The sequence below is a fragment of the Tyto alba genome, unplaced genomic scaffold (genome assembly GCF_018691265.1).
Source record: "Tyto alba isolate M040663 unplaced genomic scaffold, T.alba_DEE_v4.0 Super-Scaffold_22, whole genome shotgun sequence".
In the NCBI taxonomy this organism is placed as follows: Eukaryota; Metazoa; Chordata; class Aves; order Strigiformes; family Tytonidae; genus Tyto; species Tyto alba.
The window spans coordinates 27,385,772-27,962,487 of NW_024881296.1; the positions used below are offsets into that span (position 1 = coordinate 27,385,772).

The 576,716-nt window shown below is 41.0% G+C and overlaps 8 protein-coding genes and 2 long non-coding RNA genes across 39 annotated transcripts; 6 read left to right on the top strand and 4 right to left on the bottom strand.

The window, feature by feature from the left end:
• Positions 1–5,816: 5,816 nt before the first annotated feature.
• Positions 5,817–73,279, top strand: REPS1 (RALBP1 associated Eps domain containing 1). Of its 11 annotated transcripts, XM_042796246.1 has the most exons (21): positions 6,105–6,219; positions 15,382–15,508; positions 22,583–22,706; positions 27,144–27,340; positions 36,615–36,768; positions 43,404–43,531; positions 44,008–44,170; positions 44,476–44,539; positions 45,384–45,538; positions 50,320–50,459; positions 55,051–55,131; positions 58,174–58,261; positions 59,144–59,245; positions 63,385–63,457; positions 65,744–65,862; positions 66,471–66,535; positions 67,663–67,848; positions 69,275–69,370; positions 69,966–70,114; positions 70,718–70,823; positions 71,908–73,279. In XM_042796246.1, the coding sequence occupies exons 3-21, from the start codon at positions 22,586–22,588 to the stop codon at positions 71,974–71,976; spliced, it is 2,256 nt and encodes a 751-aa protein (XP_042652180.1). In that variant the 5' UTR covers positions 6,105–6,219; positions 15,382–15,508; positions 22,583–22,585; the 3' UTR covers positions 71,977–73,279. The 11 variants fall into 11 exon arrangements, with proteins under 11 accessions (XP_042652179.1, XP_042652171.1, XP_042652172.1 ...); XM_042796245.1 differs by lacking the exon at positions 15,382–15,508 and having other exon boundaries at positions 5,817–6,219; positions 69,966–70,071; XM_042796237.1 differs by lacking the exon at positions 15,382–15,508 and having other exon boundaries at positions 5,819–6,219; positions 63,388–63,457.
• A 14,091-nt stretch (positions 73,280–87,370) lies between these two features.
• Positions 87,371–93,590, bottom strand: CCDC28A (coiled-coil domain containing 28A). Of its 5 annotated transcripts, none has more exons than XM_032983263.2 (6): positions 93,477–93,590; positions 92,477–92,671; positions 90,919–91,082; positions 89,819–89,973; positions 89,149–89,171; positions 87,371–88,177 (listed from the first exon to the last, which is right to left on the bottom strand). In XM_032983263.2, exons 2-6 carry the CDS (start codon positions 92,632–92,634, stop codon positions 88,123–88,125), a joined length of 555 nt encoding a protein of 184 aa, XP_032839154.1. In that variant the 5' UTR covers positions 92,635–92,671; positions 93,477–93,590; the 3' UTR covers positions 87,371–88,122. The 5 variants fall into 5 exon arrangements, with proteins under 5 accessions (XP_032839154.1, XP_032839148.1, XP_032839151.1 ...); XM_032983257.2 differs by lacking the exon at positions 93,477–93,590 and adding an exon at positions 93,238–93,412 and having other exon boundaries at positions 92,545–92,671; XM_032983260.2 differs by lacking the exons at positions 87,371–88,177; positions 89,149–89,171; positions 93,477–93,590 and adding an exon at positions 93,238–93,319 and having other exon boundaries at positions 89,224–89,973.
• A 125-nt stretch (positions 93,591–93,715) lies between these two features.
• On the top strand, positions 93,716–106,835 carry LOC116959185. The gene is made up of 3 exons (XR_004405723.2): positions 93,716–94,068; positions 100,153–100,250; positions 105,432–106,835. It is a non-coding gene; the product is annotated as an uncharacterized LOC116959185 (long non-coding RNA).
• A 3,494-nt stretch (positions 106,836–110,329) lies between these two features.
• On the top strand, positions 110,330–300,145 carry NHSL1 (NHS like 1). 11 transcript variants are annotated; one of them, XM_042795951.1, is made up of 10 exons: positions 110,330–110,394; positions 111,097–111,567; positions 247,010–247,162; positions 262,566–262,693; positions 265,560–265,631; positions 269,825–270,017; positions 274,921–275,052; positions 284,936–288,370; positions 288,920–289,049; positions 292,550–300,145. In XM_042795951.1, the coding sequence occupies exons 2-10, from the start codon at positions 111,210–111,212 to the stop codon at positions 293,271–293,273; spliced, it is 5,325 nt and encodes a 1,774-aa protein (XP_042651885.1). In that variant the 5' UTR covers positions 110,330–110,394; positions 111,097–111,209; the 3' UTR covers positions 293,274–300,145. The 11 variants fall into 11 exon arrangements, with proteins under 11 accessions (XP_042651885.1, XP_042651893.1, XP_042651884.1 ...); XM_042795959.1 differs by lacking the exon at positions 110,330–110,394 and adding an exon at positions 289,455–289,506 and having other exon boundaries at positions 110,846–111,567; positions 292,550–292,975; XM_042795950.1 differs by lacking the exon at positions 110,330–110,394 and having other exon boundaries at positions 110,846–111,567.
• A 1,341-nt stretch (positions 300,146–301,486) lies between these two features.
• On the top strand, positions 301,487–357,753 carry LOC122153723. Its single transcript, XR_006165603.1, has 3 exons — positions 301,487–301,751; positions 356,837–356,912; positions 357,667–357,753. It is a non-coding gene; the product is annotated as an uncharacterized LOC122153723 (long non-coding RNA).
• SMIM28 (small integral membrane protein 28) lies at positions 315,280–323,178 on the bottom strand. Its single transcript, XM_032983103.2, has 2 exons — positions 322,837–323,178; positions 315,280–316,234 (listed from the first exon to the last, which is right to left on the bottom strand). The coding sequence occupies exons 1-2, from the start codon at positions 322,945–322,947 to the stop codon at positions 315,836–315,838; spliced, it is 510 nt and encodes a 169-aa protein (XP_032838994.1). The 5' UTR covers positions 322,948–323,178; the 3' UTR covers positions 315,280–315,835.
• Positions 337,612–430,878, bottom strand: ARFGEF3 (ARFGEF family member 3). 5 transcript variants are annotated; one of them, XM_032983090.2, is made up of 36 exons: positions 430,544–430,878; positions 429,382–429,433; positions 413,983–414,064; positions 410,113–410,244; positions 395,209–395,277; positions 389,979–390,101; positions 388,366–388,408; positions 387,267–387,345; positions 385,486–385,590; positions 382,420–382,744; positions 380,910–381,022; positions 379,249–380,159; positions 375,550–375,633; positions 374,178–374,344; positions 372,742–372,907; positions 371,198–371,305; positions 370,733–370,948; positions 370,364–370,474; positions 368,895–369,045; positions 367,962–368,276; positions 367,556–367,689; positions 365,892–366,037; positions 364,139–364,318; positions 363,606–363,750; positions 362,377–362,499; positions 359,966–360,069; positions 357,743–357,887; positions 354,968–355,096; positions 354,251–354,427; positions 353,570–353,684; positions 352,836–352,938; positions 352,071–352,202; positions 350,326–350,456; positions 348,696–348,704; positions 345,496–346,726; positions 337,612–344,733 (listed from the first exon to the last, which is right to left on the bottom strand). In XM_032983090.2, the coding sequence occupies exons 1-36, from the start codon at positions 430,626–430,628 to the stop codon at positions 344,542–344,544; spliced, it is 6,633 nt and encodes a 2,210-aa protein (XP_032838981.1). In that variant the 5' UTR covers positions 430,629–430,878; the 3' UTR covers positions 337,612–344,541. The 5 variants fall into 5 exon arrangements, with proteins under 5 accessions (XP_032838981.1, XP_032838985.1, XP_032838983.1 ...); XM_032983094.2 differs by lacking the exon at positions 389,979–390,101; XM_032983092.2 differs by lacking the exon at positions 375,550–375,633.
• A 21,695-nt stretch (positions 430,879–452,573) lies between these two features.
• On the top strand, positions 452,574–461,380 carry LOC104362530 (p53 apoptosis effector related to PMP22). The gene is made up of 3 exons (XM_042796151.1): positions 452,574–452,857; positions 460,266–460,409; positions 461,042–461,380. The coding sequence occupies exons 1-3, from the start codon at positions 452,647–452,649 to the stop codon at positions 461,275–461,277; spliced, it is 591 nt and encodes a 196-aa protein (XP_042652085.1). The 5' UTR covers positions 452,574–452,646; the 3' UTR covers positions 461,278–461,380.
• Positions 461,381–479,844: 18,464 nt separating this feature from the next.
• LOC104362528 (p53 apoptosis effector related to PMP-22) lies at positions 479,845–497,005 on the top strand. Its single transcript, XM_009968843.3, has 3 exons — positions 479,845–480,287; positions 494,705–494,848; positions 495,056–497,005. The coding sequence occupies exons 1-3, from the start codon at positions 480,077–480,079 to the stop codon at positions 495,268–495,270; spliced, it is 570 nt and encodes a 189-aa protein (XP_009967145.2). The 5' UTR covers positions 479,845–480,076; the 3' UTR covers positions 495,271–497,005.
• Positions 497,006–547,953: 50,948 nt separating this feature from the next.
• TNFAIP3 (TNF alpha induced protein 3) lies at positions 547,954–564,514 on the bottom strand. 2 transcript variants are annotated; one of them, XM_042796160.1, is made up of 9 exons: positions 564,467–564,514; positions 560,530–560,842; positions 556,105–556,295; positions 555,731–555,878; positions 555,362–555,532; positions 554,433–554,613; positions 552,017–552,927; positions 550,363–550,595; positions 547,954–549,697 (listed from the first exon to the last, which is right to left on the bottom strand). In XM_042796160.1, exons 1-9 carry the CDS (start codon positions 564,503–564,505, stop codon positions 549,416–549,418), a joined length of 2,469 nt encoding a protein of 822 aa, XP_042652094.1. In that variant the 5' UTR covers positions 564,506–564,514; the 3' UTR covers positions 547,954–549,415. The 2 variants fall into 2 exon arrangements, with proteins under 2 accessions (XP_042652094.1, XP_032839143.2); XM_032983252.2 differs by lacking the exon at positions 564,467–564,514 and adding an exon at positions 564,126–564,391 and having other exon boundaries at positions 547,955–549,697.
• Between the last annotated feature and the right edge of the window lie 12,202 nt (positions 564,515–576,716).

Sequence of the window (576,716 nt, forward strand, 5' to 3'; positions counted from 1 at the left end):
AGTAAAAAGTATGAGAACAATGAGAACTGCCCAAGAACCCAGGGAAATGGGAGCTAAGTAAATAAAAGTAGTGAAGGAGGAATAAGACTGTTTTCATACTAGCTGGGGCTTCAGTAATGTAAATTGTGGGGCTTCAGAACAAAGAAAGGTATTGGGGGACTACAAAGGTAACCCAAATAATTAATAAAAAATAATTTGAATACAACTTTATCATACTTTAAGGCAGCTGTTATCAATATACAAATAATTTTATGCAGAATTATGTATGTTAGATAGTGACAAAAAGTACAAAGAAATGTTAAACTATCTTACCCCTCCTGACTCTGCAAAATTATAGACAATATATTTATCACAGAGGATGTAGACACTGTCATGAATAATCTGTAAATAAATACATCAGCAAGACCAGGTGGGTTTGTAGTTAAATGTTGAAAGGCTCTAAACGGGAGTTTTAATTTCTATAAGCAGAGACTTATTTGATAGTATCGTCCAAACAGGAGACATCCTTGCCTTTTGGAAGAAAGGATAGTTTTAAACTCTAAAGAGAGGTGTGATTTGACCAGCTGCTCAGGCTTTTGGGGTGCTGAGGTAAATATGAAAAGTCACTCTCCCTTCAATTCATTCTCTAAAGGAATTCCTCCATGGAACCTACCAAACACATATAGCTGTGCTGGGGTGATGGTAGGTGCCCCCCACCTTTTGAGATGTGGAGATGAAATCTCATGTAGAAATCTGCCAAAATCATAAAGGAGCAAAGGTTTCCCCTTTCCAGTGTCTTCTACTTTGATTTTTTTAATCAAAAAAGTTTTTATTTAGAGGCTTCCATTTGACTGCTCACTCCTTCCAACAAACTGACATCTTTGGATGAAAGAGAAAAGGGGGCAATTTTTAAATTATGTGCAACTTTTACAACGACCATGACAGATATCTACAAATTAAAAGCTTAAAGGAGAGATGGGAAAACTGAGCAGGCGCAATGGTGGATGATACTGAAAAAGTATTATTCCTCCATTGAGGACATTTACACAGAGAAATATTATTAAATACTCCACAGACAGGAGATGTCTCCAGCCAGGATCCCATACATATTTCAGAGGTGACACAACATGCGAGGGAGGCTGCTGAGAAAGAAGTTATTCTTTTCCTTTCCGGGATGTGCCTGCACAGAGGTGCAGGAGGGACTGGAATGACCACATTGCGGTGAGTAACAACATCGCTGTAGATCCACCGTTTGCTTGCTGAATGCTTCTTGCAAAGGTGCTCTCCTTGTACAGGAGGAAAAACCAACACCCTCCTCTTCATTGCTATCTGCTGCATGGCTCTGTATGGAAAGGATTTTTTCATCCACCACAGAAAATCTCATAGCCTTAGATGTGGGATGCCCTTTTGGTGGAGAAACAATCCCAGCAGGGCTGGCAGAATCGAGGGTAGGTTCTTCGAAATACAGATGCCATTTCGTAGAAGGTAAAATCAGCAGCAGGTGAAACCTGACCATATGACAAAACTGATGTTTTTTCAGAATTGCAAGAATGTAAACACCAAGGTTGTAACGAGGTTGCAAACTGTAACACACAGAACATACATGCAGAAACTCACAAAAGTATGGGTACACACATCTGTAAAGTGGCTATATTTGCATTCAAATGTTGCTTCTATACAAAGGAAATAGGGATGCTTTTAGCAGAGCACAACAGGGACTTTTTTCATTTGTCAGTGTTAACACCATTCTCAAAAGATTCTTCTGTCTGGGAGTAAAGTACACTACCTCCAAAGAGGCACCTTATTTTTTGAAAAGATCAGGCAGTAACAGTAAAACAGCTCTAAAGTGTGAGACAGCATTTTTTTAAAACATCTCCCATTTGTTTCTAGCCTTAATCTGCTTGTCTTTCCACTAAAGAATCAGGATAGAACAAGTTCCCGTAACTCCTGATGAGCTGCAAGTAAAGGAGTATATTGACAGAGATTGTAAAACCTGCTCCACAGCATTATGTATGCAGAAGAATTTAGAAAGGCAATGGCAAATAACCTTGGGGCCATTTTTCTAAACTTGGGGAACCAGGTGCAAGATGGAAAGTGGACCCAAATACATACTTAATAAGGTTGAAAGCTATCTGGAGGCGTTTTAATAAAAATAAAATAAAATAAAAAGAATCTGAGCATATAGCTTACTTTACTGCTAATAAGGTAGTACATGAGACTCCCTAACTGTCATAAGAACTCAGAGTTTCAGAGGACCATCAAAAGCAGGTAGATCCTAGGCATGGCACTCCCACTACACTTGATGAAGACTAGACCCTTTGTATGTATATGAGTTATGTTTATTTTTAGAATTGAGTCTCAGCATGCATAACTAGTTTTTAGAAACCAATATTAATTTCACAGCTGATAAAAGACACTGAAACCTGAGCAGTGTTTTATCTGTCATTTCCCTTAAATGAATAAAACAGTACTTTTTTTTTTTTTTTTTTTTTACTATCAATAGACATACATATTTCTGGTCATATATCAAGTTGTAAAAGTATTCCTTTCCTAAAAAAAAAAAAAAAAAAAGAATGTTTTATTGATGTATAATTTGGCTCTGATTCTAGGAGTTGTTATGGGCAGCAAAACAACCTTGCACTTACTTACATCTGGGTCATTAGATCTGGCCTTCCTTTGACAATAATTTTCTCTGACTTTGATCTCTTAAAAGGATAACTGCTTTGGTATCAATATATGTCATCTAAGACTTGCTTCACAGAAAAAAAAATACAGTAAAATTAGTCACCCTGTGGAGAATAGCTTAACTCTTAGCTATTCAGAGCTCTGAATTCTAAGAAGATACATTAAAAAGAGAGAATAAAAGGTACAATACCTAAAAAGCCAAGAAAGGTTCCTCTTCTTGCTCTCTTTAAATCACAATTCAAGGCAGTTAAATGAAGTTTTTCATGTACCAAAGGCAGAATCTACTATAGCAAAAATGTATCACTAATGATACATTTTGGTGGGTATTTTTGCCATAGACCTTCTTCTTTGCATATCTAATATGAACTCTGGGAAATGCTTTGATACATATCTTTCCAAACCAAAAGAACAGAAAATAGAGATATGGTTTCATTGTCCGGGTCAGTTGCACTGAAAAGTGCAAATACAGAGAAGTTAACGTATCTTACAAAAATACAGGAGTACTATTTTCCTCGGTTCATCCTGTAGCAAACAGCATATTCTCCAGCCAAACAAAACAAATCCTCATTGAGCAGCCACTGAAAAGATTTATTATTTTTTTTAAAACTCAATAGATGCTAAATCTGGCCTGATGGGAACAGGTAACGTTCTGAAAAGCAGATCCCACCTCAGCCCGGAGGTTTGCAAGGGGCCTGTTAAGGGTGGGGAGGGCGATTCCATAGCCAAATGCAGAAACATTGTACTGGGACTCTCTGAGGCAAAGATGCTTCCCCCACATGTAGATCTTGGTAATTAGAAATTAATTTGGTACACGTCATGCCAATTCTATTCCTTCTGCTCAGTCTTTGAACTAGCACAAAGCAAGAAGGTAAGTTTATAGTACGGGAGTTAGAAATTAAACTCAGCAACGTGTTTTCCAAAATAGCTACTGAAATGGCTTCAGAGCGGTACTATGCATAGTGAAAAGCCAGGCATATTCCCCCAAAGCATACAACTCTCCAGTAAGCACTGACATGACATTTTCATGTGACACATCATGGTTTTAGTGAAATATACAGTTGTTAAATATACTTAAGAATTGTTTGGCATTTGGGCATGTGAGATTCATCCATTCTAGGGAACCTCTTCCCTGTATTATTCTTTGTGTCTTGCACAAACTGTTGCAGCCAAGCGATCCCCATTAACGTCAAAAGAGTATACCCACTGCAAAGATGCAAATAATAAAATAGCAACTTAATTAAAATAAGAAGATGTTCAGATTATTTTGGACAAAAACATCAAGATTATTTCGACAATAGAAGTATTTTGGGGTCCTTACACTATCTTATGAAGAACTTTATAGCTTCAGATATACACATACATTAATCTTTCAAACTCCAGTGCCCACGCTAGGATACAACCATTGAACCTGTAAGAAGCAAAGGCATTTGAGCCCAATCATCTGCTAACAAGTCATTTAAAAACCTCTTCAACAAATGGCTCTGTATATCTAATAGTATTGCAGCATGTAATTCAGCTGTGGAGGAAAGATAACATTCTTTTTACTTGCAGAGATATTGATGTGACAATAGCTCCAAATAAGTGACCTACGATGCTAAGTTGGCCTTATCTAAGCCTATAAAATAATAATAACTAGATATAATATTTTAAAAGTTAATTATTTATTCAGTATTGCCTATTTTGAGGAATTTTAACTAAGAAATGTGATCAGTTGGTGTGGTTTCATCATTAATATCATTTGGGGTTGCAAAAGCTTGGTACTGGTACATTTCTGAGAAGATTCTTCTGTTATTTTAACTATAAGCTAACGTTTCAGTGGTTTTCAGAAACTTCAGTTAACAGCAAAAGGATGTATTCTGTATTTCAAATAGCAAGGAAGATGAATCTCTGCTTTAAGTTCAGAACGTAACTATCTTAAGAGGCAGGAATGATCAGGAACTTAAGGGAAGTAGAGCAGTTAGCAACAGCAACCTGGAAAGAGGCAAATTGAAGGAGTTGTGAAGGAAGGTGAAGTGGAAAAGGGGAAGAAGGATAAATTAAAAAAGACTCCTCTGAGTATAAAGTACCGGACTGGCACTGTAGCAGGATTTAAATCAGATCAGTTAGTCAAAAGGAGACCATGGGATTTAGACCCTCTATTCTGTCGGGGATGTGAAACCAAAGCAGCTTGGAGGGAACTAACTCTGATAGCGTCCTGCAGCAAGAGCAAACCAGAGAGACAGAGGAAATCCAGGAAAACACAAGAGATGCAGAGCAAAAGCTCTGGCTGAAGAGCTACTTGATCTCTTGTCAATTCTTTCTGGGCAATGTACTGGGCAGAGCCTCTTCTTGTGTGTTACGGGGTGTCGCTGCAGAAGGTGCTGACGGTGGAGACGGCACACCGAGGAAAGCAATAATTTACAGCAGCGCCCATGTAGCAGAACGGGTTAATTCTCCGCCAGTTCCCCGGAAAGCCTGCACCGGCGGCGGTCCCGCGTGTCCCCAGAGGCCGGCTCGGGGCTGGGCCTGCTTTCTGGGCTAGCCCGCTGCAGGTGGGCGCCGTAGAGCTTGCCAGCGAGCCGGGCGACCCGCAGTGCCCCGCGGGACCGGGACAGCTGCGTGGGCAGCGCTGTCGCGCAGCCCCCGCGTGATTTACTGCGGGAGCTTCCTCGGGGGCCTGAGCGGCTGGCGGCTCTCACGGCCGGTCCCGAGCCCGCGGCGCCCACGCCGCTGCCTCGAGGGCGTGGGTGGCGTGGGCTCCCCGCCCCCCGCCGGCCGCCCCCCCCTCCTGCCCCGCGCGGAGCCGCCCCGCCGCCCCGCTAGGGGGCGCTGCATGCGCACCGCGGCACATCCGGGCTCCGGGAAGGGGGCGGGGCGCCCGGGAGGCCGCCCCTCCGGGCGCGGGAGGGCGGGGCGCTCGGGCGGCGGGGGCACGCCATTGGCCCTTTTCCCTAATGACCCTGCCCTCCCCCGGGTCTGGCGCTTCCGCCGCCGCCGCTCGCGCGGTTAGGGGCTGCGGGGGTGCAGTGGCGGCGGCGGCGGCGGCGGCGCGCGGCTCTGGGCGCTCTCCCGCGCCTCCCTTTCCGGGGCGCGCGCGCGCGAGCGGGGCGGTGGGCGCAGGCGCGCGCGGGCAGGCGCGCAGGCGCGCCGCCGTGTGGGCGGGAGGGCGGAGCGGGTGGGCGGTTGGTGGGGGGAAGGTGCGAGCAGCCGCTCGCGCGCGGCGGTTGGCTGGGGCGCGCGGCGGCCGGCGGCGGCGTTTCCCCCCCACCCCACCCCACTCCCACCCGCGACGGGCCGGGTGGCGCGAAGCAGCCCCGCGCGCTCTCCGCTGCTCCCCCACCCCCCCCGCCGGCCCGGCCGCCGCCGTTGGATGCGGCGCGGCGGCAGCAGGAGCCGCCGTGCCGCGCGGAGCCGGGGTGTAAGATGGAGGGCCTGACGCTGAGTGAGGCGGAACAGCGCTACTACTGCGATCTCTTCTCCTACTGCGACACCGAGAGCACCAAGAAGGTGGCGTCCAACGGGCGGGTCCTGGAGCTCTTCCGCGCCGCGCAGCTGCCCAACGACGTGGTTATGCAGGTAGCCGTCGCGGGCCACCGGGGCGGGGGGGGGGTGTGGGGGGGTGGCGGGCGATGGGCCCGGGCACCGCCCCGCCGTTACTGCCCGCGGGGAGACAGCCCCGTCCGGGGCTGCCGCCCCTCCTTTCTGCCGCGCTCCGCTCGGCCCTCGCCCCCTTCCCCCCCCACCCCGGCAGCCCTTTGGTCGTCCCGCCGGCGGTGGCGAGCCGGGGCGGGGAGGCCGGAGCGGGACCCGCCGGGAGACTCGGGAGCTATTGTCCGGTCTAGGAGCCGGCCACCTGAGCCCAGGCAGGAGGGGAAGGCTGAGCCTGTCCGGCGGAGAGGGAAGGGCCAGAGGTGCGGGGAGTTGCAGTACTGAGCGTGCCTGTGGCAGGCCCCTGCTTATGTACTTGTGGGGCCTCTGACTCCACGGCTAGGAAGGGGCTGTTGATGATCTGCGTTGGCAGTGTCCGGCAACTGGTAGGAAAGCGCCTTGTTTGCTTCGTGTCGGCAGAGGCCATCCAAAGCATGAGAACCCCACAACATTTTGGGGATGCGGGGGAGAGTCATCCCACAGTCTGCTGATGAAGAGCAAGACAGAAGGAAATCTAGGTTTGTATCGTTGGGTGCTACTGACGCTGATCCACTTCACCTAAGGCATGCAGTCTTTTTTGGACATTGGTTCCCAGCAGTTATTAACTTACCTGTAGTCATCAAAACATTCCTAACGACTGAAAATGCAGCGTTAAGAAAGACATGGGCCAGGCCCATACTTGAAATAAGTATGTACACAATTTTAGCACTTAGTTCCTCGACCAGGTTACATCTAAAAGGTGTAGCAGTGTTGCAGAGCGACCGACATAGAAAAGGGAAAGTCTGCTTTGATGTGCCTTTGGTAATTGAGGAGAGTGTTCCCAGTAAACTGTTCTTATGAACAACTATTTGTAATAAGTTGCTGCTTCTGCAGTTCTCTCTGTCACTGTTCAGTGCTTTAAAGTTTATATAGTGTTTTGAGCTGCAGTGCTGCCTTTTATGCAGTTTCAACCTCAGCCTAGTGAGATAAGCAGCCCATTTAACAAAGTACTAAAGTTACTGTAGCTGGAAATACAGTAGACAAATTTTTTCAGCGTTCTGCAATTTAGTGCCAGATTTCAGGAGAATACGTGTGCTTGACTAGGGTTACTGTTGATGTGTTTTGGGCTCCTCAGAGCAACTTGGTTACTTAAAATACTTTTAAGATGCAAAAAAGTGCAAGAGAGATGAATAAGAAATGCTTCTTACTGGTAAAACTAGTAATCTCTTGTTTGATGACTTGCTAGACTGGACTTAATGGTAAGACAGTCTGCATGATCAGTATTTTGAGTGAGGTTTCCCAAGGGCCACCCACAGCTTTTTCTTCTTTGTGGCCAAGCAATTTCATAAAAATCATCCCAGGAAAGTGAATGTTTACGTGGTTGTTGTATTTAAAATCTCTTTTCCATAAAACTTGTCTGTATAGATAGGTATATAAGTAGGCTAGTGCTAGAGGTTTTGTTTTACGCAGGGATTTAGTGCAAGAACTTGGAAAGACTTGGAACTACTTGGAATTTTTAATACAAGTGGCCACAGATTATATCCTTATCTGTTGTAGAGGAGGTCAGCTATTTTCTTGCAAAGTAGATCACGTCAAGAAGAGAAGCTACTCGGGTGTCATTCCATGGGTTTTAAATAAATTAACTCAAGAAGCAAACCTGGCTTATCACTGCAGTGATCTCAAGGAAAACCTTGCAGTTAAAACGGCAAACAAGGTATTAGATTGCCTGAGGAATGAGACTGTAAATAGTACAAAGAAAGTCAAAATGCCCTTAGCAGTTTGACCCATTATGAATATCTTGTGCAATCACGGTTGGTCACCTGTAAAGTGCCTTGTATTTGTGAGGGAGAGAATCTGCTTGTCTAGTTATTTTATGTTCTCCTTGAAGTATGGCTGTACCTCAGGTTAACACAGGAATGAATACATTGGATGGGGGTTCTTCGAAGGAAAATTGCATTTGATGCTTCGGAAGCTGTGATTGTGTAAGTAAAACCTCAAGATGGTATAGCTTAAGAAACAAGGAAACCCTGTGAAGGAGTTGGAATTTTCTTTTGACCACACGGTGCTGTGTTCTTACCTGTTCATTTGAAGCACCCGATGCTTGTGGGGAAAGGAGCTTGATTCAGTTACCCAGTTCTTACATAATTCTGGCATGCAAGTGTAGTACTAGTCACGTGAATGCTAAGTACCTTTGTAGGTGTGCAAAATGTACAAAATGCTCTTCAAACTCACGGAGACCAAGCAGTCCTGAGGAACTACCTTGAACTTCTTCCCCTTCGGTAGTACAGGTCTGTAGATACCTTTGAATAATTCAGAATTGATTCTGTTGGAAATGAGAATGCATGACAGTTGTGGTTTTAGACCCGTAACATGTTTTGCTTGCAAATCTGTTGTTTAAAGGCTGAAAATACACGCAACCTTTCCTGCAAAGAGTTATGTTTATGTGAGAGATGTGTCTTGCAGTGGGAAAAGTTAATAAATGTGGATAATTGTTCCTAATAATTCTAATTTCTTCATCTAAGGGACACTGTCAGTTGCCTATGAAATGGGAATAAATGAACATATGGAAGAGTGAAACAGTTACGGTTGCTGTATACAAATCATATACTCACAAAGCAACAAAACCTTGGAAGAGAAAAGCTGTGTGTCCACTTACAGAAGGACAGCCTTATTACCAGAACAAAAATACCACACCAAAGGTGTTACAACCGTAACTGCACATGTGAGAACACCAGCCTTTATTAGCCCATATTTCTGCCTTTTTGTACACATCCATAAAATTATCATTAAGGTGGAAGTTTTGCATAAAACACTGAGTAAAAATGTGTGTGGTGGGATAACTAGTCCAGCTACTTCACAACAGTTGCGTGAGTCTTTAAATTGCTCTCAGGGTGTGGTTTCATGTTGCAGCTAAACCAATCTAATGATGTGTTGCCACTGAAGGAGGTGGTTCAGTCTTCCCTTTTCCTCCAGCCGTGTGCTCCTGCTGCTACTTCTCCTTGCAAAGACTCTAGTGCCTGCCTGATGCTGTTGTGTGCTGGCATTGGGGGCTATGCAGACACAAGATTAATCATAGGTTTTTTGTCGATTTTAACTCTGTGTCAGCTAACAGTGGGGTTGAATGAATGTGAGTGCTGGCACGAGGAAGGAGACAAGGAAACCATTTGCTGATGGAAGGGAAGAGCTTTCCTTTTTTCTAGAGCGATTGGATATTTCATTTGTGACCTGGCGTGGGTTTCATAGTAGCTTAAACCACTAGGAGCTGGAGCTGCCTTATGCCGCCACTGACATTCATTTGAACAGACAGTGAGCTGGTTCATGGAGCTTGTTCAGCCAAAAGTGAGGGGGTTTCATCAAGTTATTTTTCACTTGACTCAGCTTCCTGAGCTCATGGCTCAGTTGCACGTGGATCAGTGTTTGTATTGGCAAGTAGTATGACACAACACAGGCGATGCTGAGGACCTGCTATCCACCCTGTATATGTATTTCAGAAGCTTTCCTTTGATAAAGTTCTGGCCAGGTCCTGCAGGCTGCATGTTAGCTGGGATTCATTAGGTGAGCTCCTAGAGTGCGTCTTCTAGGTTAGCTGCATACAAAAGAAATCTAGTTGCCTATTCTGGAGTGGCTGCACAGTATGAACCAGAGCAGCGAGGATGATCTGAACATTGGCTTCGAAAGCACGTTTCACATCTGACCTAAAACTCTAATGTAGTTATGCTATTGAAGTCAGTTCTTGGTACCTTTGTACTGGCAGCGAAGTTGCTTGTAAAAGCTACAGTCAGCCCAGAAAAATGTGTTGCAAAGTTCATTTCTTCTGCATGGGATTAATATAATAGCTGTCCCATTTGTTCAATTTGTAGAATTCTTATTTAGGTGATTTAATCACAGAATGTTTTATGACCTTGCACTTGTTTCTTTGATTATGAATCATACAAACTTCACAAGACAAGAAGCAAATCAGCTGTATGTATGATACTCATCTGAAATTGATGAGTCAAGGCATCTTGCTTTAAAATATAACTATAAAACAGCAAAGGTGCAAGTGTTTGCATGTACTTTCTCTAAACTGAATGAATTGTCATCTTCAGTGTTGCCATTCTACAGCAATGTTACCCGACTTCTAATTTATTGTTAGAAAGTCTTTGAAATGACAGATGAATTGTACAATTATGCCCAATTTCTTCAATTACAATATCCTTACATCAGCCTGGTAAAAACCTAGTGTAAAGCCTATCTTTGGCTGCTCTTAGCCAATTTCAAGCTTTTTTTTTTTTTAATTTCTAAGAAGTCTTTAAAGGCAGATTAGTTTTGATTGGTTTTGTGTCATTGCTGGAAAAAATTACTGTTTGTGGTTGTCTATCTCTGTCAGAGTTTGCTGCCTTCATATCAAAAGTTGTAAGAAAGTGCATACCTGTGATGCAGTTGCTTCATTGTGAAGTCCAGACCTTTAGCGTAAAGCCTCATTCATTGGCTGCAATTTCTGCACTGTGCAGAAAAGCAGCTAAGGTGCAGGCATGCTGCCTTCTGTTGTTCTTGGGGTGGCAGCTTTTGGCAAACATGCGGAACAGAGAACATGGAATGGTGGTTTCCTCAGACGTTAAGAGTTCATCTGCTGGCATGTGGTGCATTTGTAATTGAAATTATAATCCATAGGCAGAACACAGAAAAACTGAATGCAGCTTCTTGATTTAAAGTGTTGGCCTCTCTGTTGGAAAATGGGTGTAGAGAGAAAGGTAGCTGAGAAAATATAAACTTGTTCAGGGTGATGTTATTGTTACAGTTACTGTTTCAGTGAAGTTACCTGCACAAAGACTGTTTATCAAATCAGTAACATTTACTAACTGCCAACTGCAAATGGAAGCTGAGCCAAGGCATGTTTAGGATTACCTGTGTGGTGGAGACATGCAGAAGACTCAACCTCTTTCTGCTTAATTTGCTGGATTTTTTTATCTTTTCAGAACTAGTGGGGTAAGAAATTAGAATTCCTTATACACAACAACTCCCATACCTTCATTTCAGCAATTTGTAGTGTATTTAAAAATACATGGCACTTTCAGATCTTAAAAAAAAAAAAAAAAGGGCATGTTGTGTAAAAAGCTTTCCTCTCCTAATACTGACCTTTACCTAATCTGCAAACCAGCCCAAATTTTAAAATCACGTAATTGAATCCAACCCATACATTTTGTGTTTATATTTTTTTATTTTAAAGCTTACAGCTTTTTTGTGTGGCATTTTAAAATAAATTACTTTAGATTTCTTCGGCAATATTCACAACAGGTCATTATTAAGACATTCTTCCAGTGTAGAAATGTATAACTATAGCATTTTTCTTATTCATAATATTTTGCTAGTCTGAGCACCATAAGGTTGGTAAGTTTGTAGACTTCTATGATTATAATCGTACGTAGTTTATATATAATATTTATATATTTAAAGGATGTTTGTGCATACACTGTGCTGTATCTCAGTTCTTGTTTAGGACATAAGAGTTGTTAGAAATCTGTTATAAATACAAACAGGGCCCGGATGTGCAGTTAATATGTAATTCACAGATAGGATATTCTTTTTTTTTTTTTTCTTTCCCCCCTCAAATATTACTGTAATAGACTTTTTTTTTTCCTCTCAGCTAAGCAGTAGGTTAGTTTTGTTTCTCTGTAATGATGAGATATAAGCATTCTACTTTCTGCTAGTGCCAGAAATGGCTCTTAGTCTGCTTTTTATCCTGTGAATTGTGCTTCTGAGTTTTCTGCAGAATTATGGTAAAAACGTTTACTTTGTAGATGTTACCTTCAAGAGACTGTAGTGGACTACAGATTGTTTTCTCTTTACCATTAATTATTTTGAGTAGTCTCGCATCTCAGCAGCATTTAGTTAGAGAATAATAATTGGTTTTTGAGTGGAAGGCAGGAAGTTAATGGCAAAACTTTAGGAGTGTAGATTAAGTCTATTAGACTTGTTTTCAGCAGATTTCTCAGTGTAATTGTTTTTGAGCCTTTGAAATTGACTGGCATTCATACTGGTTAGTCACTTATATAGTAAATAATTTCTTTATAATTTCATATGCCAGCACAGCAAGCACTCAGCTAATTTCAAGTATTGCAGCTCAGCTCTGTTTGAAAACAGTTTATTTTTTTCTTTTGAAATGTGCTGTCAGATGACAGCAAGGATGATTAATACCCATTCTGACATGACTGGATAGAATTCTAAAATTTTATCAGAAATACCAGGGCCTTTGGCAAATGCAGCTGTCTTAAAATCAAATTAGCCGTACAAAATTATGGATTTTAAACTTGATCTTTTTCCTGTAAAGATAATACTTTTGTATTGGAAGTCTTGAGCACTTCAAACACTGTCTGTGAAAAATGGCAAACATGCCTTTATCTTAGTCTAATCTTCAATAAATATTACTGCAGATACTGTGAAATTATAGGACTTTGCTGGCAATCTTTATTTTTATATTTGCAAGCTTTCAAAATGTTAGTCCTTACAGACAAGTTTTGTACCTATAAGGTTATAAATGTTTGCCATTTAGATTAGTCCTTGTGGAATTTCTAGACTTCAAATTGAAGTTTTGCTCTTTGCTTAACTGAGTTTGAAGTCAGAAATGAGTGTGGGAGCAGTATGTTGACTAACAGATTTTTCTTGCTGGAGTTCCAGTAATGATTAGTCTAAGAATGTATTTTCCACTTGTTCTTTTTCCTTTACCATTTCTTCAGACCATAGGAATATTAAGTCAGTGGTGTCATTCTTTTTAAACTAACATACTGAGTTGATGATCATGTTTATGACTTGCTTGGTTTTCCAACTGGGGTTGGTGTCTAAAGAGTTAAATTATCACCTGCACTTGTTACAAACAAAATACATTTTTACTTAGGCATGCCTGTTTGTGTATAGGAACTGTGTTTTGATAGGTTAAAGGACTTGGAAAACATGACAGTCTGACCTGAATTTCTGACATGATTGACTTCTGACATCTAAAATGCAATCTGAAATGTGGTAATGGAGATATGAGTAGACTCAGTTTCAAATACATCTTTCAGTGTCAATAATCTCAGAAAAGGGATGACCAGGACTGAGCTGTGTAAAATTTAGCAGTAGGTGCTAACTTACTTTTGCTTCAGACTGTTAGTTGCAAATTGTGTAGGAAAGTCTGGTTTTATTGCAATACTGTGTGCGACTTTTTTTCTGAATTAAAAAGTCTTAAATGATTTAAGACCTGGTGTTAGCAGCTCTTTACCGAGTCTCAAATGTAGCTCTGTAAACATGCAGTTTTTAGACCTTTTAACTGAGGTTTGTTTAACCTTTGATAGAGACGTTGTTAAGACTTCTAGGCCTTATTTGGACTAGGAGAGCAGTGCAAAGCTAAGTAACTAATTAATACTGGTCAGATTGATGCCCAGAGGAAAACAGATTGAGATGGGAAAGCAGCTTAAAGTAATGGACACAGTTGTTTCAGGTAGACTTGTATGAAAGTGCTCAGGAATAACAAAACCAGATCTGAGCGGTCCTGTTTGTCTAGGCTACAGCACAACCACTCATTCTGGGATCAGAGAATGCCGTAATCTTAATTTTCCATTATTGAAAAGGCAGAAGCTTATGTTTGTTCCTTGAGGCTTTTCTGTCTTATGATTGTTATGGTGTAGTTATGAGAGGTGAGGTGTGGAAAAAATACTAAAATCAGAAAAGAAAATAATTATTAGCAAAGAATATCAATCACTAGAATGCTTCAATTATAAAGGAGGCCTGAAAGGAATCAAAATGTCTATATAAATGCTGTTCTCATCAGCATTTAGCACTGAAGTAGAAATTTGGCAGGAAAAATGTTCAACTTAGTGTTGTGTGGCAGGAGCATCCACAGTTAGAACATGCATGTGACCTCCCTTGCACTATTTGTTACTGGAGTAATAATTTGGAATACTCTGTATTACTGTAGAATACCTCTCCAATGCCTGCTGAAGCTAGATACTTTCTTGGTGCTTATATGGATACTTTGGCTGCCACCCTTTATTCCAGATGGTACAATCACTTGAGTGTTACAGAATCATCCTGGAGTCTCAAATCATCACAGACTGGCACAGGCATTGAGAGTTCTTGCCAAAGTGTGCTTCATCTCCTGTTGCTTGAACTTTTCATGGTACCACCAACAAAAAGGAAACACCCTTGTTTTGAGGTCAGTTCTTAGCAGCCTGATATGTGAATATATCTTTCCTTTCTAAGGAGGGTTTCTTTGGGCAAGGCAAAGAAGTTGGAGTTGCAAGAGCTCTTGATGTGACATTCTGTTCAGTTGCCTCATACCTTTTCCGCTCCTCTTAAATGCAGAGCACGCAGGTTTCTTGAGGCTGCAGCTTTACAAGAAGTTTACAGTCAAATGAGCAAACTTGCTCCCATGTGCTTTGTAGCTGCTGATGTGTTTGTTGGTTGTACAGTAGTCAGATTCAGTTTAATAAATGAACAGGTAACTAACACAGTAACTTTTTGCTCTCTTACTGAGTAATCATACTGTGTGATCAGATAGACCAGCAACAGTTAGTACTTAGGAATGGAGAACTGTGCAGCTGAGAGCAGAGGAGGGAGGAGCTTTTTAGGTTAAGCAGTAATGTAAAATTGCATTAGGAAGAGGAGACAGGTATGTGGAACATCTTTTAAACGAACCTCTCTTTATGAATCAAGAATTAGAAATGGTTCTTGTAGGACCCCAAGCTGTCTTTTGCTGCTTCAGATTTTTTTTTTTTAATTTCCAGTTCTTCTTGCTACTTTATTTCCATTACTGCTTGTAAGGCACCTTTCTCATGGGCACCGACTCCGCCAGAAGAGCAGCAGTAGAGAGAATCTTAATGCAAGCAAAGAGCAACTCTGCCTTGAGGTCTTCCAGCTATGACTTTTTACTTGGGATGATAGTTTCTTTCTAAGCGAATGCTCATCTTACTGTCTGTTTTTTCCTTTGCTGATGCTATTGAACATGTCAGAAAGGAACATGCTGCTTTATTCTGTCTTCTTTTTGAGGGTAGCTGGCAATAACCAACTTTGAGTTATAGTCAAGTAGGACAGTCTGTGGCACTGCATCTTTGGAAAAATGGCCCCTCTAAATCAGTATCTTGAACTTTCTTGTAGCTGCATGTAGGGTGCATCTGCCTCATCTTTGTGGATTGGTTGATGGTGGTTACCATGTACTACTGAATCAAGAAGGGAACCACTGACCTCTAGAAAGCTGTGGAGCTCTGCATAAGAGGCTCTGCAGGTAAGATTCATGTGTATGACTTGTGACAGCTTTTGCAACTGTTAGCAAGACCACAAACTTTGACTGCAAACGGAAAACTCAAAGCTGCTGCATTAGGAAGTGTTTTTAATATGTGAGACTAATCCACCATGAACATACGTACTACCAGGAGCAACAGGAGATACGGCAGACTGCTTTTGGAACGGGTTGAGATCAGGAATGACCTAAAATGTTACTGGTTCAAAAAGTACTACAGTAGTTGAAAATTCTGTGTTTTCTTTTTGTGTGTGTGTGTGGTGTTCAACATATTCACTTGTTAAGATAGGTATGTATTATGTGCGTCTGTCATAAATCAGAGTTTCGATTTTTCAGTGCTTTTTGTCTGCTGCTTTTCTGTTGACAGAGTGAAAGCATGACTCCACATCTGCCAACCCTCAGAGTGTGGATACCCTTGTAAAACAGATCCCGAAGTACAGGGGGCAGAATCATTCCTCCGAGACTTAGAATGCTGGGTCATTTTTGGAACAGCTAATTTTATATTTCTGATGTGACTAATTCTGAAATTTCATTTGATTGCAGCAAATGTATGTTTGAACCTGAAATGACCTGTGAAATGGGAAAGTTTAGTTCTAAGTATCTATAGAGAATTAATTGTCAGAATTGATGAGTAGCTTTTTCTTCCTGTTGGTATTTTAGCAGTCTGCTTCAATTGTGGACACATACAGTGTGAAAACCAAGTGTGGAGAAGTATTAGGAGAGTCTTGGACAGTAGAAGACTCTAAATAGTTCATTGCCAGAGAGTGTCTGTTTTCTTGGAAGTCCTCCAATACTATTTCTTTTATTTCTCTAAAGACCTGTGTTCTGAAGCCAGGTTTGTAGCATTGATCGAGATCTACCTTCATGGAACAGTCAGTAAGATTTAAACCTTACTATTTGTTATACAAGAGAGTACAACAATGTCCAAATATACCCTGTACGTGAAAATTCTTAGTGTCAACTAATGAACTATGTCAAATACTATGCTTCCTAAGTACCTAATAAGATAAATTGTATGTATTAGAGGTAATGTTATACTTGCTGTTCAGCACATGAACATTTCCTACTTCACACTTACGGAATTAAATATATAACAGTTCTTGATATCCCGCATAAATGCATTTTGCAAATAATCTTTGGGTAAGTGAAAGACTGTTTAAATGTTTGCCATATACTGCTATTAGTGCTGCAATAGAATTCGGAGCAATACTTGGACTGTTTCTTTTAGTGGTGTTTTTTTGTCCTGTCTCCAATTTTTTTTTTTTTCTTGTGTGCCATCATGTGCCAAGGTTTGTGGAGCCTTGTGGAGAACTGGGTCAGAGACATGACTTGGTTAAAAATAACTCCTCAAAAGAAGGATCTTTTTCAGTTCTCTGTCTTGTTCCTGCTATGCAGTGCTGTCAACAACTGTTGCATCTAAGAAGCTACCTGTCGAGTGAGATTTTTCTGAAGAAGAGTTAAAAATTCTTGTTGAACAACTAATTAGTATTGCTTTGTCCAGTTGCTGATAAATGAGAAACTGTAGTTAATAAACTGTGTCAGGCTGTGGTCTGCAATTAGTGAGGCAGATTGAGATAAATGAAGTGACAGGAATTTTCACAACAGTGGTTGCAGAATAACGAGATTAGAAGGTAGCGAATTGTGAGGAAAGAAATGTATTCAATCTAGAAAAAAAAAGCACAAAGAGTTTTTCATAGGTCTTTAATATGTAGTGATAGTCAGGTGGGGTTTTTTTCTGCTACAGTAGCCATGATTAAGAAATATTTTTTTTCCATTTCACTTATACATCCCCAGATTACATTACACTGTAGAGATATGGTTAATTTTTGTTCTAGCTAAAATGAGTGGATTACCTGACTTCAGAACACCTTTGTATAACAGCATATTCTACTACCCATTTTGAAGCTGTATTCCAATAAACTTTTAATTTGGGAAACATCCTGTCATATCTGTTTAATGCTTAAGTTTGCAGAGAGCTTTAGCATTCTCATCAGTGAATTGCTGCATGTGGGATACAGAAATAAATTGTTGACATTATGATGTTTTTCATTTTAAACTGTGAAACAAAATCAATCTGTAATCAGTTACATTTTTATTAAATAACATAAAGCTGAATGCAGGTTATTCTTTTTATCTGAAGTAAACCTTTAGCTTTTTTTTAATGGATTGCTTGCTTTTCATTAAAAGGTTATTATCAATATGCACAGTCAAACACAAAATTCATGTGCTAAATACTGAAGTATGAGTATATTTTTATGGTGTGGTTTAACTCAAGTTTGCATCAAATACTGTAAAATGAATGCGAAAACTTGTTTTGCATCTGTGGTGCATGGTTTAAGTGACATTGTTCATGGTGATTATTGTTTCATATAAACATAAGAGAAAACTTTTTTACTGGAAGAGGTGCTCAGACAGGTTGTAGTCTCCATTGGATATACTCAAAATCCAGCTGGACATGGCGGTCTCCAGAGGACCTTCCCCAGCTCAACTGTTCCGTGATTCTACACTAACAATGCAAACACAAAAATTCCTGCCAAGACACAGTAGGACTACTAGAATACCTCAAATTAAGAATGTGTTAATAAATTCTGGACCCAAATGTGTATTCTCGATCCCAATTCTTCTTTCTTGCTTGATACCAATATGTGATTTTTTTGAGGGGCGGGGTGGGTTTTTTTAGTGAATAAACTTCGTGTTAATGTCCTAGTTTGCTTGATGTGACACAAAAGGTCCTCCTTTGAGGTTGTTCACTCCCCATTCCCATCAGCATACACTGTGTGTGTTGTAACTTCCAGCCTTCAAAAATTGCCTTAAAGTCTTGCCTCTTACCATCTTCTGGTATGCAACAGTAGGTACTTTAATAACCAAGCAGGTGAAATATTTTTACCTTTACTGTGTAGGTGGCATGCATGTTGTTTCATTTATTGTCTTACCATTAAAGTCATCCTTGCTTAAATACTGTTGTACTTTTACATGAATAATGTTTACAGATAATGGACTTGATTTGCCTTGTAGAAGTACCTGGGAGCAGGGGGACTGTGGTATTCTGGAAGACTCTTGCAGAGAGGTTTTCTGAGTTCTGGAAAGTGCATTTCACCACTTTGAGAGATGTGATTTGTTCCACTTCACCTGGAATTTTAAATGTTCTCAAGTCTTAGTTTCTTTGGTTCGTAAACCTTTCCAGGTTCAAGGATCTCTTATTTGAAACCTGTAGGAGTTCTAGAAGGTATGTACTTAAAACGGTGCCCTTTGTCAACATACTCCTTCCTGTGCATATCTGATCTGTGCCAACTCCTAATATTGCTGATGCTGCTGTTACTTCTTTGCAGTATGATGACTGACCGTGCAATTTCATAATTCACAGCTACTGCACTGAGGTTTTTTTTCTTTTGTACCACCAGCTTCCAGCAGTTCTGGAGCTTGAGTTGTTGGCCTTAATCCAGTTAATTGCAGTAGTGTGACGTCAGAATCTTCATATCTAAGGATATGAACAGTCATGAGGCATTTTGTCTTGAAGATGGCTCTGCATTCCGTGAAGAGTTAAAGGAAATTTCTTATCCTCTCTCTTTCTAAGAAGGTGAAAGCCCTAAACATAAATCTCAGAGAAGCAATCTCTTGATTATTTTGTTCTTATTTCCTCACCACCACCTGTCAGTATAACTTATTACCTGTTGAATGTTTAAATCCTCCTTCAAGGAGATTATAGGTAGGCTGTTTTGAGTATGTTCAAGCATGCTGTCAGTCAGCAGTCTTCACTAGATGTTTGCATGTAGTGATTTTATTCAACCTTTAGTCATGTTTCTGATTGGGTCATATTCTGTGTTTGAAACAGAGCACTCCTTTAGCTGTCTATGGCTGGATTTGACAGCTACTTGTTCAGCAGCATAAAGACATTCTTTTTTTGAATTATTTTTTTTATTTTTCTGTTTGTTTGGGGTTTTTTATCTTTAAGTATCAAAAAAAGGAAAAAGCTAATCTAGTGTATTTTCTACATTTATATCTATTTACTTTAAATCCATGCTTGTCTTTCCTTTCAAATACTTATCTGCCATGGTAGCTTAATTATTAATTCAGTTTTTAACTGAAGGTTTTTTTCAATCTTGCAGTACTGACTAGCTCTAAACAAGGTAATTCTAGTCCAGCACTGGTTTAGAAATTGCCCAGGGCCATTACTGCCTAATGATTCCATAGGCTCCTAATTCCTGCATCATTGCTTCCTTTTTTAAGAAGTTTTACCAGAGTCTGCTCATTTATTCATCTGTCAGTGTTAGGCCACTGGGTCCACAAGCTTATTCTGTGCTGGGTGTAGTCAAATATGTGGATGTTCATCAGTCTTCCAGGATACAGTGCTTTAAAAAAAGAAATAGCTCTTGCTTTCTCACTGGTTTTGATTGCTATCTGTCTCTTGAACCTCCACTACTTTAGTTTTGCCAGTTATTTAAACCTAGTGTGGTTATTTTTAGCATTAGGTTGGGTACAGGCAATTTATTTTAGATGTTGGTGCCTCAAAGTTGTTTGGTTTTTTTTTGTTTGAATTGTCATCTGTCAATTTACACTGTCGCTTCTTTCCTCATGGCACTTTTTGTAGTCCAACTAACCTACTGAAACTAATGTATTGTATTCAACTGTATTAAATTATTTTCTTTTAGATAATGAACTTTAGAAAGTGCCCTGTTATCCCCTGACTTATGGCCAGACATCGTGCTGCAGAAATACTATAATGGGAAAATACAAATAAGACAGGTGCTGTAGGACAATGTGGGGAGTGTAATGTAGACACAGCCAAGTGATATAATGCAGATAGCTTCTGTCCAGCAGGATTTGAGCTGCATGCACAGCCCTAGACCTGCTGATCCTCTTGGGACTTCTTTGGAACTAAGTATTTGTCAACTTCCCACACCTTCCTATGACAGGTTTTACAACAGCTTCTTTTCATGAGGTCCTAGAATTCTGTCGCATGGTAAGGAAATACCCAAGCAGCTTTTTGTTGAGCCATATCTAGCTCAGCTGTAATTAATAAACCTGTCTGATTGTATAGAGTTACGAAGGTCTCTTTCATGTTTCAGCAGTGCTGGAGCGTACAAACAGCTCTTCATGGATCGTGTGCTTCAGTTGTTGCTATGTGAAAAAGTAGTTGACTTTTTCAGTTGGAACTTGCCTGCAAACAGAGCTCTTCTGCCCTTCAGAACTGTCCCCTCTGAAAGCTGGGAAATCTTTCAGGACAGCTTGCTCTAAGTCCAATAACAGTCCATCCCAGTAGTTAGGATAATGAGCAGATGTGTCAAGAGACCAGATTTGCAAGAGGGAATTTATGACTGAGCTCTAATGGGAAATTTGAGGAGAAAATTTAATGCCCATGTATGTAGATGAGGCTCATATTCTCAGTGCTGCTCTGCACTGATCTTCACAGACAAGGTCTCATAGGCCTGGAGATGGGATTGAAGGAGGAGAGAAACTAGTAGTACTGTAAGATTGATAGATCTCTTGAGAAATCTCAAATTCATGGGATTAGATGGAATGCTTCTGAGGGTGCTGAGAGAGTCAGCTAATCTTCCAAGACAGCTTTGTCTTTGAATAATTCTGGAGATCAGGGGTGCTTCTCAGTGACCGGAGAAAGACATGTTGCAGCTGTCTTCAGGAAAGGCGGGAGATTTGATTTGGGGAACTGCAGGCTAATTAGCTGCACTTTGGTTGCTGAGAAATTGTGGAGCAAGTCTGCTTGGAAGCCATTTCGAGGCATATGAAGGTGAAAACAGTAATTAGGATTAGCAAGCATGGATTTACCAAGGGTACTTGTCAACCAGATTGCTGTCATGGAAAGACTAGAACTGTGGTTGAGGAGAGAAAAGCAGTGATGTCATCTACGTTGTCTTCGACAAGGCTTTCACCATGGTGTCCAAGAGCATCCTTGTGTCTCATTTGGAACATTACAGTTTAATTGAGACTGCTAGGTAGGTAAAAAGACAACGGGAATCATTGAGCTCAGAGAGGCTGATCTGGGACATGTCATGCTTAGTATCTTATTAGTGACCTGGCACAAGCAGGAATGCACCCTCAGCAAGTTTACAGGTCTTCGATGTAGAAGGATGTGCAGTCAGTATGTTTGTCAGGCTGCTATCTGGAGGGACCAAAATTTCTCAGAAATCGTAATGAAAGACAAACCCATCTTTCCCTTATATAGAACACTGGAGGAGGAAAAGGGAATAAAATAACACCACTTCTTTGTTGTATTTCTTAAATGAAACAGTATCTGTGGCACTGTTCGGAGAACCTGAAGTTCTGCATTTGCCTTCAATGTGGAAATCCATGCATATGTGTGGATACTTCTTTGTGTTCTGAATGAATGCGTGATAGATTTGTTTTATAATTTAAAAATTGAGATATAGCAAACACATAGAAGGTATGGAAAGGTATCATTTGCAATTGTCTAGCTTTTTTACTTATAAAGGTCTAACCTTGTTTTTGAAAATTTTCAAGACAAAATTTGGGATCAGACCATTTCTCTAACTTGATAGTAGCACACTGTTCAGTTTTGTCTGAGAATTATTTGAAAGTCTTAATTTTCTGTTTCTGGTTTACTTCTGACAGTATAGCACTAAAAATGTTGAATGCTATTCAATTTCTGTTGCAGTTACTGAAGACCGATAGACAACATATCTGCTAATGGAGTAGCTAATAGTGACATAGTATGTTTATTATGTGCTTTGTTGGTGTTTTGGGGTTTTTTTACAGTTTGTTTTGTTTAAAAGGAATGTGACCCCCATAACTCTCTCTATCTCACATCAACTCTGTAGAACCTAGGCAAAAGAAAAGGTGGATAATTGGAAAAACTTTAAGTTTTAGACTTGGGGTTTTTTGCTGGTTGTGAGGAATCACATGCTCTGATTCATGTCACAATATTTAGAGATTGCATGTGAAGTTGTTACTGAAAGATTGTATACAGGAAGTTGTTATGAGTGTTTATGCAAAACATGCTGCTCTTAAATGTATGAAATCGCCTCTGTACAGCAGTTTGTGTTTTAAGTTTCTGTGTACAAGTAACTATGTGTTTTGTTTCAGATTATGGAGCTCTGTGGTGCAACAAGACTTGGCTATTTTGGAAGAAGTCAATTTTACATTGCTTTGAAACTTGTTGCCGTGGCCCAATCTGGTCTCCCTCTAAGAGTGGAAAGCTTAAATACAGGTAAATCAAAGGACTGAGGTGGAACCGAGTTGCTAAGTGGTTGGCACTCATGTTCTTGTAGAGTAACCTTGTATAAATTAGTGTGGTATGCCTTTTTATACATGTTGCTAACTTAAAAATTGTGGAGAGACTTTGAGGGAGTGTATTTTCACTATGCAATACATATGAGGTGAAATACCTTACTCTTATTCAAAAGTGTTGTGTTCATCAGGGGGTAAATGAAAAACTACTGACTGTTGTGTATGTACCAGCTCATTCTATAGATGGCTAATGTGATAACTTGTGTGCTGTATCCTCTGAATAAAGGATTAATGGGACTAATGTGAATTGGAAAGAAGAATGTGGCATTTGAAAGCTTTTGTAGTTGCTGAGTTTATGAAGCCTTGATTGCAACAAATGAAAGGTCATTTTTTCTAAAGTCACATTCCTTTGCGCTTGGCTTCGACAGTTTTCTCCATTATTGCAAATATGAAGATCAGTGGTTTAAGATTTTTCTAGTGAAAAACATGAGCTGTAAATGATCTTTTGAAGTCTGTTACCAGCCAAAACACCTGTTATCCTACTTTTCAAAAGTCAACTGTGGTGTTGGTAATAAAATAGGAACAGAAGAAAGACTTGCTCGAGGAAGATGGTTCAGAACAGCACAAGGAGCTTTGATATGAGGCTCTACTGTAGCCTTCTGAGTGATGTAAGTGGATCCATGTCAGTGTTGTTCTGTAAGATGAAAAGAGGCTTAAGAAGGTGAAGTAGTGAGTTTTAAGCCATTGTAGCCCTTTACAGCATAGTACACAACTTACAACTTAAAAATATCTTTGGAACACAGCTTTGCATTGAAGTGACTTTCTAAGTAGATTTTATGTCTGTGGAATACATGTTATAATTTATATATGCTAGTAATTAAAGGAAAGCCTAGGAGGATTTTGTGTCTAAAGGATATAGATTTAAGCAGAGTAGTTAAGGACACTATGCTAAAAACAGTCTGATAGGACTGAAGTATTTGACAAAGCTATAAAAATGAACAGAACCAGCATGTATACTTTTACAGCTGTGTTTATTCTAGGCTCGTACAAACAATATATACGACTTTGATGTTTTTTTGTAGTTTTTTTGAAAATTGCATGGTTTCAGTCAACATTTTGCTACTATTCAAGTTCTTGTCTGCTCATAAGCCACCCTATGTTTATAAACAGCTTCCCTAGTTTTCCTGATGAGAGTTACCAAATCTAAAGCTTCATCAAGTTGTAGCAGAATGCGCTAGAATTAGAAAGTTGGGAAAGGGACCTTCTACTTTTAATATCTAATAGAACTGAGACTTGATATAACAGTTGTGGGATTTCTCATCAAACGTTTACTGAAGAAGGCAAAGACTGAAATCTGTGTATGAAGCTTTTTTCCAGGGTTTTATATACTTGGTTTTATTTTAATGCAAGATACCTTAACTGGAAGGAGCTTTTTTATTAAAAAAAAAAAAAAAAAAAAAAAAAGAAAAGAAGAAATTTGAAGGAAGGAATTGAAATGAACGTATGAACGTACAGAATTAATTCTGAAATATAAAATATGATGCTGTAAAATTAGCAGCCATTGGAACTTGTATAATGCAATGTATTTCCTTGATTCATGACAATACTAGAAATACTTGTAATGGTTTCTGGACTTCTAGGAATAATTTTCTGTAGCTGGTTCCAAGACTCCTAAATACGCTAAGTACAATTGACATAACACTTATTTTTACCATAACTGTTTTTAGCTTTGGTTGTCTGTTGCCTTGGTTGCGGTGGTTCCAGTCCTGTCTATGAAGTTGCTGTTCCTAGGATGATTCAAATGTTGTTGCAGCAGCTACTAAACAGCTAAAATACAGCAGGCTGAATACTTAGAAAATGATTCTGAGATCAGGTCACCTTCCTTTGAAAACTGGGGTTCAGCAGCCTTGCCAGTTGGGTTCTGCCCACAGTCCATCTCCAGGAGGTCTTGAGGAGCTGTTAGAACCATCCCAAACTAAACTGAATGCTCTTTCTCTCTTGAAAGTAAAATATTTAAAATTGGTTAAAGGCTTCTATTTTAGGACAACTACTTTTTAGTTCTGCTTTTTATGCATGTTTTAGTCAATGATTTTCTTAATGCTATTCATTCCTTCATCTTGGTATTTTCTCTTGTTTCTTAGGCTTATTGTGTGTCTCTTCAGTAAACAGCTTGCTTTATGTGAGTTGTTGAGTGGAGACTACAGTCAAATTTTGGGTACTAAGTCCATCCAACACAAGTGTCATCCAGTTGTTTCTTAGTTAACTTAGTGCCTTTTTGATTACTCAGATGTGCAGTGTAGTAAAAGTGCTGGCTTTAGCTGTTATACTACGAGCTTCTAAATCTGTTGTTCCTTTGCCATTCCAGAAAATTTTCCTTCTAGGAAGCTAAAAATTGAGAAATTAGTGAAGTGTCTATTTCAAAGTAATGTTTATTTTTAAAGTATGGAATACAGTTTTTGGTGGAATAAAGTGTTAACAAGGATGTGAGTATAAAAAGTACAAAGAACTTTCTGATTTATTCAATACCAAGATTTAATTCCAGTCATAACAGCTATTACGTTTACAACTGAGGGATTTCTTAAAGGTAACAAATGTTCTAATGGTGAAGCGATGTTCTTCTGCTGTCATGGGAAAAAGAGAGAGGAGGGAGGTATAAAAGGCAAATGTCAGTTGACCATGTAGAAACTTAGTACAGCAAAACTAAACCTACATTTATCTAGTCTTGCTTTTAAAGAAGGCAATAGAGTATTTTGTGTTCCTTCTATAGGAAAGTTCCTTCTGTAAAGCCCTCTATATTATTTTGTGAAATTGTGCTAGATATGTTATGCCAAAGCCTCTTGTTGGAACAACCAATTGCATAGACTTCCCCTCTGTCAGTTGGATGTTCTAGTGGCTGTATTCCCTGTTTTGCAAGCATACAAACTTTCATTTGTATGCAGTGACTTTTTAATTTTTTGACCGGCTGTGGTTCACCATTTAGCTATGTGAATAACTTTCCTAGTGCAGCATGGGGTACAATGCTAATGTTAAAATTAGCATCTAGGAATGAGGAAAGCATCAGGAATTGCTTTAACAGTGTTTCTACATGATGGGTAGCCACAAATTTAGTGAAGAGGCTGTGTTGCGTGCTCCTTCCCTGTGATGAAAGTTGTTTGGCGCATTGAATTGTGCTTAGTGACTGAGACTTAAATCAATTTTTGTTCTTAGTGGAGCATTGTTCTTTAATACTGGATGAATAAAGATGTCTATGGATACATAGTTGTTGAATACTATGGATTTAAATTACACTCTTCAAATACAAATCAGTTTAATGTTTAATTTTTTTGTAATAAACTGTATAAAATTTCATCTCATATTTTAATACAGTTAGTAGTACCACTGACTCATTTTCAATAACAAAAGTAATCTATGTAAGCAGTCAGCAAGAGAAATTGAATTTGAGCCATGCTTGTAAATTTGTTTTGTGTTGGAAAAATACTTTCCAAGCAAGCTGTACAGCAAATTCTCAATTTATTTTTATCTACAGTGGACCAGTAAGAAAGTTGTGGTTGGAATACAGAAAAATGGTAGAAATCTTGCAGTTTTATATCAGACTACTCTGAACCATGCGAAGAACCTAAACCTGAACCTAAAGCAAAGAACCTCCTGGTGTTTTGTAGAAGCTTTGCTTTATAGGTGTTCGTAACAAAGTGAAGTGATACTGGAATGCTCCCAGTTGTATCCCAGTAAAGCAACTAATTTAGCTTCTCTTTTAGAAATGTGTGCACAGATGTGTTTAATAGTTGCAATTTTTTCAGTAAGGCTAGGTTATATTATCTGTTGTAAATATGAACATGACATCAGCTCACTAAAAGATGATGTTGAATGTACTGCAGTGTTATAGCATTTCTTTTGCTGATGAACCATTTTGTACGAAGTCTAATTTTATATATGCACTAGAAATAGTAGATACATTTTAAAAATCACACTTCAGTAATTAAATGTTGGCAAAATTAAGAAAAAATTTGCTAAATCCAGATTATCTGATTGCTACTGCATTTAATGCAGAGTTGTAGTATGAAACTGTTATGGAACTCTATGAAGTTCTCTTTGTATACCAAAACTATAACTTGGGTAGCTTAATTGTGAAGCATAATGCAGAAAGGGCATTTGCTTTTTTCCAACTGGCAGATACTGCCTTGACGGTAGCAGCAGTCTCAGTGTTTAAGTAATTGAGGCACATGTGAAATTTTAACTACAAAATAGAACTGCATTTTTATTTTTAAGCATCATACCTGTGTATAGTAAATGGTCTGCTCGTTTTGTTGTTTGTTTTTTTTTGTTGTTGTTGGTTTTTTTTGTTTGTTTGTTTGTTTGTTTGTTTTTTTTGTTTTTTTGTTTTTTTGTTTTTTTGTTTTTTTTGTTTTTTTTTTAACAGTAAAGGACCTCCCTCTTCCCAGATTTGTTGTGTCAAAGAATGAACAAGAATCAAGGCACACAGCCTTGTATTCTTCAGATGCTGATAACCCAGCTTCATATTCAGGTGTGATTCCTCCTCCACCTGGCAGGATACAAGTCAAAAAAGGCTCTGTGAGCCATGATGCAGTTCAGCAACGTACATCAACTGATCAACAGGTAAGTTAATTTAAAAGATTAAATGGGGCTCTTAAGGACTACTTTGCTGCATAGGTATCAGTTTGATAGGGCTTCTAAGCTTTGTTGCTTTCAGTATAGTTTCTTAAAATAATAAATCATACTGATGTGTATTATACATGAAGACTGCAGATACTTCTGACGTACTTGCATGTAGGAGACATTTTTTTAATGAAGTCTTATAATCTGTGTTTTAAATATTGGTGGTAATGGACAAAGAATTGAGACAGAAAATAAAATCTATGTGTAAGATATGATAGCAAATATCAAGTTGTAATGATTATGATATTAATACCTCATTTATTAGATAGTTCACATTAGCTTCTTAGTTATTGGAACAGTGGTATTGAATGCCATGGAAGACTGGATTTCTAGTCCTTCAGCATGCTCCAATACCTTTAAATCTGAAATGCTTTATTTAGAAAAAAAAATTTCAATCTCACAGGTACTTTTCTCTGACTTACATTTTATTATTTAGTTATTTAATTGTTAAGTAGAGACAATGAGAACCAGAAATAACATATAGAAGTCTTCATATAACTTATAGAAGTCTTCATAAAGCTTTTTATTGTGCTCTAAAAATGAGAAAACTGATTTCTTTTTGCTCACCGGTTATCTCATCTTCAGCTACAGGATATCTGAATAAATGAAAACTGTAAACACTTAAAACTCTTTGCCTCCTCATAATTCCTTGGGTTTTACAGTTTTTACACTCTCTTTTCACGGGGAAATCTTTTCTTACTGTCTTTTCTACAAGCAAGAACACTTGAGTAAAAACGTTACATTTTGCTGGGTGTATGTGTGTCTGTGCATAACTGTTGAATGACCTGTTTTCTTCCCCATGGTATGCTCTTTTCTAGGCATGTTTTGTAAAGAATCGAGGAACTTGCAAATATCCCTTAAACTTTCTGAGAATCAAGGAGTCACTCATAAACATATAGCCCAGACTGATCCAATAGAAAGAAAAAGTAAATTAGCAGAGGCCATCATAACCAATGTTTGGCTGCTTTCTCACTTCCCTTCTCCCAAACTGGAGATGGGGACTGTAATGAAAGGAGGACTGGCAGTAGATCTGAAGATAGTTTGTCGTTGTCTAGTTTTGGGTAGGTGTGTCTGAGAGAATTCCCAAGTACATCATGAAGAAATCAACAGTCGCAGATGTCCTTGATCTGATGACGGGGTTTTAGTTTGGTTGAAATACTGATTTGTGTGCTTCCATCATGGTGTTGAGTCTTAGTGAACATCTGTCATTTGATACAGGAATCTGTACTGGTGTAACTTCAAAATGACAAAAAAAAAATAACCTCGTGTTTGAGGTCTTCAGGTTCTGAATAAAGAAGCCACGTATTCACAAAGGGGTATAAGCATCCCAATTTAATTTTTCCGTATTGGCTAATAGAAGCAGCTTGGTATCATTTTCACACAAGTCTGTATGGGATCATCAGAAAAAAACTTTATGTATAAGTCCTTTGAGAGATCTGGCCCAGAAAACAGACTTGGAGCAAATACAACAGACAACAGAGCATTGAGTCCAGCAGTTTTAAACTGTATTCATGGTTTAGAACATCGGGGAAGTATTGTCAGATTTTGCACCCTATTGTAAAATTGCATTTTCTGTGGCTGTTTATACATTTTTGACTGTACAGTGAATCCATTCAAGCAGCCTTCTTGTCCCATTCTAATATTTATTGATTCAGACACCATGTTAGAAACAAACTGAGAAAGGGGCTTGAGCCTAGGTTTCTTGCTTAATCACATAAATACTCTAATTGGGTTATTTCCCAAAAGATGGTTACTGCTTTTTTTCATGTTTTTGTAGAAATTGCTGATCTAGTTGTGTTTACCTGGAGATACCACTCAGATTTATAAAATCTAGGAAAGGGTTCAGATTGTGAATTTTTATTATATGCCACCACTTTCAGTGATGAGGATGAGAAGATCTGAAGCCTGAATAGTAAATTACAGCATGTAGTTTTCCTAGGGATCTTTCTGGAGGAATTTAAGTGTCAAAATTAAACCTGGATAATTCATTCCTTGAGCTTGTCACGTAGCTGTTAGATACACCATTAGTGAGTTTGGGTTTACTTTTTTTTTTCTTATACTGTTTACTGGCTTTGATAATATGCCTGGCATTTCACAATACATTGATTTCATAAAATACTCTGGCTGAAATATTATTTGTATGAAATCATAAGATATCTTAATTTTCATCTTTAAAAGCTGGACTCATTCTGTATTGGTGAGATTTGTCTTGCAGAGGTTAATATCGTATAATTACAAATAATTTATGTAAAAGAATTTCACTTAGAGTATTGTCTACTGAAATGTCCTAGCTGAAACTATTGCTTTAACAATGCATTATTTTGGCAGTTCCCCTCAGCGAGTTTCACTTGGAGGCAGGGCATCAGGAAATGGCAGTCAGGTTGCATTTCCAAAGAGTAGCTATGAATAAGGTCATCTTTTAAAGTAAGCATGAGCTAAGTTCCATAATGTATTTTTTCTATCACTAGCCATTTTTGTGGTGGCATTTTTAGTTTATATTATCTGTTATGTAAATATAGCACTGGGCAGAAGTTCATATCTTTAGTATAGTTAGTGTTAATAGAAGATGACTGAAGTCATGCCCAACCGTCATGGAAGCTGCAGAACTGATTCTAGGAGTCAAGTCAAATAATTAAAGATGCCTTCCCTTATTAGACATCATGTTGACTGTACATCCTAATGTAGATAAAACATTGAAGGATTTTTTTTTTTTTTTCCTGCTGGAACAATTTTTTCTTCCTAAATAGTAGAGGCTAAGTAGGTTTGAACATTTCTGTTGAGAATGTGACATCTATGCAAGCACTTTTGTTGACACAGGTACATTAACCGTGGTGTATATATATATCTCTATATATTGGTAGTGACAGCCATGCTACTAAGAATGTTAATGTAGGCCAATCTTGAGAATCTAGATTCTGTTGAGTTCTTGTGCTTTTTTGAAATAAATTTTCCTAGTAGAATTAGGAGCTGCCATTGTAGATAGAAGCTCTTTTGGGCTTTTTTAAAAAAAAAAAAGGAATAAGACAAGTGTACTGAAAACAGTTTCTTAGAAGCAGCAACATCAGTGTTGAGATTAGGAAATACTTTCTGTCTTCTGGAAGTAGCATACAAGTAAATAAATGTTCTCATTATCAGTTTGTTAGATAATGTCTTTGATGTTTTGTGTTTTGTTGTTCAAGCCAAAAAGCAAATACTTTTTCCAGTGTCTTTAAGTGTGATCCAGGTGTTAATCAGATACTGCTTTTGGATATTTACACCCAGCTTGCCACCTTTTTGAGGAAAGGGGGGATAGCTAGTTTCAGTAATGTCGAGGCTCTAACAGCCAAAGAACATGTATCTGGCAAATGCTCGTAGGCTGAACCTTGCTATATCCAGGTGCAAATAAAAGGTAAAGCTGAAAGTACTTGTCTACCTATGTGTGCATTTAAGCAGAGTACTGGCACTCGATTATATTGATTTATTGCTGTATCAGTGCAGCCTTAGGAGGGGACAGCTCAAGTTTGGCACATATAGGGGTCAAAATTTGATCATTTTAACTTATTTAACTATGTGAGAAGTTGCGTGACTTTCTTTTAGGGTTTTGCCAGTAGTCCATTTCTGTTCGCTTCCATTTTGTAGATTGATCAGGTAATTCCAGGTAAAATGTATTTGGTAATAAATTGTTTAGGAACATAGGACTGGAAAAACCTCTTGTGTCATTGAGTCTAACCCTCTATTATAATTACAAGTTGTGTTAGATAATGAGGTTTTTTAAAAGTATTGAGGGTCCTCTCTTGAAATTGCAGTCTTTTATCTGTACTGGCCATGTTGGGGAAAACTATTCCAGAGCCTTAGTAGGAATTTGGTGGAGTATTTGTGGGAATATGGTGAGAATTCCCACTTAATTTTCCTCAGATCATGTGATACCTGTTCTTTTAACAGCTTTGTCCTTAGTATTTGCTGCAGAACATCACCGGTATTTACTGGAAAACCACTGTGTTCCCTCTTAGCTTTGTTTTGCTCGACGAAACAATCCATAGTCTCAGTTTCATCTCATAAAATGTTTACCAGTAATCCTCATAATCCTTCTCTGCCTTTGATCCAATTTTAATTTGTTCTTATTGAAAATATTTTACTAGATTTGTATTTCTTATTCCAAATGAGGTCTCACCACTATTAATAGTATTTTGTAGGATACTTCCCTACTTCTGCTTCATATCTTACCTCATATACCTTAGCAGCTGTGAATAAAGCAAATCTGTTATATTTGACATGTTGTAGTGGTCTGAGAGTTGAGCTGTGCAACCAGTCTTCTGTTTCCAGCAGATTGTTTCTCATTATTAACTGTTGTATTAATTTTCACTATGCAAGAAACTGTATTTTATATTTTAAAACTCAATAGTTTACTGTTACCCATGTCCTGAAAGGAATCCATCTGTCTGCCTTCTTATATTTGTTGTCAGAATTCATCAGCATGCTATTTAGTGTGCATAATCAGTTACCTAAAGTATGAAAATAGGCCATTCCCCAAATCAGTCATTCATGAACATTATTAGAAACTTCCCATAGTTCCCATTCTAACACAATTGAGCTTTGTTCCTTCTGTAGCCATTTCTTTTGCACCTTAGATTCTTGTATTAATCTCCCCATTGTTGGAATTATTATTTTTTTTTTATGACACCCCACTGAAGTATGCTGAGTTTCAGGTTAAGTTTAGTGCTGTTCCTTTGTCCAGAAAATCACAAAAATAGTATCAGCTGACTTAAGTAAAATTTCCCTTTTTGCGATTTATCCCTTTTCCATTTGTCTCTGTGGTATTATTTTCTTCAAAACCTAGTCTAAAACCTTTCAAACTTTTGAGGTCAAACTAACAAGTATGTAATTGGCTGAACCACGAGCCTTCTCTTTAAAAATGTTTAGTGCTGCATGTGGAGAAGCTCACATTGAACCTTGGACTATTTTGTTCTTCAATATGAATGCTAGTTGATTACAAAAACATGGGTTCTGCAATGCAATTACCATCTCTAGCATAATCTTTCTTCATGATGGATCTGTTCCCTGACTCTTATGCAGGCTGTGTGGTATCAGGACCTGGATTACAACACCCTTAGAGCTACCCTTCGGATACCATGTCTGGCTTCATTGTCTCTGGAATTCTCCTTAGGAGGCTTTCTTCTGGCCTGAGGTGTGAGATCCAGGAAAAGGTTTATAATCTCATTTGACTCATCTATGCTTGCAATGCCCTTTTGAGGTTGAGATCCCTCCAGAGTTGCTTTAGCACAATATTGTGTTGCCTAATGCCAGTTTGTTTGACTTATCTTCACTAAGGTTCTTTTTTAAGAACCATATATTATATCACCTTTTTTAAATTAACATGTTATTTTTAGTAACTGCTTGTCAGTCCAAAAAGTCCAAGTTCTGAGTCCTTCATAGTGTCTTGGTTTTGTAGTTTCATTTTGACAAAAATCATGCTTTTTTACAACTTCTTTAATGTGATTTTTTTTTTTTTTAAGAGGGATTTTTGCCTGGTGGCTATAACCTTATTTTTTGATTAGCTATTGAGAAGAATGTTCTCAGCAGTTTTATTTAACATGAAAATGTTAAATAGTTATTAACTATTTATGTCAACATACTTTCATTTAGAGCTGTTTTCTGGACTAATATAAAGAGGAAAAATAAATGTCTTAAGATAGGAAAAAAACAATATAATTGCTATGAGTTTTATTGAGGTTTGTGTGGAGAGAGATTAAAAACTAGTGGTTTAAATGTTTAAATATAATTGCATTGAAAGTGCTAAAACAGTTTATCAGAATAAGATTTTAATAGTAGCTGATCTCATAAATGATATGTCAACTACAGTATACATATGGTGAGTAAAATTGTTGAAGTTCCCAAAGATGTTAGGTGGGCCAGTAACCCAGATTAGGCAAACTGTTGTAGTTGTTACATGTTAGAATTTTGAAGAGCAATTAAGTTCCATTCTGTACACTGATACTCTCCTAAAAATCTGATCCTGGATATTTCAGGCTTTCAAAATTAGTTTCTTATATTAAAAGATTGGACAGATGAAAGTGAATGACCTTGCTTCCCCAGCTGCAGCATACACTCAGAAACTGAGAGTGTTTTGAGAATTTGAGTGTATATGCTGCAGTTGAGGAACAGAAGTTGTTCTAACGAACATACCACCTCAGTTTACTACAGGGTGAGTCTCAGTGCAAAATTCAAGTGGAAACTTTGTACAACAAACCATGTTTTCTAGTCAAGTGCATGTGAAAATTACTTCTTACCCACTGCAAAGGCAGATACATAGTTGATATTAACCTATATATATAAGGGTTGAATGATCCTGTATATAATAGCAGTTTCAATAAATCCCTTCTCACTGTGTTTTTGCATGACTGCTTGTGAATGAGTCAACGTTTCTACAGTCCTGCCTCCTCCCCAGTCTTCTCTGGCTTGCATCTTCCATTACACTTGCATCGAGCCATTGGTATTTTGTCTAAGCCATTTTACATATCTGGGTATACACACATATAGACAGACACTTATATTTGTGTGTGTATATATAAATACATACAGATATTTTAAAGGAGTTTAGCTCTCCTAAGCTTCTAGTAAACTAGAATCAGTGAATGCTGTGAGTGGTATAGGTGAGTGACTGCGATTGCACAAGGGAAAGATGGTGCCACAGTAATGCTATTTAAATTTGGTTTAAACTGTTTTGGGAACATGTCTTATAATGCTGGTAGAGCTGGAAATATGGCTTCTCCCTATTCCAGAAGTTTTTTGACATCAGAGTTAGTGACATGCTTTTGCTCTTTAACAGTTTTGGAGTCTGTAAGTTGAAGTTCCAGATCAACTGTGAGAAATCTGTAAATGATCAGAATTCTGATACAACATTGACTGGAACACTGAGAACAAAGATAATTATTTATTATGTTTGTACTTCTGATGATCTGATTACCATTATTACATGCTTTACAGAATGGCTTGAACCACATGTGAATAAACATTTAGAAGAATTATATTTACAATTTTAGAAGGATTATATTTACTATTTCTTCCTATGCCTTGAGCATAAGGCCAAGTGTTAGACAGAGGCTTACTGAACAGTTGCAGTTGTCAGCTTCATTAGAGCAAGGCTGTTTCATGAGGACTATGTGTCAAGAGTTCTAATATTCACATGGAGTTACTAGAAGTAGTGAGTGGTTTCTTTTAGGTAGACTATCATATGTTTGTCAGTCTCCGGTTTTCCTCTGTGTCTTTCTGGACCATCTGATTTATCAGAGTAAGAGTATTGAAGTAAATTAATAGTGTCTGTGACCAAGCATAGCTTTCCCTAGGTTTACTCATGGTATTTTGTCTAAAAATTCAAGCATTGTTCAAATCTTGTTTGGTAAAAGATGACTTGTATAAAAGCCAATGGAAGAGGAAGCTTTTCATTGATTTCAGTGATGCATCGTCATGGTTCTCCTAGCACCTCTTGTGCTATGCTAAGCAGACTAACCATTCAACCTCAGTCCTAGCTTCAAGCCTGCAAGTGGCATTCTGGATACGCTGACTCTTTCCTCTTTTGCCCCCATGTACCACTAAGGGTAAGAATGTACTGTCATCTAAAATTTTTTGTAAAATACAATGCTAAGAGAAGGAAACCTAAGGCAAATTTCAGAAGCGCATATAACTGCAACAAAATCTTGAACTGGTGGAGGTACTGTGGAAAAACAGTGACTTTGTGCAGTCAGCTGTTCTCTGAATTAAAAGTTGAAGTGAATTAGTATTGCACCCCGCTACTTTGTAGTATTCTTTGCCAACACATATGGGCATCATTTAAATGCTTTGAATGGAAAGATCAAAATCGCGTGGTCTAGGAATTTATTTAAGAAAATCTGACTCAACTCAATGGTCAGAACTTTCAGGAAATACCTCTGTTGCAGGTTCAACCAGACTGGACCTGTATCCCAGGAAATATGAAAATCAGAGGGCAAAATAAGGGTGAAAGCTTACATCAACACATTAGAAAGTAACTAGTCATCACGGCTCTAAAACTTTTTTGTTAGGATGTATGTAGTTGTAGTATGTACCTTACTTGGAGAAAAGCTTGTTTATGGCTCATCAACTTTTAGACTTTTACAGATGTAATATTGATTAAAAAGCGTAATGACCTTTGAATATTCAGCAAATTAAACCAGTTCAGTTTTGGGAATCATGTGGAAGCCTACAGTTAGTCTGGCTGTTGGTACCTGATAGTATGTTCACAGTTGTTAACATAGAGTACCAAACATTTTTTTGTCTACTGCTGAAACAGATTTTGAGATTTTTAGCTTTGTTTTTACTTTTCAGGAAACTCGGAGTTCAAGCTTTGCTTTCTTGTTGTACTTGTTTTCACTAATACGGTTTAGTTTAAATTGGGAGATCTGGCAAACAGGAATTTCAAAAGACGTAGATATAGGGAGGAAATTACTTTCTACTATATAAACACATTACTTTGTACAACATAAATGATTTTTTCCTTGTATTTTATTTGAAATGGAATAAACTGGTAATCTGAATGTCTCATGAGAACTGTTTCCTGGTAGAAATTGCACATGTGATTCTCTGTTTCCTACCTGTTCAGGGAGAATATAGTACAATATGTGATTAAAGAGAAGCTTGAGCCATAACATCAGGGCAAAACTACCTTGTAATTTGTACAGCAGAGAAGTATATCCTAGATGGCATAATTCTTTGAAAATATTACATTTATGTTTTTGTATATTCAAAAAAAAAAAGAATATGGCCTGTCTAGTGACTTTTTTCAATGTTTAATTCTGGTTTGTTTTTTAAATGAAAGTAACTGATTGTGAATCACTTGATGAAATTTAGGTATAAGTTGTACAGTAAGTAATCTTTTCTTTTGAGACCTGGGTTCAAATGTAACTTTTATCACAAGTGAAAGTGAGTCTTATAATCTAGTTTCCTTTGTAGCTAAGTCATTAACTTGGCATTGCTCTTGTCTTAAGAATGCCAAGTTAAAAATATATTGGATTATGTTGTTTGAAGTGAACATGTCCAGTCCCAATCATACTGTACCTGACTTCTGCCATTCCCTCATTTTAATAAGTACTAAAATTTTCACTCTCTAAAATGAGACTTTTAACTGCAGTGATGGTTGTTCCTAGAAATAATGGTTTTTAGATAGGCTTCTATGTATTTAGTTATTTAGTAAAAAACTTAAAAGGTTCCTTTGTTTTATTAGGAGTCCACTTCTCCAGTTGTTTCACCACAGCAATCCCCACCAACCTCTCCACATACATGGAGGAAGCACAACCGCCATCCCAGCGGAGGGAATAATGAACGACCTCTTGCTGGACCTGGGCCTTTTTGGGCTCCATTTAGTGAAGCACAACCAGGTATAAATATCTTCTGCTATGCTTCAGATGTAACCCAAAGTTGTGGAATTCTTAAATACGTATCTTAAATGAGTTTAGGGCAGTGTAACTTTGTATTTTCCAGTCCTGAAAACTTCCTTGCAGATTCAAATGTTCATGATGATGGCAGCACTATGGTCTTGCATATGGTGGATCCATTTCTTAGTGTGGTATGGGAAATGCTTAGAGCTTGGAGGGAGGAAAAGAAAGTATGGAAGTTGCCCAGTGGAAAGTTTTCTAATACAAAACTGACTTCCTATTGAAATTGTCCAGGAGCTGTCAGTATACCCGAAAACCTGGGGAGCTTGAGGGAAAGCAGCAGCTAATGTACTGTTTGTTTAAATTATGTTTCTGGTAGATTAGATGAATTGTCAGAACAAATAATTTTTTTTTTTTGCTTTCTATAAAGGTTATGTAAACATAACTGAAGCTACTGTATCTACAGTCTGTCAAGGTAGAACCACTTGTTTCAGTAAAGCTTTTCATCCTTTATTGTTCTTCATTTAACATGAAAACTCCTTTTGATCTCTGTGCTCCGATTTAAAAAGCTTTCCCCTTTAATATCTCATACTTCAAAAAGTTCTGTATTCTGATACCTGATAGACTTAATAAATTTGGGAACAGTGCAGCAATTCAAATTCAGGTTCTGTTTTTGATGATACTGCTAAATAATGTATCGCATTTTGTAGGCTGTAGTTTCAGATGGAACTATGGTTGGTTGGTTGGTTTATTTCAGTTGTGATATTCCAAAATTGATCTGTTACTATTCAATTTATCATCATTCTGTAGTTATAAGCATCCATGGAGGATCGGGAATACTGTTGTTAGAATTGGTTAGATAAGGAAATAAAACTTACTTCAGAAGTGAAATGGGTTATATGCAGAGGTTTATGCCAGTGTCCTGAATGAATGTTGTTTGATAGTAAGTGCCAGTTGATTGTCTGCTCACTGCATATATAGTCACTTCTAAGGGGTTCAGTCCAGGCATTATGATTTTTCAGCAGTCAGTTTCTTGACCTTTTTCTTGCATAGCTTAGTTAATTTGCTTTTCTTGCAAGCTGAAATACAAGTTTGTTTGGTAGCTGATTGTTAACTTGTGAAGTTTTTCCAAGGACTCCAAGGAAGTATGAAAACTATTACAACTGTTAAGAGTTCAGTATTGTCCTCTTTAAAACAAAGTAGCAATACCATGTTAATATTTCAGTTTGGCAATGCTTTCCCTGTGATATCTAATGAATAAATTTTTCAGTAGTAGTCTGAAAATATTTCTGAAGTAGCTCAATATTCACCAGTTTTATATTCCATACTGAAATACATTCATAGCATGTTTAAAGTAATTTGGAGATACTGCTATAGAAAGAATATCTGCTCTGCCAGTGCTAAGAACAGATTGGATTTTAATGTATTAGTTTAACAAAAATTGTCACTGTGGGTGAATCTTTTACACTGCAGATGATTAATTATTCCTTTGAATTTCAACTGCTGTAGAGAGTTTGTACTACTTTTTCCCCTTTCTTGAGCCTACTTCTTAAGGACAGCATTTTGTAGAAAAATGATGTTTTGCTGGCATTTAGGTAGAACCAGATAGACTGATTACTTTTCTTAAAATCAGCACTGCAAGCTCATCTTGATTCCAATGCAAGATGTTCTTGAAAAATCAGGTAATTTGCAAGCATGTGATATTATTTCAGTAGGATTTATGGCAGGACTATGCCATTTCACTTGTGATCCAAGAAAAATAAGAACCCAGGTCTCTTTGCTTGTATTTCACATTATATGAAACACTGTTTGAAGGTAATGGGGTTGTCAACTGAAAGCGTGGAATCTCAAGTCTGAAAATGTTTCTGATGAGTCTAATAATAAACAGCATCTTACCTTAAACCAGAAGGACAAAAATCAAAATATAATTTTTTTGTTTGGAGGAAGATGTTTAAACAGAAAGGTTCTGACTTATGCATAGTAAAGACACTCCATTGCATCATCATACTCCCACCATGAACAAAATTAAACAGTGGTCTCTGTATCAAATTGGGCTGTAGAATAATTCTTAGATAATGGCTCAATTGTTTTTTTTTTTTAAAAAAACCACATTGTCTTGTATCAGAAGTCTTAAGTAAAACTTACAGCTGTAGTGTTTTCAGTTTCTTGAGGAAGAAAATGTGTTCTCATCCCAACAGAGCAAAAGAATTTTGATTTTATATTATTTTCTGCCACTGTGCTGTCCAGTAATTCAGTTAAGATAGTATTAGTGATGCTTCATAACTAGCTGGACTCTGAGGCACTGTCATGACTAGCTCACAAATGAAATCAGAAGCCAAGGCTTCTTACCTTCTTCTTTTAGGCCTTTTTGTAGAGAGAGCCCCAAAGGGTGCATGTACTTTACTTTAATCTCAGGAATTAAAATTTCAGTGGCAGACATTGATCAATTGTGTAGAATGAAATTTATAGTTAGTTCAGGTTTCATCCTTAAATTTTGGAGTCAATTCTGTTAGTCTCTCAAGTCTTGCAGATGTCTTTGATTTAACAGTTCAAGATAACACTGTTCAAAAATCATGTTATTATGTCCAAGTTCTGGCTTGCATCTCAGATCTGGGTCATTCTTCACAGATTAATACAGTGGATGACTGAACTCCTTGTTGGAAAAAGAATTGTATATGAGATGAGAAACTTTTGTTCCTGTATACAAGAGAGGGGAAAAAAAAATACTTCATATTTTTACCTTTTCATCTCATTTTGCACTGCAGCATCAGCTGCTAGAAGGATGCTGATGGTTACAAACTTGGGAGAAAGAACCCCTTCCTCACATCAAATGACAGTCAGGATAGAGGCTAGAAATTATTTTTCATTACCTTGTAGTCTGTTTGGACTGCAAGCAAAACAGCATTTATGTTGGTAGTATCCAAATAATGATTTCAAACTTGTAAAAAAAAAAAAAAAAAATCTGAAGTCTTCTGTTCAGTCATAGGACCTCTGTTAGCTTTCTTTGGCATTGCATCAAAGTTCTGTTTTGATGTCTGAATATGTATGAGAACTTGCAGCCCTAAGCCACACTTCTTTCTTTTCCTTGTTGGGAGAGATTTTGCTGCAGTTCATGAAATCAAGAACCAGAAAACTTTATTAACAGAAGCAGAACATGTCTGTGGTGTGAACAGTTCACTTGCATCTTTTAGAGTCCAAAGATACTTACTGTGCTTGCGGGGGACTAAATAACTACTTTGTCTCCTAGTTACTGCTTCAGTAACTGTTGATAATTGTCCCTGTTATGAGTTAAGGATTATTCTTACCTGGATGTGATTCAGGGAGGGATGAGCTCTACAGTGTTTTGTTTTATTGTCAAAACTGTACTTGCCTTCTGGTTTTGTTTCATCACAAATTGGTGGTAAGGAGAGTTCTTGCTATCTTACAAAGTTAGTTGCAAATTTAGTTCTCAGCCTAAACCTACATTTGTATAGTTACTGAAAACTACAAGCTACTCGGGTGTTATCTAGATAGACCATTTCTTACATGGACGTTTGTAGCTTAAAGTGAGAGGGGTGACTTTTCTCCTACTGTAGATGGGATCATTTTTGATAAGTTATCAATGTGGTGGTAAGATATTCAAGATAGAGAAGAAGGATATAGAGCAGCCACAGGAATGTTAGGTCTTCATACTAAACAGTGCATTAGACTTCACCAGCTAGTTCAAATCTAATAATTGGTCTTAGGCCTACTCTCCATTCCATAATGGTGTTTTCACTGATGAAAATGCAGAGAGACTGTTAAAGGTTGTTTCTTCATTGAGTTACAAATCAGAAAATAAAAATACACTGATAGTTCTGAGTCTTCTCTGTGACCCAGTTTTCTTCCACTTTTCCTTCTACCTCAGTGTTCCCAGTCTGGTTTTGCAGTTTGAGAAGAAAGTGCAGGGTGGCTATCTCCAAGTCAAATGTTAAATAGGTGTACATGTAATGATTGAGAATTGAGTTAATGGCTGATGGTAGTCCCTGAATGTGTGTAGATCCAGTTGTCCACAGCTACTAGTAGTCTTTCTCCAGTGTTTTCCAGCCTTCCCATCCTGTGTCCTAAAACATTGCATTGCGGAGTGAATAACAGGAATGGAAAAGCAAGAGTGGTCTTGTTGGGATTATTTGAGTAGGGGAGAAAGGAAATGGTTCTTGGAATACTTAAAAAGTATTTGGAAAGTATGACAGTTTGGTGCTACTGACATTTTCAAAGCAGTGCTTTGACAGTGATGGAAGAGTGCTAAGTTGGGTACAAATTGAACTGTACTAAGGCAAGTTGTTGGGGGAAGTAAGGGTGGAGTAAACAAATAAGGTCAGTGGTAAAAATGTCAGTGTCTGGAGGGCAGAGAGCCATTGTATCAAAAGTAAAATTTGAGTGTGGCATATCCATAGAAGAGATGAGAAGGACTTGTATGGATCTTGTTGTCTGTTATCCCTGTGCTGAGAAAGACTGAGCTTTTCTGCACATTTCTTTCTAGTATTTTACCGCTACTGAAGAACGCCAAGGCAAAAAGCATTTTCAGACTCATTTGCTTTATTCTCAGCAATTTTGGATAAAGTCAATAGAAGCCCCAGGCAACATCAGGAGGTTCCAGAAGTGGAGGACATATTTGGGAACAAAAGGAATATCTAATAGTGGCTTTTTATCCTAGTAAAAATCCCCTTTTTAAAAACACACACACACACAAAAAAAAAAACACACACACAAAAAAAAAAACAAAACAAAACAAAAAAAAACCCAAAACAAACAAAAAACCAAACAAACAAAAAAACAAAACAAACAAACAAAAAAAAAAAACAAAACACAAACAAACCACACACACAAAAAAACACAAACAAACAAACAAAACAAAACAAAAAAACCCAAACAAACAGACAAACAAAAAAAAACCCCTTGGTGGTATTCTTACATTTTGATTAAATTTAGAAATAATGTATCCTCTTGATTTTGTATATTTATCTCCTCTGAAAAATCTTTCTCCCCCTGGAAATCTTAATTTTTACTTTATGTAATAAAAGATGAAATGTGTTGTGCACAATTGTGGCTACTGTAGGGGAAGAGCAAAGATAAACCAGTTCTAAGCATTTCTCTCATTACTTTCTGCTAGGAAGAAGGTCATTTATGGAATGAAAGAGTAATGGCATACTGCCAGATATTAAATAGCAATTTTATATACTAAGTGTTACTGTCACTTTAAATGTTAGCCCTCTGTGCATCACTGATTTTTAGATTTCCTTTACTCTCTTAACTAGCACACAATCTGCAGTAGTCTCATCAGTCTCCAAGAACCTGAAATTGTTGATAGTTGTCAGCTTCATAAATAGATCACCTATACATAAATGGACCTCTCATAGCAATATTTTTCAGTCAGCATCTTGGCAATAAATTTTTGTGTTTTATTGCTTCAATTTAGATTAAATTGGCAGGATTAGAATTATTATATTAATATCATATTTCTTGTTTATGTGTTTTGTGGAGAATTTACAGAAACTCACAAGAAATTGACCTGCCTTGTAAAATGAAATCTGCTTTTACACAAGGCAGAAATTACTATCTAAGTATGACTTTAACATATTCCAAGAGAAAGCATTTTGTTGTGCAAGAAGAGTATTAACCAGTTTCACAACTGCTGTTTAGACTTAAAGAGTTACAGCATTTCTTTTCAGAGTCCAGGAGTAGAATGGAGTCCTGGGATTCTTCCAGACTTGTTCTGGATGGTTTGTTTTCCCCTCTGATCTGAGTTCCTTAAATTTTAATTTGCAACTGCAATTTAAGAGAATTTTGAGGGTTTTGTAGATAGAGCAGTGGGTGGTCAAATCTTTCTATAGTTGCTTCACTGTTATTTTAATATTAAGACACTGAACTTCGGCAGTACTTCAGAAGTAGATTATAACAAGGCACTTGGTGAATCTCAATTAGCGTATTCCAGATAGTTAATACATAGCAGATGTCAGCACTCTATATGGATGCCTTCTATTATTCTTGGCCTGTTTTTAAGCAACTGAGTTAAGTTAGTCTAGAAATAAATTGGAAAAAAAAAATGTATCTGTGCCAAAAGCCTGATTCCTAAGCGGAATTTCCAAGGCTTTGTTATTTGAATGGCAAACTAAAACCTAAAAAAGAAAAAAGTTTAATAATAATGATTATAAGGTTGCATGCTAATACTTTATGCTATTTTTAAATAGCTGTTTGTCCATACAAGTGTTGCTCATTTCAGTTAAGTGAAAATTTGGAGTATTAACTCATACAAAACCCATTTAGTGGGTTTTTATGTTTTACACACGTTACAGTAAGCTTGTTCCTCACTTCTGTATTTTTAGTGCAGATTTAAGCTGACCTGATGTAAAAATCTACAGCACTGAGTTGTCAGGAGGTGAACTTGTCACCCTGGTGCAATTTGGTTTTCATTTTCTTCACCATTCTACAACTGCGTATCTCCCTGACAGGAGCATATGTTTCAGGACTTTTTGGATTTGTTTTGGGTTTTGGTGGGTTTTTTTGTTTGTTTTTTTGGGGTTTTTTTTTTTTTTTTTTTTGACTGCTTTCCATATCCATAGTTCTTACTCAGTTTTCAAGGCTGTCTTTTGAAAAGGAAATGTTTCTTCTACTTTCAGGCTCATCTACTTCTAGTGATCCCATATGGTCTGGCCATTCACCACCACCCCACCAAGAAAATTGGGTCAGTTTTGCAGATACCCCACCAACCAGTGCTCTTTTAGCCATGCATCCTGCTTCTGTCCAGGTGTGACACTTTATTGGTGTTTGATTTGCTTCATTCAGATTGATGTTGCAATCTTTTTTTTCCTTTTTTTTTTTTTAATAATTTTCATTGTAGATGTTTACTGTGTATCTGATCTGTAGTCTCTTCAGTGCTATTTACCCAGCAGATACTTGTTTCATTGAGTAGACTTCATTTGGAACAAATAACTGAAATCTACTAATTTAAAACATGTCAACAATTGTGACTTCAAAACATTTGTGTTTAGCTTTTTTGCATATGTGCCATACTTTTTTTTTCCTGCTTACATACCTGCAGTCATTCCTATCCATATGTATCAGTGTGCAAAAATACCCTGTCATCCTGTAGATGCTGCTGATGGCTTCCTGCAGTTTAACTACTGTGAGATTTAACTATGCTTTCTTTTTTGAAGGCAAGAAGTTGAGAATTCATAGAAGCATTTTAGGTAGATAATACTGAGGAAAAATATTTCATTTCAGGACCAGACAACAGTACGAACTGTAGCATCAGCTACAACAACAAATGAAATTCGTAGGCAATCAAGTAGTTATGATGACCCCTGGAAAATAACTGATGAACAAAGGCAGTATTATGTTAATCAGTTTAAAACCATTCAACCTGATCTGAATGGATTTATACCAGGTAAGTAACCCTTTAAAGAATATAATTGTGGGTGCAGCAGTTCTGTTACAAACTTTGTTGTATACTTAGGTTTGCATATTATTTTGAAGAAAGTTCTGCAGTTTACTGATAATGTTCTAGTAAACTCCAGTGTAACACAAGAAAGGACTTGAAACTAATTTGCCCTTTCCCTTGATTTAACCCCAGTAATTAGTGCCACTTTTTTCCAAAACCTTTGCAAAATAGCTCATCTCCTTCACCATAACTAAGTCTTCTAATCCTTTAACTCACTTTAAATATTAAAAATGGTTGTTGTAATTTTTCAGGATCTGCAGCTAAAGAATTTTTCACTAAGTCAAAACTACCTATTCTTGAACTTTCTCATATTTGGTAAGTGTGATGTGTCTTTATTTGGGATAATTATTTAGAAAGGTGACAGCTATCTGTCAGTCATCTAATAATCTACTTACTAGAAGTTATTATTAAGTGAAATTTTACTAGTACTGTAGCATGTTCAGTCCTACTCGCGTTTATACCAGTAGTTAGTGGTCTTTAGTGGGTCTAGGCTGACACTATTTACAAGGCATTTTGAGCTTTTGAAGAAATTTCAAACACTTCAGATTAAGGAGTAATTTATTTGAAGTTTTTATTGTTAAAGATACAGTTATTTTAAATTATTTATTTAGTTATATTCAAGTCTAAATAAATTTAATTTAAATGTACAGATGTAAATATTTTTAGATGCAATTCATGGAACTTGATGACAAATTTATCTTTGACTTGGTGCAAACCTTGTATTTCACTGTATTTGTACCGCATCATTGCAGGCTATAATTAAATGACTTACCTTGGCAGATTTGATCTTTCTTTCAAGGTAATGATTTCTAATTCAGGTACTTTTTCCATTTAAAACAAATCATATTGCCTCAGCACTGTCATTTCTTAATATACTTTGCCAAAAATCTGAGGCCAATAATATTGTGTAGCACTGTCTTAAGTGAGTGAAGAACCTGGAGAGGTAGAAGTGGGTTAAATGACCTTTAAGCTCTAAGAAATGTTAGAAGGCTCATCATCTTTGAAGAGTGAAGTATGTAGTGTTAATATCAAGTGTTTAATATGGTAAAATGAATGATAAACTGTAGTCTTTGACCTTCCAAGTAGAACAACAGAGGTGTGTCTTTTGGAAATAAAATAACCTTAAGAAATTTTATTGATACTAAGTTTTCCTTTTTAGGGAACTGTCAGATTTTGATAAAGATGGTGCACTGACATTGGATGAATTTTGTGCTGCATTTCATTTGGTAGTTGCCAGGAAGAATGGGTATGATTTGCCAGAAAAGTTACCTGAAAGTTTAATGCCCAAACTGATTGATTTGGAAGACTCGACAGGTAAGACATGCTTCAACACAAATTTCACTGTTTTCAAACAATGGTGTAGCTGTTACAGTGTGTCAGCAGATACTTACAAGTTTGTTATGAGCATGATGCATTAGTATGAGTTCTGCTTGTTAATATGTGCCAGAAGTCCCATAAGTGAAAAGCAACTATTATTTCATATAAAAGTGGTGTTTAAAAACAGGATGTTTGTGGCCATCTTCCTTTTTTAATTTTAAAACAGATAAAGGAGACAGAATACTTTAAAACTGCTCTAGGTTACTTTTTCAACAGGCAGTCTTTGCTTGGAAAGTCAGGTTATACTGTGAGTGCACAGGTACTATGATTTCGTAGGATTTTATTTCTCACGCTGTGTCTGTAGGTTGTCAAAGACTTTCATCTGATGGTTATTGATGAGTTCTTAAGCTAGATACTGTGGCTCTTACTACCTCTGCTTTAATAATTAAACCAATTTTTGTGGGAGTAATTTAGCTCCTAAAAGAACCTTTCCAACAGCAGTCTGCTGCAACTGAAGTGTTTTCAGTATGAGTAAGCATTTTGCTATGAGGAAGACATTCATAAGTAATACCTGCAATTAATTGGGTGAATACCTAGCAAGTGTCTAAAACCTACTTTTGTGTTAACTTGATGGCCAAATCTTCATAGGAAATAGAGTAACATTTATTTCTAGAAACAATGGTTAGTATCTGTATCCGATCTTCTACTGCCTTTGTTGGTAGTAGATTGCAAAGCTTTTTTCATTTAATTGAAGTTGTCTGGAAAATTTACAAATTGGACATTAAACCAAAAAGTGTTATGTGTATGTTTTATTGTTCTTACTTTGCAGGTGACTGTCTTAATATAAAACTTGAACTTATTTTCATGAGGTACAAAGTGGTCTTTAAATTTGAGGAAAAACTACTTTTAAATGTAGGAAAATTAAAATTAAAAAATGCATTCCTCTCTGGTATTAAAGGAAAGTTATGTTCTAGTGAATGTTAAAAGATTACCATGTTGTGGAAGTTGTGTTTAAAAAAAAGTTACAATTGATACTTGGTTCTTCTGTTATTAATAGCTACAATGAAAATTGATAGTTCTTGCAAACTTGTTGAATTTTATTCAATTAACTAGATTTAATTTTTTATTTTTAGTTGTTTGGGGGTGTTTTAATAATTTGGGGCACCAGTATTGGAAATAGCTAATCTTGTCAAATCTAACATGATTTATCACCAAAACTTCCATGTTGAATGAAAGACTTTAGAAGTAGTTATTGATGTGTCTGTAGTTTTATTTCTAGTTACAACAGTCTGAATCTCCAGTATACATTTACTATTTTAATCTAAATTAAAAGTTACTCATAGGTCTATTTGCAGACCAGCGTGCATGTTAAATTACAAGGGTTCACCTTAAGGACTGTAAATCAGCCCAGAAAGATCAACCAGTTAAATTTCTGTAAATTTTTCTTTTTAGTTCCCATAAAAGCTGTATTTCAATAAAGCTTGCTTCCAACAGCTTTCTCAGAAATAGAAACTGTAACGTATGGCACTGGAGTGTCTTTCTGAGTGCTCTTTTTTCAGGGGATACAACTTTCTTAAAGAAATAAATTGTTAATGAACTTATGTTGACTGAAGCCTCCACTGTGAATAACATGCTTTTAAACTGTTGAAGAAGGTGAATTACTTGAGTGTCTTTTTAAACCAATGTGCAAGATGGTAAACTTTATTTCAGAAGTTAACAGTACCATTATTAATTCTGTCCTTTTGTTAGAAAGTTTGCCCTTGATCGTCCACCCTCTCTGTGCTTGAAACTTGCTGTCTCTTTCCATTCTGACTTTTGAACTAGTGGCCAGCGGAAAGAAAAGTAACAGAGGGCTCCTTGCACCCTATGTCTCTGTTCAGATGGAGGGAGGGCAGAATGTTTGTGGTCTACTCTGGCAGCCTCTCCCTCATCAGCCCATGTGAATCTATTATGTGACCAGCTGTGGGTGTCCCAAACCCTATTTACCTGTTGGCTTTGTTTTGCATCTAGTTTAATGACCAAGGATATGTATTTCTCTCACATGACATAGGCCTGTTGTATAATAAAGCATTTGTGTAGTTAGTAATTTTTCTGGTATAGCACTATGCATCTACAGAATTTTAGTAGGAAAAAATATAAAATGAGGTGCTAATATCTTTCTGCTGACTAGAGAGAGAAATAAGGTGTTTTAAGTTCTTAGAATAATGTGGTAATTCTACAATACATTTGAATGGTTTTAGTATTTTGAATTTCATCGTATATTTCAAAGAATTATTTGGATTGCAGCAGCTCCACTTAAGATTTAACACTGTGTTGTAGTTATTTGTAGATAGATAATGTCAACTTTTCAGAATGAGCAAGATATATCTGTAAGAACAGCCTTTAGAAGAAAACTGCACTGAATGAAAATTGGAGCATGAAGTCAGGCAGTTGTACAAATACTTCTCTAAGTGCTTCTACATTTATTTTTCAAATTGAATACTGCTAATAACATCTGCATCTATCTTGGCAGAATTTATGATCTACAACTGAAAAGAGCACTAGTCTCGCTTCCTGTTATGTAAATAAATGTGAATATTTTCCTTTAAACAAAGTTTTATTTCAGTTAGTAAAAGCTACCAACCCTTTACAAAACTCAAAGCAAGCTTTGCTTTTCTGTGAATTAGTTTTTTGCTTGGGCTGCTACAACAATGCCATTTCTCTGTAAGAAAAGGAATCTACCATGCTGTGTGTCTTGCACAACTTAATTACTTTAACCCCTGAAGTTTTCCATGGGAAACACATGTTTCATTTGGATATTTGCAAAATTCCTTGCATTACAGGTAACTGTGTAGCCTATCCACAGCAGTTTTCAGCCTTATCTTTTGACCTTGTGTTTAACACTAGTGGTTAGTTCAGTTATCTAGGCACCATGGTTGAAATGGAATGTTGAGTCATGTTTTAACTCATTAGAAAACTTTTATTCATATTTCACTTCAGAGCAATTGATAAACAATATGCATTCCCAAAACATTACCACTGGCATATTTTGAACTTCATATATTATTTTTTGTACAATAGCCACAGCATGTTGTCTTGACTACTTGGTGACATCACTGATGTAAATACCAGCTTGATGTACCCTATTTTTTATTGCCAGATGCTTTTTACCTGAAGCAGGTATTAAATGCAGTTTCTATCTGGAATAATTTGTAAAGCCATTTTTCCTAAAGGACGGTAGTACAAGATGCTAGGTGCTGGGCACAATTTTGGGAAATTGAGTCTCAACCTGATGTCTGGCTATTTATAGAGGTTTACAAGACCTTTGAAATTTTGATGAGTTACTAGTTTCTGTGTGTGGCCCTTCTCATGTCAGTAGCACCTCAGCCTCCCCTGGCCTCAAGATGGGACAACTAATTTCTTTCTGGCCTTCCATGTTTTGGCTGTTCTTTTTAGGCTGTGGCTCTTGCTGTCGCCAGCAGCACTTTGGAGATAATAACGGGTGGTGGTTGTTTTTCAAAGGTGAAGTTGGTCACTATTGACTATTCAAGTATTTCCAGTTCAATTTGACACTGGATTTGTTACAAGTTCCTTCTGAATGGAAAGCATCAGACAGAACATAGAGCTGTCGTGGCAAAACACCAGGCTGCAGAGTTCGTCTCTTCAGGAGACTGAAACGAGTCTCCTTTATAAATTCTAATAAATTTTTGGTACAGTGCATTGCACGTTCTTGTGGCAGTTATCTTCAATCACATATGTGTCAAGCAGTTCTTCTAAATGGTAATTTAATTGAGCAATCTTTCTCATGTGCAGTATTCTGTCTTGTTCAGAGTTTTAATTCTGTGGACCTCAAACATCTTGTTAATATATCTAGCTACTTACTGGTCACTCTTTTAACTGTTCCTGTTACATTATACAGCTGTTGTCTGAATTTAGTTTTTTTGAGTCTTTCAATGCATTGCTTTAGCTTGTAGTGTGGTATCTAGCAAAATAGAAGACACTGTAAGCAGGATTTTACTGTTATGCGGAATACTTAATCTACTGTTCAGATTTGCTTTACCCAATTCTTTTATGGTTTGAGCAGATCAAAAATAAGCGTGCTGCATCATGAGAATTTGTACAACTCAACTGAAGGAGTGCTTCTGCAAAGGACTGTACTTGCTGAAAGCTTAGAGAAAACTGAAATAATTATAACAATGTACAGTTGCAATGTGACAGCTGCTAGACTTGCTCAATTTAGAAAAGGTAGTGAATGGAAACGCCGTTGTTTTAGTAAGGAGGCTTAAAACTTAAAATATTCTTTGGAGAATAATTTAAGGGAATGGTTTTCTTCATCTCTGTTTTCATGTTTTGGTTTGTGTTTGCATTCATAAACTGGTTTTGCTTTAACCTTTTGTGTAAGGAAGTATTTTATTCTTAAGATAAACTTCTCAGTGCTGGATTTGTTGTAATAAACGTTAGTGTGAAGTTATTTTCTTATAATGTAATAAATAATTATATTTATTTCTACATGGAATCAAACTCTAAAAGTGCTATTTAAAAGCCAAAGGAAGCTTAAAAGCCACACAGGGAGATAGTATGGTACAGAGTAATCTTCAAAGTCCAATTTTCAGAAAGATCCTCAAAATAAGAGTAGCACCTGATAAATAGCATATTTGACTTGAATGAGTGGGGTTTTTTGTCTGCTGCTAAGTATTTACTTGGAAAAGATGAAACCAAAGGATACTTTGCTCTTTCCATAAGATGTGAGCAGGTCTTCTGAGAATAAACTGAATGCAATTCATGATTTTGGTTTATAGTGATTCCTGTCATTTCAGAAGTTGGGGAACAGACTGGTGAGGTAGGTTACTCCAGCTCTCCAGCAGAAGCACCTCCAAGCAAGTCTCCATCAATGCCATCCCTAAACCAGACCTGGCCAGAATTGAATCAGAGCAGTGAGGTTAGCACTTTTATTTAAGACTTATTTCATTGCCAGTCAATAATTAAATTGTGTATGCATCCATAATTCATCATAAGTGGATTGTTGATTACTAATTGTGAAAAAGTTAGCAGGACAGTAGACACACAAGGATTCTACAGATGTTAAATTGTAAAAAAGGTAACGTTTTCCTTCTGATTTTTCTGTCTTGTTGTAAGATGAGCTACTACTTAAAATGTTGTCATTTATGGTAATTAAGCTTTATATTAATCACAAATTTACGTCATGGCTTTATTGGAAAAGTTGAATACATTCCTTTTGGGTTTTTTTTATTTAGGGTGGGTCTTTTTTGTTACCTCTAAAGGGTTTTTATAGCCAACACTTACGCAGAACATCAGAATAAATTTCTGAATCATCTGGACATCAAAACTTATTTCTGGAGGTGATTATCTCACCAGTTATGTAGAGAAGTCCTAGCTCTGGGTTTGTTTCAGAAGCAAGACTCAAAGTTGAATCTGAAGCCAACTGTTGGCTAAATTTATTTAAATTTTAAATTTTTACTGTTATGTGCTGCTGTTTTATCATCCTTTACAATATATATTTGCTATATAATCAGTCTTATATAATAAAGCTGCATTTTGTCAGAATTTGAAACTGAAGTTACTAAGGAGGATTTAAAAATCTTTTTTTGTATTTTTTTTTCCACAAATGTCCATTGTTTAAAAAGCCTGTAAGGGATTTATTCATAGAGTTTTTCTTGTTGCTCCGTTTTAACATTTTTGTCTTTGACTTAGTATAAACCAATGTTTTATTGTAAGACCTACTTCAGAGACTCAAATGAGTTCCTGACTGCAGCCATATTACAAGGATGATATATGGTTATTTTTCATTATAAGGGGAAAAAATGGCAAAGTACTAAAATTATTTTTTGGAAACATTTTAATAATCCAAGACTCTCAGGAAGAATCTAAAACTTATTTTACCATCTAAGATAGTTCTGTCAGTAGCTGAGCATTATCTTACCTGTTTCCCTTATTGCAAGAGCTTTTTATGCCTGCCTTCTTTCTTAATTAGGCTGAATGGAAGATCAGTACTAAAAGACTTAGACAAATCAAAGGAGAGTCAGCATAGAACAGAAAATTAAGTGTGTTTTTTAGGATTTTAATTGGGAGCAGAGGACATTTTCTTCCTCTCTCAGGTGGAAGGACTTTGTGAAGTCTGCTGTTCCTCTTAAGGACAAATGCTAGCCTCACATTGATGTCCTTACCAAATAAAAAATGTAGGAAATTTAGTGATTCTAGTGGTTCTGTTTGACAGAGCGACTCCTAGACTGCTGGTAGGAAGCTGTGTTTTAGGAGGGAGGTGAGCAGATACTCACTTGTTGCTAAAGACCTGTAAATGTCTGCAACTGTATTAAAATTTGCATTGATACATTCCTTCATGTTTGCAATAAATATTTAATAATATAATAATTCAGTAAGCTGCATCATAATCGAACAGATTCCTTCAGTGTCCCATGCAACTGAAACCAATTGAATAGGGTAATTGCACTAGTGGAACAAAGTTAATGACAATTCTGACAGCCAAAATCTTGTCTTGCAAAACTGACTTTGTCCATTAAGATAGATAATGTGACATTTCCTGTCTGAAAGTCTAGTAAATCTTTAAGAGGTTTGGAAAAGTTCTTACACTAAATATACTACCAAATACTAACTATACTAAATTAAGAGTTGAAAACTTATTAAATGTTAAGAATTTTTTGTTCTAACACAAAGGAATTTCTGATTTTTTTCAGTTATATTGCTGTGCATGCTTCTTGCTCCTCAGCATTTTCTTTTCAACATGAGTCAGGTCAAAGTCCTCAAGGTCTTAATGCCATGAAAAAATTTCTGGTATTACTGCAGGCACCACTCTGTTTCCTCTTTGCATCTCTTACAACTGTCATCAACAAATGGATTGCATGAAAAAGCTATACATCTCTGGGTCATCTGCCTTTCCAGGCAGTTTTATCGCTGTTAGTTTCAAAACTGCTGGTTAGTCTGTTCTTTTTAGCTCATAGTTGATTTTTAGACTCCAGTTGCCAGGCTCAGTTACTGTAAGCTCACAAGTATGGACCAAGACATCAAACTAAAGCTTCAGAATAAAGAGCACTGTGAAAATCCACCTAACTCTGGATATTACATGCTTCACATTCTCATCTCTTCACTCACCCCTTCTTTCTCACTTCAGACATCTTTTCCATCCAGTCCCAAGGCAGAGCACTCAGTTCTGAGAGCTTAAAAAAAATGAAAAGCCCTACTAAATAGTTGTTGAAAACAGTCCATTGTCATATGGTCATATTAGCTTTGACACAGATTGGAGATTTGCTTTTGAGTTCACAACTGTTGCACCCTGTTGCAAATGTTTTAGTAACTGTTGGGATTGCTGTGAGTTTTAATTTCTAGTAATTAACTTTTTCACAGTATTTTTGAAACTTTTTTGCAAGTCTAGAAGCCAAGCATTCTAGTTTCAGCTAGTAGAAGTTTTATCCTAGCAAATTAGTTGTATTGTCAATGTTGTTAAACCTTGCACAGTCTGAGATGCTGTCCAGTAGATCCTTACTATATGTAGCTTTCTATTAACCAGGGAATTAGCAGTTCACTAGCTTCTGGTAGTATTTCAGAATGGAGTAGGATATCATATTCGCCAGAGCAGTCAGGAGTTGTTGGTGTTCATTTGTCTGTGCCCAGCTGGGGACCCTGAGGACAAGTAATAAATGTCCTGCAGTTTGGCTTCAGAAGGGTAGAAGAAGAGGTAAATTCAGCATCCATCTCTAAGAAATATCTTAGCATTAATCTTAACTGTAATTTAGATGCTATATGCCTTTATGGAAGTTTTGAAAAATTAAGAAACTTTTTCTGTAATCGGATGGTCTGTTTGTCAGTCTCGCTGGTAACTTTGAAGCCACTGGCCAAATTAAGTTTAAAAGAATAATGGTAATACTAAAATAAGTATTAATGCATGTTTCATGAAAATGAGCAGTTGTGTAAATGCAAGAGGCCAAACTAGGGGATAGGCTTGCAGAACTTGGTCATTAAGTTTCTGACTTAGTAAGTCTCACTCAACAGGTTTGTATAGCTCCAAACTACTTGAAATGCTGCTTCTTCACGAAGGGGTGGAATGACAGAGATGAACTGTTTAATACAGGGAGTGGGACAGATCAGTTAGAAAGGAAAACCTTACATCCTTACTAAAAAGGTTTTGTTAGATTCTGTCCATGAAGGGTGTAGTTTCTTGTGTTTTAAAAAACAAAACAAAACCAACCAAAGAGCAGCAACAAAACAAGGGGAAAAAACAACTCCCCCAAATCCATATGAACAGTATCCCATAATCTTTGCCTTAAAGTCTGAAATGAGGAGATAAAGCTCTGTCTACAAGGAGTGACACCGTGCATGAAAGCATTTACAAATTTAGTCAATCTTTTTCTGAATTTAATTTCTGCTGATTGAAAACAAGTTATTTAGGAATTACCATAAAGAGTTATTTCTGAAATAACTGTTTTAAGCTAGGTTCACATGCAGGCCATTCACCAAATACAGTTCAGAGTAGAGGAGCACATATGAGATTAGGTTGACTAACACCATATAGTTTGTCCTGTATCTTCTGGAATCATTTATATTGATTTGCCTACAGAGATTGGACAAGAATACTGATTTGTTTTCCCAACTATACTAACATCACTTTTTTCAAATTTTCTGAGCACTAAAAATTTTGTATTTGTAATTGTTGTTGTAGTGTTTGAAACTTGGTTAATATTTACATGTTATTTTACCAAAATATAACAAGTTTAGCATTCCTTTTATGATTTGTAATCTGGTTTCTGGATCACAGACTAATTTTATGTACTTTGGTACTTTGTTGGTCCAGCTGTGGCTGTAACTTGACTTACTAAGCATGAGGACTCTTGACAGCCATGTATTGATACAGCATGCCTATATTTTATAAAATTGTTCAGAGATTGACTTATTTACTTTTAGCAATCAACAATATGTTTGAATTTAATTCTTTGCCTTGTCAGTGATTTAGACTTGTAAAAATGCTCTTTTACAGCATAGAATCACTTCTCAGGGGTTGCACTGGCAAGCTGAACTGATGTAATTGCTCAGTGTTCTGTCTGGGATTTTGTAAGAAAATCAGCATTTATGAAATAAGTTTGCAACTTGGCAGCTACAAAGCTGAGGAACCTTTCTCTGGATTTTATAATTACAAATATGCACAACGTGTCACTGATTTTATCTTTACAGTATTTGAATGGCTTAACTGGCTTTTTTACTTGTATGATTTTCACTCGAAAACATGAACTCTGAAGGTACTTCTGTGTTGCCTGTGCACCTGTATCTTCATTGAGATATGAATGTAAAGATTAATACTGTTGTGCAACCAAGTTAATCTGTCAATCTCAGACTGAAATAGAAATACTTAATATGTATTAGTGTGCTTTCTGAGTCAAGTACTGTCCAGTGCAAATATTGTACTTTCCAGTGCAACCTCCGAACTACTGTGCTAAATCTCCTCAGTGATCTTTTACTCCCATCTTTCTCATCATGCTGACTTCTCTCCTCTGTCTGTTCAGCAGTGGGAGACATTTAGCGAACGTTCTTCAAGCTCACAAACTCTGACCCAATTTGATTCTAACATTGCACCAGCTGATCCTGTAAGTCAATCACTTAGCTTGCTTGTTTGAAATTAATTTTATTAACACTGAATTTCCATTCATTGTATTTAGCTGTTATGCATGATTCCATGGACTGCTTTTTGGGAAATGGTGGCAGGCTTCTTAATATTTTTGCTTATTTAAGGAATATAGATTTTCTAGTACTGCTCATGTTTAATATCTGAGTGCAAAGAATGCTTTTTTCCCTTTGTTTTGATGTAATACAACACTGCTATCAAAACCTGTATTACACAAAGTATTTAAACATAATGATTTTTTGAAAATATTTATAAGTCAAGGCAAGGGGCACTTCTAGTTATAAACTAGTCCTATTTTAGATTGTCTTCGGTGTTGTTTCGGTTGTTTTTTTTCAAGTTGCAGAGGTTGATTTGCACAAAGTCTTAGGAGCTGACAATGCCAACTTCACTGAAAAAACTAGTAGGCTTTAATGGGTGTGGTATTTCATATTGCTAATATTTTCACCAAGTTACTTATTAGTAAGGCTTTTAGTATGTCTCCAGCTAAACCTGTGCTGCTCTAGTACTTTACTCAGGGAGGAGCGCTCTGAAGGATTATGCAGTTAAATACCTTGCCAAGTTTGGGAGCCAGAAATTCACTACAGTGTGTCAAGTTCTGCCGGTTTTAAACTTCACAGCATGTGACATTGAAGCAGTTCTGAAATGTATTAAAATTACTTCAGTATTTGGCTGCTGCGTTTGTCCTAATTTTCTTACAGATTTAATTACCGCTGTTAGTGTCCATTTTAATTAATTATGGTGTTAATAGCCATTTGACAAAATATAATAGATGTATATAACACACATTTAACTGATTTTAATAGTAAACAGGTCACATCTGAAAAGATATAATACACAAATATATGTATATTTTTAAATACATCAGTGTTCCACTCTGAGTTGACACTGATATTTATGTGGGAATAGCATTTCTGGATGCTGGAAGCTAGAATTCAAACTGCAGTGTTCCCTGTGCTCAGAATTGCCCTTAGTAAACATTCAAAACAAACAAAAATGTCATACTTAAAGTGAAAACCAGCCTTTTTTTGTCCGAGACACTTTTTTGGTTTAAATGTACTATATTTTTATGTTTTGACAAAGTAAACGTGATGGAAATCAGTTTATAGTTGTTTCTTACTGTGTATAATTGCTTGATAGTAAAGAGCTGTCACTGTCTTTTTTTCCACAATAAGATAGTAATTCATTTTTACACATAAGTGACAAATCTGAAGTTTTAATTTTTTCCCATACATTGATAATCTAAAAAGTAGAACACAGATGACATACGGAAGACTCATATATATATATATAGCCATATGTATGTTTATATGTGTGCATAAACAGAAATTCAGTAGAAATACAAAAAATATACTGAGAGATCACATTCTTGAATCGTTTTTTTGTACAGTGCTTGTACATGAGAATTTTAAAGAATGGTGAGCATCTTTGATGCTTGCTAAGGTAACAGACTTTGGGAATATATACTTTAGAGTCCTTATTTTCATATGAAAATAAGAACAGATGACAACAAATTTTCATGCAGACTTATTTTAGCAGTCTCAACACTGATGCATAGGACTGATTTATGGAATGACTCCTGATTTCCTAAAGGAGAGAACTGGCTTTCTCAAGCAGTTGTTAATAACTAACTAAAGAGTAAATTCATAGACCAGTTATTTTCTCCCTTTGTTGGAAAAGCAGCTGCTTTGAAGGTAAAAGATAAGTGGAAAGAGTAAAGCAGTACATTCATCCCCCAATATAGAAACCTAACTTGCCTATTATAAGTGAAAGTTGGTAAGATATTAAGTTGTTCTGTGTAAAAATTAGATTTGTGATCTAAATGAATACATTATATAAAAATCTTTTTAACTGTTTGAGACATCAATTTGGAATTGCTGTAATCTAATGTTCAGCTGAGAACTGAAGTAGCTACAGCAAGAGCGATCTTTGCATGATAATCCCATTACAGGGAGAAAAAAAGCAATATATTTTAAAGTGATAACTATTCCTAAGAGCCTTGTGCAAAAGAGTGTTCAAGCTGTGACTAGAAAGTGGTTTTAGGAGTTTATATTTGCAACAGGAGTAGTGCAAGTCAGTTTAAACAGTTTTGGAAAATATTCATGTAAATGTATTATGTTTCTGGAATTGATCCACTTGAATAGTCAGAACATATTTTCTGATACAAGGGTAGTTCTGAAACGTCTTGTTATTTCTAGGGACAGACGGTAATTTGGGATTTTGTGTGCAGTTATTCTAAATATAGATGACAGTAAAAAAAACCTCAGTCAGCTATGTCCATATTTTTAGGTTACTTCTGAAACAAACATAAAAGTTTTGAGATTTTTTTTTTTTTAAGCTATCTACAGTCAGTCTCTAAAGCAAATGGAAAGGACTGTCTATAAAGTACGTTAAGAGTTCCTTGTCTGAGCTACAAAGAAAATGCCTAAGTTTAAGGTCAACGCCTGTCTAGAGTTACATTCCATAAGGTTTATTATCCTAAAGTTTAGAAGATTTTACTATTTTAAAGACTCCTGAGACTGTTTGTCTTAAAATACTACAGAGTACCTATTTTGTAGAGAAAATTACTAACACTATTTAAAGGGGCCATAAGTTTCTGAGGCATCATAAATAAAGCAGAGGAGTGGGATTTTGAAATTGTGGGGTTTTATTTTTTTTTGTTTGTTTGTTTGTTTGTTCTGAAAATGCACATGAAATAACAGATACCTGGTACGCCAAAAGTGGTGGACAGCTGGTAAAATGCAGGTCCTATGTAAAACACTGTTATCAGTAGAAACATTTCTAGTGCCCTTTTAAAGTAGTATGCTAGGTTACACTTCATAAATCATTATAAAAACTTCAGCTTATAGAGATTTGGTTTTATGGGTATATTCAATTCCCTGGAACTGTGTAAAAAAATAAATTTATGAAATTTTGTTTAGAAATGACATTTTGCATGGTGTCAGAGACTCTTAATAGAACAATTTAAAACTAGATTAACATCACTTAACTCTGATCTTCTCCACAGGACACTGCAATCGTGCACCCAGTTCCCATAAGAATGACTCCAAGCAAAATCCACATGCAGGAAATGGAGCTTAAAAGAACTGGAAGTGGTAGGATATTTTCTCTTGCTAATGAGGAAAGTTTTGTACAATTAGAGTTGGTTTTGCTTCCTTCAACATGATGACTTTTTTTCCTTCTCCTTAGATTAATATATCTGGAGTTGTAACCAGCATAAGTAATGAGAGTTTCTGAGTTAAGAATTAGAGTACTGTTCATGTAGGTGCAGGGTTTGAATTGGCCAATTGCTGCAGTGAGGATTTCACCATATATAGGAGATCACTGCTTGGAATAGATCAGGAACCTCATAATATAGATTTGATTTGGGCCTCCAGGAGAATGTCTAGGTTTCCTTGTTAAATACTGAAGGAGACTGAAGATTGAGAAGATACTCTGCATTGATAAAGCTTGTTCTTCTGTGATCAGAAATACTGAGTTTATTTTTAAACCTGACAACATTTTGGGAGTATTGGCAGGCCTTTTTTTTTTTAGTACTCTGGTCAATAATAAGCAAGGTGGGTTTTGATAATTTTCCTTGAGGAGCAGTGGAGCCTGAATCTATAGATGTGTCCAAATATGCCATTGTTTACTGAAGTCATGTAACTTGTGCACAGTATTCAGCATATGAACATAAACAAGTATCCACAACACATTTCTTTTAAAATTTCCTTAGCCTTGTAAATAGGTAAAGATTTCCAACTTGTAATCCCACCACTCACTCAAACCCAAGACACACTGAAAAATATAAATACCACTATTACAATATAAAACTTTAAAATAAAAATAATTCATACACCGAAAGTGTTAAAATACAAACATTTTAGTCTTGAGTGCAACACTTCAGATAAGGACAGAAAACTAATGTAAAGGTTTGTCATCAGAAATAAAGGCTAGTTTGAATACATTTGTTTATTTAGACTTGTTTTTCCGTCTAGATCATGCTAACCCTACTAGCCCACTACTTGTGAAACCACCTGATCTCCCAGAGGAAAACAAAATGAGTTCATCTGTAAAATTTACAGCTGGAAATACAGTTAGTAAGTATCAAAGTACTTTCTGATCTCATTTTTTACATTACAGAAAATGTAGACCTGATACATTCTTTCATGAATGATAACTTGCTAGGTAGCAGAAGATCTAAAATGAGATAAACTTATCCTAAGAATAGAGACATTTCTGATTAAAAGTATGTATTGGAAGTAGTAATTAAGAAAGTTTTGCTGATGTCAGTGGAGATGTTTTCTTGCCATATGTGTTCAAAAAAGTTCATTTTTGTCAGCTTTTTTCCATCTTCCTGTTTTCTCTCTTAATCTTAGGATGAGAAAATAAAATGTATGGAAAGTGGAATTGACTAAGTAGCGTTTAATTCTACTTCCCTTAGAACCATGTAACAGTCTGTTTTTGGAAGAATGAAAAACTTTTGACCACAAAATTTTCAGGAAATTCTTATCTCGTTTAGCTACTAAGGAAATGCGATAGACTAGATGTCTTTTTTAGGTACAGCACGTCAATTGCTTATTTGCTTCTGATAGTCTTTTGGATTTTAAATATCTCTTGTGTCCAAAACATTTTGCATTATTTTGATTTGATTAGTCCACTTCCCTAATACTGAGAGAGATCCCAAATTATATGAATGAATCTCTGGAGTCTGTTTCTGAGATTTTTTTTTTGTTTTCTTTAAGCTGTGAACTTTTGTTCAGTAAGAATAAGGTTTGAAGAACTCATTGAGTTCTTTGCATTATTAAGACACAAGTATTTTGGTTGGTTTGTAATACAGGAATAATTTAGAAAGTGTCTTTTTTGTGTTTTGCTCTCCTCACGAACTCTGTTTCAGTGGCACTGTTAGTTCTGAGCGATGTCTTGAGCCTGTCTGTCTTTTTCTTTTCAGGCAGAGTTCTGTTTTTACTAGGTGGTCTACTGATGCAAAAGAAAGAATGAGCAAACATGGTCTTTTAGTGGGGAAACTATTACTATATGCAGAGCCTAATTTCTGAGAGCCCTTCTGTACTCCCTTTTCCTTATCCAAATATAGCTTAACCTTTGGTAAAGGTATTGTAACTGTAATTACACCTAGAAGTATTCTTCCCTCAGAGGAAGAATGTAGTGAAATAAAACAAACCACGTTACAGAGTGACTTTATGTTACACTGCAGTAGCTAAAAGTGTAGTTATCATGGGATGCCCATCCTTTTTCTGAAGAAATGGCTCTGATGAATATTCAAAGTAAATTGAATGGTTAACCTTTCAAGTGAATCCTGAAGAAATCATTTAATATGAGCTAACTATAAAATGAATTTCTGATGCTAAAAAAACACTATAAATCTAACAAGATTTTTTTTTTGTGCAGACTTGCTGTCTTGGTAATGACATTTTTTAATGTTCTTTAGTGTTACTCTTCAACAGTGTATCTGAGCACCTTCTATGTTAAATCTGTGTCAGTGTCTATAGTGCACTTCCTTGAGCTGTTGGGCTAGACTCATTTTTTCAGTGTTTGCTTTAGTTGCTTGTTTTTGTTTCACTGGGCCAGAATTCATTTGAGAATGGGGAGCCTCAATTTAAGCAAGTCCTTTTCTAAGTGAGTTTTGTTGGTTTGGGGTTTTTTTTAAATATATTGCTATTTTGGAAGTGCTGTTTCATAAATGGATATTCTTCAGAACATTTCTTCTAGGATATTTTATTCATAGGTTCACATGCCTTTTTCTGCATTGTACAGAAGAGTACAGATTTCTCAATGTTTATTGATCGAAATTTAGATGCAGGTTAATTATTTTCCTTCTCATAGTCTACTGTTCATGAATCAATATATTAAAATATTATTTGAACTGAGAACCAGTGGAGATTTATAAGCATCATCTTGATGCTGAGAAATTAGCATTTTGTCTTTATTTTACATGCTTTACATCAACAGCAATTCCACTTGGAAGTTATGAATTTGTAAATAGCAGCTCAGACCTAAGCCAGGAAACAGGGACAAACTTTTCCATTGGATGAGATAAGAAAGAAGTCAGTAGGCAACTGCACAGTTGTCTTTCTGTGTAAGCTGTGTGACTTGGAGCAAAGTAGAGGGGATCTATAGCATCAGAAAGTGATAACTGGAGAAGTTTGTCAATAATTCTGACTCCTGGACACCCACAGTGTTGAAACTGTTATTATACAAGTAAAAATAAAAGCAGTAAAAATTACTGCTGTTTTCCCAAATTGTATTAACATTAAAGCAACATGCTACTTCAGTATGTCACTAAGGACAATTTTGTGAATATGTTATATTAAACTTATGCTAAATGATGTAAGCAAGATCATGAGCACTGCAATCAGAAGGGACGGTTAATCTACATCACTTTCCTTCATAATGAAATAAAAAGAAAGCTGGAGACTAACTTAGTGACATTGAAAAGTAGAAACCTCCCTTGAGGACAAAAATAACATTGCAAAAGTGTCTGTATCACCATAATAGGAACTTTACTTGACTATCATACTTATATTACTGGAAATACTGAAAAAGAATTCTGTTAGTTTTAAGACTGTGTTTAAACTCCTGAGTTTGGATTAGCCAATATTGCGGCAGCATGAAGATTACATTTGTTAAGTGACCATCCTTTGCCTTATATAACCATTAAAATTGTTTACTGTCCAAATGTCTTTGAAATTGGTTTAGAAATAGTTCTTCTATTATTAGTGTAAACCTAGTAGTTTTGTACTGAAATGATGTAAAACTTCTTGGTCCAGAAGGGCTTACTTTTTCCTCTTTATAAGTGTAATGACGTGAATTCTTGTTTGACTAGGTTATATTACATCCTGAATGGCTTGAGAAATATACCCAGTACTAGAGATGTTTGGTGTGGAGAGAGATAATTTCATCTACCATGCAACCAACTTCTGCTTAAAACTTAATTTTCTCACTTGATCCTTGAAAATTTAAATGTTATCTCATGGTAGACATTTCTGCTTCTTTGTTTGTTTGTATTTTCCTCAAATGTGTATATAGATAGAATTTTTTAATTCTCTGTCGCCCTCATTTAATAGACACACACTTGTAAACCTGCAAAATAACTTCTGATCTGAAATGAACTTGAAGTAAAGTATGCCTGAGATAACTGTGTATGGTAAAGGTCTCAAGTCAACTTCATTAGATTAATGTACCTGCTGTTTTGAGGAAAAAAACAAACAAACAAACAAAAACCCAGGTAAGAATGTACCTTGGCAGACAGGGAAGTCATCTCTGCAGGATTCTCATCTCTGGGTCCTGTTTTACGTGTCTTAATGTTTTCGAAAACTTTAGTGTCATAGGAGGTTAGAGTAATCCTTGGAGACTGGGTAATTCAGAAAAATCTTGATGTTCTTGAGTAGAATTTTCCTCTTTACTGGTAACTAGTCAGGTGAGTCTCATAAACTTTCCACCTGGAATTGTGCTTCACCAGGTGCTCTGGAATCATCAATTGTGACAAATTATTCTGAGATCCGTTTTTCTGTCTACATTAATTTCACACAAATCTTGTCATTTTTGGCAAGACTCCTCATTTCTGGGGAAAAAACTTCAATCTTTGCACAGGTTTTAAGGGTAAGAGTGTGTCCTTAAGGAAACAGTCTATTTGATGCTGTAATAGCATCTTTCATTTTCATAGGTTGCCTTAACCAAAAGCTGAAAGCTTTTAAAAATATTTAGTTCAGAATAGAGCTGACTACCAGCTTTGAAGATATAGAAGTTACAGTAGTAGCAAAGCTGTTGAGTTCATCTGTGTACATATCTTTTCCTTTTTTCTGACTCCTAAGGTTGGTGACAATCCTTCAGCACTTCTAAAATCAAGCATGTCCTATTCCTTTTTTTTTTTTTTTTTGATGTCCCTTACTCTTGCTGGCTATATTGTTGAAGTGATAGAATGTCAAGTTGCTTATGAAACTCTACATTTTGGTTTTTAAATACAAGATTTTTGTCATTGTTTATTTTTCAGTACATCTTAGTACAACAACTCAGTATTGGGCAATAGGGGTTGTTTTGTATTGGATCCTTCAGTTATTCAGACTTGAGGATTTTGAATCCTGCCCAGATAATACCTTATACCAAGGACATAAACCTTTTAAAAAAAATGGATATGTGATATTATGTATTACCTTTATCTGTTAGGGTGTATATTAATGATGCAAAACAAATACGAAAATTTGTTCTTCTTTTTTACCAGCAGATGGTTACAGCAGTTCGGACTCCTATACTTCAGATCCAGAGCAAATTGGAAGCACTGTAACGCGGCAACGGTCAGTAGAGGAGCAACTGAAAAAGATACATAAAAGATGTTTAAAGAAGCCTGTTCTGAGCTTGTGATTGTTTGACAACTAACTTGTAAAATGATGGCTAGACAGATTCATAACTTTAACACTCAGGAATCTGGAGGCAGTCAGTTTTCTAATGCATTAACAATGTATGCTGTTCCTGTTAACATGCAAAGTGAAAATTAAAAAAATTTAGCCTGGAAAGTTGTTTGGAATTGGCCAATCAAATAAAACTCCACGTTCAGTCAGAAATCTTGGTAAAGATTTTCTCCTTAAACAGAAGGGAATGTAAGCACAGGAGATCCTGATGGTACTTGAAACCAACTTTTTCACTTTTTAAAAATATCCATTAGGTATTAATGGAGAAGGACCTTGTGACTTTGTAGCATAAAAGAATAAAAACCCATAAATTAGAAATATCACGGAAGTAACTCAATCTCTTTTAATAATGGGCTTTTAGAAAATGAAGGGCAGTCATAGCCCCAACATAAATTAAGGGATTGGAAAAAGTTATGCAAACATATAACCAACAACTGCATCATTTGACATAAGAGAATGTGCTATACTAGCTGGTGCTAATTGTTCCCATTAAATCTGCCTGAATAGGATTAAAAACCAGCTACGCCATTAACCATCTTACAATCAGTTTCAGAGGTAAGTTTCAAAACAAAAATAATTAGGGTGACTTCAGTAGCAAAGAAAGATTTGCAGTTGCCTCTCAGTACAGCAGCTTGAAAACTTTCCTGAACTGCTACTTAATGGCAAATTTGATTCTGTCCTGCTTCTATGTATGTTTTTGCATTATCAACATGATGGTTTCAACATGTTCTTTCCACCTCTGATTTTGGGTTGGGTTCTCTTGCTGAACTTGTGTAGATGAGTGACGCTTTCTGATGAATTGTTGCTTTACGCACAGGTAGCTTCTGTCCAGTTCTGGCAGTGTTCACCCAGGAAATTTTTCTCACACTTCCTCTTTTACTTCCTTTCACGTATATCTCTTCTACCAATGACACCTTTATCTATAGAGATGACACTGTACTTAACCCTACCATTAGTCCAGAGTACTTTTTATATTTTCAAAAAGCAAAAACTGACAAGGCTATGTCAGATAATGATACTTCAGGAGTGTCTTTAAACTATTTGCTCCCTTCTTTTCAATCTTGCTTGTGCCTTTTACATTGGTCTAGCTAGAGGGATGACCCTAAAAGTCAGTGTAATTAGATTTGCATTTCATCAGCTGGAGGGTTACGCAGTGTTACAGCGGCGTTGTCCTGGAGAGTCTCTTGTTAAGAAAGCAAATTTTTTTATTTCAGTAACTCAGTTTTCATTCTGGACTTACACATTCAGGAATTTCAGGTTTTGTGTGAAACTTGGGTACCTTTTACCTCTCCTACTTCTATATCTTATGGTAATTATAGATGAATATTACAGAAGTCAGTCATAGAAAAGATTTTATCATTTAGCTATGAGTTAAATAGAAGAGTAGCTGTATTCATGCTTGATCCAGTAAACTTGTCTTCCTCAAATTGGACTAGTTAGGAAGTTTCTGCAAGCTGTTGTTACATGGAAGCTGTACAAAAATACTGTATACAATAAATCCCACTTAAATGTCACTTAGTGCAGTATTTCATCCTTCTATCCTTTCTGCATGTGTGCTTGATGAACTTACAACAGGTATCCACTAGATGGTGATCCTATCTAAGATTGAGTTAAAATTTCTGAAGATGCTACCAAGTACATGGATTTGGAAAATTTCAGGCAGAGAATTAGTTATCTTATACGCTGCAATACTCCTTAAGCTTTTTATATATGGAGACAGGTCCAACAGAAACTTAATAGTCTTCTTCGATGACATTGAATTTAACCCATTTAAAACCTGATCAGACTGTTGAGTATATCTTACATACTTTGTAAATTATAGTGACTACCATCTGGATGGAGTTACCATATTTAGGATTCTCTGTTCCTGAACTATCGTTTTTTGGGATGTGTGTCAAGCTGTTGGTTTCCCAAAGATAAGATAAATTACTTGTGGTAATATGAAGATAATTTGGATAACAGAGATTTGAGTAAATAGAAATACAAAAACAATTGTGAAATCAAAAAATACCAGAAGTTTAAAACTGATTTTGCAATCTTCAAAATCAATGGCAATCAGGCTCTTTTCCATCTGTCAAATTTTATTTTTTAATTGCGTACTTTGTAGAACTTTTGAATTTTAATTCTGTTGTAGCAGCCTAAAATCACTACAGAAGCTTATATGTTTTGCAGATCACATTCAGGAACATCTCCAGATAACACTGCGCCACCGCCACCCCCTCCAAGGCCACATCCTTCTCATTCTCGATCATCATCTTTAGATATGAACAGATCCTTTTCAGTTACCCCAGGTAGATATACTGCGTTCCTATTGTATATTATTTTTCAGCACATATATTCCTGAAGCATACACACTTTTTTTTTTCCTCTGAAGAAAGCTTGAGTGTGTTTTAAAAAACACTGCTTCTGAATGAAAAAGCTGAAAATGTTGTCATTCTTCCTGTTTGTATTAAAATATGTACTCCACTTTGCTTAAACAGATAATTTAGAGGTAAATTCTGAATGCTGACAATCCTTTGGATGAATGTGGGAAGCAAAGTCAGGAAATAACATTTTGATAGTGCACCCACATGCAGTGAGTTGTATCTGCCAGTAAATTTTCAAAAGTTCTTGTGGTATTAGATGTATTGGAAACAAGTGTTAAGTATTTCACTTCAGACTAAATGATTAAAGGTCACTTCCGATGCTCTGCTTAAGGGTTTTTATTGTACTTCTGGCTTGTCAGTACTTTCTAATTCAGGATCACAAAGTACGGGGAAATGTTATAAGTGTATAATGAAGGTAAAAGAAAAAAAAAAAGACTAAAATCGGAAAAGTATGACCATGACAAATCAAAAATTAGGTAGCACTCTAATGTGAAGAGTAACAATCTTGGCTAAACATGATGCCTCTTTTACAGGTCAGCAACAGGCTGGAGTTGTTGCCTATCCCCCTGCAGTGCCTCCAAGACCACAGCCTTCACAGGTGATGGTGTCACTTTTGAAAAATCACACTCTAACTTGATGCATCATTTTTATCTAACTCTGAATTTTAACTTATCTTTAAAATGAGTAGCATTGCTTGTTATTTTTTGAAACCACCGGGATGTGAATAATGGCAAAACCTAGAGTATAACCAAATGTTAGCCTTTCCTGAATAAAGAATTGCTTACGGTGGAACCATCGGAAGGGATTAAAGTACAGGTTGAGGAGGAATGAGTGGCTCTAGAGCTCCAAGTTGTAGGAAAGAGAAAAGTTAAACTTTTCACATTTCTTTACCTGTTCTTGTATAAGCTAATAGGCCATAACACAGACTGTGAGAGTGCTCTTTTCAAGTTTTGCAAAATAAGCTTTTGTCCTCCGTCTGCCTAGCACAGGATATACTTTTACATAACACGCCTGCTCCCAAAAGGAGTGATCCTACTTCTTCCTTTGTCATAGACTTGGTGGTCTTTTCAGTCCTGATCTGAATCAGTTGAGCTAGCTGATTTGGTAGTTTTCTACCTATCCTGCAAAAGTTGTTTTTTCTTTCTCTCAACCAGCTGAATCATTCAACTGCTGTGCAGTTCTGACATGGGACAGATAAAATTTATTTTCAGTTGTTTTTCAGCAGCAGCTACTTGTTAGAATCTGAATTACCAGCAATTGAAGTCAATAGATTCAAAAATCATCTGCAGGTAAAGAGGGTACAGTGACAGACATAATCCATACAGTGTGATCACATAAGCAAGTTTCCCAATGGAACTAGGCTAAAAATCTGTATCAAGCTTGACAGAGCCAAGCTGGACTGTGTTTTAGCAAAAACATCTCATGTCCAATGAGTCTAGCCAGTCCTATAGTGCATCCATCCTTGGTCCCATTCTCAGGATAATAGCACATCTGATTGAACTTCCTTCTCTTTTAAATATTTATTTTTATAAACCCAGAGAGTGGTTTGTCAGTGTGTCTTGGATGAGATGCACTTTGTTTTACTGACAGAACATAAATCTTTGTCCACTACAGGGGCAAGTAATATTTAACATTCTGTCACAGACTGTTGTTTGGTGAGATTCTTTGCATCAGATAACAATATTAAGAACAATGTCACTAAATATTTTTGTTATTTTATTGCAGAGTGCAGGTCCTCATGTGCATCGCCCAGTAGATGCTGAAGGCCTAATAGCTCATACCAGTACCTCACCTCAACAAATACCAGAACAGCCAAATTTTGCAGACTTCAGCCAGTTTGAGGCGTTTGCGGTTTCAGGTGTAAACAAGGATGAAGATGAAGAAACTGAAACACACTCAGAAGTCTTGCAGGTGAGCAGAAATGAAGATGTTGTCAGTGGCTTAATACCACCAATAGTTATGAGACTGTGTTAAAATCTACTTCTGCTGTTTGAACTCAGTGGGGTTTTTTTTATGGTGTCCCAGTCCACTGCTAGAAAGCAATTACATTACACACTGCTACGCTTATTTGGTAATTGCCGAACACCTAGGCAGAAGAAATTATTTTCTTCTCAGTTACTGATTGTAATTCAAAAGGGTTTGTATTTATTAGCATATATGTGCACAGACATAATTGTGCTGGTACATTTAGGACAGCAGAGGCAAAACTATTCTTCTGCTCATTCTTGCCAGCCTTCCAGATGACTTACTGGTAAGTTTTCAAGCAGTTTGTCTTAATAAATGAGATGACTGTCAAGTATCATAAACATTGCTAGAATTACATTAAATTGGTTTTGTTCAAAGCCATTGGGCAAACAGCTGAAGTGAATAGAGCTCTGGCATCCTTCTATAATAGATTGAGATGTTTACGAAACCTTATTTCCTACTACAGGCCCAGGACTTAAAAGTTTGGAGGCCTCAGGATTTATTCCTATTAGTTTCATAGTAGTTAACTGTTATTCATTAATTACATCATAATTTCCTTTCCTAATTTGTAGCCTTCATCCAGATAGTGGGTTCTCTGGGGCACTCCCACATCCTCAGTTGAAAAAGTACCTGTGGTGCTTTAAAGCTCTCCCAACTATCAGCAGCATGTTCTTGTTTCCTTTAATCGGTAAGGTCAATGACATAGAACCATTTGAGCACCCTCCATGTACCTTTTTGCAAAATCAGCTGTGTTAGCTTAAGCTGCCACTGAAAACTGCTTAAATTAAGCTTTGTTTTGCATTGAGGTGCATGAGGAACAGTTGCATTGTGTTCCATTGGAGGGATTGACCTTTGGCAGTAACAAATAGATAAAAGCAGCTGTAGCAGTTTATCATCAGGCCACAGCCTCTTTTGTACTACACAGTGCCTCATAACATCAGGGATTTGACTTCACTCGGAGGTCTTCCAACATCCAGAATAAAGCGCTTGAACAGAGTACCTTCAAGTAACTATTTCTTCTTTTTTTCACAGTGATTTTAGATTCTGTATCGAATCTTAATTTCTGTATCAAAAGACAGGTCTGACTGTTGATTCTGGAAGTACAGCTTTTTACTTGCGTGCCTCTTTTGTAAGCTACCCCCAGGCCGAAGCAGCGTTTGTGACCAAGATAGTTTTAAATGGTTTTGCTCCAAAGCAAGTATTGTTGTTGTATTCCAGCTTGTGCTTCTAAAGAAGACTTGAACTGGAATTTTAGATGTTAACTGTATTCATGCATCAGAAACACAGCATACTTGTGTTTATTCCAACCGTTGTTGGATGATGAAATATTTGTTAAGAAGTAGTTTTCTAAATACAGTTTTTATCCCTTTAGGTTGAAAAGCCCTCCGATTCTGCAAGTTCTCTAAGAGTTGCCAAAACAGATGGAAGAGTTGAAGACAAAGCACCTGCTAATGTCCCCACTAGTGTGGTATGCAAAGTACACTTGGAAGGAGAGCACAATTGTCTGATGTATATGAAATTATACGTCTGTTTTGATTTGCAACAGCAACTTTGTTTCCACTTGAACCCAGTTTTCTTAGGTCCAATATATACTTGAAATAGGCATGTGTATGGTGAATTTTTTCATCAGAAGATATTCATGATTAGCTTTCTTCTCAAGATAGCAAGAAGTTAAGATACTTGTAAGTGTTCAGATTTTTGAAACAGCAAAACTTGCAGTGCAGAACTTGGCTAACAGTAGCTTTTTTGTTAGACATGTAATTACTGGGAGGAAAGCAGGCTCGGTGATGTTGCATATTTGCAGTTGTCAGTTGTACCATGGTGTTTCTGCTTGCATGGTTCTTTGTCAGTGTGTAGCAATTTACTGCCCTTTCACCATGGAGTAGGATTTAGTACTTCGGGTTTTTTCCATACCATTTGAGAATGCAGCTGGATGTCCATCAGAAAATACCTGATGGGTTGTAAATTAGCTCAGTAACTGGTTTTAAGACTATGTACACAAACAAGTTACCAGGTTAGAATCCAAGTTTGTGAGAATTAATAGGCTATGTTTCCCTCTTCAGAGTAAAGGCACCACCCCACTTGCTCCACCACCAAAGCCTATTCGCAGAAGATTAAAATCAGAAGATGAGCTAAGACCTGAAGCTGAGGAACATACACAGAAAACAGGTGTCATAGCTGCTGTTCTTGCTTCACAGCCATCTATTCCTAGGTAACCCAAGAAGTGTATAAATACATCTGTTACTGGAAAGTTTACATTTAAACGGCGTACACCCTTTCTTGTTCCAGGAGTTGCAAACAATTTCAGTGTCTTTGAATTAAATTAATTTAACAGTTGAAAGGTTATTGTTTTTTAAGCAAGATCATCCCGAAGCCTCTACTACTGGGAGACCTTTTACAGATCTTGAATTTTTTTTCTTTTTAACTTATGCAAGTATTTTGGAAATAAACAGTGGAAGTATTAAGATGGTAGTGTTTTATTTTAAATAGTGGTTGCTATGAACAGTCCAAAATGTGCAGTCTTTGTGTCCTAGCATGAAAGTAGACTATTACATTAGTCACTTTGAGGTAAATGAATGTGGTACAGTGTGTTGGGACTTCAGAAGATTGATTATGACAAGTTTTTAAAATGTGCTGCTTGATGTTTCATTGAAACCAAGTATGTGTGGCTTCCATGCAAACAAACAAGATTGAGCCAAGCAGAAGAGGGACAATTAACAGTGTAACAAGTTAAAAAAATTTGAAAATAGGATTCTGCTCATTGAGAAAAGAGGGACTTATTACAATACTTCTAATACTTCTAATATATTCTCAGATCAGTGGGGAAAGACAAGAAGGCAATTCAGGCATCAATCAGACGTAACAAGGAAACCAACACTGTTTTGGCCAGATTGAATAGTGAACTACAGCAGCAACTAAAGGTAATTCCATAATCTTCCATTGAGAAGAGCCTTAGAGCACAAGATGGTAGTGATGCACAGTAACAGGCATCTCTGCAAACCAATGATACACATAGTAGAGAATACTGATATAAAATATTTAGTTCTTTTTGTAGATCATTGAATATACCTAATTGTGACAAATTTTGTGAAATTACAAAGGACGCTTTACTACTACAAAACAGATTTTGCAATATATTGATTTGCTTTCAGCTACACTAAAAATAAAAAAGCAGAAATTTTAGTTTTATTAATAATTCAAGGTAGCTGTTGTCATCAGATACTTTAAAAGCAGTATTGAGAAAAGCAGCTGAAGTGGCTTGCTTTCTTATGAAAGAAAAAGCAAACCTTAAAGTCTTAATAAAATTATAAATATTTTTAAACAAATACAGTAATCTGGAATATAAAACCTGCAGTTTAAGAACAAGAATAATCTTCTGTTTATCTAGGTCAGCTATTATCATTTTGGATTTATCTGTAGGCACCACCTTAACATCTTTCTCTTGCCATCTGTCTTACCTTAAGATATCTAATTTTAATTATCAAGTTAAAAACAAACAAATCTCAAAGGTAAACATGAATTGATATGATACTGTCTAGACTGGAAGGTAGGCCATTTAGAAACTATCAAGCCTGATTTTCACTTACTACGTACTTCGACTCATAAACAGTAAAATTCACATAAGAGTAAAAACTGAGGGGAAAAAAATTGTGAGTTTCCAATACTTCAACTGAGATGAGAGTTTACCCCCTTAATATTTTAGACTTCATTTGAAAATATTATGGTTGAATTTGAAGCTGGTTACAACTTGATGGTTTGGGGTGATGTGAAAGAAATTAAAAAATACTAGATGATTTCACCTTTGAACAAAGTACTGATTTTTTTCATTTCTGAGTAATTCCCAGCTAGCCGATCTTCCGTTCAGATTATGGGAAGACTTCTCCAGATTGTAGAAAAGATACTGGTTCTCAAAACTGAAGCTGACATTTACCAGTTTTGATCACATAAGGAGATTTTTCATATTAATTCTTCGCGGACAGTCAGTAAAAAATCTTTCTTTTGTAGGATGTTCTTGAAGAGAGAATCTCACTGGAAGTCCAACTGGAACAACTTCGACCCTTCTCTCACCTCTAAGCCTACTGCCGTTAACTGTGAATTTACTAATTTTGAAAGGGGTATTGGTTTCAAAGCCTATTTAAAGATCCATGCATCTAGCTCAGTGCACTCTATTCTACATTAAATGTTGTGGTTCTACTTTGTCAATTTGTCCACTTTTGTATTTAAGTATTTTCATTTCAGTACAGAGAAAAAAAAATTTTTTCCTTGAATGTGACACTGCCTCTCACATCTTTTTCTGTGGGCATCCGTGATCTTTGTTGGACTTGAGTTTGCAGAGTTTGTCGCCAAAATTTCCAACTGGAATTTTTTAGTGGTTTCTTTTTTCCTGTTGAAACATCTTTGCAGAAGAGGATTGCTAATGAGTTGATGTTAAACTTTAAGCACATAAACTCTTCTTTCACTATGGCATTTATTTTATTGTGCCAGAAAAGAGAAAAACTAATAATCTGTCATCAGCCAATGTTACTGCCCAAGCTGCCTTTCACAATTGGAAAGTTGTTCACAATTCTAGAAAGCCTGCCTTTGCAATAAACCAACTTATTCAGGTTGACAGAGTTCTTGCAGGCTGTTTGCCGTATCAACTGGATTTGATTTTGTGGTTTTGTTGCATACATTATAGAGTATGTAACCACAGATTGCCAGGTGTTCACATTTTATCCATTCATGGTCCTGATTCAGCCGCATGCATATAAAGATTTATGGTATAATTGGTAGTCTATCAAACAGACTTTTTTCACTCCTCCCTTTTGTGAAAAGAGTTGGGTGTAAATCCCCAGCATATTAATTACACATTACTAAGCACCACCTGTAATTGCATGATTCACACATTACCTTTTAATAACAGATCACATCCACCAGTTTTCATTATAACAAATTGTATTGTCAAGTAATGTGTCAATACCTCTACAAACTTCTAATTCCCAGAAAAAAAAAAAAAAAAAAAAAACCAAAACAAAACAAAAAAAACCCAAAATATGAACAGTTTGCTTCTTAGGAATTCTGGGGTACCTTCTGTCATCTTGTTTCCAGGCCTTATTTCTCTGGCATATAGACAGGCTTCACTATTAACAGAGTTCCCTGAGTGTATCCTGCTATTCAGGTTGATGTACTGTATTAGGATTTGTTGTATATTGTACGATACACACCTTTTGATCTCATATGTAAATTTGCATTAATTGCTGACTAACAGCAGATATTCTATTTAATGGCTTCTTCTGGCTGTGGGATCATAGATGTTTAACTGCATGGATGTATCTCTGCAGAATCAGAACTAGCAATTGTGTGATTTTTACACCAATAAAACAGCACAATATTTTAATTTTGTTGATTCATCTTTACCAGGGAATTGAAACTCATTCAAATAGGGGGGAGGGTTTTATTACAGGTCTGCAGGGAATTTTTTGTAATTGTCATGTATGAGAAACGGTTGATCATAATCCCTTGACCATTTTCTTCCTTCATTTTTTAGCTGTTGGTCAGAAGTGATCAAGTTCTCTTGGTAATCTGTGGCTATACTCCTTTTGTATTCTTCTGTAAGCAAATTTAATACAGCTGTAACTTTGAAAAAGTAAATTCTAGTACTGACTTGGGTCAAAGAAATGTGTAGTTCTTTAGTCCTGACTTCTGGTTTGATTTCCTTGAGAGTACCTTTCAAAATTAAAACTAAATGGTTTGCCTGTTAGCAGTCCTTATCCTCACTGTCTCACTTCAGTGCTTAAATTAAACTCTCTTAATATCTGCTTCCCTTCCAAAAAGATAGCTCAAGTCAGATTTTTCCTCTGGATATGCTTTTTGTTACAGTGAAAAAGAAATACTTGTCCTTTTGGTTGTTATATACAGACTGGATAATTATGGTTAATTTTTTTTACTATAATTATTCCAACATTTTTTCAGATGTTATAGTAGTGTTGCAGATGGCTTACGTGTATCACCCAAAGCAAGATTCCCCAGTATGGAAGACGTGAGTGTCATAGTTGCATGAAAGATGATACTTTCTATTTGCATGTAAAGGGATTAAGAAATGATAGCTAAATGGGCACAAAGTTTACATATAAATTACATTTCAACTATGTCTTGCCAATTAGATAGTGTAAGACTTTGACTCCAAAAAATATAGCGGGGGGGGGGAGGGGGAAGCCCAAAACCAAACTAAAAAAATCGTAAATTGATGGACTCATCATTTCTATAACTGTCAAGTAGCAAGAAGAGTGAAAAAGTGGGTCATCTACTGTAGTTAAAGTTGATTTCAAACCAACCGCATCTTGTCCATAGTTTATTTTAAAGTTAAAAATACATTTTTAAAATAGTACTATTTTCTTATTAATATTTCAGTATTAAGCCTGTGTTTATAGCAGCAGGTATCTTAAGTCAGAATTTAACATTTTAAACTTAAATGTAAAAATCCTTTTACATTCAAATGTGACATGTACATATAAACTTCTATAACATCCATATCTTTGTAGTAGAATGACAAGTTAGTGTCTCAAGTGAAGAACTTAGGTGACCTGAACATTTTTGTCTTGCCAACAAGTCTATTTTTAAGAATTTTTGTGGATTATTTTTAATGCATCATTCAGTACATTTTAAACCAGTTTTTCATGATCAGAAGAGCTTCTAACTGAAAAATGAATTATGTCTTAAGAACATCACTGCCAATGATGTTCAGAAGTTACCTCATTTAGTAATGTAACCCAACTTTAATCCCTTACAAAATTATTTCCCAGACTTCTCCATTTGTTTGATCTTGATCCAGTTACTTGATGCGTTCTTTTCTGTGAACTTAGATTGTGAGCTCTTTGGGGTGAGGAATTATGTACAGTACAAGAGAATTGCTCTCTATATTGCAAGTATAAATGTAGACTACTAAATAGTATGGAGTGTGATTCATGTACCCAACTAGGATAGATGGACAGCAGCATGTATTTCTGAAACAAAATGTTTTTCTTTGGACTTGGTGAGTCGAGGAGTGTCTCTTTTCTTGTTTGATTTTCATTTCCTTTGTTTCTCCAACTAATGTGCTCCTTTCTTCATTCCACCTGCTTTGGAGTTGCTTTCTTCTCCATTCATTGCCTATCTTTGGACTGCAGAGAAGATTTCCAAAATGCAAAGGTAAAAAAGCTGAAAAGCCACTTTTTTTGAGCAGTATTTTACATCGTGTAAGCTAGTATTTTCAATTTTTTTGTACTTCACATGCCCCTCATTTTACTTGCAGTTGTATAGTACATGAACTAGAGGATCTCTTATTACTGAAAATGTCTTATGTGGGATAAACAAAGTTGAGGTTATAAAAACTTAAAACTAAAGAAAATAAATCTGCAGCATTGTTTCTTGTGTGAGATGTCTCTGTCCATTATGGATGGGGTGTGCTGTGTTTCCACTCTACATTGAGGGCAAAGTTGAGTTTCTCTCCTGGGTTCGGCTATGCACTGTATATATTCAGCTGTGCATTTTATAAATGCAACTGTACAGGTGACCTAATCTGAATCACTTCTAAGAGAAATTTAAAAAAAAAAAAAAAAAATCACCGTCTCCTGACTCATTCTAGTCTTAGTTTCTAGTAGAATGTAGTTTCATGAAATGGTAATACATTACAAAAACATGTCACTCCCAAGTGAATAATAACAATGCAATTCTTACTCAGTGTGGAAGATTAAATAATAACTTGTGTGTTTTAAGCTTATTTGCATGCTTAAGTTGCTTAAATTTTTTACAAAGCAGTCCATGTGCAGTTAAGTATTTATGGAACTCCCCAAAGTTCCATTTTTTTGAGACATACAACTTAATTTCAAAAGCAGAATTCCAGCTTGTTTTGCCATGTGTATTGGTGTACTAACCATTTATAATACTACTCTCTACAAGAAAACACATGAAAACCAAGGACTTCATTCTCTAAGAATAAAATAAATTTAAATGTTAAGTTCTCTTAATAGTCTCTGAAAACAGCTAACTAGCAATTGTATAGGAACAATATTAAAAATGTCTATATACTAATAACCAAATGAGACTATACAATGTTATCCTGATAATTAGTACCCAAGTCTTTGAATTAATTGCCTTTCAAAATTCTATTATGTGTTTGAAAGGAGGGTTTAATACTGCCTAATTTTTTTAAGTAATACTACTTTAAATTGGCAAAATGGGTTTTAAAGGTGCAATTCCTGCTTTAGAATGTAGACCAATTGTACCTAAACTGTACACTGCTGTTTGTATACTAATTGTACCTGGTTGTACACTACCAGCGTATTACAAAGTGATTTTACAGTACTTTTTTCCAGCTTACTGATACATAAGTATTCAATGTCTTGCATTTAAGTTATTGTCAGAAACATCCCTCATTTCATTATAATACTCAAAAATTCAGAATTGTAGCTCTACAAAATACTAAGTTTGTGATCTCACAACTTATATCCAAAGTTTTAAGAATACTATTAGTACTGTTTATCACACTCTGGCAGCATACAGTAGCACAGAAAGCTACCTGAATTCTCTTCTATCTCTGGCATATGTTCTTGACACTTTCACTTTTACAGATGCTAAGAATGCATCTAATCTGAAGACAGTTGAAATTACTCTTGTTTTGACTGGGCTTGATTATGAGCAACCTAGGAAGTGAACAAAACATCATAAATAGTGAAAGCGATTTAAAGTGACATCCAGTGGTATAGTGATGAAAACTCAAATTCTAGCAGTAACTGCTGTTGAACCATACATGACTGGAGCATTTGTTTCCCAATCTACTGAGGAGCTCGCAGAGATAGAGATACATCCTACTCTACAGTGTATGTAAACTCTTTGATATATCCCACGTAGCAGCAATAGTGGGTTTTGCTTTCTGCCACCTAACTTCTGAGGTCTAACTGGATTTCTCTCTGGCTCAAATAAGACTGCATTTAAACTGACGGAAGAGGGTATGATCCCTGGAGTGGAACAAGTTAAATGTAAGAAGCAACACTTCGAATTGGGAATGTCTACAGCAAGGAGCCTGTTGTCTTTGGTATCCATTCAAAAGAAAGACTAGCATTTGAAAGAAAAAAGGCACATTGAGAAAGGAGGCACTATAATCAGGGATTTGCCCTGACATGCGGTTGGGGGAGCAGGGAATGGAGTAAGCATTACAGCATTAACTGTAACCACGTGTGTATGGGAATGCTTGTTAAGGGCTTCTGAAGGTGCAGTGTACGTGATTGGCTGTGTCAGGCATAGCAGAGGGGTATGTATATTGGGCAGCTTCAGCTATAGATGATTCCTCAGCAGAAGTCAAAGGAAGTACTTTGGGAACACCCATGGTATCTTAGGAGTGTGTTTCGTTAAACCGCTGTAGAATTCAGCACCCTGTACTAAGTGCTGTTGTGCCTTAATTTGCAGATTTTTATTGAACGGATACAAGGCTTGAGTTCAGTCTAAGTATGAGAATACAGCATGTTTTTCAAGAAAGAGAATATGAAAGGAATTTATAGGAAGTTGTAATTCAATGTATTCTATCAGAAAATGCAGAAACGATGTGCCTCCAACTTTAGCTTCTATTTTCTGTTATGAATCCCTGCCTTTGGAAGAAGTGTGCTGCAATTTACAAGAAACCCTTCAAGAGCTTCAATCTCATTGTCTTCCACTGCCCTCATGAAGGAACTTAGTCACCTGCTTTCTCATCTGAAGGAACCAAGAAGTTGTAGAAGAATCAAGAGGTCCTTTTGCTGTTGAAGGGTACTTAAAAACAATATATTCCTTGGTTTGCTTTGCAGTTTGTCTTTGGGGATAAAGTAGTATTGAAGCAAGAAAATCCCTGTGGAAAGGTGGTATTAACTGACGTGTCATTTTATCAAGATTAAGAGGCGTATCATTTTGATGGATTTTTATGGTTTCTGCCAAGTTGCTTCCATTGGTGGACTCATTAACCAAGAAACACGTTAAAATTTATAATGTCTTAGAATTTGTCATCCCAAACGTATCAGATGTTGTTTAGTGAATTTTATTTTTTATCCTTTTTCCCTGTAGCCTTTTCAAACAATGGAATCCTTTGAAGTTTTAAAACTTCCTTTTTGCAAATAGCTGTGCATGTAGAATAGTAAGAAAATTTTTGTTCCATTTGTGCAAAGCAATTTTATCTATTGATTTAAGTGGGGTTGCATTTCAACTGTCACATCTGAAAACTGCCCTCATCTGAGTTAATACAAAGTGAGTATGGCCAAAAATTTAACTGAAAATAGACATGGTGTTGATTCCAAGCTAGAATTTGGGGTTTCAAATTTTTATAAAGATGGTATTGTATTATTTTATATTCATGTAATCACACTTTAAAACCAACAGTAAGGATAAGATAAAAATGAGGGGCAAATAGATTAAATGCTGGATCCAAAGGAAGCTTGCACTACTCTGTGTAGCAGTATCTACAGATACAGTGCTATTGTTCAACTTGGGTACTTGATATTATGTGCTTAATTATAAGTCTGAATACATAGTTACCTAGTCTGTTTAAATTAATTAGGAATAGGGGTTGAGATCTGCAAATTTTATGCTGCATCCACATGTCTGGATGATCAAGCTGGTAACTTCAAAATGAATTTACTGAGTGAGACTTTCTGTGAATTATGTGAATTTCTGTGTATTTTTCACATGGGCATATTAATTTACCAGTAGCCATGTGAAATTGTCCATGCGTGCAGCTTTCTTTCCAAGTAAGTCTGTATTTTGTGCATTCCTGAAACTAAGGTGAAAGTACAGCCTGATGCAAGCTCATCGTAGTACAGTAAATCTATTTGCTGTGAAGTTGGATAGTTAATAGTCCTAATACAAAACTCATTCTTGTTTCATATGGATTTCCAACCTGTTTGTAGTTGTCTTCAGAAAATCTCAGGCCTGACATGGGATCCTGTGGAATCAAACCTTCTTTCAAACAAGAAGTTTGTACATGTTTGAAGGGGTAGACTGAACTTAATGTTTTGATTAAGGTCTGGGATGACTTTACTCTGGAAATGTTTCTGTCAGAATATCTAAGATCTGCCTAGGTTTCAAATAAGAACAAAAGAAATTGTTATCCTGTGAAATTTAAGCCAAGTTAGTTGGGCTTTTTAAAACTAATTTTACTAATCTAAAAACATTTCCAACCTATTTTTTCTTTCTAGACTGGTGCTTAGCATATGTTTGTAGTGTTAAGACTAACTATTCTTTTTCATTCTTGAGTTGGGAGGTAACTCAGTAAGAGATCAATGCAGAGATCCTGAAAAAAACTTGTGCTCTTTACCAAGTAAATACAGGGCAACCTGTCAAATCAATAACCTAAACTTGAGTTTAAAACTGTATCAGCAGCCCTGGCCATCAGTGAAGTATTTTTATTAAAACATTTTACATTTTGTTCTAGGATAGATCAGAAGTTGTAGTCAAAATATCATGTTAATGGTGTTTGAAGAAAGTTGTATTTTCTGTATTCCTGCATGGAGCAGGACTTTTCACTCTAAGGCTAAATAAAATTTTGGTGCTGTGAACTCAGTAGTGTTAAATTTCTGTATTGTTAGGGCCTAACAGATGAAATGCAGCACCACCTCAAGTTTCACTTTGTTCTGATGATGGTTTAAACAATTAAATTATTTTTAAAACTTTTTTTTCCAGCTCTGTAATATCTAGGGATTTCTTTTCTTCTGATCAGAGGACAGGAACAGCAGAGAACCGAGTTCTTGGCAAGGATTATTTGTTGTTAAAAGTACACAAATCAAAATTATGTATTTCTTGAAGCATTCAGTTCTGAATTATGTGTACAAATTCAAAAATAAAAATGGTCTCTAGGCACCTGCTTAGCAAAAAGTAGCACTTGCTACAGAAACACTGGTATGTGCATTTCTATGTCTATTTTCCTGGTCATTTCCATCTTCCAGCATTTATATAGTAAGCTGTAGCTTAAAAATACACGTAGAAATGTAAAATAACTTCCCTGCTTATGGGTTATACCTGGTGATTTGCATGTTGTTCTTACTCATCCTGTGGTTAGTCCTGTGATTCAGAGATATTTTCTGTGATATTTTGGAGAATTAAATAGAAACCTTTTTGCATCTGAGTAAGAAATACATTGTTTAAAGCATTTACTTGCATTAAGCTTTTAAATTATTCATTGGTCTAGCTACTGTAGTTTCTGTCAACTTTTTTGACCGGCAGAAGTCTCCAATACGTATGTGTTGCAATGGTTATAACAGTTCTGGTAAAAGCTTTCAAAGTAAGTACTAGCAATGCAACCAAACTTACTGCAGTAACAAACTCCTGAGGAAATGCTTTTAAAGGCTCTGCATCCGCAGCTGGAAGTGTGAATCCCTCCTGTGTGACAGACTTCAGCTACGAGAGGCAAACTTGGCTCATCTATCTTCTTGCCTCCTTTTCTTGTAAGAGCCCGATGGCAGCCTGTGTTTCTCGTTGGCACTGCTCCAGCCTGCGCAGTGCTCTTCTGACAGAGATTTGAATGTCCCGTGAGAGCGTTACATGAGCTGTGAAACATTGATCTGACCTAAAAACAGACACTGAAGCTAAACCTCAAGAACTGGCAGGTAAGTGGATTAACTGAGCTGCCAGCCTGTGGGTACACGTTATACTGAAGAGAGAGGAGTACACCTGAAGGCATGGACCAAGTCACACTCCATGCAGGGTTCATTTCTGAGCACTGTGTATATAATTGTGTAGTGGGGGAAAAAAAGCAAATACTAACTGGTTTGCTTTATTAGCCAATAGTAAGGTGACAGCTTTATCCACAGACAGGTCACTGTGATAATTGGTGGGATTAATCGTGCTGTCCTTACCCCAGTACTGTACATAGTGACTCCCACGTGTTGTTTATGTTGAAGAGTTCATAAAACTGAGCTGTGCTCATCCACTTTCTTTATCTATTTGCATGTGTGAAAAGTAGTTGATGAGGCTTTAATAAGTTGCAGATTCCTAACTAAAACTGAAAGGAAATGAGCCAAGTCATAAGAGCTAAACAGTAACACTGTTCTTTACAAAAAATGTTCCATATTAATAGTTGGACTGTTTCGTTTTGGGACTTTGAAAAGTAAACCATTTCAAGCGATTGTTTGACTAGTCCAAAACAGGCAATGCAATAACTGCTTTATAAACCTTGTTTTGGATCAGAATTAAAAATCAAGCTAGAAATTATCAAAACTAAACTGACTCTTTAGAGAACCAAATTGCATTATAGGGATCAGCAGCTATTCCAGAATCTGAGACCTGCTTAAACAACTTGGAAAGTACACTGTTAGTACAGGAAACTAGTATTTATTGCATTGAACGTGGTTGGCCTTAATTTCTTAGTAAGTGTTATGCAAAGTGTGGCATGGCTTTTCAAAACATGGCTGAGAAGGGTCATTAGGAGGAGTGTCAATTTAAAACTGATTTTTTTGGTTGTAGGTCGTGAACTGCAGCTTTCGTTTTTATTGTTCTTCAGGATCCAGACATCACACACTTAGTCAGAACAAGACCATCAGTCACAGGATACACTTGCAGTATGCCATTCATTGGGGAGCAGGCAGATGCCTTTTTGAATGTTTAATCATGTATCTGAGCTGGCACAGGAATTCAGTTTTACTTAAGGCTTTCTGCACAGAAAAATGGTGAGAATTGCCGGTTGAGAATCCTTTGCTCCCTTGGCAATAGAAGCTCTAGTGTTACTCTGGCGGGAGTGTTGATCTTCATACTTTGTCAGCCTTTTACATACTGTCTGACCAGAAGTGAAAACTGTAAGCAATAGTAGGCAGTCTCTGCAAGCAGTTTCTGTATTCAGCAGCTACTTATCAGAAGACACTGCTAATGAGGGTTCCAGTCTAGGGAGAAGAAGAGAGGAATGCCTTGGTATCAGAGCCAGGGACAACCATCTGACTAAACATTGTGTAAATACATACAGAACAACAAAGTTGCAAATGTGAGAACAGATACTGACATAGCTATGCTATTGTTTCCTCCGAGTATTAAGAAATACTGTTTTATTTGCATCTATTTTACCTGACCATGTTCAATTAACCCCCAGCTCTTGCTCAGCGTCATTCAAAACTTCCTGGCAGCAGGCAGGTGTTGAGCCATTTCCAGGACAGCAGGGATTCGGCACACATAGCAGTCACTTGGGAAGATGAATGCCATAACCACAGACATCCCACCCTTCCTCCTTCCTTCCCTAAGCTTTTATTGCTCAGCTCGGGAATATCCCTTTGGTCAGTTGGGATCAGCTCTCCTGGCTGTGCCCTCACCCAACCCCAGCCTACTCGACCCTTTGTCGCCTCCTCTAGATTTTGCAGTGCATCGCTGTAGTGGCACCACCGCAGACGCAGAAACCACGTGCACATTTACAAGGACATGGTGTCTCTACACCAGTGATGTGAAGTCCTGGCTCTGCAGGGGACTCTAGCAATGGCATTGCTGGGTTCCCTCCTTCTAGCATATTCATGCTGTTGCAAAAAGCATTTGTTTTGCAGAGTTAAATCTGAAGTGAGCTGGAGAGTAGAGACAAAAAATTACTTCCTTGATATTGTCCTGCTAGAGAGGAAGCTGTTTTAAAGTTCCACCTTTTTAGTATTTTTCAAACTCTGTGTAAAAACAATGCTTACCAGCTTAAGCATATATTCATACAAAACAGGTGTGATGCTCATGCTCAAGTATTGTATAGTTCCAAGGCCCAACGTATTTCATGCTTTAAAATCTCCTACTGTCACACCCTGCCACTGTTTGTTAGGCTTTTCCATTAGGGAGAAAATGAAGAGTTAGTAGGGCCCTAATGTGCAGGGTTACAGCCCTACTAGGCTGGATTTTTTTCCAGCATGCACAATTTCAGAGGCTTGAAAGTATTTCTGGAACCCTACACAAAGAGAGCTTTAGGAGTGGTGATTCGACTCCTGATCAGCTCACCAACAGTTCTTTGGCTAAATATGTTTACAGAAGTAATAATGTGTTCTGTTGTAACATGTTTTTCATTTGCTGTTGAAGACACAACTTTTCTGGCAGAAAACCCAACTTCATTACCTAATAACGTGGGATTGCAGATTTATAAACGTAGGCAGCTCAGCCACTCTGTTTATTTTTATACCATGTCTTAGTGGGCTTGATGGCAGAGAAAGCCTTTTCCAAGTGTTGTTGTCATATGGGAAGCAGGGAGTTCAAAAAGACACTTTTGATGTTTGTAACGTACAAATTACTGGTAATTTTTCTTGCAAATCCACGCTTGGCACGCTTTCATCTTCTTTCAAGGTAGACTTAGCCCAAAGGGCTACAGTTTTCAAATGTCTGTGACAACAATTAAGAAATGGCTATCAAATTTTCCATTTTAGACTAGCAACCTCTTGAGTGCTAGGCTGCTTCAAGGGGACCACTGTTTTTTGTTCGTGTGTCTTTCTGAATCTGTGGCTGTAAGTTTATATTAGATCTGCTGAGGTGGTTTCATGAGCTGCTGAGAACAATTGTTTCAGGCCAGTCTGGAACTTAAAAGACATTGCCTTGCCTTAGAAACCAAGTCTGCAAACTTCAAGTTTCAGTCACATTCTTAGGCTAAAACCCTCATGGTTTCCACTAAATTAAAGACATTGAATTTACAGCGCATCTGCTGCAAGTACTTCTGGTGCAGAAGACGTGTCAGCTAGTTAATTAGGATGGAGAGGAGTTGAGCTCCTCCATCAAGGTGTTTGTGCACCAAAAGCCAAATCACGTGTGCACAGATACTTGCATTTTTGATGCTGTTTCTTCTGTGCTGTATACTGTTATATATGTGTTTGATTTTCAGTAGTTTGAACAACTAGAGAATTGGTTTTTTTAAAGTGATATAATCAGTTTCTCTGCTGCTAGATTAAAAAAGATAGGTTATATCCTTTGTTTTCTTCAAAAGCAAAGCTGAAGGTGTAATTTGTAGCATTTTTTTCCTGCAAGCTTTTAAGAAGAAATTATAAAACCTTGATATAGCAATGGTAGCGCAATCTGAAGAGCAAAGAAGCAAACATGCTAGTGTGAAGTCTTTCTAGGTTGGCACCTCAATATTAAAACATGCCAGCTGATCTGCAGGTCGTTTGCATTCACTGTAACAATCGGTAGCCTGTCACAGCTCCTCGCTGTGAACCACATGGAGCCTACAACTGTGTTTAAATTGTTATGCTTTATTGATGCAAATGTAACAAAAATATCTTCTCTCCATTTACAATGCAGTTGTTACGTGGAGTCTGCTCTGGTGTCTTGTCCCAGCTATCGTATGTTTTATGCCGCATGTATCTTTGGGCAGTCAACTGAGGGTTTGGTACGTGCTCATTCGTATTAAATATTCCATCTGGTTTTAATAGTGAGTGAAGAGGGCTCTGATAAAGCCCATGTTCTGTGATGACGATAGCAAGATGCACAAGGCATAGATCACTGACAGTTAGTTCAATTATTTATAATTAAAAAGGAATGATTTTCCAGTACTGCTGGCTAAAACACATTCTGTGTTAGTAATCCGTAACAGTCTGAACTCAGAACCCAGTGTTTGCATACGGACAGACCTGATCCATGTATGTGACATCTAACATGAAGTGCCAGATTTGATTGCATGAGGAGTGATGAAATTTAGGTGCATTTAGAAGAAACAGCTCCTAACACACAGTAAGCCTGCTGTCATCCTCATGTGCTTTGGGATACTCTAGGCCAAATTTGGCTGCCTTCTTCATTTTTAAGAAGTGAGCTCTGTGCTCAGCTTCCCTATGATAAATTCATTTCTAGAAAAAAAGTGCCTTCAAAGCACCTGTTACACCTACAGAAGTTAGTATTTATAGAAGGGAAGAGTTGGGGAAGTTATCCACATGAAAACAGTTTTGATTTCCCATAAGAAGCTTGAGACTTTATGTGGACGAAGTATTCCCACATCTACACCAATCCTAGGGCAAGAGATGGGTTTTATTGCCTTTTATTGGAAGCGGGTAATCTCCTTCATTTTGATGTGAAAGATTAGACTATAACTGATGTAAAAATCATTAATCTGTGTTTGAAGAAATAAAAAAAAACATACATGCTCAGTTCTCTATCTGCTTTGGGAAGGTGAGGAGAGTGAGTTAGCACTTTTAAATTTTTGTAATGAATAGAACTAAAATTAAAAATGTGTATGTTTCAGGAGTTGAAGCATATGAAAAATGCCAAGCATCACACACTGATGCTTCAGAATCCCTGTATACACTGTTAAAGGTGAAATACTTTGAATCGCAATGTAACCATAGTGAATTTGGATTAATGGGGATACTGAATAGCCATTAACAGTCAATATCCAATATAAAATACGAAGAATCTGACATAGTTGTCAAGTCTCAGTATGTTGTATGTGGCTTACAAGGCTCCAGTGTGCCACTGAACTCCTAAATTTAACCAGGTTTTGGGTTTTTAACTTTCCTCTTATGCCTTTGTTCCTTGTACCTCAAAACACAACCTGCTGAACAATAACAGAATCAGGCCTGTAGGCCTTGATAAAGTTGTTTCTGTTCCTTTACACAAATGAGAATTTCAAGACACAACTCAGCAAGGGAAATAAAAAAGTAAATCTGTATAAATCTGACACTTTAATCAACTTACTGGAAAAAAAAAAATCAGTCCTTACCTATTTATGCTGAAACTTATTTTTAGAGGTCGGTATATTTTCTAAACAAAAGATGTCTGCCTTAATTATGTCTCGCTGTTTTTGAAGAAAGAGGCAGTTCATTTAATACCACTGACTCCCATCTCTTTCAAATCCTCTTTTCTTAGATACTTTCCTTTCCTATTAGCTTTTCTTCCTGAATTGTATTTTCTTTTTTAGTTCATTGAGGTTCCACAGCTGTCTCTTGGAGTGAGGTAATCTAGATCAGGGACACAGGAAAGAGCATCTTTCAAACACTGTATCCATTTATCAGTGTAAGCTTAGGCCAGGAAACATTCAATGTTAATACACTTTTATCTCCATAATCAACTCTTCAGAAAACAAGGTAATAGAAAATTAGCTCATTTTCTTCAGCTACTTATATACCTTCATAATTACAAAAGACTGTCCACAAATGTTTTTTTCTTTTCCAGCAAGAGCATAGAAATGTGATTGGTTTATTACCACACAGAGAAGCTCAGTCTCTCAAAGATCTTGCTACAAAATTTTCTTGTGTGAATCCAAAAGATACTGAGCACAGGCCGTTAAGGGATTGTGTAAAAGACGGGAATTTGTATCCAGGAGGAAATAAGAGAATTGTAATTTCTTAATTATTTGCAATTAATGCGTTCTTTGTGACTTGTCATTGCCTGTGGGCTTAAGGTGGTTGAAGAAAAAGGCGCCAATTCTTGTATTCTTCTAAATAGCTGCTTGAGAAAACTATCTTGAATTATACCTATGCCTTACACACTTTAGCAAAAATTGCTGAAGAAACTTAGAGATCAAAACATCCAACAGACCACGCATTTGTAAGTTATTTGAAATGTCTGAAGTCATAAGCCTAAGCAGAGTCAGATGACAGAGCCCAAAAAGGAAAAATAATTCTACTGTAGATTAGCTTAAACTATGAAAACTACTGGTTAAAAGTGTGTTTTGGGACCAGTATGCACCACTGCACTAGCAATAAGATGGAGGCATGAAGCTAAAACATGCTGCTTTTTTGCTTGATATTCAGATATCTGCACAGAAACACCGCCACAGTGCTGACAGAATTTACTGAGCAGAAAACTGTTAATAGCCCAATTATTGGTCAAAGCGTGGGAAAACCCCAGCCACCTTGGCTTCATTTTGTGAGGTGTATGTTGTATTCTAGTTTTCCTAAGCTGTCTTTGGATTTCACATGACAGGCACATACCCAGCAGCAGGCTGGGACCTTGAGGTACTTTTACCAGCACAGAAAACTCCTAGGGAATGTCAATGATGGAGGAGATAAGTCACATAGAGAAAAAGAACATCCTAAAGGAAAAGCCCAGCTGGGATCCCTACTAGTTCATTAGTTGTTGAGCTTTGCCTGATAGGTGAGGCAGGGACTAATGGTGTTTGAGGCTGAATTTGTAGCCAGAGCCCACGGTGGTGTTTAACTGATCCTTCTGTCCCCAGCAGCAGAGCGTGGGCTTGAGGGTGCCCGTGGTTCCACACAGAGCTGGAGTGGAGGGAACCCTCAACCCCACCCTGGGGCTGGGGCAGCATCCATCTCCTCCCACGCTGCTGAGCACCAGGCAGAGGGAAGCGTAACTCTCAAGTAGAAGGATGAAGATTCCATTCCTTGTGCAGTAGGTATATACAATATAGAATCTGAATGTTTTACCTAAAAACTGAATATAAATTAAATCTAGAAACAAAGTCACAGTTTGGTGGACAAAGATATAAATTTTGGATCTAAAACCAGCCTGATTTTACACAAATACAGAATTATTTTTCTCTGTGAACACGAAGATGATACCAATTAATACCAGACTATTTATAACATAGGAATGACTACACAACTGCATATACTGGATTTATTGAACAACTGTTTACCCAAATTTAGAATTTCACACTACTTACGTGGAACTGATAGCATGCTTGCTAGTTCTAATTTAGTGACATAATTATTCATGGTAACAAAAGAGTAAACTCTGCAAACATTCAGACCATGCAAGAACTCATATCTTCTTAACACAGCTGAACAGATAGCAGCTTGTCTAAATCAAATGTCATATATTTCAAATGTTTTACGTTATTAACAATAAATTAGTCTGTGGCATCACACACACATGATCCACAAAACACTACGGATATATTGTGCAGATTGTCTACATACTGATCAGAAAGGCAACATCATTGCTACCTTCATAAAAACTGGAGGAATGCTAATGAACTTATATACATATATAATTTTCAAACATATGAACAACACTGAGCAGAAGTGCAGAAACTTGCAAGTTTCTGCAATTTTTCTATTAAGGCAATAATAAAAAGCATAGCATCACAGTAACCTTAAAACTCTAGATACTGAGTCCTGACATAATGCAGTGCTCAGAGGAATGTGCAAAAATAAACACTTGGATTTGCACTTTGAGTCTTCATTGTGTGAAGTGAAAAAAACAAACAAACAAAAAAAAAAAAAAAAAAAAAAAACAAAGAACACAAACCAACCACTAAACACAACCCACCAAACCACCATTGTTCCAGATTCCAGTGTCAGGAAAAATGAAAGAAAAGCTTCTGGGAGAATCCTAATTGACAAAGCTGTTATTTCAGCCTGTGGCACTGTTTGGAATATCTTGAGCATCTGCTAAATGTAGTTTTTGGCTGAAGCAAGCCATTAAGGAATAACATTTTCACATATAGATAAGGTATAAACAAGATCATGCTACATGAAACTACACTTAGCCCTGTGACTGGTAGGCACCAGTCCAGATGGCAGATTATTTTTATCACTATTATGTGATAATATTATAAAGAACACAAGCGGAATGTGATATGAGACCAAGCCTTAAACACCTTTCCACAGACACAGAGAACATATATATCAGTGCAATACCTGAGGTCCCAAACCAGAGTCCCACCTGCCTCAGTGCATACAACGTGTGTATCATCAGAAATAACCAGACTACAGGCTAAACTGAATGCAACACTCCTCAACTGTGGTCTTAGCTTATCAAAATCATGATGTACAAGATAAGCTAAGACATTCAGCTTTGTCTTCTTCTGGGCTGGCTAAGAGCACACATTTGTTCAATTACCAAAGCTCTGCTGACGTATTTGACACAGCCCTAGCCTAATCCTTGAAATAAAAAATTAGGTCAGTCCACTATTCACAGTAAAATCAGTGAGGCACATATTTCTAAAAAAAAAAAAAAAAAAACCAACTAAAAGGTAAAGGTAATAGGACTCACTTATCAGTGAGACAGGACACTTGTGAATACTACAGGAGGAATATTACTTTGTACGTTTGTTCCAGAATGTCTCAGCAGGATGCACACAGGAAGACCCTGCTTCTGATGGGCTTTGCCACTGACTGTCACCACCTTGTTGGAAGTGGTACACACCAGATAAAAACACCACTGTACAGAAAACAGCCTGCAATTAAAAGTGGTAAGATTTCGTCACTTGTGTGTTGGAAGAACCTAAAATCCATGCTGTATTACACTACTAATTTAAAATAAAGGATATTATTGAAGCAATTTGACTCCTGTAAAGACACCAGTTACTGGGGAAATATACTGTAATTTGATTACAGTTAATAATAACACAAAACAGACATTTAAGGAAAAGGATACATAGATGAATTCAGTTCTTCTAGCTGCAATATAAATGTAAAAAGTATCAGAAATGGCATTTCATTTAGTCAAAAAAATGCAACAGTTGTGCTGATATGATGAAATAAATACATTAAAACAATGAAGGATATCACTTAACAGTTTGTGCTGAAATGTATGATTTTATTACAGAAAGCAAAGCAAACCTGCCCTGAATTTGACACCAACAGAGCTAAGTCCCAAATTAAGTTTAAATCTGCCTGTCTCAGGAAATGTAGAGAAATGTTAACAGTTTGGGTTTTTATAGAAATACACTAGAGAAAGGAGAAACAAAGTGTAGAATACACAGATCTAAATTCCTTGTTATGTGTGATCTTCCCCAGCTGTAGGAGGATGGACCGCAGGGAAAGTGGTTGTAGTTCCCTGGTACAGGGCCAGTCTCTAAGCAGGCCTACAGCCTCTGACAGTTTACAGCTAGACTGCTCCACTCACCCAAAGACGCAGCAGCCTATAAAAATTAAAACGATGTACTATGTTTTCTCAAAACCAAGATGACAGCAAGGTTTATATCCTGGCTCATTACACAACTCTGTTCTCCTCAGCTGTAAATCACTGCCCACCCAGCAGTGGCATTTTCCTGAGCCGAGCGCTGTGGGCAAAGTTCCGTGTGTTCTGCCTTCCCCATACTTACGTCTGACAGCAGCCTGTCCAGGTTGGAGTCACTGGCTAGTTTCCTTTTATCTTCAGGGAGTTCTTCCAGCTCCCCATAGAGCTCCAGATTGAGGCGAGCAAGTTTCTCCTGCATACTCCGCACATGCTCCATCTGCTCTATGGAACATTCATTTCCTAAAAGGATGAGCAACAGCTTTAGATAAAGAAACCTGAGAGAGGAAACGAAGGTGTGAGGATGCAGCTTTTTACATCAGAGAAGAGGAATTTAAACATCAAATTTACAAGTTAATTTGCTTTCTTAACGATTTCCTCCCTGTTTCACTACTGAAGATTATGTCATCTTGTCTGGTATTATGTTGTGCTGAACTTATGATAAATACCAAATACACTAACCGTTTCTTAGAATGTACTTTTTCTTTTTCTGTATTCCTGAATGTCTCTCTGATTTAGCAAGGCCCTGTTTTTTAACTTTAAATATGATCACAATAAACTTTCTAATTTTGACTAATCTTGGGGGTTTATTTCTTGTAACTGATGCTTTATATAAGACAGACTTTTCAGGTTCTCTTGTAAAATAAGTGTGCTTGCAAAAACACATATGCATCTTTCTACTTAGTACAGGGAAAATAAGGAAGCAGATTTTTTTCTGAAACCTCCATCAACTGTCTAGTAGTAAGAATAGTAAGATGCCAAGACAGGAGAGTAAACTGGGTAAAATGCAACTTGCATTGGATTCCATAAAAGTTGTTATCAATAGTCTGAAGTGTTAATAAAGCAAAATCAGGTGCTAAATACAGTTACTTCTTATTATTCCTATTCTATCATCAATAAGTGGCTTTAAATTTGGTATCTTAAATCTATATGCCAAGGTACTGCCTTTGGTAAGCTATGCTGGAAAGAACAATGAAATGGGCTTGAATCATCTCTCAAAGCCAACCTTACGATAGGTCTATAATGTAAAAATGCACTAAGATCTATTAGTTATGTTAAACTTCATTTCATATGGCAGAGTCCAATATGACAAACTGGCAGTCTGTCCATACAGCACATTTGTTTGCAAAAGTTACCATCATATAGCTATAAAAACAACTATTATATACAGACAATTTATGCACTTACCAAATGCTTGAAGTTTGCCAGAGTGGAAGTCATTCAGGAGACTCAGAAGACCCCTTTCCATCTCCTGCACGTCAGATACATCTGTGAGAAAAGAATGCTGGATCGGTGCTGCCTGTGCCCCTTTTGCTTCACCTCCTGGAGGTTTGGCTTTCTCTTTTATTACACTGAAAAAAAAAATATATATATAAACAAAAAGATTACTTATGCTTTCACTTTCACTGAGAATCTGAAATGTAACAGAAGCATACAGGTTTATATGCCAGAAAGAACATCAATTTTTTCCACCTGTATCTGAAGTTTAATATATTACTGCTCCTGGAAAATTTATTAAATTAGATTCTTGCAGATGAAGTGAAAAATTAAATACTCCTACTCCACTATTGTTAACAGCAGTTCATCCTCCCATTGTTATGTCAATTACCACTCCTGATTGGAAAGTTCGAGAAATTGTCTATTATCACTGCTTGATAAGTTTGACTTAACAGTTGAGCATGAATGTCCTTTTTTCAAAACTTAAAGCTAAAAGGACATTTTCTTCCCTAGCCAATATTGTGGGCCACAAGAAATTAATTTCTAGTACATTCCAGAATATTGTTGAGACTTAACTAAACTGTACAGTCAGCTGCAGAAACCACCAATTTATAGCACATTAGTATTTATTACTATTTTCCTCAAAATCTTAACCCATTTTACTTGAAAAATAATGTACAGACTTTACATTGCAGGAACTCATTATTCATCAGGCCAGTACTGGATCCTGCAAACAGATTATCTGTGCTAATGACGACAGTTCGGTACTGAATCTTCGGCCAATAGTGACAGGTCAATAAACTCAGCTGCTTCTCTCTAGCTAACATTTCACTTTCAAATCCCTCTTCACTCATTTAGCCGCTGTTATCTACCACAACAAAGAAATGTTAATTTTCCTGCAAATTATAAAACACATTCTCAAACTGATGTATCATCAATAACACACAAACTACTCCAAAACAGTACTTTCTGAAGAGCTGAATGCCTCCCTCTGCATAAGGCCAGCCTGGGAGCTACCGCTGCCCCCACTGATGGGTCCCCAAACAAAAAAACACTGAAATTCCACTTCTAGCTCATCCTGTTCAATTCATGTCCTTCATTTCCTCCCCTACTGTCAGTTCCAACCTTGCAGTCATGTAATATTTTATTTGTTCCTCACAGCTGTACATCTAGGGCTCTGCTATCTCCCATGATGACCACATTTGCCATATTTGATCACCCAACTCTTGTCTTTCACCAGTCACATCAGGCTATCATCGCTTCAGGTAAATTGTTATCAGTATGAGTCTACAGCATTGTGTAACATTTTATAAAGCTTACAAGAAGAGTATCCAGCACCTTCATTTGCTGTAAAATAGCTGCTATAATTCATTAAACACAAATCGCTTTGCTACAAAAGACATCATCAAAAATGAAGCCCTTTTTTTCATTCCATCCCAGGCTGTCTAAAAAGCCTTTAGACAGTCCAAGCACTGGCAGTTTCCTGGCTCTCACCTCCACCGAGCTTGCAAGCTGCTCCCAAGCTTACCGTTTTAACTTTGTTTTTTGTACTGCAGGCTGTGGTGCAGGATTTGAAAAGGCTGTACTTTTACTGACCGGCACAGAGTTCTTCTTGGAATTAGCAACCTGAGCAGGGTGACTGGTAGATGATTTGGGGCTCCTCCTCTTGATTTTCCTTTCCTCCATTTCTTCCCATTTACTGCATCTAAACTAATTTCTTGTCCTCCAAAGAGAAGGGGAAAAAAAAAAAAAAAAAAAAAAAAGAAATATCCATTAAAACTGGCATTTACACTAAAAGCAAGAGAAAAAAACAGGTCACAGTGCATGGAAATACAGCTTTGTAGTTTCTTCAGAGATGAGTAGTCACTCATTTATTCAAACAAGAGAATCCGGTTTTTGGGAGAAGCTGCCCAGGCCTGCCTGACAGGCAGAAATTAAGATCTGAATCAGCTTCAGCCAACAGGTACCTGAGAGCGATCGCAAGCTTTGCGTCCCATGGATTATTGCTAGAAAACACCGTGACTACTCAAGTCCACGCCAGTCAAAATACTAAGAAACGATGGTGGCATGAGGATGGTGTGATTCATCCTTGCCAAATAACCCCCTCTAAAGGGAGCGACAACGGCCTTAGCCGAAACTCAGCCAATGCCGAGTTATTATTGTTCACATGTACGCTACCGCTGGGTGCTACCCACTGAGACACACGCCAGGCTGCTGCCAGGCGATACGCTGCTTCTGGGTGCTACCGACCAACCTCCCCTCCCGGGGAAACGCCTCTCCGTGACTCACCGCCCCACGGCGGCGCAGGGCGTCCTGCGGGCACAGGGACGTCAAGCGCCATGGCTGTCCCGCTGGGGGCCGCTTCCCCGCCGTCACAGCCCGGGCAGCCCCTACTGTGCACCGCCGTTTGATGAGCATGGAGACCCGGGACGCCGCCCGCCATCCCGAGAGGAGGGACGGGGACACGGACACGACCCCCCCAGCGCCCGTTAAACGGCCGCCGGCGCGCAAGCCCCGCCCCCCGCTACCTGTGGGGAGGTCCCGCCCCCGGAGCGGCGCGCGGACCCCCCGGCTCCGTCCCCCCCAACCCAGGGAAGCGGCGGGCTCGTCTCGGCGCGAGGGTCACGTGACGGCGGCTGGGGGCGGTGCGGCCCGGCTGCCCCGCGAGATGCATTGTGGGAGCCCCCGCCCCCTGCGGGCGGCGGTACTCCCGCGGCGGGGAGGGGGCGACTACTATCCCCAGAATCCCTCGCGGCAGGAACCGCCGTTAACGGCTGACGGGGCCGGGGCTGCCAGCCGCCCCCCTGCAGCGGTCCGAGGGACAGCCTGGGGGGCCTCGCTCGGCGCGGCCTCCTCCGGGGCAGACAGCTGTCGCCGGCCGCAGGGGCGGGAGCCATCCGTCGCGGCGCCGCCGGCTGCCCTCAGGCCCTGCGCTTTGCGCATGCGTGGTAGGCTTGCTGCGCTGGAAATGCTGTTGGTGAAACAACGGATTCCGTAGTTCTAAAATGTGAAAAGCGGAAGAAGAGCGGAATGGTTGGAAAAGGGATTGCCGTCTCCTCGGCAGGAGCGCTCTGCGTGCTCCATGGGACTTTCGGAGCTCTGCCAGCAACAGAAGCTCGGGTGAGAATGGGCCCTGCAGGCTTGAAGGCTTAGTTTGGTGCGAGGCAGCTTCTCGCCAGTGACAGGCCCTGTGCTCCAGGTGGCAGCATCCCTTCGCGCTCTAGAGATCTTTAAGCCTCGGCTGCTCTTTACCTCTCTCCCTTCCCGGCCGTTGAGCTCGCTATTCGGAAGTAGCAGGGGCAGGTAACAGGTCTGAGAGGCAAGGAGGACCCACTCTTCTGTCATACAGCTTCATCCCCGCGACAGATATTCCTGGGGGCGTTAGTGACCCAAGTTAAAGGAGGAGAATCCTGCTGCCACGTTCAGTTTGATGCAGCTCTCTGTCTTTACCGACCTTGATTCCAGTCTTGAGTAGCTGGCTTGCAAGAACTTAATTTTCAAGGCAGGCAATATTAATAGCACGTGCCAACCTAGCCCTAGTAATTAAAAAGTTCAGTCCCCTCCCCCCACCCCCGTCTATTTTGTGGTGCTCTCACTATTGTAGAGAAACTCAAACAACTGCATTCTTGTCAGCACTTGTCTCTTCAGTGCTGCCTGTCACTGATGGTTTTGTACACTTGAATTCTTGGCACATCTTTCCTAGTTATAGCTGGTGGCTCAAGGCGTTTTTCCCCCATGTGACAGTTTGTTGTCTAGAGAGATGAACTTGTCAACTGTCAGTACAGTTTGTCACTTTCAATTTCTTCTACTTGCATTGCAATCTTAGCTTTTACCTGAGAAACATGTTGTTCATAACTGTTTGTTTTCTGATGAAAACTCTCAGATGTTATTTACACACCAGCTGTGAAAGGTGGTATAAGCTGCATCACACAGAGTGAAAACATCAGCCAAAAGCTTTACTGGTGTTTGCAAGGGTATGTCTCAATATAAAGCTATCGCATGGCTTAACAGGTGTGCAGCTCGGATGCATCTCTGCCTCTGTCCAGACCTATGATACCAAAAAACCTGATTCTCCAGTTGTACCCTGATCCCAAACCTTCTTAGGGATCTTGAATTAGACCCAAGGCACTATTAGCAGTCACAGTGCCTCATCAAGATTTCTGTAGGACATTGCAGTTGTGAGACCCAATGGCCACTCTGAGTCCAAAAGGGGTGCTGTCAGAGGGAGATGGCATTTGCAAGGACTCTGGGGTGAAGGACAGGGACTGAATGTCCACTGAAGGTCACTCTGCAGTGAAAGTAATGCCTCACAGAGGGTCAGAGCTTTCTCTGGATCAGTTCTGATACATTGTGAACAGTTCTGTTGCAACAGATCTGTACCAGTGATACACTGACAGTTCACATATGGGAATAAGCAATCTAGGGGCGTTGACGTGTAAACTGGAGGGACTACATGACATTAGAATGATTATTAAAATGTCTCTATTACTTCTATATCTGATGTAGCAGAGCCTACAAGGGCAGATAATTGTGAAATCATCAGACTTTATGTTTTCGTAGTGAAAGTAATTTTATGGTGAATAATTAATTTCTTATGAAAGATAGTAGTGAGTTAAGAGCAAAGAACCAAAGGTAGTATGATCTTGATTTGATACTACAAATCCTATTGCAGGTAACACTGTTGCCTGGAATCAGATAAAGATATCATACATTCACTGGGGGGGGGGGAGGGGGGAGAAAAAAGTGTGTTTTGGTTCATCTCCATTTAGCTGAGCTTTTGCATAATTTTGTATTGTGGGACTTTGGAAAAATGGCTTTTTCTTCCTTTGTAAAGCATTTTTCTGACAAAGCCATCAAGCATTACAGTGGTAGCATTTGTATATACTTGTTGCTCCAAGGGTAACAGTGTTTTAATAGTAACAATGTTACTGTTAAAGAAGCAAATGTAAAAGTTAATTGAATCTGATTTTATTTACATGTATATCTTCTTACAAACTAGAGGCCCAGTTTTGAAGATGCTTTGAAGAACTTCAGAGAAGTTAGTCTGTACTTTGTATTGAGATATGCATGCAAATAAAATCAGATTCTTCTTTCTGAAAACCCTGTTCAGTTAACATGAGATGACAAGTTGGCTCTAAAGGCTTTCAAGACAATGGTGAAAGCATCTTGTTCTTTAGCTTCTATAAGTAACCTCGCATGTATTTCACAGGGTGGCACCTTGTACTCATGGAAGAATGACATTGCTGTAGCATCACCTGAAAATGAGTATAGTCTGGGACATACCTGTTCACACAAAGTAAAGTACTTGTATCTGGTTTACAACTAGCAGTATAACAAGGTGCGTGTGTATCTATCAGCCAGCTAAATGTACAGAGCAACGGAGCAAAGTTGGAACAACATAAAGAAAATTAATTGACTCTGGATTAAAACGGATGTAGAGTCATGTGGGTTAGGCACATGTGTACTCTGCTTTACACAGTGATGACAGATATGCCCTCAAGAAATGTCACTGAAAATGTGTCAACATGTATACTTTCATTGTATCTCTCTATATATACACCCAACATGATTTGGCTAAGGAATATAAGCATATATAAATATTTGGCCTTCTATATTATTACTGATCAGTTTCCACATCTGTAACATGAATAGTCCATTCAAATCAGCATTATCACACATATGAGCAAGTAGTTTAAAACCTCCACCAGTATTCTGTGTGTGTCCAGTGCCAGCTTACTGCAAAAAAGCAATTCTTGGTTAGCTACCAAAACATTAAATACATGACCTGCTTAAAAACTAAACAAATCTTTTGCCAGAACGTGGATGTTGAATAAACCACCTCCTCATCCAGCAGTATGGTGATTCAGGGCACTCACAGCGCTGTAATGAGGGGAGGAAGGAGGGAGAACAGAAGGGACTTGCTGAAGCACTCGGAAAGCAGAATCTTTTCAGTTACACATAATCCTGGCTCTGAAGGAGGATGGCTGCTCAAAGATTTTCCCTTCAGATTGCCCCAGTGTCCTGATGTACACCAAACTCTTTATCTCCTTGCTAATGTCCTTCTGGGACCTTCTTGGCCAGTTTTGTTCCAGCCTTCCTCTTCTGGTAGTGTCTACTGGTGGTGTCTTCTGGTAGTGTCTGCTCTCATTGTGCCCCAGTTCCTTCTCTGTAAGTATATCTTAAGTTCTTCTCTCCAATGCTGCTTTGGCCCCTTGCTCTTATGGTTCCTCAAAGACCGTGATGATCTCCTAGGTCCTAGGAGATCCCTGGCAATGAAAGCTGATTTGTCCTATTATGGGAGCTTTGATGAATTCCACCAATTATAAAGACAGCTCTGCTGGTCAGAGCAAAGGTCCATATAGCCCAGTGTACTAACTCCAGCACAGTCAATTGCAAATGCCTGAGAAAAACTGTTAAGAAGCTGGCAAACATGCAATGCTGCCTCTGAGTACATTCCAATCTCCCAACAGGTTTGTGAGTCAGATGCAGTTTCTATGCACGTAGCAATGTTATGTGGCAATCACCCCAAGAACTAGGCCTATAGGGCCTGAATGGCCCTGACCATCCCACCTGGGACCCCCCTCACCCCACTGACCATGGGCCCAGGAGCCCCATTTCAGCTCAGCACGAGATTTTCAATCCCTGCCTAAGGTAAGGGTCTCCAGCTCTCTCTTCAGCTCCTGGATGGATCCCTGAGACTTATGCTGTGGTCTTCAGAAAAAAAAAAAAAAATCAACCAACACATGATTTCTTTTATATGTCTGGAAAATTATGTTGAAATAATATTATTAACATGTCCACTAGTTAGTCTGGATTCCGTATTCACAGTATCACAAAAATAATAGTGGTTGGAAAGCACCTTCTGAGGTCATAACATCATGGGATACTTCAGGTTGGAAGGGACATCATGAGGTCTCCAAGTCCAAGTAGGGTCAACTGTGTGCTCAGACCAAGTTTCTCAGGGCTTTATCCAGCCTGTCATGAAAGCTTTCAAGGATGAAGACTGCACAAATGTCCTGTTGCACAACCTCTGGCTCAGAGCAGGGCCACTGCCCTGTCAGGTCAGCTGTGGCTTTGTCTGGCCAGGCCTTCAAACCTTCAGGAATTAAGATCCCACCGCCCCTGCAGATAACTTGTTTTAGTACTGCATTACAGTCGTAGTGAAGAAGATTTTCCTTATACAATTTTTAGTTATATAAAAACATGTTAATATTCTATATGTGTTCAATAGATATAGAAGCTATTGTACAGTTACATCTGTCTTCCTCTAAATATTTGGTTTAAGTATATGTAACATGCATTAAGATCCCTCAAGGAAAAAGCACTTTGGAGCTGTACATCAGTTGTTTTAATAACACTCATATGCCAGCTGGAAAAGGAAAAAGTCTATCATGGGCTCTGCCAGCACACCCAGTATAGTCCCAAACCTAATCCAATTTTTCACACTCTGTCAGAAATGAAGAAGTAAGATTATCGAGAAATGCATTGGTGGTTCACTAGTGTGTAATGTATTCTCTAGAATTATTTCAAAACATTTTCCATGTTTTTAGGTGCTGGCATGTTGTAAAAAGAGTAGGGTTATCTGAAGGATAAGGCTGTGAGTCACTTAAAGGAAATGTTGTGGAGGGAAAACAGGGAGGGAAAAGACTTTTTGTGCAGGATGATTGTTAATCTCCATCTCTCACCATTGTCTTGCTTGGACAGTGCTTGTTCACATGTTAAAATACATTATAATCAAATGATTCCATCTGCCAAACTGTTTCACTAATTTTATCATAAATAATATTTCTCACAAGATTCATAGGACTTGTTGATAGACTCGAGAAAAGGCTTGGATAATATGGCACCACTCTCAAAAGCTTGCATGCCTGTTCAGTAGTAGATAATGATGAATTTCATGTGTGCTTTTAAAATAAATCAAAATAAACTAAAATAAATATTGGGCAAATCCTTCATCCTCGGGCAGCCTGCTACATTATTTTTGCAGGTACTCATTGACTTACTCGCTGTAAATGTAATGTTTACAATCACTATAAGATGGGCAGCATGATATTTACAGAATTCCATCAAGGTCAGCAAAACTGAACCCTCGTGAGCCAAAGTGAAAAGTAAATTCTAGAAACAAGACCAGATCAGAAAACATATGACAAGAGGCTTCTCTTCTGCACAGCTCAGGACATATTAGCAGAGAGTATGGTTTCTGATATATATTATGGAAATAATATGTGGAAAAGATTGTTGCATTTTATTTAACCTTAAATTTGTAACACCTGTTCTTGGCAGACACCTGCTCTTTTCCCCTTTTGAATACTTAAATATTGAATAAAGTTTATGATTAATTTAGTACAACAAGATAGAACATGCAGCTCATGTCACAAAAACCCAAGGTACATCTTTTGTTTTCTGTGGCCTGTGTTTTAAACCATTCAGTAATTTATCACAAGAGGACCATAATGGAGTAAGTCCTTGAAGAAAAAACAAACAAACAAATGAACAAAACCCAAAACAGTCTTAAGGTAGCAACTGAAATAAAATACTTGTTCAGTTGTTTTAATAGTTTGGCTAAATGCCTACAAAAATCGTTTTATTTTCTTTGCCAGTGTTTACACTTAATGTCAGTAGGAGAAACTAATATTCACAGTCTCTGTGAAATGCCATTGACAGTATTGCTAGTACAGAGTAACCCGGGCATGCCAGGGAAGGTCCTGTAAGTAAAGTTTAACTTTTCAAAGCAATTTCAGATTCACCTCTAGCGTGCACAAACATGGGCTTGTGGACATAATCACCTGCACACACCTCTGAATCTTCAGTCATGTCCAAGAATCCCAGTGGTGTGAAACTGTTCAAACTCAGAGAGCAAATAAAGGCAATTCCTACCACAAAGATCATACAAGAGATGGATACAAGGCAAAAGAGGAAAAAGAAAAAAGGAAACAATTATACAACCTGGATCTGCATGACCAGCCATGGTTTAAGCACAGCAGCATCCTGATTTTTGTCAAGCGTTCTGTTGGCATTAGGGGCAAGGATGAATTTGTCACTTACAGGAAAGAATCTGTAGGTGAATTTTGTTGATGGATCCTTTGGCTTACAAGAAAACCAAGCAAAAGTCATTTTTTTTTTCTTGAGCCACAAAATATAAAACTAACTCGATTATACTTTTTTTTTTTTTTTTAATGGTAAACTCTGTATGCAAAATTATAGGCCTCATTTGGAAACTTCAACTCAAGAAAATCCAGTAATTTTTCGAAGTGAGAAGATTTGTGAAGCTTATGCCTGCAAAGAAGTCTGAAGGCAAGCAGGTATACTTCCTTTATTGAATGTGCTAAGAGCATGAGATAGAGCTCTCATAGAAATAAAGTTGTATTATAGAAATATATTACAGAAATCTATAATTATATCCTAGAAATAGAACTCAGATTGTTACCCTAATATCAAAGTAGGACAGTGAGTTATTTGCCATCTGCAATTTTTCCTGGTCACATTTGTAGTTGGCCTTAAGTCACTTTGTATTGCTTGGGAAATTTAATTCCCTTTCCCCTCTGTAGCTTCATGGCTCAGTATAAATACAACTGCCATGATGTTTTAAAAGCATCAAGTGACAATTTTTTTCCAGGCTAGAAGATATATTGCTGAGAAGTTCCACTGACTACGTGTCAGTTCTCCCAAACAAACCCCAGAAAGCGTGTTTGTAATTTCAGACTGTTTTGTTAGTTACATACAAATGGAGAACTAAAACCAAACAAAAATCCATTCCCTAAAGAGAATAAATGTACATAGAAATATTTGTACAGAAAACTGTTTCTAAGAAATGCATATGCTAAATGGTATACTAGAGTTTTCAATATGATTTTAGTCTAGTAATTCTAATTAGCAAAGGAAAAGATAAATAGTTGAAGTATTTTCCTTTGCATTGGAAATACTAAAAAGAAATAGCAGCAAGAGGTCTCGGGTCCAAATAGGACACCTGTGACTCTGTGCATCATGTTCCTGTTCAATAAAGAGGACCTCTGTGGCAAAATATTTAAGGCTTAAATACATGATGAAATACAGTGGGCATGCGAGTACCACTGTTTCTCTGAAGGCAACTATATAACTTAATAATTGTAGTATGGTACAGTAGATATTAGTGAAAAGACTTCTATTTTAAGATTTTCTTTAATCTTAATAGAATAACAGGTTTAAATGAGACCTTATCAAAGTATATTTAAAAAACAACTATAGGGAAAGCATAGTAAAAAGTGATAGACTTCAGTGGAAAATAACTGACTATATGCATTTACAAGTTTTGGTTGTAGATCACAATAATTATATTAGTATCAAAACTGCAGTTATAACTGTCATTAAATACAAAGCACAGAAAAATTGGTTTATGCTCAGAAGGCAACTGAGCACCACGCAGCTGCTCACTCCCCTCCTCCCCCCCAACTCTAGAAAGGAGAGAATAAAACAAAAGTCTCAGGAATTGAGATAGGAACAGGGAGGGATGACTCACCCATTATGGTCACGGGCAAAAGAGAGACTCTTTAGGGGAAGAAAAAAGAACATAGATTTAATTCGGACACTAATAATGACAACACTTAACAGATACAGTAGGACAGCGAGAAGCATTAACACATCTTAAAAACTCCTTCCCCCACCCCTCCCTTCTTCCTGGGCTCAGCTCTGCTCTCAGTTTCTCTGCCTCCTCCTCCTCCCCAGTGCACAGGGGGCAGGGGACGGCGGGTGCCATCAGTCCTGCTGCTTCTTTCCCCTCAGAAGGAGGGGGGGAACTCCTCGCGTTCTTCCCCTGCTCCATGTGGCTCCCCTCTCGCGGAGACAGTCTTCCACAAAATTTCTCTGACATGAGTCCCTCCCACAGGCCACAGCCCTTCCCGAGCTGCTCCAGCGTGGGACACCCCCCCGTGTTGCAGTCCTCCCAGCACCGAACTACACGGCAGGATCTTCCTCCCACAGGGTCCTGGCTGCCTTTGGGCAGCCACCTGCTCTGGTGTGGGCTCCTCCACAGGCTGCAGGTTGGCCTCTGCTCCACCGTGGGGCCTCCATGGGTGGCAGCGGGGGTGGCCCTGCTGCCTCACCACAGGATACAGGGGGGGTCTCTGATCCAGCACACCTCCCCCGCCCTTTTCCTCCTTTGTTCTTCCACTGACCTTGGTGTTCACATAGATGTCGCAAGTCCTCCCCACAGTTCCCCCTCCTCCTCCCAGGTCCCTTCTTAAATACGTTCTCAGAGAGATGCAGCCACCGTTGCTAATTGGCTCGACCTTGGTGCAGAGGTGGGTCTGACTTGGAGCTGGGGGAGCTTCGAGAAGCTTCTCACAGGGGCCACCCCTATAGCCCCCTCCCCTGCCACCAAAAAAACCCCGTCACTCACACAAACCCAGCACAGCATTAAAGAACCAAAGTGGTATCATTGTGAGACTGGTTTTTTATTTTGTTTGGAATTTTTTTTTGTTTTGTTTTGTTTTTTCCATATATGTACAACGAGGGATTAAATTTGGAAACTTTTGGAAACAGACCATAAAGGGAGACTCCTGGAAGGAGGCTCAAATACTGTTAACATTTTTTTTCTTCTAAAGAAGCTGTTTCTGAAATAGGACATAGGCTTAAATCCTTTATACTTTCTTTCACCCCACTTTTAAGAAAAGCTAAACAGAACTTTTTTAGCTGTATTTCACTGTAGTTAAAAGTTAATTCCTAAGCTATTAAGTAAAGTGTTTATATGTTTTTTTCCTGAACTAACTAAAACCTGATTTTGCTAGAAATGATTAAAACTCAGCATATTCATAGTCCCCTAAGGAATGCGTACTCTGCCAAGTCTGAAAACACTTGGAACAGAGAGAAGGTCTGAGTAAATCTTGCACACTGTGCTACAGTTTTTTTACTGATTTATGAACAAGACGCTGATGCTTAGCTTGTAGTTTGTCTGATCTATGCAATGAAATAAACACAGCTGTATTTATTACAGTGATTGCATAATCACATATTTGGTACTCACAAACTTTTGGGAATATTCAGAGAGCAGTATGTGATAAAAATCCTAATTTCCTTTACTTTCTCTAATATCACTGTCAATTTATTTTAAATTTAATATAAGATTGTGTTTGTATAAATTAAATATTCTAATATGAATGTTTCTGCAACATCAGTAATTCAGATAATTTACACTGGTTGTAAAGCAGTGGTACTACCACTGCACAGGTCTTAGAAAATGCAAACATGCCAGCCATCACAGGTATTGCTTTGAGTTTCCTAATTTGGGGGTGTGTATAGATCCTCAACTGTTATTCCATGTAGTGCAGACTTTACTACTCAGTGTAATTTCTAGATAGCCATAGCTTTTCCCTTACTGTCAGCCTTCCAAAATATTATTTTGGAATTAGAAAATACTTTATTAGAATTTATTAGCAATATGCCAGTCTCTGAGACTGACTGGGTATATAAACAGAAACACTGAGCTTTGCAGAATAAACACATTGGATCTCATCCCTACACATCATCAGGTAGATTAAATTAAGCAGAGGAACATAAACAAGGCAGACAGAGACCTTTAATGACCTACCACAGTGGTAGATTCTTCCCAAATGAATATTTTTAAAAGTCATCTTAAAGCCAAAAAATTTTTTTCTGGCATTCTGTAAGTGTCCAAAACATGGATAGTATACTAAATATATTTAGAAAATATTTTGTCTTCTTTTTTTAAATCTGAAAATTTCAAGAAGTATCCAAAACCTCTTAAAAAACAGAGAGGTGAGTTTAGACAGTGGTGGAGTCAGTAGCAGATTGCTGCACACTGTAGCGCTACAATTTCACCAGTGACTCGTTCAACTGTGATGGAGATCACAGTGACAAACCATGCTCACTCTCAAAGAAGAGAATGGGGAAATCTGTGTTGGTTGATATATGGTTTATCATGCCCTGTGTTTTTTCAGTGGCCAAAGCCTGTATTTTGTTTATGAGGCAGAAGCTGCTGCAACATGTCAAAAATAATTTGTGACTGACTGGTATGCCATCCATCAGCGCATCAACTGAAACAAAATAGGGTGGCATATTTTTTTTAAATTTCATATATATATAGATTAAACAAGTACCTTGCTGCAGCTGTAGTGACTGATGGTGAGGAGCTAATATCTAAGGAGAAGTTGAGCTCTGCTCTAGTGACCAGCACAGGCTGCAAGTTTGGGAAGCGATATAAGAGGCTCCTGTCCGTTGGACATATTGTTTGCCCTAAGTCTTGAGGCATTCATTTGTGAAGATAATCAGCATTGTTAAAAGAACACAATTTCAAGTCTTGTTTAACTGAATTGTTTTTCAAACCGTTTCAGGTTTTTTTGTGATGATAATTAGTTAAAGATTCGAAATGTAAACTGTGTAATTACTTCAAAAGAGACCACATATAACACAATTAGAGATGACATAAATGTGGTCAGTGTCTTAGATAAATAAAAATGGAATTTACAAAAGCTTTCACCACAAACTGTTCTCATTAAAGCTAGGGACAGCAACAAAAGACTTTGTTCAACATTTATGAAATCTCCATATGTTGAGTCTGAGTTTCAGCTGATAATTCCTCTGGCCTTTGTTTTTCCAGATGTATGTTTTCTTTCAGATATAATGACACCCATATTCCTGCCCTACAGTCACTTGCTGTATGCATACCTGTAGCTGCGTAACTCAGTAACAATGAATAATTATACATGACTTAGATTAGATTTATATTAGATATAAAGAAGACATTTTTCATTATAAGGGTGGTGAGGCACTGGCACAGGTTGCCCAGAGAAGCTGTGGCTGCCCCCTCCCTGGAAGGGTTCAAGGCCAGGCTGGACGGGGCTTTGAGCAACCTGGTCCAGTGGAAGGTGTCCCTGCCCGTGGCAGGGGGGCTGGAACCAGATGATCTTTAAAGGTTCCTCCCAATTCAAACCGTTTTTTGGTTCTGTGATTCCATGATATTTAGACGTCTGAAGTGCTTGTGAAGCAGAAACTTAAACACTTTATCAATTAGAAAAACAACGTAGCCAAAGTTTTTTCTGTCACAGAGTAAGTGGAAATGAGGAATGCACTTTGTTAAAAGATGCAGAAATGCCTCAACCAGATGAAGAAAATTGGTATGGCAGCTCCAGGAGTAGTATTAATGAGCCACTGAGATAATTTCTCAGCAACTTGGTTTCTCTATGGGGAGAACTGGAGTCCTAAAGGCAGATTGTCTCTCAGACCCACACTGCCCTAGTGATTGACAGTCCTCTCTTTGCACTGTAGTCCACTGAACACAAGGACTAAAAGCCTCTTACAATCACGATGTGCTTTGAGCTCTGAGGGGGCTGTAATGCTATGGTGATGTTTTCATAGGCTTTATGATCTCTTGCATGTGTTTCTAGTCACAGCCTAGTTTTTCCCCCACTGTTCTGCTCCCCGGAGAATAATCAAGCATGCTGCTGTGTCTTGAAGTGCAGAGAGTATATTTTCTTGCAATTTCTTCACAGCACATCAGCTGCCTCACTTCATGCAGCAGTTCTACACTGAGGACTTCAGATGATTGCAGAGCAAGCTACAGACCATGCACCTGTGAGCAGGAATGGAAGGAAGGAAGCAGGGGTGGAAGAGCTCCTCTTTTAATGGAAAAGAGCTGTTATGCCTGGTTGGTGTGTTGCTGAATCATATCCTTAGGCCATCACAACTATACTTCTTCCTCCATGGTGTCATGCCTACTGCTGTTAGTTTTGATTGTTCATTGCACCATTGCTAGCATGGCTTTTGTGCAAAGAAAGATAACTGTATAAAGATAGAAAAATGAGGAAGGGTTTGAGAGATTTTAGGCTGGCAGAATGTAGTGTGCTGACTCTTGCACTTGTGTAGATATGCAGAGCTCTGTAGCTCTGAAAAGCTCAGGGACCAGCTAGCAGAACAACCCGAGGTCTAAACCACAAGCTGGATAGACTCAAAGAATTAGTTTTAGCTTAATGTTAGGACTAAGAAAAGACAGCAGGGACAGAAAAATCACTGGGACTGGTGCCACAAACCACTAATCTTTAAGATACTCAAGAGAATATTAAACTCATCTACTATGAAAGTGTGGATACCTCTGCCAAGTACTTTGAATAACAGGGATGAAGGTGTTGGAATTACACTGCAGCCTTTGTTTAATGGTGAAGATAACATAGTGAAGAAAAACAGCAAAAATATTACAGGACTAAATAGAAAAGAGAGCTCAGCTACAGGCTTCAGGCAGGTGCATGACTCAGGGATAAACCAGACAAGGAGAACCTGGGGCTGACAGAAGTTTGAGATTATGAATGTCCAGGGGAATAGGACTTTGTAAGCAACCCATGTCCAAGACATGCATGTCATCATCAGAGAAGTTCTGCTACTAGTTTTAAAAGAATATGCACAATATTCATTTTCGGGATGAAGATGGAGTCTTTGGGGCCATGCTGGATATGAATTCCAGTACACAAAAATACCAGTTCCTGGCATTGGTGAGCTGGAGGAAAAGTAATGAATGGAAGTTTTGCTGCATCGTCAGGCAAAGGTGATCTTCAGTCTAACATAGTAGAGTGTTAATTTAAAGAAACCCAGCAAAACAACTGTATTTTTTTCTGTGGTAGTTAATTTGATCATTTCATGATATTTATATACAGCACAAAACGTAGGCAGTCATGAGGGGCAGACCCTAAAAGAAATGGGTGAAATTCTGGTGCCATTTAACTTTGTTAGAAGTCAGATCTGTGCTCATTTTCTGCCTATCTTATGAAGGTTTAATTGAAAAAGGTTTTCTATTGAAGACAGAAATGAAATGTACGATGATTGAAAGAGCCCAGTGACCCAGCAAGACTGGGAGCATCCACATACTTTTGGTTAACCAGGAAAGAATAAAATGTCAGAAAACATCCTTCTCTTGCAGAATTGCCTCTATTTTAAGACTACACCAAACTTCTACAACTCAACAGCCAAAGTAATCCAAAAATACAGAAGCTGACTATGTGACCAGAACATTGAGCTTGCTTTCTAAATTACAAACCAGAGCTCGTTAGCGCTGCTCTGGAAGCAACCAAGAAATGTCCTCCTCCATCCCTCCAAATTGTACTGTTGTTTATTTCTGCGTATCAACTTGGTCAGGTTTTCCTAGCCTACACAGGCATATGGCTTGAATCTGTGGGCTAGGCTACAATGGATGAGCCTGGCCATCCCAGCTGACCACATCTAAACTACCCTCTTGGCACGTAAGTACAGTTTCAGGAAGAGCTGCCTGATGTTACATGGTTGGCCACATGGCTTTTGTACTACTGCTCGCTATTTGCTTCTGAGAACCCAAACAGTTTGCAGAAGCAAGCCAAGGGAAGAGCAGCATTCATTCTGCGATAGGTGATGAGTAACTCCCACAAGACTTATCTTCTGTTTCTTAAAACAGAACATGAAAGCTATTAGGTCCTTAATTTGGTGATTTAACTTGAGGTTTAACATGCCGAAGGAAGAAAGGTACAATTCAGATGTAATGAACTTCCCAGTGAACTTTGAACTTTCATTAAAAATGAAATCAATACTGACTTTAAATATTTAGTAAAGCCTCTGCTGCCCTTTTGTCTGACTTCCTCCTTTGCATCTCAGTTTTCTAAGCTCTGTTCCTCTTCTCAGAGGATCTCCCACTCCTGACTGAGGGTATTTGCAGGTGTGAGACCCAGAACGTCGGGTCGCAGCTCTGCCAGGCTTAGCTGCACAAGCTGCCCACTGAGCTCACAGGCCTTCTTCTCCAGCAGACGCGGCTAAATGGAAAGCAGCCTCTCGCTCCCACCGCTCCCACACCACGACGGCCACAAACTGTGTTGAGGTGAATGTACGGGGCCGTGAGCCTCAGGGACGGCTCAGCCAAGGGCAGTGGCCTGCCGGGTGGCGGGGACAGGCACCGGGGCAATCACCGCCACTGCCCCCCAGCAGTGCCCGCCTCGCCCCAGCGCTCCCCTGAGCCAAAAAGAGGCAGAAGCATCCTCACAGCGCTGCCAGAAATGGAAATGTTTTCCAGCCTTAACTGCCTGAAGTTAATATGCATAGGTATCTGAGGGGAATGAGGTGTCCCTAAGAAAGTCGGTATTTCTACTGAACTTAGAAATTTTAAATGCTTCCTTTCCAGCATGATGAATACTTTCAATCTCCAACTGTGTAAGTATTTAAGTTCCGTTTCCCTTCATATGTCCCTTCCTTTTGCCTGGGAAGAAACAAGCTCTGAGACCATCCTTTACCAGCTTCAGTTAACCAATGTTCACACTCAATATTTGCATTTTTTTCACACCTGTTTTTTTCTAAGTATTCCATATAGTAACAGCCCATCTCAGAAAAATAACCCAAGTAAATTAATGAGAAAAAAGTATCATTCTGGAGTAAATAGATAGACCTGGAATGTTACAAAAATGTCAGTGCATTTAAAATTTAGATTTACTTCTTAACTTGGCTTAACTGCCAGTCCTACAAAGGCCTTATTTTTTATGAGACATTATTCCCACCAGAAATATTCAAGCTGTCACAGTAATTCATTTTACAGTTTGCAAACACAGGAACCAGTGAAATAAGTAAAGTAGGACTCATTTGCAGTGAAATTCCACTCACTCCCAGTAGCTGAGGCTCTTTACTGCATTTAGATGTTGCCTAAAGTTTTGATTTCTTCTTATTATTCTCCCTGCACTCACATCTGTTTTAAATACTTTTTCCTGCTTACAGATAAGAACATGCAAAAATATTTGCAATATCAGTATTTGATCTGAATTTTCAGAAAGGATATTAGACTGGTAAGTGTATCTTTCTAAAACTACCTATTACTAAAACTTCAAAATAAAAATGAGTGATTCTCAAACACACTCATGAGCTTATGATCTATCCCAGCAGATATGGTGCTGTGGGTTCGTTTCAGCTGACACCTGAAATGAGCTCTTCGCTTGTTCTCTTCCTACTGTGTTTTATATTTAATTTCATTTCATACTTAGTTTTCCCATGATACTCCTGTGTTTAAACAAAACATACAAACATACACTCCTCTCCATTCAAACAGGCCATAGTTTTTATCAAATGACTATCACAAACAAACATGTTTAAGAACTAATGAAGACATTATGTCCCAGAATAAAACCAGAAGAATTAAATAAGAGAGAATGACTGCCTTCCACTCTCTGTTAATCAACCCTGACAGCTTCCCTGTCACAAGATGATTGCTTAGGATTCCTTATGTGCTTCAACCCCTGATTAAACACCATTTAGCCTGTTTGCACCATGTTCTTCTCATCAGTTTCTACAGCCCTTGCACATATGCACTCAGTGGTACTGTCTGTAACAGACAATCAAAGTTGTATTCCAAGTTGCAAATTTATCCATTAACTTGCTTGGAAGGTGTTTTTTTTCTTTATTTTTTTAACACTAGATTGCACTGCCTTTCTTTGTCCCCTCCGCTCCCCCCCCCCCCCCCCCCCCCCGGAAAACTTGAAGATGACTTTTCTTGATTAATGTGTGAGAATAATTAGTGACTTGCAATTTTTGCATATGAGTATCACCCCTAAATGTGTTTCCCGTAGATCTCAACCCTTGGGTGTACCATGGAGCCTTTGGTTTGTATTCCACTCTCTGCGGCCTTGCCCCCAGGCTCCTCCATGCACCGAGGAGCTTCTGAAACACTACTGGTGTGGAATAGTTTTCTTCAGGCTTCCTGTAAGTAACTACATATGAGAATTACTATGATGCAGAATATTTTGTTATAAATGACGTGTCCCCAAGATGCTACTGGAAGGGCGCAGTGGATCTGTGCCGGGATCCTTCCTTCTCCAGCTGATTCTCCTTTTTTCATCACACAGATGCATCAGCTGCAGAGGCAGCAGGAGCAGGTTATGGGGCGGGAAGGGACCATACAATCGCTTTTCCCCAGGGCCCTTTTCCACAAGAAGAGAGGGGTTGGGTTCCTCTCTTTATCATATACCCGGAGCCAGAGCCAGTGGGGCATTGTCCAATTAAAATTAAATAGCAGCTGTTGACAGTTGCTAGTAGGCTAAATTGTTTCTGTGGGGAATAGCCCATTAGAGCAATCATCTCGCTGAAGAGCTGACTGAGCCTTTCACGGGCAAAGCGCAGGGCCTTCGGGGGCTCGGACCTGCCTTCAACCCACGCCAGGACTGACAGCGTGCTGGGGCAGCGGCCACACTCGATGTCACGCTGCGCGGTTCAGACTTTGCTTTTCCTACCTTAGCGACAACCTTACGAAAAATTAACCCCAAGCAGCGCTCCGCTCGCACTCGCCTTTCCCAGGCCGGCTGTTCTCCTTCCCCCCCGCGACCTGCCCCGGCCCTTGCTCGGCCCCTTCCTCCGGGCCGGGGGGGGCTGGCGGCCGCGGGGAGCCCCGCCGGCCCGGGCGCGGCTGTTAGCCGGCCGGGCAGGGTGAGGCGCTGGCAGAGGCTCCAGTTCGGGGAGCCACAGGTAGGCGGCGGCCTCTTTTTCTTTTCCCAGGTTTGTGGAGGTTTGGTGTGCTTTTTATTTTTTTTTTTTTTTTTTTTTTTTTTTTTTTTTTTTTTTTTTTTGTCCTCCCCTCTCTCCTCCTCTCTTTCCAGCTCTCGCTTTCCGGGTTGGGAGTTTGGTGCGTTCAGAAAAGCGCCTGCAACGGCGCGGGGTTCCCCAGGTGGGGCTGCTCCGGGCTTTTCTCTCCCCTCCTCCTCCCGCCGCCCCCCCAACCCCCCCTCCTGGCTTGCTTCCCTCCTTTGTGGCCGCATCCAGGGAGCTTCAGCCCCCCCTCCCACGCTTACCTTCCCTCCCCCCCCAACCCCACTTCGGGGAGCGAAAGCCGCGCTCTTTCCTCTCTCCCGGCCGCAGCGCCGCGCCGCCGCGGGCTCTCCCCGCTCCCGCCGTGCGGCGGCGGCCCCGGCCCCCCCCGCCCCGCTCCGCCCCGCTCCCTCCCGGGGCCGCTCCCTCCTCCGTGGGCCGCTCACGCACATGGGCGCCGCGCGGGGCTCCCCCTCCGCCGAGGCGGCGGCGGCGGCAGCTCCCCCCCGGCCCCGCAGCGCGTAGCCCGGCCGCCCTCCCGCCCCGATTCATTTGTTGTTGTTGTTCTCCCTCCCTCTCTCTCTCTCTCTCTCTCTCTCCTCTTTCTGAACTTTTGTCACCGCGGCCGCTGCGCGGATGAAGACTTTTTGCGCCGGGGACGCCTAGTTTCTCTCCTCTCTCCCCCCCCCCCCCCCCCCCTTCCCCCTTTTCGCCCTGCCACCGTGCCCGGCGCTGCCCTCCTTCCCCCCGCCGCGATGCCGTTCCCCCTGCGGACCCTGGAGCCGCTGAAGCTGTGCAGGTTGGAGGAGGCCGGCGGGGACGGCGCGGAGCGGGGCGGCCCGGCGCCGGGGGACCACGCCGGGGCGGCGGAGGGGGGCGGCGGGCGCCGCCGCGGCGCGGTGCCGCTTTTCGGGGCGCTGGAGCAGGTCAGCTCGTACGCGCTGGTGTCGCTGCTGATGCAGCTCTCCGACCTCTCCCGCTGCGCCGGCGACATCTTCGGCGGGATCCTCAGCGAGGCGGACTCCCTCTGCCACCGCAACGCCCGGCTCCAGCGCCGCCTCGGCGCCCTGGAAGCGCTCCTCGCCCGCCTCGACCACCGCAAAGTCAAGATCCGTGAGTGTCACCCTTCCCCGTCGCTGCGGGACGGGGGCGGGTGGCGGGACGGGGGGGACGGGGACCGGGACCGGCCGGGGGGCGCCCAACCGGTGGCGGGACGGTTTGCGCGCCAGGCTTTGCTATCTTTATTTAAAGAAAAGAAAGAAGGAAACTTAAGCATCCCTCTCCCGTCCTTCCCGTGTTCAGGTGGCGGCGGCCCCCCCGGAGTCCCACCGCGGCTCCTCCCGGGGCCCCGCCTGTGCCGGCCGGCTGCAGCTCGACCCCCCCCCCCCGCTGACCCCGGCCCCGGGCTTCGGCCGGTGGCTGCCGGCCGGGCAGGGAGGTGTCAGCGTGCGGGGCCGGTGGCTGCTGGCGTTTTCCCGGTGCCCCTGTCTAGCAGAAATCTAATTCACTGGGGAGAGAGGGTCTGCCGTGGGGGCGGCGGGGGGTGGCTGGCTGGCCGCACCCGGCGCCGGGGGGTGTTCGCTGGGAGGCAGCGCGGGAAGCCCGAGGGAGGGCTGGGGGGGGGTTATGTTTATGCCGGGTTTGCAGTAGACTTCTGATCCATCGGGCTTCTGACAGTTCAGCCCACATGCCCGATTAATTCTTTTGTATGTGTGTGGGGAGACCTCAGTAAATAGGAACCTGGATATACTTTGCAGCTGGTTTTGTACCTCTCGGCTCTTCTGAGCTTCTGTTCTGCGTTCAGAACTCATCCCAAGTTTGTATTTTCAACTTTATACAGAGCACAAGCCACAACATCCAGATTTGGCCTCTGATTCCTTCCTAGTGGCACTGTGGGGAGGTTGTTCTTAAGTTTCTTTGCAAGTCTGTGAAGTGGCCCTCAGAAGCGACTAATTGTATAGCTACACAGAGCTATAGGAAAAGGTTTTGCTGAGCTTGGTCCAACTTTGGAGAAGGGATCCTGTAAAAATTGTGTCTGCTACACCGAGTTTCATTTGTGCGTGTCCTGGCTCCGCACAGACGCAGTGAAAGATAGCTTGCAACATCAGCTTAGCTTTCTCAATGTGTTGGAAACATTCTGGAATCCAAAGAACTGTGTTGCAACTTCTGTGGCAGCTGTGTAAGGTGTAAGCCTAGCCTAAATAGAGTTGCTGCTCGGAGACCACCAATAGCTTTCTTCTAAATAGCAGCAGAAAGCCTGCTTTGCATATGGCATGCTTATGAACAAAATTGATAAGGAGGGCCTTTCACAAATAAGATTCAAAGAGTATGAACCCTGGATGGGAAATTTACCTATTTCATTGCAGAATTATTCCTTATGGTATGCTTCAGTATACGGCTCTTCCAAAGGAGGAAACCATCATTACCCTTACCAAAAGGCTATTTAAGTGTTAGGCTAAAGTTCTGTGATAACCAGTTGTTTTTTTTGGTGGTTTGCAGCTGCTTGACAAACTTAAAGGAGCTTTTCTTCACCACCAGGACAGGTATATTCCTTTCTGCTCATATAGTTATGTTAGTTTGACATGGCATGGTGCAGTCAGACTTGAAATGAGAATGTTTTATTACTGGGGATACCTGCAGTATGGTGATACATTACATTGATGCCCTGAAAGGAAGCAGTATTTATTTATCTCCCCTTTAAATAGGGAGCTAATTATTACCGTACACTGATGCAACACATCTAAAGGGAAGGGTAAAGTAAGGCTAGCGCTGCACTATGGAAGCCCTGAAATTTTGTGTCAGACATTTAGTTACTGTATTCTCTTTTGGTCATGGTTTTGTACAAGTTACATATTTACTACTCTTTTTTTAATTACAGCTAAGTTCTTTGAGCTAAGCCAACTATTGCCCTTAATTTGATGATCTTTGCTCTTGTCATTGCAGTTTCCAAAACTGGACACAGTTCTTATGTTTGGCTTTTTTCATTTGGTTTTAAATTCTTTGGTAAGTGGCATCTCTGCTGTCAAGTTTAATTTTGCTACTTAAAAACTGCATTGCTGCTGCTAATACTTACTTTTCAAAGATCTCATTTATTAAAGTAAATGAGAATTAGTGATGATTTTTTTCTTCTTTTTTTAAGAAAAAAATGAAATACAGATTTTTTTGTAAAGAAAGATTATTTTATTTACCTACCGGTCACAGGGAATTGATGTGTAGGCTAAGCATATTGACATGAAGTTGCACATAAAGACATATCAATTCTCTTATATGCTTTCTACATATTGTAATCTGGCCAAGGACATTGGGTGGGATGATCAGTTGTAGTTACCATCATGAACATCTCTGTAATGCAAGCCATCAAGGCTTGTCTGCAAGTTTAACCCAGTTCCTGGCATTAAAGGGAAATAGCTGCAAAGCAGAGAGAGTGGTTTTAAAATGCTGGGGTGTTTTTTTTTGAACAATGACAAGGGGGATTTTTCCTTCCCATTTTTGAAGATACAGAAACTTCATGGAGAAAGCTGTTTGGTGTGGGACTGTTAGAACAGCAAAGGTCATAAACAAATTTAATTGCTTTCCCATTTACTAGATTCCTGTTGCTCATAAACCTTTTTTGGGGGGAAAATATTGTAAACTCCTATATCTCTTGTGTTGCACAGGCAGATGCATCATGGCATTGTATCAGATGACTTAAGTATTTTGCTCTGGCTTTCAGGATGAGACATTGTACACCTGATTTTCAAATCATGGATAATTTCTACTTGAATAGGTGTCTTTTGTGCTCTTTGTGAGGCCCAGGCAATAATTTCCTCTTGGAATTGAAGGTCCCAGAGTGACTTCTGTGATCCCAGCATGATCTTACATGGGAAGGACCTTAAGAGGACAAGCAAACTTCAAATCTGGGTCACAATTACATTTGGGGAAGTAGCTGCAGACTGGAATCTGGCATAAGCTACGCTACATCTGTTCCTGGTGCTTGGGAAAGTACGTACTTTGAAACTGTGAGGGGTTTTTTTTGTGTGTCCTATCATCATTTTGTTTCAAAGTAAAGTTTCCGTGTAGTATCCTTCAGATAACAGGAGTCTGTTAGTGTTTGTTCCTCGCTGAGCATGGGTGAGGGTGTGCGGGAGGGAAAGCAGGCAGAACAAAGCTCTTTGTCTTCAGTTAGTCATTTTTTACAAGTCAAGGACTGTGCTTGCTTGTCTGGCTGTACGGTGTGTCCTTGTGTCTGTAGGATCCGTATGCTCCTAGCTATAAATATGGGAGTATCAATAAGTAAATGTGTCTTTAATGATCTCCACTGTTTCTCTTCTGTTATATACTCTTTGGTATCCTGTAGTTAATGCATTCGTTCAAGTACACCCATTCATTGCACCACATGTGAAAGAACTTTCTGATGTGGCAAACTGGTCAATGATGTGCTCTATTACAGTAGGTGCTACATCTTTGCAAGCCTTACTAGGGGCAAAGTTCCTCATCTATCACGAATGGCTGGACTACTGCCATGTCCTTCAACTGGGAGGCTGACTTTCCTAGGGTTTTGTGTTGGTGTGCCACACGTGCTCAGAGTTTAATTTCATGTCCGCTTCAGGATACTGAAGGTAGCTTTCAGTTGTACATGATCTCAGTGATGGTTGTTTTTTCAAGGGTTCTCCCTGATGTTGGGGTTTACTGGAATGGTTCATCTCTCTCTGGTTTGGCTTTCTTAAACATTCTATTTAGGGTGGTAGAGAAGCTTCTTTTATGTCTCCCAAGTGAGAAACTTGTGCCTGACTATTTCGGTACAAGAGTATTTTTAAGGCCATTTGGTGAAATGCTTTCCTGACCCGTATTTGAGCTTTGCATGATGAGAAGGGTGTTGTGCCATAAGGAGGGACATCAAAATATGACGAGACGTGTCCCCATGGGGCTGACGACTGGTTTTGAACTCATGGTGGTGGGAGGTACTAATGGCTCAAGGTAGTTTATAAAATACAAGCATAGTATGCAGTACTCGTGACCTTAGTTTAAGTGCACTAGCCACATCTAGAGAATTAATTAGATTCAGTACTTTTTTTTTTAAGTCTTTCATCGGGTTCTCATTAAGCTTATGTTCGTTGCTGTTTTGCGTGGTGTTTTGTTATATGTTTCCATCACCCAGCTGCCTCAATATGTTTTACTTTGGAACTTGCCTAACGGCTTTTCATCTTCTAGCAGTGTGCATCATTAGGTGATGTAGTTTTCATCACTTTCAGTTCTTAAACGTCGGTGTGGGTGAGGACAAGTGCCTCTCTGAAGTGACCAGAGCTCATCAAAAGGCATATGATGGCAGCAAAGAAATCTTGCGTGAATTACAAGGCCAGCTCTTGGGAAATGCTGTGAGGCCTTAAACAGTCATTGTTTTTATAGGGCATGAAGAGGGACCTTTTTTCCATTAATATTTGTCTTCTACCATCTGCAGATACTTATGCAAAAGCTAATATTGCTGTTCTTTTCTGTGAATCCTGATGGTTCGACAGACTGGAAAGCTGTCCCTTCCATCTTCTATGCTATTTATTTTTAGTCTTTCTGAAGAGATGTTTTGAGAGAAATGCTGGGAGGTTAATGTAATGACAACTTGTTTCAGTTCCTCCAGTAGTAGGATGGGGTTTGGCCAGTTGTACCTCCTATTCCAACAAGAAGAAACTGATCCTGTGGGAGGGAGGAAATGCTACCTTCTAATTAGTGGTGGTGGTGTTTAAAATCCTTCAGTGTTTGGTTTTAAAGGCACAGCATAATCATTTGATGTTCATGCAGAACATATATACATATGTATATGTATTATTTTTCAAGTTTAAGCACATTAATGCAAGAGATCTGGGGGGATGGGGAGGCTATTTGTCTGCATGATAGAAGGACAATCCAGTTTACACTTCATCTCCTGCTATTTTGTTTAGTAAGTATTTTCCACTCTTTGTGTGTAAGGCAGTACTGGAGCACATTTCCTGCTTTAGCCGAACAGGAAGCTTTATTCAGCTTATTCCTCGGGAAACCCCTCCTCCATCCCTAGCCACCAAAAGTGAGCATTATTTGAGACAGTATCAGCAGTAGGCAGGAGATGAATGGGCTGGCTGACTTTCTGGTCTTTCTGTAGCTTCTGGTGTAAGGATAGAGTGTACAAGGTATTCATCATCTTGTAATAACAAGAAGAAACCTTTAGAAAAAGGTTTAGGGAAAAAAAAACCCAAACCAAATGAAACACACACACACACAACCCAAAAGAAAAAAAAAAACCAACCACACCACAACCAAAAACCCCAAACCAACCACCAAAACCGTGGTGTGCTGTTGAGGAAACTTAGGTGAGAAAGGACTGACTTCTGGGTGAAAAATTCTGTCTAACACTTTGGGAGCTACAGTTCAGCTATGATACTCTGCAGATGCTTGAGGTAGCTGTGTACTGTGGTACTTTTCTTCTCTCTGTTGCTGTGTAATATGAAGATTCAGCAGCGAAGTTCAAACCATGTTAAACAGTTAATTGCTAAGTTCCCCTTGGGTGGGGGGGCGTGGGGAGAAGAAAAGAAATTTTCTCTTTTACCCTGCTGTAATTATTCAGACTGCTGCTCAGAAGCAATATAACTCTTGTTTTATTTAGCTAGTGCAAGACTAATTATCTGTGGAAATTCAACCTGATCCAAAGGAGATTTCATTTGAAATAAGCAGGAAGAAAGTCTGAGTTAGAAAAAGATTTCCCATGGGGATGGTGGGCCAAGTTGCTGTCCTGCTGAGTGGCAAAGCTCCAGCTGAATTCAGTTTGATGAGGGTTTGGCTTGCTGTTTTGAAAACAGTTGACACACTTTGGCTGAAATGTAGAACTGCTTTGTGCATTGCTCAGAACCTATTATACACCACCTATGAACATTTATTTCTGTAGATCTTACGATTGGCTTGATCATTCAGGAAAATGGTGTTTAGGAAAGGGAGTTAACTAAATCCAAGTATGTTTAATTCATTGTTTTTAATTAGGATCTATTTTGAAGGTTCCTAGATATTTTAGGAGACAATAAAATGTCCTCAAAAGTTTCTCTTCCTATTAGTATTGGCACAGTCTCAGCTTGGTTGAGTGTGAGCTGGTAATCTTGGTCTTGTGGGCTTCTCTCCTAAGCTGCTAATACGAAGTTCCTGCAGAAGAGGCATTTTTTGGGTGAACCTATTAACAAACATAAAACAACACAGTGGAAAACCACTGAAATTTCTCAAAACCTCTGTCTTGGAATTGAAACCAGACTCTGATCAGTGGAGTCAGATGAGGCTTTCAAGGGGGATGGGGAGCAGATGTGCTTAGTGATTCCTGTGCCTTCCTCTGAAGCATTTGGTGCTGGCTGCCATCAGCCACGGGACACTGCGCTTAACATTGCCAGGGTCAGATTCACTACGGTAATTCCTGGCCTTTTTCTCTATTTCTGAGTGAAGGAGGAGCAATTTCCCTTCCTTCATCCTCCCTTTTTCCCCCTGCATATTTAAATAAATGATATGATAAATGAAGGTATGTACTTTGGGTTTTGTTATCAGGAGTGTTAGTGCAGCACAAACAGAAAGGGAGACTGGGAAATAGAAGGAATTAAAAAATGCACATTGAAGGCTTAGCAATTATGCAAAGTCCCAGTTTCTTTTGTAGTTGTAAACTAGCTATCAGCAGGCGAGATCAAAGCTGTCCACCCTAACAGTGAACAAGATCAATTAAACATGGTAATTAAATGTTGTTCTTGGCTTGGATAGGAGACCTGCTGGTTGGATGGCAGTCTCCAGAGAGCCTGGATGACATGCCACTTAAGAGACTAGAAAAAATATCTTTCTACCTGTTGGTTAAGCACAGATTAATGTGGGTGGACTTTGCAAGTTGTTTGTATTTATATTCTACCGTGTTTTAGTTGGGCAGGGCTTCTTCTGGCTTCAGGCTGTCGTGTTTCTTTTCTTTGTCATTTGTGAATGATGGTGTTTTAAGTTAGGTTGTTTTTATTTATGTATTTATTGGCCTCTTGTCCTTTAATCAGCATTGTGCATATGAGATTTCATTGCCCTTTGAGAATTATGAGTTGTTAGAATATGAATGCTTAAGGTCCTACTGAATGTGGTTGAGTTTACATCACGGTGCAGTCTGGAGGCAGGGTAGCAATGCCTGCTGAGAGAGAAGCAGTGCCGAGTAATTGCTTGGCTGTAACTCCTCTTTGTAATTTCCCTGTCGGAGCCACTGGTCTACACACTTTTCAGGTTAAGGCCTGATTATTTCTTTTTTTTTTTTTGCTTCCTTTTCTCTTCCTCCTTTTCTTTAGTAGTTTAGGCTCCCCACCCCAGGTGTGCTCTGATCTGCCACTCCATCTCCAGTCCTGCCTGCTCTGAGGTGTGATGGTTTCAATGTTTGGTCTGCACCTCACCACCCATGTCGTACCTGTTAGAACTGGCCTTGGGCATCTCCCCTTCCTCAGATACAATGCTCTCTGCATGCCTGATAGTTGGTAGGATTTGGGAGGAAGGAGGTGAGGGGATGGGAGGCAGAGACAGGAAAGGTGAAATTTGATGGAGCTTCTGGTTTTCTCATGACAAACCCCTTCTCACTCCTCTATTTTGTACCACTCAGTGTTAGCCCCCAGTGTAAGGGGTTGTGGCACAGTGGATAGAACCACAGTAATAGTAATAATCCTGTTTGAGTATGTCCCTTTTTTTTTTTTTTTTTTTTTTTATGCTTCCCTTCCAAACACAGAGATTTCTATTACTCTACTATAGCAGTATAAATCAAGAGCAATACCACTTATACCATTACAGTGGTGGAAGTGAGAGTATCCAGGTATTACTTGGAATAAAAAAAACTCAAAGGAATTCCCTCTAATATATGTATGTGTCTGAGTTCTTATAACTTTTGAACGTAAAGGACATTTTAATGTTTCAGTAGGTTTAATTTCCTTCATCTACATGTGAGCAGCAGCTCTGTTTTAATCTGAAATCTAACATGTTGACAACCAGTAAATCTGCTAAATTAGTTGATTGGATAGTGCTTTTACTGTAATCAGGCTGTAGTCTAACAAAGCAAATTTTGATTAAGATTATAATTTTTTAATAATTTACATCCTGCTTTTCAGAGATTAGGACTGTAACAGATGCCTCCTGAAGTAAATTGTAACTATGGATGTTCTCTGAAGAATGGAACCACTTAATTTTTCTACTAGCAATAAATACTAATGTAAATCATACCGGAAAAACAATAAAGTAGAGATTTCAAGCATATTGAGTAATAGTAATAGTGACAGTGATGGGTTTTTATTTTTTATTTTATTTTTTCTGATTGAGTGGCCAAGTGGAAAATGACAACAAGAGACTTCTCCAGAATACTCTAAACGGTAACATATTGTCCTTGAATGCTTTTCTTTCTCCTTGCTCCTCCCAGTTTTTTCCTTTTCAATATCAAAATGCTGGCTACAGAAGAGCTCTCATCAACGTTTTAAGTGGTGGCATAAATACTGCCGCTCACTGGCTTGCATACATTCTTCTGTGTCTGGTTATTACATTGGTCAGCTTTCTCAACAGTTTGGGTTTAAGTAAGAAAGCAAGCTTAGTCTTTCTCCTGTCAAGCAGACATCTGTCTTCTGTTTTCTACTTTGGCGAGTTTTGGCTTTTGGCAACAGATGGAGTTTGCTTATGGGAAGCTCAGCAGGACATGAGAGGAGTGCTTTGTGGGTTATCTCTAGTGGCACCTTTTGTTCCTGTTGTATGGGGGGAAAAGAGTTCCCAAATTAGCAGTTTTGGCTTTCCCTTCCTATTCAATATTTTGTTGATGCTGAGTAACTGAATCTGCTTGAGTGGCTTGAAAAACCAGGTGATACCTGGCTAATGCAGGATCTTTAAATGTTAAGAAGAAAACCTCAAAATATTGCTAGCCGCACTGTCCTTAGAGGCGCCTAAAACATTTTGAATTGGAAAAATGAAGCCAACTATCAGGAAATGGGAACAAGCTGTTACAAAACTTATCTAAAACATTACCTTTTTTGTTAGCTGTGATACTTGATTTTCAATTCAGAAAAAAGACAGCACAAGCAAAGCTTGATTGATTACAAAGCAAGATCCATCCTTCCACCCCACTTATTCTGGACACGATGCAAATAAAATAGTGTTTTCTCAAATTTTTAGTTATTTTTTTTTCCTACACCAACATAAGTACTGGACACTGAAAACGTTTCTTTGCAGAAGTTCAAGAACTTCTGGAAATAATAACTCTGTAAGACTGGGGTATATGTTAATGTGTATATGAACAATAATGCAATAAAGTATATGGTTATAGTCTCCTTTATACTATTTTGATTTGTAGAGTTGGAAAGATGGAGGCCCTATTTTGTGAACTTTAACATTTTAAATATGAGAAAGAACTTAATAAATTTGTTTTGCATGTGTTATGAGAGAGAAAGAGAATGAAAATACTGTAACGTTCATAATATGCCTTGGTGTGTTAGTCTAAATACAGTTTTCTAAAGCTTGTTCATTAAACTATTTCCTTGCTCTATTAAAATAAAGGTAGGTAGGTAGTTACTGCGTGGTTCTTCCTGATAGCTTATTTTTTAATAGCACGTGTGTGTGATAGATCAGGAGCATTATAAGCATATTTGTCACAAAAAGTCAGTTTGCATGGCTGAATCCATGCCGTAGGGAATGGGTAGGGTAGGAAATAGAAGGGCAATAATGGGGGAATAGAAAGGTTTTGTACCAGTTGTGTCTGGGAGCTTGATGGAAGCCAAGATACGGGAAACTGGTATAGCAACTGATCTCCATGGGGCCAACACCCTTCCCCGTATCTCTGGCTGCTGCCCTCGCAGTGGGGAGTGTGTGCAGTCCTGTTGGGCGGGCTGGGACAGCCCGAGCCCTGCGGGGAGCAGTCCCGCCGAGAAGGGGGGCCCTGACCCTGTGGGGCTGCAGCTGGGCTCGGCCCCGGTTGTGCAACGTGTGCCAAAGTGACTCTGCCTCCGCGCTTGCCGAAATCCCGGGTAGTGCTGTGTAGGGTTTACCTCGTCCTGGGGAGGCAAAACCAATCTTAACAAGGGTGGTTTAAATACGAATAGATTATTATGGTTGATTTTGAAAATATAGTCACAGTTATAACTATATAATAATAATTATAAAATATACAGAATTGTAATCTATAATCATGATCTTTACCTTCAGGAAAGGTAGGAAAGCTGGAGAAAATTAGGTGAGCATGAGCCAGTTCTCTTGCCCTGCCTTCTCTTGGTGGTCAGCAGTAGGACAGGGCTGCTCTTCATCAAGAAGTCCCCTTCACAAGGATGAGGGAGGCTGTGCTTGCTTATCCTGAAGGAAGGTGAAACTGCAGTGTTTGGCCTACTCGCAGTTATAAATTTCCTTAAAACATCAGCAAGCCCTTATTTAGCATAGCCACAATACTTGAACTGTGAGCATAAGGCTCTTTGCACTGAGAGAGTCTAGTCTTAACACATACAAGTCAAGCTAGAAGATGGTAATTTAGTTAAGTGTGGTTTAAAAAGGTCTATGTTGAAGAACCCAAAGTTTCACAATAGTTATGGGCCTTCTTGAGGTCTAGAGGAAGAGCAGGTAGTTAGAAATACACTGAGTGTTTGCCTGAGGTGGAGAATACCACAAAAACATGGAGCTCTTGGTGTTTTTTAGTTTGTTATGTTACAAAAGCCTCTGTTCCGTATCTGTTACAGAGACATTGTGTCTGCTTAATGGTAATGAAGACCAAAACCATCTGCAGTACTTACTATCTTTCCTGCTCCCACTCATTGCTGAGTTTGGATTGAATTCTTGAATTTGTGATGTCCCCTCTGAAGAGCGTGGTATATAACATGGGAGGGAGTGCTCTCTGAGGCGTGTTGTTTTGACCCTGTTGCTCTAACAGAGCACGTTTTCCTCTCCCACCCTTTTTCCCAGCACATGAAATACAGTAGCTTTTTCCTTACAAACCATTTTGTTACTCTTAGTAACGGTGATGACAAACTGAAACTTGCTGCAGTCTGAAAGCAGCTACAGCTTTTAAATGGTAGGATGAACAGTAGGTACAATTTAGCATTGTACGTAGAGATGATGTGCTGTAGGTAAACATGTCAAATATTTAAATGATTTAAATGCACTGTGTAGTGCAACTGGTAGAAAAATGAACTAGGTCATGACAGGCAAAAGCTTGTCTTCATTCGAGCTCCTGTCGGCTTGGCATGTTTGTGCTCCATTGTTTTTTTCACTAGTTATGCTTATGCCCATATGGTGTTTCTAATTTAGATTACTATTAGTGGCTTATAAAAATAAAACATGAATAAACTTAAGCCTGGAGACAAATGAAGGCGTGGGTATTTTCTAGTAGAAGTTTGAGCTTACCAGGGAGAACCCCGGAATATTTCAGCATTTAACATAAATAGCAAATTGGAAAAATGGGCTGACCTGACAAATGGCAAATGCCACCAAATAGCAAGCTTTGATATGGACTCTGTAGGAGAACACCAAAGTGACCAGAGTCTTTCTCATTTCTCAGCCTGAAAGTCCTGCCTGATCTCAGTTAACACTAGAGCACAGTCTCCACATACAGGGTTTTATAAAAGATACTTGGACTGCGTGCCATTTTCTGCAGTACCTTTTTTGATTCCTCCCCCCACCTTGGTGGCTGTTGAAGCTGTGATAGTGTGAGTTGGAATGGAATGAAGCTTTTCAAGGAACAGTACTTGAGGCTGCTTGAGTAGTCACGAAAGATCATGTATTGATAGCTTTGCAACTGAAAGGGTAAATGCTCTTTTCGTGATCATTGAAATCACAGAATCCCAGTTGTGGGATGGAACCTCTGGAGATCATAGAATGGTTTGGGTTGGAAGGGGCCTTTAAAGGTCATCTAGTCCAACACCCCTGCAGTGAACAGGGACATCTTCAACTAGATCAGGTTGCTCAGAGCCTTGTCCAGCCTGACCTTGAATGTTTCCAGGGATGAGGCATCTAACACCTCTTTGGGCAACCTGTTCCAGTGCCTCACCACCCCACCTATAAAACATTCTTCCTTATATCTAGTCTAAAATCATTAGCCCTTGTCCTGTTGAAGCAGGTCCTGCTACAAAGTTTGTCTCCATCTTCCTTATAAACTCCCTGTAAGTACTGGAAGGTTGCTATAAGGTTTCCCTTATAGCCTGAAAAAACCCAACTCTCAGCCTGTCTTCATAGGAGAGGTGTTCCATCTCTCTGATCATTTCTGTGGCCTCCTCTGGACCTGCTCCAACAGGTTTATGTCTTTCCTGTGCTGAGGACTACAGACCTGGACACAGTACTCCAGGTGGTGTCTCATGAGAGTAGCATGGGGGGGAGAATCGCCACCCTTGACCTACTGGCCACGCTTCTTTTGATGCAACCCAGGATATGGTTGGCTTTCTGGGCTGCAGATGCAAATTGCTCTCAATCCCTTCATCCCCCAGCCTGTACTGATATTGGGGGTTGCCCTGCCCCATGTGCAGGACCTTGCACTTAGCCGTGTTCAACTTCATGAGGTTCACATGGGCCCACTTCTCGAGCTTGTCCATGTCCCTCTGGATGGCATCCCATCCCTCAGTATGTCAACGGCACCACTGGGCTTGGTGTCATCGGCAAATTTGCTGAAGGTGCACTCAATCCCACTGTCTATGTCACTGATGAAGATGATAAACAGTACTGGTCCCAATATGGACCCCTGAGCCATACCACTTGTCACAGATCTCCATCTGGACATCAAGACATCGACCACTACCCTCTGGATGTGACCACCTAATCCAGCCCCCTACCCAGAGTAGCCTCAGCCTGAGCTGAGGGCTGTGTCCAGTTGGGTTTTGAGTATCTCCAAGGATGGAGCATGCACAACCTGCCTGGGCAACCTGTGCCAGTGTTTGACTACACTCATAGTAAAAAAGTTTTTCCTTATGTTTAAATGGAGTTTCTTGTATTTCAGTTTATGCCTATTGCCTCTTGTTAAAGCGTTATAAGCGGGAACACTAGTACAATCTTACTGGAAGGTTATCCAAGAGGGATGCTAATTTGCACCCAAGATGGAAAATCTGATCAAGAGAGTTGGGGTGGTACTCTGTGGCCTTAGGTAAATGTCTTAGCACATTTATCTGAAAAAGAATGTGTAAGGGAAGGTGTTAGTTCATCAAGTAACAAAGCTGGCAGCCAAAACTCTAATTTTAAAAATTATAATTATTTTTTTTAAATATTATTTTTATTTATAATTATTTACTTAAGGATTTCAGACCTTCCAGTGCTTCTTTGGAAGAGTCTTAATACTCTCAATAAAATACCTACTGCTTCTGTTGAAAGGCAAGACAATAAACTTGACCTGAGAAAGACGGAAACTATCTCCAGTGGAGACAGTAGAAACTGTTTCCAGTGTCTCACCTTACAGATGCTATCGGCAATGTCTCTTAGACAGTAAAAAGCATTCAGTGTTTGCAGGAGGCATCCTGAACAACCCTTCCACATGCTAAAGAATTTCAGCAGCGGCTTCTTTTTGAAATTCTGACAAAGGTTCTTGGCTAGGTTTTTGGAAACTGTCTAGGATCTAGGTTACATTAAAAGAGTACCCTTTTTTTTTTCTTGTTGATGGGAGCTTTATTAAGCAAGTTAGAAAAGATACCATGTAGTTCTGTTCTTCATCTTGTTTAGGGCAAGTGAACTCTGATGAGAGTTACGGGAAACACCTAACTTTTTCATCATCCACAGAAGCAGTTGATCAAATAAAATAGTCCCTCAGTATCCCAAGTTGCTGCTAATTAAACAAGTTTTCCTATCCTTCCCATAAATAAGCACCCCTTTAGGCTGAGTTAATTGCTAGGACTTTGTATGTGTGATGATGCTTTAAACGAAAATTGTGATTTAAGGGCTAAATAAAAGCTATTGGAGAGAAATATTTAAAAATGTTTTTGTTAGGGTGTTATCTGATATTTTATTATTTTACTTATGCAGATGGCAAACTATTATTATACTTTTTTTTTTTTTTCCGGTGAAAGTTCATAAACTCTTGTTAAAGCATCCAGAATCACATGGAGGAAGCCAAACTGGCATTCAATAAAGCTATATTTAAAGCTCTTGGCTGGATTTTTCCCATATGAAAGACGTTATATGTAAAATCTTGGAACAAAACTTTAAAAAGTTTTGAGATGACAAATTGAAAGACTACCAGGTTGTCCTAAAATTAAGAGATTTAAATACTAGATCACAGTTTTGTGTCAGAGTTCTCTTGTCTTACACTGTCATTGTATTGTACATGTGAATTGATTTCTGTTACAGCACCTCTGGGAAATATCCACTGGATAAGCTTGTAATCTCAGGTATTTGGCACCTCTGTTGCTTTCTGCTGTGGAACTTTGCAAAAATGGGGTTCACTGAAAAGTCTGTCCTTAAGTATTTGAGCATAATGAATGATTTTTTTTTTTTCTTTCCTATTGTGTTTCTAAGGAGAATAGTTACAGTCTGTGGAATACATCCTGTTTTCTCTGCTGCAATGAAACCCTTGCTTTTTATTCTTAATACCTACCATTTTTCTTCTTTGTTAAGGCTGCCCACATCTGACCCAGAACTTCTTAAAGCCAAAGGCTAATAGAGATGTGTTCCTTTGTTTTTCACCGGAGAGGAAAAGGTAGGGTTTTTTAAAACCAGTCAGTTTTCCCTCTGGTGTTTTCAATCACTGTGGTGTTTTCAGTCAAACTTTGTGTGTGTCTCAAAAAAAGCTCAACAAAAACCAAGGCCCAAAACCCCTGAAAACCTGAACAAAAAAGCCCCCACCCAGTGCAAGCAACTGATTGACTTTGTCCAAACTGTAAGAAAATCAAAGTAGAGGCATTGTATCCTAAATGCATATATTCTGATTTGTTTTTTTTTCCCTGGTCTTTATCATTAGTAGTGTAGATTAAGAACCTAACCCACAGACATTTTTAAGTCGATTATATTCCATGATATACATTTTTATATAGTAGATCACATAGCTAAAATTTCCTTTTGCATGCTTCTTGTTTGCATTTGAGGTCAAGAAGACACAAAGGGGTGAAAGTCTGGGTTGACTTATGATTTGTATTTTCCAGCATCAGTTTTGACCTTGAATTGCTAAGTATGAACTTGGAACAAAAGAGCTTTATAGAAGTGGTTGATGGATGGGTTGTAATATTGAAGTTTCCCTCCCCCATGCTGACATCCTTGGAGCTTGGTCCGTCATTAGACTGAGGTTCTGTCTTTGTAGAGAAGAGCCTGCTTGCTTCAGGAGTTAAAAATGCTGAGACTGGCACTTTGGGAGTGTTTTATAATAGTGAAGATGTAAGAGAGAGAGAAAAAGTGAAAAGTGTGTAGGTGAGTTTTGGTTTTTTCTTTTCTTTTTTCTTTTGCGGGGAGGATATCCCCCAATGTTTCCTAATTAGGTAGTTGTTTTAGATCAGAATTTTTCCTATCTATTGCATAGGAAAAGCTATTATATTCCTTTCATATTCTCTCTGCAAACATCTTGCTATGTGTGTGGATTGTGGTACATTTTTTAAATTACTTTTTTTATAAAAATATCTTTTAGAACCCTATCCCCTTGCAGCTTTTCCTCCATTTATCTCAGTAGCTCTAGCTATTACAGGTTCGTGTTTTGGCATTATTGCTGAGGTTACCCCTCATCCTTGACTGAAATGCTACAGAAACAGAGGGGGTTGTTTTGGGAGGCGAGGGAATTACCAGCAGTAGTAGCAGCAGCCTGGACAGTGGTATATCCAGGAATGCTCTGAAAGCTGCATTTTGCAATACTGAAATTTAAAAATGAAGTTCCTCCTAACTAAGGATTGCCCTTGGGTTTTTAATCAAGCTTTATTAATATTTAGTAATGAGTATGGTGTAAGAGCAGGATGGCTGTAAAGCGGTAGTGGAGCGAGTGGTACAATGTCGGGCTGGCACTGTGGCTCCCAGCTGGGCTTCTGCCAGCAGTCTGGGGTGTCCTGAGGTCAGAAAGTGGGGGAATGTGGCTACCTGTGCAGTCCTACGCAGACGATGTCTCCTTTGCGTTTAATTAATTAATCTGTTTTGCTGTGGATGGAAAAGGTAAAGTGGTTACAAGAACAGATGGCACAAATGGAAAGGGATGGATTGAAGAGAAGCAAAATTAGCATGAGGCAAGCATCAGTCCCATGGAACTAATGAAGTTCTGTCCTCAGCAGCCATTTTGTAGTCAAATTAGATTCTCATGTGTGTTTTACTGTTGCAGTGGGGGTTTTGTTTGTATGTGAAACAAAAATAAACAGATGACGGGGAGGGGTAAAAGTATCACTTGATTTTCTGGAGGGAATTTTAGGGGAAAAAACCCAAATGAATGTGAAAAATCAACAAAAGTTAAAATGCTGTGGATGAAATCCTATGAGTACTACCAATGCTTACAGTGCTCATGATTGCCAGCATCCCTATGAGACCGCCAATAATGACCAACACTCTTGTACGGTAAGCCTTCAAGATCTTCTCTAATATGATTTAAGGCTTGTCTGAAGGTTAGAGAACTTCCTCTGCAAGTCTTGAAGAGGCAGATCATGATTTTGGTAGCTGGAAATACTCTTACTGAATTTGTGGATGCAGAAGAATGGACTGATGCAAAAACAACTAGGAAACCTCAGTATGAAAATACCACCACCACCATAAAAAAAAAACAAAACAAAACAAAAAAAAAACAACAAACCAAAATCCTTAAATGGAAGAGCAACATCCCTTCTTTGAGGACTGATGCTTCAAAGTGAGTCACAGTATAGACGTGGCCATCATGATGTGGCCATAGCTATAGCTAAAAGACGTTCTCAGTCAGAGTTGTCAAAAGGTCTTTGAGGATGACAGAATTCCCATTTTACAGTTAAGACAAAGAAAGGTCAAATGCCATGTCCAGGTAAGCTAGTATCAGAGTCTGCATCTCAATCCTGATGAAATAGGATATCTCAATGGATTAAGATGCTGTCTGATTTGTAGGCTACACAAGCTTGATCTGGCTGGAATTAGCTTGTCTTCTGTGGAACTTCACTTTGATCAGCTTGGCTTTGATGAATAGGGCATCAGTGGCCAAACCTATCCACCAGATCTGAGGAGGAAGGGAGTAGGAGTGCTTGGTATTTTGCAGACTTGGGCTGATCATGACGATTAAGATGACTTTAATGATAAAGGAAAATAATTACAATATTCCCTGTAACATTCCATAGACATTTAAATACAAGGCATTGCTTTTCACCCCAGCATCGTATGAAATTAGTATTTTTATTATCATTCTAATGTTTCATTTTGGTGCACTAGAAAATTCACCACAAAAGTACCTTCTCTAACAATATTGCTGGTTCAAAGGTGTCTTGCGATTTCCTGTTCATGTGCTCAGCTTCGTGTGTGCACAGAGACACTCTCTGCAACACCGTGGTTCATGCTTGCTCCTTCAAATCTGGCTTGTGCTGGCAGCAGTCTTGCTGGTTAATGCCCGGGCTGAAATCTTTCCTTCTGCTTCAGAAATCCTGAAAAGCCTTCTGTTGGAGAATGGCTAAGGGAAAAGGGACATGGATCTAGAGATCCTCTTTGCGACGAGAGTCTCTTTTAAGTTAGCATGAGTAGGCCTCAGTCAGCAAGAGTGAACAACAGCAAGAGTGAATCCCATGGGAAAGTACTGACTAAGGTTTTGAGATGAAACATTCTCTATCTCGTCAAGGTCGGGAAGCATTCCTTGTTCTTCTTTAATCAGGGGAGGATGGAGAAATGAGCATTCTTTGTTTCTCCTAAACTAACTTATCTGGGTCTTTCCCGGGGCTTGGGCCAACAAGCCCTGGCATGGCTTGCTTGTATTTTATCCAATCAATGATTGACTAGTAGGCATAATTAAGCAGAAGGATTATAAAAGGCTGTAATGAAAATCAATAAACTGAAGTATGCTTTATCACTCATACTGAGTTGGCTGCGTTCTTCCTCCTTGGCTGGGTCCTCAGCTCGCCCAGCCCGGCAGCCTTCCTCAAGTATCCTCACGTTGATTAATTCTAACAACCCCTTGCAAACAAATTGAAGAATGGTTTTACCACATGGATTGGTAAAGGTTTATAATGTACATGTACATACTGAAATTACTTCATGAGGTACATCTGAGGATTTCTGTGGAAAGGGTCAACTGCTTCTTGACTTCGGTTAAGTAAATTTCACAAAAAATGTGTATGTGTGTTTATTCAAACAAATTAGACTAAGGTTGAGAAGTGAAAAATATCAAATGGAAAAGTGTGTGCCTAATTTCGACTGCTGCATGTGAAAATCTGTTATAATACACTTCAGATTGTATGATGGGGTACTATTTCCGAGTACCTCATAAGGATATTTTTTTTTTTTTTGGCAGCAGGATGATCAACATATTTTCTTGGTTACGTGGAGACCTAAATTTTTCAGAGTGCTTTTGCTGGCAGTCCAGAAATTGGAAATGGACAAACACTGAGCTGAACATGTAGAAGTTTTCAGTATGTATAGAAAATTAAATTTCAAGGTTCATGATATCTGTACTAATACTTGAATATCACAGAAACAGACGTTTTCTTTGGGTTTGCTTGAAAACAGAATTTGCAAGAGTGTAGCCTGAGGTGTTTGGAGGCAGGAGGGGGTTACCTCTTGTGCTGGAGTGCTGGGATCTGCATTGAGTGGAGAGCCCTGTGCCTGCTGCACGTAGGGGATGGGTAAAATGAACAGTTTCTCTACTTAGTCTAAAGGAAATACAGTAGAACATCTGCTGTGGTAAAGGAAAGCATACCTGAACACATGAAAGTGTGAGATCTCCAATCCAGATAGGCAGACAGCCTGTGCTTATCTTGCCTGTGCTGCTTGCACTCCCTACTACCTCTAAACAGCTTTTAATGATTCGGCTGCCGACACGCTCACACTTCTCCATATAATGTGCACTACTGCGGTCATGTTCCCTTGTGTTGGGCCTTGTCTTTCTGTCCCTCATCGGTCAACTTCTTGAGTGGTATCACTCCAGCCATGTTTTTGGCCCAGTTTACGTGGCAGTGGTGGCTTGCAGGTCATAATTGCCTGTGCCCAGCTGTGGCAGGAGAAGTTTGGCCCACCCACGCGGTGTCCGTGACAGCTCTGTGCTATCTCACAGAGCCCCCCTCGCTCTCCCTGAAAGAAGTGGCAGTCCAGACAGACTTGTCTAACAGGCTACTGGTGGGAGCACTGCCACTTCAGTTACAGACTGGTTTCTTCTTGGATGCTGGGAAGATCTTGCTGCAATTAAAAATAAAATTAGACCTAATCTGTTTGTGCTCAGCTGACTAACGTGACCAGTATTAAGTGCGGTTGATTGATTTGCTGGTATTCCGTTTCCCAAGAGGGCCATAGCACAGACCATGAGATACTGGGATGCTGTAGTAATGGGGCTTGAATAATTATTAAAAATAAAAAAGAAGATAATTTTTGCTAATATAAGAATGTAGTAATGCAGCTTTTTTGTGTGTTCTGTGTTGTGTTTTTAAGGATGCCCACATCTGTAGTCCATCATGCGAGGCAGTGCTGCCTTTTCTGTTGTAGGGGAAGATGGATCTTTTGAAATGCTTCAGCTGGTAACCAGTAGCTTCTTGCTGTAGTGTTTTACTTGGTCCATATCAGAACCTGATGATTAGATGTTCAGGACAGTACCAAGAAGCGAGGAGGAAAATGCACCACTGCTGAAGCGATGAAGTAGTAGTGGTTCCGCCACCCTCGAGCTCTAAGTCAGGATGTTAAAACAGGTTTGGATTTCAGGGAAGCAAATGTTATACAGAACTGGAGTTTTTAATGCTTTGAAAATCACATGTGGGTTTTCTTATGCTGAGGATAGAGACATTAGTCCACACTTGCATTCATTTAAAAAGTCATGACTCTACACTCTTCCGTCTTGGTGTGCATATACCAAAGGGAAAAAAAAAAAAGTCAATGACCCAAAGAAAGTGCTCCTGTGACACCACATTAGAATAGGCAAAATCACTGGCTGGCACGGAGGTGGCACAGGACACACATGTGGGGCATCTTGCAGCTCCTGATGAACACTGGGTGGGGGGGACGATTTGAGCAAGTGTGGCCAAATGCTGCCATTTGGGTCTGCTGCCAGTTAAGAGGAGTTAGAGCAGAATCTGGTTTTGGTGACACTTAAGAAAAAACATAAAACAGGAGCCATCTCTGGTACTTCGTTGGCCAGCCTGCCAATGCTTTATAGCCACTCAGTGTTGGCAGCACCTCTTTCCACCTCTTCAGTATCAGTGGTGGCATTTTGAAAAAGTATCTGATTCCAAAATAAATGTGCACATGCAGATTTGATGAGAATTAACACAGAGTGTGGAATTAAAACATATTTAGTTATTTTGATGTAAGTTGGTATGTAGTTCAACTCTCTGTAACCACTCCCAAAAGATATAATAAGTACTGAAGTGTTTAAATATAAGGCTTCATATTTTCCTTAATAAATGGTTCAGAGTAAAGTGTCCTGAACTATTGCTGACTCTGTAGAGCAGTTAATGGTATGAGTGTGTTTTCAGGATTTTTGTTCATCTTATGGGTTGATAGGCCACTGTCCACTGTTTGGAGGAAAAAAAAAATAAAATCCCTGTTTATAAATGCGCTAATCTAAAATAGATGTATTTTTTAATTAAATGCCATTAGATAGTCACTTATTGTCTTGAGGTCAGATTTATAATGGTGATGTTTTTAGGTTTTCCTTTTTTTAAAAGCTCTCCTCACAGTCCTTAAAATAAAGCATGCTGTACTTTCTCCGAACCTGTCATCCACAAAAGAAAATATTGTAAAACATTATTTTTAGCTCAAAAGTAATTCAGAAATTACAGGCTGAGTTTTATTAACCTCCTTCCCAGCCCACTGCTTACCTGTAAGCACGTGTGGCCTGATCTCCTATATGCAGTCATTCACGTTATTGCCAGCTGAAATCTGTTCTGGGTAATATAATTCCCCAAAGTAATGCTTTTTTATTTCTGAACCAGTGAATGTCTCAACACTATGTGTTTATGACAATAGTGGTATTTTCAGCTGTGGCAGTGTTACTCTAATTTACATAAATGGAATGACACTCTTCATTTGTAATCTTTTGAGGCACTCGGTCTTATTCGTGCAATAATTAAAGTTCATCTGAAAAATTATGAAGACTAGCCGATCTTGTCCTTACTTTATTTATTGTTTGCTTGTTTTTTATGGTGGCAGCTTATGTTTTTAACAACCAAATCCTGAAGCATAAATGGCAAATGGGCCCCAGTTGGCATATTTCTAAGGTTAGCTAAGCAGCAATGAAAACTGTGACAGCTATGGAGTAGTGGGAGTAGCAACTAAACTGGGTTGTTCGAAGCCATACATTGTGTTCATTCATGTGTCGGTTCCTCCATATTCTGCCCGTAGTTCTGCTCATTTGTTTACCCTGTAGAAAATAAAATACATTTTGAAGATCAGCAGAGCTTCAGAAGTTATTTACTCACAAGCTTTATTTACAGTAGAAAAAATACAAGGTTTATGAACAAACTGTAATGAATCTGTATAATATAGACCTCTCACTGGTCAATATCAGATGTCTAGTACTGATTTTTTTCATCCACTTTACTAAATGTAGTGAATATTCTTAAACTTTTGTCAAAAGTATTGTAAGTATTTGCAATTCTTAAATCCTGGAGACAACACCTAAGAACTTAGTGGCCCGGATTTGTTTTATCTCAACATCTCCAAGTCCCACTTGATACGTACGACTTTGTACCATTTTACAGTGGGGAACGGGGGTGGAGGTTGGCTTGCTCATCCCCTTCCCTCACTTAGGGGTTGAGGAGTGTACAGCTCATCTGACTGTAACTAGAAACAACTGCTGAACTTTCATCTGTTAATTACCCCTTCACTGAAGACTACACTGCTGTAGCATCTGTTAGTCATTATATCTTGTTTAAAAAGAAGCCAGTAGGAAAAATACAGGAGGGAGGAAAACAGTGAAGTATCAGTTTAGAGCACTGAATTGATAACAAATGTTCTATTTCTAGTTTCTTTGCTGCCATGGAAGCCTTGTACCTTCATACAAATAATATAAGTGTCTTTCATCACCTGTTAAATGAAGTCTGTGCCTGCTGCTTGCAGGTGCTTTGATTATTTTTAGTTTATGCATGTATCACTAGAAAGCTTTGAAAATTCTTGGGTTTGTTTTTTCTTTCCTTTGCCTGTGATGTTGTATTTCTTCGCTGTGGTTTGGTTTTTTTTTTTTTTTTTTTTTTTTTTTTTCCCAGCCATGGTGGTTATCAAGCTTTTCTCTAGATGTCTTTTCACTTTCTATAGCTGGAAAGGCTCCAGCGATGCAGAAGTTGCAGCCTGCATCGCAGGTCTTCAGGAGGTAGCACCAGCTGCTCTCGGACACGAGCTTGAGAATTGTCACTACACCAGTGTCAGCAGCATCTCTTGAGCTGCCTCCAAGGATCTAACACATTCGTAAGATTGAGTTGAGATTTTTAGAACAGTAACAAAGAGAATTTGTGCAGTGATCATGAGAGGGTTTTATATTTTAACTCATTGTTTTGGCCTAAAATGTAAGGGGTATGGTTGCTGTTTGTTCCCAAACAGAAGAATAATTTCACACCCTAATTTATGAACAGGTCTTCCCTGTCTGATGTGATGTGACAGAGCCATGTACAGTGTGTGTACTTAGTTGTTGGAATGGTGCTCTGCATAAAACTACAGTGCGCTTCAGTATGTGCTGATTTTTGCCTCAAACTGGCTTCTGTGTCTTTTCAGTAAGTTTTATCTGTTGGAGCATCTATGCTATGCCCTGGCATAACCTGTTCAGCCATACCTAATACACCAGAAAACCTTGGTGTGGTGTGTGTGTGTGAAGTAGCAGGGCTAAAGCACCACTGAAATGTTCCAGACCTCCTTCAGATGCATTTTGACCCCCCAAGAGAAGGTAGAAGAATATGAATGCCCCTTTTAGTGGCAGCAAGCTGGTGGATGGGCTCAGCCCACCACACTGGGTGACACCTGATCTGTGTAGCTGCAGGCTGCTGCCACTCCTCTGCTCCTGCTGTTGCTGCAGGCTCCTTGGGACAGATCCAGTGAAGATGCTGTGCTAGTTCAGCCTGCTGACCCAAGGGGAAACTTTCTGGCAGAAGGGACAACACGGAGTTTTACTAGATCAGGAGTAACATCTATGCTGGAGGGTATGATGGTGCATTCACTTTGTCAGTGCCCATTTTAGCAGCTTCTGCCCTCTCTCCAGCGTGCTAGCTCAGCACCAAAGCGATCACAGAAATAAGCTAAGTTGAGATAACTGTAAAGAAGTAAAAGAACCTGGTAGGAGCTCTTTATCTGGCATTTGCTTACTATAAAACCATACCGAAGTAACCATGTCCTTGGGAGGTTGGTGGGCCTGGGAGTCTGGACTTGCTGTCCAGTAGGTTACCTTGCAAGCTAATCCAGAATGCCTAAACTCAGTTGGTACCTCCCTCCTTGTTTTCTTGTTGATTTTTTTTTTTTTTCTTCAATTCTTTAAGGACAATGATAGGTACTTTTCCTTAAGTGACCTCTTCAGACTGAAGGCAGTCAGAGTGTATAGAGCTTCAGTCACTGGGCTGGCGTGAAATAGGAGCACTTTCTATCCCTCCTGCTGAAGTGAAGGTCATGGGACCAGAAAGGAGAAAATGGGGAAAGAAGCCTCCTAGGCTTTGTAGCCTGGGAGTTAGGGCACTTGGCTAGCTTGGATTAAAGTGGGGTTTGATCTGCACTCTGGGATTCTTTTTAAGGTTTAGTCCAGTGATTTTTTTTTTCATGTCTTTTATTCATCATAATACAACTATTATTAATAAAAAAATTCTGTGTATCCAATTCTGGGTTCTCAATTCCATGTCATTTATAAATCAAATTCCGTTACGTAGATCACCAAGTATTTTTGGTATGTCAAAATGGAAAACTTTGCTTCCTATATTTCTCTGGTGTATACCTCCCCACTCTGCCATCTCTTGTCTTTGTCTGTAGGGACTGGAATTTTCACTTAGCTGAAATTCCTGTTTCTCTCACACACCTTGAGTATTCATTAGTTTCCCCTATTGAAATTGATGCCAGACCTGTGTGGCTTGATCTACTGCTGTAATTAAATGCAAATTAAACCAGTTTTGCTCAACATTAGTCTGCATTACAACTCACTAATTAAAAATGCCTAATGTCTTGAAAAACCTGAGTCACTGAACTTCTCAGCCTGGTACAACAGTCTGTGACTTAGGTTGCAGTGGCAGAAAGCAGCTGGTTTGGAGTTCAGAGCACAGCAGATGCCTCTCAGATACTAAATAAGTAGAAGACAGGATATTACCCCTTCCTGTTTGCAGCTGCTTTATTAGGAATTGGAAAAGATTTTTTAGATGGTTATTCACAAATGTTGTGTTTAATTCAACCAGGAACTAGTGCTAATGTCCAAACAGGCAGGCCTGTGCTTGTCACTTTTTTGATCTGTTTTGTTTTGCAGGAAACTCAGGGCTTTTAGGCTGCCCCGTAATCCCACTTCCCCAGGAGCTGGGGTGGGAAGACTGCTGCTCCTCTCAGTTCAGCCCTGCCTGGCTCTTCCGACATTCAGTGGTGTCTCATCTCCTTTTGCATTAAGATCAGGCTTCCTCTTCCTGCTTGATTTCTCACCCTTCTCGCACATCTCGAGCATTTTCATTTGGTTTGTACATCTTTGCCTTTAGTATTGATGCTTCCCAAAAAGCTCTCTTGTTCAGGACACACTATGGTTATAATATGTATGCCCTTTATTATTAGCTCTCTTCTATGTAAGGTGTACCTGGGGCCTGATTTTGAAATTCCCTTTGGGGTTGGGAGATTCTTATTGCTCAGCACACTTTCCCTTTACTGTGTTTGTAAGCATGGCTATATATACAGTTTACCTGGGAACACAATATATGGTAATTAGTAGACATGCTGGTAGGAGTAGGCATATTGGTGGGTAGCTATTTACTGCCCAGTGTACAATTATTGTTTGATTGCTTTTCATTAGAGTTGTGTTTTTTTTAAACTGGTTCTACCTCTGTGCATGTGTTCATTTCTCAGGCTAGTCTTAAACAGCTTGGGAAACTATTTTAAGATTGTGAAGCGGGTGCTACTCCACGGCCTGTGTATCTGGGATGTTTTGGGTTGTGATAACTTTTTGGAACTTTGTCTCCCCACAAGAAGATGGCTTTTCTCAAAATTGGCCCCAAACCACAATCCAAACACTGTACGAAGTTTTACTTTGTTTTCAGTGTCACTAATAGAAACTGTTTATTCAAAGGAAATGTTTAAAATTAATGGCAGTTTTTTCCCTTGTCCCTAATGCTTGGTCATTCCTAACATTGATCTTGAGTGCCCAGATTGTAGTTTCTCAGAAATGTAGTTTGAGTCAGGATTTTTTTGGATTTTAGCATGGCATGGACTTATTTTTTGGTACTAGCTTCACCAAAGGACGGTAAATATTTTTGCATCTATTGAGCAAGTGTGAATATACTATGCCTATCCAGTCTGTAATTACAGTCATAATACCAGTGAGTGAACTGATCAAATATTGCTTCCACAAAACTTGAGGTGACAGGCTAGCTAGCATTATAGTGGTTTTGACCGTTGGTGATCTGTATTGAATGCAGACCGGTGCTCTAATACTTACACATTGGTCAGATTGCTTGTGCCCCTTGGCTTTTGTGAAATGCATTTGTTGGTTGCCTGCGAGCACTGCCATAGAAGGAAGGCTGTTAGAGGTTTCACAGTGATAGTAATGTTTTGTCTTCATATGTAAGTAGAGTCTTATTCATGCAAGTGCAGAACCAAAAATGCAAAGTGCTCTAGTTTGGAGACTCAGGCTTTTCTTTTAACCCTGCCTTCTGCGATTACAATTTTAACCCTCTCTGTAGATTTTTCTGAATACAACAGAAGTAAAAATGATGAGAATTTTATAAGCAGCAGAGAAGCTTGCCTTCGAAAGACACTCAACCACTGTCCAGTTGGTTGAGCACTGGAGTACACTGGCAAGGTTTGGTCTCCTAATTCCAGCCCTACCATTAAATCCCCACAAAACCAGGGATAAACTCTTCCCGTATCCGTGTATTTACTAGGAGGTCTAATTCAAGTGAGCTAATAGGAAGCACTGAACAATCCAGTGAAGAGCACGTTTCATCAGTTCTTCCTGTTGAAATCGAGGCCTCTCTCCAGTTCCTGTTTTAGTCTTGTTACCATTAATAATCCCTCCTAAACCAATGCTGTGGCTTGCATTTGTCTGCTCCAGCTGAAGACGAAGCTGGGAGGAGGAGGAGGTTGGTGCATCCTCCTTTGGGGCAGTTTCCTGCCCTGAACTTCCTTTTGCCTGTGTGAGAGCAAGAGTTAAATTGCAGCAAGTGGGGTGGTGGTGGGAGGATGAGGGCCACCCTTTTAATCAGGAGTGCTGAATTCAGCAGAACTTTGGGCTTCAGCTGCTTCTCTTGCAGCAACATACCTCATCATGCCCCAAAGCAGAGTTTTAAGTATGGTACTGCAGAAGAAATAGTGAAGCAGAAACCCTTGTCTTACTTAAGCTCGTGCAGGCAGCACTCCCCTGTGCAGGCAGGGAATCTTGGCAGGGGTATGGGGAGAGGTGTGGGTGGAGGGGTCCGATGGAGCAGCGGGAAGTCTGAAGGGAAGGAGGTGTTGAGTGGCAAGAAGAGATAATGGTCAATGAAGGAGAGGCCAGGCCAGCACGGGAGGGGGGGTGTGTGGGAGTGCTGGAAGGTTGCTGGAGGGGACATGATAAAAGAAAGGATCAGATTTAAGTAGGAAGAGGAGAGTATTCTTGTTTGCTTGCTTGTTTGTTTGTTTGTTTTTAAACAAACAAGCGGAAAACCTGTCATGAGATGGCCTTTGTGGAGAGAGAGAGACCAAAGACTGGAGTCTGATTAAGACTGTGTGGATGCGTCAGCTACTGTGTTTTTAAGCATGGGAACTAGTGCCTGCATTCCTCTGTACAAAACCTGATATTTACAGAGAACACTGCAGAGATTTCTGGTTTAGGCTTGGAATGTGGCATTTCAGAAAAAGCAAATGTTGTTCTTTACATGGGTATGTCTCCTGCTACCAGAGGGTTTCTCTGCTGTCCTCTCAGTTCCTTGCCATGACTGAGTTTGGATACGATCTCGCAGAGGACAGTAAAACAAAAGTATAATCCATTCATGATGAAACATTTGCTTCTTGGCCCTTCTGAAGGACTGTTTCAACTTCCAAATATTGAAATATAATTATGATTATTTTAGCATGCCCAACCTTGCTCATTGTCCTTTCCCAGTAATGGTTGCTGTATGTTTTAAGAGAGAAAGCCATGCATTTTTTCTAAGATTTGCATATTCACACTGAAAAATAGGTTTGATCTCTTCCACAAAATAATGAATGCGATTAGGGGAAAAAAAGAAAAGGAAATAAAAAAAGACAATCCCTACCCTCTCCAATACAGTGTCTGTGGAAGTATCGTCCAGCTTGTCTTTGCTTGAGGGTGTCTTCTCCATTTTCAGCTGCTATATGAAATGCACAAACTCCATAAAATCATAATAGGCGATCTCAGGGGAGATCAAATACAGAAATTATACTTAACTGTATAACATGAGTCCACTTAAAAGCTAACAGAAATAGAACTCAGCCACAAATAATATAATGCTGCAGGAGTAATAATACACTGTATTCTGGGTTTTTTTCTTTTATGTTCTTCCCTGTGTACAGTCCTGGGTAGTTTGGTTTTGGGCATCAACCCTGTATAGCTCCAGATGAAGCATGTTTGGAGGGAGAACAGTGGTTTTTAGCATGAGATTTCAATGGGACATGTTTAAAAGAACACTTCTTCTCTCAGGTTTAAAAGCTCTGGTTGGGCAAAACTGATTTGAGATCAGTTCTCATCAAGGAAATCAGATAAGAGTCAGGTTTAGTTTCTAGAGTTCAGTTTCATTTACTTCAGTCGATGGAAACTTTTACAATAAAAAGGAAGCTAGTTCTGGATATTTTTGCAGTCATTGGACTAATATCAGTTGCATTAAAAAAATAAAACAAACTTATGGATAAAGATCTAACAATTAAATCAGGTACTGTCATAATGTCTTCAAGTATCTCAAGTATGTGATCATGTGAACAATGCTTGTATGGTATGGATGAGCATGTCTGACTGCAGTGTTATTGAGGGCAGGAGATTCATGCCTGGATAACTAGAAAGTGAATGGCTGAGGAAGACACAGAATCCAGTGCTGTAAGTCCTGTTTTTATATTTTATTTGTAGGTCTGTTGACTTTCTACCATGGATCTGTAGTCTTGTGTCTATTGTGAAAAGGAGCTTTGCATAATGTATGATTCCTTTTGAAATGGACTTTAAAAACTTCTTAAGGGCTCTGTGCTCTGTCTTGAGGAATGGACTTGTAAAGATTTACAAGCATGGTTTGAAGAGCTGCAGAATATCTGGTTTCAGAGTCTTTCCTCCTATAATGAAAATAATGTTTCTGTATAGTAACTGTGTAAGCAGAGAGTGGTGGAGATCTGTTGACAGTGGTGAGGCAAACTGAAAGCTGAGAAGCTGCTATGTGACAGTGAGGGCTTCCCTGGTTACTGTCAAATTGTCTGTATTTATTTACTTACCTGTTTTGCTTGCAACCTGACAGTCATGAATTTTGGTAATTCACAGTGGGGAAATTTGACTGCCAAAGGAATTGGGGTTTGTGCATGATGGTATCTGAGTCCTGTGTATGACATTGCACTTAAGAGTTTGCTCCTTGCAAATGTGCTTGTTTGTTCGTTCTGTTGGGAGCAGAAAGTGAACTTGTGGCTCTGCCAGGGAGGGGAGGAGAAGGAAGGGGCAGAAGTCCAGAAAATGGTAAGTTCTTGACTGAATGTAGACGCTGTTTTCTGCTGTGAACTTTTGTACCTGCAGCACTCTTGGATTCAGCTTTACCAGTGGGAGCAATCAGCTGCTGGTCAAGAAGCACATTCATGACAGTGAGGAGATTTCTGAGGGAAGAGCTCCAAAAGCAATGGAAACAAATGCACACTAGAAACAGATTAGATTCTTGAATCTTAGTAAATTGAAAAATCACAGGACAACTTCAGCTTCAAAAAGCCTTCTGGAGATGAGCTAGTATTTTTTGCAAACTGGAATGACCTCAGCCTTTCTTAAATTGCTGCTCAGTGTGAAAATAGTGTTAAGACAGGAGATTAAAACTGATCAGAGTTCATATTCCTACCTGCAAATCAGCTAACAACTGACATTTTCCACATTTGGTGGGAAAACAGTACAAGAGTAGTGTTGAGAAGACCCCAGAATGAATCAAACATGTATGAGACAAAGATTCAGCAAAATAATCTTAGATTTAGAATTGTGACAGTAAGCAGCGTGGGCATGGCATGTGAAGTACTTGGTTTTTTGTTTGTTTGTTTTTTTTTTTTTCCAAGTTCAATTGAAGCTTTAATTTGTGGTGAGATAGTTTTTTGAAATGCCAACATTATTAAGGATTGGCACTACAAGCCAGTCAGATGTATAATGTGGATTGGAAAATGTTGAACAAAGTGGTCAGTAACTGTATTTTTTGAAAAGTGTCTCTAAATTCATCCCCTTGGTGAAATTCTGTATTGCTTTCAATTGGCATTTCAGGTTTACCGACTGAAAATCTCTGTGGCTTGACTGGTTACAAATGTTTTCATGCAAGCACATTAGCTTTTAAGTTGGTACATAAGCTGCTTTTTTTTAAAGAAAGTGAATAAGCTTGTAAAATAGTGTGTTGGAAACAAAAAAAGTCTTTTTTTTTCATATAGACAGATCTGATTCATCAGAGAGCATCAAGATAATTGTCACGATTTTCATTTTAAAAGGAAACCAAGAAATCTTGGCACAAGTGTAAAACTTTCTGTTGCTATACTGGCCTGTTGCCTGGAGCTAAATATTTGCCTCATGAATTTTCCTTTCCCTATCAGGAACAGGAAGCAATGTTACAAATGAAATGCATTAAGGTTTGTAAGTGATGCCTGTTACTCAAAAAAAGAAAGATGCTGTACGTGTTATGTGATTATAAACAAGATAAAATGATTTCTGTTCTGGGTGAAATTTGGATGGTCACTTGTTTTTGTGATTTGAGTACTTCCAAATGTGGAGATTTGTATCTATTTGCCGCAAGTCTCTTTCATTAAGATAACTAAAACACATATTAGAGTCAGGTTTAGTTATACTGTTTCAATCACTTTGAAGATGGTTAAACACATTTTCCTTTTCCTCTACTTTTCTCTTCATTTTTCTTTTCTTTTAATGAGCTCAGCTGTCAGCGAACCGGGCTCTTGCTGTTGCTTTTCAGCTTTTAGTGCTTCAGGTGCCTCTCATATCTCTCCGTGTCCCCTTCTGTCCCCGTCCCTGGAGGGGTGCAGCAGCAGCTGGCAGCGAGCAGCCCATCTTTGCTTCTGTGCTCCGTTACCTGGAGTAAAAGGAAAGAGAAACAGATCCTGTCGAGTGACCAGAAAACCACAGAGGCAGTGGAAATGTAGAAAACGCATTTTAAGATTTTATTCCTTTCAGGGGCTTCGGAAACACTCCTGCTTGTTGGGAAGAACTCACTCTGCTGCGTCAGACAGCAGGAAACCCAGCGTCCCAGGCAGCGTACCTGCCTGCATCCCAGGCGGGGTACCATAGGCACTGTCTTAGGTACATGGTATATTTTGTCAAACACAATAAACGTGACAAGTGGTTCACCTTTTCCTACTGCTTGGGATGAGGCAGAGGATGAGCAATTCATTCCTGCCCTTCTCTTAGTCATAAGGGATTCAAAGCCACTACACTACATGCATACAGTTGATAATATGGTGAAGGGTTCTCTAAGGCTACAGTATAATGTTTTTTCTCCAACTTGGTTTTTTTTTGAGACAACGAAGGTGATAGTGATTATGGAGGCTGATGAAAGGCTTTTTGCTTTAACTATGTATCCTACAAAATCTACTCCATGTGTGGAAGATATTAGTGATATTTAACAATAATAAAGCATTCGACTTGTATCTTTGTTGAATCTGCAAGGGCCTCGCTTTCTGCTGTATTCTGCTTTGCAAGTAAGAGTTCCCATGTTCATGTTATTAAAGGATAAAATTTAACAGTGAAATAAATTAGCTAAAATGCAGGGCTTTAGGGTTTTTTTCCATTTTTTGATTCTGTGTTTCTGAAGTTAGGCAAGTTGGTTTTTTTTTTCCCCAGTCGTCTTCCAGGGTTATCATATTGTTATGTTCTCAAAAGTTTTCCTTTCATTTTGCCTGTTTTATGCAGCTGTGAAAGGGCTTCCTTCTTAGCTAAGCATACGTGGCATTAACTGTTCGCTGTGTATATCATTACTACATATTTGTAGTTCTTGAGTTAAGCTAGTTTGAGAGTTGGGCACACAATGGAGTTTTTCCATCTATTCTGGAAAAGCTTTGCATGGTAATAAGCAGTGCAGTTAGCTGAAGTATTCTTATTTCCTAATGAAAGCTACTTTCTTTGGACTCTTGAGGAATTGCAGGAGGGCATCATGGTAGCTGTGGTTTGTGTCTACCAGTGCATTATCGTATACCCTTGTAGGAATCAGCCAGAAAAGTTTTAGAAAACTGCGGTACTGTCTTCTATTTTTACATTTTTAATCTGTATAGACTTCCAAGAACCTTAGGCAGTAATAAAAACTGCAGTCCTGCAAAGGACCTATCTATTGGCTTTGCAATCTATTGACTTCACTGGGCAGACATTCGTTTTTGTAAAATGTATTGAGATATATGCTTCCAGTTCATGATTCATATCAGAAACAATTTATTACGTTGAGGGTTTTCTATGTAACGTCTTTTTGAGTTTTGTATTGCACAAAAGGGTCAAAGTATAAAATAATTTTTTTGTCACTCAACTATAGTGTTTGTATGTCAAAAATAATATATATATATGGCATCATTGATCTGCATAAACCTTTAGTGTCCTTCATTTAGATGACTTCTAATAAAACAATACAGAGAGAGAAATTAGAACCAAACTGATACAGATCAACCCCAAGAAATACCTGTGTCCATTGCAAGAATGTGAATGACCTGAATTAGAGGCTTCAGATGGGGAGCTGGAGGAGAGAGGGAAGAGAAGGCGGTGTGTTTAGGCAAGAGAAAGAAGGTGAAGAAGTAAAACACCCAGGGAAATACCAGGAAGTTTGGGGCTCAGCCTGGGTGAAGTTCAAGGTGTGTGTCATTGGGGTTGTGCCCTGTGCGACACTGGTTTTGGGCAGCGAGCAGAAGTGGCGTCTCCTTTTTAATCCTTCTTGCACACAGGGGCACTGTGGGTTGCTATGAAAACTTGCAAACTCTCGTTGCAAATTCTGTCTAGCTACAGCAAATTATCACACACAGAGATTTTGTCTAGCTGTTCTAATGCAAATGGACAACATTGACTCTTCTGTTACAGAAAAAGTGATATTGAGCAAACCCTCTGCATGGGTGTTTTGCCTGGTACAAGTGCTGGGAATATAGCTGTTTCATTCTACTAAGCTTTTATTTATAGTTGATTTAAAACTATTTTTTTTATTTGTGAAAACTTTGACTCCGGTTTTATTTCTAAAGGTATTTGCTAATGAGGAGTTGATGTCCTTTGTTTTGGAGGCCAGGCTCTTTTATATAGCTAGTGGTGTCTTATGAATTGAGAAAATCCCTGATAAACGTGGACTAAGTTAATGATTCTTAATGAGTTGCCAGAATGATACTTATTGTTTACAAGTTGTTTTAACGATCCCTTGATAAACCAGTGGAATGGCCTGTTGTGATTTTCAGCAGCGTGTGTCACAAAATGCGCTTACTAGTACTTTCCCCTCGCTATTCAGCTTGCTGTTGCCTGCTTGTTTTCTGTTTTTAAAAGTATTTTCATTGTCAAACCGCATCCTAACTATTCAGTTGGAGCAGCCCATTTGCTGGTGCTCCGAGATGCTTCGTTTTGTCCTGGCTGACACCTGATTATGGATGCAGAATATTCTGAACTGAATGGTAAATATGAGTCTTCTACTTATGTCGCTATTTTTTGCCGGGCTGGGCGAGCCGAGGACCCAGCCAAGGAGGAAGAACGTAGCCAACTCAGTATGAGTGATAAAGTGTGCTTCAGTTTATTGATTTTCATTACACCCTTTTATAATCCTTCTGCTTAATTATGCCTACTAGTCAATCACTGATTGGATAAAATACAAGCAAGCCATGCCAGGGCTTGTTGGCCCAAGCTCTGGGAAAGACCCAGATAAGTTAGTTTAGGAGAAGCAAAGAATGCTCATTTCTCCATCCTCCCCTGATTAAAGAAGAACAAGGAATGCTTCCCAACCTTGACGAGATAGAGAATGTTTCATCTCAAAACCTTAGTCAGTACTTTCCCATGGGATTCACTCTTGCTGTTGTTCACTCTTGCTGACTGAGGCCTACTCATGCTAACTTAAAAGAGACTCTCGTCGCAAAGAGGATCTCTAGATCCATGTCCCTTTTCCCTGAGCCATTCTCCAACAATTTTTAGATAAATTGATTTTATTTAGGACCAGTGCATGTTTTATGACTGTAATTGAATTTGGATGAGGTCACGGTACTGTTAAACTATCAATAACAGCAAAAATCCCATGGATGTAAATATGTAGAAAACAGACAAACCATGCAGGAAAAAAAAAAATCCTGTTTGTAGAACATTGCTGTGATAACAAAAGAAGATTTTTGTCCTCTGTTATTTCTGAAATTATAAAAATCCTACATAAATATATAGGGTCATAACAATATTTGGTAGTGAATAAGGGTCTTCTATGAAATACGACTTTGCATCCCTTTCAAAGCTAAATATCAAGAACTGAGAAGGAACTACCCAGGAAAAGGCATTTGGAATGTCTGCCTTGGTGAAATAGGAAAAAAGATGTAGAAGAGCCTGACACTGTGGGTTACACCGAGTGCTAAGTTTTGGGAGAAGATTGCACAAAAATCTACAGACGTAGATGAAATAGATATAAACCAATCTATGCAATGCATCTTGCATTCTTTGCAGTTTTAATTTATTAAGGGTTTTTCTGCTCAGTTAGCAACATATCAAGTACTGAAAGTTGAGATGGGTAAGAGTTCTACAAAGAAATCTTTCTGATATGCTTCTAGAATTGTTTGTATTTTAGGAATTAATGTAATTATTAGGGCATGATTCTACAAATATGTACAATTTCTCTTTTCTTGTATCACTTAAAGTAGTTACATAGTCAATCAAATGTTTAAGCCTTTGCAGGATTGAACCTTAAATGGTCTAAAAAAATAAGATCTCTAAAAATATTTTTATGCTTTTAAATGTTCTTAATGTATATATGTAGCAGGTATTTTATCTCGGGTGTCTGCATGTGGAAACCCCCCCCCCCACTTGTTTCTTTTTGTTTCTCTCTTTTGCATGCTCTTTCTCTGTGTATTTTTTTAACTCAACAAACCAAAAGATACTTTGAAAAATTACTTGCTTCTAAAAATCTAGAGGAGCCCCAATGATGTCATACTTAAAAAAATTGTTTTTTCATTTTGATGTTGGAGAGCTTTTGTTCCTCTTCCTACTGTGCAAGTGTTTATATTTTATGTTTTTAAGGAAATTAATTTTGAATGTTTTCTGATTAGTGGCTTGGCCCTGCTTCATTGTCATGCTGATTTTCATATGCTTCTCTTAAAATATCAGGAAGGCAGATACGGTAACGGGGGAAGAGCCAGCAGCCGTAGATGTTTCTAGCCACCTTAATGTGGGGAAAGCCTCTGAGGGAGGAGCAGGAACTGGGGAGCCAGATCCTGAGCTGGGTGTCCCAGGCAGGGAGAGGGGCAGTGGTCAGAGCAGCATGGGGAGGGATAGCTGGAGAGGGTGCAATAAGAATACGGTGTCTTGTTCTCCCAGATCGGGGAAATTAAACCTCTGATTTACAGCATTGCATAGTGGGCTAGAACAAAGGGAATGTACCTGGGAATAAAGGTGCAAAACACCAGAAAAATGAACAGCTGAGGGGAAAGCGCTGTGTTTCAGCTGTTGGCTCTGAAGGCTGCGCCAGCTCTGCACCCCAGCAACCCTGTGCTGCTGATAAATGGAGAACTGGGGTGGTGTGGTGGTGCCCAGCTGGGATGGTCTGTGCCAGCTGTTGTTGCTGAACAAGGTGGGACACATCAGCACTGGGACCCATCCTTTAAATCGTTTCCTCCTTATGGTGAGGGGTGCATGGTTTCCCTGCAGAGTGTCTCTAATCCAGGTTATTCCCTATTACTACTGGAATCTCCCCATTTGCAGGACTGAGATGTCTTGCTGCTGCAGTTCCAGCATTCGTTGCTTTCATTCATTCAACATGAAACATGTGAATGCCAGGTACACAGAAGTGCTTCTGTAGTGTGACTGGAGATGTGTAAAGGTTTGGAGGGTAAAGCACAAATTAAACATAATTTTCGCAATACATTTAATTTTGTGTTTGCTTACATGTGGAACACTTGACTGAATTTAAAAAACTTCATTTACTAAAAAGGGAGTTTATTCATGACTACGCAGTCAGTAGTTCTAAATTTATTCTCCTGCTGCTGATGGTGAATTTCAAACTTGTTCAAGCAGGCCTCTGTCACAACGAAACAAGAAAAACGCCACCATGTTTCCTTAACCCTCCTAGGAAACTGCAGACCAACCGGAGGATTATGGAGGGTGACAGTTTGCAAGTATTCCCCTCCGATTTTTGCTCCTTAACCCCTGCTACTGCAGGTAGTCAGCAGCCTTGCACTGCTGCACGCATCTGCCATAGCAGCACGCTGCTTAAATCAGTTGCCCCATGTCAGTTTTTCTCCTCCTCCCCTTAGGTTTTATAGAAGCTGGTACTTTGTTGTTATCTAGTAGAGAATCGTATATGCTATGTACCATCTTGTACGTTTGCTAAAACTGTTTTATTTCACTGCCAGTTGTTTAATCTTGTTGGAATAAATGGGGCTTTGGAAAACTACTGTGAAGAGTTTAGTCTAAGGGAAGGCTTAAATCTTAAGTTGCTTTCATTTATGTGCTGTGATGTATTATGTAAAATCCACTCTGGTTTTCTTTTTCATATTTTAAGTAATAGGTGCTGCTGAGGCTGCATCGTAGTCTCTAATGTTAAGCTGGCAACCTGACGAGCAGGGCTGCAGCCCTCCCTACCCTCGGCTGTAGCAGGAGGCTGGGGGGCGAGGACAGTCCCTGTGCTGGGGCTCCAGCGGGTCCGTGGGGATGTGCTTGGGCATGCGTGGAGGTCACTGGGATGGGGACAGGCCCATGGGCCTGGCATCTAGGAGACAACCAGGGCTGAAATTAAATTTACTCTTAATTGTCACATTAGTCCTCCACCTAATTTTATGTTTTTTCCCTGACAAAGTGACTGTACCTGCTTCTTAGCTGGCAGAAGTCTGTCAGCCTGGCACTTTGATCCCAAACTCAGAAATAAATTGTGATGAAATAAATTGTGATGCCGGTCTTTCCATTTGCTGAAGCTTGCAGTAGCTGCTCAAGAGGAATACAATGCCCTACTAACTCGGCTGTGTCAGTGTTGGCTTCATCACAACACCAGAAACATCTTTTGTTCACTGCTAGTTTATAAAGCTTTTCCTGATTGTTTTTAAATTGGAGTTACCCACTGGGAGAAGTTCTAGGTGGTTGTTGTTTTTGGAAGAGCACAAATGTGCCTCTACTTACTGTGTGTAGGCTTAAGTGAAGTCTGAAAAATTTTGAGGAAGAGAACACCATTATTTGATGTTAATAGATTTGAGAGTAAGCCTTTTATATATATATATATATATATATATATATATATATATTTTTTTTTTTTTTTTTTTGACTGAAGACCAGGAATGTCTATATTGCCCAGAAGTGCTAAATTCCCAGGCAATAGATGATAAGAGGAATTGAAGTAATTGAAAAATTGAATGTAGAGATGGCAATTGTATGGTTGTAGAGCTCTAAGTAGACTGCATTCAAGTTGTTTATGTATTTGTCTATAGACTTTTCAGTTAAATAGTTAATATTCTTATATTTGGGAATAAAATAATACAGACTTTTATGTAGAGTCTGAATTATTTTTCCATGTTTTTGTCCCTTACCTCCAAAAAGTAAAGGGAAAGCATCATTAAGCTAAGACAGTACAAAATTAAACTGAAGTATAGACCTGTAATGGGAGTTTTTATAAATTCTGTTCTTTCCATCTGTTTGTTTGGGATAGGACAGGCTGGAGCTGAAATTGAAGACTTCTCTGACAATTTCAGGTCCTGCTAATTTGCCTATGGGTAATTCAGAAGCAGTACCCCTTGAGAGCCTCGTGCCTTCTGTGTGCCATGCAGAGATACTCCTGACCCTTTCTACAATTTATATGAAACCTTGCTTACCTGTTGACCAAATTAAGTTCTGTTTTCTGTTAACTGGCAAACTACTACTTCAGCTTTATTTCTTCAGAATGTTTTAAAAACTTGTGGGAGGCCCAAATGAAATTGACTTTAAGATTTAGTTCTCTTCAAGTGTAAATTGTTTGGGACAGAAGGTTATTGCAGTTTGATGTTTCTGGTAGCACATGAAATCTTTGATCTCAGTTGTTTTCCAAATGGCCACATTCATATTTCCAAAGCATCACTGTGGTTAGCATAAATTTACAGACTTTCCACGGTCTTCCAAGAGAGACGTTAAAACTTTTAAAAATAGGTATAGAGCTTGGGTTTTAAACAAGTTTAGCTGTTGACATAAGTAGCTTGATGCTTCCTTCCATCCCTCCCTGTCTAGAAGTGAGGTGAGCAGCTTTTATATATATTAACTGGTACAACCACTCTAGACTCTTTGCTATATTATAGTGTAGTACCGTATGGACAATGGCATCGCCTGTACCTAGTGCAGTGCTATATAGATATAGCTGATATATTTACTCTGTTAACTGTGAAAGAATTATAATTTCTAACTTACTTAAAGCTTATTCTTTAGTAATCTTATGCTATGGAATGAAAAAGTAGGGTTTGAAAGACACTGTTGTTTTTATTCTCCTCCTTAGTCCACCACTCAGTACCAAAAATGTCAGTTCTGATATTTTTCTTTTTTGTGAAGGCTATGTGGTAAGCCTAGGGTTTTAATGGTGAAAGCAGCACAGTGTTTCCTTACCCACTGTATTAATTTAGTTTTTGTGAAACTCAGAAGTTTTTACAAGAACTTTCTGGCATCTGTTGTGTTGGTGTCTGCACTCTTGATTTTGTTATTCTTGCGGTGTCACCATTTTGCACTCTTGATCTTTCAGGCTAGATGGAATATGCATTTCTAATACAAAAATTCAGACCTTTTTACAGATCAAAATGAAACAAAAGTAGACAAGTTTCTTCAGAGCTATTAGCCTAGTGTCTTCTCATGAACGCTAATTAATTTACTCAAAATTACCAGTGATGCTTCAATTGTAGCGATTTTCCTTGAAATGTGAAACACTGCAGTATCTTTCAGAAGATTCAGAAGTATCTTTCTTGCAGAAATTTTCAGGTTAATTTAAAAAAAAAAAAAAGGTGCCTCCAATAATGCATGAGGATTAAATTTTGGTAGCTTTAATATAAAATTTGCGTTTTATAAAGTAGATATTAACCAAATAGAGAATGTATGTACAAAACACGAAGGTTGTTCAGGAGTTTGCATGGGATCATAAGGTTAGAGGGTGAAGCATGAAGAGTAAAGAAATAGGATATTTTATTAGAATAAGGTATGTTAAAAATATTTTAAGAGTTACATTTTCTGGAATGTTTTTTCTGATACTTCACTGTATGAAAAAAATCTAAGCGTGCCAGTAGGTTGTGAGTATTTTCTTTACCACCATCTGCAACTAAATTGAAGCCCAGCTCCATCAAGATTTTCTTTTCCCAACCTATCCTCTTTATTCCTAGTCTGTGAGTATAATTTGAAAAACACACCTATCCCCTGGGCAAGAACCAACAAAGTTTGACTTGTTCTACTAGGTGAGCTCTTTGACCAAAATAAAAGGCTCCCAAATTAGAGCTGGGGTTGGGTTGATGAAAACAATAAATTGAAGATTAAGAGCTTGCTGATATTCACATTTCCCATACCAAACTTAGTATTTGTCAGGTATGTCATAGTCTGTCTTGTCATCAAACTAAATGCCTTTGGAATGAATACAAGTTTGACATAAATCTTGATAACAAATCTTGTTTATAAGTAATAATGAACACAGGAAAATTGTGGCGATGTTTTTGGTAAATGCTAAATTTTGGTTTGGTGTGGAAATTGTGGTAAAAGTTCTGCAGGACCGCAACTGAGATGGGCATCCTTTTGTGCTTGTAGTCTTTACAAACCAGTTGGCTTTGGAAGAACACTGGAAGTTGCTTTGGGGGTAACAAATATTTTTGAAGTTGGTTTTGGCCATGGAGTAGTGTTTGTAACTGGCTATTACATTTAATTGTGGTGCTCAGAGTTCTTGTCTAGTTAGAGGTTTCCTTCTTATTTCTTCTACTCTTAGGTAAATTTCACTGTGTGTGGTTAAAGCTGAAATCAAACATGAATGTTAACGCATAACATTATTTGAATGTTACACCTATTCAGTATCTTCTTGTATTTAAGCAGTTCAAAGACAGTATTACTGAAATAGAAGCAATTTTAGCAGAAGGTGTCATGTTGAAAGCAGTGCAACAGAAAGTTGGTGCTACAACAGAATACCCCTTTGAATTTAAGGTTAAAATTTTAGTACATCTCTCTTCAAGTCTAAAGATGGTCCTTTAGCTGGAGACATCCTTATGCTGAGTTGTGGGATATAGCAACAAGGAGCAGTCGGCCACAGCCTGTATTGCTGGAATCTGGTTTGATGGGAATGTTCATACACAGTTCAGTCTCAGGTTTGTTGGAGCAACTTCCTAGTGCTGTTGGCTGGCTCTTGTACCGTATACCAAGGTGAACAGACGCTACTTTCTAAGAGGAAAACTGCACTTGTTCCTGAACTGCTTCATGTACAAATTGGGTACCTTTGTCTTGGGACAATGTGTGGGTAGAGATAGGGGCAACTTCACTCGTCTGACTTTTGCCAATTGCCACAAATCTGTCAGAAACCTGATAGGATTTTTGGTGCCTGAGGAATGAACTATTGCAGAGTTGGAGTTTCTGCCTTGAGCCTTCTGCTGCAATTTAGTGCCCTGGCAGCAAGATTTTCCAAAGCTTATCTATCAAGACCTTTATCATGGAGCTTCTTTTAAAAAGTTTACACTCAATCTACTTTGAGGTTTCAATGTAATAGAAATGTAAACAAGGCAGAATACTTTAATGTTCATTTTATAAATTCAGAAATAGTTCACTGTAACCTGCTCCAATTTTTACACAAATTCTTCTTAACCACAATTTATTATACTAAACTGCAAGACAGTAAAAATTCAAACCAGGTACCATTGTGACTCTTGGAAATTTGCCCTCTCCAGAAGGTATCTGACTTCCTTAAAAGCATTAAATCTTTCCATATTTGCTATTCTCCTATTTTGCAATTAGCATGTGCCTAAACTTTTGCATTTTTGACTGCTTTACTATATTGTGCAGGTGCTTAATGTATTTGCACGCTTAAATTTACAGATGAATGTCCAGGAAGTGTTTGGTAATATTAGAGCACCAAGTGTTTTAAAAAGAGTAAGCTTTGGCTGGATAACCACTTTTTCTGGTTCTCTGTCTTCTGTACTTTTGTCTTTTTTTCCCTTTTGTCCGGGCTGTTCCTATGCAGCCCCTGCCATGGAGCTGGCAGCCCAGGGGAGAGGCTAGCAGCTAGCCATAGCTCCTTGCAAAGCTGTGCTCTCGCTGCTGTCACTCTTCAGCAGAAAGCAGTAGGCACGTCCGTCTTTCCAGATATTTGCTATTGTCCTGTTCTTCCAAGCTTTGCTGCCTTCTCCTGATGATAAAGTAGTTTGGCCCACGTTGTCAGTACTGTGTATTAACTTTACCTGTCAGTGAAGTGATTGCTTCATCGTTGTTTTCCTTGCTAATTCTAATGTTCAGTCATTAAATGTCTTTCCCTGGCTTGCTTGTTGCTTTATTTTTCTTTCATGTCATATAGCATGCTGCGCTTTTGCTGAGTGATCTATTCAGAATTATTCATCATTTTAATATATAAAGGCTTAATGCATACCTGAGTTTAATGAGTAAGGAAACAGTTGTTTAAGCTGCAGTATTTTATTTATATCTTGTAACTCAAAATAAACAGTCCAAATCCACAGGCTGCATTCCAATTAACCATGATTATAATAGGACTGTGAAGCGGCATGTGTTCCTCTCTCTACTTCCAGTCCCTCTGTCTATCAATCCCACCATTTGTTTGTTATCACAATTTGTTTTATTTTCTCTTAAGGCTGTAAATGACTCGTATAGCCAATGTTTGATCTTGCATATTTGTATGGCTTATGTTGGAGTCTCTTACTGTAGGTAATGGGAGTTTTCCATGGGAGTGACACAGGTGAAAGACAGCAGTTCTGGCACCAACATTAAAGTAAAGAGGTGGGGCCAGTTTTAGGATAAGCATAAGCTCCAAATTATGATCTGGATGCAAAATTGGGGTAGCCTGTTTTTCTGTTCTGCTCGAGTCTGTATTTTCATGCTAAGCTTTTACAGAGCAAAGCCTCTACAAACATTTGATTAGACCTGCACAGATCGTGGAATTTCATCCAGTAACCTTTACAACAGGCTCAGTAACACACATTTGAGCTGATCATCTCGCTTAGAAATATGTTTGACAACCACAAGTTATAAAAATAGTTTTCATCCTAAAAGAGCAACATTCTAGAAGTATACTTCAAAGTCTGTTCATCTTCCCTAAGAGTTTGTACTCTGCAACATACGTGAGAAATACAGATTTTTGGTTCTTTTCAGAAGAGAATAAATAAATTCAAAATATTTGAGTTTAAGTAATAATTTTTCTAGTAAGTATGAGTTCCCTTGGCATTACATGTGTAATACCATGTCTATGGAAATGTCAAGTTTGTTGTTTATTTGCAGCATTTTAAGATACAGCACCAAAATGACTTACAGAGGCCACATACTCAGCAAAAGCAGTGCAGAAAGAAGCCTGAACGCTACCAGCTTTGAAGCTGGAAATAGTGGCTTTATTGACATATATCTGTTGTACAGCTTTTGATCAAGCCTATGAAGCTTGCGTCTTCACAACAGGGAATTTTCTAATGCTAACACTTGTTACCAAGTAGGCAGAGCTTCCAGTAAGCATGGCATGGTGTCAGCCCATCACATCTTTCTAAGAAGCAGGCAAAAAAAATGCTACATTCCTTTTGTTTTCCAACCGCTACAATCAGTTAGTTTTGTTAGACTTACGTCAAAAGCATCCTTCTACAGAACTACAGTAACTGTGCCGAACACAGTATGTGCCGTACGCTCTGAGAAGGTTTCATGAGCAGCCTGTTTCTTGCAGCACCTGCAGTGTCTTTACGTGCTGGTGTGATGCCAGGGAGCCAGATCTTCCCTTGCTGTTGTCAGAGCTGAAGGAAACGCAGTATTAGAAACTTATAATCTTCTTGTTTTGGGGCTTCTTACAAAATACTTAAATGAGAAGAAAATAGCTGTTAAATAGAAATAAATGTAAACCTGGGGAAGGTACCTGGGGGAGTTAATAAAATACCTTTTGTGCAAGTTTGACTACTTGCACCAGTTTTCACGTAAATAAACATCATTAGGATGTGCTTCCAAATCTTGATGAATTTTTTTGATCTGCGTACCACGGTGTAGTGCCAGGAGCTGGCTTTGAGAGACCTGAAGAACCAAAGATCAAGCTTTGCAACTTAACTTTTAAGTGAGCTGAAAGTTTCTTCATATTAGTACTAGGTTTGGCTAAGACACCTCTTGAGGTTGCTGGTTGGTTAAACATTCAGGTGTGTATATACTAATTTTCCAAATTACTGACTTGTAAGTGGAATATGGATTACAAAGATGCATAGATGCATCTAGGAATTACACCTTTTGTTTCTTCAATAATAAAAGGCATAAGTTACCTTTCCTTGTGTACGTAATTGTGAGGCTTGTTGGGGCAGGGGGTACAAAACAAGCCCTGCTACCTATTTCAAAATTGTTTTTCCAGTGCACATGAGTTTTATATATGGTTACTTTATTCTCCAAAATTTCTCCTTGCAAGAATATACTCAAACCAATGACTCTTGCTACTTTTCTTCACCGAGTTACTGCACATGTGATATTTACTGCATGTGAGGCTTCTTTTACATTCCACAGGAGCCTGCCAGTTTTTTTCCTTCTGTTTCAAAGCAAGAGTTCACATCTGAATGTTTTCTCACTCTAGTGGTAGAAAAGGTCTATTCAAGTGTGCTGCAATAACTACAGAAGGGTTAAAACCCAGGGGAACAGGAATCAAGCATTCTAAAACATGGAAAGGTATTTGTATTCTAATAAAAATGATGAGGGTTTGTTTGGTTTGGTTTGTGTTTTTTTTTTTGTTTTTTTTTTTTTACTTCTGGCATGAACACTGCCTTGCAAAGGAGAATTCAGTTTCTCAAATCCATTATCATTTAAACAGTTGTGAATGTATGAATGAAGCAAAATGTAGAGCTTGTGAAACCAATGCAACTAAATGCGAAATTATATCTTTTTTAAAGTAAATTGGGTTCAGGGTATTTGAAACTGATACAGAATAAAAGAAACGGTAACTTAGCTGTGCTCAGGACCCTGCTTATAACACAAGTGTTTTAGCAACTTAATTTTTTTCGTGAATTCAAAGCTTTGTTTGTATGTGTTACACACATTAGAACACCAGAGCATTGGCTTTTGCAAGTGAAGCTTTTCTACCTGTGTTTTTTTGTGCGTGGTTGTTCAGCAAGTGCAGGTGACAGGCCTTGGACAGTTGCCTCTCCTGGGATGCAATGTCATGATTTGTCTTTCCGTGACCTAAAATTGGGTTTGCAGCCTGGGCGTGCCAGCCACAGGCAGTTCCTTCAGTGGGTAGCTCATGTTTTATGCTCTGTACAGTACTCTTCTGCAGTCTAGTGTCAGCAGATGTTGTTGATGACAGGGAATCAGCACCTTTGGAACATGGTGTTATTTACCCATCCCTCGAAAATGCCTGTTGGATACACAATACGGTACTCCATGAGATGTAGCTTTGTCTCTAGAAAGGCTTATGTGGATAGGTTTTACTTGCTCATTTATAAATTCCTCTAAGCCTAGATAAATCTGACTCTGGCAGGGAGAACTGGCTTAAACTGTATTTTTACATGATGAATTCATATCCCGTGTTTCCACTCCATGCTTGCATTCCCCCCTTTGCCCCCCCCTCAGTTGTTCCCGTGCAGCCGTACAGCTCTCCAGTGACCTGGAGCGAGGACTGGATCTGACTTAAAAATTCAAAGGTGGGGGGGAGGAAACAAACATGTTTTGCGGTTTTTGTTTTGGTCGTCGAAGCCAGATCTGATTCTCATGTGGCTGGGTAAAGAGGCGTGCTGGCAGGGCTGTAGGGCGGGCTGCAGTGTTTCATACAGGCGTGACTGTGGGAGGGCTCCGGTGGATGAAATCCTGTCGTGAGCGTACAGTGCGTCTATGCGGGGGTCAGCCCGTCTGCCTGTCACTGGCACAGTCAGACTGATTTTTTTTTTTCCTTCTTCATTCAGACCTCTTCCCCTTCCTTGAGCTATGAAGTAGCCTTTGATTCATTTGTAAGCTTTGGGAAAATTAACACATTCAAATATGGATGGATTTATGCAGGCAGTCTCTTCAGTTAATGGTGTCGGCACTGTCAGCTCCTTTTGAGATTGTGTCTTTGAGACATTTACCTGCTTGTTTATTTTCCCTTTTTCTGCTTGAAAGCTTAGCAAACTCTTTATAGCTTCCTTTCCTCTTCACCAGGAAAGCAGAGGTACAAGTTGAAGAGCGCATCTGTCAACACTGATCAAAAATAAACATTTTTCTAGTTTTTGCAACCTCTACGCTTTATCCCTTCCCCCCCGTTAGTCTTGAAAATTTCCAGTACAGTAGCTGACCAAAATAGTTATATTTAAATACTTTGGAAAAAATCTTCCATCCTCCTTCTTCTTGACTTCCATGTTTCTGTGGGCTGATTATACTGTTTTGTTCCTTATCTCAGTTTGCTGCTGGGGGTAGGTTGCAGATACATCTCTAATGTGAGAAGGTGGCAGAATCTGCCACTGTTATTACTGGGTTTTGAATATGTTGTAGTCTGGTATTTTCCTGCTTCTAGAGCTCTTTGAAGAGCCTGAGAACCAGTTGTGTGTGCTTTTTGAAGTCCTTCCTCATGAGCAAGGCAGGAATACCAACTGGCTGTCCCTGCTGATGCAGGAACCTGAGAGCTTTTCCTTAGGACTGCATCTTGAAAAACGGATGCAGTGACATAATGACCACCCTGTTTTGTTTACCCTTTTCCTTCATTCCTCTTGCTCCTCCCAACTCACTGGGAACAGCACATCAACACCTGCTTGAAACCATGTAGAGGTATCTGCAGCATTGCTAGGACTGGCACACAAAAGAAATTACAGGTATCTGTGTGTGTTGGGGTGGCCTTTGCCGTAAGGAACAGTGGTCATCTGATTCTTACTGCATTCAGGTTTCAATGCTTGAAATAGCTAAATTGTATAAAGTCATATGCAGGAGTTTGAATGAAGTGAGATAAAATCAAGAGAAAAGGAAACAAGACCCAAGGGCCTTTAACATGCCCTTATTAAGACTGTAACCAAAATACATGTATAAATTATAATTAAAGATCAACCTGAGTCTGCTTTTATACCTCTGATCTGAATATTACAGTTTCAAAGGGGAGGGATTAGTTTGTACTTCTCAGTTAACAGAGGAAAGAGACAAGAGACGGAAAAATGTCTGATTCACCAGTTAGCACATATCCAAAGTTGTCTTGTCATGTTAGTAGGCTTCAGCTCATTTTGTATATGCATGACTGCAATTTCCCATTTGCTTATGCATGGAACAAAACAGCATTTCAAGAGAATTGGCAAAAAGGATAGGACTCTTGCTCCATCCCTCCCCCTCCATTTTTTTTTTTTATTAGTTATTTTTCAGAAACACAAATATTTGACTCCCTGGGTGTTTTAAGACTATGCTAGTGCTGCAATACATCAGGAACACAACTGCTGTGGATATTCTCTTTATCTAGGCCATTGTTCAACTGTTGTGACAAATTGTACCTAGTTTGTGATGAACACAGCACAGACTTTCCCCTGTAAATCGCCAGCCCTCAAGTGCGGTCGGTTCAACTCCATGCCTGAGCCTGAGCAGCTTAAGAAAGTCTGGCTTTGTCTGATGGGCACCGAAGGCATTGCACATAGACTAACCAGACGCCTAACCCTTATGCCTGTTTAACTGAGATTGTATTAATTGTGCTTACATTAGCTCGCTGCTGAATGGAGTCTGCCTGCCACAAAGCCGGGCGATGCTGGCAGCGGGGCTCTGGCCAGATCCCATCCTTCCAGTTGGAGGGGAAAGCATTCCTGGCCAGGAGGAACACAGTTTGAAAGTGGAGGGAGAGGGGTTGTGTTTCATAGCTGTGCACAGAGCTGATGGGAGCTCGGGTGCTTGTAGTTCAGGTGGGGGGAAAACGAAAGGAGGAAGAATGTAAACGGTGTGTGAAATGTGAGTATGCCAGCTCAGTCATACTATTACAAATCCAAAGATAAATATTTAAAACATTTTATTTAACATCATTGTGTAACCAAATCCATGTGCAGTCAGAACATGAATGCAACTTCATATAAATAAAGAACACAAAAGTTATTTAGAAAACAATCCACATGTCAGTTTGGCAGTTTCCCCTTGATGTGTCACTCTCTTCCAGTCCCTGCATTATGAGCAGCATTGCTTTTCAGTATGCTCTCCACAGGACACTTCTGTAAGGTTCCACGGTCCCAGCTGTGACACCCTGTAAACAGAGGCACCTCACAGCCACTTAGTTGTCTGGCCTGACTGAATTAAGATGCCTTGAGCAGGGACTATGATCAGGAGTACTCTGCAGGCAATGCAGAGTGTAATTTGAAGAGTGGAGTAGAGCACCCTACTCAAAACCAAGAGGTAGCTCTTGGAGTGAAATTACTATCTAGGTTGATATTGCTGGCATTGAATATTCAGTGTTTAAAAGGAGAGATATTGGTTGGATGGGTATGTTTTGTGTATGTTGTAGTCTGCCAAGCAGATATGCAGAACTGATTTATGACTTGATGGTTTGCTCATGATGGGAGGTGGAGCTTGAAAACAACAGCCATTTAGTCCTTAGTTTCTTCCCCAGTTACTTTTCCTCTATTGCCTTTCTGCATTTTATTACGTCTGCAAAAGTGTATGTTCCTCCAGTAGAAGGCAGTGACCTATATATAACTGAAGTCCCTATGCTATTACCAGTGTAATAAAACCAAGTGATTCAGAAACTTGTTATCAAAGCTATAAATAAACAACGAAATTAAAGATCTACTGAATGTCATAATTTTCCATGAGGAGATCTGATGGTCTTGTGCAGATACACGGAAGCTGTGAAGTTCCCAAGTCCCACTTCTGGCATTGACGGTGACTGCTGCGGTGGTGAGCGAGTTGCATCATTTCTCCCCTGGCTTCCGTGTTGAATAGTTTCCTCTATTAACTGGCCGAATAGTTTGTTTCCTCTAGAGTACTTCATCAGGAAGCTGCCAAACCTGACAAATGGTGGAGCCTGTCTTATTCTTTGACTAGTCTCATTGAAGTTAGTGGGTGTGCTTGTTAGGCTGTAATTAAACTGTGTTATGAGTAAGCAGCATCAGGCTATAAACCTAATATCCTTCTGAGATGACTGCTGCTTAAATAATAAGTAGCCTTCTGTTTTGTCTATCCAGTCTAGTTTAAGTCCAGTAAGCTTTCAAAATGAAACACTACATGGTATGGCTCTAATAATTTCCTGAAAATAGCAGCTATTTCATACTGCATTTAGACCTGCTCATATACTTGATGAAAATACATGTGCATTTTGTGCTGATGTTTCCTTTACTTACCAAGATACACTTTTTAATGAATTTTTTTTTATTCAAATATCTTTCTTTTGCAGATTAGCTCTTCCTGTTTGCTCCTGGCTACCAGTACTTATTCTCGTCTTGCGTATTAGTGTTCCTTCCAAACAAATTATTGCTTGCATTCAATGCTGTACAAACATTTTCATGTGATATAAAAGAGCTCAATATTTCAAACTTTGCATCAGCTAGACCCGCTTAGAGAATCCTGTTCTGTTTCTTCTTCAATTTTGTTTTCCTTTTGCTTCCCATATTTTATCTATGCTGTGTCTGAATACCCTTTGCTAACCTTGTGCATTTTCCTAGTACTTGAAAAAATAAGACAGAGTTAGGAGGTGGGTGGTGGCCATCAGTAAGGCCATCACCTGTTTGTAGAAATGCAGTCTGAATGATTTTAAAATATAAAGTCAGCTGCAGACATTTTAGTTGTTAAAATAGGTCCATTGAGCTCTCTGTGCTGTGTACAACCATGGCGGTGTGCTGGGAGAGCATGTGTGAAGCTGCCTTTATTGCCAGAAAGTTGTATATTTACAGTGGTTTCGAATGGGTTGGCTGTCCTTCCCTTTCTGCCTCCTGTCCCCTCACCCACCGTGTCCATTGCTCCTGCTGTTGCGTGGCCTTGCACCGTGGGCTGGTTGTGCCGGTGCTGGGAACTAAGCTGGTGTGGAAAAGGAAAAAAGGAAAAGGGGCAAGCTTTTTTCATCAGTGTCACATCCTTAGTGGGTATGGCTGGCGGGGAAAGGGAGGGATGAAGTGGTGAGGAATGGAAATTGTTCAGGCCAATGTACTGCTGTCATTTTGAGCAGCAAGACGATGGTCTGAGAGTACATCAGCCACTTATAAATGATTGACTTACTGCCAGCTTAGATGTTTCTGTTCATAGTTTCAGACCCTTCTGCTGTTCATCCGTGCTTTTAACAAAGTGAATATGGCTAATTTAATCAATGTTTATGATGTCGTTGGGACTGCTCAGGACAACGTGAGATCATTTACCAGCTCTCTGCTAACAGGTTGTAACTTTTGAAGAGGCACAAGACAGAAACCGCTTTCGTTTCTGTGCATGCTCCCCGAGGAGCTACTGTACCACCTCCTCCTGGGATGAGCTCTTCCTGGCCCAGGTGGGTTTCTTTAGGGATGCAGGTGGGAAGAAGTGTGTGAGGGCACGTCTCGGTGCAGTGGTTACCAAGAAGGGGGAATAAAGTGTGTGGAGGGTAGCGGCTCTCCCTGTGGCATTTGGGCTGTGCTCGTGGATCGGATCCATTGCTGTTCTCCTGTGTGCTGGGGGAGGCTTGCCGCTCGCCCCAGGAGGCCCTGTGAGAAGGGAAGGGACAGGAGAGGTGTATTTTGGGTGGATTTCAACTTCTCCCTCGAGCCCTTTCTGAACAGAACAATCCTCCCTCCAAAATGTTTTTTCATAAAAGGTGTAGAAACATTGACAAGCCCTTTAGTGTTATGCAGATAATTTAGAGGGCACCATAAACACAAAATGTGGTTATTTGAAGTTAGTTTTTGTTGAACTTGTATGTGTGCCTCTAAAATTTCTAGGTCCTTAGATATTTGCTTAACAAAAAAATCTTGTTTTCTTTGAGCTAAACTAAATACATGAGACTTTTAAAGAGTTCTTAGGCAAAAGAGCCACCTTCTCATCCTGAAGATATATTACTGAGGCTTTGTTTTCTCAGCAGTCTCATCTTAGAATAAATATTGCATTTTCAGAGCACATTTCCTTGCTTAGAATTTTACTTGTTGGGATTAGCTATTGTAGTGCTGTCACCTACCCCATGGGGTTGCTCCTGCTTGGCTGCATGGGGGAGACAAGGGAGAAATTGCTGCAGCTTTCAAAGATGCTTTGCCCTAATTATTATTCTTCATTGAAGAGCAATGATCCATCTCAGTGATGACCACTGGAAAGCCACATTTGCAAAGTGTCTACTCCTGAAGATCGAGGATGAGAAATGGCCGGTATTCAGGTATAAGCAAAATTTCTAAGACAGCTACTCCAAGTGTAAGCTTTATCAATTTGTTTCTGTTTTTTGTTCTTGCCAAGTCTTCATGGTTTCTAAAGGGAGGGAGGAAGAGATTTAAGTTTCTTCTTATTGGGTTAGGTAGGATGTTGGTGCACATACAGTCTACTTTTGGGGCAATCAATTTGGCACCCACTACATGGCCTTGGTTATGCAGTTAAGGGAACAGAAGCACGCTGGTTTTTATGTTTCACAATTTAAGCAAAGTAAAATGCTGTCAAATAAGGTCTATCAGGATCCTGTAAGTTTCACAAGGCCCTTTTCTTGCATTTTTCTTCCCTGCTAAGCTGCTTGGTATTCCAGCGTCCTCCAAACTTCTGCATGCTGTGAAGTAACGAAGCAGAACATTCAATCTTTTAAATCCTAAAAATGCTGGCAATCTATTGAGCATTGCACAGCACTGTTGTCAGCAAAGAATGCCTTGTGTGTATTCTCTACATTGTAATCCCCCAAGTGTAAAATTAGATCTGTTACCAGTTTCTTTTTATTTTTTTTATTTAATTCTTTTTTTTTTTTTTTTTATATCCAATATATATGTACTTTAATCACTCTATCTGTTTCTGGGCATATAAAGCAAGAGCTTACCCTTTTGGTAAGTAGATTTTAACTTTTTTTTTTTAGTACAGCTTAATAGTAAAATTTAAATAGGGTGAATGGTTGTGTGAAGAATTACAGGCTCTTTTTTTTCCTTTGTTTTTACATCTGGGCTCCTTTTGAATATTTACCAATGTCAGTTCTGTACATTCCTATTTATATTTTAAAAACCTGCATTAGTAGCATATGGGCTTTCTGTGATGAAAATTTGGCTTTATGAGTGCTTTTAAAATATTACTTGGCTAAATATAGAGATAATTTTGTATTAACAGCAAGTTTCAGTAGTGCAGTAATAACACTGTCTTAAATAGTTCTTTACTGTGTTTTTGTTGATCAACAAGTGTTAACTCACAAGTTCGGGTTTTTCTGCCCCCCCCCCCCCAGTTTAAACAAGTCAGTAAACATTTTTATATCTGTGTCTTCAGCTGTGAAATGAGACTGATGCTTACCTGGCAGGCACATCATGGAATAATGTGAAACTGGTTAGCACTTGAGATTGAGAAAGGGGCTGGGGGAGCACGGCAAGTTAAAGTTAGTGAGTGACTGACTGGCACAGATGTATAGTTATCTGCAGGGATAAAAATATACAGATGACTGGAAAGACATGAATGAGGTTAAATTGTATTAGTTTGAATAAAGGGATTCAGTGGTTCAGATGGCTTAACCAGCTGAAATTGTCTGCTCTGTGCTTGCCAGCATGATGAAATCCTTACAGGGATATGGAAAAGCCCCTGTGTTACGAAGGACGAAGAAGGTTCAGGTTTCTTTATGGAAAATTATGCTACTAGGAGATGATCATCTGAGGAAGCAACATGTAGTGCTTGTTGTAAATGTGTTTTGAGTTAGCAAATCTGTTGTGAGTTTATCTGAGGAGAGAGTTAGTGGGTGTGTGGGGGGAGGCAAGTACATGTGGTGTGTAGTGCTGAGGGGGAAAGATCACTTATGGGCAGTTTTGGGATTCCCGTTTTCTAGAGTTGAGATGGACACGGGGACAAGGTGCCAATTGCTCTGTTTCTTAACACAGGTGTGAGTGGGGCCATTTCTGGATGCATTCATTTGCTAGGGAAATAACTAATTTTGTTTCTGTGTAAATTAGACTTCATGTTTGGAAATAACCTGGACATATTTCTAGTTCCTGCTTATTGCAGGTGGATTTAAATAGGGGGTTATATTTTTGGCATTTAGCAGACTAAACAGAAGAAAGAGCGTGCTTTCGTGCTTGTAACAGAACAAGTTGTCCTTGCTGTTCAGAATAATCTAGCTTTTTCATCTGAAAATGAAGTTAGTTAAAAAATTGTCAAAGCATAGACAATGCACAGGGTCTGCTGCTGTAGAGAAACATGAGTATTCTTTGCTTTAAATAAATATGTTTATTCACTGATTTATCTTCAGTAAAAATGTAGGTATTATAATGCAGTGAAACCATGAGGGACTTTGATGTAATGAATCTTGGAAGCTCAGGTGAGACTATGGAAAACTTAAACTTCCTTATACTGATAAGCCCACAGGGGCTGCACATAGAGACTGGCAAAGAACAATGATTGTTTTTTCCTTAAAGCTTATTTGCAAAAATATTTTCATGTCTTATTTTAAAATAATAATTAACAGCTTTGAGTTTTCACAGATATCCTTGTTTAAGAGCAATCTAAGCTTCCGTTACACTAGAAGTCTTCTGTGATCCTGTTCTGTGATTATGGGTAGGATAGAAGCAGCGTTTGTTGAAGTTGTATAATTTGCCTTGCTGTGGCCTTTCATGTTTTCAGTGAAAAGTGTGAACACTTGAAATGTTAGAATTTCTTTTAAGCAGCAGCTCTCTGGGCTTTTGCTTCCATTCTCTTTAATCTGGCTGAATATGTCTAAACAACTGTGCTGATATGGCAGTCATCATCCAAGTATTTACATTGTGCTGCAAAATAGAGGAATGCTAATGAAAAAATTTTCATTATTTGAGATTTATTTGACATACAGGTATGTGTGGTTTCAGGATGCTGTCGCATCCCTTGTTTCCTGGAGTGCCCTCTGGTATAATAATTTTTCTCCTGGGTGAAGCCAGTTCCTGTTAGCTATGCTTTTTTGGCTTCCAGGGGCATTCCATGAAGCCTCATCTGTAAAATCCCATGAGAGATATAGCAAGATCAGAGTGGAGCAGAGCCACATGTTTATCACTTCCCTTGCAGGGAGAGTCATAGATGCCACGCTGACTTCTTCCTTGCTGCCTGATGTGGCCAAAGTGTTGTGATTTGGCTGTGACCTTTTTTGTGAAAGCTGCTGTACTTGTGTTAGTGTAGTTCTTGCTCACACTTAATAAAGGTAGGTCCTTTGATGCTCTTGGCACAGTTCTGTACTTGAGAGCCCTCGGCTGCACTGATTTGGTCATAGTTAAAAGCATAATCAAGTCATGCTTTTTTGCTCACTTGCTTCCCAAAAGTCTTGGTGAGAACTTGTGTATGCTTTTGTGTTAGGCATATTTCATACTGAGGATATAATTTTTGTTTTGAAATTGATCAAGGTGATATGGTGGAACCCATCATTCATGATCTTTAGGATATATTTGTTTCAGTGTGGGACACTATCTATGTAGAGAAAAATTAATAATTCAAAAAAGAAACAGGTCAGCCAGGTGCAAGAAACTGTCTATGTTTGCTGTGCTTTATAATCCAGACAATTTCATGTTAAGGACTTGACCTAAAAGACTTTGAAAAGCTTTCCTTCCTCCATTTTGAGATATTTCATGATTTTTCCAGTGAATACAGCAATAAACTTGTTGATTGAATGAATCTTCCAAATCTCATTACACTACTATTTTAATTGGAAAATGAATGAAAAGCTGTTATAACCAGGGGCAATAGCAGATATGACAGAAGTGAGAATCCTCAGAGGAACTCCGTCCCTTGCTGGAGTGGCCTTTGGTATGCACTTTAGCAACACATTTAAATTATTCATATAAAAAAAATTCAATGAGTAATGACCATTCAGTGCTCCTTCGGTGATAATGTTTTGAAAAACAAGAACTTTTAAAAACCTGGTAGGTTTTAAAGCATCGAAAACTTGGTCTCAAAACAGAAGGTGCTCTTACTACATCTCTCTATGTAGTCTTGTAGCTAATAATACTGAGAACTTGGGAGTGCCTTCCAGTGATCACAACTGCTTTATAAACACTCAGGCTAGTCTTGCTTCTGTTTAAGAGTTTTGCCACTGGCTTTGGTGGAAGCAGGCTACATCTCTTTAATTATTTGAACTTCGCTTCACTGAAGTTTGGTAGTAATTGTAAAGTTAAAGCACAGGCTCAGAATCAGAAAAACAGATGTGAAATCCTGGCCCCATGAAAATTAGCTCACTTCTATTGTGGGTTTCCTCACAGAGCTTTTTAATAACCTGCTCAACTGAGATAACTGCTGTTCTGTAGTTGTCTCTGTAAAGTGGAAAAAATACCGTAAATCACAAGGTGGTCATGGGGCTTTAAGTATTAATAATCTCTAATGGAGTGTTAAATTGTTTTGGTTGAAGCATGATGTGGCTATGTAGATAGATTATTGAGCCTCTTGTAAATAATAAAGTTGTCCTTTCCCTGCATACTAATTCACTAGTGGTCACACAGCAGAAAGAAATCTCCTTTATTAGGAGAAGGCATATTTAAGCAGGTACCAATTAATTATTTTAAGGTATCTGTAGCTTGATGGCTGTTTCAGACAAGGGTGCCTCCTTCTTGATGATCTTCCTGGTGATTTTCTTTGTGTTTTTTTTTCCCCCACCTAACAGAAAATTAAAGAATTGTGGCCCAGCCTTCATAGCATGTGCATATAGTATATGTTCTGTTTCTTTGTAGAAAATACCATGCTGTTACACGCTAATGATGACAGGTTGTGCTGGCTGTGCTGCATTGGATCTCTCCTGTCAGATGAACAGAGATGTGGCAGGTGTGGTGGTGGCTATCCCACCAGTGGTGCCCTGCTGGGAATTCGAGGCTCAGAGGTGGGTGTTTAACCTGCCCTTTGCTTAGTGCCTGGCCTGGGAGCTCCACTGAGCTTAAAGATCAGTTGTGGGAGCTTGAGTGAGCCTTCAGAGGCTGGGCTTCAGTCAGGACTTCCCTCAACCTGTGGTGAGATGCCATTCCCCCCCATGCCTCACCACAGCCTTTCTCTGGGGCTTTGAAGAGGGAAGGTTGAAGGAAGTCCTGACTGATTTTGCTGTACAGGTCTGGGAATTAGTGTGCAAGTTATGAGACCCATAGGAATCATCAGCCAACCCTTGCATCTCTTTGATGACTTGCTGTGGCAGTGTTGTGGAGCAGTGCTGTGATGAGGCCTGTATATTCTGCTGTCCTGAAAGACACGAGAAGTGTCTTCAACATCTGTTAACTTAGCTTTAATGTACAGCCTATGAGCAAAGGCAAAACCAAAATAGAAATATGGGTGTTGCAAAGTCTTGTGGCAATGCTGAGTTATATCTACAATAAGACAGTAAGAATTGATGCAAAGTGATTATTTAAAGTAGGCTGTAGATCGGCGGCAGCTTAAGAAAGCCTATCTGTGAACTCAGTGGTGTCTCTTCCACTGCTGTGGTCCCACTATGCCTCTCTGCTGAGCCATTTTCAGTAAGCAGTAAACATTTTAAAGTACTTTGAACAGATCTTTTTGGAACACAGCTTTATTATTTCGTTAAAGCTCAGAGCTACTGTATCTCACAAAATGTAAGTTCCTTTAGAAAACTGAACACCTCCCATTTTTTTAAAAGCTAATGCCTTCGTTTAGGTGTTGATCAATGGTAGATTTTATTTTTTTTAAATATATACATGAAGCAGGAAAGTGGGAAGAAATACATAAATATGTAGTTTTTCTGGTTTTGTAAAAGCTTACTACAAATGCATTTATGCCTTAGACATCAGGTTATCTGGTCACTTTGACACAGACGAGCCAAATTAGAGTTCACTGGTAACTATATTAATTGGAAAAATGGAACAATATTGGTCTTAATGTTTCCCCTTATAGTTATGGGAAATACATGATCTTATTTGTGGTAGTGGTTGGCTACCTATATATCTAGTAATTATAATTGTTACAAAGAAGTAAACCAGAAACACATTTTTTTCTGATGCTACATGAATTTCACTGGGAATCGGTAATGATTGCAATGAACATGCATTTTTGAAGAAGATTAAGTAAACAAACAGAAAGATAAAAATGTTGGTTGGCAGGATGACAACTTGCTAGAGTTTCTGCTGACTCCTCTGAGTTTCCACTGTGATCTCCTTCCTTTGAAAACAGGACGAACAGGTTCAAAATTATCTGGCTGTGCTGTCTAAATGGGCTGCTTTTCACTGTCACAGTAAATGAATTTTGATAAAAGAGATGCTTTGAGCAAAGGTGGTGACAGTTTTATGCTCTGCAAAGCTTTACCTGGTGACCTGAGTCTCTAGGCTTCAAATTATTCTATATTTAGAAGGGAACAATTATATATAGCAGGAGCAACTGAAGGTTTTTTTTTTTTATTACAACTGCATAGCATTTATGATTATCATAGAATCCATAGAATGGTTTGGTTTGGAAGGGACCTTAAGCATCACCTAGTTCCCACCCCCCTGCAATGAGCAGGGACACCTTCCGCTAAATCAGGTTGTTCAAAGCCCCATCCAGCCTGGCCTTGCACACTCCCAGGGATGAAGCAGCCACAACTTCTCTGGGCAACCTGTTCCAGTGCCTCACCACCCTCATAGCGAAGAATTTCTTCCTTATATCTAATCTAAATCTACCCTCTTTCAGTTCAAAGCCATTACCCCTTGTCCTATCTCTACAGTCCCTGATAAAGAGTCCCTCCCCGTCTTTCCTGTAGGCCCCCTTTAGGTACTGGAAGACCGCTGTAGGGTCTCCCCAGACCCTTCTCTTCTTCAGGCTGAACAACCCCAACTCTCTCCTCAGCCTGCCTTCATAGGAGAGGTGCTCCAGCCCTCTGATCATCGTCGTGGCCTCCTCTGGACTTGCTTGAGCAGGTCCATGTCCTTCTTATGCTGGAGGCCCCAGAGCTGAACACAGTACTTCAGGTGTGGTCTCATGAGAGTGGAGTGAAGGGGGAGAATCACCTCCCTTGACCTGTTGGTCACACTTCTCTTCATTCAGCCCAGAATACAGTTGGATTTCTGGGCTGCAGATGTACATTGCCAGGTCATGTTGATTATGTCATCAACCAAGAACCCCAAGTCCTTCTCTGTGGGGCTGCTCTCAATACATTTTTCACTCAGCCTGTATTTGTGCTTGGGATTGCCCCAACCCATGTGCAGGACCTTGCACTTGACCTTGTTGAACTTCATGAGGTTTCCATAGGCCCACCTCCCAAGCCCGTCAAGGTCCCTCTGAATGGCATCCCTTCCCTCCAGCACGCTGACCGCATGCACCACACAGCTTGGTGTTGTCAGCAGACTTGCTGAGGATGCATTCAATCCCGCTGTCCATATCGCCAACAAAGATGTTAAACAGTGCCAGTCCCAACACCAGCCCCTGGGGAATGCCACTTGTCACTCCACTTAGGCATCAAGCCATTGACCGCAACTCTCTGAGTGTGACCATCCAGCAAATTCCTTATCCACTGAGTGGTCCATCCATCAAATCCATGTCTCTCTAATGTAGAGACAGGGATGTCATGTGGGACAGTGTCAATTGCTTTGCACAAATCCAGATCATGTAATTAAAGGCTATGCTTTGATTTATAGAGTAAAGCTTTTTTTTTTTTTTTCCTGTGTATAATAGGTCAGAGTCCAAGTGCACAGATTCTAACTGAAATATGTACCCTTTTGATTACATAATATGTTTTAAATCAAGTGTAAGTAACAACAGAGAATGCTGCTGAGTAAACTTAATTCACTGAATGCTTGGAAGAACAGCTCTAAGTAAGTGAATAGTAAATTAAGGCAAAGACTCAACTGCTTGCCTTTGAAGCAATACTAGTAAAGTGAACCTTTACGTGGAAGTCTTCAAAATTCAGATTTACAATACAATCAAATTACTCTCAGTGTTCTTACACTTGCTCACTCCAGATGGAGGAGATTTATCAATTGAAGTATATGTAAGAACATTTTTAAAAATGGAATTGAATATTTCATGTGTTCCAGGGGCAGAATCTCCTTTTGGATGACCTATTTCTTTTTAGCCGCTTTGTATATAGAACTTTACCTAACGGGTAGATTTAAATAGTGTGCAATATATAAAAAAGAATGGAAGTTGCATCTATCTGTGTATATGTATAAATAGATACAAGCAGATCTCTGATGGGAGTTATTTCCTGCAGAGGAGATGCTGTCTGAATACACTCTGTTCTTGAACATTGAATTTTTTTTTTTCCCTCCTGTGTGTATGTGTGTTTTACAGAACAGCAAAAGCCTTTAATGAAGCCATCTGGCTATTGATTGCTTTCATATCAATTTAAAGTATATTGAAGAACTTATTATCAAAGATAAGAATGGTGAGCTGCCAAGAGTATTTTCTTTATTAGTGACAGTTAAAACAGTTTCATTTATATTATTAAAAATGTGCAATTGTAGCTTACTTATCTGTTGCTAGTAATGATTCCACTTGATGTTTTGATTTGGAGTAAACATGAATTTTGAGCTTTAATTTAGGGTCTCAAAATGAAACAGTTCTCCTCCTGCCCTCAGTTTTCAGCAAGGAGATTTTCAGGTATTTGATTGTGGATTTTAGCTGGCTTAGGTCACTTTACATGCAAAGGCTGTTTTAAAGCACGAAATTACTACATTTGGGAATTTAAAAAATTTGTATTCATTTCGGGACTAGTACAATGCTCGTGAAAATTTTGATGAATGTGTGGGTTAACATGCTGCATACATAGGTAAAGAGGATGTTATATTTCTCTGCAGTTTGTCCAGATACCATATGCATTCGGTCCCTTGATAATACCCATATCAGACCAAGTAAGGGCGAGAAGAGGTAACAGAGATGGAAAGAAAGCAACGTGGCCACAGTGACTCTGGCAGGGAACGGGACTTTCCCTGTGCCTGCCCAGAGCTCTGCTCTGGCTGGAGGGGTGGCCAAGTTGGCCATCACGTGGGAGGTTGGCCTCTGCAGTCCTAGGAGAGGCACTGGCTTCCCACGCAGAGTCCCTGAGCAGATCCTGTGTTTCTACTACAGTCTATCCAAATTTAAAAGCCCTGGAGTTCCTCAAGCTCATTGCTTGGTAAGAGGACAGACTATTTTTACATGCAGTGTGGAAGGCCAATATTACACAGTCCAAGAGTATTACAAGAAAGTGTTGGTATGCATAAAAAAATACATATGACTAAGTTTATATTAATGCCTTTATGTGAAAGTTGTTTTTAAAAAAAGAGTTCATACTGCATCAAATCCAGGTTTAAATAATGAAGTCCAAGATTCTCTAGTTACTGATGAGTTTCGTACATGGTGCTGCTGTAATTTTTGGAAGAGAAGCAGGAGTGACTTCATTTGAATCAAGGGGTATGGCTTTTTTCTACTGTCTCTTGGAACTGGTCTGAGAGAGAGAAACACATGTGCTCCATATCCCTCCACAAAACTACCAGGGTCCACATTTACAACGTCCTCATTGAAATGTACTAGTCCTTCTCAACTAATTAGAAATGAGAAATGAGTCACCAAGTATGCTCTGCTAGACAACACTTTTTTTCTCTTTAGCATAGTAAATTTAAAAAAAAAAAAAAAAAAAAAAAAGAGAGAGAAGCGCCCAGTCTGGTTGAATATTCTAGGCCTTAGTACCAGAAATCTGTTCATTCTACTTATATTAACTTCCCCCGAAAGGGGAGAAATAAGCAGTGCAGTGCTGTGTTAGCATAGCCACGCTTTCTAGCACTTCTGCAGGTCTCAACAGTAATTCTCCTGTTTACTCTCCCTGTAGAAAATATGTTGATAACATGAGTGATCATCTCTGGGAGAAGTAATGGCTGAGGGGGAACAGTGACAGGAGGATGGAGGAAGTGGTAAGGGGGCTGCTAGTTTCAAGAAACCATTAGCAGGAGTTGTTTGGGGGAATTTTTGAACCAGTGGTGAGGAGGTTGGTGAAAGTGAAGCTTCTGAAAGGTGGGAAGATGAAGCATGAAGGTTGATGGACACAGTGCAGTTGGCCTAGAGAAGCGATGACATGTATGGCCTCAGACGTTTTCTCTCAAGCATGCAGTTCCCTCCTTGAGCATCAATCAGGCTCGGGGTACATATGCCTCAGGGGTAGTAGGTGTCCCAAGAATTTCAGCTTTGGTTGCTACAGCTGTCTGTTGGAGAGCAGATTTTATCTCCACAAGAAACTCAATGTTAGGGTCGTGTTCCTTTGCATGGACTTGCACGCTTTTGCTGGAGGCCAGCTAAGTTCACGGAGCAGGCTGCAGGTTGCGCTGGTGGCATGAGAGGGAAGCTGACAAAATCTGTATCGCTTCAGGTTCACTTATAGGCACGGGCTTGTTTGCAGCTGTGGTGGGTAAATGAAACCATGCAGCATTTTCCTTAGCCTGTGACAGGGAACATTCGGGCCATGGGGCACTGCAAGTGGCTTCCCCTGTAAATTTGCCCCAAACGATGGCAAAGTAATGTTTGGCTGTTTCTTAGAGGGCCATACTGCTGAGAATTTAGAAAGCAGAATATAATAAAAAACAGCCTGCAATGACATCATTCTTTTCTGTTTCATAAGCACGCGCTGCATGTGTGGACAGTGCGCAGATGTTTTGCTTTGATAACTTGCTGTGTAGGTTTATGGCCTCAGAACGTCGACAATTAACGAGGGTGGTTTTATTTTCAACTCCATGAAATTCTGTGGAAGCATGTATCAAACTTTAAGTTACATCTCTGCAATGTTTAGCGTGTTCTAGTCATAAAGTTTCTCTAGTACTTAGTATTTTAAGTGTTTTTTTAATTACTCCTCCTTTTTTTTTAGTTTCTAATTCTTTCCAGACGTTTTTTTTTTCACTATGATGAAGACCTCTGACATTTCCCTTTTCTTTCTTTCTTTTTTTTTTTTTGTGCAACATGTAGGGATGTAGGGAGGTGTTTTGATTTCTCTTGCTAGAAAGTTCAAGCAGTAAACTTTGAACACATGATATTTCTTGCCATCAGGTTTTTCTGCCAACAGTGTGTGATACCACAAAAAAAAAAAAAAAAAAAAATTAAATCTCTGGAGAACTTTCTAATGGTTTGTCTTAGTTTACTCTTGTATTCCAGACTAGACTCTATTATGTCTAAGAACAGGATTGATACAGTTGCCTGAATCTGCTGATTGCTAGAGAACAGCTTTGCTAGATGAACATAACACATTCCATAGGTTTCTCCCTTTTATGGTCTCAGTTACAACTTACTTTTTTAGCTCCAGTATGGTTTAGTGAACGTATTCTCCTTTTAAATAGACATTCAACATATGTGTGTCTGCTTTAACAAAGGGCCAACAAGCCACAGATCAGATCAGAAAATCATTTTTCACTTTGACTGTATAATCCTACTAAATGGAGTTTATTTTTCCTTGTATGTCTTTTCTCTTGTTCACCGAAGTTCCTGTTCTTTAATTTTATCCCCAAGTTTCCTGAGAAACTCCCAATCAAATGACCAGGACCCTATTTTGGTCTTTTGTGTTGATGATTCAGAAACGCCGTAAGTTAAGAAGGAATTAAGCAGTAGCATAAATATACAGTGACAATGATATCTGTAGCAGACTGCTTCAGCTATGGACCAATGGTGATTTACAGTAGTGCATACCTTGTGTTTCTTTACGGAAGATTTGTGTTTCAGAGCAGTGAAAGGGATCAATAAAATGGAATAAATTTTTCATTTTATGTCATATGAAGAAGACTGAGTTCTCAAAAAAACCAAACCCCCAAACACCAACAAAACCAAGCCAAACCTGTGTCCAAATTCCCTATATTTTTTGTAAAATCTTGTCCCTTCAAAGTAGCTTTAGGTCAGAGGCCTTATGTGGGCAACAGAAATACTCCCCTCTTCCATTCCCAAATTGTGTCATCTCTCCTGTGAACAGAGAGTCATCTTCATCCATGTGATAGAAATGTCAGCTCTCATTCTGCTGATTATCTTTTTTTGTCTTTCAAATCCCTATTAGTAAGCTCCTGTGTTGTCCAGCACTCTCTTTGTTGTCTTACTTTACATGGCAGAAGCATGTGATGTTTGTTGTAAATGTTCTAGGCTATTAGTTCTAATTCTAAATCACTATTTAGTTCCAGGGTGGTATGATTTGTTTTGAGTAACTGATTCTTCTGCATTACATTTCTCTTGCCAGCTGTCTGTTTGATCATAACACCAGAAAAAGCAATTTGGTTTGACCACTCTTGCTTTCAAGGCAAATCTATTAGTTGATGGCCTAGTTTATTCAATTTCAATACAGACATTTTCAGTATACTCTGATTTATCTAGTCAGTCATTAATGCTTCTTCTTTCTCACCCCTCTGAATATATTGGCTTAGTTTTCTCTAAGAAAGGACAAAAGAAGAAAATGTCAGTCTATAGCAGATACAGGTCACTTGGCAAAATTGGTAGGAATGTTTCATCTTCAGTTACAAAGTGTTAAATGTTGTTTTGGTCCCTTGCTTTTTCTGAGGATAAAAGCAGATTTTTTGGGAAGCTGATCTGCAAACTCAGTAGTAAGCTGTCTCTTAGATGAAAATAAAGAAATATAAATTTTTCAATAGAAACTTGAGGTTTGATCTTTCACACAATGCAATATAAAAATTGGTAAGCTCGTTTATTTGTGAACTGGCTTCAGTAGGTGGCAGTGATTGAATTTTTAGTCTCGTGTTTTTGTCCTAAATTCATTACCGATTCAGGAAAAACAAAACAGGAGAGGAGGAAAATAGATGAAGTATAAATCTTGTGACAGTAATTGATAGTTAGGTGGAGGCATTCATCGGAGCTGCCTGCTTGCCTTTATACAGACCCATCTTTGGGTGATTCAGAAAAAGACTTCTTTTACACAGAGCTAGTGAAGAAAGGGAGGGAAGTGAACGTGCTAGTGGTGATCCCATTCTGATCATGTCAGATGTTGCTTACTTTGTGCTTAAAAAAAAAAAAATTACCCTTTTCAGAATGAGAGCTTTTAAAGATAAAGTTGGTTGTTTTCTGCGATTTTTTTAAAGTTTGATTACAATCTGAGTGTAATCAATGATGAGAGTTTTTAAGAATCAAAATCAGATTTTCAGTATACTCTTTGAATAAAGTAAGTATTGTAGGACAAGAATTTTAAGTTTCATTAATTAGCTTTTGAGTGAAATAATTTTAGTCACTTGTGCTTACGTTTGGCTATGCGTTTTCTGGGAGGAAAGCATGTGTTACTGGTTTGTACTGGCTAAAGTCGTTACCACAGAGAAAGTTTTCTTATTTTCATACAGTTGCTGCTTCAGTTCTTGCTTCTCTTCTACTACTTGTGATCTTGCAGTATATTTGTTAGTATTCTTGTTCTACCTACTTGGTGGTGAACAATTACTTAGTAAACTGCTTTCACTACTAAGGGTGTGCACCCAATTACCCAATAATGAAAAGCCTGTATTTTTCTTGCTTCCACCCTGTTGGGACATCAGCTTAACAGGAGTGACAAAATTGTTGTATGCAAGCATTCAGCACCCTCCCCAGGAAAGCATCCCTTATCTTGCTTTAATTGCATTCCTGCAGTGTAACTGCTTCCATTACAGAGAATTTGGCTACGATCTCCCCACCTGCAGAAGCATGTTTAACTAAAATATTCAGGATCTTGAGCTTACTCAAAAAAATAATGAAATATGAAAATAAAAAGGATTTTTTTTTTAATAGCTCTTGAGGTTTGAACTTTTATGATGTTTGGGTTGTGTGAATTTCCCCCATCCCTCAAATTAAGTTTGGAAATTTTCTCTTTTTTTTGAAGATAAAAGATGAGACTCTAACCCAGATATGTGACTCCCAAGAACTGGGATGTGGGAAGAAACAGCACAAATATGATTCACCTTGAATTTTGCAGAAATTAGAAGTGCTGTGAAAGGCTGGAGCAGGGAAGGGGTGTACATGCATGCTGTTTCCCCCCACGTCCCATATGCAGAGTGACAGTGTGGTTGCTCTGTGCTACCTTGGCTTAGCTTCTCACTTGCACTATCCTGGGAAGCAGTGTATGGAGAGGGAATGATACTGGAGAAAACGTTTGATGAAATTAAAGATAACTTCTCATGTGTCAGTGTGTGGTTCTGACTAAGAGTGTCCGTCACTGGAGAAGAAAGTAGTCATTATGGAGAGGCTGTGGGATGGGAAGAGATGGTAGGAATGAGGCCAGCCTCCCTGCAGGGACACGGCAGACCCAGTTTTACAGGCACAACCTGTAGGACAACTGCAGATGAACCTCTACTGAAGCCATGCAAAGGCAACAGCCCTCTCTGAGCTTAGAACTAGCTGGTAGTCCCTAAAGGATGAGTGTCTGCCCAGTGGATCTGCTGCTGAAGGCAAGGAGGGTATTTCAGGCTGCATCTTGAGCTGTTTTTCTGAGAAGGGGTGTGTGCATGTTATGTGTTTAGGTTGAGGAGTGAGCTTGTGTCCTCACCTCAGCTGCAAGGCAGTGATGTCTCTTTTCCATCAGGGCTGGAGGGCCAGGGATGCCTGTCGTAACCTCCATTCACATGAATGACTTGTCCTTTTTTTTTTTTTTCCTCTCCATGCTTGCTGCTGTAGCACAGAAATGTATTTTCTGCCCTGTCTTGTAGTGCCTTTCTGTAGTAAGATCTGAAGGTGAAGGGTTCCATTTAAAAAAAAAAAAAAAAAAAAGTGTTGAAAGCCAAGCAGCAGGCAACAACTTTGCCAAGGGGGCCTAAAAATCTGTAAAGGAAATGAGGTTCCCTGGAATTAAGGTGGAAATACATTTCTACTTAATTTCAACAGGCTGCCCTAACAAATTGTAATGTCTACAGTTGGCTGACAATGTAGAAATAACCCATGAACTAAAAGAAGAGTTTACTTCGGAAGACGGCTCTTAAATTATTTACCTTGGCTTCATCGTCTCCTGAATTGTGGAGAACATAACAGTGTTTCCCTCTCTTGATCCCTGCCTTGGCTGGTTGCTGAGATGCTTTTGGATGAAACCTTCTTAATACAGGAGAGAACTTCCAACATAGCAAAACCAATTGCCAAACTTTTTGGGAAAAAAAAAAGTCTGCATCAAGTTAATGACCTTCCTGTGATCTTGGATGCCATATTCCTTTTGTGCTGTGGCAATGATTTTTCCACACATTTTTATGAAGTGTTTTGAATTTTTTTTGGTGATGTAATTCACATAAATGTTCTGAGTGTGCTTTTTGCCCAACCCTGACCTCACCCCACTATGGATTTTCTTTAGTATTTCTTCCTGTGTTGAAAACTACTAAAGGCTTCAGGCATCATTTTCCCACACATGGTGAAAATAAAGCATTATTTTAAAAATCACCCCAAAATAAAAAACAAACAGATTTTTTTCCCCGAAGATGAGTTCTGTTTGAAAATCAAAGCTTTTTTTGTTTTTTTTTTTTTTTTTTTTAAGTACAAGTTGAATAGTGATCCAGGAAAGCACTCTGCTCTGACCACCTTCTTCTTAATTGTCCAGACAATTCTTCCCCTGAATTGTCCAGAAGAGAATTAGAAAGTTTGTAGAAACCACTGGACAGATGAAGCCTTGGGGCTATGGCTGGTTAACATGACACACTCTGCTTCTGAAGAAGTTCCTGTTCTTTCAGTGCTCGTGTCCACCCTTCTCCTTCAGCTTGCTGTCCTTTCGGTTGTGCTGACACAGCTGTTCTGGAGCTGTCAGTTGGCTTTCTGCAGCGATTTAGATTAAAACCCAGCATTTCTGGAAGGCATCGGTGGCAGTGGCACAGTGTCCCTGTCGGTCTCTGAAGCAGCTGTGCTCACACGGGAGGAGCCCCGCTGTGCTGCAGCGCAGGAACGAGCACGCAGTGGGCACGGAAAGATGGGAACTTCATTTTCTGGCTTTACTTGAGAGCAAAATAAAAGGTACTTTGTAATGACTCCACATGAGGATAGATCCCATTAACTACCTAGGAGGGTGGGCTGCAAGCACTCTCCTGAGGGCTGTCATGTAAGTTTTTTTCCCAAGGTACTTGCAGTGACCTCTTGAGCAGCCTAGAATTTGTGAGCCATAAAGGAGCTGCTTTTTCTGTTTGCTCAGTTGTTTTATAAGCATCTATAAAGTGGCATGCTTTTTGTATTTTTTTTTTTTTAAGAGAAGCCATGCAGGATACTGACTTGACAACTAAACTGTCTTTTAAGATGGCCTATTCATTGCTGAAGGATGCTGGCTGGCTGGCAGGTACCATGTATTTCAGATGAGATGTGATTTTTTTTTTTTTCGGTTGCATGATCTTTACAGCTGTCAGTCTGTTGCCTTTTGCTGGCCCTAAACTAAACAGAATAACTTGGGATCCTGTAACCAGAGCAGCCCTTCATAAATTAAGGTCAGCTGGGTGCAGTGCTGTAACAACAGCCTGTAGAAATAGCCTTAGACCAAGGCATCTTTTGTTAGGCTGAGGAATATTAACTACACTGAGAGTTCCTGAAAGTGGGTGGTTTTTACCACCAGGCTCAGTAACGCTTTGTCATAATGAAAAAACAATACTGTCTTCAAGTAAAGATTGAAAGCGTCTCCTCACATCTGTTTGTCTAAGCTTGGGAAGAGGTGCCATTGGATGAGGGGAACAAATCCTGCTGTGGCCATGCTCGTACTTGAAGGAAAAGCTTTAAATGCCAGCAAATGCCAAGCCATCTTTCATGAAGTTAGTTTTAATTTATTTTTAGACTTGATTAGTAGTTACTGCCATATTTGCCTTGCACATTTTTTTAATGGAATGCTTTAAAAAACTTGTTTAATATGTGATCCCTTCTGTGTAATTGTGGTCTCGTACAATGTCTTTGGTGAGAATGAACTAGCTCAGTTTTACCCAGAATTGTTAGGAAGACACCAGTGTGGAAAGCAGAGATGACTCACAATGCCTTGGAGGAAGAAGAGCTAGCAATTAACTACAGAGCATGGCATTATCTCTATGCCAAAGCTGGCTGAGAAAGCCAGCATGTTTTCCACTTTGCTATTTCAGGACAAAAAGTTCCATAAAGAACTATTGGCTCTTTAAGCAGCCTTGATAATCTTGTCAACTTGATGAGTTTAGAACAGGTAGCATGGGAGGCATGTGAATCAAAAGAAGGTGGTAGTTCCCATCTAGAAACCATTGTTATTTTTATTTGATGAATAAATACATATGAAACATTCTCCTTATTTGTCAGCAGACTCCTCCGGGTGAATAAACTTGGTTGTATAACAAGAATGTGGTATGTGGTAGAGCACATAGTTAGAGAATAAGTATTTCTGCATAAATTTATTTTCTATGTAATCCCATGTGCCTGTACTGGTATTTCTTCAGGAATATCTAATGGCATCTTTTTCTACTGCTGGCAGTTTGCCAGATGCCTGTAAATAAGGAATGTTTATTGTAAATGAAATAAGAAGTAACTCTTACTTCTCAATGTCATTTGTTTTCCATTTGCATTTAGTGCAATCGGGTTCATGTTGATGAAGGTGGCTTGACTTTACAGGCAGAATTAGGTGAAAAACACAGCAATTAAATCTTAATCTTGATTTATTTACAATAAAAATTATCTTTTAAGGTATATGTTGAATATTTTCTTTTGGAGATGTGTTTTATTTTAAAAGTTTGACATTTCCTTTTATGTCCAGTGGCCTTTACTTTTGCTTAAATAGTGAATACAGTGAGAAAAGGGTTAGCTGTCATTTTGGGTCCTACTTCTTCTCCTTACCCCTCACCTCCTGAAAGAGGTAAAGACATATTGCTGTTGTGGTAAGCTGCTGTGGGACCTGGGCCTGTTCTCCCGGAGATCTCCTGCTGCTCCACTTCCTCCTACGTAAGTGTGCAAGCTGTTACTGAGCTTGAGCCATGTTCCTTGTTTCTGCCAAGGAGAAGGTGAAAGACCTCATGAAATACTGGATTTGGCACATGGGTTGCCAGTTGCGCCAATTGCTTTACTTCATTTGGTAAAAAGGGGGGTGGAGGGGAGAAAGGTATACATAGAAGCAGTATTTTGGCATTGGCTGTAGGAGAAGTTGTGCTGAAGGAGGTATCTGGGAGTTAGTGATGCATCGGGATTGATAGTCCGTTTCCAAGGATCTAAAGTGGAAGGCTTTGAAGAACCTGTGTGATGAAGAGCTTAAAGTTGCTTTCAGGCTAGCAGGGTATTGCAATCAGATTGTCTTGTGGGCAGGAAAAAGCCCTAGGTGAAGATTAAGCCTGTAATTTAGTCCAGTGGTTAACAGTGAAATGTCAAGGTGACTTCATTTAAGAATGACTATCAAGATGTGAATCTTCTTTGCCTTGATGAAACCAGCTGGAACAGTGATTGGTGGTTGGCATTGGCTGTGAGAAGTCTGTAAGTCTGCTTTCTAAACTCTTCCCTCCTTGGGAGAAGTTGATTTGGAGTGTTAGTGTTGTGGGAGACATTCACTGGGCTCTCAACAGATTAGTATCTGATGAACAAACATTTTTTACACCTGTAATTTCAATAATACATGATTTCTCTTTCACTTTCTACCCCTCACACCCTGTATTTCACTAAGTGGTATGCCAGAAGCTGAGCTTTCTTTAGATATGTAAACAAGAAGCTGTGGTGCAAATTACAGAAGATTGCAAAGCCTTCATTTGGTTTTCTCTGTGCTGTGAGCAAAGAGCAACGATTTAAGAGTTGACACTCATTTTTTTAACTGTGACTAAACAGCTGTTCTGTTGAGGCTGATTATTTCATATGCCATTGGTTGAAGAGCAGCATCAGATTATTCCTGCTGCTAGCATGAATGTCCTTATTTATCCTGTCTTCTCTTCTATTGAGGATAATTTGGGCTTTCATTTTCTCTCCTGTCCTCACCTTGTTTTGTCAGCTGATGAATAGGAACCCTTCATGTGTGTTAAATGTTTTATATAAGGTCTGTTGGGGGACCATAGGGTCTACAAGAATGTCCCTGGGTAGTATTCTTACATATTCTCAGGTCTTTTTCCACCTAGAAACTGCTACTAGTAGGGGAAAATGTTAAAATGTTTCAGGGTTGCAAAAAAGAATCAAGGCTGATTTCAGACTTGTATATGGCAGAAGGGGAAATTGGGGGGGAGGGGGGAGAGAATTTTTCTTGTTGGTCACAGTTGGCGCTCCTGCTGAATACGTGGATGTGTACATATGGAATGAGCACATACATATACAGAGAGAGCACGTACACATACATAGGCCATATGTTAAATATTTTAGAAGATTTTTTTACCTCTTGCATTTTTATCAAGCATTTAACAGGGCAATTTCAAATTGGATTAAATATAACTATGTAGGACAAGTAACTAAGACACAGACTGTTTTTTCCTCCTTGCTCTCTGTGTGTCAGCAACATTCCTTGTGCTCATCCTCCGCCTAGAAATAAGTTTCTTTTAACCTAGAGCCTGTTGTGAAGAAGAGAGGAGATTGCAGCATTCCTCCAGGCGTGGCGGGGCTGGGTTTCATTTATAAATTCTGTCTAGAGTTGCAAGACACTCCTCTGTACTTACATGTATCAGGCTAAGCAGGCATGCAAACTTACAAACGAACTGAAAAAGCATGACAGCAATCCTGTACCTGTGCACACACATCCAAAAGTGAGACATCTGTCTTTCTTCTGAAGTTCAGTATTTATGCATGGTTTACAGAAACTACATTCTTAGCTTGGTTCCTAGAAGAGACATATGTACAGCCTTGGTAAGGTCAAATAGTTTTGCTGGTTTGGCTGTGAAGTAACTTTGAAATATCTTTTACAGATACAGGACACAAGACAAAAAGATATACAAAAACAGTATTCCTATCTATAGGAAGAAATTCCTGTCTTTTGCATGTCAAACAGTGAGACCCGGTTATAACACACACAGGAACTACATTTTCGGTGTTGGAATGGTCAGGTCTGCCCAAATGTCTCGCTGGGTTCTAAAGTTCCTTTTTGGCATTCAGTTATTACAGATACTTAGTAAGATTTATTAAATTGCATATTTTGTAAGTCAAAGAGTGTGTAAATACAAACAGGAAAAAAGAAAACAAACACCTTTAGCATTTATAGGCCCAGTAAGTAAGATGAAGAATGAGGATTTCTGAGATTACTGGTGATCCTTCTTTGCTTCTTCTTTAACCACTCTCTCCTTTCTTGTTCTTTGTGGTTCTGTTATCTACAAAAACATTCAGATTAGTGTGTTAATTAGTGTATGTTAACCAGCAGAGGGCTTCCACCTCAAAGCAAAGTGCTATATCCCTTCTGCAGTTTCCCTGGTATCCTCTTAATCAGAGAAATGGGAAGTAGAAAGACATTTATTTAGTTGTCTAGCATACTTTCCTGCTGGCAAAATGGCCCTCAATTACATGTTGTTAAACATTTTTTATACAGTTTGTTTTTAACTGGCTTCCAGTTGTTTGTAATACAGCTGTCAGTATTTTCACATGAAACTCAGATGATCCAGTAGAGGATTGTTGTACTTCACCAAAACCTCATATTTCTGATGTAACTGGCATGTTGCAAATTTTCATGTGCATATTCAGGTATTAAAAGTGATTTGAACCCCTTCTTAGTATGAACATAGCATATGTTGAGTAAAGTAGTAGGAGAGAGTAATTGCAAGTTGCATTTAAAAGTCAGAATTTGTTTAAACCCATGTGTTCATTACAGAGTGTTCAAGAGCAAAGAGGAATGTATGTGAAGTAGAGACACGGGGTATTATTACAAAAGCACACAGGTTTCCTGGGAGATAGGAGCTGCCTGGTGAGACACAGTGGGTGGTTTTATTCAGACCATACTTCGTGTCAGCTGGGACAGCAGTTTGGAGCGGGTGGGTACTTGGTGGAGTAAAGATCCATATGGTGCACGAGTAACGGGGTGCTGAATCCTGGACAACTTCTGTAGCACCTCTCATGTTTCTCTCGCAGACCTTGTAAGTGACTTTTAACGTTGATCAGAACTGTTATTGCTAACCTTTGGTGATTCAATGAACAGATGAGTGCCTGGGGGGCAGGGGGGGAAATCATCTCTTCTTCAGACAGAAAACTTACTCCCTCCTCAAAAATTCAATATTTACTTAATCTTCACAGACTATAAACACTTGGGGTGTGTTGGCTAGCAGTTGTGAGTGGAGTACTTCCCTGGCTAAGTGTCAGCTTTGGAGGGGAGGGGGTTACGAGATTTTAAAAAATACTATGATATGACAGCAGAGCCCCATGGCTCAGGAGGACGTGTGTAGGAACTGAGGCAGCACCTACAGTTAGCGGGAGCTTTTACCAGAGTTGTCTTAATTAGTGAGCTGTCATGCCCGACTCAAAAAAGCACTGAAACTGTAAATTACATTTTAAGCAGAGATAGTAACAGCTTCCTACAAGCAAATCGCTAAAAGCTAAATCACATCTAGATCGCGGTACTGTGTGTCACCGTAACTGTGTTGCTCCTGCTCTGAACCCCGGCACCCCTCTGGTGCTGGGAGCGGCCGGGCGCCTGGAGCCCTGCTGCCACCTGCCGGCCCGCCATGCCCTGCCCTGCCCTCACGCCTGCCCTGGCTGCCCTGCCCTCACGCCTGGCCTGCCCTCTGGACTGCCCTCTGGACTGCCCTCTCGCCTGCCCTCACGCCTGCCCTCTCGCCTGCCCTCTCGCCTGCCCTCACGCCTGCCCTCTCGCCTGCCCTCTCGCCTGCCCTCTCGCCTGCCCTCTCGCCTGCCCTCACGCCTGCCTTCTCGCCTGCCCTCACGCCTGCCCTCACGCCTGCCCTCACGCCTGCCCTGCCCTCTCGCCTGCCCTCTCGCCTGCCCTCACGCCTGCCTTCTCGCCTGCCCTCACGCCTGCCCTCTCGCCTGCCCTCTCGCCTGCCCTCTCGCCTGCCCTCACGCCTGCCTTCTCGCCTGCCCTCACGCCTGCCCTGCCCTCACGCCTGCCCTCTCGCCTGCCCTCTCGCCTGCCCTCACGCCTGCCTTCTCGCCTGCCCTCACGCCTGCCCTCTCGCCTGCCCTCACGCCTGCCCTCACGCCTGCCCTCTCGCCTGCCCTCTCGCCTGCCCTCTCGCCTGCCCTCACGCCTGCCCTCACGCCTGCCCTGCCCTCACGCCTGCCCTCTCGCCTGCCCTCACGCCTGCCCTCACGCCTGCCTTCTCGCCTGCCCTCACGCCTGCCCTGCCCTCACGCCTGCCCTCTCGCCTGCCCTCTCGCCTGCCCTCTCGCCTGCCCTCACGCCTGCCCTCTCGCCTGCCCTCACGCCTGCCCTCACGCCTGCCTTCTCGCCTGCCCTCACGCCTGCCCTCACGCCTGCCCTCACGCCTGCCCTCTCGCCTGCCCTCACGCCTGCCCTCTCACCTGCCCTCTCGCCTGCCCTCTCGCCTGCCCTCACGCCTGCCTTCTCGCCTGCCCTCATGCCTGCCCTCACGCCTGCCCTCACGCCTGGCCTGCCCTCTCGCCTGCCCTCACGCCTGCCCTCACGCCTGCCTTCTCGCCTGCCCTCACGCCTGCCCTCACGCCTGCCTTCTCGCCTGCCCTCTCGCCTGCCCTCTCGCCTGCCCTCACGCCTGCCCTCACGCCTGCCCTCACGCCTGCCTTCTCGCCTGCCCTCACGCCTGCCCTCACGCCAGCCTTCTCGCCAGCCTTCTCGCCTGCCCTCTCGCCTGCCCTCACGCCTGCCTTCTCGCCTGCCCTCACGCCTGCCTTCTCGCCTGCCCTCACGCCTGCCCTCACGCCTGCCCTGCCCTCTCGCCTGCCCTCTCGCCTGCCCTCACGCCTGCCTTCTCGCCTGCCCTCACGCCTGCCCTGCCCTCACGCCTGCCCTCACGCCTGCCCTCTCGCCTGCCCTCTCGCCTGCCCTCACGCCTGCCCTCACGCCTGCCTTCTCACCTGCCCTCTCGCCTGCCCTCACGCCTGCCCTCACGCCTGCCTTCTCGCCTGCCCTCACGCCTGCCCTGCCCTCACGCCTGCCCTCACGCCTGCCCTGCCCTCTCGCCTGCCCTCTCGCCTGCCCTCACGCCTGCCTTCTCGCCTGCCCTCACGCCTGCCCTCACGCCTGCCCTGCCCTCACGCCTGCCCTCTCGCCTGCCCTCACGCCTGCCCTGCCCTCTCGCCTGCCCTCTCGCCTGCCCTCACGCCTGCCTTCTCGCCTGCCCTCACGCCTGCCCTCACGCCTGCCCTGCCCTCACGCCTGCCCTCTCGCCTGCCCTCACGCCTGCCTTCTCACCTGCCCTCTCGCCTGCCCTCACGCCTGCCTTCTCACCTGCCCTCTCGCCTGCCCTCTCGCCTGCCCTCTCGCCTGCCCTCACGCCTGCCCTCTCGCCTGCCCTCACGCCTGCCCTCTCGCCTGCCCTCACGCCTGCCCTCTCGCCTGCCCTCTCGCCTGCCCTCACGCCTGCCCTCTCGCCTGCCCTCACGCCTGCCCTCACGCTTGCCCTCTCGCCTGCCCTCACGCTTGCCCTGCCCTCATGCCTGCCTTCTCGCCTGCCCTCTCGCCTGCCTTCTCGCCTGCCTTCTCGCCTGCCCTCATGCCTGCCCTCTCGCCTGCCCTCACGACTGCCCTCTCGCCTGCCCTCATGACTGCTCTCTCGCCTGCCCTCACGACTGCTCTCTCGCCTGCCCTCTCGCCTGCCCTCACGCCTGCCCTCCCCTCACACTTGCCCTCACGCTTGCCGTGGCTGCCCTGGCCGCCCTGCCCTCGTGCCTGGCCTGTCCTCTCTGCCCTGCACTCACACCTGCCCTCACCACCCTGCCCTGCTTACCCTCACGCCCTCCCTGCCCTCTTGACCACCCCGTCCTACCCTTGCGCCTGCCCTCACTGCCCTGCCCCGACCACCCTCCCCTGCCCTCACGCCTGCCATCCTGCCCCACTCTGAGGGCAGCGATTCCCGCAGGTCCTGGCGAGGCAGCTGGCAGCTCCTCTTGCTGGTACTTGCTGTGCCTTTACGCTGCAGCGCTGTGGCGGAGGGCGACCTCCCAACTGCTCGCATGCTGCCTGAATTCATCAAAGCCCTGTTACTTGTCCCCTTAGATTGTACAGCGACATAAAACCTCACGTCAACACCTGTATGCTGGGAGAGCTAAACTTACTTTACCAATAAATATAAGCCACTTTATTTGGAAAACAGTTATTGGCTGCCATGAGGTAAAACTTGGCTGTGTATGGAGAAGGCTGAAACTTGATGCAGTTAGAGTCCTTTCTTTCTGCATCCCTCAGAGTATCCATCATACTCTTACCCAGCAAAGCTCAGTACTTGAAACTACTTCTGCAGTCAGTGCTTGCCAAACTCCTTGCATACCTGGAAGTGAACTTCCTGTGAAATTTGGGGTTTGCATCAGTTCTGGAATTATGCTGATTAAGAAAACCAACATCTTGTGAATGTAATTGTACCAGCTTGAAGCAGATAGGTGTTTTACGCACAGTTAGCTTGTCTGTTCTTTTGGCATCAAACTATTTTAGAGAAAAACAGCATTTGTTTCTGGGCCATTCTGGTGTTTGTTTTGCCCTTCTTACAAATACCTTACTTTTTTGCTAAGGACCAAATTGTGCGAGCACCTTGTTCGTGGTCCTTGCTTGGTTCCTCCCCCACAGTCAGAGCAGTTTGGGTGGGAGTTACCCCTACGTGCCACTGGTGTTGGGGGGAGAACCAGGCCCAGGTTAGCCTAGCGCTTTATAGAAACTATCCCTGTGGTTTTATGAAGTCTCCTTACCAAGGTAAATACAGCTATTAAATCAGAGAAAATGTTTCCTGCCCTGATGCACTGAATCCTTCTGGGGTACAGAAGTTGAAGGGAGAGAGGCTGACCGCAGGTAGATCATACAGACCTGTCCAAATGTTTTATTCTCTATGGTTGTCTGCAATCCGATTTTTTTTTTTTTTTTCATTTTTAATTTTTTTTCTTTCATGGACCTAATAAATTTGGAAATGTGCCTGGGCTGTTTGAAGCAGTCCTGCAGTGCAGAACTCATCTTTTAGGTGCTCATTTATGGTATGGTATATTTTTCAGTTGAAAAAGACCCCCAAAGGATAGAATGGGTAACAAAACAGAAAGGAAATTTTCATTTATAATTAGGGCATTCAAAAGCTCTGTAATGGTTGTGATAGAAGCAATTAATAGGCCTTGCTTTTTGTGCGAGACAGGGCCTAGTTAAGTAGGTCGCAAGGCTGGTAGCCAGGAGACCTACTTTCTTTTCTTAGCTTTGCTGTATATCCTTTCTGTGATCTTGGGCAAGTAACTTCATTTTTGATCCTTTTCCTTCTTTACTATTTTTTTCCCCTCTCAGCTCCATTCACATTGGAAGGGAAAGAGTTTCTCACTATGTGCTCTGCACAAAAAGGGACAAACTCTTAACTGGAAGTTTGAGACCCTGATACAATACCAAAATGCACGCTCTCTGTGGCTGCTTTGCTGTAAATAATCAAGCAGGAATATGGATTTCTTTGCAGGCTTGTTATGTGAACATTTGATAGGGTACCTGTATGAGAACAAGCACACTGTAAAGACCTCTGATGGAGGTCAGGTTCACAAGGTTTTGATACCTACTGAAATTCTCACACATCTCTGCCTGGAGATGACGAACGGTGCTGGGGAGGTGACCACACGTAGTGGATCTAGTCGTGTTGGGACAGTTTCTGGGGTGGAGGGTCTCTCAGGGCTGCCGGGGGCACCCCACACCCTTGGCTGGCTGCAGCAAGAGCTTACACATAGTGAAGGGTTGAGCCTGCAGGCAGGGTGTTTTCAATGGGCTTTTGACAGTGCTTAATCCAAATGGCTTTATGACTGGCTGGTGATGAGTTGTTACCACCTGAAGGAAAACACCCAGGAAGCCTGGAAGAGAGAAGTGTACTCTCGGCTGTGGGAGCAGAGGCTGCCCCAGGAAACTGTACTTATGAACCACCCTTGTTACTGTCTGGTTGAGTCATCAGAAATGATAGACTAGGAAATGTAGGAATTAAATTAACATGTGAATTGTGCCAAAAACCACAGCCCGACCAAAACCAGAGCAGGTCTGCAGAGTTTTGGGGTTGTTTTTTTTTTTTTTTTTTCTTTCTTTCTGTTTTGTTGTTTTTTTTTTACACTGAACCAAAACCTCTTCTGTGCAACATTTTTTTTGTTTGCTGACCTTAGGGGAACACAGTGGCTGCGAGCCATGTACATGTGTTTGCTTAACAAATTTTAGAGAATTTTTTGATGATCAGGTTGTGATAAATGGTAAAAGTCCTGATGGGATGTGAGGCTATGCATATTTGCTGTTCTTCACCTCTAAAAACAAAAAAAAAGGGCAGTGGGGGAGGTACCAATTTAGCTTTCTACTTCAAACTATGGGTTTCTTGTTCTGTTATTCCTTCATGTTTTTTTACTGAGATGAGCTTGTATTAAGTGAACCAAAAACAATGTCTTAATCTTTACACACGTAACCTGGAAAATACGAAGCTTGTTTACTTGTATGACGCATTCATAAAGAGGAAATAGGTTGGAAAATTAGCTAAGCTTATTAGAAGTGTACCTTGTTTCTCTTAAATGGCTTTGTAGAGTGTTTTACAAAATTAAATTTAACCTTCTAAAGTGTGTCAGATGCTAAAATTTCCAACTCCTTGGCCTTGGGTTTGGCTACTGATTAAAGCATGGATTAACCTGCAATTCTATTGGTATTAATGCCTCAATATGTGTTGTTTTTCAAATGGTAATTACTATTTTCTCTTGGTCTTGGGAAATTTACTTTTGATCCACATGTGCAACACTGTGGGCTAATATCAAGCTTCTTGTCACCTACAAATAAAAAGCATTCTATGGTAATGACAGTGTCACAATGGATCTTTTCCTGCAATTAAATATAATAATACCAAACTGAGCAAAGCACCGCTTTGTATTTACAGTAACAGTGGAAATGTTATGGGCAATCACCTGCAGCAATGTTTTTGCTTTTGCATCATCAAGTTGTGACTCAGAACCATGATATAAAGGCAGAGCTCCAGACAGGTCAGGAAAATTCCTAAAATCAAACTGCTGCCAAGACTCCGGGCAGGTCTCTGGGATTTACTCTGGCATTTTGGGTTAACCTGAAAGGGTTTCCTTCTTGTTGGTTTTTCTAATCTTATGTTTCTAAGTAGTACAGTGGAGAGATGATGACTGTGATTCTGCAGTTCCTACTGGGGTTTCTGTACCTCTGGCTCTGTGTAATTTAGCCAGTAATAGCTGCGGTAGTTTACAGTTCTCTGTACTTCGCAGTACTGGCAATTCCAAACATTTGCTTTTTTTCAAAAGAAACAGTAAGTTGACTTAAAGCAAGGTCTTTGATTCTTTGATTTTTACATTAAATCCTGCCTGTTTGAACATGGACTGCTCCAAAATGGATGTTCCAGTATTTTAGTCTCTAGAGGTATGTTACCGTACATTCTCCAAATCTTCTGTTAAGCAGAAGGTGTAAAGAATAAAAACAAAGCAAATGCCCCACACCCTACCCAAGTCTCTTGTCTCATCAGGGATGGGGAGTGGTGTCTTTTTAAGACAAAACCTCCAAAATAGAAGGACTTGATGACATGGTGAGAAAAGCAAATGTTAGCAGTGCATGCTCCCATATATGCATCCCCTCCCCAACCCCACTGCACCAACACTGGCTTTGGAAAGTGGTGGAAGGCCTGCGTATGTACATACGCACTACCTCGCTGGGCGAGCTCAATTTAAATGCAGCCTATTAAATTATTTACAGAAGACAGTTGGCCAACCCATTGTGCTGTGTTAGTAGGAGCCAAAGGTCACTTTGGTGTGCCTTGTTGATTCATAGGGTAATCTGATACAGTACTTAGCTTTTTGCCTCCTAGTCAGTGGGTTAAACCTTATCCTCTTATTATGAGTCAGAGAACCATAAGTTTCAGAAAAAGCCAGAGCCTTTGTTTTTAATGGTTTTGAAGAGGATGTGCAGCAGAATCCAGAGAGCAAGATGCAAGAGCATCTGCCAGGGAGTCGGGGTGTGTTCTGCAATAGTGTAAATCTGACTGACAGCTTGGGAGATGAAACACTGTACCCTTGTTTTCTTGAGCTGCTTTTCTTTTTGCTAACATCATCTGCAGCCATTAGGATGTCAAGGCATTAATGTTTATTCTTCAGATAGGTGGCACACTTTTTTTGGTGTTGTTTTGTTGTTTGTTTGTTTTCTCCTCATGGGTTCCTCACTATCAGCATCTCCTTGAGGATCCACTGAGCTGATTTGATTGGGTGTCTCATACATTCAAATGTTTATTTTGCTTCAAGGTACAAACTTGTGTGGTTTTTGTCAACTTGCATCTTGTTGACAAATCCTGTTAAAAGCCATGTGTATTGGGATATTGCCAACTTCTATCTGCTTTAAAATGCTGCTTTTATCTTTCCCTCTTCCAGGCTTACTCCCTCCTGGAAGCAGCACTGGTGTTGGTGTGCAGGGTAAGAGACTGGCATCGCAGCAGCTTTCAGTAGTGTCTGACTTTTTAAAACCTTCACACCTTTTTCCAGCTGCTAGTTTAAAGAGAAGGTGGCAGAACATAGCACAGCTGGGAGTGAAACATGTTTAGTGAGCTGCAGTCACACCAGTGGAAGTCAGGTCACTAAAAATGTCTGCTCATGCACAGATTTTGTTTGTGCCTATGCACTTTTTTTATTTTTTTAATGTACCACCAGGTACAGGGGCAATAATGTTTTCAGCACACTCTATTCAGGATGCTTATGGTGTTTACAAGCTTCAGAATTTTATTTTTCCTCTCTCCAAGTCAACAGAGGTGCACAAGTGCTTTTCTATTTCTGCACGCAGTGTTCAGGAGTTTGTGCTGACACTGAGCTGACTGAGGAAAGGAGGAGTTTTGCTTCTGTGGTCGTGCTTTTAGGAGAGCGAGCCTATCGTATTTCACTCTAATCCTAAGCAATAGCCACGCAGTCTGTTTTATTGTTTAGAGAGCCTTCCTGGAGCTCCTTCACCAGGCTTTTCACTAGGGGAGAGCAGGGCAGCCAGAATGGGGAGGCAGAAGTGTGGTCAGTCCATCGTCCCTCCTGAGCTGTGCCATGCTGGGGCGTGATCTGTGCCTGTTCTTCTCCCGTCGTGGGGTGTTTCTGATGAGCCAGAAGAGAGGACTGAATCGCATACACGCTCCTGGGGAGCGATGCCAAGGAGAAGAGTGGAGCTACAGTTTTTTCTGATGAGTGGAGAATGGGGAAAACATGTGCCTTAGTGTTACATTCTGCTCAGCTGTTCCATGCTCCTCTGAGCTGCTGCAAGGTGCCACTTTCTGCTGCTTTTCTCCCCTTTGTTTTCTTTGGCAGCTCCCTAAGTGCTGTATCAAAACAGCTTCAGGGGAGCTGCGCTGGCACAGTGACCTACCTCCATGCTGGTGCTGGTTTAAATGCAGCGAGAAGAAACCTGGACGGAAGTTGGATCAAAATTGTTTAGCCTCCCACAAAAACCACTGAGAGAGGGAACAGGAACAATTTCAGAAAGGTCCGTTTGGAAACGAGGCCAGTAGCTGGCTTGAAAGAAAATGAAGAAGGAGTGTGTTTCGAGATCTTTCAAACTCAAACAAAACCCAGGCTCCCTCTCGCGTGCTGTAAGCTGGATAAATTTCTCCTCCTTGTCAAGGCAGACAAAGAGATTGTTTCGCAGCGATGGTGAACTCTCCTCCATGTGCGTGCAGCAGGTAGACGAGGATGATGAGAACTGGACCTACAGGAGCCAGCAGAGGAAAGGTGATTTGCTTTCTCTTTAACCCTTGTGATGGCGGCTGCTGTGTCAGCCCATGGTTCCTGCTGTTGTCCAGCTGCTCGGGTCCCACTGGGAGCCGGGAGCCGCAGGTGGGGAAGGAGGAGGAGGGCAGCACAAAAGCCTGGGCGCAGCACTGCCCTGCCAAGTTTTTCTCTGGTTAAAACTGTGAAAGCTCATAGTAATCAACGGGGAAAACCTTTAATTTCCCGTCTGGGTAACATAAAAGTACTGACTGTGTGGTGTGTAGGTAAGGTTTGTTTATGTTTCTTGTAGCCAGTTGTCACTGGTGGCAGATCGTTTGCGCAGGTGCTGCATGAATCTCCCCTTGCTATGTGGTACCAACGCCATTTAAGACCCCACTTGTAACAGACTGGGTGGCTTTTTGGATGACTGCCTCATGGTCTTGCTGGAAAATTTTAAGTGTATTTTGTTTTATGAGAGCATATTGAGAAGAGGTCCCAGGTGCAAAACAAAAGAAAGAGATGATGGGATGGTGATGGGAATTGCTCTGCAGAGAGGAGGAAGGAGATCTAGGATGAAAGATAGGCAGTTCTGAATGAACCCTTGAAATATTCAAACCCAGAGTATATTTTATATGAGACTTTGAAAAAGTACTTCTATTTTTTGTGTGGTTTTTTTTTTTTATTTTTCAATGGAGTTTGACAGGTACTTACTCAAGTATACCTCATATTTACCATAAATCAAAATAAATTTCAGAAGTTTGCTCCTCTGAGATGGTGAGCTACTGTTATCAGTGCATTTACTGGCTGGCAGGTGGGGGGGGCGAGTGTGTGTGGTTAAAAATACTTGATAACATGATTTGGATGCAATTTCTGTAGTGCTGCCAGAGCACTAGTTTGTTAATGGGAAGTGTGAGATTGACTCAATTCTGCTGTTAGCTCACTTTTGTAAGAGCAGGCAGAGTCTCTAAGGGCATTTGAACTTCAAAGGGATTTTTATTTCTTTTCATTTCTGGGAACAGTTAGTAGCTATTTGACCAGAATTTCAGTTCCCAGTCAGAATAAATTGTGGCTTTAGTAAATTGTTTGGATGCAAGAACACTAACACAGGATGTATATGCTTGTGCTTTACTCCCAGCACGCTAGGAGACGATTTTAATCTGTGCTTTGAAGATTGTTTTTTAACCCCTTTTGCTGCTGAAAAACTTCTGAAAAGGGAATTTGCATTTGCAACCAGTGGCTAATTTTTACTTTTGATTGTTGGCATGTTGATAATTTTACAGCAATGTCAGATACACTTCTAATGCCTGTGAGATCTTACATGCTATGTATCAGAAGAACCACAGTCCTGCCGCTGGTTGCTATGTAACTTCCATAAAGTTTCTCATGCTGCCTTCTTTAGCCCATGCTCATGCTACAAGGCAGAGATGGGAAGGGAAGCTTTACTGATGGATTAATGGCGTATTAATTTTTCTGAGTGATTTACATAAAGAGCCCATTGTACAGGCTGGAGGGGGAGGGCAGAATTCCTCCTGTAATTGGGCAGCAAACTATGAAAGCCTCCCTGCCTGCCTATAGCAGAGATGACAATATGTCATTTTTGAAAAGAAGGTGGAGGGGAGGTATAGATTGTGCAGGGTTTACTTCTCCTTTGCAGGGTACAATTTGATTCAACTTGTAAAATCTGTCTGGATCATAAATCTAACTGTGTACTTCTGTCTGACTGGGATCCTCTGCTTAGAGGGAGCTGACAAACTGGCAGGGGATGCCAGGGCTGAAGGGAGTTTGGGTTATATACTTGGGCAGGAGAAACTTGTCATGGCTGCAAGCATTACAGGGCTGTAAGTCAGGCTTGCGTGGTGTCGGAGCGGTACCCGAGTCATCATCCTGGATTTGTGTTCAAAGGCAAAACATGTGTGATAAATGAGTACTTGTGTTCTCAAATTAGCTTGCTCCATTGGACCGTTGCATTACTGCTTGCTTGCCAGCCTTTGTAAAACAGAGGGCTCAAAACAATATTGTCTTTGGTGCTCAAGTTAACTGCATTGCTTAAAATTAACACAAACTAGAAAGAAGTAGGATGCACAGCAGGCTGGAAGGATGGCGAGTTTTATATAGAAAACCAGACTGTTTATTTTAGATTAGCTGAAAAATTATTAAAATTTCATCTAGGAAAAAAACTTTGCCTCCAGTTAGTCCTCGGGTGAATTGGTAAAATGGTAAGCCTGACAAATCACAGGCTGTCCTACCTTTTTCTTCACCTAACTGTATGTGTAAAGGCAGGAGCACTAACAGAAATGGGAAATGGAGGAACTCTTGTTTTTCTTTCTGAGCTTTTTCTCTTCCTGTCTTTTTAAACCTCTTATTCTTTTGCCGCTTCATTGCTCTTCCCGTCTCATATTGCATTCCCACGAGGCTGCTAGGTGACAGGCACAAGGCAGCATGTGTTGCGTGGTATTTCACCAGCAAAGTGGCTAATCTGCATTGGCTGCAAACGGGCACGAGCAAACAGTAGCGAGCAGTGAGATTGGTTGGATTTGCCAGTTTAAAACGAGCAAGAAAAACAAGAAGTAAATACTAACTGCGAACCTGGGGCACACCCTGATGTCCTGCGCAGCTGAGCTCTATGTGGAAGTCAAGGCAGGGGCTGCTGCTTTGCTTTTCAAAGGTACATAGTAGCGCAGAGCATTTTGGAACTGGTAGCACCATTATATCATAAAGCAGTTACTAAAAGAGACAGTAAAAGTTGATGGTAAAATAAAGGCTTGTTGTGTAAAACATTTCTTGCTCAGTCCTCTTCCTTCCTAGTCTGCTGGAGGACCTTTGAAATGAGAGCACACTAACTCCAATGTTCCTCTTCTTTAACCTGAATTTTTAGTTCCGATTCCTTACTTTTTTGGGGTAGAAGTCTCCTTTATTTTGGAGTGTGTGGGGGGGTGAAAAGGCATTTTTTTTCTTTCCCACACATCCTCCAGTGTCCTTTTTCTCTTGTGTAGGCACTCCTTAACCCTTTCTGTTACTGGCGTTCTTGGAGGCTGTTCCAAAAGGAGAGGACAGGCCAGCGTGGCCACAGTAATTCTGAATTCATCCAACCCGTTAGGGACTGACCCCATGGAGCTGGCTGTGCTTCATGTGGCCACACGTGGGGTGTCAGGGCTGTGGCAACCAGGCACCTTTGCTGAGGAGTGCTGCTGACTGGGGTCATCCACCTCATGCAAGCCACCAGAGTGACTGCTGCTGGCCTGCTGGGTCGTGTAGCTGCTCTGCTGCTGCCTTGCTCAACCGAGCTGGCTTGTTCTGCTGAGCAGGGTCCTCCGGGCTCATGAGGCCACTTTGTGAGCATTCCATAACTACTGTGCATGAGGGAGAACAGCCTGGTTTCCCTCACAGAAGATACCTGTGCAATGACACCTGCTGCCAGTACAGCTGCTTTGAAGATGCTGGTGTAGGACCTGTCAGACTTCAATTATTGTCCAAGCTTTTTGTTGGTAGACAGTCCAGTTTTCATCTACTTCGCTCTTCTGATGGTGTGGCTTGCTTCTGGTATGCTCAGTGGGAGCCCAGGGAACAGCTTGATTTTGTGCAGTGCTTGAGCCTAAAATTCTCACCAGAAGCAGGTCATGGTTCCCGGAAAACCAAGCAGGTCCTGGTTTGACGGCTGTTCCCTGTGTCTTGGTGTGTTTCTGTGTGTGCTGGAGGTGCAGTGACAGGCGTGTGAAATGGGCGGTGTGCTGCTCCTGCCCCCAGGTGTTTTCAGACTGAAGCTCCAGAGCGGTTTTTCCTTTCGAAAGCACATTATGGAAGAAACACTGACAGAGTTGTTGTTTGAAGCGAAAGTGCTTGTGTGTGTTGCAAAGGGTTTCTGACACGTGGAAGTATGTAACAGTCATCCATGTGGGCCTGTGCTGTTTACCATAAGTATGACATAGCAAGTTAACTTTGAGTAGAGATAACACATGAGTCAGTTTATAGTACAGATCTCACCATATTTACTTTGACTTCGCAGAAAAGGAGATGAGTCACATTTCAGTATCAGAACATCTGACTTTTGCTGACTTCTACCCTCTGCCCCCTCCCCCTTTCCTTCCCATCAGTTTTGGGGGTTGGAAGAGGAAAGCTTGTGACAGCAGCTCTCAGCAGGGCTGCCTTCACCACTGGTCCTGCCGATCTCCCCACTGTACTGGCAGGGATGCAGAGAAAGGGAAGATGTTTCTCCAGAGTGGTTAAATATGCCTCATCTAGTGACCTTATTTCTCCTGATATTTACTTCCAACTTCAGGGCAGGTATTGGAGAAGCACAATTAGCAGTCAGGTCTGGCCACAGGTGGCAATGCATCAAAAGAAGCTGTTACCCAATGGGGAGGCTTTCCCTCTCTCCCCTCAGCTCCCATCCCTGCTTATTGCTCTGATTTTTTTACTCTCTGCCTCCATTTCACTTGGTTGCTTTCCAATCTTTCTGCATCATGAGAAAGTCAAAAGCCTTGGCTGGTTTTTACTGTAGGCTGTACTACCTAGAAAATTTACTGGGAGTCTTTAGTTAGAGACTGTTCAAAAGGTGGCAGCCACTGGCTTGCTGCTGTCTGCTGGCCAGGTCTCAGTCCTTCATATAAAAGTGTGTGGAATACACGTTTTTTTCCTTGCAGAAACAGTCTAAATATGAAACTTTCTTTTAATGCTAATAGTCCTTTAAATGCATAAGAAACTACTTGTGGGTTCAGCGTTTCATGTCCTTGTGGCATGTCCGATGGAGGTAATCCTGACATCCTGATGACAACTCTTAGCAAAGCTGTCAGTTAGTTCCCAATCACCCACTGCGTGTCACGGTTTGAGAATGTCACACTTACCAAGGGATTAAATTTCCCCAAACAGAACAATTTTCTTCTGTCACAGTAGCAATATTGAAGCTGCCTTATTATGCCAGTAAAAATGATGTCCTGTAGCTATGCCTATACTACCTGTGGTCTGTTTAAACATGTATCACCTAACTGATACTGTCAGATGAGTTTTTCTTCACATTTCAGAGGCAGAGTCGGGACTCAAGACCTTTGGTTTTTGTAATACTGAGGAGTTTGTAATTTCAGTGCTTCCTGTAGAAACTCGGTGTTGGGATTTGCAACTCTTGACACTATCTGCAGTGTCATAACATCATCTTGGTCTTTTTCTAGAGTCCAAATAAATTTTTAAATTTTGGGGTTTTTTAAGTCATGAACACAGTTCACAGGAAGGTTTCAGGGACAGAGCAGTAACCATATTTTTTTTTTTTAGTAATGAGATGTAAGAGTATCAAGAACTAGTAAATTTCCATAATAAGCAAGATTACTGAATCCAGATTTGATGTTGCTATTCTAATGTAAAGTAATTTAATGGGGCTTTTTTTTCTGTATGTTTTTGCACAAGATCTTGTGTTCAAGAGGGGAAAAAGTCACATCAGTTATTACATAGATAAGGAAGGGCCCATAAACCCGAAGGGAGCTGTTAGCATTTGTAGAGTCAGTAATAAGTGATGGATTGTAGTGTTGGGGGGTGTGTGACTGTAAAAAGGATTCTTGAAGCTTTGGACAAGTCCATAAATAACAATTTATGGAAACCTCAAAAAGCATTTGTGTAAGAGACTGGAATAACTCCAAAACAAATATTATATGTTTTGTATACCTTTTTGTGGAAGAGGTTTTTTTTTTAAGAAATGAAAGTTTTATACACATGCCATTTTGATAATGTGAGCATACATATAAAAATCTAAATATTTAAGTGGAAAAAATAATGAGAGATTTGATACATAGCCCAATTTTCTGTCTTGTCATACATTTTCCTTTTATATGTTGTAGGTTTGGTATGTAAAGATAAAATTGGATATAGTTATATGCATTTGTAACATTTTGTCTATATGGTCAAGTTTGCATCTTAATATTTGTAGTTGAAACTGTTGGATGTTGTGCTTTTATGGAAGCAGTCACCTGGGAGCAGAGGTACTACTTAAATTACTAAGGCACGTACTATTCATCTTAGCATGTTTGTGTCGTAGCACAGCAGAGGGTTCTGTAAAACTTTCACAATGTACAGTGGCAATCAAAACTTTTCATGCTGGTAAAACAGCTGGAGACAGTCAAAAGTCCTTCATTTAACTACAACCTGAAGTAGCAACTTTTGTATGCTTGTACATAAATGCAAATTTAATCAGAACTTTGCCTTCTTTCCCATATATTCTGATAAATATTGCCACAGATGGGAATCTGAAAGTGGGTTTGCTGAGCAAAAATTTGCAAGCTACAGAAACAAATGAAGTTTAAGTAAGAAATGTTGATTTGTATCACAGAATCATTTGTTCAAACCCACATCTCTACTTTTGCTTTATCAAAAAAACATGGATCCAGCCATCATTGTTATTCATTCTATAAAATCCTTACCAAATTCTAATCCTGTGCTATTTTTATACTACAAATAACTTACTTAAAAAAAAAAAAAAAAAAAAAAAAAGAAGTGTTGCCATCTGATCAATACCTTCCAGGTGAAAACAGAAAGAAGAAAAAATAACTTGTTATGACCTTAAACATTTGCTGCAGTCCTTCCCTCTCTCGCAGCTGCTATCCCAGCGTGTCCATTCCTCTCCAGGAAGCTGTGGCTGGCGAGCTGCAGCCTGTGCTAAAGGACATTTCTGAGTAGACTTTTTTTTTTTTACTAACTGTCATGGCTGTTTTCACTGTCTATATGCTGTCTACTCCAAGAGCCATAACCTCTTACTAATGTAAGTTTCCTGTGTTGAAGGGTCTTAATCTCTCAGGGGATTTTGGATTTTTTTTGTTACAGTGAAGGAGTTGAAGGGAAGAACACACTTGTACGGTGAGGAACCAACATGTTAGAGCCACTGTCTCAGAAGTGTGCTTTTGTTAGGTGAAGGGGACATTAACTGCTGGTATCTGAGAGCCATGAATTTCATCTGATAGCTCCCCAGTTCCTTCTGGGTAGCTCTGTGCTGCTGTGAAGTGAGACCTGGCTGTTTTTTACCTTCTGTAGCGCACCTCGAATTTCATTTGCAGGGTAGCTCCAGTAAGAGTTTTCTTAGATGGTTGCTATAGAAGACCAGAGTCTTGGGAAATGCAAACAAATTGAGTAGTACCTGACTTAACCATGTGTTTCCAAAGTTATAAGGACATCACAACCCAATTTGTCTTGTAATTTAGCTTTACTTGATGTTTGGGTTAGCTAGGGCAGCACTCTTCACAGAGTAAGTAGTGTGTCCTTTGCTTGCTTTGAAGCGATGAACAGAAGCACAGAGTGCTCTGATTTTCCTTCTGAGAGTGTATCGTTTTGACCTCTGTGAATGGCTTCAGGTTATATTTCATGATATATACACTTCTGTATACTTTTAGACACTTTATATGCTGCTTCTTGCTTCTGGGATACTTCTCCTTCTCTCTGAAGTCCAGCTAATCCTTAGGTTGAAAATTTGGGGCAAATGTTTTCCCCTTCAGTAGAGGGTCAAAACTGACGTCTCCTGACCTTCACATTTTACTCTTAGCTGGCTGTATTTTATAAAGCAGACTGAATGTTTTCCAGTGAGACTGGAATGTTGTATGCACTGTTTGAGCTGAAACAACATGCTGTATGTACTTTCCTACATGCTGCTCATCAACTAAGAGAATACATTAAAACTTCTGTTTCCATGCAGTTGTTAGCCAACTGTTTCGTGAATTGTCCCCTAAAACTGAGGGGAGCTTTGTCTCCAGCATGGTCATAGTTCACCATTCTGGCAGGACATTGCAAATATTATAGCTACTTGGTTTTCTCCAATCTACATTACAAATGAAAAGAAAATGAAGTTAAAGGTTAAGAATGTGGTTTAATGACTAAAATGAATGAATTTTACAAGAGTGTATTTAGCTTCTATTACAATATTTGGAACAATTAAAAAGGGTGGATTTGACAGTTTGTAATCTAAACTGTGAAATACATTTTCTTATTGTGTTTTAGCTGCAGAATCTCAAAAAAATTAAATTAAACTCTAAGTTTTCCATTCACCTGTTTTTTTTTCTGACATTTTCCTGTTAATTTATCTACTAGCCTCTTTCCCACTTGTAAGTATAAACCCCTTTGTCTTTTTCTGACAAATTGAAATGGAAACTCTGCAATAACCGTATGTGTAGCTTTTTGTTCCGAAGCCTGAGCTGAAGTGGTTTGTTAAAATATAGGGCTTAGGTGCTTATGATATCTGTGCAAGGTGTATTTTCAGCGTATGTTGGACACATAAGAGTATGGCATATTTTCCATCCCAAGGAAAGGTAATTAATAATGCACACCTGCTGCTCTTTCTAGAGCTTCCCTTACATATATGGCATGGCAGCTTGTGCTTGGTACTTACCTTCCTGAAGCAGATTCCCTGGTCATTGAGTCCTGATGAACTTGCAGTGTACGGAAGGCAGTTACGAGCTGTGAATTAAATGCATTGCAACTGCTGTGTCACTTGCCCATTCACTCAAAACAAAAAGAGGTGAGAAGCACATAGAAGGCTTTCGGTGAAGTTGTCAAATCAAACACCGAAGGAGAGGGATTGAGAGGACTGTGTATTGCTTGAGAGCAGCTCACGGATATGTTAAATAGAAGTTATCCCAGGTCGCAGTTTCACCAAGGTAACACAGGTCCATAAGAAAAGTGTGCCTGCATTTGTGGGCATGTATATCGGAAGGGAGCAGGGAGGCAGAGACGTGACCCCTCTTCCCACTTCTCATGTGCACTGTGGGCCCTGTCTGTGAACTGTGGTGCAAGAAGCCGTGCTTGCCCCTGGCAGCTCCGGTCGGATGGGGGTGGCCCAGCCTCGGCCTCCTCACCGCTCCGTCCCGGGAACCGCACCTGCCTGGGTGTGCGCAGCGCGGGTCCCGTCAGACCCGCTCCCCTCCCCTGCTGCCTCTCTTTCCTTCTGCTTGCTTGCCTGTGTGAATTTTCTTACTTCCCTGTGGCTTTGTTTTATTTTGCACGTGTAGGTGTTTGCTCCCTAATGCAGCGGGGATGCTCATGGTTCACGTATTTGGATCAATGCTCTGAATCACGCTCTTGTAGGCACCTTACTAGTGACTCTATTAATTAGAGGGACCTGTGGAAAAAACAGTCTCTTAATTTCAGCTCCGTCATTCGTGCCTAATTTCAATGCCTGAAACAGGTACAGAAACTAATGAATAGTGGAGGCTGTTGCCTTTTAGAAACTAAAATCTGTTTGTACTTGCTTGTAATTTCCATGAAGTCTTTTGTATCTGTTTTTCTCTCAGTAGTCAAGACTGCTGAAGAGCTGATGAGTAAGGGTGACTGATTACAGCATACTGTACACTTACATGGAAACTTTCATCCAGTAGTTATTAACTCAGTTTTATTAACCTTGAGCAATGCACGTAATGCCATATACAGTAAATATGGCATTTTCATTTCAGAATGAAAATGAGGTCATTGTGACATGCAGTGGCAGAATTGGGTATGAAATTATGTTTGTCTTGTAGCCAACTGGACCTGTTTTTGCAAAGGCAGAAGACCCCCTGTGCTCAGCAGCACAACTCCTTCCACCAGGCTGCCGGCTGGCTATGATGGTGGAGCTGGACCAATGCTGAGGGGGCTGCAGCTCCTCCACAGTCCCTGGCAGATTGTGATTCATCTGGGACTGTGGGGAAGGCAGCAAATCTATTAAATTAATCAGGTCAAATGAGAACTCCTTTTGTTTTCCCTGTTCTGTGCCAACACTTCACACACACGTGCCAGAACCTCAGTGAAGAAGCGATTGCGTTTCTACCCCAGGGATGATGGCAGAAAATGTCTTGGGGATGCCTTGGGTTTGTAGTGAGGAAAGAGCTGGAACAGGTGGGGATATTTCCCATTCCAGTGCACAGGTGAAGCTGTAATAACCTGCAAACTGCTCTGTCACCCTGCCCTGTGCACCGTTACTGATGAGAGTGTAGGTTCTGTTTGCTACCCAAGGACATTGAATGCCCACGTGCCAATTCTTGTCATTCGTTTTCAAGGACTTGGGTGTATTTTGGCTCATAGCTTTAAATCAAAAGAGAACTGCTTAAAGTACTGCTGGTTGTAGCTCAGTATTTCAGTGAACTGTTTCTGGTCTGTTAGGTAAGCATTTTGATGATGTGAATGAAGACTGCTTCCCAGTTAGTACTGATGGTGTGCCTGCACAGTTGTACCCTTAGGTCAGAAGAGAAACTGATTTTTCTGTTTGCTTCTTTGTGTTTGTCTGGTGTGTGTTTCAGCCTTGGGGAGTTTTCTGAAAAAAGACCATTGCTCTGTATTTGGTGATAGTGTGCCGTAATTGTGCGTATTTCGGGAAACAACCTATTCTTTTATCCTCCTCCTTGTAGGACAGTGCATAAGAGTACAGTCATCTTTGCAGGCCAGGATGATAACAGGGTAATTCAGGTGTCCTTCCTGCCACCCATGATTTTGATATTCCTGCTTACCCAAAGGCAGCCACAGATCATTCTACAGTGGCTTCTTGTTACCAGTGCTAGTGAAGTACTGATGGCATCAGTCTGAAGGAGCAAGCCTGTGTCAACCTGTGGTACACCTGCAGCGATTTTCTGGAGTGGTGCACAGGTGGCTGGGCAAATAAAAGTGCATGTGAGGGGCTTTTTGGTTTTAAGAGTAAACATTATGGATAAAGCCCTGTTGCATCCATTAACCAAAGATAATTTGACACTCAACCCTTGCAAAACAATAATTTTTTATTTAGGAGCAGGTCTTTTAGCAGCAGATTGAAATTATTGGATTGCCTGTTGTTTTTCAAGGCTTTTTATTTGGAATTTCTACTCCAGCCTCTCTTTATATTTAGCACCATCAGCGACTGTTTTGGTATAATTAGTTTTCTCCTTGTCATGTAGTAAGCCTCTATACACTTTGGTCCTCCCCGCACAAACAGGAATGCCCTTTTGTTCAACTTCTGCGGCAAAGAAATTCCTGAATGAATTTTGAGAAGTTGGTTACAGATTCCTTTCTTGACCTGCAGCAGCTCTTAAAAAGATTTTGCCCTCTCTGTGTGCTTTGTCTGAAGAGTAAGTCAAACAAAAGATAAGTCAAACTAATTCATGACTTCATTGTATTTGTTTTCTTCCTCACTTAAGGCAGAAGACAGCCCATTCCTAAAACCCTTTATGTTATTAATTTTAGTGCCAAGCACTTTGCACCTGCAGACATTGTTGTGTTTATTACAGAAGAACTTTTTGATTGTAACAATCAGAGTGCATAATGCAATTTCACAACTGCTGTGTGTAGTACTAATTGAAAACTGTGCCAGTATGGCTATAGCTAGGGTGTGAATAGAAATAAATTTGTTTCATTGAAAATTGTCTTTCAAGGAAAGAAACAGATAAATAGATAAAGGATTTTACTTTGGCTACTGAGTTTACATATGACTAAAGTGGAACTATGTCCTTCCTGCAAGAAAGAGGTCAGTGCTTTAGGTTTAATTCTCTAGGAAAACAATTTCAAATGGTTTGTTTTGGAGGTTTTATTGGAAGAAGGTTGTTTTAGAAATCAGCTTTAATTATGGCCAAATGTTTTCTTTCAAATGTTTATATTGGTTCTGTTAATCCTTGTTACTTAAAAGTGCTTAAAATTCGTATTTCTTCTACATTTGAATATTTGGAAAATTCCTTTTCTCATGCCAGTTTTGAAAGGTGTGACAAGGCCCCATAGCTGCGAACCTGGGAGTACATAAGTAGCTCTGTACTTGCTGTTTCACTGACAGTTTGAGAAGGTCCATTCGCCACAAGTCTGCGTTGCTTTTTTTGCAGGACAGGACACATCCCTTTACTTCCTGCTGTGGTGAATATTTATCAATTTGAGTTACTTGAATCAATCATGGGGTTATTTTAATTACTCACAGCAGATTCTGCTTTAAAGGACATGCTTCCAGCCTGATCACTTGAGTAAGTTGCTTGATTCATTATCTTTGCTGTGACTTTCCCCAAACAAATTTAATCTTCTATAATAATTTTTTAAATACGTCTTTCCTTCCTCACTGTATGAGGAAACTCCACCCTAATCAGTCCTCAGGTGGAACGAGTAATATAATACATGCTGTCAACTGCAAGAGATAATAGCAAAAATATTTTCTCTCGCTTTGGAGTTACAAGAATATTTGGTTTTACTTCTCAAAATAACAGTTAATATCTTTTCAGCCGCTGCTCAGTTTCCGAGTTGATGCTGCCCCTTTAAAGATACGCTGGGGGTGACCTGACCTCTCTTTATCTCCCTGCTCTTATCACCAGTGGGACCACAGGGCCTGTAGGCTCTGGGTCTGGCTTTCCTTAGAGCTTGAGCCAACTGCAGACTAAATGGTGTTGGGCTATGACAACCTTCAAGTTGAAAATTTTATTTTTATTCCAGCTGTTTTCTTTGGATAGTTTTTCAGGGTGGTGGGGTGTTTTTTTTTTTTTTTTTTTTTTTTTTGTGTGTGTGTTTTATGCACAGTTTGAAAGGGAAATGTGTCAGAATGATTTGGGCTTCAGGAAAAAGAAATCTCTTTCAATAGTTGTCACCCACCCAGGGTATCAGAAACGTATGTCACCGCAGACCACTTCGGTTCCAACAGGAAAAAGGATTTAATTAGACGTCCCAACAGCCCAGCTAGCTGGCAGTCAAACTGGGATGCACTTTGCTGTGCAGCAACATGTAAAGCAAGACAGAAACAGCCTAAACCCTCATCCTTTTTCAATGAGTTGGGTAGGTCTGAGCTGCATTTTCTTCCATGTTCTTTTTAATGGTACAGTCTTTAGTATCAAAAAAATGGTGCAAGTATATACCTATTTTTCCTAAATTTATTTTCCTCCATCCTGGTGCATTTTCAGGTTCGGGCAGCTAAGAGAAATGGTGCTAATGGTGTTATGTTTTCAACAAGGGAGAAATTACAGTGATCTATTTCTTCTGGTTGTTCTCAGTAAGCTGAGAGAAATTTCAGTGACTTGAGTAAGGGAGAGAATGAAAGAGATGGTTTGGTGTGTCAAAATTCCTGACTTCACATGGTTAAAACATTTCTATTTAGAAGGCCATGACCAGTCCTTATTAAACATGGATATACATGCACAATTCTCCATGTCAGTCGTGGTCTCCTCAGAGGAGCCAGGCTATTTAGCATCCTGTCAGTAGGAGCAGTGCCTCTGTGAGAGGTGGCGATGGCAGCTGGCATCTCCTCTGCTTCTCCCTTCGTGGGGTAGATGTGGTGGGATATATTCCTGGTGGCAGCGCTTCACACTTGTAGCTGTCTCTTTGCACGCAGCTCAGTGTGTAATGATTTACACAGTCAGTATACTCTGTAATTTGACTGTCAGAAGGTATTTCCATGTTATTTCCGTAGAGTTCACCTTGGTACTATGGGGAGATCTGGTTCCCTAGTGTCCCAGACAGGAAAATGAGACGTAGGGAGTCAGAGAACAGGTTCCCTGATGGAACTTGGGACCAGGTGTGACGTCCTGCAAGTGTCAGAGCTGCCAGAGAGGGACCAGGCACCTGTCCGGTTGCTGCAAATGCCCAGGCAAGAGGAGAGAGCGTCACTTGGACCTCCTGCCTTCCGAGATGGTGAGGTCTGCCACCTTTGAGGCACTCGGCAGGATACCAGGCCTCTGAAGTTTTGTAAAGCCGTGCACTTGTCTTTGGGGCACTCATAGAGTCCTGACACACTGTAACAGAGGGAAAGTAGATGCTGGACTGCTTTATGCCTGTCTGCGGTTTGGTAATTCTGCTCCCTTCACAAATCTGTGATTTTTTTTTTTTTTTTTTTTTAATATATTGTATTCTTTTTAGGCATTCCCTCTTTCCCAGTGGGCATCAGGAAGTTGGGGAATCCCATTCAGGTTTCTTTGCTCTCCTCCTGGTGAGGGCGGGAGAGGGAGCTGGTGAATAGGATAGAGGGTAACCCCCCAAGGAAGGGGCACTGGCCCAAACCCTCCCAGAGGGGTATGTGCTGCTGGTGTTGTGGCCCAGAGCAATTTCTGACTTTTCAGCACTTTAATACCACATTTCCTGTAAGCTGTGTCTAATTTCTCAGACATTATTGTTCCATAGTTGGCTTCCTCTTCCTTGTTTTATTGACAGTTTTTCCCACTGCCTGTGTGCAGAATTGGCTGCTGGTTTTGTCTCTTTTTTTGTATTTTTCTACTTGTGTTTGTGATTCCCCTAGAATCCATTGTGTCGTTTCTCAGTCCCCAGTGGTGTGCTTGCAGCTGCTCTCAGTTCCCAGTGATTATCACCGATGTGCTGCTTACTTCCCCTTCCAGGTAATTAATGAGTAGATTTAACAAGATTGGACCTTAAAATCCCTCTGGTATCCAAGTAACCTTCCTCCAGCCACGATATGTTTTTGTTTATTTTGCCGCCATGAAGTGTTTATTCCTGGAGCCCTCTGAAGAGTTATGGTAGGAAATAGTGCATGCATGCCTAGAGCATCAGCAAATGGAATTAAGGGGAAAGGGCCATTTTGCTTCTCGGAGCATAAGGAAATCTTGACATCATTCTGTACTGTTTCTATCAGGATTTAAAAGAGAAAAGGCAGGCTAAGCTATATAAATGCTGTTTCTGGATTTTGAGCTACTCCACTATAATGTCTCCACTTTTCTGCCACTGCAGCCTGCTCTTAGCCCACTCTAAAATAAAGTAACTTTTCTTATATGATGACAGATACTTGAAATGTGATACTTTAAGATCTAAACACAGCTAATGGTACTCAGCATCTCATTAGTGCTGCTTTATCTGGGGTCTGAACTGTCTTTTTCAAGGTATCTGGACCAGGCAGGTTTTTTTTGGAGCTCCACTCAAAGATAACATGTGTTTGCATGTGTTCTTTATTTTCATTTGGCTTTACATGGAGGATTTTAGGACTTGTGCTTTTGGAGATACTTGCAATTCTCAGTTGTTCAGCAAGGTTGATTACCCTGACCCTTACCTTGCTCCCTGGTTCTTGTATTTCTTTGCTGCACAAGGGCAGGCCATAAAAAGGTTAGGCAACCCAGCACAGCTGGATTTAGACCCAAATATCACCAGCAAGCACAGTGCTGGCAGCAGCTCTTCATGACCCTTATAAAAATAGAATTCTTACAAGGTTCTGTGCATCTATTTCTGAAGGTCTGCTTCGCAGAAATAGGGTGTAATAAAGAAATCTTTTTAGCCACAACATCTCCAGTATTGAGATGGGGAAGCAGTCTTAAGGCACACAGGAAGGATTATACAGTATTCAAAAAATAAGCATTTTCCCATTTGGACTGTGGAGTGTAACTGGTATGTTGTGGAAATTTGGTACCCCCAGAACTGAGGTGTTAAGTGAGAGGGAACACACCTTCATTTGAGGTTCAGGCTAGCCCTGGCTCTAGAAACGGTGGTGTTTATCTTAATGTAAGAAGTCATTCAAGATGCAGCACGGTTTGACATCTTGTTTATATTTTCCCAATTACTAATCTTCTTTGTACAGAGATCAGGTGGAGGGGTCCACTGTCTCTTGCTAGTAGCCAGGTAAAGATGAGCTGTCTCTAGCGCGGTTTTTGTTTGTTAATTAAGCCTGTATGTGAAGACAAAATAGAAAACTGCACAAACAAAGCACTTTCTGAGGAGAGACCAGACGTATATTCCAGAACCAAACCAAACAAACAACTCAAAAAAGAAAATCAACGACAACAACGAATTCCCAATTAGTAATACATAAGAGCAACTGAGTGGGATTCGAAGTGATTTATTTCTCCAAGGCCAGCCAACCGATGCCTGCCCGCAAGCCGAACCGCAGCGCCGAAACGCGCCGCCCGATGAGCCCACGCACTCGCGGGGCGGGGCGGCCCGGCCGGGGCGTCCGTTGGGCCAGGACCGTTCCACCCCCACGCGTTTTACCGGGGGCCGAGGGTGTGTGTGTGTGTGTGGGGGGAGGTGTGAGGTGGGCGGTGGGGAGGTGTGAGCGGCGCGGCGGAGGCCCCAGCGGATTGGGCGGCCGCGTCGCGGGGCCGTGGGCGCCGGCCGGGGCCGCGCTCCGCCGCGGGATGGGCCGGGCCGGGCCGGGGGGGGGCAGCGGCTGGAGGCGGCGGCCGCCCCGTGGGTTGCCGCGCCGTGGGGTGCCGCGCCCCGCAGCCCCGGGACGGCCGCAGGATGTTCTGCCTGAAAGGTGAGGGGGGAGGAGGCTGGTGCCGCCGTTTCCCGCTGGACCTTTTCGCCTGGCGGAGGGGAGGGGGATTTTAGAGCTGAACTGTAATCCTAGGAAAGAAGAAAGAACGGAAAAAAAAAAAAAAAAAAAAAAAAGTGTGGTCAGTGCGGCGATGAAGGAGCGTACGGGTTTGTTGTGCCTTTTGTTCCTGCGAGCCGGCGGCGGGACGCCGCTGCCTGGCGTGAATCCCGTGGGAAGGCGCAGGGCAGCTCGCCAGACAAAAAGGCCGGGCCGGCCCGGTGCGTGGGGCTGTGCGTGGCCGTGCCGTGTGCGGGGGGCTCGGAGTGGGTGCTTCGCGTGGCAGGGCCGCCCGTGGGCGCCCGCTGTGTGGAGCATCTGCCCTGGTGATCCTGCCCCGCAGGTTTATTTACCTCGACTTGGTTTTGCACACGTATGGGTGGCATATCACGGAGCGAGTGGGTCGTGCAGCGGCGTTGTGGGTGCTTGGTGGGAAGCCCTGTTGCTCTGCCGGGTGATGCTCACTCGCACCGAGCGGTGGTGCAGAGCCGGACAATGAGGTTTTTATGTCCGAAGAGGTATTTTTATTAACCGAACTTCCTAAGAACGTGGTTCTGAAAACCATGGTTAGGAAAACCTTATTATTTTTGCTTAACGCCCATATTTCCGTTTTTATTAAAAATCGGTTTTACTGACACTGTACTGCAGTACGGTTATTGAAAACTGACACCAGAGAGCTGTTGTAAGGAGAGGTTTAGGAGTTGTAAGAAACATACTTTGCCTAGGAAAGAGTAGCCATTAAGTTGAACACTTGAATGCTCATCAGTGCTTGCTCAGAATATTTTCCTCTTCTCCATACCTTACTTCAAAACGTTGACTGCTTTTACTCTACTAATGACTTTTGTTTGTGCAAAGTCCCCACTAAGGGTCTTGGAACAGTTGCCAACCATAAATTTAAAAAGGCAGGAGGCAAGTTCCTTTCCTGCAAATTTCGGAGTAGTGAATCAATGTTTCTAGAGAAAACTTTAATGAATGGCACAACATAATTTGCTATGTAGTGATTTATCCTAAATGAAATTGTTGCAGTGTACAACCTGCACTATTTAAATTTTTTTAACTGCACAAGAGATTTTCAATTCACGACAGCTGAACAGATCACTGGAATTTAGAAACAATGAAAGAGGAAACTTTTTTCTAAAGCATTAACTTAGAGATACAGGATAGAAGTTGTTTAAATGAAGAGTGTAATAGGTAAAAGGCTTTCAAGCAAGTTGGGTAACCACACAGCTAAGATGACTGAGGCTTCTGTAGTTTGGAGCACCTGATGGAAAGTGAAGCAAGGAGTAAAGTTTTCAGAGATGTCATATGTGCAGCAAATATGTTTGTGCAAAAGCAGTGTATTTTTGTCTTGCGTAATAGCATTGAGTTAGACTTGCTTTTTAGTGAATCTTAAGTTGAACCTATGGAAAAAAGTATTTTCAAAATTTTCAGGTTTTATTTCTGAATAAGAGGAGTTGCTCGTTACAATACATTTAAACCCATTTTAGGGCTATGCTTCGAAGCAGTGGATGGATTTGTTGCATAGCATTATATTTTGATTGTTGTATTTTAATTCTTTCCTGTTTGTGTGCACGCACTTTTTTCTCAAAGTCACTGTGCTTTGCACCATTTTATTAGTTTATAGTAGACTTCTCCCTACCTTGAGGAGCAAAAGTTATTATGTATTACATAATCGTGCATTGAAAATCATGATCCTGAAACAATCACCCTGGGGTGTTTTCATTCACTTATTTTTATTGATCTTAACATGGGAAGGAGAGGAACTGTTACGCACCAGTCCTTTTACTGACTCGATGGTAGCCTGGATAGGGAGGAGGACTTGTCTTTGAAACTGCGCAGCACATCGGCCTTTCAGGTGTGGGTTTGTTTGGGCTCTGAGGGCTCGGGAGGGAGCGGTACGGTTGTTTTGGTGCTGCCCTGCCCACCAGCCCCCACGGTGTGTTTTCGGGTCGGTGATGAAACCCCTGCTCTAAAACCCGGTCTCCATGAGCTCTGGGGGCCTACTGCCTCTTAATTTTTCCTTTTTTCAGGTTGCTCTTTCTGTTTGCTGTGTGATCATCCCACATATCGTCAGCACGGAGCCTCTTGTCACCGTGCCCTTCCCCAGCTGCCCCGTGGGACGCTTGGGGAACAGAGTATGGTCAGAGCCCGTGCACGGCGGGCAGCCTGGTGTCCCCTGCCCGCGGGCCGACCGGAGCTGTGCCCCTCCGGGGTGCCAGGTGGCCCTCGCCGCTTCGGCACGGCCCGTCAGGTGTGACCCCCATCGTGTGGAACATGAATTGTGGTGCTGTTGGGTCGAAATCGGGCATCTGCAGCAGGGGCAGCGGTGCATGCGCGATGCTGCGTGCTTTGTTACTGATCTTTTGGACTGAAGAGGTACAAATGGAAGATTCAAATAAATTTTCTTATGGAAGAATAAATTCCTAGAAGGGTCATGAGCCAGTTCACTGGCATGTGCTGGAAAATGAGCTCATGTTTCTGTCATATCTGCCTGGAGTTTCTCTTTCCTTCATAGCTTTTCTAGAAGGAGAATAGTGCCAAGAAACACTGTAAAGCAAGCATGTGTGCTTACTGCTTGTCTGCACTTGGGAAGTATTTTCCGTCCTTGCTTGTCTTACAGCTGTGGATTTGAGAGGGAAGTCTTTTAAACTAATAATAGCAAGAAGTTATGATAGAAGCTATCCATGAAAAATCCCAGGCATGTGCTGCTTGCTCCCTGGAGATGGGTTCCATGCTGGAAATGCAGATTTTTTTTATTTATTTTTTGTAAAAGATCACAGGGCTGCTCACCAGTTGTCTCGTGTGTTCTGTGCGTGTAAGGACATTCCTTGGATTCCTTTCTTGGCAATGTTCTCATAAAATATCCAATGTTTGAAATCAGAAACAGATTTTCTCTGATGTCTTTAAACAAATGCATTTTCCAAGTTGAACTAGGCAAGCAAAAATTTATGCAAGTTGCTTTCTTCTTTTTTTTTTTTTTTTTCTGTTTAAAGTTTTACTTTTTTGTGTGTATAACAGCAGGCCAAAATGACAGGGGGGACACACGTGTAGTAAACTAAATGCAGGAATCTGTCAAAATGAAGATTCCTGGTGGAGTTTAATGAATTTAGTTTAAGCCTAAGATTGATCGTGTGGCCTTTGTTCCTCTGAGTTAATTTCATTTTTTTTTTATTTCTGAGTTGTGTGTAATCACAATGGGGCTCGTGAGTCAGACCCATTCTTTTTGTAGTTGTTTTTTTATGTCAAACACATTATTTTAATCGGATGAGTAACTTTTGAGGACATTTCTTACTTACAGTTCTTCAAATTATAAAAGCAGTTTGAATGAATGCAGAATTAATGCAAACAAATGAGAATTAAGAATCAAGCATATGACTTTGAGTTAAAAAACCTACTTCTGAAAGAAGAGCCCTGTCGTTTTTCTTCATTTCTCCCATGTCTGATGGAGTTACTCTTTCTTCTGTACTTTTTCCAGTCTGTTGTCTTTGCCACTGATTTTCCTATCCTCGTTCAGTGAATGGCTGCCTGGGTCATCTCGGTTGCAGGTGGGGTCTGGTGCTCGCTCACTGCCTGCCGAATGGAAGTGTTCACAGTTACAGGGGTGTTGATCCCTGACACGCCCGGGGAGCCTCAGAGAGCTCTGTCAAACGCAGTGTGTTCCCATGCTATGGGAAAAGAAAATAAAACAGTTTTTACTTAATTAGCAAAGGGAGTTTAGTGTTTAAGACTGCTTGAAGTCTGAAGGTTTTGTTAGTTAAACAACAACTTTATTATCTCATGCTGAGGGAAAGAGGGGTGCAGAGATGAGGAAAGGTATGTCCGTGGCCAAGCATGGCTAACAGCATCTGGCATGGGACCAGCCTCTCTCTGTCAGGCAGCAGTGAAGGGGAATCACTTCTAACCATGCCTGGAAGTACCAAACGAAATCTAGCATAACGAAAGGAAGATTATAGATCTGGGTAATAACATTCTTGCTGAAGTTAGCCAGGAGCTCAGAAACATTGAAGATCCCCATGTACTTCTAGTATTTTTCTCTTAAGTATCATCCAACTGCTCCACCTACAGCTGTGGTTGTGTTGTGTAATGTAGTACTTGAACACCAAGCTTCTGCTTGGATGAATATACAATCTAAATACATTGGAAGGGGGCAGCGTATATAAAAAGCCAAGTGAGTTTCCAAAGGCAGCAGCAGAATGCCTGGGTGGCTGTGCTGCGGCCGTGCCTGCACTGCCTACCCCACTCGTTTCTTGGCTTGCTTCTTTCAGCAAAGGGGGCAAATGGAAACCTCAGAGAGCATGTCTGCCATGCCAGCCCATTTTGGGAGAGTGGCATACCCCAGCCCTTGTTTCTGTGATTCAGAGATTGCCCATAAATACATTTGTTCACCACATTGTGCAAACATTTTGTTCCGCTCCTTGGAGCTGTTTCATTTGACCTCCTCTGAAGAGACCACCAAATGGCCCGGGCACAGAACCTGCAGATTGAATGCCTATTGTTTGCAGTGTTTTTGCTTTGCTTTTTTTGGTCATAGAACAGGGTGTGGGTGCCTATTTTTTCCGTTAAATTTTTAAGAAGGCCAATGGCAGTGGGTGAAGCAGGGTGAACATAATCAGGCATTAGATAAAAATCTCTTCCGTCAGGTATGGCAGCCTTTCCCAGGGCACAGGGGGCTTTTGCCCTGAAGTGGTATGGTGACAAGGCAGGTCGTATAGATTCAGCTGTGAAATCAGTTAGTACTGAACCTCTCCTACAGTAAATCTTTAGCTGATGACTGAAAAGGTGGAGGTCAGGATAGACTTCTGTATGTGCCTAGCTTTCAGTACTTGAATGCAGCTTGTGCTTTTCAAACACAGTGCAGTATAAACACACAGACACAAAGGCTTGGTGCTTGTATTCCCGTTAGTTTACTCAGGTGGTGTTCGGTCTTTAAGACTCTATGAAAATTGACTCGTCTACTGTCACAACTGTATAATTAGCACACAGCTCTTAAACACCATTTTTACTTTCACGTGAACATCTAGTGGGCACTCCGTGTCTCTGTTCCACATCTGTTTCTTTACCGCGGACTGCAACAGGAGCTGTTTGCACAATTCACGCAGTACTGCAATCCCAAAGAGATCCTCTTGGTAAATGAATCATAGGTAGAAAGATCATCTGCTGTTTTCCTTGACCTGCTAATGTTTGCTTTTAAACAATACCTATTAACCCCCTCCATCATCTGGCATGCTGGGAGTGCAATGCAGATTGCTGTGATTGCTATGCAAAGCAGTAGCACGGAGCAGTGAATTTCAGTCAAATTACAGCAAGAAGCCAACGCTTAATTTTAAACAGTAAAAGCATGCAGGCTAGAGAATATTAAAACAGATGTAAAAAGTAACATGCGCAGCTGATTGGATTCATAAGCATTGAAGGAATTTCGTATTGAAGTGGTCTTTGAAAGAGCATGCACATACTTGGGACCTATAAATATCTTAATACATTTTTCAGTGGTTTAAGCGCAGTAATGATTTCACATTGTTTAAGTATTGTGTTACCAGATTTGTACGGTCTATGCTTGCCACTCTTCTGCATTGGCTTTTTCTGCTGCCCCCAGCATTTGTGCAGGAGGCTGCTGTTACTTCTGGGAAATGCCATGAACATTTGTCAAATGGGAGACCTGTTCCCTGTGAAAAGCACATTGCCTGGTATTGAGAGATAGAAATTTTATTAATTCTTTTATTCAGAGTCCAGTCACAGCTGTGATATTGCCTGTGGTTAATGGCTGGCAAAACAGTCTATAATTACCCCAGGCATATTTTTTTAATACTATCCCAGTGCTGTCTGACTTCCAGGCCTCTAGAGCATCTCAGTTTTTTTCTAGCTATATTTAAAAAAAAAAATTCAGAAAATGTTTTTGGCATTTGAAGCTCTTGTGCAATTTATCTGGACCTTCAGACTTTAAAATATTTTAAACTTAATTGCTGGTTGTATGCAGAGGGATTACAAAAGCATGGCTTATTTAGTCTAGCTGGTAGCTTGGGAGGTAAATACTACAAGGAGGGAGGAAACCTATTGAAGTCTAAGGAGAGTATTGGCACAAGATGAATAGTTATGAGTGCATTCTGAATTAACTGAAGTCAGACATTAAAAGGTCCCAAACCATCCAAGGAGGGAAGTTGTGGAACGGACTTCCAAACAGGATAATGTGGACAAAGAAGTGTTTCTAAGATGGTTCTTGATAAGTTTGGGGAGAGTTTAAGTCAGAATTTCTGGAGCTGGTGAGGGAAGTTTGTCACAGAGGGCCATCGGGCTGCGTGGAGGCTTGGAGACAGGACTGCATTTACCCTGTGTGTATGTTGTAGTCATCCTATGTTTAAGTGCTTCTGTTGGTCCTCCAGTGAAGACCAGGAAGAATTATTCCTTTAAATATGTAATTGCAGCTTCTGAAGTTCCTCTTTATTCTGTCCTGCTTCACTGGAGGCTTGCCGCAGGGAAAGTCAGGACGAGGAACAGGGTGTGTGCTGCAGGTCCTCGCAGCATCAGACTGTCTCGCAGGTGTGCCCGCTCGCCCCGTCCTTGCCTTTCGACTGCGCAGCAGGTCCTGCCGAGGTGGAAATCTCCCCGCAGGCTCAGCCTGGTCCGGACCACTGGGCTTTTCCTGTCCTCTTCTAGCACGGGGTGTGCTGCGCTCTTCTTAGAAGTTCTATTTTACAGATTTCCTGCTCTCACAGGGGTTTCAGACCTCGCTGACACCCTTCAGTTTTCTCTTGCTTTTTTCCTATGGCGCACTGTAGTTACATATGTAGTGAGATACTTCTGTGTCTCACTGTAGGCTACTTGCAAGGTCTTTCTTGGCCCGTAAATCTTCCTAATCCAGAGACCTATTGGAAATCTGCTCTTTGCAGCACAGTATCCTGGCCCCTGTCCATTTCTGAATTTTAATTCATTCCCATTTTAATTTAAACCCATCAATAGTTGCTGAAACAGATGAAGTGGGGAATTTTAGCCACATCCCGTAGTGCAGACAAGGGCTAATACTTGTGGTGCTGAAGCAAAGGCATGTTCAGGAATGGCAGATCCTGCTTTTTAGGAGAGGAATGTGCTTTCTGTCTGCACCTCATTCACAAAGTCTTGGATTATTTTGTGCATCTTTTAGACTTAAGAGAATTGCTGCATCTTTAACATGCTTATGTGGGCTAAAGAAGCATGACGCTTAAGTAATGAGGAAAACCTAGGTTTTTCCTCCCTTCATTATTAAGGTCAACCAGTTGGATGCTCTTGCCTGAAGGCTTAATTTGCAGGGAGGTTTGTGTTAAATAAGTGGGAGAAAAGCTTTCCACCATCTGAATGCATAAATGCACCCTTCTTTAGTCAGTCAGGTTTGCTTTTTGTTGTCCTGGTTTCATACCTCAGATGAATTCAAGATCACAATGAGGTTACTGTAGTTGCTGGCAACCGGGAGCCATCATTTGTGCAGCACCCTGTGGATAGGTGCCCTTCCCCATGCAAACCATGTTGGAAAAGAGCAGACAGTGGGAACGCTGAGTCCTCGAGGAATAAAGATGCAAAGTTTGGTGTTAAAGTTCTGTCCTTACAGGCAGAGTGCTGGAGTAAAGGTAGCTATCAAATCAGGAGAAGGAATATGTGCTTAGTACCTTAGATAGAATTTAAAAAATTAGATATGTTATTTCTCCTGCCTGTTACACAATTATGTTTTCAGAAATTTATGAGGAGCAAGGTCATTTTTGTTCACCTTTCCTTTTTTAAAAAGTGAATTTTAAAAGGTAGCTGAAAGCTTTCAAGTTGTGTCTGTTCCTTTGTTACCTTCTGAAGGTTTCAGAAGAACACTTTCCTGTGACAGGGAGTTACGCCTTACTCAGCTCTCTGCCTCTCTGCAGCTGTGGCGAGACTCGAGATGACAACAGCGCTCCTTGGCAGGATTGAGGCCAAGAATATATTTAAGAATAGAAAAAATGAAAATATATTTTTCCTGCCTAATGGATATTTGGAAGACAGTTTTTGATTCTTTTTAAAGCTTTATTTTTCTCCGTGTTCAGTGTGTCCATGCGTATTGTTACGAGTCGGTGCACTCCCCGGAGTGGTGTGGCTGGCGAGGGCAGTGCCCCTGCCCGGTGGCTGTGCAGGGGATTGCTGTGGTGAGAGGTGTCCCACCCCAGTGGGTCAAACAGCTTGTAGCTCCATCTTGGAGATCTTTAAGGGTTTCTCGTGTTGTTCTTCTGTGCAGAGGTTGCTTGATTACTTACTGCTTCTCTTTTTAAAGGATTGTTTTCAAATCAGTTAAAGATAATTTAATTTTCTTCTAAAAATTTGAAACCTGTTCTTGAATTATCATCCTAATTTGTGTGACTTTACTATCATTTGTCTTTTAAGAAGTGTAGTGCAAAATTCCTGTAAAAGCTGAGTGACTCTTTTCAAGAACAAAAAAGTTTATAATCATCTGTTCAGCTTCAAATTTACCTTGATTCAGTAGCCCACTGGAGAAGGATGTGTTCTGTCAAAATATGGAATTTCAGAATATGTAATTCTGAAATTAACAGAAACATAGATTTGAAGAATTATATACATTTTCCATGTCCTGGTTTATGACTTTGATACGGACCTTGTCATATCCATGGCATTTTGCATTGCTCAGTCAGGGTTGTTGCAGCGGAGATCCTTCTCTGACACAATGTTGGCATATAGGGAGGGTAATCGTAAAGGGGACTTATTTTTGAGAATATTACTTGGAAATTCAGAATTAATGTATTTTTGGTAGTGAACAGACTGAAAAGGAAACCTATAGAAACTGGATCTATTAATTTGTGTGCTTAATGTGGCATGTATACAGATGGCTGCCTTTTCCATTTTTTTAAAAGATTGTGTGAAGCTCACCCATTTAACTTGTATTTTTTACAGAGCAGTAACTCCAGATATGAAGAAAGAAGGGCAGGCTGTGTAGCAGTTATAGTATCTGTATTTAATCATTTGGTTGAAAAATCAGATATTGTAAGAGCAGTCGACTTCAGAAACTTCATGTTCTGCATGAAAAAGCAGTCTGGTTTGTTGTTAGAGATACAAAAGTGACAAATCAATATGAATTTTCTGTAAAAATTGAGACTATATAATTGATACTAAAAAGTTTACACATCATACAGTTATATTATTGATCTGGGGCTCAAGAACAACTTTCTTCCTAGTGTGTGACTTTGCTGTGGATTGAAATATTGCTGCTTTGTACTGCTCCTTATTAGCTTAATCTTTTTGATGGCATTGGGTGCATATTTTTGTCATTACTTTTTCTAATGGAATTTGATGCATTCCTCTGCTGTGATATGTAAATCCAAGAGTTTACTTACTTTTTAAAAAGCCTTTATGTGACTTGTTGAAAAGTAGGGGGGCTGTCTTTAGCCATAGTTCAGAAGAAGTCCTAACTGGCTTATCTTGCCTGAATATGATTTTCAAGTAAATGTGACACTTCAGATTAAAAATTTTATGCTGAACCATTCCAGGTTAATGTGATGATATCTGATATAAAGTCTTGTTTTAGTTCTTTTATGTACTTCTCTTTGCTGAGGTATAACCTTTCCTTAGGCTGATAACAGAAACGTGTGACAAGGTTACTTTTTTCATGGGTTCTGCATTTAAAAATAGTGAAACTAACTACCTTATCTTAAGCACACAGCAGTGATTATGAGAAACTATGTCTACAGTGGCAGGTAGCATGACAGAAGAGAGAGGGATCTGTCGTGTGTAGTAGTTGCAAGGTCCTCGCACCAGCGATGCAAACTAGAGGCCTGGGATGTGGAAGTGGCCAGGGTCGTGCCAAAAGGGGCATCCCTGAGTTTAATGGATGTGTGGCTGAAATGTCTGCCGATGTGCAGGAAAACCCTTTCACGCTGCAAAGTGAAAACCACAACCGTTGAATTTCTTGTTTTTATGACAATTAGGTTTGCCATTCTTGCTCCTTCATCAGTGTTTCAATATTGTTGCATTATATTGTAATGTATTTGTATCTGATGTATTAGCTGCTGCTCTGTGGTCTGAAAAAGAGTGAACAAATGCCTCTGCCTGACAGGAGCTGACTGATGCTCTTCTGTGTTGAATGTTGTGCCCTACAGAGTGGAAAGTCTTGACCTTGTGCAGGTGGGTATTACCTAGCGGTTTCTGTCTAAAATGGATGAGCAATAGATCAGCTCATCTTTTGACATCTCAGGATTTTTTTTACTATACACTGAAGCAGCACCCTGTTAGTAAAACTGAGTTCCACTTTTGTTCTTTCCTACATGGAGCTTTTAAGCAGTTCTTTATAGGGCACTTATTGAGGCACTTTGACTGTATAAAAACAGTTTTTAGAAGTACCCACTAAAAATAATGAACTCTTTCGATACAGATATGAATTATTTTAATAATTTTTGTCATTTTAATCTTGAAAGCCCTCCTGGTTCTCCATGACGCACCTGGCCAAAGCAGGCCTTCCTGGGAATGTGCATGTCCAGGAGGTGGCACTGCGTTTTTGGCAGCAGTGATGGTGTACCTGAACAGGAGGCAGCCTCAGCAGAGCATCTCTAGGATGGATCTAGGCTAGGATGCTGTAGCCTTCTGACTGAAGGCTTCTTTTTGATAGTGGCTTTTGTCAGGTAGCGTAAGTTGCTTTCATTTTTGTATTGAAAATCCCACTGCGTGTAGATTCTTCCAGTCAGCTGCTTGGGTGGCAGAGAGGTTGCTGCTGCTCTGTATGGGAAAAGTGCTTCCCTCTTCAGGCTTTTAAATCCATTAAAGGAATCGTGAGAGAAAATAGTAGTGAGGAGACGATTTCTTTCTCTTCCTGTTACCATGGTAATGAGTTTAATGAGCAGACTTGAAATGGGTAATCCTCCCCAACTCTGTCTGAATTGCCATTTAATATGAATTGTAAAATAAACTGGTAGAGATGTGACTTCTTTGCTCGCAGAGTACGTGGGTGTACCAGCGTTACTGGTGCTGCCATCCGTTCTGGCTCCAGACTGGAAGCCGCCTTCTCCCCCGGCTTTTGGCAGCATCATTTTTTGCTCCGTGTTTTCAGAAGGATCAGCAGATGCGTGGGACCCAACCCCTGGAGTAAGGCAACAAGAATAGCTTCTGTTTCAACCACCAGCAGTAATATTTCATTGCTTCTGTCTCACCAACAGCTCTGCCTTCTGTCCCAAATGGGCATCACCCCCTTCCCAAAGGTGGTCTGTTCACAGAATGTACCAACCAAAATACTTGATCTTTCTTTTTGTGTGGCAACAGAGCTAAAATGGAAAGGCATAGAAAGGCTTTTCCCAGTTATCTGCTGCTTATACAGCTGGCTTTATTTGCTTTCTCATTTAAATATTGCAAAGCAGTGATCAAGAGTTAATATCAAACATATGACATTGCTTGTTGCTCTTAAGAAGGCTTTCTAATTGAAAGTAAAGATGAATAACTAGAACACAGAAGTGTGTTTTTATGTGCCCAGGGACTGCCAATAATGTAATGCAAAGTGTGTTTTTTCTCCTCTAGTGTCTTACATATGTGCCATATACCAAAATACTTATTGGATTAAAAATAATTACAGAGGGCTATTACATAACAGCAAAGAAAAAATTAAATTAAGATATAAAAGATAAGGTAATGGGTATGTTCAGAGTTGATACGGTGGGGAGATACAGGAGAGCTGTTGCAGATAGCAAAAAAAGACGCTTTTCCACTGTCAGCATGAGAGATTTGTATATGAAGAGACAGAAAAAGGCTGTTGATGGAAACAAAGATACCAAAAGTATGTTTAGCAATCTCTGCGTGGTTTTAATGGGAAGGATGTTAATTCTGGGCTTACAGTGAATATGAAACCACAGGAGCTGTTTTGCTGATAGGGCTGTAGCTGCTGGAGAGTGCCAGAAAGCAAGGAATTTATGGCAGGAGGGTTTGTAAAGATTTTTTTTTTTTGCTTTCCACCAAGGAATTGGTACCTCACAATACTTCTAGTTTGTTTTAATTTTTATTTTTGTTGTTTTCTGTTGTGTTTTATGGGAGTCTGCTGCATCAGATGATTTGCAGGCTCAGTGTTTGCTGAGGTTTGCCTAAGGGTGACACTTTGAATCTAGGACTGACTGCTCAGGCACCAGGAATTAAATTAGCTGAATGCCCCAGCACTCCGGGGTTTGCATCCAGTTTGTTAGATACACAATTGCCAGAAACACTTGCTGTAGCTTTTTACAAAGCATATTTAATTGCTAGGTCGAGCTCTTTAAGCCCCACTTGCTTTATTACAAATGCTCTTTAAAAAAAAGAGTTAAAAGCTTGATAGGTGTTATGTGATCACAAGCATATGATAAAAATGCATCCATAAAAGTGGTAGGGGATAGAGCTAGTGCTGGAGAACGTGTAGATGGCCACGTGGAGAGAGCGTTTTGGAGCATCATGAAGCTTTGTGTGCATCCTGTCAGGTGCCTGCCACCCCGCCCAGGGCCCTTTCATCTCCCCTGCGCCCTGATGACTGTCGGTGTTGTACCAGCTCCTCAAAAGTTGGGCTTGCTTTGAACACTGTAAAGCTGATACCTCCTGCTCGCTTCCTGTTTGAGAGATTCATATTCGGTTAAAAAGCAAGTTATAATACCTTGAGGGGCTTTTTTTCCCCCCTTTATTTTGAAATTCTTTAGCTTTTGTCTGCTGTATGTGTTTAAGGAACATGAGGTAAGACTTCAAACACACTCAGTGCACGGGAAAGGGGGAAGGTACACGGGCAGGCCAGGACAGCAGGACATCCCATGTCCGATCTGGCCACTGCCGGCTCCTAAGGGTGCTGGGGTGCTCCGCCTCCACGGGCATGTCCGCATTCTTGCTGCATCGCAAGCTGCCCATCTGTAAAGGGAGGATACTTTCTCTTCAAGAGTGTTCTTTTAAGCCTTAGTTAATGCTGTATGGCTTCAATGATATAATACTTTTAATGTATAAATATTTTTTTTTCTTATTTTTTCTTTTTAAAAATAACTGTTTAAGTGCAAACTGATTAGCCAAAAAGCCCAGAATACATCATCAACTCATCACTGCTAAAAATAGAATTGCTATCTAATTAGGGCAGAGTTTATCCCACTGGATTTCTACAAGCTCTCTTTAATTTCCAATGTGGCTGTTGGGTTTACATCAGAAATTACTTGATTTGATGATTTTGTTGTGCATGGTATTCATGAAAGTGCTGTTATTTCACCACATTGTGCATATTACCATTTTTCTTCTATCCAGATGATCTACAAATTGTACGTAAAGACTAGTGATACAGTTTCTTAGGTTGCATATTTATAAAGATTATTTTAATACCAGAGTAGAACTGACGTGACCATACTTTGTGATTCGAAATCCCCTGGGTTCCCATTAGGTATATTCTGTATGCTTTTTAAACTCCTATGTGTAATAAGTCATCAGTATCACTGCTATTCTGAGAGCTCAGGAGCATATATGCTTGTCTAGTGAATGGGCTAATTTTTTCTTTGTTTTTTTTTTTTTTTTTTTTCTTGTAATCCCAGAGTTATTCACAGTTTTGGGAGTTGGTCAAACTCTTAATCTTTTTTTCTTTAGACCAAATGTTGTTTCCAGTATAATGTAATCAATTTTCTCCCTGATTATTCAAGTTCTCCCTAATAGGGCCTGACTATAAAGAGGTGGTTTAGCAAAAATGAAATATGCTGATAAAGATGAATATGCATGTTTAACAGTCTGCTCAAAACATTCATACTTGAATTGCTAGTAGTTCAATTTTTAAAAGGTGTGAAAAGGAATAATAAAGGAAAAAAATGTTACTTTGGGGAAATCTTTATATACATGTTAGCTCAAGGCTAAGAAAAATGAACAACCTCACTTTTGTGTATTTTAAAAAATAAAACAGCACTATGGCTGCAGTAGAATAAGTGAAGTTTAATCAGAAGTTCTGTGGTAAAATTTTGGGTGAAATTTTGACTTTACCAAACTTAGATTATTGTTCTGTATAGACACAGTATAAAATAACAGGGTTTTTTAATAGGATTTGGGGGGGCAGACTAGAAGAGGAAGAGGGCAATGTACAGAATGTCTTTCTCACATGAGATGGTACATCCTCTTCCAAACTTTTAATGTTTTAATATTGTCTAATAGCTGAGACCATAACCATCACCAAACCTTTTATCATATATGTTACCAAGGTCTTCCAGGCTGCAGGGAAGAACGGATTAATTCTTCAAACAAAAAATTTGTGGGGATATTAATGCCTACCATATGGTAGTACGTATACTTGTTAAACTGGATTTCAGCCTTGATCCCATTATTGTGCATCAGCCTTACTTCGTGAGGGTGCATTGGAAACATGGTTAATTGAGTATGTTTGTAGTCTAGAGAAGTGCGTGGTAAATGTCATGGTGACTCCAGGCCAATATGTTATCCTGTGTCATCTTGTTAAGTGTTGGGGAGTATCCGAGTATGCTAAACACTGAATTTTGTCTGTCCACCCTGTCTTCTTGCTCCTGTGTTTGCTCTGCATGTTACCTAATAATACTGGTTTTGATGTTTAGATCTACGCTTAGCTTTTGTGTCAGGTAACGTGACTGCATAAAAATACAAAGACTGCATGCAAACATCAGCTGATATCCTTTTGAAAAAAAATTTGATAAGATGATTTTGAGTCATTGGAAGAGAAAGCATAACAGAAATCCAACTGTATTCTTGTCTAATATAAGATACCATTCCTCTCTGGAGGAGCCCCAGTGCACTCTTCTATCAATAGCCTGTTAATGCTCAGAAGTTTTGTGCATGACATCTGTGAGCATGACTCTTCCTGAGACCCTGATAATCGCAGGGAGTCAAAAGGGCGAGACAGTGGCTAGACAAGTGGGTTACAGAGATACTGTCCCATCTGGGAGGCGTTAATGGGCCCTCCTTATGAACTGGTTCCCTAACAGCACTTGGAGCTTCATCCCACCCAGGAGGACTGTCTAGACATTCATTTATTCTGGCGGATGTGAGAATATCAGCGTGCTTGATGAGTGAGTTGGACTCGGCTAGTGTTAATCACAGTTTGTCTTTCTCAGAGTCTGGTGAGTAAATGTACTTGGCTTTGTAAATCTGTATTTGCCTCAAAGGCCCGTTTGCCAGCATTCAGTTTATGCTGGTGAGTTGCTGCTATATGTACAGACATGCCAGCGGTGCCGACAGCTATCGCCCGTGCTGTTGGCACATTTTTCCCATTCCATCCGTATTTTTGCAGATACTTGAAATTGTTGTCGAAAAATGTAAAATTGCGGGCAGGGCTTGTTTCATCCCTATTTATTAAAGTTATCTGACACATTTCATTGTAAGACCTGTTTTCATCTCTTTGCAAGTTTGCTGAGATTTGGCCACGCAAGGTGTGTATAAAACACTATATAATGAAAATCACTTGCTCAGATTGTTAAACAAAAAAACCCTAAACACCCAACAAACTAGTTCCTTGCTAACTTCTCCCGCTTTGCCAGCACTGCTGAGTCAGCTTTTCAGACAGTTGATGCTGGGTGGTGCTCTGTGATTTGCATGTTTGCATGCTGATGCCACTGGTGCCGTGCCTGCGGGCAGCGGGTGCGTACACCCTGCTCCCGGGCAGCGGCAGCAGCGCCAAGGCAGCAGGAAATGTGTGTGTGCGTCAGGGGGACAGAGGGGATGTGCATCTGATTTTTTTTTTTTTTTGTTCAACAGTGATTTTTTTTTTTCTGTCTAAAAGTTTATGGTAGATATCAACCAAACAACAGATACAGCCTTTTCGAAAATGTATCAGTACTGACACTGTTGTGGTCCTATATAGAGATCAGCCACTTTCGTGAATGGTATGGGCTGTGACCAAAGCATTTAGAAAGAAGAGTTAAGCAGACTAAGAATTGGTCTTTGTTCTATTTTACTTAGGGTTTTGATATCTTCCCATCTTTCAAAACAAATATTATCCCATGTAATCTTTTGAACAAAATAAAATAAAAAGCAAACTTTAAAAAGTTGCTGGAGACAGCCATTGCATGTCTCTTTATGTGCTGTTTTTCTTTCTGTCCCAATCTGACCATGCTGTTGCAGCCAATTCAAAGGCCCAGGAAGAGCACGCTTCCAGGATCCTGGAGAAAAACAGTATAGGGGATATGAGATTAGGGTTGACATGGTTACCAGCATGGAAACCTGCTTAGTAGTGCGGTATTTTCGGAGAGGTGCCATAGACAAATGGCTTCTGGATGAGGCTAAAGAACTGAGAATTCCTCAACTCTATTCCTCTTTTTTCCACTCTGGGGGCAGGTTACTAAATCCATTTGAGACTGTCATCATCTTTAAATAGGAATAATACCTACCCTCTAGAGGCATTGTGAGGATTTATACATGTATGCAGTACTGAGTGCAAACTACTTGTGCTTTGTATTCAACATCAGTCCAGTTGATTCCAGACTAACCTGGAATCTAATCCAGTCTAACCTGGAAGCTACCTCCTTCTTTTGGTGACAATCATTATTAATGATTCTGACTTTGAAAGGGAGTTTCCTTACTAGAATCCAGGTATTGAAATTGTGACACTTTGCTGTTTTTTCTTTAGTCTGTATCTTTTTCCTACTTTTGCATTCTAGAAGCAGGTAAATTTTCTTGTTCTTGGCAGATTCCTGCCAAGTTACAGTTCCCTAGCTGTCAGTGTCACAGCAATTACAGTATGTTAGCTTTAAATAAGCTTCCGGATATGGCCATAGTACCTGTTGTTCTGAGGGTGGTGAATAATCGGGGATAAGGCTTAAGAGAAGCAGCAGGCTGGAGTGGAAGCAGGAAGGGGGAAGTGTGGAAGCTGTGGCAGGTGACTGGATTTCCCAGCTCTCTGCAGCCTGTATTTTCCTGCTCGTGGCTGTGAGCTGGGGGCTGGCAGTAAAGCAGGGGCAGGGCATCCAGCAGCTGGAGTGAGCTGCTTAACCAGGTGGTTGTTTTTTTGTTTTTTTTTTTTTTTTTTTTTTTTGTTTGTTTGGTTTTTTTGTTTGTTTGTTTTTTTGGTGTTTTTTTTGTTTGGTTGGTTTTTTTGTTTTGTTTTTGTTTTCCTTCTTGTTTTAAGGGCTGGCAGAATCCTATTCAAAACAGTTCCCAGCATAACCGAATAGCTTAGCTTGCTTAAGTGCTGAGGAGGAGAAAATCTTTTCCTTCGCAGCCTTTTGAATGCGTCTGTTCAAGGGTTATGAGCAGGCCACTCCCTTCTGCTCCACACTAGCCATTGGGGACAGCAGGGACATCCTTGAGAGCAGCATCTCACAATGATCGCCTGTGTGCACTGGCTGCCCGCAGACCCGATGGTTGGGTGCCTCGGCAGGAGCAAGTGGCAGCTCAGCTGCAATGATGATGAGGAGGAGGAACTTATCCCGCTGTATTCCAGCAAAATGGGAAACGCTCACACCAAGCTGCCCGGGCGCCTCAAAAAAAAGTTACTGAGAAAAGAAGACAACTCCTTCTGGCCAAGTAAGAAAGATCAGTTCCTTTTCGTTAGATGTTTTGGTCATTTAGTGTTGTGTTGTCATTATTGAGGAAATAAATATGTAAAACAGACTTATAAACAGGAAAAATACTCGTATTTCTCTTACTCTTTTGGAGGATGAAGGCATTGGGAAAAATTTTCTTATGAAAAGAATGTATTTCCACTTAGGAGAGCATACATAAATATTGTATCCGGTGGGACTGCTAAGTTGATACAGGATGACACTGTCTGTGTGCATGTGATATGTCTGTGTTCGAGAGGTCTTGAGAACTCGCTTTTAGTTCAGTAATGCTCCTTTTAAGCAAACTGATGGTTTTAAATGAGTGGAGCTGTTGACGTGGCACTCTGATTGAAAGCCATAGAACAATCAGTGGATGGAAAGACCAGGAAAAGTAAGAAAAAGGTCTAACAGCTTTAAAAGATGCTTAATGCAGTTGATGAATACTTACTAAAAAAAAAAAAAAACTCCTTTTGAATAACCTTAGGTCTAAGGTTATTTTCCCTCTGAATATGAGCAGAAAGAATTCCTGAATTGTGATGACTCTCTCCTTTTTTCATTTGTATAGCTTCAAGTTTCACTGGCAAATACAGTTGGGAAATAGGGAGAGAATGGGACAGACAATGGTAATGTTCAGCTGTTTTGGTTTTAGCCTTATTACTTGCCTTCCTTTTTTTTCTGACCACCTAAGCAAAGGCACCCAGCTGTTTGTGGAATGGTTGCTCAGAAAAGTGTATTTAAGGGTGATGGGGGAGAAATTTCACAAGACAAAGAAAGCTTTTCCTGCAAAAGCCAGCTGGCTGGCTATCTTGCATCAGGCCTTTAAAAAAAACAAAACAAAAAAAACAAACAAAAAAACAAAACAAAACAAACAAACAGAAAAAAAAACAAAACAAAAAAACACCAAAACCTTGAATATATTTGTAAGTGTATTGATTCCACTTTTTCTCATTAATCTCATGCTGATCATCTCACAATGGCTAGTTATTACTAGCAGCTGAAAAATTACTGTCTAGCCCACAGGATGCTAATGCTGATTAGTGAAACCACCTGTATTTCTGTTTTCTGTATTACAGTATTCTCCATCTAGTGCTAAGCAAACTTCGTTTGATGTCCCCCCTTGTAGAAGAAGTGTGATTTACCACATGGGTGTTTCAGGCCTTCTTCAAGAGGAAACAATTTCTTAAAACATGGGGAAAGGAAAAGACAGCTTGTCTGCTGAATTTTGTATTTTAGAGCACAGGGTCAATTCTGGTTCATTCAGAGGGGAAAATTAAAATGCTTCATTTATGTAAAATTACATAGCCTGTGTACTGTAGGACCTGGGGAAACTCCGAAGGGGCTAGGTGCTGGGGAGCAGCTCCAGGGGTTCTCTTAGGGCGCAGGACACAGACCAGCCAGCCTGGGCAGGGGGATGATTTTGTTTCTCTTGCTGGGTGACAGGTTAGATCATTCCTACGAAGTCGTGACATTGACTTTCAGAGCTGGTTCTTGTAGTGCCCTCGGAGGTGTTGCTCTGGCAGCCAAGCTCAGGACATTAGAGCAGCCGCTCTGCTTGAGCCTGCTCCTCTGGAGTGTGGAAACGGGATTGAGGAGCATAGGTAGGGCACTCAGAAATCCCTGCTCCCTGCCTGCAGCCAGCTTTCTTTTTCTTCTGGCGCCGTCTGTAGGGAAAGATGTCCATCCCCCTCCTTTATAAAATGCATTTGAATTGAAATGATAAAACTTCAGAAGATGAGTAGAGACAGAGGAATGGGGAACGGAGCAGTACTTCAAAGAACATTTACGTTACTACAGTATTAGAGATAGTAAACATGTGCTGCTGATCTTAAATCCGCTTTGCATTTAAGAAGTTTGGAAACTGAAACACATGGATTTTTTATTGATTATTTTTGCACTTAAGTAGCTGAGTCACTTCAAGACACTGCCCAGTTTCTTCTTGGATGAGAACTTAATGACCTCTGAATTGAAATTATGTAGCTGAGTGTGGAAAGAACAACCTGGGAAACTTCTTCCTATCTAAATGGTGTGATGTGGTTCCTATATACACAGTGGGAGCATCTGCTCTTCCTGTCCAGGTGCATTCATTTTTTATTGTTGCTTCAACATATTCCTAGTAAAGAGGGAAGAATTCTATTTAATATTTTAAAAATTGTGTGTGTGTGTGTAAGTTTATCGATTTATAATATAGCACTTACATAAGCAATTGATTGTTTGACTTGTGATATACTAAAGCTTTTTAATGCAATTTCTGGTTCCTTTACGTTGAGTTTCACTGATGTCTGGTATGACCCCATGCATTTTATTTGTTCTTTTTTGAATTACAAACCATTGAAGTTTCAATATTTAATGTTGAATCCTTGTAACGGTGAATGGCAAAGATCAGTTAACCTGCTTTCTGCCCTGGCTTTTCCCAGGAGAACTGCTTGTGTTTCAGTGGTGATGTCCCACCGTGGTACAAGCGTGTGCATGTCAAACACCAGCTCTGCCTCACTGGCCCTCTTTCCTTCTTACTCATTCCCAGGCCGTAGAAACAAAAGAATGTCAATGTAATTAAGCCATCAGTTAAAAGCATTATTTGCGGGACAGGTACTATTTCTCTTTGAGACAAGGAGGCTGCATTGCTGTTAAACTCTGTTAATATTTATTTTAAGGAACAAAAGTGTTTACAAGTAGAAGTGCTTTCTGGGACCAGGTCAAGTGATAACTGCAGGGCACAGCAGGGATTATTGGCTGAGCTTTATCTCTGTTGATAAAGGCGTCCCTTTGGGGTCCTTATCGAGCGTCATGAGAACTGTGCTTTGAGAGGTTTCACAGTGCTGATGTGCTCCGTAGAAAACGCCCCTGGTAGTGTTAGTGTTGTTTGAAAACATAATGCAGTTAAATTATTGAACTTTCTTTCAGGCTGGGGGAGCAGCCTCGCTGAGGGGATCTCGGTGATCTGCAGCTGTAGTCCCCAGCTCTCCTGCTCACCTTACAGCATCTCTGCTGCAAAATACTCAAGTCAAAGTACTCGTGGTGTCATGTAGCAGCTGTGACAATCGAGTGACCATGTTAGGGTTTGGGTTTTTTTAAGGTGTAGCAATTGTTCTGAGAAAACTGTTAAATTAGTGGTATGGTGAAGTGGAGGTTCTGCATTACCAGCTCAGCCTCATTTCAGCATCTGTGATGCCACTCCTCTCCCATTCTTTGCTGCCAGATTGACTGTAAATAGACAACGTAAGATTGAGATCAGCTGGAGTGCAGCAATACATCCTTTAACAGCCTGACTGCCTGCAAGAAAAACGGTATTACAGTGGCGGAGGGACTATCACCACTATGTATTCATTCATGATTACACACAAACTCCAGTGGTGCTGAGTGTTTGGTAGCTGGTTTTCCTGCAGCAAAGTTAAGCTGAGATCCTCCACTGACCAGGTTTGGCAGAAATGTGAGGGTTTGGTACGTTTTAAATGCCTGCTGAACTGGAGTCTGAGTCTGTTGGCAGTGACCGCTGCCGTGGGAGGCTGTCACCTCCTCCGGGTTAGAGCATCGCCTGCCTCTTGTGGTTCCCATTGCTGATTCATACTTTATTGAATTCGAAAAGTTCATGGATGTGGTATGCTGTTGCTAGCCCAGCTAACCCGTGGCATCTGACAGCTTTTTGTGATGATAAAGTTCCGGTAAGGATTTTGAAGGTTTTTTCTTTCTTTTACAGATGTGAGAGCAAGCCAATGGCAGTATCAGATTACTTTTAAAGTTTGTTAAACAGTAGCTTCAGTTATTGGGATTTTTTTCTCAGTGTTTTGTTGCCTGATAGCTCATGAAAGAATGCTTTCTTCGTTTTCATTCATTAGTCTTTCTAAGGACAACAGATCTGTCTTATCTGTAAAGCCGAGACTCTTCTGTGTGATGTGTGTTTTGTGAAAAACATTTACAATTTGAAAGAATAATAACTAAATCTATGTAAATGAGTAATGTTCTGAACCGAGTTGGGTGTTTTATTATTCACTACTTGCTATGGCTTTTTTTCACTTCCAATAGTGATGAGATTTAAATTTCCAAATTAAGGTTGTTATATTAAAAACAAAACAAAACAAAACCGGAATCCTTGTGACTTTGGAAGATTCATCGTTTGCCTTCTCATTTAGCAGTGTGAAACAAAGACTGAATCACTTTCTATCTCTGTAAACCCTGGGCCATGCAGAGCACTGATCAAGCCTTTGTGGCTTTTCGTGCCCTAAGTGACAGAAGGACTCAGACTATTGTGGTGAATGGCCGGGACAGCTACTTACAGAGTCTCATGCAAGTGACTGGCCATCCTTGTTCCCAGCTTTATCTGCTGCATTCAGCTCGTACTGTAACAGCTGACATATTGGATTGCATCAGATAAAGCCAGGAACTGGTTTGTTTTGAAAAAAAAAAAGTAACTTGATATATGATTTTTATTGTGTGCCTGAAAAAGGGGGGATTTTTTTCTCCCTTTTCTCTCGGTGTTCTTAATGAAGGCTTGTCTTACGGCTGAGTTTTCTTGGAAGTTTTGTTCATTTTGCCAAAACAAGCCACCAAAATCATGCAAAGCAGAGGAACTTCTCCATTTGTATGAAATTACTTCAGGTCTTGGATAAATAACAATTCTTCTTGTGTGCATTTCCATACCTGTCTTGCATTTTTGGCTCATTTCACTGCATGTTCCCTGCGTGTGCCATAGAGAACAAGCCTGCCTGCCTGTCCTTTTCTGGCTGGGCCACTGAGGTCCAGCTCTTGATCTCCTGTGCTGCTGCCATATGGCTCATAAGCCCTTTTGAGAGTCAGAAGCGAGAGCATTACGGATAAAGGGAGGGATGAAGAAGAATGTGGAATATGCTGGGTAAAAAGAGATTAACGTTGGGGTGTTGTAAAACACTTAGTAACACGAGTATGAAGGCCTTGCTGTCTTGCCTGGCCAAACATTTTGCTAGCCTGGCTGCTCAGTGCTAGGTGTGAACTTGGGCTGGTTGTTGCAAGGAGGTGCTGGTGGTGGATGTTTGCAGCATTCCTCTCTGCATCAGAGCTGATGAGAAGCTGTGTGTGGCACTTGGGAGCACAAAGAAGAGGTGGGGGAGGTTTTGGTATGGAGCTCGTTAACATCACTCAAGTGCATCCAGAGGAGTCTGGAAGAGTTCAGAGACATCTTCTGTGTAGTGTTTTTGACAATCGAAGCAGGGAGCTTCTGCTGTAATTAAGGAGGTGGAGCAATAGATGTGTAAATCCAAATGTGGAACAGGTGAGAGTGGAAAGCTTGTGGTTGAGGATGGTGGTTAATGGTAGACTGTGAAATGGGATATTAACCACATTTGGTATTGTGCTTGCACGAGATAAGATACATTGTTTGTATTGCTCTACCACTATCTCCTGTTCAGAACAAAGCCCCCCCCCTTCTCCCTTAAGTAAGTGTGTGTTAGCAAAAGATTACCCCACCACCAGCACAAACCAGCTCTGGGGTTTTGCCCAGGTCCAGGAGGCGACAGAGACTGCGCAGGACTTCAGGGTGAAAAGGTCAGCAGTGAGGAAGAGGAGATACTTCCTCCCACAACCACCGCCCAGCCCTTCACGACCCCTGCCCAGGACCAAAAGAACTCACTGCGCAGTCGCAAGGAGGAGGAGACCTAATTATAATAAGAAGCAGGGATAGGTTATGAATATGTATAGGTGTCTCATGGATATGCAGCACTTTGTAACATATAAGCAAGGCTAGAGAGGCAGGGGGGCACAGGCTTGTTGTGGCGGAGCGATCCCCCATGTGCCCGGTGCCAAATAAACATACCTGCTTTGCAACCTTTAGTTGTGAAGTCTTTCATCCATAAATCAACTGAATAAGCTCTTCTGTGCTTAATTTGATTAAAACACCTGGGGTTTATAGGTGGTGCGTACAGTATGTTTGCAGATCTTAATTGGAGTTGCTTTATCTAGTTCAGTGAAGTCACAAAATGGTTTTGAGTGCTGTAAGAAAATCAGACTCAGATCGAATTAGAGCTGGAACAGGGTGAGGAGAATGTGAAACTCCACAGAAAAGGCACAAGTGTTTTAAGGGATGACTTTATCAGACTGGTTAATGGAATCACACTAGCAATCGGAAATGGATTATGGCAGCATTATCAGAATCCATTTTACTATGTTGTGTTTCTTACTGCATCCCACCCTCCTCCAGGCCAACAACAATTTGAGATGAAGTGATAAAAGGTAACCAGGTTTTACAGCTGCAGTGCATTTTCTAGTGCTGGAGGAGTAGAGAAGCAAATTCTCCCATTAATAAGAGAGATATTTGTAACATCCCATCTGGAGCCCGTTATCCATGACTGCAGATCGGTGACTTTTACCCATCTCCTGAGTCGGGCTGTGTGCCTGTGTGTGCCAGGTTATGGTGGTCAAGGGCTTCTGTGGTGTTTGCACGTTTGCAGTGCTCCTGCAGCAGAAATCCTCCAGGTGACTTGTCTTTTCTTGTTAACTGTTACTAAATGTGAAAATCTTCAAAGGCTTCCTTGCCACTCCCTTATTTTTCCTGTGCCAACTGCTCCTCACAGTGTCCTCTCCCTTGTTTTTTCTTATACTGTTCGGAATCCAGAAGCTTTAATAATGACCCCTTGGAAAGGAGTGATAGTGTGTTGCCTTGCAAATACTTTGATTTATCAAGTGTCATGTTTGATGCTTTGCATATGGCATGTGCTGCCCCAGTTTGAATGTAAGTAACCTGCAGTGCTGCATTTGCAAAGCCCATGGTAGGTGATAATGCTGTGATTAAAACAGTATATTGCCATTTCCATGATGGGTATGATGACCTCTGTGTTGTGCTCAGAGGGAGCAATATTGGCTGTGCAGTGTACCGCCGGTGAGGGACAACCAGGAAAAGGTGTACAGCCTCCACAGGGCCCCCCCAGAGGCAGAGGGGGCTGGCTCCTGGATGGCAGCTCCTGTGGTGAGACCAGGCCGGCAGAGCATCGCTGCCACCCGCTCTGCCCCGCGCCTCTGCCCGCTGGGGATCTGCGTTGTGTACGTTTGCTGGTGCTGTGGTCCCTGGCCCCTCTGCCCTGCCAGGGCACGGGGGCTTTGCTCCTCCTCCCGAAGAGCTCAGGACTGTCTCTGAAACCACTTTTCCTCTGTGTGCCTCCTGCACAGGCCAAGCTAACGCCTTTGAAAGGTAATGGTTAAAAGTCTGATAGATCACAACAAATTTTTAGCCCGCTCTTGTTTCCCTGCCATAATCAACAACAATTCATTGAAAAATACACACACTGCTTGATTCTCAAGATTTCCAAACCGCTGCTTGGACACAGTTAAAGATCAACTCTGCTTTTGTCCCCTGTCCAGAGTCACTTGCTCCATGCTATGGGCTGTGATACTTGAAGTAAAAGAGTGATCATTCTCTGAAATATATCACTTCTCTCCTTAACTTTCTGTTGGCTTGTGCAGATGTATTGGCGGTAAAACAGACTTGCACTTTGCTGGCATTGCAGCTGGCATCATCTAAATCTGACTTACTGATACCTTGTAGTGTTAATAAAAAAAGACATGTTTAAAATAATCCCAAATGCCAATAGGCTTAGTGACATTTAAGCATGAGCGATGCTGTCAGTTCATCCACGGACAAAAGTGATACATCTTAATTTGTCTAATTATGCTCTAACATGCAGACCAGCTGCTGCTGTGAACAAAAGCAGTTGATAGCACCATTTTATTAATTGCATATTAATTGCTGCATTCATGCTAACCATATGGGAGATTGTGGAGTGGAGTGAAGGCTACTTAGTGGTGGAAAAGAGAAAATGAACTGACAGAGTGGTATCTTCAGAGGACAGATTTCAGAATGATAGGGTGCCTGGAGCTTGCTGATGAGATTTGATTTTTAGAAGGAACCTGTATTTTTTTCCCCATGCTAAATTATTGTATTTAAAACTGAGAGGAGTGTGAGGAGAAGGGATGGTGCCTTGCATGATGACTGTGTATTTGTGAAATTACTGCTGTACAGGTTGTTACTGAATTTGTTTGGTGGTTTGCAAAAGGCAGGCTTGCTGGCACGTGGCCGCCTGCCTTTGTCTGCCTGCCGTGCTGATGGATGCACCCATGCTGCCTGGAGTCACTTCTCATGGCTGGAAGAGCCAGGAGTACAAAACTTGCTGATCTTTATATTTTATGTAATTTTTCTGCAAATATGTAGTCTTTTTAGATAACAGTAGTAAGTCTTGAGCAAAACTGGGCAGCTTAGAGTGAAAAATAAAGATCTTGACACAGGTGGGTTAGTTGGTGTGAAATACCTACAGCAAAAAGCAAACAGCAGTGGAGGCATCAGATTCCCCTGTAGGTTCTTGGGTGATGCTCTTCCTGGAAGCGAGGCTTTGGAAAGCTGCCCTCAACTTTTTTTCCTTTTTGTTTTCGTCCTGTGTGAAGGCAGCAGCCACTCTCAGCAGATGTGCGGCAGTTCTGTCGGTTGGTGTAGGTTGGGAGTACACACTCAGCAGGTGTAGGTTGGGAGTACACACTCAGTGAATTCTCTCCTGTCACCCCCAGACTGACGTTATCATGGTCTACAAAGCAGCTCCTTCAGCAGGGTTCCTGCTCCCGGGCAGCCGCTGGCCCGCAGGCAGGTACCTGCAGCAGGGACAAATGGTATGATATATGCAAAGGAAGCTTACTGAAAGAAAACAAAAAACCATCTAAAGTCTACCTTGAATTTATTTGCTCTTTCCTCCCCTTCACACCTCTTTAGGAAGGTGAGCAAAGCCCCATGCTGGAATTTTTAAGACGGTGAAGGGGCAGCAGGCTTGGTAGGAGTAAGACCCAAGGGCAGCTCGTTGCTCCTTAGAAAGGAAGCAGTGAGTTAATGGGAGATCAGATATCTAATTATGTGAAAGGAAGTGCAGGACTGGACCTGGAATAGGCAATGATTTAGAGAACTCAATCTTGTCAGTCAATTAAATCTGCCTGTTTGGGTTTTCTAAAGTGAGTGTTTCAACATTAAAGGCTTAGTCCCACCTCATTGCCAACAGATGGCATTTTACTTGCATTTCATAAATGTCTCAGAAGAGCTGGGATTGGGAGAGATTGGTTATTTTAAAAAAAGAGGGAGGCAGCACAGCCTTTGTTTTAATTAACATATTGTTTCAAAAACCCTAAAAGCATATTTCAGACTTACTGGAAAGCACAAAAGGAGACACAGGGATTGCACAATTAAGAAATTACTAATAAGCAGTTGAAAAGTAGATTGGATCTGTTTTATTCTAAGATTATGCAGTGCAAAACAAACAATAATGGTGACATTCCTATGCCTAAGCAGAAATTGGGGCAGAGGGGTTGTTTTCCTTGGGTTTTTAACCAGAAGAATGCTTTAAGTGGCTCATTGTATTACATCTCAGTTGATGCTGTAATACTCTGCAGAGGGATCTGGATTATGGGGATGATGCATGACTGGAAAGACACAGCTTGAATTTTGGATTGAAAGTTACAGAAACAGCACCTGACTTGTGAACTGAGCGGTTTTGAGCTGGAGTCACTGGAAAAGAATAAATTTGAAACCCCATGATTCCACTTCTCCAGTCACAGCAGAAGGGTATGTAGTCAGCTTCCCTGTGTCTTCTGTGCGCAGGCAGGCAGGCTGTGGCCTGACTATTACTAATTTAAAGGCTGAAATCCCCAAAGCACTGCTTGTGGCTGTTAAGCTGCAGCTCCTGGCTTTTGTTTGGAAACTGTTTTTCAATATGCTGGTGACCACTTATCCCCCTCAGCTGAGCATGAACTGCTGTCACTGGAAACTAGGGTTCTGGAAAAGAGAAAAAACTTGTAAATATTGCGGTTGAAAGGCACATTATCCAACTGTGACGCTTTTTCTGTGGGAGTGCTCAGCTCCCTGCTCTGCAAGGGGTCAGTGGCCATGCACCGCTCATCCCGAAGGTTTTACCCTCCACTGTCTGATTTCTGATCTGAGCCACAATGACTATGGGACAACTTCTCTGGTTCAGTGCTGTCATTTGTTTGTCCGCTGTCCTTTGGGTGCTTTGACAAGGAGTTGAAGAACAGTGAAGTTTTACACACAAGGGCTGCAGAGCACATTTGTTGTTGCCCAAAAGCATTGACAGAGGTTTATGAAACCATTTCTCTGCAGTTTCATTATCTGTTCCAGGGAGGGCAAATGAAATATATCTGGGCAGCATCTCCAAAGGAGGTTTGGATCCTCTCCTGACTGAATGGTCCCTTATGGTTGTTCTCAGCACCAACCTGTAATCGGCCTGGCCCTGCTTTTGTTTGTCAGAGGTTTGCCACAAACACAATGGCACGGCTGGACCAGCGACAGTGGGCTGCTGTTTATCAGGTGTGAGCAGGTCCCCAAGCAGATGGTTGTAGCAGTGTTAGGTTAAATAATGAATAGCATCAGAGAGAAAGACACTCTTTTATGTCTAGTAGCTGAAGGTGAGCACAAGTTTTTTCCTGTGTTTGATGTTAATCTTGTCCTGTTAGGTTTAATTAATCTGAAGAGGAGCAGGATGCTAATTGCCCTGACATAAAAAGAAATATTTTCAAAGCCTGTATGAACACAGAGTTTTAATTTTTTAATTCCTGGAGCAGGGTGTATGCTCAGTACAGAATATTAGACACTGTGGAATGTGTCAGATACTTTGGATGGCTGTGGTTTCATCTATGTTCTTCAAACCAGCCATGCTTTAAAAACAAAATGTAAATTGAGTTTTGGTGCGTATCAGCTTAGACGATTCCTGACATGGTGACAAAGCAGGGATCCTGTTTGGCGCCACTTCTAACTCAAGTGGACTGAAGTTTGTTTAGTGCTGCATTGCAGTGTCCTTAAAGGGTGCCAAAGTCTACCACTGCTTGTATCATTACCTATAAAGATGGAAAAAAGGAAGAGGCTTTTTATGCCTACTACATACCGCAGAATAATTTTGGGAAAATATAGCTGTGGTTTTATTGATTGGTTTTCCTGGGGGTGTAAATGTTGTTCACATTGATGGTGTTATTGATCTCTCCCATCTCCTTCTTTATGTTGGAATCAGATCTTCTGCTCCAGGGGTCAGTCCTGCCCTGGAGCCAGTGGGAAGTTTCCCACCTGACTCTTCCAGACTATCTTTAAATCAGGCTTATCCTTTCTTCTCAATAACTTGCGATGTAAAATGCTGTCCTGTTCCAATTCTGTAATAGCACAAGCTGTCAGTCATTAACAGTCCTCCGGACAAATCTATAACCCAAAGTTGAATTTGGATCATTGTATATAGTTTAAAAATACAGCTGCTGGGATACACAGTAGTTTATCAACTATCTTGAGATGGCAGGGTTGTTTGCTTAGTAGTAGTTAACTACTGATATTTCTTTGCCTTGTTCTTACCATTGTCTTAGTAACAGCTGCTGGGAAGTTTGAGGAATGACTGAGCTGGGCATGACAGTTGATTTTTGCAAGATTACTGTCTGGGCTGAAAAGCCCATGGCATTTCTGCACAAAAATTTATTTTTAGGCTCTGTATGTTTGTCTCTGTGTTTGTTTGTGGTGTCTCCAGTCTCCTATCAAGTGTTGGAAATCCCTGAGTCGCAGTGTATCTCCTGTTGTCAGGATATGATATGTTTAGAAGTTCCTTCAAAAATATATTGGTAGTTTTAGCATAAGTGGTGTTGATCTGAATTGTGGATGCATGCTCGCCTTTCATTTGACTTCAAGTGAGAGTTCACCACTGGAAGCAAGTTACTCCGAAGGTGTGATGTCAGGTTACAGAGCGTGTGATCTGTTTGGAGCTAAAGTGAGAGAGATGGTGCAATAGCTGCACACTTTCAAAGCTTTTCAGGTACAAATAGTGAAAGTACTTAAATATTTTTTTAAACTAGCATCAGCTGTCTCAAGTTTTACACTTCTCCAACTCTTCCAACTTCAACTCCTACAATGAAATACAAACTTTTCTGCAGTTTATTTTTTGTGCTAAGTGGGGAAACCAAGCCCAAAAGAGACATTTTTGCGATTAAAAATGGTATCTTTCATTTTAAATGGTGTATGTTAAACCCCTCGTGTTGCAACTTTACAGTTTGTTCTGTTTTCGGAAGTTCTTCGGCCATAGCAAGGAATAACTATTTTTTCTAAAATACGAAAAAATGTAGGTATCTGCAGTAGGGATCCTGTAGAAAAAAATAGGGATCTATTCCTTTCCCTTTCTGGCAGGAAGTGGAGGCAGAAATGAGGGAGAGAAAATCTCCCATTTTTCAATCTTTTTGTGGGTTAACTTTTGATGAAGTAGATGGTGATGTCTCTTGTTTGCTTGGTGCCCCCACATCCTTGGTGAAACCATTGCCATGTTATTAAACATCATGATTAGTTGGTGTGCTCACTAGTGATTTCTGAAGATGTTTGGTGGCAAGGCACCTTTTTCACAGTATCATTGTCATGGTTTAGGCCTGATTGACAGCCAACCACAATGCAGCACCTCTCTCTCCCTTCCCCTCCGGCAATGAGAAGGGACAGAGAGCCAGGCTTGGGGTTCAAGATAGGACTGGGATGGGGGAAAATCCCCCTTTTATGATCATGAGCAAAAGGCAGACTCGTTAGGGGAAGAAAAAAAAAGAACATACATTTATTACAGACACTAACAACACATACCAGAGTAGGACAGTGAGAAGCATTGCCACATCCTGAGAACACCTCCCCCCCACCCCTCCCTTCTTCCCGGGCTCAGTTCTGCTCCCGGTATCTCTACCTCCTCCCCCAGTGGCGCAGGGGCAGGGAATGGGGGGTGCAGTCAGTGCTGCCACTTTCTTCATCTTCGGTGAGGGGAGTGTCCAAAACTTGTTACCCCCTGCTCCATCGTGGTCCCCCTCTCACAGGAGACAGTCCTCCACAAACTTTCTCTGACATGAATTCCTCCCATGGGCCGCAGTGTTCCCCACACTGCTCCGTCATGGGTCACTAACTTCCTCCAACTGGATTCCCTCCCACGGCTGCAGCCCTTCCCGAGCTGCTCCGGCGTGGGACTCCCCCGCATGCTGCAATCCTCCCAGCACTGAATTACAGCAGCGGGGCTACCTTTTCCCACAAGACCCCGGCCTTCTTCGGGCACAGAACCTTGATCAGCTGAGCAGGAACAACAGGCTGTAAATCAATGTCTGCTCCACCGTAGATCTCCATGGGTGGCGGGGGCGGGGGGGCCGCCCTGCCGTCTCACCACAGGAAACAGGAGGGTCTCTGCTCCGGCACACCTCCCCCCTCCTTTCTTCCTCCGTTCCTCCACTGACCTTGGTGTTCATGCAGCTGCAGCGACTCCTCCTCACAAGTCCCACTGCCCGTCACCACGTCCCTTCTTAAATACGTTATCGCAGAGGCGCAGCCAATGGGCTCAATTTCCCAAACAGAAGTGGAGCTGACGTGGAGCTGGGGGAGCTTCGAGAAGCTTCTCACAGGGGGCCGCCCCGATAGCCCCCTCCCCTGCCACCAAAAAACTCCACCACTCACTCAGCCCAGGACAATCATTTAAACTGTTAGGTGCATTTCTCTAGCGATCCAAAGAAATGCAACTGTTCAGCTGTTAATGTTGACTGACCATGGCATGTTGTGAGATCTGGGCTGCTAGATTGCATATGATTAATAACAAGGATGTTTGCATCTCTGACTCTTAATCAAACAGGTGGTAATAAAATTTTAAGTTGGTATCCACATTATAAATTTTGAAAGTTCAGGTGATTAGCAGGATAAATTTAGGAGGATATCCTTTCATTTGGCTTTACTGAGAACTTCTAAGAAGAAGATGCTGACCATTTTTATTTTCAAAATGTATTTGTATTTGACCATGCCTGAGATCCACGTGCCTCTGGCCAGCCAAAGATGTCCTCTGGAGATGGTGTGGTACAGATGATGGTTCCATTGATTCCTTAGGAGATTAAAACAGGTTGCTGAATTCTGCAGCAATATAATTATTAGGTGACTGTTCTATGGACTTGATGCCTTACTTTAGTTTGCAAAATACTGTTTTTCAGGGCAGATTGTGCCATTATTTAATGGGAACGTGCCCAGGTTTTCAGATTTTGTCAAAAATCTTAGGGCTTTAAGGACAATGCCAAATGTCACAACTGCTGAAATCCATTTATTATTTGCGAACCTTAGCTTTTAGTTACCATTTTACTATTGTGTTGTGCAGATAACATTTTCAGGTCAAGTTTTTGAAAGTTTCTAACTAAGAAAGAAAACTTTTCTTTTTTTCAAGTTGCAGTGAGTGCGTACTTGGTGCTTGATTTTGGCATGAACAGTTGTATGATTGTATGAAGGTTGGTATTTTCCAAGGAGCTTAATTTTTTTCATTCATAGATTGCAAAGTTCTTAGGAAACTAGAGGACATACTGGCCTAATTTTAAGAGAGGATGTTTCCAAGCTTAAATGCGACTCACCCTGAGTTTACTAAGAGTCAGCAGAAAGAAGAAAAAAAAGAAGAATCTGCCAACTCCTTATACTAGGATAATCCATATATAAATAAAAGTATGCCAAAGAGCAACGTTGGGCAGGGAGATGAGGATAGGCTACAAGAATTCTTTCTGTGACCTTTAAATAAGTGAAATGAGTGGGGAGCACGTCCCCTTCAGGACGCTGGTAAGGAGAATGCAGACTGAGATTAGTTGGAGATGACTGTTGGATATTAGTGTGGATCCACAAGGGCACAGCTGCCAAAGATGGAATTACAGGCTGAATGGGGAGGTGGTTTGGGGCAGAAGTTCAGAAATGACATTTTTGCAGTCTGGTTTTGTTGGTTTTGCTCCAAGTCCTACAGGATGAATCGATGAGACTTACGCAAACTTGTCTGCCTTGTGTTTTTTCTGTCACTAATTCAGAAGAGAAGCATCTTCTCTGTGGTGCATTATTAGGGCAAATAAGAGTCAAGATTCTGAAGACTAACTTACTTGCTGAAACCCTTTTTTGATCGGTTCTTCAGGGTAAGCTGTAGAATAGGAGCATTTAGGTAGAGTTGGAATTTAAATTGAGAGTATCTCCTGGCGGCATTTTAAAAGGGTCTTCCTAGGGAGAGACAAAATTACTCTTCTGGGAGCTGACATTGCCTTAGCTGTGGTTCAGGAATGGCAAAAGGAAAAAGGATTGTGCCCTGCAATTTAAAACAGAACCATGAAACAAAATTGCACATTCAGTAAATGTTTTCTGTTCTCCTGCCTGCCTGTTACAGTGTGTGGGGAGATGCTCTGACCAAAAGAAACTGCTGCTTTGTCTGCAGGCAGCCCTGCCCAAATACTCCCCTTTCTCTCTAGTGATGTGTTTGCATGACAGAGGATCCTGGGGAAAGATGTTTTGAATTGTCAAAGGAATGAATTAGCTTTATTGTGCTGTGACCTAAATAGGATCATCAGATCAATCAGTCTGCTGCTTTTCTGTCCTCTGTAGCTTAGGGTGTGCTGCTTCTCCTTCTCATCTTCCTCCCTCTTCCCCCTGTCCCCGCCTGGCAGCCCCTTTCCCAGAGCCTGCAGCCGTAAAGCCCTCATAAGCATGAATAAAAGGAGGGTGCTGCCCGGGTGCCCTCTTTAAAGCAATACCTGCTCCGTGATTGCCTGCGCTGGCCAGGTCACAGGTCCTTCTTGGCCTTTTGTGGCGGTGGCTTGGGGATAAAATGCTTTCCCTCCTTTGTTCCCTCTCCCCCATGCATTCTCCTCCTCCTCTCCCTCCTGATCCCAGGTTTAATGAATTGTAATTTCTCAGTAGCCGGGGAAGTATCGCGCTTCACCAGGGCTGAGGTTGCCCTGAAAGAGGCCATTGTGACGAGCTGAGATGGAGACAGGAGGGCAGCTGAATGCGGTGCCGCCTGGGACAGCCTTTGTGGAGGGAGCACTTTTGTTCTCCTAAAAGGTGCCGGGAGAGGGGCAGCCAGGACTGGCTATAAGGGAGGGAGAAACCCCTTCTAACCATAAATTATTGAGTCCTGTGGTCTGCGGGGGGTGGCTTCGACTCCATTTAAGCACCAGCAAGTGGTTGAAGTGGGTGAAGATGGTCACAACAGGCATAAAGCTTGGGCACAAGTTTTGAAACCGCTCAAGGCATTTGATGTTTCTTATATCAGGGGCTTGATGTTTCTTAATGATGAAAGTCTAGCCTAGAAGTAAAGGCACAGCTTTTAAGGCCAGGGGGTGTTGGTCTGAGCCAGGCGGGAGCCCTGTGACCCGAAGGAAGGGGTTTACAACCCTCCTCGGGTTCAGGCTCGCCCTGCAGACCCCCGGGTGCCCCTGTGCAGCCTGGGGAGGGGGGTGCTCAGGGGTCAGTCCCACAGTCGCTCCCCTCCCAACACCACAGCTGCTTGGAGGGGGTGGATGGGGGTGGCAGGGAGCAATCCCCAGTATGTCCTACACGGACCCAGTCCTGCAGACACGCTGTAAACAACCGCCCTCCAACAGCTTCTTCCCCGCACATCCTCACATGAGCTGCTGGAGGGTGGCACAGTGGAAACTTATTTTGAGCAAGTGACTGACATGTCCGTAAAAAGCAAAGGCATCGATTTAATTGTTTTGAGTACATCTGCTTGCCAGCGTTTCTACTTTCCCTTTTGCTTGTTGAACAGAGACTCACTGGAAGAGCTCTGGCGGTGCAGTTCTCAGCTCAGTTGTATGGTTTTATTTTTTTTTTTTTCCATTTAAAATGCCATCAATACTATCCAGTTGTTCAATGGAGGATTTTTCCATTGTCTGAATAAAGTTGTTCAGACTTACAACTTTTGAGATGATGATACATATTAGTTAGTTTGATGCATCATTCCTTTCATGAACTTGATTCCTGTGTTGGGTTTACTTCTCCTGCATGAAAATAAGTGGTAAAATTTGTCTTGATTTGTGGGAGGGAGCAGGAATGGGTGGCTTTAACTCTTCTTGTGGAGTACTTGTTTTTTTTTTTTTAACTTCTTAAGTTTCATACTGCAGGTGTACATAGGCTGATGAGCAGCAGTAGGAAGGAGAGTGGTTGATTCCCACCAGTTTGTTAGTGTCTCTGACAGACAGCTGCTGCTGGGGCTGCTGCTGGGCAGCTGCTCTGGCTGTGGTTATGAACAACCCACGTACATCCCTTTTCAACATTTGCCTTTATAAAAAGCCTCGGCTTCTTCAACGGATCCTATGCACTGGTGCAAGGTTCAGGGCGTTGGGTTGTGAATAGCAGCTGGCCAGGAGAGCCCTCCTCCCCCAGGGGCTGGCTTGAAATATTTCCGTGGAAGCCGAGTATTTCCAGATTGTTTCACAGGTGCTGATGTTTTATGTTGCAGTGAATGTGGAGGGATGGCTGTCCCAGATGGCTGTCTCAGAGCAGGTCAGCTGGAAAGCCCCTCTGAAGAGGGGAGAGAGCAGGGAGACGAGTGAAGGAATGGCTGCAGCATTTCAGGCACGCCATGCTCAAGCAGCCACTCCTGTTCACTTCTCTTTTGATGTAGATGGCTTCTACTGGAAATTAAAATCAGTTTAACCACTCGGGGATTAAAAACTATTATATTGGGAACTAAAAAAGACACAGTTTTGCTAATGAGTGTGTTACACATTCATGATTTTGAGCGTGCTGTTTGGCACTGCATCTTGTGCCTCTCATCTTCTTTGCTTTAGTCTTGTTAATTATGAAGGAGTTGCTTCTGGACCAAAATTTTTAACCTAAGTTAACAATCTCATCCGGTATAGAGCGAGAATTAGCATTTGCTGAAAATCTTCCCTGTATTTTCTGTATTCCTTGTGATAGTATCCTTGTACGGTGGCAAGTGAGTGTGATCCCAGCTTTTAGGGATGTGGGAGCTGAAGCAGCGGGTTAATATTAACTTGTCCAGGAGGAGGTAGGAAGTGTGCCACAGAGCAAGGTCTCCCCAGTCTACCACCTGTCTCTTGAGTCATTTGCTTTTAAAGAACTGATAGTACAGTATGTGCACACCTACTGTTCATGCTGTGTTTATCCAGCTTTAAGAAACTTGGTAATTTTAGGTGGTTTTTTTGTTGTTGTTTGGTGGGGGGCTTTCTGTGTTTTTCTCTGCTGGGTTGGCAATGTCAGGAGCTAAAGTCCTTTGTCAGTTTGCATAGTGACTACAATATAAATTTTATCAAACTGCCCCATCTTTTCCTTCTGTTCTTAATGTAGAGAGGTGGACTGTGGGGAAGCACGCTTATTTCATGTTTTCAGCTCTAAGAACTGCCATTAGAAGCAAATTGCAGTGGCAGTTTCTTGTGACAGGAAGAGCATTTTTAAAAAGTGGCTTGAGACAACATGCTGAATTTAATGGAAGCCAATGGGTTTGTCTCAAGTGGGGGAAGAGTTTTTGGTTGTCTTTGACCTAGTGCAGACTCAGAGATGCAGATACAAGTAGCCAACTGGTGTTTCCTTTGGGGTATTCCCTCATGATAGCTATTTTTGATGTTTGACTTCTTTATCAGCATGACCTGAGGGAAGGTGGGAGCAATGAAGGGTGAGGATGAAAGGCAGACATCATCTTATGCATTGTTTGTTACTGGGTTTGAATAGCTGCCTCCATACTGGAGATCAGGGCTTGAGGACAGTGATCAAGCCCTTGTTCTCAGGCAGGAGAAATGCTTCAGGGTGGGATGACTGGACTTGGCACACATTGCATGCCAAGGTGAAACTGGGAAAGGTTCCCTGAGCCGTCCAAAGTACCCAGGATCACTTTGATACACAGGGGCTTGACTATGAAAAGGGAACAAAGTCTTCCTTCCCAGGGCTTGCAAGCTTCTGTGAGGTGCCATAAAGACTTCAGAGATAATCTGTCTCACTTGCAGTGGCCCAGTCTCCCTCACATGCTTGCTTGAAACTGTCACCTTCCCTGTACAAATGCATGGTAGCTCCCCTTCCCACTAACAGAAGCATTTCCTACATCCTAAAAAAGATCACCACCATGCTAAAAAAGGTTACCACCTCCTGGGTTTGCTCGTGGATGGCAATGCTGCTGGAGTTAGAAATTGAGTCATTCTACACTCGCTTCCCAAGTGTGCAGCAAATGTGTGTTTAAAGTGGTTCTAATGATGTATGGGTGAGATGAGCCAGTCAAAATGTCTCTTGGACCAGCAGCTACTGGAGAGACCTGCTGCTAATGGTAGTTGTGGTGTTGAATCCGTGTTGTAATTGTAAAACCTCTGGGTTTGGAAAATACTGATAAAATGCTAATAATAGTGTGTTCAGACAATGATGGAGGGCACTGTGTTTATGGTCTGTTCTGTGCAGTGCTGAGTCTCAGCTGTTTGGTGAAACTTGAGTGATGTTCCCATGGAGCATCTGCTTTTTGCATGCTGGGCTCCAGAGGCCGGATCCTGCTGCAGCTTTGGGGTCAGTCTGAGCCTCCTGCTGCTGGCATTTTTCTTTTTCCCGAGGAAAAAATCCCTTTCATTGTTAACCCAAGGGGGTTTCCTAATCTTGCTTTGTGAGAGAGGGCTTGCTTCTTGAGCCCGAACATTGTGCAAAGGGCATGCCCTGCTGAGCACATTGATTTGGTGCTTAGCATTTTCTCATCTGCAAAATTGCAGTTCATTCCTAGGAAGACTGGCTGTGGACCTCTGTACAGATATATTTTTTTTAAGGCATGGGGATATAATGTGCATCTCAAAAAGCTGGGCTATTTCATCTCTGCGCACAAGTTTCATTTGATGAATAACATGTTCTCTGTTAGCCAGAAGTAACTCGATTTTGTTTTCCATGTATCTGGTCTGAGATGACGCTAATAAGAATAAATTAGGAGTGTTACTGAATGGAATTCAATATGTAAAATTAGTGGGCTGATGTCCCAGGCAATGGCAATGGCTGCGGGGGGAGCAGTGGCTCCGGAAGGGCAGGCGGTGCAGAGCGGAGAGCGCATCTTGCAGCCAACTGAAACGCAGCTCCTGGGTCCTTCATAAAGTGGGAGCAAGAGGGTAAAAAAAATAACAAAAAAAAAAAGGAGGGGGGGGAGGGGAAGGATGGGAGCGGTGGGAAAGCCCGGCATCCTGATTTGCACGAAAATGCAACTCTCATTTGCAACTGGAAGGCTGCAGGGCGGCGGCGGGTGGGGGGGGCGAAGGGCGGGGGGTGGGAAGGTGCCGGCGTCTCCCGCTGCTCCGCTGGCAGAGCCGGCTGGCGCGATGGGGAGGAGAGAGATCACCTGCAAACCCGGACTTTCTGGAGTAACTAAACTGGGAGAGCGGAGGAAGGGCTGAGAAGAAGAGCTGAGAAAATGCATGGGTAGCAAGAAAGCCTGACTTTCGGTCCTGTGCAAATGTGAATTATTCCCACCCCCCCCCTCCTGTTTTGCATGTTGAAACTGGCTGTTTTCAGCCCACAAGGTTACATGTGAGGAGGAGGCATTCAGGCTAAAGAATTGTAAATGGTTTTGTGCATCAGGAAGATCTAGACAGATTTAAAGTTGTGATTTTAGGGAAGAAAGGCGAAGGGGAGAAGCCGGGAGAAGAGAAACTTGGTGTGCAGAGTTTAAAGAGGCTCAGTCTGGAAAACAGTCACCTTTCTGCAGCTCCTCCTTTCTATGGGATTTAAACTCCAGGATCGCAGTTCAACACCTTGAAAATGGTGGTTTTCATCAACGCAAAGCTTAAATCTCTCATGAAACTTTTCAAGAGACAGAGTAAGTAGTTGTGCGTGCTCGCTGTCCTTTCGGGAGGCAGTCAACTCCTACGGGAAGGTGCAATTCCCTCCGGCTTGGCTCCTGCGTTCCTGAAGTCTGTTTTTAAGTTTGTCTCACTCTCGTCCTCGATGAGCATTTTGTAACGTGCGGAGGCAGCCTTGTGAGGTGCTGTAGGACCTCTCCTTTGGCAGACTGTTCCTTTTAAAGTCCTTTGTCTTGGTGGTTTTGAAGGAGCCAAACTTCTGGGTGTGAAACGAGCAGCTGAGTGACAAGGCTGAGTGTGCCGGTGTCACCCGCTGCCGTGCACAGGTATTGTCAATCAGTCACCCACTGTCGTGCACAAGTGTCACCCGCAGTGTACCGGGGCATCCCCCCGTTGTCTGTCAGTCTGACAGTGGTCTTGGCGGCTGGGGTTCTCCTCCTCTTCTTACTCCCCTCCCTGCCCGCCTGCTCATTCAGGGGGATGGTGAGGGCTGCTTTTTGGGCAGGACATTGACTATACCTGTCACTTTTTCTGTAACATCAGGATGATTGATGCTATAACCAGGTAGGTGGTGACTCATCAGTTTGTTGTGATTTAGGTTTGACCTCGAGTTAGCAAGGACAGGAACAGCAGGCACAAACCAAACGTGTATCTGCCTCATTGCAGCCAGCATGTCAGTGGGAGGGGAGGGGATGCGGGACCAAGCCACCTCAGAGATGAAGAGACCTATCAAAAGTCTTCAAAAACCTTTTTTGAGGTCTGATACTAATCTAAAGAAAGTGAGGAAAGGCAGTTAAGAACCTGCCCCCACCCCAAGTCCTTTCAGGACAAAACAGGCATTGGGCATTAGGCTGTAGATAGATTTTGAAGGAAAAGGCATAACTTATTTCCTTTAATGAGTACTGATTACTCCCATCTGAAATGATCCTGGCAGATGCACAGCGGTGTTAGGGAAAGAGTAATTTTTCATATGATGGGAGGCTGTTGCCTTCATTTTGCTTCTCAGTTTACACACCCCCTCTGCTACCACATCAGACAGGCGTCCCAGAGCGCTGTGGCAGCGAGCGGTGCCCAGGGCAAGCGAAGGGAAGATGCGGAGCTGGCAGCGAGGCCGGCGCTTGGGAGCCGGCACGGCTGCAGTGTGGCTCTGCCCGCTTCGGGGAGCTGAAAGCAAGATGTGCAGCACGCTGGCTGAAGGCCAAAGGGTGCCTGGGGGATCATAAAATATGACCCCAACTGCCCTTTTCCTGTTTTTACAGGGTGGAGGGATAAGGCCATTCAACTGTAGAAGTTTTTATTGATGATAAACTTTAAACAAAAGGTAATGGCTGTCTCTCGGGAAGCATAAATGATAAACAAATCTTAGCAATATGTGCTTCAGCTGATTCATTACTAGACTGTCTGTAGGGAACTTTGGACTTGAGCAAGGTCTGTGTTTTATTTTCACGTGTGTATTGGCTGAGAAGAGGTGGCCAGAGGAATCCCTCTTCAGTGCTGCTGTTCTCTGAGCAGTGTTTGCCCAGGGAGTTACTGTTGTCCAAATCTGTCGCGGCAATGGAAAGTAGCTAATTATTTGGCTTCACTGGAATCTTTGTTCCTGGTTTGAGCAAGCGTGAGGTCAGAAAAGGTTATTTCCCAATACAAATGAACCTGTCGTAATCTTTCTTGGCAACTGTCATATTTGCAGGGTCACCTTTGAGCAAGAGGACGCTATCCTGCAGCACGCAGCGCCTGGTGGGATCAGGGGATGGGGACACTGATCTCGTTTGTGAAGACCAGGAGCTAGAGGGGGAAGAACAGAGTTGCAAGTTCAGAGTAAACACAGCGAGGGAGTTGTATTTACTCTGCAATACAGAGTAAACATGGAAAGAAGGAAAGCTGTTTCCTACATAACATAAATTAGACGAGAAATGAGAGGAGGGTTTTTATCTGTCATGGAAATGAGGTTTCAGAGTGTTTTGATGGGATTACAGTGGCAAACAATCTTCTTTTGTTTTAAGATGGTGCACGACAAACTTACACGTGGGCTTTCATGATAAAACTATCTACAATAGCATTTAATTTTCTTATTGTTGTCTCTCTCTGCAGCTGTTTCCAACCTAGATGAAGAGAGTAGATGGACTGTGCACTACACTGCTCCATGGCACCAGCAGGAAAATGTCTTCCTGCCCTCCTCGAGACCACCTTGTGTAGAGGACCTGCACCGACAAGCCAAGCTGAACCTCAAGTCAGTACTGAGAGGTAAGAGGCTGCTACTGGCACAGATGTGACCTAAAGGGATAGTAGTTTTTTGCCACAGTCTTTGCAAATGTATCCAAATTGCAGGCTTTGGAAGAAGCTTATTTGTTTTTCTGCCTGCAGCACATCAGGACCTTTAGTGGGATCTACCCACTCAAATGTAGGGGTAGGGCAAAAATGCTTTTACTATCAAAAGACAGGGAAATGTGTTACCCAGCAGAGCATTCCAGAATGGAAAAGGGGAAAAACTTCTGTCTTTTGGCTGTTTCCATTTAGTCTTTTGAGTGTTTCCAAAATGGTACCTTCAATTTCAGTAAGTCCTGAGTTAACTCCATTTATACTTTAGTGTAAGAACCACATCAGAGGTGTTTCATTTGTTGATTTCTTTTGTTGTGGTACAGTGTCACTTCCAGGGATGTGGCTACTTGTGAGAGGTTGGAAAAGGCGCTGAGGGCAGAGGAGGGAAATGGGGAACAGGGCAGTCGCACGGACTCTTTTCAGTAGTGAAAATGCTTTCTTGCAGAAGGGTGAAGTGTATTTTTAAGGACCAGTTTTTACCCTTAGTACCGTCCTTGGGGCTGTACCCATACGGTCTGGCATTAAAGGCTTTGTGTTGTGTTAGTGCAGCCATGAGGACAGAGGCATGCAGCCAGCGGGAAGGACTGCACAACATCTGTCCCTGCGCCAGAAGTAAGGTTTAAAATTACAGCTTAACGTCTGTGTTCTGGAAACAGTTAACCTAGATTTTTCTTTACATTGGCTATTTAACAAAGGGGGTTACCCTGCAAAGGGCCAACTCTTTTCAAGTCCCTTTTTGTTTCAGTAGGAACTGCAGGTACTTGATACCTTGCAGCATTAACCTGATTTAAAAGGACATTGTGATTTTTGCTCATTTAACATGACATTTCTGCTTTTTAAAGGTGCAGAAAACTTGATTTTGTATATCTGAATAGAGAAGTGTTTGGCTGCTGTATTTTCCTTCTCTTGTTATTTCTCCAGTTAATTGATTTTCATCTTCTCTTACTAGGTGCCTTTTGTTACCATTTAACAGGGGAGTCTTGACAGCCAGTGTTATTAGCTCACGCATGGCTCAGCAGATAGCCTCTGTGTGTCCTCTATACTTACTATTGGATCAATGCATTTGTGCAGCCCTTTAGCCTTGAAATGTTTACTGTTCCCTTGCAGGCACACTTACCAGTTCTTTACAAAAGAAAAATATTTGCCTGCTTTAAATTAAAAAGTACTTGTGGTTTGCTTTTCGTAAACTTCACTTATTCTTCTATTTTTTCTGTTCTCTGGGACTATTATCAATGAAAACTGCATTGACTGAAATGCTGCTCTGATTTTCTTCTGAAATGTATCTACTGCAGTTTCATCTTCTAGTTCAAAAAATTTCTAATATATTTGTGTGAAACTAAGTAAATATATGCTGCTTCCCCCAGCTTACACATCTGAAATTTTTCTGTCTGCTGGGATTTTTCTCTGGAGCAGCTGCCCTTTATAAAACAAAATCTATACAGTACTACTACAGTTTACCAATTAGCTTTATCTGTTAAATAAACTGGCTTGCGTGCATGATGTAGGACTTCTTGATAATGAACTGAATTTCAGTTTCATGCCTCCAGGGTAATAACTGGGGGAGAGAGAGAGACAGAAGAAACTGTGGTGCCTTCACCAGACCTCAAGCTGCTGACATAGTCAATTAAAACTCTGCTGTTTATTTGTTTATTTTACTGTAAGCACTTTCCCTGGGCCATGTTATTCTCTAAGGGCAGTCTTAAAATAACTCCTTGCTGTGGCCTGTAGCTGTTCTGAGTAGCTACAGCATGAATTTAACACCATTTTCAGTAATTTCATTCTTGCATGTAGGGATTCTGAGTAGTAAGAGAGGCACTGACCGAGATCTTATCAGTTTTACTCTGCTGCTCCTTCAACCAGCACTGTGAAATCGAGAAGATGCCAGTGCTTCTGATCACATTTGGAGGACTGGGTTAAAAGTTTTGTAGCCAGAGCTGAGTTTCATTCAGCATAAAAGTGCTGTTGAAATTGTGATGTAATTGTGACAACTGCCAAACTGCTTTTCCACCTGTTGCTGTAGAAAAGACATGAGTTTTCCAAAGCTTCTTAGTGAGTAGGAAGTAAATTCAGTGCTGTGTGATTATACCATAGAAAACTTTGAAGAAAAGTGGTCTCAGGAGAAATACTGTTGGGCTATCATGGGAAATTTAATTCTGCGTTTCTTGGCCTCATGATGAAACTTGCTTTTTGACATCTTTTTGGTGTTTCAAATTCATTGGTTGAGGTGAAGTGTGGGGCAGTAGAACGGCTGTATGTGACCTGATGTACTGTGTGGGTGGTGGGGAATGAACAAAGTTGGATGACAAAGTGCACTATACTCTGTGCAGGAAATGGTAGGATGAATCCTCCTGTTCTCCAGAAAGGGTTTGCACAAACTGGAAAGGAATAGAACAAAAGCAAAATTATTTTTTTCTATGTGGTAAGTTGGAGATGAAGTTGTGGATGTGCATGGCAGTGGAGAAGTACTTAGGTGCAATAACAGGGGAAACTTCCTTGCAGTAAAAGTACTGAAATGCTGAAATAAATTTTGTGGGCTATGAAATCATTGGAGGTTTTTAAGAATAGATGAGAGAAACACTACCCAGAAATATTTTCTGCATATTTAATCCTACCTTTAGAGGAGGTTGGGAAAGAAGAGATAACCTCTCACGGTCCCCTTGAACCTGATAATGTGGTCCTGAGGGCTAAACTAGTAGCTGTAGTTCAGACCATTAAAACACACCTGTTTGAAAGATTTCCAGTCCTATTCTTGTTCTGATTATGAGATCTGATGTTGCTGGTACATAGCAACTTGATTTCAGACTATTAATTTGTAACTGCATTCATTGCTCCCCCAGTGAATGGAAAAGTAAGTGTAAAACTCAGGTAAACAGATAGTAATTCACCCATAGAGCCCAACAGTCATTTAGACCCCCTTGTAAAGTTGTTGAATGTATAAAATCTTTCAAAATAATTCAAGCAAGGTATTCCTTTCTATCAAGGTGTTTTCACCCACCTAATACGAACCAGATGAAATCCAGTCTAGCTTTTAAGACAATGCAAGGTCAAGTGTATTTATTCTGGTACAATTTTAACAGCAAATTTTTGACAGCATGAGCCTAGCTAAAAAAATCTAATGAAATAGATAGGAAGCTCTCTGTTGTCTAAAATAAACTTTTAAGGACCACTTAAGGAGCAGAAAAGCTATTATCATCGGTCCTTATTCTTAAATTGGTTTAAGAATATAAAATTATGGATAGAGAGATTAAAATGTATATCTAACCTATCTTGTTTAACCCAGGCTACGTTACTACTTTTTAAATGAAAGCTCTCAGTGGCTTAAACTGATGGCTAGAGCAGAAGAGCAGATTCAGCTGCACTTAGCAGTCATGGTACCATTGCAATATGATTTAAATGTTTAGCAAATAATGCAGTTCTTGGGTTGTGGTGATAGATCCCTTTTTTTTTTTTTTTTTTTTTTTAATGTTTTCTTTGCACTGGATAAAACAGGCTCTCATTTTCTCTGGGGAAGGAGCCAGGACCTTCGAGTGCCTGGTAGAGCCGATGAGGTGACACGTGCCATCAAAGGTGCCTGTTTCCTTACCCTCAGGGACAAGCTGCTCTAACTGGCCTTTCCTGGGAGCCTGTCTTAAGTGGCCTCTTCTTCATATTTTCATGGTCACCTTATGATAGGTGCTTCCCAGCAGACAGGCATTCAGATAGTGACTCTGTGCTCCATGTGACTGTTTCCTCTTAGGAAGTCATGAAAACAGGAGATGAAGACAGATGGAAAGGAGGAGCTGAGGCTCTGCATGGGGTCAGGATCCTCAAATCAATCCCGTCCCCTTGCACTGTGTGCTGTGCTCCAAGGCTGAAGGACTGCTTGACTTGTTTAGTCCCGTGTTGCCAATGTCTACTGAGTGGCTGGACCAGCTCCAAGAGTCTGGTCTGGACAGTAGCAGAGCTATGAGCTTGTTGTTCAGAGTCACATTGGTTCATTTTTTTTAAAGCAGTATGTAATCTGTGCCAAAGGGGCAAGTGCCACATACTGCAGTGTTTCCTACAGCTTTTTTTGGTCCATGAGGCCAAGAGGTTGAGTGGGTGTTCAGAGTCAGGAGGTTAGTACTGTAAAACAGCCCCTGTCCCTGACATGGTGCACTGACAGAAGTGGCTTGCTGCTCTGTAACATGGTCGTGTTTAAAAGACCATTGTCTGAAGAAGTCCCTGAAGTACAGTGGTCTTCAGCTGGGAGCACAGATACAACAGCAGTAGTATATAGCAATGACACAAATGTTTGGTAAGAAAAGTAAATTGAGACTAATCCTCATTTTGCTAACTGTACTATAATCTAAAAATGACAAGCAGTAGGGCATGAAGATGGGTAGGAGACACAGCACTGTTGTAGTGTTGCTTAACTGCTTGGAGCGTGTCATAAGTGTCCCTGACTGCCTTCTGTACAGGTTAGCAGTGTGTTTGCAGGTGTAGGTCCAGTGTCCTAAAAGGAAAGCTTAAAGTAATCTAGAATGTACTGGCCTCGGATAATCTTGTAAACCATGATGAAGTGAAGGAACAGACAAAAATATTCCTATCGTGCACCTGAACTCTTTTCACTTCTGCATTTTTCAAACTATCCTGTATTCTCCCTCAAACGTAGATATAAATCAGTTCCAGTGATGGGAGCCAGAGCAGGGCATGTATAGCCAGATTTCCAAGGGGCAGTTATCTTCCAGTTCCCGCAGTTAGCAGTGTAGAGCAGTTCTGATTTAAAAAAAGAAAAAAGTGGGGGAGGACAAGCTCCACTGTTGTGTGTTGTCACTTGTCCATGAGTTGGCAGACAACAGGCATAAAGGGAAGGGATGAAATAACTGTGTTTATGTTAAAGGGCAAACACAGCCAGACTGAAATGATAGCAGGCTCTCGGGAGATAGCCAGCTCCTGAAGGGTCTTGCGGACGCTGTCTCTGCCCAGTTCCAGTTGCAGATGAGGGGCAGTGTCTCGTCGCACGCTGCTGGTTGCTGCGCAGGCTGGCTGTCCTTTCCAGCAGATAACAAGGTGTCAGATACGTACTGAGGAAGGTGTAGCTGTAAATAGTGGGCGCAGTCCATGTGCTGACTTTAATACCCCTTCTTAGACTATAGCTGCAGACACTTCCTGCACAACTGCCTGTACTTTGTGCCTTTTCCCCCCCAGGGTAATTGTGTTGATTCAAGCTATGTACATAATATAGGGCTCGTTGTTCCAATGTCTGCGATGATTCATTTATTATCTCATCTTCAGAAGAGCTGGATTTGGCTGACTGTAGCTTCTGTTTAGCTTTGTTGGCCAAATTCAAGGAATGTATTTAAGCAGCAGTGATTGAAACACTTGATTTGTTTTCCAGAAGACATCTGGTTAGCATTGTCAAATAAAACCGGATTTAAGTAGTTACTCATAAAGCCTCTATTATGTCTTGCTGCAAGACCCTCCAGACAGGTATGTGTTTAGCCTTTGTTTTCTCAGTGCATCTGCCAGATCACTGTTCAGATGAGCAATATTAGGGTCAGCCCTACTAGTCGATAATCCTGCTGAGAAGATTATGGACTTAAAATAATCTTACGTTTCATTAAAGAACTGCAAAATAGGGGGAACCACTTTATTAACAATAGGTCTGGTTCAGGTTCAGAGAGATGTCAAGATGTGAGCTCCCTACCAACTGAAAACCTTAATGAAGTAAAAGACCATTAAAGGCTAGGGGTAGACCATATGTTCTGGAAAGGCCTTGGAGCTGTAAAATCAAAAAATAGAAATGAACTTCGTTCTCATTATTTTAGTTTCAATAGTCAGGTTAGAACCAGAGATTCTGCCCATGTATCCTGCCCTTTTTACTGTTCCTGAATTAATTCACAGTACATCTGTTGATGGTTTTGGCCAAATTCCACACTCCAACTGTCCTTTCTAATAAGGAATTTAAAAAAGCAAATATTCAAATGAAACTAAGCAGAATTTGACCGGGAGTCTACACTGCACGTGTTTGAAAGCTGTTCTTGTGCTGAAAAATTGAGCTTCTTGGAAGCATTTAGGTTCCCTATTTTTAGGTTTAGTTATATAGTGCAGTGCTGAGTGTAAAAACATGCAGAGTGGTTGTATGTAGATTGATTGCGTGATATACATAAGTGAAAGCAACAAGATGAAAATTTGTTTCAAAATAATACTAATGATACTGGTTCTTTTCTTAAACCAGATAAATGTGTTTTCTTAAAGTTTTATGATATAAGTCAGAATCAGTAGGAAGATTTAGCTAAAAGATTATCAAGCCTCAACCCATTTTAGATCTGTGCCTTTAGTGGAGAGAAGAAATTTGAACTGTTACTGTCTGTGTTGTAATTGTTTCAGTGCTAGGTAAAGCCATTTCCATCACAAGGAGTAGCAGACTACCAGTTGTTACTCTTTTTGCTTTTCTTGCTCCTTTCTCTCTTAGATTGGGGTGTTATACATGCTTGTTTGAAGCATTTATATTGCTTTAAGTTTAACATTACATGTCCTAGGAGAAAAAACAATAAAAACTCCCCTCATATTTTTATATTATATGTGTTCAGCTGTCTGAGAAACAACAAATATCCATAAAAATGCTAGAGAAAAAGCAGGGAGAATGGTTTTAATGCCAGAATCAAACATGCAAAAGGAAGCAAATAAACTGTTAAACTTAAGACATCTTGTCACCACTAAATGTAGTCATATAACACACTTGCAGAAATTTAAATTAACTCAAGACAAACAGTGGTAATTATTTTGAGCACTCCCTAGTGACAGCTTGTTAACAAATATAATTTGTAATGGCTGTTGCATTTTGGTGCCATTATAAAGGTTTTCTGCATGACTAAATCTTTCAGATTACCTGGGGAATTAAGGGTGGGATTAAATGTATTTGTTTTTTAAAAGCTTCAAGAAAAGAAAGGAATGATCAATGGGTTTGCATTGATTTAACCCATTTAAAGGTATTTTCACATTGCAAAGTTCCTTTTAGTTTAGATCCTTCTTAAAGACTTGCATCTCATTTGGACCCTTGAAAATAAGTCGAACTGCATACTTGCTTTACTGTAACGTTGCACTTTCATGCCCCATCCTTGCACTACTACAGGCATCTATACAGCTGAGCCCAGAAGTAGCTTGGAGGAGTCAGTCTGGAAGGGTGGGTTTCCCAGCCAGACTGGGCATCCAGTTGCCATGTTGGCGTGCCCTTCCCAGCGAGAGAGCGAGCACTTGTGCATTGGAGAAAATAGACCTAACATAAATATATCTGGATGCTTTCAGTAAGACTTCTTTGAAGTATCCATTCAACAGACATCTCCATGACAGAGTCCAAGAGACTTCTGTCAGGGTTACTTTCATCCCATGGAACCCAAGACATCTTTGTTTCTGGGAAACTCCACACAGCATTTGTCATTAAAAGCTGGCTGTGTGGCTGAGCTTTGCTGCTTATTCAAGAGGGGAAACACACGTGACAGTCTGAAAAAAGTCTGATAGACCTTTCTTGTTACTCATTGAATAAGAAGGCCTTGCAGGAAACAATTTAAGTTTTGCCATTGAGTTAAAAACTTGCCGCTCCAATATGGCACTTGCTTGTGGAAGAAGTGTGTTGGGTACTGGTGTTCACTGTCTGCAGGTTTGTCTTACACTTTTCTATATGTACTGATAAAAATAAAGATCTAGAAATAGCAATATAAAATTGCATTTTGGGGGAAGAGGGGGGAATAATAGGGAAGGTAGCTGGATTAGCAAAGTCTGATATTAGCCAAAGCATCTAGATCAAGCTGTTGAGCAAAAGGTTTTTCAGCCGGGCTGCCGTGATACTACATCTGTTGAAATTCTTGACCCATTAAACTGGGAGTCTGAACAAAACAGCACACTGGATATATGATGACTGAAGTTCATGAACTTGCTTTGCAGTCATCATTGGTTACAGTTCAGTTGCTACACAAGTGCAACATTGCTGTGGCTTTACTACATATTTTAAAGCTTTGATATAGAAGCACTCCCTGTGATAGTCAAGTTCTGCAGATGATATGGGGATTTATACATTTAAGGGAAATGGGATTTGATCCAAGCTGAATGAATTTTTGGGAGGAATATAAAGTGGTAGAGGCAAGCTGTCTGCCTCATATTTAGACCAAGGACAAAAATAGATCTTGCACTGGAATTAAGTTGAGCTTCTTTTTTTAAAGTCATATTTAGCACGAGATATTTGTCAAAACCAAAATTGCCTTTGTACAGGTCTGCTTTTATACAGCCTGTTTCATCCACACACAGCACTATGCATTCTTATCCCCAGTTTACAAATGAGGGGCTCATAGAGGCACAGAGCAAAAAGCAGTAATTATAGTTAGCTTCACTAACTGAAGAGACCTTTGAACTAGGGCGTCTGTTTTAATTATGGTCCCAGGCATAATCATTCTCAACAAGCTCTTTATCTTGAAAAGATAACCTCCCTGAAATTCCCTGGTTAACTGTGTAGTCCACGGTTACCCTGGTCTTACCTGCATCTTACTACAGCGCTGCAAGCAGGAGGAGAGGCAGAGCTGTGCCCTTTGAGGAGGCCCCAGTTTGGCAGGTGTGCTCAGAGCATGTATCAGTACACACCAGTACAGCCGGTCCCAAGCAAAGTATAGCTCTGACTGCTACAGTCCAGGTGACAACCTTTTTGCCTGGTGTTCGGAGCATACTGTTAGAAAGCTGGAGATCTAGCCTGTGCTGACCTCATCCTTAAAGAATTTAAATTTGTATCTACATGAGAAATACGTTAACTTGCAGCACTTTATTTTAAGCAACTCTTGGATGACAAGCACATCATCCTCAAAGGTAAAGGTTTTGAAATCCCTGTTACATTCTCCTGCCCCTCATGAGGAAGGATGCCTGCAGCATTGCACCCAGCGTTGACCATTACTGGTGTGGCGAGGACAAGAGTTACAGCACCTCAGGTTCTTCCTTAGTTGTCTTTATCCTGCGGTGCCTCGCTGTACACTTGCGTGCTGCAGGCAGAGTGTAGATACCCACTTGGACTCTGAATTTAGGCGGTGTGTACATGAAATTTAGATAGTGTCGTGTTTGTCTATAGATACAAGTTCTTGACTGGATCTAACCCAAAATGATTTGCTCAGATGCATCAATGTCGGGTGGGGAATCCAGGTCTTCTGACACCTACACCTGTCTGTCACCCACTCATGAGGTCTTAATTGTCTCAGCTCCACTGGAAAGACAGATTCAAAATATGCATGAAGTAAATTAAAATGATATGCAGTTATTTTTCAGCTTTGAAACAGAAGGTTCTTCTAAAACAGAAAGCAGTGATATAGTACATACTGTGATTGTTAAAGTGCAGTATGACCTGTAAAGTAATGCGTCATTTTTAAGAGTTTCTTTTATAAGAGGAATGTATATTGTACTACAGTCTGTCTGGTTTTAGGTGAAATTTTGGTAAGCTACTTATAAGATGGGGTTTGTAGTTGTGACTTAGGGAGGTACATGGTTTGTGGGTATTTACAGAAGAAGGGGTTGGCTACAATGTCTGAACACTACAAAAAAAAAAAAAAAGGATTCCTGAGCTCAGGGAGTAGAGTGGTTTTTCAGTGATATGTGCAGTGAATGGATAAATGTGTTTTAATATAGTAGTCAGCAGATTTATTTCTGTAGCTGACAGTTTAGCTGACTATTGCAGTTAATAGCCTCTAATACAAAGGAAAAAAAAAAAAAAAAGAAAGAAAAAATCCCCTTGTAAAATACAAGTTACAACATGAAAGTCTCCACCAAGAAGTCACCCTGACTTTAGCTGAGATAATTTTTGAAGCATGAAGATGCAGCTGCCGGCTCATTGCTTGTCCCTTCTTGCTGACCAGGAGATGACAGGGGATGGTGCAAAGGCAAGTGGATTGTGTGCAGATCTTTCCCCTTTCCCCCTCCACACCAGGGAGTTTCTGTTTCGGCAGCTTTGGGCAGCTCTCCCGGGTGAGCAGCACATCTGGTTTAACTGGCATTTTCTCTTTGAGTTTTAGCAATTGGTATCGAGTTCCAGGTGCTGGTTTTGGATATGAGGCAAGATGTTTCTGGGACATTATCTTTCTGTCTTTCATTGCTTGACCCATCCAGTGGGATGGCTAGTTATGCCAAGCAAGCTATTTAGATGTCTGACTAACCTTAATGCCAAGTTTCTAAGTTTATACTTGTGAATTCTGTGGTAGTTTAGTTCTTTAACCAGTGTCTTTACTGGTTACTAATAAATACTTAGAAACTCAGAAAAGTGGAATTTTTTTCTATTAAACTTTTAAATATATACTTGTGAGAGTCTGAGTTGTGGATGTGTGGACATAGACCGCTACAGAGTTTAAGGCCTCATACTGCAACAGTCATGTGAGTGGTGTTTGCTTACAGCAGTAATCTCATTAGCGCTAATTTAGTGAGTGATGGCTGCACGTTCAGGCCTGAGGCGTGGAGGACTGGTCGAGGGTGGTGGCAGAAAGCTGTGGCTGTGTGCTCCTGCTGGGGCTGCACCTTGGGGAGATGTCCCAGGCTCACATGGGGTCCAGCCCTGAAAACCAGCACCTGGAGCCTTCCTCCGGGCAGCCATGTCAGTATGGGGTGCTCTGACCCTGACAGACAAAAGAACGGTTTTATGAAGAAGCTCGTCAAAAATGACACCTAGTCTTGCATAGTTCATTTACAATTAAAAAAAAAAAAAAAAAACAAAACCCAAAAACATGGAAAGCTTCTGAAAACAACCATGAATCCATCTCTTTCTGACCAGTTCTACTGGCAGGATGATACATTTTCCTTGATGTAAACTTCAAGATACAGTAACTAGTTTTAGTTACTGTAGAAGCTAGTTACAAGTAGAAAGCTTGACAGGTATGAAATGTTACCAGGTCAGTTAAAGGAGAGGAAAAGAGCTAAGGCATCCAGTCCCCTCCCAGCAAACCCAGCCTTCCTTCTGTCGGGGAGCAGTATGGTGTGTAGGTCTGACTAAGCAGACAAGGTAAATGTTAATCCTGGTTTTCCACAGTAATACCATGTCAGATGAATTACTGAGGTGTCAGAGCTGTGCCTTCTGTTCACTCTGATGATTTGTGGTTCAAATTATCGTGTAAGAATATGGTTTCAAGTTGTTGGAAAAGCAGTAAATTGCCTCTGTGTGCAAGACTTGGTACTGTGTGTTACGAGCTCAGGGTCAGATGCAATTACATGTGAGTTCCTTGTATAAAATGGAGAAGAGACCTGGGCTGAGAGGCCTTGGAGGTATTTTCATACACTTGGCCTGACTGCCTGTCACAGAAGGCATAAGGTTTTACGTGGAGAGGTTGAGTTATTCACAACCATGCTGAATTCGATGGCTGTGGCTCAAAATTCTGGTGCAGAATTGCACTTGGCTTGGTTGAGCCTTTGCTCTCAGCGTGGTGTTGCTGGTACCTGCCCATTCCCTCGCTTATTTAGCATGAGAGAAGAGAGCAGAGGAGGGTGATGCACTTGCTCACCTGCTGTCAGTGAGAAGCACATCCCCAACACGCTGCTATCTCATGCCAGGATTTAGCAAACCCTGCGGTAGTGCAATCCTGAGTAGACATATGTGTGGTTGGGTATATGGCAGCGACTCGGACATAATGTTATCAGACACTGACAGCTTTAACACATTTGCTTCTATCACGCATCTCCTGAACTTCATACCTACCCTGTTCCAGTAACTGTGGAAACAATCGGGGGCCTTCAAAAGGTTTTTGACCACATTTCCTATGCGTTTTCTTCATGCTTGAGTAAAACCACCCTGTGAACAGCAAAGCTCAACTTCAGGCAAAATATCCTTCTCTAGGAAGGGTTTAAATTGTACCACTTAAGTGGGGATAAATTATATTATAGTATAATTTGACTACAGTATTTTTTTTAAAGCAACATTTATAATACAGAGGTGATTTTGAAATTTAGTGTATCACTAGTATAGGAGAAGGACAAGAACTAAGCTATGGTTTTACCTAGACAGAAAAGCGCTTGCAGAGCAGCTGATGATGACAGGCAGCACCCCTGCACACTCAGCTCCAGAAGCAGTCAGGGGATGAGGGGGAGGTAGTTCCAGCCTTCGTGCCATGGTGTTACCCAGTGCAGCCACTGATTGCAATTGCCAAGGCAGTGGCTTTTTTTCCTGTTCCTCCTGGGCAAATGGTTGATGTTTGTGTAAACAAAACTGGTTCACCTGGGGCACAATAGTATTATTGCACATTTCAGATCAGATACATACAAGATTATGACTTTGAACTTGACTGCAGCATGTGCTACAGATTTGAACTGTCAGTCGCATCCTCAGGAACGGATGTTTGTGTCCTGCTTGATGCAGTCTCCTGGGGTTTGCTGTCGCAGTTCTTTGGCAGAAATATGGAAAGGCTGTGCACAGTTTTGTATATTGGACAATGTGGGTAATGGCAGCCCTGCCGCTGGGTCCAACCAAGAGCGTGTTATGTCCCTGGCTCAGCTAGCACTAACGTGTTGTCACATTCTTAAAATTGAACATTTTAAATAACTGGAACTTGCTGTATCCTTCTGTTACTTAGTCAGCTTCAGTACAGACATCTCTGAACGTACATAACTGTAAGAACTTTTTTACTTAACTCAGTGTATAGTGCTTCTCTCTGGAGTTGTGGGAAGAGAACAAGATACTGCTCTTCTGGGAAAAAGAGAACAGATCTGGAGTCTGAGTATTTCTATCTTCTTCACTGATATTTTTTACATAAAAACCTTTAGGTGAAAAATGTGAACCTGGTTGCTTACAGAAGACCATGTGCACCTTTAATAATAGTGATGAGATGGGGGGTGGTGCCTCCAGCTAGAACTGTTTTTAAACAGAAGTTGTCACCATTGACAGTAGCTTCAGTTAGATGCAGTGATTGACTTTGTGTTGTGCTTGTGGGTCGTTGCAATGTGAAGTAAAAGATAACTGCCCAAAACCTCTCTGCTGAAGTTTGTTGGCCTCGGGTGCAGTCCATGGTGTATATTTCCTGCTGTGCTGCAAAATGTGCAGTGATGGTACATAAATGGAAAAGCTGTGCTTGGGCACAAACCACCTTTTTGTTGGTGTGGTTCACGTGGCAGTTTGTAGCAATTCTCTTGTCTTCTTCAGCAACATTGCTGCAATAGATTCTGATGATATGTGGATCTTGTGTTTTGGTCAAATGGAGGTTGTGAGCTTGATAAGCTGCCTGTTTTTTATTATCAATCCACTTGAACATGCAGTGGATTTGAGACCTTTGGTGTTCATTTGCTTAGGTTTTTGGAGCTCTTCTGGGCTTCATGAAGTGCGTTATTCATCATCTTCACCTCCGTCGTTAGGAGAATAAATAAAGTCAAGCAATTAATATCAGAAGGTGTATCTGTCACTCTCCAGGAGAACCCATTGTCCTTGGGGCTTGCCACGATGCCTAATGTCAGACCATCACAGGAGTGGCCAGCCAGGACCCTGAATGGGATGATTCTTATCCCAAGAATGGGAGGAAGAATAAATGCATTCTTATGTACTAGTGACTGATCTGAAGGTCAAATTTGCAGTGTCGAAGTTGACAATTTAGCATGTTAACCCATGCTACAAGTTGATGCAAGATTTGGGACTGTCTTGTTCTGCTGCATCCCGCTTATCCCTGTTGATTTGTAGCTCAAACCTGCAAACAGCCCATCAGGGTGCTCACATCTGTGAGTGTTATGTGCTGGATCTGGCTGGATCCAGTGCCAGATTTGGAAGGGCACTGGAGGAATTTGTTTTACTGTGGTTGCTGGCAGTCTTTTTTCACCCCCTTCCTGAAGTGCAGCAGCTGTTTGCCAGATGCATGCAGTGTCGGCATGCTCACACGTGCAAAACAGGTAAACAGGGTTGCCAACCCTCTGTTCCTGAGCTGTAGCAATTGTTGTGGATCTCAAAACCCACCATCATCACCCTTGGTCCTTGAATTGAGAGAGAAGTCACAGGTTCGTGCCAGGCTGCCTTTTTTGACCTGTGATAGGCTGGGACATACGTCTGGCTCGAATGGGAATAGCTAGCTGTCAAACTGTAAGCTTGGCTTCTCAGTGTGCATGTGCAGGTACGGGGGAGTCCTCACTGATTAAATCCTCCTAGAGTCAGTTAACCTATCGGCACAGAGTCCTCCAGACCTCAGCCTTGGAAGCAGCTGAATATAACAGAGGAAGTGCATGCTGGAGTTGCAGATTTTAACTCCACTTAATCATTTGCCAGGCAAAATTTTCTCCAAAATGTTGCCCTCAATATAAAGATTGCACATTTTCCATTTTAGGGAGTATTCAAAAGATCAAGATAGGGAGACACGTGATACGGTTACAGAAGGTCTTTCTCCAGCAAGAGATGATAAAAGCACTTTGTGTCATGGTAATTCCCCTATGTTGTGCAGAAATTTCAATTCCTTATTCAGAAATGTACCAGATAATTAATTTTCTTTTTGCTTTCCTCATCTTTCAACAAATTCAGATATCTGGCTCCGGAAATGTAAAGCTAACAGTTTGACTGGGCTGATGAGTTTGGTTGCCGCATCTTGAACATTTAATTTTTCCTTATGCGCTGGCGTCTGTTATTCTTTAGCACAGTCACACTGAATATCAATTAGGAGGCAGGAAGATGATTATGGAAAGCTTGGTTGAGGGGGATGAGATGCTGACTGGGATTTTGGCCGTTTTGAGTGGGGATGCATGTTTGCTCTGAATTCTTTCTCAACATTGAAAACTCTTCAGTATTAAACTACATGTGCTCTGCAGCAACACGTAATTTTGAGATCCCTGTGATTTGCATCCCTCTCTCCAAAATCACAATAAATGGTCTCTTCCATGGGCAGGAAGACAAGACAAGTGGTCAGTGCCAAAGTTATTTAGCAGATGGTGCTTGAGTAGTGAGCAACATCATCATTTCAAGTGTAAGGCACATAATGGATGTCTACCGGCCTGGCAAATGGGACCCCCGGTGTTACTCGCATGCTTCCGTCTCCCATCCTGCAAGATGCTGCCATCTGTCAAGACACCGAGCCAGGCCTCACTTAAATAAATAAATAAATGAATTTCCCATTCTTTCCAAAGCTCTTACCATTTCCTGGGTTAAATAAAAGCCATGTGAATATACGCTATGCATGGGTTTATGTATATAATATATGTAAGGGGCAGGGAAATAGAGATTCAAATACGAGAAATGCACCTTTGGGTTCTGTTATTTGAGACAGACAATGCTAATGTATGGTAAAAATTTTCAGAAAAATATTTTGTACTTTTGTAAATGCCATTGTACGCCAAATGTAAGCAGTAACGACTCTTGTCTTGAATTAATTTCCTCTTTTCTGTCTTTCGGCAGAGTGTGACAAGCTGCGGCGGGATGGCTACCGGAGCTCGCAGTATTACTCTCAGGCCCCCACCTTCTCCTCGTCCTCCAGCGCAATTTGTGGAAGTTACCAGGATGATTATGAAGAAATTGAACAAAAGGTAATGGTGGGGGGGCAAAGTGCTGAAAGAATACATGATTGGTGCAATTTAATTGAGTGCCATAACATTGTTCAAATAAAGTAGGATTTTTTTGAAGATTATGAAGATTATGTAATTCCTTTGAATTACAGTGATTGTAGGTCATCTGACTTCCATAGTCTCTTAAAAATACAAGTTCTATTCATGCATTTATATAAAATTCCCACTGGCATGTTCTGGGTGTGAAAGCCAGAAGAGCTTGGTAATGTTCTGTGGGGAAGACCACACCAAGGGTAGCTGTAGTGGGAAGAGCTATTAACCAGCCATCAGCTTACTCACATGGTAACAGAGACATGGGCACACTCTGAATTGCTAATACAGTCAGTTGCACATTAAGTGTAGAGGCTCTGTCCTAGTGCATCACAATTGTTTGTGTAAAGGCATTCAGAAGAATGAAAGATTGCCCACTAACTTGGGTTTATGAGCTTGCTTTCAGTTCGCTTCATGCTTTTCATCTTTATATGCCCACGTCTCAACTCCAAGTATGTTTAGCTTAGAATCTATAAATTAATTGAACAAATAAAGAAAGAGAAGGGACAGTTGAGCAGAAGTCCTAAGAATGTCATAACGTCATATTGTTATATACATCAATTTATATATGTTTCAATTACGGATCTAGTAAGTTGCATTAATGTTCTAAAGAAGAAAAGAAATTTTGCTGCCCTCTACCTTACCTTTTTGTGCCTGTGGGCTCTCAAAGAGAAGCTAACTATGCTATGGGTTAGAGTAGACAGCAAGATGTGCTGAAGCCTGGCTGTCCAAAACCGAAATGCTGGAGCTCCTGGGATTTTCAAGATAGATATTCTAGAATACTTTGCCACAAATTGCTGTTGCTTGGAGAGCAGGAGGATATCCTTGATTGTAACACAGTTTAATTTCTTTGAATTGTCACTAAACCAAATATGCTTATGTAGCACGGGGCATATAACCCCATCTCTATACAGAGTGTGCAGATCCTGAGAACTCTCTTTAAAGGGTACAATGTTTTCAGTTCTATCCTCCATGGTTTTTAACCACATGATAAAAGGTATTGTGGAAATTGTACAGTCTCTCACTCAGGTGGTGATTGCATTATAACTGTGTATTGGCAGGGAATGTTAGAGCATCTTGTTTAGTTGTGTGTGGTATGTAATGGCAGTGAGCAGATAATGTAAAGCACATTCATACTGTGGAATGCATTATAATGATAATTTGCAAAACCTTGTTGAAATCAATGGAATTATGATTTCCACTGGGGAAAATATTAACATGTTGTTTGTTGCTATTAATGTACTGCATATATATATGCATACATACATGTTTTTAACTGGTCTTAGCCAGTGCTGTGCAGCATATGACCATCTGCACATGTAAAACTAATGTAACATTTAAAAAATATAAATATACTTTTCGTGTAACAATTTGAATTAGAGTATATCAGCATGGGTGAGGCCTCTTACAGGCTAAGAGCTGTCATGCTTATCTTGGTTAAGGGTTTTGGAGTGTTAACGTGTTACTAACAATTTCTGTGTGTTCTGAAAAAAAAAATAATGCAACTAAGTATGCTTCAAGGTTACGATAGAGCTTCCATTTCAAATTGGAATAGTTTCCTTTAAATATTTTTAGCTAAAAGGATGATTCAGAGCTGTGGGGACAGGCAGTTGCCAAACCGAGTCTTGGATGTTACTGATTATCTCAGAACCTTAACCCTGCTGCTCTTATTTGCAGCTCAGAAAGACCTTAATTCCTTGTTAACTGTAGTGTGATTCTCCCTTCATACTGTACAACTCAGTGTTTTGTGGGGTCCTTTGACCAGTATCTTTGTTTAATTGGCTTTTTTTGTAATGGCCTAAAATTTTACTCTTTTTTAAAATGTGCTTTTATCACAACAGATCTCTGAACTTGAATTATAATCCCACTGGTAAAGTGCCAAGTAATTCTAGTAAGTTTTATGCCTTGAGCAAGTCATATTTCAGCTGTCAGAAGTATTCTTCGGTAACAGTGTGGAACTGGGGTCATCAAAATCCCGTGATTTCAAAATGTGAACTCCTCACCACTAGATGAAAGCTTTATAGCTTTTTTGTCTATTCAAAGCAAAAGAGCCAACATTTAAATTCTGTACATGCAGTACTTAATAGTTGAAATTCGAGAATAGCAGAATAATGTTGGGTAGATGAATAGCTATTTACTGTTCAGAAATTTACTTCTAAGTTGACATAATTGCCAACTTGCAGAAAAAACAATGTTTTGCTGTATGATGATTTCACAAAGGAAACCATCTTTCCCTACTCATGTTAATTTGCTTTTTAAAGAAAGAAAGGAAGCCAGAAATTCCTCTTGTCTGTCTACACTGGAGACAATATGAAGCCACGACTAGGTGATGTGAGAGGACACTTCATTCCACAAACATTCTCATGTTTCATGATATAAAATGAAGTTTTTGGAACTGCCCTTTTAGGTTAACTCTAACAAGTTATATTAATGGAGCACACACCAACCTCCTCTGCAGTCTATTTCTGCTGATCCTAGTTGAGTTTGTTAGAGATTAAACCAGTTTATCTGGATTTTACATCTCACTACTGTGACTGGTATCCTTCTTTTTCATCTCTTATGTACGACTGTTGGTGATGTGAATTGGGAGCTATTCCTGTCCTTCAGTGTTGCTCTGTTTTCCAAGTGTCAAAGATGTATCGAGATGTCGCTTTCAAACTCTGGTTCCTCTTACGTTCTGAAAATGCATAAATTGTGCTTATTAAATGAATTTGTCTTTTGTGTGTTTTTTTCTTACTCTTTTTTCTTTCCCTTTTCATCACTCATTCTCTTTGTTTCTTTTTGTCTCGTTCAACAGTCTAGTCTGTTAGACTGCATCTCTCAGTCTTTCATTAGCACCTGCTGTAACTTGGTTCCCTGGAGCAAAAAGGTATCTTGCCCATGAGTGGGACCATCCAGCTGCCATATCTGCAGCTTGATGTTACTTGTAGCATTTAGCATATATACAGTCTTATTCTGCTCTTAGCCTTCAGTTGTTACCTGCTTCTGTTTTCTGTTTAAAAAAAAAAATAAATTAAAACATGAGCTGCTCAACAGAATGATGCCATGCCATATTTGTTTTCTTTATTTTTCCTCATTACTCCTTCTTGCCTGCAGTCCAATATCCTCTGTTTACTTGGTTCACTGAAATTTTTAAATTCGTTTTTGTCTATTATTTGCCTCCTTTGAAACCCCTCCCCCAGTGAACACTGTGTTTTTCTTAAATGGCTGCCTCATTGGTTTTTAATTAGCCAAGGAAAACCTTTACTAATTTGGAGTAATATATTTTTCTTAAATGATGAATCTGAGCTACAGAGAGTACTTGCTCCCAGGCGTAGAGTATATCATGTCTTTATTCCATCTATGAAGATGTCTGTGTGCCAAAAACTTACGGTATTTTTCCCCAGGTCCTGTTATTTGGCTTATGAACTTTGCCTTGATACAGTCTGTTAAGCTTTGGGTGCAAAACATTTATTTTGCTTATTCATGGAGGAAAAAAATGTATTTTTGCTACTGTACTCAGCCACACTGTTAGTTGTCTCTTGAGTATCTCCAAGAGACTATTTAGTATCTTAAGTGAAAACAAATGCATTAAATATATTGACTTGAGGGACTTGAGGAGGTCTAATCCAAAACTTTGGTGTTAAGAGGGGCTGAAGCAGTTGGGCACTCCAATTTGTCAGTGAAAACACCTGAGAGCCCCAACACATGGGCTGTAGCAGAACTAGAGATACTTCTAGGTGGTGGTGTCCTCAGCTGGCTTCCCTGCCCCTCTGCTGCAATTGCATGGGGATGCTCTTGTAAGCAGCACGTGTTCTATACCACTTCAGGGTTTTTTTAAAATACTGCTCAATTTGCCGAGTTGAAACAGTTCAAAGCATGAAATGCTAAAGCATAAGGAAGTGAGTATAGAAACTCTTTGAACAAACAAAAGAGGGTAAGTGTTCACTCACCGCATAGTCACACCGTGCAACTGCTGCAGGAACTGTAGATGCTGAAAGCTTCCATGGGTTCAGAAAATAACTGGGTAAATTCTTGGGGCAGAGAGGACTCCATCCAATGCTGAGAGAATATTAAGGGGAAGCTATCCACTGTATGCATCCTCTGATTTAATTTCACTTGTATATCATTGATTGGCCATTATCGTAAGTCAGATGATAGGTAGGCTTTTAGAGCTCTCAACTGATGCAGTGCAGCTCTTCCTGTGCTTTTAATCCCATTGCAACAGAGTAGAGGAGTGAGAAAGAAACATTTCTGCAGTGCTAGTTAAGGTCATAACTTGCTTGATGGTCAGTAATTTCTGCTGACAAAAAAAAATCCCTTCCTTACTGAGATGGTGAAGGTTATGAAGTAAAGGATTTAGTAGGACAGGAAAGTTGGCTGTGCAACTGAAGATCTGTGTGTAGAAGTAATAAAAGGGAATATTCTACAGTAATTGGGGGAACTAGACTGGGAACCTTGGTCTGGAGGACACCAAATAGAGCAAGACATGACTAATTCAACTTAAGTGTAAATTAATGATAATTTATGTGGCAGTGGTCCATAATAAAGTGTGAAATCCCATGGGCTGAAGCAGGCACATAAAGTGACATTCTTGATTGACCAAGAAAGAAGAATTTAAAGGTTTGGGCCTTGGGTTTTTTTCAGTGTTGTTGTTTGTCTTGATCCCTTTGCACTGGTTGAAAGGACACTTGAAGCCATCAAACTTAGTAAAGGCTGGAGGAGAAGTGGGATATTGGCAAATAGTAATAGACAGCTGAATTGGTATGGCTGCTGTCCACAACACTGATTTTTCATTTTTTTTTTCCCCCCTCTTAATTTTGTTTTCCTGATAAATTATAATTTTAGAGACGATTGCAGTAGACAGTAGGTAAATGACATGACTAGAAGCTTGAAGTTCCTTTGCTGAAAGGTAACATTTGTGTGGATTGTATTTTCTTCCTGGATGTTCTATCTTTTTTCAAGCAGTGTAGTATAAACCCCTGAAATATAAAAGTATGAAGAATAAACAGGATATTTATGCAGAGCGTGCTGCAAGATACACAGCATATACTCTGTCATCTGGGACCTCTCAAATAGTGTGAACATGCTAAAATGGCTAGTTGTCAAATAAATAAATGCTCAAATAGCATGAACTCTGCAAAATTTGTAATTGTTGCTTCACATTTTTTTGGATAATTAGGATTCCCTTGTAGTAGATGCTTCAGTTCTTCAGTTTTTCTATTTATATACTGTAACACAAAAAGTGTTCTGCTTGGTCTGGGTAATTTCCTTGAAAAGGAAAGGTGACTTAGTAACCAATCTCTCTGCCACCTGACATACTGGAGTAGCCCCTGGTGACTGCTGTATGACAGCTGAGACCTGGCACTGCAGTATAGTCTGAATGTGACAGATATTGATGCTGACAGTATCAACCAAGCAGAGTATCCGAAAGTCACTGGAGCTCATCCTCACCCCACGCAAACTGCAAAACCAGGCTTGAGGTCTCTGCCTTGGTGCCCCGATTCAGGCAGAGAAAAGCTCTTTTTAGAACAGGGTAAGTGATATTTCTTTGCCTCAACCCCTGATTACTCCTTTAAGTGCCCACACACCCCTGCTGTGACACTAGGCTAGCACCCCGAGCCATGTTCTTTACAAACCCTTTTACTCTGAGCTGTTTTTAAACCTAACTAGGGGAAAGCATGGCCTGGTGGAAGCTTCCCCTTCTGCAGTGGCATTTCTCCCCCAGATTGCTCAAGTTGATGAAGGTTTTTATGAATTTCAGTGATTCGGGGTGGGAAGGTCCTTGTGTTTGTGTGTATGTGTACCCACGCTTTATATGTGTATATAAACAGTGTATGTACACACACCGATAAAAAAGATAAGCATTCATATTACATTTTTATAGAAATGACTTTAGAGCCTTTCAAAACCAGTTCAGGCCTGAAAAAATATTGCTGTCTTCCAAGAAGCTCGTATTGAAAGATTTTCTGGGGCTTTCACAGGGCTGAGCCCTTTCCTACAGAGCAGCATCTATCGCAGCTGCAGCCTCTATAGTAAAGAAATGCAAGATTGACAGAAATGGATTATTTTCTTGAAGAAAAGCTCCCACATTTCAAAGTGTGTTTCAAAATGACAGGATGACATTAGTAATAATTTAATTGTCTGAAATAGTTTTGTATTATTACCCGAAGTGATTTTACTTTTCTGTTGTTCTACTTTTTGCCTGAAAGTTTTGTTTTTTATTAAATAAAATGTTGGGTGCTGTCCTAAAGGATGCAGAGTTGCAGCATAATAGAATAAATAAATGGTTATTTATAAACAGCGGTAATACCTCATGGTAACAAGGAGAAAGATAAAATCAGAAATTATAAACGGTGACTGCGGCACAGTGTCTGGGCATGTCTTTTAAATGACTTTTAAAATGACTGTTTGTAGCTACTAATATTGTTAACTGCTTCACCTCTGAAAAATGTGCAAAATGAACCCCTTGACTGTGGCATGAATTTCTCTAAGGCCAAAGCAAAGTTATTTTTGCTACCTCAGTGATACGTGGCTGATGATTTTGTAGAGTATGTTGGCTGGTTCTTTTACTGAGCTCACCCCAGATCTGTCTCTTCATAACAGGCTTGTTGGTCTGAGACCTTACGCATCCTTACAACCTAGTACAGCTGGAGCAAAGCAGTGCTCAAATCTCATCGTCTTAATGGGGCACGCGGGAGGGAGGAGGGGAAGTCAAACCGCCATGCAGTGAGAAAGGGCTTAATCACTTCAGGGACGATGTCAGTGCGAAAGATAATTAGTTACTGTGCTTTGATGCTCAAGACCACTATTTTCTCTTACATTGGCATATATTCCTTAGACTGATCAGACCTCTTGGATAAATACAGTTCAGGTGTTTTGTTGTAGGTGGTTTGTTTGTGTGTTTTTTAAATCACTCTTTATGTAGGTCAGAGTGTGATATTTGTGAAGAGTGTGTTTTGCTCCACAAGTAATCATGCTGACTGCAGTGGTAAATACCATAGTTCTACCTTTTGGTTTTTTGTTTTTTGTTTTTTTTTTTTTTTTGTAAACTTACACTGTTGCGTGTATTTCTGTTTGTAGTGTCCTGTCTCTTCCCCAGAAGAAGAAAAGCTTATTACCATCAAAAGGCCTAAAACTCCAGTTTCAAATGAGTTATCAGATATCAACACCCAAACCAACTGGACTAAGACACTCCCACTGCCAACACCAGAAGAGAAAATGCGACAACAAGCACAGGCAGTCCAAACAGATGTGGTTCCTATTAATGTAACTGGTAGGCTTTTAATTTCAGTAATTACATTATACTGATGAGGGAGGGAAGGGACAAAAGGGGATACAGTTGGATAGTATTTTGATACTCATATATTTGATGCATGAATTTTAAATTACCTGTTACACCTTTCTGTGAAAACAGTGGTTTGTGTTTAATAGTTTCACTCTGAACTTCATGAGAAAACCTCAAAAATCTCTTAAAATTATCAATAATGAAGATAGTCTACACAATGTGGGCTTGAAATAGCATTAGATATTAATGAAATAAAAGAAGATTGATAAATAGCAGTATTTTGCTGTGGATTGCACTGAAGATACGTAGTGGAAAATCATGTTTTATGCAATGCTAATGATATTTCAGGATTTTCTTCTAGGATGTTTGTGTAAGGAAGTTATCAGGGACTTCTGTATTCCAAAGACTAAGTGTTATAAAATTTAATTAAAAAACCTCTAGGGTCTTATTTCATCAGCAACAAGAGGTTTAGGGTCAAGGAGAGTAGGGTAAGAACAGAAATAGTTGATGGGTCTACATCTTCAAGCAGCCCTCTTGGTAAGACACTCCACTTATGTGACTGTAGTCCACATTTTCTTGTTATGAACTGTGTATTAACTCTTCATTTTGAAAATGCTCTTTGGTTTTACAGTTGCAGAACTCCCACTCTGTGGAAATTAAATTATGTTAAAGCCTAATGCTGAATAGATACTTTGTTGTGTGTAAATAGAATTTATGTGAAAGATTGAATTATCACTTCAATTTAATAATTGCTCTTTTTCTGCACAGTATCAAGATTGTCTGTTATTAGTTAAATCAAGTAACTGACCGATTGCCTGCCAAAACCGGGATGATACTCAATATCCAATTTATTTCAAATGCCATATGGCGCGCTCTGACTCCATGCTCACTTGTACCATCAATAGCTCACAATGTTTGGTTTTGTTTTGAAAGTAAATTAGGTGTTCTCTTTTATTGGATGACTAACAATAATTTTTTCACCTATATTTTTATAAAATAGTATTTAAAATAGTATTATTTGATAGTATTTAAATAGAATAGGAGCAGTGTTTCTGTGACAAGCATCAAAGAGCTCTAAGAAATCAACAAGAAATGTTTCCTTAAATAAACAGCAGAAAGTAATTGAAGTAAATAGCACAAAGATAACAGAAAATTACTAACACCCCACCTCTGTAAAATTAATAGAAGGAAAATGAATACAATGCTGAAATGTTACTAGGGCAGTTGGCACTATCTAGGGAATGTAGGATACAGGTGCAGAAGGAGGAATTATGGGAACAACAGATAATCTGACATAATCAATAAACTTGAGCAGGGTTTAGATATTGTGACAGCAGGAACAGGGTATACTTACAGAAAGAGTAATCTGCTGTTCGATTTAATGACCCTGCATACTGAAAATATATGAGGGAAGTCAACAGATGGAAAGAAAAATGGGGTAAAAGAGATCAAATAACCCTCATAGATTTAATTCAGTGTCACTGGGAACGTTACTGTATTTGAGTGAATTACATTTGTGACTTAAAGCAGCTTAATTCGACTGGTGTAGCAAGCCTTGTGTCCCTGAATTGTTTGGTTTGCAACTAGCAAACTCAGCAGTTCTCAACTTTTCTGATAGAAGTAGTGCATGTGCATACTACACCTCACCTTTCTGGAGTGTGCTGTTGAGCATTTATTCCCTTACAAACATGGTAATCAGAAGGGATAGATAGGGAGGACGGTGAAGGAAGTCTGCTATTGCAGTATGTGGACTGGTCTCTGGGATCCACTATTTCCTTTTCCTTTGAATAATTATATTGCTACTGTGAAACAAGGCAAGCGACAGCAGCAGACTACGAGCCACACACAATACCAAAAAAAAATGCTGTCCTTGTTCCTCTTTAAAAAGTCACAATCTGCTCCCCTCCTCTGCCCTCCCACATGCAGAGTAAATTTACTTCATGAAGTTCCTTATGTTACTGCACGAGGGAGGAAAAATAGACCAGAAATTCTGTGCCGTTTGTTCAATGTGCTGTGGAACAAACCATCACTGGTTTTTGTTTTGATTTGGCTTTTTCCTTCGCTTTCTCTTTTTTTCACTCTCCCAGAAGAGAGGTCAAAAAACCTTCCATTTTATTACTTCTGGCATGAAATAAAAGGTTAACTTCTGAAGGGTCTGCTGGCAATTGACAGCTTTTTCAGCAGTGCATTAGTAATGATTCTGCTACAATGGCCTCTTACGTGGCTGTGCAATAAATGCTCCGTGAGATCAGCTCTCGGGACTCTTCGGTGAACAGATTGCAACTAATACAGTAGTAGTAAAAATCTGTTGGATAGCCTGAAGGTGCAGGGATACTGCATTAGGCTGACAAACTGGTGGCTACACATCCAGATTTGGAAGCAGTTTCAGTCTTCAGGAGTGCCTGGGCTGAGCTTATTCTGGCCTGGAAGGGGTTGGGCTGAATTTTTCAGTGATGGCCAGTCTTTGCTTTTACATATCCTTGGGGTTAAAAGATGTATAATGGTGTCTGCTCTCGTGGGTTTTCCAGAACTAACTTTCTTTCCAGATGGAAGAGTCTGGTGATGGTGGAGGTGATCAGCGCCAGGCTGGATCCTGCAAAACATTTAAGCATTTGCTTGAGTCCAACTTGAGTGACTTCACTGAGATTTAAGCACATACTTAAATATTTTCGGTGAATCCAAGGAAACTGAGTAAACTGCATGAGCAAAAACCGAGTAAACTGTATAAGGAATACCTAGATGATTTGTTACAAACTTGTAACAGAAGGAGAAAAGTATCCTTAAATCTGTAAAATATACTTAATGTTAACACCAGTATTAAAAAAAAAAAAAAAAAAAAGACAATGAAAAAGGGAAAAGACAGACGTTCTGATTTTGCGTGTTGGAATTTAGTGAAGCTGCTACTTCAAAATTCTACAAATTTGTACAGTGGCTTTGAAAAAGCCTTTGTCTATCAAAAGCCTTTGAAGATGGATTGGTTGAGTTAGCTCTTGGGTAGCTTAGGGGAAGAAGTTACTGTTGATCAGCTGACACAGTAACATTTCCTCATGGTCATCCTGTTTGTGCTGTCTGTGGCTTCATGTAAAAGGCTCTCTCCTTGTTTGCACCCTCTACTTACCATTTTAATTTTATTCCAGGGCATTCAAAGGTGTATTTTAATTTCCTTGCAATTCACTGTCTCAGGCATAATTGTTGGCCTTTGAATGGATAAAGATATGTTCAGAGATGCAAAACTTTCTCCTTCAAATTCTTTGGATTTGTTATAATGTGGCTAGAATTATCATTATCCTGCATGGCAGGATTACCTAATGGTCCTGACCCTGACCCCGTAAGGGTCCTAATGTTCTAATAGTGGTCATGCCCCAGACAGTGGATAGACTGTCTCAATATTTCAGGACTTCTGCTAAGCCAGTGGGATCCATAGCTCTCAGTTTTATAGAACCCATGGGCTTCCCCCCGGCTTAATCTGCCCTGACTTCAATCAATCCAAAACTTTGATGAAATTGGCACTTCTTTGTAGCTGCAAGGATTCTGCTTAGCACAAGCGTGGCTGATGGGAGCACAAGGCTCCAGTCAAACAGAGTCAGAGTCTTTATATTTACAGTATGGTGAATGAAACTGCTATGTTTTTTCCTTGCATTTTCTCAAGTCCACATGCTATACTTTAATATATGACTGTATCTTTAACTGTTACAGAGGTAATGAGGTTTTCTATGCTATTTGCGTGACACACATCATACTGATGTGGAGTCAGCCAGGGATAATATTTATGACGTATTAGTTACTGTGCATTAATCACTTTTTAGAGGTAAATAATTTGGTCATCAAAATTTAAAAAAAAATGTGTACAAGGCAAAAAACATATACGTGTATGTCAAGCCTTTTCTTTATTTAAGTTTTAAATGGGTCATCTAAAGGACATTTAGCAGCACTTTAAAATGCTTTGACTTCTAAAGAATGGAATTTACATGTGAAATATGGGGGGTAATCAGATTTTTAGAAGTGACAGAGAATTAACTCAGTTTACAATTTATCGAGCATGTTTTATCTTGCTGCTAGTAAAATGGCCAAATTATAAACCTCTAAACAAAAGTGAATTCCTAAAGAAAAGCTGCTTAATGATAGTGGTGCTTCTGGGTCCCATTATGATACAGCACATGGTCATCATAAGGCTTTGTCTGGCAACATACTTACAAACACAGTTTTTCAGCTCTTGCCATTGTATATTTTTCTAATCATTTATAAAGTTTCAATTTTAAGCAGCTTCCACTCTGACTGAAATATTTATGAGACCACAAGATCAGTTTGATCTCTGCATGCTCCTTAGTACTTATTTGTATTCATGTTAAAAGATCACCAGCAGAAATGTGGTACACTTGACAGGTTCAGAGCAACTTGGAATGAAAAAGAAACGTCTTGTGTGATTTAATGATGGAGCTGTGCAAAGATGTAATAACTGTTGCCAATAGCAGGGTCTGTTCCTGCATAAACCATTGTCATCTTTCATTTTCATGAGCAGATTTGCTTTTTCTGCAGCTCATTGTTTTAAAATAAAACAACAAAACCACACAAAAAACCACAAAGGGCCAAACTAAAGCAAGGATTCTCTTCACTTTTCTGCAATTAGAGCTGCTCTCACCAGATCTGAACTGGGTTCAGGAAGTCAAAATTCCTTTTAAAACCTGCAGTACTGTGTAATGGATATGTGTCTAAAGCCTTACTGTGACGATTTGCCGTATCTTCCTTCAGTGTAAAACTTCATTGTAGGACCAAGCTAACATCATTTATTAATGCCTTTTTTTCCATTTCTACAACAAAACTAGTGGAAGAAAGCGCATGATGTCAGCGTGCTTGGAAGTAATGTTGCTTTGCTTGTTCTACCATGTATTAGGGGAGAATTTCGACCGCCAAGCCAGCATTCGGCGGTCTCTAATTTACACAGACACGGTGGTAAGACGGCCGAAGAAAGTCAAAAGGAGAAAGACTATTACAGGAATCCCTGACAACATACAAAAGGAGCTAGGTATGGCCATCAGAACTGTATTACATCCACTGTTCATTGTCACTGCTTATCATTACTCGACTAATAACATTACCAGTGCTCATGAAACCAATACAGTCTGATAGCCTATTACAGTTTCAAATACATGTGTGCCTCCTTGCCACCTTGTGCATCAGGAAATTAGGACCTTTTATCCATTAACTTCCATCTGTTGAAGGGAACAGGGTATTTGGAAAATGGTGTACTGGTGCAATGGGAATCTGCAGGGATGTAAGGTTTCTGGTCTTCAATGCTTTTCTGGAGATTTGTTCTACTCCTCCAGGATGTTCACTGAAGCAAAATGGACTTGGCCAGGCATTTTGACTTGCAAATAATTACTTAGTGGAGTAAACCAATTGATGGATGCCTTCCCAAATCTGCTGAGAGTTACATCAACAGTGAAAAACCCGTATATTTTCCAGTTCAGTTTAGACCTAATTGTCCCCTTAAGTATCAGTGTTGTTTGATTGGATATAATTTACATGGACTCATTAGGTATTTCATATATTCCAAAGGAAAAATGCCTACTCAATCCCATTTACACTACCTCAGGCTGTCTTCTTTCACAGTTAGTAGCATACATGATATTCAAAGTCTGAATTTTGGCAGACCTTTCAGACACTTTATGCAGAACTCTTTGATTTAAATCTAGTCATTTGTACTTATTTTTAAAAAAGATGTTTCAGTTTTTCCCAAATGATAACTTCACAGGTAAAGTTATGCTCTCCCTCCTTTTTTTTTTTTTTTCAGTAGAGGAAGAATTTATTTTAAAATAATCTGGCAAAACTTAATTGTAGGTGCTTTACATGTGGAATCGTCTCATATATTGACTATTTCAGTAAGTTTTACTACCTTACAGTTTGCTTCTCTTTTTTAATTACGCTTTCAATTTTTGGTACTTTGTCTAGATTTTTCAGAAGCAGAAACAAAAATATGTAACTTGTCTGGATGGGTTTGAAATGTCCTAGAGGGCCAGTGTTAGAGAAAGCTAAGAAACAAGCAAGTACATGAAAAGCAGTTTGTGAGTGGAACTGTGCTCCTTCAGCATCTATAATGAAACAGTGCCCTGCCAGGGGAATCCTCTGCCTCCAGAAAGAAAATTCAATTGTCCTAACCCTGTTAGGACAGCTAAAGTTAGGCAGCTTTAAGTTTTGTTGCCTTTGGATCTCACATAATGATTTTATTTCTAACTGCTGCTCTGAGATTTGTCCAAAACTGTCAGGTGTCTCTATCCATCTCTTCTTTTGGGATGGATGCGATTTTGTACCTGCCGTAGGGAACTGCTCATAGTGTGAGTTCCCTTCCTCCCTCTTCACTGCACATAGGGGGCCTTGCCATCTGGCAGGAGACACTTTCCAGACCTGGCGTCCTCCTGGGGGGCAAAATTTGAACTTGCTATTTCCTGAGAGAGAACGACACATTAATCAGCCTTACAGTCAACCATAAGCAAACTTGAGAGTTAAATAAAGTAGATTTGTTTTAACCAAACAAAGATCAAAGCTGAAAACAATTCTACATAAAACTTGAATATTGAATTATTCTTAACAAAAGATTCCCTTCTCCTGTTTGAGATCTCTGAGGCTAATCCCTCAGGATACCATGTTGACAGCTGGTTTGAGGAATAGCAGAGACAACTCTCGTCCTCTGTCATCTGTTCAGGATGGATACTTTTACATTCCTTTCTTCCATTTTAAACTGAATTGCTTTGCTCTTTGCCTAGAGCTGAGATTAAACGACTTGTGCTCCTTAAAAATGCTTGTGCCACTTAAATGCAAAACTGATACAGGACATTGCTTAAACTGTTCATTTTCAGAGTTGTTACAGTGGTTCTGAGTCTAGTGTGGTATTCTGAAAATGACACACATAGCAAGGTCATAGTTTTTGATGCAGATTATCTTTGACACATGTAGGACCTACCTCGAGGGCAGATAGCAGAGAGAAGCAGAACACAGCAGAACGATTTTTTTTCCGTGCTACTGTTTATCACTTGTTCGGGTTCCTGACGCTCTTTCAGGCACGTGGATTTTGAAATGGGTGACAACAGTACTTGAGTAGATGTGTGGAGAATGCCTCCTGCCAGCAGCCTTTCCAAAACTTCAAGGTTACATTTGTGACCACTTCAGATAGATGTTTAATGCTTGAAAACATGAACTGTAGTTTACCTGGTGGAATAAACTGAGAATGCAGTTGGCATCTATCTTAAAAAGAATTCTTCAATTAATATCTTAAAAGAAGTTTGTGGCTTTTGCTAATCTGTTTGCTAAGGGTGACATGTTTTATGGGCTTGATTTCGGTCTTTCATCTCTGTGCTGAGCACATTTCATGTTGCACTGCTTGAAGGTTTTCCTTGGCTCCTATTTTAACTTGTGGAAATTTCAGGGCTGGCAGTATCTCACTGTGGGAGCTCCTTCCGGACGGTTCCCAGGCCCACAACCGGCAGGCACGTAGGGCTTCAGCCATCTGCCCTACAGTGGAAGTTGTCTGAGGAGCTACATGTTACTTCCGTGGTGGTTGTATGTCATCCAGACAGCAAAATGTATGCCAGGAAAGCTCTCTTGATGGCGGTATCCATCCTGTTAGTGTATTGCTTTCTATCACTAGGAACAGCGTATACTTTGAAAGAGAACAGTTATCAGTGTCTTCATCTTATAGATGAGGAAACCAGTCATGCTGCAGTGAAGTGACTTAGCTGGAGTCACCCACCAGGCTACTGGCAAGGCTGAGAATAAATTAAGTATCCCCCATCTTTTTTCAGTGCTCCTTCTGCCTTTTCTCCTCTGTCACTCCCCAAATATTTCTGTAGCTGTCCATTCCCTATTTCTCTTACGCTGTCCCAAAACAAACAACAAGTTGTTTTAAAACATTCCTCAGCTCATTTGATCAGAACAAGGATCCGGACTAAACTCCAAATCAAGCAATTGCATTGTGCCTATTGACATTCTCCCTGTGGTTCCAGCTGAATAAATCTCTTTGTTTCTCCCCTAAAGCATTGCTGTGAATGGCTATAATATTTACACAAAGATTAAAATCCCTTGGTGCACCAAAGTTGCTGTGCACAGGCTAAATAACCAACACATACAGCAGATTCTTGTTACCTCTTGTTTATTCTTCAGAAGGAAGCAGAAACTTGAGAGAACCTCAAAGCTTCAACCAAGCTTGAATATTTTCATTTCTTGCGAGAGAGCCTGGAAGAACTTCTGCCAGCCAAGCTGCCGGGGTTCTCCCCTGGCTGCTTTTGGCTCTTTTGGCACAAAAAAGACCAAACAGAAGAGAAAGCCTGCACTGATTGCTGGCCTGAGCTCAGCAGTTGTGGTACCCTCATAGAGTTTAGCCAAATGTGCTGAAAGGAGTCATTAACTGCACCCACGAGGCATGTGCAGAAAGTATCTTTAAACATTCCTGCTTTTGGGTGTTGTAATACTGTCATGTTTTCACAGGTGTCTTCCAGTGATGAACCAGTCTCTGCATAGACTGGAAACTTCTGCGTCAAAAATTCTGCGTAAATAAAATGTGATAGATGGGATTCTGAGACAAAATAAGAATATGAGATGCCTGCCAGTTTAGAGATGCCAGTTATTTTCTGAACAGTTATTTTTTAACAGCAGGACCCCCTCAGCACTATTTAGCAGAGTGACACCAAAGTGAGAAGGCAAAGCATTCCTCTCTTTGCCAAACACAGCAATGAAAAAATGAGTTTTGCATACCTCTGAATTACCATAATTGTCTTACAGAACATAAATATTATATATGTATTTAATGGAGTCAATGTTGGATCAAAACCGCAACAGGGGCAAGAAACTTTGAGACGATGTTTTACTTCCAGTTTCTGTGCTCTCAGTTTCTCTGCTCTGTGTCACCATTATCTATCTCCTCTAGCTTTCTTTTTCAGGTGGCACCTTATATGCAAACTGCTGTGCTCCCCTCAGGTGGCAGGATGATTCCCAAACAGAAGTGTGGTAGAGATGAGCAGCTTTCTGAGAGAACCTGTTGCAGGCCTTGTTCATTTCTTGGCTCTTGGTTATCTTCAGCTTCCTTCACACATTCCAATTCTCCAGATGAAATAAAGGCAGAGAAACACCTTCACATTTCCATGGTCCCTTTTCTGTGTCAGTGCTCTAGGGTACAGCTCAGACTAACTTTCTTTTTATGAAGGTACCAAGTTACCTGGTTGCGAGTGTTTCTCCAGAGCTTTGCATTGGTGTAGTCCCAGGCACCGATGGACAGCTTCTGGTGTCCTGGACTCCCTCCCTGTCTTGCAAGAAGATCAGATCCCAGACCTGAGTATCAGTTCCACCACAGGTCATCTTTCAAATAAACACACCTCACCAAAGGTATGAGAGAGGAGAGGAAACCATCTTCAAGTTTTCCACCTTTTGATTTCTTCTTCTGCTAGGCATTTTGCTTTTCTTTAATCAAACAGAAAGTCTCTGTCCTCTTTTGTTTTTCAAAAAATGTCTTCTAATTTTATTCTTTGTGTGCCCTTTCTTTGAATTATTTCAATACTTTTTCTTCCACCTTAAGGTACAATTCGGGGTCTTGATGGCTCTGTGATTTTTTTCCCCTGTCTGCTTTTTTTTTTGGCTTCCTAACCAGAGGGTTCAGAGGGTCATAATGCCCTCACTTGCTTTTCTTCAGCTTATTTTCCTGCCTCCCATTTTCAGTAGCTCACAATGAGTTGTCAGGCTATAGGATCTCCTGTCAGTCATCAGGATGGATATGACTGACACCTGAACTGTCAGTCCCTCATTTGCTTTCTTGTAGCCCAGTTCAGGCCCCTTGTTGGTACCAGCTGGTGTCTCAGGTATCATTTTGGACTGTTGAAGCATCTTCTTTGACATGCCTTAGAGGAAACAATTCCATCTTGGCAACACAGGGGCACATAAGTCCTTCTGATCTTTGGGAACTCAACTGTTCTATTGAAGACTCCTCTTAATTGATATTCTTTTCCAGTTATTCCCTTCGGCACTAGCAATTGTTCAGGTTATAGGTCCCACAGGTAAGAAGAGTCCCAGATATCCAGTGGTCCTGCAGAAATGCCATGCAACAAGTACCCAGCTGTTCAAGCCAAGTAATTCTGCATCTGCTTCAAGTTACAACTTCACCAGTCTTTGGAGAGAATATCTCTTTCAGAGACATTGTGCCTTTTCACTGTTACTGGTTTTATAGCTGTAGTTCCTCAACATTGTACATTTCAAGTACTATTCATCCAGAGTGCAGGGTGTTACAAAGTACGTATCATCTGCTTTTTGATAATGAGGGATGAAAGACAGAGGTGCCACGAATATAATCTTTACCAGAGGCCATTCAGTTAGTGATATGAACAGAATCAAGAAAACTTAAATTCCCTGTATTTTCATCAAAACTCTCCATTTCAGGGTGGCAGTCATATATGCAAGGATTCAAGAAATTTTTTAGCTGACAGTACTGAAAAGTATTGCAAGATTCTTTGTAATATTTTTCTCCTCTTTGAGAGATTACAGATGCTTCATGGAGCACAGTGAAAATTCTTTAAAATTACCATAAGCCTGATATACTTGTCTGTTTCTGGTTGAGTTTCTATTAAAAATCGTTTGGTATTTAAGTACTAGGGTAAAATAGATGAAGAATCTCTGGAGTTTTTTGTAGCACTGGAAGTTGTGGTATCTGCATAGTGACTTGGCTGGGTCACCAGGTTTGGAGGAGGATTGCTAGGTGGGGCATGAGAAGATGAAAGCAACAGATCTTAGGAATGTGCCTGCGGCACAAGAGAAGTGCTCATAGAATTGATTAGTCAGAAGTAGTTTGGGAAGAGAGATTACTTCTATATACTAGTTGAAACAAGCATGTTCTTTTTGATATCAACACACATACTTCTAGTCCTCTCAAATCCTTAGTTTTCTATGTTAATTTCAATGCAGAGGCCCTTTCTGGTGACTGCAGTAAGCTGCTGGTACCACCAGATGGGCCAGAGTCACAGGGAGATAGGCAGTCATCTAATAGCTGGTACCTGGCCCTGGGGATTACATGCAGGTGCTTCCTTTTCTCCATCAAATTCAGTCAGTCTCAATCCCTGTCATCTCTAATGAACAACACCAGTAACTACCAGAGTCAGGGAAAACTGGTGTAACCTGTATATGCCTTTCTTGGATCAAGCACTTGAAGCTAAGTTATGCATTTGAACCTCTTCTCTGTGCTTCCATGGAAGAGTTGTTAAATATGTTGCGTGTTTTACTTGTTCCAGATAGTGGGTGTTCTTTGCTTGCTGCTGGAGTCTACACTGAACATGTGTACTAGGGAAGAGCGTTTGCCCCGTGAGGTACTTCCAGCATTTTCAGCGTAGCAAGAAGTAGGGTAATAAAGAAAGGAGTGTAGATACAGGTCTCCTGTGCTGGACCCAACACGGGCTGCAGAGCTACTGGACACGGGGTAATACAAAATGCAGATGAGATGATTATTAATTAATTTCAGCCACATTTATCATACCACCAAATTGCAGCCACTTCTGACTTCATAACATTAGAGCATCTGTAACCTGATGTCCGGTTCTTCAATAATTTTTGTTGCTGTCTTTTCAGACATTGCCCCAGCAACTAGATGGACTTATGGATGGTATTCTTCAAAAGCTCTGATTCAGTTCCAGAATTTTGGTGTTGCAGAAATCTTGTAACTTCTGACTGCTATTTGTTTAAGTAGAGGTTTTCTGGGAGACAAAGCACTTTCAATGTAATAGCCAATAAAAAGTTTGAACTGTTCCTTAAAATTGGATTGTTCACCTTCTAGCTGCACTACCAGCAAAGGCAGTTTGATTTTAAGGATTTTTGAAAACCCTTGCTTTTCAGTGTTACTCTGGAAATGGGTGAGGGTTTTACAGTGCATTTGTAAACTGCAAACAAAATACTCCTCACTACCCTTCTCTGAATTCCACCAAAATCTTAAAACCTTCAACATTTTAAGAGAATACCTGAGTCTTAAATGTTCCTTTGGTTGTTTTTTTGAACCATTTTCCCTGTAGATTTCTGTTGAGCCTCTTCAGGAAATGGAACTGTAAAAAGAGCAATTGTTATATTATAAAGGGCAAGTAAATCCTCACAGCTTTTCATGAGATTGCGCATACATGTAAAGCCAAAACCAAAGCTGAAGTAATTTCAAAATATGCTGCGTTTCTACAAAAAGTATTTAAAACTTCAAAGTCATGTTCTTATAATAGCAACAGCCGAGAAAAGTCCCTTCCCTGAAAGTATCCCATACAATGACTGAAGGATGTAGCCTTGTAGTTTATACTTCTGAGACTGGGCTGTCTTGCCCCCTCTGAACCCTGTATTTAATTAGGCTCTGAAGCATTCTAACTACAAGAGACCTTGCACTGGTGCAAAGACCTGCCCTGACGGGCTTCCATGCAGGATCGAGGTTGTAAAGTTTTACTGCTGTTGGGTCAATATATAGAGTTTCCATGAGCATATTAGGCTGGGCCCTAAGTCGCATCTATCGTAATAACAAACACGGGGTTAGCACTGATGCTCAGCATCATCCTGCGGCTGTTCATGCTGCCCTCTCAGCCGCGTGCCCCTCCAGCACTGCGCTGGCTGGGGCCTCTGACTGGGCATGGGAGCTGTTCCCCCGGCCATTTCAGTACAGCCATCCTTGGCCTCTTTTATTTAGTGGTGCAGACATAGCACAGAGGTTTAAATTTGTATTTTGGACATTGCTGTGTGTTTGCCATAAACAGCGTGTCCCAGAAAAGCATTCTAGCACCCCTGGTTTTGGAAGGAGGGGAGGTGAGGTTAGCAAGTCCAGCATCGTTCCACTTCGCCATTTATCTTCCCTAGCAGCAATGTTTTAAACAAGCATAAACCATCCATCTGCGTTAGATTGCTTGTGAAATACAGTGTGTTTAGCTTCCTTTGTGAATGCAAACATACTGCATACTGAAATGAGGTACTCTCAGCCTCAGGTCAGTATGTGACAGTATTAGATACTTGCCGTAGTGCTCACAGCTTCATTCTCCACCAGCCCCATCCTTCTGGCTCGTGTGTGTGTATTTATGTGTGGGGGTGTATTTCACAGTGGTAAGAAAGAAGAAAAATACCCCATCTATTTGGTTATTTATATAACATAGTACACAGACTTTTATTACTGGATGTTTTTAATTGTCTAACAGTTGCCATCAGTGATGTCATGGTTCCAGAAACATTTGTAATGTCTACTTTGATGTGTTTTTCTCTCTTAAGCAAAGGGGGGGACACTGATTCTGTAGAAAAGCTACACATGGAAAGCAAAATTAAATTATTTTTCTTACTGTACAGTTCTTAATAACTGTGTACAGAATATGCAAATACCTCTCTTGGTTGGCTGCAGTAGCCCATCTGTTCTGACAGTATCTCATATTAGATTATCCAAGATGTTTGCCAGCATCTGAGTATCTAGGTTTGCTGCAACCCTCTACCAGAAGCAGAAAGAGGCTACATTTTCATAAGAGCAAGAGATCTACACAAAGCAAACTAAATAGGCTTCAAGCTTCTAAAAGACTACTTATGTGCCTGGGGAAAAGAAGTAAACAATCTTCTTGTGTGTGCTGTTTTCACAGTAGCTTTTTTAGAGCCCTCTTTTTCTTATCCTAAATGCCTCTTTTGCCTGCCAAAAATAAGGTTAATTAAATGTCCTTTCAAGTGGTGTTTAAAGCTGCATGATAAGAACACCTATCCTCCTAATCCAGTTCCATATAGTAAATATGAAAGGAGAACAGTCCTATCAGGCGTGCTACTTCATCGCTCCTGGGACTAGCTAAGGCGGAGACTTGAAATAACCAGTTTTCCCCGCAGTGACATATGCAGCATCCTTACAAGCATCCCTAGCAGCATGCTTGCCTCTCGTGTCTGCTATTTATACAGTAATGCAACTGAATTGAAAAGCAACAGCCTTACACTGACTAATTTTAAAGCAGTGCTCTGGTTTGTAATTTTAAAAGGCAGCTACCAATAATAATGTAAATTTAAAAGAATCATAGAGTCCTTTCTACTGACCCAATGATGACTGTATTTTGAACTAAAACTGTTTTTCCATTGTCCTCAAAGGTCTTTTTTATGCCAATATATGATTATTACTTCTCTAAAAAAAGTAGATATTTTTTATTTCCTGACGGTGCTGAGGATGAGACGACCATCACTTCTAGCCATTTATTTTCCCCATTTCTTAGATTTTTTTCCTCTATGATAAATAGAAAGTAGATGTATGGAGAAATGTCATTTAACCTTTTTCTTTGCAGTGTTGGATAATGTCTTTGTATAAATGGTGTTATGGCACATGGATTATTTGTGGTAAAACAATGCATGTTTCAATGTGTTAGCCTCCTTTCAGGCGAACTGCAAGACTTGGAGAGCTATTCGTGTGTCCTGAAATTTTTTTTCTGAAGTGTAATGCTTTTAAAAAGCAGATCTGATTATTCACATTAGTCTCCACATTTCCTTCCCCTTTTCTTTATTGCATGAGGCATTAGCATGGAAACACACTTCACGTTTCTCAGGCTTTTGTCTGTTCCTGCTGCTTTGCCTACTGGAAGTAAAACAGTGCTACTTGGTTTCTGACATAACTGATTACTATGGAAATTATTACCGTGTCATAAACAGAGGATTTCATGTGTCGAATGTGCAGCAGGAACATAGATGATTCTATAAGCAGAAGGTTCCCAGTAGTAAGGAAAAAGGGAAGAGAAATGCAGAAAACACACGATGCCTGTGCAAAATCCATTGTTGCAGATTCTTTCTTCAGAAGGCATAACCTGCAAGAGCATGGGGATCGAGCAGTTCGCTGGGGTTTTTTGTTTTTAAATGCATAAGAAGATAAATGTAAATTTGTGCTTCAAGAAATAATTATTTTATTTTGACTCTAGCAGTTGGCACTGGCCAGAATGATTTCCGAGGGCATTCGATGTATGTCCCAGATCACTGTTCCACACTAGGGAGACTAGACAGCTATCGCTCTGCTATGCAGCGCTCTGAAACCAAGGACACCAGCTGCCAGACGGAGGAAGTTAAAGTTGTACCCCCTTCAATGAGAAGAATACGGGCACAGAAAGGACAAGGCATTGCAGCCCAGATGTCTCAGTTCTCCAGCTCATCTGGAAACATGTCAGTGATGAGTGATTCTGCTGCAGTTATATTTGCTTCTCGCCAAAATAGCGACATAGGTTTTCACAGCTTGCCTCGGGCTGGTGCAAGAGTGTCTCTGCAGTCCCTAGAGCAGACACAGAGCATCTCTAGGCAGACAGAAGACATCGCTGGCACTTTACCCCACCAGATAAGTAATTTGCAAGTGGATGATAGTGTTGTGCATCTGAGGAATAATGCCACAGCAGGGACTCTGTCAAGGCCAAAGTCTCAAGAGGTGAGAAGCTATGACAGCGAAAAGTCCGCAAGCCCAGCATGTGTGGTGTCTCCTCATGCCACCTACTCAACGAGCATCATACCCAATGCAACACTGTCATCCTCCTCAGAAGTCATCGTTATTCATACTGCCCAGAGTGTTGGATCGTTGGATAGTAAAATTACCGGCTCCACTGCCTACCCAAAGCCAAGAGACAATCCCGTTGCCAGCAGTGCAGTAAGTGGGAAAGAAGATCACCATTCTTCAAGCGGTAACTGGAGTGAGAGTAGCTCCACACGTCACTCGCAGACTTCAGATACCATCCCATCTAATACTGTCATGATGCTTTCTCTTGATGACTCTGCTGTCTCTCTTAGCACTCCTGGAAATACAGAGGCTGGCTCTCAGAGCATGAGCTACAGCTGTAGGAACAACCTTGCTTTACCAAACCCTTCACAGGACAGTGATGGTAGGAGTGAATCTAGCTATTCAGGGGAGCGAGCACAAGCAGCAGTGAACAGCACAGAAAATTGGCTGTACAAGTCTGCAGAAAACAGTGAGACTCCTTCACACAAGGTGGCTTGTACTACACCAGGCTGTGCCACTCCCGGTAGCAACCTGAGCAGCAGCAGTCTGGAGAGGACTTCGGTCAGGGAAGATTCTACTTCTCTGTATTCTGTGGACCACGATGGTTGTTACGGTTCCATGTATATGGACTCCGGACTGCAGTCAGAGTCATTGCCATGCAATAGTACCAATGGCTTTGGGAACCCCAGAGACAGCGTGATAAATGTCTTTGAAGGAAAGGAGAAGAAACAGGATGACCAGTCAGGCCAGAGTGACAAATCCCTTGCAAGAAACATCTCTCTGAAAAAGGCAAAGAAACCTCCTTTGCCACCATGCAGAACAGACTCACTCAGAAGGATGCCCAAGAAAAAAGCCCAGTCCAATGGGCAGGTACTTGATGAAACCCTCATTGCCACCCTCCAGCATTCTCTGCAGTTGAATCTCAAGTGCAAAAATGGCAGCTCCCCATCCCAGAGTCCCTGCAGTGATTATGAGGATCCCTGGGTGTTGCGCTCCCGCAGCCAAAGCTCGGTCAGCGCAAGCAGCAGCATGATGTCCACCACTGCTCCAAACCTGTACTCCATCTGCACAGTCACTCCCTCTCAGAGTGAAACAAGTAGCATCAAGTCTGAGTATGCTGACCAGTGGGGTTATTACAGCGACTATGCCGCAGTGACAGATGACCAGGTAAAATCCCCAGTGACCCATTCTGCCAGTACATCATCTGCTCTCAGCGATTGCAGCATCAGCCACTTCAGTGATGGCTCAAGGGCTTCTGTGCCACAAGTGCCCAGTGGATTGGCCAAACCAAAGAGCACTTCTCCGGAAAAATCCCACCGAGTCACATCGCCATCGAGTGGGTACTCCAGCCAGTCCAACACACCCACTGCGCTTACTCCAGTGCCTGTATTTTTAAAATCTTCATCATCAGGAAATGGGAAATCTAAGATGAAGCCTAAAGTGCCTGAAAGGAAATCCTCTCTTCTGTCTTCGGTCTCCATGTCTTCATCCTCCACTTCTCTTTCTTCAAATACATCTACTGAAGGGAGTGTGAGTGTGAAGAAATTGGACCCTGCCCTGAGTGCTCCTCCGGATTCTGGTGCACCTCCTCCACCACCTCCTCTTCCAACACCTCCTCCACATTGTCCCGAACTTTCTCCTCCTCCTCCTCCTCCTCCTCCTCCTCCTCCTCCTCCAGCAGAAGTCATGGACCTGTCGCCATTTCCAGCCTCTCCCACGTTCCCCCCTCCTCCACCAGAAGCTGATGTAAATTCTTCCTTTGCCCAGACTGTCCCGTGGTTTCCACAAGAAGCCTCCATCAGTTCGTTCTCTTCCCCTGTTCCTCCTCCTACTTTCCCCTTAGCTGTCCCACCACCAGCACCACCTCTTGATCCCAAACTAACAAAAGGTGCGACAATATACCCACAGTATTCTTTTAAGAAACGTAACCAGGAAGAATCTTGCTACAGTCCAGTGAAACAGCCGCTCAACAAACAAGACGCGAGACCTGTGATGCCCGCAGTAACTACCAAAGCATTGCAAATGGTGCAGCTGAGGTCTGTGAAAAAAGCGACAGAAGGTGAACCATCACCTGAATCTGCTTCTGAAACCACCTCTCAGGAAAAGGGTACTGGAAATACGTCGTTGCAGTCTTCCCTACAGCCATCTTTCTCACTAAGACTCAGTAGCAGCCTAGGCGAAGAGGAAATGAAAACTCAAGGCACTTCATTTAAAACCTCAGTTCAAACATTGGCTCGGGGTTCTCCTCTTGTTCTCTCCGATCACATACCTGCACTTGACAGTGATCAAAGGCCTCCAAGTGCAGTAGGTCTGAACAAGCCTTTTGAAGGTGAGGCACTGGGGACAGCTACTGAAGACACACCCGGGTCTTCAGTACAGAGTGAAGACCTCCATTCTGGCATGTCACTTCAGGGGTCACCAGCATCTCCCAACAAGACTCAGGTCATATTGCCAAGCAAGAAACCACCTCCTATTTCAAAGAAACCCAAACTGTTCCTTGTTGTGCCACCTCCACAGTTAGATCTTACAGTGGAGAAAACAGCTGAAGTGAGTGATACTGTCAGAAGCACATCAAGCCCAACTCGGAGAGACGCTGTGCTTGCACACTGCGAGGAGGCGAGAAATTGTCTTACAGATGGACTCAGTTCTAGCGAGATGGACTCTGGCAGCCTGGTTCCTGAGGGAGGAGCTGCCGGATTCACCTTCTCTGAGACAGTGGGAGCTAATGCCTTTGTGGTACAGTCTGCTGCATCACCAGTTCAAGAAGAACCCAGGCAGGAGGAGCAGTCTGCTTTTGATGAGGGAAGCAGTTCAGGCAGCAGCCAAGACAGCGGCAGTAACACTGACGGGCACCTCTCTCAGGAGAACGAAAGCGGTGAGTCTCTTTTCTCTAACTCTTCCTCAGTTACCCTGGTAGCTATTTTAAAGAAGGTGGGGAGCGAGAATAGCAATCCTGGCATTCAGGTGGGCTTTTATAGAGAAAAGAATCTTTTGTGATAGTTGTAGCTAAAAGCCTAAAGAAAGTTGCAGGGATCTTATTAATACTTTATGAGATTTCTTATAATTCCTTTCTGACTTCTCATTATTGCAAACATGGAAAGAAATGGATGGCTTATTTGGCTCTGCTAGGATTAAAACATGCTCTGAAAACATGGTTAGCTTTGTTAATTTTGATTTTGCATTTTAGTGGAAACCATACAAATTTTCTTTCAGTATTGTTCTCCGCCTGTGTGTGTGAGCCAGCAGAGGCATTTCGTGCTCTGCAGTTTCATAAGCAAGCGTCGTTCTGAAATCACAATAATGACAATGGTGCACTCAGTCTCTTGGGTGCTTTGCCTTAGAGGCAGCAAGGGCTCGTTTCAGGATTATATTCCTGTTGGGTTCCCATGATAGACTGACAGTCTTGTTCATTCTCTCTGCGTAGTGGAGGTATTTGAATCGGATACAGCAAATAGTTCATTCCTGTCGAGCAATAGTTATGGGGAAGAGACGGATGGAGTGGGAACACCAGCAAGACCAAGGACTACTGAGGATCTTTTCGCAGCCATTCACAGGTACTGCAGAAATTGCCTTTCCCATGCTGTCAGGTCCGGTAGTTTTCTCAAAAATTAATTAACGTTTTCCTAAAACACCCAATTACAACAGTTGTTGCTTTAACAGCAAGCACACATTTATCAACTTTCTACTAAGGCTATATATGAAAAAGATAAGGAAAAGAACTTGTGTCGTACTGTTTTACAAATATATTTAGTCCATTTTGAACTAAAAGCTACCAGATTAAATCAATGTAGATTATATTATAAATATCCTGCCCCTTAAAATACCAAGTTAAATCTAGTATTTATTGTACTGTTCTCAATCTGCCATATTAACTCTACTGTTGCTTTTTCTGTGTATCTTTTTGTTTTCATTCTCCTTCTCCGTTTCTTTTTACTCTCTTCGCTGCTTATATGGTGCAGTTTGGGACAGAGGCTCAACGCTAATGCTTCATGGCAAGCGTGGCTGAAACTGGCAAGTAACGCAACATGTCAGTCATATGGCAAAACATATGGCAAACGCTGGATTATTGTTTGCCATAATCCAGCCTGAGGTCGGGTGTTTTGTGTCAAACTGGTTCATGAATGAAATGTGCGATACTGGCTCTATTATTAATGACATTATTCATTTCCCTTAAAAAAAATATCATCCTGAATAGGCAACTAGATTTTGTGCTGTTCCTGTTAGGTTGCAAAAAATAAATACAACAAAATAAAAATAACTTAAAACCACAAAATGAAATTTTTGTGTGCACCATTTAAACAGTACACACAGAAGACCATTACCACTCTCTGAACTACTGAGCTTGCTTTTAGACTAGAAACAATGTAGTGGTAGTGCCATCTTGTGGCTTTGTCTTTTACTTCAAAATGTAGAGAGGCTTAACTGGTGACAGGAGGTGCTTGGCAGCATCAGTATAGGTTTATCTAGGTGTTCAGCCAGTTTGCGCATCTGTGCATGAGTTCTGCATCAGGAGTACTGAGGGACAGGAAAAGCCTCTTGTGAGAATGTGGCTGGGAGTGGGGAAACTGCAGCACTCGGGATGCAAATGCTATTTTTTCATTTTTGAAATGATTCTGTTTTAGATGTTACAAAAATTACATATACATGATACTGACTTTTTATAAATTACGGTTACCCCTTAGGACTTGGTCTGTAGGAGCTGTTCTAAAAAAGGTCTGTTGCATTCATGTTGCATGGTGCTCGCTAGGACTGCGACAAATCTGTTTTTAGAATGAAATATTCTGGCCAGTAGCATTTTTCCATTATGTATGCAGATAGAGAGTGGATCTCTGTGTGTATGCACGTACGTGTAATTCATGAGTTTATGGGGAAATGGACAATGGAACTGGATGTGACATAGTTAAAACTGCTTGACACATTTGTTATTAAGACCTTGCTTTTGCTGGCTTTAGACTTGAACCACTATCTTCCTTGGTTGTTAATTAATAAAAAACATTTTGGTTTTCCCCCACTATTTCTAAAAGGTATTATTTCAGCAATTGGCACTCTTGAATATGTGCTTTGGAGTAAGACAAGAAATTTAGTGATTATATGTGTTAAGGGCAGGAAGAACAATCTCAGTTTAAGTTGCAGTTTTGTTTCAATGTACACTCTATATCTGTCTGAAAAGCCACCAAAACCAAATTTGGTTCTTAAGTTTCTGCCATAATTCATACATGCCGAGAAAAGCTGGTTAGGTGCTGACAGCAAACTGACTGCTCTGCACTGCATTCATGGTCGCACTGAATTACTTCAAGCCAGGGTAACTAAGTTTTTCCCTGCAGATCTTTGCAATTGACTTCTGCTTTCTGTTTATTTGGAATTTCATTTGGGTTCTGGCAGGAGTACAAGCCCAGCCCTGCAGTGCTTAAAGATACATGTAGGCAGCCAAAACCCTAATGAAGGGAAATTTTTCCTGTAACTAATACACGCACATATTTGCATAGAGACTCACAGGGCATCCAAGCACCAAATTCACTTGCTGCCTATGGTACTGACACACGGTTAAATCTAGGCAAGGTTCTTATGTTTGCCACTACAGAAGTCATCATTTTATCCCTATTCTGTCTTCTGGTGTCCATTCATCCTCAGGCCAAATGGATGTTGGTATTACATTCTTCTTCCAGAAAGGTGGATGGAAGCAGCAGCTGCTGAAAATTACAGTGATCTATGCCTAAACTTCACCACTTAAGAGAGACAGGATTACTCCAAAGGCTTGGCAGAACTTAAGGCAGTGCCTGTTGCTGCCACCTACTCAGCTGATGGATCCTGCTACTTTGTTTTCTTGGCTTTTTATTAAGAATAAGCTGCAATGCACGAAGACATTTGAGCTTGCCATGGCAAAATGTCAAGGCCTTTAAGAAACTACAGCTAAAGAGCATGTTAAGTAGAAACCTGTAGTAGAATGGTCTGTATTGAAAACATTCTTGATAAAAATTAATATGGAATTATAGCCTGATAATCTTGTATTTGTAACAAGTCTACTGACTTGTTTTAAACTTTTGCCCAAATAGCATATGTATATTTAGCCTTTATAGAATCTTTTTGAATTAATTCTTGTTTACTCTGCAAAGAAGCAAAGCTGCTTTGCTGTAGATGCCAGGCGTGTAATACATTTCTCTCTTTAAGATTTCTAATAATGTGAAAATGGGGCAATAGAAGTCCAGTTTCTGCTTATTCCTGGTTCCATGATTGTTTCTTAATTTTGTTTTTGGTATCCCTGCACTTTACATTTCAGTTAAAAAAAACCCCACTCTGCCCTTTCATTTGGAAAGATAACTTTCATGTCAGGAAGTTTGTCTCTCCTTCACTTATTTAGTCAAAGAGTTGTAATGACGGAGCACCAACAGAACTGTGAATTTTGTCTGTGTGTCTTAATAGAAGCTGGAAAACTCAGTTTTCACTATTCATTCAATGTTTGGGTTGGGGAGGGGATTTTTTTGTTTTGTTTTTTTTAAATCATTCAATCCTGAATGGTTGCGTGTGACTCCCTTTACTCCACCTTAAAACCAGCAGCAGTACATTGCAATATCCTTTTCTAAAGGCAAGTGCACTAAACTACACATCTCATTCTTCAGAGAACATCAAATGAAATAATAAACCAAAACAGAACAACCCGACATGCTCTGGATGGCATATTTTTAATCAAGTCCCCACGCTAACAGACAAATGGCATTGAGTATAAACTTTATAATGCATTAGTCTTAGCAGTTGAATACTGACTCCAGAAAACCTGATTTGCTGAAGTGTTTTGGACATCAGTATTGCTGGTTTTGGTAGTCTCATTGTTCCGGACTTACAGAAAAAGAACAATAAACTTAGGTTATACCTCCAATATTTACATTAATGCCTATACAGTTTTGGTGGTGTTCTTACTCATGCTTTAGATTTAGATTACTTCTCCTTTATCACTCCCACTGCTTTAGCTTAATTCATTGTCATCCCTCTGAGCTGAGTTTAATTAGGGAATTCATTTTTTGTTTGGTCCTCTTTTTCTGTTGTTTTTCAAACTCAGATCCAAAAGGAAAGTCCTTGGCCGTAAAGATTCTGAAGACGACCGTACCCGCAACCACTCTCCATCGCCCCCCGTAACTCCCACTGGTGCTTCCCCAACCTTAGCTACCCTCAAACAAGCCGGGTCTATTCAGCGAAGCGTTCGCAAGAGCAGCACCAGCAACGACAACTTCAAAGCTCTACTACTGAAGAAAGGGAGCCGCTGTGACACCAGTTCCCGCATGTCCGCGGCAGAGATGTTGAAGAACACGGATCCGCGGTTCCACCGGCCAAAGACAGATGCCTCCCCTGACCTTTCTGACAGCCCTACCAGCTGCTCACCCAGCAAGAGCAAACGGGCCCAGGAAGAGTGGGCCAAGAGCGAGGGCCTGATGCCAAGGAGCATGTCCTTCTCTGGCACTAGGTACGGCCGGTCACGAACACCCCCCTCTGCTGCCAGCAGCAAGTACAACGTCCGCAACCGCATCCAGAGCAGCCCCATGACCGTCATTAGTGAAGGAGATGGGGAAGTGGTGGAACAGTCAGAGGGCAGGGCCCGAAGGACTTTGGAAGAGCAGCAAGAGAGGCAGCTTGATATGTTTAACAGTGATGAAATGGACATGAATGACTTTCCATATGCTGAGGAGGCAGGCTGCAAGGAGACCTTGGATCCAACCCATCTAGACTTAATGACTCAACCAGGTACTTCAAGGAAGTATCTAAGGCCTTCAGCTGAAGAAAGTTAAAAGGCAGTGACAAAAGGCATCAGATATTAGTCTAGAAAATGACAGAGGACTAGATTCCATAAGAAAGCCCAGACCAGGACAAGTTTACTTTGCTGAGCATTTATTCCATGAACTGCATGTGTGTGTGTAAATGCTAAAGCAATGATCGTTCTGCATGGTTGGGTTGGGGTGGGGAGGACTTGCTTTGAGTCAGTGGTCTGTGGCTTAAAGAAAGTTAACAGTTGAATTTTTTGTGTAAAGCCTTAGAGGTCCTCTTGTGGGGGGTGGGAGGGGAGTTTCCTCAGAGCCTGTAGAGGTGTGAAGTTTTTCTTTTTCTTGAGACTGCAATTGTGCAAGCAAAGTTTAGGAATAAGCCTGAAAAAAAGAGGAATGGGAAGGCTCCTGCAGTACAAGCTGGACATTTGCTTCAAAAGCATTGTAGTGGTTCAGTGTAGTGCATTCGTTAAGCAGGGAGAGGCACGATGAGGCACATTCACCTGTGAGAAGTTGTAGGGTTGGTGCTGGGGTTACATGGCTTATTACTGGGGTATGCCCCAGTGTTCAATGAAGTGTGTCCTGCTAAAGCAATTAGGTCACCAGGTTATGGATTGGTCCAGGGTACTTTTTATTTTTTTTTCCTGAAGGAAAATGAAATACGTAGTTAACATGGAAAAGGGAGCTGAGTTTTATAACATACTACTAGCTGCTGTGCAGCCACACACGTATGCTTGGTGAAACACTCATTTCCAAGTGAATTGCTTCCTTGACTAGAATATTCCCTTAGAAAACTGGAACAACTGGATGTGTGCAGAGGATGTGAGCAGACAACAGGAAAGTGGGAGAGGAATTAAGCAGTGTACTGCCAGAGTTTGGAAGGGTTAAGTTTCTGAATTAGAAAGCCAAATTTGACTTTGAGAACTTGCACTACAGAGCTGTAGGTGGAGCCTGTCTTTCAAAATTGAAACTTGGGAGTTGTGTTTTGCCAGAAGTCCTTCTTCCATTTGTCAAAATGGGAAGGTTATTACTTTTCATCACTTGAAACACAGATACTTGCTAACTTTTGGTTACCAAAGAATAAGTTACAGTTACTTTCCTTTTTGATTTGCCTGCAGTATTTCTCTTCCTTTTTAACCTTAATAATTTGGTGAGGTTCATTTTTATTGTATATTTTACAGATAATAAAAACATTTAACGGTTTTCCAATTGTAAAGAAGACCATTAATTAAAACTGAAATATTGGCTGGAGTTTTTGGTTCTTAGTAGGAATGAAGCTTTTAATTTTTAAGAAGAATTTTGCATCATTTGATGGCGTGCGCAGTTTTTGTATTGTTTGTAAATATTGAAAGTTGTTAAAATATCTTTTGATCTCCCTACCGTAGAATTTATACATTTTTAGATTGCTTTTAAGAAGAAAAAGCACTCTTTGTAGATTATTTATTTTAGAGAAATATGCTTGTAATCTCTTTCTTCCATCCTTTACTTGTTAGTAATGTAAATTTCAGGGGCCTTCGTTTAACTCTTCCCTTCACAAGAGGGGAATAGTGATGAAAATGCTGTGACTTTGCTTCAATAAAGAAAAAGGCTGCCAGTTGCCATATTGTCTTTTGAGTTGGTTAAAATCTCCTTCAAAAGATGTGTCCCACAGCATATGGCAACCCACTGAATGCCATAAACCATGCATCTAGATACTAACCTCCAGTTTTCATTGCAAAATTTACTAATTAACTTTAAAGACAACTAAAGTGTACTTACATATCCATCCCATTTTGACTTCTCAATGCTGAGACTAAAAAAAATTGAAATAATCATCAGCTTTTTCCAGTATCATTTGTGAGTGTTTCTGCTGCTTCTCTCTTACTTGCAACCTGTCCCAGAAAACTAAAATTCTTGGAGAACCAGATTATAAGCGGAGTGAGTGAGAAGTGAAATGGAGAAGGTGAATCCAGGTGCACTCACTGGAACAAGGGAGGGATTAACTGGTGCACAGCAAACTTTCTACCATTTTTGTGTGGTAAATATAGTTAAAGAACCATTGGATTTTTTTAATTAAATGAGAACCTAATTGGATCAAGTAGATCGTTTCAGATATTATTAATAATGATCTGAACTACGTGCTGTTGAAAAGAGATAGTGCAAAACATTCGGCAGCTGCTAAATGTCTCATGAGTGTTGCTTTGGTGTTTCTCCCAGAGCTGATCATAGGAAACAGAGTGCTGTGTCTTTTCACAGCAGGTACTGTCACTTTCAAAGTTGTGTGTAAACGCTAACCAGTCCTCATGCCACCATCCTGACAGGAGAATACTCAGGTCTTGTTTTATTGTTTACGAATGAGGAAATCATCTGAGTGAAAAATTGAAGCCTTGGAGAAAATTAATAGTTCTGGTGCCTGCAACTTAGGCGGTACTTGGCAGCATTTTGCATAAAGTCCCTGTAGGCACCAGCTCTGCCAGCTTGTTTCCCTGATGCTGGCCAGCTGATGCTGCTGGCCGTTTTTAAAGGCTATATGAGGAACTCTTTGGAAAGTCCTGGCACACCATCTTGTCAGTGCAGGTTGGTGAAGTTAAACTTAAAGGTAGCTTGGGCTGAATTTCTTCTCTGGCCACAGGTAGCTTTGATGCTCATCTAAAACCCACTTCTGGTGTAAGGTGAGTTTGGGTTGGGGCTCAGGTTTTGGCTAGTGTGTGAAGGCAGCGTTCACGTAGCCCTACTGATGTTGCTACATGACTACAGTTTACACAGTATAAGATACAGTGAAATGCACTAAATATGTTGAAATCTGTTTAATAGTGCTTATAATTATTTAGGCAACTGATGTAACTTTCTTATGGAGATACCACCGTGTCATCTCCCTGCTGCCATCATCCTCTGTAGCAGCACGCGAAATTGGTTAGTAGCTCAGTTTTCTCAGCAATACACTCCTTGGCCCAAGTTTCCACTACAAAACCTTAGGAGCATGATCACTTTAGGCTGTTTTCTGTACTGACAACAACTTTGGTGTGTATATAATTATGCTAAGGAAAACATGCTTAATTTTCTGTCACGCATCCAACTTCAGAGTTACTTTCTTCCACTGTAAGCTTCCTCCACAGGGAGGTTTTTCAATTGTGGCTTTATTGGTCAACAAGTATAGATTTAAGTTTAGCAAGCCTCTGCTATAGACATCCAGAGCAGTAGGAGAGGAGGAAAAATACACAAACTTAGGCTTTGAGAGAAAAAGGAGACTTACATCATCCTAATGCTTAATAAATGATACAGGGCTTGTTTGGAGTACAGCTGGTTTACAGTTTACCTCTTAAACAAGAATTATTATTGAAGCTAGATGTGAGATTAATTTCTGGTTTTCCTTTTATTTGGAATGGTTTTCAATTTCAACCTTTTCTTAAATTTTTTGCTGTATTAGCTCATTCTATGCTTCCTCCATTCATGTTCAAAGTTTGTTCTTGCTGCTGCAAGATGTAAGGAGCCCCAGTCCCTGATAGAACTAGAGCCCTTCAGTTATGTTAATACATTCATAAGGCTCTGTGACATTTACAAGCCTTCACTGTTTATATACTGAAGAGAGGAGAATTTATTATCTTAATTTAAATGAACAGTAGTTACGGAAGAAGCAATAGCTTGGTGAGAAGAGATTTGGAAGGTTACTGGAAATCAGTTAAAAGAATTGGGAAAGAAGTGGATTTGATGGAGACAGGGTTTTGAGGAACCAGGACTGGACATTGGTTCATGCATAAGGCTCTGCCTGAAAGAAGGCACAGAATAATGGCAGGAAAGGTGAAGCAGGGAGATTACTGAGAAGAAGTACAGTGAATGCACAGAATGACAGTAAGGTATGAGGCGGGCAGGCTAATGCAGGTTCTTGAAGATAAAGAAGCTTTAGCAAGTACAGAAGAGAGAAAAAGGCAAAGGAACAATGGGATAGTCACAGCAAGGGGAAGGAAAAAATTTAGCCTGCATGTTTCTTCAAAATTCAAAGGGTATAGAAGGCCAAAGTCAGTCAAACGTGGAAAAAAATATTTTAAAAGAGGAGGAAGAACAAAATTTTGTGAGCTTAGAAAAGTAGTAATAGGCTGAAGTGAGGAATGTTCTAGGAGACCTCAGGCAACAGTGGGCAGGTGGCTACAGGCTCGAGCACAACTCTTGGAAGGGTTCTGTACAGAAAAGCCGTGCCTGAAATCTGGAAAGAATATGGGATCAGGAAAATTAAAGCTCAGATTCATCCTGCCTGATTTCTACCAACAACCCTGTGTCCAGTGATTCCTATGGACTGGCTACAGTTCTCCAGACACCTGTGTTCTGGTAACGTGCTAAACTTTCAGTCATTACCTTGATCAAAGAGAGGCCACTTGTGCATGCAACACAGGGGTAAAAGTCTGCATAGTACTGCAAGTGAATATATCTTGTCAGGTATTGTTTGGATCCCACAAAGTTCTGGAAAAGCCATTTATAGCAGTATTCACTGCTCCAACAAAGCTGTTGCTATAGTACATTTAAGTGGTTCAAAATTATGTGTTGTTTGCTTCTATAAGAGGAGATTAAAATGATGGACTTCAACAATAAAGTTTTAAAAAAATTTACAGTGGCAATGAGGAATCATTTTATCTTTTATTTAAAATAACTTCAGTACTCACAAAAAAGAATACCAAGCTACAAATTACATTAGTTATATAGTGTAAAAAGTATGTTATATTAGTTTTTTTAGTTTCCACCTTACACTTTATTTTCTGAATAACTTTCAGAAGCTATTTCTTCCATGGTTAAGACGAGAAAAGTCTTCTGATCATAAAACTGATAATTTTCTTGGTTCTAAAGAGGTGTTATCTGCTTTAAATCAGAGTACAGCATTAAAATCTTGCAGGTATTCAGTACTGGGTCATGACTGTGTCTATACTTGTGTGAATTAGTAAACACTCAACAGAGCAAAGTACAGAGGTGATTGATAAAGGAGCGCCATGTCATGTATTCTGAAAGACTGGGTAAAAGCCTTGCTAGTGCTTCCCCAGCAGAATGAGTACATTTTATGTTGCAAATCCAGCACTTCGCAGTTAGGTTCTTTCACATAATGCGCAACCAACCTTTTAAGGGCCAATCAATTCTTTTCCCAACAATACTAATGCAAAATGTCATCAACTTTTAGTAGGAAATCATCTGTTAATAGTGAATCCAAATGCATGTGTATATGCATGTGTTGGGGCAGATACAGAAGAGAAAAAGACCAATTCCAATGTACATGAGTTGTTTCTGTCTGTAGTATACTGCTGTATTTGTGCACCAGACTTTGGTATAAAAATGGAGATGCTAGCTACTGAAGGAACGAAAAAAGTAAAAATATGTCAGGACATGTAGATTGCAGAAGTTTCTGCATGTTCACTAACTCTTGAAAAAAACAGTAAACCCATAAGTTCTGTGTTTAGACGGTAAACATTAATTTTTGAAAAATAAATATATAAATTACAGAAACAATTAGATAAAACCTGGCAACAAACAAGAAATACAAGAAACAAAATGTCCTATCTGCCATCTGAAGAAGAATGCTTCCACAGTGAGAGTATTTAAGAATTGCTTAACTCCCATGTTGTTCTTGTACATCTTGGTAGTAAATGAATGTCTTCTTTAAAAGTCAGTCAAATATACATTGTAAGCTCCTGAAGGCAGGAATTTCTATGTCCATTTTTCTGCAACCGAGTATGAAAAGAGTGTTAGGGATGTAGAAAATAATTTCACTTGGAAAAAGTAAACGGATTGTAGGCCAGTCTAAAACGGATGAAAGAGCATTACAGTGACAGCAGCATTTGGTGCCCAGTGCAACATCCCCAGCTGAGAAGCTGCCCTAGTGGAGTCTGAAAGATGGTCGCATCCTGCTCTCTTCATTGGGATGTTGTAATGCTCTGCCTGAAAAATGGTAATTGTTGTAAATTAGTGCCGAGAGCTGCAGTGTAGCCAGAGGATTAAAAAAAAAAGCAAAGCCCAGAATTATAGAGCTAGTACAGCAGTCACAAGGTAGCAAATGATAATGATTTTAGTATATTTACCTTTTTATAGAGTTCTAATACAAAGCAAAAGTACATTTCAGAAAGGAGATCGTAAGACAACAAAAATGTGTGCACCAGGGAGCATGTGGCTGGGAGCAGAGTTTGAGGAGTCAAAGTGTGGCTCTGGGGTAGCTTATATCCACTTGCCAGCCATGGGTGTGACATGTAGTGCCAAACCACTGGCGATCTCAGATGAGACTGGCATACTCCCATACACAGGACACTTGCTCTTTTAGGGTAGAAGTCTGTTATCCAGTATCACTTAAATTCTGCAGAAAGGTCTCTGTGATATGATATACAGGAAAAAAAGCGTGCCTCAATGTAACAAACACTCAGGAGGGTAGCCCTTTATTTATTCCAACATGGAACATTCATAAGACTGTTTTTCTCCATTTACAGATGCAGCATTTTGCAAAATTTGTCAGAAGTTAAGGTTGTGGCATGTGGGGACATGAAAAGCAGTTGATAGGTTATTTCTCTGAGTTTAAAAAATCACCAGGATTACTTTGTCTAGACTTTTAAGCACAACCCTAGGCAAGCAAGCTTGTGTAAAATAAAAGCTTTTTCTGAAGTGCAGCTCTGAAGCCCGGGACTAACTGTGCAACATATTGGTCATCTAATTCATGGGATGAGTTTCTTGTGTGATGTGACAACCTTTGTAGACCCAGTTTGGATTTTGGGAACAAAGAACCTCAAAAATTAATTTCTGTGCCACAAACATGCTCTGTCTCAAATGATCACCAGTGTCTGCGAAATTGTAGTGACGAGAAACTCTTAGTCCATGTTAGAAGTTATCTAAAATACTTTCTGAGAAAAAGGGGGAGAAAGTATCTTGACAATAAACTAAAATTGTCTTTCTCAAAAGTCATTTTGGTTGTTACTCTTGTTTGTTGGACTTTTCCTTCTTTGGATAAGCCACACCTCATGTCAACTGTTAATTTACATAGACTGCCATAGCAGTATTCTTTCAACAGGTATTTCCTCATCCCGCTTCAAGCAGGATTGATCATCAAGACATCTTTGCAATACTGGTGTATCTTCTGAAAGGCCTGCCAAAGTTCACCTGTCTGGGAAAATGGCATCAGTGGAAGCAACTCCTGCTTCTGTGCCAGTCCACATGCATACATGACAGCGTAGGGCCCTCCAGCCTTGTTGCGTCTTCAGTTAATATAGACAGCTGAAACCTTTTCATTTGGTAGACTGTGGCTTCAGAGGAGAGTTTCCTGCAGCTACATTTCTCTCACTGCTTCTAATACAACCTGCCAACCCTTTGACTCCACCACCTTTCCCCTCTCTTAACATGTCTGCTTTCCTTAATCACAATCCCAGATGCCTTCTCTTCATTGTCCTCCAGCAAATCTCCAGAGGTTGACCCTGACCTCCAAGCTCTCGCTCACCATCCTGCTTCACTCCCAGCTCCCACACACTAGAAGCTCAGCTCTGTGTCCTTAGCCACCCCACCTTGTCCTCGCACCCATGGAAGGACTGTAAACAGCTACGGGTAGCGGTGACACCACTTGAGCAATAACAGTATGGACAGGCGCTCACGGTGTGCACTTAAGTGCATGGTGGGAGATGTCTCTCCTGTCAGGTCCCAACATCAAGCTGTGGTTTGTGCCCACTGTGTGGGAGCCTCTCCTACAGCCTGTTAGCCTACACCTTGCAGGGCTGTTGCCTACAGTCTATTTTACTGTGCTCTCTCCACCTACAAATGTTTGGGTTTCCTAAATATCTGTGAAGAGAGGTGGACCTGGGACAAAACATGGTGTGTGTTGAACATCGTTTGCAGTGAACAAACTGGTAAGATAAATCTTGATTTGCATTTCTCAAGAACTTGATATCGTGATAGATGCTACCTGGAGAAGTAGAATTCCATCAAATAGGGCCTAACTGGGAACATTGAAAGCAACAGAAAAGATCTATGCTTTTCCTGGTAGACTTCAATTGTGCTTTTCAGCAGTCTGTAACTCTGAGAAGATACTGGAATCTGAAATTCAGTTTGTTTCTTTCATGTTTGAAAAGTACTCAGGTTTTTTCCTCTTCTCCCTAGCTCCTGCTGGCACAATGCTTTTATTGTGATATATGAACAGCCAGTGTGGGATAATAACACAAGGTTGTTGAGGATGATTGTAAACATGCTCAAGTGACTTGCAGCTGGGGTGTAGAAAAACACATATATCATACTAATTGTTGTTTAGCCTTGTGTATTTGACAAGTAGAACATCTGTGTTTAGACAACATAGGCCTGTGATAGACTTGGAGGCACCCTATCACACATACTTGAGATTCCTGCCCTGCTGCAGGAAAGATCAAAGCACATGGTGGTAAACTACGCCTGCGCGAGTCCCTGATAAACAGGCACCAACAGCAAGTTCGGGGATCCTCTATCGCAGACCGAGCTCCGTGGTGCCGGCATCCCTGCCCGTGTCCCTCTGCCCCGGTGCTGCTTCGGGATCCTCTGGTTGGTGAGGTAATGAAAATAAATATACTCTTTGCATTTTATCCACGGTTTTGCAGTTGTTCCGGTCCTGCTTGTGTCCTGCCTGTTGTCGACTCACACATCTTGGCGTAGTCAGCAGGATCCAGGAACAGCCATGCCATGGCTGGCAAAGAAGTCAGGGACTGAGGAGGCCACAATGGTGACTCCTTGTATTCTGGGATGGCCCAGTACTCAGCACTGGACCCCTGTGGCCCCTTTCCTGGCTACATGGGCTCCACCAGGAACATGACCTGAAATAGATGCCAGGACAGTGGTTACCCCCAGACAATTGAAATGGCTGTGCATGGGTTGCCATGGAAAGTGGCATCAGAGTCTGTTCGCAAGTTAGTGGTGAGATTGGGATGTTAGTTATTGGATTGGGTTATTAGTTACCAGTCTTAGAGCTCTTGATCGTGAAGTTGTAGCCTTACAGAGTAAAATGAGAGAATTGGAAAAGACTACACAAGATGCAAAGGCAATCATGCAAGAAGTGATTACTACTCAAGCAGAGGTGCCAAAGGCTGCAAGGTACTGTAGAGCAGTTGCTAGCACGTATTGCTAATAAATGAAGGGACATATATGGAAAAAGTAAGGGTTTGATTTTCCAAGTTTATGCTTTCACCATAAAACCTTCATGGGATCCGGAGGAATGGGGTGGAAATATCTGGAGTGAACCTGTGGATTCCAAGGTTGAGTTTCAGTTGTATTTAGAAGGCAGGGAGGTGGTAGGAAGCATGACCCCACATACAGAAGGGGCAGCAGGAACAAGCAGATGGGGAGTACAGGTGACGTGTATTTACACCCCGAAAGAGTTAAGGGCATTTTCAGAGATCTATCATCAAACGAGTGCAGAAGGCATACTGGCATGGATTTTGTGAGATTGGGATGGTGGAGCTGCATCTATCTGTTTATTAATGGGTGAAAAAGATTTATTAAGCCCTATAGCCAGTGATGATCAGATACAACAAGGGTATGCTCAGCTGCAAAATATCAGAGATCCTCATGAGCAAGGTATTATTGCACCTACGTTATATCAATGATCATGTGCAGCAGTTTTAAGAGCATATGCTGAACCTGTCTAATTAGTGTCGTCCCTCAGAAACTGGTGTATGATGGAGGAGGGTATTAATTTAGGCCGGCAGATGGGGCTGGCTCATGTATTGACTATGGGATACAATCCGGACAGGGGTAGCAGTAATGAGAAGTATCAAAACGCAGCTTTTGAGAAGAGCAGCTGCCTCACTAAACCCCTTGATTATACCAGCAATCACAAATGCTACTGGTAATGTAGGTGCCCTAGCAAATGCCTTGAGGGAAATTGGGGCTGTAACTTCAGGACCGTCTGTGCAGGTGATGGATAAAGGAAAGCTGACAAAACTGAAAGGATTTACATCACAGGTGACAAGGAAACACATGTGGAATGATCTTTCACAAGTCCCACAACCAGAAATAAATGAGATCACAACATCAGAACTGTTTCACCAATGACAAAAGTTAACACCTACGCATAAAAGCCGACTGTCCCCAGCCCCAATGCCAAATCTGCACCCACCCTCCACCCTGCCTGTGACCTCAAGGCAAGGCACTACCTGGTAAATGCCAAAACAGTAGAAATTAAGGTTTGGCGGTCCCCCAAAATTGCCACCACTGTAGCGTCTTACCATAAGGGGGGTTGATGCCCCTATGTTCCTTTAACTACAGAGTGGCAGTCTGATGGGGTGGATTTTACATGCACTAGCATTGGTGGATACTGGAGCTAAAGTTACTGTATTACATAGTAATATTAATAATGAAGAAGCCACATCACAGATCTGTGGATTGGGGGGAAATCCAACCCCTGCCCACCAAGCTAAGGTTACCTTAACAATAGGAAATTCCACTCCATTTACCATGACAGTGTTGACTGCCACAATTAAAGGATATATTTTGGGTATTGTTGTGTTGGCAGGACGAACAGTTGAAACTTTAAATGGTTGTTTCTGCTTTAGGACTTTGCAAGTGGGATTTGCTATTCAATCTATAACCACCTTGTGTGGGTTCCTGAAGTGGTATCCCCTTGTGCTGCCTGTGCCTGCCAAGGTGGTAACTGTAAAACAGTGTCGTATTCCAGGGAGGGAGGAGGAAGTTACTCAAAACATTCAGGCACTTCAGTGAGTGGGAATCATTAAGAAAACCATGACTGCTTTTTATAATCCTATTTGGCCTGTTTGAAAACCAGACGGCACTTGGAGAATGACTGTAGATTATAGAGAATTTAGTAAAATCTGCCCCCTCCCCCCTTCAGTTACTGTACCAGGCATGGTTACTCTTATAGAAAAAATTAGCAAAAATTTACAACCCTGGAAGGTGGTGATAGATCTTGCTAATGCTTTCTTTTCGATAGCCATTGCTTCAGAAAGCCAAAACCAGCTTGCCTTTACCAAGCAAAAAAGGCAATTTACTTTCCAAGTATTGCCTCAGAGGTATGAACAAACACAGTCCCTCCACTTGCTGCCACATGACAGCAGCTGATGTAGCACTATGGCCAGGTACTGTTACTGTTTACCATTATATTGACGATCTATTCATTATGGCAGAGTCACAACAGAAAATTAAAGTAGCTGCCAAATCGCTGAGAGCACATTTACAGGACCAAGGCTGGGCAATTAATCCAAAGAACATACAGGTCCCTAGTACTACTGTACAATTTTTGGGAATAGTTTGGCATGGACAGATTAGAGAAATACTAACTAAGCTACAGCAAACAGTCCAGTGATTTCCTATACCAACCACAATAAAACAGCTACAGACCTTCCTGGCACTTTCAGGGTGCTGGAGAACTTTTATGCCACATCTGGTGATATTAATGCGCCCTCTGCAGACGTTAACTGGAAGAAGGTTGTTTGGCAGTGGACCAAACAACACCAAGAAGCCTTTGATGCCTGCAAAAATGCTTTGACTGAGCATGCTCAATTATATGCTCCTAGGTGAAGATACCCTCTTGAATTAGAAGAAACAATTCTAGATGATAAAGTCTCATTGGGATTGTGGCAGATGTCTGGGCCAAAAAATACCAGAAAGAATCTGTAGGATTTTGATCCAAGGCATTACAAGGCTCTGCTGTACATTATACCCTGATGCAAAAACAAATTTTAGCTGTAGTTTGGGCACTACAAGAAACTGAAAGAATGACAGGCCAAGACAACATGAATGTGCACACACCCATACCTATTCATGGGTGGGTTACTGATGATATTGTTAGGGCCCATGTAGGGGTAGCTCTGGCAGCCACACATTGGAAATGGAAACATTATTTACAGCAACGATTTCTACTGGGAAAACCACATGTAACCACTCCACACACCACTCTTCTAGAAACTGTGTCATTTAATCATATGCCCACGCTAGGGAAACTCTTTCCCATGGAAATATCCCTACATCTCCTGTGGAGGATGCTCCCCCTTATGACGAGCTCACAGAAGAGCACAAAAAAGATGCCTGGTTTACTGATGGAAGTGCAACATACACAGCAACAGGGCAAAGACAGTGGAGGGCAGCTGCCTACTCTCCAATTCCAGGAATTATATTATGGCAAAGAGATGTGCCTGCATCTAGTCACTGGGCTGAATTGTTTGCCGCATCTCTTGCCATCATGGAAATTAGAGTACTTTATGTATACACTGACAGTTGAGTTGTATATAAAAGCCTCACAGTGTGGTTGCCCTGCTGAGCCCAAGAGAATTGGCATGTTCAAAAATACCCTATATGGGAGGAGATATATGCCACAAATTTGGCAATATGTACAAAGGTATCCTTTAAAAACAAGGCATGTTTTAACTCATCAAAAAAATTATTTACTTGAGTCATAAAATAATAAGAAGGTAGATGATATGACCTCTGCTCAAGCTATAAATGCACATATAGCTTATGGACAGCAATCAGCTCATACTGCACGCACACAGGACACAGTTTACAATCAAACCCCTCTGCCATGTGTGCACATAATTGTGCTATTTGTACATGGCTACATTTAAGGACATTATATAGGCCATGGAGAAAGATAAAATGGGGTCAGTGGGCCTTGAATACCTGTTTAGTCGATTACATGGGCCCCCTGCCCCCATTGAGGTGGGGTGGAGATATGTATTCACTGTTGTGCATACAGTGTCCGGACCATTTTTTGCTAAACCCATCAAATATGCAAATCAACATAGTACAACTGAAGCATTAGAACAACTCGTTCATTAATGTGGATCTCCTTATCAAATGCAAAGTGACCAAGGAACACACTTTAGTGGACATAACGTCCAAGATTCAGCTCAAGGGCTAGGGATAGATTGGATATTCCACATTGCCTACCATCCCCAAGCTAATGGCTTGATTGAAATAATGAATGGGATGTTGAAGGACCAATTCAAAAAACTAACCAGTACTAAAACTTTACATCATTCAAGTTCACATCTTACTAAAGCAGGGCTTTTTGTTAAACAGCCAGATTATTCATAATCAAACACCCTATGATCATATTACAACACCTCCAATACGAAACATGGTTAGGATTGAAATCCTTCTAGATGAATCTCATCCAAAATATTAACTACGGGGAAATGGAATTGTTTACACCAACAGCTTGTGTGGTGGGACCACAACCTATTATTCTAGACATGAAGATTCATATAATAACTCCTGAGAATGCTATATGGTTCCGTACCCCAACTTCTCTTATTTTACATCCTCTACTGATATCAGGTTCTTGAGTTCTTGTATTTCGTGTATCTTCAGTGAATACCTGTGCCTTAGCTAGAGGAGTTAGAATTGAAACAGTGTTATTGATGTCATGAACCCAACATCAAATTGAAGTTCAATCTGAAAAAGCTCAAGCCATAGCTCTCCAATCCGTGTGGGCAATTACCCCACATCAAGCTATCAAACCCAGAGTAATATTAGCTGAAGGAGCTGGAGCAACGGTGTATGTATTGCTGGGAGGAGATGACACTCCTGTTTCCCTTCCTTATCACAGGTTGGCTTGTCATGCTTTTTAGTCTTGTAGTACAAGCACATGCCCTGGATATACTTCTGCAAGATCAATATGTAAATATTTGGATTTGGTTGGCCTCTACTGTAACTAACTAATCTGTCTTTTGTATTGAAGGAGGATTAACAGCTGCAGATCTTTTGACAACATGTTTCATTGGTGTGTCAACCCCAGTAGCTGTATGACAGGATTATACTATGCTACGTGCTTTTGATACTAATGTTCCTCATTGTTATTTTTTCGGAGTAGGTAATGGGTGTATCACAAGGAACATTAAAAAATTGATTAGTGGTGGACTATCTCCTTCTTCAACACCAGAAACATTGCTCCGAGTTTGAAGGCATGTGTTGCTTCAACATGACTGATGAATCAGCCAGTGTAGCAGATGGCATTCAACATCCCCAGGATTTAACGCATCAAATGAAACAATCTACTGGTGGTGCCTGACTGGCTGAGTGGTTTAATTCCCTGACAGAATGGGTGGGACACCTGATTCAAAGCATTATAATAGGGATATGTTTATTCCTTTTTCTGTATGTGTTTCTTATGTGCCTCTGTAAATGACCCTGCGCTACACCCTGCAAGCCCCACTGGAAACCTCCAGCTTTGCCAGCCCCAGCAGAAGTGGTCCCTTGAGCAGGGGAGTGGAATGTGGGAAAATAACGGAAGACTGGCGAGGAGGATTATAAACATGCTCTAGTGACCTGCAGCTGGGGTATAGAAAAATACATAAATCATACTAATTGTATGGCAAAACCAGCAGGTTTTCTGATCTTCTAGCATGGACCGAGCTCCGCAATGTCTGCATCTCTGCTGGTGTATCTCTGCTCAGGTGCTGCTTCGGGGATCCCCCAGTTGGCGAGGTAACAAAAGTAAATGTACTCTTTGCATTTATTCTGTGGTTTTGTGGTTGTTTCTGCGTCCTACCTGTGCCGACTCACACAACCAAATAGAGAAAATGTGTGATTATAGAAAGTGATATGTAATCTGATGTGATATAATCTACATAAATTGTGGCCTTTGTATGAAAAAAAATTAAAATGTGGGGGTTTTGCATAAACGTCACCCCAGTGAATGGCTATGGTAAGAGGGTAATGACTTTTGCTATATTACAGGCTAATTCAGACCAGGTTTTGCCTCTAGGCAGTACATCGTTTAGTTGGTGAAAATGAAAACTCAGTTCCCTAATGCACAAAAGTAGGAACTAGTTTACTAGCATTAATACTCTGGAGATTCCCTTTAGATTACAGGGACACAAATCATTTGGCAGCACCACACAAATTAATCCACGCCAGGCAGACACACTCATTTCTGCTCTTTCTTCAGTGAAGATATCCAGTTCCAGCAGATTAATTCCATCACCCTGGTGTTTGAGTGACATTAATGGGACACTGAAAAGGTGGACACAGAGTGGATGTGCACCAGGATTGCTGGGGCACTATCTGTATTTTCATACTTTCAGAAAACCAGGTAAGTAAAACCAGCTCAATGGCACACAGAAACTCAAGGAGATCAGCTAAAGAGCATGGAGTTCAGAAAAGCATCTCTCTTGGAGGCTTGTTCAAAGGCTGCATTTGCTTCTTTAATTCTGTACAGAGGGCAGTAGTACCACCAATAAATCTAATATAATTTCATTGTTCTGCCATAGTTCTGTAGGCGACAAAGTATGAAAGCCTGTTTTTCTGTACTTTCACAACTGGCTGGATTCTTTGGTGCATGCTCATTGTATTTATGGTGTCTTTAGTCTACATGGATTTTATTAGTGTCTTGAAAGAGATGAATACTACAGTCTTTCCCTTAATGAGGTCACTATTATGGTCACTTTCCTTGTAACTTGAGTTTCCAAGAAACTGAAAGAAACTTTGTATTTTTGAAATTTTCTGATTTCATACAGATTTCACAGATTGGCCATAACAGGATGGAAAAGCCAGTAGGAGTCGAAGAAAAGACTCTGAGATACCATGCAACGTTCATATTACATTAGAGTAGATTTCTGAGGAAACCTCGCATTCCAGCATGCCTGTTCTCCTCAGCTACGTAGTGGACTCCTAGCACCGTGACCAAAGGGAGTATGTCTGAAGGATCACTATAGGTCCTGAACATTATTTGTTTTGTAGCAAGCCTGCTAGGAATGGGGGCAGCACCCTGGGGGCCAAGCATTTTACAGACCTGTCAAAAAGAGTGTTCCTGTCCCTAGAAGGTGTTTACTCATCTCAGTTGTTTTGTCCTCTCTGGAAAGAGTTAAATTTACACACAGATGGGCACAAGGAAAGACCACAGCTGCCTGTGAGATTGGAAAGGCCAGGCCAGGCCAGGTAGTAGCGGCTAAGTAATTTTCAAGGAAGTCAAGAGCAGCAGTAGCATCTAGTAGAAACTAGCCAGGCTACCTGTCCTGGTATAAACCCAGCTGGCAGCCAAACAGCATGCAGCTGCTCATCCACCCTGCCCTACCCCAGGAAACGGGGGAGAGAGTTGGAGGGGTAAGGAGACTCAAAGGTTGAAATCAAAACAATTTAATAATTGAAATAAAATAAAATTAAAATAATTATAATTAAAATGATAATAGTAATAATAGAAAATGAGTAATGCACAATGTGATTGCTTACCACATGCTGACCAATGCCCAGCTTATTCCTGGCTAGTGATCATGGGAAGATAGAGGGAAGATCCCGATACAGAAGGGAGAATCCTGAAACCACAATCCCAGAAGCAAGAATTAGCTTCCTGATCAACCCTCCTCTGTATACTGAGCATGACATTATATGATATGGAATATTCCATTGGCCAATTTGGGTCCATTGCTTTGGCTCTGCTCCCTCCCAGCTTCTTGTGTACCTGTGCATGGGCAGGTCATGGCAAATTGAAAAGTCCTTGATTTCTTAGCAATAACTGAAAGCATCCATACCTTATTAACATTCTTTTCATATCAAATCCCATACTGAATCCAAAACACAACACTATTCTAGCTACTAAGAAAGAAAGGAAACAAAAATTAGCTCTATCCCAGCCAAAACCAGGACACTACCCAAGAAAATTAAATTTTGGCTGCATAATGATTGCTTAAGGGTTCCTTTAAATCCTGGGAACTCCTTGATTGCTCTGCAAAAAAAAAACCAGGCCACAGGTGAAATCTTGTTACAAGTTAAAGTTAGTTTTGGAGTGAGCTTTGAAAAACTCAATGAAGGTGGCAGTTGCAGCTGAAGATCTCTGTAAGGCTGAACCTTACTTTCCCATGGCTTATCAGGCACTGTTTGTTACAGGTATTTTTAAGTGCAGTGTGTTGAGTTACATTACAATATTTGTTGCTGGTTTATTGACTGTGACTCAGAACAGAAGGCATTCCTTCTGTTGGAAGGGTCCTTGCCTTCATGAGTTAGGGAAAATTTGTTGTTCAAGAAGCTACATCAAAGATGAAGAAAGACCTTGTACAGTATGGAATACGTCCGTGGAAATCTTCTCAAAACAGTTGTAATCAAGTAGTTTCACTGAGGCCAAATGTTCAAATTGCTTTAAATAGTATAAGAATTGTCCTATCAATGTCTGTTCTTAAGTACAAATTGCATTTAATCTGACGTTACAACTTTGCAAGTGGTGTGAGCAGTGGAACTAGAGGATGCGATACTTCAAGACCTTCAAGAGGAAGAAACGGGAAAACAAATTTAGAAGGAGCTGTGTTAAATGCTTCTTCTGGTGAACAGGGCATGGTGTTAAAGCCACCTCTTTTCATTCTTGTCCTTAAGCAAAAGGACTATGACTAACCATCAGCTTCTGTGTCCTTGATTCAACCAACAAACAGCTAGGTTAAGGGTGCCCTGGCTGTCAGGGGTATGGAGGCTGTGGATTAAAACCAGACAGCGGTAGGTGTTATCTTTGCTTGTTACCAGACTTTCTGTGCGACAGACTCCCTGCCCTCTCTAAAGCCAGATCTATGAATCTGCTTCTGGATTGCTTCAGTTTTGTGTTTAGTGAATTAAGGCAATGAAAATCAGTCCTGGTCAATCCTTGTGGCTGTGCAGCAAATTTTATGATTCAGCAGGTACTTGGTGACCCTTTCTAGGAAACTGTTGGGGTGTCCAAGCTCTCACCTTGGTGTTGTGGAAAACACTCCTGGTCCTCCTACACATTCATTACTCTCCTTTTGCTGCCTGTAAGGCGTTCTACCTCCTCAGGCTGTTTCTTTGTTAGGGTATCTATAGGTCACGGACACCCCTGAGGAAAGTGCGTGCCAGGCCGTCTGTCCTCTCTGTGTGCAGCACTTACTGAGGGAAACCAAGATGAAAATTAGTAAGTGCTAGTCTACTCAGAGCGGAATATCTGGTATTAAATATTGACAACTATGCTGATTTACCAGACACTTAATAGTTCAATATAGTGCTATGGAACTGTCACTTGGGTCTTTAGATGAAGCTGCTGCTTGATTCAGTATTCCTGTGGAGCATCCCTGGAGCTCCTGGGTGGCTTTGGCAGTTTGCTCTCATGCTGTCTTTGAGAAAGTGGGAATTTAATCTCAGTGTTTGCACCTTTAAACATGATGGCAAGGTACCTAATGGAGCCAGGGTGCTCTCCTCTTCTGGGGACCAGGAGATACGCACAGCACAATTTGTGCCAGGCAAGCAGGCTGTCATTCTTGTGAAAAACTGTTTTCAGCTTTTCAAAATGAGTATTATCACTCTAAATACAAGCCATTCAGCAGTAGTCTTTATCTTCTAACAAAGCTAGAAAATTGTATTTATTGGAAATCAGTACACTTGGTGTAAATACTTTGTAACAGTCCCAGGTAAAACTGAAGATCTGGTAGTAAATAAAACTGGACAAATCAAAATCCTAAATGTCCCTGACAACTGTGTGGTTAGTTGGCTGATGGGGGCACTTGGAAGGAGTCCAGATAGCTGCCAATATATTTTTATTACTTCATAGGTCTAAAAGGATGTGTTAATTGTTTGAGGTAAAGTTAGCTAATGAGGGCAAGCTGTTCATGTGGGGCTCTTGGATATAGTATCCAGGCATACTTCATGCTTATAGTATACATTGCCTGTTACCTTTAAAATTTCTATTAGATGTTATATTTAAAATATGGTATGCATAAGCTAGGTAAAGAATAATAGATCAGAAAATAAGCCCTCTGACTTAAGGATGACCTGCAAAGCATAAATTTACTCAGTGCCTGGTTTATAGAGCCTACCATCACCACTGGCACACAGGTCTAGATGTTACCAGTGTGTTAACTTGCGACTGCTGTATGTGACAGGACTGGGGCTGCTGAAGGGGAGCACAGAAGCGTGGGAGATGTGCAGAACCTCACAGTGGAGCATGGCCTATTGATGTCAACACCTAAGGACCATCCCACCAGTCTTCGGTCAGGGAAACCATGCTAGTCACTTGTGTAACGCAGTGCTCCAGCTCCAGCTGGCGATTTCTGGTAATGTTTTGTAAAAGAGCCTCTGTGAAGGTCTCAGAATTGTGCTAGACAGGAGTGTACTTACTTTGCTTCATCTGCCTCCATACTAATGTCCTATGCTTTGATCTTCTTGTTAGAGCCAAATACTATAAGGATTTCAGTAATGGATCTGCGTTTTAGTTCTTTGTCCTTTCATTGCATACGACAGCAGCATTTTCCTGTTTCAGATGACCACAATGTTTTCTTGCTATGCGGACTACACTAGAAACTAGCAATTTATAGAAACATTTGGATTCTGCATCACTGACAGAGGAAAGCTGTACTTGCCAGTAAAGAGGGTGAGTATTAATTGAAGATAGGGTTTATAAGCAAGCTAATTACCTTCAGGTTTATTTTTGCCTAAAACATAGATGTGCAGTCTTTCTGAAGAAACTTGAGGCCACACTAACACCTGAGCGTGGTGTCAACTGCATGTTTTCCAAACTGGAAGAAAAAGAAAAAGGACAAATGCTACAGAACTAAAAGACATACTGAGGGTTTTAATGGCCCTGCTTAAATAATTTGTCATGTTGTTGTCTACACAGGCAGTGAAATGTGTTTGTAGAAATATGCTTGAATTTGTCTGTTTAACCTGTAGTGGAAACTGGTTTCATGCAAAGCACTTTATAATGAAAACCAGGTACTCAGTATTAGGAGTGGGACATAACACATGGTACTTAGTTTTCCTGTCTATGGCCGTGGGTCAGTCTGTGTGGTGGTTTGGGCCGGGTGGGCAGACCACCACCACGCAGCAGCTCTCCCTCCCTTCTCTTCCGGCAATAAGAAGGGACAGCTTCCCGCGCTCTGTGCATGGAAGTCAAGTAAAGGCATTCAGTTCATTTGCACTCAAAGAACTAAAAAACATGCATTCGGTTCTCTTGGTTTGAATCTGGGGGAAAAAAAAAAAAAAAACAAAAACAAAAAACAAAAAAAAAAAAACCAAAACAAAACAAACCAAAAAAAACAACAAACCAAAACACCCTACAAAATAAAACTTAGACCTTGAATCCTATGAATGGGCTTGACATGACCGGAAAGGATTGCCTGTACATGCTCTTCTGCTTTGAAGTATTTATTTTGTCATAGATGGAAATGTTTCAAAAGTTATAAGATAAGCATTCAAGAAAAAAACCAACACATCCTGACTTTGTAGGAACAAATTAATATGGAACGGGCTGGAGAAGATAACATGCTATAAATGGCATGAATTGTTTGAAATTCTGGGTATTAAAGTCTTGATGGCTGCTTCTTCCTTATACTTATTTTCTGACAATAAACTCTCTTAGACATTACATTTTTGTGAATAGTCAGAAGTAAAACTATTGGTGGAGCCAAAGTCATAGACAAGTTTGATTCTTTCACACCCTCAACAAATGTGAAAGTCATTGGGATTCTTTTTACTTAACTTTTTAACAGAAAGCTTGTGAGAGTGCAAATGGGCATTTACACTGTCAGCTTAGTCAAGTATACAAGAGTTTTTACCAAGAGTTTTCAATGAGTTTTTGTTGTCTTGATTGACATCTATGCTTCTGCGGCATTGATTTATTAGCTGTACCATTGCTAGCTATATCCTTGAGAACAGTATGCTGTGTTTTTTACAAAGGACATCTCCCTTATGCTCCATACTCACATGCCTTTCCTGTTCTGCAGGAAACCTGGTTATCCAAATAATGAAAAGAACTACTGTATAACAAAAGTCATGACATAACATGATTATTTACTAACAATTAGACTGAAATTAATAAATTCTGTGATTAAAAATTCCTAACAGTTTCACTTATGGACAGTTATTAAAAGAGGTATCAGTGAATAATTTATTTACCATAAGCATTCAGCTCATTCTTATTTGGTGTTTTTGTGCCTTTTCCTCCTTAGAAGTTTGTAAAAAAATATAAAAATAAAATAAAATTATACTCTGAGCCAGAATAAGACTGCTGGCTCAACTTCCCATATAGATAAAACTTGCATTTTTAAGAGTTGTTTTACTATCAGGGCATATATAGTTCATGCTAGTGGAGATTGTACTGGCAAAAGTAGTTGTGTGTCTGTAGTTGGAGGCTTTGCTGGCATAGGGACCCAAGTAAAATCCTTGTAAGCATAAATTAAACCAAATGTTTTATTTTGGTGGCAGTTCTGTTTTGGCCACTGTGGTATTACTGAACTATCATAAAGACATTCTGACTTGATGTCAAGGTTTGTTTCTTTTTTTTTTTTTTTTTTTTTTTTTTTAATTATTCCACTTCAGTGAAGCTAGGATCTAAATTTCTAGTCAGGATTTTTGTTACAGATAAACATCTCTCTTCAGTGAAATATGTGCGCTTGTTCTTCCTTTTCTAGACAAAGGGTGGAAGCTGGTTACTTCATAAGACCAAGCAAGGACGATCCTGTTTTGAAAACATATTTTATCATTGGCAAGTACAAAACAGTGAGTCATGAGTCAATTTTCAGCTCAGCAAAGATTAAGTGCCAGATGCTCAATCTGTGTATAAGCATGAATCAATATTTTCCCAAGATGTTTGTTTCTGAGCTCCTACTGTGGTTGCAAAGAGCTGGGTCATCTTTTCTTCCTTCAGGTAAGAGAAGAGAGACAGGATATTCTATTAATATTAAACCACTGTATCTCATACTGGAGATATGTACTACATACTTTCCATGGATATTTAGTAGAGACATTTTGTGTAAACCACATGTGTTGTTTCCCTTTAGATGTCTTTTGGGCAAGAAACTTGCATGTGTGTGAGAAGTAGATGCATCTTAGTCTCCAGAAAAATGGACCTGCATCAGTAAGGGACTCTGGCAGCTCTGACACAGAGGACAAGCACAGAGATTGCCCTCTAAGCTTTTGAAAGCCTCCTTAATAAGAGGGGGCTTGTGTTGTTCCATAGTTTCTTACTAAGTATAAACAAAAGGTTGTATACATGTACTTAATCTCATCATGGTTGTTAATAGTTTCTTAATGGAAAACTGAAATACAATTATCCTTCACATCATAGTGAGTTCACAACTTGTAAGACTTTACATATGTATTAGCAGACATTAATATTTAATAACTCATAATCTTAATCAGGTTTAAACAAAAATAATGTTATATATTTATTTGCTTTCCTGAGAGCTGTTGTGATATTTGCAGAGCACTGTAGACCAATGTGATGTTAATACACACAGAAGGAGTGAATCAGCTTGTCAGAAACTCAATTAAAAATAAACATGTAACAAAGAAAAAGCCAAACTGTAATAGGTATGTGCTAAAAGCCCTGTTTGTGACTAGCGAATGTGTAGCGTAATTCATGTTTCCTTGTAGATGAGGGATTGCAGAAGGACAGATTCCTACCCCTCCTTAAATTTAATCCTTGCATGACATGCTTTGTTAACTGGAATACCTGTGTTATCAGTCTGGGACAGATGTGGTGCTACACTGTGTGTACGCTTGCCACAAATGGAAGGTAGAGAATCCTAGGATGAGTTGAAAAGACTCATTCCCTGTCACTCCAAGTTTCTTCCTTCGTTAATTCATTGGTTTGGCGCCTCATTTGGAATCTTGTCACTAATTTTAAAGGCCATAGCAGTTCCACGTTTGTGCCTTGAGGGGCTGCATGTTTCAGCTAAGGTGTTTCTGTAGGAAGTTTATTTGGCACTGCTGGACTGCAACGTGCTCTCTTCGTAAGGAGGCACTGGATCTGGAGAGAGCTCAGTGTGAGCCTCATCCATGGAAGTCTTTGTGGTGGCCTCCTCGTAGGATGGAGGCAAACACACAGTGAGGAATGTGGCATCGGGGAGCAGAGTGGAGTAGTGAAAACTCTGTTCGCTGTTCCAGGGCAGCACAGAAAGGAAATTGGACACATCGTGCTCAGGCAGGGCCTCGGGGAGGTCGATGCTGAAGATCTGTCCCTGCGGAGCAGGGCGCTGGCAACGACGGTACAGGAAGAGCAGCAGGAATGCCAGGAAGAGCATCATGGTGGCAGGCAATATGATGCACAGAAATGGTTCTATGTCATCTTTGGTTGAACTTGTCTGCTGTCTGCTCTGTAACCAAAGCAAATAGGTAGTGTGTTGGATTCCTGAAGACCTCTTAATTGGAGAAAAAAAAAAAAAAATACATTTTCCATCCCTGTTCCCCCCCTCTCATGATGTAGCAGTTGCTTTTCCAGATTACTTTCTGTCTGCATTAGTGGCATTCAAGCAATATGTTTCACAGACTCATGAACTGTCAAAGTTGTTGGTCCATTAAAACAAATGACAACTAGAGATGAAAAAAATGGAGACGTTGAAAAGTGATGGGTTTCTAGGAAACCCTGTCTCCAATGGGAGGAAAAACCCCAGTAACCTGGAGCTGTATGTATTTTGCTATGAGATTTTATTACTCCTGGATTACATGCAGACCCATCCCCTTTGCGGGAGATTGGTCAAGATTTTAAAACCTGGGAGAACACCAAATTGCAGAGTAATAGGGCTGGTGATCCACCACCTAGTGTTGGTTCTTTCTATTTGGAAAACTGTACTGCTTACTTTAAAGAACACATATTAAGACAGCCTATCCCTTTCATCAGGACCCACCGCCTACAATACCTGTTCTTTGGGCTGTTCTAACCTTACAGACCAGCCCCTAATAAAACACGGTGTGTCAGGGCAGTCTGGACTGGGTCTCTTTCTTGAGCTTGTTCTGCCAGCTACCCAAGAATAATTTTTCTGTTTAAAACTGTGGAAAAATAATTTCTGGTGTAAGAGTAATAGTGGCTGTGACTGCTGTGTCAGCATCATCTCCTGCAAAATGTAGCACATATGACCTCGGTCCCATAGATTTTGCATTGTGAGGTAGAGTTATAAGCTTTTTTTTTTAATAACATTTTGCTCCTCTGTTGCATTAGCTTCACTTTTACAATTTAATATACCTTATTTCCAGTCTAACTCTATCTAACGCTAGCTTCAAATAACTGGATCTCATTCAGAGTGTAGTCTAGAGGGGAGGAGGGGGAACCCAAACGCTAAAATGTTGTTTCTTATCAACTCATTCCCTTTGTAAGTACTTGAAGACTGTAATCAGATGGCTTTTTCACATGTTTATGGCGTGAGTAAATAGGTCAGTGGATCAGATTTCCTTTATTTTGAACGAAGGCAGATTTTCAAGCTAGGAGAACTCTAGTGGTTCTTTCCTCAAAGCATTTGGAAACAGGGATGCAAATGGGCTGTGTGCAGTACTGGCTCTGTGAAAAGGGCCAGTAACTCCAGAGCCCCCTTCTTAGTCTATGAAAACTTTCTCTACTTATTCTTCAAAGAATCACAGTCATTATTCCAGCTAGAAAATCACACAGTAACCTACATTCAACTGGTTATCTACCAGGAGTTTGTTACCTCTCCGCTTGGTTGCTGTATTATGAAATTCTTAGTATGTGGTCATGCCTAATAAAAGGAAGTAAATAGGCTTTGACTTCTAACAAATAGTGTGGGGGAGATTTCTGCTTTTTTCTTTTTCCCTGAGATATTATGGGTCTGAAGCCAAACACATCAAATTAATTTTAAAATACATTGAAACTTTTGTGGATTTTCCGCAGTTATCTTTTACCAAAAAAATGCATACTAAGGAACTATTTTGTATTTACTGATCATTTCTTATTAAAGAGGTTTTGGCAGAACGAGATGTAATCTTACCTGACCATTAAATGAGCTACAGGAAACAGCCGAGCTGGAAGAAACTGTTCAGCTATTATTCTAATGCAGATATTAAACTATTTTTAAAAAAGAGGGGATTTTAAAAAAAAAATGTTTGTTAACACTTTTTTATCATGTCTTGTGAGGTATATAAAACACTTCACAGGAAAATAAGAAAAATCATTCAGTTATTATGTTTATGCATTATGTATATTGAGACTCACTGATACTGTTGTTATCAATACACTTAGAATAAATATTCAGAAGACCTGAGCATATAATGTACAGCATTATTTATGATCAGCAAAGAGCATGCTTTTGAGATCCAAGTGTAAGTTTAGGGTTTAATTTTTAGGGAGCAGGCTTTCAGTCAGGTTAAGTGTTGTTCTGAGGATCTGTGAGTTGCACATTATTGTGGTTGTTTGTGAGAACAGAGGGTGAGATTGCCAGGGTTTCCTACATGAAACTAGTAAAAGGTATATAAACCCCTGATTCTCCCACCTTTAAACTCAGCGCAACTTCCCTAAAAATTTCACTGAAAGCATATCCATGTTTTAAATAACGGCCAAGAGTGGCGTATCCTTTGTATGCTGGTGGAAGCACAGGGTAGTGTTAGGGTTGCCTGACACGTCCTGTTATAAGACATGATCTCATACGAGGACTGGATTTCAGAGAGTCCACAGGATGGCAAGGAGACAGGAGCGGGACTGGGGGGTTGGATGTGTGGGTGAATCACAGGGTGAGAACTGATGTTCCCGATGTGAGGAGCTGTGGACTCGTCAGGGGAGGGCAGAGTAGAAAAGGGTGCGGGCCAGAATTGTGCAGCAGTGTGGATGGAGAACCTTGGCTTGTGAGGAGGGTGCGCAAGCTGCAAAGCTGCAGGGAGGAAAGCCAAAAGGGAACTGAGAGTGGGGCAGTAGGATTGGATAGGACTGAGAAGGGGTGTCTGAGGAACATATGGTGGGGCTCCTATCTCACTGCACCAGTCCTATTCTCCTTGCAGAAGAAGAAAAAGGAAAGGGCTAGTGAGAAACTGTGAGGCAGGGGAAGGAAAAGTTAAGTTTGATGGAAGGAATGAACAAATGGCCTTGGGTCTCGGGGGAATACTTTGCTCCAAAGCCTTAACTGTAACGCATCAGTCTCGGGCCTTTCAAATAAATACCCAGCAACAGAAATATGTAAAATGTATTATTGTTGGAGGGGCCAATTTGCATCTAATGGTAAGAAAATGGAAGAAGAGAAACGAGCTCGCTCAGATGGCCACAGTCTGTGGAACAGGTATAAAAGGACAACCTAGATTTGTTTGGGTGTTAGTGTGGTTACTGGGCTGAAAACTCTTTTTGTTTAAAAGACCTCCAAAAGTAACCTGTAGGATTGCTTCTAAAGTTCAAATTCAAGCCCTCAAGGCTGAATAAATGCCAGTATTTTAGAAATAAGTGAATCCTTAATTTGATCCACAAAGCACATAATTTTAAATTATGTTATTATGTACAAAGTGCCTATTCTAGAGGTGTGATAGATTGCCTAGGGAGGAAGACCACAGTATCTCAGGGTAATGTGTTGCAGGATATGTAAGAGTATGTAGTGACTGAGTCAGGAGGCTGGGGGAAGAGAGAGGACTGCCTGCTGGTTTGGGATGACAAATGCTCTCCGGGGGAGCTGAATTCCTGTCTCTGTTACTGAATGCTCTAGGGGGAGCAAGACAGTTCAGCCCAGGTGTTTGTTGTGGGTAATTCGTTAGTTATATCTCACTTTGAGTGCCTGGGTTGAGATCCCTGGGTCTGGGCTGCAGAAATTCTGCATCTGTGTTGCTGTCTCTGAAGGTGAAAGAGCAGTGCCCTGAGCCTGTGATTAATTTATTACACTACAAGTTCTGGGTAAAACTGACAGGTAATTATGAAACACTTCATATCCTCTTGTACTCCTTGAAGTGGTGAGGCAGCTGGACTACATGATCATTGTAGGTCCCTTCCAACTGAACTACTCCTATTCTGTCCTGTTCTATCCAGAATAACTACACCGGTGCCCAGTGACTATCTACTGAGTAACGTGTACAAAACAAAAGAAATTTGTTGTTTGAAGAAGAGGCGGTAAATAAGACACTGGGCTGTATGCTGAGAAAGGTGGGGAGAGCAGCACATTTAATAGCTAGTAATGAAGTGAATACCACGTCCCGTGCTGTTGTGAAAGAACAATATGTCTTACTACAGGCTGCAAGATAGTAGCATGTGAAGCAGGTAGCATTAAGGATTGGGTAGCAGGTTTTTATGTATGCTAACAGGTGACATTAAACACCAATTTTCCTCAGTCTGTGTTTCAAAGTGTCCATAGCTTTTTAAACACAGCTAACATTAAGCCTTAGCTTTCCTATTTGGGTGAAATAATCTGTAGGATACTTAGTGTATTATTTGAGTTGAAATTGTTTTTAACAAGTTAATACTGCCCCACAGATGCCCAAAACCTGAAGCATAAATCACTGGGAGTTACATGTCCATTTTGATACTGCCTCCTGCCAAACATTTTACATGGACTGATTTTACATTGAGATGTAGTACAAAAGGCTGATTTAACTTCCTGTAGGTGTACCCAGATACATATAAAATGTATCGGGAGACAATTGAGCATTATTAGTCCCTGTTTTTCTGTTGTGGTTTTGTGACCATTTCTGGGACAAATGGCTAAGGGGCTGCTGAAGAATGTTGCAAAGATCTTGATATAAAGACTTGGAAAAACTTATAGCCAATAAAAAAAATATATACTAAAAATAGAAATAATTTTAATAAAATGAAATAAAGGTCACATAGAAAAAAAGATTAACATTTCTCTGGCGTTCTAAACTAAAACTAAAGTTCAAAACTGAACTAAAACTAACTCCTAAAACTGAAGATCTAAAACTGTGAAAGTGTGTATAGGTATCAGAAATAGCTGCTAGAACTGGAAAATAAAATGACCTAGAAATGAAACAGAATCTTCCGTAGTTGGAAGTGTAAGCAAATAAATCAACTGCAAAACATGCAGAAAGGAAAATCCTCTACTGTTTAATACCTGAAAGTTTCCAAAACAAATATATGAAGTGACTGAGGGAATTATTTGATAGTATTTTCTTGGCTGGTTTGGTTTTGCTGCTGCTGCTGCTTCACTGGAGGTCAGCGCGCTCTGCCCGTGTCATCACAGACAGCTATTGTCAGGTTTGTAATGGACAAAAATAAGGCTCTGACTTCCAGTGTGAAATAAGTTACAGACACGTGAATATAGGGAAAATATCCTTTATAAAGAAAAAAGCAGAAAAGGGCATGGGAGTAAAATGGATTATGTTTCTAAAAAGTCCTCTCTTTTCCCAGAAGTGATTTTTAGTAGGTTGGTCTGGCCATTGCAGGCTCATGTTTATTCTCTTCCTTTAATTTATATCTTTGTAGGGACTGAAGGAGAGGGTCAGTTTTCCGAAACACTGAGTACAGACTAGAAGTAGCAAAGCCTTTCATTAGTAATCTGTCTGCCTATGTTTTTTTAACATGCTGAACATGTACAGTTGCCAGTTTACAGATTATGTGACCCATATGACTTTAGATGAGCTTTTACTGGTGTCTGTTGGTAAGGGAATGAAATTCAGCGTGCAGCCCAGTTGTGTGGAATTTCCATGATGAGTAATGGAATGGGTTTAGAATTGAACTCTGTCTAGACAAAAGAAGCCTAGTACCTGGCTTTGAAGGGAATGAACTTGTAAGGCCAAACATGACGTTAGAGGAAGCTTTTGTGTAAGGATAGAAAAATGAAAGTTTATTTGGCTGGCTTAAATTCCCATTGAAGTGAATGTTTCACTGGTGCTAGGATTTATTATGCTGTTAATGATTCGCCAGGGTACACAGAACTTTATTTAAATTATTTTTATTAATATAACCCCTATTTATATTAATATCCTTTGAACGTGAATCAGGAAACTGATTCTGAAATGTTTTAAGTGGATTTGGAACAAAGTCTGCTTTGAAGTCATTAGGCTGTGGTCCATGCATAGGTGCTTTTCCAAGCTCCATCCTACTTCTTAAAGCGAAAACATATAACTCTGGCAAACAGAAATACATTTTGATGTGGTTTTGTATACATTAATTATGACACATAATTTTAAAGTGAGCCTAGATTTACAATGGATTTTCAAATACTTCTCAGAATGTGACTCTGGTGATGCTGTTTGTTTCTCACTGTTAGACAAAACCGGTCTCAAGGTGTGAAGACGTTAGCATTGTCATTCTAACTCTGGCAATGTTACTAATGAGTTAGACTTTGTTAAAATTGCAGAGACATTTGAAAACTACTTTTTCTCCTGTTTTGACCCTTCACTCCTACCCCCTTTTTATTTTACAATAATACACTTGATAGCTAAGTAGAGTGGCCAGTTCATTCGCTAATGCTACTTGACTCAGACATTTACGGGGGATATAGGAGCACTTTAAATTATTGTTTCTGATCAGAGAGACCCTTTTGCTGTCTCCCAGACAAAGGCAGAAAGGCGGGCTGTGTTTTCATCTCCGAGGGCTACATCCCTCCCCCCACTTGCCAGCATGTGATCCTCTCTTGCAGAAGTAATCAGTGTACAGCTTAGGGAACAAGAGTTCATTGCTGACTGCTACTGACTCTTAACATCTGCAGAAAGGCTCCGTGGGACCAGATCCAAAGCATAAACATGCACTTAAAGGAAAGGAAATCACGGAATAGCAGAGCACATTATGTTTAAAAGAAATAATTAAACTTCTTTACCTGCCACCCCAATAAGGTTTTTCCTTCTAATGTTTTTCTTTCCCCACAAATGTCTTTAAAACAACAGCAATAAATAAATGCTGTGTCTCTGTAATTGAGCAGTACTACTTTGATACATCTCAATACCCAGGTATTTACTCTGTGCTACACACTGAGGCGTTACACAGACATACACACGCATGCAAAGTCAAAGGACATGCCACAGAGACGAGCAGTGGGGTACAGACCTGAAGCTCTGTTTCCAGAAGTGGCCCACCTGGTTCACTGTTTAGCCAGTCATAGTTTCCCCTGTCAGCATGTCCAAATTTTCTCCAGCTGCTGCCCAAGAGCCCCCTCATGCTTTCATTAACCTGGTCTTCTCTCTTCGTGCCTCCACCTTTCTTCACTGCTTGCAACCGCGTCCCCGCCTCCCAGCCTTGACCCAGCTGGGCTGCTCTCAGCTAACGATCCCTCTTAAATGATATCCCGTTTACAGTGCAAAAGAAAAAAAAAAAGAAGAAGTTAGACACCCCCCCTCCTGTCGTCGTCAGGAAGCCAAGCAAATAGATCTCAGAGCCTCTCTCCACTTCCACCTCAATCTCTCTGGATTTGCTTCGGTGGCCTACATTGCCAGCAAAGCTGGCATCAGGTATCCGGGAGCCAGGGCTGATAGTGCTCTGATTGGAGCGCTCCCTGCATTAGGATTATTAAAAGGAGAATTTGCATGTGAATCTGAGCCCACATGGTCATGACTCCGTGTGGATAAATAACGCTCTATATTTAGGTGTCTAATAAACACTTTTTCCAACAAAATAAAATATGTAAAACCCGTGCTTCTATGTCAAGAGCAAAGGTTCTCATTTGGTTACGTAGCACAAGAAGGAACTATGATCCAGGCACGTTTTTCCTCCCTGTTGCTGGAACATACAGTAAATGGTGAGAGTGGTTTCTGGGTAGAGAGGCAAGGACACAAGGCTAAATGCTGTGCTGAATTATTTAGCAGCGTTAGGATGTAGATGTTAATGATAAATCCAGAGAGAGAGCTCTGCCAGGAAAGCTTTGGTCACTGAGAGTATATGATTGCTTTCAGTAATAATGAGTTGTCAGTTCAGTTAAATGTGGACTTGTTTACAGCTTTCTAGGATATACCTTGTTAAGTGGCAATTGTTTCCAGTAAGAAGCCTTTGTGCTGTTTATCCAGCAAAAAAAAAAAAAAAATCACTGATGTATGTTAACCTCTGAAGGGAGGAAAATGTAATCTAAGTTGAAAACTGAATCAAAGTTTAACTCTTACTGAAAAGTTGGAGGTGTCTTTCTGCCTTGCTGTGAGCAGGGGGGAGAGGCTATTGATAATATTCCATTCAGCTGTGGTGTATTTTGCATGGTTTCTCAAGGCTAACCTGTTCAAGCAACAGCTGTGTTCAGGACTGATGATACAAAATTGGGGTCAGAATTGTAGTCCCTTATTTCTTACTTGGACTTCCTTTCATCAACTCTTCTTTTGGGCTTATGGCTCCTAGAAAACTGCAAGCCTGATTGGCAGCAGGCTGAACTCTCGCAGCCCCAACAAGGGCGCTCGGAAGCACCGGCACTTGACGTTTCTAACGAGAGGGCTCGGGAAGGGCCTGTTCAAGGCTGGCTGTGATCCCTGCGACTGCAGCGTGCAGGAGAGATTTACTCTGAAGGTGACCCTGAACTATGGGAAAGAAGAGAGGTGACTGCTCGATAAATTAATTCTGTTTTGTTACTGAAGTTGCCAGGTGAGCAGTGGACAGGGAGCAATAATATCAAATGAAGGGTTGGTTTTGGTGCTGAAGCAGCCACATCGTTCATCGGAAAGCAGACCTCACTCTTACTTCTGCTGACATGGTCCTGCGTGAAGCTAGGAAGGTCACCTCAACAAAGCCTTTGCACTCTTATGAAAAGACTCCTCTTTTCCTCAGTGCCTCACTTGTCACCTTGGAGAGCACTTTCAGAGGTGGTGACTGTTTGCAGCTGCAGCCAGGGGAGTTACACTGTGAATCACAACATCCCCTGGGAAGCCAGGTCCTAAATGTGGCTTAACAGGTCACACCAAGACAGCAAAATACTTCTGACTTGATGTCTCGACACCTTGTATGGAAGAAAGAATGATGACCATCTTTCCCAAATTGGTGTTAAGAAAATAAATTCCTTAAGGAGTCTTGTGACTGTGTAGCTTAAATTTGTCATCCCACATGCAAGCAGGAAACATTCATGTACTATCTTAATTAGGGCCTTAATACAGCCCCTAGGATTGTTAATGCTATTTTTAAAAGCTTGCTGTAAATTTGCTTTGGGACTGTGTCATGAATAATGAGGAGAAGTAAAAAATTATGTCTACTTATGATATAAACACCCTGTTTGACATCCTTGGATTCTAGTCAGGTGAATTTTAGCCAAAAAAATGAGGTGTGCACTTTTAAGACTCACTGACCTGATTTACCAAGTGCTGCTTTGAATTCTTGACCTCTGAAAAATATTTAAGAGTGATTTAGCTTTGTAGAGCTGAGACCAAATGGGAATTTGGGGAAACTTGGTGGCCTTTGTCATGCAGGTAATTAGAATATAAAATAATGATTGTCTCTATGGCGTTTTATATAATCAGTGGATCCAGCAGGAGGATTAGTGAGAGTAATGGGGATATGGTCTTTCTACTGCCAGTGGTCAGACATACTGCTGTTGTAGAGAAGATCTATTCTTGTGCAGAAATGAAACAGTACCACTCAGGACTGGATTAGTGATGTCAAATCTGTTGCAGATTTCTACCAACCCTGAAGGACACACATGGCACTTCTCACAGAGTTCATAAATGCCACCATAGCTTGGGCAGGCTGTAGTGTAGAAGCTGGGGGGAGGAGGAACATCCTTGGTCCCAAGCCCCATGATCAGATGTCAGGCTTGCCACTCTGAAGTGCAGGGGAGGTTGACCTCTGGAGGTCTTCAGACCTTGACATGGAAAAAACTTACCCCCCCTCTCCCTCCACTGGCTTTGATCTCTGAAATAGTTTAATATAACATTTGCCCTGTCAAATGATGTGGAGAAAATTGCTGGGATGGAACGGTACCACCAAATTGATCAAAGTTTAGTAAAGGTTTGTAAAACAGTGGCACCATGATGTATTGAACTGAGACACTGTTGCTAATATCACTTCCAATGTTCTAGCAGGGGATCGGGGAGAGACTTGCTGAGAAAACCACTGCAGAAAATAGACACTTCAGCTCTCCTCAGTACATAGCTCAAACTGCCTGTCATAAATAATTAATGCTTCTGTTTTGCTGAGATGTTCAAGGCTAGCAGTGTAAGTCTAGGCTCTATTACCACTAATATTGGTAGGGAAAAGAATAGCCACAGAACCCTAGATGCCTTTCAAATTTCTTGCTACTTTCTTCCTCCAGTTTCTTTTGCTGCTTTCTGCAGGCAGTGGTGAACCTTTCCTGCCTGAATGACTGCCCTGCTGTGAGAGAGGGTGTGAGGACTAACCTGAATAATGCCAAACTAGGAATTATAGGGTGATGTGTTACCGCTGTAAACAGTACTGTGTTGTCAGGTGTAGATTCATTGGTTGAAATGGAGCATGATGCTGATTTTTGTTTATAACCAGCTGGTAGGTTCTTCTGTGTCATTCAGATCGGAGTGGTGTTGGCTCCTGTCCATTCCCTTTCACTTGTGTAATTAAGCGATTCATAGTGACTTGCTCTTTTTCGGTAAATTTTGCACAATATTGAGATTTTGGATTTGCTTTTTTGTTAAACATCAATACTTTTTTTTTTTTTTTTTCAAAAACAAAACACCTTCTGAAGAGCAATCTCCTGCCCCCATCAAACTAAACCCACAGTCACTTCAAAGGGAAGGTACAAGTTGGCATAGCCCCACTGAAAACCAGTATTCTGGAGAGCAGCGCTTGTGGACAAGCTGTGCATACTCACGGACTGTAGAAATGGAGACAGGGAGACCCAGTTACAAAACATGTGCACCACGATGCTACGTGCCTTGGAGTAGGAGCAGCAGCGACCGCGGGAACAGGAGGAGGTACTGCTGAGGTATTGTTCCGATGCTGCAGATGGGTGGCTGAAAGCAAAACCTTTCGAGAGAGTGCCAGCGCCAGGCCTCAGGTCACTGCCAGAGCAGGATTGCCTCCTGCAGAACATCCCTTAAAGTTTTGTGAGCGTAACAATGCTTGAAAAGCTCTGGCCGTGGCAGAGTGCTGGTGACTGACCAGCATCCATCTGTCAATACTTTGTATATTTAATTTTTTGTAATTTCTGCCAATCTAGATTTAATCCCCTTCATTTGGAGGTCATCCTTACACTGAATTCTTGAATTCTTGCTCTTGCTTTCTCTTATTTAAATCTGTCAGTATGCTCTGTATGGTATTTTGTTCATATTTAGCCAAACTACAGAATTTGTTTGTTTATTTATTTGTGGGGGGTTTAGTGTTTGGGATTTTCTGGGTTTTGGTGTTTTTGTTTGTTTGTTTGTTTGTTTGTTTGTTTGTGTCTTTGTGTGTTTGTTTGTTTGTTGTTTGTTTTTTGTTTTTTTTTTTTCTTCATCCCATGTTGCCTTGTGTCAACACTTAGCCATCTTGCCAAGACTCTGCAAACCTTTCAGGGCGCTGGGACACCGAGCAGCCTGCTGTAGAAGAGCACTGTCCAAAAGTAAGCTGTCACCTTTCGACCCGGACGGCAGGCAGCGCGGGGTGAGGAGCCCGGGGGGGGTCGGCAGCTTTCCCCGAGCCGTGCCGGGGGGGCTGGGGCTCCCGACACCATGCTGGGAGGTCCCCTCGAGCAGCTGGGGTCCCGCGGCACTGGGGAGCCCCGTCTGTCCTGCAGCCACTGCCCGGCTGACAGAGCCCGTCCCAGGTGAAATCCCCAACGTCCCTCTGGGCCTGGGTGTGCAGTGACCTCTGTCAGCGTGCCCCCTGAAGAGCACTTCTCTCTCCAGGAGACCACAGTGAGGGCAAACACTGGAAAAACACGAACTTTTTTAAGGGGGGAAGGGGCTAACCTTGAAAAGCATAACACTTTTTTGCTCACTGTCCTAAAATCTGTGTGTCCGTGTGTGTGATTAAAGTGGTAGGGAATTGATTTTAGCTCTAGTTCATGTTTAGGGGAAAGGGAGTTTGAGTTGTGATTTTTTTTTTTTGAAGGGAAGCAGGAATTAGATATTTGGGTGTGTTTTGTATTTTCAGGCACTCTCCTCTGTGCTAATGTTGGTGAAAATTGTGCTGCCATCCTGGGCTCTGACTCTGCTATCACAGTCAGCCAAAACTCTGCCGTTGACTCAGCGTGAAGGGGCAGATATTAAGCCCTGTATATTGTTTTACCTGTCGTAGTTAAGCGGGCTGTGGGCCAGTTTCCCACTGCATTTATTACTCCTATTCAATGTAACTGAAATCAAGCAAGGGGACTTTTTTTTTTGCTTTAGTAAAGCTTAATTCAAAATGCATTTATCTGCCATAAGGAATACACTCTAAAGATGGCCACAGCAGTTCTGTTACTCTGGTATCTGAACCCCAGTTGCTTGAAAATTTATGTAGGATAATTCATCCCGGTGCTGTAGCCTTCTGATGACTGTGTGGCCTCCTGACCTGGAGCCCCTGGTATGGCTTATCGGATGCTTTGCCTTCAGTCTTGAAAAAAAATATAATTCTTGACTGATTCTGCTTCTCTGTAAGGGATTCTTGCTTTCAGGCTATCACCTGCAAGTAAGCATCCTCTGCTTTTCCAAGGTATATAAAAGATTGTTTTTTCAACTTATGCTGACTGAAGGATATTATTTTCATCAATAATTAAAACTGAACTTCATAGCACATCACCTAGCCAAAAAAAAAGCATCTGAATTTAAAAAAATAATTATAGATGCACAAAGTATAGGAATAGAAATATTTGTAGCATCTGCAATTATGGATGTATCTCTCCTTTTACAAGGCTTCAGGAAGTAGAGCAGATGTGAGTGTTACCACTGACATTAAAGAACAGCACATAAATATTTTCATATCCTTTATCCACACTTTATTTCTTTTGCTGGTTTCTTCCAGTAATGTGTGCCAAAATATGGAAATAAACTTTTAAGGAGAAATTGTGAATGTCTGGTTAACCTTCAGCTGAGCTTTTAAAAGTAAACTTTTAAGATTTATCTGCATCTGACAAAACTCTTTATTTTTATAGTATGGTATTGTTCATTGTATTCAATGTTGTTTACTCAGATTGTTGACCTTGTGTAATGCTGGGCAGGCCTCAGATATGGACCTTGCAAGCAATCTGCAATCTTGTGCTGTGTTTTATTAAGTTGGTAATTGGTGTAATAATGTATAATAGCCAAAAAATCTTGAAAACTTAGATTGCCCAAATTTCAACCTTTTTTGCAGAATGTTTGAAAGGTTAAAAAAATCCCCAAACAGTAGCAACAAAAAAATCCCTGCACAGCAATGCATAATCTCTATTAGTATCATCACTGCAGAAAAAAAGATTAGAAAAGAGAGACTTCAGTGATGGGTTCTCTTCTCTCCCAGACATTCTTGTTTGGGGTGGGGATTAAAAGTTAATCATCCTGTTTTGCAATGGTTTGTTTGGGATTTGTTTAGTTTGATTTTCCACAGTCCAGGAACTCCAATTGTATTTTATGAATACAAAGTTCTTGGTTTTGCTCAGCAGCTTTCCTTTATGTTTTTTATTTGTGGGCTTTTTTTTTTGGTTTGTTTGTTTGTCTGTTTTTGGTGGTGTGGTTTGCTTTGTTTTTTGTTTTTTTTTTTTGTTTTGTTTTTTTGCTGTTGTTTTGTTTTTTATTTGTTGTTGGTTTTTTTTTTTTTTTTTTTTTTTTTTTTTTAAGATGTATATTTCACAGTGGTTGAATCTCACTTTTTAAAAATTCACTACTGTTGAAATAATCTTTTAGTACATTTGGAATTTTTTTCCCCTGTGCATTTTGTGTTTTCAGGTGGTTGCATCTTCCTTCAGTATTGTGCAGAGCTTTAGTTAGTGTTTTGTACTTTGGCAAGATTGCTAATGACAGTGTTTGACAAAACAGTACCAATTCTGGCCACTGTGTGATCCTACTGAAGCAACTCTGACCAACTAAGTGTAGTCAATGATGAATTTTTTGCTTTGCTTATAATGGCTGAGTTTTGATCCATTTAGCAATTCTTTGTTCAAAATGGTACAGTTTTCTGCTGGAATATTGTGAATCCCTGTATCAAATCCCTTGAGACTGTATCTAAATACAGCAACCTCTGCGTCAGTACCTGTTGCTAACACAGTAAATTTTATACAAAAGCATGATGATATCTTCATAGCCTGATTTGGTTGATGTCATTTACTGCCAAAAATCTATCAACCCTACATGCTAAAGGAGTTAGTCTTTCTGATATTGTTGCTTAGAACCAGTGTGGCCAAGAGGGTGCAGTTGAAGAAGGAATAGTAATTTTAGCTTCTAAAGCTAGATCAGTTCTTCATCAGATTGGAAAAAAATGCAAATAAGTTATTAGCCCTTTGTCATCACTTTCAGGCCAGGTGCAGCTCCAGAGCAGAAAAACTGTAGGTATTAACATAATCTCTTACAGGTTAATGACTCTAATTAGAGATTTAGAGAAGCCCTGATATCTTTTCTGTCATTAACAATGACTCTGTAAATCTTCATCTGTCATCGTTAAAATGCTTGAAACATTTGAAAGCCTGAGAAAGTATACCTTTTGAAATCCATTCCTGCCCTGAAACACATTTCTCAGTAACAGTAAGAACGAATGAGTTGAAAATTATCTGTATAAACTAACCCAGCTGATGCAGTACATAAGCTTGTAAGGAGTTGCATTTGACTGTATAGATGTGAGGATGAGCTGTATGACAAACTGGACTAAAGACACAGTAGCGGGGGGAATTTCAGGCTCTGTAAAAGGAGGGTAAAAAGGCACTGCCAATTCCTCAAATGCCCTTTCAGAGAGTCAGGAGAGAAACTCTAAGGAGAAAGCTGCAGTAAACTGTGGAATAAGCCCAAGTAGCAGAGGTTACCCAGCTCTCACTGACTGGTCTCTGGCACAGGTTGGGCAGGTTACTCGCTTCTCCGTAACCCCAGCTCAGCACTGGTTAGGGGGCTTCCCTGAAGCTGCAGAGTGCATCTGTGTGAGAACCAGGTCTGTAAATCTGGAGACACTTGTTCAGTGTTGTGCTGGGCTCAGTTGTCCTTTCAGGAGAAGGGAGAAAAATTATTCCTGTCCGTGGACTTCTGGATCTATGTGAATCCCAACTCCCTGAATTGAAGCGTGCATTATTTAACAGAGCATCAGCTGAGAGGCTTTGGGCAATTTTGTGCTGTTTTAATTTAGGTGAACTGGAACATCCCTTTGCTTGAAATAACACACCTTTTGTGTACTGTTGCAATTCATGTGCTGAAGCTGAATCTCCTATTGTGAATTCAAAGATTTCTGCTTCCAATTTATGAATAAGATGCACAGCCTCCTGCAACCTGTAAAATAAAGTTTCCTATAGAAATGAAATACACAAAGAAAATCTTGTTTGTAAAAAAGGCCCCAAATCTGAAGACATGGCAAGTTTTATTTTCTCAAATGCACTTGTTAATGGTTCAATTTTTCAGCAAAATTGCAGTCAAATCTAGATTCAATGGTATGACCCTTGTTGCATAGACAGGTCAGCTAGCCTTTAATGCACAAAGCTTTATTAGCAGAGCTGATGGCATACGCTGACCACAAAGTTACCTGAAGGAACAGCAAAAAGGGAAAACTTTTCCCCACTGGTCATGTGGGAAGAGAAGTGAGGGAGTCTCAGGCAGGTGTCCTTCTCCTTGGGGTGTCCTCTCAAGGAACCAGGTGCCCCAGAACACTTCACTGAGTAGGACTGCATTGTTTTATCTGAGAGCTGCTCAAACTCCCCATCGGTTGCTTTTGCTCCTGATGTCGTTAGCGGCAATTGCATCACACCTGATGCAGTGTGAGTGCTGCATGCTGATTGGTTGCTCAGCTTTGTGCACATGTGTTATTGGTTAACATCTATCAGATAAATCAAGAGCCGTTACCCTAGCAGGTGCTGAAGTTAATTACCAAAAGCTGTATGGGGAAGGTTGAAGAGCTCTTACTATGGAGCTACGGACTGGAAATTAAAATGTCAGGAGGCAGAGGGGTAATAAAGAGATGAGTTAAATGGGAAAGGCAGATATTTTCTGATGCAAGAGATAAAAATCTTTCAGAATTGACCAGTGCAAGGCCATAAGGATAAGAGTGCTTGAGACAGCCACGGTGTCCTCGAGCTGGGGAGATGAGCATTTACAGAGATGCAAGTGGAAAGCACGTTATAGGATTGGAAATGAAAGGCCCTTGGTATTAAAAAAGGTAAGGCACATGAAACACCCTCAGTAGAAAACCACAGATACAAAGGCAAAGACTTTAAGTGTGGCTTCTTAAAATGAGAGCCTTATCCAGGCAGCGGGGTGTGGTATTGCAAACGGGAGATAATGAAAGAAACGTGTTGTCTGAGGGATGTGTGAATGATTGGAGTGGAATAGATAGAAATACATGATAGAAATACTTGGATAGTGGAGCTTCTGAGAACCATTATTCAGTGTGGCCAGCTTTATAACTAACAGGCTAGGTTTTCAGCTAGCAAATTTAAGCTGCAGCCCAAGAATGAGGTGCTGATATTGAGGTGTATGGAGTTATGCTGACATTGAGATGGGGTCTTGTACAAGTAGAAGGGCCAAAAATGTAGCAAAACATAAAGATAATTCTGCCCTGGGGCTCAGGGGAGCTGAATGGATGATCTGAACAGTTCTTTCATGTTTGCAGCCTGTCATGTCCTAAATCCAGGAGACACTCGTCATTTGAGAGAGTACTGAGAAACTGCCCACTGCAGTGACCTCCTTCTGGATAATGGGTGGGGAGTGGGTGACCCGTGGTGCGTTCCCGTTCAGTCTGCACGGGCTGTGTTGACGCTGTGGTGAAAAATGTTGCTCCTGCGTGAAGCTCCAGCACTGCTCCATGTGAACAGAGTTGAGCAGTGGGGAAAGCTTGCATCAAGGCTGGTTATACATGGATTTTCTTTTTAAAGAACAACTAGATTTTACTTGGGGCGGTGGCATACAAACAAAATCAGCTGTGAACAGGACAGCTGAGGCAGTTATTTGATTTGACTTCTGCTCTACAAGGTGGGAAGCCTCTCATCCCATTTCCAGGCATAGCCTCGCACTTCCAAGGTCAAGCGACTTGGTGTGTTGTGGTAGGAGCCAGGTAGCTGCAGTGGGGCAATGGTGCCTGCCCAGGAGAGCAGTTATAACTGGCCCAGGCTGTAGGGGCAACACTAGGCCTGACTGGTTAGAGTCCTTTGTGTTTTGATGTTGTTCTTCAGTGTTGTTTTGTAAACTTTATTTGGTTCCAAACATTGCTTTTTTGCCACGTGCAGGATGATGCCTCATTGAAAGGGATGCTTGTCTGGCCAGCCTGTCTTGGTTTGATGGCTCAGGCTCTAAAAGAGACACTAAAAGTGATGTAGTTTGGCACTTGTGCCTTGCCCCAGGCTCTTCTTCATCCTGTTTTCCTTCAGCAATCACTGTGGATCTGTGCTGTTGGCTAGGATGGCACAGCTTACCCTATACCCCCCATCCACCCCTGATGGCCACTTAACAGTGGTCATAGTTCTTGTGCTGCTCTCAGTAAAGCTCTGCCTAAAAAATCCCGTGGCAGGCTGTTACACTGTCTGTCTCTTCCATTGCACTGATTACTCTTGTTCCCCTGCTAGTGCTAAAGGATATTAGATTGAAAACTTGTAAGAAGAAATTATTAGCAAACTAGATTTAAACCATCACTTTTTTCTTTCTTTTTTGTTTCTTTTTTTTTTTTTTTTTTTTTTCATGGTTGGCTTTGCAAACTAATAATCTTTATTCTCTTGGGCTTGGGGCTGGTCACAAGAGCCTGCATTGTGATATTCAATTATTTACCATCCTTTTAAAAGAAAAGGTAATGTATGCAAGAGAGATGTAAGATCTGCTCTGATGACCACCCCTGCAGCTGGGACTTTAAAAGAACATTTTTATTAGGGCATTTGCTCTTGTGACGCCATTGCACCCAGAATCTGATTCCCATGTTTTCTCAAGGGAATATGAATTGGTTTTGCAGGTGTTTCAAACCAACTAAGGGCCTTGTCACCTTCCTCTCCAGATATGAGTTACTGCAATACATTTTCAAAGCCATTTTTCACTTTCTCATTATGTTTGACATTCTTGTTTCCCAAGCTTGAAGATTTGTCTGTTTCTGACCTCCTGGGCATAGTTACTTACCGGGATAGATTTCAATTTAGCATCTTATCCAGTTTTATTTTGACCTGTTCCTGTAATCTCTGGCACAAAGGAGAACCTGATTTGAAGTACAAAGGAGTCTGCCAGCAATGTAATGTAACATTCAAAACCATAGTAAATAATTGATAAATGTCATGCAGGAAAGTAATCTAAATTATTTTAGTCTTAAGTATTTTTGTTTGACTGCAATAGGGAATGGGGATGATGAGAGACCTCCTTGGAAGTGGTCATGCTAACCACAGCAAACAAAAAAAAAGCAGCTTGGGCATATTTTCTCAGAGCTGGCAAACCAGAATTATTGTCTCTGCTTTATGGATATACATATCCCAGTAAATACAGTGTAGATAAAGGTAAAATTCTCTTGTAAAAATGAAATAAAACAAAAAACTAAACCAGATTTACTACCATGGATTTCTATCACAAGTCAGAAAATTGCACATGCAGGCCGACTAATGTGTTGGGTTTGGGTTTTTTCTTTTTTTTTTTTTTTTCTTTAGTACAAGACTAGGACCTAACTGACCTGTGCTTACATCTAAATTGTTTTGATTTGTTTGGGATTCTGTTGGGTTTTGAAATCTGGATGCTGAGTGCACTGTTCTAGGACATTGTGTCAGGCATTTGGATAAAGAGTTCAACTTGTGTTTGTTCATGGTGATATTAGATGTTAAGAGGTTTATCCTGATGCCAGCTTCTTTGCCAAAAGCTCAGAAATCGGAGATCACCCTGTGTTTCACATGGTTCAGAAGACAGAACTCAAGCTTGGTTCTACTTTTTATTTCTACTTCTGTCATGGGCTCATTTAGTGGACCAAAAGGAAGGTTCCTCCATCAGTAAAACCTGGATCAAGAAACATCTGTCCTGGAGAGATCCAGCAGGATTACTGAAAACATTGCCCCATTATTACTATAGTGGTACTTTCTGAGTGTTTGGATGTACAGATGTGCCAGTGGTTTCCTATGCAACACCTCAGTGCATTAGCTGAGGCACCCAAAGTGTTTCTTTTCTCTTTAGTCTTCTACTTGAAGTATCTGCTAGTATCTCTAGTTTGCCTATTACCTCTCACATAAACTGTCTTTGCTGTTGGTTTTGTTTTTTTATCTTTTTTTTAACCCTCTCCCTTTTGCCAGATTATCCTATAGGTCTTATAGCCCTGGGATAAGCGAGAGGCCAGAGCATGTGATATAGATACTTTGAGACCTTCTGAGGTCAAGGACAAATGTTTGACTTGCTGAATTGTTCATCCCATCTGTAAAATGGTAGTGGTGACACTGGGTGCTCTCTTGGCACTCTGTCAAAAAATAACAATTAAGAAATGTCCAGCTTGGTATCAGGGGAGCTTTTAACTTTTAGTTGTTCACGGATGAATACAGTGTATCCAGTGGTAAACCTACATTTTGAAAACACCAGTTTTGAAATCCTATTTGTTATAAATGTTTATCATGGAGGGAGACTAGGGTGACTTGATGTCCATGCACCAATCTTTGGCACTTGTAATGGCAGAGGAAGGAAGAGCCTCACCAAAGCTGTGGGGCGAATGTGTGGGTGTTGCTCCTCCTCTGAGCCTCCAGGGGGTCTGATTTGTAGTGGGCTCTAGAGGGAGTTGAGAAAACTGATTGTGCTGGACCTAAAAGTCAGCCTTTCAAAATGGAACCATGATTACTTTCTTCTGATACATATATTTAGTAACAACTTATAGAGGAAGTTTTCATTACTGATCAATTAATAAAACCAAAAGCAATCTGTTAAATTTTGTCTACAAAACAATGCATTAAAAGGCCGCTGCCTTTCCTGGACTGTGTTCTGGAATCTGTCATATGAATTCAGTGACACCACTGAAATAGAGACAATGTTTGGGATTTAATGGTGCAGCTGTTTATTCCTTTTTTTTTTTTTTTTTTTCCCTTTTTAAGAAATATTTCTTGACAGCTGTTTTCTTTGCAAGTGTTCTTAACACTTTGTTCCTCAACAAAAGAAGCAGCACAAGTGTGCTCTGTATGAATACAAAGGAAGTTCACCTCCTTCACTGTGTGTTGACCTCTTCCTCTCACACCGGTGGCACCAGAAGCCACGCTAGTGTGACCCCACCATTAAGTGAGAAGGCAGCTGGGAGTCTGTACATGCAGGGAGAGTGTGAAATAGTGGAACAGTCCTTTCTGTGTTTACCCAGTTGCTGTTATACATTACTGAATGCTATTTAGGAGGAAATGAAAATCTTTCTAATGGGATCTAAATGAGACGTGTGGAGCAGCAGAAGGTAGTTTCCTGGAATGAAATTAGATCCGACTGTTGGGATTTAACACACTCTGTTTTGCCAGAAATGCCATAAGATTATTAAAGCATCACAACCTCATTTAGTTGCTTTGTAAGCTGCTCTTAACCTTCATGCTGATGAGGTTGTTGTGTAACAGACATGGAAGGCCAGGCCTTGTGCTGCTTCAGTGCATGGGAGCCCAAACCCAGAGACCCCGGGGAGGCCAGGTGGGAATGCTGGCTGCATTTTCACTTGTGAGATTATGTGGAAAGCTTGCCTTTGGGCTGTAGGTAGCATCCCTGAGTGCACAGAGACATACCCTAAAGGTTACTGTATGCTGCGATGCCTTATCGCTGAAACACTCCCGCTTTCAGGGAGCCCCATGACAATTTTCTTGACAGGGTTACTGGTCAACCCTTTCTTTTTCTGTACCTAAATTTTGGTTGCATATGGAAGTGTGTGTGACTGCTGTGAAGGTGTTTACTGTTTTCATTAAACATTTCCATTAAATTAAAGGTTTTTCTCCAGCAGGAGCATTCACTGATCCAACTTTAATCAAAAGAGAGATGTAGGTGATGGGGGAGACCACTTGATGAGTTTTTTAGAGGGATGAAACTGGAGCATCCATGCTGCTTGCATGCACCTGTAGATTGGGAAGACATTTTGAGTGCTGGCTAACCTGAAAGTGGTTGGAGAATGCCTAGCTTAAAAGCCCAACAAAAGTTTGGCTGTGAACCGCCACTCCGAGGAACCCTGCCCTGTGTCCCTGGAGGTGATTACAAGCAGTGGCTTTCATGCTGGGGGCTGGGGTGGTGGTGTCTGGATTTCAGTGGCAGTAAAGTGGTTACTTCACCATGTGACAGAATTTGTACAGTTCAATTCCTAAGGTTACCTTTGAGGACAGTTTTGAAAGTTATTTACTGGATTAAAAGTAGGTGACTTTTCTGCCATGTTTGTATTTTGTTTTTGTTTTGTTTTGTTTTGAGTTTTTTTGTTTGTTTGGGGGTTGGTGGTGTTTAGTTTGGTTGTGGTTTTTTTTTTTTTTTTTTTTTTTTTTTTTTTTTTTTAAATCCCATCTCTAATGAAAGCAAAGCCAAAAGTACTTTTCTCACTTTAATGGAGGGAGAAGTGCTTCACCTGTTTAGATGCTTCAAAACTCTGCACAGTGTCTACTTGTACCTTTCTCTGTCTCAGTAGCTTCATCCTCCTCCACCCCTGAAAGCCCAAACTCTGGCTAGGAGTGGTGTAGTGCTCATTTGTTAAAGTGTTTAGATCTCAGCTGCCACCAAAAAATGCCCCCAGCAGTTCAAAGTGGCTAAAATCCCAGGCCATCTGTGAAAACTGCAGTCCCTGCTGGCACGTACCAAGTATTTCAGGCACTTTCTCAGTTCTGCTCCTTTGCTTCATCAGTAACTGTAAAATAACCTTCTTTAAACAAAACCAAAGCATAATTTATTTTGCATTTACTTCTTTATTCTACAACACAAGCAACATAAATAGTTTATAATTTTTGTTTTAAAATATTTCCATTTCAGAATTCAGTCAGAATAAAATATACACAAAATACAATTTGCAAGCCAGCAAGGACCAAACAAAGCTAGCAGCACAACAGGACTCAGCGGACACAGTGAGGTGTTTTTCTAAAGAAGAGCAGAAAGGTAGAGGGAGGAAACATGGATGAGACCGGGGAATTGCGGCTAGGTATGAGCTCAGTAGAAGGTAAACCCAATGTAATTAGCACTTGCTTGACAAGGCAATTTACAGTCTCTCTTAGAAAGTATTAATGGCTCCTCCTGAATATACAGCTAGAGAGATGAAGTCCTGGGAATCGTGTTTTGTGGTAAAATGCTTCCTATGGCAGCCATCATCATGGAAATAGAAATTGATTTTTTTAATTTTCAAACAGGAAAGGCTTAGATCTTTGGCAAAATGGAGTGTCCACTCCCTTTGGCTCGCTTTCAGTTTTCAATTCTGGTTGAAGGACCCATGGCAATATGTTTGCAGTCTCACAAATAATGACAAAAAGGGGGGATGAAAAGAGAAAGTGTGTGGGGGGACTAGAAGTAAGCGCTTGCTGCTGTCATTACATACTTTTCAATATTTTGCTCCCATCTGTTTCAGCAAACAGCGTGCAGTACAGGGCTCTCGCCACCATGCTCTGCCCTACTTGGCTGTGTTCCCTTTGGTATCAAATCCTGCTTTCCTTGCAAACTGGGGGGGCTCAGGAGCCACAGCCTGCTTGTGGAGGTGATATTTGTCCCTTGCTTGAGCCTGTGTACCTGTGCCTCTCCACCAGCTCAGCTCTTGCTTCAGCTTGTTGTGGAAGTGTGGCACTTCACTGCATCCCAGATGAACCAAATGCATGGATAGGAAATAGGGCCCTGGTGCTCCATGGTATTTAGATGAAATTTATGAAAGTACATAACCACCTTTGAAAAGTGGGATGTTGGGGTAAAAGGATTGAAATAGTCATGTTTCTGAATAAAAAAATGCCTTCCATTACCTCAGTTCCCTGGTTCAGTGTGGCAGTGGAGACTATACAAGCCTCAACTTGTAAATTTAACAAAAATAAAGAGAATTTGAGGGATTTGGTCCTACAGGCAAACTCGTTATTGCATTAATCCAGGATCACACAGTGTAGCTCCATTGATATCCACAGAATTAGGGCATTTCTTTTTCCCTTTGCTTTTAGTTTTTAGCTTGGACACCTCTGTGCACTAAGTGAAAAGACTGGTGCATACTTAGGCCATGCTTTTTTGTTTTTTCTTTTTAATTACCCAGCACTCCATGTCTGGCCAAAGCTGTTTGTTTAGTATGGTATCATACAGTTAGTGTCACATTTAAAGTATATGTTCTGAGGGAAGCAACAGAAAGAGAAGCTACGACTTCTTGCTTGCAGCTGTACAACTTCTTGGAGTCCCCAGTGTGTTGCTGGTGAGGGCTGCTAAGAGACCCTTAGGTCATATCCCTATAGAAACTAGAAAATAGGGAGGATTGGTGAAGAGGGATCTCTAGCTGCCGGATGCTGTTATCTCCATTACATAAAATCCCACATTTGTGCTTCAGTGCTATGGTAACTTGGTCCTTTTATACTAAAGAGTGACTTTATTTTTTTTTTTTTAATTGATGGTATTGCATTATTTCTTCAAACAATTGTGGAATGATCAGAAATTGAAAAAATCTAACTGTATTTCGTGTCATATGCCATGATTAGCACTGTACATAGATCTGTACAGAAATTACCACAACCAGAGTAATGAGTAAATACCTTGCCTAAGCATAAGCTTAGCACACCTCAACAAAAGCAAGGGCAAGGAAAGAAAGCATTTCACCTTTTTTTTTTTTTTTTTTTTTTTTAATTAAGAACAATTTATCACTGAATGATGGCATTTCTAGAATGGATTGCTAAAGGTGAAAATAGCCAAACACATTCTCAGTTTCTGAATAAGCTTCTACACAAATGAGCTATGTAGAAATAAATTACTTTGGCTTTCTATGGTCAGCCTCCTACATGTTAAAACTGGATCTGTGCACAAGTGGAGGTTCTAGTTGTGGGGTGCTGGAATGAATGAGAATATGTGCTGTTTCCCGGGGATTTTTCAAGCAGAAGGTGTATAGAGGACAGCAGCAGAGAGGGTGACATCAGGAACTGTACAGGAATTCCCCCTTCCTGAGAACTTGTGAACCTGTATGTAGGGACTGAAGGATTCAAGCACTGAGTCCTGAGCATTAAAGATATCCAGGTAGGTAACTCGCAGTGACTTCAACAGCTTGGGCGCTTTGAGTGTGGGCCTAAGCTGTGAAAGAGGTGCAAAGTGCAGGCAGCATGAGGAGCTGGGACTCTACTTGCTAGCTCATTTGCCACTCAATTTCATACTTGTGCTGCATCAAACTCTGCATGGAGATACCAACAGTGAGATGCTACTGTATCAAGTGCAGATGGAGATTCATACGTTAACACAAGGTATTTAGAGGTGGGGGGATATACCTTTGGCAGGTGAGGATTTGTCAGGGAATTTTATAATAAGGTTTAGGTTTTAAACAAAACTTGAAGCTTAAATTTAAAGGCAAAGTACATTACAAGTCACAGGTGTAAACTCTGCTTGGCTTTCACAGGAATTATTTTATCTGTGATGAGGCAAAGCCTGTGTTGCCTGCACCTGGAGTTTTATAAGGAAAGTTTTGTGCAGGTCTATGTAAATCTTTCTCTAATTATTCTTTCTAGATGCTAAATTAAGTCAGTTATTCTCACATCAGTATTTATCCCTAGGAGAGTATTAAATCTGAATCTTAACACCTTAAGGATGTGAAAGCATGTTAACCAAGAGATAGTGGTGGTAATTCTATGGCTGCTGAATGCTCAGAAAAGACTACTGTGGGTTAGTTACCAGAACAACTGCATTAACTGTTGCTGATGTGACACAAATATTTAGAGAGCATGTTAACCATTCTGCTAATGTGGATATTGCTCTGTAAATATGCAGAATGCTCAGAGTATGACAGTGGTTGGAGCGACAGGAATCTATACATAAACATATCAATTGTCTCTTATATTTGCATATATTCTCACTACAGAATAAAGTGCAAATGTACACAGTCGCCTGAGACCACATCAGTTGGAGTCAAACCCCATTCCTGTTGTACAAGAACAGTAGCACTTTCCTGCCTGATGTTTTTTTCAGCTCTAAATATTTTCAGAGCGATGAGTTATTCCATGTGCATAAAGGTAGTTGATGCTGGCCAACAGCAACTTTCTCTGTTAGTGGCTGCCTACAAGATTTTAAAATGTGGTGGTGTTGTTTCTGATTGCTGTAGTGACCCTGAGGGTGGTGTGAACTAGGCAAAGGCTGCAGAAAGGCAGCTCTGGTACCTGAGAAGGATGTCAAATCTCCACACTTTTTTTCTTTTTTTTAAGTAGTTCAGTTAAATAAAAATTACTGACCATTCATTTTTAAAAATTATTATAGAAATTTATGTGACAAAAAAAGTAAGTGCAAGAAAAGAGAAGAATGTAGTCATTAACAAGATCAAAGAGAAAGGGCAAAGCTCAGGCTTATAGTACAGACTCTGTTTTTTCAAGGCTCAAATCTGATTCAGCAGTAAACCTGGTAATACGCTGCTGTTAGCTCATGCATTATGTTACGGGGCTGTAAGGATTTCAGCGGGTTATGTCAGAAAGACTTGCACGTGTGGATGCAAGGCCTACTGACTGAGGTGCTTGCCCACTCGCAAGTGGAAAGCAGAAAAGCTGCTACAGCATGGTACAGCTGGACATGACTGGAGTGTTCAGAGGTGGGGAGTCCAATTCTGAAGCTTAGGACAGGCTGGTTGGTGCTAGTATCCTTTTCCTGGGACTGTTCCTTTGAGCTAAAAGCTTGCTTTTTGAGGCCTGAATGTAGCATGCTGGCAGCCTTAAGCCCACAGTAGGCATGAAACAGATTGCACAGGTCCATGAAATGGTGACTTTGGAGGTTTAGTGCTGTACTTCTTTGGAGTTTGCTGATGTCTATGGCTAAATGAGTGAAAAAATAGCCAAGAATCTGATGAAGCAACTCATTTTTTTATTTATTTATATTCTGGAGGTGCATTAGAAGGCTTCTGCATCTCAGATTAATGGTTCCTGAAGTGGCCATGGTCCGCTCTCTTCACCTGCTTATCATTTTACATATAAGGAAGAGTAGCACATGTTAAACTTTGCTTATGTAAAGCCTTCTGCTTCAAAGATTTCTTCGCCCCTACTCCTGTCCTTTTAAATTACATTTCTGAAATTACTCAAAATTACTCATGACCTCTTACGGAGGGGTGTTAAGGAGCAGAGGCACCGAGGGTGACAATTGGTACATAGTGAATAATATGGAGGGCAACGTTTAAAACAGAGCAACAGCAATACATCAAATTTACTTCTACTCATTTCCAGTATGGTATTTGTAGTGTAAACAGTTTAAATGAAATTATATTTTGGGTCAAGATGGTGGCTAATCAAAAGTGTTCATCAGCTTGAGGGGGGAGTGTGGGTGATGATATTGTCACTCCTTGAGCTTTTCTTTCTGTTTTACAGAAGAATTTTGTATTGTAACCACAACAACACATAACCACCAATGCTAGGCCCTCTTTGGGAGTCCTGAGTGAGCCCATTGGTACTGCTATCAATTTTGCTTCTCCAACATAATTTAGGGATTTGTTTAGTTGTAGATTAGTACAGCAAGGATCTGCATCCATTCAGTGCATGTATAATGAAAAACAGCAGAGCTGGGTGTTTTGCATACAGTTTATTATTCTGATTTCTGTTGTCCCCTAATTAATGTACTGCTTTAAAAGCAGTTCTGTATAGATGCCCAATAAAAACATTAATGAAAACTATAACCACCTTTTTACTCTACCTAAAGATGTGTAAGAAAGACATGGCAACAGAAATCAAACCATGCCACCACTCTCCCATATACCAAGGGCTAATCTCACCTTTCCCCAGGGAAGTATTAAAACTGTTGGGGGAAATTTGACAATTGATAAAATTGTTAAATTACTCATTTATAAAGTCAACGTAGGTGGTAAGGAAGAGTTGTTTCTATGGAATTTTTATGTCCTTGAAACAATTCAGCAAAGAGAAGTTTTGAAAGAAAGGGAAACAGTGTGACTGACAGTACAGAAAGTTACGGGACAAATATTCCCTGCACAAGTCTAGCAGGTGACAAGTGGGAAGTGGACAATGGAGGGAAAAGGCAGCAGGATACTGGCAGACTTTGTAAAAAACATCAGTTGGGTGATGGCTGTTCAGTGAAGCCTCTTGGTTCCCTCTTTTTCTAGGTTTAAGCACTTGTGCGAAATCCAGGCTAGATATAAAGAGATGCCATTTTGAGGATGCTTTGGAGCAGGGACTGAAGCTGTATATTTAGTTGGTCTGCACATTTTTAAAAGCCTTGGGAGGATATCATTAAGGGGTCACCCAAGATTAAAATTAACTTATTTTTAACAAATTATTTCAACTTCTAATCAACAAATTATGTAGTATGGGAGTACAAGATGGCATGTCCCAGGGGCTGTGACATAACTTGTTCAGCAAGGTAACCCTTTGCTGTGTCTAGTGTTAAGAGCATCATATATGTATTTGTCAACACAACAGTCAATCTTTCCCCTTCTACTCCCCCTTAATAATGTCAGCAAATTGTATTAGTCCCTACAGGAGTGCTACACAGAGCAGGGTGTTGCTCCATAAGAATCTGTCCCCTTCTATTTACAGCAGCAGACAAGAAATGGGAGAGAAACAGGAAAGATACCTTCATTTCAGACTATTTTCCATCTTGATTCAGCTCAATGTGGAGTGATAGGCTAGGTTTAACAAAGGCGACAAGGGTGTTCTGGCTACAGCAGCTCTATATAAGCAAACATAAATTTCCAGTAGAAGCATAAGCTAACTTAGCTGAAGTGTTAGCTTAAACTTAGCTTAAATTGGAACACTTCATCTCTACTCTGTTTAGTTGAATGCTGAATATTGGCACATGCTGGTATTTGCTCTGTGGTGTGTCTTCCCCCCAGCTTCACAGGAAACAGCAAAATAAACTTCCCTGTTGCCCTCAGGGGGAATTAGATACACGGAAAAATGATCAGCTGTAGGCAGAGCTGAAGAGGCAGTCAGGGCAGTGTTGTAGAGAGGGCAGATTGACAGTGCCATTTCTCTTCAAGCAGTACTCCACAAGAGCAATGAAAGGATGAATAGTCTGTGCTTGGTTCCAGTTTTAGACCTGTGATATTTTAATAGTCACTTATTAGCTACTTTGAATGTGACCAGACTTCAAAGGCTCTTCTCAGAGCAAAATAAATTTCCACTTTCTTTAGCGAGTGAGGCATATAGTTACTACAATAATCTTTATTTGGCTTTCCTCTCTCATGCTATTTCAGAAGAGAAAAAAATTACCGTAAAAAATGTCACCTTTTTACTTGTCCTATAACCCCAAATTTTTCCTGACTTTTTTTTTTTTTTTTTTTAAGTTACATAGGCTTACTGGCCTGGTTTGATATCCAGATGACAGCTGTGTTCACAGCTAATTGCAAGTGTGGAAGAAAGTTCTGCTGCAGTTTATTGTGGCTCCCACTGTTGCAAATTTGAATTAAAATGAAGGCTACTGAAATGCATCACCCCTTTAGGTATCAGCCTGATTTACTGGCAGGTTCTGGGGCTATTCCAAACTCCCCTGGACACATTCATGCTTTGCCTCCTTTGCTAGTGTGAGTGAGGGACACACAGTTTCAAGTGGATAGAGGATATACATCGACAAGCTCATTGTTTCTTAATTTATCATCAACAAACAGGCAATTAATGAACCCCAAATACTTCTTTGCTGTATACCTTGGATGTCTTCTCCCCTTTGCAACAGAGCACAGCTAGGTTTAAATGATGATATCGTAAACTCGGCCCACTCTTCCCAGCCATTCTCGTACTGCCTGGCGGACACGGATATCTGTCACGTGGCAAGTCAGCTGGCTGATACAGGGGAACACCGCTGGCTGCAGGGCTGTGAAAGTTTGGTCCGGGAGGGCCTGAATCTGGTTGAGAACTGTCAGCACCATGTTGGTCCATGCCTACAAACAAATTGGAAACAAAAAAAAAGACTCTTTAGAAGACCTTTCTAAATAGATGAGCCCATTGATTAAGGCAGAAAATAAGGTATCTGGTGGTTGCAGCCTCAAGAAGAGGACTGAGTAATTCCAGCATATGCATTTAATGGTCACTGTGCCTTCCTAATTCATATACAGTACTGTAAGTCATTGTTTGACTTTGTACTGCAGGTATCATGCTTGCTCTTCATCACTGTTTATTTCATCCCACAGTGAACAAAGACTTTCAAGTGTGATGCTTTCATTGATTTGTTCACTTGGACACGCAAGCAGTAAATTTCTCTTTAGCAACAGAACACACCATTTCTGCTGTGGAATTAACCAAAAAACCTTCTTAAGTACAAAACCATTGTGACAAGTAGCATAACACTTTCAAAAGCCTTAAGTGGGCTAAAGCCCTTACAGTAAGCAATGAGTTCACTGTCAGCTGTTAGTTCTTAGGACAAAGTACAGCTTTGGCTCCACTCACAGAAATGCTCTTGAAAGCTGTACTAGTATATGCATGATAACACTTCCCTGAAGACTGATTTTCTTTTGAAAGGACAGAATCAGGTTTTTGTCAGTGGCAGCTGCTGCAATGTTCAGTCCTCACCATGACAACTTCTTTATGTAATGAAGGCATTTAATGAAGAGATTATAACCATTATAATAAAAGCAATAGAAAAAGATATTTATAGGTATCTTTTTAATTATTATTGTTATTAACATTCTACAGGTATGCCCTACCTGTATCTGGGCCTCGGCATCCCTAACAGATATATTCAGGGAGCTGACTGTGGATCCTGAGCGTGGTCTCTTCTCTTGTCTCAGAATCTCTGGCCCAGCACTGAATGAATGCCGCATTTGTCCTTGGTCTATAAGATGTTGTGGCCGCTGGAGTATGGGTGAGTCTGGCCCTCTTGAACCCAGGAGCTCCCCTTTCTTTTCCACTTTGACCTCTTTGGTGAAAGATGTCATAGCCTGTTGCTGCTTTCTTTTCTTGTATTCTGTCATGAGCTTGGAGATAGTTTTGTCAGTGGCTATGGTATAGATCTTGTTGCCAGCACTCTCCCACCATTCTTTTTTCCTGGTTTGCTCTTTTTTCTCTGGTTTAGGACTTAGGGCTGGGGGTAGCAGCAACATTTCTCCGCTCCCTCCTCGGGGTGTCAGGCTGTCTCCCAACTGGTCCCTGATTTGACTCCGGTCATCTTCTGATGGTGTGTCCTTCCCAGATTGCCCTCCAGTTGATGGGGTGGATGTTTCTGAGTGAAAGGATGGTAAAATGAAGAAAGGGTCACCTTTGAACACCGGAGGCTCCTCTACATTATTCTCAAGGTCCAGATGCATCTGGATATAGTTGTTGCACAGTTCCATACAGAGCTTATGAAGCCGCTTGATTAGCCAGCCCCAGTCTGCATTGCTGACAGGCTGTACACTCAGAGATGGTATTCGAGCCCTCCACTGTCTCTTCTCCTTCCCTCGTGGGGGACTGACCTGGGCAGTTTCTTCAAAAATGTCTTCATCTTCTGAAGAACACTGCTGTGACGAGTCTGTGCTTCTCTCATCATCTTCAAAGAGGATCTTTTTCACTTGCTCTGCAGTGATGTTCTCCTGGTTTGTCAGGATCGCACAAATCAAAGCATGGAAGTAGATGTTGAAGCTCATTGCTGACTGGCGATACAAGTTGGCAGCTCCACTAATGCCAGACACTTTTTTCAGCAAACACTTCAACCCAGGTCTGGTGTCAAACTCCCTGGCTGTCCTATAGGAGTCCAGCAGTAAGTCAAAGATGACAGCCAGGTTTTGCATGGAGATGTACCTGAGAAAACCAGCCAACTTGTTTTCTGGTACTTGTATTGTCATTTTCTCCTCCAAGTTAGAAGGGCCTTTCACAAATTCTTCCAGTAAGATGTCATATAAATTCTGGAGCAGTACTTGGTGGGACAGCAAACTCACCACTATCGTCCTGAAAGGAATACTTGGTAAACCAAGCACAGGAAGGAAAATAATAAAATAAAATTAAAATGGTGCATTGTGCTTTTACTGGAAGTACAGGAATACTTCATATTTTAGAATCTAACACCAAAGATGCAAACGAAAGGCTAAATTTTCACAGCCTTGTTACAAAAAAGTGGAGGAAAATAAAGCTGTCTTTCAGCTACTCTTTCAAATACTTTCCTAGAAAGGAAGTCATTTACATTGGTTAAGAAAAATAACTGTCCACAGCAAGTACACTAATAGCACTTGTGCAGAGGTGGTATTAAAACAAAGCTCTATTGTAATTTTTGTCATTTTCTCCAGAGATGTCTAACACTGAGGGATTAAATATTCTGTGTTTCAATTTCATGGCAGCTGCAAGTACTCTCAATATTTCAGCATGCTATAACTGAGGAATTTGTTAACACACAAGTTATTCAGCACTTCTGCCATCAGTCCCTGACTGCATTTTCTATTTTTGTTGTTGAACTTTGGCTAAGTTGAAATATCCTTAAAATTCCTCCACCAGCATTTCAGCCAACCTTAACTTTGCCATGACAAATCAAGGTGAAAACTAGGTTACTACTTAGTTTCCATTTCCACTAATGCCAGGAGCACTTCTTAAAAATAAAACCCAAAGAGCCAATCAACCAACCAGTAAAAAAAATCTACAGAAACATCAGCAGTGCAATGGAGCATGCAAGGAAGCTTAAGTCTTGCTGAAGGCACATTTCACTGTTTGCTCTTAAGACTTCAACTTGAATGCTGAGAGCCTAGCATGGAAATATCTATTCCTAACCTATACCTGTTTCTCACATATAATACTGGGTGATTCTTAGTTGTGTTCCTGTTAAAGAGATGATGTGAGTTGTTCTAGATCTCACTGATTTTTTGATTTGCACAGGGAACCTAGGAATGGCAAATTCTTCCAACCAAAGTTTTCAGGTCATTCACTTGTAAATGACAATGAGAGGCTTGACAGGCAAGGGAGGCTAGGAAGAAAGGGTGGACAGGATTGTTGTTTGGTATCTCATGGATTTATAAACTGTGACACCTATCTTAAAGCATTTAAAAAAAGTCTTCGTGTAAGATTACAGCGGTGATGCTTTAACTGGAGCTGATGCTCTGGTACTCATAGTGCTACTTGTTTTGATTTAGGGAACTATGATGGGTTGCATTTTAATTAGTACTGCCATCAAGCGAGGAAGACATTTTTCAGTTTGCTTGCAATACTGAAGTTTTAGGTCTAAGTCAAAGGAAATCTTCATGTAACATGAGATGTTCAGCTGTAGACTTTTAAATTTTATTTGTTGCAAAAATTATTCTACTTTTAATAAACAACTTTCAAAAGTGTTTTCAACATACCAAAATAAGAAGTCTAATTTTTTTTTTTGAGAAATCATATCAAAACTCAGTTTTGAGAATGCAACATTTAAAAAAAAAAAATAAAAAGGTTAGACAAAAGTGTGTTGTTTGGGTTAATTTACCTATGTCAGTTGGGTCAGTTGGCTTACTATGACACAGCTGTCACTGCTGATACCTCAGGAAAATTTAGTGGTCTTATTATCTGACACTGCTAAAATTTTGGTGATTAATACATACATTGGAGCTCTTTATGGGGAAGTAGTTTGCTGCTGTAAAAATCATTAGAGGCTCTGACTCAGAAAAGCTCTCAAGAGCATGCATAAAGTTAAATGAGTGCTTGCATTGATTTCAAGAGACTAATCCTGTTCCAAAAGCAGGATCAGAAGGAGATCTGTTTTCCTTGCAATAGCCAAAAAGGCAATTTACAAAGACAGTGTTGTCGTTTTAAGTTTAAAGTACTGCTCAGTATCAAAAGAAACCAGTACAGACCTATAGGTGAAAACACACAGTGCCAAACCTGGTTAAGGACAGTATTTTCTTATTCTGCCCAGAGTTTCAAACTGAAATATATTATTACTTTTTAAGATGAAGAAAAACTCCCTTACCCCAGCTTCCTGTGAAACGATGCAGCATTAAGGAAACAAAAGCAAAAAACGAGAAGAGAAACCCCACTAAAGTTAAAGTAAAACTTTTGAAAGGCCACAGTTACTAGCATGCAAGACTGGCATATTACTGCACTGCTGTAGCAAATAATATGAAAAACAGTGGCACAGTCAACTTTTGAGCCCTGTTTTGGTGAAAAATAAGCATTGCTGGGGTAACATTTCCCTATCAGCATATACACTTTTTGCAGTTGTTTAGACAGAGCGCAGGGTGAGAGCATTCAGAGTTTGTATTAATTGCAAGGTTTATTTATTTATTTGTTTAAAGACAAGCAAGTCCCATGCTACCTTTACGAATGCAGCCTGTTAGATAGCATGGCCTTATGTGCCTTGAGAGGGGAGTACTCCAGTCTTTTGCTCTGCATTCATTGTAACAAGAAGAATGATTCTGCAAACCTTTGGATAAAGTAGGTATTTTCCCACCACGAAGGGTTTAAGACTGTGATCTCAACCTTTCTTTGTTTCTGCACAGGGCCCTGTTCTCTGAAGGCGAGGCAACAGAGCACCTGCTCCTGGGGGAAACTTCTGTACAGCTGTGTAAGAATAGAGACATCTTGCATGGTCTTTCTTCCTGTCCATCCGAAGAAGGACCATCACATTCTGGCTCCTTGTTACAAGCAATAGTTTAGTGTTGAACGAGAACGCCTGAAGTGGTACAGAAGCAGGTTTGGTATCTAGTAAAAGACAAGTTCATGCCATGTATTACATATCTTGCAATACAAACACAAACCCCGAATGCTGAATTCTAATTCTTGGCCCTATTGATGTTACAGCAGTTGTTTAAACAACTGAATGCAAGCAAAAAGAAATATTCTTTGACAGGATCAGATTGTCATGCAAATGCATGAGTTTCTGAGGTGGTAACACATAGAAGGGCTTCCACAAAAATAAAATGCCAAGCAAAAACAATGTTCCCTAGATCAATCTGTTGACAGTTTCACAGCTTTGGATCCAGTCTCTTCAATTTATACTGCTCCAGTTTATTCATTAACTTTTTCTACCTTCTTAATCCAGTAATACTGAATTTAAAAGATCGTTAATGAAGCAAACATTATTTCATTTGTTAGGTGTCATTGCAAACATATCAGTACTTCCAAAGCTTTCTTCAAATTGGTATTTTTAACTCTACTTCTTAAAGAAAAGAATTTCAATATTGGAAAGTTTACCCTAGTATTTTCTATGGGAATTATTTTCTTAATTTAATCGGCATTTCCTCTACTTGAAAGCTTTGTGTGACCTCGTGTATCCTTCAGGTATTTGTAACCTACCAATTTTCACTATCTAAAATAAGCATTTTCCTTATTTAGCTTTCTAAGGGCCACATTATAGACCCTGACACAGGCTTTTCTATAACTGTAACAGCTCTTGCACGTGCCTGCTCACTGGTGTATGATCATGGGAACATCTGGAGAGCAGACAGTAGTAACCTATTGTCTCCTGTGCCACAAAACCTAATTTTTATTTGATCAATGTATTTCATTGTTTTGATGAGACCTGTGGAGAGGCATGCCAGCCTGACAATATTTTTATCTTGCTTTTAATGACACAGTATTTTCCTCAGAAGATATTTTACCTTCTTTGGGTATGCCCATTTGGTTTCTTATCTGGTGGCAAGTCAATGATGAGCACGCATGACTGGGCATGTTCAAATCCTTCCTTGTTGCTAGGGGTCTTTGGGGAGCATTGAGTCTCCAGCATGAAGACCTAGAAAATAACAGGTTACATTAAAAAAGTCAGTTTACCACTTGCACTGGGTCCTTGGGGGGGGGGGGGGGGGGGGGGAGGTGAGAATAGGATTTCCTGCATTGTGAAAGATCTGTTATGATGACTTATTTTACAGTGATGGAGAGGATGCAAGGTATCCCTCCCAGGTAGACCTTTCTTGGAGAATGCTTCTTTGATAAAACAGTCTTGGAGCCATGGGCTACCTCCAGACATCCAGCAGAGAACAGGGCAAAGGACAGACATCTTTTCTTTGAACTTGTATAATACCAAACGCTGAAACAAGCTTTCTGCTGTCTGTATACTACTGTCAGAAAACATCATGTATAGTGGAGACAATGATCTGTTTGCATAGTTAGCCTGTTGTACCTAGAAAGGTTGGTTGTTGAAAGGATTATTTTCAGCCACAAGATACAACAGACATCTAACTTGCAATAGATTGGGTGGTAAATAGGACAACAACTCAGTTGCTGTAGCTTTGTTTTGTACCTTAGTAGCTGTGTCAAATCCCCACTGAGGACTCAGGGAGTGCCATTGATAGTGTCCAGAAGAAAAGTATAAATGCTACATTCCTTGATTTCTTGAGTTCTGCATCTTCAAAACTCAAAACATTTTTTCTATTCAGACAAAGTCTGCCACTGCCACATTATTTGTTATCACAAATCCTGGTCTGTATGTCTCAAGATTTTCAAGCAATATCAGGGAGAGATTAATCAAATCAGAAATTGACACCAAACATCTGTTGGCTCTTTTAATCCAGCTGCTTTTCCATGCTGAAGCTCTCACACAGTATTTACAGTTTTATGGTACCCTGCAGGTCATTAAGTTCAGTCTGCTGTATTTCAAGGAACTTGTTTCATATAACCACTTCCATAAAATGAACAACCTCCATTGTAGTCCTGAGAATGTTGTCTCCAAGCTTGCTCTGCTGATTAGGAGTTAGTGGCGAGTTTTAAATCATTTGTTAAATGTCAGAATTATCCTCCAGTTCTCTGTAATTCTTTTTCTTCTCTGCAACCTATAGCCTGGTATTTATAAAGAAAAAAATCTGCATTCCTTTTCAAACTCTGCTTTGATAGGTTGAACAAATCTTGGTTTTCTAGTTTTGTATCACAGTCTCTGTTCTAGTGCATTTTTTGTCCTTTGAATTTATCATTCTTTAACAGAGTAATCAGAAATGTATACGACATTCTAGATGAGGCTTCATAGTGACACTACTATTTCCCTTTCTCCATCAGAAACATTTCCACTGTTGTATGCTAGGGTTGCCTGTTTTAAAGCTGCATTACACAATAGGCTCATTGTCAGTTCTCCTCAGGTACCTATGCAACTTCCCCCACCCTAGGCATTCTTAATTCCTACTCACAGGGGGACAATTTTAGTTTTTTTTTTTGTTTTGTTTTGTTGTGTTTTTTTTTCCTAGTTTTTATTACTTTTTCTCAATACTACAGTGTTAGACAAATAAATGTTAGTCTGGTGATGAGAAAGTCTTTGGCCAGGGAATTGTGAGGAAGGTGGTGGTAAAGATGTACTTTCATAAAGAAAAGCCTCAAGTTCAAAAGGTTTCCTGACTTCCCCTGAAACGTCAGTCAGTACCTGTTGTGCCATGGCTCTGATTCTCCAGTATTCAGCTTCAGCACTTGGCGAGAGGGAGGGGGCTGCCACCTTCACTTCACAGGCATCTCCACTGAAGCTTTCAGAACCACTGTGGAAATAGCCCAACAGGTTCTATAGAGAGACACAACATCAGACTTTCACTGTGTGTTAAATGAAGCCAGTGACTGTAGTTCTGTCCACCCTGTTCATGTGTAATACCAGATTGAGTGATCTGTCCCATTACCATCAGCCGGTCACCTGCTGCTTAGCATTTGATGTATCTGATGCAAAGGCGTTACAACTTCTCATGTACTCTGGCCTGTGATGACTTAACAGGATTTTTTGTTACAAGAATAGTCAGTTGAGAAATAATCTATATGGAACATGCAGCTACAGGATCAAGTAAGCAACTTTGTCTTCTGTCTAGTTTTAGCCAATCCAGAGGAAGAAATGGATCAAAAGGTAAGTTTTCACCTACTTAACTCCTGTTTCCATACTGTCAGGGCAACTTAGAGTAAGTCTGAATTGTTAGCAACTAGTGTTGTCTGTACATGTTTAGAAAAAATGATTTCAATCTCCATTGCTGATCTGACACCCTTCACTGTGAATTGACAAAGTAACAAAAGATACCACATAATCCTTACGCTTCTTTTCCTGGCTCTGTACCCAAAAACTTTTCTGAAAAAGAAAAATCAACCTGTCAAAAGTTAATGAATCTGTAACTAGTGTGATTATATTCTGACTGTCAGCAAAAAGTCAGTTTACCTTTACTGGCTCCAGAGTAGCAGAGAATGCATCCTGCAAGGCACAACATGCAAGCCTCCACATCTCTTCAGTAAAAACAGGCCCTGCTGTCACTAACACATACCTGCAAGGACACAGGGAAACATTACCATGTTCAAGAAGGAACTAGACAATTCTTACCTGTAATGGGAGAAGGTTGAAAACAGAACAAAAGGCCTATTCAGTAGCTGGCTAACAATATCCAATCTCCTCAGTTGTTACCCTGACATATTTTTGTAATTACACTATAGTTTTGACTCCTTTTTTCTTTTGCTTTTCCTCTTTAAGTAGTCATCTTGCACAAGAACCACACGTTGTGTAACTTATTTAATGCAGTGCTTATTTTGATTATGACTGTAATAACCTGAAGACCATGAAAGGTATTAATTACCTCTAAAGACCTGTAAATTCCAACAGAAAGACCCTTGATTATTTTTCCTAAGGATTAATTATTGACTAACTGCATATAAATAATGTACAAGTGCTTTTTATGGGAATCATACGCACAGTAATGCCTAAAATCATAGGTTCTGAAGCAGACCAAAAGCAGCAAGAAAAGGTTTGTAAGTCTAAAATTAATTTTTCAAGTAAAAAGAAATAGATATATTGTAGACTCCTTTTGAGACGTTGGCCAAATTAATCAGTCCACAAGTTCTTCAAAGAAATAAAGACATCTTTTTTTTGAATATGCTAAGAGAGTTAACAGACTGTGTTACCTGATACAAGAGCAGCCAACTCTGGAAATAATTTCTGTTGGTTCTGCTACACAGGCTACCAGCAGCTTGAAAAGATCTTTCAGCATAGTATTGATCATATTTTCATAACCAATATCTATAAGGAAAAGACACAGACTGGTTTTAACATCGCTTTTTCATTATAATTAGAGATAAACAGTCTTGCTATAATTACTGCTATTGAGAGACTTTACAAAAGCAATGTTTTTATGCAGCTATCACTAGAGTTCCATTTTGAAACATGCACCCCATCAAACTGAAATAAAAACAATCCTTTTCATGTTAACAATACAAAATGTCTGGACTTAAATGGTACTGGAGAAATTCTGTTAGATCCTGTTTCTGATATTTTATTTCCTTATGATCAAAGTCTTAATATCTTCTTTTTGAAATTATAACATAGACTACGATGATTTAATTTTGAAGATAGCTCTGCTCTGCTCAGGAGGCTGGACTAAATAACTTTCATAGATCCCTTACAAGTTAATTTTGTCCATAATTCTAAACCCTATAAAGAAAGAAAAACCCTCAAACAAATTTTCAACCTTCCTCCTCTTATTTTATGCTTGAGCAACCAAAAAGCAATGAAAACATCTATCCAAATAGCTATTCAGTAACACACCACTGATGACTGTCAGTAGATGTGACAGTACAATGACATACCTGAGTGTATGAAATTTTGAATGTGCTCCACTACGAGTTCACAGGAAAGGCCAATGGCATGCTTGAAATTAGCAGATGCCACATCCCAGTAAGAATGGTCACCATGGCTGCGATGGAGCCAAAGAGACATCGTGGGTAGAAGAAGATGCACAACTGCATAAATGCCAAATCCTGGTCCTTAAAGTAAACACAGTGTTAGTTGTATATTTTTGCTTACAAAGCCTACACGCACAGTATGTTTGTTGTTTCAAGCTTGAAGCCAGGGGTGATGCTAAAAAAAGCAGGTTCTGGAACTTTTTTTTGTGGGATGAGCAGGGTAAGCAGTTTTGGATCTAGTTGTGAGGTAGTATATGAACATTTAGCCAACCATTTACCTGATGTCTTTCCCAGCAGGTCTACAAGACTATATAATTTTCTGTCTCCTGAACACCAGGCAAATGTTTTCTGTGGCTAGGACATCAATTGAGTATTGCACCTCTTTATTTGTGCAATAAATTTAAGAGTAAGTTTAACATACTCTTGCAAGATGCCTTTTGTCAACACAGAACAATGCACTAACTGGAACAACAGATCACGCTCTAAGAAAATCCCTTTTTACTTGAGAATGTCTCTGTGCAGCTCTAGCATGAGTAACACACTTTAGGAAAGTGGTTTAGCATTCTAAGGGGTTTGGGTCAGGGCTCTACTAGCTCCCATTTTATCAAGCTCTTTCATTACCAGGTGTCTTGGCAATGTCCCTCAGCAGTTCAAAGAGCAGATCCAAAGTAGGAGGCTGGTGCTGACGAGGACAGTTGGATATGGCAGTTGTTAATTCTTCCAGCAGAATAATCCAGACATTGATAAGGCCTACAAATATGGAAACGGATTAAAAATCATAAGTGAGAAACTGCATTGACCACAGGTGGAACTTCCCTCAAAGTGATGTAGGCCAAGAAATTAATTCACTTAAAGATCATGGGTTCTTGCATAATCATTGTTGCTATGTAATGGTTGTGAGCAATAGCAATTTTTGAAATTACTGTCTCCTTTTCCTTCCCTATTTATTAAGTTTGTGTTTTGCCCCTTCCTTCCTCCTCCACATACACATTGTTCTTGTCTTCTTTCTTAGTTTACAACTCCCACTAGTCCAGTCTCTTTAACCTTGGTGGGGTTTTTATTTTTTTAATGGGACATTTTACACATCTCAATACCAGTGCAAACGCTGCCCAGAAAGGATTGTAAGGATCCTAAGGTGACTAGCCGTAATTTAACTGGCTATTTGGTACCCAGAATTGAACAGTAATAATGCCTCATGAAGTATCATCAAACTGCCTCACACTGTCTTTAGATGTTAATAGGTCACAGACAGAAGAGTATTAAAAGTGGATATGGCAGAGCTGGACAACTATCAGAACAGCAGTTAGGACACAGGTAGCACTGTGAGTTCATGCCTACGCATATCCCTAAAAGATTATGGGATACAACCAGTCTTCAGTACATTTTTGAAGAACTGCTACCCTTTAATTTTTCACAGAGCACTTAAGTACTTGATAGTTGCCTGTGGTATTATAAATGACTAGAAGGATCTTGCATTTTACACTCATAATGATCCTGAAATGTATAATGTTATTCTCGAGCTAAGTCTCCTTAAAAGGCTATGGGTTTATTAGCCTAAAATGGATTTTACTTTTTCACTAATAAGCCCATCTTCTCTGCCACTGCTAGCCATGCTGATGTAGTCTGTGTCTGTATGATGATTGCTGGCTAATTATGTTCAAAAAGCAATAAAAAAGGCTGCAAGAGACCTTTGTTTAAGATGCACTGAGTTTGCTGACTGCAAGTCTTCCTGAGAATCAAGGAAAAAAGTGAAATCATTACTTAGTAACTGGGTTGATTATTTATTCACACCACTTCCACAGGGTGGTATATATGGTGACATTGTGTGGAGTCATACAGATTTTAATGATGTTCAAGTTAAGGAAACAGCACAAATCACGCAGCACCAAATCTGGGTATCTTCAAATGTGGAAGAACTGAGTATCTTTTAGAAACATCCCGTTTGGCATGGAATCAAATATACTATGAAAATACACTGCACCACCATATGGCAAAGTAGGCTAAAACACCTCGCCCTGTCTTGGTACTGACTTTCAGCACTAGAGTGCCAGGTGAAGCGCTGTCTTCTGTCTTTGTAAAGTTAGTTTATCTAACAGTGGTCTAATACCGTTACCAGCTAAATAAAAATTGGGTGAAAGTTTCAGCACTTAGCTCTGACAAGAACAAAATCAGAAGGTTTCTTTGCTGCAGGGTGGCATTTCTGTTCACAGCAAGCAAGACACATATAGGCAGAGACACTTCAGAACAGTAGGCAAGTGGTGGTTACCTGAGGTGGGGAGACCCTAGGTCAAGTCCCAAGCCTGAGGCAAAGCGGAGACTTTAGTGACTTGGGTCTCCCACATCCCAGGTGAGCATCCTAAAATTTCCAGAGAGGAAAAAAACCCCAAATATAGAAAGAATAAAGTAAAAGCATGTTTTTTTGGTTTTTTTTTTGTTTTTTTTAAAAAAAAAAAAAACCAACACTAGGACTTGTGGTTTGCTTTTTTTCAGAGGGCAGCTTTTCTCTCCTGTATCCAGGGTAGCAGTGGAACAGGACAATCCATGTGGCAGAAGAGCCTAGATAAAAGTAGGTACCAAGAGTCATTCTGGTGAAGCATGTGAGTAAAATGCACTGGAGTCAGCCTGCTTTCTGCCTGGCTGGTGCTGGCTCATCACAGAGGCACCCAGGTCAGAACAGCTCAGTAGTTCAGATATTCAAAAGTGACTGTATTGCCTCAAAAGGCCATCATGAGTCCCAAAGCAGTGGGGCTGCATTCCTCTACTGCTTGCCTCAACACAGATCTAGTTCATTAAACACCTGATTAATCCACAACCCATATAAGCCACACCAACGATCAGGAATAAAATGCTGTTTGTTTTTCTGGAGGTCATAGTGCTTTTTATGCACTTTAGAAATACACCATTTAGTTAAACAGACCACAGGACATAAGTTTGGAAACATATTTAAACAAGTATTCTTTGTTTCTAAACTCTAACTCAACACTGGTATTTTTTCTGTTAAAGGAAGGTCTGCCAATACCAACCTTAAAAGGTTTTCACTCCTTTACTTCAGCTGTGGTCCAGAAAGTATTTTTGTGTTAGCTCTCAGAAATACATACTGGTTGTATTATGAATATCAGGATAATTTCATTATTATTAATTAGAATATTATTACCTTGTCCCAAGAAAGGAGTTGTATCTTTCTCATATATGAACTGTATCTTTTAATATAAAGGTGGTGACGTGACCTGAACTTCCAAGTTCTGTATGTGTACATGTGTGTGTGTAGACAACAGGGAGACAATAAACTAAGAAATTTTTCCCCTCCTTTTCGCTTTCAGCAGTTGAGAAAATTTACAGTGACATGCAGAAGCAGCAACTGATTAATTCTGCATTTACTGCTATCAATACACTTACCAGTGTCATCATCAAAGTCAGAAAGGATGCACTCAATACCATCCTCACTGCTGGCTGACTGTTCCTGCACTCTTCGGGGCAAGTTAACCAGCCGGCCACTGAGGAAGATGGGTTTCAAGGGCATTTTATAGATTTTGGCTAACAACTTGGGGGGGGTGGGGAGGGCAGGAGAGAAAGGAAAAAAAAAGAGAAGATAAATATAGATGGGAAAGTTTGTAAAAGCTATCACATACAACACAGGTATGTAAAATAAAACAAAAGCTATGAAAGCAGCATAATGTTCACATCTGTTCTGTTCATCTAGCAGTAGCGTAAATGAAAGACACTATTGAGGCCAGAAGTCTTCTGTTCATTGACAACTCTCCACTTTTGTAAGACCTCATCTGCAGTGCTGTGTTCAGCTCTGGGGCCCCCAGTATAAGAAGGACATGGACCTGCTCAAGCAATTCCAGAGGAGGCCATGAAGATGCTCAGGGGGCTGGAGCACCTCCCCTATGAGGACAGGCTGAGAGCATCAGAGTTGTTCAGCCTGGAGAAGAGAAGGCCCTTATAGTGTCCTTCCAGTGATTAAAGGGGGCCTACAGGAAAGTGTAGGGATAGGACAAGGGGTGATGGATTTAGACTGAAAGAGGGTAGATTTAGATGAGATATAAGGATGAAATTTTCCTGTGCGGGTGGTCAGACACTGGCACAGGGTGTCCAGAGCAGCTGTGGCTGCCCCCTCCCTGGAAGGGTTCAAGGCCAGGCTGGACGGGGCTGGGAGCAACCTGGGCTGGGGGAAGGTGTCCCTGCCCATGGCAGGAGGGTTGGAACTAGATGATCTTTGGAGGTTCCTCCCAACCCAAACCATTCTATGATTCTGTGAAGTAGGGGGTCAGGGGGGAGAAAGAGAGGAAGAAAAGCAATTTAAGTAACACAACTAGGGGGAAAGGAGTGTGCTCCCTCCTCATTTGTGAAGGATGTGTTACTACTTACTGACTGTACCTATGACCTAAGAAGCTCCACTAGCTGTACGTAGAATATTTCAAAGTTCTGAAGGACTAAGTAAATACTGATAAAAGGACCTGTACAGGTTTATTACAGAGCTTCATTGCCTGGGTTGTCCATTACACATCAAATCCAAACTCTGCAGAATTGTGCTAGAGCTGGGATGTTACTGATATTTTACCAGGCCTTTCTAAAGTAAACCACGTATTTGCAATATGCAGACAGGATTTCTTTTCAGTCATTCCTGTTCTTTTGCTACTGGCAAGTTAAAAGGTAAACAAGATAAAAATGGCTTCTTCTTTTAAAGAGGAAGAAATATTTCTGCCTCACTGTGAACTGGGGTTTGTAAGGATGAGGAAGAGTGATGTGATGCACACAGTATACAGATAGAACATACATTATATATATATATATATAGAGAGAGAGATTCACTATTTTTTTTTTTAGGTGAACAAGACAGAAAGTACAGTTTGATATGTCAGCTGTTTATTACACTGAACTGCTTTATTCCTTCCTTCTCCTCTCAGTCTGTGTACTGAATCTACACATTATCCCTGAATTTAGATATTAAGTCCTTTCAGCTATGTTAATATCCTTTGTTATGCATTTGTATTGTACCCAGAAAAAACATGGCCTGGGTCCAACAAAAAGATCTGCAGGTACTACAGAAATACAAGCAACATTATAAAATCAGACAAGAAACATCCTAATAACCCTGGATAAAAATCTGTACTGTGTGCAAGGAGATTACAGGAAACATGCCAGCATTCTAACTGTTAGAGATTTGCCCTGAGCTTCAGATATGTTTTCATAGTACAGATAAGATGCTTCTGCATTTTAGAGGGTGTAACCTGTTGCTCTTCTTAAGATCTGAGAATTCTCAGTGTGGTCATTTTTTTTCTCCTTCATTCCCAACACTGTTTACAGAAACGGTTTAAATAAGAATGAGCATATCTTTGAATATGTTACTACTAGGTTTTGAACATTCACATTTTCCCACATGCTCCTTGGGTCTGAGTGTTTTTATCTCCTCCGTTTTCCCACCATTAGCTGGCCTAGAAGGTATGTGACTCGTTCAGATTGCCACTCTCCACCTGGCAGTGCAGGTTATTACCACCAGGCTCACCACAGATTCTATTCTGCTCATGCAAACCACCTAACCACTGATGCAAAAGCCTGGAGGTTAGAACTGGTTCCTAGGCCAGGTTAGTACCTGTATAAGATTGTTCATCATACCTGAGAACATCTCCTGAGGTAATCAAGCGCGGGAAGGCACAAGTCTGTAGATGCAGATCCTGATCCTGGCATACAGTCACCCATCTCCTTACAATCTACTTCCCCTAGGGATAGGAAAGGCAGCACGCGGAAGGACAGAATAGAAACAAACACAGCATTAGTTTTCCTTTTTCATTCAGTTGTGCCTTAATGTCTGAATGGAATCCAGAAAATATCCTTTGTTTGATCTTATTAGATTACAACCAGATGATCCCCATACAAACAGTACAGCAACATTTGTCACAGTTTATACATCGACTTTTATATGAATAAATGCTTTAATAAATACATGCCTATTTAATAACTCTTTAGTAGAGTCTTTGAGACTTCTTATAATAAAACCTTATAGTCATCTGTCATATTGACTCCATTCCACTTTTTTCCATGGGTGTATGAATTACTTGCTTATATTCGCCCTTTGCTCAATTACTATACTATTTTTTTTTCTATTCATTTACACCTCAGTGCCCTGGAAAATTCTTCTACCACAAGTTCTTCCTTTTAGTTTATTTACTCCTTAAAGACTCCATTTAATATTTTGTGCTACAATATTTCCTTCTCCTGTCTAATTTAGGTTTCAAAGTCTCAGTTTCAACAGTACGATATCCTCAGGCTCTAGTATCTCAGGTACTAATAACTCTGGGCATCAGCAGACTCCTACTTTTAGGTCAGCCTCACTAAGTGTACTGAATAAGTAGATCAGTTACGAGGCACCCTGTTGCAGAGTTCCTCCTTGGGTAACTCCATTCACTCCAGCATTTTCCCTGTCTGCACAGTCTGTTTTCCTCCCCTCTCAGCCAATGTTCTGTCCATCCTAGAATACTTGGCTCATAACCATTTTTCCAGTTTAGCTAAATACTTCCCATTCAGCACCAAATCTGAAGCTTTACTAAATGCCTATATACATTAACATGTTATTGCCTTAAAAACTATTCCTCTCATAAAATCCACAAGATAAATATTAAATCCTTTATTAAATCCTACTTTCCTTTCTCTACATTTATTTGTTTCTTCTGGGCCCTTAACTATTCCCTCCATAATGTATTTTAAAGTCTTGTCTACTACTGAGATCAGCCACGTCAGCCAGTGAAGTTTGAATCCTTGATGTTTAAATGTACATAAATGGCAATATATTTGCTATTGCTCAGTACTGAAGTATCCCATAGTCCTACTACCTTTAATACAAAAAAAGATCTTGCTTTTTGACATGTAACTATAAAGGGGACAAACTTATCTCATGAAAGTGAGAAACCTAGAGGCTTTTAAGTTCTGCAGAAGGAACATGAGTTCCCTCTACTGGTACTAGACATGTAAGTTTGTTTTCCTTCTGTAGTAATAATCACAATTTTGATCTGTCATCACAAGCTGAATCCTATCCCCACTGAAATCAATGGTGAAATAGCTTAATAAATGAGAGTAACATTAAAGACTAGATCTGCTGCAGTTATGTGCTTCATTTAAAACAAAGGGAGTCACTTACAGACCTAGATACCTCTGCGAATTAATATACATATTTAAAAAAAAAAAAAAAATCCCCATTTTACCACTCATTAGAAGTTTTGCAATTTACATAAGGAAAAAAAAAATCATTGCCACAGTTCAATGAAAAGCGTCAAATTCTGATGATCAAGGCAGGTCAGGGAATGTGAACATGGGGGCAGAATGACCCAACACCACTGGCCTTTCTTCTGAAGTTTGGTGAAGGACCACAATTACTCTGCAGTCACCTTGACTTGGCATGCCTGGTCTCTGCTGCCCTCAGTAACACAAAAAAAAAGACTAATCATGGGGACAGCGTGCTGGTCGTTGCAATGCTCATGGTCTCAATGAAGGTTCAGCAGGTTTTCAGCATTGCATATGCCAAACTACTGTTGCTGAGCTGGGCAAGGGTAGAAAGAAGCCATGTGGCTTTGCTGAATATAAAACATACCCTGTTCTGCTGCAGACAATCCATGTTGTCACTGCACAATATCGAGCCATTTCTGCAATATTTTGGGGTTTGGTTGGTTTTTTTTGTTGTTGTTGTTTTGTTTTTTTATGGTTTTGTTTTGTTTTGTCTTTTTTTTTTTTTAACTTATTTAAATGAATATAAGCAAGTCCTGATGCAAATTAAGATCAAATGAAGCAGACATTTAATAGTGAGATGCATCTCTGCTGCTATAACAACTTGAAGAACTGATAGCATTAAAAATGTTTCTGAAATAATTCCTTGGTCTTGATTTTATTTTTTTAATGAATTCTGGACTCAATTTCTTCACTGCCTCTCTCTTCCCTACCATATTACGTATTACATTATTGAATTCTCCTCTTTTGCAGGATCAAGCTTGACATATTATGACTTAATAGGATCAAAAGAAAATAAAAATATTTACCCAGTCCTTTGACAAACTTCATAAGGCACATAATGTAACTGGTGGCAGCATTGGCAAAGACCTGGATGCTGTCTGTATTTAGAAATGCTTCAAAGACATCAAACACCGGAGCCTGGCGTTTCCCTGTGGAAATAATAAGATGAGAACTCTTCCCCATCCCCCATAAAGGTGGTTTTCCGACAGTTTTTCAACAATTTAAGTGAATCTGTAGAACCTCTTCTATTCTGGGCAGAAACAAATGATCTTAGAATTAAAACCTGAGGCAACTTGTGTAGCCCTTCATAGGAAGTAATACAGATTCCCTCCTTTGCCTTATCTATGAAAAATATCAGTCTATCCCTGCCCAAATGGTAAGAGTAGTTCTGAGCTCTTGAACTCAGCTCAGTAGGTAACACTTCTGTTCAGGGGAGGTTTCTGATTTAGTTCTTGATAACTGCCAAGATGACAGCAGTCACATGGAAAGCTATTCAGAGTATACAGTAACAAAATAGCCTTGCTTCTCCTAAGTATATTATCAGGCTTCAAAAGCTGTAGATACTTGCATTTTGCCATAGATCATAACAGATCTGAAAGAAAAATTTAAGAGGAAAACCATATCCCTTACATGTGACTTGTAACATTTAAAAATACCTTCTAAAGGGGCAAAAGAACAGACTAAAGTGATTGTCTTATATTATCCAATTTCCATACAAGCAAACATCTCTGGGAGAGATGCAGAATCATTCTTACAGCAAACATGGTTTGTAATAGTGCTAGCAACTTGAAGCCTTATGATTAAGTGCCTGGACAAGCACTTGCCTAGATTATCACACTAAGTTACCCTGATGTATAAGAACAATAGATTTCACATAGTAAGAAAGACAGTCCACATGAGACGTGGTGGTTGTATACACTATGATTTTCTTTCTCTAGCAGGACAGTGACAGGGGCCCAGCCAAGCTCAGTACTCCTGTACTACTGTTTTGCTCAAAAATATTCAAGTAGATTCAAAGCATTTCTTTCTCATTTTACTCATCTGCCAGAATCTAGAGGATAAAAAGTCAGAGCAATACCTCTGCTCTCCCTCCCCCCCCAACTAATAAACCAGACATTCCAGTACAGTCCTGGAGTATTGCAACACCACTTTTCAGGTAGGGCATTTAAATATATTGAGTTGGTTACTGTGTCCCCAAGGAATATGACAGGGAAATAAAAGCACATATGAAACAATTGGTGCAGTAAGTCCTTACCCATAGAGTATTCTCCTACAAGGTACTCTTTAACCTCTGACTTGCTGCTGCTGTGCACTGTTTCCAGGGCACTGAACAGGGGTCTCCACCCTGACTGGATCTGGGTAGAACACATTTCCACCAACTCTCCTATAGATGTGACCACCTGCAGATGATGTAGGATAGGTTACAAGAATAAAGCCAAAACCCAGAACTGATACATATATGGACCTTCAGAAGGAATGAGGATGGCTTTAAACACATTCCTAGATTTCATTTTAATTAAATCAGTCTAGACTAATTTTTTTTTTTTTAATATAATAGAAAAGTTTAATTTAATTGCTGAGGTGTACTGTCAGTTGTACTGTCTCTGTGCTCTACCACAATGCTGGCTTAGGTAGGCAGAGCCCTCCTGATTCCCTGAGGATGACTAAGGGGCACCATTTGAAGGGAATTTGGGAAACACTCTCGAGTGGACCAAGTGAACTCTGAAGACCATCCTTCTTATGGGCATGGTAGACCAGACACAGACACCCTGATCTGGGCTGACTTGCCTGGTCTTGGACATCCTCGTCACAGAGCTCCAGTTGCATGATACGCTCAAAGGGGCGGAAAAGCGCCTCATTAAAGTGAAAATGAGAAGGCTCATTCCAATCTGACAACACTTCAGTGAGGATGTCATGGATGAAGGAGACAGCCTTCCGAGACACATGTCTCTCCTTATGACAGGCAGCCTGCAGGGAAAGGAGGAAAATTAGAGTTTGTCCAAGCAAAAAATATGCTGTTAGTGAGACACTTTTAAGGGAGATAAGCACTTCATGTTGCTGAACCCTAAAAATGGCTTCACCACTGATGTGACCAGGGACCCCACTGCAATGAAAATGGGAGAGTACTGCTATGGAAACAGACGACAGAGACTCTGAACTGCTTGGGGGTCCCACAGATGCATGAAGGTTTGCAGACAATTCAAAAAACACAGAGCTATAAATAACTAAATAAATAAATAGAACCCACAGAACAGAACTTGTGTGAAATGCTGTCTATCATTTCTACCATATGACCATTTTTCCCTTCAAAAAGGTAGTTTCTGGATATATTCACCATATCTATCTATGTATGGCCAAATGCCACGTTTTATTTGGCTATTTGTGGAACTTAAAGTGAGAAGGTTCTCATCACTTTTGGAAGAGCTATTAAAAAATTAAACACCAGTGGATCTGGATATAAAGTTACTGTTTTGAGCAACTGTGCAGGTTATGCTAAATTGTGTCCTTTTCCTGATGTTCCTCCTTCTCAGTAATGCTCTCATCTGCACTAAAGTCAACCCAAAAGACTGACCAGCCCTGCATTCTAAAAACATGGAAGGTATTTGAGTTTAAATTGGCTTAGGATCTTAAAAGTGTTCAAAACATGGAAGTATTTAAAGAGGTCTCAGGCTGGCATCCAAACACAAGTGAGACACTAGTTTTCAAGATAAAGGGCTGTTAAAGCATACAGCAAAACTATTCACTGTTATTTCTACTTCATTTAGAGGGATTCTACCGAGACTCCCCAAAGTCTGAACTCTGCTGTAAGACAGACCACACATTTTCTTGAGTCAATGAAATGAACTGCTATGGCAATTTACTGAAGAGCTCATCTTAAAACTCCAGAGAAACATGTTCCCAATAGACCCGGGCAGATGACACCACATACCTCAACAACAGAAAGAAATAAAGTACTGCATATTTATTTACACCAATGACACAAATTAGATAAGCTCTGATTAGTCAAGACCCCGACATTTCACCAGATAAGAGTGAAAGTTTGGCTGAGGAAAGGTCATGTTTTATAACTTAAGCCCATTATGTAGCTGTTACTGGCAAGCTACTGACCAGGGTTCACAAGGAAGAAGGAAAGGGAAAACTGTCACCATCTTCCCAGTTGAGCTGGCTTTACGTGGGAAAAGAAAGCCTGCATCCTTTTATGGGAAGATTTTCAAGGATACAGACCTTGACAGGGAAAGCAAGTAGATGTAGGAGTTACTTGTAATATCTTAGGGTGGTTTCAGTTTTTCCATCACAGACATACCGGAAGTATTGTATTTCAAAAATCCAACACACTGTCACTGGACCTTTTATTTAAAAGTACACTCCTCAGTGGCAGCATCACAATATATGACACAGTATATGCAATACCCCAATGGGAGTGTAACCAGATTTCACAATGTTGAAGGTTGATAGAGATTTTAAGAGCTATCAAGCCTTCTCCAGCTTTTTCAGCTTTGCCATGTCTTGCACACATTCCCATTTTCTCCCCCACTCCTACCTCTACAAGGTGAGGTGCTACCAGGCTCCAGCAGCGCATGAGGTGGAGCAACGGGCGAGATTTACTCCTCACAATTCTGAGCATGACATCACCAAGTCGGAACAAGTGAAGTGCACTTCTCCTGTCCTGGATAGATTTTACTTCACCTACAAGAAAGTATAAGAAAATAAATGGAAGCTAAGCAACAGCAGTTCCTCCACTTGTAGATGTCTAAATTGGAATTTAAATCAGCTTAGAAATTAATAGTATTAAGTTGGGGGGCGGGGGGGGGTGGGGTGGGGGTAGGGAGGGTGGTGAAGAAAAAAAATAAAAATCAGTGTAAAACACAGCCTATGCCTGTGTAGGTAAAAGAACAGGAGACAGACCCAAGTTTTAAGAACAACTTATTGAACACAGCTTATTTTAAGTGATTTTTTTTGCAAACATTTTAAAGACAAAGGCTTGGCAAAGTACTGTAGAAAAGTTAAGCAACAATTTAGATAATTGATATTAAGACCCAAAATAGTAGTTGCAAAAATCTTTGGTGACATCTGCAGGGAAGAATATAAACTGCAAATTCTTTAGTTTTGGTTTGTCCTTTTGTACTTATCACTCAAAGGATATGAAGCAGAGTATGTGAGAAAATACTTTTCTGTCCCCCAGCCAGTAATACTTGTTTCCTACTGAAAGGGATTCAACTTCCATTGTTCATACAACATTTCATTCTCTCATCTAAAATATCTTGGTCCTTTTATCTCTAGCAAAAGACAATCAGGGGGCATACCACTTCTAATATTTAAAAAAAAAAAAAGCAATTAATTGCTCCATCCTAATTTTAATTTAATTACTACTAACTACTGTTGTTTGACTACTACAAACATAAGATCATCACTATTTAATAAAGTGATGAATGTTTTGGCCTGGAGACAAGCAAGAACAGAAAAGGAACAACTTAAAGTGTCACACTGGGAAAATGACAAGTAGCACTTCAGGGAGAGGGGAAACTGATTAAATTGGAGACATACCAGATAAAATCCATGTCTGCCACAGGACAGAACAAACCCATATGACTAATGTCACTTCTAAAGGCACAATACAAATTTAAGTGATATATCTTTCTTTGGGTCCAATTCTTCTGCTTTATTTGAGACAGTGATGGAAACAACAATTTACAGGCTTTGTACTGTAAGGTATATGCTTCACTCTGCCAGGGAAGTGCAAGCAGGACAAATCCCACTTAACATTCTTCAGTTGTGAGCTGTGTTTGCTATTACCCATTTTCTGAACACTTCCAAGGATATCCCATTGTCAAATGACTAACCTAAATCATCTGTCTTAGGTCTACGTTCACCCAGGTTTCCCTACTGGATCTGGCTCCAAAATGGAGCTATGATTAAATATCTGTGGACAATTAACACCCCAAAGTCCAAGAATGAAATTAATGTCCTCTGAAGTGTTTCATTGCAGGTGTGGATGTGGTGTCTGTCCAAAACCAGCGCTCAACCTTTCCTAAAGACTTTGAATTGCTCCTACAGAAAGATCTTACTAGACTACATACTGTGTTTTATTTATACCTTGTAATTTCAGTTGGAAAAATTAAAACTGTAAAAAACAAAGCAAGTCCTGTAAGTAGTGCAGTTGTGTATGAAACACCGAACTCTGAAAGGGATCCTCAGGAAAGTTACCTGGCATTGCTAGGGAGTAATCAACTGTATCTGTGACTGAATGGAAAAGCTGGGCCTGAGAAGCCTTCTTGAGCTGGTAAAGGAAGCCTGCCAGTGCCATCAAGTTTAACTTGTCAGCAGCGTCTTCAAAGAGCCTGTGAGTAAAAGAACAGAATCTTACTGAAAAATTCATGAGATGCAGACTTAAATGTCTACATAAAAGGAAACCCCTTATCTGTACATGACTGCTATGTGTTGCCTTTGGTGACACACGGGGTTATTGAGGGCTTTTTCATTTATACAGTGCTACAGGAAGACTTTGATCCAGAAGCTTTATTACTTGGAGGTTGGAAAGTAGGGTGCTGTAGGACCAACCAGAAAACAAAAAAACCACAAGGATTCTGGTTCCTGACAGGGCTGCTTTTACCTGTCAGCTTGCGTGGAGAGCGTGAGAACAGCCTTGGCAGCACTGGTCCCACACAGCAGGCTGCCTCCACGGAAGTCAAAAGCTCTGCCCTTACTGCTCTCCTTGATGAGTTCCTGGATAGAAACTGGCTGAATGACAGGGTTGCTGCTGAGGGTGGTCTCCTGCTCAGGGGTCAGAACCTGGGGAGACTCCCCAGGCTCGGAGTCTGGGTGCAGCCCTCCAGGTGCCTGCTGCGACTGGGTGATGGTAAGGGAGGGCTGGGAAGCACCATCACTGAAGTGGGTGTGCTCCAGCGTGCTGATGTACTCACACACCCTGAGAACAAACAAGAGAAGCAAAAGATGAATAAAACCCCCAAAACAACAACTCCTCCCCCTGCTAATCACCAGGCTTACTGAAGAAACACTTGGGTCTGTACTCCAGAGGTAAGTCAGAAGGATAGTGCAAGTACAGCTCTTGGCTGCCTCTCAGCCCCACCACTGTGGGCTTCCAGGTTACATGGAAACCTGTTGCCAATTCACAGGCACTGATTTCTACATCTGAACCAGATATCATGCACAGGACTTCTTCCTCAAATCATAAACAGACGATCTCTAGCTCTCAGACGACACATAGATAACCTGTTTTCTTACATCCTTTGGCTTCCTGTGTGCCTAGACAGCAATTAGTTTAGTGGAGGTGTCTGAAAAGCCCGTTTAGGTTCCTGGGTCTGCTACAGTCTTCTGCTAACTTTGAAATTTCTAAGCACTGATTTTGTCTCTGAATAGTGGTGGAAAACAGCACCATGTTTTCTCTTACAGATACCAGCAGCTAATTCACTCTGACACTATTTATACAGAACACTCCCACAGCATGTAAAGTTCTTTTTGTAAGACCATTACTTTCAGGCAACATGGCATAAATTCTGTTTCTTTTGGGAAAGCTGATGAGTACCTGAACACATGAGGCCAACAGTCCTGATTGTGGCTTCCCATCTCCAGGCCCACATTAAGGACTGCATCCATACACAAAACATGAGCAGTGTGCAGGCAGACTCCCTGCACTTTCCCCATCTGCTCCAGTTTCTGCTCCACTTTCTGTTTCACTGCAGCATGAAAATAAATAAAAAAAAAATCAGTAGCTTCTCCAGCTTTTAAACAAACAGTGGTTTGTATATACAGTGATGGCAAAAGTGTACAGTCTGAAAGCTATAAAAGAATGTGGATTTTAGACAAAAAAACAAATCAGAGAACCCAATTTCTTCCCAATAAACATACGGCAGTTTTAAAATTAAATCCCTTTGATTGATCTTAAATGTATGAAAAAAAATCTATGCCAGATTGACACTCTCCACCCCCATTTGCTGCCCACATAACAGATGTAGATTGCCAGTGATATTACATGTTTCTCTTTGGAGCTGGATGGGTGGATATTTATTTATTTTTACCAAAATCTCCTTTGCTACAGAAAAAAAACCCAAGCGTTTGCATATTTCACATCTATTTCCATACAAAAGTTTCACCAAAGAACTTTTGTTAGTAGATACTCTTGTCAAAGCAAAACTAATCTTGATCTGAACTACAAGCATGTGTACATCGTTCTTTTTCCTGAAAATCTCTGAAAATATTGGTTTTCATGCTGTATGGAATGGAAACAAATTTTAAAGCTTTGCAGGCTTTCATAGAACAGATCTGTTGGTCTCTGGCCACCACTAGTGCCTGCTCTTTGCTTCAGCGTGGCCTGGCTAACTCGCTTCAGTGATATCTAGCAGTGTGGTCAAAAGCTAGTTTGTGCTCAGGCCTATTCAGTTTTGTTTTCTCTATCAAGACACCAAATTTAAGTGCTAAACAGGGTCATTTGTGCAATGCTCTGTTTTGTTATGGGTTGCTTGCCATGAGAAATCAGATGTCATCAGACACATTTTATGTGCTTCTCCAAAGAGCCACTGGAGACAACAATTGAATTTACTGACTTCCACTGCACTTGAAGTAGTGGTATAGAGATGCAGAACTTTTTACATGTTAGAAATATATTTTTTTTTTATTCCAGCTTCATTTAACATGATTCAGAAACAGTTAAATACCTGATGATGACAAAAGACAACTAAAGATGTACACACAAGACCTCTGGTTGTAACTAGTATCAGAAGACTTAAAAAGTGCACACTTCAAAAATGCTGTTGGTTTATCTGTCCCACTGATTCCAGTTCCATATAAAATATAATTAGTGTGACATAATGTTAAGAACGTAGGACAGCAGAACATGTCCTGAAGCCTCTAGACATACATCTCATATGCCTACAAGTGAACAGTGCACAGGAGTGGCATTTCCCTCTGTCCTTCTTCTATGCGTAGCAAAGTACTTTCCAGTTGCATCTTTGCAGACAATATGAGATAAGATAGGTAATTTAATCACTCAGTAACCTTGAGCTATAGTATCACTGGGCTCTTGAATTTCTTTTTCCTCTTTCTCTTCTTGGACACAGGAGGCAGCAGCCATTTGGGCAAGAGCAGATGCACAGTTAGCAGCAACTCCTGTAAGGCAGAAATACACTTAGTGTTTAATCAGCACTTCCTCCCCAGTCCCCTACAATCTTGACAACAGGTTGTGTCGAGGAAAGTTGGCTGGATACGTCTATGCTGCAGGGCAGGTGCACTCTATGGGGAGTCCTACAGCCCAGGTTCCTATCCAAGACTGGAACAGGATGCTGCTTTTCTCTCTCCCAAATTCATTCAAGGGAAGTTACCATCCTATTTTATGAGTCTGCCACAACATCCCACATGCAGCAGTACCTAGAGCACAGCTCAGTCGGGCCGCCCTCCTCAGTCCATCCAGGCTTACGCAGATGGAGTCCTTCTCCTTTTGGTTCTGCTCCTTGGCTCCTTCTGCTCCCAAGATGAAGGCCAGCCCCTTGGAGCTGCCTGCCATGCGGCCAGTCAGTGGTGTGGACAAAGTGTCAATCAAGTTCTTCCAACAGCCGATTAAAAGGTATCGGGCAAAAGCAACTCCTGTAGTGAGAAACACATTACTAATGCCACTGGAAAATGATGCAACAGCAGCTTTATCATCAGTGGTAAAAAAGCAAGTCACATTTGTCCTCTGTATGCTGCACTGCCAATTTATGTGTAGGATGTACTGACATGCTTCCCTCAACCCTTAAATTGTTGTTCTAAAACACAATTTATCTGAACATGCTTATGGTATATAGCAATCCACTGCTGGTAGATACACTTGTGCTTATAATACAGTCTTAATACCTGCAACAACAGAATCATCTGTCTTCCGGTTTTGGGAAAGAGGAGATTGAGCTGAAGCAGATGCCATCAATTGGCCACCAATTGCACTGCTTCCCAAGCCATCGATGTCTGTCAGAACATTAAAAACCAACAGATTACTATTCAACGCACAGATGGTGTAAAGAAAGCATCTCTTACTGGCTCTTTGTTCACATAAGTACTAGCACTCCTGACTTCTCAGGTTTGCTTTTTAGCTGCTCTTTCCTGGCACCCTTCTGAAGCCTCGGCATAAAAATGAGTTGTGGCATCTTATGCTTTGCCCAGTATAACCAACATTTTCTTGAAAAGGGCAAATATCCCACTCTGAAAAGCCTCCTCCCCCCGCGCTGAAGTTACACAGTTTAAAAGAACTCTCAGCAAATATTTCATGGCATTTCTTACAGTTCAGAACTTCCCACACCCTTAAATCTCCACATTTCTTAGTATAACCTTTCAAATCTTGCTAAGTCCTGCATCTAGATGTTCCCAGACCTCAGTTTGAGTCCTCAAGATGCACCAGGATCCTATGTCCTAAATGTGATTTTTAGTAGACTTATGTAGGTTCAACCTTAACAAAATAAATACAACCCTTTCTCCAACACAACAAAAGACCACCTTCTCGCAGAGATTTTAATGTTAGGAACATAAGGTTGACTTCCTTGCTAGTAGCCCCTGTCTGTCTCTTCTCCACATCCTTCAAGGCTATTGTTTTTCCAAAGTGCTTCTTTCAGCCTCCCCGCTCCATTGCTAAAAGCAACACCAAGCTCAATAGAACGAGCAAAAAATTTCAGAGCAGTGCCCTTTGATTACCAGGCAATGGCTCAGCTAAAGCCAGGGTTCTCCCTGCATACACTGTTTTAATTACTTCTTCATAATTAAACAATATACATGTTCAAGCAGACAGTGCATTTTATATCAATACAATACCATAGACATCCTGCTGCCTTTCAGCTGATACAATTTGACTTTTTCCCTCAAAAGCTAAGGATTCTTTTTAAGCATTTCTTAGAGGTGCTCCAGGTTTTCAGCTTTTCTCTAGCACCATTTGGCATATCCCTGGCACAGCACAAATCTGAACCCAGGGGAGCCCAATCTGTGAAAGGCTTCCAGTATCAGATGCCACTATTTATATCTGTACTGCACTACAAGCATACTGAAATGGGTTTGCTATGACATCAAGAAAACAGCAGCTTTACTGCTTATCATTAACAGGTACCAAGTCTACCAAAACTGAAGTTGACAGAATTAAGAGATGTTTTGGTTCAGTGAACAAACCTACTCTCTCTGTCTCCCAGGGACAGTTCATTTTTAAACCCATGCTCCACAAGCTTCATGTCTGATCCAAAACAAACACTGAAGTACCTGCCACAGTTAAGTTTGCTTCCTTCTCTACCCGTAATTTCATGAAATACCATGTGTTGCATGATGACATGCCATTCTGTATGTAATGCAATGAAGTAGCGTGTTGTAGGTTGTTTTAGACGCGTGTTTGGAAGTTAGCCTTGCCACCATAACATAGTACTGACCAGTCAGCATGGTGATAAGTGGAAGGCTGTGCTCTTCAGGGCTTCCCCAGTATCCAGCTTCCCCCAGCATGTTCCTTTCTAGTACCTGGTGGTACAGTTCTTCAACCCAGGCCTGGGAAAATACCATCAACACTCCACTGGACTGGACCTGCTTCATGAACTCCTTCTGCAGAGAGCCATGAAAGCCAGATGTAAGACAACAGTAAGTGCTACAGCATAAGCCTTGGCCCCCAGATCTACTCCTGAGCGTAAGGTAATGCAGGAGTAAAAATGAAGTTGTGCAAAAATAAGAACTAACCAAGGATAGCAAAGTATCTCTATAGTTGAGAATGACACAAACAAAGAGATTTCCCTTCTCTTATTGCAGTTTGAGCAAGAGCAAATCATAATGACAGTTCTTGCACAGTGACAATGACACATGCTGATCTCTCACTATTTCCACAAAGTAGGGGTAGGATCTCATTTCCAACAAAAAGAAGTTGTGACACATAACGCTGCCTGTCCAGCAATCAGGCCCTTCTGCACTGAACAGTCACCACAGATGAAATGGAGTCCAATTAGATATCTGAACTATTTTCAACAATACTTAGGTCATGCTCAGGCCTGTTGTGCACAGTGCTGTCCCTAGAGAAGGTTCTGAGTCACGGATTTACTCTTCACAGCTACTGAAGATCATACCAGAACTAATGATGATGTTAAAACCCACTTGTTTTTGAAGTCTTCTAGAATGTAAATTCTCTTACATGGGAAGCTCAGCAAAAATGGTACGTTTTGACAGATTTTTTTTTTTCTTTTTTTGTTCCATGTAACACCATTTTTTTTATTTTTACGAAAAGTCTGAAATGCCTTCTCTTGGTCAACTTAGTTGAAAAACACAGATTCATGTTTTATAACTTCTGCAGCCTTCAAAACAATTTTTAAAAAGACTAAGAAGCTGAGGAATCCCAGGTGCCACAGAAATCATTAGTTCATATTACTAAAACCTAATTATTTTTCACTCTAACTTCTCATGTCTTCATCTGAATAAACACAAATTAAGTATTAAGCAAGAAATTTGTCATTATGCTCAAAAATAGTTGCAAGATGAAGGTATGTCCCTTGATCACATGCACTAACAATACTTGATGCATCACAATACTAATGAAGATCTGTTCTGAAGATAGAATATTCATCAGAATGACTGCTACTGTAATGATAATGAGTAAGCAGCATACATTCCCCCCCAAATTACAGAGAAGCTATGCAATTCAGATGCATGACAGTTACCATGCAAGATTTATAAGCAACTTGGAGAATGCTTCATTTGTAATTGTTATTTCTCCAGTTAGCAAGCAGCCTAAAGGCTTTATGTGTTATATGTGAAAAGCCTATTTTATGTAAAAGGAAGCAAAACAAATTTTCTTTTTTTAACAGTTTTTACACATACCCCAACTCACCAGCAACACAGGGGCTTGGGCGGGCTTCTTCCTGTAGTAATCCGAGTTGGCCAGTTTTAGGTTGAGCAGCAGAGTGTAATGTGAGACCATGTAGAGACTGTCTGCATTCATTAGAGTCTGGAAGCTGAAATTTAGGTTTCCCTCAAATCCTGGTGAGTGCATCATACCTAACAAAAACACCATGTGAGCTCTCACATTTTACACAGATTTTGCCTGGAAAAAAAAAATCAGAAACTAACCCTAGCATTTCAGCAGCAACAGATTGCTAGAATAGTTAATGAATCATCAGTAAAAATTACTCTACTAAATGTACTAGAATAGAGAATAGAAAAATAAGTAGTCCATCTACAATGCAGTGCTGCAAAGGCAAACTGAACACTCCAGTCACAGTCCAGCAAAGCAACAAGCTAAATCTGAAATACACAAGGAACATCAACATTCATTGGGATGACTGTAAGGTACAAAGCAAAGGGCAGGCTATATCTGCAATGCTTTCAGAAAGGCGCCGTGGGAAGGAGCAGAGGCAAAGCCTGCACGCTTAACTGAGCATACGTGGCACCAAATGAGGGTGACAGCCCTTTTAACCCCCCAGTAAATCTGTCCTAAGTAAGTTGTTTGATGGAGACTGGAGTGCTTGGCACCTTGCAGTATCAGGCTGTAATCATCATTCTCTCCATTGCCTTGAGGTACGTTGACAAATATTTGGGGCCAAGCTGGCTGAAACTCATTACAACTCCAAGCCCTGTTTACTTCATCCAAGACCTGCTCTCTAGAAAGCTGAGCACCTGCAGCTCTGTCCGATCCCTAAGCCCCCTGTTAGTGCTCAGTACTCATAAAACACTGTTTGTATGAATGACAGCCTACAACAATGCCCAGTGGCACAATCCCTTCTTTCCAGGTAGGATGGACGGCATATACATTTTCCTCTGAGTTAGCTGACCTACTAGTAGAAAAACATAAATCAAGTATGACCGATATCTAATTGAATCCCCTGATCTGTAGTTTGCGATATGAAAAAACCCAGAAATATTAGACACCCCCACATGACCCACAATATTTAATGGTTTTCACATCAACTGTGAAATCCATTCATATAATGTCAGTTAGGGAAGACTAAGCCGTAAGCTTTATCTTAGAGGAACATTTGAAATGAAACAAAAAACAGCTTCCAAGGTTAGTTACATGATGAAGCAAAGCTGTGTCATTTGTTAACTGCTGCAGTGGTTTACTGTGAATATATTCCTCCCACCATAAAGCTCATAACTCAGACAAAATACAACAAGCCATTAACATTTTTAAAAAAAAAAAAAAAAAAAAAAAAAAAAACCAACTAAAAATCCACACACAGAAAAGAAGCAAATGTTATTCTTGCCTCGTGAGGGTTTGAAAGTTCTGTGCTGCTGCCTTCTCGGACTTTCCACTGTCGTCACTTTGGGGGCGTGGATAAGGTGAGTAACTGTTTGAGGGCGGATTTAGAAAGAGAGTAACTGTTCCAGGGTGGGTCTAAAAAATGAATAGCTGTTCAAGGGAGCAACCTTTGTGGAAGAGGGGTGACAGGGCTGGCCACGAACCATACCCACATGGGTTGGTGTGTGCTTGGAATAGATTTCTTGTGGTGAACATTAACAGAGAACCTTTATCTAGTACCAAAATTGTAACCATGTGCTTGAAAGTAGTCTGTGAGTAGCTCCAGCGACCCCTTCATCACTGAAGGCAAAGATGCATCTTAACACTTTGTTGGATGGAGGATCATGGTATTGATGTAGTCAGAATATATTGATCTGATGCCTTACCTATCTTAAATATGTAGCTCAGCAACTAGAATCTGCTTGAGTAATAAAAAACTCAAGGCAGAGACGTATATAAAGAAAAAAAAAAGCCCACTTTATTCTGCATTAAAATATTTAAAAAATTGTGCAACCTCCTATGCAAGACTGCAATTAAAAAGGAAGGCGTATAACTGCACATAAAAGTGCATATATACATACATAGTGAGTATGTATTTGAGCACCTGAAAGTCTTTGGGAACAATATGGTCCCTAGTTTCCTCCAAAATATAATAAACAGCTGAATTTGAGAGATGCCGAGATCTCAAAAGCGGAAGGCTAGCTGATGCATAAACTTACAATGATGCTTACCAACATAAAAACCTTGCTGCTAAAAGTTATGGAATCAGAACTGAAAAGAGGTGCTAAAAATGTTTGTTATGATTATTCACACAATAGCACGCAATTTTTAGAATTAATGCCTTGACATTGCAGTTCATGAGAATATTTATGTCCAAATTAAGAGAATACTGATCATCAACTTTAATTATAAAAATCTGTAATAAACAATGAGGTTAGTACACTGTCTTAACAGAAAACAGGTCATTTAAATTGTGCAGGTAAAAGGAGGTCCTGAAAAAATGCAAACTTAATGTTTCGTGCAAGTCAAGATAATGTTGAGAATTTTTAGATAATTCAGTATTTTTTAAGATAGACATCACATTCCAGTGCCACTAAGGAACTTTTTGGCATTGGTTTTATGTAGCAACAAGGAGGAACTTTCTGAGGAAAGATGAAAAATGTAGATTAAGAAGACTTTTAACCAGCTGACTTCAAAATCTTAATTTCAGTACAACTCTGTTTAGCTGACTTCACTTTTTCCATGCTTATACTCCCATACCAGTGCCTCAATTTCCTACCTCCTTTCATTGATTTTTGATCATATGAAAACATAATAATATTACAATATTACTTAAGGATCTAGCTCGTAGAAAAATTAGCTACTAAATTGTAGCTAATGTATTTTTTTCACCAAAGTGTAAGAAAAATTGAAAAATGAAACAAAGCAGTTAAATAAGGTCTCAGAGAAACACAAAAATACTGCTTCTGTACTGGGTGGTCTCAGAACTGCACCTGTCTTTTTTCTCAACTCAAATCTTAACCAATACTCAAATTTCTTCAGGAATTATACATGAATAGATGTTGTACATACAATGAATGGGACCAGTTCCTCTAACTTCATCACCTGATTTGTGCCTTGAATTGCTGGTGCTAATGAAGGAGTCCTAAGTAAGGACTGACTCGGATGTTGCCTATAGAGGCAGATCAGACTGGTGTCTCAGAAGCTCTTCAGGGGGAGTTCCCACCCCCAGACATGTGTTTCAAGTTAAGTAAGTCTCTCTCTACAGGTCTTCAAACTCACACACCTCTCACCTGCACAGGAACGCAAGTGCTCACCTCAGGAGGACTGACGGACTTTTGCTTAAGATCTGAGGTACAAGCTAAGGGGCTGTTTCAGCTGGCTTGAGTCTCATTCCAGTTGTCCAACTGAAACATGAACTGCACAGATCTTGTGAGAGCATAAAATTACAATTCTGTAACAGCCACAGCTCTATGAAAACACCAGGGTACCTCTTCCTAGCTATTCTAATACAGTAACTTGCTACTGTATTTTTCCATGATTCCTACTGAGCGGCATCTTCGAAGAGTACTTCATCAAATCGGACTGGAAACATGGTGTACGTTTTTAAGTACAGATTTAGCCATGGGGGTGGCTTCCTTACGAAAGTGAAAGGTCTTTCTCAACAGTCTAAGTCCAAGACTAGGTATCTTTTTAAAAGAGATGTACAAACCTGAAATTATGGACTGAATGTAGAAGTTGAGTTACATTCTTCCCTCTTTCTCAATGCATCAGTCATACTGAATGACAGCAAAAGCTGCATTTAGCCTTAAAATCCGGAAGTCTGTTAGATCTACCTCTTCCAACACTACAAAGCATTCTAAAGGGATTTGACAGACAAAAGAGAAAAGAAGCTGTATACTCATTCATGCATGAGGGAACAGGTGCACAAAATTTTGAGCTAAATTCTAGTCTTGGTCTTTTGGCATAACCTCAAGATCACTCTCTTTTCAGGAAAAAATAAATCTGTTGTGCTTCTGAGCACCTCAGTTAGGAATGTAATTAACATTAATGTCCCCTTTAGGATATCTCCTTTCTGTGATGTAACATGGCCAATATTTCTTAAGAATGTCATTTACCATCTTCCTGAGTTGGAGCTTATTTGGGCAGCATTTAAACAGGGTATCAGGAGTATCGGATTATTCACCCAGTTTCGCATCTAAATTGTAATACGATGATGGGAGGCATCCCTTCTGACTCTGTATAAGTTTGATGTGTATGAGAGAGCACAAATGGATGAAGCAATGATTAGGAGAGGAGCAATAGGAAAGGCAATTGTGGTGAATTAAGTTAAAGAAACAGAGAAATATTTTTTAACAAACATTTCCACTTTGGCCACTGTCAGGAAAAAAAAAAAAACTTTAAAAAAGAATAAAAAATATATTTATACACATTTTAAATATACTATCAACAAGACAAACTAGACTTTGCATGGCATTTTTTTGTTTGATTGACCAAGTCAAGATCCCAAATGTTCTAAATCTAAAAGAATTGCAGGTATTTAATCTCTTAAAATTTTTTTTTTTTTTAACTATTTTTCACCTGGTCTGAGCTTTGAGCTTTGCATTTCCTGTCATGATAGCAGTGTTAAGAAAAACAAAAGAGTGAAGAACAGAGTTGCTCCTCTTTTCCTATCCTTTCAAGAGCCTAGTGCTGTGGAATTTTTAACACCTTCTTTGCGAGGCTGGCATTACTAACAGTAATGCAGTGATGTACTAAGTCACTGAAATCTTTCAAAACAGGTGATGGTCCCCCTCACACCCCTTTCATGCTAAGGGGCAACCCCAACCTCTCTTTAATGACAGCATGTGTAAATCTTCTCAACAGATCTTCACAAACCTGTGAAAAGGTATCTTACTACAGAATATTTGATTTCTCCATTGACTGAGAACATAATCCATTGACTATTAAGAATCAATGGATTGACCTCCCTTTGAACCACTGCCTACATATTCAATTTGCTTTGCCCTAAATGAAGTGTGCAGCTGTGGAGGCATGTGCTTCGTGAAGCACAAATCTCCTTATTCTGGATATGTTCTCTGAAGATGAAATCTTACAAGAGAATCTGTGTACAGTGCTGTCACAGTGTGCATGCTGGTGAGACAGTAAGTATTTGTTTGCAAACCTGAGCAGAATGTTGAAGAGAAGCTCTGCAGTGCTCCATCCACCTCCTCTATGCTGGGAAGAGCTATAAGCCGAGGAAGAAGAGCTTCAAGTGACTGGATAAACAGTCGTGCACTGTGTTGGTCTGCTTCTTGGTTTTTCAGCAATTTCAGAGAGAGAGCAGCAGTACGTAAGGATCTGTGACCTGGACAATCTCGTGGTGTCTGCTCCTCGTCAGCCAGGGAGCAATTGTCAGAGCCTATGTCTGAGACATCTGACCTGCCTGAGTCCTTCTCGGCTGCCATGGAATACTGATCACATGAATCAAATTCAGTCCTAGAAAGGTCCTGGTCATCTACACTGAAATTACTTTCACTGTATCTGGATCCATAGGACCGGGTCTTGCAATCAACTGATAAGAAATTAGTTATATCTGGATAGACTATCGTGTGGCTTCTCTGAACAACGTCTGGCTGGTCGATGGTTTCTGACTCTGGTTCTCTATAATGAATCTCTTTGCTTTCATGTCCAGCTGGAGATTGCAGTGAGTTTTTTTGACTTTCTGGATTATCCTCCGGAGTTGTCTGTCCCATATCCCCTTCCAAAGTGGTCTGGCCAGTGTCTGTGGTAACGCTAATGCTAATATCAGGACTCTTCTCATTTCCTGACTCCCAGGCAGGATTTTCTGATGACAGGATGCGCCTCTGCCATCTAAAGTCAGCATCATTGATCTCCATAGAGTCCCTGCTCGTCTCAGTTCCATCCTTCAATTCTTCCAAACGCCGGAGCACTAGCTGGATCTGCTCTTCACTGAGACCTCTCCCTTGGCTCAGCTCATCTAATGCTCCAAGCAGAGCAAAGACGCAGGACACTGAAGCATAACATGCTTCAATACCACCTTTGATGCACGCTTCTGTCATCCCATCCATGATACTACAATTAAAACAGAGTTTAAGTGATGCAGCACATATAGTGAGCACATGACACTACCATTCAACGCTATCCGTCCATAACCAGGAAAAAAAGAAGTGAAATAATCCTGTAAGACTACTCCTGAGAACAACTATTATTAGAATAAATTATTAAGTCTCCCATGTGGTCATGGCCATTCTGTAAAGGGAAACAGTTACCATCCATTTGTACCAGCATGCACAGCATGTTTTCCCTTAGAGATAAGCATTTACACTTGTGTAAGGAGGAATGTAAGTAAGAAAAAAACCTCTCAACACCCAACTGAAGCTAAATTTAAGCCATCTGTGTCCTAAAAATTATCTTATCTACAAGATACGATCTTTATAAGAACTGAGAATCCTTCTTGCTCACTCTGATAATGTTTAAATTTTTGATTAAAATTCCTCTGACTTTATCTTGGAAATGTATCTCTGAATAAGACCACAGTTATTTCTTTGCAAGTTTAGGGACCCAAACCCAAGCATTTCCAGCTGTAAACCAGTACTGGGGATTCTGGCAAACTCTACAGAGTAGTTATCTATGCCTTTAGAAACAGGCCCAGACGGATGACAAACCAGTAAGAGCTTTTAGGCCTCTTCCATTTTCACAGCTTATTTACCCAGGGAGATACCCTGGCTCATATTTGGGTATGCTTCTGAAGGTACAACTGTTTAAGTGTCCTGTGTGCACTAGTTTAAGAGAAAAGAGGCTAAAGGAGGAAACAAAGCATACAGCTTGAGAAGATCCAGATGGGACTTCCTTTTAGAAATAGACCTCTTCCTTGATTCTGACTCAGAAGAGCAGGGCCCTGCCAAATCACAAAGCTGCCGAGGACTGCCAAGTATCTGAAAGAAAAAGAAACAGAAGCTACTAGAGGATTATATAACCATTATTTAAATACAATAAATGAGTCATAGTTCTATCAAGCCCTGGAACCTAAGGTAGCAGTACTATAATTTCTCACAGAAAGGAATACAACACACTGATGTTCTACATATTAAAGCCAACTTTCCTCTTTTTAAAGGCAGAAAAGCAATTAGAGAAGAGCAGAACAGTCAACAAGAATCACATATAGAATGTTCTCCAGTGCTTTACATTTTTGACTGAGTATGTTTCAACTGATACTGCACACAAGATGATCTCTATGCCTAAATATAGAGCAAGTATCTTGCATTATATTATATACCAACGGGAGCCTTTCCCTTCAGACATCCAGTTACAAATGATGGAGTCATGCAAAGATAGGCAAGGTGATTCCTTCTGACTCAATCTGCTGGGAGGTGTCCTGTTAATGCCCACCAGGAAATACAAGGAGAAGGCTTTACAAACAAGCTTGTGTTAATAGGCAGAAAGAGACAACAGGTATGTCCTGCAGGAAACAACGTTAGACTGAGCTTTTCCTAAAATGTCCATTGTCATCTTGATAATGTTTAAAATTAGAGGAGGACAAGTGCCAGGGTGACTGCCAGTTCAGACAACAACTCAGTGGGTGGCTGTGTGGTGTTAGGAGAGATCTTAAGACACAGAACAGCGTAGGTATGCACAAGCTAGAACAAAAATCTTCTGAAAGACCACTGTTCCTATAAATTACATAAGTTGCCTTGTGTTCTACAACGTGAGAAGAAAACCACACGTGAAATGGAAGAGTCCAAGTTTTCATCTGCTGCTAACAGTGCTCCAGTTCTAGTGTTGTCAGAGGCACTGGGCAAGAGGCCAGAATGGACCGGTCTTGACATGGCCACTTAAAACATTGGCATCTTCCTTGTGGCTATTCTAATAAAGCTCAAGGAAACTGTTTTTCAAAAACCTGGCATGTAATCAAAGCATATATTCACTTTAATGTCTGGAATACTACACTGTGAGGATAAATGTCTCCTTCTAGCAAGAGCAGAGAGTGGGGAAAGATGCCAAAGAAGTTGAGAACTGGATCGCTATACTGTATCTCACCCAAAAGAACAGTCATGACTCAGTGATAAGATCTGCTTCATGCAGTACCACAGCATGAACACTGATGAAGTTGCCATAGCAGCTTGCATTATGGAGACAAATATAGCTATTATGACTTTATAAAACTAAAAATTTGTCAGAGTGGCTTTGATGTAACAGCTGTGCTCAGAAAGGGCGATTTCAACATCCCTAGTGCTAAGGTATGGCATCGACTGGTATGCACATATCAGCAACATTTACTGTTAACTAAACATTTTGCTTTACATGCCTGGATTTGCACATGTGATTATCCTACCTCTTTCATAATTTTAATAGCTTCTACTCGGTGCTGAGGTGGTGGGTAAAGCAGTATTCGATGATAGAGAGACTGTAGCACAGGCTTCATGGATTCCACTGACCCCACCAGTCGAACCAGTTCCGCTGCAATATAATATATAGTCCGTGCAACAGGCCCACTAAGGGCAGGTGCTGTGGAGGAACAACCTGAACCCCGGCCATGATCAGAGATCCCTGGGGAAGGTGAATCAGCCTCAAGGCAGATGCTGCTGTGGGCAGAGGTGATTGTTTTGTCATGGATTGGATTTCCCAGGATTACTACTAGGGCTGGACACAGTTGTTTCCTGAGAAAGAGAAAAGCAGCAGATGGTAAATGGAAAAAAATAATCTCATAGGAACAGAATGAAAGAAAACAACCCATGGTTAAATGATACACACACTCTTGTTTTAATGATCAGTCAACAGCAGCAATTAGATAGAATAACAAATTAGGCCAGGCTTTTTTCATCTCCCAAACATCAGCATGCTAGTACATATGGAAATACTTCTGGGTGCTTTATAAACATGGCACTGATTTTGCAAGTTCATGTTGCCGCACAATGCTGTCCTTTACAGGATAGCATGACTGCCTCTTTCACTGGCTGCAACCCACTGCAAGGCAGAAATTCTAGGTTTCTACTGCTAAGTGTTTCTTCTTCAGTCCAACTTGTGAGCTTTAAAAAAACCTGACCAAATAAATCCAATCTATGGTAACTACAAGGCTTGATGTTCCATCACTGAACTGCACATGCATGTATTTTAGTAAGCACCCTTAGTTGCAAGCCTCTGTTTTGCTGGCTTTTGAGAACATAATTGAAGCCTTCTACAGTAACTCAAAGTGTGCAGTGTAACTCCTCATATGCCACTATACACTTTCAAAAGTCTTTCTGCATGAATGCTCAAGTTAAGTGATTCCACACCAGCAGATCACTCTTCTGTGAAACTGGAGCCAAAACCAACTCAGCACTTTGCTCTATTAGCTGTTATTTCAGCTTTGCACTCATGCACTTGACATTTTACTTCAGTCTGCAAGACCCTAATTTAAAAAGCGGAGTGCTGCATGACAGTGCTGTCCCAAACCTGATTTTCACCCATGTCTCAGAGGTTCAAGCTGGTGCCTAGAGCAAACACTCAATGACAAGTAATGATTCAGCATAAAAAATAACACATCCGCATAGGTAAGTACACCTTATTTTCTCAAGATTTTTCTGCAGTCCAGAACTTTCATTGCTTCTCTTAACATGCTTGCTAAAACAGCACAGTTTTCTGAAGTCACAGAAATAAAACCAACTTTTAATCAGACATCAGATAATGACTTTGAGTCTTCTTATTCCATTTCTTTCTCCAATCAGGTACATTCCAAAACATATCAATTCACTGCTTAAAAAACATGCCTGCCTTGAAGCTGGCATAATAACAGGTTGCAACAGCAACATATTCCCCACACTTCTTAGTCCCATCAAAGTGCTTCTGCACCAAACTATAGAGAACACTGTCAGAAGAACACAGAGCCAAATATTCTCTGTCTGCTCCCTTCTTCATCTTCTGTTGAGAACTGGCTACAAAATGACAGCCAGAAAGTTACGTGCATGCAGGCAACAGTTCCTTAAAGAACAGACAGCTGTCAGTTTGGTTCACAACTTCACTAAACAGCTAATGGATTAGTGTGTACTTATACTGCTATTTATATTCAAAATGATGTTTGCAGTTTAAACTATTTCATATCTTCCTAGTATTTTGTTTTGTTTTGCTTTGTTTTCTTCCACTTCATTTAAGCATTCAGCTGGAAGATGCATATTCCTTGTCAGCAATACAGGTTAAGAAGTCCTGCCCCTGATGGGTTGCCATCAAGACACTCAGTTACAAATACAAACACCTGTAGATTTGCAGCATAAAGTGGATCACCAAAATTATGTAAATTTAAAATAAACCAAGAAGTCTTTTCTTTTAACTGAGATCATTTCAGTGATCCTGCTTATAGGATGGCCTCACAGTCAGTCACATAAGCATAAACAAAGGGTTGGGTGAAATTCAAGGGCAGAAACTTCTGAAATGGGTTTGCCATGAAAGAGAAAATTCTGCTCTTACATTAGAGCTCCCAGAGGCCTCAGCACAGGGTCCCTATGCAACACTGCCAAGTGTTATCAACCTGAAGACCTCCCAGTGCAGAAGCCACTGATTTTACTGGGACAGCAAGGGAAGTTATGGGTTCCTCTACACGTTGCATCCTTAGAACTGGACCCAAGTCAAACACTTCCATTTCAAACATTACAGAGTAAAAGCACAAGAAACACACTTGCTATTAGCAGTCACATATATCTTTTCTTGACACTATCACCCAACAAGGTCACAGGATGGGCATGGACTGCAAGGAACTGCATATTAGTTACATTCTTGCTTTATTACTATGAATCAGTTATCTATATGCTATTAAAAAAGCACTATTGCAAACTTAAAGAAGGAAAAGGATTATTTCAGGTGCTCTGAGGTGATGGTATCAAACAATTCTGAGGTAGACATGAACACTAAAGATGTCAAGCCTTTCTGGTGAAGTGTATTTAAAAGAGTATTTCTTCATAAAGTGGAAGCACCATAAAGACCATTTAGCCTCAGTCCTTATACAATGCAGATCATAAGCATTTCTGGTCACCAGAACACCATCTGACATGAATGCTGTTTATCTTCCTGTATTACTGTATCAGACTAGTACGAATCTCTATAGCACCCTCCTACTGTAAGTAGGATATTTTTGTATTTAATGCCACACAAGAATCCAAACTGTTGCAGAAAAAAAGAAGAGTTTTTCTGTTCTGGCTATATACACTAGACTTCATTACAGTGATAATCACTACAGGGATTTAATGTGCTAGCTGAGCATGAGGTCCTAACCAACCTTATATGAGGCACAGAATGAACTGACAGTAGATTATCAACAAGCTCTGCTTGCATCTGGAGATTTACTACAGGTTTGTTTGCATGGCTGGAGGGAGAAATTCCTTTTATACTTACAAACTGAATATTTGCACTAGTCTTCAGATGTACTCACCATATGAGATCAGTGAATCCTTTGTGCTGGTGCATGCTGGGAGAGGAGCTGTTTAACATGGAGAGGATGCACTCCAAGTAAAGAAGCTGAAGTTGCCGATTGTCACTGGCAAAGAGAAAAGATGCCATTCATGTCACATTAAAACAAAGGTTATTTAAATATCTAAAATAACTACACTAGTTCACCTGAAAATTATACTGCAATTTACAGCAGTGATTTATTTTGCTTCTTCCTTTGGAAGAATGGTGTTATCACATTTATCATTCCATTTATTTTGTATTGATCACATGTGGTGATATGCTACTTTAAGCAAAATCTATGTGAAAAAAAAGAGGAAAAAAACCAGAAATAATTATTCAAATTCAATCAAAAAACTTGAGAAGGAAGGAACCTCTAAACAGAGGAAAAGGAGACAGAATATTTTTGTCTAGTGGATAGTTTGGATAGTTTCTTCAGGCCATCTGAAGGGCATTTAGGCTGCTCTCTTCTGGTTATTTTCTATCTTTTCTTGGTGGCAGCCACAATGGTCAAAAGTCAATGTCTATAGGCAAAAAGTCGCATGATGTCATGCCTAACTTTCAGGTCCTTGCCCGTTACTCTGTCAAAACCATAAACACAAAGTGAGCTTCATGAGAAAGAATGTGAAAGATTCTGTGGGCATCTGGAATTTATACACTTGTAACATACAATGTGCTTGTACCTACTCTCAGAATTAGCTTCAGGATTCAGGAGACAAGCAAGTTCCTAAGCATGGGTTTCCTGAAAATGGTAGAGCATATAAAAGGAAGTACCGATGCATGCTTTTTTTGTATATCTCCTATTTCCCTGAGTTCACCACAGGCTACTTTCAGAGACATACAGGTCAAACAAAGAGACAACATTATGCTACGTTTAAAATAGTTTCCAATTGACTTTTTCACTATCACTCAGGCAATTTGCAACTGGCAGTAGTAGCAAGGTAATTCTTATTTTACTGATGCAGAAACAACGTTGTCAAGTGAAAACCTGTTTTTCCCTTGAAACTCGAATTATTTCTAGCTTGTTATATTTCTATTTTTTAAATAACTGTAATGTTTGCATTGCTTTCGGTTGGTCACCTCTTTAACACTTAAGGCTTTTTTTGGCTCATTTCTTAATAAACCATTACTCAAGCTATGCAAGAATGCCACAGGAAGTAATTTTTAATGCATGAGTAAGTATTTACTCTTACAGTACTGGCCAACAAGAGACTCTAGTATTTTAATGCAGTGTAACACCCTATTGCTGCCCATAATAACAACATTTCAAAAGTTACACTCATGCATTTCCAAGTAGGTAGAGTGTATGATATTCCTAAATGTAAGGAATACTTTAGTAATGCAAATTATTTCAATTTGATGAATGTAATCTTTCTAAGAAGGACATATTAATTCATTCTGCATATTGTTTCTGTTAGGTTTTTTCATGTCTCATAACTGTTGTTCACTCTACAGTGGTTGCTTTCAAGCCGGAAAGGAAAGCTTCTCCTTTGACAAGTATTTTGCTGCTGTATGGAAGTTACTTAGAGATTAGATTTACTGGAAGCTCTTTAAAGCTGAACAGTGCACAAAGGTGACAAATTAGCTTCTCATCTCAAGTGTGGATTAAATTAATGCATCATGGACAATACTTCCCCTAATAAACACTTAATTTAAGCACAGTTTTGCTCCATAATTCCAGAACTACAGTAGTATAATCACATGTATCAACAAAACTCTTAATCTCCAGGTAATAAATTCAAATTATAAATGGAAATAACTCACTTTATGACAGCCTGAAGCTTCTCACAGAGCACAGTGAGGACAGATACAACATCATCACAAAGAGACTCAGCTGAAGTACCTCCAAAAAGGACAAAGATGAGAGGCATTACATAGGTGCAGCTGGATTACAATACCAGTTCACTGCAAGGACTTTCAGAGCTGCTAAACAATGAGCAGGGCTGCCAAAATTCATAGAAAAGATCCCGTATGAAAAGTCATAGATTGGAAAGTGATCTCCACACAGTGAAAAAGCTGTAGTATTAAATCTAGAGAGACCATTGATTGCTTACATACATTTACAGAAGGTTAGCTGAAAACCAATTCAGATAATAAAATAAGTATACAAATAAATAATAAAAGAGGACTGGGTCCAGTATATCTACATGGCAGCTAAAATTTCTGTATCTTTCCCTGCAGTTTGTCTCTACTACACAGCTTCTTATGTCTGATCAGGTTCTGATCTTAAAAGAGGATATTTGTGCACTTCAAAGATTTTAGCCTCAATCCACACAAGTTCTCCTGCAGATATCCAGTGAGAAGGTCAAAAGCAGGATTCATTTTTACCTGTCAGGGAAAATGTTGGAACTTAAGCCAGAATGAGAGTAGAAAAAAATTTCTTTTGTAAAATAATCATTTGGCAAGTGTGAACAGATCTTTGCTAGTGATGCGCTTTCAAAAGCTGCCATTTTATAAACTGTGTCTCTGGCCTAAAATACAGTAATGCAATCATTTTCAGATCCCACATTCTACTCCATGAATTTTTTTCAATTTAACAAGTACAGCTACTTACTAAAACTTTCTCCAGAGCACTGAAACTCCTTAGTTACAGAAGTTAGTGCCTTGAAACAATCATTTATCACTACGTTGAGTGCCATGTTGTTACTGTGGTCCAAATGAAGACACAACTGAAAATATCAGGAGCTAACAGGGCTGTCTCAGTTCTTACCACAGGTAACACATAGAGCATCAAGCTATGCAGAAGTTAAGAAATTCTGAAGATTCAATTTCTGTGACATCAAACAGTTCTATGCTGATGAAAGGACAGTGAAGAATAAAGAAGCTGGATTGGAAGGAGTCGCTAAAAAAGTGTTACAAATACCTTGATTCTTGAATTTCTGTAAGACATCATGGTTTTCAATTGCCTGGTGAGGAAAGACAAAGGTGATGTAATTGGTGCAAAGGGCAGAAAAACACTGTAGAAACAATACTTTAACAGCAGACCTTTCTTAAATCCATGCCCTCTATCTGTTTTGGGTTTTGTTTGCTAGGGTTTTTTAAGTGAAGTTTTTGCAACATTTTCAAAAATTCCGTAAGATCTGTTTCAACAGTCATTTAGATTTAAGGAACTCATATCTCACTGAGCTGAACGAGGATTTGTAAGTCCTTAAATGACTTCCTACACCTAAATCAACTCAGTAATAACTAGGCATGTAAGTCGTATTGAATATAACTGAGAGGAAAGTGTAGTCTAGATTTCACAATGTACTTAGAAACCAAAATCAATTGAGTATTCGAGAGATTATCACATTGTCATCATTAATGTTACAGTGACAACCCTGTAATTAATGGCAGTCAGGAAATGGAAACGAACTCTTACATCATTTGGCTCAGATGCAGTATAGGATTCTTCCTATCGGTGCACAAAGGGGTCACAAATTCTTCTCTCAAGCATCAACAACAAACTGCTAGGAATTAAATGCAGCTCTCATGCTTTCACCTACTCCTCAGCTAAGAACAGAACTAACAAAATCCAGCTTTCAAACTCAAACGGAAATTTCAAAACTACTGTTTTTTTTGTTGTTTTGTGGTTTGGTTTTTTTTGATTGGGTTTTTTTTTGTAAATGTTTTGACTAGTAAAATAAACTTATCTTCTGTTTGTGCTAAGAAGGTTTGAGTAAACTGATTAATTCTGTTCTTCAGTTGCTCATTGGGATAAAGGTAATCTAGTCTACTAATCCAAAATAGATGTGATCATCTTAACTTAAAACAGATATAAAGAAAATATTCTGTTCAACTACAGTCCTTAAAATTTCCTAATAACTAGAAGCTGACTTCTACAAATAGTATTGTTTTGATAATATGGTAATATACAAAACAGCATGAACGAATGTAAGAAGCCAATGTAATTTCATACGTGGCCAGAACATTTATAGTTTTGCTAACAATGTGCTGGAATTTCATTCAAGCAGCTCTCAAGGATTTTAATAATGCAATAAATAAAATTTATTTTTTTGCTAATAACCAACCAAAGATTTTAATGAGCTTAAACTATCTTCTATTAAAAAGTAGATGAAAAAAATCAATTTCTCTTTCCTTAGTTGAGAATTTGTTTTGTTTATGTAAATATTTGTCATTCAAAAACTTTTGGCAAAAGGATTTCAGTGTACCTTAGGAAAACAAGTGAAGAAAATAAAGAATGGAAAAGGCCAAGGCATCCTGACATCAGAACAAAGCCTTTTTTGTTTAATGGAAGGAGAAAAAACATAAAAATCAGCCACATAGATCTGACAATGAGAGCTGCATTTCCCATAAACTGCCCTGAGGCAGGCACAGAGTCAGAGCCCAAAAAGCCCCTTTTAAACAGGATTAATGGTGGAAGTGTCAAATAAAAGCCAAAAGGCACAACAAGCCAGTACAATACACTGCATTCAGAGAAACAAAAAGGTATGCAGCCATGGACATGGAACCATTTGTTGACGCCAGAAGGCTCACCATGTTTTCTTGCTTTTGTCGTAACTGTAAAGTCAAGTCACTCAACATTTGGCTGAGGGTTGCCCGCACAGCGGTGTTAATGCTCCGCTGGTGACAGCTAGATACATATGTCTCAATGCAAACCTGATGAGGAAACAAGACAGCAGTACATAGATATGAACTGTAACTTACCAGTAACACATTTTAGGAGGATACCAAGGTCTCTCGCATGCAGACAGTCAGCCTTCCTTACTATTTCATATTGCTTTATTAGCACATTAGAAGTTTTCAGCAATATGGAAAACTGACTAAGTAGCGTCTAGAAGCAACATGCAATTCATCAGTCTCACAGCTGCAGGAATGGTAGGGCAAAATTGGCAAAGTCTCCTTCTGTCAAACCCAAGCGATTTTAGCACTTGCCTTGCTTTTCATGAAATGCTGCTTTGAATGTTCATTTCTAGATACTTACTTGTAACTATCACTCTGCGAGTCTGTATCTACAATATAAATACCCTCCAATTTGTTAAGGTTGTTGCTTCTGTTGTACAGGTATTTGCTACTTTTTCTATAATTAACGATTACATACTACAGCACATCTGAAAGCCTTTGAAGGCCTTTCCTAACACCGAAAATACAAGAGAACTTTAGCACAAATAACACAAATGATTGCCTTTGAATAACTGGCCATCAAGCCGAGGGCTCCTCAGCTCAGAGTTCCCACGGGAGCCAAGGTAGCAACAGAAGAACCCTGATGGATCATCCAGTTTCCAGGTCCGTGCCCAGCTGCTGGCAGTGTTTTGACACTGTGCTATGACCAGAGTTGTGCTTGACTTTTGTCCCAGATGATGTTATACAAATAACTGCCAAAGCATAATTAAGCTAGGATCCTGGGGACAGCACACTGCAAAATGCAATGTCTATCCTTGATCAGATTTTCTGTGGGAGGTGTTCGTCTCTGCAAGAGCCACTGTAACTGTAGTAACTACTGTAACTACTGCACAGTAACTATTAAGTGGATAACAGTCCTGATGGAGCTGAGTGGGTTTGTGACAGAACTGAACAATTCAGTCTTCTCACACTGTGATCTGAAGAAGCAGTTTTGGCCCTCTGGCCTACGCTGAGTTTTATGATTAACAATGACTGTAAAAAAAATAAAGAAATAAATAACTGTTCACATTGTTCACATACTTTTTAGTCTTTGTGTCTTTAGTCTACCATCATTTGACTATATAGCTAGTGAGAAGAACTATGAATATAAATTAAACTAGCTGTGGAAAAAAAAATTAAAAATAGAAATATATAGTATACCTGATATACATGAGGATTATATATAAATACATCTGGTGTATGTTTTTGAATGAGAAGGATATTATATAATGTAAAGTCATTTTTATAGTTCCCTAATGAGGATGAGTTTTTAGGAGGGAAAAATTAAAGCGATCTGATTACATAGCCTAATCAGTATTGACATGGGCACACAGACAAGACTCGATCATTTCTAACTCCTACTGAAATGAAACAAAGCTATTCTACTGAGTAAGAAAAAAAGGTTGCGGACTCGAGGCTAGAAAGTTTAAGATTAACAAGTTGCTGACATATTTCTCCATTTATTAGAGTCGAAAACAACATAAGCATGTTCCTAAAACCCTTCTGACCTCCTCACATCTCAGCATTTCATAAAAGCCAAAAGCACAAGAAAACATGACTGAGTTTCCTGGATACAAACTATATCTTAAGTGAGTGATCCAAGACATCACACATGGAAGATACTTAACTATGACTCTTGCCTTATTTTCCCTTATTTCCCAACTACACTGAGAGAGAGCATTCCAGAGCTTTTCAGGTGTATGTGTATCGCTTGTTATCTCATGCTGGAAACCCTATGCAAATGACAAACTGCGACTGATTACCTTCTTTGACAATACAGTAGAGCAGGTTACAGTTGTATGTATTTGCAGGATATAAGGGATCGAACTGACAGCGTATCTCATTCTCGTTGCCCTTTTTCAAGATTTCAAGATCCACCCAAATAAATAAGGGATTTTATTTAGATTGAGAACCATCAGTCAGTGATGAAGATGGTCTTTTAAGTGAAAAGAAGGCCTGGATCAACTCTGCCCATCATTCAGCTATCACCTGAACTTCAGTGTACAAAAAACCCTAGAGCCTGTTACCCATATACAGCCCTTAGCAGAGGCCAAACCATCCTAGTGCTGCTGAGATCATTCTCTTGAGGTGTAAGTCTTCGTCTAGAGTACCAGAATTAATTGATGAAATACCATTCTTAGAGGTAGGCTGACTTTCTGGAAAGAGCATGGTTGATATCTCCTTCTTCTCTCCCCTCCCCATGCCAGCTAATGAGCAATAGTACTGTCTACTTAAGCTCCGATCTTATGGAAGGCCTGTGTTCTAAAATGGCTGGGCAGGGTACCTTTTGAAAAGCCATTGATGAAGAAGCACCAGTAAAAATGCTAGAGCTCAGGGCCCCAAGGAGGTGTGCAATGGTCATTTTGATCATTTCATGCATTCGGGTACTTCCAGCTCTATGGCATGCAAAACATAACTAAGAGCAAAACACAGTAGGGTTAGCCAATGAAACACAACAGTCAAAGAAAACAAACTTCCAAAATGTAGATGGAAGTAACAAATACACACATAAAAACAAGCAACAGCATGAACTAAATTTTCTTGCAGGGGTCTAGGCAAGCATGGGAAGGTGCACAAAGCAAGATTTTGTCTGTTTTCAATAGTATTAATACTCAAGCCACAAAATATAGTACTCTTCATGTTGGATTCTTCCTTAATTTGAAGCTGATAATATTCAGAAAGATTTGGGGTGCCATTATTTTGTATACATGAATTGAGAAGAATCAGGCAGTTTCAAATGGCCAGATTGTAGCCTTGTTTGTCAGAGAGAATCCTCACAGAGTTCTACCAGTAACGCAGCCAGCACCTTTCTAACTCTGCAGTGGCTCCACATTGCTACAGAGGGCAGGCTAGGAAAACTAAGGGACTGACTTGGAAAGAAATGTCAAATAGCAGAAAGCTCCTCTCTGCCACCTTTGCCTTCGAGCAAGTCAAAACAATAAATGCTGAGGCTAAGCAAATGCTGAACTCAGAAATAATTTTCTGTTTCCTACTGCTTATACATTGTAGAATTCAGATACAAAGGTATATTGATTCCAGCTGCTAAAAGCCTTTGCCTGACCTAAACCTGGACAAGAGGAATCTGAGGAAGCATGTATGTGCTTGGTGGGACTTGCTATTTAGAAAGACCTTGGCATTCACTGAGGCAATATTTTCTCAAGGGCTGTAGGGAAAATAGCTGTACCTCCAAACACTCCAAATAGAAACACGTGTGCTCTGTATTTATTGCTTGTTCCAATTTCCTGAAGGAAATGAAAGTTTTGTTTGCTTTGCTGGTACATCTCATCAGCCTGCATCAGAGCTCCTGTTCACTTTAACAGAAAAAGGACAATCATTGTGCTAATTTGTACCACTATACTAGCAAAGATTTTTAAGAGCCAGGCTAGCCATTTGGGAATGAAAATGTAACTACCAAGAACATCAGAGTTTAACTCCAATCTGTGAAAGAAAACTGCCATTTGTCAGGATGCTTTAAATGAGTAGCAGCTCTGATATTATCCAAATTTACAGAGAGAACAGAAAATATGATTTCTGATACAGCTTATAGCACACAGAGCATGACTGATTGGCCATTTTACCCAAGTCTTAGGCAGTACTCTGAAAGATTGAAATGTGACAGGTTTAAAGCCATTAAATACTTTTCCCAGCAAGTATTTTGTCTAAGTTAGAGCTCTACCTACAGCAAAGAGATGCTCACCAGCTTTTGCCTTGCATGATAGAATGTCTGCTGAGAAGAACTGCAGCGGGGAAAACTACCTTTATTTTCTTCAGTTTGGGACACTGACATAAAGGGAGGGTTTAGGAAAACTTAAAAAGTTGTGGCTTGCTCAGAATATCAGTTTAGTTTATCCTTGCTACAGCTTCTACAGGTGGGGCTTACAAAGACCTCCAAAAATAGCTATACTTTATGGTCTAACATAACACAAGAGAAACCAAAGACTTAAGCTGTGCAGGACATCTGGAATGATAATTACTTTTTTCTCATCCTGTATATGCTATATACACTAATTGTTTATGTTGTATCCCTGCCTTTTAAAACACATTTGTTACAAACTGACAGCTGTTTTCTTTGTTTCCCTGTTATACCTACAACCCCACTCTCAGCTTCTAATAAGACAATGCAAGGTCAATCTTATTCCTAAACTTAGAAAATACTGTAACTTCCAGATAAAGTGAGCTATTTTCATATGGGATCTTCCTTCTTAAAAAAAAAAAAAAAAAAAAAAAAAAAAAAAAACCAAACAAACCACAAAATACCAAAACCTGAGAAGGAACATGTCTCTATATGTCTACATACACTTGGACTGTAGGACACGCGTATTACCTTTACATTGCTCCATGGACATTAGCTCTCCCCATACCACATTAACAATATAATTTTATAATATGTTCTGCACACATCAATGCGTGCTGCACAGGAGGATTAAGTGTTCTTGTGCATTTTCCTCTAACCTGAACAAACAGTCCCATGGCTTGCTACACACTGTACTAAAAATATCATCCATCTACAAAGGCTCACTTAATAGACCTACAAGTATGTTTTTCTACAGCCAAAGCTCCTTTACAACTTAACTTAGACTAAAATCTAATGGAACAAAGGGAGAAGAATGACTAATAGCACCAGAACAACACTATATATCTAGAGGTTTAATAAATCTTTTACTTGGATGTATTAGGAAAAAGTTACACACAAGGCTAACGAAGCACATTGTGGCACTTGTGCTAACATGGCACATTACGGTCTATACACCTCCCTTGAGGAAATTTCATTAGTTTTAGACTTGCACGAGGTAAAGAATCAGCATAGTGATGTTTTATAAAGAACTCAAGGAAATTTTTCTATCGCAAATGGCAAAGTAAAGTAGTAAGTGCACAACACTGTAACGTACAATTACCAATCAGTTTCCAAAGTGCCTTCCCATGCAAGCCCATCAACCCTGTCCGACTTGGAACTATTTCTTCACACTAGACATAAGGTAATACCAGTCCTTAAGATGGTAATTGTGATTTGGACTGGTTAAGTTTCAGGGTATGTATGGAAGACACACTCTAGGTAGCGGGGAACATTAAGTGACACAAGCAGTGATATGACAGAGGCACTTACCTCAGCAATCTTCAACACTGAACTCCCATTCAGCTCAAATGTGGAGGTGTATGTTATACAGAGCAAGACCTTGAATCAAAAGAGAAGGAGGAAGGAAAAACATTAAGTTACATCCACTGTTGTCTCCCTTCTCCACCCATGTGCTTTTAGCCACAGCTCTTTCCAGTTTTAGAGCAGACATCAGCAGCTTCTTCACATTGCATGTTACTGGGATAAAGGAGAAGGCACAATCAAGTTGCTTCCTCCTGAGAAGCTGTAACTGTTGGCCCCAGAGGTACAACACAATGGATTATTTATTGCTGCCTCCTACATCTGACTACAGAAGGAAAAACAACCCAGTTATCAACTCTGGCCTTGGACTTGATTGCCAGAATCCATTCTTATTTTAACCACAAGCTTTGCATGATTTATAATCAGTCATTCCATTCATTTCCATTAGTATAACAAAGGAGGAAGGCAAAAATACATACAATACAAGTTATTATGTAGGTGACAGAGATATAGATATATATATTACCTGAAACAAGCCATTAATTACGGCTTGATATGAGACTTTCACAGCCTAGGATATTTTCAATAAGTGTATTATAGTCACTTGATAAGGAGCAGCTAAAAAACAATTCATAAGCCCCAATTCATGAGGGAAGCCTTGTCCTGTCTTCAATTCAGCAGGAGTGAAAACTAAAAGCCCCATCCAACACCTTATTTTGAAGAGAAGGGGAGTGGGAATGTAATGTGATCTACCAGGAATAATGTGGTGGGTGAGTGGGGCAGTGAGGTGAGAGGTGGTGTGATGCCTTTAGTGTCTGGAAGTGTCCTCTCCCTCCCCATCTTCCTTTCCAATCCCTCCTGTCCCACAGAAGACCGAGAGAGTGTGAACTACTGTCCTCTCTCCTTCAAAGCACAAAATTAACCCAGTGCCAGAATTTATGTTTTGCTTGGTCTTAAATAACATGAATTTTTTGGGATAAGCATACCAGCAAATATCAATCATATTAATACTAATGTATTGTGCCTACAACTTCTCAGCCCCTAAGAACTACCATCCTCTGCTTCACAAGGAAACCTGGGGCATCAGATAAGTTAGCATTACTGGCTGTTAATTATTTTTCTTATTTATTACATGCTTTTCAGTAGTACTAGGTTTTTGTTTTATGGGTAGGTTCTGTGATAGCTACTAATTCGCAACACCCTAGGGTAACCTCCTTAGCCTAGAAAGCAAAACAAAAAAGCAACTTAGCCACAGTGTGTCTGATCAGAGCTTGCAAGTCAAACAAAAAAAGGAGACAAAGGGATGCATGTTTGGAAAGATTATTTGGTTCCCATAAAGCATAATTTTTCTGACCTTTTATTGTGTTGTACAGTTTCCACATAACGGTGGAACAGCAAAAAATTATAACATAACAACTTGAAACAGGAAACTATATCATCTCTCAGGTGCAAGCTGTATCTTCTCTCTAGGTAGTGATGATTTCTAGAAATATCTCAGAGCCTTCATAAAGAACAAAAAAAATGCTGATGTGCAGGTTAAGAGAAGCAGACCACTCTAATATAGCACTGCTTAGTATACTAGAGCCACTGAACACCCATCATTACTACTGAATCTCTGTTTGAAAGAATACTCCTCTTTGCATTTATTTTGCTCCAGGGAGGGGGAAAAAATCCATTACTGAAAGCAGGCATTTAATAACTCTAGGGAAATTTGAAATCACTGTACAAGAGCAGCTCTCAGCATTAGCTACTTGCTCTTACAGGTACAGACAGAAGACCCTGTCCATGGATGAGTGTGCCATTTTTCTAGAGATGGACATAAATAAGCTTTGCATTTTGAGAGTCAGACTGAAATGTTTCTATGTATTGAAATGCACTGCACCTTTACAAATGTTTTTCTCAGCAGATAAACTGTATCTCACTACAGGATGTCACACTTTACTCCAAGGTTCTGGGGTTTTTTGTTTGTTTGCTCCTTTATTTTGTAAAGAAAATAACAGTCAGGAGCTTGATCCTATTCTTACAGAAGATGGTTTACGCTAAAAAGTGTTCCAAGAAAACAATTATGTAATGGCAACTTTGAATTTGCTTACGTATGTTATCTTGCCTTGACTCTCACTCAGTCCTTCATAAATAGAAGCTGAGTAATGTGGATAAATACTAGACATAATGAAAACAGAAAAAGGCACACTACTCTTCTGAAGTACAATAGTCCTGGACTATGATCTCTTTTTTAGATATTTAGCATTTACTTTTAGAGCTAAGCAAAGTTTCTGAGCCAAGTTTCTTCTTCATAGTTTCCCTTTTCCGTGAAATGGTCAAAATGGATTTTCTCATCTTAGAAATTCTTATACAAGCTATAGAGCACTTGAACTTGTTGGAGAAGGAAATCTAAATCTAATTACAAATGATTAAGAATGCTGTACTTGTATTTCTTGGTATGAACTCTGCAAATTTCTCTGCAATCTGCTGCATTTGCTGGCACCTGGACAAGTGCCAGTGATGAGGAACAGTGATACCTTTTTTCCTGTCCACAGAGCAAATTCTATAGAATTGCTGAAAACCAAACAGTCGATTACAAAACCCCTCAATAATCTAATCTGGTTAATAAGTACATATGTTATAAGGACTGTTATTTCTATCTGATGCTTAGTCCATACCCGCAGAATTTAAAACTTCAAAACCAAAGAATTTTGTTCGGTACTAAGTGAATTCTAAACTACTGGTCGGCCTCACAGCCAGCTGTTGGGCCTCACAGCTGTTAACTACCATGTAATTCTATTGACATTGCTAATAGTTGTGAGAACTCAGCAGCTGGCTAAAAAAAATACATATGTTCAGCGTTTAAGGAAAAACTGTGGTTTGTACTCTCCATACACTGCTGTATAAAACACAGGTGTATCACATGGCTCATAACCCCAGAGACAACGGTCACTTCCCACTGACAAATCTCTTCTTATTGTGCTAAGAGGCAAGATGGGTACCCAGGCCCACAACTAATCTTATTCAGTGGTTTGCATGTCTTGATTTTCCCTACTTGTAAAACCTCATTTGCTTCATATGATTTTCTGCTCTCTTATACAAACTTAGCTTTGTACAGTTTGTTAATACCTGATGCTTTCCACAGATCAAAACCCAGAAGCCATATACTACACCAGATGGAAGTGCACACCAATTTAGGCATTCTTGTAAGCCCTTACTCTTCTGAATCTCTTCTACTCCCTTATTTTTTTTTTTATATAAAATACCCTACTTTTATAGAGCTGAACTGTGAATAGTTTGCACATGTATGCCTAATCCTTTCTGTCACAAGTGCCAATAACCTTCTTGTAACAGGTGAATGATAGAAAAGTCAGATATCAAGCACAGTAAGGAAGTAATGATAAAAACCTTGCTAAGAAGCAATAGGGAATTTCAGCAAAAATACTGCTAAGTTTTGACTGCTACTCTTTATAGAAAGTGAGATCTAGGAACCCACTAGCTAGAGGAAGGGCATGTGATCTGATGTGATCAAATGACAGAAGTGTGACAAGTTACTAGCCAGCATGTTCTTGGCTTACTCCACTTGCTACCATCTTCCCTCAGAAATCATTTGTGAGATCTGAAAGATGGTCTCTGACCAATGCACAAGACTGCTCTCAGCTATGCTTTCTATCAGCATCACTGCAGGGCAAATTTACAGTCTTGGTGATGCTCCAGACACTCAACTCATGCACCTTTGCATTTCTGTAAAACAAACAGGAGACCGCAGGCTTCTTTTTTTTTAGATTACTGGGTGAAAAATGGGATTAAAATCAAACAAAAACAAACTTAATCATTGAGATCCACTAAAAACACTAAGTGTCCAGACAGTATATCCCATAGGATGCTTAACTACTCAAGACACTAACTCAAGCAGGTTGTATTTAAATAAATCAAAGAAAAGAAAGATAGGTTTTCTTGGGCAATGACATTTTGTTTTTGCAATCACTGGTAGTGGAAGCAGAAACAAAACTACAAAGCAATTCCTAGTAACATTTTCAGTACAAAACAAGATTGAAAATCAGCTTTTACTGTGTGTTACTGTGATGAGATCTTAACTGGTATAGACTCTAAAACACTTTTTTTTTTTTTTTTTTTCTTCCTTTCTTCCTTTAAGGAAGGAATTTACATGACTCTGGAAATCACACAACTTCCAGAATATTTTAATTGGCTTGCATTATCTTGCAAATGTCCGGATGAGATCACATAAATGGCTTATCCATAATGAAAGTATTCATTTCAATTACTGTTGAAGCTCTGACTGTCATGGAAAAAGAAATACAATTCCTACTCCCTGGAGTTCCATGGTACCAACTGTAGTATAACAGCACACATGGATAGTTTTCACAATAAGTAGAAACAAAAAAAAAAAAAACAACCAAAAAAAAAAGGTGCTTCTGATAATATAATGAAGGTCGAATGACACAAAACGTATAGTATTTGAGCTGCAATGTAATTAGACTGACATTACAATATCTATCCCATATTTTAAGAGAGCTCTCTTGAAGAGAAAAGAAGGAACATTTTTAGATTTTAAGATTGCTAAGTGTTGCTCACCAAGTTCCCTAAGTGCTCAGTGCATATTTGTAGTAAAAGGCAATTCTCACGTGGAAGACCTTATGGTGGAATCACATCAAATGAACAAGGTGTGTAAGAAAGCAAACAGTATCCTCAAGATGGAGAAAGAAGGAAAAGGTACAAAACTTCAAAGCAACTGTAATCTGTCATCACTTGAGGATGTTTCAGCACTTCACTGAATTTAAGTGCCAAGTCCAACATCCATACACTACTGCTATCTTTTTTCTATTCCAGCACTCAAAGTCCCATTGGCAAAATCCTCTGAACATTTGTGCTTCTCCTAGTTGGGATGCACACAGACACTTTAGTCTTTAAGACTGCTGAATTTTGCAGCCACCTCTAATCCCTTTGCAGGATTCATAGAGGAAGCCTTTCCTGATTTAACTGTACTTGCAGGCATGTAAACGTGGATGCAGTTTATGCTTGGATGATTCTTAAATCCTCCACCCAAGAGGAAAACCCAGCCAGAAGACAATGCAGGACAGTCCTTTACCTTGTTCAGTAATTTGACATTTAAAGCAGTCACTCAGTATTTCTGCAAAATAGTATGGACAGGAGGTGTCCTCCTATTCAGCAGGATAACTAGTAACAGGCTTATGTTGCATTCCTTGGCCTTGAAGGAAATCACAGGCAAGAGAAATGAAGTGCAATAATGAACACATGTACATTGTGTCATGTATTACTGTACAAAACAACAGATTTTAATTATGGAGGGAAATAAGACAGTGTCTCCCATGAATCAGTAAACTCATAAAATGCTTTGCTACCACAGCAGCAACCGGTGCTCAGCATTATGAATGCACCAGGGATTCAAAAAGGACTCTATCTGATACAGAAGAGCCTCACACATTATCAATGCCAACAAACTGAATGCTTCCAGAATACAATGTCCATTGGTTCACTAGACTAAAACAGAACTACCACTGATCACTATTTATGGTGATATGAAATCAAGTGAAACTTCTGATTATGTTGTACAGTTGTAGAAAGAAAAGAAATTATTTAAAGTAATTGCTTAATAGATATTTAATAGGTTTTCTTAATGGATCTGATGGGGGCTTTTATCCTTAGAATTATAACACTTAAAGACAGGGAAGACTGAAAAAAAAAGGCTGACTAGCATGGCTAGAATGGTATTCCCCCTTCACAGATTACAGCCTATTTAGGTATACTGCATTACTTTATGAATTAGAAGATATGTATCTGAGTAAAACAAAACTGAAAAAGGACAAACACCAAACTCAAAAGTATCAACAAAGTTTAAAGAGTTCTCAAATAAAAATGAAGCTACATGCTGTCACGTCCCACTCAGACCAGGGAGACAAGTGATTTAGATTAGTAAATCCCCAACACAGTGGTCAATGGTGAGAAAAGTCTCAAAGTCCAGACATTTATTAATTTCCCACAATGTACTAACTGGATACACGATAATTGGCTAAATATGTGATGAATTATGGCAGGCAATACAGTATGCCTTGTGTTACTTAATGGTATAAGGGAAAAGGGAAGAAAGAAAAGGAGAGAAATAATAGAGAAATAGAGATCACTGGTCCAAGGTCCTGTGTTGGTCCCATCCAAGTTCGTCAGAGATGCATCCGTCTTCACTTGTTCACATCCTCTTTTTTCTTTCTATCTATTGCTTGCTTGCTTTTTCACTCCTTGTGCCCCCTCAATTTATACTTTCCTTGGGTCCCTCATCTAAGTCGACCTATCTATCCACATCACATGTATGGGGAGGGGTAAGGTGTTTCATGGGATGATACAAGTAGCATGATCTTGTTAATCTTCATTAGCATATGCAGAAGTCTCAACTTTAATATGCATTTTGAGGATAACGAAGCAAAGGCCATTCACTGGACACATGGCCCTTGAAACTTTACCACATGCACCACAGCAGAACCATCCTGTCTCCACAGGGCTCCCTCCCCAGCTGTGCCCCCCTGCAAGCCAGTCAGCCCCATCAGCTCCAGCCTCCCCATTACCCACCCCGTGACTGGAGTTTTGTTACTTGGAAGTGTTTGAGGCATTTCTCAGGTCAGAGGGCCTCTACTCCTTCCCATCCATTATCTCGTTCTCAGGCTATTTTTCTCAGTCCCTGTTTTGGGGAGTTACAAATCATCTCTCACACATGCATCCACTACCAAGTGGAACAGTTCCAACGTGACAGAACAAGCAAGTTCTCTGTCCAAAAACACCTTAATAACCTCACAGCTGAGAAAGCTGAGCACTGAGAAAGCTAAAATTTTTGCATTAGAATTTCTCCAGGCAAGAAACTAAGCCTACTTTTCTATCCTGCAAACCTTTTTAAGAAACAGGACCAATTCTCTGCTTAGATTTTTAAAGCCACATGGCTACCCAGGCCCACTGAGGTTGTTCAGGGCTATTAATTCCAAGCACAGAAAGGTACTAAGGAAGAGCCACAGATCCTAGAAAGATTCTGGATTTTCCCAGCAGAATAATCTGCTGGATTTTTGAGATATTGCATTCACTACTGATGGGTTTAGGCAGCTCCCATTGGTAATGTCCTGAACATGGCCAAATGGACACACATTCTCATGGTTTTGCACCCATTAAGGAGAAACCTCAGGTATTTAGTTCAAGACTGCAGTTTCTGCTACAATGGCCAGGCACCTAAGAACCAGGGCAGTTCTTGAATCACAATCTTAATTCTGAGTACTAGGTAATTACCATAGTTCTAATGAACTTGGGAAAGGATGAGTTTATCTTGAAACAGGCAAGGTAGGTCACTCAATCTATTGGAATTAACCTGGTTACTTATAACTAAGAACATTAATAAAATTACTTAAAAAAATAACCAGAAAAAAAAGTAAACCCAAGAGAGTCTGCATTTGTAGTTGGCCTATATTACAATTTAACTTATGAAAAGGCGGAGGAAGTCCTAAGAACTCTAGCTAGTATTCCTGGGCAGGACTGATCTTAGGAAAGAATCTTAGTTTGCACAACACAGTGTAAGCCTTTATAGACTCACCTCTTTAACAGTGCAGACTGCTAACACATCTCTGAGTTACGGAGTGGACAAAAATCAGTTACTGCTTATGACAGCTCATATTGAGCATCACTGTTACAAGAACTAATGAACACATTCACGTGATACTTCCTTGTACAAATTTTCAGCATTTTTTATTCTTATTGATATAAGTTTTAAACCAGTTCTGGATTAAAGCATGCAAATAAAGTTGAATAATGGTTTTTATTTTTTATTTTATTTGAAACATAGTCTTTCTCTGCTCAGAGACTGGACTGCAGTTTGTATTGCAAGAGATGTTGAAAAATGCTTGTAATAATGCAGTGCATAAAATATATTGAGAGGGAAAAAAAATGATCTCTTACTCCAAAATGATATATTAATTAAAATATATAGATTAACAGCAAGTATCAGCAATTGGGTTGCCAATTCTCATCCTGATAATGATAGTCTTTCTTCTCCGTTTCTGTTTACCAGTTACATTTTTACTGTTGCACCAATGAATTCTTATTTTTAATGGGCAGTGAAATCACCCTTTTTACTCCTATGTAACACAGGGAATAACACCATTTACATATAGCACTGAATCCAAGTTGTTTCAGCCCAGCTTCCTCTTCCATTTAATTTTACAGTTCAAGACAAAGCAGAACAGTTGCAAATTATATTCTATTAAGCATAACCAAGTTGTATGTGGAAAGACACATTTCATAAATATTAACCTTAAAACAAATGAGAAGATATATATAGGTGAGAATTTATTAAAGCAATCAGCTCATTTTCCAATATTCAAGAAAAAGGTGCAGAATATAATCATTCATGGAGACTGCGATTTTACAGTTGTGTTCTGTCAACATTTTTGATCGAACAGTTTAGAACTGCTTTTCAAATACATAATATAATATATTCTCTGTTATGGAGGGCCAAAGAAAAAAAACAGCTAGGCCCCTGTCAAACACTCCACATCTTAGAAAAATAAAATGTTAGGCTTCCTGCTCAACAGCAACAAAGTTCCTGTCAAATTTTCTGAAAAAGTTAAAATAAGTTTTGCTCAGTTGCTCAAGCACAATCCAGCTTGATCCAATATTCACATTTGATCAGGACTCTATCTCCCTGAACCTGTAACAACACGGTTGTGCAGAACCTAAGACAGGTCAACTATGATTGTTAAAAAACTAAAACAAACAAAAAATTGTCCCCAAATTTTCTACTACTCCTTGTAGATCTTCAACAGTGACCTTTTCAAGAGACTAATTTGACACTGTAACTGGGGCCCTATCAATTAAATTAGTTATTACAGAAAAAGAAATAATAAAGACTAGGAGATGTCTCTTAGTATTCAAATAATCACTTTGTATCTCTAAACCATATTGGTAGCAACCTTGGAAAAACCAATTACAAATACCCAACCTAAAGACAGTGTTTCAGAGGCAGAACTATTTGCTCCATTCTGCCGGTCCTTACACAAGCTAAGTTTTACCACAGAGCTTTAATTCAGATTTCGGTTTTGAATATATCTAAAATGAAAACTTGGATCACAAAAAGAGCTGTCTAGTATTACTACTGGCGAGTTCCCAAATGCTATATTAATGAATCAGTGAAGAGACAAAGAGAAAAGATTGCCTTTACACCGCAGATTTAGCAAGGATTCATTAAACTTCATTCACAGATTAAAAAGACTTCTGGCTGACTCCTCATTGAAAACCTACAGAATAAAAATCATAAAAACTTTGCCCATCAGCAAGCAGTAGACATAATCCACTAACAAAAGCAAGTTCGAGTCACTGGGAATAAACTAACCTTTCCTAAATGAAATAGCTGTTCACCTGGACAATAGGTAAATAATGTGAATTAGAAGAGTATTCTGTCTCTCACGTCACTCTGGAAGAATACTTTTTAGTTCCAGAAAATCCTCAAGTCTATTTCAAAAAACACCACAAGTGGAGTAGTCACAAATACTGTGTGAAGTCTTCTCAGAGGTAACAAGAAACAAAGCTTAGAAACTCCACTGACATAAACATAATATATATCTTCATAACATGTCCAGCATATCATAACACCATTAATTAGAATAGTGAAATAAAGACCAAATATTTTAAAAGACGACAAATCAGAAAACTGAGTTTCCTTCATAAAAGGTAATTATTCTCATTCATGCTTGAAAATTTCTGCCTTGCTAGCTGTAAATTTCTTGGGATATCTGGGAACAGACTAACATACACATGATACAGCTTTACTTACAACTGAAGAAAAAAGGAGGCAGTAGAAAGGGAAAATTTAAATGATCAATCATGCCTTTCTTTTTAAAAACAACTTGGTTACTGTCAGTACCCATCACATTACAGTATATCCAGTTTATCTGGGGATCTTATTTCTGGGCGAGAACTCATCTACTAATTTGTAATTATTCATTAAACTATTTTTTTTTGTCATTTGAGAATGATGTTATCCCAGTGAGATAAAGAGAGAGGTACTGCATTATTAAGAAGGTTATCAACTTAAAAATGGAAGTCACCATAACATTATTGAAATGAAAGGAAAAATAAAAGTCCTTGCTGTTTTGGATTCTTTCCACCCTACCCTCTTCCTTCACATTTGGTTTCACCTGCTTCAACGCAACAGTATTTTCAAAGCTGAATTCCAGTTTTTCCAGGAGCTTTTACTGGAGGAACTAGATTTTAGTGTCAGGGTTACAGATGAAACATTAAAAAAAAAAAAAAAAAAAAAAAGAGAAAGTAAAAATCACAGAATTGTTGAGGCAGGAACAGACCTCAATCCAGAGGCTCAGCTATAGATTAGTTTCCTTTTCCACTGTTGATATGGCCATATCTAATAGTGCCTTTGTCAATACTCTATCTGTTTCTGCAAGCAAATGTCTAGTTGCATGAAGCAGAAGTACTTCAGCCATTTCAAAAACATCTGAAGCCAAAATTTAAAAGCATCAAGCCAGGAAAAAAATCAGGATCCCCCTATTAAACAACCAAACCCAGAACTATGATGTTCATCTTCAATCCAGAAAACATCCCCTTTCTGCTGCAGACTATTTCCTTGTTAGTCTAGTGCTAAACAAAATGTCCCTACTCATCAACACGAGATACACCCTTGCATTTCACTCAACTATTACATGGCCCCATGTCACACAACAAAACTCTTCCCACTTCTAGGCCAGCCATATTGCATGACCATGTTCATTCAAGGTGAGTGTTGAACTACTGCCCCCTCCCCCCCCTATTTTTTCTATACAACTGCAACTGTATAAATAGAGCAGTGAGGTGTCTCACTGATAAACCACTGAATTTGATTAGTGATCAATAAATCTCTTCCTTCTCAACTCACATGAATATTGTAAAGAAAATATACCAGTAAAAATATTTAATTATTCAATTTGAAACTGCAATTAAGCTATTGATGTATTACAAGAAGATTGACAACAAGGCACTGTATGATCGTGTGATTTTTCCATTCCCTTGATACAGCTGAGCATAGTAGAAACACAAACTGAGGGCTTTTCAGTGTGATAGCAAAGCATCATGGCAACAGCAAAGGTGAATGCTAAAGTGGCCTTGTGCCAGATACACTGCTCCCTCTGGTCACACTTCCTGGACTATCTGGTTTCTCAGTATCTTTTCATATTATTTAAAGCACCTAAATAACCTCAGTTTAGTCCCCAGTGTGAAAATACTAATAAATCTCTGTCATAAAATGTACCTAGTCCCCAGTGTGAAAATACTAATAAATCTCTGTCATAAAATGTACCTAGTCCCCAGTGTGAAAATACTAATAAATCTCTGTCATAAATTGTATCAGAGGTACAGACAATGAATACACAGACAACAGGGTCACTGGGATATTCTAAAGAAATACTAGGCTCAGCAAGTCTGAATGCAAAATCTATATACCCCAGACAGTTTGCTTTACTATGTGGGAAATCAAATGCTGTCAGCACACCTGTGTTTGTTATAGGTGCCCATTCACATCACAGAGAAACCACAGTTTTTTCCCCTTCCTCACTGAAAACACCACTGCCTTCTTTTGGTTGCAAAGCTGCTGTTGACATAAGAATTACCCAGTGCTTGGTAATAGTAAGGGTTTCCTGCAAAAAGATAAACAAGGACTTTAGAGTACTCTGGAAATTCAAGGGTGAATTTCCCCATGTAATCACTCTACATGAAACATCTAAGAGAAAGGTGCAATCCACAATTTGTATTCAGAAGAAACAGAGATACTGGCAGCAATCCCAAATCTGAAGTTTAGTTTAATTCTTATTACAAAAAGTAAACTTCCACTTTAAATCAAAGTTTAGAAAAAGGATAAGAGGTACCTCACCTAGCACAGAGGAGAGAGGTATTGGGAGAGAGAAAAGCTTTGAGTTCATCTTGACAGCTGCATTTGGGCAGTATAAATTCTCCCTGGCTGCCCAGGATACACTCCAGCACAGTCCCCAGCCCTGGTCCTTAACTTTGAACTCTGTCAGCGTGCTGTTTTTGTGATCCTCCAATCTGGGAATCTGTAGAGCATGCCATGACACTTACCTTTAAAAATAAGGAGGATTTGGTATCTAGCCATAATTTAGTGAGTGCCTTTCCACTTTTACAACAGTGGCCCCAACTGCTTGTTTTTTTCAGTGCCAGAAGAGGACCAGCTAGCAGTCCTCTCCATTTACTTACAGCAACTATTACAGTTACTCTATTCCATTCCTGTCTAATGCTGTCCAATTACAATAATATTTGACAGGTTCCAAAAGCTTATCAAGCAAGACAACTAACTGCACTTACACTTCTCTCCTGTTTTTCCTTTCACTGCCAATACCAGCTTGCAGTCACCTGAATGTAAAAAGCTTTAGAAAATGCTCTCCTCAGCTAATCAAATCCCTTCATGCTTGCATCTGCAATACATGTGGATAACAAAAAACCATTAAAATAAATATTCAAAACATTTGTTTTGGATAATACGTGAAGTGTGAATTTATGGTATACACATATTGGGAACAACCGGAGATCTTCTGGATAGGATTTAAAAAAAAAAAAAAAAAAAAAAAAACAAACACAAGCACATTTAAGTGATTTAGGAGCTTACATGTCAGCAACTTACAGTGAAGTCTGTACTCCTGCACCTCTATTTTCACATTTATTTTCCATGACTAAAAGCTTTTGTTAATCTTTGATGGTTGCATTCTTAATACGTGCAAGATTGGTGCAACTGTGCAGCAAGTCACAAAGAACCAGGCCAGTATCACCGCTGATCCAATTTCACACAAACCTGCTCATACTCAGGATTGTCTATTATCTGCATTGGATAAAGATGTATTTAATCTCCTCTGGACGGAATAACACAGTCTAAAGTATACTCATATGCTGCCTTGAGGACACATTTTAGCAGATCCAGGGATATAAATGCACTGCTGAGACCAGTTGCTTGAAAAAACCCCAAAGGCTTCAGCCATTCAGTCAGGCCTGAGTTAGCTACAGCATTTTCAAGTGTAATGGCACCTGTAACCTTCAAGTTACAATGTAAAAAGATCCCTTACTTGATTTGACATTTAGGCCAGACTCAGATTTAATGCCTCTGAGTTTTAACTGCCCTGATTAGAGTATGTTTTGGCCCTCTGGTCTCCGGAAATATTTAAATCAAAATAGAAGTTTTGTTTTGTTCTCAGGATGTAAAGATGTAGCCTGATTTTTACCATACATGCATTTCGCTGTGTTTTTAGCCAAAGAAGGATTTTTACGTCAAAATTTTGCTCAGTGGAATGACGATGTTCCCCTTTTTCTTTTGCACTTAAACTGGAACTGAACAGGTCAGGGTTTGTTTGTTTGTTTTAAGTGTGCATAAATAAAATCCTAGGTTTTGGCTTGGGTTTTATGTGGTTTGGTGTTTTGGGGTTGGTTGTTTTTTTTTTTTTAACTTCTCACAAGACAACTTGAAAAGATATTCACTCGTAACTGTAGTAAAATACAGTGCTCACATTTTTCTCAGGGTGGGGGAAATGCATTACAGATGCACATCATGGCTTTCAAAGAAACAGTACCTGTGCAGATTCTCAACCTGTAACACTCAAGAAAGTAAAAAAGTGACTTGCAAAAAATTACTGCATACCAAGAGAGACCTGCTGGTTCAGGAGTGCTACTTCTTAAGTCTTTCCCTTTCACACTCTAGAGACGGAAGAGGCAGGAAAGAGGCATGCTGGGTTAGGAATGCAGATCCAGGTGTCACCAGTTAAGCCTGTACCTGGGCAGAAGTCTGCTCCCATAAAACAGGTAACAGTTCACACAAATACTCCTCCCTTTTTTTCTGCTGCTAGGCTCACCCTTCTGCCTGTTCTGACACTGAGTGCACACTGCAGCCAGGTAGTCATCTTCAGTGGCAAAGAGTACAGCTAGTACAGAGCAGTTTCAGAGTTGATAACATGTATTCATTAGAACAAGGATGTCACATGTAAGAAAGAAATAAAATACCTAATCTACACACTTAGAAGTAAAGGACAGTCAAGTAGTAGATCCAAATTTATCAATTAGTAGTAGGTATAGTGAACATGCAAAATGGACCACCAGGTTTGTTCCAAAATAGTTTCAACCAATGATTTTGCTATAGCACAACAAACCCTGTAGTACAAAGTTTACACCCAAACATCTGAGAACTATCCGCCACCATACTGCTTCACGCAAATAATACAGGTATTGGAAGTCACTTTTTAATAGCAATACTGGCAAGTCATAAAACCAGCCCAATGACAGGGCAAGGATATTTGACAGCACCTCCCCTCCAAAACAGTACCTCCTGGCAGCTGAACTTCCTAACACACACAGGAGAATGCTAAAGCATTTCTAGAAATGGAAGTTTTCACTGAGTATACAAAACAATAATTTTGCTTATGCATTGGTCCAGGGACATTTTGGTGCCTAAACAAATCATGCCTCATCATTAGGATTTTACAAAGACAACATGTAGCTAACAAACTAGAAAGCACCTACACAATTCAAAATTACAAACCTGCAAAGCCCACCTCATGAGCAGTAAAGCTCAATATCAAACACAAACTTCCAAATCTACAAGCCATTTATCTGTGAACTCCTATGGAGTGAACTGATTGTCCTGTTTTAGTTTGCTAAAACTGGGACCACCAGTGCACTTAATATAAACTATCTCCTATTTAACCTAGGGAAACACAAACCAAGGAGAAATGAAAACAACTGACATCTGCCAGCAGGAATGAGGGAACCAAATACTGTCCTAAGGTGAAGATTTCCAAGGCAGAAGCTAATTTGTTTGCTCACCCCAGCATTCAGTCATGCAGCCTCTATTGCAAACACTGACTTGTGTGAAACACTAACCTTCATCACTTCAACCTGCAGGTCTTCATTAAGCGAAGGAGTCACTTTGACAGCATTCAGCATCTGATTTAGCAACTGTTTCTCATCTGAGTCTGTTTCCACGGATACAAACCTCTCATCAGACAGCAGCTTCTGCAGAGAGAAAATGGAAAGGTACAGGTTGAAACAAAACTGCCTCTGCCCAATTCTGCTGTAAACTACTACACCTAAACCTATTAGTGTTTGATACGATGGTGGCTAGGTTTTCTATGTACAAATTTCAAACTGATCCAATAATATAAAATACAAAAGTTCAGCAAAACTGGGAGATCTGTGCCATGATGAGGGGACAGTTAACATCTTTTGAATCAGCTGCCATTCTGCTATTATTTTTTCCCCATTCCACTTCTCCAGTATCCAGAAGAAAGCAGACATCAGTAATTGACACGAGAGTTCATAAGCCACTCAAAGTAATGACCTCAGCAAAACCCAACATTTTAGAATCAAGGAAAGTGTGGAACCCTCACACACCTACCATGCCCCAAAAATGACAAAAAAAACCCACTCAGGCTAGTATCTTGGCCTCAGAGTATTGCTACCATTTACAATGCCCAACAGAAGACAGTCAGCTATCATCACACTCACTCTGATAGGGCACAGAACACAAGCACTGTAGAGGTGGCACTTATGACCACTAAAAAGATGTGTTTTGTATCATTCAGAAGTTGACTAATATTGGATGCAATCAAGTCTCCAGAAGGAATAGTACTGTTAGCAAGTGACTGGCATGAGGACCACAAACGTATATAGGAGTGCATTCATTACAGATTCACTGAACTTTAGAATTGATATTTTAGGCTGATCTGATTTCCTTTGCCTGGAAGAAGCCAGTACCATTTCCTCAGAGTTCTACTAGAAATGCCTCTTTCATTTAGTCTATAACCACCTTCATGGGTGCCTCATATTAGTGCCAGGCATCCTGCAACAGATGTACCCACTCAAGTCTTTTCTCAGCTCCAATCTTCTTAGAAGTTCCCATGACAGCAAAACTACCTTGTCTTAGTTCCCAGGAACACAAACGTTGCTCTGTCCCAGTGCAGACTTTGAGCAGCCCAATTCACCTGGTACATTCTGCATCACTTTTATATTGATGCTTCTTCCCAGCTTCAACTCTGTAGCACATTTCACTGGTCCACTCCTACTTCTTATTTTTATACTTGAACTGGTTCTGGCTGGGATAGAGTTAATTTTCTTGACAGGAGCTCATAGGGTGGGGTGTTTCGATTTGTGACCAAAACAGTGTTGATAACACACCCACGTTTTGGCTAATGCTGAGCAGAGCTTACACAGCATCGGGGCCTTCTGTTTCTCACACTGGCCGTGCAGCAAGGAGGCTGGGGGTGCACAGAGACTGGCAGGGGAAACAGCCGGGACAGCTGACCCCAACTGACCAAAGGGATATCCCAGACCATATGACACCGTGCTCAGCAACAAAAGCTGGGGAAAAAAAGTAGGGAGTGGCGGGGATGGGGACATTCAGAGTTAAGGCATTTCTCTTCCAAAGTAACTGTTACACATGATGGAGCCCTGCTTTCCTGGAGATGGCTGAGCACCCGCCTGCTAATGGGAAGTGGGGAATGAATTTCTTATACTCTTTTGCTTGTGCACACAGCTTTTCCTTCTCTGTTAAACTTTGTCTTAACCCACACAATTTCTCATTTTTACCCTTCTGATTCTCTCCCCGACCCCACTGAGAGGGAGTGAGTGAGTGGCTGGGTAGAGCTGAGCTGCTGGCCAGGGTTAATCCACAACAATGCTTTAAAGAACTTCCCATACAGCAGTATTATCAAGTGTTTTAGTACTGTACAGCCCAATGAGATTTAACTCAATTTACAAGGAAAATAATACATTTTTCTATATAAAGGAGAATGTTGTTTGGTATGAGAGATATGGAGCTGCTGGAAAGAGTCCAGGGAAGGGCCGCTATGATGATGAAGGGATTGAAGCATCTCTCTTATGAGGACAGGCTCAGAGAGCTGGGACCATTTAGCCTAGAGAAGAGAAGGCTCAGGGAGGATCTCATCAATGTATATAAATACCTGAAGGGAGGGTGCAAAGAAAACAGCCACAGGCTCATTTCAGTGATGCCCATTGACAGGATCAGAGGCGATGGGCACAAACTGAAACACAGGAGGTTCCCTCTGAACATCAGGAATCATTTTACTGTGGGGGTGACCAAGCACCGGCACAGGTTGCCCAGGGTGGCTGTGGAGTCTCCACCCCTGGAGATATTCAAAAGCCATCTGGACATGGTTCTGGGCAACCTGCTCTAGGTGACTTTACTTGACCATGGGAGTTGGACCAGATGACTTCCAGAGGTCCCTGCTAACCTTCACCATTCTGTGATTCTGTGACCTACTTTTGGTAAATTCAAGTTGTACTTCATCTCATTTTTGTCTTTTATCCTACTTTTTAACCTATCTCCTTAGCACCAGTTGTGTGGTTTGTTTTTTTGTCCTTCGTAAAACTTCACATATCATAAATGCAGATGAAGGACTGTACTGTTGCCTGGACTACTTTTTTAGGCTTCTAGATAGGAGGTAACACTCTTATCTAATGTACCATGCTGTGAGACAGCAACTTTGCAATTCCGCAACTTTGCAATTCCAGTTCTTGCAGAACTCAAGTGTATGCGTATTAAATTAGAAGAGTAAAAAGATTAATTTTATCTTCACTGAGTATTCCCAAGGGAGTTATACTACAGTAGACAGTGGGTCATTCATATTTCCTCCACTATTCTTGGTTGATCATTACTCTACAATGTTCTTCTAACAGGCATACCTGCACTGGTACAACAGCAGACATATGTTCAAGTCCCACTAGTCTACTGTTGCTTTCACTTTAAAAGCAACCCCTGCCCCTCACCTCCCATACCTGAAACACAGGTCACAGGATCTCAGAGTGGGACCAGAGTACTGTGCTGCAAGCAGGTGATACATGTCTTCTGGCAGAGCCCAATAATTACAGGAACCATTCAGAAAGTACCTTTTTTCCTTAGTCAGAGCCTCCTACAACTATGTTGTACCCCAGTATGGGGCACTCTCTAACCAAATGCCTGACACCTCATATGCTGAATTAAGTGAATTTGAATGATCCACTTACATCCTTATACTCCTAAAACAACTTAATGGTCTTAATTCTCTGAGGAAGAAATTTCTTTTTGGAAAATGGTGGCATGCATTTTACACTCCAGCAGTGTACCAGCCTCTTCCATGACTAGTATCCTCCTGGTGATAAGTATTAACCGATACATACTCATTTGTCCAATTAAAAGAAAGATAAACTGCTTTAGTTTTTATACTGCCAAACCTGAGAGAGTCTTTTTGTTGTTTGCGCTGCACTGCTGTTTTCTTTTGAAATTTTATAGACTTCAAAATCAGATGCTATTCCTACTTTTTTCAGTGCACAAAAACCCTGGAAAGTGCCCACACATAGAGAATGCAGCTCCCAGATCCTTTACTAACCTCTCCATCTTTCAAGCACTGCAGTCCTCACTTCTAATCAAAGAAAACAGAAAGACTTGACTCAGTTTAGTTTCTAAAGCATTTAGCAGTGGCAAGGCTTACAGAGAGCAGCACAGGGCCACACAAGGACGAGTACATTCAACACTGAAATATAGTAACTCCCACCTATCTGCAGAACATTTTTAGTTTCTAAAGAATCACCAGCCTTTACTTGCATCCTAACTTTGGAACACTGTTACAGAAACACGAACATTATTGTTAGGTCCATCTGAGGACAGATGCTTTTTCTGTAGTATTTTTCAAAAGAAAAGCCTGGATTTCCTTGACACCCACTGCCTACTAACACACCCCCGCTCTAAAGCCATACCTGCATCCCTGCTAGAGCTTGTTGGGCCAGCTTCATGCTCTTTGATTCCAGAGCCAGTTGGAGAGGAAGGAGACACTTCTCTCTGAGGAAAAGTAAAAAAATAAAAGTGAGAGGTAACAATGGATCTAAAATTGATATTCCAGAAGGGCTGCTTCACTTTCAGTAAGATAACACTTGCATACAGTAATCAAGGAGAATTTCACAACTCTGTGAACCACTTCTGCCCTCTAAAGAAAGCTGGCATATTTATTCACATACTGTAAGAATGGCCTTTTAATTGAAATTTCACAAAATACTTCCCAACTGTTAGCCCTCTGTGTGCATGCATGAATGTGCAAAACATAAAGAAGGGATTCACAGACCACTAGTGGTCCCTCAGCTCAGCATGATAAGCATTACACTTCAGTCACTTACCTTCTGTTTAATAGTCAAGTTGCCAGAAAAGTGGTTTCATAATTCATTTTCTATTAGTCAAGTTTTGGTCTATGGCCTCCTCTACAGTACAGTGTGTGCCCTGTCATGTTAGCTCCCTCCAACTATATATGGTACAGACAAAAGCAAAAGTACACTAACAAGTTTGGTTTACACCTGAATTAGCATGTACTAGAACTATGACCAAGATGTACTTTGACTACAGAATAACACAATTTTTGAACAAAAATAAATCATTGATTAGGATGTTGTTTTAGATGCTTTTGACTCAGTGCTCAGATACTGATTTTTTTTTATTTGATGACCAAAACAAACAGTGCCTAGAGCTGTGACACCTCTCTCTACTACTTGCTCCTTATCAGAGAAGGGCTACAGCATCTGACGAACACCTAGTAACCACAAGCCCTTTAAGAAAATCTTGCTAGCTGGCAGAAAGCTCATTCCTGATAAGAGATACTCAGCCCATGTCCAACTGCAGGCTCCCTGAAGGTTTGCAAAGCTTCATTAGGTCACATATCATAAGAGGCACTTATCTGTATATACAGTCTATTTTTGCAACTGTAAAGACATACTTGCTTATGGCAAACCATTCTGTGCCAGCTCTTAAGTCTTAGTTTTCCAACTGTCTGCACTGCACCCCAAGGAGCCCTTTTGGATTTGCATTAATTTCCTCCCCATGGAGACAAATAAAAGCATGTAAGGTAAGAAGAAACAGAAAACAATTAGTTGAGTCCTTTCCTACCCAACTGGAAACCAAAAAGCCCTGACTTGTTCCATTTGAAGCATTCTTCTTTGACAAGTCTTAATGCATTCTAACACACACCCAAAATACCTGTCTTTTCAAAGCAGTCAAAGATGTTTAATTTCTAAAAATACCAAAATTAAAGGTTTTCCCTCTTTTGCTCCTGTGAGCTGCCTTTGATCTGAATTCACTTACTTTCAGTTGACCCAATGATGAATAGTTTATTTGCCCAAAAGTAGATAAAAGTATTGACTAACCCTCCTACAACTCTAAAAGTTCAAGTTCTGACATGAATGAAACATGTGCAGTAGACTACTGGGCATATTCTGCTTCTCTCGCAAATCTTCCCTTCACAACTAGCTAAGGAGAAGCCCTAACTCAGAGCAGCAGTGATTACCAGAGTTTCAGACATATTGTCAAAGGTACCAAAAGTCATGCTTTGCCACAGTCTGCCCATAACCTACCAACCTCCCCCCAAAACTGACAGTCTAAAACTTGAACTTACTTTTTAAAAAACTTAAATGGAGATTACCAAACACTGGCTGTCTCAGCTTCGGGGAACCTAGCTTGTAATTCCTTCAGTGCATCCTGCTTGCAGAGAGAACTGAATGTTCACTCTGAATAGTCAACTCTATTTTGGGTGTGTTCAGCTGGTATTCCTTTCTCTAAATCTTTCCCAAAAAACGCACAAATCACAAGTTATTCCAAGGGGCACAAATGCACTACTTGATTATGAAATGCAACCCTTTCCTTTAATGATAAAGACTTAAGAGTTACAAGCATGGCTCAGTTAAGTAACCTAGCAAGCTTCTGTACTTGGCAAACACCTCTTTAGAATCTGCAGATCTTTTCATATTTGTACTTCTTCCCAGGTTACGGGAATTTGTAAAACGCCATTTAGCATAACACCACAAGAAGATTTTTAAAAGAAACATGAATTACACAGATTTCTAAAGAACTTTTAGCAGATTACACGTGTATCTTAAAATAGATTTCTAACTAGGAGCTAACCATTTGCTTCATTTAGGATATTCTGAGAAATGGGCAGGCGCAAAGCCCAGTTTTCTCAGAAGCTCCTTTCTTGGATGTTTCTGGAATCAGCTTAACTAGAAGGACTCTTAAAACCTGTGAGTTTAGCATCCAAAACAGCTTGAACTACAGAACGTCTAGGAAATATTTCCTCATAGAGCATCATATCATCCAGATCAACACAAACTGCCAAAACATCTATTCCAGGGTTCAGACAGTAATCCTCTAGCCAGTACAGAGCTGGTTACTGCCTATGTATCTACCGCCAGCTTTGCCTGGACCTGGGAACGTATGTAGCATGCAGGTAATTGTGATAGGGCTTTCTAATTTAGATAGGTGCCACAGCAATACATCCCTATCCCACAAAGCACCTTTAAGTGCTAACTTTCACATTGTGACCTCAACATACTCTGTCTTTTAAAAAAAGTTGTTACTATCACCCTCTGGGGGAGAACTCACATTTGAAATGTAAATCAACAGGTGCCAAAACAAGGTGCCTGTGCATTAACTGGTACTCAATCAGCCAGACACATGCAGGAAAAAAGAAGAAGAAAAAAAAAAAAAATCACAATAGTGTATAGTACTAACTGCAGGGATGCTAAAAACTGATTATTATTTAGACCTGCACCTCTTCAGGGCAGAACATCACATTCTTTTAGACTTTCTACAGTTCACTGCAACAGCATATAAAAATTTGGGTCATTATTAATATACAATAACATTATTCTCACATTAAAGTGGATGGACACTGGGAGGCAAGGGGAAAGGGAAGGCAGTCATAAGTCACTGGAGTGGATCCAGTTCAGTTTCATTATAATGAAGACAGGTGGGAGCTCCTATGGCTTATGTGTAGCTACTCCGCACATCAGCATGTTGCCTACCATCTGTCATCACATACTGCAATGAGCAGAGAACAACGAGAGCTGTTTCTTGAGATATCTCCCAAAATGAATAGGAAAAAATGACAAACAGGAGGATGGAAATTAGAACAGATTCAATTAGCTGAACTTCCCATCCTTGCTAAAAATGTTTAACCGAAAATCTAATTAAGGTTGCTGGAGCCTGTGTTCCCACTGTATTCTCAGAGAAAATGAATTACCATTGTGCCATTTCCTGTTCTTGTTACACACTTGGTCAATTAAATCTTTAGCATTTCCATGCTACAATTATAAAACACTTGCAGAAATACCTCACAATGTTTGATTGGCTTCAACATCTTCCGTACTTCAGTTCAACCTGCCAATTAAGTGAATCATCTGCTAGTATGAGAACACAGAAGGACATGGCAAATAATCCTCAGGCAGAATGGGGGAGGTTGATGTAAATTAACACAGTTGATCCCTACTAAGGTCTACCACTTAAGAACTGCATTCAGTAAGGCTGCACAAGAGATAATGCAGACCAGAATTTGGTCTCAGAGTGCAATGAATAAAGGGATTGAGATTTTCTCTTATACTTTACAGCCCTTTTATAATTCCATCATGTTTTAAGTGGTCCCACACCATGGGATCTCATTGCTTACTCCACTGTCTGCAGTTCTATAGTGTCAAACGACAATTCATTCAGGTTTTGTAGTGCTACACATGTAAGACATTTTATATACGTGAAGTTCTCAGAGTAAGCTGGTGCACATCAATGTACTTCAAAACATGCTTGCTTTCCATTTATGTTACTATACAGAAACTAGTTGTACATTGGAACTCTAAGTTTCCATACTGATGCATGCAGGTGTGGACATATATACACACAGTTTTAGGCACAAATACTAACTTAACATCCCAAGTGAGCCAAGTTAAGTACAACACAGACAGGGCATGGAAGGAAGAAAGCTCCTTTGATTTGGAGGAGGGGAAGCTACCAAAAGCTTCAGGATAAGGTATCCTGGGCATTGACAGATGAAACAAAGCAATGAAAGCAGAAGCTAGAGGGAAGAAGGAAGTTGAGACAGTGTAAAGAAGGAATGATAGTGAAGAAAAAGGATGTGCTCAGATGTAAGTGGTATACTATGATGGAATCCACGCTAATTGCATTGTTTGCATATGTCCACACAGCAGTGCTCTCAAAAACAAAACAAAACAAAACATCACTCCACTCTACCCATCCCTCCCCACCAAAAACAGAAGGGAAATTAAAAAAAAAAAAAAAAGAAAAAAAAATAAGAGAGGCAGCAATAACAGATTCTGGCTTTAGTGCTCTTTCCCTGACAAAGGAAGAGAAGACAGGGATCACTATTTATCTGCTGCTGTTGTCTAAGGTCACCTGTACAAAAGATATGGTGAGAGCCACTGCAAAACAAGGGTCTAGAAGAATGATTTTATAGGACAGACGAAACAGCTTTTCTAATCATGGTGATTCTATTCAAATCTGGTATAGCACATAGATACTGAACAAATGAGTGTCAGATGATGGCAACCCCCTCCATTCAAAACAAAGAGTGTCAAGCACCTGCCTGTACTGACCCAGAAAACCAATAAAAAAAGTTTAGAATTTAAATGTATATTCTAAGATTACTATAAACCAGCAGCCATTCGCACTAACGGGCACTCCATTCAAAAAAACAGCATTTGGTAAGTGTGGACCTTGCTATGTGCAAAACAGAGTATGCAGAGAACACCAAGGACAAAGACTCAGTCTTGTTCCTGCTAAGACTGCCTGGAGTTTTGTCACTAGACCTCCATGGTATCCGGACTGAATCCCAAGTGACCTGCCCTGGGTCAAGCAGAAAGGTCAGAGACAGAACCAAGTGTGTAAGCTGGGACCAGTATCTCGAGGAGCACAGCACAGTTCAGTCAAGTAACAGACAAGCATTCGATTCATGGCTGTTGCCATTTTCTGAGATGCTGTTTGTGAGGCAGGATAACAGTCATAGCCAGAGTCTGACATTTTTCGGTCAGAGTAACACTGACAGTTGAGAAGAGCTTTTCAGCCTTGGCTGCTTAAAACGAACGAAGTATCACAGTGTGTAAGCCATTAGCCTCACTTACTCAAGCAGGAAAGTTGGCCCACCACAAGAGAATAAATGGTAAAGATGAAGTCTCAAAATTCCGGAGGTACTCCCAGCTGTTACCCTTAAACAAACCAAACAGAAGCAAATATTGTCCCTATATAAAAGGAAATTATTTAATTTGTGTAAAACAAATTACAGCAATGTATATATGAACATACATACATATAAAAGTAGAAATATCCCTAACTCTACTTTTCCAGTGCTAGCTTAGAGAACATTGATAAAAGACTCCACCAACAACTTTATGATTCACAAGTAGTTAAAGGGAAGTAGTTAAAGAAGCACTTAAAACCTGGAGGAGGAACAGATTATAAATATATCCTTCTTTGTGCAACAGCTCTTCATGAAGAAAGGGGATTTTAAGTCCTTGATCATATTCTAGAGAAATGATTAATTTTATCTGCAGCAGAAATATGACTATCCCACTTACAATGAGTATTACATTCAAGCTCAGACAGAAGTTTGGAGTTTGCAGTGTATAAACACAGGGCAAGTTCTCATGCCTCCACAATGCAGGAAGTCAGACCAGATGACTACAGACTGCTTCTGCACTAAAATTTGTATCTCTTTGCAAATACAAGTTTGTCGATAGTACTTACAGACTTCTTAGAGCAATAAGACAGAAGACAAAACCTGAAGCCTTACAGTTAGAACCCTCCTTTTCAAGAAAAAATAGACCAACAATAAATTAGATTTATGATTATGTACCACTACAAGATGATCATGCACTGTTAGACAACTTTGGTGTTACAGTGTTACATAAGGACGAACAAGCAGTCAAAGCTGCAGTTTACAGGTCCTGAAGAAAACAGTTGAGAGACTGCTGTCATACTATGTTGATATAAATTCTGACTTGCTTCAGCAGGGCCAGGATTTTACTCCAGTTACTCACAAGCATAAAGACAGACATTCGTGTGTATTCGTATTTCCCATGTCAAGAGATTTGCCTCTCAATAAGCAGGTTTATTAATAACTTTCTAATTTCTGGCTGAAAGCATTTCCATTTTTCTTCCTCACCACCTGCAACTTCTTTTTTTTAAAAAAAGTCATTCTTTTTCTCCCCTCACAGTACAGAACTCTTCACTTTTATCCATTTATAATGGAAAGGCTTCTTTTCACCTGACTTGAGGTGTAACTCTCCTTTTCTTTCCATATCTGATTCTCTCTCACCTCAGCTGCTGACATCAGCTCTCTCTTGGAGATCCCTCTGGGTCTCTCCTCCAGCTAAGTATTTCATTTTTCTTTCTGCTTTGCTTCATGTATTCCCTCTTCCCTTCAACCCTTTTGCTTTTCAAACCAAGACACGAAGTAATCACTTCACCCAACACTTAAATGAACCTGCCCCCGGAGGGAAGCATATGAGTTGCTTATAAGAGAATGCTTAATGACACAGAGAAAAGGAACCAAGGAATAATGCCTAAATGTAACTTCATACAGTTTATTAGCTAGAACTTTAACAATTTTTCAACCTGGAATGCTGAATGAGATTGCAATTTAACACTGCTTGGTATTAAAAAAGTCACAGAGTGGCATTTCTAATTTTTGATATTTACATACTTTCCAAGAGAAATAGATTTGCCATGACAGCAGAAGTATAGGTCTACTCATGGGAATGACAAATTTCAACAATTTAATCTTCCAATCCAGCCTAATGCAGCCAAGACCACAGAATTCATACAATCACAATTAAACAGCTCAGCACCATCGCTCAGTTGGAGAGCATTTCTAAGGTCATTTGTTTCTTTGCAATACTCACTAGCAACATCCTGATTTCCACACAAAGTTCCCAGATAGGAGCCCAAAACTATTGTCAAGATGAAACCAAAATAGAACAAAACAAAAAACATAAGAACACACAATGTACCTTTACTTGAGAGGAGAGGAAGAGAGATAACAAAAGATTCTACACAATATTAAGGTGGAAAAAGGCCAAAATAATAATCAGGATGCTTCCAGTCTCCAAAGCTGTAGTGTAATCTCTCTATGATATGTTATCATCACTCTCCCTAGAACATCCACCCCAGTAGATTTTGGCCTTTTGTGCACAAGGTATGACAGTCACTTACTAAATATGATCTTAAGGAATTTGATGACACAGATAAACCTCACAAGGTCTTCATTATAAAGCAATCTGTATCCTTTAGGTGATTTTATTGATTATCATGAAGTACAGCATGAAGATGAGGTGAGGAGTACAGTATTCATCCTCAGTGTACACCTCCTGGCCTTAGAGCACACGCTGGACTTGCTCAGCCTAAAATTTTGAAAGCTTATCAAGCTGTTCCACGAAACTTCTCTTCCCTATACTTGGTAAGCCTGAAAGAGAAGCTAAGGATTTTTTCCAGTGAAAACATTTTTGTTTCAAAATTTCAGTACACTGAAAATAATAAATAAATCATCTTATGAGAATTAAACTTCCATTAGAAGTTTTACAATGCTGGGACTAGGTAGGGCTGAGGGGACAGAAAAGAGACACAAAGGTACTATAGTATAGACATACTGCAGATGACCTTAATTTCTCCATTACAGCTTGGATGGCCTAGAGTTAGTTACAAAAGTTTGGTGAAGAAATGAGAGGATGAGGTATATTTCTAGTCATTACTAGTTATGTTTTGAAGGTTAATGATGCAATCTGCAATTCCATTTAACTTCCACAGCAGTGCGATGCTAAATCTTGACAGACCTAAGGTGTGGCTGTTAAAAACATCCCCACGTTTGCAATGCATTACGTAATTTTATACTCACTGCACCTTAGCATATTCAATTTCTCAAGCAAACAAACATTCAAGGAAACCAAAGGCAGAGTGTTACTTTTCATGGAATGTAAATAAAAGAATTGTGAGAAAAGAATTCTATTATTCCCACTCACCCCTTCATTTTCAAAACAAAGAAATGTCATGACTTGCACAGCATCACACAAAGACCATAGGGGAGTCAAGCTTCATTTAGAAGGAAAACAGTCCTCTCAGTTTCAGCGTCACTTCTCTTCTGTCATGCCCCGTTTCCTGCCGCCCCAAACCATATTTCATTCTCTAAGGCAATTATCAACCGACTCCCAATGTTCTCAGTTTCTTCTCCTTTGCAAGCACCAAAAGTGATCAAATGTTTAAAATAAACACACACACTGCTATCCCATTATCATCCTTAGACCCTTAGGGCAATATTTCAGTTGTATTTGTTGTTAGACAAACACTCAAAACTATGGCTGCTCTCATCTTTTATTGGTGCTACTCCTGTACTGGATGAATGATGTACCTCCCACGGTAATTGAATGTTGGAGGTTAATCCCAACAGGCAGCTCAGCCCCATCCAGCTGCTCCACACTCCCACCCTACCAGCTCCTATGCAGAAAATCAACTCTAGCCCAGCCAAAACCCGTACACAGTGGGCTTTTGTCACAAATCTAGAATGAACTTTCAGAAGAACCCATAAAAGGAACAAAGACCCAAGGCAGTGGTAAGGTTCACTACTACAAAGAATGCCAGGAAGGGCAGAAAGAAACAACAAGCACCGCCCTTCAAAAACAACAACAACAAAAAACAAACAAAAACAAACACCACCAACCTGCAAGTAAGAGCAACCAAAATAATATTCAGAAACCATGCATTTTTTCCCATGACAAAACCAAACCTTCTTTAATACCTTCAAGAGCCCTGGCTGACAGGATTTTAGGGGCTCCTAGATCTAGAGGCCTTGAAACACTTTTAGAATCTTGTCTTGATAGCAAAAGTTCAGACATGCATGATGGAAACTGACCCTATACACTCCTTTCCTCTACAACACTGCTGTCTTTTGGGGTCCCAGAACAGATGCAAAGTTCTGCTGAGATAAAAATACCTGCCCATCAGACAAGAAATGGGACCAGTTACATATCCCAGATTAAACATGCAGATTGACCCAAATTCTGTATCAGACAGTGCCACACCGCCTTTCTAAACATTAATCTTCTCCCTTCACCCTCTAGCCAAAATTAGAGCCAGCTATGCAACATTTTAAATCAAGACCAGAGCATATACACCATTCAAAACATCCAATGGGCTATATAAATGCCCCCCCAAAAATGTCTGGATCCAGCCTGTAAACTGCCAGCACAGGAGATGCAGCTCAGCAGTCCACACTGCCACTAGAATCATTTCTTGGCCAGATGCCTGACAGGGAACTCATCATTTGCTTGCTGGACGCCAGACAGCAACTGTGTAATGTTTGAGCAGCACGAGTCACATATCCAGCAGTCACATTCAGGAGGAAAGCACAGGAGCACTTAACACCAGGTGGTTGTGACAGAGCAAGAGCAGGAAGCAGTGTGTTTTAAAAGTGACAAAGAGTAAAACAGAGAGAGGTATTCCAAAAACATTCTCCAAAAAAAACCCTGAGACAGTCATTCCCCCCTCCTCGCTCCTTTCTTCTTGTCAGAGGATCTGCTATATATATCAGCTTCCCTATCTACTCTCTCCCAGTAAAAACAAACTAACAGAAATGATAAAATTAAATAGATGGGAAAAGAATAAGATTATGAAATTACAAATATTTCTTCACAATGGAGAAGCCATAACACACCCCAAGCCTCAAGGTCTTCTAAGTGGATGAATTACCTGCAAAGCTAAGTGGACTGGAAGTCTCTGTGGCATTGGATGTTTGGTGATGATCACAGCACACTTACTGCTTTTATTATTTGTTGAGCACATGTAAGCTAAAATGAGTGAGCATGTTGTTTTATTTAAGAGTTTGTAAGCTGCGGCTACTTCTCAAGTACATCAGATGCAAAGCTAGAGACACAAAAATAAATGGCAGAGTAGAACTACCAATTTCATCCCCAAATTCCTATGACTATAGAAAAAATAAAACAATGCGAGGAGGGTAGATATTTCAGAGTTCATTTAAGTTTAAGGCTTACTTCTGTTCCTGACTCTTCTTCACTGCACTGGCTTTCCAGGGTTCACAAACTGCCCTTAAAAACTAGCACCATGATGAACAGGACTGGGACACAAACAGGAAAGACAGAACTGGACATAAACTGGTTATTACAGAGGACCCTGCTCAGCATTGACTTCTGACTTTCCAGCTGTAATCTCCAGAAATACTGGCCGTTTTTGAAAGGCCAATGTGAAATACCAGAGGTATTCAAGCTTTTGCAGTAATGAACACAGGAACTGCTACCAACACAAACAGGACTTGTAAACACTCAGCAGCTCTGAAAGCCAGGACCTGTATTTCTCAGATTAGGTACCCAGAACTGGTGCCCTGAAGGCCTGAGCCTGTACTTCCATTCAATTTCAATTACTTCCTGCAGCTTTTAGGTAGAGATATGCAGTATACAGATAAACTGGAGAGACAGGTAAGCATTTGGAAAGTCTTTCTGGTTCTTCTTTGAAGGGATGCAACTTACATCAGTTACTATGCCAGAATGCCTCACTCATCAACATGTCTCATGACCATTACTTTAAAGTCCACTGGGGAAACTTTAAACTAGCGTGAACAGCAATTTATACTATTGAGAGTTTTGCCTATACATCTTCTGTGCTCAAACACACTTCTCTGGGAGTAAAGAGACAACAGCCACACAAGCTCCACCGAACAGCTCAAACACCTCTACAGTGATGCTTCTGCTACACTGACAAAAATTGCCATTGTTCTGGTCAGAAGAAAATAAGAGTAATGACAGGATAGTAGTAAGACCTGAAAATAACAGGAAATGTTTTCGAACTATGAGAAAAATCCATTTAGGATAATAATAAAAAAATTCTAGTAAAGAACGGCAGGGACGTCGTGAGAAATTCTGTATATAAAATTCCAGGCTCCAGTGAGGACAGCAACATGAAAATACAACAGCTAAACTATCCACCAAGCAACAGCCTCCCTCAGAAGTCCCAACCAACCTCCTCAGCACCAAGTCCACTCTGACAGAAAGCCACTGAGTTTTACATAGCCTATAAGACATGACTTAATTACATAAAGCATTCCAAGAAATTCTGGTAAACCTGAGTTTTTTCAAAGTGGTATGGGACCGGCAAGCACTGTCTAGCCTCTTATTTTATTCTCTGGTATGAAAATAATCCTCATGAGTATTAAACTGCTCTGATCAAACATTCTTTTTCAAGGCTCATTTTCTTGTGTCTGTTCAGTTACATTTTATAGATCATATTTCAGCCTCTAAAATCACAATGGAGAAACTGGACAAGAATTAGCCAAGAAAAGAAACTTGTTCAGTGTAGGTCTTTGCCTTAGGGCAGAATTTGTCATCCTGAAAATACGAAAGTGAATGAGGTTCAACTTAGTAGCAAACAATTGATTGCTGGCAGACAACATTAAGGTCTCTTAAGCTATTTCCATGTGATCAATTCACCAACTAAAACACCAGCACACCAATTCCTTTTATCTAATTCACTAGTTATAGGTCACCCATCCAGCCTCCTTGAGCACTTAGTATATATCCAATCTTCACAATGCCCCTTCATCAGAGACAAACATCATTGTACAAGGCAGGCAACAATGGACCCAGTTACCAATGGGTTATGTGACTCTCCCTTCTCAAGAATTCGCAGGACATCTGTGGCAAAGCCTTGAACCAACTTAAGGTCATTTCCATCCTGGTCCACTTCAATCTTCTTTATTTTTCATACCTTCGCCCAATACTCTGACCACAAGTTAAAGGACTGTCTAAGCACACACATATTCCTATCTCAAGGCAGAGCTGATAGGACTCTGTGGGAAACTACATATTTGTTGAAAATTTTTATTTCTTTAGGAAGCGAGACACTTAGACAATGGCCCTCACGAGAATTAATATGCAAGGTCATTAACTGGGATTTGGATTCATGAGTCCAATTAACATCAAAGGAAGCTGAACAGCAAAATAGTTTCATTTGGCTCCCTGAAGATCCCAACAGATCTCTGTCAAACTAATTAAAGAATGACATTCCAGGCTGAATGTCCAGTCACTACACTCCCTTGGGGCAAAACTACCCCATGTGCTCCCAAATGTAGCAGGCATGTGCTATCTAAACTGCTACCAGACAAGTGCTGAAAACTGCTCCCATACAAATGCTACAGCTGAACCCCCTGACTAATTACACAGACTTCAGGGAATTACAATGTGGCCTGCCTGGTACTGCTTCAGTAACAGAGGCCCAACACAAGAGAGGAACCTATAGATAGGTCAGGAGCAAGTCAGAACAGAAAAGTAATCTACCCCAACAGTGTTTTGGAGATAAGTATGTAAAAAACAAACTTGAACTCAACTACTCATAGCCTAAGGAAATGCAAAGAGATATCCTGTCCTCCCCAGTCTCACGAAAGGATCAAGGTCTTAGAAGAAAACATTATGAAGAACCTCTACTCAAGTTCTACTTGAACTGTGATGTCAAAAGCAGCAAATGGCCCTTTATTTTACAAGTAAAAAGAAAGGAAATATACAGTTTACATGTTTGAATTCTCATGACCAGACTTCATTCTTCAGTTCCAGAAGGAAACGAACTTTAGGGCATGGCCAACCTGTTAAATGGCAGTAACACTAGCACAACTTGCTAGTGGAAGCCAGACACCACTGCTCTGTGGAGAAACAGAAACAATACTGATTGAGGTACTTACCAGATTTGCTATTTCTGAAACTGAGCCAGTATCTATCTCAACTGGACATGGCAGCTTATGAATCTCTGTCCCCCATTCTTATGCAGTATAGATGTGCCCTAGATCATCAACCTCCCCAAATGTACTACAGAGAAGGGCTGATGTCCTTTCCCTGTATCCAGTATATTCTAAAGATACACCAAACTTTCCTACTAAACAAGCTGGAACGTTCTCCCTGCACACACAGTATTCAAAATACTCATACAGCTGCTGCTCTTGGAAGAGACCTCACAAACATGAATTTTTCTCCTGAACTATTTGCCACACTGCCTTCAACACTTTCAGTATATTGCCACTATGGATCTCAGATCTGAGTTGTGGACTAGGGTTACTTCATGGAAAGATTATACATACCTTCAGTCTAACTCTAGTATCATGGAATATTCCAGAAAATATTCCTAGGATCTGCTACTACACTCAAAAACATTACAGCAGAAAGGGTGAATGGCAGAGTCAAAGCAGATGAGCAGCCAGGGTCTGATCTGTTACAGCAATTGATACAATCTGCACCTGATAAAGATGAAAGCAGGCAAGGAGCATTGTCAGGATGTCTCCATCCTGCACCTCTTGGCTGTATTTCTGGTCATTGTCATTGCTCTATTTTCAAGGCTATTCTTTCACAGTGTTAGGAACCTAAGCCGTGACAGCTCTGTTCTTGAACAAATACCAAGCAAAGATGAACTTTTATCTAATTTGCACATCATGCAGGCAAACTCCAGACCAAGATGTGGTCCAGTATGCTGATCTGGAGTCTGGCAGGAGCTTGTTAGCAGAAAATGAAGAGTAAGCTCAGAGTACTGCTGACAGCATCATCTTCCACACTGTCTGAGGGTGTGTGGCAGAACCATACCAAGTATCCCACAACCAAAGCTTTTATTCAAATTCTCTAGTGCATCCTTCATTTTGTGAAACATCCAGTAATACTGAGTACATTGTTACTAACAAGTCTAACGTTACATTAGACTTAACAGCTTATTTAGCTTTATTTAAAAAGATAAGGACTGACAGTGGAAAAACAGCCCACAACTAAACAAACATTAAGAACGTTGGAGAAAGAAGAGAAGAAGGTAGGCATATCTGTAAAGAGGTGGTAGGCAAGTGAAGAAGGAAGAAATGTGGTAACAGCTAACTAACTATTAGGGAATGAGAACAGTACTCAAAACCAGAGAGACACATTGTATTAAAGATGAAGGGTGATAAATGAGAAGATAAAGAGCTAAGTTTTTTCCAACCATGGTGCCAAGTAAACATAAACTAATTCTAATGGAGCTACTGGGAATTACTCATCCAGCTGTTCTCAGCTGTCCAATCCGTGTTGCAAATGCATGTGTCTGGCACTGGTCACATCAGACCTGTGCTACATCCATTCCCCACTGACTAAGGCCCCCTGTGGACTGCAGCTGACAGGATTTTAGAGCAGCAGCAGAACTGCTCTTCTTCCTTCCCTATTTGGTGACCGCTCTGGAATAACTAGCTCTTCAATCCCTAATTTTCCTTGCACAAAGCTGCAGCAGGCATATCTGAAAGGAGCAGTTGGGAGTAATGAGGTCATAAAAATCTCCCTGGAGAGTAATTTTGTGGTGAAAAAGTGTCACCTCTGTCAGCAGCTAATAGTAGATATCTAGGAGGACTACAGGACAGGCCAAATTTATACCAACCCTCCTACATACTCTCTTAAAAACTCAATCATCTCTGACTAAAGTACTTCTGAATAAGAAGGGGTACCTTTACTGATAGATTTCAGTTTCTTCCATGGATTTGCTGAGGTGCTTTTTGAACACATACATACTTTTAGCATCCATTATATTCTCTAATAAGGCAAGCCTAAGCATTTCACATCTTAACTATAAGCTGTGTGAAAGTGTCCTGTTTTGAACAGTGCACTTGTTAGTTTCTTTAGATGCTTCCTAATGGTTCTGTCAGAAGGAACAGTGAATACTTTTTGCCTATTTACTTTCACCATTTCAAACAGAATTTCCAAAATGAGATCTTAAATAGCTCTACAAATGAGGGCAGTACCATGTCCCCCATTTTACAGGTGTACAAATGGAGGCAGGAAGAAGGCTTACTCAAGATAACCTAGCAGACTATAGGAAGAAGTAGGCATAGAAACTGTATCATTTTAGTTCCTACCCAGTGTCCTAGCTATATGATGACATAACCTTTCAGTTTCTAGAATATTTATTTTCAGTAAACAAAAACTGATCTAGATTTAAAAGAAAACAAACACACCGAGAAGACTGGGAAGTATCATCACTTATACTGAAGGCTGTAATCTAGAAGGAAAACCCTTCAGACCGTAAGACAGCCTCCTTTCTAACCAAGTGTCACCGTCATATATATATACTCATGCCCATTTTAACACATTTTCTTACATTTCATTCATGGCTAGAGGCCAAGGGCTCATCTGCAAATTATCTACTACTACCAGCCTAGATGAGTATATCTACAAACTGAAGAAATCACATACATTCATCCCCCTCTTCTGTCCATCTCAATTTTAATTCAAATTTTTACATCAATTTTACAAATACTCACAGGATTCAACATTAAATGTTCTTACCTTAGCTGATATGGAGGTATCCTAATAGCAGCATCAGGAGAATCCAAGGTCTCTGTATAATCAGAGTAAAGAATAGGGCTTTTAAAATAAACTTTTGAGTTCAACCACAGTAACACATCTGTCAACAATCTCTGAACCAACAATCCTGATGTTTATACCTACTCCAGCTGACAGAACAACAACCACTGCTGCTCCAAGTCAACAAAGCTTTGCATGAATCTGTCAGGACACCGGGTACCCAATGAGAAGGCATCGAGTACCATCTTTTCCTCAGTGAACTACTGTTCACATATCAGCACTTCAGCAGCACATATACTAAAACTGGAACAGTACAGAGGATATTAGCATGGCTGCTGTGCAAGGGTAACACACAACTGATGAAGCAATCCATGGAACATCAAGTTGAAAGGCCAGTAATAAGACAGCAACAGGTATGAACTACCACAGATTGCTGTAACTATGTATGGATGAAAAATAAAAATTTGAAGCAGTTTTAAGTATCACAGTTATGCTGATGTAAGTTAAGGGTCTTGCTGACTAGTGTTCCAGGTAGTTCGCATCAAAAGCACTTCAAGCCACAGCCAATCTCTGGAAATGGGTGCATGCTGAAATATACCTAAGGCCATACTCTGTTAAAAGAACTCATTTTATTGATTATTATTTCCATTATACAGCAAGGATAAAAGAGCTCATGGAATCCAGTCCAAAAAACCCAGCTTTTAAAATAGATGCCTGAACGTAAGCCAGCAGCGAAAACTGTACTGGAGGGGTTTTTACGACGATTTAGGAAGGAGGTGGGGGGTTTTAGAGAAAAGACATCCCCCTCTTAACGTACACAGAAACGGATAGCTACTGATAACCCGTAACTGCCTCGCAAGACCCACGAAGCACACGCCGGAGGAGGGGTAGGCGAGGGTCACGGATGCTCTCCGGGACCGCCCGCAGGTGCCACAGCCCCTTCCAGCACCGCGGGGCTCTCGGGCGTTTTGAACGGCCTGAAGCGCTCCGGTCCCTCCCCACCCGCTGGAGCCTCAGCGGCCAGCGCGGAACAAGTTTGCCGAGGTCCCCCTGCCCCTGCAGGTTACAAAACCTCTCCGTCGGAGGCTGCTGCCCCGCTCCGCTCCCCCGCGGGCAGCCCGGCTCTGCTGCCCGCGCCCCTTACCGATGGCCCAGGTGCAGCTCTCCTTGATGGCCCTGTGCTTGCTCCCCGACGCCTCCTTCTGCAGCTTTCGCAGGATTTCTTCCATCTTGGCTCCTCCAGGGATACTCGTGTAGCCGCGGGTGCAGAGGAGGAGGAGAAGGTGGAGGAGGAGGAGGAGAAGGAGGAGGGCGGTGCAGGGGGCAGAGCGGTGCCGGGGCTGCCCCCGCCGCCGCTGTGCCTACGCGGGAGCGGTGCACGGCACCCCGCTGCCGCCCCGCCGCCGCTGATGAATCACGCCGAGCTCCATGGCGGGGACACGTCAGCTGTTGCCGCTGCGGAGTCCCTCCTCCTCCTCCTCCTCCTCCTCCTCCTCCTTCTTCTCTCCCGCCCCGGCCAGGCCCCGGTGGCGCAGCGGGGCTGGAGCCGGGCCTGGCCCTGCCCGCCGCGGGCGCAGCCGGGCGGCTGCGGCCTCTCCCCCTCGCGCCCCCGAGTCCCTTCCCGGCGCCGGGAGGAGAGGTGGTGGCGGCTGCTGCCGGCCGGGGGGGGGGAGCGGGGCGGGCGCCGCCGGACCCGCACCCTGCGGCGGCAGCTGCCCCCGCGGGAGGAACGCGGCGCTGGAGGCCTGGCCGGTTGCCATGGCGACCGGCGGAGCGCCGAGCAGCCCCTGCTCGCCTGACCCCGGCAAGCGGCAGGGCTGGGCCTGGCGTGCGCCTGGGGTTTAGGCTCGGCCGGTTCCAGGCGCCGCGGGGTTGGGCGGTGTGGCCGCGTCCGCGGTTGGGAGGCACTTTCGGGGCTTTTCAGAGCTGAGGTGGGGGCCGGCTCCTTGTCCCGTCCGGCCTCCCCGCCGCCGAGCGCGGCCTGGGCCGGCGGGGCTGGGTGCCTGTTCCCCGGCAGCCCCTCTCTCCCGCAGCCTCACATGCGCTGCCGCACCGGGAGGGAGGCAGGGGAGTCGGGGCTGCACGCCAACGCGTGTGCAGGTCATCCCCTCAAATCAGTGGGATCAAATAAACGTCCATGAACCCTGCAGGATCTGTGCCTTTCTCCCCAGCTGGCAGGTGCAGCCGGTGCCTTGAGAATAACACGCACCCTTATGTCCCCCCAAACAGGCCAGCCCCTGTCAGAGAGAGCAGCCACTCTGCTAGCTCAGACCTTCCTCCTCACACCCCGGATGCTTTCTATCCAGAAAAACTGCCTTCTTCAGTTTGTTTCCTTGCCTTATCTCTAGGATATGCTACCTGCCCTTCTTGCAGCTTCATCAGTTAAGGTTACTTGAGTGTTCTAAAGCCGTTGTCTTGTTGCAGATTCTCTCAAAAGATACAAGAGGACAAACAGGCTAGGAGAAGGAAAAGGCAGCAGATAAGAAAGGCAGTCCAGGTAGCAGCTGGAAGTAGTAGCGGTTATGTCTCCTACTGCTAATTGGAAGAGTACCAATAGCAAATTACCAGACAGAATATTGGCACCTGGTGAATCAGCCGTAGCATTTCCCATAGGATATTGGGCTTTCAAAGGCTGTCCCTTATCCAAATACTTACAAGGGCTGATCCTGCTTGTGTTCGGAAGTATAATGAATGCATAATCCACAGTTGCATTTTAAGGCCAGAATGTAAAACTTGTGTTTGAAGAAAAGGATTTACGATGATGCCAGAAAGGCCTGGAGATGGATAGGGAATGCCTAGAGCTACAATGTTAAGGATTAAAAAAAAACAAAACAAAACAACAAAAAGCAAAAATCCAAAACTCTGACAGAAAGATAATTAAGCTTCAGATGTGAGGGAGTCTAAGAAACTGGAAGTGGTTTCCCAAGGTTTATCTCTAACTATGCTCTGCCACCTTCCTTGCAATTAAAAACTGGTCACAGCTAGTGGCCAGGGTTGTCAATGAACCACGTCGCTATAAGCCAAGGCTCAGGTTGGAGTGATGATGAATTGTTCTTCACCTATATGCTTCCTCTTCATTCTGTGATGTGCTAAGTGGAAATGAGCATGGGGATCAGTTTCTGTCTTTTCCAAGTCTTTGACTTTTGTTTTTTTTCCTGGGAGAGGAAACAACAAAAAGGACTGCAATGGTGTTTGAGGTATTTTTAATGTAGAAATGATGTACCAGAGATCATTCTGAACTGTGCAATGCTAAATGATAAATATATATCTATTAATAGTAAATAATTAATTGCTTATTTTCAGGAAGCCACTGATGAAACTGAATTAATTTTTAATTTTAGATTATTTTCTAGCTATATGCATCATCAGCTCACTAGTTAATTTCTCTGTGGTCTCTACAGGAAGCCCTTTGCAGCTGAAATCTTCACCAGAGCTAGAGTGTTTTCATAGATGCTGATATCACTGAATCAAGACTTGCATTTATTTGTGTTTCACTCACTGTCCGATGTCTTCAAGCAAAATGGATTCCGTGCCGCTAAACATTTTTTCCCAGTAGTTATGTCAGCAGAGTGGGAGAAACGAAGGTCATGTTCAGGCTCTCTAGAGCATCTTAAGGTTCACCTATAAGATTATGGAGATGGAAAAACAAGTAAGCCATGATGAATCTTCCTGAGTAAATGTATATCAGAGTACCATGAGTCAGCTTGCTGACACTTTTCATATGAGGCCCTCCATCTCCAGATGAACAGGAGTCCATGAATCCTTGTCTCTCTTGTCTATAGCAAGCACATAAACACACAGTAACCATGTCCTACTGGAAGTCAGTCACTGAGTGCACTGTGCACAGGGAGGGGGGTCACATTTAATCATGCGCTTTGGGCTCCACTTCAAGGCAAGTGCCCTAGAATGTCACAAGATCTGGAAGTCCAGGTACAGAGTAGGGATGATGGCAAAGAAACCTTCTATCTTCTGCCATGAAGAGACAACTACTTTTTCTATGGTCACGCTTACAGCTCATAAGTCCTCTCTGCCGTGTCCTTTGTTGAAAGCCAGCAGCCTTCTACAGAGTCAGAGGCTACCAAGGACTGAGCTCTAATGACCCCCTGCAGAGCTCAAGCCTTGTCCTGCTGGAAATCAGAAGGATCCTATGCAGATCTGTCATCTGCAGGATGCAGTGGTTAATGTATCACTAAGATGCAGTGACAGATATGCAGCATGCTTTTGTAACGCTCACCTGGCAGTGCTACTGATCTTCTGCATTATGCGAATGCAGATTATATCCCAGGAAATATCCACAGCTCTGAACACAGACAAGAAATGTGTAAGCAAAGACAAGCTACTCAAGATACCCTGAGCAATAGAGTTGTATTAGTACAACTCTCTAGTCTAGTAAGCAGAGTTAAGGAGCAGCATATGCTTGCTTTCAGAGATCTCCATGCTAGTATGGCTCTACTCTTTCCAGTGGCCAAGGAAGGCAATGTAGTGCTAGTTTAAATCTTCCCATAGCATATAGCCATATTGCTCATCACACACCTGCCCTGTCACTTGTCTTTGAGATCCTAAAAAAGAAACAAATGTACAGTGGAAAAGTTTGAGACAAAGGCATGCTAGACTGTGAGATAATCAAATATAGTTGCTATTAGTCATTATCACTCATGTGTTACCTGTGCTTTGGCCATTTTAACAATATGCTTGGTCAAGATCTCATTGTACAGTGCAGACGCCAGACAGTGTGAATGAAATAGACAGGCTATGTCCCTGAGAACTTCAAGTTTAATTACAAAATACTAAGAAATACCCTCTAATGGCAGGAAAAATACCTGGTTCCATGGTTCAGAAATGGTGCTTAGCCAGATTTTTCAAAATTATTCTTTCCCCAGAAGCATCCCCATGATGACCAGACTTGCAAAAGAATCTTGGGCTCAGTTTTCCTCAGGAAGCTCTGTACACTTGACTCCCCTTATGTAGGACAAATTGCTCAAAAAAAGTGAAGGAGGCTGTATCTGGAACACGGGCTCACCAGCGCCTTTGTGACACCTGGTACCAGAGGAAGGTACTCTTCCCTCTCCCAGAGGGCAGCAAGACTTGGACAAGCAAGACCCTTTTCAGGGTTTGTTTTCAGTTTTGGTTGTCTAGACTGTAACCACATCACTGATGATAGGGTGGCATTTGTCATGGTTTGCCTGGTTACACAGTGAGTTGCCAGAGGCTAGCTGAGTGCTCAGTGAAGTCGCTCCTGAGCAGGTGCTGCTTTCTGCACCCTCCACAGCACGACCTTGCCAAACAAAGGCAAAGCACTGCAAAGCACAATGACAACGGGTGCTGCTGAGCGCAGGGATTACAGTTAGGGGAAAAAACCCTCTGGAGTGGGAGCTGTGAATAAAGCTAGTGTATATTCGGCACTGTCTGTTCAACAGAACCTTATATCATTTATTCTATAAAGAACAGTTGAAGCAAAAGTAAAGTCTTGAGATCCATGCCAGGATAGAAATAAGAGACAAGACCCTCTGGCCTTGCTGAGACATACTTTCTGCAAAGACAGGTGAAAAGCAAAAATCCCCTTATATGCCTTCAATCTACCATAATCTTCTTGTCTCTCTTCAGAATTGCAAAGGCAATTGAAAAGAGTATCAGGAATGCAGAACAGGTATGTTGGGTCAGATCAAGGTCTTTTTTACTCAGTAGCTTATTTCTGACAGAAGTTAGTGGGGGATTCTTAAAGAAAGGGTAGAAAAAATATAGTGCCTTTTCCTCCACTAAACTCTCCCAGTTTTAATTTGCAGACTGGGTGCTTCCTGAAACAGTGGTTTTATCTTTATGTATTCAGTAATACCTGACAGATTTTTCTTCTGTGATTACGTCTAATTCCTTTCGAACCTTTTATGCTTTTGACCTTCACAACCAGCCTGTGGCAGCAAGTTCCACAGCCAAGTTGCACATAAACAAAACACTTTTCTGCACAGTTTTAGCTTCTTTTTGCTTAGGTTTTTGATGCTACCTACCTTCTGTACTGTGAGAAACACTGCATAAGCATTCCCTATTTTCTTACCACCATTTATGATTCCTTATGCATTGAGCATGTCCTCCCTCAGCTATTTTTATTCCAGTCTACAGTAGACTACTATATCCATTCTCCCTATATGATCTTTTGTCATACTGATTGCCTTTCTCTGTACCAAATCCATTTCTGCTCTACCTTGAAATACAAGAGTTTGGGAATAAGACTGAATATATGGGAAAAGGCAGCATAAAGATCTGAACAACAAAACCTAACTTTCTTCCACCAGACTCTACTGAAAAGGCTTGAAGGGGAAAGGAAATTACAAGTAAATGTGGAATTAAGGTTAATATCACAGGAGTTCCAAGCTGGCCAAAATGCTAAACTTCAGAGGACTCCTTGTGTCCAACTTTTCTCCCTGTAATTCAGGGGATTCCCATAGTCTTAATCTATGGATAGAGAGTTTAAAAGTGTAGCAGCAGTACATTCAAGAGCTGAATACAAAAGTCAGGTTTGTATCATCTGGTCATCATATATTTTGAATATGCAAGATGAGCTAAACCAAACTCTCTGAAGCTGTGTCTAGAAAGAGACTGAACTGATTGATAACTTGTAATATAGCTGCACAAAATGTAGGTCACTCGAAGTTACAAATGCATTATACATATTTTGGTCCATAAACTGCTTTGAAATCTGTTGTGGCCTTTGACTGAGAAAAAGATGTCTCTCATTATGAGAAAACAAGGACATCATGGCATCTACAGCTGTCAGGTGCTTGTGATGCAAAGTCAAGAAAGGTCAGTAAGATCTAACTAAATACATCTCTGCTGGCCAGGAAATGGATTGTGATTTGTATATCCTGTTTGGTGTCAAACATATAAATAAATGGGTTGAAGTGATAGAAATACTCCTAGAAAAGCTGAAATTGTGTAAGTTTTCAATCGAGTATGCTCTTTTTAAAACAGATAACTAGATTTTCATGCCACTATTTCAAATCTTAATGTATGGCTCCTCTGTGACAGATCCCTAAATTTGTTAAGTATAGTGCAAAGTGAAGAGAAGCACACACAGGCAGGTTAAACAGAAGTTTATCTAATAGTGTTGATTTGCAGATTCTGTTCTGCCACAGATTATCTGAAGTGAAATCCCTGGTTTCAGGGGAATGTTGTCATTTTTACAATGCAACAGTGGCAAAATTCAAGTTAAAGCCTTTTTTTTAATGCATTCATATAATATTCACATATAAAGACTAAGCATGAGAAAATTTTTCCCTTTTCCATGCTGCCCCCAAACTCTCTGAAATGTGGTTTGACTCTGTTAGTCAATAGTGTTTATTTTACCAACTTTAAAGACCAGCTTGGAACATTTAAAAGATAAAATGTTCTGAATTAAGAGAGCTCCAGAACATACTTTGGTTCCTATTTAGAACGCTTTCTTCTTCACAAAAATAAGCAGGAACTTACTTCAAGACAGACAATGCCTGGGCTTCAAAAGCTTTTCCAAAGGGTGTAAGGATCTGTTACTCTCCATATGCTCTTGTCCCTGCAAACACTACTTTTCATCATCTCCAAGGTAGAGCATGTTCAATACTTCCAACATTAATTAGGAGACTATCAATTACTTATACATATCTCTCTGCCATCTGACTGGGCACAGGACCAAGTTCCTGAATTTGTCACTTTTAAACTGCAAATTAACGGTGAAGCTGACCTGTAAGTGGACCTGTGGTCACATGCTTGGAGGCTTTCTTGGACTGTTTTTCAAGAGAGCAGTTTGCTATAAACTGACCAATGCACTTGCACATTGAGTGATGCCCTTTTATACTTCACTACTAGTATTAATCAATGTGAAATTGATGCTCAGATTGTTATTGACATATACTTTCTGGAGATATAATCAGAGGGAATATAGCATTCAGCTTCCAACTTGCTGAGAGTAAACAGTAATTGCCTCTAAGTCATGATCTGAAAATCCAGTGCTAAGTGGATATTGAACCACACAAAAGCTCTTACTGCAGCAAGTCATACAAGCACATAGCCTTGTAGGCTCAAGGGAGAGCACCATTATTCAAATGTATCTTTTTTAAAGCTTTTGGAAATTGCTCTTACATTAAATAGAAAATCTAGCAGAAAGACGCAGTGTTTCCCATCATGTATTTTGAAAAGGGATTTCAAAGAATGGAACTGCAGAGTTCTATGTTTGGATGTCAGTAGCTTCCAAATCAAATATACTCAGTCTATAAATTAAAAACCTTTGAGAAAAAGGAATCTAATAACCAAGGCTATAGATTCATCTGGTTTCTAGTAGTCAAACTGTATTCCTTGCTATCTACAGTACACTATAGGGTATGCAGAAAGAAAAAAAATGATGAAAATGTGTGGGAGATTATTAAAATTATGATACTTTAAAGGACAATGACTCTTTAAAGGGATACAATGTGACTGCTTGATATTAAGGATACCTAGCAGCAGTCTTGCTTTCAATACCACTGTAAGCCTCATTGATTTCAGTGGTACATGACTGGACCTATGCAGCTCTTTCCCCTCATGTTTTATTGCCACAATTGCAACAAGCAGAATTGTGTGATTTCAGGTCTTAGTGACATGAAAAAAGAGGCGGTTTTCTACTATAACCCTTCACTTTTGCAATGTGCTCTCTCTCTCCTTTGATCTGTGAGAGCTTAGGTTGTTGTACAGTAGCTGCACTTGTTTGCCCATAAGGTCTGGTTTTGCCCTGTGCCTCTAAGGAATAGGGAGGTAGGAATAATAAGAAGACAGACCACTGGACTGAAGAGGATTGTTCTTTCACTGGAGGATAACATATCTTTTTGCCTTTTCAGGTACCTAATTTATCAGAGTAATTTTGTGTATATGGCATATTTTGCAAAAAGACATTAGATCTTAACACAGTTCTGTGTAAAATTAAAACATCAGTGAATGTTCAGACAGCATAACAGTACAGTAATATTTGACATTTAGCTTGAATCAAAGATGTTCTGAATTAATATTGCTATGATTTCCTGACAGCTAGTTTACAAGAGATGATGACTCTGTCCTCTTTTCTTTTTAATCTGTTTTTGCTATTCTGTCTCATGTATTTTAGTATGTAGTTAGAATATACACGCAAAAGCACAGCTATTAAAAGAACATGGCAGTGCAGCCTGTGCATTGTGATGAAGTCTAGATGCTCATCCAGCTTCATGCCTCCTCACAGTCCTAGCTTCCTTGTTCACTCTGCCCAGTCCTGCCCTACCTCTTCTGTGCTTCATCACATCTCCTCTCTTTCTGCAGGTTTCAGCTTTCAGATATTTTCACTATTTTCAGCTATTCTCACTGCCTTCGTGTCCCGTACTTCTTGCCAGGCCAGGTTGCCTTGTATGAGCATCAGCCTGCCTTGCCCCTTGCCAATGTCTAACCTCAGTCAGCCCTCTGTCTACGACCTTTTTCCTTAAAAAGAAGAAGAAAAAAAAAAGAAATGTATCCCTTCATAGATCTTTAAATATAGATGACATATTCCTGTATGTGGGACAGTTCTAGTCTGAATTAAGTTAGAGTAACTTGGATTGAGCTTTGTGTTACCAGAGTACTCTCTGTTTAGGACATGAGTAACCAATTTATGTCTAGGTTGGGCACTCCTAAGTTACACAGACAACATTACCGTACTAGATAAGCAAGTCTGCTTGCTCTCAGCTCCTATGTTGCATGCTAATGACCACCTACAGGTGTGCAGGTTCACAAATACAGGAAAGCTTGTGTTTAGTCCCTTACAGTGTAGAGTATTAATGTATAACAATAAAAACACCCATCAGAGATTTTAGCTGATAAAAACTAATGACCTTACTGGACATGTGTAGGCTGATTCTCTGAAATTTGGACAGATTGGGACAAGTTTTCAACAATACAGCAAAAAGCATAACCCTGATGCATAAGCCACTCGTACATTTTGTTTTAATTCTTCATGACAACAAACAGGGACAGTACGTCTATCTCAAAGAAAGGTTATCAGATTGTATTAACATTGGCAAACATTCTTCTCTCTTTTGTTTAGAAAAAGTGAAACTAATCTGATCAAAATGCAAAGCAATCACCCCTGTTCCCATCCAGATGGAAGATTTCAGCTCGAGTTAGTATTTGGCAAAGTGAGTGAAGATGAGATTGTACTGTGGCAGTTGCCAGTTAACCTTAAGGTATTCCCACCTATAATGCCAGCCAACTTTAGAAATTACATAGATATTACAGATACAATATTTATTTCATGCAGTCGCATGTCATTAGTAATGAGAATATTGTTCATTTAATTTACTGCACCTTTTCTGATCTGTGTGGAAGATGAAAATATTATCTTCTTAAATATCAAGAGTCTAACTTGATTGATTTCTTCATGTGGAAACAAACTGGTCCAGTAGTTGCTCATGTCAAGGGTAAGCTGATCTTTATGGTGCAGAAGAACAGAGCATCATTGACTATTAACAAATAGTGATATAGATATCAGAATAAGAGGATTTAGTTATGTTGCCTAAGGATATATAAATACAAAGTATATGAAATATACTTTGTCTCTCTTTTTTTTTTTCTTTTTTAAATTAAACTCTGAAGTTCCATTTGTTTCCATTCAGCTTTAGGCAAAATGGTGTAAACTAATTTACTGTTATTAGCCACTGAATGAAGACACACCTTCCTGCAGCAAGGGTCAATCACTGTTATAGGATTTCCCTTCAGAAGTGGAAGCAATTCCTGTATCTACCACAGTCCTTCCCAATAACACAAGTTAACATACCTCACATACTTAATGCGATTGTCGGATGCTTTGGCATATGTGCATGCACTCTACTCTCTGAGGAGGGCAGCAGCAATTTCTGTATTCTCTTCCTTCATTCTCAAAGGCTGTTGCTGTAAATAGAAGTTAGTCACTGTAGGTATTTGCAAGACTGTGAACTAACACAGGTCCTTCAGGGTCACAGAATATGGTCCAGTGGAGTTACACCAGCAAAATATGTAGGCCTATACTTTTTTATGCTGAAGTATACATATATATACACACACTACAATTTAAAGCCTCTAGTTTCATAATCCAAAGAGAAAATCAATGTCTGGATACTAATTAAATTCTATTAACTTAATTAACTTAAAGAGAAATTCAAGGAACAGATATACTGCTTGTTAATCTTTTCATTGACGATCTCTCCCCATTATGCTCACAATGCATCCAGTTCAACAGGAATTTGCATTCCATAGATGAATACAACACATTAGATTATAATTTCATTTCTTAAGGGAAAACCCTTAAGTAGGTATTACAGTGATTTATGATATGTTGTATGGATGGTTCATGCCCTGTCTTTGTGCTTAACAACTCAGTAATAATACCATATAAGAAGCTGTGTGTCAATGCAAGGATTTATTACTGAGTGCAAAACGTAAGCTTCCCACAGCTGATGCATCTTTATTGACACTTGAGTGTGCTGAATCTCATCATTTTTTTCCCCTCCTAAGGATTTGCCCCATTCATTTATTTACCTCGATGCTTTCTGATGATTGTTTTCTATCAGACTAGCTGTATTGATTTCCCAAATTCTCACATGGCCAGAAAAACACAATCTTCACATTTGTGTTTGTTCAACTTTTTCTTGTTGAACATGACACTGCGACATATTTTCAATGAATGCCTTCTGTCCTTCTCAGATATCTCACAGACTTGCTGTGGAGTTCAGTTACCTACAAAAGTCATTTAGTGCCTCATGCATTCCTCCACCATGGGCATTATTCCTTAAATAATTCACACCCCATTGTGCCTTACTGACTGAGCAGCAAACAATATAAAAAATATTTAAGGGCAGCCTTTACATAAAGCTCACATAATTTCATGTAAGTACAGTTGAACCCTCTTGTGGAGTCAGGTTTGCTTCAAGAAAACTTCAGCTCAGCAGGAAATTTACTGTGTCATGCGTGATCTGCTTTCCTTGTGATTTGTGTCTGAATCATGAGAAAGAACATCTTCAGTGCAAGCTGCATTGTTGGCGGAGCATATACAGGCAGTTAAATCACTTTTATCTCCTTGGTGCTTTTGTGATTTGTTCTTTCTATTTGGTTGGGGTTTTGGTTTTTTTTGGTTTTTTTTTTTTTTTTTTTCCATTTACAATCAGGGGCAGAGCAGATGGCAAAGGCTTAGCTTGATGTAACACGTCCATAAAATAAGAAAAGCTGTCAGAGTCTTCTCTGCAGCAGGCCTGCTTCACTTTCAGGAAGATTTTTCTTCCTCTGGAATGAACCTCAAAAAAACATGACTTTAAGAAGAAACAAGTAGCAATATGAGCAGCAAAAGTTAACAATTCTAAGGTTCTATCTGAGCTCACTGTAGAGGCTTCTCCTTTACAGGAGGAGGGCAAGACTTTGGGATTCTCTAAAAGTCAGTGTGTTTTGAGGAAACTTGTAGGAATTCCTCACTTTTGCTACTTCTGCTCTTCTGTCATTAAAAGGTGTTTTGGGGAAGTAGGGAGTGGCAGGAAGCTGTCAAAGCCATAGAGACATCAGCACTGCATGTGTTCATGGCTTGATAAAGCCAATCACATCAGTAAGTGCAGTCTCACCAAGTTCCAAAAGAACAAAAAAAACCCCTTAGATTTTTGCTCCCATAGGGTTTGAGCTATTGCCTAAATATCTTCTGGAGTTGTAACTTCAGAAGCTATTTCTGCTGTAACTTCTGCTGCCAGGAGTGCCCAGTGTGTACCAATATATACAACCCTCTACAGAGAGACAATAAAGACAGGCTTTACCCCAAAACACTATCTAAACAGAAAACACAGGTAAACCAAACTTCAATTTTGCTTATTTCTTAGCTAGAGAAATAATGGCATGGAGTGCTTAATCAATTTGCCCAAGGCCACATACAAAGTCTGAGGAGGAGCTATGTCTGAGGCAGAACTGTGAATAGAAAACTTCACCTGAGCCACAATTCAGTTCATTCACCTCAGTTCATCCTTCCTTTCCAGAGTACTACTATGTAGTAACATATTATTCAAAGTTGCTGACAAGTCTGAATAGCTCTTTTTCTAACAAATGAAGGAGTGGCAGTTGGCAAAAGGTACTAATAGCACTGGGCAGCAAAGATGGTAACTGCCTGTGCCATGTATTACATTATACATTTTATCTTTAAATGTTCCCTAAGAGAAGCACAAACAAGAATACAGAGGATGCTGAAATCCGACACCTGCCTATAATTTATAATACCCATTATATTTTTGGGACAGCTATCTCTTGGCAAGGTAAGTTCTTTTATTTATAGGCAGGGGCTGTGCATGATTTGCATGCTAATGCATTCACATCTGCAAAGCCTATAAATTAGCCTCCAGCTCATTACAGCAATGCCATTGTCCTACTTGCCAGTATGTAATCTGATCCCAAATGTTTCAGATGTCCACAAAATAAAACCAGCCCAAGGGAAGAGCTTCACTGTTGCAGTGTTAGCACACCAAAAAGTATCTTCCCCCTCCTCAAAAAACAAAACAAAACAAAACAAAACAAAACAAAAATAAAACAAACAAAAAAACCAAAACAAAACATAAAATTACTGAGGGAGAGGAAATTGCTAAGTGTTTCAAAAAGATGAGCCCCAAACCCTAACACTCAAGAACTGGAAAGCTGTTGCTATGTTTTGAAGTGCTTATGCCAGTTTAGCCAAAATAACTAATTTATAGCAGCTTTTCAATGGGCTCCCAATAAAAGTATCTTCATAGCAGATTAAGACACTTGACTGTGCATCCTGATGGTATCCTAATGAACACTCGTGTTACTATTACTGCTTAAATTCTGGTTGTGCCTACTTACCTGAAACAAATACTGAGGTCCTTTTTTTTGTGGAGAGCCTCATAAAGGCAGGTAGTCAAGAGTTTATGATTATGTCAAGATTTTGCTCCTTCGTTAAATCATCAAAAAGATGAAATGCAGTGTGTAGACAAAGCGAGCTCATAGAGCACATACCTTCTCCCTTCTAAATGTGCAAATGTCTCCTATGTTAATTCACTTTGTCAAAGTTAACAGGATGGTACAAGATTGCTGGGCCCACAAGTTCAGCTTCTGAAATCTCTGCAGGCTCATCTTTGCTGCTGTGGGGAGGGTGAAAAGGACTCTCCACCAACGTCAGATAAACACTGGCTCACTCTTGTAACTTCCACCTGGTTACCTTCAACTGTGCTGAGACACACAGATATACCCACCCTTAAAAAAAAGAGAAAAGTGAAACCCTTATAACCCAAAACTGTTCCTACATTGTTGGAAAGATCTTACACAAGGTGACAGAGCTGCTGTCAGCAAACTCTTGCCCATTGTCCAGACTTCCTTCTGCATTACCCTACTGCTTGCATCCTCTGGCCTTTTCATCTCTTCCTCCAAACCTCTCCACCTACTCTTCCCTGGCTGTAGAGTCCTCAGAAACCTTTCTTCTTCACTGGCCTACTGCTATGGGTAAATGACCATAAATGAGAAGAAGGCCTGAAAAGGAGAGCTTTGACTGAGGCTTCAGAGTGGGGAAGGGGCAAGGCACAAGTTATTTCGTAAGTGTGATGTTGGATTGAAGATTCAGATGTACCTGCATGCAGGAGATGTAGCAGTATATGAAATTTCTTTATTGAATTCTAGTCGATAATAATAGCTGGTTATTTATTTATTTATCTGCAGCTCTCTTGTTTGTCAGAGTAGGTGGGAGAGGAGCAGAAAAGCAGGGCTCTGGCTGAGTCATAACCCAGAAAAAGCTCTGCTGAGAATACAGCTCACACTGCTCTGCAGTGTCGCCCAGGTGATAAGCATCAGTGTTGATGTTGTCTCCATGTTGTCGGTCTCATATTACCACAGATGACAAGATTCACTATGATGTATTTAAATGGGGCTGTAGGTAGGGATAGGTAGGGACTTCTCCATCTCATTTTCTTATATTTGTCTTTTTCATACTACCATAAGAAAGAGGAAATGCAGCATAAAGAAAAATAACTATTTGTTTAGAACAAACAAATATAGAAAAAAAGGTGTTGCTTCTAAATCCAGGATTTTCACCTCAATTCTATTCAACTGTACTTTTGAACTTGCAGAGAACTGCACAAGGTTAGATCCAGCTATGGGGACCCAGGAGGGTTTATACATCTCTGTTGCTTATCCCACTACATGAGTGGGCAGTGCCCATGCGTGAGCCACAGCCCTGTCACCCTGCCACCCCTGCAGCTGGCAGGTCTTTCTTTTAAATATAGCACAGTCCCAATTGCACTCTGTGGGACCTTCCTAGCTAAGAGCTGGGCACAGAAATAGGGAACAAGAGGTCCTGGTGTTCTCACTGAAATCTGCAGTTCCAGCACGTCTTCAAAGGCAGCCTTCCTGCCAGGCTGCTCGGCCCTGAGTCTGTGATGAACTTCACACAGATGGGCCCTGGATGTGGGCTGGATGAGGACCACTGGCCACATCCACGCCGCTCTGAACGTGCCAAGGTGGGGATGGCAGCGAGCTCTGACCTGGGCACCCCTCCTCCTCACATCTGCTTCACCCAGAAGCTGAAGACCATTTGGGGCTCCTGCATCTCCCACAGAGAGCGAGCAAGCTCTGGCTGCACCTGGAGCTGCCCTTAGCTGAATCTCTGCACGGGCACTGCCTATCACCCGCTGGGCTCCTCCAGCCCTGCAGCAGACCGTGCCAGCAGACTCCGAGTAGCTGCAAGAGATTCAAGTATTTGAGTAGTTTATCGATGCTCCCCATGTTTATTGTGCTTCTTCTTTTCCCAGCAGAATGGAGTATGGGATACACTGGATGTTGCTGTTTAGATACTTCACTGAAAAGTATAGTGTCCATTCCTAGACAGAGAGGATTCCTATCCCATTTCTAATTGCATTCACCTTCTAAACATGGCATAATTCCCTTTACAATAATATGTGTGGGGAAAAAAATCTTGGTAGCATTTTTGTTCAGATCACCTGTGATAAAGCCTCCTTTTTTTTTTCTTTGCCTATTGTGCTTCTCTTTCAACTTTTGCTGAACTTATATTTTGTACCTAGTTTCTTCATGCTTTGCACTACGGAGATCCAAGGAATTATTTCTGCACAAATGGTAGCCAAAAAAAGCATGCAAATGCTAGAAACAGGCGTGCTGTAAAGACAGTTTAAAAACATACATTTTCCTCTGTGTGTATTTAACAGTTTCCATCTTTGCCATATGTTCTTTCCCTCATCAATTTGCCTTTTAGATTGTTCTTTAACACTTGCTTATTTTCTTGCTTCTGCAACAGAAGGGAAGTTGATCTTTCATTTGTTCCGCAAATATTCCTTATTGTCCCGGTTTTATTACCCCATCTGTTATTGTGTGATCAACTGAAGTCTCTCGTGGTCTCACTTTTCCAACTGATCAGACTATACCACTGGCTATATTTCAATTTAATTGCTCTCTCCTGTATGATGTGTAAACTAGAAAGAGAGGAGTAAAAAGATGAGGATATTTTTCCCCTGCCTACCATTCCTGTCTTTCTGTGTAAGCACATATCTTCAGTCCTTGTTACCAGTGACAGTGTTTAAACTAAATCCCTCAACTCCACTCTTCTCTGCACAAACCCAATGCTTCCATCTCAGTGTTTACAACTTTAAAGCACAAAGGTATTTACAAACAAGCTCACCAACACTTGAGAGAAACAGGTAGATACTATCACACTTCATGAACTGAAGCAACTCTTCCCTGCAGCATCCTTGCCAAAATGGAAATTTCTCCCCCCAAGCACATTGTTTCCCAGCTCTCCCTCCTCCATCTCCCAGCCCTTTCCCACTGCTCCCAACACTTACTCTTGGTCATGCATGGTTGTGTTAACTTTGCCTCTGTGTGTAGATTTAAAATTACTTCTTCTGCCATTTTTTAGGCATTTACAGGCAGTACCTTCTGCAAAATCCTCTTTCATCTTCCTGCACTCAGCTCTATCTATCACAGCAAGGTGCTCAAGAAAGACATGCTTTTAAAATTAGAGTTACAGTACTGTTTCTGGAAGGGGAAGATAATCCTGTAAGTATGATCAAGCTGATTTGAAGAAGGTGAGTCTTTTGCAGCAGGACAAGTAGATGGAAATTTCTCCTATCTGTCCAGCACTATGGGAGAGAAGACTCAGCATTATAACTATTCATAACTATTTATAACTATTGCTTTTCATAACAGTAGAGCAAAGTGGGTCATTGACAGGGAGGAACACAGAGGCAGCTCCTGCTGTAACAAGGCTTGGGAGAGATCACGTAAGAAGCAGCACACCTGAAAATAATGACTCAAAGTACTGACATTCATGCATGCTGTGTGAATCCAGTGTCATGTCCACATGTGCTGCTAATTTGGTGTTGTGATCCCTCATTTGAGCATGTGCTTAAAGACCGGACTGTCTCTTAGAAATCAGGCCGCAGTGGACTGAGCTATTGGGTGAGTCATTTATAAAAGCCAAACAGGGTCTTTAATGTGGAGCTCTGCAATGAAATATACCCTGTCTGCTTCTGGATGTGCAGGTGGAGGTTAAATTTATCCCAGAAGCTCCTGATACCTCTGCTGGGAACCAAGAAATCATTTCACAAGAGCTGCCTGCACTGAGGCTGGAAAGAACAAAAAAGGTGATGGTCTTCTACAGTGCTGTGTGGGCAGGTTCGAGATGTGCATGGCTCTACAGAGCAGAAGGAGGAACTGAGGCATGAAATATGGATTAATGCAAGCAAATGCAAATATCAGTGGAAAGGAAAGCTGCTGTGCATCTATCAAGCCAAATATCTCTTCCCCATGACAGATGAATGAAAAAGTCTTTCTAGATTTGACTCTCCTCAGAAACGTTGAGTAAAATGCACGTATGTGTGTATATATATATATATATACATACATATATAAAATCTCAGTGCTAAGAAAGGGCAGCAGGACAGGGGCTCCGGGCTCCCTAAACGAACCCCCAGATGGAAGGCGGTGCCGACCCCCCGGGGAAGGCCCCAGGCTCTCCCTGACACAGCCCCGCGGCGCGGAGCGTGGGCAGCAGCTCCCCACCGGCCCGGGTGGCTGTCCACCCCCGGCCAGGGGACACCCAGCCCCTCCTCTCCCCTCCACCCTCACTCGGGAGCGCCCGAGGGAGAGGCGTCCGTCTGTGCGTGTCCGTCCGTCCGTCCGTCCGTCCCGCCTTCTGGCGGTGTTTCCCGCCCCCTGGTGGCCAGGGCTTGAGTGCCTGGGCCTCGCGCGCGCTTCTCTAAAAACGGCGGAATCCGAGGAGAAATCCGAATGGCGTGGAGAGCCTGGCAGCGTCCCCGCACATCAGAGCTACGGCCGCTGCACCTCCAGCTTCCTACCCGCTACTGCACAAATATTTTCCAAAACACATCTTCTCTCAGCTGAGTTGATGGGAATACACAATTCAGAATGAACACAACCATGCTGCTCTGCAATAATTAGTAAGTCTTCCCTGTGCCTCTGAGTAAATAGAATTTAATGTTAAAACTAAAAAAACAGTGAAAATCCCCAAACCCTCATGCATAAGTGTACCTTATACCCTGGCTTTTCTTGGCGGCATGGTTCAAAGAGAAATATTAGCAACTCAAGGAAATAATGTTCCCATGCTGCACCAAGCTCCCATTCCCACAGAAATAGTTTCAGGGTTAGCTAGGCAACAGCTACCTGCTTAGCATCATGCGCAAAGGTGGTTGGCTTGCAGCCTTGGAAAAGGACTTATGGACAAAACCAAAATTAATATGGAGGTCAAGTTCTTTATTTGATGCTTTCTTTTTTTTTTACATTTTGAAAATGCAAAGGAGAGGATAAGGTAAAGGAGGAAAAGCTGCAGCAACAAGACCGTAGACCTTAATTGTCCTAAGACCCTGGATATTGTGTGGGCATCATCCGAGTGAGCCTGAGGCTTCTAGAGAGCTCACGGGTAAAATCCCAGGCACCAGGGATTCTGCCATTTCCTTCAATTGAGGCGGGATTTCCTCCAGTCCAACTCCGGGACAATACAGAGGCTACTGCACAACCTAAGTGTAGGAAACTGGGGTTGCTGAGTTAGTGATACTACCTGTATGGCAATCATAGGCACAGTGTGGACAGAAGGAGGAGGGCTTTTTAACATCCTTTTATTTCTAAGATTTTAGGTCATCTCAGGTCAATGGAGTCACATAAGATGTCTCTTCAGGGACTGAGAAAGGGTTAGTCACACCTCTGCAGGCTGCGCTGATGTCCTAGTATTTTCACAAGGCTTTTGAAGCAGGCTCAACAGCACATCAATTGCACAGAGCCATCTTAATTCAGCTGTGCCAGCCCTAGATGAGTCTCTAATGTAAACCGAGTTCACCCAAAGGCTACTGACATGAGCTGGTCAGAAAAATTGCTTCTTTAAAATTCAGATAATGGCAGCTTTTCAGCACACACGAGGAAATTGAAGTTTGATCTGGAAATATTGCTGGAGCGGTTGTTGCAGATTATACCAAGTACCTCCAATCCCTAGCCTGCTTTATGGGTTGAATGACTACCTTGTTTTGGTGATGTTAATTAGGTATTATGGCTGTGATGCCTGAAGACAGATTAAGTAGAATTAGGGCATTTGGACATGGAAGAAAGTGAGCATAAGATGCTGCTGAAGGACAACACCCATAAATTATAAAATAATTGGATTTACAACAGGTATTAGTCTGAGGAGATTGCTTTTTTCCTAATGGTTTTAGCTGAGAGGTAAACAGGCTAGAAAAACATATTAAATGGAAAAGGACAACTACCCCAGCCCTGAGGGGACCCCCCACCCTACCCCACATCTGCCCACTGCAGGGCACTGCTCGGCACTGTGCTGCCCACCATGTCTCTCCACGCAAATGCACTCCTGGGAACCAGCCTGCAGATTCCCACTGGCCCATTTCAAAGCTGTCCCTGTGAGATCCCAGCCCTGCCCGTCTGGGCTGGAGCTGATCCCTGACCTTCACTCAACGCCGTTTGGTTTTCTTTGATAGCTGGGTGAATGATTGCCAGAGCTGGTAAATGATTTACTCCACATAAAGCAGATGGGCATTCCCCTTGTTACACTGCAGAGAAAAAATATTGGTATAGACCCCCAAAGAATATGAAATTATCCAATTATTTACATAATAAATAAAGGTAAGGATAGTGGTGGTGAAAGAATCTTATGATTCCTTTTCTCTACAGTAAACGAAAAATTTGGGGAAGGGTCTAGATTTTCATAATTACTGCAGAACTCGTAGTTGTGCTCATAGCCAAAGACAACGTACTTTCGACAGCGCAACTTGGTCCAGAATGCCCAGATAGATTGAGGGATTTTTGATTATTTAGTAGAGCAGACCTCCAGTTTATTTTGTTCTGTATTAGGGCATCTTTTCCTTATGATCATAGCACTATGTGTTTTTCATGTTTGTATCATTGCCACCCCACAGAGCTGCCTCCTACCATCTGGTCTCTGAAAATAGGGGCTACACAGCCCGGAGGTGAGAAAACCTACATATGCTGCTGGAGCTGACTATTTTGCTGCAGGAGGCACTGGCTTATTAGTTTACTAGATTTCCTCACTAATAAATCCAAGCAACATCAGGACTAAAGGCAGATAGCTTCACTGACAGTGTTGTAGGCCCTTGGTCATGCTCCCCCAGGCACCAAAGTGTTGGGGTGATGAGGCATTCAAGGTGTGGGCACAGCCTTGGGAAAACAGTTAATGCAACTACTAAAACCAGCAGCCTGCTCTATAGTCTTGTCTGAATTGGGGTAACTCTCTAACTTTTGACCTTGTAAAGAAGTGAGCGCTGTCCTGAGCAGTGTATTCCTACTCTATTTCTTGCAAAATGGATGCAATTTAACTTCCCTCCTCTCCCAACAGCTCTCATTTTTTGTGCTGAAGAAAATAACTTCTGCATCTCCTTCTGAGGAGATGAGCTCTGACAGTGAGACTGCTGGAAAATCATCTCTCAGCACTGCACAAAAGAAGTTCTGCTATAGTGACAAAAAGAGATGATCACAGTGCCCAGTTCTGCCCTTACTTCTCCTCTATGCAAAAATTGTGTGCTGATGACTTATGCTTGCAAGTAGTTCGGGTAAAATGTATTTACAGCTCTTTTTTATTATGATTTGGGAATGAAAGCTGAACAGTGGGAGTGACCATCAGGAATAAAGGAGGAAGATTACCTTGGTTGTAGTGTGGTACTGGTGGATTTGAGAAGGACAAAGTTGTGGTAAACAAGGTTTCAAGAATAATAAAAACGTAGATATGATTTGAATTGATATTGTAAGGAAAGAGCGGCAAGAACTGAAGAGTGGAAGAGGAGTTATGAATAAAAAGTATTTGTATGTAAAACTATATATGTATGTGTGTGTGTGTATATAATCACAGAGTAAATTGATACCTTGTCACAATACAATTTACTATGTAGGAATATGCAGACCATTAATTTTTCCAGATAGGTGATTTAAAGCTAGATTAGACCTTAAAACCAGCCCTTCATTATTTTGCCAGTCAATATGTGCTTGCCAGTAGAAGCCCTTGAGACAGCTAAATGGCAAGTAGTGCCTCAACAGTATTCAAGAATGGAAAATCTTAAAAGCATCAAGTTAAAAATACTGTTTTTTCAATTTTTAGGAAATGTTACAGTAAATCCTAGCCATAGCTTTTCATTTGCTCTCTTTGAAAAGCCACATGCTATGCAAAAAATATGGAAATAAAATATTAAAGCTACTTTTTAATTGAAATTGTATGATTATTATTGACAGATTAATACTTCTCACAATCCCATTTTTCACTCACAGTATATTAACAAGTACATACAAGTACATACTTTCTAGATATAGCATCTTTCTAGATTTTTCTGGTGGGAACTTTGAGGAGGATGTTGAGAGGGCTGGTTAAACTTTGAGTGGTTTGAGGTAACCTGCCTGAGATTTTTGCAGTTTGCCTATGGTGGTATCATCATATTGTTCTGATTTTAGCCTTACAATCCCAGCATTTGGCAGCACTCAGTATTCAAATGAGGTTGACTATCCCTCCTCACTGGACACCTCCCTGAGTATTTTTTGAGGAAATTACATTGAGCACAGTTTGATCCTGTTTGACATGGATGTGGCAAAATCCCATTTGATGATGTCCAATAAGAGCTCATATGCTCCCATCCTCCATGAAACCCACGTAATCCTCCCCCTGACTTGATATTCTTTTTCAGCCCTTCAAACCTCAAAGGTTTGCTCTCCTACTGACCTCTTTGCTGAGGTCTTGAAGCTGCTCCAAGACTTGGACAAATGCATATGAGTTACATGCCCAAAATCCATGCACCCCTAGTCCTGTGATAAGCACACGTCTACTCATATGGTGAGAGTTTACATTGGTGCTGGGCAATGGGATGATGTGATGGGATGTACATACATCTTATTGCGGAGAAGTGTTTCTTCCACGACCAAAATTTGGGGTGTTCATTCATGCCACGTGATGGGGAAGCCTTTATTTTGGTCAACGCAGGGGTGCATTTCCAGACACGGGGTGGGAAAAGATCAGGGCGTGTGGGTCTGGAGTACCACAGCCCTGCACAGCCTGGTTGGCAGCCAGAGCACAACTGCAATCAAACCCTTGTTAGATGGCCATTAGGAGACGCGCATTTGTTTAATGCTGAGCTTGATGCCAGATTAACGATGGCTTCCTTGTTGTTAGATTCCCATCCTCATATAACGCCTTTCTTCCTTCCTCTCGTTTGCATTAAAATTGTCCAAAAACTGGACAAGAAGTTGACCATTTCAATTGCAAAGCAACTCATTGCAAGCTTTTGGTACCTGAAGGGGCTAACACCGTATTATCAATGTTGGGTAACGCTGGTTTATCTAGTGAACAAAGAGGAGACCGAGGAGCGTCCACGCTCGGGACGAGGGCAGGGCTTGTGAAACCCGCCGAGAACCGAAAGCTTTTGCTGTGGTTACGTTTTGGGGCGGGGGTGAGGGGGGTGGCAGCCAGCAAGGGGCTAAGTGCGGGGAGGAGGGGTGAAAGGGGTCTGGGATGAAGCGGGGGGGGGGGCTGGCAGGGAGCCGGGGCAGAGCGAGGAGCGGGCCCACCCCCGCCCACCCCGGCGCTCCCTCCGCGCCTCTCCGCCGGCCCCACCGGTCGGGGCCGCCGCCAGGCTTAGTCAGAGGAATGTGGGTGGGACTCCCTCCTCCCTCGGCGCCTTAAAAACCCGCTCGGACCGAGCCAGCCGCAGCCTCCCGTCCCGGAGGAGCGCTCCCGCCACACCCCACCCGCGACGCTCGGGCAGGAGGATGGTGGTGTGCGGCCTCGCGTGTTGGAGGTGCAGGTGGCTCCTGCCCCTGCTGCTGGGCCTGGCCATCATCATGGGCATCATCGCGCTGGCCGGCCGGGGCTGGCTGGAGTCCGAGTCGGAGCCCTACGTGCAGCAAGCGTCGCTGTGGGAGAGCTGTACGCGGGGCGACGGGGATCTCAACTGGAGCTGCGAATCCCTCATGGACTACGGTGAGCGGGGGGGTCGGGGCCGGGGCGGGGAGCGGGGTCCCCCGGCCCGCGGCGGGGCCGTCCGCGCTCCCCCCGCCGCTGCTGGGGAGCAGCCGCCCTCCGCGGTGGGGGTGCCCTGGCAGGACCGGTGCTTAGCGCTGCCTCGGGGCTTCAACCAGCGAAGAAACGCGGGTCCCGAGTGCTTCAGGGCAGCCTCCTCCGTCGGTGAGGCACGGAGAAGCCAGGGTGTTGATGTTTTGGTTTGGTGTTTTTTTTTTTTTTTTTTTTTTTTTTTTTAAAAAAGTTATTTCGCGACCAAAGTTAGCCAACTGGTCACAAAGTCCCTTCGCCAGTTTGCTTTCCCTCAACTCCCTGCCGGCTGCGTCCCCAGCAGCCTCGCTGGTCGGATGGTGAGCGTGGAAATCTTCATGCGGGATGTCCTTTCCAGAGCCACACCTGGGCGGCAGTAAAACGGGCTTCCCCCGGCCCTCCGGAGGGGGAGAGCACCTTAATTGAACCCTGCCTGGCCGAGGGAGTGCGGCTATTAGGGTGCCTCCCGACCTGCAGGTTAAAATGGCCTGATGTGGGTTTGCAAGCAGAAAAAAAAAGTCCTTTCTTCTGTATACCTCTCTATTGCACTGAGGCCTAAATCGGGATACTGGTGTCTGTTTGAACTTGCTGAGCTGCTTCTGTATCTGGCATTACCAGCATAATATTCTTACTGCACACTCCCAGTTTCTAGGTTTTGGGGGCAACTTTTGGGGTATTTTTGCAAGAGCACATGGGTCTGATTACATCTGCTTTTCCTGCAAACAAAATAGTTCTGGACAAATAAGTAGACTCGCCTTGAGATCCGGGAGGAGGGTGCTTTGGGGACTGGGAAGCTGGAAAGGGTGTGTTTCAGCCGGGACTCCTTCCCCATGCAGATCCCTTACCGCCAAAGCACAGCAGGCTGATTTCCAGAAGCTTTTCATTGCAACACTTGGGTATAAACTGAATCCTGAATATATCGTAAGAGCAGTGGCTTTTTCTCAGCCAGGTGATGACTGCAGGTTTTTCTGTAGGTGGAAGAAATCTGGCTAGTGTGACAGAAATATCCGTCTCCCCCATTAGGCAGAGAGGGAAAGCTAGTGCAGAGTTGCTGAAGTTTACATTGCACAGGGAAGAAGTGCTAATACAGTAGAGCTGCTGAAACTTGCTTTCTCCTGTAGTGACACTGCTGTTCATGTCCCTGAGCTCTGATGGGTGTGTGCTTTGCATCAGCCTTGAGCACTGTGGGGCAAGAGCAACTTTTTGCTGTTTGTTCTAGTTAACAAGCTGTCAGAAGACTAGTATCCTTGACTTTGCTTATTTAAGCCTTGGTTTATTTAAATCAAAGCTTACTTAAAATCCTTGGCTTATTTATACCAATGCGATTTCGCCTCCTGTAATTTTCATGACATCAATGCCACTGTCTATTCAAATACTATTTACATCTAGAGATAGGATGTAACATGTGAGTTCAGATTTGATTTATTTTGTTTCCCTTTTTCTATGCTAATGCAATTAGGCTTAAAATAGGTGAGGGCATTTACAAAGGAAAGAATGCCTAGCAGGCATTTACAGCACTGCTGCAGGAAAAGAAAAGTTAGTTGAGATGCATAACTGGTGTTTTGCATACAATAACTACTATGCACTAACCATCCTGCACCTCTCCCGATGAAATGAAAACTTCAGAGTGGATCCCCATTAATAAAAAGCTCCACTAGACAGTTTCTTAATTGAGCTGTGGCATATATACTAAGAAGAGGAAAAGAAAAAGCAGCAGAGTCACTTATTTTAAATGGGGGGCGGCAGGGGAAGGGCAGGAACAGACAAAGATTTGCAAATAGGAGTGTCTCCTAAACTGCATTGCTGCTTAATGCACATTTGCAAATGCTGCGTGAGAGGGAGGAAGTGGAAAGGGGAAAAAGAAGAGTAGGATGTCATTTGGTAGGGAGGTGGGGAAGGGATTTTGTTTGGAGCTCTTTACTGGATTGTGTCTGGGAAGGACCTGGCTGGCAGCATCTGTGTATTATCAAAATGTTGCTAAGCAGAGCTGCTGTACTGAGCTATGGTATGACTCAAGATGACTTAGTCTGGACCACTGCAGGATTAAAGTGTTCACTGTGTGTTTAAAACATATCAGTAAGCTGTCAGCTATGACAAGGACTGTTTGCAATGTGGTTACTTGGAGCCGGTGGTTGTCTTTATAGTAATGAGGCTGTAAGTTTAGGAGCAACATTTGTGGGTGGCTGTGTCCTCCTGGTTCTGAGCAGCTGCTCCCAGCGACTTTGCTTTGAATTATCACTGTAAAAGCTGGGCGTGTATGTGTGCGGTAAAGGTGATCCCATGGAGGTTAACTCTTTCTTGTATTCCTAACAGCCAGTTGGTATTCATTAGGTCTACAACAGCTGACTTCGAAAAAGGGCAGCATTCATCCGGATCCTTAGTAAGGGCCAAAAAAAAAAAACAAACCAACAAAAAGTGAAACCTAGAAGTAGGAGCTCAGCCACTGTAAATCATGTTTCACTGTGGCTATGCCACTGTACCTGTGTCCCTAGAGGTATGGACTTTGATACCACAGATTATTGGTGAAGCTGAGTGCATGTGTCGACTTCACTGAGGGACCAAATAAATAAAGGAGGAATGTTACATGTACACTTATCTTTTCAGTATGCCTCTTTTCAGGTATGCGTTGGTCTGATTTACAATGCCAGGATGTATTCCAGACTTGTTTAGTCTATAGTGTCAGCAGAGTGCAGGCACTTGGGAAATGCTAATGGCAGAGGTGCCGCAGTTGGTGTCCCAGTCTACACTAAGAAAACATTTACTGCAGCTCCCCAGGAGAAGATTCCAGCAAGCAGGTGAGGCTGGGGTACCTGCCAGTGGGCTTTGCTGGCCCCTGGGCAGGCACCCTTCCACTGCTAGCAACCCACAGGCCTTAAAATTTGAAAATTGATAGGATTGTCCCTCTCCTGAGCTCTCAGCAGAGACAGGTGGCTGAAGCCAAGTTTGTACTAGTGGGCTCTTATTTAACAGTTTGGTAGTATAGTAATTGCTTTTCCTGCACTCCTAAAGCCAAAACAGAGCTGCAATTTCCAGTATAAATTCCCAGGCAGCCATCCCAGTAAGCCTTTGATTCTGGGCTGTCCTGTGCTTATGGTGGATCTGCACATACCTTCCCTTCACTGGCATGGGAGCTTGCACATTATGTGAGCAAGAAAATATTACTGATAGTGCACTCTTGCTTGCAGTCCACTACTCCTTTGTTTTGTCAACAAAAGCAGATATTTTGGGGCATTCTGCGGAAGGGCTGTCAAGGCTGAACCAGAATTGCTACTACTATTTATATACACAAAAATAACTACAGAGTGAAAATGTGCCTCGCCTATGCACGTCACAGCACAAAATTCTACTCTAAGATTCCAGTTATTCACAAGCTAACAAACTAGCTTCTGCTTTTGTAAGTGAAGTGAACAAAGATGAGAAAGGCTTGTTCCTTCAAATCCTGTAGCAGTTCATCCTCCTGCTAGACTATTTTCCCAGTCCTTTTATTAATTTCTAAAGGGAAATCTAGATTTAAATATCCTACCGTGTAGAGCTTCCATCTCCTCCCTGGTGAGGCTGAGGCATGGCTGAATAAAATCAGGAAATATACCTAACGCTAAGTCTCTGTTGCTTGCTTTTTTAAATTTCATCATATTACTGGTGCTCATCATTAACTTTAAATAATCCTGACCCCTCCTAGTTATTTGCATGGTAACATTTGCAGCTTAGTTCCTTTCCATAGCTTGATTAATGATGACTACATAAAAAAACCTCTTAATCCTTCCTAATAATTATAGACCTTCAGCCCCCAAACAATTTAAGTTTTTTTTAATGTTCTTTCGACACCACCTAATTGATAAATACTTTTCTGCTGATTAGATGCAAAGAACTTGACTCTTCTTTGAGGCAAAGCCAACCTGGGAAATGCTAATACATCCAACTCTTCTGCTTTTTTGCTCTTCTGTTTATGCAGTCCCAAATTGTTGTGGTGTTTTTGTTTGATTTCACAGACAGGCATCATATTTATACCTATTTTGAGTAAGAAATATACTCTCAGCCAAATGAAGGGACCTGAGAATTTTCTGTTTTTATGGAAAACTTAATCTAGCTAAACGTCTTGTGATTACGAAGTATTTCTGAGCACAAACCAGCTGGAAACTGGGGTTGATCTGTCCTTCTCTGAGTGTGAGCAGGTCTCTCCAGCTCTTAAGGCAGCAAACAGTGAGAACATAAACCTGCACTTCTTGCCTCCTGGGAGCCATAGGCGGAGATCTTGCAGACAGAGACAGGAGTGGGGCTCAGTCAGCTCTCGGGAGCCTCTGGGAGGAACAGGAGCTGGGAAAGCCTGACTTGACAGGTATGGGGATGAGGGGGATCTTGCATGGTGAAACAGAAATTTCAGTCGGAGCCCTGCAGCCACCCCTCTGCTGAAAGCTCTCCTGGTTGGTGGGGGCAGCAGTGGTTTGTGTGGGAACAGAGCGTGCCAAGGCTTCACCTACGCTCGGTAAGGCTGCAGTCTCCCACCCCAACCTCTTCCATCAGTCTCTTGTTAGAAGAATTCCAGTTAATTTTTTGAGATTTCTCATAATGTTGTGTGTATATACAAGTCCAGAGCTTTTTGCTGCTCTTCCTGTGAGTGCCACTGGTGTTCATGTGGCAGGCTGGCTGTTCTATGGCTGTTGTCTAGTCCAGCCCAGAGTAGAGCCATCCAGCGCTGTGGCCAGCACCTATGACTCGGTCCTATCAGGATTTGTAAGTGTCAACCCACTGATAACTGCCACTGGAGAAGATAATCCAGCAGCAGAAGGAGAGGAAGGTATGGGGGTTACCAGCACTGAGCTGTCACATGTGAGCACTAAAACCACTGAATTTCGTAATGGTGGTGCCTTCTGCTGCCCTGTTTCTGAAGACCTGAAACAAAACTGGGCTTGGTATTAATCTTCCTGACAAGATGTTTCCTACAGCTATGTGTTATCGTTTTTTTATCACCAGAGATGAGAAAATAAATCACTGTGAGTGAAGCCAGGGTTGCCCTGTATCCAAAAGCTTGTTACGCTTGTAAAGTAAGGACAGAGTGTATGAAAATAGCAGAGAGCGCTAGAGGCTTTCTGACTTGTACTTATTCCAGTCATGTCTGTGTTGCACCAAACCTTGGGGTGTCTATCCTGCCGGTGTATTTGAGTTTGCAACCTAAACTGTATCAGGCAGATGCCAGATTTGGCTTCTTCCACTGTGCCAGCATATGTAATGCATCTGAAAGGGAATGTGCTTTGATAACTAAGTGTTCTTTTTTGTTTGGATGTTTTGTGGGTTTTTTGTTTGTTTTGGGTTTTTTTTCTTCTTGATAGGACAAATATGAAGAAATAGAATTGCTAGGTCATTTAGTCTAAATCACTTTTCCTGGGCTGGCTGTGTTAGGGTTAACTATCCCTTTATGTTAATTATCTCTAAATAAATCCTATTGTGGAGACAGTATCCAGTCCCTGCATTAGGTATGTCAGAGAATATTTTGTATGAAAAGATTTTATCAGACTACTGACATAGCTTTAACTCCAGACGCTCATCTGGTGTCCTCCTTCCCTCCTTGCCCTGCAGCACTCTCCTACTGAAGGGGTATGAAACAAGCACAGCTGGCTGAAGAACTAATTTGAAAAGTATTTGCAGTTTTGAGTAGCTCCAAGAAGAGAGAGGAGAAAGAAAACCCTTTTTCTTACCCTTTCTATGCCAGCATGACTGCCTTCAGCTGGCCGTGGTGGTGGTTGAGTGGTTTTGGCCAAGATCTGGCTGACGGATGGCTGTTGTATTTCACTTTTGCTATTGGCATAGGGGAGAGGGAAACCAGTTCAGACTGGTCTAATGAAAATAGCTGTAAAACAATGCTTTGCTTTCAGGGAGTAAATTGATGTACACAATAGGGGTGTATGAGATAGACAGAGAACGCAATAAAACTAAAATTAGTAGTTTTTCCCCATTTATGCAACTAGTAGAGTACATGAGTTAAGGTGGAGGATTTTAACTCTTTGGGAGAAGGTTCTCTTAGTTTTTGCACAGAAAGAACGGAGGCTGTGTTGAAAGCAGGGTGTCTCCAGAGTCGCTTCAGCTGTGTTGGAACAGACTGCTCTGATGAAAAAGAGGTTTTTTGGAAGATGTTCTGGCCTAGATAGATCTCGCTGCTCTCTTTATTCCTACGTTAGAGGGAGCTCGGGATCTGGCCCTGTCTTTGAACGTGTGAAAGTAGAAACCCATGTTATGCAGATGTGGGAGGTGAGCTGTGATGATGGCTGCCTGGAAAACAAAGCAGTAGCCGGTAGGGTTTGGCCCATGGGAGCAGGTGTCCTGCCTCCAGGGCTGGAAAGCTTTTGCTTGTGGTTGTTTGCATTGGGCTCACCTGGAATCCTGCTTAGTTGCTAAAGAGGTCAGGGTCTGGCCATAAAGAGGGCCTTGTCACAAGCTGGTGTTACTGCCAAAGGGCAATTGCTGCTTGTTTTTCTGGCAGGTTTTCTTACCTTCGTTGCCCTGGCCCTCAGCTGTGGTGGGTGAGTTCTGGGCACTGGTGCTGCTCTGCTGGGATAAGGCCACTTGCTTCGTGCTTGAGCCTCTCCAGCCTTCAGCTGCTCGATTGTAAGAATCTGTACTACCCTGTCCCATCGGGTGTTGAAGTAATGATTCAAAGAGGACTCTTCCACTTTACCTCAGATTCTGCTGTTTCTCCTCCCCCTGCTACATTTTAGCCGTTTCTAAATTTATTTTCAGCTGTGAATAGATATTTATCTTCAAGACCTTTTTCTTTGTGATCTCTCATTTCAGTTATTCCAAAGCTACTTCCTTTTGGCCATGCTGATTTTGCTCCACATGCATTATTCTTGTCATAAATAAACAGGCAATAGTGCTGCCAGCATACAGCTTCTTATTTCCCAGCAGTTATCTCCTGCAGTGACACCCTCTTCTCTGCTCTCATACTATCCCAGTGCATGGAAGTAGTTTTGTAAACTTGCATGTTGAACAGGAACGGTAATGATAAAGTACATTCTCAGTGTTTGTATGCCCTGTTTACTCCGATGTCTGCAGGTTTTACAGATGGAGAGTTTGGAGGTGTTATCTCGGTTACCATGCTGCATTATATCCCTCTCTTCAGCGGGACAAGTTAGTGGGCAGGGACTTCTGTGCTGCTCTACCAATGATGGGGCCTCTTTGGTCTTCAGCTGGGTGCTTTGGAGGTATCCATCATTGCTTTGACATAGGGCATGCTTCTTACAGTAAAAGATTTCAACAAAAAATGATTAAAGGAAACTAAAGACTTGCAATGACCTACAGTTCAGTGCAGTGCTATGTGTAACATCTTTCTTGTTTTTTCTTCAAGGTTGGGGCAGAGCAGCAGCTGCCACGTACCTCGTCGGCTTTGTGATCCTGGTCATCTGTTTTGCCCTTGCAGTCATTGCATTCTCAATTGAGATACTCCGCTTCAACTTTGTGCGAGGAATTGGAGGCTTGCTCTTTGTTGTTGGTAAGGCTGGGCACAAAGACAAGGCTATTTTGATGTAAAACAGGCATCAGCAGAAAAACATGCTAGACGGAGCCTCCCTTATGAAAGAAGCTGTCTTTGTCTGGTTTATGACTCATTTTCATGGGGAACAAGGGAAGGTTGATTGCTCAGATGCTCTGAGAGGATAATGGTTAGGGAAGCTCTAGTGGCCTTTGTCAGCTAGCACTTTCCCAAAAGCAGCGTACAGGGGCAACCAACACCTTTGACCCTGCATGTCACATTCTAAGACTTAGGACCTGAGAGCCCGGGGTGCCTCCCGCCTTCCCCAGGGGAGGAGGAGTGACAGGGCTGTGGTACAAGTGGGAGGTAACTGGCTCGCAGGGCTCGTGGTGCCTGGCTGTCGGACAGGGCTGGTCACGGCATGCAGGTATGTGCCTTAGCAGCCTGGCAATGTCAGCCGTGGCTGCTGCAGTTGGATAGGCGTGGGGATCTACCTCAGCCAGCAGCCACGTACCTCTGTAAGAATGCAGATTTGATGGTAGGACTGGAGCTAATTCTAAAAGGATATGCAGTTATCTGCAGCTACCTTTCTAGTGGTAAATGTAATACATTCATTGACATTTACTCCTGTTTTTCTTTCTTTTTCACTCTAGCTGCATTCCAGATCATAGGCTTGGTCATCTACCCAGTGAAATTCACAGAAGAAATTCCACTGACAGGAGATAATATGTTTAGCTGGGCCTATGGCTTTGGTTGGGCCAGCACTGTTGTTGTAATAGGTTGTGCTTTCTTCTTCTGCTGCCTCCCCAACTGGGAAGATGAAGTCCTGGGAAACATCAAGCCTACCTATTACTACTCGTCCCCAGAGAGAGCACCATACTTAAATTGAAAGATTAAATCTAAGTGCAATCAACCGTCAAAACAACAGAAAAGCACCTCTGATGTAAGTTTGGTGCAATTATAGGAGACTGAAAAAAAAAACCAAAACAAACCCCACCTTATTTCTTCGGAGTATTTTTTACTAGCCCTGGCAATAAATTAGTAAAAACATTGGCATCTTTAAGCAAATAGCTTCTATCTATTATTTATGTATTCTTATGTCAAGTCTAGGTGGTTTACTTGTTTCTTCCCCTATGAACTAATTGAATAATCCTTATTTTATTCAAACTTTTGCTTATGAATAAAAATGTAGTGTTTCAAGTGTAGAGAGGAAGAGGAGATATTTTAAACAGCCCAGTAGAGGGACCGGCAAGTTATTTTGGTTTTACCTGTGACAAAATTACCTTAAATGGAACTAGAAAAAAAAAAAACCTTCCCGAGAATGTTTTTTCTTCCACCAAAGTCAGTCCCAAGGAAGGAACACAGACTGAGACTATCACAGTCACCTGCTGCCAAAGAATCTCTTCTCATTCCTGTTGCTGGACTATTGTTGACTATTTGCTATTTGAATTAAGGGGGAAAATAAAATCTATTTTCCACCAATTGGTGCTGTTGGATGGAGATGTCCTCTAAAACATGGACCTGGTATATATAACAGTGGCTAATGTAACACTTACTGGTGTTTTTATGGCCACTGCAGGACTTTTGATGGAGCCACATATAATTTAATACACATTGCCACAGAGAGAATCAATAATTTTTCAGATGTTAAACTACATATTTTTACAAGGCATTTGAGGGATGCTGATTCAGAAAATACCTTTGGGTAGAAACACTGTTCTTTGTCTACCTTTTTAAAACTGCAGTGTTTTAATTATCAGCTGTGCTTTGGAGGAAAATCTTAGCATATGGTGGTAAAAACCTCCAGAAGTTTCTAAAGCACATTGTAGGTACTCTAGAATTTAGTTAACTTGGGGATGCTATGTGAGTAACTAGGGATAACAGGTAAAAATAGAAAAGTACTTCTGTGAGCAATCTACATATGCAAACTTCATAGAGACATGCGTCTCTCGGAGTAATCTAGACAGCTTCTAGCTTGTGTTTCTGGAGCCAGCAATTCCCAATAAGTATTCCAGCAAGGCAGAGCCATGTCTGTATTGGCCATGGACCTGCAGCAGTTTACAGCAGATTTAATTATGGTCTATAATCTTTGTTGGGGCTCTTTTCAGCTGGGGAACAAGGAAGAGGCTCATTTGTGGAGCTCCTCTTCCAGCTATGGGGGAAGTAGCTCTAACAGACATTTCTTAGAGGGGTATGGGCAGGGTGGAAAGCAAATGCTGTGTGTTAGTTTATATAACGAGCAGCTGGGGACTTCTTACCATTGTGAACCCAGTACTTAGGAGAGGGTAAGTGTATGGGTATATGTATTCATGCACATGTACAAAATAGAACTTACAAAGCATTAGCCAGCATACTGTAAAGCTGAAGTAATTTAGAACTAAGCTTTTTCAGTGCCCAATATTTCTTGTATTATATATTGTATAGCTTTTTGTTTTGTAACACCTTTCTTAATTTGGTAATTCTATATATTGCATGTGATCCTGTTTTGGAAAGGCCAGGTGACTTCTGAAGGTCCCTTCCAGGCCTGTATTCGGTAACTTTACAGGGCATAAACATCTGCAGACTTCAGACCTGTTACAAGCTCAGTTGTGGTATACAGAATCAACTGTATTTATGATTCTTGCTGAAGAAGAGAATCCTCTGACATATGTGCCTTTTTAAATCCTTTTCTGTACGGTACTGGCTGATGGGGAATACTGTGTAGACTTAATCTGTATCATGAGCAATGATAGTACCTACTTTCTAGTGAATTCAAAACACAGCAGAGAATCCCAAGTCTGGAATATCCTTGCACAGCTAAAGCTGAGAAGGAGAAAAGACATAAGAAAATGGACACCCTTCCTAATGAGAGGGAGGATGGTATGGTAATAGGGTTTAGCATAACTTAAGTCTTTTGTATGTTTTTTATGAGCATTATCATAACTTGTCAAAAAAGCACAAATGTAAAATAAACTTGGATCTGAATATACTGGGAGGGGTAGAAGCCTAACCAGCATGTTGCGCAATTAAGATGTTCAGGAGAAAGCTATTGCAAATAGTCATTAATTACTCTCAAGTGATACTGATGTATGTGGCACTCCTTTCAAATGTGGTGGCTTAATTAAAACTGTTTTAACTGATCATTGTAGAGACCTGGTGGTGTTTGTGGTTCACAGATTCATTTCATAAGCTGAAGCAAATAGCCCTTCTTTCCTTCTCTTAACGTGAATATTAGTATCTATGAAGTGTTGGGTTAATAAAATGAAGTTAAGGACCTCATATTCAGGAGGCAACAAATAAGCTTGAGTACACACTGCAGAACACGTCTGTGTGCTTCCATCAGCAGTGCCAGGCATAGAAAGATTTTTGCTAAGCCAAAGCTGCTTAAATGCATCACAACTCCAAGCATGAAGTACATAACAGTGTATGGGAGACTGTTTTTTTTTGTTTGTTTGTTTCGTTTTTGTTTGTTTGTTTGTTTTTTAATCAAAACTGTGCTAAGTCCCATTTCCCATAGTGAGAAAAACATGGAGTACTTGCCTACTATTTTCACTATAAGACTGCACTTCTGTGATTAGAAACCTTCCCCTTTCTAACATCAGATTATGCATGGCCTGCATATAGCCCTGAGCTAGTGTCAATCTGTATTCTGAACAACTCTTTCTCCCTCTGTGTTTTCACAGAGTGAATCTCCTGTCAGCCACTGCTGTGTTAAACCAGCCTGTGGCTTCTGATTTCCGGAAGGATGGGTTCACCATTCTGACTTTTTTAGCTGTCCTCTTCCTTAGATGTCTTTGTTTTAAAACACATTTCCCACCCTGGATACTCTTGGCTGGCATAGGTTGCTTTGGGTTTGGGTGGTTTTTTCCCCTCCTTTAATTACTCTTAAATACACAATTAGGGGAAATATTTTTGTTCCTTTTAGATTTTCATAAATGCTTTAAAGGTAATCGGAGAGTTTGTATAATGCCCATTTTTTGGGCACAAAGAACATTTGTATTCTTGTTTACCTGCCAGTCAGTACTGAGCTGCAGTGTTGATCTGTGCTCACTAAAATCCACTGAGCAACTCTATCGAGCTTTGGGGTAGCTCCTTCTAACCTAATCCCAGAGAACAGAAAGCCATTCAGGAGACTGAGCACACTTGTGTCTTGTCTCAGAGGGAACTACGAGCAATCAGAAATGTGCATAACAGTGCTAGGGAAGGCTAATTGACCTGAATGGTATGATTATTGCTTAAATCTCATGGATATGGGAAACAGCTGCCACACCCCACTGGAATTTTGTATTTTTGGTTGATGTAACAAGTGGCTAATTTTTCGACAATTCATTAACAAGGTAGAGTTCTTAAGAAGTATTCACTTGACCTTTATATCCTGCATCTAAGGACTTTTGGACCTAGAATGCATACATAAATCAAGATAGTGAAGTCATTCAAGGTAATTTTTTTTGAGGAGGGGGAGGATTTTTATGGTGATAAGCACTATAGAAACAAAAACACCCACATGCTGAAAGAAAAGATTATACACACACACACACACACACACACACAAAACGTTTCTGAGATCATTGAGCACTTAAGAATTGACAATGAATGAAGCACATGTATCGATGGAAACCAAAATGCTTTAGGAGGTGTACAGCAGCCGAGAGAGCTGAGGTACTGGTCCCACAACACAGAGCAGTGGAGGTTACTGGCAGTAAGAACAGCACCCTGAAAAAACATGGATTTCAGTGCCAGTAGGTGAAGCTGCACAGATTTAAAAATTAACTTAGGAGGTCATACTCACAACCAGAATAAAGTATAATCAAATCTGGAGGATACGTTTGCCAAAAGTAGGGATGCTGTGTTTCTGAATGCGATTCCAGTAACAGGTGACTGTACAGGTGTAGCGAAATCCATGTGCAATGGGATCCCAGCACCTGGGGTATGTCAGCATTACTGCACGGGTGCAGCAGTTTATACATGTAGATTCCATTGACCAAGAATGTGTCTATTTTGCTGTGCATGTGCAGCATATTTATGTGATGCATCCATGGTGCAGGTCTGCAATGGTACTGTAAGCAGCCTCTGGTCTGGAATTTCCTGGTGTCCAAAGGTATGGGTCAAACTGCTCCAGCTGGGGAGCTTGATATCCAGAAATTCCAGGAAAAAGCTAATGCTCTCAAATTTTGCCTCTATAAAATGATATTTAATTTACTTGGGAGTTGTCAGAATAATCCAAAGGGGGTTTAAAAATTATTTTTAAACACCTAAACTTAATAAGGCTGAATTTATAATAAAGACTGTAGCAAAAAATATGCACAAAACTATAATATAAATACTATAACTATAAACAATATAAATAAATAATAATGTATGATAAACAATATGGATTATATAATATAATTAATAAATAAAAATGTTTCCATGAATTATATACCTCATGGGTTCATCTTTGCAGGACTGGATAATATTTACTAGAAGGATTGGTATGACTGCTTCTTTGTATTTATTTATAGGAATGTGGGCAACACATACTATTTTCCACATAAATCTTTGTGAATACAGAATATTTTAAAAGTATTAAAATTTTCTAAGTGTCAAGGGGACACATCTGAAATCAGTGTTCACTGAGTTTGAGACAGCCCAGAAAGATTTGGAGTGACCACTCACGTGAAATTATGAGCCTAAAAGCCAGGTAACTCCTGTCCTCCAGCATGCTGCTGTGGGAAATGATCATAGATTAAAGTACATTAATTGATTGTCATGGTCTTGAATACACACAGAGGTGTGTAATTGGGACAGGAGCTGACATGTGGCCATTACAATCCCTTTTCAGTAAATAGCCTACTTTTAAGCTCTCTTTGTGTTAGCAATCTCATAGGACAAGAAATAAGCAGCATTTATAATGAAAAAGGAATTTAGATGAATCGTGACACTTGAAAATTAATTTCTGTTCTGATTTAAAATAGAAAGACAAAACCACTTGTAAACCAAAACGCAGGAAAATCATAACTGGAATTTTGTATCAAGACAATTGGAGAAGTTGAAAATGTTGATAGGAGACCACCATTGGCGTTTCAGCTCGCTTCATGGATCAATTCCATATCAAACATTTAAAACTGAAGAGGTCATTTCCATATAGTATTTTGGTTTCCACGAAACCCTACTTTCAACTGGAGAATCTCAAAGTCAAAATTCACGGTCGAAACTTTTAAATATGTGCTTGGTATGCATGTCTCATCTGCAAATTTCTAAGTGCTTAAAGAAGTAGCTGGTGCTGTTCCCAACGGACCCATAAGGCACAGTAAATGAAAGCCATTTCGTTGACCGAGAAATGTAAGCAGCAAAGGTGTGGCACCTGGGAATTACCTATGTAAGACTGATTTTATTCTTCTCCTAAGGCAGCTGAGCTATGTGTTTTACAAGGAGTTACTGTTATGATCCACTATGATAGGACTACTATTTAGTTAGCTCCCAGCTATGCCACAGAGAAGCTGTGGAGCCCAAAGCAAGTAGTTTAAGTAAAATTATTCCATATGTAGAACAGGCTGCGCTGTACTGATCTTGTAGCTTACACACAATTTCATAAAAACCCTGTATGCAACATGCTTCATGCGTGCTTGCCAGAGAGCCTGTGCTCCTGACAGGCACCTGAGGAAGATACAGACCCCCTACAAATGTCCAGAATGCACCTCAGCTGGTAACTGTGTAGTGGGTTTACAGGGCACCCTTGATTTCAGCTGTTTGCCTGGAGGGTGCGTGTGTGTCTAAGTCAGCTGAACTCATCAGACTTCTACAGAGCACCTGTAAGAAAAAACTGGGGATTAAACCTTGTTGCAGTATAGAGGATACCCTGAAGAAACCACGTCCTTTAGCAAAAATGAGCTGAAAATGACATCTATGCTCAGGCTCACAGAGACACTTGTGTTTTCCTAATTGCTGTTTTCCTAATACAGTCTTGAATTTCTCACATAAATAACAATCCTGAATGCAACCTCATGTTTGTGACTCGGCTGCTAAAACTTGCTCTTGTGATAATCTTCTGGTTTTGCCCATGTAGCCTCACTAAGGAAAGGAAGAAGGTGCCTTTTAAGCCTAAGAATTTGTCTCCAAGGCAGGCCTGCATTACTGACAGGAGTCAGTGAGCGCTGCGCCTGGGGCAGGCTTTGGAGATCTGACAGCAAGCCGGTCCTGGACACCTTTTGCTAAAAGTCTTAACAAAACCCCATGGAAATTTTCCCCCAAGCTCAGTGGTCAGTGAACAGAGGAGGTCCCAAACCTCTGCAGAGCTTTCCTGTGCTGCGCAGGGCAGGTAGAGGAAGGCTTTCCCCGCCGCGCGGCAGCAGGACCGAGCACTGACAGCTCCCAGGTCACCACAAGAGCCATGAACAAGCTTCGGTGTCCAGCCACCACGGGAGAGTCCCTCAGAAAGGCTTGGAGTGTGGGAAAACACAAGATCTCCACTGGGTTCATTTTCTTAGTAGGGTGTTCTTATTTTGCAATGAAGTCAAGTCCTGTTCAAAATGCATTTCCAGTATCCTAATTAGCATAAAGAAATTACAGCTTGGAATACCCTGTGAACACTTTTGGTGTCTAAAGGTATATTTCTACATATCCGTACCGTGGATGAAATGTTACTCACATTGAGAACACTATTGCCTTGGTGCCCAGGTGATGCAGGGTACAGAGAGTGACCACAAGGTACAATTTAGCCTAAGTAGTATTTGGCTGACAGAGTTGCATCACTCCATAGGCTGTGGTTATAACAATAACTGCAGTGTAAAATTCCAGTTGCAAGGCAAGGTGCATCCCTCTCCAAAGGGAAATAGCAGATTGTCATGATCAGAAAAAAAAAGGACCTATAGTTGTAAATGGATTAACAAAGATAATAATAATAGTCATAAGATTTATTTATGATAGTTCATGCAGAGAATGTTTCTCAGTTGCTCAGCATGACTTGTTAGATGTACGATAGCACACAAGAGAACAGATCATAAAATAATCTTAGCAAAATTTTCAAAAAACAAATTCTGGGGACTTCTTGTTTATAAGTGATATGAATATCAGAGAATTAAAATGCACTTGCTGCAATAGTCATGAACATGCACCATAGGTGGTCAGCCCATGTCAATCCAGTCATTTATAAAGCACAGCTAATCAGGTCAGAGACTAAAGGTGGGTGAAAATGTGCTGCCGATCATTTGCTAGCTTCTTCTTCCATTAAGAAAACCATTTCTGTCTTGGCTGAAAAGGGAATATTTTTATTTTTAGCTCTAATGCTGTAGAATTGTTTGTTTTATCAATATCCTACTGCTCACTTGGTTACTTCAAGTAGCAATGAATATTCATTAGGAGTATTTTCAGATGCAGAAAGTGCACTACAGTCTAACAGTTTTAACACTGACAATATATCTTCACTTTCAGCAGATGATTCCAGTGCTAGCCAGGAGGGACTATCCACAGATACTGGAAAAGGTGAAAAAGCATTTGCTTTCACGTAAACACCCAGTTTATACACTGCACGCTGAGGGTAAGTCATCACTTCAAATCACAGACTCCTTAACAAAAGTTTCCAATAATTTTCCCCTGTTTGCCATAGGAGTATCAGAAATGCAAGAGATAGATACTTCTATTTGTCACCTTTGAATACATCTCTCACTCTCTGCAGTTCCAGATATCACAAATTACCCTTGTACTGAACACGAAGATTGCTTGTAGTTCTAAGTTACTTAAGGATGACAAAGATGGGCAAGACGTAGAAACACCCGCGGTGACTGAACACTACTCATCTTTCTTTCACAGCGTGATAATGTGTTCTGTGGTATCATCTCGCAAATGCTAACATTTGTGGCAATATGCATTCATCTACGGGTGAGTTATAACAAAAACTGATGACAAATCTTTCAGTCATAAATGCCTGTCTGAAACATGGCTGAGCATTCAAAAAGCAGGAAAGATGATTTTATTCCTCAACAAACATTGGCTCTCAAATACCTGACAGTGCCTGACTTCATACTGGGTTTCAGTTACAGAATTGCTTTAAATCGATTTGGCTATTTTCTCTGAAAAAATGGAAAAAGACTGAGTTTTCAGAAAACTGTAACTTTGTGAAGGATTGAAACTTGGCAGGAAACTGGATATAGACAGCTGAGTGAGGGCTTGGCTACAGTCTACTGCCACATGCAAGAGTGTTTCTGAAGGCATCTTTTAAAAACTATTTAATATCAAAATCTGTGTTCTCTCAATCTTTTGGAGTTTATGAGGCCCATTTCTATCTCAGCTGTGGCAACAGAAAGAACATGTGTAAACAGACTTAGACAGCTTGCAGGTACCAGCATGTTGCACTAAGGGTGAGCTTCAAATTATATTTGTTTTAATGTAAATATTTTAAAAAATCACGCCTAAAAATGATATATTGCAGTGTTATAGAACTGGTAAATGGCATTTAAAACATTATATTTAGATTAATGATAACTGAATTTGTGGATAGCACAAATGTGGACTACAAGGGAAGGTACCTAATATTCTAAGGTAATAGTGGTTCCCTAAAGCGTGCTTTACAAAAAATACTTGAGATTGTCTCTTATTTCCAATTCAAACCAACAGCGGAGGTGTCTTCACAGTTGGGTTTTGCTTTCAGTGACATTCAAATTCAATGGCCAAATCTGTAAAACTGTCTCCTGATTTCACAGAGATTTGTTGAACGTCCCTGACGAACCTCTCGCAGGGATACTGGCCTGTGCTCATACTCAGGGGAGCTGCTGGCAGGGTGCTTCAGCTAGCCAACATTGCACAGGCTAGGGAATGAAAGGCAAAGCAGCCACACCACTGCTAATCTACCACCAGGCTAACATGCTATCTCTGATTAGAGATAAAGCACAGTGTCACATTAACCCTATTCAAGTTGCTTTCATGATGGACCTACAACCTCTTCACTGTGCTGCAGCCCATTGCTGTGGATGTTCCAGTTTGGGTCTGTACAAGCTCAATGCCTCTTTAGGCATTCCCCTGTAAAGTGTATCAATTCAACGTAAATTACTAATTTATTTTATTTAGACCATTATTGATTTAGGAATGTTAATTTAGCAAAATGATGTGGAGTTTGCACTTCAGTATGGATGCACCGTGAAAGGTGCAAAAGGGCAGAAACTTGCTGTGAGTAAATGAAGTCGGTACTTGGACGCAGTCCTGCCTGACAAAATCCGCCATGAGAGCAAAGGACACTTTGCATCCTCCGTGCTTAACCCTGTTTCACAGGTAACAGCTTTGATCTGCAAGGGGTGCAGCTGCTTCCAGATGTAAACGCGTCAGGGCCCTACCAAAACACTAGGTTGTAGCATGTGTTAGTTCAAAGGGAGAGGGCTCCAAACATGGCTGTATCGCTTCTGAGCCGACAGGGAACTCTGGCCCGGGCTGGCTCGGCTGGGTGGCCCAACTCTGCACCGCACGTCGCAGCCCGGCTCTGACAGGCCCGGGGCGGTGCGCACACAGCCAGAGCCATGCGCAGGGAGCGTTCGCAAGGCACGGTCAAATCAAAGCTCAGGTTTTGTTCTCCCACTAAAGCTATATCCAGACCATTCTATATTTTTAAGGATAAAACTGTGTTATAAATTGAGACCACAATGGATCATAATCCAATTATAATTTTATTAATTATAGCAAGTAGAATATGAGCAAAGACAGCGCTGGACGACAGGGGAGTCTGCGCTCCGCCAACTGCCGTACTGATCAGTTCAAACAGTTCCTTTTTATACATTTTTACATTCGTGGTTGTCTTTGATCAGTACCCCTTCTGCTTGCACAAGTATCTGGTTTGTGTAAGCAATTGCGGTTATCTTGTCTCACGCGGTCATCTTGTCTCACAGGTTATCTTGTCTCACACAAGCGGTGTCTGGCAGCTATTTGCATAAGCAGTTTTTCTGTCTTTTGCCGCCTAACCTTTACATTGAGCTTAACATAAATTTCAATAAACAATACCCTTAGTTCATAGTTTCTTACAATCCCCCCTTTTTCTTTTATCCTATTATTGTTTATTAGATGCTACTTTCATTTTCGTCACTGCAAACAAACCTTTTTCCACAATTCCAACATTTATCATAACACTCTCAAGATAATACCTTACAATTACAATCATAGTTTTCACGTGGCATAACGCATTCACAACAATCTTTTCCACCAGGAAGCTCCTAATAGATCATCCCACCATTCTGAGTCTAACATTGAGGGTGTTTTCAGAGCACCATAGGTAAAACAGCTCTTATTCTATCTGCTATGTGCAGTTGTCGCCTTAATGTTTTTGCCATGTGTTATTTATTCCTTGCTTTGTTCAGTTAATCCAACAAGTTGTGACCAACATGCAATTTGCTACTACTGTTTCACCTGTTGGTGTTAAGCAAATTCGAGCTGTGTGCCGAACTGCACAGTCAACCGTACTATCAGACACTCTGTAAACAATAATCAACAATTTATTAGCAAACAAGAACCTGAAATAATTAACTGTATAACAATCCAGCAAAGTCCCACGCGACACAATCAGAAAGAGAAAAAGTAAGAACCAAAGATATCAGCACTGTCCTTTGGATGTTGTCCTTCGATGTCTTGTTACCCTTACTCACGGGGCGATAGCGATAGAAAGATAGAAAGAGTCCAAGAACAACAGTCACACGCCGCGCGGTAACTCCTCTGATCAACAACATTTTCTTCTTTGAACTATAAGTCTGTTTCCATCACCTCATCAAGGTTTCGAGGGCGTCTTAGTTGTCTTCGTGATCTTGGAGGATTGGGGGGAGGAGGTGATCTCCGACACCAGCCACGAGACATTCCCTCGCATACCGCGATGGCAACGACAGTCACCACCAATATAATGAAAAATCCCAACAGCAGGGCGGCGCACACGGGATCGTCCCCTACTCCCATCTTCCCAAGATTGCAATCCAGTGGGATCAGTAAGATTAGTGGGATAGTCCAGCCCCAGGCTAGCGGCTTGACCGAGGAAGGTCCAAGTGCGCAATGAGCGGAAGTTTCTCTTCCACCCAGAATGCCTGTGCTGCCTAGATCTGGGCGGGCCTGGCAGTTGTTTTTGCCATCCGGGTATAGCCGAACTTTCGAGACCCTCCAACAACACATGCGCTTTGGACTGGGGGCGTGGAAATCCATTTTCCTGCTGCGTATGTGGACCCTGACTCCTGATCCCTACAGACCAGGCAGGTTCACCACTTGCGCTCTCACTCTTGTACCTCCGATACCGCGAAAACAATGGAGCGTGCTTATGCATGGGCAGCAATTTATTGTGCAGCCTTGATGTTGGTAGCCCTCACTTTGTTTGCCTTTTTACTACATATCTTTTGCCCTTGTAAATGTTCCTCTTTCAAGTGCCCATGTAGTTGTATCTGCTTATGTAAACCACCATCTCCTTTGGTTAACCATGTTGAAAATTCTGTTATAGGTCTTTTCGGCGGTTTTGGTACTGACTGTTTTACTTCTGTCACATCTTTTACTTGGATTCTCTTCTTCCCACTAAAAATATCTCCATCCACCCTTCTGTCTTTGGGAAAGCAAAGCCACTCTGATGTTGGACATAACAGTAAAGCACTTGCTGCACAAATTTGCCACTATTAAAGCAAACCATACCAGGATGATTAGCAGAGGTCCGGTATAACATATGCTCCCACCTCTCATGCCTATGGGGTTGCAGCCCACAGCTGAGAAAAAGGTCTTCTTGGTGGCGAGCACAGAGGTTAACCCGGTCTTGCCCTCTACTGTTTAACAAATCCGTGTGTTAAGAGTTAGTCAATTCAAGTGCAGCTCCTTTGTAGCCACTTCCTTTGTTTCTAAGCAAAGCAAAATTTTGGCACTTTCCGATAGTGTCCTCCCATCAACTCTCAGGGACATCACAAATTCTGGGGACTAACCTCTTTTTCCCCGTAAATCAAGGTTACAGTTCATGCCCCTTCCCTATACAGTTATAAGACAATTTTCTCCATCTGCAAGAAATACCACATCCGGTAACACATTTCACATTCACACAAAACCCACGCTTCATGACATCCATGCATACACTCGAGACAAGGTATTACTCAATTAGGTTGATTTTCTAGCAATGCCTAATTGACTCCAAAATGCTCATAATCTCACATGTCTGTCAGTTAATGCTCGGTAAACGCCAGCTTTTCCCTGACAGTTTTTTTTTGTTTGGTTTTGTCTGTTTTTTTTGTTTTTGTTTCCTTATACAGCAAGTAAGTAAATGAATAAGTAAATTTTCACAGTGTTACCTCTGAACCCAGTCAAAAACCCAGTCAAACCACTGGTTAAGAGTCATTCAATCCCCTCCTGATGAATTTACTTAGTCCTTTGAGGGTGACTTGTAGTCGATCAGTTGATGGTACCACAGTCCACTCCTGAGGCTTTTCCACCGGTCCTTTTCCTCAGGAGGCAAGAGTCCACCCCTTTTCTTTTGTTCGGATCGCTGTCTCGGTGGTCAGCAGCACCTGAAATGGACCTTCCCACTCGGGAGTTAATGATTAATCTTTCCACACTTTTATCAATACCCAATCACCTGGTTTTACATTGTGGATATTAAAAGCCAATGGTGATATTTGAGGCAGAAGTCCTTTCTTTCTCAGTTTCATTAAAGTGTTACCAATGTTTCATTAAAGTGTTACCAATTCTTATTACATACTTTCTTACATACTGATCTCCTACTTCAGGGATGACAATATCCCTGTCATTACTCATACATAGTAATCCAAACATCATTTCATAGGGAGAAATACCCAGGTCTGTTCGTGGCTGAGTATTGATCCTTAATAAGGCCAACGGCAGGCATTTAATCCAAGACATCTGAGTCTCAATCATTAACTTAGTCAAGGTTTGTTTTGAAGTTTGATTCATTCTTTCTCCTCTTCCAGAACTCCGAGGATGCCATGGGGTGTGCCATGCCCATTCGATCCCTAAGGCTTCAGATAGCTGTTGTATAATTTTTTTTTAAAATGAAATATGTTCCTCCGCCCAAGTCTATTCTTTCTATTAATCCATATCTGGGGATAATGTTTTCCAGTAACACCTTGGATACCATGCTTGCCATTGCCCTTGGTGTGGGGGATTGCTTCCACCCAATGAGTTAAGTGAGCCACTAATACCAACAAATACTTCCACCTTTGGATTTAAGGTAGCTCTGTTAAGTCTACCTGGAGGCTTTGTATGGCTAGCTCCTATTCCCCAGCCACCCTTTTTTTTTTTTTTTTTTTTTTTATCTCATTACCTTTTTGTTCACTTTTTAACAAATCAAACATCGATCAACTAGTTGTTTAGCCACCATATATATATTCCTATACACCCATATTGTCTAAGGAAATGATCACAAAGTGATTGTGTTCCCCAATGTATTTTCTAATGTATTAATGACAGAATTTCTCATGATCTGAATTTCTCATGATCTTGTTTTGTTTAACATCTGCCTTCCATCTGCTAAAGTCCATTTTCCTTCTGAATCTTTTCCCCCCTTATTTTTAAGTATATCCTTTTCTTGTTCTGTGAAATTTGGGGCTAAATTCTCATAATCCCCTGGTATTATTACCAATAAAACTACCAATGATGATTCTGTAGCTGCTTCTCTGGCTACTTAATCTGCTAAATTATTCCCCCTTATTTCCATTGATGCTCCCCTCTGATGTCCTTTCACATGCACAATTGCAATTTCTGTGGGGAGCTTCAGGGCTTCTAAAACTTCTCTGATCAGCCGCTCGTGTACTAGCTCCTTCCCTTTTGTATTTATAAGCCCTCTTTCTACCCATATTTTTCCAAATGTGTGGACCACTCCAAATGCATACTTTGAGTCTGTGTACACTGTCCCTTCCTTATCTCTCAAATATACCAATGTCTGTTTTAGGGCATAGAGTTCACAGACTTGTGCTGACCACCCAGCAGGTAATTTCCCCTTTTCAAACACTTCCATCTTCTGCCTCTCGATAATTACATAACCCAATATTTTTCCTTCTAGGCATCGAGAGGACCCATCAATAAATAGTTTTCCTCTATAGGGCAAAGGTTTATTTAACAGATCTTCTCTTATTTTCGTTTGATAATTTATAAAATCCAAACAGTTATGCTCTGGTTCCTAAATATCCTCCCCGATTCTCCTCCCATAATTCTAGTAATTTAACCACTAGTTTTCCTTCACCCAGCACCACACCTATTCCTAATTGCACTTGTAAATCTCTACCTAGCAAATTACATCCTACCCCTGGCATTAACAACAAATCATTAACAGCATATTGATCTTCCCCTTGTATTAACACATTCTTTATAACTGGGACCAAAAACCCCTTCACCTTTAGCCCCTACAGCCCAAGTTGTATCTTTTACATAATCTTCCTCCTGGGGTCTTAATTTCAAATTTATCAAGGGCTCTTCTGTTGGTATATCCCCCAGGAGGTAGAGTCCCTGACACCCCTAGTGATTACCACCCTCATCCTGTTGGGTTACTTCAAACACCAACAGGTCCCGTATTCTCTGGGGGCATTCTTGTTTATAATGCCCCCCCTTCCCACAATGAAAACATTCCCTTGTGATTTCCCTAGCCAGTGGTGCCTCTTGGTTCCGCCTCCCCTTTCATTCCCTTGCCTGTTTCAAATTTGTGATTTCCCGTCTGAGATTCCTTGTGTTTGTTTCTAACAGCTTCTTGTGCAGTTATCATAGTTTTAGCTTTAGTTTTAGCCTCTTCTTCATCCTTCCTAATATCTACTTTCTGTGCTTCTCTCAGGAGTTCCTCCAGACTCTTATTATAATGACCTAGAGTCACTCATATCTCTCCTCCGCTCTTGTTCATTCTGATTCCACTGCAGAGGGGTTACAGGGAGTTTCCTTTCCCCGGGTATACCCTGCTGATTTTCTCTCTCCCATATCCACATTCCAACCGTTCTGATCATCTGTCTTTCCTCAGGAGAGAAAAAAAAAATTCCCGTAATCGACTGCATCTCCTCCCATGTATATATATACTGGGTCCCAAAAATTGATCAATCTTCTCTGACAGCCCCACAGGGTCCTCTAAAAACCTCCTAAATTCATTCTTATACGCCCTCACTTCTACATTAGTGAGCGGCACATCCACAAATCCCATCCCCCCTTGAATTCCTGCCGCTGGGACTTCCCCGCAAGGGATTAACCCTAGCCGCCCCGTGCTCCCTTAAACGATTTCCCTTAAATCATGTATGAGCCGATATTTCCCATTTGGTTTCTTTACAGGCAGAATGGGGGTGTTAAAGGGTGACATACAAGGCTCTAAGATTCCTTGTGCTAATAATCGATCAATTTCTGGTTTTAATCCTCTCCGTCCGTCTAGGGAAATGGGATATTGCTTTACCCTCACAGGTATGTGGGGTTCAGAAACTTGGATTTTAATCGGTGGGATTTCCAGTCTACTAATTGTGTCCGGAGAGTACCAGACATCGGGGTTAATTTGTTTTTGCTCATCCACGGTCAAAGGATAAGTAGACACTGTTAGCTCTTGATTTTTCACTTTAATTTCTAATTGTAATTCAACAATTAATCTCGTCCTAGCAGATTAAATTCTGCTTCAGGGACGAGCAAGAGTTCACCCATTCCAAATTTATTTTCAGTTTCGAATACCACATTTTTGATTTTGTTTACTTTAAATGGTTCTCCTTTTGCCCCAATTACTTGTACTTTTTCCGGGGAAATTTTACATCCCTCAGGTATTTGTTTAATAGTCGATTTTTCAGCCCCAGTGTCTACTAAAAAGGTGAACTCTTGTTTATGGGGACCTATTTTTAATTTTATCAAGGGCTCATGATGACTCCGGTCCCCTAAGATATAGAGCCCCTGGCTCTCCTATTCCGTTTTCAATATTTCCTCATCCCTGATCCTTTCTCTGCAATTCTTCTTTATATGTCCCTTCTTTCCACAATAAAAACAACATCTCTGTTCCTTCTTTACTACTACGTTCCCTTGTTTCGTTCCAGCAGATCTGTGTTCACCAGTTCGTCCTTTACGGTCCTCTCTGACCGCTGCTACCATCATTTTTACTTGTCACTTGCTGCTCTCTTTCTCTCGCCTTACATAGACTTTCTGAGCTTCTCTCAATAATTCATCCAACCCTCTATTCTGCCAGTCTTCTAACTTTTCAATCTTCTTTCTGATATCTTCCCATGATTTTGCCACAAACTGAGTTTTGAGGAGTGCTTGCCCTAAAGGGTCGTCTGGATTTATCCCAGAATACAGCTGAAGGGCTTTCCTCAGTCGTTCCAGCCACTCAGTAGGGCTCTCATCTTTCTTTTGCATTTCATTAAATGCTTTATTAATATTCTGGCCACAGGGTACTGCTTCTCTAATTCCCTGAATTACTATAGTTCTCAGGTCCTGCATATGAGTTCTATGCACCGGATCCTGATTATCCCTATTAGGTCTTTGGAGTGGCCATTTAATATCCGCTTGAGGTCCCTGGGCATGTTGAGCATCCCACAGTCTCATTCCTGCTCGTCTAATCATATCTCTTTCCTCGGTAGTAAATAATTGACCAAGGATAGATTGCATCTCATCCCAAGTATAAAGGTTTGGTCCAAAAAATTGATTTAATCTTTCTGCCACTCCGAGTGGGTCCTCAATTAAGTTTCCCATCTCGGTTCTTTTAAAATCTCATAGGTCAGCCGAGTTTAGGGGTACGGAAATATATCCGATCACGGGTTGAGGTCCCCCCATGGGTATTTCCCTTAGGGGGTACATCTGAGCTGCCCCTTTTTGGCTTCTAGTTACACGTCTAGGAGGAGGGGGAGACTCTTGTTCCGACTCCGGTGGGGGAGTGGGCGCTCTGGGGACCTCTGGAGGGGCTGTGGGAGCAGGAGGGGAAATGTAAGGAGGGGGGGTTAGAAGGGTTTCGTCTAACCCTTCCTTCTTTTTCTTTTGTTTAGTTTATTTCATTCAGCGGGTAAAGTCTAGCTCCCAGTCTTTTTAGCCACACTCCCGCATACTGACTTTCTTCCGGGTTAAGGGGTTTTTTATTATTAACCCAGAGATTTAATTGTTGCCTTATCCAATCTTCTTCTGACCCGCAGACTGGCCAAAAGACATTTTTAGAAATCTTCTTCCCTCCCCATATCTTAGTACAATATTCTATCATTTTCTGCTTATCTTTCCCTAGTGTCCCAGGGAAATATCTCCAATTGTCTAAGATATATGCCAGAGGGGTATTCTTAGGTACAGTGGGTACCCTTCCCATGGGAGTCGAAGGCTTGCTGCCCTTCGCCCCCATCTTCTGGATTATCCACAAACACACACTCACTTGCTCCCCTTGTTCCTGGCCCAGTCCCTCGCGGGAAATGGGAAACGCAGTACTTAAGGGTCCGCACTCGCTTGGTTCAGTATATCGAACCTCTCATTCGCTATAATGCAGGAAACCCAATCCCGCCCGAACGGTAAACCCGCGAACAAATTCGCAATATACTTACGCATCCTGCGTCTTCGTCCGGACTCCCGTGCACAGAATTTTTATGGGATTTTACCGGTTTCTCCTTTGCTCATTATTCTAGAATTTAGGTTCGTCGGTAAGGATGGGGTGGGCTATCAGTCGCGGGGCCGCGGATTGCCGCGGGGCGCCTCCCCGGAGGACAGAAGCCCACCGTTCCTTATCCGAGTCACGGCACCATGAAATTGTTATAAATTGAGACCACAATGGATCATAATCCAATTATAATTTTATTAATTATAGCAAGTAGAATATGAGCAAAGACAGCGCTGGACGACAGGGGAGTCTGCGCTCCGCCAACTGCCGTACTGATCAGTTCAAACAGTTCCTTTTTATACATTTTTACATTCGTGGTTGTCTTTGATCAGTACCCCTTCTGCTTGCACAAGTATCTGGTTTGTGTAAGCAATTGCGGTTATCTTGTCTCACGCGGTCATCTTGTCTCACAGGTTATCTTGTCTCACACAAGCGGTGTCTGGCAGCTATTTGCATAAGCAGTTTTTCTGTCTTTTGCCGCCTAACCTTTACATTGAGCTTAACATAAATTTCAATAAACAATACCCTTAGTTCATAGTTTCTTACAAACTGGCTGGGTTTTTTCCCCCTGCAGCTATGTCCCAAAAGGGGGAGGGAGGGCAGTCACATGTTCTTTATTGCCTTAGCTTTATAGCAGCTAGGGGAATTTTTTTTTTTAATTGTAAAAAATAAGGTATCATTTTATTTTTAAATGGAGTCCAAGAAAGGCAACTTTCAGCCTCAAGGTGGCAAGTTTCAGATGCAATCACCCTCTAACGCAAATAGTTCCCTGCCTTGTTTGGTGTTTTCACCTGCCATAATCCCTTAGGAGACAGAAAGGTGTAAACACAGCTGTGAGATGCTCCTGCTGGTGGGGAGTGGCAGGAAGGAAAGCGTTAAATGCCAGGAGTAAACAGCAGCCGATTTGTTACCTAGTCAGCAGGGCAGAGAGGATCCCACAGATAAACCCAGCCTTGCAGCTTCCCCCCAGCTCAACTGGTTATTGCTCAGCGGCAGCTCTTACTCATCTGAATCTAGGTGGAGCTCCCTCCTTCCCTCCCTGCCGTGTCTCTCCTGATTAAAAAGCTTTTCTCAAACATCTGCACATGCGCTGGTAGGTACCGGCACTCACTTTCCAGGAGCTTTGCAGAAGCACCCATTGCTTTGTGCGGCTGAGTCCGTGGCAGAGACGGCCATCCTCGTCCCACCAGCCTCCCCCCTGCCCTGAAAGATGGTGAAGTACGGCCTCGACTACACACGGTGCAGATGGATCCTACCCCTGCTCTTGGGCATAGGCGTCATCTTTGGTATCATTGCGCTGGCAGGCAGGGGCTGGCTGGAGTCACAGACCTTGCCCTACGTGCACCAAGCGTCGTTATGGGAGAGCTGCAGGAGGCCTGAGCAGGGTGGGGAATGGATGTGCGAGTCCCTCATGGGTTACGGTAAGCATCTGCAAGGGTGGTGGGGAGCAGCCTCTGAAGCATTGGGTCACATCTCTGAGCTCATCTTCCCTCAGCAATCCTAACCGTGTTGCCTAATATCTAGCGTTTATGTATGAAGTTATGGGCAGTAGGGACTGTCACCAAAATACATCAAGACTTTTGACTAGCAGGATGAAGAAGAAAATGCCCTCACCCCTGTGCAGAAAGAAATCTGGTTGCTTTAGATGGTGGGTTGCATAGTACCCTCACGAAAAAAAACGCACATAGTAAGGTACCAGTGCAGAAAATATTACAGCACTTAAGGTTTTCTTTTCCTCTTAGAAGAAGCTGGTAACCTCTTCTCACTAATCACTGCTTTCCAAAACATAGCAGCTACTGCTGATCAAATGTCCGGATGGAAAGTTGCATGGGTAAGTCTGGTATTTGTGTGATAAGCCAGTCCTGAGTGCCAGCAAGAAACAGGGAGGTAAAAATGTAAGACGGTAGGAAGAAATTCCCAGGGAGTGTCAGGCTGCAGAATCCTGCCCTGAAACTGCTCCAGTAGGTGGGTCGTGTGAAAGATTCTCCTTGTGATTATGAAGAAAAGTGAAGGAAAGCTTTAAAAGATGAAATGATTTCTTGTTTGAATTGAATTTTGGTTAAGTATGCCATTAAACATGTTGACCCAGGTGCAACCTTCATTTTGAAAAGATGTAAACCACTGAGTGGGTCTGGGAGAACAGTCCAAGAGAAAGATCACTCTAGATGTGCCCTGTTTCTTTTTTTTTTTTTTTTTTTTTTTTCCCCTATATATCTGCTATTGGCCATAGTGTGAAACAAGTTATTGTGAGTGATGGGCTATTAGCCTGAGCCAGGAAGAAAGTTCAAGTGCTTTTACAATTTGTGCTAATTCAAGTTAAAAGGAAGAACATTTTCTCTAAGGCTTAGAATCTCAGCTGCTCTCATTGAAAATGAGTGTAAAAATACTTGCAGAAGCACTAATCTCAGGGATCATCTATTATGGTTTTTCAGAATTGCTCCTGAAAGTTTATCGTATATGGTCAAAATCTACCTTTTATGCACAAAATTCAGCTGCAACGAGTTAATTGTAGCAGGCCTCCGTGAGCTTAGTGCTCCAGGACATGACCAGCGCCATTAAGCATCACTCCCAGTCCTTCTCTCAGAGCTCCTGTGTCAGCTGTGTGGTTGGGCATAGATTAGCCATCCAGCAGATTTGCCTCTGGTACATGGCACTGGAGAGCAGTAGAGAGACCGTGATGCCTAGCAAAGGGCTTTTCAGTCCTGAGTTTCCTTGAAAAGTGAGCCCTCCTGATCTCCAGGTTAGGCCCTCTCTGTGTCATGAGTGCCAGCTTTAACTGGACAGAAGATACCAAGAGGTTTCCCCTTGCTTCTCTTAATAATACAAGAAAAGTTTCACCTTGCTTCCAGATCCTACGTGGTTGTTTGTCATTTCACTTCCTTCCTGATCCTGCCTTACTCCTCTACGCTTAAATTCTGCAGTTGTATGCACAGTTTCCCACTGGACAGTATCTACTGACAAACCAAGGAGGTCATCCTCTATGTGGACTATCCTGCAATGTCTGGGGTTACCAGGAATCACATCCACAGTCATTCCAGCACTTCTAACACAGAAATGTTGGACTTAGTACACACACGCAGAATATTCTCCAGTGTGTACACTGGAGACTCAGCTGATGCTTCCAAAAGCATTAGAAATGCAGGTCCTGTGCTGCATAACGGCATTATGCTCTCAATGGGTGTGCATCTATCATGTGACTTCTTCAAGGTTACTAAATATCCAGAAAACCTAAGCAAATCCTCCTGGACAAAATTTCCAGGTGGAAAAGGAAGATAAGATATGTCTGGGACAAGTGACAACTTATGTCATTTAGCCAGTGGGAGAATATGTAAAGCCTGTATGTAAAAAAAATGTGTGCATAGACCAAGTGTCAGTGGATTATGCTGACAGGCTTCTGCTTCTGCAAGATCATGCCATTACAATGTAGATCTCGGCCACTGCAGGGGTGGGTTACCCCTGACCCGTAAGAGGGCTGTAGATCTGACTGTTAAGGATGCAAACTCATGTCACTGCCCTGATCCTTTCCAGCCCCTTCCTTCAGACACCTTCTTTCCAGAGGTGGGTTATGTCCAGATCCAGTCCTGTCCTTCATTTGTCCTACCATTCTGTCCTTGCTCAGTTGGTGTGGGGTTGGGATTTATCTTCTGGGGCTCCTGCCTTTCCTCATACAGGATGTAGGTGCCTCATGATGATGCTTGCTCCCAAAAGACCAGGCCATGAGACAGCATCTCACTTGTGAACATCCAAGTCTTGTTTTGAGCCTGATTCTACTTGCCTTAGTGCTGAAACATTGGATTTTAATAGTTCTGGATTTACATTTATCCACAGTGCTCCAGAAAGGTCATAGAAAACATCCAGCATCATGTTCTGTGGGAACGTTTAACATTGCCTTGTGCCAAGCTAAACAGTGCTGGATAAACAAAGTGTAATTACACACCTTCCTGAGCACGGAGACAAAAGACATGATGTAAATGGAAAGGACAGAAGTGTTTTAGCTTTTTCCTGAGATGAACTCTCTCTTTCCCCCCTCTATTTCACAGTTCCCATCTCACTTCCTCTGGGCTTTACTTTCAGCTTCCCTGCTTAACCTCCCATAGGCTGCGTAGGTTCTGAAATTCGATCTTCCTGTGGGGATGGTTTCACTCACGCATGTGATATACACGTGTACTCCAGCAGCTGCCAGCAAATATTCTCAACATGACTTGGACAGTGTAGCTATCTTAATCCACTACAGACATCTTCATCTTATCATAATTAGATATAATTGTAACATTCTTGCAAGTTGTTCAATATAATGTGCAAATTGAAATGAAATTGTCCGTGTGCAATGTTTGTAATTCCAGTTGAATCTCTGATGCTTGTCTTACTGTATGTATATACACAGTCAGTAAACAAAAATCCAACATCATTGTGGTCAGTCAGATTGGAAGGGAAGAAGGTTTGAATATCTGAATAGTTACTTAAACTGGCAGAATTAAAATCTCACAAGGAATGCAAGAGGCCTGTACAATTGTTTTTCCTGGATAGCAAATAGAATAACTCCACTTGTGCTCCATAATCTTCTGTGAAAGCATCTGCGCACCTCTGGTCTTTTGCAAAGTTTATGAACTCTGTGAAAAGTGAGGATATGAAGATTTTATATGCTCTGTTATCTTCTCTAAGAGTTCAGATCTGCTTTAACCATATGGCATTCTTCTAGTCTTTAACAGAAGTCTTTTGCTTTTCAAGCATATTTAGCTCAAATAAATAGAACTTTATAGAAAAAAAAAAAAAAAAAAAAGAATCCAGTGCATTAGAACACTTACTAGAAGTGCATGGAGTTTATGATGAGGGGCTGAGATGCAAACTGTAGCTCTGCAATGTTCTGGAACTTGGAACAAATAAATGTCTCAAGCTTATAACATGTTTGTACCTTTACAAAGACAGGAGAAAGACTTTTTGGATAGATAGTGAGTACAATATGGAATGTATCTGTCTGGGACATGGCTGAGCTTGCAAAGAAAAGGCAGAGGTTAATTCCCTTCATGAAGCTGGCACAGTATTCCTTTGTTTTTCTTGATTTTTGGCTATATAACCTCTCTTGAACAAGGTGTGTCTCACAAACCTGAGACACTTTTTCAGTATGTAACTTATTCCACTGCAGGCTTTGAAGATGTTTAAACATGTGTGGGTTTGGTTGAGGGGAAATAACTGATTTTATTTTAATAGTCCCAATGTGATGCACAATAGGATGAAAAACTTGTGGCTACACTTGTCCCGTCTTATGTTCCACCCAGCCCTGCAGCTGTTCCACGTGCAGATGCTGACATCGAAATAAATGCAAGCTTAAAGCTCTAAATTTAGGTTGAAGTAGTCATCTTATTTGTACAGTGCAAACAGAGATCTTGGGGGAAAAAAATCAGGAAAAGGCATTTCCACATGACAAGTGGAATCCAGATCTTCAGTTATTTTCACATCATAGTATTCAATTACAGGCTTGTCCTAGGATGTGTGGAGGGTTTAGTGGCTGTGGAGATTAGTAGAAGGATGAATGATTTTGCCACCTGGAAAGGACACCTTCTTGTATCTTGTCTTCCAGTCAAATAATAGGTAACTATATTCTAGCTCATTCCAGTTTTATTTTGGTCCATGAATATTAATGCAGTCTTACATGATAGAATGGCAAGTATAGTATGATTATAATGAACAAAAATTACTTCAAATATGTCAGTAGATGAGTATGTCTACAGGATAAGTGAAAGAAGGGAATGCTGTAAAAGGCAATTTCCTCTTGATGAAAGAAGTATTCTGCTTTAGTCTCCTAAGAACCTGTTGTAGTTTGAGCCTGATCTGCAGCCAGCCACCCTGCAGCCACTCACCCAGCCTCCCCCCCAGCCTGGGAATGCAGGAGGGAATTGGAGGGGTAAAGGGAGACTCTCAGGTTGAGATAGAAACAGTTTAATAATGGTAATAAAATTAAAACAATGACAGCAATAAAAAATATAAATGGACAATGCACAATGCAATTGCTCACCACCCACAGACCAATACCCAGCCCATCCCTGGCCAGCGATCCTGAAATACCAAGATCCCGCAATTGCAATCCCGAAAGTGAGAGAGAGCTCTGCTTCCCAACCACCCCTCCTCTATATAGTGAGCATGACGTTCCATGATATGGAATATTTCATTGGCCAATTTAGGTCCGGTGCTCTGGGCGTGCTCCCTCCCTGCTTCTTGTGCATTTGCGCATGGGCAGGACATGGGGAGTTGGAGAGTCCTTGAGATCTCAGTAGCAGCTGAAAACATCAGTGTGCTATCAGCATTCTTCTCATACCAAACCCAACGCTGAATCTAAAACACAGCACTATGCTAGTTACCAAAAAGGAACATTAACTCTATTCCAGCCCAAACCAGGACAGAACCCCATTGATGAGTAGAAATTCTTCCCTGTTTTGCCTATATCAGGCTCTTGGGTCTGGTGAATCTTTTGCTATGATGAAGCACCATTTAGTATTCTGGAAGAATAACAAATTGGAAGTCACTTGCTAAAAATCCCCAGCTAATGATACAACATCGAAGCACATGGTGTGGTTGGGATCAGTCTCCAAGCAGCAAAGGACTTCTCCTGGTACTACACATACTGCTGGCCCCACGGCTCTCCCTCTGTGAGACAAACTTCTCCAGCAGACCGGTGACTTATCACACCCAGGGCACTGGACAAACCAGACACCAAGTTTCACTGTTGCCACGCTGCCTATGCAAAACTGTTTTGCCTTCCCCCATGTTCCCATCCCATCTGACAGCCAGCACCTAATCTCAGGCATGGGGAAGCCCTCACTTGCCTCAAGCTGAAGCAAGCGTCCTGAGCAGAGTGGCATGGGGATGTTTCCAAAGGGACAGGCTGGAGACAGCGGGACCTGGGAGGAGAAGCAGGCTGTCCTGGCAGCTCTTGAGGGTGTCTGCGCTTAGGAATAGAAAGGAAGCAAACAAGTAACTGTGCTTTTGAAGCAGCCACCAGCTCACGGGGCCTTTATTGCAGACTTTCCCTGAAGCCAAGGTTCTGCACCTAAAGACTTTCAGAATTTGGTAAAATTCAAGCAACTTTGGAAAAGTGTCCTTGCAGCTGAGAAACAAAGGCTGGGAAGGTTTCTGACCAGTCCAAGGAAGCCTGTGGAGAGCCCAGGATGGAGCCCAGCTCTATGCTCTGTGCATTGCCTGGATTACAGGGCAAGCCCTGACTCCTGTGACACAGAGTGAACTGAAAACAAAAACTTGTTGCTGTTCCTGCTGCATCATAGCATGCATAGTTATGAAACTGCATGAAACAGTTATAGTTATATGCGGTGATTGTTGGTAGTTTTAATGACAGTGTATAGAGAAGCACATAATTTCCTAAATCACCAGTCTCCTAAAAGTGTAACATTACCTAGGACTAACCAGTGAGAAATGAGATTACAAGATTAGTTACTTAATAATATAGAATATTAAATTTTTCTTAAAAACTTAGAATGCTTGAAAATACAGGCTCAATTAAATGTATATAGTAGTGAAAATATCACAACAACAGTATGTGTAAAGAACTCTTACGCAAGAAAGAAATAACAAATTTGATTTTTCCCCATCTTGTAGGAGACATTCAGTTGTTACTAAAGAGGTATAAGAGAATCAAGTCCAGAGCATTTAATTACCATGGCAATTTTCATTCTTCATCTGCAACTGCTAACATGCTTTCCCTTGTAATTTTAGAGTTTGTCCTTTTATATATTTAGTAGAAGATTCATTTAATCAGACTCTTTTCTAAATAATAGTTATGCTCTTCAGCAATTAACTCTACAGAGAGCAATTGCAGATGGCATCCCACTGTTTATTACCCAACCTTCCTTTAATAATTATAGTTAAATTGGTTGGAAAAATAGCAATCATGTGGAGGGTTCTCATCTCCCCATCAGGAGATTTGAACTGCTGGTGTTGAGGACTTCGTGAAGATTCTCAACACTTTGTGTCACCAGGATCTTATGTCCTTGAGAGGATACCATTCACTTACAGAGGAGACATCCCTAATGAAAATGTGTGGAAACTTTTGGCTAAACTATTTTCTCTTCACCTCATCTCTTCCTCTATCTTATTGAGGTAATCTGATATAGCAGGGCTATAATAACCTCTCCATAGTATCAGTGCTTATAAGGGCTGCAAGCTGCATTTTGAATTCCACTGTAGGGTTAAACAGTCAGGTTACTTAAGCAGGAAAGGATCTACTCAGGACAATAAACAGGACTCTCAAAACACTGTTTTTTCACGTTTCCATATCACTTCTCACCGACAACTTGAATTGTTCTGAGCAACCTTAAACACAGAGTCAGTGAGTGTTGTAATACCATGCTGCTTCTTTGTCAAATACCATTACAAAAATCCCTCATTGGTCAAAAATTCGTGGGAACTCAAGGTAGTTTGCAAAGGGACAATGGTAGCCTATGTCCCAGAGGTTTTTTGTTTCCTTCTACTGGTACTAAATAACACTTCAGATCACACACAGTCCTGCTGAAGTACTAATCTGCAACTGAATACATCTAATGGCACCTATTATGTTGAATATGCACACTGTACCCAAATCAGGTCCCAAATGTAGGAAGTCTCTGTGCAGTTAACATTAACAACCCCATCAGCAGTAAGCAGCAAGTGATGAAGACTTTCAGAATGCATTGTAAAAGCTATTTCCTTCACAGGAGGAGTAGATAGAACTGATGATGTATTTTGTGAGCACAAAGTACCATTTCTGCTTATATGTTGGGTTTTTTCTTTTGCAAATGGTAAAATTTTGTTTCTAACAGAAAATGAGATCCAGATTCACAGCTGCTCTCTATCAAAGAGAAACTGCATAGTGCAAAAGGCAACTTTCAGCAAGGTTTTAGAACAAAGTTTGCTCACCGCATGAAAGCTGCAGATCAAGAGTAAGAACAGTGCTTGGTGCATATGGAAATGAGATGTAAATTCAGTGTTCTTCAGCCTCAAATGGCCCTGGGAATATAAAACTTAAAAAGAGCTTTTTGGAAAGGTTCCACGTGCTGTTTCCATTAAACGTCCTAGTTCATAGCCTGTGTTATCATGGAAATTGATTCTGTTTAATTCACATTAAATATTTTATCCCACCTTTAACTCAGGGGTAGTTAGGAAGCAGGTACTTCTTGCTACTCTGATTAACAGAGCTTATGTATATGTATTGATTAATCAATACCTCACCTGGTTTATTTACCTGACCCTCCCAACCCCCATATACACCTCCCAGTGTAGGTAATCCTGCTTTAATTTAAAATAAATAGGAAAAAATTGGAGGAAAAAATGTTATAGCATTAAAATGTATAAGACTGAACTTTAATCCTGGGATGTTCTCAATGTATGCAACTGCTTCTGAAGATAATGGGAGATATGGGTGCTCCCTGACTCTCATCGGCAAACCTTTAATTTTGAGGCACTGTGTGTACATAATTTTTAATAGCTAACTTACTCCCTTGGTGCTCCCTTTGATGATGGCTATACACCCTCTGCCACTTCTGCTTCCCTAGTGCTAAGTAAGCATCAGGGAACAGCTCTCATTAATACCAGATTTGCAAAAGGCAGCTTCTAAGTCAAGCTCGTACATGTCTGGGTTTATGATGAGATGAATTTGAACCACTCCCTCAAAGTGTAACTGCTCCTCCCCTCAAATTCAAGTTGAAATAGCTTCTAAGTTGTATTGCTTACCTCAGTCAGAGAAGAGGTTTGAGGAAGTACCTACAGCTTTGGATGCAGGCTTTGCCTGTGTGTGTTTGTGAGTGAAATAAGTGGTGGGGAAGTAATGGGTTTTTGCCTTAAAGGAGTTAAAGTCCACCAAGCCAAAATGAGCTATCATTTTAGCACTAAGCTATGGTCAACACACTGCTTTCTGGTAATATATACTCTGTTTTACTGACAGATGGCTTATGTATAAAAGTTCTTTTCCTTACTGTTGTCATCTAAAATCATTATGGGGTAATTGTCCCAAAGTCCTAATTCTTTCTCATTTATATGGAACCTGCTACTAATCACAGAGAAACTTTTGCAATGACGTTATCTTAGTGTGAACCTAAATAGGTCATTCTCTGCTTCCATGGTTGTCTCTTAAGTAGTGGCAGGCTAAAAGCTGGTTCCTGCTCACTAAAAATGCCTTGCATGTTATAAGATAATAGTCTGTTATTAGATTAGAAATCCATATTAACTGCCAGTGGATTCTCAAGAAGTGATGCTAGGGGAAAAAGAACAGAGTTGCCAAAGAGGATGCCGAACAGAAGGACCAAAAATTTTGTATTCCACTCCAAACGATATAAATTTACACAAAAAAAATCCAAAGAAAAAATAAAATATTGACTTCCCACAGGAAAGATATTCAGAGAATGCAGTTTTAAGAATGATCCAGGTGCAATGAAGATAGAAGATCAGAGAATAATGTGCATCTAATCATGTCTTTAGTGGGTTTTTTCCTCATTTTTTTCTGTTCATTTATTATCAGTGACTAACATGTAATTTTCTTCATTTGTATGACCTGCCTCAAATTGTTTTCAGTCAATAACTTTCAGTCTGCACATAGAGTTTATTCATAAAAAGGTGCTTTTAATAGTTTCTGATTTATCTTGGCTGCATAGAAACAGTGGCACGCTGGTATTTCAGTGCCAGCTCATGTGATCAGCAAATACGCGCAGAGATTTCAGTGTTCACTTGTTTTCAAAAAGAGCACAGCAATTTCCTGTAGTTGGCACGTTACAGTTGTGATTTCCAGAAGACAGGATTTTGCACTGTCCAGTGTTGCACAGGTCACACAGGGAACCCAGAGTCCTGGATGACAGTGGCTTCCATATACACCAACAGCTTGTAACCCTTCAGCTGATAAATCTGAGATGTGGGTTAATGAGTTTGATGGGCCGTCTTAAGATTCAAGCTAAGGAGAACACATGTTCTGCTTCAGACATGCTTACTTTCACATGGAAACTTTCTTGAGGAGAACAAAAATGAAATGGATAAAACATGGCAAAAGCAGTTCATTTCCAAAGTGAAGCATGTGTTCTGCAGAGTTCACCACACCCTAATGAGGAACATCAGGTTGAGAAACCTAAGTGAGTTCAGCTTTGTTTCCAAAATAATGCTCTTTCCCTTTAATCAGAGAGATGTAAAACAGGTTAAGCTCTGCAAACTCAGCCTAGAAACATTCTCATTATATACAACACAGAGATGAATCACCACCATGGCAGATTTTGGTTCTTGTAAGAATTGCTTTGCAAGACGGGAGCTAGAACTGCAGGGTTTGTGTTTCTTCCCCTTAGTGGTATGTAGGATAACAGAGCAAAATATTATTTTGTTACATTTTCTTTCCTCCCTTCCCTGTTTCTTTTGAATTAAAACTATCCTTCCTAAAATTCCTTCCACAATTCACTGCAGTGGCTGATGTGTTAAAACGATCAGTCAGCAAGAACCTGTAGGTAATTGTTGGTGTCTGTAAGCTGGCAATAAACATTTGTTTCTTTTTCCTATGCTAGCTGTGTATTTAGCTTCAAGCCAGAAGGAAAATTTGGAGAAGTATGTTGTTATTGATTAGACCAGGAGTACTTCTGAACTCTCTGAGGTTGCTTCCAGAAAATGTCCCCCAGAGAGGGAGCCTCAGTAGTTCATGTGGTTTGGGGGTACCAGATCAAGAAAAACATAAGAACGTCATTGTGAATGTTTTCCCATGTTTTGAACCACATACACCATAAACACAGAAATTTGTATTTGTCACGAGGGTAGTAGACTTCATATGCTGTTTTCAAGGCGTGACAGCTCTTTTTGAGGGCACCATTTGGAGCATGAAACACAGTAAGCTAAGGAAAGGCTAGATCTGGTGGTTCAAAGTTTTGGCTCAGCTGACTGCTGAGCAAGGAAGTTTATTTCCTTATGTGTGAAGCACAGACAGTGCTTATGCTTTTACAAACTGGACAACATGTGAGGGAGTAAAATCAGGAAGGCAGGAAACTGGAGACACTCCTAGTCCTGCATGTCTAATGAAGTCCATCAGCTTCCCTATGGCTGCAGTCAGCAATAGGACACTCAGAATGTGTTTAGATGGTGCAATACAAGAGGTAGTCATATAACCTCTGAACTGAGTTAGCTTTTCTTACTATTATTTTGTACTATTTATGTTATTATTGTGCACGGTCACAGCTAATTATCTTTCTCATAAACTACAGTGAGCTCTGGACTGGCATGGATGGGCTCTTTCTGGTCTCTAAATTAGCTCAGGGGTCCTCTCACACAGCAGGGAGTGGCAGAAGACAGGCACTTATTTTCATTTTCCGGTAGCCACATGTTGTTGTGTTCACTGTGGGTAGTCTGGACTCTCACAAATCATTGCTGATTGACATACAAACCACTCTAAATCGAAGCACTGTCCTTGCTCTGCTTATGATGGGCATGAAAATGTGGGTTCCTTTTGCCTGTTTAGGGCAGCAAGATCTTGTTTTAAGACAAAATTGCTCCAAAAATTGGCAGCTAGAAGGAGTTTTCAAGAGCGGATGGTGTGTAGCTTCCTACAGACCCTTTCGCAGTGTTCACTGGTGTTCTGTCAGCTGATAGAGGAGCCAAAAAACAGGAGAAAAAGAACTGGCACACAAGTGTTACAGAATCCTGCTGGTATTGGAGGACTCTTGCATAAACACACATTTCTTTTCTAACAAGTATATTTTAACTCTTAAACAGCCAAAACACCACTGCCATTTTGGTGGGCTGAGAAAACAGATCTCACAAATTGCTGAATATTTTCAGTCTCAGCTTGATGTCCTGCAACCTTCGGCTCCTGTTTCTATTTTTGATTTGATGACAGGTGGACTAGGTTCTTTCAGCTTTCAACTGCCCTCTATCTAGAGTCAAGTATACTCTGAGTTGATGTTTCACCTGTGATGATTCTTTGGCCTGGATTTCACATTTTTAAGAAAAAGCTTTGTAGTTAGAACAATTTAGGCTTTTGCTTTATGTTAAAAGAAAAAAAACCCAACCCACAACACTGGAAGATAAGTAAATATTTGGGACTAGATTAGCCATTCGCTTGTCAGTGTTTTCTGACCAATTTAATTCTTCTAATTCTGACATTTTTAAGGAATTGTAAGTCTTAGTTCTATTGGTAAAGAGACTAAGCTACTCTAGTGCTCCTGGCTGGCACAAGGAAAAATAAACATCCCCGATATAGAAACAGTTGCAATTATTCCTACACAAAGCTTTTGCTGCCTTTTACCCTAGAAAGGTAAGGTGTTTGTACACTGTGGTCTTAGAATACTGAAAGCTGCTGCTTTTTGTAAAGGACAGGTGAAGTCAGGGTACCATTCCTCAAAAAAACCCCCACAGTGACCCTTCCACGCATTCCTATTGCCTTACTTGAAGCTGTGTACTGGTTTTCTTTCAGCGTTAAGTTTTTTTCTGTTTTGTAGAAGTGAGAGTCACAAAGTTGGCTGTTAGGTGATTAAGCAACACCTCCTGAAGTTGTGAGCACCCTGCAACAAGCATGTCTCTTCTTGCCGTACAGCCGATGCCCGGCAGGCTGGGCGTGCGCCCAGTCTGCTGTCATACAGTCACAGCATTTGTAACACTACTTTGGGAAAAACACTCGGGCGAGCCCCGTGGAGGAGGGAGACAGTGGCATGGGCAAGGTGCCACCGCACACGGCTGCCAGTCCCTGAGCCCCCAGCCCAGCCGATGCTCCCGTGCCGGGGCACGGTGCTCTGCCATCGGCTGCTCTTGGGAAGCAAGGCTGAGCTTTGGCAGACCGCCTGCTGCCCACAGCAGTGGGGTGGCAGCAGGTGAGACAAAATCCCCAGGTGTCATGGTGCCTCAGCACTTCCCAGGCGGGCAGCGGCGTTCCGAGTCGGCTCTGGGAAAGGACACCCCTTTCCCCAGGAGTTTTGTACCTAACCACCACCAGCTGTGCACTTAACAAAAAACATCACTTCTAGATGCCCTTGTCATTTCACCATTCTGCCAGAAGTTATAACTCTTGTATCCAAGAGCAGTGAGGTCACCACCGCTGAGCAACTTCTCTCATGGCCAGGCACCCCTTTTTTTGCTCTTTTACAGGGGTAGCAGAGAGGCTGGGAGCAGGAGCATCCTTAACAGGGTAAACTGAGCTGTGGCAGTAGGAGAAATTCCTCTTTCTGGCTGTTTCCTTTAATACTCTGACTGAGGTGCTGCCCTCCTGCCTGTGCCTCCACATAGCATACTCTGCCTCTGAGAATCCAGTAAACTCCTCCAGAGAAGAGTCTGGGCCAAATTACTGGACTAGAAAATGAGAAGTAAGCATGTCTTTGCTGTCCCTTTCAGTCTTCTCAGGCAGCTGTCCGTTTACAGGAAAAATAATAGAGTTGGGAAGCCCTATAAGCAGGCAGAAACTTTTTGGCATAAAGAAGAAAAAGGACATGACATAAAACTGAAAATATAGTGCAATAGCTAGAACAGAGCAGGGATCATAAAGCAAGGGAGGATGGTGAAAAGCAAACAAAAAGGGAAGTTGGTTTTGGTGGGCTGATGGGAAGAAAAGTAGAGCTGGAAAATCCAGCTCCATTTTTCTAATCTAATAGCAGAGGTTGTGTGGGGCCTGGGGGAAGAGAGGTTGAGCACCAAGGTGTCACTCACCAGGGACAGGATGGTGGCTTTCATGCCTACACGACACTGGCCAGGGGCAAGGTAGGACACTTCGCATTTTACTATTTGCATGCTCAAAGGAAACAAATTGTCAAGTTACTGGGTATCAAAAATCTTACCTTACTCAGTTCCAGAGGGAACTCTTACTGAAGAGTGTGCACTGCGTTTAAGTTGAGTTGTAAGTATCGTTGGGGTTGTTTGGGCTGTGATAATTTTTCAGCACTGCTGCCATACATGTTTGGTTAGAAGCTGACACCTCACAAACACACAGTGTAGGCGAGGGGATGAAGTCTGTAGTTGCCCAGCAGAATTTTGCTGCTTATTTGATCTACATACACAATTTAAAAAGTGTCAAAGTGGGCTTTTTACATTCAGAAGAGGAGACACTTTGATATCTTTGAGCAGTAGTTGCCCCTCAAGACTTAAAATACTGAATAATGTTTTTTTTTCCAGATGTTATGACAGTACAATATGCTTTGCTCTGACATGTTGTAACATAAAGTTATGTAATTTGAAAATGAAAGTATTAATATCCTGAACAAGCTTTTCAAAATGAAATAGTTCTGACTTTGCATCAAAAGCAGAGGTCAAATTTCCCTACAAAACAGATTCTAAATCTTTAGTACCATTTAGGACACAGAGCTAAACAAAAGCTGAAAAAGAAGAAACCACTGAATTTTAACGTTTGTGGACTATTGCCATACCTTTAAATTTGCATGGCAGAGTGGTAGTGCTTGTATAAACACCTTTTTTTTTTTAAAGAAAGAATTTAATTTATTTCAGGGACACTCTAATTCTCCTTGTCTCTGCAAAATGCTGCTGGTTTTATGGCATCTAGTGTGGTAATGACATTTGTTATTGAGGGAGAGTGACAATTCTTACATCCTTACAGTCACTTTTATCTTGATTCTTAACTGTTAAATCTAAAGAGGAAGCTTGCACACAAACCCCATTGCATTCCATGCAAGAAGATAAAACTGGCATTTTTATGCATTCTGCACTTGATGAATGATTTCTTGTGGAACAAAAATGTTCACCTATGAGAGGAGAGAAAGCTCCCATGCTTTCCTTCTTGGGAGCTGACCTTCTTTTCACATTTGTTTAAAATTAGCCTTTCATTATAAACCAGAGAAAAACTCTGCAAGGGATTTTTTTGTTCCTTTCTAATCGATCTTCCTTCTGATTTCAGCCTGGGGAAGAGCTGCTGCTGCAACATACCTGGTTGGCTTTATACTTCTAGTCATCTGTTTTGCTCTGGCCATCATAGCATTTGCCATTGACACACTTCGGTTCAACTTCATACGCGGGATTGGAGGCTTGCTTTTTGTTGCTGGTAAGGCAGTATATGATGTCAAGTTCAGTTTGTGCAGGTATGGCCATACTAGAACTGGTATTTTCCTCAGGTGATTCTATATCCAAGTCTTTGCCTGTGTACACTTGAGCTCTCTGTGAAAAATAATATAAAGTCAGGTATTATTGAGGCAGGCAATGTGATGGGTGTTAGCTTAAACTTTTTTTTTTTTTTTTCTTGTTTCTTCAGCTGTGTTCTCCATCATGGGCCTGGTCATTTATCCAGTAAAGTTCTCGACTGAAATTGAAATGACGGGAATCAATATGTTCAGCTGGGCCTATGGCTTTGGCTGGACCACTGCCATTATGGAAATATGCTTGGGATTCTTCTTCTGCTGCCTTCCTAACTATGAAGATCAGATCTTGGGTAATGTGAAGCCCACATATTTTTACTCTTCTCCATAAGCGCCAGGAAAAATGCATTGGTATTACAGAGATATCTGACAGACCAGCTACATTTTCCAGAATATTGTCATTGGATGTTAGTCAAAAAGGCTGGAAACTTTTTAAATGCATGTAGAAAAATGGTACTGACATTCTGCAATAAAGTTATCTGCTCTATTTTGGACCTCCGTATCTGATGTGGGTTGGTTAGATAAAGTCTAAAAATGAAAAAACTTTCTGTTTCCTCATTCATTCCCATGAGTGGAATGTATGTGGATTTCATTGTATTTTAAATGCATTCATACTCCTAATTAAATTCAGAAAATCTTTTTAAACTACCAGTAAACATATATAATCTTTCTGAAGGAAAGCAGCTCACAAAAATACCATTTTGTATGTATCATCTTTAACCTGAAGATTTTGCATATTTTTCAAGAAGGCGAATACCTTTATCCACTGACTGCAAAAGTAGTAAATTAGTCAGACAGCACTTCATAGCTTTGCTTCTATTCTTCATTCATTCACTTAAGCCGTAGGGAGAGGTTAAGGAAAAAGATAAGAGAAATCCCCCTACCAAAGCCAGCATCTTGACTTTTACCCATCCATGTGGAATCTAAGTATTTATTTCTAAATATTTGTAAGAGTAACCAAGGATCATCAGTAAACCCTTAAAAATCCTGGCATGCTGTTGCTGGGGCCAGCACAGAGCAGACAGAAGCAGAGGGGATTTCAAGCCACCCCTGCAACCTACAGACCTGGTTTGAAGAGGCTCCTGGTGTGGCTTTCTTCATGGGCATCTGCCTCTTTTATCTGGTGTAGCAAAATCTATGGCTTTAAAAACCTCTGTTATATTGGTCCAGCAATTCTGTCCAGCTTAGAAGGGTCAGGAAGGACTTAAGCAGAGGTATGATTCCCCTACACATCAGAGGTTGAGCTGGAGCATTGTGAGTGTAGGTATCAAACATTTGTTAAAAGGCCCCTTTTTCATTGCTCTGATGCTCGTATTTTAAAAGTGGAAAGTGTATACTGTCATACATAACTGTAAAATGCATAGATACCCCTTACTGCCTCATACTAAGGTTCTCATAGAGAAAATCACATCGTAAAACACCTTTCAGTATCTTGTACTCTATAGTGTTGCAAGCCTCAATATATTGCAGCAACAAAGTCTACTCAAGACTCTGCTGGTTTCTGACTTGTTAATCCTAACTTTATAATGTTCCATTTCTTCTCTTAAGTGAAAAAAATGGATAATTTTGCTATGTGGAAAATCCTTAGCTAAAGGATTATTAGCTTGTAATATATCTGCAATTTTGTAACTATGTGTACTTTACAAAAAGTGCCTTGCCAGATGTTCTTTGCTGCAAAGAATGAGAAGTAGAAATTTTTTTTAGTAAAACTTCTGGTTAGCTAAAACTAATAAAGGTACAGGACTTAACCTGTTTTTTTTTTGAAGCAGTTAACTCCATTCTCTTTTACGGATTGCCTTCTAAATTTGAATAAACATGAGAGATGTACCAGACCAATGGGGAGAGTATCTGCAACGGGGACTAGTCAGACAAGAGTTTGCAAATAAATTAAGATGTTTCCTAGTTGGAAGGAAATTAAAATGCAGTAGTGTTGAGAAAGCAGTTTGTATAAAATGGCTTGCAATTCTTTGTGTAATACTATCTGTTCAGGATAAAATTTATCATAAATCTTTTCATTATGCTTAGCATACCTAATAAATTATGGTATCTATGTATTATTTCAAAAATGAGTCTTAGCTTTTGTTCTCCACTAAGAGCGGGGAAGTGTGAAAGCCCCCAAGGCCTCCTCTTCTCAGGCACCACCTTGGAGCAGCTGGGTACGCTGGCTGGATTTTGAGAGGGGAGAGTGACTTACAAACCTAGCACCACCAACAGCTTGTTTTATTCTTCAGTCCGATTCTGTCTGTCTCCTGAGGCCTTGCTCACAGGCACATGAGAATAGTGGACTTGCTCTGCTTATGGGCTATGTAGTGTCAAGTAACTATACGCATGATTCTGTGCTATAGTGTGCTACAGCTTGTTTTGGCATGGAGCGTAACGCGCTCATGTTCACCGAATAGGAAGTCAGTGTGGTCCCGCGCGATGTTTTTGCTCCAGTGTCTGTGGCAATCCCCTGAGGAAGCAAAAGGGAACTTGAGCAACCATTGACTGTATTTACAATTTCTTTAAGATTAGCTGGATGCTGGCCCAACATCTGGAGGTGGGGAATGGTGCACAAAACAAGGTTTAGAAGCGTGACTCCAACCTTGATGAGAGAGCAGACCATAATTACTCTCCAGCCATCATCCCCCTTCCTCCCTTCTCTCCCTTGCTGCTCTCGGCAGCTTCACCACCTCCTCTCTCTCCTTCTCCTCTTCCTCCTCCTCCTCCTTAAGGGTGACAGAGCAGTGTCAGGGCTGGTGGCTGTGGCTCTATGGGATGCAGCCCCAGTCCCCATTCCTCACTGCCACTTTCCCCTTCCTGGGAGAGGGGAGGAGTGAAGCCCCTTTGCTGATCCCAGCACAGCAGTGGGGACCCTAGCCTGGCTCCCTGTCCCAGGCCCCCACAGGGAAAAGCTTTTTCTAAAAAAAGGAGGGGGGTTGGCTGGGTACCCAACAAGTAGAAGCATCACAGGGGCTAGAGCTCAAGTGTCTGTCTTCAGGGTAGTTTTCTTTCAGTCATGCCAGGCCAGTATACTACCGGGCCCTAGAGAAACACATCCTAAAGCCTGCAGCAGAAAAACAGTGAGAAAAAGTACAAAACTGTTTAGAAGATCCCAGTGCTGTCTCCTGTGACTGGGGAGCATGGCAAAAGCAGCATGCAAAATGCAACCAGTTCTGACAGAAAAGGAAGCTGAATCCAGGAGCCAAGGACATGCCTCAACCAGAGTATTAACTAAGTAGGATATCAACCAGGTAGGTTATCAACTAAATAGTTAAATCAGTCTACAGCCAGGTCAAGTAGATTATTAATTAACCAAATTGTTAGATTCATTTGAGCTAAGTCACCATCAGAAAGTTTGGCTTTTCAAGCAAAGGAGAAATCGGAAGGGAAGACATCCTGTTAGTTCTGCATCTCTGTCAGAGTTCTTGCTCTGAGTCTCACCTATAAGAGAAAGGTCACTTAACCACTAAGACCACCACAATAAAAGACTTTAAGTTTCATCGTGCCCAATGGCAATGCTAAAGACAGATCAGGAAAGAACACATGTCTGCAAGATTTGGCTTTTGAGAACATTAGGTCTGCTACAACAGAAGTAAAGACTTGACTGCCAAAGGCAGTGCTGCTGTTCCTGACAAATTAAGAATTAGGGAAACATCCTCCAATAAACACATTTTATCTAATCCAACTATACTACTGAAAAGCAAAGGAAAAGTTGTGCTGAAAACAAGTGGAACGTCAAGCAGCCCTACAAGTACAAACTGAAGTAAAAGAAATAATGAAAACTTTCTACTGGTAAGTTAATATGCTCAGTTCAATTTCTGCTGTTTCTGCCGGAGCTCATATAACATGCGGACATCTTTTAAATTTTCTCTGCACATATTTCCATATTTCACTATACATTTTTCAGGCATCTGCTATTTGGTCTCAAAATACAGTCTGCTTAATCAATAACTCAAATGCAACCTAGTTTGCAACTGTATTAAAGTTCTACATATTTTGTTGTATGAGATAATACTGTGAGTGAAGTTTTGACCCCATTGACATCATCTGCAAAAACATTTATTGATTTTCCTGAGGCTGACATTTCATCCTGGAAGCACAAACCCTTTTTTTACATGTGCTCAGAATCAATAGTATCTCTATGGGATGCTCCATTGATTTCAGATCTCATAACTTCTGAAATAGGACACTGGTCTGTACGAGGTAAAGAACAAGAGTTACAGCAGACAGGGCCATTCCCAGAATAAAGGACAATTAAATGTGTGTAAGATTAGCAGAATCTAGGTCATAATTAAATCACATTTTGTTAGATACACAACATGGTCACAGTAAAAAGATTCATCTTTTCCTTTGACACATCTCAGTCGTGCAACAGTTATTACTTCTTGTAATTCAGTTTCTTGGAGCGCTTCCTTGCACATTTCTATATTCAGTGGCTTTCTGTGTTCTCTGAAGATGAGTAGGTTTAAGAAAATAATTAAACAATCAAGTCTGTGATAAAGAAGAAGAGAATTGGCCTATTTATACACTGTTGGAAAGGAGGAATCAAACCGTCTTGCTAGAAGGATAGTGAACTGAACAACCAAAGAGTTACTTCTGAGTCATATTGGAAATTCAAAACTGAGAATTGAAAGACTGCTGTATAGTTAATAATGGAGAGAGACTAAGTCACATGGATCTTCCTTTATCCTTTTCCTCATTGTCAAAATACTGCTTTTGCTAGGAATTTTGGTTTCAAGAAAAATTGTTACTTTGTTACAGCTGCATAATAATGTCTGGGCCAAATTTTACCTGCAAAGTTCTTCAGTTCTAAGTGCCAAAATCTAGAAAAGCACCTGCATAACCTTAAGGTTGCAGATGGTTCTAATGGGGTCATCAGTGCTGTTTACATGGACTGCTCCTTAAGTGACTTAATACATCAGGGCTCATATGCCCATCTACACACACTGGTTAGTTCCACAGATTTCCTGCATGTGAAGTGATGTAGTAAATGTTTTCAATTTTGATTTTCTTTTTTTTATGATCAGAGTGAAAATGTGGATGCATCATAGAATTTTGCATGTGACTGCTGGGTGTGAGGAGGATTTACAGAAACAACTTTCAAAATAGTTTTACTTTTAATCATAAATGTGGTAAGAGTAGATCAAAATGCCCTCTCTTGGATAGCTTTTATGATACATCATTTTACTTGTGCCACTGTTTGCCTAAGCCATCTGTTTTCCTGTAAAAACAGTTTTATGATAACCTACTCTAATGTTCGTATAATACTAAAAGAAATTATATTAGGTATCCATGGAGAACCCATCACAAAGCCCTTTAAATAGCTCTTGATTGTTAAAATGCAGTTCAAACAGAGAGAGAGGTGCTGCCTGTGGGATTTTTCCACAGAATAACGTAAATCCAAAAGAAGCAGATTCACTCAACTATTGACTGTAGATCTGGGTTACATGTTCAGCTCCCCATTTCTTATTTATGAAGTAACTAGCGCTCTAGAGCCTTGTCCTTAGCAAAACATCAAAGAAATAAGTAAAATGCAAACCAGAAAAATAATGAAGGAAAAATATTACATAAAGGCATATACATATACACATACTTTGTATCACCAATTAGTCTATAGTTTACCTCAATGTGAGTGGGGATGGACCAAAGTTTTGTAAAACACATTTGGGTTTGCACTGTTATTTCCAGTTTTCCATTCTTTTTTTTTCCCCTATATGGAAATTTTCTCACCTCACTTCTGTAAAGCATTACTGCTTTTTGGTAAGCAGTCCCGATTTAACCACACCCTGTCCTGACAAGCACATCCATACTTGCCATGCTCATATCTGAAGCTTATATGAAGTACTAATACAAATAAGCTTTTATCCCTTTACTCTCCCTCTTTTCTTCTTAAATAAAAGTGTTTGAAGTAATAAAATCTTGCTGACATTAGGCAAATTAGAAGAATGGAAGATTTTCTCAGGTTGTGTTAGAATGAAGCCTCAAAAGAAGAAAGAAACAAGAACGGATGTTCAAAAGAAAAATCCAGTCTAGTGCAAAAATGGTATACCAAAATATACTTGCAGTCCTGAGGGTAAAATGGTTTGGGGTGGTTAGCAGCCAAATTGCCTTTGCAGCTCCCCCCCTCATAGGAGTGTATACTCTCTGCTGCCCTGCAGTTTTTCACTGACACCAGCAATTCTTCTGAGCACTGGTTTCCAAGTCCTCCAGCACACAGGAGGAGGAGCTGCCCATTGCCTCTGCCTCCTACAGCACCCAGGGAAGGGAGTTTGGGGGGCAGCCTGAAGGACTCAGTTGGCCCTTGTGTGATATTCCTGGAGCCTTCACGGCAGGACGGGATGGTTACCCACCTGAGCAGAAAGTTTCCCTCAGTTTTAGCCTACAGTCCCAAACAAGTTACTAGCGAGTTGAAACTGTCATTTTATTCATCTGGGAGGTTTGTGTGTGTGGGCAGATGAAGGTTAGAGGCTTGGTGGTTCATAGCGGTTAGCCCAAGACAGAAAAATATTCTTGTAATATCAAAAATTCACTGTGTCTAGATTTACAAGCTTCCTTAAGATACTCCCATGTATAATACATTGAAAAAGGGAGGGAACAGACGCACCTATTTATCTTCATAATTGTTAGGCCTGGTGCTTCAACACCAAGAAATACTCTTTGGATTAGTAACAGGAGGACAAATACAAAGAGCTGAAACTTTATACTTTGCCCTGAGTCACAACACAGGTGAGGACCTCCTGAGTCACCGAGTGCTATCCCTGGCTATCAGGGAAAACTTCTTATCATCTCATTCATTATCTGATGCCAGCTCTGCTTTGCCATCCATCTTCCATAGGAGGATGATCTGAAGTATCATCTGAGAGTTGGCCTCTGATTTCCATCCGCCACGTACCACTAGCCAGATGAGAGTACCTATTCCTCTGGCTCTGCCTATGGAGATACTCAGACCTCGCCCTGGGGCAGCATCGTTGCCTCTGAGCTTTCCTCCAGCACAACTCCTTGTTTCAACTGCAAGAACTTGCATTTTGTCTGCTCCAACCCCTGCAACACATCCTTCCCCAAGCAGCACACTGCCTTCCAGATCTGTGCTCCTGTCGCAATTGCTGCCTCACTTCCCATGACCGCCACTCTGGGTAATTACTGTCACCCCCAGTATTGTCCTGGACATCCTTCAGGTCCCTCCTTTCGCTTCCCCAGCCCAGAACACAGTTATTCTGAGCTGGGGATGCAGCAGCCAGGTGGGGAGCATTCCTCACCCCACTCGTGTGAGCAAGCTTGAGGGGAGCCTTGCTCGCATCTCTTTGGCAGTGCATGCTTAAACAGCATCTCGGCTAGCACGAGGGAGAATTGTAAAAAAAAAAAAAAAATAAAAAATTGAAGAATGAGGTAAAAGCAAACTTATTCAGTTCTCCGACTGTGCAGTTAAGACAAATAAGGACACAAGAACTGTTTGCTAAAACACTTTTTGCAGTGGTGGACTTGAAGTGACATGTTCTGCCTTTACCTCCCAAGCTCCTGAGAGAACTTGGCAACTGTGATGGTTGCAGGAATAAGTCCTCTAACAGTTCAAAGAAAGCACGAGGGTTTCTTCTCCCCATGCACTTCCACCTCCGCCTAGCAATACAACTCAAAAGATTGCTCTGGAACCTGCAACAGGAGTGTAACTAACTTGAAGCAATCAAACCAAAATAGATCCAAGGAGTAAAGACGGCTTCAGGCATCATAGTGGGTTATCACCTCATATATATAATATTAGTTTACATAGAATATTACGCATATCATATACAGTGTATGTTTTGGGAAAGGGTGCTTTGTTCTCTGTATGAAACATTGCTACAGGTGGGGTACTAGCTTGGGTTAATATTGGAAATGAGGATTGATATTCTGCAACCTCATGTCATGAAAACATCTCCAGTCCGAGCTGTGTTTATTTGTAGCTTGCTGTGTAAAGAAATCCAGAAGTTTGTTGTTAAGTTTACCTAAATGATTGATTCTTTAGGGCATTTTTTGATTTATTTTTTCTTTGGTTACTTTCATGAACTTCAGTCTAAAACAAAATATTTATTTCAGTTTCCTTTTCCCAATATATTCAATATATTTTTTTCCAGATTATAGAATAATAAGATTTTGAAATAAAATATTTAAACTTTATTTCAAAAATATGCAGGTACAACACTTTAGTTGTTTCATTTTTGCTTTATAGTGCATGAAAATATTCACAAATGACAAATCTGAGTTTAAAGTCAACCTGAGATCTGATTTGCTTCTTAGTGAATAATCTATTTGCCCCCAAACTGGCCTGGTTCTGCTGTTGTAGATACAGTAGCTGTTTTGCTATTAAAAACAGTGGCATAGCTGATGTAAAGGTAATGTAAAGAGATTCTTTCTTTCAAGTCGCTAGCGATAACATACAAACAGGGAGTGAAATGCAGAGAAAGGCACGGCTTTGAAGGTTATCAGATGAGAGATTGCAGAAGACCAAGCCAAGTTACAGATGACTGGGCTTGTACATGGGCTCCTCCTCACTTACTTGCCCGGTTTTGAGAGTCCCTGCCAAGTCAAACACAAACATAAAGACTTGTTGACAGACTGTGAAAAGCATTTTGAAGGCAGGGAGGCACTTCAGACAAATGCCAAATAATTACAGTGCTGCTGCCATATGCTCCTGCCACTAAAATTGTGATCTGTGCCTCACTACAGCTCTGCAGACATTTTAGTTTCCTTACATTAGGAAGCTTAATTTAGTTTGTGTTAATAAAATGAAGACATAGACTGGCCTAGAGATAAAAAAAAATTAATGAACTAACGTGCAGAGGCTTTTTGAAAAGGGAGTGCTTGTGTCTGTCTTACAGAACTTTATCATTGTGCTTCATTCTTCCCTCATGGCTGTGATAAGTAGTGCTATAATACACCTCTTGCAAGTAAAAAATATTAATTGATACCCCTCCAATACCAATTCTCATCAGGCTTTGGGACTGCCAAAATACTGTATAGATGCAAATAGTAGGCATCTAGAATAGCTACTCACATAAAAATTAAGATCAGCATGGAACAGAAAGTCTCTGTTCCATCTTTAAGGCAGCAAGTGTATTTCTACTGTCACAACAGATTAAGAAATACACTGCGCAGTACCGAGGAGCTGAATCGGCAGAAAACCTTGGGCTGAGACGCTGGTGATGAGACATTCAGTATCAGTTCTTGGGCAGAAAATGCCCCTCGGGCTAGGGCTGGGTTGCTCCAAACCTCCTCAGCAGAGAGGCAGGAGACAGAGGGGGTGCAGTCATCCAACACTTGGTGACGGGGAGCAGCTCCTCTGCCAGCGCTCCAGGGCGGTGAGACAGTTGGCAGTGAAGCCATCACGGCACTGAAATTAAAGTTACAAGATGCTTTCCCATGGCAGTGCTGGGACATAACATGGTGTTTTATAATTATGTTTGAGGAGCCTCCGCCCTCTTGCCCTAATTTCCAATCAGCAGTTGAGCCCTTCCCAATGGAGATGGCAAACATCCTGCAAGCAGGGGGAGGAGGCCAGGAAGGACCATTCTGCACAGGTCAGTAGCAGGCTGCAAGCTGTAGAAATTACTTTCTGCCACCACCAGCAGCTTCTCAGCCCTGTCACCGAATTAATTTCTCTTGTATACTCACTGACGGTATATTTAAAGCCACAGGGGAAGATGGATGGAGAGTGGAATAGAGATGTGGTGGGAATGGAAGGAGAGGGGAAACTGAGATGAGTCAGCAAGGCAGCGGAATGCAAACTCTGCAATGCTTCAGCCAGGATGCTATTTCTATTGTCGGCCAACTGTGACTTGTCTAGAGTAAAACGGTACGGTAAACATGTCAGCAAGGGAGGTCCTTTTCTCTAGTCTGTTTCCCTAACCGTATCTGGATGTTAGACAGTGTCTTCTCCAGTAGGGCTCCTCTGTTTACCCCCACCTCATCCTAGATGACCCAGAAATTGCACTGAGAAACCAACGTTCAGTAATTTCACGTTCTTTTGAAAGGTGGAACATCAAAACTGTGCAGCTAATAGTATTTTAAAATATTTTCTTGCTTAAGCTTCGTGAACTGTTTCACAAGCCACTGCAGGTCTATATACAAATTTTTAAGATGCTTGCAACTCCTGATTTAAATTCAAAATGTGTAAAAGCTACATTTTCATCTCCAAAATTTTGTCAGTATAAGTTTCCTGGTGGCTTTAAATGACTGGTAAATCTCTCTGAATGCCAAAACCAGGATATTTGATTTGTTATGAAGGCTGGCAGCACCTACTTTAATGAGGAGGAAAGGTGTAAGTAACTGCTAAAAAAGCTCTGGTTTGCCACATCTAAATATGTAGTCCTCTGATGGCTTGTGATACTTGGTCAATAGGTTGCAACTGTGAAGGAGACGTCAGTTGCCCATCACACATATCCTCCTCTGATGCTTTCTTCTCCTCCTCCTCCTTGTTTGTTGGTTGAAGGAGGAGGGTTTCACAACTCTGCCACTGTCCATTCTTTTCATGTGGGTATAAATTAAGGAAAGACCATAACCTCATGAGGGTAATTTAAAGCAATAACTTTGCCCATTGTAATGATAATAATTTAGTATCTCCAGTAGGATGTTGAAATGATGTTTCTTCCTTCATCTGCATGACAAAGAGTTTCCTTTTAACTTTAATAGTCCTTGTTCTATCATTGTGACCAGCAGAATGTATTATTAGCAACAAATATCATTTATATGATTACAGATTTATGGGCTTATATTGAACACTTTACCAATCTGTTTCTGTTTCTATACACTGCAGTTTTCCTGTTTGTTTTTGCAGATGGTAAGAGCCTGGGTTGCCATTAAAATGGAAATTGCAAAATATTTTCACATAGAAACCTTTCCTACTGGAAAAAGCAGATCTGGATTAAAAAAAAACAAAGCAACTTCTATGAATCGGTTTGGTTTAATAAAGACTTTCACCCCAAATTATGAGAACAGACTGTAACGCTTCAGTTGCAGACTTAGGCACTTTATTTTTATATTACTTTATTCATGTCAAGTGACAAAACCAGTGCCTAATGAGGTGAATTTTTCAGTCTTATCAAAATGAAGAGACTTTGACCTTATGAAAATAACTTCAGTAAATCCTTAGTTTATGTTTTTAAATAACTTTTCCTTTTGATTTTTAAGTTTATCTCACAACAAGTGGAAATATGAAAATATTAAAGCATAAGTTGCAGAAAAGAAATTTATTCATTGACTACTGCCAATAAACGGAATTTTTGGGGATGAGTTTTATGAAAGTTTTGATTCTGGTGAATAACCAGGAGTTATTTTTCATTAAGGAACTTCTTTATGGGGAAAAAGAAATGTGAATAAAGTTAGAAAAGACAAATATTTCTGCAGTTAGATGTATTGAAATAAAAAGCAGAAGAAATGTTCATCCTGGTGGGAATTGTGAATGTCCTGTCCATTTGAAGAGTGAGTACCAAACCTCAGGCTCTGTAACTGTTTGGCCAGGTCAGGCCTTGCCTTAAAGCGAAGCCACGCTCAGACAGACACCCCAGCACTGGCTGCACTGCTCGCCCCGAGCCATCGAGCCCCTGGCACATCGGTCTCATCAGACCTACCCGAGGAAGAATCTTGGGACAAGGTTGCAGGGGCCACACAGCTGGACCCGGAGACAACGCTGAATCAGAGCCTGCCTCTTTCTTCCTGTCGGGAAACGTTGCAACATGACCAGTTCATGACCGACGTGGTTGCTATTGCTGAGGATAATGTGTTGTAAAGTATTGGCTTCTGCTTCAATCCAGGGTGTCATCCATGACATTTCCTTTGCTCCCTGTGTAGTACAAGATGGATTACAAGCCAAGGGAAGACTATTAATTGTATAATTAGCAAATTATTTAAGTTGAAATGTTATTGATTTAGTAAGAGCCTTTATTGCAGCACAAACAAGGAGCCACGTCTCACATAAAAGACAAATAGCTTTTTGCTGATAGCTCTTCAGCATTTTCAAGCTACCCTGGACTAAAAGGTTGACCAAGAGATCGGCAGTTGCACTAACTGGAAATCTTTCAGCCTTTAATCAAGAAAGAGGTGGGGACAAAGGACAAATGTACATGTTCAAGACAAGAGTCTGCATTCCAGTTCAATGAGTTAATACTAACCCACATTTTTTAACCACTCTTGTCTGATTATGCTTGAAATCTTCTGATAGCAGAAATTCAGGACAGCTCATCCTTCCATGGACCAAAGAAAGCTTTCCCTAAGTACCCTAGGTGAAAAAAAACCTGATGCCATGCAGGAATAATACAAAAGACCAAGGGTTACATTTCCCACTCCCTCCCCCCCCCCCCCCAGGAAATGTAATGTGACCATGAGTGATCAGGTCAGTAAGTAAACTACAGAAGGAATGAGTGGTGTGAAGGATGAGGCGGCCATCCTGAGACTTTTTAAAGGAAAGCATGACAGTGAGGAAGCAGCTCACAAAGAGCTTGAAACGGCTGCTAATACTGATGTGAAACACCAGTATTTTAAGTACCGCAATTGATTGCTCTCAATGTTATTTTTCAACTACATCTTGTTACTGCTGCAGGAGTACTGTGATGAAAGACTTCAGTGAGCTTCGTGTACAAACTGGGCTTTCAATGTTAGCATTTGCTTCAGGAAAGTCATAGTCTTTCAGCAGTTTGCTGTGTGTGAGGGTTTGAGAGGAAAAGGAACCTACTGGGGGTTGAATTTAGCTGTGATTTTAATGAGTGAGAACCCCAGTTTTGCCTATACATGTGAATATAAGGTATGAAGATAAAAGCATGGCCAACAATCCAGTGAATGCAGGAACAGAATGCTATAACCCCCCAGTGCCACTTACCTCCTCTGAGCAACTGTTTCTATGTAAGATAGCATCTTCTAGAGTTGTTGGGAGAATGAATATTTGAAAGGTACACTGAAACTGTGGATGTTTTTGCATTTAGCTGTAATCGGTTGCTAAAGTTGGCAAATAATCTGAGCCAGTTGTTCCTCAGGATGCCAACCAGCCACTCCTCAAAGGCAACGCCCAAGGCAACACCACCGCCACCCTGATCTGAAAAGAAATAAAGAATCTGCTTTCCTTCTCTTACTCCTCTGTGTCCCCAAATCCCAATTTGCTCACGTCAGACACCATGGTGATTGAAGCAGGTGAAGCAATACTGCTCTTTGTGTCCTTTCCCATGTTTTAGAGACGGCACAAAATAAGTCCATTAGAATACTGAGAGTATTAACAACATCAAAATACAATATTTTCAATAACTTTTGTTGCTGATTCAGAGCAGCCTCTAAACTGTTTGGGAGTTGTATATGTTCTAGCAGAAATCACCATCACTTTTTTTTGCAGACCTAGATGAAAGTTCCAGCACTGTATGTTAGCGAGGTTGAAGCCTACCTTTCTGTGATCAGCAGCAGTGGTGCTGGTACTGGGTTTACTGCAGTGACCCAAGGACACCAGGGTAACTATCACTGTTGCATTAGCAGTGCTTGTGTTGTCATTCTCCTCCCAGTTTATGGCACAGCAGTGATTACCTCGGGTGTCTTGGAAGCTGCTGCAGCAGAAGTTGGTTTGTTCTGGTAACTGAGCAACACGTTGCTGTTGCACTGGGGGGGGGGGGGGGGGATGATGAATCATGAGGGCGTTGGTTCAGGCCCAGCAGGGTTTGGCTCAGGGAAAGCACTAAACAAAGAAGCCTAACAAATCTTGTACAAATCCAGGAAAACACTAACGTTGGCATTGTCCAGGTCAGGGACTGGCCTGTGCGACAGATAGCTGCGTGTGGGCAGGAAAAATCCCTGGCTTTGCAGCCGGAGGTGCCAGGCAGCAGAGGCAGCCTCAGCAAGTGACCAGAAAACTACTCTGATGGTTCTTTTCCCCCCGGGATCACTCTGTCCTGTATTAAACAGAAGCAAGGCTCTAATGTTTATGTGTGTGTGTATGTGAAGGTGACCACAGAGACTACCAGCAACCAGGCAACAGCTTTTGGAAGAACAGGGGCTTTAATGGATTTTAGGCTTCTGGTAGAATGGGAAGCTTTGAGATTTGGTACCAATTTTAGAAACAAACATATGCAGACTTAAGAAATGGATTTTCTTAATCAATTTTTCTTTTAACTTTGAACAGATTTATGAGAGTTTAATATCCCATAGTGAGCATTATGCAAATTTTCCTATTCCCTGCTAATAAAACAGGAAGCAATGAACAGTGGGGCTGTATCAATTACACTATTTGATAAGGTTGGTAAATAAACAAGCAGACCAACTCATGAAACACAGTTTTTTGAGGGAATATGTGTATGAATCTATAATTTCACTGACAAGAAGCTGTGCAAATAGTGATACATTTGTTTTAGGTTGTATGTGAACTGTGACATAGATTCGTCATCACCTTGGAAGGCAAACTTCTTTACCAGGGAGCTTTCAAGTGGGAATGTAAAAGTAACCGACTGAAAGCTTGTCATTTACCCCAGGTATCATGGGGCTATATCTTGAACCACTAATTTTCTGTTGTTTCTTTTTAAACATAAATCAACCTCGACTGAGTTTCAGCCCAGACATTTAGAAAACCCTGTGCTAAACTGAGCTTGGTTGAGCCATAAGAATTTTTGTTCATATCAGAAGCTGTCTGATTCTCAAGTCTTCTCATTTGTCATTATTAGAAAGATCAATTTTGTGTTATAAAAATGAGATGTGACTAGAGTTCCTGCTTTCCCAGAACATGGCAATGGCTGTGAAAGTCTTTCAAAGCTGCAGAGAAGGATCTTCTAGCAATTTAATTTCTTGCTACTTCCTTTGTTAGTTGTTACTGCATTGTGCCATAGGTTATACCTCAATGATCAGCCTGAAGAGTCACTTGCATTAATGTCACCTAACTTGTTTCAGGCATGGTCTGTTGGATTATTTCAAACTTTTTCCCACCAAGTCTCTACTTTCCTCTGATTTACATTATTTAGCTCTGTTGATTAACAGTGGCATAAATTAGAAAATGTTTCTGCAATTGTGGTATTGACAGAAGAGCTGTGGAAGAAAAAAGTAGCTGGGAATCACTTTTTCTGCTGTTACTGGACCCAGAAGAGGGCCCCTGTCCTTGCAAAATGAAGGGCATCTCTGAAAGCTTCTCTAGCTGGGCCCAATCATATTTTCATCAAGGTCTTTGGCAAGCCCTTCTTTATAAGTACATGGATGTGACTTATTTTTTCATACTACAATTAATTCTCTGCCTGATTCCTTCAAAATCCCACAGACCTCCTTTAGAAACACCCATATAAAGTGACAGTGTAAAGCACTTCTGTGAAGCCCGAATGTGCAGCTAACTCTCCATTAATGCTTTCACTGGTTTCAAAGGAAAAATCCATTGCATGCTGGGGAAAAATAAAAATACAACAGCACATAAAAGGTCAAGATATTTTCAAGTGGACATGTAAGATATCTGCAGGAGCTCAGGATCTTCTGGCTTTCTCAGTGCACGCGACAGATAACCCAAACTAACCAAGGATAACCAAGACCATTTATCTATACTAATATTCCAAGTCATATACTGAGTACAACAGATCTGTACTTGGTTTTGGGATTCTATCATTTTAAGAAAAATTCTCCTATGAAGCAGAGAGCCAAAATAAAAATTATTTTTTAACTAGTCCCAAAGAGCAAATGGAGTTAGTTGATTGGCACCATCAGCAGGAAGGATTGATTGAACCGAACTAACCTTTCTCCTTTCTTAAATCAGGAGTTGAAGCACACTAGTAAGGCAGCGCTGTTTCCTGTTTTGTTGCTTCTTGCTTGCATTTTTGGTTCTTATGCTGTACCTGTTGGTAAATGAAGGCAGGATTGTTTCTTCCACCAAACTGACAGTTGAGGGCATTTCATACGAAATAAGTGTGAAGAGACATGAAAATAAGGAAAATTAACAACAGATCTTTGAAATGGGCCTGAGACAAAAATTTAGGCAGTGGCAGTGCAGCCTCCTTTGACAGTCAATACTTTTATATTCAGCCAAGTCTGAGGAAAATAATCTCCTTGTGTGCTCCTCTCCTGAGGAGAAGGTGAGCCCAGCCTGAGCAATTTTGGCATAGACATCTAATAGAGGTTAACCGATCTATATGTCTATCTCACTTCCTCTTGATTTGTGTATCAATTTCAATCATCTCAGATTTCAATGCTGTAAGGGACTTGCCCCCACAGTCTTGCCTCTTGCATGACACAACCATAAATGTTAATTTTTAATGAATAAATGTCAATACAGCCAAACTCAGCATTTATAATTTATCTGTCAGGAGAGTGAGATCACTTTTCCAACTTTTAAATGCTTACTCTTTTGAAGGATTAATAGAGAAAAACTAAAAAAAAAAAACAAACAAAACCAAGCAAACTCCCTTTGCCTGTTCTAAGCCCTGGATCATCTTAAGGCGGGAAGAAAAATGCTGCCTAGACTTCACAGTTTTTGTGCTTATTTTCCATAATACTGTGTTGTGGTCAGCTTGATACTGAGCTCTCACAGATCTGGGTCTGTATGGCCCAATGCTTTGCTGAGACCTCCTGACCCAGAGGAGCCTGCATGGGCCAGGGATCTCCTCTCCTGGAACAAGCTGGGTGTGATCCTCTGGGGACCAGGGACTGCCAGAAGGGATGACTCTCTGCTTGTTCTGCAGGGAAGGGGCTCTGTCAGTAGCCTCTGGTGGACTTTGGGCACAGAACGTCTGTAAATAAAGCAGGAACTGAAAAGCTTTGGGTTTAGTGGTTTTGGTTGGGAAAATTCTAACAAGGGACTTGTCATGTGTTACTCAAAGTTGTAAGTCAAAAGTGCTTCATAAGTCAAAATTTAAGGCTTTACTGATGCTGACACTGGCAGTATTGATATTTTCTATTATAATGTGAGTATACATTTAACATTCATTCTGCTAATGAATAATAACATAAGGCATAAAGCAGGGGCGAATCAGGCTCTAGATTTTGATAATCCCTTTTGGTCTTTTCCTTTCCCAGTCTTGCCAGATAATGTTTTCCAGAATTCTTGAAAAAATATTTACTATATAATAAAAAAAAATAAAATAAGGGGTTATTAGAAGATAAATAAATCAATATTGAGAAGCCACTGACTGTAATTACACCATAGTTGCCTAAGGTCCTCGCATTTTGCACCCTTCCCATTACAGCTGGGTGGGATTAGTCTCCCTGTTTGAATCCCTAGGCTTGAATCCCTGACAGCTGGTGACATTGCTGGAAGCCAGCAGAGTCATCTCTATGGTGCTCCCCATCAACCAGGCTGAGGAAACCTATGTTAACCAGGCTGCCAGAGAGCACGGTAATGCTAAATCCTGTGTGTAAGCATGCAAATTTTTCTGTATTTGTGGCCCCTGAAGCTTCTTGTAAGCCGGTTCCCAGTGAAACTGAATGGCAAAATCCCCTCTGACTACATTTTATGGAAGGCAGTTTAAGTGCTGGGTTTGTATCTGCTTTTCTAGCTCAATGAACCCATAAAGTGGTACATTAACATCTCTCCCTCCAGAGATTATGTGATCATGCCTTCTGCAGTCAAAGGTCCATACTGAAGTTAAACCTGCAGCAAGAGTCTCAGGTCAGACTGCAGCACAGGAGCTCTTTATTTCAGTTCTTTGCTTTACATTCCATTGAGCTTAACCTTTACCATGCAGATCTCTTAGAGAAAAGATTAATTCTAGTCATATTGCTGCAGTTTTCCATCCACCTCCCCCCCCTCAAAAAAAAAACCAAAACTCTCAGTCCATCCTGCTATGCATATTGCAATAAGTAAGGGACAATGAGCATGAGGAGAAGAAATAACTGCAGCATTCAGAAAGACTACCAGTACTTATTGGCACTGTTACTGCCTGATACGGGTATAAACAACCTTAATGTGCAAATTTGTTATTGAACTGGATTATAAGCAAACCTGCATCTCTAATAGAGCACCTAAACACCCATTCCACTTTGTGTAGCGTTTTCTTTTATGGCTCAAAATAGTCAAAAGACAGTGTTTAGGAGCAATGCCTTTTCACCAGAAAGACCGTCACAAGTTCAGCTGCAGCTTATCATGCCCTGGAGTTCTTTGAAGTTTATCCTAAACAAATCCAAGTAAACAGTAGTTAGCTGTGGATCAGCATGGGTCTCAGTCATAAGGCACAAAGGATTAGTACTTTTTAAACCTCTTGTACCAAGCAAGTTTATCTCCCAGGTAGAAGTGACAGGACCTTCAATGTCTCTTTCAAAAATATCTCACAAGAACCTCAAGAATCTTACCCTTTTCAAACTGCTCTAGAAAAGGCAGTCTGCTTTCTCAGATTGAACACAATAGCCAGAATAGTAGCTTCTAAAGTAAACCTTGAGATATCAGTGATCTACTTTGGACATTTTGCTCAGGTTTTTTTACATCTTGATTTCCTTGTTCAAACTATGAGAACAGCTCAAGCCTTTCTGTGTCTGTGGCGAGCAGGGAGGACTTCACTCTTTTAACAGCATTTTGTAAGTAAGAAGTTATTTATTATGTAGGACAAATAATAATTTGTTATGCAAGGCTATGACAACTTTAAAAATTGATCAGTGAGTCCTCCCATGTAGAACTCAGTTGCTGACTGCAACTTAGTTTTTGATGTGGTGGCTGGTTGATTTTTGAAGTTACACTTTTCTCAGTTGTTTGACTTAGAAAGCAACCGTAGCTCCCTGTATTATTAGTAGCTACACTGACCTCTCTTTATTTATTTTTAGAGAATTAGTTTTTGTAGTAAAGAGGCTGTAATCCCTGTTAGGGTTTACCTGGCAAACTATCAACTCGTGCCCTTGGTTGGTTTCCTCAGCGGGTAGAGCCGGTTAAACCTTGTGGCTATAAAGGTGTGCTGTTTTTTGGAAGGAAGAGATGTCAAGGTAGTACAGATGGTCTGATGGTCTTAGAGAGCCTTTTAACACCCAGTCCCAGCAATTACTAAATTAGAAAATTCTACCCTTTACCCATGGACATATGCCCAAAACAGCTTACACTGAGATTTTAATAAGGGAATAGAAGACTTAACAGTATGATGAGTTTGAACTTAAGGAGTAAATTTGGTAAATAGTTCAGATTTCATAGCTCTGTAAGAAAGAATTGATTCCTTGTTTGTAAACATAATCACTTCTTCCCCTATATAGGAAGGGATGTAGAAAACATTGTAGCGAAAGTGTTCGTTCTCTGTCTCCTGCGGTATCAGATGGTTTTTGCTGTCCCTGCCCAGGTTGCAGGTCCCATCACCTGAGGGTTTTCTGAATGTCAGCATGGTGAGCAAGAAGGCTGAGAGTTCCCAGAGGGCTAAAAACTGCAAACAGAGCTATTGCTAGTAATATGTCAAAATTTGGTCTCGTGTTGTCCACACTTAAGCCCAGGGCAAAACCTCAGCTGATTCAGCTCTGAAGCAGACCACACATACAGAGCTGTGATATATTGACCAGATGTTTAGACAGAAAAATGTATAAAAATCTCCTCATCCATATATTCTCTGACTTTTTTTTCCAGTGTGGGCTCCTGCTCAAAAGTGCTAGACCCTCAGATTGAAACCAAAGCTCAATTTCTCAATTCTGGTTTCAAGTTGTTGACAGTGAATCATTGAATGGACTGGCCAAGTCCTGTCATCATATGCCACTTGGTGGGCACGTGTTCGTGTTGTTTACATGGCTTGCACATGTTTGAAGTGGGCAAGAGCATAATTTCTCTCTTTGATGTCACATTACAATTTCACTGTCTGCACATTTAGAGCTATTAAGCTTTTGGGGGTAGGGGGAGCTATAGAGCCATTCAACAAACCACTTTTATTCAGCAGATTAGGGAAGGGAAGGTTCAGTTTTCCAAACTTGCTGATGCAGGACATGCTGCATGTGAGTATGTGTGTGAGAGTGACCTGTAAGGGAACAAACACACAAACAGTGATGTGGTCAGACTGGTGCTGCTAATGAGCAGGATGGCATTAGGTGCTGGTATGATGTCGTGCTCAACAGGAGTGCTCGCTGCACTAATTACCAGAGGAAGAAAAGTGGCTTATGTAATTCAGTGTTCCTAAGGTGAAATAAGAAAAGCAAAAATCAAAATACTTACTCTAGAAGAGAGTACAATCCAAAGAGACTGAGCTCCCCAACACAGCCAAGCTCCTTGCCAGGCACGAGGACAGTGAGGTGATCCCTGTGCTTGCTCCTCGGTGCCTGGGGCTTCTTGTCTGCAGTGCAGCACCATCCCAAACCTGGAGCAATGCCCTCAGGAAAAGGTTCATGATCTTGAAATACATATTGTCCTATCTTCAGAAAATTATGAGAAAAGAGGTTTAGTCAGCCAGCCAGACTAGGCGTAAGGAGATGTAGACAAAGAAAAGTTGCCTGCCACTCATACCCTGTGTTAACTTGGGAAGTCACTTTGGGTAAATCAGTAAAGCACATCTATGCTTTTATGGATGTAAGGTAGAAAATGTTTGAAGACAAGAGCAGTTCTTAAAAATTACCTTAGTTGGAGTGTTAGATACTCTTCAGGGCTGAAAAATGCATTTTTCTCCATGTGGGACCTATAATATAACATCTCCATTAACACAGACACCAAGAGCTTCATAAACTAAGCAGAGGTAATTCTGATATGGAGGGAGCTGGTAACCACCTTACATTTATTCATTCAGCAAGGAGACGTGCTGCATGCTCCCAAGGTGGGAAGCCACGTGCAGTTGCCCTGGCTGCCTGGGGTAGCTCAAGCTCTGGAGTATCCACTGCTCCCCTCTGCCCAGTGGCACTCACACTCTCCCCTGAGGTGGGCATGCTGCAGGGGAAAAGAGCAAAGCGAAAGATGGAAGGGATCACTGTCCTGAGCTCAGAGGTTAGCATCCCTCACTTGAGGGAAGACCTAAGATTCTGCCTTTTCTCAAAGTACTAATTATATATTTAAGAGCTGTTATATAGCCATGAATAGGTGTGTATGTTCATGCTTATGGGCAGCGGTGGCTATAATCCAGTTCCCCATGTCTTCTCCGTTCTCTTCCACATGAGCAAATTCATCACTGTGCTGCAGAACTCTGCTACCTCTGTAGACTGGTGGGATGTGAAGCCATGAGACTTAAGGTGAGAAAGGGGCAATAGCCATGATTTTATGGGAAGCAGCTGAACCTAGGGCTCCCATGGCCTTATGACTACTCTACCTGCTGGTGCCTGTCAAAAAGCAAGGCACGTGTGGTATTTAGAAACCTTCAGGAATAGACAACAGCCAAACAGGTGTTTGCCAATCTGAATCTGTATGCTTCATTCTGACAATGCACCATTTCATTGCCTACATCTTTTCAAGATCTCTATCTTTCTGCCCAATATTGAAGAGTGAGAGGAGAATATTTATGAGCAAACTGCTGGCATAAATATACTGAAAGGTGGTGAAATTATAGACCCTAGAATAATGAACAAAAATACTTGATATGTCATGCCCTCTGAGTTAGGGATAAAGCAGTTACCCAAGTGATTCCTTTCCAAACAATGTGAAATCAACATTAATCATGTCTAACCATATAATTTTAGCTTGTAAGGATACCTTCTGGCTCCCATCCAGCTACTGAAAAGCTTAACCGCATTTTGATTATCTGTTGCTTAGGGAATCAACTTCAGGCCTCCTGAAGGCACAAAGGAAATGTGAATGAATGCTGTTGGTATCCATCTTTCTTCTAAAAGCACTTTAGGAACCATGGCAGAAATCTCCATCTCTCTTGGATACATCCTTTCCCCTGGAGCAGGCATCTTCTCCAGCTGGTGCCTCTGTCCTAGACAGCTCTGTTCTAGTCCTGGGGCAAGGAGATGGTACCATTTCTGCCCTGTCCATAACAGAAGCCGTTGATTTGGGAAGGCTAGTCACTGCTCCTGTGCTTGCAGGAGGGGTAGTAAACTGTTAGAGATTCATGTTGATGCCTTAGTAAGAAATTGTTTGGTAGGCAGTGTGACATTAAGGAGTTAATTAGCAGCGAGGGAGATTAATGCCTCATTGTAGCAACTCCAGGCAGTTTAATTTGCTTCCCTTGGCCTAGTGACAGAGTGAAACCTTCAGCGGGAGCTGTGTGAAGCCTGCTCCACCCAAATCAGGGTAGTTTCAACCAGAAAGCGCCTGCCAACCTGCCCATCCTGCCTCCCTGCGTGTACAGAAAAGCAGAAATCAAGTACAATTCTCCAACTCCTAATTTCCAAATCTTAAACTCTTCTGCACCGAGGGAATTATCCATGATTATATCCTTAATGGAAGCTGCTGGCTCCTCAAATTGGTTAGGCATGTTCACGCGCTGAAGAAAAGATAAAGTGAATGAACAATTTGAGATTAGTTTCTACCTCCTATTGTTGGAGTCATATTCACAGCTCACGGCCTCACCCCCGTGCAGGACGGAGAACAGGATCAAAGGGATTATTACAAAAAGTTCCAACTCTGCACTGAAATACTGATTCCTTATCTCACTTTTCTGTCAGTCACACTCCACTGCCCTAACTCTGGAGTTAGACCAGATTTAGCAAAGAGCAGGGTGGCACTGGGGATTAATTTTGTACCTGCACATCTCTTGGAAAAAGACTTGAAGTAATGTGTTCACTGTAGCAGCTTTCTTTCAAAAATAATCCAATATCACCACTTTGTACAGTAATTTATTTCTCACCTATCCATGCTGCCTGGTCCTAATAAAGGAGCTGATTTACAGCATACCACAGCAGTGGACAACTACTTGGAAAGTACCTACGTGTTGCATTAGCAGCAACAGCAACAGTGGTTGAACCTGCAGGGGAACTTCCAGTGGGCTGGGTGAAGACACCCAGATTGGAATTTGGCAGAAAATCTGGATTATTTCTTTTACCTCAAGAAACATATGATGGAGACCCTAAGGGCTTACACTGCATGAAAAAACATAGTCTCCCTAATATGATAAAATCAGTCATTCACCAAAGCAATTTTAATTCATTTTCCCCATGCAAGGCCTCATCTGCTTTAGTAGAGTGTCCTTGCCAGCCTTAATTCTGACAATTATGTTGGCTAGAGAATAATTACTTTGGGCTCCCAGCTCAGAGTCCTCGACGTTGGTTCCCATGCAAAAGTGCAGAGAATATTTATAAGCAAACTGCAGGCATAAATATATGAAAGGTTGCGAATTTATGTGTGAGCTAGCACGCACAGGGTGACCTCAAGCTATCGCAGGGAGGCACTTAAGTGGTGAGCTGCTCTTTGAGGGTGTCACAGACTGCGGCAAGTGCCTCTCTCATCCTTTGGTGAAATAGTTACTGAATTCTGATTGATACCGTGGGGAGATTTGCCTCGCAAATTGATACGCTTTTTTTGGTGTGAGATAATTGCTCACAGGTTTTGTGCCTGTTTCTTTTTAGGTGATAAAGATAGGGTGCTTCTGGTGAAAGAGTGAGACTCCAGGGACTAAAAAAGATGGGAGTGGCTGCACACAAAAATCAGAAAATCCCTGAGCTGACCAGACATCTTTGATACTAAACAGTGCCATATTGGAGAAATGGCATTTTTTTTCCTGTCTCAGGACCTAAGATTTGACCACTTACTCTAGCCAGTGCCGTGACAGCCAGCAAACTTTTAATTCCAGACACAGGAAAGCTGTCATACAGAAAGGAGGGCTGGGCTGGGTGCGGCCTGGGAGAAAATCTTTTGGTGGCCGAGGGGAAGGATGGAGGCACAAGCCTGACTCCATGGTCCTGCCTGGTGCTGGTGGCTCCCCGGCGAGCGGAGCGAGTTTGCTGACCCACAGAGATGCCGGCAGGGCCCGAGCAGCTCATCCTCGCTCTTTGCACCGGGACTGGGAGCTCCACCTCGTCCTTGGTGAATAATAAAATAGCTAAACGTTGACCTTCCCGATGGGACTCCATCTGAGGTGAATGGTTACCGCTCCCTAGAAACTGCTAGCTGTCACCTCCCTGCCTAAACCGCCACTGCGCTTCCCGCCGCCCCCCCCCCCGCCCCGGCAGCTTTGCTGGCAGGCAGAGACGTGTCGGCCTGTCTCTGCGGTGAGGGCGGAGCGGTGTTTCCCTGCGGGCGCTCAGTACAGACCAAAACGGCTTCCCGGGCTGCGGCTGCCCTCCCCCGCTTCGCCGGGACTGCACCCCCTTTTTCCCCGCCGGGATTCACCCCGCCCGCCGGCCCCGCCCACTCCCGCCGGCCCCGCCCACTCCCGCCGGCCCCGCCCACTCCCGCCGGCCCCGCCCACTCCCGCCGGTCCCGCCCCGCCCCCTCGCGGCGGCCCTGCCCGCGGCCGCCCCCTGGCGGCGCCCGGCGGCGCTGCGGGGCCGCAGGCGCGGGGGAGGCGGAGGGGAGCGGGCCCCGGCTCCCAGAAGTGCCTTTGGTTTAAAGCCAGGTCTTCCCCTCGTGGGGACAGAAAAGATGGATCGGTGACCTCTGTCCAATGTGGAGGAAGGTGCCCCAGGCTGGGTGCATGGGAAAGGCTCGGCCTGGTGGGTGGAAACCCAGCGAGCCCAACCCCGCTGAACCCCGTCTCTAGAGGAGCTGTGGGCTGTGACACTGCTGGCCGCTTTGGGGTGTAGCTGTTTTGGGGTGCTGAGCACACACATGCACACACAGAGCTCCGTGGGGTCAGCTCCCAGCCAGCCCTATAATGCTGGAAACCTCAGTAACATTAAATAATACCAAAATAAAAGAACTTGCAACAGGAGGGCCCTAAACTCCCTCTTCCCCAAGGAAATCCTGATGTTATCAGTCAGCCTGCATTATGTTCTTAGTAGAACAGTAGCATGTTCTCAGTACACTGATTTATAACCATCCCTCTGATGGTTTTGCTTTTGCTCGGGCATCTCTTGTGCATGACGGTTGTTCAAGCAGGATATGCACAACTTTATGAGTACACAGCAACAATCTATTGACTAAAACACACAGAAGGTAGCTGGAGTTAATGTGCTACTGAGCTGCATTTTGGCATGCAGCCACGCGATGTGTCCCTGCCAGCCTGGCAGCTCTCAGCGCCGAGGGGAAGCAACAGCCTCCGTCCCTCCTTTGGATGGGGTGATGCTTGGTCTTGTTGAGCCATTTTGACTCTCTGCTTTTTATTTCTTACATGAAACAGTATTTGCCTCCTGAGTCCTCTTGTTAGGAACTAATCCTGCTGCAACAGCTTTACTCCTGCCTTTGCTTTTACTTCTCTTATCTTGTATGACTTCAGTGTAAATACTCTCTCACGGCTCATCACCATGTCCTTACTGAAGCTGCACTCAGGTCATGCAGCCATGGCTTGCAAATCTGGGCTGTGGCTTGGAGGCACCCAAATTCCCGGGCTGTGAGGTTATGGGTGGCAGAAACATGCCTGACCTGTGAGTGTGTGAGCTCCAAGGGGGAACTTAGCGGGACCAGCCTTCCTGCAAGGCAGAATAATATGCACACTCAAATGCAATCAAAGCAAAGGTGATTGGTGAGCTATATTGCTGATGTGATATAGGAGTTTAAACCAGGGAACTGGAATGCTTCCTCTGACCCTAAATTTCTACATTTTTATCACAAACCTATATAAATTCACATGTTCTCCTGTGCTAATAACATGTGCCTGAAAGAGCTTGTTTTTGTGATGTGGCTATAACCTGCTAAAATAATTTGGCTCATTTGTATGCATTTTGTATTAAAATACTAGTTTCCTTCTGCAAGTGAGTTGCCACACAAGGTAGAGAAAGCCGTATTGGTATGAGAATACAAGCATAGACATTGAGGGTTATGCTGTTTCATTTTATTTTTCACAATGTAAGGGCTGGACTGTGATGCGTATCCCTGGTTAAAACAATCACCATTAAAGGATGGAGGGGGGAGTCCTGCCTCCTTTCATTCATTGCTCTGGGGTGCTACGGCTACACGGCGCCCCTAAATAGCTCACACAGCAAAAAGGCAGTGTAGCACTGGGGGACCTGTGTCTGGGTCTAAATGACCAAAACTGTTTTTTCTTCCCTCCTGCTGCAATAAACCCGTTCCTCGCCCTGCCACCCTCTGCGTTGTCCATGGGCCACTGCTTCCTGAGAGCAGGGGAGAGAGGGTAGTGTATGGTGGTACCTGTCCCAGACCAAGGATCAGCTGGCATCCTCTTGGAAGGCGAAGGGAAAAGATGCAACAGAAGTGGGAAACTAGTTGAATTCTGTTACCTTGTGATGGTAATTTAACAGGAAATAGAAGGTGCTACTCAGGTCTACCAGCAAGCTTTTCTAGTATTCAACTGGTGATATGAATTAGATCAATCATTAGACATTTCTGAAGTTTTTTCTGCAATTCAGTTTTATTAATTTATTATTTGACTAGTAGCTAAATAATAAGTATTCTCACACAACCTGTTTAGGATGTGTGGGACAATTTATATGAAATAAACCTGTTACATACTTGTGCTCTTCTTTATTTCAGTTTTCATGCATTTCTTTAAGACTCTTGAATTGACATTTCTCTGGCCCAAAGTAGAAATGCTAAAATAGCCTAGGATTTTTTTTAGAAAAGAAGTAACAAAATATTTTATTTAGGAAATGAACCTGTTATTTGTAAAGGAAAAGGACCAAAAGTACACCAGGAAGTTAAACATTTGGGTATGGGATTTTTATAGCTATGTAATCACATAAACACTGAGTTAATACAAGGAGCAATAGAACTGTTACCATTTCTGTCAGGAATTACCCATCTGGTACTGGTGGACAATCAGTGCCTGGACCTTACTGTGGCTCCTTTTTAGAAAGTCTACCCATAGCCACAAGTTGAGATGACTAAGTTGTCTCTTCAAGTCAGACCTCAGGGGTAACTCTTACATGCTGTACAAGGAGGAAGGGAATTTTCTTGTTTGTGCACCCTCATGCTCTTGGTCCTTACTTGTTAGCACTATTCTCTCTTGAAAACTGTAGGGAATAAACAAGAATTAACCACTAGATGGCTGTGTTCAGTAACAAAAGGCCACACATAAGTTCTTACTCTGCTATAATCTATGCTAAAGATGGGTTTAGCATTTTCATAAACCCGATCAGACTTTTAATAGACAAATTCATGTGGATAGGCCAAAGAGACTGGACAACCCACCCTGACAAGGTTATTGGCTACATAACCGATCCTGGTTATTCTGTGTATCGGTAGTTGGGGTACCCAGGATAAGGAAGGCTGTAGGGTGCAGTGCAGTCCAGAACTTTGTGCAATAGCTCTTCACAAAACCAGCCTGAGCAGAACAGCTTGATCAACACTGAGCCTGAGCATGTAGGTCCTGAGCTGTCCTCTAGTGCTAGACCCAGTCTAATTCTAATGGAGGCCAAGGGTGGTATTTCCTGCTGGGACTATGGGGAGGTGCTCCTGCTGACGTGCGGAAAACAGACTCCACAATCTGATAGATTGTAAAGTAGGTATGTTTATTCAGCGCTGGGCACACAGGGGATCACTCCTCCTAATGTGTGCTACCATGTGGTACCGTTGCCTTAGATTTATAAAGCAAATGATTACATATTCATAATATTTCGCAATACGCCTATACATATGCATCACCTATCCCCGCTTCGTATTAAAATTAGCATTTCCGTGATCTCCTCCCAGTTGAGTCTGCGCAGTGAGTTCCTTTGGTCCTGGGCAGGGGTCGTGAAGGACTGGGTGGTGGTCGTGGGAGGAAGTATCTCCTCTTCCTCAGTGCTGAACTTTTCACCCCGAATTCCTGCACAGTCTCTGTCACCCCCTGGACCCGCAGAGCAGGTTTGTGCCAGTTGTGGGGTAATCTTCACTTACTCAGGGGTGGAGGAGGCTTTTTACTTAAACAGGAGATAGTGGTCGATCAACACAAACATCTTCACTTACTCAGGTGTGGAGGAGGTTTTTTTACTTAAACAGGAGATAGTGGTCGAGCAACACAAACACCTCATACAAGCTAGGCAAACTCTTATCTCGACTATTTCCCTTGTCATCCCCTTCTTGCTATTCCCATATTAACCCTTACATCCCCTGTTCCTATCTAGGCCCTGTATCACTGCCTCCGTTTGAGATGTTGCTAGAAATCCCAGACATGGAGTACTGGTCAGTCTATGGCTGTGCCAACCATGCTTTTGGGTGGCAGAGGAAGGGTAAGGCAAAAGTAGCACATCTCTGCCCCTTCCCACAAAGCAGAAGTCCACAGATGCCAAAAGAGGGCTGTGGTGGGTTAATGTTGTCTAGCAGTCAAATGCCCACTCAGCTGCTCACTCCCTCCTCACTCTCTTTCTCTTTCAGTAGGACAGAGGGAGAAAATAGGACCAGAAAGGTCATGGGCCAAGATAAAGACAGGGGCATTTTTTGCCGATTACTGTTGCAGACAAATCAGACTCAACAGGGAAAAATCAATCTAATTTATTGCAATTTAAGATAGATTTGGGTAGTGAGAAACAAAAAGAACACTGAAACAGCACCCTTCCTCCCCCTTTTCCCAGGTTCCATTTCACTCCTTCAGTCCAGACTCTTCTACCCACCCCAAGTGGTGGAAAGAGGCAGGAGTGGGTATGGTCAGTATATAGTGGTTTCTCTCTGCTACTCCTTCCTCCTCACACTTTTGTTCTGCATCAGTGTGAATTACCCATGGGGTGAAGTTCCTGACAGGAAAAATCTGATCTGGCATGGGCTTTCCACAATCTGAAATCCTTCAGGAACATCCATCTGGTCCAGTGTGCTGGTCCACGGACTGCAGGCAGTATCTGCTCCCCTAAGAAGCACTTCCTCCATGCCTTCCTTTCTATGACCTTGATGTTCTTCTGCTGCTTCTCACTCTTTTTTTTTTCCTCCTCCTCAGTTTCAGAGACCCTCTAGAAATCTCAGAAAAGAAATACCTAGTGTGTTTACTTGGCTTTGAGCCTTCTTTCAATGATCAGTTGTGAAGGGCCTGCCCTTGGGTTCACTGACAAGGGCTCCCAGCATTTCTACTACCGTAGGAGCAGCCTGGGGACATCTGGCCTTTCTTCAGTGTCTCTGAGAGGATGTGCAGAAGTGGTAGATTGCAAAGCTGCATGACTAGCAAAGCCATGGCACACAGAGCAGAATCTCCAAGCATCATGCTATCAGGAGCTAGCTGTAGAGCTTATGGGAGGCACAGTCTGGGCCAATGGGAAGGTTCTCTGTGCCTGCTGGTTGACCACACTTGCTAGTGATGGTCCTGGGCTGATGAGATGTTCATCCATCATTACCAACAGGGCAAAGGAGCTGTTGGGCATGGTATCTGTTAGTGAGGCCCCACTGATCAGCTGATGGCTATGAGGTGCCTTGTTTCTGTATTTCATGGGATCCTCTATGTATATGCTTTGGCAGACTGCCACCAAGGATACTTTTTAATGCATGGCTTTACAATGCAAAAGCTAGGTTTGTGTCCTGAAGTGTATGTCAAAGACTAGTTGTCCATGTTTGTCTATTGCACTTCTGTGGACATGAGTAAACAAAAAAGGTAAGTTTTTTGTATTTTATCTCAGTAATCCCATGTTGACCATTGTTGGCTTTACCAATCTGCCATGTATCAAGGGGTGGCTGACTTGCACCTTTTGCTATCTCTAGTCATAGATTCACAGCCTTAGTGATAAAATGGTAGGCCAGCCTTGTGAAGGTCTCTCCACCTGTACAGGCAGCTCTGTAGATCTGGCTGTTACTTTCCTCAGTTTTGTACACCACCACAACAGAAAAGGCAGCCTTGGGTAAGGCCACTTGTCTGAGCAGGACTTCAGGAGCCACAGGATACATCTAATGGTGAACATGGTGGGGTTAGTTAGTGTGATGGAGGAGTCTTGTCACAGGTGCCAGAAAGGTTTGTGCACTGAGTATCATTTCAGACAGGACCTCAAGTGGGCACTTTGGTAAAGAAAGGAAGGACTTGCAATGAGAAGGTAGTTGGTACATCCATACTAGCTCCTGTGAAATCTGGGAATGTAGTAGTATTACACTGGGAATGTAGTAGTATTACATTGGCCACGTCTGCATTGCTGTTGAAACACTTCTTCCCTAAAACTGACCATGGCTTGTCTCACTATTGCCAAATCAAGGTAAATATAGTTTAGGGGTTGTTTCCAAAAGCTTCAGTGGTGTATTATCTCTTCTCCACAGAATATCTAGTGATTCATGGTTAGAGAATCACAGCAAACTTTTGTTCTTGGAGAAAAGGAAAAATTTGTTCTTTCAACACCAAACTGTGGCCAGTTAGGCTTACAGTGAAAGTCAGAAACAAGATATCTCTGGTCACCACAACCTAGAAAGTAAAATTCTAATCCAGTTATATTGTTCATACTTAGCAAGCCTTTGAAATGCTTTTGGTTGTTAATTATACGGTGACAATCCTGTCAGGCCTTGGGTTCTAGATCGCATCTAAATTAAGATGTTAATAAACCTAAAACATCTGCAATGAAACCTGAAATGATACAATGTTTTCAGTGGATCAGACAGATAGAAAGTTAAGATCAATGAAAATGAAATTCTGTGCCTACTACATAGGCTAGTTACCTCTGAAGCTAGTTATTTCAATGGTTCCCAATGGCTTGGCAGCATGTACATGCTGCTTTGAGCTGACCACAAGTACAGCAAGGGGCATAGCACCCCAGGGCAGAGGAGGTGCCTGTCGGGTAGGGATCATGCCTCCCTGTCTGGGTCATAAATTACAACAGTCCTGTTCAGCTGTAGCACAGGCCAGGCAGAATAGTAATTCCCTGGACAACAAGATGAGGCTAAAAACTCCAATATGCCGCTTGACTGCAGCAAGATGCTGCCATCCAGCATCCTCTGAAAGGTTTTTCCTCTGCCAGTTCACTTGTTAGGAATTAGCAGAAAATATACTGCGCTCTTTAAAGTGCTTTTCCAGCTCTTGATATGTACTGGAGGTGTGTGAAAGCAGAGGTGCCCATGTCTTATCTAGTGTGAATTTCTGTGATCTGTAACATTCACTTTTACCCTTTTACATAATTGCAGTCATCTTCCTTTAGGGAAATAAATGGCAATTTTGCATTTTCAGAGCTGGTGTATGCATAGATATAGGCACTTAGCTTTAGTCTGCCATATTTGAAAATGTTGATCCAACCCATAAAGGAAATATAACACCCATGGAGTAAGAAATGTTGTACATTAAACATTGTTTTGTTTCTTTTCTTTTGACATTTAGAAATCAAAATATTATGTTAAAAATCTTTAAGAAAGTTAATTAAAAATAATTAAAAGGGGCTGAAGACTTTCTTTCATAAAAGCTTTTGAAATTTTTGAAAACTGAATGTTGAACTTTTCACCCGAGAATGCTAGACAAGAAATAACAATTCAGCAAAAAAAAATCTAGACCTGCAATTAGTCTAACTTGGACTCACACAGGAATTTCACTTCAACAAAAACCTGTAGTTTCAGTGTTCTTTTTTTTAAAAAAAAAAAAAAAAAAAAGAAATTTAAACAGATCATCTGATTATGACAAGAATTTCTCATTTCCTCTGAAATAGTATCTTGGCAGAACTTATGTGATATTGTGAAATATCGCTTTGATAGCACTGTTTTTTTTTAATTCAGAAGTGTTCTGTCAGGTTTTTTCCATCCACTTTGGATGTGACTAACTTCTATAATGCATTTTCTTCCTGACTACCCGCTTTTTATAATCATTATGATATCCAGGTTGGGTTCACAGGCAAAATGTGGAAACCTGTCCTCACAGACAAGCAAGAGGAAAATTGGTCACTGTCTTCAGTATGGCAAGTGTTTTCCACGTTTTCCTGGAGCTATCTCATTAATGGCCAGATAATTCAGTGACTTGTTTTAAGGATTTTCTTTTTTTTTTCCTGTAGAACAGCATTTTTGTTTCACATAGGTCAGAAAGATATGAGTAATTTTTAAAAATAGAAAGGTTTTAGCAGTTTCTTGTACATTTAAAATGTAAAAATGGTTGGTTCATCTTAAGAGAGGAGGAGAAGTTCAAGGCAGTTCCACCTGATCTGAAGCGATGCTGCATCCCAGTTACCAAGCATTATGAGGAGTGTCCAGCGATAGGAAGACTTTGCTTCTGTAGTCATATCTGATAAAATCTTTAAAATGGATTCCTTTTTCTTGACATAAAATGGCAAAATAGAAGTACTCGATAAAGCACTGGGTTAATCACTGGGGTATCCTGGAAGAGTACTGTGGTACCAAAAAGCTTCTCTGCCCAACTAGGCTGAGTTTCTGGTTGCTGTCACTCATGGGGACTCTGATATGCACTTCCAGGGGTTAAGAAGAATCTGTGATGGAAACAGCAGGCAGGTCAGGCAGTAGCTACTGAAATAACTGGCCCACAAGTAGGGATTGGTGTAGCTTGCTGACCATGACAGTTGTCTTCAAAATCTTCTAGCAAATTCCCAGGTGAAGAGTATAGGTGTATTTTCTACACCTTTTCACTGCTCTAGCAGTGAGATTTAAATTTAGATTATTAGCTACTATATTCAAAACAAAACTACTGGAGTCAGCTGAGAGTGTCTGAGGTGAGATTTATCTGAGGCTGAAGTAGTTTAATCAGATTTTTACCTTCACCTTAGTCTTTCAGTAAAAGGAAGTCTCTTTCTCCAGGGTATATCACATGAAACTGGTAACTGCAAATTTATTCACAAGACTTCATAAAAATTGTGCAAAACCTTTTTAAAAATTTTTTCATCAAGGTCATGTCAATAGAAATTCATATAAATTACAGATGATGCAAATAAAGAGTTATACAAGAATAGTGTAGAGGCTTTTCTTATGATGAGTGGTGATTTATTTATTAACTTTTTGTCTATTTATGTCAATTGCCAGTAAGTCTCCGGAGTTCTGCCCGTTGTTTCTAATAACAGGACCAGGACTCATGCAAATTTGGAGAAAATACATGGTTGCAGATTTCTAAAGTGGGGAAATGAGGGATTTCTTAGCAGACTGTCAAGCTAATCTTGCATTCTTGTTTAGTCAGCCCGTGATGAAACTGCCCACCGTGATGCCAAACAGAAAGTGAGTTGTGGTTATGAACCTCTCTTTAGAGTCTGCTGGCTATGAGCCTGGCTCTGACTATCATCTTCTCTTACAGAAACATCGTAACTTCAAGAAATGATGGTGTCTTTTGCTTGCCTCACCAGCACTAAGAGGCAGGATTAGGTATGTATCTGTAATATACACAGTTATAGAATATCTCAAACACCTGACCTAGCGTATGAAAATGTTATACAGAGCATTGTTACTAGGAATGCTATTGAAAAACCCCAACAACTGGAGCACTGATAGGTTAAATGATTTGTCTAGGTTATACAGGAAAATTGTGGGATATTCTAGAACTGCCTCAAATCCACAACATTACTTCATTCACAGACAGGTGTCTAGAAAGCATTCATTTAAATGCTAGGTAGTGGAAATTGAACTCCAATGCTCTTGTTTCCTCTCTCCATATAATGAATACTTTGTTCACCTTTTTCTTCTTTCTCTATGTGCCTGAAAGTGGTGCACGTTGAATGTGCTGTGGCCACTGTACCTTGCTCCTCGCGGGTACACACTGCTTGCTCTGCATACCTCTAGCAGCTGTCATGAATGCCCATCAGCATTTCTATGAAGTTACTATTATTATTTAGTTATAGATGTGACATGTAATGTGAAGGATGAACAATGATGAAAAAGCAAGCTGCCCAGATACTGATTCAGAAGGCTCAGGACTGCTCATCTGGAACCCAGGGGAACATGAGGTCAAGTACTTCCCCTTATTCAACCACACACAATACCCCTGGTTGATCTGTATTTTTAGTTTCAAGCATTTTCTATCTTTGGTATCAGATTGTTCCAACAACAATCAATGTATAAGAAAAGTTTTGAAGTGCTGCCAGGAAGAATTGTTGGAAAAATCGCGGTGTTAACCCAGTGTCATGGTTTTTGCTGGGATAGAGTTAATTTTCTTCCTAGTAGCTGGTACAGTGCTGGGTTTTGGATTCAGTGTGAGAATTATGTTGATAACACACTGGTGTTTTAGTTGTTTCTAGGTAGCACTTATCCTAAATTAAAGATTTTTCTCTGCCAGCGAGCAGGTACACAAGAAGCTGGGAGGGAGCGTGGCCAGGGCAGCTGACCCCAGCTAGCCAAAGGGCTGTTGCACAGCACAGACATCATGCTCAGTGTGTGAACTGGGGGGAGCTGGCCGGGGCAGGGGGGGCAGGTCACTGCTCGGGCCTCGGTCAGCGGGTGGTGAGCAATTGCGTTGTGCATCACTTGTGTCTTCTGGGGTTTTATCTCTTTTCATTATAATTATTATTTTTATTACTGTCACATTATTATTGTTATTGTTATATCTTATTCTATTTTAGTTATTAAACTGTTCTTACCTCAACCCATGAATTTTACTTTTTTTCCCAATCCTCTTCCCCATTCCACTGGGAGTTGGGAGGAGAGAGCGAGTGGCTGCCTGGTGCTTAGTTGCTGGCTGGGGTTAAACCAGGACACCCAGGCATTGGCATACTCCTTGCACTCAGATTTGAAGAGATGGCAATGGAAGATTTCAAGCTGCAGGCAAAGACATGCCAGTTCTGTACTGTTTTTTGTAAGCAGGTGGAGGTGACACCTTCCTCAGGAAAAGGATGTCAAGTAGTAAAAATACAGGTAGAGAGGCAGCGTGTAGCAGTGGGATTTTCTAGGGCTTTCTTTATGGGAGAACGAAGTGTGTTGATGATCAGCCTCTTGGCTGGCTGGTGGTGCCCCTTGGAACAGTAAGAATATTAATGGCTGTTCAGGTCACTTTCAGGCTCAGCATTGAAATTTGCATGAAATTTAAGAAGAGATTCCTCTCTGATTTTCTCCTGTTGCAGTCTTAATCAATGAATGAGTATGCTTAGGCAGACAGGCCTTCCTCTGCTGTGCTGGTAACCCAGCCCTCAGTGATGGGTTTGAACCTGAGGACCTATAAGCGACACTGATCACTGGGAAAGCTTTCACTGATTGCCTGCCTCCTTCAAGCTGACAACAATGCAGTCTGTAAATAAAGTACTCAGGCAAGTACAGGTTGTTTACCTGATTCATCTAAAATGCATCATCCCTCTTTTTTATGTTTAGAAAGAAATATGGGACAAATTTCTCATGAAGCTCTGAAGAGTGAGCTATAGCCCACATAGCTATATCTTGCTCACTGCTGCGGTATGTGAATATTTTATGGGACTCTGTTATGCATGACTGTTAGCTACTGAAGCTTGTGGTGTTTTTCTCTACCTTCAGCAGACACTGGAAAGACCAGGAGGCATCTGGATTCCTTTTTTATAATATGGAAAGGACACAGACAAAATTGTATAAAGAGGGAGGAAACATTTACAAATAGTAGCTATGTCACTTCTCAAGACAAAAAAAAAAAAAAAAAAAAAAAAAAAGTATATATAAGAAAAAGCAGAGTTTAATGGCGGGAAGTGGTTCTTCAGGGAACAATTGTCCCAAACTCTTGTGCCATTTTTAACCTTGACCACCTAAGCAGAGCACAGCAGCTCTCAAAGGACCCATGTGGGCTGCTAGCTCCATGGGATGTGTGCGGGCATGCTGCTGGTCGGCCTCAGTGAGGAGGGAGAGAGGGCACCAGCATGCCTCTGGGGAGGTGATGCCTCAGAAAAGGTAGGTGTAGAAGACATCTGCAGGAGATTACAGATAACTTGATTGTTCCTCTGGGAAGTCTAGAGAATATTTTTTCTTTCATTGCTCACTGGGTAACTTTGTCCCATGCTTTTGTTATGGTTAGAAATAAAACCTCATCTTGTGCGAGGGAGGCTGCAGTGCTGGTTGGTCCAGCTAGCAAGTGGCAAGGTGAGGTTGTACACCCACATCGCGTTCTCTGAAACACGGACGGTGCGGTTGGATGGTGTGAGAGCCACCTTGCCTTACCCAGCCTAGGTGGGACCCCTTCAGTCTGTCCCATGTGGGGCGAGGGGATGGACACAGCTCTTCTGGGGCCAGCCATTCCTAAAGCCTTCCCACAGCTCTCTCCAGAAGACAAACCCATCTTCAGCCCTTTCCACTGAAAACAAAGGCAGTGAAAAAGTGCAAATAGCTCAGCACAAAGCCCAAAGCCTGGGTGTGCTCCCAAGGGCAGGGTGAATGAAAGATACTCACAGCTGGGTAGGCAGTTAATCACTTGGTGGAAACATTTCTTAATTATGCAACAGGCAGACTTAAATAACCTCCTAGAAAAAAAAAAACAAACACTTCTTCCCTCTTGATGCGGTAACTTCTTAAAGAGGCAGAGAAGCCCTGAGAGGCAGCAGAGACAGGCAGCCACCGTGAGGTCCTGTGGGATTCCCAGGGTGTCTGTGGTGCAAGGGGTAGGCCAGTGAGAACCGTCGGCTGGACAACCAGGCATCTGGGGCAGAGCGGGATGGTTGCTGGCCACGGGGCAACGTGCTTGTTTGCAAGGGGGAAGACAAAAAGCAGCAGGCAGGCAGGCTGGCCACTGGCCAAGCAGGCAGGAGGAGGCTGTGACAACCAACGGGGGAGGCAAAAAATGGCTAAAAGAGGAACTAGGAAGGAGAATCTACCCACAAGGAAACTTTTCTCAGCCAGCAGTGTGACAGCACTCTCACTGCACGACGGCGGCTGTGCCAACCACGGGTGCCGCCCTGATGGCCTGGCTGGCTCCGGCTCCTCAGCACACCCAGCCCCGTCCCAGCATGGACAGGCAGCAACCAGCCTCTGCAACTGGAAAGCGCAAGAGGTGGACACACTGGAATGCCAGAGCAGATGGGAGACCATGCACGCAGTGAAGCTGTGGAGATCAGCCAGCCCCTGGAAGGCAGTGGAGTGCTGGGAACTGAAGGCATCGTTTGAGGACAACAGATGAGTGTGCATGATGCACTGCTCCAGCCAAAAGCCTGCTTACCATCTGACATCTTCTGGCAGCAATCACTTCTGAAATGGATGGAAGTACCTGAGACATTTTGGAAAAATATGATAATATTTTCATGTTGCTTGAAGAGATGCAGCTGGAGATAAGAGCTGTGTCTAAAACAACTCATTCTGAACTGAAATAAAGAAAAACTGAGACTTATATACAAGCATTTGCACCTAAGGTACGCAGACATAGTGAAATACACCTAGATAAATTGTCTGAGGAACAAGAATTATTTTCACATGGGAAAGGAAAAGGTTGCATGAATCCTGATATACTTCCAACTTAGATTTTACAGTAGCAAGGTTTTAGGGTGAAGAGATGCCACCTGAAAGCTGACAGAATTTGTTTTTAAAACACATGGCTGTGACGATCATATACTTTGAACAAAAAAAAAATTAAGCGATGGAAGTCAGAATAAACCACTTTGTTTAGCAAAACATGTGATGACAAGACACATGAAATCCGTGCAGATAAACCGTCACCAGTGACAAGTTTCCCCTGTGTCACACTGACAAGGCGTGGGGATAAATATGCATAATTAATACCCAGGAGAAAGGTAGGGGACATCTGTTGAAGTAATCCCTCATTACTCTCAAGTGGGTATTGATCAAAGGAAATCAGATATGCTTTTGTACTCATATTCCTCTGGATGTCAGAATCTGGAGATGGTCTAAGCAGAAGTAGTAGAGGAATTGCTAGACTAAGCCCATGCACTGCACTGCTGATGGGAATAGAGGACAGACTCGTCCAGCCTGGGTGAAAGGTTAAGGGTTAAGGGTGAAATTTTTTGTTAAGGTTTTCACATGTGGTATTTAATAGCAGTAGGAGGACAAAAATGAGTATTTGAAGGTTGGAAAAAATCACCTGTCATTTGTTCAGGAAACAGGTTATTCTGTGACTCTGCAATAGAAGTTTCTGGGTGTGGTGTGACTTATCTTTTCCTGTTTCTCACCGTTATTCAGTGAGATAATGGCTTTTAAATCGCAGTTTTTATCTTTATGTGATAAACTTAGTTCTGGTGACAAGATAAATAGTGTAAGCAAGACCTCATTTTCCTTTCACTGGTTTCTTTGGCTAACTAGTTATGGAGGAAAGCAAGGTACAATGTAAAATATAACCTGTCCTTTTTATCCAACCTTTCAGTAATATTGAATTGTGCCAGGTAAGGACTTAATGTTAAGGTTTTGACATTATGTACAGTGATATTGCAAAAAGCTTATGTTGTTTTGACAGAGATAATTTTGCAATAAGATGCAGAGTTAAAAAACAAACCAAACAAAACAACAAAACTCTCTCTGCTTTCTCTTTCTTCACACTGATCACAGTTTTTCAGGAAAAATTAGTTACATGAAATTTTTCATATTAAATTTGTAGTTACAGTTCCCTTGAAATTTCAAAGCCTGGAAATATTTAGAGCACACATAACCCTGGTTCATTTGCTGTGGTCGAGACTAAGCACAGTTCTGCACATAGGTCTGTCTCAAGCGACTGATGTCGTATAAATGTGTCTGTCCACACTCATGCCTCCAGCTCTCTAGAGAGTCATTCTGAGAAAATCTCAAATGGATGAACCAAAATTTAATGGCAAAAAAAGTTCTGTCCTTGTGGGTGACTGGGGTGGTGTCAGGGGTTAGAAACTCACACCTAGCTCACGCTTTGCCCCACAGTTTGGGTAGGGGTGAGTGGCCGGGCTGGGCAGGAGACACACAGCTGAGGCATTCCTTCCTCCCATGCTAGAAACACACTTGTCTGGGGACTTTCTGAGACAGTTGCTTTCAAAATTTACAGAAAATGTGACAACACCTGAAAAAAACATATTCTGCTAGTCTGTGTTTATGGGGTGAAAACAAGCTGTGATGAGCCAGCTTCCTCAGCTTTCCATATGGCCTTGGTCATGCTGGAGACCCGAAGGGGAACGCTCCGGCTCCTGCACCCCAGGGAATGCCTGGGGTGTTGCTGGGCAGGGGTGGGTGCCCTGACTGGAGTGGGATGGGTGCCCTGATCGGTGAGAGTGCCCTGCCGGGAACCGCCTCAGCATACAAACACACAGACCTCAGGGTAAAGCGGCAGTGCTGGTGTGTGCTGGCATACAAAATACGCGGAGAGGAGGAAAGAAATGGAATTTCTGCCAAAAGTGAGTTGGCCGGGCTCCCACTGCACAGTGGTGTGCTGCTGCTCTCCCAGCATGACCAAACTGCCTGAGTACTGGGACACGTGTGTGAACCCCTGGCTGGTTCACCCAGACTGCCCCTGAGAGCCAGCTGGTGCCATTCTTCTTGGTAATTTAACTCTTTTTAAAGAGGTGACAAGGTAATCTCCTGTAGTCACAAATGGGAAACACCCTCTTTGCAAACGACCTTCTAAAAGTGACATTTAGACTCTCCCCTGATGGAGGTTCCAGAGAGAAAAATTCCTCTTCAGAACTATCAGGCCTGAATCTGTTGGAGATGGTCCTGAGGGGTCCTCAGTCCTGAAAGTTGCAACCTGGACTCCCTGAAGCTGAGAGGGACAGGGAATTCCTAGATAAAGGACATTTCTCTTGAGAAATGGCCTTAACAGGCTTTTCCTGGGTTATCTCCAAATCCATCTCCAACACCAGATCACAACTGAGTGGGGCCAGGACCACCAGAGAAATAAATATCCCCTGTAGAAGAGAGGTTTTTATTTTGTCCTAGGTTTGGCTGAGAGAGAGTTCATTTTTCTTTTCTAGAATAGTCCATTATTCATTTCTAGAATAGTGCTGTGCTTTGGATTCAGTATGGGATTTGGTATGAGAAGAATGCTGATAACACACTGATGTTTTCAGTTGTTGCTGAGATATCAAGGACTCTCCAGCTCCCCACGTCCTGCCCCTGTGCAGGTGCACAAGAAGCTGGGAAGGAGCATGGCCACTGGCCAATGCGATACTCCATATCGTGTAATGTCATGCTCAGTATATAAAGGAGGATCCGATGGGAAGGCGGGGGTTGTCTCTCACTTCTGGGATTGCGGCTGTGGGACCTTGGTATTTTGGGATTGCTGGCTCGGAACAGGCTGGCTATCGGTCAGCGGGTGGTGAGCAATTGCATTGTGCATTACCTGTTTGTACTTTCTATTATTGTTATTGTTATTGACTTATTTTATTTCAATTATTAAACTGTTTTTTATCTCAACCTATGAGTCTCCCTTTACCCCTCCAATTCTCTCTCCCAACCCCCAGGGAGGGGGAATGAGTGGCTGCCTGGTGTTGGGCTGCCGGCTGGCCAGGTTTAAACCAGGACAGTCCTTTGTAGTGTCCAATGTGGGGCAGAGGAATTTGAGAAGGTAAGGATAGTAATTGGGAGAGGTAACAGGCAAAACATGGACTGAATCCTGTTAGCAGAATGATCATGGGAATTTCTGTTGTAATTGTGACGGAGGGACAAGGGATGGATTCGGTGTTCTGATGTTATTTTTATTTTGTTGTGGGGAAGTGGTTTTTTTTTGGTTTGTTTTGCTTTGGTTTTTGTTTTTGTGTTGATGTGAATGAATTTTGTGAATATTGTCTTGTGTAATGAATGTGGATTTTAATTACAGTTCTTAAATACATGATTTGCAGAAGCGAAGTGTGGAAATTTTTGGGTTTATGTGAGTGGTGGGGGGTTTTTGTTAGCAGGGGAGGGGGATACAGTGGAAGCCCCCTCTGAAAAGCTTCTCGAAGCTCCCCCATCTCAAGTTGGACCCACCTCTGGCCAGGGTTGAGTTAGTGACAGTGGCTGCACCTATGTGAGAATATAGTTAAGAAGGGGAACCTGGGAAGAGGGGTGGCAGTTGTGAGAAGGAGTTGTGAGGGGGACACTGAGGTCAGTGGAAGAAAGGAGGAGTAATAGGAGGGGTGCTGGTGCAGGGCTGCCGCTGCTGCCACCCAAGGAGGTCCATGGTGGAGCAGATGCCGACCTGAAGCCTGTGGAGGAGCCTGTGCCAGAGCAGGTGTCTGCACCCAAAGAAGGCCAGGACTCTGTGGGAAGAAGCCCCCACTGTTGCAATTCAGTGCTGTGAGGACTGCAACAGGATGGGGTGTCCCACACTGGAGCAGCTCGGGAAGGGCTGTGGCCTGTGGGAAGGACTCAGATTGGAGAAGGTTCATGAAGGACTGTCTCCCGTGGGAGGGGGACCATGCTGGAGCAGGGGAAGAATGAGACGAGTCCTCCCCCTGAGGAGGAAGGAGCGGAGGACTGACCATAACCCCCATTCCCTGCTTCCTGCATGGCTGTGAGGGAGGAAGTAGAGAAATTAGGAGCAAAGCTGAGCCCGGGAAGAAGGGAGAGGTGGGGAGAGGTGTTTTTAAGATGTGGTAATGCTTTTCACTGTCCTACTCTGTCTGTTAAGTGTTGTTTTTAGTGTCTGAATTAGATTTACGTTCTTTTTTCTTTCCCTAATGAGTCTGTCTTTTACCCATGACCGTAGTGGGTGAGTCAACCCTCCCTGTCCTCATCTTAATTCCTGAGCGTTTTAGTTTATTTTCCCCTTCCCATTCCTGAGAGAGAAGGGAGGAGTGACCAGCTACATGATGCTCAGTTGACCTCTAGGCTCAAACCATGACACATTTCTCCTTTGGGGATGGGCTAGCCTGTGCTCTATCCAGGTGAGCTGCTACATATCTCACCTGCCCTGTGCCAACAGCATTCCTGGGATCCCGCCAGGAAGGACTGCTGATGGGACACACGACATCTGAACACAGCTTGAATTGGGGCCGAGCTGTCTTGCAAAGAGGCTTGGAGCTGGATGGGGGGACCCAGCAACTCGCTCCAGGAATCAGAGAGTATAGACAAGTGCAGGTGTGGTCATGCTGACCTCTAGTCTCCACGAATCATGCCATAGCATAGAGGCTGATGATAGCAGGTCTATTGTAAATTTATCGTTTTTAATTTATTTTAGTTAGAAAAATAAAAATATCATAATTCTTCATAACCTTTTTTTTTTTTTCCCCTCAGAATATAAACTAATTTGAACTATTTAATTCTCCCTTACATGGCACTTCTTATTCTGATAACAAATATAAGTTCTTTTACTTGTGTCCTTATGTAAATCTTGGTTACAATATGTGAATTATGGTTTTTAAGTTACCACTTGCCTCTTGAAACTTTTCGGTGACTTGATGGAAGAAACTAATAGCACATGGTTTTCTCTCATTTAATACAGGAAAAAAAAAATTTTTTTGATTGTTTGTTGTTTGTTTAGCCCTTGTACAACATAACATTGACCAGTACTAAAAATAAAGAACATCACATTTTCCAGACTGGGGGACCAAAGGGTCCTTTCCTCATTTGTGCAGGAGCAGCTCAGTATCCAGAGTACGGCATCAGTAGCCAAGTGGATGGTGCAGACACGTAGGAGTAGGGAACTTTTTTCATTGCCACATAATGCCAAAACTTGACGGTTGAACTCTAACCCAGCACCCTGTGTGTCATCCATTTGCTCTTTTGACATCTGACTTGTTTACAGCATGAACACTTCTCTCCCACATACAGGGATCGAAACTCCCCAAAGTCTAATGCCAGATGCCAGAAGATAGGGTGGTTGACACATTTTGAACAGAGAATAGGTGAAAAATTTTACTTGGTATGAAACTTTTTCAAGAGTTTGACTTTGCTTATTTTTTGTGTGGATTAGATGGATACACAGGGTTACTAAAGGTTAATGACACCGGAGAGCTTTTATATTGTACATTATCTCCCTAGGTCAATTTTTGTCTCAAGTCAAAAGTTTCCTGCAGCTCAGAACTGACAGTTGATGGGCTGTGTGAAATGATTGGATCTTTTCAAAGGACTTCCACCTTATCAAACCACAACACAAACATTTGTAGAAGGATGAATTTAGGAATACTTTGGACATCTTCCCAAATTAGAGTTGCACTCACACTGAGAGAAAATCAGGCTGGCAAATCTAAAGGCAGTAAAGAATTTTTTATCATCAGAATAATCTTGATGGCAGTAAGTATCTCTTCTGGAGATAATAAAATTCTAAACATAGAGGAAAGAGTGTTCAGTAAACATCCTGGTTCTGTATCTAACATTTCCCTTAAACACTAATGTAATGGAAAGTATTGTTCTTATGTGATACAAGTAAATAACATCACTTCTTTCTGAATGCAACTTGCACCCATAAATCCTACATCAGTTGCTTGAAGAAGGAGACCAACCACTGACACTCTATGTTAGCTATTAGAAAACAAAGTTTCTTAAATAATCCTGATTCCTTGCTTTGCTGATGTCAATTACTAGCCTGGCCGATAAAAGCAGTTACGTAAACTTTTGTGGGGTATTTGTTTTGGTATTATACAATATTTGGACAGAAAAATCTAGCAGCTCTTGCTGGCAAAGATCCTGTGCCCACTAAACTGAGGACTGATGCCCTGGCAGAATTACTAATAGGTTGGCAATACGAAATTTTCAGCACATGACTTCTCTAGTCATTTTCTTCAGACATCCATGCCAGGTTTGATCTCATTCCACATTTTCATCTGTGGCCAGGAAGAAAATATGAAGTCACTACTGATAAAAAGCAAAGATGACAGGAAGACTGGGAAAACAGTAAAAACAGAGGAGGCAGAGGAGGCAGACAATGTAAAGTAGATGGATCAGCAGACTAGACCCACTGGAACAAATGCACTTTAATACAGGCAAATACAATCTGTGGTGTTATGAGAACAACAAAGAGGGGGCACAGTGGGCAAATAGATCAATATGAGTTCACAGTTCATTACAGGGGTAAAAGGGAATGATGCAATTCATGGATGTATAAGCAAGCTAGGAGAAGAGGTGATTCTTGCCCCTCCCTGTGTTTCTCATAGCTGAGATTTTTTTCCATGTTAGTAATTCTAAGTCTTTTTACTGGTACTTCCCAGGTTTCACTGAGATCACAATTTTATCTTTATTATGAGTATTTTTCCACTCCAAAGAGGGTGTTTATCCCCTGATTATGGCAATAAGTCACTGCAGAAATAGATAAAAGCAGTTAGATGAACTTCTCACTTCCTTGCTCATGCCACAGCGGTTTATTCTCATCACCCTCGATAACCTTGAAAACCTCAGAGTAAACAAGCGGGTCATCTATTTCCTCCAGTTTATAACGTTAATCATTGTGTAGGCTGGATACAAATTCCCTGGTACATGTCAACTGTGTTATGATTCAAAGAAGTTAAACATACCTATCTGCAGGCAAGCGGTGTACAGAGAATTACGACCCAGAACTTTTCCTTGTCGTTTGACAACATTTCAGATCTTTCACTTTGTTAGAAAGAGAAATCAGTGATGGAACCAGGTAGTTTTTTGATGCAATTATATTAACAACAAAGGAAAACCCTGTTTTCTTGAATGGACTGTTAATACAAGTGGAGAATATATTGTCTTCGGCAACAATGCCGAGTATCTTGCCATCAACACCTACTGCAAAGAGCTCTGCCCTGATATAACTGCATTTGCTCTGATTTTCTACACTGGGAACATATTAGGCCTGAACTGGGAATTATTTGAGAATTCAAATACATTTCTAGGACAGCAGTAAAATAACCAAGGAAACGGTAAAGTGGGTTTAGTATTTAGCTGTTGTTTAGTGCTGAGACATGCATCTTGTTCCACCTGCTCCCTTTGGGCAAGTTGCATTTCGATGCCTCTATATCCTGTGGAGTACCTGAAAGAAAACAAGACAAAGTGACTTCAAAAAAATGGGAGAGGAGTCTCAAAAGGTGAGACTCTGTTGATCCTAAAGTTATGTTGTTAGTGGGGAGTGAACACATCCTCAATGCAGATAGAAATATTAAGTATTGTTGTTTATGTATCAGACCTTTCACCTCAGGATGTCAGTGCATACTGTAATCATCAATGAATTTAATCTCATAACTACTGAGGGAAGTTAGGTGAGTGCTATTTCTCCATTTTCATGCAGAATGAACATATAATTGGAAGCAGTGAGAGGTTGATTACCCCAGATATGCAAGGCATTTAAATGCCTAACACCCATTGATTTCAGGAGGCACTAGTTGCCATAAGTTTTGAGTGTCTCTCTGGTTTGCTCTGCATCAGACTGATTTGTCAGGAAATTAAAGGGAATCTGTGTATTGCCCTGATTTTCTAACTTTCTCCAAGAGGAAACATCACCTTAGAAATGGGTTATGAGATTCAACTCATCAAAGGTGTCACCTTTACTGTGTAAACATCCACATCTGGACTAGTCATCTGGATGCTTCTTGTAGCCAAGGGAGGGAAAGACAACGGAGACAAATTCCAGCTTGGATGTCTGCACCGCAAAAGCGGAATACCACAGTGCAGCCTACACCAGCTGTGGTCATCCACTTACCCTTGCCTTTCATATTTGCTATCCTGAGATTCACTGGAAAAAATTACAAAATGTATCCAGGGGATTTCCATGAAGTCCTTGATGCTATCTTTAGAGTGCTCTAATGCAGTTTCAGAATAAAGAACTTGTTTGTACTTTTTCTTGTGTCTACTTGTCTCTGCTTCACCCAGATGAAAACAAGAGAGTTTATAGATTAAACACTTACTGGCTCCACATGCCTATAAATTATCATCTCCTGGTTTTTATGACCTCTGTGATGTCCTGTGATTATTTTCCATTTATCATAGGCTTTGCTGGCTTAATTTTATCTGCTGATGATATTTTCAACATTGCAGTATTAAAACAGAGATTAATACAATCTTTTATACAATAGCAAGTATTTGTAAATAGCTTACTGCTTTTTAACTGGGCAAAAATAAGTCACAATGGATACGATCTAGCTACACATGCCCTAGAACTGAAAATATTTAGTTACACCCTGAAACATAACAGAAAGAGTGTGTTAATAAAATGAGGTTAGGCACAAACACAGCTCCAGCAGCTATACTGCAGATGTTATTATTACAGGCTGAACCTTTATGGTAGAGAAATAAAAAAAGAGGTAAAACATGCCCATGACTGCTGTATTTCCTTCTGGACTTTGATAAGAACTTAATTCAAAGTTATTTCCAAATAGGGAGTGTTGTTAATTCAAAAGAGTAAATACTGTGAAATTTGGAAGGTCAGCCCTTTGCAGAGCATGTCTGGACTTCTGCATTTCTAAAGACGAAGCCATCTGCAAGATGAAGGGAGCAAACATAAGGGAGGAGCATTAGACACTGGAAATTTTCAGCAAGTCATGCTTGTGACCTCTGCCTTCTCCAAAGCCTCTGGGAGTGGAGGGATGTGCCTGACCCAGGAGCGGGCGTGAGGGTGGGGGAAAAATGAGCAGAAGCCTTGTTGCAGTGCAAAATGAAACCCCAGGTACTCCGGGGAGGTGGTTGAGGCTGGAAATGCTGTGCCATCTACAGCACACATAGCCACTTCTATAAGTATAGCTGCACAGTGGAAAGTATAACAAAGCTCCGCACATGAAGGATCAGCTTGTTCTCGGTCACAGCTGCTGGCAGGTTTCTCTTCTGGGAGAGACGACTGAGCCTGGATCAGAGAATGGATGCGCGACAGTGAGGTAACTCAACATTATAGATGATGTTGTGGTTGTAGCCAACTTACAATATGCAGACACATGAAAAACCCAAATCCTCAGAAAAAAATCTTACCACTCTGAGGAGGATTGAATGCATAGTGCAGCCCAGAGTGGAAATCTGATGTAGCCCCAATGCAGTGGAGATGTGCAAAGCTTAAAGGTCTGATGTAACAGCAAACTGTCTGAACTAAAAGTCAGTTAACTAAATGAAACCCTGATGACACGAAATTCTGCCTTAATAGGTCTTTCCTCCTGAATGCCCAAAAGAAAAAGCAAGAGGAAGGAAATTCTGGTGATGAATATGTTAAATCTGACATTCATGTAGACTCAGGTTTGGCTGGGCCTGACGGGGCCTGAGCTATGTGTCTGGTCTGAGTAATTCATATTGAGCTTTAATGGTGCACACTACTGATATGACTCAAATGCACAGGAGAGCCGGCAAGCAATGGAGGCTTTCCTGCCTCCAAGCACCTAATCTGGCACCAGCCTTCAAAGAGAACATCTCTGCCAGGGGTCATCATTCATTGTTCTATCACCAGCACCCAAACTTCCCTTTTTTAAAAAAAGTATCTGGAAATGATGACTTTTTTCTTTTAGGCAAATGTATGCTGGTCTAGACATGCACATGATTGTGAAAAAGCCAAGCAACATCATCTTTTTCTGTTAGACTGTGCCGTAACAATACATAAATGAAAAATAAGGTGATCTCTTCCCTCCAGTAGAAATAAGTCTTGTCCTCATTGCAGGTAATGAGTACCAGGCTAAATAAACTATAACCTATCATGCTGGAATATCAGTTTGACTACTTTTCTTGCCTTTTAGGTGGTTGTGCACTAAGGACCACGGCAAAAGGCTAAGGCACATAATTCCCATTAAACTGTAACCAGCAAGCAGTGCAAGATGTCTATATATTTAAATGAGGTCTTAACAATGAGGTTTGCTTAGATAGGCTTGTCTTTGTGGCATGAAGATTGAAACAGAAGCATTTTAAGGTGAATCTTTTCACTCTAGAACATATAAAAAGAAGCAAGAGATTGTTTTTGTAAGATAGCTGGCCAAATGCCCATCCTGGTTATCCTACAGCACACCTAGAATAAAGTTGCTGAAGCCAATTAAATTATTAAATGTTTACACCAATATAAACATTACTAGAGTTTGCAGTAAGTTGTTTACCAGATGACACTGCCGTGCGCACTCTTCTGTCACCAATGTCAGGCAGCAGGAAATGAAACGAGTCCTGCACCAAGTAGTGTTAGGAAGTGGGAATTCTGACCAGGTGATCTCACAGTACATCATACTTCATGCCGTGACCAAATTCTGCCCTATGGTACTGGGTGGTGTATCTGAGAGCAGTCGGTAAGAAAAGCATTATTGGCTTCAAAGTGCAAACCACTGCACAGAGCTGTGTTCCTCGGAGCAGATCCCCAGCTCACTGGCTTTCCTTCATGTTGTAAATGGGAAGGTGATTTTGACTGCTTCTTGTGATGTGTCACCGAACAGCTGGTTTTTTTAAAAAAAAAAAAAAAACAACAGTACTGGCTAGGAATTGGACTAACTCACCGTGTGCATTCATATGAGCTCACGTGAATCCCTTGACATGGAGCCATAACCAGAGAACAAAACCCAAGTTCTGTCCCCCCCGCCGTAATTCACCAGGGGAAATCTGACTTCCTGCCCAACACCACGGATGTGTACTAGAGCTTAACCAAAAAAAAGAGGGGGTGGGGGGTAGAGTAAAAAAAATCCAAATTAATAACAAAAAGAATCGTTGCTGTCCGGGATCAGGGGTGGTGGGAGGGAAGAGAGGTTATGTACGTAATATTATTCGCTTTAGGGAGGCTGGAGGAGTGGGTAGTCTGGATAGCATGCTGTAGGCTGTCTTTCAATATTAGACACAGGGAGTTTTTTGAAAATTAACATTAGTACAAAAAGAAGTCATCATAAAACTCCCAAGCAAAATTACCTGCTCTTAATTTAGGTTTCTGTTTTACAGACATTAAAAACATTTGGGTTTTTTTTTTTTCAGTATATATATGTATATATACATACAGGCTTTTTCTCAATCGACATTTATCTTGACAAATGGAGGCCAAATCACACCGTGCTGACTAGGTTTCCTACAGCAGCTGTCTGGTGTAATAGGACTGTGAGAGCCCTTTGCGGGGGTGCTGGGGTGCCCAGGAGGCAGCGGGAGGACAGCCACAGCTCCGGCCAGCCGGCAGCAGCCGTCGGCTGCCAGATCGCGGGGGGACTGACCAGGTCAGCTCGGCCACAGGGTGAGAAGTGATAACACTCATACAGGAGCAGGGCTGGGCTGTGAGGCACATCCAAATGTGTCCTACTAAATTGAACAGATAGAGGAATAACCTGCGTAAGAGGTAGTGGTAGTCTTCTCCAATAGAACCATGGATGGTCAAGGAAAGGGGAATTAACGAAGTAGCAGCTCAATTAAACCACATCCAAACATCTGTCTTTCTTCCTATGCATCTAGGACAACCCTTCTGAACCAGGCAAGAGTTGATGCTATCAGTATTTATCACTGATGTGGGAGAAAGCATCAAAGCAGAAATGACTGAACAAGTTTACATTAGCCCATTGAATCTGATCCTATCAGCTACAGGTTTGCTGCACTGTGAGTTAAATGCTGGCACCTGAGAAATGGAGCTCTTGGATGTAAAGGAACCTGTACTTCTAGCTCCAGACTCCAGATTTTAAAGGGCCTTGGCAATTAATATGAACTGAAATTGTAGCTGTTCAGTGTTGGGGTTTTCTATTTCAGCGTTGTACATACTACACCATAGTGTCCTACTCAATATGTGGGATGAAATCAGGCAGTCACTGATCCCCTGTGGCTTTCACCTGAACAAAACATGCATCATATCACCATGCTGAACCACTTATTTTGCAAGGATCGGATGCGCAAGTTAATGTCATGTACCGTAGTCTCACAGCCCCAAGTACACAAACGTATGATCAGCATGACTTTTTTGAGATTTATCTCCAAAACACTTATATCCAACATCTAGATGCTACCAAAACCTTCACAGGCCCCTCAAATACTTCCTGATGTCCTTCAGCCCATCTGCCGGTAAAAAACCCCAGGTACTGAGGATCTCTCTGGTGAGTCTGTGTCCCTGTACCCACTCTGCAGAGGTGCTCAGAGTCCTCCCTGGTGCCAAAGTCTCAGCAGGAATCTCAAGCATTGTCCTGGGCACCTGAACCATCAGGTCTGACATAGCAGATTAGAAGTGCCTTCTGTGCCTGTTTGGAAGAGGAACTTAGAGACAAGTATGCCAATTCTAGGTGGGAAAGACACCTTGGAATATCCCAAGAGCTTTGCTCTCATGTTTTTTCTGTGTATATCCTGATCCACTGAATCGCTTTATCTGCTGTTCTTATCACTGTCAATGTAAAGGCCTTGGCTGCCAGATATGGGTGATTTAACTGACTATTGGTACAAAAAGATGCCAATCTACAGCTCCAGGTTTTGTAGGCAAAAGTTTTTTATTTACTTCAAGGAATGGGGTGGTATAGATTAGGACAGTCTGTAGCATGTGCAGGAACATCAAGATGAAAGACAGCTGGCAAAATGGCTATCACTTGTAGTTCAATCAGTCACATAAAAAGTAGGTATGAAGCCACTCCTACACTAACTCAAACAAAAAACTGGGGACAGAGTTTTCAGTAGGGCCTGTTGTGATAGGACAAGGGGTGATGGTTTTAAAGTAAAAGAGGGTAGAATCAGACTAGATTTAACAAAGAAATTTTTTACAATGAAGGTGGTGAAACACTGGAACAGGTTGCCCAAAGAAGTGGTAGGTGCCCTTTCCCTGGAAACATTCAAGGTCAGGTTGGATGTGGCTTTGAGCAGCCTGATGTGGTTGAAGATGTCCCTGGTCTTTGCAGGGGAGGGGTTGGACTAGATGACCTTTAAAGGTCCCTTCCAACACAAACTATTCTATGATTCTATGAAATGTTTTTCATTTCCATTTATTGCATTCCTACTTGCTCCAGGCCATTGGTCTGTCAGCTGGAATCTGTATACCAAGCTGCATGACAAGCAGCTCATGAATGGCTGGCTAAACAAATAAGATATCCTTATGTGAATAACCACTTCTCGATAACAACCTCAGAGAGGTATGGTTCGTCTGTGCAGTTTGCCTGCAGCAAAGGAGTAGCCCTGCAGACCGCGGGTCCCCTGCATCTCCAGGTAGCTCCTCTCCTGCTCTGCTGGGAGAGGTGGAGTACTGTGTGGAATGGGGCTGGGGCCGAAAAAGTGCAGGAAGAAAGGATGGGCAGATGGCTTACTGGCCATAAATGTGATGCCTTTCCCTTCTGTGTAAATGTAGAACATCATAACCTGCACCTACGACTGTAGCAGCAGGGATTCTCTGTTCTTGCTTTCCCTGCAAATCACCAACCACACCGAGTCCTGCCTGGGGCTCCTGGGATGCACTTAGATCAGTAGCCTGATGTAACCTTGTTTGGTGATCCCAGACCTATGAAGTGGCCTAGTACTTCAGATCACACCAAAGACTTGCCGAGCAGAGCACTGAAGTATCAAAAGGCAAATCTATGTTCTCTTTACACTGAAAACGTAGTAAGTGCTTTCTTCTTTTCTATATCATGTTACCTATTGATATAGTGGCTAGATCCCTGAGAAATCCAGAAACATAAATAATATTCATATCATCATATAATCATCTAAAAGTATCCTTTTACCCAAACAAAATTAATATGTAAGCACAGCCTGCACAGCAATCCCTTCCTGCACTATATTATGAGGAATTCCAGTGCAATGCAAATAGAGGTTAAGCCAATTGTTTCATATTTATTTTGCCTTTCTGCTAAGAAAAGAATCTCTAGCTGTGAAAGATTTGTGCCTTAGTAAAAAGACTTCCAGAAGTGGTCGCGAAAAGGGAGACTCCAAATGAAAGTTCTCTTTTGCAGAACAGGAAGGAAAAAAAATACATGAACTTGAAGAGGTGTCAGGGCAAAGACCAGAAAGCATCAGAGGGTCAAAATCCCCTAAGGACATTAGGGAAATACCGGAGTATTTTTAAAAAAAGGCCCTACTAGCTTTAATGTTCCCATGCAAGTAAGTCACAAGAGACAGGGTGGGCACTCATTTACATGGGAGCTTCAGAATGAGACGAGCCTCATGTGACTTCAGGGTTATGAGTAATGGGTCCAGAAAGCAGCAGAGAAAAATCAGTGGGAACCGGGACATTTAAACAGAAATCCTTCCTCTCTGCAGAAGTTGCAGTTCACAGCAACTGGAGTTAATTAGCCTCCTGAAACTGCAGGTGTCATGATGGAGGCTGTGCCTTTTCAACGAGCAGGGGCTAATGGCAGCCTCCATCTCCCGGCACCCGGCTGCAGACATCCCTTCCAGTCTTTGCCTGCTCTTTCATCACTAAGGTGTCTGCCCGGTGCCAAAGTTTGATGAATCGGGCAGGCATGTGAGTTGCATGAGTTGTAAGGAAAAGGGAAGGATAAATGGAGAGTCAGAATTTGAAAAAGAGGAATATGCTGTAGAGACGGGGTTGGTAAATTCAGCAGGCTCTGCTCTGAGGGGGAGTAGGCTGACTTCTAGGTTGTATGCTCTGAAAGGAGGGGTATATGAATCCCGAGGGAGCTGGGCTAAATTATAAGGAGAGCAGTGCATGTCAGAAAGGTGGACAGACATCTAGGGACATGGACTAGAGAGCTGAGTGAATTCCAAGGACCAGCGAACCTATGGCAAAAGTACTCAGGAAGTTAACACCTACATGGTTTCAGCTGGGACAGCACTGAAGCATGTGCTGAGGTGTGCTCCTGAACAGTAGGCAGGGATTGAAGAGTTAACCAGGATAGATTGCAGCTGAACTGGAGGTCAGCCTCTTAGGAAAGGGGCCTCTTTCCTGCCTGCACAGGGACATTTGCAGTGCCAGCTCCTTTTTTTCCTTCAGGTCATGGACAACACCAAAAAGTCATGGTAGTGTACAGCATTGCCTATCTAGGCAGAGGTCTGAAACAGTGCTGGTACAGCTACACTCATGCCATAATGAGGGAGCATTGCAATGCAGAAATACCCTGGCAGTAGGCCTGGGTTAGGCTGGGCTTGGGATAACAAGAAAACACTGCTTTCAAGTAGAAGTTGTCAATTTGCTTTCCGTAGCTATCGAGCAACACAGGTGTCAAGACCAGAAGGCAAGGGGCTTCCCTGCTGGCCCTGGTGAGGGGAGGTGGTAGGGCTGGCCTATGCCTTTGGGGCTGCACACATGGATGGCCAGAAGTGAGGATCACGTGCTGCCATCACCACCTCCCAAGGTGCCACTCAAACAATGTCAGTTGGGAATCCCTGGCATAACTGAAGGATGAGTGAAGAAAGCAAAGCCAAGTCAGTCTAGCTTAGCTTCCCCTGCAGCCTGGTCCTGCACCATCCTTACTCTCCCACACCCCATACTTCTGGAGACTGAAGATACTCTGCACCCATAGGAGCCAACTCCTTATGCACACTCACTGCATACTGTCCTCCTGAGAGAACACTGACGTACGGTGAGAGTATGCAGAGACCTACAGGAAGTTATCACCTCCTCAAAGCGCTTGGTTACATCACCTGAACCAGGGAGCACTTGGTAACATGCTGAATGGTGGTCCTGAACAGAAATGCTTTCTTCAGGGGTTGTCCCACACTCAGCTGCGCTCTCTCTCATCAGTATAAAATAGCAAATTCAATCCTTCAATAATTTATTTCTTTAGATCAGAGAAATAATTTTCAATTATACATTTAAGTTTGTTACTTTCAACACAAGAGTAAATATATGTAAAAAAAAAAATCCTAGCTGTGCAAATTTCAAGTTGCATTGTTTCAATTAATATAAATATTTTAATAAAATATATGTTCACATTAAGGTTCACAAAATATATAAAATTTAACAGAAATAGGTCATGAGTTATTTATTTTTTTTCTTTTTAAAAACTGTTTTTTAATAACTAGAAAAAGATTCTAAACTTGAGAAGCAACTTAGAAAAGGTATCACCTCCAAAATCATAGCAGCAAAATAGATGCTGAAGACTTAAAAAATGAGAGGAGAGAAGCAGGTACCCAGCACAATGGTAAAGGCAAGGTCGCTAAAGAAAGGATTGCAGACTGAGAAGTGGATGCATGAACTCCAGGAGAAAAACCTCGACCCTAAAGCACTCTGTTACTGGGCTCCAAGTTGTTAATGTGATAACAGAATTGCATTACGGATAAAAGAAAGAAGTGTGACAGAAATGGCAGGGCTGGGAACGTATGGACAGCAGCACACATATTCCCAGCAGTTACAGTGCAAGAGGAGAGTTGTTTTGGTTTCAGAACTGAAGCTGAAGACAAAGGGCTTGCTTCGGGGTTTTTTTGTCTTTTGGAGGCAATTCCTTCCATAGAAGTGGGGAACAGCAAGATTCAGTTTTCCCATCACATGTATGTGCTCACGAAAAGTTGCTTCTGTAATCGCCAGTCTTTTCAGCTGTCTTGGGATTTGGGAAAAGATCTAGGTGTTGGTTGGGATAAGCATGTTAAAGGAGCAGACCACTGCTGGTCTTGTTTCTGGCTGCGGTTTGCTGAGGACTCTGCAAACACAGAACCGCTCGCCGTTAACACCTTGAACGCCTGCGGGAGCTCCCACCTTGATGAGCTCTATAAGAACACCAGCAAGGATGCAGGCAAACCAAAGCAAGTATCTTCAGACATCAACTGCAAGTTGCATCAGCCTGCCCTGGGGGATCCATCTCAGGAAAGACTTGCCTCTGACTGATGTACGCCAATGCAAAGAGCTCCTGCACCTCCGACAGCAGCCGTGGCTCCTCGTCCAGGAGCCAGGGAGGGATTGAGAAAGAGGCAGAATCGGGAAGTTCTCTGGACTCAAATGCTTCACACTTCCTCCTGGGAAGTCCGAGAATTAAATACGGCATTGTAGGAGCTTAGTCATGAATGACAGCTCTGTGCAGAAGGCAACTTGCCCTTCTCAGCAGTCCTTGTATGCAGTGTTTAGAGGAAGTAGACATTTATTCCTGTTCTTAGGAATAAACAGGAACATGAGCAGACAGCTTATATTTCCCCCTGCTCCCCCACTCCCAGGACTGTTAAGTGTTTTGGACATAGCACCGTTTCAGTGAAGGAAGTAGCTGGTGTTGCTTTCTTGTTCTTTACCAACTCCTCCCCTCCACTACCCATAGATCTGTTTGAACTGGTAGCATTCATTGCAGTAGCCGTTGCATTTGGCATTGCCATAGTGATCACAAGCAGGGGCTCGGCAGTGTTGCTTTGGGGGCTCCTCTGCAGTGGGGTCCCGGGCACTCCCCGACGGCGGAAGCTGACTGAGGCGCTGGCACTCCTGGCACAAGTCATTGCTCCTGCAGGCCAGGTTGTTTCTACACGAAGCCACAGCACACTGTCTCTTCTGGCTACTCAACGCTGCTCGCTGCGAATCTCTGTGCTGTCCTGTTCTCTTGAAAAATGTTAAAACACATTGTCAGTTGCCGTGCTGGCAGCACAAGTGGCTTTTCATTTACTTTCAACTCTGCTCATGGTTAGTATAGGTAACCACTGGGGGTTGCTGCAAACACATGCTTGTGAAAAGTACAATACCAAGAGCCAACTTGGGCTTTACCAAAGAAGATCATAAATTCCGTAATTTCTTAGAAAAAAATGTTTTTTATCTTTGGTAACTCTCAATTCTAAAAGGGCCAAAACAAACCAAATTCAAAAAAATCTGGAACAAAGAAAATCTGGAATGGGCTCAATGAAAAAGGCAATATGAAGCAGACTAAACCCCTTGATGCAGTTGCATACCTCCAAGGGTAAGAATGAAAATCTCTCCCTGACAGCAAACAAACCAACTGTTGGTCCAGTTGCTTCCATTGAAATTGCTGGTGAAATCCCAGTGGAGGTGAAAATGAGCTCAGCCACAATAATCCTAAACCGAGGACGATTTTTAGGAGTGCTGCTCAGGTGCATCAGGAAAAAATAATGAGATGCTCTATGCTTGTCTTTCCATGATACTTAGGATGCAGTCATTTGAGGATTTTCTAATATGCATCCTGAGTTCTTCACACAAGAGAAAAAACATGCAGCCACTAAACAAGAGGAAGATTTTGAGAAGTTCACACTTACTTCTGGCTGTCTCACCAGCTGTTCTTCTGCCCTCCTGGCTTCCTGAAATCGCTGGCTCTGGGCTTTAATGAAGCAGTTCTGGCAGTACCCCTCGAGCATCGTGCTGCCCAGGGTGCCACACTCGCGCCGCTGGCAGGACACTGTGTTACGGAAGGTGGCAGTGGAGGTCCCCGGCTGACCTGCTGTTGAGGACTTCCTCTGAGATCTCCTCTGGTGGCGTAGCAAAGCACTGTCTGTAATGCAAAGTAAGGACAGGAGGAGTTTGAAAGTGCCCAATAGATCTGATGACCCAATGCAACTATAAAAAGCTCTCCATTTTAAAAAAGAAAAATGAAAAAAAAGTATCTATTAGCCTCAGAAGTGTTTTTGACAATCCTGAGACCCCTCAGTTGATGCACTTCCCTCCATGTTACACAAACAAGGGAGCTAATACAGCCTGATTTTCATATCAGAAGTTGCTGAAACAGCTGATTTGGGAAAAACCCTCAGTGGGAAGACTAGATCCCACTGAAGTCAAGAGGAATTTCACCTTTGGCTTCAGCATGCCATCTGTGATGTACCCCGATACTTCCCCTTCAGCCTCCTCCATTTTGGGTACATCAGGTAATGGAAGTACAGGGGCACAGAGCTTAATGGGAAAAAGCGCTTTATGCTTTTTAGTCTCATGAAGCAATCTTATATATTCCACAATCAGAATGAAAAAATTTTCATTGTGAACAACGCTGGAAAATAAGCTATTGCAAGCTGGCATAGAAGTTTACTAATTTGAAAGTATGTGGAAAGTGCAGCATTGTGAAAGATCTACATGATCTTTAAAGGTCCCTTCCAACCCAAACCATTATATGTTTCTATGTTTCTATTGGCACACTTGTCAGCAATGAAACAGTCTTAAAAGATAAGCAATATTTCTCTCTTGAATGTGCCTTCCACCATCTATACCCAAAGGTTCTTTGCCTGTGTAACAGGGCAGTAGCATGAAAGATGAAGCTTTCATGCCATAATTTATTGATGGACTATTACCTCTTTGAAGGCTGGCCTTTAAACACACACATGCACATGGTATTACCAAGAAAGATTTTAAGGTAGATTATAACAATACACTCCTAAATTACTTCAGAATACAAGCACATTATCTACAGCCACATTCTTCCTGCTCTACTCATCAAGGTGACGTCAGTAGTCATTCCAGAGTATTATACCTGTTACATCCAGAATGGATACAGATCTCCAAATTTATCCCAAGCTTTTTAAAAGCCTTGCTAACATAACTGGCTACCAGTACCATCAATACGATAGCATTTCCCTCACTAACCCCTACAACTTGTCTAGCTGTGAAGCAAATTAATACCAAACCATGATTGCAGTGCAGAGTGGGCAGGGATCAAACCCCAACCCCTCTTGAGCTAGTTTTGCTTCCATGAAAGCTGATGGGAAATTTTACAAGAGATTTCACAGACTTCCCACACTGTTACTGCGTGCCCCTTTATGGAATAATAACAGCCAAAAAAGCACCTTCTCCTCACACTGCTGCTTCTGCTGCACATCGTTTCCATCACCCCCTGCCCTTGTACCACTCTGTGCATGCAGAGCTTCATAGCTCGAGGAGGCCAATCTGCAGCCAAACTGTGCCAAAGCTCACCCCATCTCCACTTACCATGGTTTTCCCTGTACTCAAAGAAACACAGCGTGCAAAAGCCCTCATTTTGTGATGTCCCAAAAAACTTGCAGCCAGGTTTCCTGCAGAGGTTACCTCCCCTCTTCTCCTCGGGAGGCAGCGCTGGCGGCAGGGGCTCCTCACCATGGTTGCTGGGAGCCTGGTGGCAGGAGTGCTGAAGGAGGCTCTGTGAGCCCTGGGACGGGTCAGACGTCGATCTCTGGTGGCATGTGGGCAGGAAAGCGGGGCTGCCGTTTGAGGAGCGCTCTGTAGACCTTTTGAAGCAAGTGCTGCATATGCCGTTAAAGGTCCTGTTGGCCTTCTCACGGCACACCTTGCAGGTAGCATAGTCTAAATGTCTCTGGTCATCTAAGTTGTTGCAAGGACCAATCTGTCTGGAGTTGTAGCAGCGTTCGCAAAGCCCATTGTGTTGCACATTCAATGTAAAGGGGCAGTCTGGCGTCTTGCATTTCATGGCTGTGGTTTCACTGTACAGGAAGAGGCTTGGAGCGGTTGGAGGTGCGGAGCGAGGCCCTGTTACAGGCCCTTCAGACGTCCATCCCCCAGGTTCACAAATGTCCCCACGGGAGGAGCCTGACCCAGCTGCCTTCAGTTTCTCGGGTGCTGCTTTGGAGGTCTGCTTTTTTCCTTTGCTTCCTTGGGACCTCCGCTCAAAGCACTCATGGCAGTAGGGCTGGGTGTTCACAGACATGTAGAAAGGGCAATTTGGCGTTTCACATTTCACCTGTAAGAGTGAGAGCTGGGAAATAGACAGTTCCTGTCTGTTCCTGGAGCAGGTCTCTCTTCTAGCAGGTTCAGCGCTCTCCTGCCACTTCTTGTACTCATGCTGTACCAGTTGAAAGTAATCTTCCACAAGGTTTATTTCTTTGGGTAGGTTCCCTTCATCTAACCTGACAGCCAAAAAAGGAAGATTGCATCAGTGGTTGAAAAGGGCAGATGGTGAGGGTGGAGGCAAATACAAGCAATGTGGGGAGGAAATGTAGATTTAATGCACATCCATATTACTCAGCTAGAAGATTCAGGATGTTAAACTGTTGCTGTAAATGGAAATAATTTTAAAAGCAGGTGTTCAGTGATGTCAAATGGAGACTTTCACATCTAAAGAGATGATCTGACACAATGCTAAACACAAGTATTCTTAAAAGGATTTTCTAGGTGAGGGTTTTCTGCCTGAGAGTTGTTTGCACGAAGAATACGGGTAATCTCTCAGAAGTGAAAAGAAACGTTCTTCGAATCCTGAATTCTTCTGAAGATCAGTGCTCAGCTGAGTGGAGGTTGGAGTGAAAGACCCCTTTCTTCACCAGCCCACACTAAGAACAAGCTTTTCCTACAGTGGGCTCAGCTTTTAATGATACATTTTATCATGAAATCTGCTCCTGGTTTTGCCTTGTTGGGTCTGCATCTACCAATAGAATTCTTCAAACCAACTATGGGGCTTCAGTGCACTGTGTGTAACACTAGCATCCATCACACCATCCCTACTTTGCTCCCAATGGCAGGGAAAACCCCACACCAGAGCTTCACCATGCCACAGCTGGTAGGATGAGGCGCTAGCATTACTGGTAAAGCTCCAGAACAAATCTGTGCAGTGGCACTAGGGAAGCTCAATTGCAACTCTTTACGTATGCGTGTATCCTCTGGGTAGGAGGACTTCAGTTTTCAACGCTCCTAAACCAGAACCACTCAACAGCGTAAAGATACCTCCTTGTGTGGTAGTGGAAGCAAAGCCACAGGGAGTCTGTGGAAGCAAAGATACAGGGAGTTGCTTCCTTCCCACACTCATGAAGCTGCTGGGCAGACACCGCTGCCAGCATCCTCCTGAATGCAAGCAGCCGATGGGTGCCCCCAGCTGCCCCCTGCACGTTGCTGATGCTCAACCGTCAGGGTGACAGGCGTCGACGCCGGTTCCTCCACCAGCCACAGCTTCCTGCCTACTGCCACACTGCAACAGCCCCAGGGGTCAAGGTATCTTTGCTAAGAACATACTGCCAAGTACTTTCCCTAGGGCAGCCAAAATGACACCAACAGCCCTTTACGAAGTGTGTCTTTAGATAAAGTACAAGAGCTTGGTCTAACTGGTTCCTGGGTTTAACTACTTTTCAGCCACTCTCTTGTGTAATCTGAAAGTCAGTGAAACTAATCCATTGGGTTTACTCTTTTAAAATAGTGGTTTCAGTCTACTGAGTCTGAAGACACTTTTTCCTTTAAATTTGAGACTTGTCTGAGTTCATACCACTTCAAATCATGCTAACAGTAATACCAATATTTCCTATTTCAGAAGGTAAACACGTGTGCTACCATGGAAGGAAGGAAAGACTGAAGAAACACACTGGGTGCCTAGCTTCTCCCACCTCTGTAAACAAGATAACTTTGAGGAAACGGGAATGACACTCACTTTGCAGCATTAATTAGATGAGTTGTACCATGATCCCAGCCTTGCACGGGAATTTCTATCACTATCAAGTAGTCTTTTAGCAGCTGCTCTTTCTCCCGCTCTTCTGCATCTGTCAGAAAGTGCACACTCAAATCCTCAAATCTGCCTCGTTCACTGGTGACCAGAGGGACAGCTCGGATTTCTGTGGGGAAACAAGATGGATTAACATATATATATTTTTTTTTTTTCAATTTTTTTTTTAACCATGTGGGAGTAACCACAAGATGTAACACACAGAGATGTTACCACTGCTGCTGAATTTCTGAGAGGAGAACAGCTGGACAGAGCAATCAGTGTCTAAACAGTGTCACTGAGGAAGGACACAGGCACATCTGCATCACAAATCTAGCCCCATCCCATGGGAGTTTTAATGTTCCCATAGCAATTTTCTTCACAGTGTGGGCAACACTGTAGATCTTAGTTTGTAATACCTTTCCATGGAATGATGACCTAACCTGAGCCTAGAGAACTGCTATTCATTCAGAAGAGATGCATTAAGAACAATAAGCATATATTTCATTATCTCTGCCAGCCAGTGGTGCACTGCTAGGAGACCTTGTCCTTCAAAGCTTCTTCTCTTATGAACAGGTGTGGAAAGGAAGCCAGAACACAGTGAAGCAGAGGCCACCCTTTGACTGATTCCAGCCAGCAAGCAGATGAGTTGTACTCTACTTCCAACCAGCATTTTGAAAGCAACATTTAGTTCTATTCAGATTTACAGACAAAGCTCTTTATGCTCACATTTTAAGAACATATTTCACAAAGGAATCTTTTACATTTATTTTAACTTTAAAAATGCAAATCTAAACTGGAATATATTTTAAATGCTTTATCAGCATGATGATATTGAAGAAGCTACACAAATACCAAACAAGGTACTTGAAAAATACCTGGCCCGCTGTCCTTCAGAGTCACTAGTGGTGTAAAATGCATATTGTCATAGCCAAGCACAATTGGGTATCTGTAGCATTCTTCAGCTGGCCAAAGGACAGGCAAGTAAATACCACCGACATTCAGAGGAGCAAAACTGGAACCTGACTCTAAGCTTCTCACCACTTTATCTGCATAAGGAAGAAAAAGAAAACACAAATAAACACAAATAAGTATGTGCTACAGGTAAGGTAAAAGATATTCTGGGTGTTTTAGAGCAATTGCTAAAAACACTCCATTTGGAAATGCATCTACTTGAAAACAACAATTATCGGAGACAGGTTACTGACACAGCACAGAACAACACGCTGACTGGCTAGGCAACTCACCTGCAAGGACAATGACTGGCCTTCTGAGGATGTTAGCAAGGATGAAGATGTGGATTTCTTCCAGTGCATTATATGGAAGCCTGTTTCGAGCCCCAGATGTTTCTGGGGAGGTCATTTCAATGAGGTATTCCCACTCCTCCTCCCAATTCTGAGGAAAGAAACTTCTGTCAGCAACAGTTCAAAGACATGGAGGTCAGGAACCAACTGCAGCACAGCAGTGCTCAAAATAACCACGTTTTCCCATTTCCTCCAGAGGAAGACTATTTCTGCTCTCCACTATTGGCAGAATCCGTGAAGCCAAAAAGCAAACAAAATCAGCAAGACAACTCTGACAAGCACTCAGAAAACAGCACCATCCCTTCAGGCCACCTTACCCGGGTGTCATAGTGGAGTCCCGTTTCTACAAACTCCTGGGATTTAATAGCCTCCCGCTGCCAGCGGAGCTTGAAGTTCCGTGTGTCAATCTCCCTGAGTGCGCTAAACAAAGTTTTTCTTAAGACAAGGTCGATATCTTCAATACCCCACATGTACTGTGATGCAGCATGCATGAGGCAATTTCCATCACCTGCAAAAAAAAAAAAAGAAAGAGTACATTATGTTTAAATGGCTACTTAAAGAAAACCCCACAAGTGCGAGGGATGTAGAATTATGCTGAGCATATGCATATTCCCTGTGAGCTTCTCTCTCAGCCTCGGGCAGAAAGGTTTTAACAAGGAGAGCACAGCTATGAGCTCTCTGCTCACAGATAGAAAGGAAGAAAGTCCCCTCTCTACTGGTTTTGTCCCTTCATGAGTTACTGTTAAGCTGTCATTCGGCAATGTCCCTTATCTATCTTACTTAACTTTGACCAATACCATGAAGTAAATTTTGGGGTCAACTGCAAATGTCAAACACAGTTGAAATAGATCTTAAACACAATAAAGTCATCTTAAAATTACAAAAGAACATCTAAATCTCCCACAGCAGTGCTTATACAAATATATACCTGATGGCACAGGGCAGAGATAATGGAAACCACTAAGAAAATACTATAGTAACACCAAGCCTCATGCCTCCTGATGAGCACTGCATTGAAAAGCTTGGCATTTGGCTGTGCGTGACAGAGGAATTGTAATAAAAAAAGAGGCAGAAAGGAAAGAGTAGGTGATTTATGTAAAGCAGTCATAGGAGCACCTCTTGCCTTCCTCTCAGAATTGATAGTACACTGGGCTGTTAAATATTTTAAATAAAGAGTTGGGTTTTAAAACAAAAAATTAAAACTAAATAAGTGAAAAACATAATGGTATGATTTCCATTTAGACACCCTCCTTGCATTGAAAAAGTCCTCTTTACTCTACAGGTAGGAAGGAAATAAATGTTCTGCAATTTCAGAGGGGAAGAAACTGAGAATCAGAGGAGTTAATTAACTTAATTAAAAGGTGTGTCAAAATATGCCTATGGCTGGGTTTCAAATTCTGTCTCTAGTCATCTTCAAAAGGAGATGTCTCCCCTGAAAAGGAGACATTAAGAATCATTACTGTCATATTCTCAGATTCAAAACTAGGTCCAATGTTTACTACAGTGGTAAACAGATTCACCCAATGCTAAGAAACCACAGCAATTTCCTTGGAATAGAGGACATCAGCCATGGTAAAGCTACTAGATTTTTCTCATGTGGAAAGAAAAACCCACCCAAAGAACCCTCACAAAACACTTAAACCTAGTTTGCCACATTCATTATGAGCTCAGTTACACCGTTTGTGAACACTTTTGCTACTTTTTTTATCAAACTGCAGAGAAAAACCTACAACAGACGCCAGATCCTGAAAAGATATCATTTGAAATCTACTCAACACTTCATAAATTCTTATGGACTCAGTGCATATCAGGTTCCTGCAACTGCCTTCTGGTTTCCAAATGCTGTCTTGCAAAGCTTACTTCAAGTCCACAGGCTACTTACTTGAGCTCAAAAATCAGGGAACAACATATAAGACAGAAAAACTGACTGGGTTTCCTTCTGACCAAGAAAGATGACATATTAATCCCATTAAAATTTTCCCTTTGCAAAATCTAGAGCAAAGATAAGATTTCTTTTTTTTTTTTTTTCTCTCTCTCTCTCCGAGAGCTCACTTTCAGTTCTTTATTGAGAAGCGCTGCCCAAAATTCCTTGCACAGCACTTGGAATTCCCCCACACCGTTTGACTAGCAATTGAGTAACAGTTGTACTTTTTGTTCTGTGGCGTGCAGGCTGAGCAGTGAAGCCTCCCTCGGACTTTCCCAGGGGGTGTGTCTGGGCAAGCTGGAATGAATGCCGATTCATTATATGAGTGAGATCTCTACAGCCAATAGACGCTGGAATTTTAATTTATTAAAAAAAAAAAAAAAAAAAAGAAAAGAAAAGAAAACAGTTTCAATTTTTATACCTCCTACTTCTTTCCTTCTATCCTTCATTCACATGTCTGCAAAGAAATGTGTGGTGATTCAGAAGGGCTTTTTTTTAATTAAAAAACCCCACCACTCCACAAATTCATATACATATTAGGTGAAATATACATTGAAACATCCTATAGGAGATACTTTCTCTGTTTTCAACAATTACAACCTTCATCAGAAAAAAACCCAGAATTTTCTGAAGCAAGCCCACTGTTGACTGAAAGAACTAATATATTCCTCCCACATCCACAGGTTAAGCAGCTAAATGCTTCAAAAATACTCTTCATGCCACGTGGGAGAAAAAAAATCCCATGTTATTTTCTGGGATAATATAAGGCTTCTCCAGGCTTCTGTCCCTTCTTTCAGGGATCCTCTCCTTCAGTCTAGCCTACCTTCTCCCTCCTGCAAAGCTCCTTCACTGCGGCTACTTTGCATAAACCACAGGTTCCCAAAGACACTCCTTCTACTCATGCACTTAATGACCCTAAAACACTGAACTGAAGCTGAGTTCATTGGCTGCCCAGGGTACAAAGGGGGATCACAAACCAAGCCCTTGCTTTGCCTTCCCTCAGCCTGCCCTAATATTTCAGCATCTTGTACATCAGTATGCCTGGTCACAAATGGGATCCAAGTCATCAGTCCACAAATTGTTCCCATTTGTAACACTGGCTGACAGTCATGAGACAACAAAAGAGGTCACTGTTCTTAAATACAGTGTTGTCAGCAACAGGGGCCTGTCCAGGCAGTGTTAACCCCTGCAGGACTTGTATGGACAGGAGATAGGGGATTCCAAAACCATTGCTCTTTGACCTGAGCAAAAATTACATGTTGTCCATTTTCCTAGTAAATCTGTTAGAGTATATCTCTCGGGGTGAAGTTTTGAAGGTGCAACACTTGGGGTCATATTACCTTCCCAGTACCTTTAAAGAGCTGCCTGGCCTAGCTACAACTCCAGTCCTGGAAGTTCAAGATTACACGATCTCCATGCACAGCCTAATTAATCATGCGAATTTTACGTCAGTGCAGAGGCAGCCCACAAAAGCCCACCAGAAGGACAGTTACATTAGGATCAGGCTATTCTAGGTCGGGGCAGTGACATCTACACAGCAGTTCTATTTTTATGGCTTTTGTGCAACACAGCTGTGTACAATCGGACTGAAAAATATGCTAGAACTTGGGATGGGAAGAATGTGGACTAGGAAGATAAGGGTAACATATATAAGCAGATAAGAAAAGAAGCATCTACAGAACATAACGCAAGGACTTCAACAAGGCTGCAGGTCCACCCTACCCAGTGTTTCTATAACCACTGTGATCTGCTCCTTGAGCAAGGAATATGTATTTTTCCATGTTCTTGGAGTCCTCACTGTCCCAGTCAGCCTTCTCAGGTTGGGGCAATCACTGCTGTAGGGAATCCCAAGTCCAAGTTTGCAGATGTGTGACTGTAAGTCATAGCCATTACTGAATCTTTCCTCCCCTGAACGTGAAATGCCCAGCTACTCTTACAGTCACGTGCAAAAGTTTCTCACTCAAGACTGTGGATCTATGTAACCTATTTAGGAAATTTTTGCACTACCACAGTACCCTTTAATTTACAGCACTTGATGCAATACACACAAAGTAACCCAAAAGCCAAGTCCTAAGACCAGCACTGACCCTTGAAAGAAAAGGGCACTGCAAACTTTGTGTTGCACAAGGATGGCTGTCAGCCACGCACACAGGAGTCACTGGTGAGCCCTGAGGGAAGGCAAGAGCTGGCAAACCCCGGCAGGTAGCTGAGGACGAGGGAGCCAGGCGGGCGCGGGGCGCTGACTCCAGGGCCAGCGAGGTCAGATTCCCAGGGGCTCCACGTCCAGGATGCTCCCACCGGCATTGCTGTTAAAGCTGGATCAGCGAGGGAACCTTGTCTGCCAGCTACAACGGCAGGGCTTGTGGCAGGATCTTAACTTCTGCTATATATACACAGGAATGCATCCCTGTCACTCAAACCATCTGAAGTCTCTTGCCTGGCATTAAAGGCTGCCCGGCACTTCCGACGAGGCAGCCGACACATAGCAGAGTCAGATGCATGGAAAGGCGATGCGTTGAAAGTCAAGTTTCCCGCCTGGTATTTTACTCTGATGTGCCACAGGTTACTGATATTATGAAAATATCTGTGAAATTTTCAGGCTATTCATAATACCATGATATGGGCAGGGGTCTGCTACACCCTCAGAACAGTACATCATGTGGAAAGAATTTTAGTTTACAAAGCTAAGATTAAAAGGCAACAGTTTTCAAAGCTGTGCGCTTCTGTTTCAGTAATGCGAACCCAGATGCTATTAATAAAGGTGCTACATTCGTATTACCCGTTTTAATGCAAGTGCAAAGACCTGCTCATAACTTACCATTAGTCTTCAAAGGGACAAGTCTCCGAACTTCCATGCACCAGTTGAGCTTCCTCTGACGCTCCAGCGAAGTCTGGGTGGCCTGGTCAGTCAGGGCCTTCTGAAGTGTTTCCCGAAATTGAGGACAAAACTGGCACATTCTGAACATTTCTATGGTGTATCTGTGCATAGTCCTGAAGTGGTGAATTATTCCACTGGGGGGTTTGATCAGATCTTCAGGAGTCCTCTCTCTAATCTTCATGGCTTTCAGCATATTGCTCTGATACAAAGCTTGAGGAAGGATGTGTTGGCCAGCCATGTTTCTAGAAGACATCTGAAATGAAAAATGATCCTTTTATTGGCATGTTAGTGTCCCTGCATCACAGCACTGTCACTTCTGCATAGACTGAGAAGGCACTTTCAGGGGCGGGATTCAAATTCAGGCTGCAGTTTTGTCTAAAACAAGCAGAGGGTGGATGCAGTAGACTGAGCATTATATAGGTGATGATTTTTAAAGCTCCTATCCATCAGCCTTGCTGCATTACTCAGATATAGACACTGAACAGCTTATTCTAATAATTTACTGTGATATTAAAGAGAATTTATTCATAACTAAGGAAATTGTATCATCGTTTCAAAAAAAAAAAAAGGCATTTTAAATCAAAGTAAGGATAAAAGAAGGCATGATCAAGGGAAAATTATCCTGAAGACTTGACTAATTGATAATTGCACAGTGCAGTCCCATATGAACTTGCTGAACTTTTAGCATCTTTCAAGCTCTTGTTTTGATGACATGCCAAAAAAAAGCAGATAATGACCATTTCAGATTTCTGCAGCCCATACGTTCTGAGAAGTGATGCTTGGCACAGTACAAAAAGAGCCCCAAGAATTACATGCCATGCTAGTATCTGTCCCATACTTACGGTGGCCGAAGATGGCAAATGAGGAATTTGTCGCAGACCAAGTACTCAAGGACAGACTTATGTTAGTCTTCTTGAGGCTCCTTGTATTTTGTGAGTGGTAGAGCTACTGCACAGAAGTGCCCGTGCTGCGTGTGGGGGTGCAGACTGCAGTGCTGCTATTACTCAGTGGTAAGTCAACATAGCTGAAAAAGCATTTCCACTTGGCTCAAAAACCCCAATATTTTTCCACAGTGGGACATGTAATGTTTGCTGTCCTGCATCCCTTTCTGCAGTATCTCTGGCCTCATGGGCTACAGCAGAAAGAACAAGAAAAAAACCCCATAACCTCAAACTGTCTACACCCTCTGAAATACTTACTCAGAGCACACTATCTTTGCGGCTAGCTAGAGTCAAAAGTAGGGACCACATCCCCCAAAACTCCCGTGCGCTACAGTAACATCACCAACAACCTATTTTTACATGGAGAGACTCTCCATGCTGTCCATGTACATTACTGTTCTGTTTAAAAACAAAGCAAAATTTCTACTAAGACAAATAAAGGTATGCATGCCTAACATGTTTAGAATACAGCTATTCACATGAGGAGAGCCCACCATTGTGATTATGAATCTAGAGACAAATATCAAGCCATAAGTATATATCAAGGTCTGGATATATATCTTACCAAGTACAGGGAAACAAGAAGCAACTGAAAACTGGTTTATGCAACTATTAGGAAGTTTTCTCATGGAGATAGGAGTCTGGAGGGATGGAGAGAGGAAGAAGGACTACAGCCTGACAGACTGACTGGGAAGGCACTCCCCGGTCTGTGGAGGTAGAAGACCTCTCCTGCACAAGAAGGACTTGAGCACGTCCTTCCCCACAGGGAACCAGCTGCTCTCTCCTCTTCACCCAGACACTTCCACTGGCAACATCCACCTCCAACCGCCCAGCCGGAGCGCTGGGAGGGACCCTGCCAGGGTAAGAGGGGACCTCAAACTCCTGCTGCCAAGAGCTGCCCTCTATAACCTCTCTGAGAACCAGCTGATGGAGACATTCAGTGGACGTCCTGTCGAGCCCTAAATAGAGGCAGGTGAAACACGAGATGCTGCAAAGTCCTCTCTGCTCAGCCAGGGCACTGTCATTCACACAGTGTCTCCTCTGCCCCTGTAAGAGCACTGGGGACAGGGCTCTGAGCTGTCACATCTTGCAACACGTGGAAAATCTTTTCTTCAGCTAATAGAGATGGCATATTCTTATCATTCCCCCACCAACATACAGACTTAAAATGGAAGCAACACATTTTTCTCATCCACTCCCCCCACCAATGTAGTTTTACAAATGCTATTTATGTAATCCTATATTTAATTGCATGGATGATTAAAGAAATTAAATATAAACAACCCCTCATTAATCTCTTCAATAACCATAGCTATGCTTTGCTCCGAGATGACCAAAATACAGAATTCCTTACTTACGTATGTCTAAACATTGAGTCAATGGGATTTTTTTTTTACATGAATAAAAACTAATCACATGATTAAGCACTACTGGCATGGACCCCTGAAATGGTTATTTCCAGCTTTAAGTAACAAAAAGTACTGACTTTACAAAAGCATTCACTGAGACTATATTATTCAATATTATATTCTACAGGCATATTTTCCCCTCCACACATGGAAATTACTGTCTATACTATTTGTGGTCCTTAAATGTCAATCAAGGCAAAAGCTGAGCAACCCTTATTTTCAAAAACAGCTTGATGAAGCAAACAGAACTCAATAGCTACCTAAGCTAGAGATTTAAAGAACAGAAAGCTCAGCTACAATTATATTAGTTTACACTGTACTGTGCTTTACTGTATGCTATACTACTTTAACCTTTTGACATGTAATGTCTACAAATTCTCAGAAAAGCACCACTGTAAACAATGATTAAATAGCTATCTCAGGCAGCATTCTTTCTGAACACGTAGTGCTGAGGATGCTGGGCTTGGGAAAGCTGGATATGGTTCTGAGATCTGCCAGTGGCTTCATAAAGTTATTTTAATTTTCTGTCCTCAGTCTGAAAACCTGCAATAATAAACTCCTTCCCACGAAGCGCTAAAACAGTGCTGAAATAAACATGCTTAATACACCTTCAGTGCCTGTGAATTTCTATGTGCAGGTCTCTGAGTGCTTGGTACAGAACTGAGCATATTATCACCCCTCGCCAAGGAAGAAAATGAGGATTGAAGGTATTTTATACACCGCAGCGCTGGTTTACAGCAGTTAGTCCCCTAACTTACTGGTCTGCTGGAAGCAAGCGTGTGCAAGGTGGAAACGACACCCGCTATTACCACCTGCCAGCTTCGCAGAAGGAGCTCAAAGCCAATTTCTCCAGCAGCGGTAAACACCAAAAGCAAGCCCAGCCATATCCCCGCCACCCGGGTGCCCCGAGATCCGTGCCGCGGGGAGCCCGCCGAGCCCGGGCCAGCGCCCGCGCCCACCCAAAGGTGCCCCCCCCCCCCCCCGTGAACCGGGGAGCACACCCCCACCCCCTCCCCGGAGCGGCTGCTCGGCGGAACAGCACCAAACACCGCAGCCAAACCCGCCCGGTGCCCCTCGAATTCCTCCTGGAAGCGGGCTGGGGGGAGACGAAGCCGGTCAGGGGTCCCCCACCCCGCCGCGCCCGCCTCCCCTCCCCTCCCCTCCCCGCGCCCGGCGTGGCGCTCACCTCCCCGCCGGCGGGCTCCCCCGCCGCTCGATCCTGCCGGTAACTCCTGCTCAGCAGCGGGGCTGGGGCTGGGGCTGGGGCGGTGGGATGCAGCCGAGCTCGGGAGCCATCAACCCCCCGCCGAGCCGGGGCTCCCTTCCCTCCGCCGCCCCCCTCCCCGCCGGAGCTGCTGCCGCCGCCGCCGCCGCCGCTGCGGAATGAAGGGCTGAGCCGAGCCTCTTGTTTTTTGTTTTTTTTTTTTTTTTTTTTCCCTTTCTGTTTCAGCGCAATTAAAAAAAAAAAAAAAAAAAAAAAGAGAGAGAAAAAAACCACACAACAAAAAAAAAAAAAAAAAAACCCACCGGGGATTTCCACCGGCAGCGCCGGGGACTTTCCGACATGTGACAACGGCCGCCGCCCGCCCCGCCCGCTGCCGCCAGGGGGCGCCGCCGCGCTCCCGGCCCCGCCGCGCCCCCCCCTTCCCCGCCCCCTCCCGCCCCCCGCCCGGGCAGCCCCTGCGCCCGCCCTGACGCGCCCACGGGCTTTTCGGGAGCCGGGCCGTCATTTTTTCCTTCCTTATTCCAATTTCTAACCTCCCCCCCCACCCCGCCGCCACCCTCGGGGGTGGGGTGTGCGTGCCCCATCCCCTCCCGCTAGGCCTCGCTCCGCCGGGCCGCCGCGGCGCGGGGGGAGGGCAGCCCACGGCCCGAGACGCTGGTGGGGCCGGGCCGGCTCAGTGTCCCGGTGCGGGACATCGCCCTGGCGCCACCGCGGCGGCGTGAAAGGTCCCTCGGGACCTTTGGGGGAGCTGTGCCGGCGAACCGGCAGCTGCAGCCGGTCGTGCCGTGCCCGGAGCTCGGGGCTGCACCCCGGGGGCACCCCGGCACCCTCCGAGCGCCCCTGGCAGCAGCAACAGGAGGTGCTGAGTGCCCCAGGGGCCATTATCGCGTCCTCGTCCACACAGGCGGGCGTGACAGGGAGCCCACTGGACGCCTTGCCCGTGCAGAGGGGTCTCAGGGTGCAGATGCCCACACCCCTGCAGCTAGCACCCCAAAGGGATGGAAAGGAACCCCAGCCCGTTGGAAGCGATTGCTCTTCTAGGCTGTTTTCGAATCCAAGGAAGTTTGTTTTGTTTTGTTTTCATTTAGCTTGCATCTGCTTCACAATTTTGGCTTTGTATTGTAACCACAAGTGTCTTAATTTCTTTAATTAGAGGTGAGATTTATATGTAATCCCATAACTCCATATGATGGCATTTTAAACAGGAGATGTTAATGTGCTTTAATCCAGCCCTTGTCAAAGTAAGGTTGTTGCAGGCAAGTGGCAGAACTTTGGACTCCAGTTATCAAATCAGGGAGATTTTAGTGCCTCAGTGTGTTTGTAAACTCTTGGCCGCACCTAGCAGCTTGTAGGAATCATTACATTTAATGATTGTGATCAATTCATTCACACCTTCAAACAATATCCTAAAATCTGTGCAATGGAAAAACTCATTGAATAAAACCCAATATTTAAGTCCTGTAAATATCACTTATGGATGGTATTTACGCTGGAAAAAGGTCAGTTCCCTGCCAACAAGCCTTGTGACATGAAGGCACTCAGAAATGAAATACAGCACAGCGAGGTTTCTGGCTGTCTTAAAAGACTTTATCCTCACTGATGCTGGGCCCCTGCCTGCTGCCAAGCACCTACCTCTGGCACCGGCCTGACGAGCAGCTAGAGTTGCTCCACACCTTGACATCAGGTCTTAAACCTTGGCTCGCTCAGAGAGCAGGTAGATTTTGGAAGGGTTCAGCCCCGGGCTCCCTTGCCTCGCCTCCGGCAGCGGTGGTGGGCTCAGTGGTGTGCTGGCAGCCCTTGGGGCGGTTTTGTGGCAGTGGGCTCCTGCCTGGGATTTACAGGCCTGCAACCGGCCCTGCACAGCTTGACACCCTTCTTTCTCTGCCCTGCTTCAAAAAGAAGTCAGGGATGTAGCTGGAAAAAGAATAATCCCTTTCAATTTATTTTTCTTCTCTCCTTGCAGAGATTTCTTTTGAAGATTTTTGTGTGTGATTTTTTTTTTTCTCCCCCCATATCCCCCTTCTTTTTTTTTTCCCTAGCTTCTTTACTGCCTTGGAAAGTAGTAGTTGGGTAGGAAGGCTCTGCACTTAAGGACTGATGGCCCAATGGATGACAGATCCAGGGGGCTGGGAACCTGAGGAAACTGGGCCTGAGCAATTGCTTGCAAAACTAGGGCAGAGTCAGTGGTGTGATTTACCCAGTGTATGTTTCCTTCAGCATCTTGCCATTCCCTGCTCCTGGACGTTTTTCTCTGTACCCTTATGTGGACTGAGGTACATGGGTATACACACAATTGTTTTCATCCAAAGCTTTTAGCTCATGTGGTGTGAAACCCAGCCACTCGGAAAGTTTTACAGAGAACATTTGAAGTGATGGAGTTTCACTGTGGAGTGGGAATGAGGAGCTGAGGTATGAAGTAGGGGAAAATGAGCTTACTTATATCTTGCTTTGTATGTGAAATTGCAGCAAATAGATTAACAAGTAGTCCTAGACCCTTCTGGGTTTTGCTTACAAGAAGAAGGAAAGGAAAACAAGTGTAAGGAGACTAATAGTTCTGCAGGTATTAGCTGTGAGCCTATGAGGCAGACGCTGAGTCCGAGGAAAACCTGGAAAGACAACAGCTTGTTTTTGTTTTTCCAAATGGTAAGCACATCTGAATATTCATAATTACTATTTACACCTTGATCAACTGAAAGTCGATTGCACGTGGCTAAGGCTGATGTTTATCATACAGGTCTGAGCAGGATGGCAGGAATTCATTTGATCTGAGTTTGCACAGCACAAAATGAAGTTCTGTCTTGTCAACCGGATCTCCTAGGCAATATAGGAATACATTAAAAACATCAACAACATCAATAATTATAGAATTAATTAATATACATTCTTCTTTTCTGATATACTCCTATTTCTTGTAATTATACCCCATAGTGTATTCCATCGTTTCTGATGTAATGTTTGTATTTCACGGAATATAAACACACACACATATATATAAGGTCAAGGAAAATTTTTCATCTTTGAAGAGTGTGTAGGCACACACATGCACACACCCCCCTATATATTTATACACACATATTTTTATGTATATATACATCTCTATATCTCTCGAGGGAAGGGGGAAGTTCTCTTTGCCATTGAGGACAGGATAAGAAATACTTTAAATTATAGCTACCTAGATTCTGGTTAGGCATAAGGGTAAAAGACTCCACCTTTGTAAGTGGTGAAGTTTGTATAACCCTGGAACAGGCTCTCTAGGGAAGCTGCAGGATATCCATCTTTGGAGGCTATTGAAGTAATCAGTTTCATGCACATCAATCAACATCAATTCTTTATTGTACTTGGGAAGAAGAATAAATCTCTCAAGGTCCCATTGAGCTCTGTATCTCTAAATTATTTTAATTATTTCACTTATTTTTACTGTTCAGGAAGAAGGAGCTCATGCTCACTAAATTAAACCAAGACCTCAGAGTGTTCAGAACACCATCTCCAAGTGTTCGGAGGTTGTATTAGGAAAAACTCATTGTCAAGACAGTACTCATATAATATGCTATCATAGGATGCTGACTATGATAATATTTATGCATAGTAACATTCAGACTTTAATGGCTCATTCATTTTACACGTCTTTTAATATCAGATAATTCTGTAAGAGGTATGATTCATCTAGAAGGGAGGAAAAGGATCATAGAAGGGAAATCCCTTCTATTGCAATAGTAGTGCTTGAGGTCATGCTTGAATTCAGCACTTCTGTCTTCCAGAAGCCCTTTCGTTGCTTTTTTTCCTGGCGGAGAAGTGATGAGAAGAGCTTGTTGGTGCAGAGGAGAAAGAGGGAGGAAAATCCCTTAAGCCTCTATCAGACAGAAAACTGATGCTTACTACCTAATCAAGTAGTGATGTTAAAAAAAAAAAAAACAAAACAAAAAACAAACCCAAACTCATCTCTGCCACTTAGATAGCAAGAGCTGAACTGGTTTTGTGAATTTTCCATTATACTGAATACAGTAAGAGAAACTCCAGATTCCCAGGGAGACTTTTACCAGTGTGTTGTGACAAGAGACTGTACTGGGAGTAGGGGTTCTTATTTATGCCACTACGCCAATGTTCCCTATGTTTTTTCTTCTGCTTTTTATCTTTTTTTTTTCCTTTTCTTTCCCAATTTTCTTCTTTTTTTTTTTTTTTTTTTTTTTTTTTTTAAATATCTGTGATAGAAATGCCAGAGGTAAAGGGCTGGAATTGCAGTGGTTTCCGAAGAAGTTGAAAGTTCAAATCCTGCCATAGCCCCTTTTGTTGAGTTAAACATCAAGGATGATATTCTCCCATTAAGAGTGGAGAAACACTGCGATAAATGACCAATGGAGTCAAACATTGGACATTTTTTAGAACAGGTTATATTAGCTAGAAGAGGGTTAAGCATAGCCTTAACCATACTTAAGGCTGGTGTGGAGGTAACAGGCAAGCTGAAGTCTCAGAGTACTTTTTCAGCACTGTTTTATGAGAGTCTGTGAAATGTGTGAGAAGGTTGCAGTGGTCATAATAATATCTTTCTAACTTGATTTTTATCTGTTGTACATTCCTCTGATATCTGTACATACCAGATTGCCCCTCAGGGCCCCTGAGAACTGCAGAGACATATAGCTATGTATAGCTACATTTGAGATAGCAGCACAGGCCAGCATTACTGATCCTCTGCAATGCACAATACAGGGAATTCCAATAAGCCACCAGCAAGAAATAAGCAGAAGACCAGCATTATTTTTTGCCTAGGAGAGCAAAATGCTTTCAGTGGATTTTGAAGCAGGCTTAGACAGGGCTTGTGGCTAAATTGGAGAAAATAAGAACAGCAGTAGTAAGCCAAATCAAAGGCCCATGGAGCTCAGTGCCCCATTTCTCACAGTGCATGAGTAGATGTCTAGGAAAGAGTATAGAAACAGAGTGGGTTGTTCCTGATACTTTTCCAGCCAGCACTTTGCCACAGTTTTCCTGTGGGATCTGGGGCTGTGGCTCAGTATTACTTCAGTTTCTCAGTTGTACGGTAAGCGTAATGAAGTTTGTTGTCTCACACTTTTCTGTATCTTGCTTGTTTAATTTTGTCAACACTTTAGCACAGAGCCTTTTCTTGGTTTGTGTTTGCTGTACCTTAACACCTAGACACACGGTTATTTACCATGCGTATTTACAGTGTGGTCCTTGCTTCAGGAAAGTTACCATCCAAGTGTAGCAGACTTCACTTGACTGTGAACTGTGACTGTTGAAATGGTCTTTGATTTAGGTTGAGGGTTGTAAGCGTAAAGCACTGCATAGATAACGCTGTGGAGGGATGGGTTCTGCACAGGGATGGTCTTTTCTTTCCCAAACTGCCTGCCTTAATGCACAGAGCAAATGTCTGGGTTTAGGTAGTGCAAGCCCACTCAACATTTCCCTTGATCTTTAGGCTAGGACAGCTGCTGTGCTGCCTAAATGCACACCACAGCAGGGGACCCTAAAGGAGTCTGGATTTTGGAGATGTTTGCTTCAGCCAGCACTTCAGCATCCGTGAGTCAGCACCGGGTTAACTGGTAAATAGCTAAAGACAATGCCTCATCTGAAGTCTGGAGGGAACTACTATTGTTTGCTTTCTATATTCCCATCTGATGAGATTACATAAGCAGCTATTCTAATTTTAGGTATGAAGTAAGCATTTAGTACAGAGCTATAACCTCTGGGAGTGGATGGGAAGGGTCAGGGAATGCAACCAGTGAACGCCTGCTTATATAATTAAAGCCTTTACTCCTCTCTCCTTTATTCCGCAAACAATTTCAAGATATAAAGCAGTCAGTCAAACTTTCTTAGATAGAACAGCTTGCAATTCAGCAGACTTGCCAGTCTTTCAGGTCTTTAGCATCCTGCGCTCCTTTCCTAGTGAACTTTAGTGTCACTGGAAGTTTTTATTTTCTCCCGAAATATATGCAGTTTCTATAATCTGAATGGTAAAAAAATCACTGCAACCTGTTCTCATTTCTTTTAGATATTTCCAATAACATATTTTCTAACGTATGTTTCCATTTATTAGGCCAACTTTAAACTCTTTAAATCAGTAAAGCTATTTTTAATTGTGGTTAATTTCCATGTGCCTGGTGAATACATGAATGAGTGACTCTCTATCATTCCTTGCTAATATGGGAGAAGTGCTGATGCCATTTTCTTGCAAGATGGAAATACCTCTTCTCAGCAGCTCTTAGCAATGGAATTATGCGGGGACTGCTAAGTGAACAAAAAGTGACCATGTGAAGGTAATCTTTAGTCATGAATCACAGAGCATGAAGCTTGTAAATCTTTTCCCTGTGTAATTTTTGTAATTTCCCCCAGTTCATCAAAATGGGGAGAAATATCCAAGAAATATCAATTTCTACAGTACATGGTGAATGTTTCTGACCTGCTTTTTATGTTCCTAATTGTCTAGTCTGACGTTCTCAATAACACAGGCCATGGAGCTTCATCTGTAGTTTCTGTGTCAGGCCCATAACTGCTGCTAGATGCACAGCATCTTTTCCAGGATGAGACTGTTTTGATTTTGTCCAAGAGAATAGAATATATAAGGGGTCTGGTACACCCAGTGCTTACTGTAAAACCTGTTTTAGAATAACTAGTGTAGGTGTGGGACTTAATCTCCTTTGGCACACCCTCAGCCAAACAGTTTTGCTGGGGTTTTACCTCAAAAGCATTAAGTATTGAATAAGTTTCAGTATCTTTTATGTTAAGAGGTTAACTACATTTTGGGTCTGTTCAAAGCTCACGGCCGTTTTCAATGACAATGAGGAAGTGAATTCATTCCTAGACTTTCAAAAGCAGAGGAAAGGCATTTCCTTTGCGTAGAGTAAAATCTGTGCACGGGGAATAACAGAAGAAGCTATATGAGTGGCCAGAAATTCAAGCTAGCTTTCCAAGTGGAGAGAAAATCTATTTGCCCTGTATTAGCAGTGCCAGAATTTCCCCAAGAAAAATTCCTCTGAAGAAGGATGTTTGTTTACGCATGGGAATTTACCAGCATTTGCTGAATTAAATAACAGAATCCTTAGATTGTTTCCTAAAAACAATCCTCTCCCACCAGGGACATGGTGATTTTTCTTTGTAAACATGGGTTTAGTCAATGTCTGTGGGGTGACTCTGATCATGTGTTTTAGCTCAAAAAGTATATTGTTTTCTTCTGATTCATACTAATTTCAGGGAAGGGACTCCCCGGTTTTGCATTGACAGCATTTATTGATAACGCTAACATAATAATTTATTCCTATATTCACAGAAAGAGTTTTGTAAGATTTCTGCCATGTACATACAGGGAATGTGTTTTCATGTCACATGCCCCCACTTCTGTAATTTTTGCAGCTGCTGAACACAGTCCACAAGCTGCTTACTATAAATTACACTTCACTCATTCAGGTGAAGAGAAGTAAAAGTAGTTCCAGATAGATTTGTGAATAGTAGAGTAAGAAATTGCATATCATGTCTAGGAGATGTTATAGATATCTATTAATCTCTGGTCTATGTGGAGCACCCTAAGTGACTGTATTTCCATTCTCATGGTGCTAGAGCATTAAAATTGAGGACTGTCTGATCTGGATCACCTGAACCAAGCAAACGCATCTCTCTGTGTTGACCTTCCTCGGATGGAGTGGCAGTCCCCTTTCATGGTGCAGTTACATAGTCCAGACTGTGCAGGTCAGGTAACTTCTGAGGAGCCATACGTTTATTATTTTTGGTATGTTCCTCTAATAGTTTGTTGTCCAAAAGCACTTTGTATGCTTTCTATTGGACCGATGAATTTGCCATACTCTTTAGAGGAGGCATTTCTTTATTTGTTAGAGCAGTTTTACAGAAAGCTGATTTTTCCATTGCAAAACCATTTTTTTTTTTTTTTTTCAAATGGGAGAACTGCTGAAGTTCTAGTGACCTCCTCATCGTCATCAAAATATATTTATCTTTACTGTCCTCTCCATACAGAAGAATAGATGCTGAAAAAGAGAACCAAGCAGGTGATCAGGTGATTTTGCATGGTAGATGAAGATGGATTGAAAGAAATATCCCACTGTGGAGAAGGTAAAGGCTGAAAGTCCAACACCAAAAATTTAAGTACAGTATGTACAGCTTTATCCTAGCTGGGTCACATCTGGACTGTGGAGCAGTAGTCAAACAACCTAAGAATCCAGTGCATGGCTGATTCTGATCTCCCCAGCCTCCTTGTTCTACTGTTTTGACATTTTTTCCCTTTTATGGTTATGCACATTGCCCAAACTCATTCATTTTAAAAATAGATGAAACACTAACTTTATGGCTAATTCTCAGATAACTTGTCGTGAAATTTCATGGGAACGCGAGACAGAAACACAAGATGCTCATAGTCACTAACTATTCCATGGGATTTGTTATTGCAGTAAAGGCCTGTGCTGCCTTGATATGTTTCAGTGAGGCCAATTACATCTGCCTAGATAGGTTTCCCCTTGTGATTTCAGCAGGCTTATGGCATCCTGTCATTTCCTGGCCTAAATAAAGTAATTTAGGTATGCACTGAGGAGCAGCTATAATATTATCCTGAATAAATGGCTGCATTTCAGGGGTGGTTCCACTTTACTTGAAAAAGAGAGAGAGAATGAGTATCAAAGAGAATGCCCCGTGTCACATCATCTGCTGATAAACAGAACAGCATATGCTGGATATGTGTGTGAATAATAATTATTCTATCATGAAAATAATACATGAGCTGTATGCTCCAGTGAGGATATACATCTATGCACACACATGTGCACAGATGGTAGAGAAGTGGCACGGAGAAAACTAAATCTTAAGATGATGGAGGCAGCAGAATTCAAACAACAGGGATCAAGACAGGGGCATGATATCCACAGAGTGGGTGGTTTTCACAGTTTCTGCATTAATTTCCCTTCTTTGATACTATCAGCAAAAGCTTTTCAGCTTTTTGTCATGAGTCCTCTGAATCTTTCTGCCTTTCTGTCCTTACGGGTACAGTGCCAGGCTACCGTGCAGCTCGTGCATGTACGTGTTGTACCCGCGCGGGCACCCGTCCCTGCTCGGGCCTGCGCTCCCGTCGGGGCATCGCGCCCTCTGAGCTCCTGCCTCTGGGAGTAGCCAGGGCAGTGTAAGCTCAAGTCTGTCTGCCCTGACAGCACCCTCACCTGCCATCCTGCTACCTGAGCCGGAAAGTAGCTCTTTCAGTGCACCCAGTGGGTCTAAACAGCTTTGTGATCGTTTATAACCATGATTCAGAGTCCACGTCCTGAGGGGCGCTTAGTCTGATGCACTTCAGTGTGATGGAAAATGAAATGGAGTGATAGGCTTCAGGCTTTTCTTTTGAATCTTCAGGATCATCAGGCCTTGGGACAGTATATCTCAGCATCTGTGTGGCTCGCTAGGTACGCTCTGACATGGTCACTCTCATCTAGCCCCTGCAAGTACACTCAGCCTGGACATGTGTGTCTTTTAAAAGTCCTCCATCTGAAATAGTAGTCGATAGTTAATCCTGGTCACAGACCAGGACCTTACTCTAAGCACACATCATTCCAGGAGTCCCTGTGCTCCTATGACTAATGGCTCTTCTGGCTGCAGGTACGTTACACTGGCTGTGGGAGCAGGTGTCTATATGATCTATCTCTGTTCTCTTTCTATGGTGCATTGAATCCCTAGAGACGCAGGGAGGAAGTAATCTCTGCACCTTTTTGCCTCTGTGGTAGATTCTTGTGGAGATTGCAGAAGGAAAATCTGTTCTGCCCCCTTGGCTCCTTGGAATTTATAGCATAATTGGGCATTAATGAAACCAGGATTATCTCTGACCTCATGTTCTGCAGAGAGATTAGCTCCTTTATAGATAGGACAGATGGCACCAGAATGGGAAGAGTTTACAAGAGGCCAAAGTAGAGCAGCGCTGTTACTTCAAAGTTCGAAGTGGGAGTCTGCAGACTGGAGAAACTTCCTGGTACCAAAGCTATCCCGAGCAGAAGGGGCAACTCCTTCTGATGAACTCCTGCAAGATTCTAATGAAGCTCTTCAGTAGTTCACCTACTTCCACTGAACTGTGCATAAAAACCCCACAACGCTGTTGTAGTCCATAGCTAATTTAACATCTGAATTGCTCATCAAAGGTAAATCCCCTAATTGAACATTCACCGTTGCATGAGCGTTTTTGCAGATTAGAGGCACCTACGCACACTTACCCATTTCTTGCCTTAGTTCAATACACAGTGTATCTGCTCGATGTTAAGACATCACTGTTATTATTTAGAGAAAGTTTATACAATGACTCTTGTGAATGAAATTAGAATATGTGTTTCAGTCTTATGTCTTAACTATAAGCAGAATCAGGCAAAAACAGTTTATGAAAGTTCTCAGCATCGCTGGTGTTAAAACCCAGTTTTCTGGGTTTTCCATGTTTGTCAAACCACATATTTTTTGGATGATATTGGTCTCCACAGTGAATTTGGTGACAGGTGTGAGAAAGAGGGAAAGCCTGACTTAAAATACCTCATTCTTTTCTAGGGACAAGGCTAAGGAAAAAAATACATCATTTTGTTTATGTGAAAAATTCCAGGAACCTTTTCTTTAAATTCCTCTGATGACCCATTCTTTGGATCAGAAACCTGACTTATGGCAACAGAAATACTTATGCATCAGGGATGTGCTATTTGCAACTCAAAGAAATGTCAGTCCAAACCTATTGCTGGTCAACTGCTATTTGCACTTGCAGGTAGAGACTTTTAAAAGTCAGACTACAGGTCGTTCTGTAATGAGTGACCACGTGCAACCTCCTCTCAGCTTCTCACAGTGGCCATACCATTGTGCCTTCCTCTGCCCTGGCTGGAGCTGTGCCTCTGGACCACGTTCTGCAGAGCTCACCCCATGCCTTGGCCTGGCCATGCTGCTTTCGGTAAATAGCATATTTGCCTTCCATCCAAGAAATGTGCTGCAGTTGACCTGAAACCATCAGGAGTCAGATCAAATACTCTCACCTGGAAAATATTTCAGAGTGAACACAAGTGGAAGTGCCAATTCCCCCTGTTGCCCAGTGGCCCAGGGGCTTTGTATGTACAGAGTGTGATTGGCATGGTTAAATTTCTGCCTCTGTCACAGAAACCTTGGTGAAGACAGAGGCAAACCTAGATTGCCTTTACCCTTCTTGGTGAAGTAAGGAAATCTCCAAGCTATGCTGAAGCACATAGTATGCAGAAGCAGTCTTTCAGTCTCTCTTGATCAAACTATAGCACTTAAATAATTATTTTCTGGGTAGGAGAAAAAGCACCAAGGAATTAAGTTTCATCATAGGCTAACAATGAGCAATCTTACTGTGGTTACTTCAATTATTAAATAAATATTTCTAAATAGAGTAGGGGAGTCTCAACATGCAAAGCTGGGAGCACCTTACCCTGAACTGTACCATCGGGTGATATTAGCTGCTAAAGAAGAGCCTGGGTCTCCTCACATACCAAAAAAGTTAACCAAAGGCTCTTTAGTTAAAAGGCAGGAAGCTATAGCACTGCCTCCTTGTTCCTCACTTTGTGCCCTTTTTTTTTTTATGTTTCCAATGCTGTAAATGGAAATGAAACGTTTTGTAATGAGTAAAAATGCAGGTAAATATATTTTTTCATGTTAATAAAAGGAACAGAAAAATCTGCATTTTCCTCCAGATCAAATCACTTCTTTTATTGATTTTTTGGTTCTTCCACTAAACCAAACCAGTTTTATCCAGAGCTGGAACAAGTTACCATCCTGCAGCTGTGTGCTCCTCACAAGTGCCCTCCCCTCACAGATCCAGCGTTGCCCATAGGGTGCAACCATGCAGCGTGATCCAGAGAAGTTTTGTTGCAGCCCAGGCCTGTAGGGCAAGGCTGGACTTCCTACAGTTTGTGCCCCCCACTAGTCCAAATCAATGTGAGAGGCAATGTAAATGAAACAAGGGAGCTTCTCCCTAGCTTGTGCCTTTGGTGACCTTTGTCTTGCCAGCAGGCATTGTAGAAGAGGGGAATATCTGTGACTTGGGAAGAGCCTGGTGCTACTTGAGTGGCAGCTGAGACTTGATGGTGATTGCTGGTAACTAAAGTTGAAGAAGACCAAATTTCAGAGCTGGGGAGACTGGGGACACTAAACTGTTTCTGTGGGTGACAGGAAACGGGAAGTGATTTGATCAATCAATTAATTCTTCAGTGGTGCTAGAATAGAAACCAGCTGGGACAGGGGAAATTGGTGATGGAAAAAGTGCCAACTCTCACTAGGAACTAAAATATGGGATGAGAAAAGGAAATGACTGGAGAAAAAAAAGATCAAGTAAAGGAAGGAACTGAGTGGGACAGTGATAGGAGGAGCCCAGAGAAAAGGCTATCATGAGGAGTCATAAAACAGAGAGCAGGGAAGGTGAAGGCATCAGCAAAATGTCCAGTATTATGAATTTTGAAGAGATGAAGACTTAGTCAGGAGGGCTAGAAAAGAGGACTGGAACTTTGTAAAGCAAGGAGATGGGAGCTTCGTGGTGAAGCTTGAGGAATGGAGACTGAAAGGTGAAGATAACAAATT

Coding starts and splice junctions, on each gene's coding strand:
- CCDC28A (XM_032983257.2), bottom strand. CDS start 93,391: ATGGCGGGCGGCGTCCCGGGTCTCCATGCTCATCAAACGGCGGTGCAC. Junction 89,974..90,918: donor TGGCAAACTTCAAGCATTTG/GTAAGTGCATAA, acceptor TCATCCTTTTAG/GAAATGAATGTTCCATAGAG. Junction 88,178..89,148: donor GAAGAACTGAATTCATCTAT/GTATCCTTTTCC, acceptor GGCTTGCTTCAG/CCAAAAACTACATTTAGCAG.
- REPS1 (XM_042796236.1), top strand. CDS start 6,067: ATGGAGGGCCTGACGCTGAGTGAGGCGGAACAGCGCTACTACTGCGAT. Junction 66,536..67,662: donor CAAGACCACAGCCTTCACAG/GTGATGGTGTCA, acceptor ATTTTATTGCAG/AGTGCAGGTCCTCATGTGCA. Junction 70,824..71,907: donor AACTACAGCAGCAACTAAAG/GTAATTCCATAA, acceptor TTTCTTTTGTAG/GATGTTCTTGAAGAGAGAAT.
- TNFAIP3 (XM_042796160.1), bottom strand. CDS start 564,505: ATGTCGGAAAGTCCCCGGCGCTGCCGGTGGAAATCCCCG. Junction 556,296..560,529: donor TGTCCCTTTGAAGACTAATG/GTAAGTTATGAG, acceptor TTTTTTTTGCAG/GTGATGGAAATTGCCTCATG. Junction 555,533..555,730: donor GCCAGTCATTGTCCTTGCAG/GTGAGTTGCCTA, acceptor TTCCTTATGCAG/ATAAAGTGGTGAGAAGCTTA.
- ARFGEF3 (XM_032983090.2), bottom strand. CDS start 430,628: ATGGAAGAAATCCTGCGAAAGCTGCAGAAGGAGGCGTCGGGGAGCAAG. Junction 380,160..380,909: donor CATCTGGATCTTCTCAAGCT/GTATGCTTTGTT, acceptor TTTTAATTGTAG/TATCATGGATGGGATGACAG. Junction 371,306..372,741: donor ACTTATCACCATGCTGACTG/GTCAGTACTATG, acceptor ATGTTCTGACAG/ACATCGATGGCTTGGGAAGC.
- NHSL1 (XM_042795951.1), top strand. CDS start 111,210: ATGCCGTTCCCCCTGCGGACCCTGGAGCCGCTGAAGCTGTGCAGGTTG. Junction 262,694..265,559: donor ATGAAGAAATTGAACAAAAG/GTAATGGTGGGG, acceptor CTCGTTCAACAG/TCTAGTCTGTTAGACTGCAT. Junction 289,050..292,549: donor CTTTTCGCAGCCATTCACAG/GTACTGCAGAAA, acceptor TTTCAAACTCAG/ATCCAAAAGGAAAGTCCTTG.
- LOC104362528 (XM_009968843.3), top strand. CDS start 480,077: ATGGTGAAGTACGGCCTCGACTACACACGGTGCAGATGGATCCTACCC. Junction 480,288..494,704: donor CGAGTCCCTCATGGGTTACG/GTAAGCATCTGC, acceptor TTCTGATTTCAG/CCTGGGGAAGAGCTGCTGCT. Junction 494,849..495,055: donor AGGCTTGCTTTTTGTTGCTG/GTAAGGCAGTAT, acceptor TTGTTTCTTCAG/CTGTGTTCTCCATCATGGGC.
- SMIM28 (XM_032983103.2), bottom strand. CDS start 322,947: ATGAGGGGGCTCTTGGGCAGCAGCTGGAGAAAATTTGGACATGCTGAC. Junction 316,235..322,836: donor TTCTGGAAACAGAGCTTCAG/GTCTGTACCCCA, acceptor CTTTGGTTACAG/AGCAGACAGCAGACAAGTTC.
- LOC104362530 (XM_042796151.1), top strand. CDS start 452,647: ATGGTGGTGTGCGGCCTCGCGTGTTGGAGGTGCAGGTGGCTCCTGCCC. Junction 452,858..460,265: donor CGAATCCCTCATGGACTACG/GTGAGCGGGGGG, acceptor TTTTTCTTCAAG/GTTGGGGCAGAGCAGCAGCT. Junction 460,410..461,041: donor AGGCTTGCTCTTTGTTGTTG/GTAAGGCTGGGC, acceptor TTTTCACTCTAG/CTGCATTCCAGATCATAGGC.